General features: G+C 39.2%; 12 protein-coding genes, 6 long non-coding RNA genes and 1 other non-coding gene across 23 annotated transcripts in view; 9 read left to right on the top strand and 10 right to left on the bottom strand.

The window, feature by feature from the left end:
• Positions 1 to 6,581: 6,581 nt before the first annotated feature.
• Positions 6,582 to 14,716, bottom strand: LOC137092452 (uncharacterized). The gene is made up of 3 exons (XR_010908291.1): positions 14,438 to 14,716; positions 14,081 to 14,122; positions 6,582 to 6,630 (listed from the first exon to the last, which is right to left on the bottom strand). It is a non-coding gene; the product is annotated as an uncharacterized lncRNA (long non-coding RNA).
• Positions 14,717 to 89,832: 75,116 nt separating this feature from the next.
• On the bottom strand, positions 89,833 to 128,635 carry slc34a1a (solute carrier family 34 member 1a). The gene is made up of 12 exons (XM_067458084.1): positions 128,584 to 128,635; positions 121,670 to 121,732; positions 120,076 to 120,219; positions 119,189 to 119,332; positions 115,342 to 115,453; positions 112,671 to 112,866; positions 111,143 to 111,238; positions 107,109 to 107,229; positions 104,026 to 104,193; positions 100,819 to 100,935; positions 96,470 to 96,594; positions 89,833 to 94,231 (listed from the first exon to the last, which is right to left on the bottom strand). The coding sequence occupies exons 2-12, from the start codon at positions 121,722 to 121,724 to the stop codon at positions 93,653 to 93,655; spliced, it is 1,857 nt and encodes a 618-aa protein (XP_067314185.1). The 5' UTR covers positions 121,725 to 121,732; positions 128,584 to 128,635; the 3' UTR covers positions 89,833 to 93,652.
• A 5,693-nt stretch (positions 128,636 to 134,328) lies between these two features.
• On the bottom strand, positions 134,329 to 152,395 carry LOC137092451 (uncharacterized). Of its 2 annotated transcripts, none has more exons than XR_010908289.1 (5): positions 152,263 to 152,395; positions 137,370 to 137,446; positions 137,183 to 137,254; positions 135,009 to 135,065; positions 134,329 to 134,571 (listed from the first exon to the last, which is right to left on the bottom strand). It is a non-coding gene; the product is annotated as an uncharacterized lncRNA (long non-coding RNA). The 2 variants fall into 2 exon arrangements; XR_010908290.1 differs by having other exon boundaries at positions 137,370 to 137,443.
• A 5,001-nt stretch (positions 152,396 to 157,396) lies between these two features.
• rgs14a (regulator of G protein signaling 14a) lies at positions 157,397 to 198,600 on the bottom strand. Of its 2 annotated transcripts, none has more exons than XM_067456696.1 (14): positions 198,416 to 198,600; positions 190,256 to 190,277; positions 189,400 to 189,566; positions 180,794 to 180,886; positions 174,821 to 174,964; positions 174,296 to 174,463; positions 171,831 to 171,909; positions 171,534 to 171,637; positions 170,183 to 170,398; positions 164,944 to 165,017; positions 164,272 to 164,398; positions 164,103 to 164,184; positions 162,972 to 163,046; positions 157,397 to 157,622 (listed from the first exon to the last, which is right to left on the bottom strand). In XM_067456696.1, exons 1-14 carry the CDS (start codon positions 198,527 to 198,529, stop codon positions 157,459 to 157,461), a joined length of 1,629 nt encoding a protein of 542 aa, XP_067312797.1. In that variant the 5' UTR covers positions 198,530 to 198,600; the 3' UTR covers positions 157,397 to 157,458. The 2 variants fall into 2 exon arrangements, with proteins under 2 accessions (XP_067312797.1, XP_067312798.1); XM_067456697.1 differs by lacking the exon at positions 198,416 to 198,600 and adding an exon at positions 193,689 to 193,837.
• Positions 198,601 to 200,677: 2,077 nt separating this feature from the next.
• On the top strand, positions 200,678 to 203,212 carry LOC137092449 (uncharacterized). The gene is made up of 4 exons (XR_010908288.1): positions 200,678 to 200,734; positions 202,692 to 202,754; positions 202,919 to 202,999; positions 203,177 to 203,212. It is a non-coding gene; the product is annotated as an uncharacterized lncRNA (long non-coding RNA).
• A 125-nt stretch (positions 203,213 to 203,337) lies between these two features.
• Positions 203,338 to 209,366, top strand: LOC137092448 (uncharacterized). Its single transcript, XR_010908287.1, has 3 exons — positions 203,338 to 203,545; positions 208,310 to 208,411; positions 208,720 to 209,366. It is a non-coding gene; the product is annotated as an uncharacterized lncRNA (long non-coding RNA).
• An 848-nt stretch (positions 209,367 to 210,214) lies between these two features.
• Positions 210,215 to 223,123, top strand: arl3l2 (ADP ribosylation factor like GTPase 3, like 2). The gene is made up of 6 exons (XM_067456695.1): positions 210,215 to 210,354; positions 216,072 to 216,215; positions 218,964 to 219,080; positions 219,197 to 219,247; positions 222,599 to 222,784; positions 222,936 to 223,123. The coding sequence occupies exons 1-6, from the start codon at positions 210,337 to 210,339 to the stop codon at positions 222,978 to 222,980; spliced, it is 561 nt and encodes a 186-aa protein (XP_067312796.1). The 5' UTR covers positions 210,215 to 210,336; the 3' UTR covers positions 222,981 to 223,123.
• Positions 223,124 to 233,233: 10,110 nt separating this feature from the next.
• On the bottom strand, positions 233,234 to 264,629 carry LOC137092445 (soluble guanylate cyclase 88E-like). The gene is made up of 14 exons (XM_067456694.1): positions 264,535 to 264,629; positions 264,275 to 264,448; positions 261,456 to 261,596; positions 261,123 to 261,262; positions 260,714 to 260,848; positions 259,190 to 259,313; positions 258,983 to 259,102; positions 257,958 to 258,042; positions 246,730 to 246,816; positions 238,758 to 238,875; positions 238,290 to 238,419; positions 238,054 to 238,200; positions 234,009 to 234,146; positions 233,234 to 233,938 (listed from the first exon to the last, which is right to left on the bottom strand). The coding sequence occupies exons 2-14, from the start codon at positions 264,392 to 264,394 to the stop codon at positions 233,780 to 233,782; spliced, it is 1,644 nt and encodes a 547-aa protein (XP_067312795.1). The 5' UTR covers positions 264,395 to 264,448; positions 264,535 to 264,629; the 3' UTR covers positions 233,234 to 233,779.
• A 3,487-nt stretch (positions 264,630 to 268,116) lies between these two features.
• myoz3a (myozenin 3a) lies at positions 268,117 to 289,557 on the top strand. Its single transcript, XM_067458083.1, has 6 exons — positions 268,117 to 268,254; positions 269,633 to 269,714; positions 272,103 to 272,260; positions 275,982 to 276,144; positions 279,514 to 279,697; positions 288,855 to 289,557. The coding sequence occupies exons 2-6, from the start codon at positions 269,639 to 269,641 to the stop codon at positions 289,036 to 289,038; spliced, it is 765 nt and encodes a 254-aa protein (XP_067314184.1). The 5' UTR covers positions 268,117 to 268,254; positions 269,633 to 269,638; the 3' UTR covers positions 289,039 to 289,557.
• Positions 289,558 to 289,691: 134 nt separating this feature from the next.
• Positions 289,692 to 310,752, bottom strand: LOC137093269 (pre-mRNA-splicing factor RBM22-like). Its single transcript, XM_067458082.1, has 10 exons — positions 310,686 to 310,752; positions 305,734 to 305,787; positions 305,567 to 305,596; positions 305,364 to 305,496; positions 300,622 to 300,722; positions 300,368 to 300,540; positions 296,608 to 296,808; positions 293,401 to 293,651; positions 292,443 to 292,574; positions 289,692 to 290,722 (listed from the first exon to the last, which is right to left on the bottom strand). Exons 1-10 carry the CDS (start codon positions 310,737 to 310,739, stop codon positions 290,583 to 290,585), a joined length of 1,269 nt encoding a protein of 422 aa, XP_067314183.1. The 5' UTR covers positions 310,740 to 310,752; the 3' UTR covers positions 289,692 to 290,582.
• Positions 310,753 to 314,495: 3,743 nt separating this feature from the next.
• On the bottom strand, positions 314,496 to 352,625 carry acsl1b (acyl-CoA synthetase long chain family member 1b). Of its 2 annotated transcripts, none has more exons than XM_067458080.1 (21): positions 352,536 to 352,625; positions 336,662 to 336,874; positions 334,188 to 334,302; positions 332,296 to 332,360; positions 329,804 to 329,905; positions 327,226 to 327,325; positions 326,870 to 327,045; positions 325,285 to 325,317; positions 325,124 to 325,175; positions 324,885 to 324,958; positions 323,907 to 323,984; positions 323,686 to 323,820; positions 321,862 to 321,996; positions 321,658 to 321,753; positions 321,509 to 321,581; positions 320,940 to 321,028; positions 320,182 to 320,298; positions 319,907 to 320,050; positions 319,725 to 319,826; positions 319,499 to 319,570; positions 314,496 to 316,262 (listed from the first exon to the last, which is right to left on the bottom strand). In XM_067458080.1, the coding sequence occupies exons 2-21, from the start codon at positions 336,854 to 336,856 to the stop codon at positions 316,122 to 316,124; spliced, it is 2,094 nt and encodes a 697-aa protein (XP_067314181.1). In that variant the 5' UTR covers positions 336,857 to 336,874; positions 352,536 to 352,625; the 3' UTR covers positions 314,496 to 316,121. The 2 variants fall into 2 exon arrangements, with proteins under 2 accessions (XP_067314181.1, XP_067314182.1); XM_067458081.1 differs by lacking the exon at positions 352,536 to 352,625 and adding an exon at positions 344,654 to 344,854.
• Positions 352,626 to 354,498: 1,873 nt separating this feature from the next.
• Positions 354,499 to 363,602, bottom strand: arsia (arylsulfatase family, member Ia). Its single transcript, XM_067456693.1, has 2 exons — positions 363,175 to 363,602; positions 354,499 to 357,714 (listed from the first exon to the last, which is right to left on the bottom strand). Exons 1-2 carry the CDS (start codon positions 363,456 to 363,458, stop codon positions 356,322 to 356,324), a joined length of 1,677 nt encoding a protein of 558 aa, XP_067312794.1. The 5' UTR covers positions 363,459 to 363,602; the 3' UTR covers positions 354,499 to 356,321.
• Positions 363,603 to 376,968: 13,366 nt separating this feature from the next.
• tcof1 (treacle ribosome biogenesis factor 1) lies at positions 376,969 to 390,549 on the top strand. 2 transcript variants are annotated; one of them, XM_067456692.1, is made up of 9 exons: positions 376,969 to 377,191; positions 377,668 to 377,723; positions 377,824 to 377,858; positions 379,787 to 379,861; positions 380,021 to 380,082; positions 380,181 to 380,352; positions 384,070 to 385,593; positions 386,960 to 387,060; positions 390,006 to 390,549. In XM_067456692.1, the coding sequence occupies exons 1-9, from the start codon at positions 377,075 to 377,077 to the stop codon at positions 390,069 to 390,071; spliced, it is 2,208 nt and encodes a 735-aa protein (XP_067312793.1). In that variant the 5' UTR covers positions 376,969 to 377,074; the 3' UTR covers positions 390,072 to 390,549. The 2 variants fall into 2 exon arrangements, with proteins under 2 accessions (XP_067312793.1, XP_067312792.1); XM_067456691.1 differs by having other exon boundaries at positions 380,021 to 380,098; positions 380,182 to 380,352.
• A 1,454-nt stretch (positions 390,550 to 392,003) lies between these two features.
• On the top strand, positions 392,004 to 394,272 carry LOC137092442 (uncharacterized). Its single transcript, XR_010908286.1, has 3 exons — positions 392,004 to 392,392; positions 393,308 to 393,415; positions 393,618 to 394,272. It is a non-coding gene; the product is annotated as an uncharacterized lncRNA (long non-coding RNA).
• Positions 394,273 to 398,271: 3,999 nt separating this feature from the next.
• On the bottom strand, positions 398,272 to 398,353 carry trnas-gcu (transfer RNA serine (anticodon GCU)). Its single transcript has one exon. It is a non-coding gene; the product is annotated as a tRNA-Ser (tRNA).
• A 2,160-nt stretch (positions 398,354 to 400,513) lies between these two features.
• On the top strand, positions 400,514 to 435,208 carry f8 (coagulation factor VIII, procoagulant component). Its single transcript, XM_067458079.1, has 25 exons — positions 400,514 to 400,928; positions 405,157 to 405,254; positions 405,349 to 405,471; positions 408,424 to 408,636; positions 409,256 to 409,429; positions 410,221 to 410,445; positions 411,237 to 411,492; positions 411,565 to 411,745; positions 414,160 to 414,247; positions 414,572 to 414,789; positions 415,086 to 415,236; positions 415,357 to 415,566; positions 418,131 to 419,232; positions 419,474 to 419,639; positions 420,569 to 420,811; positions 422,161 to 422,389; positions 423,042 to 423,224; positions 424,605 to 424,721; positions 424,800 to 424,871; positions 425,127 to 425,212; positions 425,699 to 425,854; positions 427,111 to 427,255; positions 429,092 to 429,240; positions 431,021 to 431,203; positions 434,312 to 435,208. Exons 1-25 carry the CDS (start codon positions 400,780 to 400,782, stop codon positions 434,465 to 434,467), a joined length of 5,073 nt encoding a protein of 1,690 aa, XP_067314180.1. The 5' UTR covers positions 400,514 to 400,779; the 3' UTR covers positions 434,468 to 435,208.
• A 26,859-nt stretch (positions 435,209 to 462,067) lies between these two features.
• Positions 462,068 to 514,833, bottom strand: slc16a2 (solute carrier family 16 member 2). The gene is made up of 7 exons (XM_067458078.1): positions 513,153 to 514,833; positions 487,131 to 487,275; positions 480,406 to 480,886; positions 471,468 to 471,611; positions 470,495 to 470,723; positions 465,738 to 465,977; positions 462,068 to 463,338 (listed from the first exon to the last, which is right to left on the bottom strand). Exons 1-6 carry the CDS (start codon positions 513,562 to 513,564, stop codon positions 465,757 to 465,759), a joined length of 1,632 nt encoding a protein of 543 aa, XP_067314179.1. The 5' UTR covers positions 513,565 to 514,833; the 3' UTR covers positions 462,068 to 463,338; positions 465,738 to 465,756.
• LOC137093266 (uncharacterized) lies at positions 503,308 to 508,846 on the top strand. Its single transcript, XR_010908417.1, has 3 exons — positions 503,308 to 503,350; positions 503,459 to 503,529; positions 508,557 to 508,846. It is a non-coding gene; the product is annotated as an uncharacterized lncRNA (long non-coding RNA).
• Positions 514,834 to 521,568: 6,735 nt separating the features above from the next.
• Positions 521,569 to 522,500, top strand: part of LOC137092441 (LRRN4 C-terminal-like protein) — a 2,093-nt gene continuing 1,161 nt past the window's right edge. The window contains exon 1 of the mRNA XM_067456689.1: positions 521,569 to 521,714. The gene's annotated coding sequence lies outside the window, so the exon portion shown is untranslated. The remainder of the gene's footprint in view (positions 521,715 to 522,500) is intronic.

The following is a 522,500-nucleotide window of genomic DNA, read 5'->3' as shown; positions in this document are numbered from 1 at the left end:
TTTAAATCTGATAAACAGATCAACTCCGAACATAAAACAAGCTACAAAAACATCAGAACAAAAGAGTAAAAGTAAAAGCAAATACTAAGAATCAAAGAAAATGTGTCACAATTCAGATGTATAATTTATTCATGCTGCAATGCATGCTGAAATTTTGATTGGTTGTACCCAGCATGGTGTACTGAACTGCTGGTGTACCCAGTTTGGTGAACTTAACAATTTGAGTACAGTGAACGTGAGCACCAAGTTAAGTGAACTTAAATATAAAAGTTTTGGGAGACTCCATTACTCAATTGAATTGAGTGAACGAGTTTACTCAAATCAATTGAGTTCAATCAACTTATTAGGGTTTTCAGTGTATACAATAGATTGTTAGACTTTAACTGCAGTTAGATAATGTGAGCGGCACTGCAATAGCTAATACATCCAGATGCTATCTTTCATATTTCAACAACTTTTAGTCTCTCTGAAATTTTTCCATTTAAGGAAAAACGATTTTCCATCGTAATGTACATAATTAAGGAACGTATAGCACCTGGATATAAAGAGTTGAATTAAATTGTTTGCCCTGTTTTTTTTTTTTTAAACACTATTTAAATCATGCACTCACATGATCCAAATAAAATAACCAGATCACGCAAGAAAAACATTAACATTGTCTTCTTTTTCTCTCCCCAGAATAAAATGCTACTGTAAACTAGTCAAATGCACTAGTCAATGCACATATTGTGTTAATATTTGCCAGAAATTGCTGCAAATATATTGAAACTGCCTACTACAAAATTTTGTGGCTACAGTAAAAGAAGACTTGTTGAATTCAAGCCTGCAGTCTCCCTCTCATTTACTGAAGCTTTCGCGCCTCGATCGCCCCCCGGTGACCGGTCCCAGTATAGCCGCCCCTCTGTGTTTTCTAATGGACGCGAGGCAAACTAAACAATAAAATTACACTTCAAAAATTTCCCCCCAAAGTTAGTTTATGTCACTGAAGGCAGTTATCATCACGATGATTTCATTTCAGGTGTTCGTTTTAAAAATAAGTTTAGTTTTAGTTAGTTATTTGATGCTATAAAAACGGGGGGTGTGACGTCATGATTGACAGCTGAGACTGACGGCTTCTCTGAGTGAAGTTGTCACTGAGGCACTAACGGACTTTTTTCGAAATTTTTGGGAGCAGATTAGAGCTTTAGCTTTAATTTCTACATTTCCATAACTGTTTATTTCACACCAACATAATTAATTGTTCTGCATCTGCGAGAGTGTGGGCGGGCTTTTGATATCGCGACTGTACTTCCTGCTCTACTTCCTGCGCTCTACTGCGCAACTCCGGTCCCGAAATCGCTACTGCGCAGACTCGGTCCCAAGATGTCCGCGCCGTGCAAGGCCGCCTGAAAGCTTCAAATCTGCCATGCGGAAACGGATGATGTCGAGTCGTCCATATTTTTTTACGGTCTATGGTTGAATTGTGTTAATTGGGTTTCCTGCTTTAGTAATGGAATTCATTCTTGCTTCATGAGCGATATCTGCCCTGTTATATTGCGTTTCTGTATACCGTAATATCCATGATTTTATTAAGAGGTGGATCATTTCAGGTAGGATACCACTGAAGGCCGGCCCGTCACCTCTTACACAAAAGCATCAGTTCCCTCCAGAAGGCATTTATTAACCTCCGGGAGCTGTGTGAAGCACGGTATTTGAAGGACAGATGCACTTTTATGGACTTCAAAAAAAGAACAACAATCCCTGTCATTATAAAGCTCGGAAGAGCCAGGACTTTCTTAATATAACTCTGATTTGACTCCGATAAATCCAAAGTCATGACTTCAGGGTGAGTAAATCATGGGCTAATTTTCATTTTTGGATGAACTATCCCTTTAATCCCTTACGAAATGAAAATATATTTACCAATATATTACTTGAAATATATTTTAATATATTTTAAATATATGGAATAATATATTGATGGTTTTATAAAATATATTATATATTCATGTAATATATTGCAAAATATACAAACACTGTAAAAAAAAATCTCGTAAAAAAATGGTAAATGACTGGCAGCTACGGCTGCCAAACAAAAACCGTAAAATTAAAGTAAAATATCTTAATTCAAATAAAATGCAAAAACAATAATTTTACAGAAATTTTCATTAAAAGATTTATTGAAAAACAATGTTATTTTACAGATTTTTTCCTTGTTTAAATTAAGGTGTTTTACCTTTTTTTTACGGTTTTTGTTTGGCAGCCGCTGCTGCCAGTCAATTACCATTTTTTTATGATTGTTTTTTTACAGTTTAAAACTGTTATTTCACGGGCATTTACCAGATTATTACAATCAAACTCTTTCAATAAAATGACGGCACTGATAGTTCTACAGAGAATTACTGTTATTTTACAGGCATTTACCAGATTATTACAATCAAACTCTTTCAATAAAATGACGGCACTGATAGTTCTACAGAGAATTACTGTAATTTTACAGGCATTTACCAGATTATTACAGTCAAACTCTTTCAATAAAATGACGGCACTGATAGTTCTACAGAGAATTACTGTAATTTTACAGGCATTTACCAGATTATTACAGTCAAACTCTTTCAATAAAATGACGGCACTGATAGTTCTACAGAGAATTACTGTTATTTTACAGGCATTTACCAGATTATTACAGTCAAACTCTTTCAATAAAATGACGGCACTGATAGTTCTACAGAGAATTACTGTAATTTTACAGGCATTTACCAGATTATTACAGTCAAACTCTTTCAATAAAATGACGGCGCTGATAGTTCTACAGAGAATTACTGTAATTTTACAGGCATTTACCAGATTATTACAGTCAAACTCTTTCAATAAAATGACGGCACTGATAGTTCTACAGAGAATTACTGTAATTTTACAGGCATTTACCAGATTATTACAGTCAAACTCTTTCAATAAAATGACGGCGCTGATAGTTCTACAGAGAATTACTGTTATTTTACAGGCATTTACCAGATTATTACAGTCAAACTCTTTCAATAAAATGACGGTAATGGTAGTTCTACAGAAAATTACTGTTATTTTACAAGCATTTTCCAGATTATTACAGTCAAACTCTTTCAATAAAATGCAAAGACGTGATAAAGATTTAAAATTATTTATTTTATTTTGGCAGATAAAATAAGTCTGAAAACAGTATAAAAAGAATTCAAATCAACTCAAACTCTGATTTGCAGCATTTGTTTACACAATTTAATAGTGTTTAAATTATGTAAAACAATCTAAATAAAATGGAATGATTCCATCATTAAATTATTGATATTGATATAAATAAAATACAACATTTAAACTACTTCAGTAATTAACAATAGTTTTATCAAATTCTCAAACTTTAGGATTATGGCTATACAAGACTGTGTAACACTTTACAAAATGTACAACGTTTATTAAAATTATACAGCATTTATTTATTAAATGTTAAAGGGTTAGTGAAAATAATGTAACTTATTCCTCACCCTCATGCCGTTCCACACCCATAAGACCTTCGTTCATCTTTGGAACACAAATTAAGATATTTGTGTTGAATCCGATGGCTCAGTGAGGCCTCCATAACCAGCAATGACATTTCCTCTCTCAAGATCCATTAATGTACTAAAAACATATTTAAATCGGTTCATGTGAGTACAGTGGTTCAATATAAATATTATAAAATGATGAGAATATTTTTGGTGCTCCAAAAAAAACGAAATAACGACTTATATAGTGATGCCCGATTTCAAAACAAGAAGCTTTGGAGCATTATAGATCAGTGTGTCAAATCAGCAGTTCGGAGAGCCAAAGTCACATGATCTCAGCAGTTTGGCGGTTTTACACGCGATCAGCGTGTCAAGCTTCTTAAGCTTCAGGAAGCAGTTTTGAAATCGGTCAGTTTTTTTTGGCACACAAAAAATATTCTTGTCATTTTATAATATTAATATTGAACCACTGTACACACATGAACTAATTTAAATATGTTTTTAGTACATTAATGGATCTTGAGAAACGAAATGTCATTGCTGGCTATGCAAGCATCACTGAGCCATCGGATTTCAACACAAATGAGGGGGGTACAATCCACAAACCGTCTCTAACTCGAGATATCTGATTACAAATATAACAGTCTTTTATTCAGAATTCTAACAAGCGTTTTAAGAAGTAACAAAAAAAAAAAGATCCATGATTTGTTACCAGAAGATAAAGCAGATAAAGAACAATCCTTCAAAATACCAGTAATCAGCAGGGTCCTTGGTGCATCTGGGAAGAAAAAAAGAACACTATGATTCTCTGAAAAGTCTTAAAAAAAAAAAAAAAAGATTTTAAATAAATGTTTTTTTTTTTTTTTAAATTATTTTTTACTTTAAACAAGCTCAATTTAATGTAATTAAAGTTTTCTTTTTGTCTTCTGTTTCATATGGTAGGGTCTGGTAGCTGAGGGTCTTTCCCTCAATATTTTTAAGGGAATTAAATATAGGATTAATGACGGCATATTTTTTAACTAACTAAAAAGACATGAAAATACTTGAGATGGTTTACCACCCAAAAATGGAAATTCTGTCATCGTTAACTCATCCTCATGTCGTTTCAAACCTGTATAATTATTTCTTGATATATTTTGAGGAATGTTGGCAACCAAACTGCTTTCCTTTGTATGGAGAAAAAAAAAAAAACACTGAAAACAAATTGATCAAAATAAAGAAAGTCATACATGTTTGGAACAACATGAGGGTGAGTAAGTGATTGATAGACTTTTAATTATGGTGTCAACTATCCCTTCAGTTTGTGTGTAGAATTTCCTGCAGAGTGTAGCTCTAAACATCTGCCTGGAATGTTCTGGTAGTTCTGAAAACCTTGATTAGGTGGTTCAGATGAGTTTAATTAGGCAAATTCAATTAAAAAAAGACAAGGTTTTTAAAAAATATATATGCTTTATAAGGGGACGTTTACACAACGCGTTTTGGACATTCATTTACACAACAATGGAGTTCTGGTGGCCTGAAAACACATTGTTTTTGAAAACAATACCGTTATCTCTGTGTAAACTTAATGGTGATGGACACACATGCGCATTACATGTTTAGTTTATAGGTATGCGTGTTTGAATGCATATGTGCGCAGACAAGGTAGGTCTGCGCACATATGCATTCTTTACCAATGGAATTGCCAAATCACTTGTCTAGAATGTATTAATACAGAGTTATTTAGTTGTTTTCGTAGAATTGTGCAAACAGGGATTTTTCAATAAATTATTGTCATTTGTATAACATTTTTTTAACAAACACGTCAGTATACACATCATGACAATAATCCAAGAGAATTGTGAAGCTCACATGATAAGATAACTTATTATTATTATGTAGTTTCTGAAGCATGCTTTAGTATAATGCAAGTTTATATTCAGATTTATTTTTCTAAGCACATTTTACCAATTCAAATCCAAAATTATAAGTGATATATTTTTTTTAAGAAAGGCTCGGAGTGAAAAATGTCTTGTATTCAGGTGTGCATCATTATTACACAGGTTTTCATTTATAGATAAACTGGGCAAAAAAAAAGGATTTAACTTAGACTGGAACGTCCTTTTTTTAAATACCCATGAGAAAGATGCAATACTAGAAATTGCACAATTAAGGCATGCCCATTGGACAGCAAAACATCGATTCAGCAAAAAAAACAGGTGAAGAAATAAATTAACTTCTAAAACAAATATGAATTAAGGTGAATTAGTTGTGAACCATCAGGAACCCTTTAGTCTCCAGAACCACAGGACCAGACACCACCAGAACTGCAACCTACATAGTCTCCAGAAGTGCAAGGTGTCAGGATATCAGACTTTTAAGAACCCTGAAATATGACCCCCACTTAATAAGAATCACAAGAGTCACTCTCAATCTGTCTATTATGTATGTCTTCATGTTTGATTCTTATTAAATGGTGTTTTTTAGGATTCTTTACCTAACTGAAGTGTCTGAGATGTCAGGACACCTTGCACTTCAGGAGACTCCAGGTAGGTTGCAGTTCTGGAAAATCTGCCTGTTTTTGTATGACCCTGCTGAATCAATAAGCATTTTGCTGTCCAATGGTCACACCTTAATTTTGATTATTGCATTAGTATTGCATCATTCCATTTTAATAATTTTTGACTCTTCAATCTGAGTTAAATCTCTTTTTTAGCCCATTTTACCTTTTTCACTTTCAGCCTTCTTTAATTATACATCCCTTATAAATGATTTAATAAATTAATAGTAGTTATCAAGATTAATATGGTGTGGAATCATAGAATGTAAAAAAGATGGACAACAAGTCAGTTTTTAGGACTTGTGTGGCACACTTGTGTGAAATGGGTAAAATGTGCTTGGAAAAAAATAAGATCAGAATATCACCTTGTGTAATTATGCACACACTGTAGGCCTATATGGACTCACAAAGATGAATCACTTTTCCAACAATCTGTGGAAAGCTGGGATGGCATGATGAAGGGAAAATAGAGCATTTTGGAGTGCATTATACCTTTATGGTCTATGGTTTTATATACTGCATTGATACTTACTAGTGATGTACTTGTTTCTCTGTTGATACCTGTTCTGCCCTGTAAACATTGTTCCGATGCTTGATCTAAAGAAAAGGAAAATAAAATAAAAAAAGTTAAAATGAGCTTTATCTACTTTTAAAGTTTTATCATTAGCAGTTATCACAGTTGGAAAAGGAAATGTCAAAAATACTTGGAAAGAAACAGGCAGTCAAACATAATTTTAATCTCTCAAAGACAAGCACAAGCTTCATCATATTTTTATGTTGCTAAAAAAAAAAAAAAAAAAAATATACATACATACATACATACATATATATATATATATAAGAAAGCCGTACACACTGTGGATACTATATATATATATATATATATATATATATATATATATATATATATATATATATAGTGAAAATTGAAGTGAGCAGCAAGTAACCATTTTGTCCTCAAAGTTGATGTGTTAGAAGCCGGAAAAATGGGCAAGCGTAAGGATTTGAGTGAGTTTGACAAGGGCCAAATTGTGATGGCTAGACGACTGGGTCAGAGCATCTCCAAAACTGCAGCTCTTGTGGGCTGTTCCCGGTCTGCAGTGGTCAGGATCTATCAAAAGTGCTCCAAGGAAGGAACAGAGGAGAACCGGCCACAGGCTCATGGCACAGGCTCATTGATGCACGTGGGGAGCGAAGGCTGGCCCGTGTGGTCCGATCAAACAGACGAGCTACTGGAGCTCAAACTGCTCCAGAAGTTAATGCTGGTTCTGATAGAAAGGTGTCAGAATACACAGAGCATCGCAGTTTGTTGCGTATGGGCGGCATAGCCGCTGACCAGTCAGGGTGCCCATGCTGACCCCTGACCCCGCCGAAAGCACCAACAGTGGCACGCGAGCATCAGAACTGGACCACGGAGCAATGGAAGAAGGTGGCCTGGTCTGAGGAATCACGTGTTCTTTTACATCACGTGGATGGCCAGGTGTGTCGCTTACCTGGGAAACACATGGCACCAGAAGAAGGCGAGCCGGCGGAGGCAGTGTGATGCTTTGGGCAATGTTCTACTGGGAAACCTTGGGGCCTGCCATCCATGTGGATGTTACTTTAACACGTCCCACCTACCTAAGCATTGTTGCAGACTATTTTACACCCTTTCATGGAAACCCTTTCCTTGGTGGCTGTGGTCTCTTTCAGCAGGATAATGTGCCCTGCCACAAAGCGAAGTGGTTCAGGAATGGTTTGAGGAGCACAGCAACGGGTTTGAGGTGTTGACTTGGCCTCCAAACTCCCCAAATCTCAATGGCAAATCAGCATATTTTAATTATGTGACACTGAAGACTGGAGTAATGATGCCATGCAATGTGCTTATTTCGAAGTTCAACAAAATTCAAAGTTAATGATTTTAACCAGAATTCATAATAATACTAAATAACTGAACAACATCCTTGAATATTTTGTGGGAGTGACACCCCTAGTGTAACAAATCTTAGCGGCCAGCATGATGTAATAGTCATAGAGAATAGGGATTCATATTCAGGTTGTGCCAGAGGCACTATGTGCATTTTTATATTTGAATGGAGGGGTTTAAAGGGATAGTTCACCCAGAAATGAAAATTAGCCCATAATTTACTCACCCTCAAATCATCCTAGGAAGTATATGATTCTTCTTCCAGACGAATACAATTATATTACAAAAGAAAAAGAATGTCATATACACCTAGGATGATTTGAGGGTTAGTAAATGATGGGCTAATTTTCATTTTTGGGTGAACTATCCCTTTAAACTTATAATTTGGCAACTCTGGGTTCATTGGGGGTCATTCCTATGTTCCCCACGTTTATATGGCACATAAGGGAAACATGACTATGATCTCCAAAAGATATAAAGTATGCTCTAATGACTCCAAGATTGGAAACAAGACCCTAAAAACATAGCTCACCCAAAAATGAGAATTCTCTTATCATTTACTCACACATATGTTGTCTAAACCTGAATTAACGTTACAAGTGAAACGTTACTTCTGTTCCCTTTCGGGGAACTCGAGCTGCGTCGAAACGCTGTGAGAACGCCTCTGCGTTAATGCGTCGTGAAGCGCCTGTAGAACCATTCCATCGGAAAAAAGATCGATCGTCGGCGTGATGACGTCATCGACCGGAAGCTATAAAACGTCCGTGAAAACAAACAGGAACTAGCTTCTGTGCCTTCAGTAAGCGATCTGTGTGAACCTGTCTGTCTATTTGGTGTTTTTGTCTGTCTATTGAAAGAGTTTTTCCACCCTTTGTTAAATATTCCATATATTTTACAAAAAAGAGAAAATAAAATAGATAGAGAAATGGCGAGCGAAAGCAGTAACTTTAAGAGGTGTGTTCATCCCTGCCCACGCTACATCACGAGTGGGGATACACACTCTCTTTGTGTTGCCTGCTTGGGAGCGCAGCATGCCCAGGCAGCCCTCGAGGGGGCTGCTTGCGAGCACTGTGAGCGTATGCCACTGAGAACGCTGCGCTCCCGCCGGGCACTCTTCGAGGAGGGTGCCTCGGCTCGTGTTCCCCGCGGCTCTGGTCCCGCTGCTGCCGAGGCAGAGCGGAGGCTGCAGTCGTGGGGTTCACAATTGGATGTTGCGGAGGGGTTTGAGACGGGCGCTGCCTTATCTCTGCCCTCACCCGCTCCATCCAGCGGTTCTTCTCGGGGCTTGGAAGCACGCATTGCGGTTTCTTCCCCCCCGAGAGAGCCGCCGGTGCTCCAACTATCCAGCTCCGAGGAGGTGGACGTTGAGAGCATCGCGACTGAAGATTCGCCACTTCAGTCTCCTGCGAGTGATGAGCTCGTTGAGGTTCTAACGCGAGCCGTGGCCAGATTAAACATTGACTGGCCCGTAGAAAGATCTGAGGCAGGAAAGAGACGTTCTAGTAAATTAGACGAAAGATTCCTGCCCGCTCGCGCTTCAGAACCTCAGCGGCGGGGCCTGCCATTCTTCCATGATTTGCACACCGAGGTGGCAACATCATGGAGGAGACCGGCATCATACCGTGTGTTCAGCCCTCAGACTACGGTCTATAGTAACATCATGGGGCTGAAGCACTACGGCTATGGGGCGATGCCAAAGGTAGAAGAGACGCTTGCGAGCCATCTCTCGCCTTCCTAGGCATCGTCCCTAAAGGCCCCGACTTTGCCCACCAGACCATTGAAAACAACGTCGGCACTGGTGGGCAAAGCGTACTCGGCGGCAGGTCAGGCTGCTGCATGCCTTCACACCATGGCAATTATGCAGGCTTATCAGGCTGACCTGCTCAGGGATCTAGATGGACGCGATGAAGTGGGGGGTGACGTCATAAATGAGCTTAGAACAGCAGCTGATATAACTCTCCGGGCCACCAAAGAGACGGCCAGATGTGTTGGCCGCTCGATGGCAGCATTGGTGGCTACGGAGAGACATTTATGGCTCAACCCCACCGAAATCAAAGAGAGGGAGAAGAGCTTTCTGCTCGACGCGCCGCTGTCTCCTGGTGGCCTCTTCGGTGACGCAGTACACACTGTCACCGAGAGGTTCCAGGAGTCAAAGAAACAAGCTGCGGCGCTGAAGCAGTTTCTCCCTCTCCGAGTCCAGGTCCCTGGGGCTGCCGCTGACATCAGGCAGCCCAAGCCGAGTACGAGCTCAGCTCACAGGGCACAACAAAAGCAGAGCGTCGCCGCTCGGGCTCCCCCTCAGCGCGGGGACCAGGGGCGGCGCTCTCAGACGAAGCCTTCGAGGGGCAGGGCTGATCTGCGGACAGTCCTGATCGCCAAGAAGGCTTCGTCGAAGCGTTCCTGACGCCAGAAGCGTCAGGACGCTGAGGGTGGTTCCCCCCGTAGGGAAACGGTGCTTACCCCTGCCTACGGTACCCGTTTCCCTACGGCACCCTCGGGGGGCCGCGCTGCCAACCCTGCCGCAATGCCGGGGCGCAGTCGGTCTCCGCGGGCCACCCGAGGGTGGTCCGCACCCCCTTCGGGGGGTCCCCGAGCAGTCAAGTCAGTTGTTCCCTGCCGGTCCGCCGCTTCAGGGCACTGTGCTTGTTGCTCAAAATACACCAGAGGCCAGCCTCGAGAGGCTGGTTCCCTTAGTAGATTTTCTAGACGAATGGAAACGTCTATCAAATATATCTCAGTGGGTCCTGCAGATAGTAGAAAAGGGGTATGCCATTCAATTCAGAAGTCGGCCACCTCCTTTCTGCGGTGTCCTACCTACAGTGGTGGGCCCGGAGCAGGCTCTGGTAATGGCACAGGAAGTAGAGACACTCCTGCAAAAAGGGGCTATAGAGAGGGTTTCCCCTCCCAGCAGGGAGTCTGGCTTTTACAGCCGTTACTTCATCGTGCCGAAGAAGGATGGGGGCTTACGCCCGATATTAGATCTGCGGCTATTGAATCGCTCGGTGGCCAAGCTCAAATTCAAGATGCTTACACTCAGACAGATTGTAGCGCAGGTCAGATCGGAGGATTGGTTTGTCACCATAGACCTCAAAGATGCGTATTTTCATGTCTCCATCCGTCCACATCACAGGAAGTTCCTGAGGTTTGCCTTCGGGGGAGAGGCATACCAATATCGTGTACTTCCCTTCGGTCTAGCACTGTCACCCCGCACGTTCACCAAGTGTGTGGATGCAGCTCTGGCGCCGCTGCGTCTTCAGGGCATCCGCATACTGAACTACATCGACGACTGGCTGATTCTAGCGAATACAGAGCAGATGGCGGTTCAGCATCGAGATGCTGTTCTCGCCCATATGTCGAAGCTGGGGTTGAGGCTGAACGCCAAGAAGAGTGTGCTTTCTCCGGCTCAGAGAACCACTTTTCTAGGTGTGAACTGGGACTCGATAATTATGCGGGCGCAATTATCGCCAACACGCATAGCGTCGATCCTGGCAGCCGCCAAAGAACAGAAGCTAGGCCGAGCCGTCACTGTGAAACAGTTCCAGAAACTGTTAGGTCTCATGGCAGCAGCGTCCAACGTGATACCTCTTGGCCTACTGTACATGAGGCCACTGCAGTGGTGGCTCAAAACACAAGGGTTCTCCCCGAGGGGAAATCCGCTCCGCACGATCAAAGTCACGCGGCGATGCCTACGTGCTCTGGTCATGTGGAAAAACCCGGGGTTTTTATCTCAGGGTCCCGTGTTGGGGGCTCATGTTCGTCGCGTAACGCTAACGACAGACGCCTCCCTCACGGGCTGGGGGGCGACCATGAGTGGTCGCTCATCCCAGGGTCTATGGCAGGAACATCAGCGGCACTGGCACATAAATCGGCTGGAGATGCTCGCAGTGTTTCTTGCATTGAAACAGTTCCTGCCCGACCTCAGGGGCCACCACGTACTAGTCAGAACAGACAACACGTCCGTGGTGGCCTATATAAATCACCAGGGGGGTCTGAGGTCTCGTCCGTTGGACAAATTGGCACATCGGATCCTCCTGTGGGCCCAAGGGAAATTGCTGTCAATCAAGGCAGTATATATCCCGGGGGCCCTAAACCAGGAAGCAGACAACCTGTCGAGACAGGGGCCGAGGCCCGGGGAATGGAGACTCCACCCAGAGGTGGTGGAGCTCCTATGGAAGGTTTATGGGAAAGCAGAGATAGACCTGTTCGCTTCGGCAGAGAACTCTCACTGCCCGCGGTGGTTTTCTCTGACCCATCCGGCTCCGCTGGGGCTGGATGCCATGGTACAGGAGTGGCCGAGGCTGCCTCTGTACGCCTTCCCCCCGATTGTTCTGCTTCCAGGAGTTCTGGAGAGGGTACGCCGGGACGGGGCCCAGGTACTCCTAGTGGCCCCGAACTGGCCGACCCGAGTATGGTTTTCGGACCTGATATCTCTCCTGGAAGGCTCTCCGATGGAGATTCCGACCAGGAGGGATCTACTCTCTCAGGCGGGCGGGAGATTCCTGCACCCACGCCCGGAGATGTGGAAACTGTGGGCCTGGCCTCTGAGGGGGCTAGGCTCATAGAGGAGGGTCTCTCGGCCGAGGTCGTAGAGACCATCCTACACTCCAGAGCTCCGTCCACGAGGAAGCTGTACGCTTTGAAATGGAGACTTTTCTCAGCTTGGTGCAGAGAACGCCAGTGGGATCCAGTTAACTGCCCGGTTGGTACAGTGCTGGAGTTCCTGCAGGAAAGGTTCTCTGCAGGGTTGACCCCCTCCACACTTAAGGTGTACGTGGCGGCCTTGGGCGCTGTCCACGTCCCTTGCAGTGGAGTGTCTTTGGGAAGACACCCTCTAATTACACGCTTCCTTCGTGGCACATTAAGGTTGAGGCCAGTTATGCACTCGAGGGTCCCGGCATGGGACTTGGCCATTGTTTTGAGGGGCTTGTCCGGACCTCCGTTCGAACCTTTGGAGGAGGTTTCGGATAAGTTCCTCACCCTGAAAACTATCTTCCTTTTGGCCATTTCATCTCTTAAAAGGATAGGAGATATTCAGTCCCTGTCAGTAGGGCCCTCATGTCTAGAGTTCGCGCCTGGGATGGTGAAAGCATTTCTGCATCCCAGGCCGGGTTATGTCCCCAAGGTTCCTACGAGCCCACGGGGCCCCATCACTCTACAAGCCTTCTGTCCTCCTCCATTCTTGACGTCAGACCAGGAAAGATTAAATCTGCTGTGTCCGGTGAGGGCACTGGATACTTATGTCCACAGAGCTGCCCTGTGGAGAAAAACTGAACAATTGTTTGTTTGCTTCGGACCCCCTAAGAAGGGGGCTCCTGTATCCAAGCAGAGGATGAGCAAGTGGGTGGCCGAGGCCATTTCACTTGCTTATGAAGCTGCCGGGCAGCCATCTCCTTTGGCTGTCCGGGCACATTCTACCAGGGGTATGGCTGCTTCTAAAGCACTTTTGTCGGGGGCTTCCCTCCATGATATATGTAACGCGGCCGGATGGTCGTCTCCTTCTACCTTCGTCAGGTTCTACGAGCTAGACCTGGCATCTACAGTAGGGGCACAGGTTCTCTCGTAACCGTGTGCGCTTCGGTTTCACACATACGAGACACTTGGTCCTATGGCGATGTGGGTATAAGCGTTCTCACAGCGTTTCGACGCAGCTCGAGTTCCCCGAAAGGGAACGTCTCAGGTTACGTATGTAACCCTAGTTCCCTGAGGGAACGAGACGCTGCGTCGCTCTGCCATACTCCCGGCGTGTCCGTGATCACTTACTTCAGGCTTTATCAGAAGTTAGTTCCTGTTTGTTTTCACGGACGTTTTATAGCTTCCGGTCGATGACGTCATCACGCCGACGATCGATCTTTTTTCCGATGGAATGGTTCTACAGGCGCTTCACGACGCATTAACGCAGAGGCGTTCTCACAGCGTTTCGACGCAGCGTCTCGTTCCCTCAGGGAACTAGGGTTACATACGTAACCTGAGACGTTTTCATGTGTTGTCTCCCACACGAATGACCTTCATATCTTCAACAAATTAAATTAAATATTAACATAACGACAAACTTCCAATAAAATGACTAACGTTACTACTGTGCATATCAGTAACGTTAACGTTATCAATTCACTGTCTTCGTGTTAGTATTACAATACTTACCACCCCTGAAGATCGTGAGGCTGGATTTTCTTCCCAAAATTTCTGGTTCATGAGGGAAACAAACACACAACAATATTAGCTATTTAACTTACTTACTAACAGAGGTATTTTCAAAAGTCAGTTCACTCAATCCAAAGCTTCTATATTGATTTTTTTTTATCTCAAACCTAGCTTATAATATTAACACATGCAAACAACGACAATAACGATAGCTGGTAGTTAATGATTACAGTATGCAACTTACTAACTAATGTCGTTATTGGGGTAATCGCGATTTGATTATCACTTAAACATTTATATCTTGATGTAACAGAAGATTTTAAAAAATAAAAATAAAACTAACGTTAGTTAACTTACCTTCTGCAGTTCCAATATGTCCGTTACGTTGGTAAAAGTTGCCCATATGAATTTTTTTCTTTTTTCTTTCTTCTTTTGTCCTCCATTAACATCCCGCAACTTAAATTCGCCCAAAATATAAAACATTTTTTAAAAAAATAACCAAGTAGAAATCCATGTAAAACCGAACAGAACCGAAGTTAGCTACTGCATTACAGATGCCCGAGCAGTAACGTTAACGTTAGCAGCGCACACACTCACTCTACAACAAACGTATAATTCAAATTTGACCTGTAAAAGGCGCGCGCATTTGTCATTGGCCAGTATAACGGATGACAGTCAGAATAACCAATCATGCTCAAAGCAATACAGAGAGACAATGAATTAATGAATTGTTTAAATTGTGTGTGTGTATATATATATATATCTATATATATATATATATATATATATATATATATATATATATATATATATATATATATATATATATATATATATATATATATATATATATATAAATATACATACATACATATATATATATATATATATATATATATATATATATATATATATATATATATATATATATATATATATATATATATATATATATATATATATATATATATATATATATATATATATATATATATATATACCAACCCCTACTCTGCTAAACACATACAGCGTAAACACTGCATATGTATTAATTTCAATTTCTGCATCTTGGTGGCATTACAGTTACATTCATGTGACCTATAATGACCCTTTTACATTTGTACAAATTACTGACCTTTCCTTTAGAAATAATCTTGCCTATTGTCAACTTTCATTTTCCCTTTTACTGTGTGGCACTATAACATAACTTGTTGATTTAGGGTGGATGCTCTGTCCAAAGCAACACTTGTTTGCTAATATTGCCATAATTCCATACAAGTTACACCATACACAGATGAGGCTTTATGACCACCTTCCTAATATTGTGTTGGTCCCCCTTTTGCTGCTAAAACAGCCCTGACCCCTAAGATGTTAGCAGCAGATCCTTTAAGTCCTGTAAGTTGCGAGGCAGGGCCACCATGGATCAGACTTGTTTGTTCAGCACATCCCACAGATGCTCGATTGGATTGAGATCTGGGGAATTTTGAGGCCAAGACAACACCTCTGCTTTGTGTCAGGAGCATTATCTGCTGGAAGAGCCACAGCCACAGCCACCAGGAAATACCGTTTTCCATCAAAGGGTGTACACGGTCTACAACAATGCTTAGGTAGGGACGTGTTAAAGGAACATCCAAATGGATGGCAGGACCCAAGGTTCCCCAGCAGAACATTGCCCAAAGCATCACACTGCCTCCGCCGGCTCGCCTTCTTCCCATAGTGCATCCTGGGGCCATGTGTTCCTCAGGTAAGCCACGCACACGCACCCGGCCATCCACGTGATGTAAAAGCACACATGATTCATCAGGATTCGTGCTTTGTGGTCCAATTCTGATGCTCATGTGCAAATCATGGCGAAAAAAGGCCATCATTTACCTACCAAACCTGTACAAGTTTCTTTTTCTGTTTGTTATAACTTATGAAGAATGTTGGTAACCAGACAGCTGACTGTCATCGACTACTGTTATGGAGGTCAGTTTGAAGTCAGTTAGCTGTCTGGTTACCAACATTCTTCATAACAGCTTCTGTGTTCAAACAGAAAAAGAAACTTGTACAGGTTTGATGGGTAAATAATGACAATTATTATTATTTTTTTTTGGTGAACCATCCCTTTTAACTCCCGAATTTAATAGAAGAATGCTTTATTTTCAAATGTGTTTTTTTCCAAGGTTTTGACAAAAATAAACGTGTTTAACTATCATTTGTTTTTTCCTGATACTTATTTTACTTTTGTCAGAATTCTTGGCTTTCTTCATCTAGGCCAGAGTTGAATTTGTATATAATTTAAGAAAACAGAAAAAATACCATAATATAGTGATTTTCTCATAAATATTTGATTTACTGTTATTTGTCATTAATGATTTAATACTAAAACTTGCAGTCAAAATATTAATTTACAGATATTGTTTGTAATTTTACATTAATGTTTATCAAATTTATGAAAACAGAGATCTACTCTTTAAATAATAGTCATTTTCCTGTATAAAAAATAAGAATTAATGTTATTTGTCATTAATGATATAGTCCTTAAAATAATAGTCAAGTTGTTAATTTACAGATATTGTTTGTAACTTTACATGAATTTTATGTAATTTATGAAAATAGAAAAAATTACTGTATAAATAATAAGGTAATTTCCTGTATTAAAAACTGAGAATTACTGTAATTTGTCATGAAGGATATGATCCTTAAAATAATGGTTGAGTTGTTAATTTACAGATATTAATTGTAATTTTACATGCATTTGTATGTAATTTATGAAAACAGAAAAATACTATATAAAAAATACAGTATTTTTTCTGTATAGAAAAATAAGAATTACTGTAATTTGACATTAATGATATAGTCCTTAAAATAATAGTCAAGTTGTTAATTTACAGATATTGTTTGTAATTTTGCATGAATTTTTATGTAATTTATGAAAATAGAAACAAATACTGTAAAAATAAGGTAATTTCCTGTATAAAAAAACTGAGAATTACTGTAATTTGTCATGAATGATATATTCATTAAAATAATGTTCAAGTTGTTAATTTACAAATATTATTTATAATTTTACATGCATTTGTACGTAATTTATGAAAACAGAAAAATATTATTTAAAAAATACAGTAATTTTCTTGTATAAAAAATAAGAATTACTGTAATTTGTCATTAATGATATAATCCTTAAAATAATGGTCAAGTTGTTAATTTACAGATATTGTTTGTAATTTTACATAGTTTTAAACATAATTAAAAATTACAAAAAAATACTGTAAAAAATTTAGAGTTATTTTCTGTAATTTTAGGATTTTTTTTTACAGTGAATGATTGCCGCTTTCAATATATTGCAATATATTGAAAAATATAAATATTAATTCCCATATATGTGAATATATTGCCTGATGTATTGCATGAAATTTTCAAATATACTGCAATATATTTTTGTTTCGTAAGGGATATGAAAGCCATGATAGTGCAATACATTCACCGCAAAAACAAATACACACTTCAGACTTGCTCTGCGTGTTTTAGATCACACATCTGTGCAGGAACAAGCATGTTGTCATTCCAGCTCGGGCTTACATTAATGTAGAGAACGGACTGATGTGTTTTTCAGTCAGACTCGAGGGAGCAGTACTTTGTCATGGTTTATTGCTGTTAGACAGCACTATACAGCTGTTAAGGGACAAGAGCTCAAGTTAAGAGCTAATATTGCTATTTCACAAAATAAAATACAGTTACTCACTGGGGGCTAGCTTGAATATCATCCTGCTGCATCATATCAATTTGGTTTCAAATTCACTAATTAGTGCTTACTTACTTATTACCGCAAACACGGCACTCCCTACTGAGAATCAACAGAAGTTGTACAAATAATTGTCTAGCGTGAGACGCAGACACTTATGCGGCATGTTTGGTTTGTTTGGAGTTTTGCCTAAACCAGCACACCTGCAGAGCATCATCTGTAGCTTTTTAAAAGCATGCCTGTGCCACCTCTATTTGAGCACTCATATTTCTGAGCAGCTGTTTTTTGCACCCTGCTTTTGACTTTAAGGGCCATATTATGCACAGTCTTGATGTTGTTTTTGGGCTCTACTTGAATAGTGTTTTCTGTTTGTATGTTGATTATTTCCTCATATTCTCCATTGTTGCAGCTTGTCTCTTCCCAGTCTGTCAGTAATGCTCTGTTTGATGACTAACAGACAGCAGACAAATTCAAAGTGGCCACGCCCTTAAGTTGGGGCTCAATGAGATTCTGATCCCTGCCATTCGAGGAATTGCAGTTTAATTCACTACCGTATTGGCTTCAACAGAAACTGGGAGAGGTTGCCACTTGGTTGTGATTGATCAAGCGCTTCCAGCGTGTTTGGGAAATGTCCCGCCTCTTACTATAACCGCCAATTTCAACACACTACTAGCTTATTCAACAGGCCGTGCCCCTTTATTCTGCCTATGAATTATTAAAAGAGGAATATTGTGACGTGTTGGTTCCCGAAAGAAAACTCAAGACTACAATGGAGGTGTTTCAGGAGTTCAGAAACACTGACACTGATATAGAGAAGAACTCCATATTAATTTCAATTTTTACAGTGTAGCTATTAATCTTTGTGAGGAAGTTTGTGGTTTAAATAAATATAACCTGACTGATACTTCCAAATTAAAGCTCAGTGTAGCAGGAGGCAACATGTGCAGTAAGACAGGATGAACTCTGTGACCAATTACTGGAGGTCTGAGTGTTTGACTCAGCGGAAGTGCAGGCTTATGCAAACGGGATTTATTCAAACCTTCAGAGGGATTCAGTCTGGATCAGGGAATTGTGAAGACATACTCAAACTGAACTACTCTTCTATTGGAGAAAGCCCTATCTGAGAACAGAAAGGTCACACATGCTCTTTGATCTCATGGGTCTCGGTTTAAAAAGCCACATTCTGGAATTTATTTTTAGACTCATAATATTAGTAAAGTCTTCTTACACCATGAATAAATGACAAATTAGGCAGAATAATAATTCACAAAACACATGCAAATACTCAAAATGGATATTTGTTAGCCAAATTAAATATAAAGGTAACCCATTTCAAAACATAGCATTAGTTTGTATTATAGTATTTTTCCCTAGTTCACAAGTTTGTGTGCCCATATAATCTTAGTGAAAGTGGTAAACAGATTTGGCTTGCTGTCTGCTATAGAGGGGCTCGGAGAGGATATTCTACCCGATCTCCGATTGCCCCTCTATAACAGGCTAAATTAAATGAATAAAAGAATGAATGAATGAGTCATTTATATACCCAAAGCACTTTACACTCGTGTCAGGGATCTCTCCTCAACCACCACCAGTGTGGTGTACAAAATTGTACAAAAGGAGGAGCAGGGAAGGAGGAGGGATGCTGCAGGAACTAAAAAGCGGAAGAGGTAAGCTGCTGGTTTTATACCTTGGTATTAATTGAAAGATTAGATGGGCGTGCTCCTCCCGAAATTACGTTAATAACTTCACTTCACGAGTTTGTGTGCCCATATAATCTTAGTGAAAGTGGTAAACAGATTTGGCTTGCTGTCTGCTATAGAGGGGCTCGGAGAGGATATTCTATTATTCGGATATTCGGAGAGGATTGCCCCCCAAAAACATAATGCAGAAATAGACAGTAAGCAATAGATATGGGAATTTGAACAGCTCATGTTTACTTGAGGAGGCTGCATAATTATTTCAGAAGACCCCCCAAAATTATAAAATTGAATGGAAGATGGCACTGCAGCAGCATTGAGGTAGGTAACTGCTGTGGCAGTTTATGAAACAGGTGAGGTGTTGCAGCAGCAGTCTGGCATCAAGCGGGGCACTGCAGAAGCATCGAGCAAAGCACTGCGGGTTGAATTGGCGGGGCACTGCAGCAGCAGTCTCAAAATGGCGGAGCACTGCAGCAGCATTCTCGAATTGGCGGGGCACTGCAGCAGCAGTCTCAAAATGGCGGAGCACTGCAGCAGCATCAAGGAAACACTGCAACAGCAGTCTCAAATTGGCGGGGCACTGTAGCGGCAGTCTCAAATTGGCGGGGCAAAGCAGCAGCATTGAGCAAAACACTGCAGCGGCAGGCTCAAATTGGCGGGGCACTGCAGCGGCAGTCTCAAGATGGCGGGGAACTGCAACAGCAGTCTCTTGATGGTGGGGCACTGCAGCGGCAGTCTTAACATAGCAGTGCACTATAGCTGCAGTCTCAAATTGGCAGGGCACTGCAGCGGCAGTATCAAGCAAAGCATGGCAGCGGCAGTCACAAAATAGCTAAGCACTTCAGTGGCAGCATCAAATAGGAGAAGCATTGCAGCATCAAATTGGCGGAGCACTGCAGCAGCAGCATCAAAATGGAGGAGCACTGCAGCGGCAGCATCAAATTGTAAAGCACTGCAGTGGCAGCATCAAATTGTGGAGCACTGCAGTGGCAGCATCAAATTGTGGAGCACTGGAGGGGCAGCATCAAATTGGAGGAGCACTGCAGCAGCAGCATCGAAATAGGAGAAGCAACTATTGCGAGCAGCCGTGGAAATAAGCGGCGGAAGTGAAAGCGTCGGCAGCTGCGGCTGCCGGCTGAAACTGAAACAGACTGTATAGATCGTGTAGTTGTTTGTGTTGATTTGTTGACAGACCATTTCTCAGCAGGAGGTACGAGGCTTAACGTTACTGCTGAAGAGGATGATGTTGATGATGATGAAGGCCTCGATGCATCACGGCGAGGATCGACCGAGCCCCGTGATGATTCTAGATGGAGGAAGAGAGAGGTCTTCTTGAGCGCGGTGTTTGTGCGGGCTGTGGGGGAGCGGAGAGACCGGCGATCTGGCGATCAACAGGTGAAATGTGCAGCAAAGTCAGTCAAGCAGATTTGGGCAGGCCAAATGCTGCAGGAACTAAAAAGGGGAAGAGGTAAGCTGCTGGTTTTATACCTTGGTATTAATTGAAAGATAAGATGGGTGTACTCCTCCCAAAATTACGTTTAATAACTTTGCCCCACCATGACTTACGAAGAAAGTGTAACACAGTTAAACACTAACGCTATGTCCACAACGTCATACAGTTGCACTTCATTCGTCAGTTGTATGGGATATGGAAGGAGGTCTGGAGGAAGCTCAATATTTCACTTTCACAATGTGTTAAATATGTATATTCTTACAAAATGTATTTTTCTTTCAAAAATACATTGCGTTGCTTTGCTTCCTTTATTAACCCCCAGAGCCGTGTGTATGTCTATTATACAGCTTGGAAGAGCCAGGATATTTATTAAATAATTCTGATTGTGTTCATCAGAAAGAAGAAAGTCATATATACATAGGATGACTTGAGGCTGAGTAAATCATGGGGTAATTTTCATTTTAAAGTGAACTAATCCTTTAATCACAGACCATTTGAAATGTTGTTTAAATCTGCAAGTGAGCTAGTATCTAAGTAAAGGGGCTCTAGGATGATTTGAACAATATATTAAATTGTTCTCGAATATCTACATAGAGGGTATGTTGCTTATTTAAGGGCAAAAAATTGTCCAGATATGGTTTTATAGATCAATTTACAACCCTAGAAATTGTCCCTAGATTTAAATAGTCTGTTTTGCCTTTTTTTGGAAGGGTCATGTATAATAAAGTTGAGCTCTGCTCTGATTGGCTCATTTCAGTAGCTCACACAAGTGCAGTTATTCAGCTAACACAATCGCAAATCGTGACAGAACACAGACCGACAGAATGACACTTTAAGCAGAAAATCCTAAATGGAGATGCTGAAAAGCAGCTTACTTGTTTATTGGCATTTTCAGATCTTCTGCACACGCGAGAGAGTTGGCAGATTGCATATTTGAAGTAAAACACTGGCTAGAATATGTTTTCTTTAACAGAAAAGCTCTAACTGGGGGATTTAAAGGACTGAACTCTGGCAACACCAAAATGACTGCTCGAACGCTCCTATTTTACCCCCAGCCATTTCCAGGTACAAAACTCTTATTATTTAACTATGCCAAATACAGTTTTGCATTTTAGGGTACTTTTATAATACAGAAGCCTGGGCATTGAATTAAAGCAAGTTCAAAATTCTTATTTCGTTTTAAATAAGAGTTACCGTTTTTGCAGTTTTCTTTTGGAAAGAAATGGTATCTGTGAGGATTTCCAGTCAGGATTTAGACCGTATCATAGTACTGAGACTGCTCTCATTAGAGTTATAAATGATTTACTCTTATCATCTGATCGTGGTTGTATCTCTCTGTTAGTGTTACTCGATCTTAGCGCTGCATTCGATACTATCGGTCACAATATTCTTTTGAATAGTTAAAAAAAAAAATGTTGGCGTTAGTGAAACTGCTTTGGCATGGTTTAAGTCATACTTATCTGACCGTTATCAGTTTGTAGCAGTAAATGAAGAGATGTCACACCGATCACAAGTTCAGTATGGAGTACCGCAAGGCTCAGTGTTAGGACCGCTGTTCTTCACCCTGTATATGCTCCCACTGGGAGATATCATTAGGAAGCATGGCATTAGTTTTCATTGTTATGTTGACGATAATCAGCTCTATATTTCTTCACACCCTGACCAAATTCACTAATTCACAAGATTAAAGGAATGCATAGCTGATATAAAGATTAGAGAAAACAAAACAGAATTTTAAGTAGTAACCTAGAAAACTGTCTAACACTTGACGACTGCTCCAGGGGCGGAGCCAGACGATGTAAACATTCGGGGCTTAGCCCAAACCTATGGGGGTCCGGGGGCATACTCCCCCGGGGAGATTTTTTTCCCATTTACATCAGCTAAATGCACTATTTTCCAGGCTGTTTGAGATAATAGAATGCCAAAAATCTATATAATATCTGGGAAAATTATAAGTTACTTTTAAAAAATTCAGCCAGTAGAGCCTACAACCTGTTTGGTATTTAACTGTTCTCCAGCTGTAGTGAATCCAAAACACCAAACATGTTTAGGATGACTCATTTTAACCCCTGGCAAATAAAAAAGGCAACCATTATCTGACTATGTTTAAGTTAGCCTGCATAGGTGAAATTAGGATTTGGTGTAAACATCATTATTAATCTTTAGAGTTCAGTTTGGTTTACTTTGTGCTTAGCTGACAAATTTGCTACATCAGAATCCATGACCAATCAGATGTTGTTTTCGGCTGCAAATTTTCGCGGTTGGTTAGTTCTTCAAAAAAATGCCCATATTTGGATTAGACAGCGCTGTGTGTGAGACTGAGAGCTTTATAATGATATCAGGCATGACATGTTTCTGTGACTGGAGACAGCACGGGAGCTCGCGTTAGAATAACTTTGGATGATTTCAGGTAGAAATCTAAAGGCGCACGGTGACAAAATATAATGAAATAACCACCTTAAATGTATAATGTTGCCTTTTTTTTATTTTGACATGACAGCTTACATGTTAAGGGAGTAAACTGGCCCAAAATCTCAAAATTGACTATGTTTTTACCTGTCGTGTCTCGCCTTAATAAGTAAAACCTAACGTTAACTCTAGCTAGCCAGCAATACAGTCATGTAACTCAAGTGTTACAACAGCGGATTCACAAACCTGCAACACTTTCGTCTGACGCAGAATCTCTCTCTGGCCGGTGAGGTTTAGTGTTCCTTTTTAAAAAAATGTGTAGTGTCCATGTTAACTATAGTTAACTACGACGCCGGTGAAATACAAAAGCCCGCGCCAATACCTGATGAGAACGACGAAGAAGAAGATGTATATTCTTCTTCGTTAGTTTTTATTGGCTGTTGGCATTGGCAAACAAGATGAGTGATGTGCGACGCATTGCCGACTGCCACACACACGGTAAAGGAGCTTTTGTTTCATTTTTTGCCGCTCCAGTCTGACTGAGAGGAAATGAAGAGGAAGACTGAGAGGAAATGAAAACAAAATTAAAAAAAAAAAAAAAAAAAAAATTCCTAAAAGATTCGGGGCTTTTGACAAAACATTCGGGGCTTAAGCCCAATTAGCCGCTCACCACACCCCCCCCCCCCCGCTCCGCCCCTGGACTGCTCTGTCAAGCCCTTATCGTCAGTGAGGAACCTGGGTGTGCTCTTGAATACCAATCTTTCATTTGAAAGCCACATCTCTAGCATCTGAAACACTGCATTCTTCCATCTTAAAAATATATCTAATTTACAGTACATGATCTACGCTAATGTTAGTCTCTCTGTTTATCCCGAGGTTTACTGCAGTCGGCCGGATCTGGGCCGTATCCAGGCCAGATGGTGGACCTGTGCCTGGACATGACCAACTCATCCCTGAAATGTCCGAAGAGTGTAAATTAAACTCCCCCCTGTAAATACTGCATCAACCCTCATTAAACCCGTCTCCGCCATGACGACTCCGATCTTTCTAATAATCTTATGAATATCTAATATGACGTCTGACATGTAATGTTGCCAGAATCATAAATTATTTGTTCGTCGGCCAGAGGCAAACTGTCACCCTGACTGAGCCTGGTTTCTCCAAAGGTTTTTTTTTTCTTCATTCTGGTCATGAAGCAGTTTTGGTTCCTTGCCACTGTCACCTTTGGCTTGCTCAGTTGGGGACACTAAATTTCAACTATGTCACTGATCTGCCCTCATTGACACTATATGATAACTGATATGAGCTGATGACATCACTGTTTTCTCCAGAGCAGCTGTACAGCCGAATCAAATTATGTTGAGTTATTTTCCTGTTAACACTGTGAAGCTGCTTTGAAACAATTGGAAACCACAGAGAAAAGAAAACAATGGTTTTGCATGCAGTGTCTTGCCTTTAAACAAAAGACAAATTTGCGAATAAATTTCCTTTGCCTAGACCATTTTCACAAGGAACAAACATAAAAAAAAAATTATGCATGCAATTATGACAATTAAAGCAACACATACCCGCATGCTCAGCAGAACACCAGCTTATTAAGTCTGAAGAGGAATAAATCTTACCCACGCTGCTCTTGACAGAAAATCTCTCACATCCAGCCACTCTCTCGATCTTGCTTTCTCCGTCTTTATTAACATCTTCTCCGTGCCGACCCCATCACTTAAACCCGCCAGTATGTTTGCTTTGCACCCAGGCCTGATTGATCACATTGGTATTTTAGACTCAATTCACCTCCTTTGCATCTAGATGGGAAGTCTGGCCGTAACCTGGGAGAGAATTAATCACCTCGGAGGCCAAATAAAGGATTACAATCTCAGTGGGAAAATTCATCACACACACAAACAACACACAGAATGTTACAGAAAGGTAGGTATTTTATGGTTAAAGTTGGCCTTCCAGTTAGGCACTATTATTTCAGCATTACATATGGAAGACTTTAATCATGCTAAATGAAACCCAGATTTCGTTGTCTTTTCTATTTAAACACACACACACACACACACACACACACACACACACACACACACACAATTCGCACGGGATAAGACATGTCAGTAAAACTAGCAGAAGTGGGAGAAGTAACTCGCTTTACGCACCTCCTTGACGTCATGTGCGTATAATGTTACCGTTATCACGTAAGCAAACACACAACCTGAGCGCCAGTCTGAACTCCGTCTCCAATATGTGTGTTTTAATTAACAGTTAGGTCCAGTCTAACGATTCTGATTGGATTATGTTGGTAATAGACACTTTCCTAGAGCTAAAATGTGTTGTGCTTCTAATAAGTGCTTTTGATCTTCTTTTTGCTTTAAATGATATGCAGAAAATACTGGACGTTTGCCACAGATTTGTCCCACCACCTACAACGCAACCGAATGCTTCAAGCGCCTCCAAGTTCGCAAAAATCACAGAGAACCTCTGGTAATAATTACTTTACCCCCACGTCCCCATGTTAAACTAATCCAGTCCGAATAGGGCTGAAGAGTGTAAGTGGGCGTCATGTAGTTCTTGTTTTGTGACATATTGATTACTTTAAATGAAAGCTACAAAGGTCACTGCAGTTACTTATAGTAATTTATAATTTATAACAACATTAGAAAGAAAGGTTTAATGGGTTTATATTGCATACTTTCATGTTTAACCTTTTTTTTCTAGTGCTAAAGCATGCCTTAATCCATTAAATTAAAGTTAAAATTGAAATTAAACAAAACTATTGAACTAAAATAAATGACTTGAAATAAAAAACTGAAAGATTTTATAAATGAAGGATCAATTTATAATTTGTTAATGATAACTTTGGGAGAGATGCTATTACTTTTTGTAGATGTAACAGGTTCAGGAAGTTTCCTGTTAATTGCTTATTGTTTATTAGAATTCACCCAAAATTGTTCATAGACATTCCTGATATATAACTGCCTAATTGAAATGTGTGTGCTTTCCCCTTTAATTGTGATGACATCACAAGTTGTCACTTCCTGTTCTGGCCCCTCCTCTTCCTCTTTGCATTGGTGATGCACTGGAGAGGTGAGGTTATTTTGGGCTCTTGTTAATCTTTTTAATCCTTATTTTAATTGTTGCTTTTATGTCTATATTTTCAATCCAATTTATGCATATATTATTATTTTACTCATAAGTGTTGTTATTTTTGGCATATTATTTTTTTTAGTTAAATTTGTCTTATATGTGAAAGTGAAGCACATGGTGATGGGATTATATTCATTTGTAGGGAACGAAGGTGCTCCAGTTGCATTAAGAGGCTGTTTTTATATTTGTTCATCAGTCTTGTTTTCTGAATGGGGGTTGGTATCAGGTATGGGGGGTTAAACACTGTTATTTTTGTAACTTATTTTGATGTGATAAATCATGTAAAAACACGACACAAATATTATTCAAATAGTCTTATTACAGTTGACTGTATAACAGTACTTATACTTAACAGGGTGTAAAATGTTGCATTATTTTCCTGTTAGCCCTGTTAGATTGCTTTAAAACTATAATAAGTAAACCACAATTCCCTGTGTCCTTGACTGGTCTCTTCGGCGACACGGTTGAGAGTGGGGTTGGGTATCGTTTGGGTTTTTACGATACCGGTGCAAAGCCGGTACTTTTAAAACGGTACTGGTGCCTGAACTGATACTTTAAAAAAAGAGCCGCAAAACGACGTTGGATGACATTAAAAAATGGCTTTTTAATGATAAAAAAATATTTACATTGAACAATTTATTTAAAGTTTTAAATATACTTAAATATATAAATATAAATAGATACAAAACACAATTTACTTAATAAATTCACAGTAAAACCTAAGTCACCCAACCTATCTACAATAGGCCTATTTTAACACTAATTAACAGTTACAGCACTAATAACAGCAAAGTAGTCTTTATTCTTGGTATCCTACAAACCAGCTTCAGTTCAGTTTTATTCGGCAGAAATATGACCATAATCTCTGGCTAAATATTTTAGAAGGCATCATTTCCATGGCGATGTGTCATGCTTCTCACGTGACACACAGCAGCCACATAGCCCTGCATGACAGCTTTTATCCATTTTTTTTCTTTTTTATTCAAAATATACACAAACTTGTTACCTACGTCATTAACTATCTGATATTATGATTTTCAAATATGTGTAAGTGAATGTGTTTTGTCATAATGATCATGTCAGTTGATCTATAATGCTCGATATGCGCCACCATGTTAGTTTGCACCTCAGATAATCGGATCTGTTGGATTTACATCACGTAAATTCATCCTCGTCTCACGAAATACATGAAAGTAAGAGACCTGTGAATTCGGAGAAGAATAGAGTAAACTATACAGAAACTTATATATGTTATGGTGTGTATATATATATATATATATATATATATATATATATATATATATATATATATATATATATATATATATATATATATATATATATATATTGCCAAGCTCAAAACATAAGTCAATATAATTAGTAAACACGGTCAAGTGAGTTCACATTTCCCTAGAGGAAAATGAAGCGCTCAATCTTCAGCGAGAGTCACCCACTGTACAGTGATGGATGTTTCTCAGGAGACCGAGAACCTATATATGTAACGCAGAAGGATTTCACACTGCGGAGGCACAAGAAGAGAAAGAAAGCCTGGCTTCAGGCTTCTGACAGCACTGTATCAGGTTACATCATGGCTCTTGCATTTCGCTGTGAGCGATGAAGGATAAATTCGATGTTGGCTTTCACTCTTTGACTATATAATATTGTGTCTGAGGGTGAAATATGACTAGAGGGCTGAGAATTCAAAAGTCTGAAACTGCACTAAAATATGAGAATTTCCTTCCTTGCAGACCTGGAAATAAACAGAAAGATTTGGAAATTTTGAAACAAAACTTGTCACCAGATTTTTCTCAGCTTCAGGACGGCTGTCAGTACAGCAAAACCCAGATTCAGTTTCATTAGTTTTCGCTCAGATTGATTTGCTGATCATATAAATCAGTATTGCAATTAGTAGCTACAAGTACGCCATTTTAAACTGACATAAAGCTGAAAAACTTAAACTTAGATAAAATGAAGAAAAGGGAAAAAAATGGAAATGTTGCATTGGTGACTAAACAGGATTAATACAGGTAAATAAATCTGAACAATGTAAAATTACTGAAGTGACTACTAACTGAAATTACAAAAACAAACTCAATTTATTTCAGTTTATTGCCAATGTAAAAAAGTTTAAACTTAATGTACTAAAACAAAGAAATCTGAATTTATATATATATATATTAGGGGTGTAACGGTTCACAAAATTCACGGTTCGGTTCGATACCATACACTGGTGTCACGGTTCGGTTCGGTACGGTTCGGTAAGTTTTAGATACAGCAAAAAGAAAAAATTGGCAGAAATTACCTTTTTTATTATTATTTTATTAAAACTAACAAAGTATGATTTTTTTGTTGTTGTATGATTTTACCCATCTTCTATGTAGTTACAGGAATAAGACATTAGCTCTTTACATTAGCGTGTGCGGTGCGTGTTGCGTTGCGTGTGCGTTGCAGGAGCCCCACACCCTGTAGTGCTTTACATATGCTGCGTTTGCAGTCCAACTGATCCGCTGTTGCATATCACAAACACAGCATTTATTCATTATTTAAAATCCAAAAGTTTTTACTGAACATGCCTCGTCAGAATTCCAATTTTCTTTGTTTACTCTTTAATAGAAGTCAGGTAGCCTACTACATTTAAACAACATTTTATTAAATTCATTTATTCATATTTATATACTTTAGATTTAGCTCACACAAGTGGCAAAACATTTAAACATAGTTTATAGCCTTAAATCACAAACATTTTAAATTAGAAACTTACAGCTATTCAAAAACAGCCGACTCTCGTCTTTACTTTCGTTTTTACAAGCTTTTAAAAGAAATCCTGCAGGTCAAAAAGAACTTTGCTTTTCACCTCCAAGAAAGTACGAGTGCTCTCCATTATGGCACTTTTTTTTTTTAACCTAAATGCCAGGTAAGGTGTCGTTTTGTTGCTTTACTTGAGAAAAAAAAAAGCCATGTGTTGACTTTGAAACAAGAGTATATTTTAAATGAGATGCATCTGTGGTGAAATTACTAGATTTTCGCGTCAGTACATGTTTACTTTAATGCGAACAGTGTTCTACCACTTTAATGCAGCAACGCAGCGCAGCAAAAAATAGACTCGGTACGAAAACGATCCGTGCACTGCTGCAGACGCACCGCTCCTGGAACGGACTGACGGACAGCACCCGCGTGCAGTTTGAAAGCTGTCATCCGTTAACATGGGTACGGAAAAAATACGCACCGCACACGCACTGCAGACGGAGTATGTGTGAAACGGGCGTTAGGTCTCATATCCGCGGCTATAAATGGACCACTCGCCGCGAAGATGTCTTTTGCCATTTGAATAAGTTGGAAATGTCTGTCTAAATGCTGCGGGGATAGTTTGTGGGATAGTTTGTGGCTGTGTCCTTTTTATCGTCTTGTTGTCGGCTTTGATTGACATTCATGAATTATTCCCGCTGCTGTACCATCAGCAAATGCGACATACCGTTGTTTTTTAATCCATCAATCTTGCCAACACCATCATAGCTTACCAAGAATCCAAAGTTCACCCAAACACCAGACCTGTTGGTTATTGGAGGATCTTCTATTTCTGGTTTGTTAAACGCAATAGCCATTTTGCCACGAGCATTCAGCGCGTAGCCTACTGAGTAAGCGAGCACCTGACTGAGCAGCCTAAAACATATTTGGTGTTTTTTCTTCTTTCACTTCGGCGGTGTCAGGGGCATTGCCTGTTATGTCGTTTTGGTTATTGGGCTACCTTGTTGAACGCATATTATTATATTTGACACACTTTTTTATTTTCCAAATCTAATTAATTAGTCCAAGAACCGTTCGGTACATAATGCGTACCGCGTACCGAACCGAAAGCCTCGTACCGAACGGTTCAATACGAATACGCGTATCGTTACACCCCTAATATATATATATATATATATATATATATATATATATATATAATATCATAAAAATGGCACAAGCGCAACATAATTGTCCCTATTTTAACAACCTGATTCGCAGGTGTACGAATCCACTTTTGCTAGTTTAATGACAGGAAAGATAGTTGGCACAGGGCACATGGTCTAAAAGTGTTGTAGTCTCTAATTGAGTCATAGATGTGTTTTGGGCTTAATGTGCAATAAACCTGTTACGCCCCGTGGCTCAAAGGGACACAACAAAGATTGGGGCACACAAGAAAGCTGAAATAAATTACAACAATGTATTAACAAAATAGAACTATACAGAAAAAAACTCTATCAAGTCTAACAGTCAGGAATCAGTGTGTTAAGTGTAATGAAATAATGGAAGGGTAATGTGCTGTAGTAGTGTTGGATGTACCAAAGGAGCAAGTAAAAGCAAACGCAAACAACAATCAAGTCCAGCCTGCCACTCTTTGGGCCTTTTCCTCAGACTCCTTTTAACAAGGCCCAACAGGAAGTCAGCAACGTGTACTAAATCAAACTATCTGAGAACAGCCAGTTAAGGTCAGAGCCAGCCAGCCATCCTCCTCAGCCTGGGGAAACCCCACTTAACACAGGAGTCATCACAAAACCAATCAGAGTCTCATCTCCCATTCCCTTTAAAACCCAGTTGTGCTCGCACCATGGCGGATTCCAGTAGCCTGGATGCCAGCCGAACTTAGCCGCACCCACTAAATTTTTAGGTCGGGCAGTTCGGTCTGGCCTCGCTCCATAGAGGAGTAATTTTCCCCGAACAGAAACTGTTCGGACCAATGAGATCATCAGGGCGGGCTTTAGACGATGACGGACAGATGATCAACAGTAACGTAATCATCGCGTCATCAAAGGGATTATATTTGTTCGGATCCTAAACGGAGAGCTTGTTTGTATCTGCATTCACCTTCTCTATTTCTCTCAGAAACGATGATCATGTTGGCTAGGTGCTCTGTGTATCATTCAATTCTTTTATTTTTTTTACAAAACCGGCTAAGATCGTGTATTCCAGCCGGATTCCAGCGCGCATGCAGACTGGGTTGCAAAGTTTTTACAACAAAACCCGCCAACTACTAGCCCTAAACAATAGCTTCTCGGGGGGTTCTCCGGGGAAAAAATGGCGTTTGGGGGGTAAAATGTGTGTTATTTTGGCAAGGTTGCTGCTAAAATTCGCACTCATGGGTCTCACACAGGTCTCACATAATAGTCGCTTCAACCCGCAGACATAGAAAACAACCCACAGAGAAAACGCGGACTTGGCAACACAGTGAAGTTGACTCTGTTGACATTTGACAATGCGTCGCTCTGATTGGTTGTAGGTCTGTCCAATTAAAGTCTTTCCTGGTTGGGTTGAAACACGCCCCATAATCACAGCCCAATGGAGCAGCAGACTCGTATTCTGACTAGAATTGAGTATGACCACGTCAGGCTAGGATTCCAGTGGTGTAAAGTAACGAATTACAAATACTCTCGTTACTGTAATAGAGTAGTTTTTCTCAGGAATTGTACTTTTTTTAAGTAGTTTAAAAACAGTGTACTTTTACTTTTACTTGAGTACATTTTAAGTGATGTATCGGTACTTTTACTGTGCTATTTTCCCTAAACCTGCCGTCGCTACATTATGATTATTTATTCTTTCTGTCAACGTGATTGGCTAAGATGAATAATCAGTCTTGTGTCGCGCGTGTGACTCTCGTCAAATCAACCACAGCGACCAGCATAGAGTGAGAGGCACGCGCGCGCTTTTTGAGAGGGGGTAAGTGCTGGCTACTGTATGATGACTGAAATCGGCAAATCGCCTTAAACAAGTACATTAAGACATTACTTCTACTTGAGTATGCTTTTTCAGTACTCTTTCCACCACTGGCAGGTTCACTATTTACCTGTGAGCAGAAAGACTGAACGTTTCTTCAGAGAGGAATCTTTTTATTTTCAATATTTAAATGTTTTTGCTGCTGGGCATTCCTGTGTGTGTAACAAGCAGAGTGTATGCATGTTGTGCTCCACCTATAGGCTCATATTACTAACACGCCTTTAAATAACACAAAAAATACTGAGCTGTCAACTTTAGACCAGGTTTTTGTTAGTCAATGGCGCAGTCATTTTCAGTTCCTCAAAAGAGCCACACGCTGCAATGCTCCTGAACACACCTGGTTTTGTGTTCAGACGCCCATGGGTGTAAATATGTCCCAGTGCATTTGACACAAAATAACAAGCAAAAGTTTACACTTGTGAAATTTTTCTTTAACAAATGTAAGCTGGGTTATATTGTTTTGTTAAAAGGATGTTCTTGAACATTTGCATTTTAAATTGTGTTTGCCGATATCTTTTACCACACACCACACATAAGCAGGACCTGAATTATCAGTCTAATTAAACAGAAACTCCTTCCCTGGCAGATGATTTGTCATAAAACAGGAGATAATACACAGAATGTGTGAAATAGAGTCCTAAAGTAAAAGTGTCCCCACCAAAGTCAATATTAGAAGAGTTTAATGAGTTTGCCGCTCTTAATGTAAAGCTGATGTTACAGATATGAAAGAGCTTCATCAACAGCTCATGCATACCTGCTGAACACGACAACAGTGTTCAGTTCATCCAGAATGTGTTCACAGCGCTTTCCACATTTTCTGCACAATGCTTTCCTACATCACTTATACTGTACTTTCCTGATTCCAAAAGGGATTCAATTCATTATTTTCCTTAAAATTTTACAAACAACTCCCCATATTGACAATGTGAAATAAGTTTGTTTGAAATTTTTGCAAATGTCTAAAAAAAGAAAAAAAGAAAAAAATCACATGTACATTAGTATTCACAGCCTTTGCTCAATACATTGTTGAAGTACTATTGGCACCGATTACAGCCTCAAGTCTTTTAAGTGTGATGCCACACACTTGGCACACCTATTTTTGGGCAGTTTCTCCCACTCTTCTTTGCAGGACCTCTCAAGCTCCATCAGGTTGGATGGGAAGCGTCGGTGCACAGTCATTTTCAGATCTCTCCAGAGATGTTCAATCAGGTTTAAGCCTGGGCTCTGGCTGGGCAACACAAGGACATTCACAGATTTGTCCCGTAGCCACTCCTTTGTTATCTTGGGTGTGTGCTTAGGGTCGTAGTCCTGGTGGAAGATGAACCTTCACTTAGTCTGAGGTCCAGAGCAGGTTTTCATCAAGGATATCTCCGTTCATTGCTGTATTCATCTTTCCCTCGATCTTGACTAGTCTCCCAGTTCCTGCTGCTGAAAAACATCCCCACAGCATGATGCTGCCACCACCATGCTTCACTGTAGGGATGGTGAGGGTTATGAGGGATGCCTGGTTTCCTTCAGACATGATGCTTGCCATTCAGGCCAAAGAGTTCAATCTTTGTTTCATCAGATCAGAGAATTTTGTTTCACATGGTTTGAGAGTCCTTCAGGTGCCTTTCGGCAAACTCCGGGCAGCCTTTCACTGAGGAGTGGCTTCTGTCTGGCCACTCTACCATACAGGTCTGATTGGTGGAGAGCTGCAGAGATGATTGTTCTTCTGGAAGGTTCTCCTCTCTCCACAGAGAAAAGCGTGCCTGGCGACTGTGTCCCGTCCCGTCATAATAAAAGTCCCGGTGTTCGCGAGCCGTGTGTTTGTGTAACAATCGCTCCAGCGGCCGTGCTCAGCTCCACAACACTCGGTCCTGCTCTGCTTCACACTACAGTAACGTTAATAACCGCATCCATCAACATGATTTCTGCCCGTGACCTATTTTCCACCGGCTGTGAGGTGAAGACCACATGTCCCAAGATACTGCGCTCAAACTTGGCGTCATCAAACTACACCTTTGTTTAGAATAGGCGCCAAAAGTTGCATAGTGCACCTTTAAGTCATTTTTAAAAGACCTGTATTAGTTTAAAAACAAAACAAAACAAAAAAACCTTCCCAGACCTTCTTTGTAAAATATTTTTCTATTCATAAACAATTTCATTAGCCTCTACTTGAGCAATAAGCCTCTGCCTTTCATGATGATATTTCTGAAAATGAATCATTACATGCTCTACAGCAGGGCTATTCAATTACAAAATCAGCTGGGCCAGATTTTCAAACTAAGAAAGTTAGCTGGGCCAGTTATTTCAGCGGCGAAGCAACTCGTAAAGACACATTTTAAAACCAGCACAAACAAATGTATTGAATACATGTAATGTTTATTCATTGTTTCTCTTTTAACTTTGGTTAGTTTGCACATCAAAAGGTGCATCAAAATACTATAAAAGAGCTTACTGAACAGAATCTGAGGTAGCCCCTAATTTTTCAAAAAAACTGATCTAGGCACCTCTTGTCTTTGCCTATCTAGGCAACATATCTCACTTATCTGATCACAAAGTGCATAAAACAAAATAGTGCACAGTAGTAGATAAGCAATAACATTAAGTTTCCTTTTGAAACAAAATAAACATTTTGCTCACATTTTACCCAGGAACATCTCAAAGTGCATAAAAAAGTGCACAGTATTCACAACTAACACATGAATACAAGGTGGACTACTGCACATATTGCACATACTGAGGGAACATATTTTAAATCACCACATTTGTGATTAGGCATGCCTTTATACACATCCAACATTATACTGATGTAGGCTACAGTTATTCAGCTAATTTAGTGGGAGAAGTGACATTTTTTATTTTGAACGAGAGCAGTGACTTCTCATACGTTGTCAATGCAATCCGAAGGCATTGGTGGAGAGTAGGCTCAGTGGCGCCTCCAGAAATTTTTCATAGGGGTGGCCAGATGGGGCCACTTAAAATCTTGGGGTGGCACACCAAAACTAGAAACCATAATTTTAGAATTGTATTCTACTGGTGTAGTAAACCGGCCTGTAGCACGTCACGACACATAATTCCCCGTCGTCTTTTACTAAAAAATATTTTTTTACTTATTTACTTAGTCTTCCGTTAACTTCTTTTGAAATTGTTGACTGACGGGCATGAGCTGACCTGTTGCTGTCTGAGCACGCAAAGTTTATTAATAAGTCTATTAATTTATGAGGCTCTTCAGTTCAAATTATCCAGTACCAAAATAATAATACTCTTTATTTTCCAAGTTCATAAATGATTTTCTAAATGGATTTGAAAAAAAAGCATACACACAAAATGACTTTATTTTAAATATAAAATACATATATAAAAGTCTTGGGCATGTCAAAGATTAGTAACAACTTTAGCTTTGATGCATTGTTAGTTTTTGTGCAGCATCAGATTTTTTTTCTCCCTCATTTACTGTTCATGGCTGTATATGTGGTCCATGACACCATATAATCATGTATTCTTAATTGTTGGTGGTTTTCCCTGTTGGGAAGAGGTAAAATGTGTAATTTTTACAGTTGATAACCAGGTGGCACCATTAACCCTTTAGATAGGCCTGTGCTGAAGAAAAAAAGAAGATGCTTAGTTTCTGGCATTTGTGTAGAGTATAATAACTGCATATAAATGAGGGATTAAAAAAATGTAAATCTGATGCTGCACACAAACTAACAATGCATCAGAGCCAGTGCTGGTACTAATCTTTGACATGCCCAAGACTGTGATAAAAGGTCAAAAAATATCCAGTCCACAATCACTTTTTATATTGAAAATAAGTTATTTTGTGTGTATGTTTTTTTCCAAATCAGTTTTGAATCCGTTTTTGAAAATAATTTATGAACTTAGTTAAAGAGTTAAAGAGTGATAAGAGTGACAATGAAACAATGACAGCAGCTCAACAATAAACATGGAATCAAGTATGTAAACTTGCAACAGAACACATTTTAAAGTATTTTACTTTTGATTATTTTATTTCTTTCTAAATATCTCTTTAGTAGCCTGTATTGGAAAGGGATAGTTCACCCAAAAATGAAATTTCTGTCATCATTTACTCTCCCTCATGATGTTCCAAACCTGTATGAGTTTCTTCGTTCTGTTGAACATAAAATAATATATTTTGAAGAACGTTTGTAACCAAATGTTTGCTTTGGGGGCAACATTGACTTCCATGGTAGGAATGTGTCTTCATATGTATTCTACATAAAGAAATGCATACAGGTTTGGAACAACTTGAGGGTGAGGAAATTATGACAGATTTTTCATTTTTGGGTGCACTGTCTCTTTAAGCAGTCATTCTGAACCAATAACCACTTTACTGACAATTCTGAAATTCAAAAATGTTTAATCCTCTTTATTAATTTACTATTATGACTATATTATTATGTAATTATTTGTCCCATTTTAATCTAAATATTTTTTAAATATCAAACTGCTAAATATTTATCATATGATAAATTGATAACATTAATATGCTATAATCTATTATCTAATATCTAGAAAAATAAGTCTGCCAAGCTCTGATAATGTATGAAATATTATATTATCCATTAAAAAAACAATAGGCCTACCTTTAGTTCACGGATGTGTCTGTCATCGCATGCTTTCAGTCAGACAGTCTGAGACACTGAAATGCTTCTCTGCAAAGGGTGCCGTTGTCTTAGGTTCATCTTAAGTTACTGGACAGACCCACTCATGATACCTTTTTTTTCTATTCAGCCCTATATCTGGAAACCCTCTTGCGTTCAAACTGTGGACGCGAGCTCGACATGTTTTTAAAAAAACGCGCAAGTTTCCAGCGCATGTTCTCGAGACTCCGTCACTATGGCAGCAAAGCGCCGCTAAAACGCAATCTTGTGCATCGCGTCCGTATTGGTTTGATACGGGACGCGTCATTTTGCTTATTCTAAATATTGATTGGGACTAGTACCTAGCGTCCCCCCCAAACCTACGCCATGGCCAGCGGGGTGGCCAGTGGGGTGGCCAGTGGGGTGGCCAGGGGTTCGCCAGGGGTGGCCGTGGCCACCCCTGGCCACCCCCTGGTGGCGCCACTGCGTAGGCTACGGTCTGTCAGGGAGCAACGAGAGTTGCTTTTTATGGAGTTCATGTGTGAAAAGCTTGACTCACATGTGTAAGTTGAACCAAACATACTGAGCATGACGATCGCTACTTTCTTAATGTTAGGGAACTGATGTACGTTGACATCAGTCCAAAACATTGTAGGCCCGTTAGTGCGAAGCTCCTGTGCCATGGTTACAGATGACCGCATGTCAACAAGTTCGAGTGTGAATTTCCCCTCGTCAATGGAAGGAACCACTTGCTTTGCTCTGGCGGATAAGTCCCCTTCTATTGCAACAGTGAACGGGTCTCTGACAAAAACGGCCACCTCTGTGGGCAGAACAAGTCCATCCAATCGGCCAGCAAAGTTAATTTTCAACCTCGCAATAAAATCTGTCATCACATCCGTGATTTGTGCGGGGGATGAGATGCATTTGCGGAGTGTCGGAAAATGCAGCATTCGGCCTGTGCTCAAATCAGTTGCGAAAAGGTCCAGTTTAACTGGGAATGCACGCATATGTTCCACAAGGTCGATGACAGTTTTGTCTCTGCCTTGTAGTGCCAAATTGAGATCATTCAGGTGTTTGAATATGTCACACAGAAAGCAGGCATCAGCCATGAAGTTGTCGTCCAGTATGCGACTCAAGTGCGTTTCTGCCTTTTTTTGCTTGCTGCTGCGGAGGAAAGTTATGATCTCCTCTCTGAGACCACAGAACCGCTCCAGTGCTTTGCCTTTGGACAGCCACCTCACGTCATTATGCAAAAGCAGGTCGTGGTGCTCAGCAGACAGTTCTGACAGCAGCATGCGGAACAAGCGGTGTTGGAGGCTTGATGTGGAGCGAATAAAGTTAATTGTAGCCATCACGTTGTCCATGGTCGTTTTGAGCGCCCCACTTAGTTTCGCGCACAACACCGCCTGATGCACAATGCAGTGTAAGGAGATCAACTGGTGCAACAGCGGACCAACGTGCTGCCAAACCATTCACTTTACCTGTCATGGATGGAGCCCCATCTGTCACAAGCATGCACACACGCGTCATATACAGACCATTGTCTTTAAAAAAAGCGGAAATTTTCCCAAAGACTATATCGCCCGTTGTGTGTCCTTCTAACGGCAGTAGGCAGAGAAGCTCCTCTCTGAAGCATTTGCTGTCAAAAAAACGGACATATATGCACAACTGAGCAGTATCAGTTTTGTCTGTGGACTTTACTGCTATAGACATAGTATCAGCTTTCATCAGGTCTCCTAACAGTGTTTCATACACATCTGCAGCAAGAATTTCAACCCTACGAATGTTGGAAGTATCTGACAGGGGTACGTTTTTTATAGCAGAAGCCACGCTTGTTTTAATTTTATCGTCATTTATCACCTCATCCACGACTGCCAGCATACCTTCACGGTTTCAGAGTCTGTGAATGGCCTTTTCTTTTTTGCCAGTATCCAGGAAACACGAAGGGATGCTGCGGTTGCTCTCTCTTGGGCTGTGAATGACCGCACCATGGTAGTACTGCTCCGTTTGTAAGATGCAATCAAACTCTGCACTTTTGCTACCCTCTCTTGAGATCCCTCTGGAAAATTGGTGCGGAAAGTCTGGTGTTTCTCGCTGTGGTGCCTCCGCACATTGTATTCTTTAAATACGGCAACGCACTCATTACAAATTAAACACATCGGTTTGGCGTTTGGATGTGGCGGTAAAATAAACAAATATTTGTCAGTCCAGGCAGGGTTAAACTGACGGTTTTCATTGGCAATTTTGCGTTTTAGTGTTGAGAAAGACATATTGATTGTAATCTAGGCTACAACCGGCTCGCTCTGCATTGTTTGCGTTGTTGCTAGGCTACGTGGTCTGTACTACTGTATGAATTTACGTAGGGATGTGCATTTTTGGCGGGACCACGGGCTGGGCCATTTGGAGGTTGCTTTCGGGCCGCATGTGGCCCGCGGGCCGCCAATTGAATAGCCCTGCTCTACAGTGTTCTGGGCTATGCACAGTTCCCATCTACATGCTCATTCATTAGAAATAAAGTACTATTAAGTTTAGTGTCCAATCCTCATCTTGGACAATACCACTTCCTCATGTCTGGTTCTCTGACATGCACTGTTAACTGTTGGACCTTATATAAACAGGTGTGTGCCTTTCCAAAAAAAATGTCCAATCAACTGAATTTACCACAGGTGGACTCCAGTCAAGTTGTAAAAACATCTCAAGGATGATCAGTGGAAACAGGAGCACCTGAGCTCAGTTTTCATTGGCAAAGGCTGTGAGTAGTTATATACATATTTTTATTTATATATTATTTTATTTTGAGGAAAACAAAGAATGTTTTGGAATAACACTAACAACAAAATGTGGACATAGTGAAGTGCTGTGAATACTTTCCAGATGCATATTAATATACAGTTATAGTTTTCTTTAAAGTTTAAAATTAGCTTCTATTTGTGTTTAATTTTGTAATCGTGTTCCGTTTTAGTTTTTATTTTCAGTTAATTTCACTTTTTCAACTTATTTCAGTTCTCACATTTGTGCTTAGTTTAAGTTTTTCATCATCTAAACATTTATATTAACATCAAAAATGAGAGATGGCATGACCTGTACCGTCCTAAAAAATTCAACTTGCTATGCTGAAATCATATTTAATCATATGCACATCAGTGGCTGCATATTACAAACGTGGGAGGATTTTGGTTGCAGTTTATTTTGCGATTTCACTGGAACAGAGTGGGCCACAGATACAGAAAGACATCTGAGGGAGAGGATCGTTCCGGCCCAATATAACCCCTGATCTCACACACACACACACACACACACACACACACACACAGAGGCGTAAGGGTTTTTATACTTTACAAACCGTATTTTCTATCCCCCTACACTGCCCCAGCCCCTAAACCCACCCATCACAGGACACATTTTGCATTTTTACTTTCTCAACAAACAAAAAAATGCTTCTGTATGATTTATAAGATGTTTTCCTCATGGGGAACAAAAATTTTCCCACAAGGACAAGGATTTTGTATATTGCCATCTTTCTGAGGACATTATGTCCCCACAACAAAAGGATACCAGCACACACACACACAGAGAGAGAGAGAGAGAGAGAGAGAGAGAGAGAGAGAGAGAGAGAGAGAGAGAGAGAGAGAGAGAGAGAGAGAGAGAGCGTGAGCGTGAGCGAGCATGTGCATACACACACACAAACACTGCTTTTGTATATTACAGAACAAATGCAAAAACATCCTTTAGTGAAGGTGATGTTATTAGCTTAAAATTCTAATGTACACAAAAGTTTGAGGTCAATACGATTATAAAGATTAAAGACTTTAAGAAATGAACACTGGGGGCTTAAGTGTGCAGAGATGTAAATATAACTAACCAAAGTTAAAGTGTGTACTAGAATCTACAACAGAATACAATGGGAATTCCCCAAGAGAAGCATCAGGTTACAGGGGGAAACCGATGTGTTTTTAAACAGCAAATAAATAAGTAAATCACATGAATAATTAATATGACACTCATTGAGAATGACAAGTTATAATGTCTAATGCATATGGAGAATTTTCCAAGGAAGTCACAAACAACCGCAGTGACTTTCAAAGAAGCGACATCATTCCACTTCAGCACATTCATCTTATCATGACGCCATTTCCTCCAGAGTGCCAGACAGATGCTGTAAAATCAACTCTCGGGCTTTAAAGAAGTGATGCTTAAAGGCAGAATTCATTAAGACGCCCGGCCCAGCGGACATGAATTATGCAACATTTAAACAGCAATCTTTGTATGTGATAATTTGGCACAACGCTGTCAGAACGTTTCACCCCAATGTCACAATGCCCCGCTTCGGCTGTACAGAAGATTCCGTGCGGTCAGATTCAGAATACATTAAACCCATAAGCCTGGCAGAAATATGAATTATATATCACTGTGGTACCGGTAGTGGCTGGCAGCGACAGTTCAAAAGACATACAACTGGAATTTACCTTCACTTTCTTCACTGCAGCCGTCTGCTGTTTTTTAGGAGAATGCAGTGAATATAAATTTGCAAACACAGGCTTCTTTTTTTCTGAGAAAGAGAAAAATAAAATAAAAATCTATGTGAATATACACCGATAAGGCAAAACATTATGACCTAATATTGTGTAGGTCCCTGTTTGGTATTTAAATAGGGATAGTACTGACGAACATGTATGGTAAGAGCCCAGATGAAATCACTGCCGTGTGTGGAAGAGGCAGGCTCTTTTTGTTTTGTACAATGATTTAATTATATTTTGGGACTAACATCACCACCAGGCTTTTAAAAAAAACTGTATCCATGCTTGGGCTGGACCGAATACGAGACATCTCCACTGGTTGGTTAACTACAACCATAAACCCCTATACAGCTGTAAATGTTAAATATACTTAATTCTTATACCAGAGGTACTGTGTATCAACAGTCCCCCTTTTGCTGCCAAAACAGCCCTGACCTGTTGAGACATGGGAGACCCCTGAAGGTGTGCTGTGGGATTTGGCACCACGATGTTAGCAGCAGATCCTTTAAGTCCTGTAAGTTGCGTGGTGAGGCCTCCATGGATCGTACTTGTTTGTTCAGCTCATCCCACAGATGCTCGATTGGATTGAGATCTGGGGAATTTGGAGGCCAAGTCAACGCCTCAAACTCGTTGTTGTGCTCCTCAAACCATTCCTGAAACATTTGTGCTTTGTGTCAGGAGCATTATCCTGCTGGAAGAGCCACAGCCACCAGAATACCGTTTCCATGAAAGGCTGAACATGGTCTGCAACAATGCTTAGGTAGGTGGAGCGTGTCAAAGTAACATCCACATGGATGGAGGACCCAAGGTTTCCCAGCAGAACATTGCCTTGTTCTCATAGTGCATCCTGGTGCCATGTGTTCCCCAGGTTAGCAATGCACACAGATCCGGCCATCCACGGGATTTAAAACAAAACGTGATTCCTCAGACCCGGCCACCTTCTTCCATTGCTCCGTGGTCCAGTTCTGATGCTCATGTGCCACTGTTGGTGCTTTCGGCGGGGTCAGGGGTCAGCATGGGCACCCTGACTGGTCAGTGGCTATGCAGCCCCATACGCAACAAACTGTGATGAACTGTGTATTCTGACACCTTTCTATCAGAACCAGCATTAACTTCTGGAGCAGTTTGAGCTCCAGTAGCTCGTCTGTTTGATCAGACCACACGGGCCAGCCTTCGCTCCCCACGTGCATCAATGAGCCTTGGCCGCCCATGACCCTGTGGCCGGTTCTCCACTGTTCCTTCCTTGGAGCACTTTTGATAGATACTGACCACTGCAGACCGGGAGCAGCCCACAAGAGCTGCAGTTCTGGAGATGCTCTGACCCAGTCGTCTAGCCATTACAAGTTGGCCCTTGTCAGACTCGCTCAAATCCTCACGATTGCCCATTTCTCCTGCTTCTAACACATCAACTTTGAGGAAAAAATATTCACTTGCTGCCTAATATATCCCACCCACTAACAGGAGCCGTGATGAAGAGATAATCAATGTTATTTACTTCATCTGTCACAATGTTATGCCTGATCAGTAGTAAAGTGGTATTTATTCCTACAGAAGACTTAGAGCTATCCGGACACATCTGGACACAATTAACCTTTCTGATCTTCCTGACTAATAAGCATAGATCAATAATTATAGAAACATGGCAAAAACGATTTCAAAATAACCTGAGGAGGAACGACAGACAATATGTGAAGAATCTTGAGGCTTCAACAATTTCATTATCCTTTTTTGTATTTTTTTGCATGAATGAAAACAAACCGGAAAGATCAAAACAGATGTACTGGTGTTCTCTGAGCTGTCTTCAGTCTGATAAACAACAAGCTTTTGTGAACTCTTTGAAAGAACCAAATAAACTCCAGATGTTGAAATGGATCAAACTCTAAATATGGCCACCATTAGGGTCGCTTTCCAAACCATTTGAGACAGAACTTCCTTATTCCCCCTGTCCTGGGACAGAGCGACATTTCTTGTTGAGTGACATGTCACTGGAAGAGCTTCGGATTCTCATGATTATTCAGATTTTCTGGCCTTTCCAGCAAGTGTGATCTATCTAGACATCATGGAAAACACATTGTTGGTGCTGCATCATATCAGCATGCTCTGCAGTTTTCAAAAAAACTGATTAAAGACCGCATTTTTGGCTCACATTGTCAACTACACTTGGGGTTATATGATAGACAATTTTCAGATCCTCCCTGAGCTCTTTTAAAAAAGGTACACGCTGTGTTCTGTGACCGTACATAGTGCTCATATGGCAAAAGATAAGAACGTTTACTGCCTTGCAGGGCAAAAGAAAGCATAATTAGCATTACAAATGTTCATACTTGGGGTTTTCAGCAAACCCCTAAAGATAAGTAACAAACTGCGGCAGAAACAGACTTACTGTATATTAGAGTTTGTAATACGGGAGTGAGGAAAGCTGTCAGCATCTCTATAATCTATTACATTTTGTGCTAAAAACGTTGCATCCATATACAGTAAAAACTAGAACGCTTGTGTCCTTGGAAACTTGGAGTCAGGGCCAAATTTTTTGGAAGAATCAAAAGTGCTGGCAAAGAGAATTACAAAAATGGTCAAGGATTTTACTCAAAGAAATGCGTTAAGTTACTGCAGCAGGGACCAGCAATGCAACATTTCATTTCCCAGCAGCCCTGATGGTAAGAGTGGGGAATAATAATGACTTTTTTATCCAGTCTGATACAGGATCTATGAATAAAATAAAATAATAACTTATTTTTTTTCCCTTTTACGTTTTATTTTTCTATAAGGAAGTAAATTATACATAGTTCCCAGTCAGTCAGTCACATCCCAACGTTGGACTGACCAACAAATAAGAATCTCGCTAGAGAGACCAATCTACTTCAAATGAAATGATCCAATGCCCATTTTCCTCTACAGTGGTGTTAGTTCCTAAACGGATGTCTATTTCTGTTGTGTCTGCCAGGTGTAGCCTCCTCCCTAACTGGGCTGGCACAACCCCAGGGACAGTCCATAAGTCCTGCTGGGTTAGTCCATATATGAAAAATTCCCCACAGTAAAGGCAGGACGTTGCTTCTACAGAGTTCCTTTTCCAGCGGAAAGGGCACACTTTCCTTAACCCATAGTCACATTAAGTGGGTCCTGTGAAACAGCAGTGATTGACCTTATCTGCATAAGCCCTGTCCCATCTTCTGTCCAATAAGCGTGGAGGGATCAGGAGGCTTGCACGGGGCGCTGGAAAGGGGAAGCACCTGTGCCGTTTTGGTATGGATTCCTATCTGCCGGTCAGTCCGACATGACATTGAACGTGACTGACTGAAAGGGAACATCTTGATTACGTATGTAACCCTCATTTCCAGAAGGAGGGAATGGAGACACCCCGTAAAAAACTAACATTAATTTCATATTTTTTCCTTTTGTATTTTGTTCCTATAAGTCAGGGTGCTTTCACACTAGCACTTTTGGTGCACACCTGTGTTCGATTAACATCAGAGTTCAGTTTGTTTGAATGATGTGAACGCTGTCTTCCAAACTCAGGTGCGCACCCGCGAACCATACCAGAGTCCGCTTAAAAAGGAGGTCTAGGGTTCGGTTCATGTGAGCTCCAGTACGGTTCGCTGCTGATGTGAATGCAATCGTACTAAATCCTGGAAGTGAACCACTATTAATGACATATGATTTTTAAAGAATTTGTGTTTTTCATTAATTATTCTGATGAGCATGACTGACATACTGCAAGCAGAGAGCTGTAAATCTAATTTATGCTCATCTTTAGCATTCTTTAGAGCATTTCCAGTACATTTGTGGCTCATAGGCGCAAGTGCCAATACTCACTGAAGTTTTGGAAAAAATAAACAATGGTTCAAAAAGAAAAATATAAAAGTGAGTATAATTATACTTCTCGCTGGCCGTCGTTACCCAGCAACGGGTAAACAGCTGCTGCTTTGATGATGCAAATGAACCCCGGTTCAGACCCAAAGAATATAAAATGAACACAGTCCAGCGGAGGAGAAATCAAACTCAGGTTCGGTCCAGGCAGTTGAACCAAGTGTGAAAGCACTCTTAGGGTGTACTTACACTAGCAAGTTTGAACCGTGACCAAGTGCGTTTGACCACCAAAACGCGGTTCGTTTGACTAGTGTGAGTGCTCCGAACCGTGCCCGGGCGCGGCTCGATTAGCCAGCCCTGGCCCGCTTGGAAGAGGTGGGCCAGAGCACGGTTCAGTTGGATTCGGACGCGGTTCGCATGCAGTGTGAGCGCTAACCGTGCTGGAGTCTGCAATCAAAGCTTCAAAGTCCTTGCTGCACTTCAGCTGGTACCTTGCAAACCTCATAATACGAGCAGCACGATTACGTGAACATTTTCGCACTACTAAGGCGACACATCTGTTTAACAACAGGCTGTGAGAGGGCTGTGGGCCAAACGACACAAAATTATCGACAAAGAAAGCAGAGCGAAACCGCTGCACCATAATGACGTAAGCGTGATCCGGCACGAATACTGAAACCCGAAACCGTCGCACCATAATGACGTAAGCGTGCTCCGGCACGAATACTGATACCCGAAACCGTCGCACCATAATGACGTAAGCGTGCTCCGGCACGAATGCTGAAACCCGAAACCGTCACACCATAATGACGTAAGCGTGCTCCGGCACGAATGCTGAAACCCGAAACCGTCGCACCATAATGACGTTAGCGTGCTCCGGCACGAATGCTGAAACCCGAAACCGTTGCACCATAATGACGTAAGTGTGCTCCGGCACGAATACTGATACCCGAAACCGTCGCACGATCATGACGTAAGTGTGCTCCGGCACGAATACTGATACCCGAAACCGTCGCACCATAATGACGTAAGCGTGCTATGGCACGAATACTGATACCCGAAACCGTCGCACGATCATGACGTAAGTGTGCTCCGGCACGAATACTGATACCCGAAACCGTCGCACGATCATGACGTAAGTGTGCTCCGGCACGAATACTGATACCCGAAACCGTCGCACGATCATGACGTAAGTGTGCTCCGGCACGAATACTGATACCCGAAACCGTCGCACGATCATGACGTAAGTGTGCTCCGGCACGAATACTGATACCCGAAACCGTCGCACGATCATGACGTAAGTGTGCTCCGGCACGAATACTGATACCCGAAACCGTCGCACCATAATGACGTAAGCGTGCTATGGCACGAATACTGATACCCGAAACCGTCGCACGATCATGACGTAAGTGTGCTCCGGCACGAATACTGATACCCGAAACCGTCGCACGATCATGACGTAAGCGTGCTCCGGCACGAATACTGATACCCGAAACCGTCGCACGATCATGACGTAAGTGTGCTCCGGCACGAATACTGATACCCGAAACCGTCGCACCATAATGACGTAAGCGTGCTCCGGCACGAATACTGATACCCGAAACCGTCGCACGATCATGACGTAAGTGTGCTCCGGCACGAATACTGATACCCGAAACCGTCGCACCATAATGACGTAAGCGTGCTCCGGCACGAACGCTGAAACCCGAAACCGCTGCACCATAATGACGTAAGCGTGCTCCGGCACGAACGCTGAAACCCGAAACCGCCGCACCATAATGACGTAAGCGTGCTTCGGCACGAACGCTGAAACCCGAAACCGCTGCACCATAATGACGTAAGCGTGCTCCGGCACGAACGCTGAAACCCGAAACCGCCGCACCATAATGACGTAAGCGTGCTCCGGCACGAATACTGATACCCGAAACCGTCGCACGATCATGACGTAAGTGTGCTCCGGCACGAATACTGATACCCGAAACCGTCGCACCATAATGACGTAAGCGTGCTCCGGCACGAACGCTGAAACCCGAAACCGCCGCACCATAATGACGTAAGCGTGCTCCGGCACGAATGCTGAAACCCGAAACCGTCGCACCATAATGACGTAAGCGTGCTCCGGCACGAATGCTGAAACCCGAAACCGTCGCACCATAATGACGTAAGCGTGCTCCGGCACGAACGCTGAAACCCGTAACACTTGTTGAAGTGAATAACACTGATTATCACTAGTCAGGGTGCCCATGTTGACCCCTGACCCCTGCCAAAAGCACCAACAGTGGCACGTGAGTATCAGATCTGGACCACAGAGCAATGGAAGCAAGCAAGCCTTACCTCAGTGTAATGAGTAACTTTAAGCAGGCATGTCTTTGAGCAAACATGTCACTTTTAGACGTTCTTGTATTTCTCTAATGGCTTCAGTCTCTTGGAAAGGCGTGTTTATGTGATGGTTTTTCATTAGGGATCACTGTGAGAGATGGTTCTATATTTAAGTGCTCTGGAGACAGGAGCACAGAATAGTTTATCCCACACGATGTGTGTGTAGAATGCAAACCTTGGATTGCAAGAGCAACTGCCAAAATGAATCTGTCATTTTTGCCTAAACGATCCGTTTTTCACCTGCTCGTCATTTCGAGCCAAAACAGTGGCACCTTTTCCCATTATTCCTAATCGTGTTTTAATTGACAGGACGTGCATGGGCATACCTGATCCAGGCCGAGCGAATGAGAGGCTAAGTCTGACGCACAACAGACGGAGGAGTGAAGCGGGATCTGGTCAGGTGACATGCTCTGTGCCCGCTAATGCTGCTGTCTGTCATCAGTATTAGAGTCTCCGCTCTCGCATCTGGGGCTGTGCTGCGAGCAGAGCGATGCACTACTACATTACATTAACCACAGTACTGGAGGAAAGAAAAAAGATGGTTTTGTTTTATATATCAGTAATTTGTTCTCCTATACAGGCCCTTTAATAAATAAATTAAAAGTAAATAAACACAAATACTTAAATACTGAACATGAAAAGAAAATACACAAACAACAAATACATAAATATATTACACTGTTAATTTGCTTTAAGAACTATTATGTGGGAAATAAAAATGGTGTATTATGTCAACTGTTTTGCAGAGACAGGCCCTTAAATACGTAAATAAATGAATAATAAATGGAAAGACAAATAAAATTAAAAAAAAATAATACATAGAAAAATTACAAACATTGCACATTTGAATAAGCAAATACGTGCATTCAAATAAATGCAAAACCATAAATAAACAATAACTACATTAATAGAAAATTACATACACTGAAAATGTGAATGAATAAATAAAACTTGAACACAAATAAAACTGACTACATAAATAGGAAATTATGCACTGAAAAGTAAATAAATTAATACATAATAAAAATTAATTTAAAAAACACAACAAAAAATACATAAATTGACAATTACAGAATGAATGAATGAATGAATGAATGAATGAATGAATGAATGAATGAACGAACGAATGAACGAACTACTGTTTTGCTTTAACCATGTCGCAAGAACAAAGATGTCAACTGTTTCACCTAGACATAAAAAAAAAATATTATTATTTTAAATTAATAAATAATACATACAAATTGAATAGAAAATAAATAAATAAACTAACAAAATGCACTACAAATTTGCAATAAGCACAATTCTGTAGGAAAGAAAAACGAATCTATCATGTCAGGTGTTTCTCCAGACAGCAATGAGATTAAATGGAAAGCAAATGAGAGACTTCAACATCTCATCAACATCATGGTCAGAAGTGATCTGGATAAGATCTGTGTTCAGATCAATAAAATCAATGTGCACAGCAGATCAGATGATTAAGATGATTGGTCACAAGTTCTAGAGAAGACTAAGAATGAGTGTCCCATTAAAGGCTTCAGAAATAAGCAGGAGAGCACGACGACGTCGAGATTATGGGTTCGATCCCCAGTGAATGCATGAACAGATCAAATGTAATACTTGATTGCAAAAATAAGTCACTTTGGATAAAGTGTTTACCAAATGCATAAAAGTAAATATGCACCTTTTTTTTTATCAGCTTCACATTTACCATAGAGGAAATCAATGAAATATGTCCTTAAATTCATGAGTGATTTATGTCCAAAACATTTCACTCAGTATAAAGGTTCCCTTTCGAGGGGAACTTTTTCTGACTGTTTCTGACGACACTTTGGGACGGTCCCCAAGTGGAGCGTGTCTGAAGAATGAATGAAATCTCACTCCAATCCTAATATGTGACGGCACACAGGGCATGCTTCTCAGTATCCCTCCTCGTTTCCTCGCTCCTCCATCCTCCATCCTATGACCCGGAAACTGATGGAGCTCAGCCATCTTGTAGGAGATCTTAATTCTCGAATGCACCGCGAGGAGGAGAGGATGGAGGAGTGAGGAGCTTCCTGAGGAGTCGTGAGCGAGGATACACTGGAGTATCCTTTGAGGAAGTGTTTTATCGACTAAACGTGATGCATGCATTAATTCTCCTCCCCCTTCACATCATGCCACAGTTTATTAATCATTATTAATATGTTTACATGTACAAGACACACATTTTTGTCAAATAACAACACCTGACAGTTGCAGAATTATTTCAAAGCACAAGAAAATGAAAGAAACAAATAGAAACTAATCCTATACAATGAATAAAAAGCAGTGAATAACTGGAATTCATTGTTAATAATAACTGGTAATATTGATTAAAATATGGACAAATGTGGTATTTTGTGGAGGTTGAAACTTACAATATAGATACTTATCTCTAATGTCCAAGTATCCCGACTAAATCCAGAGTCATCCTTATTCGACGGTGCTTTGAAGTGACGTTAAAGGGAGCGAGGATATATCATTTCACTTGATTCAATTCCTCTGTCCTCGCGTCATTCTCTCGCATCCTAAAGGGGTGGAGCTAAGGAGCGAGGAAAGAAAGCTAGGAAAGGAAACGAGGATGCACAAATACTCAACTCTCAACTCAACTTTATTTCTAAAGCACTTTCAAAACCATTAGAATGGACCAAAGTGCTGTCCATGAGTATAAAACAACATCAGAAGATACAACAATATACAATAACACACACACACAAAAAAATACAAAGCCAAGGTATCACACATGACACCAAAAATCAAACACATAATCATAATCACATAATCACTCACAATTTCCAACCGAATCAGACGCCAAAAGCCTGATGAAATAAATAAGTCTTCAAGTCCTTTTTAAAATGGTCCAAACTTTGCAAGGATTTCAGAGATAGCGGCAACTCATTCCAAAGTGCCGGGGCCGCGACCGAGAAGGCGCGATCTCCACTACGCCTCAGACGAGATCGAGGGACGGTTAACAGCATGTTCTGGGAAGAACGTAACGGACGTTGAGGCTGGTATGGGATTAACATGTCCTTTATATACGCTGGGGCTCTATCATGTAGAAATAAGCACTGGGAAGCACCCAGAGAAGCTACAAAGGGACACGGGCACAATATGATATTACACACAGCTTTTTGCTCTTCAGCAAAGCACTCTGTGTATTGTGAGTCTTATTTGGTGTTATTTGTCTAACTAGTCTAGCATTATGGCGAGTGAGCAGTACAGGAAATGTGTACATCCGTGCCCGCGTTTCATTACAGGCTCGGACACACATCAACTGTGTGTGCAGTGTGTGAGCATGCAGCACGCTCGGCCAGCTCGCCGCTGGTGCTGTCTGTAATTTAGCTCAGTCCTCGTCTGACAGTTCAGATGTTCTCCCTCCCCAAGGTGGAGAACCCGATGCTCGAGCTGTCTGATTCTTGAGGTTTTGACCTGCGCTGTGGCCAAGCTCAATATTAATTAGCCACAGGAAAGGCAGGAAGTCCAGCTGAAAAGCAAGCTGGATAAGTGCGATGAAAGGGGCGGACTCAACCTCCACGCCGGGCTACCATTCTTTCTATTGTGCAAGTCATGGAATAAACTGTACTCACGTATCTAACCCCCCATTGTTAGATTACGGTAACATTAACGCGTGAGTATGGTTATGGAGCGATGCTGCATCACCCCTTAAAGCCAGGGCTGGTACTCGTCTGCACACAATGCCAATCTTGCAGGCTTACCAGGCCGACCTCCTCAAAGAGCTAGATCACGCAGCTGAGCAAAAAGCCACTGACTTGTCTCTCCGTATTAGTAAGGAGACAACTCATGCTATTATTGTGGAAAATTCTTAATGTTCCTTCAGGTCAGCATTCAAAGAAAAATCTCTCGGAGTCAAAGTTGTAAATCTCAGATGTTAACTTTATTGAATGAACAACAAAGTGAGATTAGCCTGACAAGCCAGACGCACATCAAGATGTTTGATCTAGAAACTAACCATTGACCGCTCAATCAGAGGGGCGGATAAACGGTTGTCTTTCAAACTCCCTCTGCACGCGTTAGGATAGCGCTACAACCAACCAACCGGCATGGGATTTCTTTTCACTGCTATGCTGATGACACTCAACTTTACTTTAGGACAAGTTCATCTCCCTCTGCTGACCTCACACCATCCACTTTGATCACTTGCCTGGATGAGATAAAGGCGTGGATGAAGCAAAACTTTCTGCAGCTAAACAGCTCCAAAACTGAAGCTATCCTAGTCGGCACTCCACTTCAGGTCCAGAAGTCCGTTATCACCAGCATTGCTTTCTCTGATCAGGTCATTCCTCTTTCCACTTCAGTCACGAATCTGGGGGTCAGAATGGAATCACAGCTTACTTTTGAAGCGCACATCAAACACCTGTGTAAGACCTCCTTCTTCCACCTCAGAAACATTGCCAAACTTCGTCCCATTCTATCACTGGCTGATGCGGAGAAGCTTGTCCATGCCTTTATCTCCTCCAGGCTGGACTACTGCAATGCGCTCCTTATTGGCATCCCTAGCAAAAATCTCCAGAGGCTGCAGTGAATTCAGAACAGCGCTGCTAGGATCCTCATGAGGGTGCGCAAATACGACCATATCACCCCCATTCTAAAATCACTCCACTGGCTTCTTGTGTCGTTCAGGATCGAGTACAAGATCTCTCTCCTTACCCACCAGTGCATCCATGGTGATGCTCCCTCCTATCTTAAGGAACTCCTCACCACACAAACAGCCACTCGTAACCTCCGCTCTGTTTCGCTGTATCGCCTCAAAACTCCCACAGCCAATCTCCGTACTATGGGGGATCGGGCCTTCTGCTCTTCAGCCCCCAGTCTGTGGAATGCTCTCCCTGACCACCTGCGGACTCCACAGACTGTAGATGCTTTTAAGCGTGGTCTTTTAATTGACTTGCTACTTCTTTATTTTATTTTATTTTTCAGTTTTATTTATTTATTGTTCTTTGTTCTTTTCTCAGAGAAAAGCTTAACTCCAAGTCTTCCAGAGTCGCGGTCAAAGCTGATTCGAAAGACCGCCGTTCGCCAGTTTCTGTGTTTACTAGAAGCACGCAAACGCAACTCGGCCGTCATTATGTTAAGCCCCGCCCACCGCCTCTATACACATGTGATTGGCCCGACCAGAGTTAGGTGAATACAGCTCAGAAGGGTATTGAGAGTTGCTAGACGACACTCAAGGGGCAGATTAAATTTGCTGCCGCTAGGGTGCGTCTAGATTTCTAGGCTAAAGTGAGATTACAGCTGAACTGAATTTTCCATAGTAAAACTCCATTTATCCTGTTTTCTTGTCTCCCCTCATCCAATGGGCACCTTTTCAACCACACTTTATCCTCTAGCTCCACCTTATGATTTCACAAAACACTTACATGCAAACCTCTGCATGTGGAAAATCCCCAGACTTTCTCTTTTTTTTTCTCAACAATACATCTCATGTACCATTCTCTTAACGCTCCACTGGTCACCTAGGCCTCGCGTCCGTGATTGTAAACCAGGCGATGTAATCTTCCAGTTTTCCATGTTCTTTCAGGACCCTCTCCTTACAGAAGGCCCAGTCATAATTTTATTGATATATAATCTAGTTCCATTTCATTTGATCAAAGTAATTCTTCAACACGATCGGCAGCTCCATGGCAGCTTTTGGTCACTGTGGAGAGACAACTTGAAGAAGAAGAAGAAATGGCCAACCCTGAACAGCTTCATGAGATTTTATAGTCAGCAGCTCCCTGCGATGCCTGGTGCTATAGGGTGCTCGAGTCTTAAATGTGCCTAGTCTCGAGTTTCACACTAGGGCAGTTAAAACAGAGGATACACATCGAGTCAGCTGGAATAACAGAGCGTGCTCCTCTAAACAGGGTCTAATGCTTCTGCTCCCTCTTTTCATTAGCATTCATCTCCAGAATGAGATCTGCTGGGAAGGCTAGATTCATTTGTACGAGGGGACCGCAACAAGATTTAAAAGCTGTATTGAGAAAAGACGACATTTGATCGGCCTCTGACTCTCTCTGAGGGCCTGAGCTTTAATTAAAAAGAGTAAATTGTGCTCTGAATGGGGTTTAGAGCAGCGCTGTATTACAGCGGCAGGAAGCCTTCGACTCTCGCCCTCAAATCAAACAAATGATTCGCACTTAGAAAGAAGAGAATCAGTCTAAAATAGCCTCGCTAACTTTCCATTTAAGGCTTACTGTGCTGAATATACACACGTCTATGAATTTTCATTATAATTTTAATTTTAAACATTTGTTAAGATTTACATTCATCAATAATAATGTACAGTCTTTGTTGGTGATCAAGACCTAACGTGACGGATGTTTAAGACCAGCTGACTTTACATTACACAGCTTATTAAACATTATACACCTACTTATATAAATAAATACATACATTTATATATAAATAAACAAACATAAATAAATTAAATTGTATATATACATTGACATGTAAATAATTAAATAAATACAAGCTAAATATTTTTCAATAAACATAAAAAATATTAAATACATGAAATAAACTAATGTAAAATAATTGAATGCAAATTTAATTTATTTATTTACATGCAATATTTTTATTTATGAAATTAGTGAATTGTATTTATATATTTATATGTAAATACATTAATACAAATAAATAACATTGTTTTATATATTTACATGTATATTATTAACTAAATATAAGTAAATAAATATAAAAAACAAACAATTTAATGAAATAATTACAACTAAAAATATGAAATAAATAAATAAAACGAATGTAATTACATTTATTTTCCATTTATATATATATATATATATAAAAAAATGGAAAATAATTGTAATTACATTCGTTTTTATATATAATTTTATATATATATATATATATATATATATATATATATATATATATATATATATATATATATATATAATTATATCCGGAAATGGATTTCTCAATGTTAAGTGGTCTATTAATTTTTTACAGAGCTATATGTGTATATATAATATGCTAGTTTGTGATTGGTTCATGCAAAAGTGTGACAGAAGCAGGAGAAATTAATGTACAGGTTTCCAGACTGAGTTGCCGGGCGAAATCAAATCACCAGCAGATCGGGCTGGGTTTACCCGGTCTACTTAATTCAAGCAGCGTGTTATGAATCTGTTAGATTAATGAATCTGTCACAGTGTGAGGCAGCTTTGCAAAAGAGGCTGGTACTACAGAATGGAGAGGATCAAATCTGTTCTGGACCAGACAGCAAACCCTAAAGCTGTGAACATTATAATTCATGTTATATGAAAAGAGGTTAGCCAGTCATAACGGATGTCGTTTACATATAGAAGTCTAAAAAAATGTGGGAAAGTAGTCCGCTCTGTGTGTCAGAGAGGGGCTGGACTAAGGTCATGATGTGAAAGTACATTTTGTTATTGGTGCAAGAAATCCTGACTAACACAATAAGTGGCTTATGCAATACATAAACTACAAAGTGTAGGATATGACCCTGAAATGTAAATACACCACATGCTGGGCCGTTCATTGCACTCCCCTTTTTAAAATAAACATACACATTCCAGTAGTGACCCCATCAGATGAGATACATGTGTGACGGATGTAACCCGGAGTGTGTTGATCCCACACATGTCAGTGTGCCGACTTCAGATTAAATGTGCTTGCTCTTTACCAGTTCCTTCACAATTTAAACCCATTATGCTATTTTAAAGGTTCCTAATGTTGTGTCAGTTTTCTACAACTGGTTTACATGCTTAAAAGGTCAAAAACATTTACATTTTCTCATAATATCCACTGCAGCATCAGCTCTTCTCTCAGGATTCAGTCTCTCTAAACCCCGCCTCTCTGAGAGCTACTCTGCTCTGATTGGTCAGATGGCTCAGTCTATTGTGATTGGTCAGAAAACAAGCGCTCATTATCATATCTGAATCTCAGCTCTTGACACACAGTGATACGAACAGTAACGATGGCGTGGGTTTAACGTCTCAATCTCATCAAAGTGGATTTGCTTTGGCAGCAGAAAACAGCGTCTTCTCCACATGAACAACACCAACCAAACTCTTCCATCTCAGACACACTACAGTGACTGAGGGCGGAGCAAAGCAGACAATGCTCAGCCAATGAAGATCACAGGCTGGCTTTATGAAAATTAGTTACAAACCTTCATAGGTTCAGAAGGAAGTGAGACTGGAATCACTGACGACTCACTTCATGCTGTTCAGATAAATTTTTCTTTTGGGACACAATAACTCCATTTATTTAAGCTTTAATTTAAGAAATTTGGCAGACCTTTTACATCCTCTTCCTATTCAAAAGATATTGTGTTGGCTCAACAAACAAACAAAAATATTGGGTGGTTTGAGGTATCACATCTTTGAATGAAATTGTTTAACCAACAAGCTACACTGAGTGAGAACCTAATAATTGATGTCATAAACACACATTTTTAAGTTGATTACTCAAAATTAAGTCGATCCAACAACTTGAAATGTACTCCCACAATTAACTCTTTCCCCGCCAAACACAGAAATTTCCGTTATTTGTGAGAAAACGCTTCCAGGCCAATAACGGAATTTTCCGGGTTTCCGTGTTTTCACTGTCGAGCGCTAGGGGGCGCTATTGCGCATCTTCTGGATAAGTACTGAATCTCCTGATCAAAACACACGTGAGGAAGACGCAGTGAAACGAGCGATCGCATGTAATCATATGCATATTAAACATAACGTGATCATCCTCATTAAACAGCATATGAATCAAAACTGCCTAATGTTACTGAATGAAATGTGGACCCAGGATGAGCTACAGGACTGTGTAAGCATTAGGGGTGTTGATGGACTCGATCTCCTCCATCTGTGTTTGATCATCGCTCTGAATCTGATCTGGAAACAGTCTTTCACAAAAATTTGATTCTCTCAGCTTTTTGTTCAAAATGTTGCTTTTTTTATAAAACCTACCCATATTCAAGTGTTGATAAAAAAGGAATGTATGAAGCTAGAATAAAACGATTGTTTTTTTTTGTTTAAAAGAAGAGGGTCAGCTCTTTATTTTGATATATTGCATGCTCAGATATTCATTTAACAAAATATTCTATGGGCTATTACATTTTGGTGAAAATTGTCAAAAACCCTGGCGGTGGCTGGCAACTTTTTTTTTTAAACGCTGGCGGGGAAAGAGTTAATAGTTCCACAATTAGTCTTTTCTATTTCAGTTCAAATGTGCAGCTATCATGGCACATGCTAAATGCAGGGTTGGGAAAGCGACTTTTAAAATGTATTTCACTACAGATTACAAAATGCAATCTTTAAAAAGTAGTTTCTTTAGATTACTTTAGTACCTTAATCCAAATACTAAAACAGTATGTAACTGTCATAAATTGTGTGTGTGTGGAGTTGTTTGTCATTTCCTGTCTTGTGCCATGTGTTGTAGTCCTTTGTAGTTTTTCATGTTGATTAGTTCCCCCAGGTGTTTCTCATTTGGCCTTTCCCTCTTGATATCTTGTTTATCTTGTTTCTCTGGCTGCGTCAGAAAACCTAGGCAGCTGACTCGTTGCCTCGCTGCCTCATCAGACAATGACTCTACAGGCAGCGTTTGTGCACGAAGGCGCCTCACAAACTAATTTCGGACAGACTTCTAAGGCAGTGTAACAGTTTAATGATCTGCAGCTAAATATAGAGAGAGCTTTTACAGTAGTGATTTCTCGCTAGAAATGATATCAGAAATGTAATATTTTGGTAAATAACGTACATTTACACACAAACTGACCAGCAAACGCAACTTCTGGACGCCATCTTTTTCCCCAGCTCAACTGTCACTGAATGGAAAGCACAGGATTGTGGGATATCAAAGGCAGTGAAGGATACATGAATGATGCCTTCAAAAATCGATCAGATGAAGGTCTCTCAGGAGACCGGAAGTGAAGCAAACATTAGATTCGGACGTGGCTCGATGCCTTCCTTCCTTGAAATGTGTCCTTCGAGGCAGCATTTTGCAGGTTTCGGACGCAGTCCCTGTGTGTATATACCCCAGTGCTTGAGTTGTTTGTCGGTTGTGCTCGTCATTGTGCTCTTGCCTGTTTTGGATACCCTGGTTCTTGGACTTTCTGTGTGTTATTTGTTATTGAATCATTCATGCTGCACTTGGATTCTTACTCAGCACAGTTAATGCATCTCCATCAAGGAGATAGATCCATTGAGGACTTTGAGGAATTTATTGGACTGGCACATTTAATATCTTTTGACGAGGTAGGCTATGTCTAATGATGTTTTTTTCTCCAGGAAGACTTGCCGAGCCACTTCATGTATGCCACTGCACAATCCCAACGGGGCACTACAATATTAAATAGACAATGATGTGCAACTGATTGGCTCTGCTTTTAGTGTTGGTGTCGTTAAAGATGAATGCAACATTCATGCAGTACCTGCCAGTCCAGAGTCCAGCATCCAGATATGGCTCAAACAAGCTCCCCATAAAACACAACATGTTTTGAGCAGGCCGTGAACACTGTTGAACAAGATGATGCATCATTTTTTATTATTTTGTTTAAAGATGGGGTTTTTTTTTCTTTCTTTTTTTCATTTAGTTCTGCCCTTCAGAAGCTAATAAGACAAATTTACCATGTTCATCCAGTTTACACCCCAGATCTTAATGCATTGTGTTGCCTTCTTGAGCATCAGTATTTTTTTTTTTTTATATAAGATTGTCTGCAATTTTTGCTTCAGGAAAACCAAGTCATATATTTGGTCCCTTTGTGTTACTGTAACGTAAGGGCAGGGATGAAGCCGAGTGAGAATCCAGACGCAGCATGAATTTAATAACAAAGAACACAGTGTAGTAGATGGCTGTACTTGTATAGTTTTGTATATATAATATATATATATATATATATATATATATATATATATATTTAATCCCCCTAATATTATCAATCTTGCATGTAAAGAAGGTCTTAAAGTCATTACTGCTGCTCAAACGTCAGAAGTTGAAGCTTTTTCTTGTTAATTTAGCCACTGTATCAAATAAATACCTAGGGTTGAGTTTGTTTTCTTCTAATAGAGTCAGAAAACAAGCAGAAATATAGCTGCAAGCAGCGATTGCGGGGCCAAGCCTAAGATGCGGCAGTAGCGCAATGCAGAGCCAGAAGGAAAAAAAATGGCAGAAATAGAATGTACTTGAGTAATAGATAGGTTCAGAAGTATAGTTAGGATGAACTAAAAATTAACAGAAGTTCAGATGAACAAAATTAACAAAAACGCACTTATTTCTAATCCAAGAGGAAGAAAGATAAGTACAACACTTACTCTGATAATAAAGGAATCGAAATAACACATTGCACAACATTTTATAAAATTTCCCACCACGGGATTCAAACCCTATATCTCTGGGTCCGGAGTCTGTCGCTTATCCTGTTGCGCCACTGGGGAGGCACTCTTTTACAAACCTGCAGAGGTCTGCTAACCAATTAGCATGCTAAGCTAACTAGCATAAAGACAAAAACACAGGTAAGGTCAACTTCAGAGACTGATTTCTCAGAAACGGTAGCGAATATCAAAAATCCGTTCAGTCATTTCTGTGCGGCTCGGTCTGAAGATCATCTGAGCCAATTTTGGACAGAATTGGACAGATTTTGAAGGAGGAGTAGTGAAAAAACTGTTTTTCATTAGTTTCAATATGGTGGACAGTCACATGTTTGGAAAATGACAAATGAGACATTGGCGGAATCTGCATAAACCAGGGAACAAAATGACATAAATTACATCAAATTTGGACAAAGGTTTCAAAAGTTATAAATGTTTTAGCAAAAAATCTTATATCTCTGGAACACTAGGTGGCGCTATTCTGAAACTTGTCAGGTACGTTTGGGACATGCTATCGGTCAAGCATACGAGATTTTGTGCAGATATGTCCAATATTTCAAAAGATATAGCAGTTTATGACAAAATTCAAAATGGCGGTCACGTGGTTCATCCAATCCTGACATATCCGGTATCGCCAGATTCGGCATGACACGGGGAATCCAAAGACACCAGGATTATGATTTTCTGACAATGCGTTCAGAAGTTATGGGCAAAAATAGCCTTTTTTCATATCTCATGACCCCTAGGTGGCGCTGTTCCCAACTTTGGCATGGACCCTCAGATCATGGGTCTGATGAAGCATACTAATTTTCATTTCGATTGATCAAAGTTTGGCCGAGATACAGCCTCAGAACCAAATTTGGGTCGACGTTGTTAAGTTCATAACATCATAACTTTTGAATAAAGATGAATAAAAAAAATCTGTTTTGTCATTTATATTTGGCTCAGTCCAAAGATCATTTCATTCAAATTTGAACAAAATTGGACAAACTTTGAAGGAGGAGTAGAGGAAAAACTAAATACTGTACTTTTCAAAATGGCCGTTACTGTAATGGGCGGAGCCTTAATGTAAGACATAGACTGAGAGCAACATAATAAGAGGAATCTATTGTACTAAGTTTCATTTTCCTACTACAAAGGGTTCAAAAGTTATTACAGTTTCAATGTTGTATTTTTGAACTGGTGGTGGCGCTATGGAGTTGGTTGTAGAGACTCCAAATTTGGTCCAATTATTTTTAATGAGCATCTTTACAAGTGTGCTAATTTTCATCATTTTCCTACTTATGGTTCATAGGGCTGCCATAGGAACCCAGTGGGGAGGAAGAATAATAATAATAACAAGAACTGCAAGCAGTTGTACGGGGCCAAGCCCCAGAAGGGGCTTTCGCCGAACGCAGAGCGACCTTTAAAAGACCGCCCCCCACGGGACTCGAACCCATAACCTCCGGGCGCTGGGTCCATCGCTCATCTCGTTGCGCCACCGGCCAGGCTTGTGTTCAAACACCTGCTGAAGTTCCATAGTTCTAATGACAGTCGACTCAAAATAAAGATTTTTTTCAAATAAATGCACAGCATTTAATATTTAAAAAGTTCTGTTTAGATCAATCTCAGAATGACTCAACGTCTGGAACAGAAGCACATTTTGCAAATAACCAATTGGCATGCTAAGCTAACTAGCATAAAAACACAAACACAGGAAGGGTCAACTTCAGTGACAAATATCTCAGGAACGGTAGCGAATATCAAAAATCCGTTCAGTCATTTCTGTGCGGCTCAGTCCGAAGATCATCTGAGACAAATTTGGACAAAATTGGACAAAATTTGTAGGAGGAGTAGCAAAAAAACTGTTTTTCACTTGTTTCAATATGGCGGACCGTAACATGTTTGGAATATGACAAATTATATATCGTCGGAATCTGCATAAGCCAGGGAACAAAATGAAATAAATTATATCAAATTTAGACAAAGCGTTCAAAAGTTATAAATGTTTTAGCAAAAATTCCTATATCTCGGGAACACTAGGTGGCGCTATTCTGAAACTTCTCAGGTACGTTCGGGACATGCTGACGGTCACGCATACCAAATTTTGTGCAGATATATCAAATATTTCAAAAGATATAGCAATTTATGACAAAACTCAAAATGGCTGTCACGTGGCTCATTCGATCCTAACATATCCGGTATCCACAAATTCGGCATGACGCGGGGAATCCATAGACACCAAAATTATGATTTTCTGACAAAGCGTTCAGAAGTTATGAGCAAAAATAGCCTTTTTTCATATCTTATGACCCCTAGGTGGCGCTGTTCCCAACTTTGGCATGTACCCTCAGGTCATGGGTGTGATGAAGTGTACCAATTTTCGTTTTGATTGATCAAAGTTTGGCCGAGATACAGCCTCAGAACCAAATTTGGGGCAACCTCATTGAGTTCATGACATCATAACTTTTGAACAAAGAAGAATAAAAAAAATCTGTTAAGTCATGTCTGTGCAGCTTAGTCCAAAGATTATTTTTCTCAAATTTGAACAAAATCGAACAAACTTTGAAGAAGGAGTAGCAAAAAAACTGAATACTGTACTTTTCAAAATGGCCGTTACTGTAATGGGAGGAGCCTTAATGTAAGATAATGAATGTGATCAACATGAGGAGAGAAATCAGGTGTACTAAGTTTCATTTCTCTGTATCAAAGGGTTCAAAAGTTATAACAGTTTAAATGTTGAATATTTGGACTGGTGGTGGCGCTATAGAGTTGGTTGTAGAGGCTCCAAATTTGGAGCAATTACTTTTCATAAGCATCACTACAAGTGTGCCAAATTTCATCATTTTCCTACTTACGGTTCATAGGGCTGCCATAGGAACCCAGTGGGAAGAAAAAGAATAATAATAATAATAATAATAATAATAATAATAAAGTATACTAACAATTCCAATAGGGGCTACAGCCCCTTCGGGGGCTTGGCCCCTAATAATAATAATAATAAGAAAACAAACAATTACAATAGGGGCTACAGCCCTTCGGGGCTTGGCCCCTAATTAGCAGTTTTGACTGCCTTTCTGTATGCAAGTATGCTCTCTTTTCACACAATGCGATATAAAATATTAGTTGAAAAACTGAAAAACTCTCAGGCCGAAAAGGAAAGTAAAAATGGCTAAGTTTGCAATGCAGATGACATGATAATACAAGCGTTTGCTTTCCATTATGTCTAGAAAGCAAAAAAAACGTACTGACCCCAAACTGTTTAACGGAAGTGTGTCCATGATCATAACTGTACATATCCTTTTTCTGTGTGTCTCAAACAAACAGTAATGGTGATACTAAAGTTTTCAATTTACTAATCAACAAACAGCAAAATGTGCAGTGTGTGAGTCAGACTCAGTCTCAGGTCCTGGTCTCCAGGGATCTCTATGTAAAATATACATACGTAATTTAAGAGTGTCCATTTACATCTCTGGCAAAATGCAAATCTCCGCTCATTTTCCCTTTATAAAACATTTCAATCAAGTGTGGCAGTTACAACTGAATGCACCAAATGTTCCAAGGCCGCTAATGGCTTTTAAAACACTCGTGTTGCAGCTTGATCTAGACATGCACCTGTTGAGAGTAATGAATTATGCTGGCACTTGTTCAATAAATTACTGTCTTATTCAAATGAGTTATACTCAGAGTACCTCCATGATGCTAGAGTGCTGTGGGTGGTTGCCAGGGTGTTGCTATGCCGTTGCAACAGAAAATCTCTAAAAATAAATAAATATGTGTTGGATTTATTTACTTTTGATTTTGATTTTATGAATTTTTTACTAAAATTGTTAGTACATTTCACAAACAGTTACGAAGAAATCACAGGTAACACTGACCAGGGTTATTATTGTTAACAAAAACTATTTATATGAATAAAATAAGTATATAAAAACTTAAACATGAAATTTAGAAACTTTTTTTATTAAAGAGAGTTCTCCAAAAATGAAAATTACCCCATGATTTATGGACCATCAAGTCATCCTAAGTATATATGACATTCTTTTTTCAGATGAATAAAATCAGAGTTATATTAAAAAAAAGTATTGACCAGTCCAAGCATTATAATGGCAGTGATCAGAGGTGTGGACTCGAGTCATGTGACTTGGACTCGAGTCAGACTCGAGTCATGAATTTGATGACTTTGGACTCGACTCGACAAAATGTACAAAGACTTGCAACTCGACTTGGACTTTAACATCAATGACTCGTGACTTCACTTGGACTTGAGCCTTATGACTCGAGAAGACTTGCTACTTTTTGGCCATTTTTCTTTCACACAGCCGCGCTGCTCTCAGAGAAAAAAAACTGCACCTGTATGCATGCAGAGAGCACGCGCTGCCAGCACGAGTCACGACATCCAATCACCGTAGTCCCAAGTTGGTTTGATTCGACAGTATCCATAGCTACCAAGTCCGCGTATAACACGTGACTTTGGGCTTCTCTTTTTGGCAAGTCGCGGTAAAAAATCTCGAATTGTGGGTTGCGGTTTTTTGGGCTTATTTGAAAAAATGTGTTTGCTTGTTAGGAAAATATGACAAGCAACTTCGTTTCTTTACATTTATGGTCGCTGTTTTGTCCAAATACATTGCCTGACACTGTCTTCTCACAGCTAATAGCCATAGTGCAACGATACAAGTGCTGTAGTCATTCGTCCTCATACATCTCGCCTCCTTCCCTTCATTGAAGAAAAATCGCGTTCAACGTGCAGGCATGTGATGTGATGTTATAAATGTAATGATAGTTCGTAGATGTAAATAGACGAATACATTTTTTTTTTTATTTTTTTTTTTACAAACAATGCAACCAGCAGAGATGTACAGAGATGGAGAGGAAACGGGGAGGTGAGCCACCTAATTTAATCTTAAAAATATTTTTTATAATGTAGGCTATTTATTATGACTATTATTATTTGGCTATTATAAAAATAAAAATAAATAATAATAAAAAAAGTATAGGCTACTAATAATAACAGTAGATATGGTTCGAATGTATATTATTATAAACATGTCTCTATATTGCAGCACTCTCAGTGTTTTCCTGGGCACCAACTCCCAATCATAGACTGTAAAAAAAGTGCATAATAATCCTAAATAGTAGCTATGTGACATTAGTAATTTTCAATACTATTTAGAGCAGATTGCACATTGAGATGCAGGGCTTATCCTTTTTATGGTCTATGAGTGCATGTTCACCACTGCTCCTTATATGTGTGCAATAACTCCGACTGGAGTTACCATAATCCCTCACGTCCCTTTTTCTCTTTTTCAATCTCCAAACCTCTTCTGTTTACAGCCTTTATTGCAACTTGAAGAATTTTGTAAAATCCCATCTCTATTTGCTTTTTAAACTCCACGAGATTTCAGTTTAATATGTTGCAGGCTCATTTATTGATAAATTATTGATCATAAATTATACTGATGATAATAAATAATATAATAATATTGGGCTTGTTTTGGGGCCCCCACCCCTCTAGGTATTCTTCATACCTGAGAAGAAAATGAAACAGATGTCAGAAAATCCCTTATAGCCTCTTTGAAACTACTCTTTACTCATATCAGTGTTGTTGTGTTAATATTCATTGTCTATTATACACTACGGTATACGATAATATTTCAGTTTCAGTGTATGCAATATTAAGAATATTTTCACTGCTTCAAAAGTCATAAGAAAGCCCTTTCCCTCCAGAAACTGAAGTCATATGCTTTATAGCAGTGGTTTTCAAAATGGTGGACAGGGACCCCTGGGTGCCACGAGGGGACGCTAGGGGGGCCATGGCAAGCTGGCATAAAAAGTATAGCAAAACAAAATAATTGAATAAATTAAATTATTAAAGTAAACCAAATAAAACCAAAAATAAGCTAAACAATATTCCCATAATGGCTCTAAGTTTAGGCTAAAAGGACCCATATCTATTTGAAAGTTGAACTGTTTTGCAATATGAGGTCAACACAATACAGGGCCGAAGCTGCTGTGCATTGTTCAAGTGCAATATGCTGTTGAAATACAAGCATTTTCTGTGAAAATTTACATTTTCTGTTTTTTTACTGTATTTGCTTAATATCATTGTATAAAAAGAGGTTTAAATAAATACAAATCTTACAGACATACATGATTTGTATAATTTTTATTTCTGTGGTAAGATGACTTGAAGTGACTCGAAACTAAAATGGTAGGACTTGGACTCGACTTGAGACTTGTTGGCTTTGACTTCTGACTCGACTCGAGACTTGCCTCATCTTTGACTCGACTTGACTCGGGACTCGAGGGCAAAGACTTGAGACTTACTTGTGACTTGCATAACAATGACTTTGTCCCACCTCTGGCAGTGATTGTTGTTCTGTTTTTGAAGTCCAAATGCCTCTGTCCATCATACAACTTGCTCCACACGTCTCTGGGGTTACTATGTAATATTTGTTTTGTAAAATGTCCAAATACCACTAAGCCAGAGTTATACATTATGCTCAATTGAGTACTAACAATAGACCAAATGTTTCCAACTATTTGTAAATCAGGAGAAAGTTTCCATTTTAACCAAGGAACTGGGATGTCTGAGGGCGTTGCCTGTCAATTTTATCATATCTGCGTTACCCTCAGTTATCAGTTTTATTCTGCAAAAACGATTTACTCTTAGCAGTGTGATGTGTCACAGCAGCCGCAAAGCGAACACACAGATTAACGTCATAAGATCATTTTCAACACACTCAGATGTGTCTAATATGATAAACAGAGCTACGTTCCCTCACACTCGTGACTGAAAAAGCGTGCGTTCAGCTCCTCAACACTCACTCCTGCTCTGCTTCACGCTACAGTAACGTTAATAATCTTATCTATAGACATGATTTCTGCCCGAGTCCTATCCCGATTCTGCACTCAAACTTGGTGTCATCAAACTACGCTCTTGTTTTGAATAGGCGACCTCTAGTGGATGGAAAAGTTACATAGTGCACCTTCAATAAACACCTTCTGAAGCGAAGCGATGGGTTTGTGTAAGAAAATAAATTCATATTTAAAACTTTATAACGTATAGTTCTGGCCGATCGCCTTCCATATAGGCGGATATTTTGTGACATCATTTTTTATGTTTGTCGCGTTGCATCATGGGAGTCGTGTGTGGCAAGTAACACCGTTACACTGTAAAAAATTATTTAGAAAAAAAGTTACCTGGTTGCCTTAATTTTGAGTTCATTGAAATTAAACTTGAGTTAATACAATGAATTTTTTTTTTTTTAATTCGACTACCTTTATTAAAATATTATTAAAAGATTTTGTATGCATATTGGGTAATTGTGTTTTATTTCTGATGATGCAGTGAAACAAATAGTGCTATTTTCATGATTTATCAAATTTTTTATGTGGTTCAGATACAATAATATTCTGAGTTTCTATTTATTAAACAAATTTCCTTCATTGTATCAGCTCAAATTTTTAATTTCAATAAACTCACAATTTTAAGGCAACCAGGTTACTGTAAGTTAAACCAACAAAAACCAACCCATTTTTTTTTACAGTGTAGATACCTGTAATTTGATTGTTTTGCGCGTTTGGAGGAGGATTTAGAGAAGAGGATGTTTCACTCTTCCTGTGTGGTCGATTGTACGATTGTCGATTGTACGGCTTGTTGGGGGCCTGATAAAAAGTTTTTGAATTCCCTCCGAAAAGGATAGCAAAAAATGAAAGAAATGGTTGCGTGCAATTAGGCGACTGAACCTGGAGGCTCCGAAGAAAGCCTGGATTCCTGCAGCTTCTGATCGAGTTTGTGAGGCACTTTTTGTTCATGGTAAGTCTTAGTGACTATGTATTTATAGAAGATTGAATAAAAAAATAAAACTGAGTCAAATCAACCGAATATGTTTTTCGCGTTCTGATTCAGGTGTCCCAAACCCAGACTATGTTCCTCACATCAAAATGGGCTATCGCAAAACTTAAAAGCAAAAGAAAAGGCTATTCAGCGATATGAACGGATGATCAATAGTACTAATTAGTACAGACGCCACTGAAAGTCTCACACTGAACACAATTGAATTGGTACAACAGTCACTACATTTTCAATAAATAAGTAAATAAAGAACACTGATCAATGAAGACTTACCCGGCTTTGCAGTCGCAGTGAGCAGTGATTATTTCGCCGATCTCTTTGGCGATCACCCACGGGAGATGAAAATCATGCTGTGACTCTGATTGGCCAGGTCTAACGTTAACCTCTGCTTTTAGCACGATCACTGCTTTCTGTTTGGCAGAAAAGATCGGCCCAACTTTGCGAGAAACAAAATAATCATAGGCCTCCAGAGTTTTGAAAACCTTTAATCTTTCATGAGTGAGGGGTCCAGGGGTTTCTATTAAATAAGAATAAATGTCTCCCCAGCAGATTGGTGGCCAAGACACGGGCGAGTCGGACCAACGTTTTTTGTCATCACAGATCTCATATGGGCTTTGAATAACTTCAATTTTGTAAATGCTTCTCTCCAAATACACCAATACAAATTGAGCTTCTCTCCAAACCTCCTCCGGTCTTCAGATGTTAAAGTGCTTATATATTGTGGATTTCGCCCGCTAACTCTCTTGAAAGTGCTCGTCGTGTCTTCACAGCCCGCCATACTGTTTGCTTTGTTACCACACAACCACTCGCACATGTGTACAAAGATGTCAACAAAGATCCTTCTATTTAAGGAGTGAAAAAAGTGCTGAAAGTGCCTCTCGCAATTCAAAATGCTTGCGCTACATCTGATGAGTGTAAGTGATAGCATAGGCCTTTTGAACTGCAGAGGCACTTTCAACACTTTTTCCATTAATAGTGCACACATTCATTGCATACTATATACAGTGCATCCGGGAAGTATTAACAGCACTTCACTTTTTCCACATTTTTGTTACAGCGCTACTCCAATTCTACAAACAATACCCCAAAATGACAATGAAAGTTGGTTTGAAATCTTTGCACATTTATAAAAAAAAAAAAAAAAATCACATGCATGTACAATCACAAGCACAAACCAAGCCATGAAGTCTAAGGAATTGTCTGTAGACCTCCGAGACATGGATTGCATCAAGGCACAGATCTGGGGAGATGAGCACAGTGGCCTCCATCATCTATAAATGGAAGAAGGCCTTAGTCAGGGAGGTGGCCAAGAACCTGATGGTCACTCTGACAAAGCTTCAGCTTTTCTCTGTGAAGAAAGGAGAATCTTCCAGAAGAACAACCATCTCTGCAGCTCTCCACCAATCAGACCTGTATGGTAGAGTGGCCAGACGGAAGCCAGTCTTCAGTGAAAGGACACCTGGAGTTTGCCGAAAGGTACCTGAAGGACTATCAGACCACAAGGAACTAAATTCTCTGATCTGATGAAACAAAGATTGAGATTGAACTCTTTGGCCTGAATGGCAAGCATCATGTCTGGAGGAAACCAGGCACTGCTCATCTTTTGGCCAATACCATCTCTACAGTGAAGTGAGGTGGTGGCAGCATCATGCTGTGGGGATGTTTTTCAGCAGCAGGAACTGGGAGACTAGTCAGGATCGAGAGAAAGATGAATGCAGCAATGTCCAGAGATATCCTTGCTGAAAACCTACTCCAGAGCGCTCTGGACCTCAGACTAAGTGAAGGTTCATCTTCCACCAAGACTACGACCCTAAGCACACAGCCAAGATAACAAAGGAGTGGTTACGGGACAACTCTGTGAATGTCCTTGAGTGGCCCAGCCAGAGCCCAGAATTAAACCTGATTGAACATCTCTGGAGAGATCTGAAAATGACTGTGCACCGACGCTTCCCATCCAACCTGATGGAGCTTGAGAGGTCCTGCAAAGAAGAATTGGAGAAACTGCCAAAAAATAGACATGCATGGCTTGTAGCATCACACTTAAAAAGACTTGAAGCTGTAATTGGTGCCAAATGTGCTTCAACAAAGTGTTGAGCAAAGGCTGTGAATCCTAATGTATATGTCATTTTTATTTATTTTATTGTTTTTATAAATTTGCAAAGATTTCAGACAAGCTTCTTTCACGTTGTCAATATGGGGTATTGTTTGTAGAATTGAGGAAAAAACTATTACACACACACACACACACACACACACACACACACACACACACACACATTTTGAGTCATCTGTTTTGCTGAAATCATTTTGCTTGTGTTAAATACTGTGTGTTCTGGTCTGCAACTCAACATTAGAACTGGAAAGAAGTTAAATGAACCGAATTGCACAGAACATGTATTTTTAGAAAACAAAAGCCTGGTTGGAAAGGCCTGAAGCTGTATTAAACGTCAGATCAGCATCAGTCGCACTCTTAAAGTTCAGCTCATTTCATGCACATTGGCCCTGATCGATTTTCTGAAATAAATGTGGGAGAGGTTTTAGACCATAAAGTAACTCATCTGTATTCAAACACATTTTAAAAATCTGCAATGTCCAACGAGTTTCCAACCAAAAGAGTCGCTTCAGTAATTCAGTACGCCAGCCCTTATTAAAATGTTTGCAAAGGCAAGCATCATTTTAACTTGAGAGTGAACTGTCATTTGATAGTACATATTGCACTTCAGCGCTGCAGCAAATTTCAATAATTATGACGTATGCAAATTTGGACCCAAATGTGAGTCGCAGAGCTGAAGCGGCTAAAATAAGTGTACTGTATGCATGCAGATAAAGGTGGATGCACTTTAGCCTGCAGGACTGTAAGATGGTCAGTTTTTCACAAGGCAAAATCTAATTAACACAATGCTGTTGCATTTCCTGCAATAGAATTCAATTTAAATAAGCTTTATTGTCTTTCAGCATAGCTGCTGGCGAGGTGAGAAACACACACTCAGATGTATTCCACATGTAAACACAGCAAGTATAAATTATGCATATCTTTAAAGGTCTTGCTTCTGACACTCTCTCCACAGATTTCATCAGCACGCTGCTGTACTGCATGGATACCGCGGGACGGGAGACTGCGGCTGTCCACCGGGGACGTGCATCATTCATACGGTTTGAATAGCACTAACCAGCAAGGATCCAGGTTCAGAGAACTGCCGTATGCGTAAAGAAGGGCAGTCGTGTCCTGGAAACGGGGTGTTTAGAGACAGACACACCTCCATCATTTCAATATCTCAGTCTCAGAAACGGCCCCGGGGAAATCAAAGCACGGAGATGTATTTTATATAAGAATCTTTCATACATCACAGCCTCTGGAAGTCACAGTGTGTCCTGCCCTACTGGAACACCAACAGCTTCTGAATATTCTATCTATCCATCCATCGGTCTGTCTATCCAAGCATTTGTCCATCCATCCATCCATCCATCCATTCATCCAGCCATCCATTCATCCATCCATCCATCAAGTATCTGATACATGCTAGCAATTTTATAATATGTATAGCAACATAGCAACACTCTAGAAATTATTCAGCATAACCTAGCAACCATCCAGTACACTCCAGCAAGGTCAAAACCTCATAAACACATCATGAAACTCCCATTTGACTATATATCCACTATATCATATGATGGATTTCTGTAAAGAACAGAATGAAATGTAAATATTACCCTCCACTGAAAAGCGCAAAACTTGCTTGCATTCCGATCTAATGTTACTGATGGCAAACACTTTGGATTCTGATGCATTGTAACAAAATAAGGCACGCAAATTTGAATATGTACAAGCAAGTGTTGAAGTATGTATTTCAAATCTTGATTTGAGTTGAAAAAGTTCCATTTCCTTAGTAATATTACCATGCACAAAAAGATTCTGAGTTTGGATGTTTTTGTAATACAGGTCCCATCGGAGATAATAGGGAACTGATATTTGGAAATTAATTCCATATAATATTGTTGGTGTGTTTTCTAGACTAAATAACAGCATATGGGTTGGACCATCAAAAGGGAGAGTGGACTAATAGCCCACCTTTAAATATCAGTGTCTGTGCTCTCGCTGTCTTTAAAATATTCAGAAAATACAGAAAGTTCAAGTAAGATTTTAAACTTGTCACACACACATTCACTGACATTTGTGTCTCACCAAGGTTCTCCCTCGTGGAATTTACATGTTGAAGGAAATCCAGCGTGAGATCTCTGTTCATCCCATCTGCCCTCCTGGAACACTGCACACATCCACACGAGCGTTCACATTAAAACTGTCACAGCCGTGTTTTTAGCAAATGCACTTAGGAATTTTAAGCATGTTTATTCAGTAATTCATTGTTTTTTATGACTCTGAGGGAAACTAGATGAGTTTCACCTGTAGGTTTGGGAAATAGCATTACATAATGAGAAGCAGCTGGTATAAAACTAATAAGCTGCATTGTGTTCATTTAACATTTCATTTATATGTTTTGCTAGATGAGGATTGCTAAAGGGATCACATTAAGTCATGCCTTTCAAAATAATGTAAAACGAATACAAGAAATATGCATTTAACATACTTGACTCGAAAAAAAATTGGTGACTGATTTACTTTGAAACAATTTTAACTTAGAAACTGCTAATTCATTTCACAAATAATTACAAAGAAATTGCAAGTATGCAATGAATTAAACAAAAATTTGAAGTGAAAGCATATCTCCATAATCTCATATTTACAACTTCAAAAGTATTTTTATTTTATATTAGCACTATGAAATCAATTAATCGCTTCAAACATGATTTTCTTTATTATATAGTACTGTATGTGTGTGTGCGTGTATATATGTATGTATGTATGTATATATAAATGGAACAGAGGCCAGCTATAGTAGTTGCTGTGCGAGTAAACCTCACTCCTCTGATCTCAAGAGACACTCTAGCGACTGACACATGGGGGTTACAGCCTTTAGCCTCCTTGTTAGAGCGTCCAACTCTCATGCCATCGGACACGGGTTAAGTGGTCTCTTAATTATTTCCAGAGCTGTATATATACAGTGGGTACGGAAAGTATCCAGACCCCCTTAAATTGTTCACTCTTTGTTATATTGCAGCTATTTCCTAAAAAAAAACAAAAAAACAAATCTCAATAATTTACACTCAGCACCACATACTGACAGAAAAACACAATATTTTTGACATTTTCGCAGATTTATTAAAAAGAAAAACTGAAATATCACATGGTCCTAAGTATTCAGACCCTTTGCTCAGTATTTAGTTAAAGCAACCTTTTGATTTAATACAGTAATGAGTATTTTTGGGAAAGATGCAACAAGGTCACATGTATTCACTCTGTCAAATCACTCTGTCTCCTCTCCACCAATCAGCTGGTGTGTGTGATGAGCGTTCTGGCGCAATATGGCTGCCGTCGCATCATTAGGTGGTGCTGAACATTGGTGGTGGTTGAGGAGATTCTCCCTTCTATGTAAAGCGCTTTGAGTGCCTAGAAAAGCGCTATATAAATGTAACAAATTATAATTATTATTGGGCATGTGATATTTTCACACACACACACACACACACACACACACACACACACACACACACACACACACACACGCACACACACACACTCTCTCTTTTGTTAGATGTGATTCATCGATTTGACAGCACTATTTTATACAAAAAAAATTACAAACTACACGAAAAAGAAATTGTTGTAGGATTTAGTTAGAAATATTTTAATTCCGAAATTGTTAGTAAATGTGATTTTTTTAAATAGAACTGACATTAAGTATAACTACATGTTCCTACAAAGCTTCGACAAAGCTACACTCAATGCTGCGCTGCTTGGTGCTATGGGAAATCTTTTTTTTTTTTTAGTGACCAGCTGGGAATATAGTGTTTAAACAGATCATTGGAATTGACCTAAAGCGTTTATGGCCTCTGTTAGTGACAGCATCAGAATGTGCCAGCATCAGTGCCTATAAATAGATGAGCCCACAGCTGCATTGTCAGGTCTTTTGTCTTCAGAGGCCATTCTTGTCAGACACAGATAAGAATGGGCAAGGTAAGTCAATGTAAATAGTTTATTATCGAGAAAACTGGGGCTAGAGTGGAGAGCAGACAGGTGAGAGGATGTGAATGTGAAAGTTGGTTGTAGATATGATTGCAGGCTTATCTGAGTTTAACCCTGAATGCAGGATCAGCTGTAGGATAGATGGCTGGAGCTGAAGGACAAAGACACAAGGAACAGGATGAACACAGATGGCTGGCAGATGAAGGAAGACTGAAGTCAGATCAGGAATGCTGGTAGGTTGCTCAGGTGAGTAGAAGCAGGAGACTGTGGTGTCCACAGACAAGACCAGACAATGTGACTGTGTGCTTTTATAGCAGGTTGGTGAACGTGCAGATGAAGTGCAGGTGTGTGTATGTGATTGTGAATTGCATGTAGATGAGGGCCAGGGAGGATGATGATGGGATAGTAGTGATGAGATGCTGACTATGACTTAACAAGGGTAACCATGGGAACTAAGCAGTAAAATTAAGGAAAATGAACACAGGAATGAAATCAAAACACAAACTAAAGGTCTAAAGCACAAACAGAACCGTGTCAATTCTTTGTTGGAGTGCGTCAAAAAAAAAAATGGCATTAAATGTTAACGTCCATCTGTAACCGTCACTGGTAAGAGAAATGAATAAAGACCATAAATAAAATAGATTAGCAAACATCTGACAGTGCCCTGCGGCAGATCCTGCTATTAGCTCTTATCCTGGACCCTCGCCATGGCCTCAATCCAAGCTTCATTTGTTACAGTCACCCAATGAACGATTAAGTGCCTGGCGCATTCGTCTGAGTGCAGAAGCGTGTGCTATTGGCTCATTGGGAATAAATGCATAACACACACATCTACGCTTGAGCCAAAGCATTGATTAAAACTAATTGTTCATATGTAACAGACGGCAAAACTGACACTGCTAAAACATTATGCTCTTCCCCAGTATTTTTACAAATATCTAAAGATTTTTAAGTCAAGATGCATTTACTTGCAAGATGACTGATTGAAATGGCTTGAGATTAAATGACTTTATGCTTAACAAAGGAACCAATTACCAATCTTGATTCAAGAATGTTTTTGATATTTGTTCTGTAAAACAAGACAGAAATACTGAGAATGGCATTGTGCATGAATATGGTAATTATATTTTGTAATCTAATGCTATTTTTGTGCAATATGACATTTCCATTGAGAAGTAATTTTTCTCACACTAAACGTGTCACAATCACAGCCAATTATCAAAACACATCAGATATTTAGATGAAGTGGGATTATGGACCAATGATGCATGTCTGCGCAAGATATTTAAAATCAACCGAATATTAAAGGGGTGGTATGCTTTTCTCCATCTTCATCTCTTGAGTGTGTAATGTTTGTGTGTGATCATGAAAGCGTCCCTCCAGTGGGAGTTCTTCTCTAAATCAGTGTCAGTGTTTCTGAACTCCTGAAACGCCTCCATTGTAGTTTTGAGCAGGGACGTGAAGAGAGCTTTTCAGGGCCAGGGGTTCAAATGTAAAAAAGACATCTATCACTACAGAGTAGGGCTGTCACAATATCAGATCATGATCGTGGCCAAAAGAATTCACTGTAACAATATATTGTGATATCTATAGAATCCTTGGGGGGAAACAATATTATCAGTCAAATTCATCTTTACTTTGTTTATTTTGGGTTTTGCTTTTTTAGCCAATGAATCATACCATCACAAACAGCTATTGAGATGAAGGCTTTCTCTGGCTTCTTTGACTGTCTAAGAAATAACCAGGAGAGAGAAAATACTGTCAAGTTCAACATCATAATAAACTTTAACAACACAACTTGTCCCTATTTGGAACCCACATCCAAGAAAATAAATTACCCCAATTAAAATACAAATAAAATTCATATCCCAGAATGAGGCAGATTATATTATATTTTATAGTATTCTATTTAGTGATGAAGGCTATATTGATTAGAATTGCATTATAAAATGCATTATCCTTACGAAAATAACCAAGATGGCTTAAATAAGACATAAAACAAAATAACAAATAAACCATATACTGTCACAATGGAGCGTTAATTATCTTCTTGTTTAAAGGTGCACTATGTAACTTTCCGTTCACTGGAGGGTGCCTATTCAAAACAAAGGCGTAGTTTGATGACGCCAAGTGTGAGCGCAGTATCTTGGGAAATGTGGTTTTCACCTCACAGCCGGTGGAAAATAGGACTCGGGCAGAAATCATGTTCATGGATGCGGTTATTAACGTTACTGTAGTGTAAAGCAGAGCAGGACCGAGTGTTGTGGATCTGAACACGGCCGCTGGAGCGATTGTTATACAAACACGCGCCTCACGAGCACCGGGACTTTTATTATGACGGGACGGGACACAGTATAAGGTAAAGCAGCTCTGTTTATCATATTAGATACATTTAAGTGTGTTAAAAAGGATGTTATGACGTTACTCTGTGCGTTCACTCGCCGCTGCTGTGACATGTTCACACTGCTAAGAGTAAAGCGCTTCTGCCCAATAAAACTGAGGGTAACGCAGATATGATGCGATTAACAGGTGACTCCCTCAAACGTCCCGGTCCTTGGTTAAAATAGCAATTTTCTCACAATTTACAAATAGTTGGAAACATCTGGGATATTACTCAACTGAACAAAATATATAACACCAGCCTAGTGGTTTTTGGATATTTTACTGCAAAAATACTACATAGTGCACCTTTAATCAGTCAGAATGTGTCTATCTGCATTATAGGATTTCGAATGCTGTGTTTGAAATCGCCCCCTATACCCTCATTCACTATTCCCTACATTACACAACTAATACTGTTCACTTGATAGAGTGAAGGAAATTCAGACACTGAGTGCCAGAAGGGGTGCCGCTTTTGTATAGTTTCTGCTCTTTAATAATCATTTGATACTACAGAGCAGCAAATAATATTAGCCTTTATAGTGTGCACGGATCCACACTACGAAAATAGTAGACCATCCAAGCATGCTTTTTTTTAACACACTATGGATTGAACTAGAACGCAGGGACAGTGTTGCTGACAGACTGGGAAGAGAACAGAGCTGAACAATGTCAAATATGGGAAAAATAAAAACATTCAAGCATAAAAACCAGTTCTAGTAGAGCCCAAAAACTATTTCAAGACTGTGTAAAAGGGCATAATAGGTCCCATTTAAACTTTGATAAAAACTCTCCATCGAACAGCCCTAAAGCGAACAAGAACAAAACCTTTTTATTCACAGTATATACAGGATCCCTCGTGTGCCAGATACGGTTAAAAGAGACACTTAATGTTAACACTCACAAATTAAAGAAATACTTCTCGGTATTATTCCCCCTTGCTGCGCTGGCAGCCGTCCAACACAAACCAGGGCAGAGGATATGGAGACGTGGGATACTTAAATTTCTGTTTGTTCTCGCAGACGAAGGATCTCCAGCTCCGCTGTGCTTCTGCACTCGGTTGAACTCACAGCAGTGGAGGATAAAGTGTAAATAAGAAGCACTGCGGCTCAGAAACAATCCCACAGATCAACACAATGTTCCAGCCCTATATGGCATCAGGACCCCCGCGACCCAAAACAAGAGCCAAAGATGAGATGAGTAGTGTCGAAGAAAATAAAGCAAGGACACAGAAAGAGAAAGAAACGGGCGCAAAATTAAATAAAACATACCATTCTGCTCGTATGTTTACACACACCCTGCTAATTAAGCAAATTTTTAACAAAATAAGTATTATTAAGAACACAGTATTGTGTTCTTTTAGTATCATTGAGATACTTTTTTTTTCAACTACCATACAATTTTTGTTAAAGTTTTCAGTTTTGGGTAACAATAGGGGTGTAACAGAACACAAGTCATCAATGCTAGGTTTCATTTCATTTATCTTTTCATTGCACACATTTCAATTTAACATTTTTTTATTTTTTCAAGAAATCACAGAAGGATGATCCAATATATATTGAATATATAGGTCTTATATCCTACTTTATCTGCATACATTCAGTATACCGTCGCAGTATATCAAATCTCAACTCGCCCAGCTCTTCAAATAAAGCTGGACACTATCAAAAGTTTAAGAATGGTGAGATTTAAAAAATATATATATAATTGTTTTTAAAGAAGTCTCTGCTCACCAGGGCTGCATTTGTCAATTTATTCCTGTGATCAAAGCTGAATTTATCATCATTACTCCAGTCTTCAGTGTCACATTATCCTTCAGAAATCATTCTCATATGATGGGTTGATGCTCAATAAACATTTATGATTATGATCAGTGTGGAAAGCAATTGTGTAAAAATATGTGTTAGGATTCTTTGATGAATAGAAAGTTCAAAAGAACAGCATTTATCTGAAATAGAAAGCTTTTGTAACATTTTACTATCATTCAAAAGTTTTGCGTTGTGGTAAGAATTCTTTTTTTTGGGGGGGGGGGGGGGGGGGGTAACTTAAAGAAATGAATACATTTATTTAACAAGGATACATTAAATGGATCAAGTGGACAGTATCAAAAAAGCTTTATATTTCAGATAAATGCTGTTCTTTTGTTCTTTTGAACTTTCTATTAAATAATCCTGAGGAAAAGAAATTACACAAGTGTTTTCAACACTGATAATAATCATAAATGTTTCTTGAGCATCAAATCCTTATATTAAAATGAGTTGTGAAGGGTCATGTGAATCTAAAGACTGGGGCAATGATGCATACATATTTTTCATTTGATCTACTGTGATTTTCATGTTGAAATATTTGGGGGGTTAGCGCTCATCCCCCCCATAAACGCCGCCCCTGCTCACAGCGTCTCAAAACCTAAATCAAACAAACACAATGATTTGTCTCTCGTCCATCCGCGATTGATTTTTTTTATTTATTACTTGGCCCGCTCGATCTGTGGATATAAGCACGAACCGCACACACACACTCTTTAATAACAACGGAGATCAAGAAATGAATGTTTTGTCACCGGCCTGCCGACAGGTTTACGTTTTGGTAGCCCATCTGGAAGACATACAGCCCCGGGACATTGGGCTTAATTGTGAGCCCTAGATCCTGAACCCGAATCGCAATGAAACAGACAGCGTGCTTAGGTATGTTCTGTTAGACACATACACATAATCAATACGATCTGTAACAATACAATACTATCTCACATTTAAAAACCATATTTACTCACATAAGTGAGCTGCACCTTCTTATATCGGATCCAATATAGAAGGCACAGCATTGTGTTTTAATCTTACTATGTCTGCAAATCCAGTGTCGACCTGCGTCTTGTTTACCAACGATTATCTTGCTATCTTCGGTGTGTTTATTGCTCGTTTAGCTCCATGAGTGGGTGGGCGGGGCTACAGAAGCATGTGGGTGGGGCTACATAAGCACGTGGGCGGGGCTACAGAAGCAGGCGAACACATTTATTTGTAGAGGCGGCATTTAGCCCTTCTAATACGTCATTGATTTGAGAGCCTCGGTTTCTGGGCCTGGTGTCTTTAGCTTTTCTTTTACTAAAGAGGAAGAATTCAGCTCTGATACATATAGGATATTCTTATATTACCATGACCGTTTATATATCAAAAGCTCAAGGGAAAGTTGATTTCTCAATTCATCACACCTTTAAGAGTTTAATCATTCTAAAAATTAAAAAAAGAAAGAAAAAAAAAGTTGCAAAACCCCAAATCTTTTCTCTGTCTTTAGAGAAACAAGATCTAAATTGACAGTGACCGATAAAGGAAAAAGTCTCTATTTTTGGGTTCGGGGAGAAAAACACGGGTCAGTCTCCTGCAGAGCTGTTTCCACTGCCTGGGCCATTTACAGTGGACAAATAAAAACAGTGCTGTGTGTTTAATGACAGTGCAAATGAGGCTGAAATGACAGAGACACACACTCAGCCGTGACCTGCTGTCACGACATCTACAGAGCCAGATGCACATAACAGGGCTTCACACGCAGCAGCTACATTAACACACTGAGTTTAATGTGCTTATGGGTGGAAGAACAGTTCAGCGACTGAGAGAGAGAGAGAGCGTATATGGCACCAACAGATAGAAACTTGTTTTTGTGAGATTCAAAACAACACAAAAACATTCTGAATGACTTATAATGAAATGTAGGCTTTAGGGGCCATACACACATAACGTACACAGTGTTTTTCCATTCCAATGCGCTACCATTTCATTGTTTTTCAGTGTAAACATGCTAAAATGTGTTTGAGCACTGCGCTCATGTTTCGCATCTTTTGCAGCATCTCGAACACAACACAGTGTTCTAAAAACAGCACTCAAGATTGAAGAAGTTCAACTTTTCTCTCTCTCTCTCACACACACACACACACACACACACACACACGCACACACACACACACGCACACACACACAGACAGAGTGCAGTAATGGCAGGTTAGTATGCACGTATGCATTGAGTCGTGTTCATTAGAATGAGTGATGGAGCCTGAGAAACAGAGAATGCTGCAAAATTTAAAGGGCTACATGCAACTTTCCCTCCGTTATATAACTTAGAGTTACTGTAGGCTCTGTACCAAAAGCCAGTGAGCTGTCATGCTGTCTACTGTCTACATGCTGCTGTCTTCTAAAGGTTACATTTACCGTAGCCCAGTGAAATTTTGTGAGTGAATCCAGTCAGTACAATAGAGAATGTGAAGCTACGTCATGCTGTGTTGCATGCTGGGGCATTTTAAGGGAATACCAATACCCGCACCTTTTGTTTTATTTTTGCCTTTTTATTTATTATTCACACTTTCCATTGCATGGTTTGCAGGGAAGATAATTGCGTTTATTGCACCTCATTGATTGCTGTAGTTTTGCAGAATTCTATCCACAATATGTTAGGCATGAAAGCTGCTGCTTCACATGATGGCAACGTTCAAATATCAAAAACAAATAAGTTGTTCCATTTCTTTGTTGGAAACATTTAAATGTAACTTAAGTTGTATTGTTGTCACTGTAAATATTCACTTTTCCTTGACCACATATTGTGGGAAAGATTCAGTTTTATATTTCAACATACGAAAAGCAAAATCAAATCCCTAGAAGCTTTTGAACAAGCTGAGTTTTGTAGAAGCTGAGTGCAAGTTCTGATAATTTAGCTACACCAAACTATTGTAAGAAATGCTTTTTGGTACTAAATATATATATATATATATATATATATATATATATATATATATATATATATATATATATATATATATATATATATATATATATAAACTGATCAGGCATAACATTATGACCATCTTCCTAATATAGTGTTGGTCCCCCCTTTGCTGCCATAACAGCCCAGACCTGATAAGGTATGGAAAGTTGTCGCTTTCGGTGGTGGACAGGGGTCAGCATTAGCATCCTGACTGGTCTATGCAGCCCCATACGCAACAAACTGAGATGCTCTGTGTATTCTGACAGCTTTCTATCAGAACCAGCATTAACTTCTGGAGCAGTTTGAGCTCCAGTAGCTCGTCTGTTTGATCGGACCACACGGGCCAGCCTTCGCTCCCCACGGTCATCAATGAGCCTTGGCCGCCCATGACCCTGTGGCCGGTTCTCCACTGTTCCTTCCTTGGAGCACTTTTGACAGATACTGACCACTGCAGACCGGGAACAGCCCACAAGAGCTGCAGTTTTGGAGATCCTCTGACCCAGTCGTCTAGCCATTTTTGGCCCTTGTCGAACTGGCTCAAATCCTGATGCTTGTCCATTTTTCCTGCTTCTAACACATCAACTCTGAGGACAAGATGTTCACTTGCTGTCTAATATATCTCACCCACCAACAGGAGCCGTGATGAAGAGATCATCAGTGTTATTCACTTCACCTGTAAGTTGTCATAATGTTATGCTTTATTAGTGTATACATTTTCGGAAAATGTTTTGCATTGCCTATGAATGGATATATGTGATGCTGGTTTAAAAGGAATTAAGCCAAAAGTAAGTAAGACTTTTTGGGATGGTCTTCATTGGAGCATTTCTATGAATGAAGCATTGAAATCGGTCAAAAAGTGCATTTTTCCTTTTGAAACAGGAAGTTTAGGAAGGGCGCATCAAAAGACTCATTGGTATTTTCATTAAATATCCATTTATCTTTAATTATGTCATGGCCACGAAACATGATTTGCTACTTGCAGGTGCAGGTGATATGTGTCTCCCACACTCACATTTTAGAGCGCATCTGATTGGACAAACATCTATGAGGATGAGGCATCAAATGTGTAAATCTGCTAAAAGCTTGTCAACATTTCGCAGTGCACTAGCATAAAGATGACCTCAGTGCTAACACAAATGGACTAAGAGCCAAAAACATGAGAGGGGTACTGCAGCAATATGTGTGTAGATAGACAGCACCTGTGCTCTCTTTTCAACACAACACCGATTACATAACCCTCTTAACATTTATGAGGAAAAGTAGCACTCATTAGCAATGATATGAAAGTGTATTTTATGGCGTTCTTGTTAAAAATGCTGCATAAAACATCACTAACCTTTAAATAAAGCATTTGTCCACTGCCATCCATTATAGGTAAATTGAAGGTAAAAAGCATGGCACTAGCAACAAGGTCACATACTGATAAAATAATTCAGTTTGAATGCACTTTGAATAGCTTTGGATCAAAGCATCTGCCAAACTTTATTTCTATTTTCTTCATTTACTCACTGCAGAACTGTGTCACTGCCACTGCCAGAACCGTTCTGGAGGAACATGTGCACCTAATGGTTCAAACCAAGCGTGCCACACGAGTCCTGAAAAGTGAAGCCAAAATGTCTCGATCGCCCCCAGGTGGCTGGATGCAGTATATATCATAAACCCTGCCCTCTTCAAGTAATGCAATGGGACATAGACAAACTAAAGAATCGAATTACACTTCAAATACATTTTTCCAAAGTCAGTTTCTGTAATGTTAGTCAGTTTTTAAAATATTGATGTTAGTTTAATTGTTTTTTCTAAAAAATGTGATGTATTTGACTGTATTAAAGCGTACAAATACCATAATATGTTTGCAGATATTTAGGAAACATGCCAAATCCACATACTTGTTTCTCTGAAAAACAATGCTACATTCTTTGAAATGTATTGACGGAAAACACAGTGTCCTCAAACTGGCAGCCCCTTGTTGAATCTGAGGAGGAGGAATATTTTGAATTTGGACCGTAGTACACATTTCAACCACTAGCTGTCATTCTTACATACAGAACCTTTAATAATTGTGGTTTTAGTTAGTTATATGATGCTAAAAAAAACGGGGGTGTGACGTCATGATTGACAGCGGAGATTAACAGCTTCTCTGAGCGAAGTCACTGAGGCATGAAAAGACATCTTTGAGAGCTTCGGGAAAAGATTGGAGTTTTAACTTTAATTTCTTTATTTTACAAAAAGGTCAGGACTGTGTGATTGATTAGGCGGGATTATGGGCGTAACCTTGATATTGTGGCTTGAAATGGACTCAAGATCTAAGATGTCAGCGCCATATTTAAACACTGGTGGCTTTACTTACTTCAATGGAAGAGAGGGAAGTGCATTGTACATATTTTTTTTTTTACAGTCTATGGTTCAAACATTGTACCCTAAACCGGGTTCTGCGTCAGCATGATAATTCACCAATACACACAGCAAGACTGGTGACAGATTGATTTAATGGACATGAAAGTGAAGTTGAACATGTCCTCCAAATAGTTTTTCTCCACCAGCAACACATAGTGACCTGGACACTGTTCAAATCCCTCTGGCCACTGAGAAGGACTTGTATCTGTGATTTCCAAGATGAACTAATGCTGTATTGGCCACAAAAGGAGGCCCTACACCATCAGAACCAGCATTAACTTCTTAAATCACTCGTCTGTTTGATCGGACCACACGGGCCAGCCTTCGCTCCCCACGAGCATCAATGAGCCTTGGCCGCCCATAACCCTGTGGCCGGTTCTCCACTGTTACTTCCTTGGAGCACTTTTGATAGATATTGACCACTGCAGACCAGGAACAGCCCACAAGAGCTGCAGTTTTGGAGATGCTCTGAAGCAGTCCTCATTCAAATCCTTACGCTTTTTTTCCTGCTTCTAACACATCAACTTTGAGGACAAAATGTTCACTTAAAGCCAAATACTGTATATCCCACCCACTAACAGGAGCCGTGATGAAGAGATCATCAGTGTTATTTACTTCACCTGTCAGTATATAAATTAATGGAAAATAAATAAAATAAAATTAGTTTATATAGTCCAAAGTGGTAGTTATAGTCTAATGTGAGCTCTACAAACACATTCTTATCATGAACAATGTGTTCAGTATGTGAAATATTAGTATTCAAAACAACCTTCAGTCTGTTCAGTTTTTCTGCCCATTTATACGTTCAGGTAATCTTAAGATAACGTCTGTGTTTTTCTTCAGAGACGTTTCTAGGGGATTCAGCAGAAACTTGTTTTTTATGGCATCAGAGCTTTTATCATCAGAGCTGAGCAGAAACGCTCTCAGGACTTTATCTTCAATCTTTCTATAAAAAGACCGCAAATCTCAAATTCAGACACAGGAACAATAATAACCTATAATGGACAAAGTTACTGTAGGTTAGTTGTATTTCCTGATAAGCGTCTAGCCTAAATGTATCTTCTATGGTTTTCCTCACCTTGATTACTTCCACTGCATTTGTCAATCCTTCTACAGCTCACAAACCCAGAAGAAACTCACATTATAAGAGCTAAAGCAAGCAGACTGTTAATTAAAACGCCATACATGCGTCCTTCACATATACTACTTAATCTTCCATTCACATGAATGAACATGTGACATATCAGCTTTCTATGTGTTGTTCCCAAGAAAAAATCTCTAACATTTGGTTTAAATAATCTCCTTGACTCCCTGACCTAAAACATAAAAGACCTCATAAAAAAGATTTCAGATCATAGATGAATGTAGAATCAACTATAATTTTTTATTAAAAAAATATGTTTGAGTTAGATATGCATCATAAGAATACAGATTTGTGTAGGCCCAACCCTCAAAATGAAAGTGTAAAAAAGTTATAGGAAATGTACTTTACTAAATATACATTTTACAAACTCTAAAAATGATTTAAAATCAAAGCCATTTGTCTTATACCAAGTTATCATTTTTTTATTATTTTAATAGTTTTTCCCGTCACTGATTAATAGCCTACATATCTGTCACATCACAAAAGAGTCAGCAAATATGAAAACCTGAGTCTCAGACGTTTCCAACGATATGCATTTTGTTAAGATTATAAAAAAGCTTTGATTACAAAATAGTGCAGTAAGTTGTGTAATACGAAACATGACACCGCCAACAAGAGGGAGAAGCCTGCTAAAAAGATTTAAAGTAGCACTTGTCCAATTTCAATTTTCACAGAATTAATTTTAAGCTTTCAAATGATATAAAGTTTGTCAGGATTACTTTAGGTTTAGTATAGGATTTATCTTCGACACGTAATGGCAAAAGGCAAATGCAAAATGTGGACCAGCAACACTTCACAGGTTAAATAATCATGCATGCTTTAGAATTGTTCCGTTGTCAATTCATATTAACTAAGCTTCCATCTGTTAACCTTATTTTAAATTGTTATGAAGGGGAAATGGTGATAATGGCCATCAAGCACCAGAAATGTAGTTCATATCACAACAAGTAAATCCCTGGTGTCCACAGAATGTGTCTGTGAAGTTTCCGCAGAAAAAAAAAAAACCCACAGATCATTTATTATACCATGTTGTAAATACCCTTTTTTGAGTAGAATGGAAAACATGCTGTTTGTGTAAATGAGCTGCTGCTCCACCCCATCCAGAGGAGGACAGAGACTTTACAACTCCTGACTCAGATACTCTGCCAAAAACTAAAACATCTGATTGGTTTTGATGATCATCTCTATCGTGGTAACATGACTGCATCATACTCAAGAAAGTTTATTGTCTGCATGCGTTTTAAAGCTATGTCAGACTAAACTTCTGATGTATGGTTTTCTGAGAGCACACCCGAATCACGCACACAGAAAGCTGATGTCAGGCGCGTCACATGAGTATTAAACCAAGTTCTCTTTCACGTCTTATGGTGCTTAGCCTGTCAAATACACACAAGGTTATGTCAAAACCACACAGTTCACAGATAAACAGTCTGTGAACATAAACAGCAGAAAAAGAAATGCCATGTGTATATTAAATCTGTGTATTAAAGTGACAGCAGTGTAATATACAGTACCTATTGCTATCTGCTGTTAATATGAATCGAACAACAAAAGAAAAACTGCTCTTGACTGAATAAATTTAGTAGCTTTAACAAAAATGCATTTCTAACTTGAATGCTAGATAAACATGGTGGACTGTATACAGCTCACTGTGGGCGGGGCCTATGATAATAGGGCGGAGTCAGTCAGCAGTCATGGGCTGGACCTAAGTGTGTGACATCACACTGCATAGAAACTGCAAACGGCTTATTCTGAGACACTGCTTATGATTTATGGGGATTCAAAAAGGAGTGGATGGATTTTTACTATTATAGGGTGGTTTCACGTTCAAACACCATGTAAAAGGGAATTTTGCTTAATAGGTCCACTTTAAATTATTTACAGCCCTTAAATGTCCTTCATGTTCCTGCACATTCCACACCTTTTGCACGGACTGGCACTGCTGTGCAACACATTTTTTACCCACTCAACTATTCCTGCAGTATCAGCCAAGCATGACACCCAGAGAGTGAATTTCCCATTCATCTCAATGGCAGTCAGTGTGTGTTTGTGCTGCTTTCTTTGAGTCAATGCAGCTATAAAAACATCTGAAATGTCATCTCCACAGTCTCCAGATAATTAGCGTTCAGTCTGCCACACGACCCTAGTATGAGGCGCTACTGTGAACTTGCCTCACTATCTGCTGTTCAGAATGGAAGGCCTACTGCTCACTTAAAACTGCACCATGTATTCTGCATACAACCTGTGAAAAATAGCATGTGACAGAAATACCTAATTGTCCCCCCACCAATGTTTTGTATTCTTGATGCTGCACTGATGCACTCCATTACGCACTGCTCTTTTTGTTTTTAGGCTGGTCTGCTTCAGCGGTCTCACAGTGCTCATCACTGTCAAAATGATTGAGATGGCCAATCAAATCATAGGAGTCGTGGCGGCGAATTCCAATGCATTGCTTTGGTTGTAACGGTGAGTAAGCAGCTAATCATTTAATAGTTGACCTCTGTCTTACAATAGAAACAACCGCCAGTAAAATCCAGTGTTGCAAACTACTTAACTTTACCAAATTTCAGCATTTTGAATACAAAATATGCAATTATTACACAATTAAAATATTCAACATACGAATAAGCGTGAATTAGAGCTGCACAATTCTGGTTAAATTGATTTTTTTAGATGTTAAAACTTAGATGTTATTTGCTAGAGGTTCTGACAAAGTGTTATTTGCTGCAGTCTAAAATGGCTAAAATGTATGAATGATTCTATGGGCCCTATCATACACCTGGTGCAATGCAATACCAGGCACGACACAAGTGTGTTTTGCTTGTTTCAGCCCAAGGCAGTTGGATAACAGTGAGGGCTTCCCTGACGGGTCAACCCCCTCGGGCCCTCCATCTGCATCGGTGCAGTTTCCAAGAGAGCATACTGGTCCTTCCCATGGTGGGCCAACCGTTACTTTCAGAGCTCCGGCTGAGGATATGTTGTCGATTGCTGCATCGGGATACAAGCTAATGTCCTCTGAGATGAAGATTCGGCTGCTTTACCTCCTTCAGGTGTGGTAGCGTTGCCCGAGTCTGATCCAGAGATCATGGCTGTGCTTTATCGGGCTGCCACAAGTGGCGGGCTTGAGTGGAACCCTCCACCGTGTACCAAACCTTCCGAACCGCCCCGGTGCTTTTCTTTCCAGAATTTTATCAGGAGATTACAAAGACAGTGCCTAGCAACACTCAAAACCGATCAACTGACTCCTCCAGCAGTTGCCCACATTCTCAATAAAAGAGCAGTTTCATACCTCTCTGGGCTTTAAGTGGGCGAGGTTGGCAGTATGCGAAGCTCCAGAGCCTTGCCACTCCCTTCCTCCTCTTCCTACCCTACGGGCAGCAGTGTGCGACCCGAGGACACCAATAGGCCTTCTCACCCACTTTTTTTTTTGCCCGACCTTGGTGATGGACCCAATCGATCCTTTTTCTTCAGCCAATATGAGGTCGGGGTTCTACAGCCCCTACTTCGCTGTACCTAAGAAAGTCATGGGTTACGGGCAATCTTGGACCTGCATGTCTTAAATCAGGCCCTGCACAAACTCCTGTTTAAGATGTTAATGCAGAAACGCATTTTCGAATGCATCCGTCCCTGAGATTGGTTTGCAGCGATCGACCTGAAGGATGCGTACATTCATGTCTAAATTCTCCCTCGACACAGACCATTCTTATGCTTTGTTTGAATGGAGGGCATATCAGCAGAAAGTCCTCCCCTTCGGCTGTCCCTGTCGCCTCTCATCTTCATGAAACTCACAGAGGCAGCTATTGTTCTGCTCAGAGAATGCGGCGTTCACATCCTCAACTATCTTGACGACTGGCTCATACTGGTTCAGTCTTGGGATCAGTTGTGCGAACACAGGGACATGGTGCGTCATCACCTAAGCCTGTTGGGACTTCGGGTCAACCAAGAGAAGAGTAAACTCTGTCCCATGCAGAGGGTCTCTTATCTTGGTATGAAGCTGGATTCGGTCAATCAGACTGCGCGCCTCACAGAGCAGCAAGTCCAGTCAGTGTTGAACTGCTTGAATATGATTACTTCATATGAGACTGCTTCAGCAATGGTTTCATGGCTGAGTCCCGAGATGGGCGTAGCAGAGTGTCAATTACTGGGTCCCAGTTACCCCGTGCTGTCGCCAAACTTTCAGCCCATGTTCGGACCCTTAATTTCTACGGGTAGGAGTGCCCTTGGAACAGGTGTCCAGGCATGCTGTGGTCTTCACGGATGCCTCATCCACCGGCTGGGGGGCCATGTACAATGGGCATACAGTTTTGGGTCTGTGGACGGGGCCCCAACTGCATTGGCATATTAGTTGCCTCGAGTAGCAGTTTGTCTTGCACTGGGCCACCTAAAAAATCCTTGCACTAATGGCCACTGGGGGCGATTATAAGTGAAGATACGGGCTCTAAACATAGACTATTGAAACTAGCGAACGTGTTAGGTGTCGCCCAGCCCGCAGCTCTACAGATATCACTTACACCCATATGCACGTGTGTGTAGGCTCGGTATCCGTATGTAGCGCTCCCTACAGCGACTCCATATGTGTATTCATCCACGGTACGAGCTATCCTACTCAGCTAGCCCCATGTCTTTCCTTCAACAAAAAAAGACATGTCGTCTATGACTGTGTTCTTTCCCCCCAAGGACTAGGTTGGAACCACCTCAGAGACTACCATATGTTGCACTACCCTGCTAAGTTAGTCCTTATGTGTAAACTGCCACCTCTCCTTCCATCGAAGGATGTGTGCTAGCAGCCTCTAGCATAAGTAGGCTATTCAGCTATCCAATGAATGGGCTACCAAACTGCTCCATATAAAAAAGCAATTGTAAATCATCAAAAATAAATGCCATGGTCACTATATTTTATGCAGGTGTTACTATAAAGATTTTGTAAATGGCGATCAGCGACCAAATACTGATCATGTTGCTGTAATTTGCCTTGGTGTGGCTTCTCACTTTTTGCAGACAATACAAAGGCAGACTACAGAAACTTTAAAGGTCAAAAGTCAAGTTTGAGGTCAATATGTTCTTATGTAGATTTTCATTACCAAAACATCTACTTGACAAATTTCTAGTGTCCTACCTATAATTAATTTGTCTGGACAACAAAAAATCTTTAAAGTCATTTTTCTCAGTTCCACACTCTATAGCGAGTTGTGGTCTTTTGCCTTTGTAGGGCAGCCTGTATGCGTCAGAAAACTTGCAATTGATCCGACTAGTATTTTTATTTTTTTTATTTATTGGTTTAGTGAAACAGTGTGAAAGCTTATTTATTTTCCCAAGAGTTATGTGGGCTTGTTGATATTTTTTTTTTTTTTACTTTTCAAAAAAAGTGATTGAGATTGAGTATTCTCTCTCCTGTTCAATTTATTTCGGCCTCCGAATCTGATTCTGGATCATATCTGTATTAGCTGAATCTGATCAATAGCCACGCTTGAGGACGTCACCGCTTTGCGCTTGTCATTATTTAGCTCCGCCCACACGATACGCCTCCAGGCGCTCGATTTTTTCCGGAAAGACTCGGTAAAGCCTATATTTCTTTTATCAATATAATAAAACTAAAGACTTTTCAGAGATATGAAGGATGCAATACTACTATAGGTACTCAAGATTGACATGAGATTGACTGAAACTGAGTGTTTCACCCCCCCCCCCCCCCCCCTTTAATAATCAAAGTGAATAACGGTGATTACGAGGAGATACACAACTGGACATCCAGGTAGTGCCCTGAATCGCAGAGGGGTTCAGGGTTCCTCTAGCAATGAGGGATTGGTGAAGAGGCATGGATGCACCATCCGTGACAAACTGTGTTTAGTGTTTCCCAGCACAGGAGGACACAGCGCTAAAGTACGTTTGAAGTTTGTTTGGCTCTTCAGAGTGAAGCAGCAAATTATCCTTTTATTTTTGTGGCCACAACGCACGAAAGCAACGGTACAGGCCTGCAACAGAGGATGGGCATGATTGTGTGTGATATGTTAATGTGTTTATCTTTCACTTTATTACTGCTATAATATTTTTGTACTAAAAGGTCAGAGGACTGTGATTTTTCCTGAAAAGAGCATAAACATTTAAATTGATTTCATTGGGTGTTTAAAACAGTGCTGAGACCCTATTTAAGGATATTTGATCTATACATGTCTGAAAAAAGGGACACTCGAGTGCTGTGTTTATATTCATCTGTGGGTTATCAAACCATTTGTCAAGTGAATTAACCTCAGTGTGTGAGTGTGAATCACTAAAATATCTTAACTGACCTTCTGTGATCTCAATTTAAAGTTGACACAGTTGATTGTCTTTTATTGTTTATTTATCATTTTTCCAGGCTAGGCAAGGCAAGGCAAGTTTATTTATATAGCACATTTCATACATAATGGTAATTCAAAGTGCGTTACATATAAGGTATTAAAATAGTGATTGAATAATCACAACACATGCATAAGAAATAAAAATGCCATGTATGAGGAATAAAAACAACAATCATATTTAACGAAAGACTAAAATACTCTTCCTGACTGAATTCAGGGCTGCCCTGTCTGAACAGAACAGTCAGAGATTTCCGGTTCGTGAGACACACTAGTAGCAACTTGGCTTCCTAGTGACCTAGTGACCCCAGTGGCCATTTTGTTTTTTTCTCACCTAACTTCAAATTTGCTTTAATAAATACAGTAATTGTTTATTTAAAGTGATTGTCAGTTCTTATTATTTTTACTGAAGTTTTACTTTTTAAAAAGTTGTTTTACTAAGTAAAAAGTTGGTAAAAATGTAAACTGAATATTGCTATAGGGCCAATGCTCATCAAAAGCACAGTTATAGAAAAAGAGGAAATCGGGTATTGGGTGTTAAGAGGGTTCCCTCATAATTAGTTAAGAGACTGTAAAATTCGAAAATGAGTACCCACTTTAAGAGCTCTAGTATGTCACTTCTACCATGAGCTTCAGGCCATGTGCTCAGATCGTTAAAATATGGCCCCAATGACTAATAAAGACTTCCCTCATTTCATTACGGGATGAATTGATAAAATTAGTATTTGAAGCGTAAACACAGAAGAATTAGTCATTTAGGAATGAGATTGCGTGGGTGTTTAAATCGAGATCTTGTAACGATTAATCGCGCAGCTCTGGAGTGAATGTGTGCATATTATTTGAAAACAGTTCAAATTGATAACTTCACGACTGCAATTAGACATAATACTTCTTTTACCATTTTTGTTTAATTTTCTTTATTCCCTTCTAAGAATGCATTATACAACAGCAAGTATTTTAAACTGCTGAAACCAACTTCTCTAACAAGTCTAAACTGGTTTGCAGGTTTTAGCTGGTCTCTTGGATGGTTTTAGATGGGTTTTTTTAGTCAGACTGAGACCATTAAATCAGTTTTAAGTAGGGTTTTTTATGCTGCTATGTTGTCAATTGACCATACTGTATCTGTTTAATTCAATGCAGATGCACAGAATATAAAACATACATATAACATGCATGCTTATTTCTTTCAATTACAGTCACTAAAAGTGACTACATTTACCTAAAAGTGTGTATAATAAAAGTGTTTATTATTAAACATGCCTTCTAAATCTAAGCTTTTCAAATTGTGGAATTAGAACAAATATTCAGCTTTTAATGGTCTTTAATGCTAAACACTGGAGAATGTTTAATACTTAAACAAACCATTTGCCAATAACACTCCATGTGGTCCACTCTCCCATTAGCATTATTATGCAAGTTAAATAAAAAGAAAGCTACTTGGTTTTTAATATCTGTATATTTAATAACACAAGGCACGCTGGGATGGCCCTGAGTTATGTTTGTGCCACAGAGACCCGTCTGTTGATGCAGACTTTCAAAGCGCGTATTCGGCGAGATTTACATATCTCTGCAGATAATAAACATTCATGCATGACTGAAGGACAAAACAACAAAATGCTATCCTCAGAGACACAATGGCCTGGAGTAAAGCTTCATATAATTCTCAAACTTATTGTGAAAATATTATGGTTAGTAAAATTTGATTGATTTGCCCAAAAAATGCATTTCAAATTTGAATAAGCACCGTATGGAAAACTAAGGCTCTGTTCCATAAGCTAGTGAACTGCCTCGCTGTCGACGTTTCACAATATTACTGTTTTTACTGTATTTTTGATCAGATAAATGAAGCTTTGTTAAGCACAAGACTAACTTCAGCTTAAGACAGTGTCCTAACTAAGTGACTGATTTGAAATACTCATAAATAGTGACTACATAGTGCTCAAAGTGACATGAAAGGTTGGGTAAGTGTTATTTCAAAACCGATTTAGAAAAAGGACTCGAGCAGAGTCCAATAACAAATTTGTAGCCAATCAGCAGTTAAGGGGCGTGTCTACGATGGTGAAAAGAGAGGCTCACTGCACGTCATCATTCAAAACACACGAGTCACACATGACGGACATTAGCCGAGAACTAATAACGTTATATGCTGGCTTTTGCTTGAATAAACTCGTGTGTCATGTCCGCTTGTTTGTCCATTTGCGATCGTATTGTGGCTCACTTCAGCGATGATAAAGACCCGCTCATTTCCACACCGTATGGAGCATCTAAATCTCCTCACTATTTCAAGCGTCAGCTCACAAAATGTGTCCGACAAGTAAGATATATACTCCTAATATATGTTTGTTTCCTCTTTTCATGAAATAACCCTTACCCATAATTGTAATATGTAATTAGTTGGACTGTCAGCTCGTGTACTATCGAGTTGATCATGAGAACGGTTTGTGTTTTGTGATCACTATAACTCTAATCTGGTCATAATTGTAATATGTCGTCAGCTGGACTGTCGGCTCGTGTACTATCGAGTTGTTCATGAGAACGGTTTTTGTTTTTGTGTTGGAAGGGGTGACTTTTATCATTGAATATTCGATCTGTAACACACAGATTCTGCCAAAGTTGATGCCTGGGTTACATATGTGTGGGGTGGAGCTATCTAAATAGGGCCGAGACTTTTTGGGGGTAGAGGCGTGTTTGTTTTGGTGATTTGAAATATCAACAATGGTTACCATAAAGCACTTACCCCACCTTTAATAGAACATTCGTTCAAAGTTAATAATGTCTTTAATAATGTTCTCAAAACGTTGTTTGTTAGATGTTCGTCTAACAATTTTTAAATGCTACTATTTTTTTCAGAATATACAGAGAACATTTAAAAGTAGCATTCGCACAATGAAAAAAAAAACTTGGCTTTTTGAATGTTCAGTGAAAATTACGGAATAACCTTTTCGGAACTTAATTGGAATGTTAGCACAATGTTCTTAAAACATGTTTTTTTTAACTGGATCATTTTGGATGTGTCAGTCTGAGTGTAAGTGTAACTCATAAGTGTCTTATTTCATATTAAGCTACAACAGGTAAACATCTCGGAGCTGGGTTGACACTATCGATATCTTCATTTCACGAGTTTGTGTGCCCATCTAATCTTAGTGAAAGTGGTAAACAGATTTGGCTTGCTGTCTGCTATAGAGGGGCTCGGAGAGGATATTCTACCCGAGCTCCGATTGCCCCCCTATAACAGGCAAATTGAATGAATAAAAGAATGAATGAATGAGTCAGTTTTAAAGCGCTTTCATATGTACTACTGTACACCCAAAGCGCTTTACACTCGTGTCAGGGATCTCTCCTCAACCACCACCAGTGTGATGTACAAAATTGTACAAAAGGAGGAGCAGGGGAAGAGGAGGAGAAGGGATGCTGCAGGAACTAAAAAGGGGAAGAGGTAAGATGCTGGTTTTATACCTTGATATTAACTGAAAGAGTAGATGGGCGTACTCCTCCCGAAATGACGTTTATTAACTTTACTTAGATGAACGAGATCTTTTAGCCTTTGCTGATTTTATCACTACTTTTTGTAATGAAATACATTTCTAATCAGCATTTCTTTCACTTTGTCTCTTACTGAGTTCTCACTCTGCGTTATGATATTGGCTCCATTAAAGACACATGGCATGCGGTATAAGATTCAGGCCAAAATATGATATCTTAAAAGGCAGCATGATAATGCAAATGATGCCTTAAAATTTTCACTAGGTTTTGGAACAGAGACTAGCCATTGAAAGACTTTAGTAAGGCACCAGGAAGGTTCATCTTACAAAGAATACGGAGCTTCTATAGTGGCGTGCTGTTGCATCTTTCTAGTCCTCGAAGTCTAAACACTCTGGGCTCTGAGGAAATCTCCTCGGGTAGGGACAGGGCAGGGTTTTCATACCACAGTTTGGCTTCTTTCTTTGATTCTGGCTTGATGTGTATTGTGTCTGGACTTACTACGACCACATCTGGGTCATTTAGTCGAGCCGGGCTACAGCACAACGCCGTTGTTCTGGTAATGAGTTTGTCGAGCGGTTTGAGAGAGTGCATCCACTGCGGGAGGAAGTCCCAGCTGCGCAGCGTCCTGGGCAGGTGTGTGGGACTGCGGGACTGCATCAGGTTGACCAGGAGGACGAAGACTGTGAGCGCGGTGAACGGCGCACCCACACCGACCATGGCCTGCCATCCAGCCAGAGAGATGCCGAACACGAGGCAAGGCAGCAGCAGGAAACACACCAGCAGGTACAGCACAGCAAACCAGCGGTACTTGGCTGTGCGTTCACCCAGCGCAGATGCCATTCGGATGGGCAGACGAGTGAACGGGACTGGATACCACAGCAAAATGCCAAAAATATTGAAGTAAAAATGGCACAAGGCAATCTGGAGAAGAAGAAAAAAACTGTATAAAGCAGATTTTGACACTTGCGATTTTTCTTATGATTCTACATTTACATGCACACAACTCAATCGGCCTGAAAAGGCTTCATGTACTGATAAAAATATCGTTTTTCAGTACAAAATCCAAACACTCCTAAATCAAGATACATTTGCTTAACAAGCAGAATTAAAACAGAAGAAATAAAGTGTTGTTTTCTAAATTGAGTTTATGCTTTAAACAAGAACAAATATCTGTCATCAAAGGGGCAAGAAAAATTAAATCTTTAAATTAAGTTGATTTTTCAGGCCGCATTTACGGATATTTGTTTCTTGTTTTAAGTAAATTCCCTTACTTTTGATTATTATTTCTATAAAACAAGACTTTATACTATCATAGGTCATTTTCCTTCTCCAGTAAATGTATATTGCCGTTTTATGTCTTCCCAACATGTGTAACACTGATATATAACGTTTAATCAAAGTTACCTGTTTTTTAATAATATTCTTAAAATGTTTGCACAGAAATCCAGCGTTTAGCGGTAGTTCTGGCAGGTCACATTAGTCAAGCTCACATCAGCTGACTTTCAGCTGATCACTATAGGAATACGATGCCTATCACAGCATGCTTATATAAGCTCCTTCAGTTTTATCAGCAGCAATCGCATTTCTTCGAAGCTCATTTACCCTTCTCCATCCTCAGCTCCTCCTCTCACCAGTCAAAAACCACTAAATATTTGAATTAGGTTGTACATTTTAATATTGACATTAATGCTATCTGCAATACATCGTTGCTTCTGTTCTGTTTACCCTAAGGTGGGTTTATCACTGCTATCTTTGCTCTTATCCATGCTAAGCTGTATGGATGCGCAGGGAGTTCTTTCCCAGAACAGAACCATACCGCCAATCAAAACTAGATGCTAATTGTCAATCACTATGATGATAATGATCCTGACAGAAATGTCACTTATACATCATCATTCATGGAAGGTTTGGAGACATTGTGCTTGCTCATTTGTCTAATGTTTTTTAAATGTTACTACTGTTGAACTGTTGTTTTTTAAATGCTAAAAACAAGATTTAAATGTTTATATTTCAATGTTTTCAGTGGTGTAGTAAGAAAAGCAAAAGGCTTAAAGATCTTGGTTTTGACGCAATCGACACGGGTTCGAATCCACCTTTTGGAGAGCTTGCTCTTTCCTCTTTTCCCATCACATATCACATCGGAAAGGCATCTACTTTCAATAAAAATTAAGAAATATTTTGAAAAATGGAAATAAAGTGCCTGACGAAATGTTTAATAATAATAAAAGCATAATGGGTCGGTGTAGGGAGGGCTTGTATTGTCCCATTAAGGAGGCCTTAATTTAATAATTGAAATTAATATAATCATTTACACTGTATGTTATTATTGCATCCTGTTTATGTATAACAATACTGAGATGCAAATCTGTCAAAATAAAGTATAACTAGCATCTATTTACTATTTACACACATTGCAAATAAATTCTACTTTTACATTACAATATATTACTATTTTCACTTAGTAAATAGCACCTACTTGCACATATTTATGATATATTTTTTCATATCATTATCATATTTTGCTAAGAAAATGTTATTTTCATAGAATCTAGTAACTATTTACATAGTGTAAATAGCATATTGTGCTATTTGCACTTACTTGATAACATGTTAAATATGGATATAGTTCTTACAAAAACCTATCGGGTCTCTTCAAAAGGCCTTTATTATCCCCCCTGAGCCGTGTGGAGTGTGTTTATGATGGATGGATGCACTTATCTGAGCTTCAAATTGGACTCCCATTTACTGGCACTATAAAGCTTGGAAGAGCTAGGACACGTGTTTATATAACTCATATAAGAATGTCATATACATCGAGGATGGCTTGAGGGTGAGTAAATCATGGGCTAATTTTCATTCTTAATGGGAAAGTTAGCAAAACCTCTCTACAACATGCTTCACAAGTTGAAGCAAAATGTGTTAAGCTCTGAAAAGGTTATGGTTTGGGGTTTGTTCAAGTCTCTAAACATAATTATGCCTAAGCACCATCATTTAAATGCATGAATAAATGCATTAGTGCTATACATCCAGGAGATGCATTTGATTAATCATCCATTTGGAAAAGCAAGCAGACTTTTCCCTGAATTTTTGATAAGGTGCAATGACTTTAGGAATGGAGAGCTCTGTAATGGCTGTGATTGGTATCTCTCATTCCCATACCTGGCACGCTGCCGGAAGTTTCTCTTTGGGGCTGGCGAGAGCGGCGAGGAGGGCCGTGGTGGTTGTGCCAATGTTGGAGCCTAAGGTCAAAGGGTACGCCCTATTGAGACTGATCACGCCAATGCCTGCAAGAGTCAGAGGTGGACAGACAATCAATCACTGTTATGAAGCTTTTATGGAATCATCTTTTATTCAAAATGTCATAATTACTAAAATAGAGCCGCTGTGACAACTAGCCCCAGCCAAGTATTTGTAACACTGTACAATATGGTTTAATTTATTAACATGATTTAAAATTAAATAACAATGAACACTACATCAACAGCATTTATTAATATTAGACAATGTTAGTTTCAACATTTAATGTTAAAAATCAAATGTATTTATTTAACAACATTAGTTTAGATGAACTAACAATGCATGAACAATACATCTAATGGACTGTTCTCTGTGTGAATATACAGTAAAGTGTAATTTATTCCTGTGATCAAAGCTGAATTTATCATCATTACTCCAGTCTTCAGTGTCACATGATCCTTCACTAATCATTCTCATATGAGGATCTGATGATCAACAAACATGTATGATTATTATCATAAAATATATGGAAACTGTGATACATTTTAATTTTAGGATCAACACAATATATTTTAAATCTGTTGTACAGCAACATTATAAATATATTAACTGTCACTTTTGATTAATGCATCACTACTGAAGTTTAATAAGAAAAAAATCTTACTCACCCCAAACTTTTAAAAGGTAGTTTACATCATATACTGTTCTAAGCAAATGCTACTGACCTATATAGCCAAGCATTCACATCTCATAACCATAACGCTATATCAGATCAAATGTGCATGACTATCTATTGCTTTAAATGTTGTGAACAGCAGCTACACTAATTATTTTCCATTAGTGTTTCTGTTTCTACCTCAGGATGCTCATCGGATGCCAGGTCTGCCAAAATAAAATAAATAAATACAAAATAAATAAATAAATAAATAAATAAATAAATAAATAAATAAATAAATAAATACTAAATAAATAAATAAATAAATACATACATACATACATACATACATACATACATACATACATACATACATACATACATACATACATACATACAGGATTATTAGGAACACCATCTAATACTGTGTTTGACCCCCTTTCGCCTTCAGAACTGCCTTAATTCTACGTGGCATTGATTCAACAAGGTGCTGAAAGCATTCTTTAGAAATGTTGGCCCATATTGATAGGAGAGCATCTTGCAGTTGATGGAGATTTGTGGGATGCACATCCAGGGCACGAAGCTCCCGTTCCACCACATCCCAAAGATGCTCTATTGGGTTGAGATCTGGTGACTGTGGCGGCCATTTTAGTACAGTGAACTCATTGTCATGTTCAAGCAACCAATTTGAAATTATTTGAGCTTTGTGACATGGTGCATTATCCTGCTGGAAGCAGCCATCAGAGGATGGGTACATGGTGGTCATAAAGGGATGGACATGGTCAGAAACAATGCTCAGGTAGGCCATGGCATTTAAACGATGCCCAATTGGCTCTAAGGGGCCTGAAGTGTGCCAATTAAACATCCCCCACACCATTACACCACCACCAGCAGTCTGCACAGTGGTAACAAGGCATGATGGATCCTTGTTCTCATTCTGTTTACGCCAAATTCTGACTCTACCATCTGAATGTGTCAACAGAAATCGAGACTCATCAGACCAGGCCACATTTTTCCAGTCTTCAACTGTCCAATTTTGGTGAGCTTGTGCAAATTGTAGCCTCTTTTTCCTATTTGTAGTGGAGATGAGTGGTACCCGGTGGGGTCTTCTGCTGTTGTAGCCCATCCGCCTCAAGGTTGTGTGTGTTGTGGCTTCACAAATGCTTTGCTGCATACCTCGGTTGTAACGAGTGGTTATTTCAGTTAAAGTTGCTCTTCTATCAGCTTGAATCAGTCGGCCCATTCTCCTCTGACCTCGAGCATCAACAAGGCATTTTCGCCCACAGGACTGCTGCATACTGGATATTTTTCCCTTCTCACACCATTCTTTGTAAACCCTAGAAATGGTTGTGTGTGAAAATCCCAGTAACTGAGCAGATTGTGAAATATTCAGACCGGCCCGTCTGGCACCAACAACCATGCCTCGCTCAAAATTACTTAAATCACCTTTCTTTCCCATTCTGACATTCAGTTTGGAGTTCAGGAGATTGTCTTGACCAGGACCACATCCCTAAATGCACTGAAGCAACTGCCATGTGATTGGTTGATTAGATAATTGCATTAATGAGAAATTGAACAGGTGTTCCTAATAATCCTTTAGGTGAGTGTATATATTTTAGGGATGCCACAATACTTCATATAATATTGAACTGTTTGGTACGGCATTCACAGTTCAATACGCGCTGGTGAATTGCGTTTTTTTTCTTTTTCAGTTTTCCATATAATTAATTATTTCCATTTCTCTCCGTTTGAAATATTTCTCTCAGTTTATTTCGGCTCTTTTTGAGTGTGCCTGTGAGTCTACGTGCTGATATGAGCAAATATCCAATCATATGCACTAAAGTTAGGGGGAGTTTAGCTGCGTTTTAAAGCCTTGCTGGTTAAAAATTACATTCGCTACATTTTACATGCACTGAGCACGCACACTAAACGTCTGTCAAACACACGTGATTAATGAACAGTCTTACTGCGCTAATACTGTCAAACACACACAAGGTTAACATATAAACTGTGGCTAAAGTGAAAGTAAAATCACGTGTCTGTAATGAGATGTGACCAGGTCTTCAATTGACAGCAGCGCAGCCTATAGTGGACGCTTGTCCTTAAAGGGACAGTTCACCTCTAAAATGATGTTAATAAAAAAAACAAAAAGATCTTTAATACAGTAGCTTTTAATCAATGTTGTATATTACTTCAATGTATATTGAAGACTATGTAGGTTTAATTTTTACCATACATTTATTCATTCAATTTCATACTTAAATGCTACTGTACATCTCTTGAGCTGCCACTGTGTGTGTGTGTGTGTGATATATATATATATATATATATATATATATATATATATATATATATATATATATATATATATATATATATATATATATATATATATATATATATAAACAAAATACTAAATTGTTATTTATACTTTTATTTCCTTATATAGGTATAATTGTATCTTTTTCCACATGCATTTATTATTTTTTATACATTTATTTTTTATTCAGGCAGACTGAACACCAACACACACAAAAATGTTCTATATATTGTAATTATTACAATCACAACTTATAAAAATGCTTTAATGAGCTCATTGTTTCTGCCTATATGAAAACATGATGTTAGCTAACTGCATGATCTGTATAATCTAATTCTGGACATGACTTTGACACAGTCTCCTCTGATATTAGATTAACTGTAATGTAGACCCATGCATTTTCTGTAAAGCCGCTTTGAAACGATATGCATGTGAAAAACGCTATACAAATACATGTGAAAAGAACAGAAAGAAAACGTGAATATTTAATTCTGAATGGCAGTAACAATTTTGTTTTAAATTTCTCTAAACTCAAAATGAAGCAGGAAATATGTCAGAAAACAGACAGGGACATGTAAATGCTCTCCTCATCATGCATTAAGCGAACTCTGAGGTCACGGGTTTCATGTCGCTTTGCCAGCGCTGGTGACCTTATAACCTTCTTTACTATTAATAATACGTCCAGTGACACTTCAACTCTTCAGCGGCTTTAATAAATGATGAACTCCATGGTAACCGCAATCTCAAAGAGACAAAGGCATCCCCATTGGCTGAAGAGTTAATAATTACCATAATCATGCAGCAGGCAAAGAAGAATCATTGTTGACTAATGGGTGTAAATTAATGATGAAATAATTGAAAGGAAAGCAGCGAGATTTAGCCTGACCTGTGTCGGTTAATATGTATTAGAGCCGTATATTTACCCTTTGCTCTATATTTGAAGATGTTTGAAGAAAACAAAAATAAACTAAAGTTTAATCAGAAGAGCTGATTCATCACACATTTCAGAGGTACCATCTAAAAAATAATAATAATCTTTGAGCGGCACGTAAAGATCCTTCTGTTTTAATCCCCAGATTTTTACAGCCGCCTGAAACTTTATTTCAGTGGTGTGTGTCTAAAGTTCACCTTAAAAACACAATAACATCTACTGTTTTTCTGCTTGCATGCTCTTACATTTCTGGCCTATGAACATAAAAAAGTCTGTTTGTACGGATGCATTATTAATGTGTTTTTGAGCAATCTTGTGCTGCTGCCTGCTGGTCGTCTCACTCCTGTTGAAGATGACAGACTCACCTATGAGTGGCGTCATCGCGGACGTGAAGACCGAGCTGCTCTGGATGATGAAGGTCATTCCTGCTCCCATCAGCATGGCCAGATATCCTGACAGCCAGCCCAGAGGGTACGGGAAATCTGATGAGGACGACGGAAAATCATATCAAATAATGACGCATGTCAAATGTAGACACAAAAGAGAAACTGTAAAGATGTGTGCACATACATTACAAATCCAATCTCTTTACTGTCCTGGTGATTTTTGCAACATCGACACATTTATTGAACTGAATCGTTTCATAACTAATATTTTAGTTTTATTGTTTTATTAATATTTGGAATTAACTTTTATTTTTATATTTTTAGTTGTCATGTTAGTTGTGTTATGAGCTTTTGTAAAATATTTTCTTGGTTTGTTTTAGATATTGCTATACATGTTTACAAGTTTTATTTCAGTTTCAGTTTTTATTTGTATTAATATTTTAAATCAGCTTTATTTTCTATATTTTTAGTTTTTCATATCATTTTTGCTAAAAAAAAGTATAATTTCATGATGTGCTTTTGTAATTGCATTAGTTCATAACTAGTGTGTGTGTGTGTGTGTGTGTGTGTGTGTGCGTGCGTGCGTGCGTGCGTGCGTGTGCGCGTGTTTTTAGTTAGTTTTAGTTGTGTTAATATTTTAAATGTGCTTTATTTTATATATTATATATGTTGTTACATTTATAATAATTATGCTATGTGCTTTTGTCATTTTATTCAGGGATTTTTTTTATTCATTTTTTTTATATATACTATGTAGGTTTAATTTATTTTTATTTCAGTTTTAGTTTGTAGTTAATTTTCCAGTTAATAATTTTCGTGCTTCACCTTATTTCAGTTTATTGCCAAGGAAACATTTCAAATTTTTGTTTAGTTTAGGTTCTTCAACTATATTTATATTTTATTTATATTAGCAAAAATGCATTTAATAGTTTTAGTTACAATAATAACCCTGTTTCATAATTAACGGACATTTGTCTTTCTAGAGCAGTTTTACAGTAGAACTTCCTCTCATTCTCTGTCTTTATCCCCTTCGAACAGACACACAGTACATCCACTAAGAAGTCCCCGGCAAACAGAAAGTGTGCCCGAACGACTTATTTCATTGGAGGCAACAAGATTTGCAAGAATACTTTTCTGTTTCTTATGGGGTGTGTTTCCATAAACACCAAAGTTTGTTGTTTTGTGTTCATTCTAAGAACACACACACGTTATCTCATGTTTAGACCTTCCTATACCTACTAGTGTTGTCACGATACCAAAATTATGACTTCGATACGATACCAGACTAAAATATCGATATATCGATACTAAATCGATACCACAGTAAAAAAAAAAAGATAAGATAAGATAAGATACGATGCTTAATATGACAACAGAACTTATTATTATTCATGTTATTTTTTACTAAAAATGAATGTGGCCAGCATGTTCCTTTGGGTTGGGCATCATTTTGATTTGAACAATTATTGATCAATTGATCAATTACTATTAAAATTCTCTCACAAATTTTTGCTATCTCAATTTATTTTTTACAATGGGGTAACATAATTGTGTTGCAATAGCTTACACACAGCACAAGAAAGCTTGATTTCGAATGGTAAATTGAATTTAAAAAGACGACTAAACAGTAATAAAATAAGAACAAATAAACAGATTACAAACAATAGCACAAATAAATGCAATAGAATAGAAGATACAAATTAAACAGACTGCTTTATTTTTTCAGGTAAGTCTAACATTCAGATAAGAAACTGAATAAAAAAATGCATAGTAATTACATTTAAAACAACATTGGATAATGTTCTTTGTAAAAAAATTCAATAGCGTACAGATGAAACTATTAAAGTTACTCAAGTTGATCAGTCAAGAGCAGTTGATCGTTTGTCTTTTTGTAGTTTGAATAACAAATGACTGCGGTCCCTTTAAGACTAACGGACGCATGGATCCTAAACACTGTTCCTGTTACTCATTCTTCCTGAACTGTTTGCGACTGTGTTTACGTTAATACTCTTCCATTTGTGCACTGATATTTCTTTGAGTGTATTTGACCAATAATAAGGTGGAAAAATAAGCAAATGTTTGCACTTGTATCATGTCAGAGGCGGCTTTATTACGTGTATTATCACGGCTTTATTACGTGCCATGTGTGTGTGCTCTAGATGTGAGCATGAAATCTGCGGGGATTAGTAGAATTAATTTATGTGCAATCCCGCGCAAAATTCAGACCGATCACACACTAACACTAACACACTGTCATGAGGAAAAAGTCCAGCAGAACGCGCGTTCGCCGTGCTCAGAGGTTAACCGGGCTGAGTGAGAATATGCCGGTGTGTGTCAACTCGCTTTCAGTCGGAGAGGAGAGCGCAGCTGGTATCGATACTGTAAAAACTGAGAATCGTATAGTTTCAGATATTCCAGTATCGATATATATCGAAATATCGATATTTTTGACAACACTAATAACTACCTATGGTTATTAACTGTTGTTTAATTGTTGTTTTAATCGTTAGCATCGTATCACTTGCCAAAAAAATAATGGGCTTTTAGATGGTAATGTTAGCATTTGCTATCCTTTATTATTAATAGCATGTGGTCCGATTTTTCCCGTAGCGTCTGTCGTTACTAGCAACCATGCAGCTTTACAGGGGGTGTGGCTTATCTAAATGAGATGTAAATGAGCCCAATTTTCACTCCCAGCAGGTGAGAACAGGTGAGAACTGCAAAACTTCAGAGTCTGTTTTCTCTCGTTTACACTTTTCTAAAGGCCTACATTCAGATGGACAACTTCTCCAAATATTATGTGAATCTGTGAATAACTCAAAATGCCCCAGAACCGACTTGTGTCCCTACTTTCCGTGACTGGTCATATATTTGATGAGTCCACTGATCATGATCAGTAATGATGTGTATTGATTGTTTAGAAGTGTGTATTTTCACTGTATTAAGTGGATTTGACAGGACGAGGCCGAGGGACTGTGAGAACCGGCCTCCTGCCACACGGAGAGGCTTGGGCGTATTAAAGGAGCTTTAATAAAGGAGCTTTAATAAATATTTAACTCCTTTATTAAAGGAGTATTAAAGACATGTTGTATCGAACTTCAAACAGCTCTGTGTTGCGTTGGGGTGTGTAACAGTAAATACTACAGTAACACTGTGATTCCTGCGGCCCTCCCTCCCTCCACTCACCCGTGTTGATGACCCCTTCGATGACCTTTGCCACTTGACCTTTGAGGGTGGAGTTGAGCACTTTGACAAGCAGCAGCAGGCAGGAGCACAGCACCATCAGAGAGCCGGCTAACAGAATGAGCCCCACGGCCAGATCTGACAGACCCGAGTCCACAAACAGATGCTGGCCTGCACAAACCAGACGGAAGAATTAAGACAAACGATAGGCCTTAAAGGGTTAGTTCACTCCAAAATGAAATTGATGTCATTAACTCCTCTCCCTAATGTCGTTCCACACCCATAAGACCTCCATTCATCTTCAGAACACAGTTTAAGATATTTAGTCCGAGAGCGTATGCAAGTGTATGCACACTATACTGTCTCAAGTCTGTCTTAAGATTCAAACGGTTATGAATCAGTGAATCAATTAATGATTCGGACCGCGTGTCAAACTGCTGAAATCACATGACATTGGCGATCCGAATCATTGATCGATTCACTGATTCATGGCCGTTTGAATCTTTATTTGAGGTTTGAAAACAATCAAGGAAGAGAAGCCAATGCTGAATAAAGTCGTAGTTTTTGTTATTTTATTTGATCCCAATGTATTTCTGATGCTTCAAGAGACTCTAATTAACCCACTGATGTCTCATATGGACTACTGTGATGATGTTTTTATTCCCACATGGACAGTATAGTGTGCATACACTTGCATACGCTCTCAGACTAAATATAAAATATCTTAAACTGTGTGTGAAGATGAACGGAGGTCTTACGGGTGTGGAATGACATTAGGGGGAGGAGTTAATGACATCAATTTCATTTTGGGGTGAACTAACCCTTTAATTAACACAGATGCACTGAAATTATGGACAACATTAGTCATGGGGCCTGTACCATGAAGCCGGTTTAGCTGGCTAGCCAGATATGTTGAAGCTTAGTTTGTGCCAATCCTGGGTTTTAGGTACCATTAAAGTGGTTTGGCTTTTAGCTGTGTTCATCGCCATAGTAACTTGCGCTCCACAGCTAAGGGCAGGTTATGTTCTGGATATGAGATCTCAAACTGAAATTGGACCAGCTGTGAGTAAAGTTGTAAAGTTACACACTTCTGATGCAGTAAAGCCACTCCCCCTGTTTCTGCTCCAAATTAAATGTCACTACATAGCAAATAGTTTTTAAAGACTAAAACATCTGGCTTTTAACAATGCTTATTTATAATAATATTAATGTTGAATGATTTAGATATAATTTATGTAATTATTATACCCTTAATCAATTACACATTTATAATTTTAGTAAATTTATAATTAATAGGCACTTTGTTAAAATTAATATTAATAGCCTATGTAGTCATACAAATAAGCAAAGCTATTAAAAAATCTATTTAAAAGCTGACTGAGCTAAATGTTCAATTCTCTCTCTATATCAACTAAACTATCTTCATAACTTTTACTTGCATTGACGTATAATATTTTTTCTTTTAGTTGTCCTCTTTCATAAATAGCTATTTTCTTCTTGATGTGTAAGTTTGTTTAAATTCTTAATATATTTCAATAATGTAATATTCTGCAGAAAAGCGGAATTAATCTTGTTGCTTCTCTGGTGAGAAGTGAATCTCGGTGATCCCCAGCGTATGATTGGCTGTTCACTGCTGATGTCACCTTAACTCAGGATTAAAGCCTGAATTGACACAGAAAGCTGAAGATCATCATCATGGTACCAACAAAGCCTGAAAAGATTGGTTTGGTTTTGTCAACTCAAAACTAATCCTGTAACCCTGAGTTTGTTAATCTACCATCATGGTACAGGCCCATGATCACTAGGGTGCAGTATTATTTTAGTAACACTGAGATAAAAATCATTGGCAAGAAAAGTCTCTCATGGTCAGTCTCTCACATTTGGCAAAAGATGGTCTATAGACTCACAAGAGTCGCGTACTTCTATTAAAACTACACGTGTTTGTTATACAATTATATTAATTATATTTGTTATAATAATATTATTAGTATTAGTATTATTATTATTATTATTATTATTATTATTATTATTATTATTATTATTATTATTATTATTATTATTATTATTATTATTATTTATTGTTTGGGTTTTAGATAACTATAACCCTGTTGAACATGCAAAAGAAATGTTACTGGCTAAATGATTAAGAGGAAGTGTGTATTTTTGTTTTGTTACATAAACTAATTGAAAGTAAATAAATAAACCATATTAATATATATATATATATATGTATATAAAGTAACCGACTAGAGAGTAAATAAATACAAATATAAACAAATAAACAAAAATGTAACATAATAAAATATGAATTAATTAAAAAATAAAAATTATTACAAATAAATAAATTAATTAAAGTAAATAATACATGTAATAATATAAGTAAATAAATAAAATCAAATGTATGAATAAAAAATTAACTAGTAAATAAAATAAACAGTAAAAATATAAATAAATAAATAAATAAATAAATAAATAAATAAATAAATAAATAAATAAATAAATAAATAAATAAATAAATAAATAAATAAATAAATAAATAAATAAATAAATAAATAAATAAAAAGTATTAATGAATTAATAAAGTAAATGACCAGAAAATAAATAAATAAAATTATATAAATAAAAACCTAAAAACTATCAATAAATAAAGTAAATGACCAGTAAGTACATTTATTTTTTAAAAATATAAATATATTTTTTAACTTTTAATAAATGAATAAAGTAAATTACCAGAGAGTAAGTAAATAAGTAAATAAATAAATAAATAAATAAATAAATAAATAAATAAATAAATGGCAAGGATGTATATGAATAAAAATATATAAATATTATATATTATAAACTAAACAATTAATAATTAATCAGAAAGCAAAAAAATAAAAACAAAATAAAGTAAAGTAAATGAATGAAAACTAAATAAAAATGTGAATAAAAGTAGACAAATGATGAAAAAGAAATACATAAAGGTAAAGTTAAATAGAAAGTAAATAAATAAAAATACAAACAAACACACACATTAATCCTGGATAGGAGAAATAAGACAAACTACAAATTCCACTTTTAAATGACTGCAAGATTACACTCACATTTCTCTGTGTTGATCTGCGAAGTGATATTATGTGTGATCCAGGTGAGATCTTTGTCCTTCCCACAATGCATTTCAGAAGAGCAGTTGTGGGCGGCAGCTGCCGTCACGTTCACTGAAGACTAAAGAGAGGGAGAAACAGCAGTACTTCTCTAAAAACTACTGCGCCACAGAAGAAGAGCAATATTTGTTTGATTTATTTTATTTATTTTTTAAATTGTGGCACATTTAATCATCATAGTATTTGTACTTCATGTTGATTTATTAAATACAAAACAACAAATGCTCTATTCCAATAATGAGAATATAAAATAAAAAATAAAAATCCCACACAACACAAGCAAATATAAATGCATTTTATTAATATTCTCTCTCTCTCTCTCTCTCTCTCTCTCTCTCTCTCTCTCTCTCTCTCTCTCTCTCTCTCTCTCTCTCTCTCTCTCTCTCTCTCTCTCTCTCTCTCTCTCTCTCTCTCTCATACACACACACACACACACGCACACACACACACACACATGGTACGAAGCCTGGTGGTGGGGACTTGAAGAAGCAGGCGGCCTGATGATCTGAGGGTGCAGGTGGAGGATTTCAGAGTGATGGGTTCCTGTAGATATGGTGGTGCATGTCTGGTGATGCATTTATGTGTGAGCAGAAGGATTTTTGTAGTCGATTCAGGATGAAACTGGGAGCCAGTGCAGTGAGTGTAGGATGGGAGTTATGTGATCATATTTACGGACTCTCATGAGGACTTTGGCAGCGCTGTTCTGGATGTATTGAAGCATCTGGATATTTCTGCCAGAAATATCACAGAAGAGTCCATTGCAGTAGTCCAGCCTGGTGGACACAAAGGCATGGACAAGTTTCTCTGCATCTGGAAGGGTTAGAAGGGGACAATGAAAAGATAGTCCATGTCTGCTGATGACAGGACCGAGGGGAAGCATGTAGAGGATGAATAAGATTGGGCAGAGGACCGACCCCTGTGGAACACCACATGTAACCAGTAGCAGCCTGGACTCACATTCTCCCAATGTAGCACACTCAGTCCTGCCAGAAAGGTAGGACTGAAACCACTGCAGTGCTGCTCCAGATAGTCCAACTATATCGTGGAGGTGGTCCAGGAGGATGGTATGGTCCATGGTGTCGAATGCTGCTGTTAGGTCGAGGAGATTGAGCAGTGATGGTGATCCTGAATCAGCTGTCATAAGAAGGTTATTTGTCACTCTGAGCAGAGCTGATTGTAAAATCTCAAATATGTCAGTGTATTTTAGATGGTTGTGGAGCTGAGAGGAGGCTTCCTTCTCTAGATATTTGACATGAAGGTGAGGTTGGAGATTGGCCTGTAATTTGCGAGGACCTCTGGGTCTAGAGTTTGTTTCTTGAGTATTGGACAGATGACAGCAGCTTTAAGGATAAGAGAGACAAAACCAGTTTTGAGAGAGAGATTAACAAACTGGGTGATGATTGGCTTACAATGGGAACGAATGACTTGAGCAGAACAGTCGGGATGGGATCCAAGGTGCAAGTGGACAGCTTAATTTTTTTAAATTGGTTTCTACAACGTAGCTCTGCTGAACCTCAGGGAAGTGTGAAAGGAATGGCAATCTCCCAGGTGGGGGGTTAGATGATAAGAGAGACAGGAAGGAAGAGCCAGATATTGAAGAGCGATGCTATTGACTTTAGATCTAAAAAAGTCAATGAAGCTGTTGCATCGCTTCACTGTGGTTTCAGAGGATGAAGATGACTTTGGCTTCAAGAGATTGTTTACTGTAGAAAAAAAGCTGCGTAGAATTTCCAGTACTGTTATTGATGAGGTTGGAATAAAATGTAAAGCGTGCACCCTTCAAGGACTTAAGATAAGCCTTTTGATGCTCGCGGAAGGCAAGCTTGTGAACAGTTGACTGTTTCCAGACTGTTTACAGCAGCGTTCCAGGATATGGCCCTAGTTTTAATTTTAGCGCTCAAAGTTAACATCCCGTGTCCTGGTAGGGGCATGGAGGTCAAAAACACTGCTCAGAGATGTATTATAGTGATCCACCAGTCCGTCCACTGATGCAGAGACTGGGCAGTTGATATTGTGTTGAAGGTCTACAGTGATGGAGGTTGGGTCAAGTTGTTTCCAGTTCCGAAAAGATATTTGACACTTGGGTCTGGTGATAGGCAACGCAAATGTAAAGGCCATAGAGACCAACTTGTGGTCCGACACACCCAGATCGTTTACCTCCAGGCTGTTTATGGGGGCCGTGTCAGTGATGACCAGATCTAGGATGTGGCCCTTGGTGTGCGTGGGAGCCTTCACATGTTGCTGGAGACCAAGACAATCAATCAAACTCAGGAACTATGTTGCAAGATGACAGGAGAGTTTGTCAATATGGATATTAAAATCACAAAGAATAACAATTCTGGTTGACATGGAACAGAGTGAAGTGAGAACATGTATTTCAGGGAGAAATGAGGACTGTGGATTAGGGGGACGGTATATGAGACACACTGTCATGGAGTATGGGGGTTTACATTTGAAGGCTAAACATTCCATCGAGGTAAGATCAGGCAGTGGTATGGGAGAAAGTTTCAGTTCATCCCGATGAATGACGGTCAAACCACCGGACCATGTCCGGAGCTGGCTTCAATGAGCACCGAGTGATCTTCTGTTTTGTAAATGGCAAATGGACTACATTTATCTGCTTTTAACAGACCCTATGGTCATCCAAAGCGCTTTACATTTTTGCCTCACATTCACCCATTCATACACCGACGGCGATGTCAGCCATGTAAGGCGCCATCCAGCTCGTCGGAAGCAGCTGGGGTTGGGTGTCTTGCTCATGGACACCTCGACACTTGGTCAGGGGGAACCGGGGATTGAACCACCAACCTTTCGGTTTGTAGACAATCTGCATGAACCACTGAGCCACTGCCGCCCCTTGTGCCAAGTTTCCACTAGGCACATGAAGACCAGCCCTTTATCCAAAATATGATCGTGGATGACCATGGATTTATTGGTGAGGGATTGGTGTTGAATAAATCCATAGTGGCAGGAGACAGAGCTGATGGTGGAAGTCTCTGCAAGCTCCGCAGTACACTGTGGTCCACTCCATATTTTATATTTCCCCCAGCGCTAGACGCTCTCGGAGGGAGGAGCTGGCGCCCGCCAGCTTCCCGATGAAGTCGCTGAGGCAGCTAAAGACCAGATGATGGGGATCGTCGCTGTACATTGCAGGAGGTAAACAACATTTTTCTGGGCACTTCTGTGACAATACCAGGGATGGCGCAGAAGTCCAAGTTGTCTTATGGCTGTAATGCAAGGTGGAGCAGTGATGAAGCTGAGACTCAGCAGTTGAGAAGTGCAAGGGACAAACAAACTTTCGCCGAGCACTTCTGTGGTTGTAACGAGGCTGTCGTAGGAGTTCAAGTTCTTGGATTCCTGACAAACATGATGGAGCATTGTAGTTGTTATATTCCATCAGTTGAGCGGCCGAGTAGTTCATTTTACCAGCCACACGGACTCCACATATTTTGTTTACCGCTAGCCACAGAGGCAATATGCAGAGTAAGAGATGAACTCAGCATCAGACAATCCTCCGTGACATGACTAGGGAGATCGAGACGGAGAGGTGGATCATGGTAAACACCAGAAGGAGCTATGAGCGCTGATGTAGACCCCTAGAAAAGCCATTGGCTGGTTAAATACACAGCTACTTGCTAGTACCAGCTGTTAACAGCCGAGTAGAGTCATCTGAGACGGTAAGATCTGTCCAACAGTCCCAATAATACTCTGACTGATTCACTGGTTACGGGCATTCAAAAAAATATAATTAAAAATAAAAACATGACAATTACAACTTAAATCAGGTGGGAAAGCGGCGAACAAACAACGCCAGCATCCTATATGCATAAAAAATAAAAAAAACAATGCATAGAATTAATCTTAAGCTAAATTTCATCATTTGTTTTTACAGAGAAGAAAAAAAAACTTGAGTTTTGTTCTTTTATATGTGCCGACTAGGAGCATGAACAATGTTTGTGTCAGGAGAAAGTTACCAGGAAGACGCTGGACTTGCACCAGACTTTCACGAGGCTGTGATTCCTCATGGACTCGTCGCCCAGGGCGATGCCTGTTATTACTGATTTATCCAGCTATGGGGGCGAGAATACAGTTAGCATGAGATGCTTTGTGTTACTGCAGGTGATTACTGAGAAAATACTGCCTGACACAGAATATTCTGCACATCTCAGCACTCAAGGAAACATAGAGTCCAAGCACACACACGAGTCTATGCAAGAGAGAGGATTTTATTGAGAGGAAATATCTGGTAAAACAACCAGATTTTATATAGTATATTTTAACTATATGCAAATACAATTTTTATTTTATAATAAGCACATATTCTCTTTTAAATCATATACAGAAAACAGCTCAGTTAATGTTCCTTTTCTTGTCAAATTACATGAAACACATAATGGATACATTTAAAATTCAAAATGGCACAATTTGCCAAAAAAAAAGTCACCGGATTACTGTTTGGAAGTTTATTTTTTTAATCTATAAAAAGGGTTGTCAGATTTAAAATGTTTAGATACTGTATATGTCTTCACCATTAAAACTAAGGCATCGCGCTGGAACTCAGGTTCGGGGATCTGTGAACAGCAGGGTTGCCAAGTCTGTAGTTTTCCTGCTGAATTGGGCTACTTCTGAACAGTTGATTTCCACCATGGGTTTAATGTCGATTAAAACCTGATTCCTAATGCCAAGATGTGCATAAATTCTAAAAACGCACATAAAAATCATGCACTTAATTGATAAATGTTAAATGTTTTATCCAATAAGAAAACATGCATTCCCAAACAGCAGCATCTACATCCAGAGCGACCCATTCTTTCACTAATGTGTGTAGAAGCGTCTGCAGGCCTAGAGCTTGATTTATACACCTGTGGCCATGAAGAGATTGAACACCTGAACTCAGTGATTTGGAGGAGTGTCCCAATACTTTTGCCAATAAAGTGTATAATCGTAACTTTGGATGGAAACATAGCTAGTGACTTAAAAATTTGTATTTTAGGTATAGGAATAGCATTTTGTGAGGAATACAATTTTGTAGGCATATTGTTTTGATATTTGGGATATGGGCTTTTGATTGGCCATAGGGATAGTTTTGTTATAGAGACCAGACCTGGCAACCCTGAGTAAAACCTGCCTTCTAGAATCTGGAAACCATTGGAAAAAAATAACATACTGGTTAAGAAATAAAAGTAAAGTATTTTAAAAATGTGGCAACACTTTTCAATTATATGAAAGACAGAGCAAATGGATTCTCTTTTTGAGTAAGATCTCACACTCCTAACCTGTATCATTTCATCCTATTATTTTTTTTTTTATTATTTCTCCCTCTTTGTCTTGTCTTGTGTGACAAGTTTTAACTTATGTTATGTGTTTTCCCTCCATTACAAAAAAAATTCTGTATATATATTTCTATAATATTTTTTCCCACAAAGTGTCCTGGTGGGTCCTTATGCCTGGCACACATTGCATGCACACAATCACAGCACACACACACACACACACACACACCTGTATGATGAGTTTGGTGAAGGGCTCGGTGAGCGTCTTGAGAAGTTCCGGCGCTTCGTCTCCGCTGTGCGACTGAAAGCTGCTGACAGTGACTCTGGCCAGAAAACTCATCAGACCTGACGCCACCTCCAGCGGCAGCAGCACCAGCACGGACAGCCAGTTAAAACAGTCGTGGATCGTCGCCCCGGCAAACGCCCTTGAGAATAAGAGAACGTTGCTGCAATTAGTTAGAACAACTTAACATTTTCATTTTCCTTAAAAAAAAAATGTATCTTTGCAGTGTCCGATTAACTGAGACTTCTTACAGCACTTGCAGGTTGTTGCTCTTGTTTGTTTCGTTGCTTCTATTGCTCTCCTCTTTTGTAAGTCGCTTTGGATAAAAGCGTCTGCTAAATTATTAAATGTAAATGTAAATATAACGTAAACTTACAAATGTAATGTAAACTTACTAATTTAGGTCAAGAACAAATACTTACTATTTTAAATTGAAACAACTCATTTTAACTTATTCTAATGTTGAATTTCAGGTTCAACACAGTGTTATTTGAGGTTTCATTTTAGCTTTACTATAAATATATTTTTAGTTTTCGTATTGTCATTTTGTTCGTGCTTTTGCTATTTTATTATTTTTTCTTTTAAATATTACTTTTTTTTTTTAGTTACTTTATAGTTGTTATTCATTTCCAATTAATAATGCTGTATTTTAGTTTATTGGCAAAGCAACATTTCTAATTTTCATTTAATTTCTCAACTAATATTTGTATTTTATTTAATCTTTATTTAATTTTTAACAGAAATAGTTCACTATATAGTAATCACTGCTGCGTCAAATAGCTACACTTCATCACAGATGTGTTTTTAATGTGTTTTTCATGGGTAAAATCAGAAGAGAAAAGAAATGTGTTTTGTTTAATGTAGTAAAAGTCAACCTGAAATGACATTCGCAGCACATTCAGTCTGTAATGCGATGGAAATGATCAATTATTCATGGGGAATTGGATGGTTTCATAGCAGAATGGAGTGAGAGCTGAATCTGAGGCTTTCTAACCAGGACATGATGAATTCTGAAGGTCATCATCATTATTTGCAGCAGGAATTGTGTATTTTTGTAAGATAAAACCCCAGAAAAGAGTTGCATTTAGCACTTCTTAGTGAATCGTCCTGAAGTCAATGTGTTTTTGGTTAAGTGGATGAAATAAGGTCTGTGGTGAATGCAAACTCAAGATATTTTCTCGTTTTATTCAATGACATAAAATATATTAAAACTTTTAATTGTCTTGAAAAAGGTGGGTGCTACACTGTAAAATCTAATTAGTAAGACTTTCTTAAAAAAGCCATGAAAACTGATTGCCTTGAAAAAAAATGTGTAAAATAGGAAGAGTATGTTGTGCTAACAAATGCTTAGTTAGTATAGTTCACTTACACAAGAGATTTAGTAAATAAAAAAGAACTGTAGAGAGTACTTGAGCTTGTACTTTAGATTTACTCTTGACTTAGTCTAGCTACCATATGTTATAATTGTTGCTGAATGTTGAAGTCTGTGTGATATTGATGCAAATATAGAGGGATTATATCAAGCCAATTAAAAGTTTCACAGGTGTTTATGATATAAGTGTTAACAATACAACTGTAAAAGATCATTATATGACATGAAGGGACATATTACATATAATAAATATTAATGACTATAGTTCATTAATCAGCCTGAAGCTAGGCAACCTTTAAAAGCAACCTGTTTATTACTTCTCTCCCTTTTTTGTTTCTTGCGTCTAAATGAGACTCCAGATGCTGTCAGACATTAAACATCATTTAAACTCATCTACTCACTACTTTCACAGCCACATTGTGTTTATAATCAAAGTATTCCAACTTTCAGGGAAAATGTTATTAAATAAAGACTGAAAGAGTCGTTGAAGATTAGGGATGGTGACGTTGAAGTCATGTGACCGTGGTGTATATTTTGTTTAAAGCCTAAGTTTAGCTTTTATATTCTGGCAATTGAATTTAGGCTTCAAAATCCAGAACCAAATATGTAGTAATCATTTCTGTTGGTCACAGAGCTTATTTCCTGCATGTTATAATCCAAAGACCGATGGAGAAATCCCAGGGGGCTGTGGTTGAGGGAACCAGGGTGATTATTATTATTATTTGCTATTATTGCCATAATTAAATTAGTACACTGCAAAACGTTATTTAAATTATTGCAAATGTCAATGGTCAGAAAAATACACTTGATTTCCTTTTAATTGTTTTTTCCCCTCTCTATTAGCAGATTTTTTTTTTTTCTTGTTATAAGCATATTCAGATAAGTGTATTGCAAAACACAAAAAAAAAACGAAGGAAGAAAATCCCTTTTTGCAGTATATACTGAAGCATAAAATGAAAATAATTTCAGAGGCAGAAACAAATATTGCACTCTGTTGAAAGCTTAGAAAGAATATTAGTTTTCTTTGGAATAACTTGCACTGATAAATTATTCACAATAAGTCCTAGAACATGTATTGATAATGTAAATGGGGAACATTTTGATTTCATGTTGACTAAAAGAAATCAATTTTGCAAAACTGAGAAGCATTTTGCAAATGAACTTATAAATACTTGAAACGAACAGAATGGTTGCATGTCAGTTTGATTGAATCCTGATGATAATGATGGTGAAGATCGTTCGTACCGTTTAAATTCGTTCCTCTCTCCTGCTTGCATCAGAGCGACGATAGTGTTGGTGACAGACGTGCCGATGTTGGAGCCCATAATGATGGGAACGGCAGACTTCACTTCAAGCACTACACACACACATACACGCACACAGACACAAACACACGTTTACACAAGAATAATCCATTTTGATGCAAAAATACAGTAAAAATTGAAATAGTATTATAAATGCCTGTTTTCTATGTGAATATAGTAAAGTGTGCTTTATTCCTGTGATCAAAGCTGAATTTATCATCATTACTCCAGTCTTCAGTGTCACATGATCCTTCACTAATCATTCTCAGATGAGGATCTGATGATCAACAAACATTTATGATTATTATCAACAGTTGAGCTACTTCATATTGTTTAGGCAGGATTGTTTGATGAATAGAAAGTTCATAAGAACAGCATTTATTTGAAATACTTGTTGAAATATTGTTTAACATTATAATGACTTTACTGACAACTATTTAATGCATATTTTGTTAATCTTACCCAAACTTAAATAATAGTCCATCACAACGGTTTACTTTATTTTTCATCAAATGAATGCAGACTTTTTGTGAGACTTTATAATAGTTTTATAAAGTCTTCTTTGGAGTCTTCTTTATAAAGTTTATAAAGTCCTCTTTTAATAGTTTTATAGGTTTGAATATGTTTTATATTTTACTGTTTGCATGTGCAAACATCATGCTGCATCTCTCCTGTTCTATGGTTTATGATGCTGGATATGACAACACTTCATTTCCAATAGTTCTTCATTTCCAAATAATGGAAATAACTCCTAGCCCTTGTGTGACCTTATGGACATTTGTGTCTTTTTCAGTTTAGTTTTTCGGATCATTTTGCCTGTGTTAATGCCAAAAGCGTGCATTTTGGCACAGGTGTCTATTTTTATTGGAACTTTACTATTTCATCCCCATTTCCCTTTAAACAAATCTGTCTTGCACTATAAGTACACAAAAAACTTCCACTCATGACCTTTTGGACAAACAATGTCCCAAGCATTAAAACTGCCATGTTTAATCCCAGGGCCATTTAACTATAAAATGATGCAATCTTTGTAAATAGGCTTTCATTCTGTTGGCAAGGCTTAAAAATGTACATTTTACCATTATTTTCACCAGATTGTGCCATTTTCACAGGTTTGGCCTGTTAAGCAAACATTCACTTTAGATGTTATACTTGATCTAATGTAGCCAATTAGATCAATTATGCAGCTGTAACTGTGTATGGGTGTGTTACTATGGATGTCAGGGTGTGGTATGTGTAATACAAAATGGTGTGTGTGCGTGTGTCTGTGCGTGATATTTAAGAGAGAAAAACTCAAATCCAACCGCTGTGTGACCAGAGGAGCTTTGTTTCCCCTTTGTTAGGGAAAATTTGGCACTATGCCCCAGACAAAATCGTACTGAAAGCTCATTTTTTGAGATATCAACAATATTCATAAATAATTTTCATAAACTTAAACTTCCATAACTTTTTTTTTCACTTTTTAAACATTACTTCAACAATAGTCTGCCAAGGGTCTTCTTTAAAATGAGACCAAATTTAAGTATGTGCTCCCAAGATTGCTCTCATTTTTTCATAACAGTTTTTTATTTTAACGTGGACATTTTTGTCCTCTGTTGAACTATGTGTCCGTTTTTTTATAGACGCACAAGGGTTAAATCAGGCTAGCATTAGTCAAGTCACATTTCCATTCAGAGACTATCAATGGGTAGTTTTCGCTGAAGGCCCAAAGAGCTTAGTGTGAATGAACACACTCGCACTCCTGACATCCATTAGCTTCAGTTCACTTACTCAGAGAAAAGCCAAGCTTTCCTCAAGGTTGTTCTCTCCAATCCATTTCAAAAGATCAGATTTCTTTCAAAAGACTGGATTGTTGTGGGCTCAACTGCCCAAACAAACACAACTTCACACACTCTATTTACTCTACACACATGGGGTTCAAAAGTCAAGCTCACGAGTAAAAGCTTGTATTTTGCTTCTTCTTTTTTTAATGAATGAACATTACATGCAACAAACCCTAAACCGAACCCTAATCCTAACTTAACCTTATAGTAAGTACATGTTGTTAACCCTTTATTTTGAGGTGTCATTGTTACAATGTAATTATATATTTAAGTACTGAGTAATATTGATTAACTATATGTACTTAGTATAGGGTTAGGGTAGGATGTAGGATGTTTGCTGCATGTAATTATGCATACTGTTATTACTATGGTAAATATATGTATCATATGTAACAATGACACTTGCGTTGAAAATTCAGATGGTGAATGTCAAATTGTTTGAAATATCATTTTACAATAAAATGTATTTTTTAATATTTTCTCAATCCCATATTTTGCATGTGATCCCAGACTTTTGGAGCCCACTGTTGCCACTATATAATAAAACTCTTTATTGTGTTAAACATAAGCTCATTAACCCAAACAAAAGTTCCTAATTAAAGCTCTGCATCTGCTGTGATTCCATCGGAACGCGGATGTTTCTTTGGAATGAGCTCTGATAGTCACACTTCACAAGCTCCTCAGACTTTGAGGCCACCGCGGCGGCATATGCACCGGCTAATGAGCTCATCCGTGAGAGATGCCACTTCATTAAAGCAGGAACAACATCTAGAGATAAGGCTTTTCGGAAATAACATGGAATAAAAAAAGAGCACGGGCCAAGTTTCACAAAAGCAAAATATACACAATAGCTTTACAGATGATCGCTGGGAAAAATCACTAATTTGTTAATCATCTGGTATTGTTCACTTTAAGGGATAGTTAACCTAAAAATAAGAATGTAATATTTATCTGCTTACCACCAAGACATCCATGTTGGTGTGTTTGTTTCTTCAGGAGAACACAAATTAAGATTTTTAACTCCAACCGCTGCTGTATTATATGCAGTCGTATAATACATGTCAATGGGGTGTAATTCTATGAGAGTAAAAAACACATAGCCAATGGACGGAATTTGATCAGGACACCGGGGTTACACCGGGGTACAATACATGTTGTATTTTCCAACATGACAATGCCAGACCACATACTGCATCAATTACAACATCATGTCTGTGTAGAAGAAGGATCCGGCACTGAAATGGCCAGCCTGCAGTCCAGATCTTTGACCCATAGAAAACATTTGGCACATCATAAAGAGGAAGATGCGACAAAGAAGACCTAAGACAGTTGAGCAACTAGAAGCCTGTATTAGACAAGAATGGACAACATTCCTATTCCTAAACTTGAGCAACTCGTCTCCTCAGTCCCCAGACGTTTGCAGACTGTTATAAAAAGAAGAGGGGATGCCACACAGGGGTAAACATGGTCGTGTCCCAACTTTTTTGAGATGTGTTGATGCCATGAAATGTAAAACCAACGTATTATTCCCTTAAAATGATACATTTTCTCAGTTTAAACATTTGACATGTCATCTATGTTGTATTCCGAATAAAATATTGGCCTTTTTAATTTCCACATCACTGCAATCTGCTTTAATGCACAATTTGTGTCCAAACTTTTTAGAAATAGGGTTTGTATTTTAATTAATCGCCATGTCATCTACATTATTTACTTTATGATTTTTTCATGTTTTTAAACAAAGTGCCTTCTGCTCAGCAATGTTTTTGATTAAAAATACAGTAATAAATTGTGAAATATTATTATGATTTTAAATGCCTGTTTTCAAATATACTGACCCTAAAATCCTGAATGGTAGTTGTACGTTCTTCATTATATTAGAATCATTTGACAACCCTAATGAGAGGATATAAACCTGAGGTTAAGAGTTTAGTCTGTGCTATATAAATGAGATGTGTGTCTTACATCCAGACGAGACCAGGCTGACCACAATAGATGTGGAAGTACTAGAGCTCTGGACCAGAACCGTGACCAGTATCCCCACCATCAGTCCGGCTACGGGGTTGGACAGGATGGCATTATCCTTGAAAATGTCTCCAGCCACTTTGCCTGACAAAAGAGTGAAACATTTGATTAATTTTAGTGAACTAGTTTTGATGTGATAATCTTAAACAAGCATTCGTCATCATTTACTCAGCCTTATGTCATTGCAAACCAGAATGACTTTCTTCTTTTGGAACACACAACTTTTACATACAATGAAACTGTTTAGGGACAGATATTGATTAGTTTGATTTGATTTGTTCCCATCTGTCCATATTCACTTTCATTTCTTAGGAAAGACAAACATGAATGTTCTTCAGCACATCTTTTGTGATAAAAAAAATATATATACAAGCTTAAAAATGACATGAGAACAAGCAAATGATGACAATTTGTATTTTTTTGAGAACTAACCCTTTAACAGCGCATGGCTTGTTTTTGTACAGATGACATGCACCACAGCGCTGACTGCTCAAGTTAATCATGCAAAGCCATTTCTTCGTTGTCATTAATATATGTTTAGAATTGATTAACTAATTCTTAATGTCTAACCAATGATCCAACCTTGAGAAAGCCACATTTCACACATACACAGCAGAGAAGCTTACATTATTATGAGGAATTTCATGAAAACAAATGATATTTGACCCCAAAATTAGGAAAAACCACATGGAAAGTTGTCTAGGAAATGTGCTTAACTGTCATAACAATAAAAATAGAATACAAAAAAAGGCCTGACTGGTAAAAGCAATTAAAAGAAGAGATGTGGTCAACAGATGCAAAAAGGGTGGATGAGGATGAATAATTACCTCCAGCAAGCTGAAAAGCAGAGCTTAGGATGTCCAGAGAACAAACAAACCCATAGAGCAGGAGCAAGAGCAGAGGAACCCTCAGTAAACTAATGAACAGTGAAGACCTTTCTCCACGTCTGTCCTCGCTGATGTTTACGGGCACTGAGGAGAGAAAACGAGGTGCAAAAATACATGATCAGATGTGCATGTGAGCACGTTTATTAACATTGTTACTTTGTAGAGTTAAAAATAAGCATGAGCCCAGAAGCCTGAATGTTTGACTTAGGGTGCTTTCACACTTGGTTCGATTGCCTGGTCCGAACCCGAGTTCGATTGCTCCCCCTGCTGGATTGCGTTCACCTTATATTATTTTTGCATCACTGAAGCATCAGCTGTTTATACCCATGATGATGATCACACAGGAGAAGGCAGCAAAAGGCACTTTTATGTTTTGTTTTTTGAACCTTTGATTTGTTTCCAAAGTGTCAGATCATAACGGCACTTGCTTTAATCCGTCTCAAATGATCAAGAGAATGTAGTCGTTTGTGCTCAAGGCGAAATTATATATACATTCATTCTTTCTGTCAGTCACACTTGTCAGAAAAGTGGGGGAGAACTAGGGCTGCAAGATATTGAAAAAAAATCACATAGCAAATTTAGTTTTTCTGCAATACATATTGCAATATGAAAAGAATTTCACCAGATGACTTGAATAGCTCCTTGCATTTGGAAAGAATGAATCATTCCAGAATTATTGAGGGGATTTTATAGTGGAGTGAATTTGCATAGAACATAAAAAATTACAATCATAATGTGGCAAGCAGCGGGGCGAGGGACCGTGAGAGCGGGCCGGTGACGAGTGCTAATGAGTGCCAGCTGTGCGACACACCGGTCTCGTCTCACGGCCGAGTGATGGGAGCATAAAAGGAGGAGCGAAGGCAGCAGAAGACGAGAGAAGACCAGGCCTGGATTTTATGTTATGTTTTGTTTACGTTTTGGGGTGTGTGAGGGCAGTCGTCCTTGAGGGGCTGCCCACGGTTTATTATGTGTGTGAGGGCAGTCGTCCATGAGGGGCTGCCCGCGGTATACTTTCGTTTTGTTTATTTCTTTTGAAATTAAAGTTTGTTGAATGTTCGCCGGTTCCCGCCTCCTTCCTTCCCATCTAAGAACTGCGTTACACATAAGTAAATGCAACAGAACAAATATATTAATGAAATAAACAGTGTTTTATGTTTTTCCAGGCAAACAGTGTTCAGATACAGAAATTCAATAATTGAAGGTAAAATAACACTGCATAGTCTTCACTTTAAAAATCTAATTTAATTCATCTTTATCAAAGCTACAAGTGAAATTAAGATTAACGAGACAGTGAATGCACGGATCCAATATAATAATACGCGTCACGTTCTTTCTCAATGGTTTACATTCACGCAAGCCATATGCGGCTGTGTTTACGAGGATGCTCAGACAGATTTCACATACATGTGTCAGTTCAAGCACAAATAGATGCACGGATCTGGTGATCAAGGTCTAAAATGAGTTGTGTGTGTGTTTGTGTGTGTGTGTGTGTGTGTGTGTGTGTGTGTGTGTGTGTGTGTGTGTGTCATCTTACCGTTGAAGCTGACAGTTTGCTCTGTTGTGGTGATTCTGATTGGCCGTGATGACATGGTGCCGTCTGTGTAGATATCAAAAGAGATTTCATGACCATTGTGCCTTGAGAAGGAATTCAGGTTTGTTTGCTTTTAAGGAACAGTTACTGGAAATAGGATTTACATATTTCAATGTTTATGCAAATAAAACTCTTTTTCAGCAGGTTTTTCTGCCATGAAAATATTTTTGCCAACCACCAAAAATAATCTCTGTACCGCCAAAGCTTAATTTGATCATTTGCTGTGACGATACTTGCACTGCACTATACCCGCTGATAGTCGGATACATTAAAACTCTCTGTGAGTGGCATCAAATATTCCTCTTTACAATGGAATTTGCAGTGCTGAGCTTTGTAGTCAATCACAGAAATATATGTTGTGTGCGTGATCTTCTATGGCCACAGGTGTATAAATCAAGCTCTAGGCCTGCAGACGCTTCTCCACACATTAGTGAAAGAATGGGTCGCTCTCAGGAGCTCAATGAACTCAAGCGTGGGGCCGTGATAGGCTGACACCTGTGCAATAAGGCCATTCCTGAAATTTCCTCATTACTAAATATTCTTCGCTCAACTGTTAGTGGTGTTATAACAAAGTGGAAACAATTGGAACAACAGCAACTCGGCAACGAAGTGGTAGGCCACGTAAAATCACAGAGCAGGGTCAGCGCATGCTGAGGGTCACAGTGCACAGAAGTCGCCAACTTTCTGCAGAGTCAATCGCTACAGACCTTCAAACTTCTGTGTCCTTCAGATGAGCTCAAGAACAGTGTGTAGAGAGCTTCATGAATGGGTTTCAATGGCTGAGCAGCTCATCCAAGCCTTACATCACCAAGAGCAATGCAATGCGTGGGATGCAGTGGAGTAAAGCAGCCGCCACTGGACTCTAGAGCTCTAAAGCTTGTTCTCCGTCTGCCAATCCCATGGACAAGTCTGGGTTTGCCAGTTGCCAGGAGAATTGTACTTGCCTGATTGCATTGTGTCAAGTATAAAGTTTGGTGGAGGGGGGATTATTGTATTGAGTTATTTTTTAGGGGTTGGGTTTGGCCACTTAGTTCTAGTGAAAGTAACTTTTAATGCTTCAGCATACCAAGACATTTTAGACAATTTCATGCTCCCAACTTTGTGGAAACAGTTTGGGAATGGCCCCTTCCTGTTCCAGCATGAGTGCACACCAGTGCACAAAGCACTGCAAAGCAAATGAGCGAGTTTGGTGTGGAAGAACTTGACTGGCCTGCACAGAGTCTTTACCTCAACCCGATAGAACACCTTTGGGATGAATTAGCTGACCTCACATTTTTGCTTCTAGAAAACGGTCAAATATTCTCATAGACACACTCTTAAACCTTGTGGAAAGCCTTCTCAGAAGAGTTGAAGCTGATAGAGCTGCAAAGAGTGGGCCAACTCCATATTAAACCCTACGATTCAATATTTTTATTACGGTTATTACAAATGGGATTTCATTAAAGTTCATGTGCATGTAAAGGCAGGCATCCCAAAACTGTTGCCAATATAGTGTATATTTTTTATGCTGCTAACAACACATTGCAATGTTTATGGACGGATCAACCGTATTTAAATGAAAATTATTAGTATTTAAATTTATAAAATTATAAATTAAAAAATTACCAGATCATCTTCAGACCTTGTGGACAAAAAACTAAAACAAACAAACAAACAAACAAACAAACATGTTTGTTTAAGTAAATTCATCAAATTGTTCTTGTTTAATGCAAGAACAAATACTACAAAATGGACGTGAGCCTCTGCAACACTTTAGCCTATTCTAACCAAACGTGGTGTGTGTTGTGACAACTATGACTTAAGGGTACATGTAAAGTTTTAACACAATGCCATCTAGTGTTCAAGAAAACAGTTTGAACAAAATCACACACTAATAATCTACAATTTGTATTGGTCAGTAAGCAATTATGTCACATTACAAATGATTTTATTTACAGGCTTTCAACCATTTTGCTTAAAACCGTCTCCATATGTCTCTTTGCAGTTGGCCTGATACTCAGTCTTTTTAATTTTTAGCTACTGATTCTACCTGTGTGTTTCTTGGCCCCTTAATTATTGCTTACAGCTATGTTTTTGAATTTAGGTTAGGGTCAGGGTCAGTGCGGGGTTCATGTGGGGAGAGTACTTTGTACCGTGTGAATGTGGATGACGGTGTTCATCTGCCACCACCAAAGACCCTTTCTGACCCAGGAAAAACATACAGGTTTCACCCACAATGAACAATTTTATGACGTATTTGTTCAAACAACATCAAAACGAATGACCTGCTGTCAAGTATTTTCTATTTAATTTATTTCTTTTCCCTGAAAATTTTTCAAAGAAGTGAAAGCTTGTCAGAACTGTAAAGATGACAACACATTTATGGTCCCTCACGGCCCCTGATGGTTTGTTCCACAGGTGTTTTAATAACAGGTAAATGGGCTTTTTCTGTCAAGGTTACTGTCGAACACACAGTCTGTCTGCAAAGAGCTCTCATAGGACAACATACTAATGCATTTCTGAAAGCAGAAGCTCTTGAATGTCAGAGCAATTAAAGTGAATGACGGATTGTGTTCTTGTTCACCGACTGCTGTAGGGGACGCGATACTGTCACAGGTGCCACTTTCTCTGTCCGTGGCTCTCTGAAGAAAAAACACACATATAATCTGGCTGTATTTTCAAAATTTGGGGTCTGTAAGACTTGAAAGAAGTCACTAATGTTCACTTAGCTCAAGAGTCAGTGAATTAAATTACATGATCCGAAAGAGGTAAAATACTAATATGTGCACTTTAGGTACTAATATCTCTAAGATACTTACAGTTGTGGTCAGAATTATTGGCACCCCTGGTAAATATGATCAAATCATGGTTGTAAAAAAACATCTGCATTGTTCATCCTTGTGACCTTTCATTCAAATATCTCATTAGGAACTAAATGCTTTTCTCCAAAACGTTGGCCACAATTATTGACTCCCTTAGAATTTTTAAATATATAAATATTAAATAAGTAAAATATATCTTAAGTATATTCCAATTATTTTGTACATTTTATAGCACACCAGGGTGACTAGGAACATGAACTTGTCTAGCTATGACTTCTTGTTTCATATAAATTGTATAAATATAATATAAATATGAGGAAACGCAAAGGCCCAATTCCCTTAATCATTTATCACAATGAGTAAAACAGGGCAATAATTAAGAAGTTCCAATCAACTAAAGATATTACAAATCATCCTGGAAGAGGACGTGTGTCTATATCGTCCTGATGCACGGCGTGGAGGAACGTTTGAGTGCACAAAGACTGTCCAAGATCACAGATGGAGAATCGCAGAGATCAGTTGAGTCTTGAGCTCAGAAAGCCTATAAAAAAATCTAACAATCCCTCCTACATCACCACATGTTGTTTGAGGGTTTCAAGGAAAATCCTTCTTGCTCATCCAGAAACACACTGCAGCATATCAGTCAGACACGACTGGAAACTCAAAAGGGACCTGGGTCTGTGGTCAAATGATGACACAAAGAGCTTTTTGACAGAAAACCCACCAGCTTTGGTGCAAACAGACATAAAAAGTACCACAGTTAAATACACCACTCGATCTTTAATGTTGTGGGCCTTTTTTCTTTTTATGGAGATCTTGTTAAAATACATGGTATCATATCAAATACCAACAGATATAAAAAATATATTTCTTCTGCTAGAAATCTTATAATGGGCCGTGGTTGGATCTTCCATCAGGATGATGATCTAAAACAAACATCAACATCAGCACACAAATGTTAGCCTGACGTGGTCATACTCAATTCTAGTCAGAATATGAGTCTGAAACTGCTCCATTGGGCTGTGATTATGGGGCGTTTCAACCGAACCAGGAAAGACCTCAATTGGATAGACCAACAACCAATCAGAGCAACGAAGCGAAGCATTGTCAAATGTCAGCAGAGCTCAACTGCACTGTGTTGCCAAGTCCGCGTTTTTTCCGCGGTTGTTTTCTATGTCCGCGGGTTGAAGCGACTATTATGTGATATATAGACCCATGAGTGTGAATTTTAGCAGGCAATCTTGTCAAAATAACACACATTTTACCCCCCAAACACCATTTTTTCCCCGGAGAACCCCCCGAGAAGCTATTGTTTAGGGCTAGTAGTTGGTGGATTTTGTTGTAAAAACTTGGCAACCCTGTCTGCACGCGCGCTGGAATAAACGATCTTTGCCGGTGTTGTAAAAAAATAAAACAATTTATTGATACACAGAGCACTTACCCAACATGATCATCATTTCTGAGAGAAATTGTGAAGGTGAATGCAGATACAAACAAGCTCTCCGTTTAGAATTCAAACAAATATAATCCAAGCCCCTTTGATGACGTGATGATTACGTTACTGTTGATCATCTGTCCGTCATCGTCTAAAGCCCACCCTGATGATTTCATTGGTCCGAACAGTTTCTGTTCGGAGATAATTACTCCTCTATGGAGCGATGCCAGACCAAACTGCCCGACCTAAAAATGTAGTGGGCGGGGCTAAGTTCGGCTGGCATCCAGGCTACACAAATGTGTCACTGAACACAAAATAAAGCATTAATGAGAATTATTGATGACCTGAAGAGAAGAAACACTGACATAGATCTGGGAATCAGAAGGATCTGGAGAGATTCAGTATGAAGGAATGGTCTCTGATCTCCAAACTCATCAGGCATCATAGGAGAAGACTCAGAGCTGTGATCTTGGGAAAAGGAGGTTGCAAAAAGTATTTAATAATAGGCAGCCAATAATTGTGGCCAATGGATTTTATAGAAAAAAAATGTATTTCATAGTATGAATTTAAAGTACTCCCAATCCCATTAAGCACTGCTAATTACATGATCTACTCTAAACGCTCTCAAAAAAACTTGTTATACACACTCATCTAAAGGATTATTAGGAACACCTGTTCAATTTCTCATTAATGCAATTATCTAATCAACCAATCACATGGCAGTTGCTTCAATGCATTTAGGGATGTGGTCCTGGTCAAGACAATCTCCTAAACTCCAGACTGAATGTCAGAATGGGAAAGAAAGGTGATTTAAGCTATTTTGAGTGTGGCATGGTTGTTGGTGCCAGATGGGCCGGTCTGAGTATTTCACAATCTGCTCAGTTACTGGGATTTTCACACACAACCATTTCTAGGGTTTACAAAGAATGGTGTGAGAAGGGAAAAATATCCAGTATGCAGCAGTCCTGTGGGCGAAAATGCCTTGTTGATGCTTGAGGTCAGAGGAGAATGGGCCGACTGATTCAAGCTGATAGAAGAGCAACTTTAACTGAAATAACCACTCGTTACAACCGAGGTATGCAGCAAAGCATCTGTGAAGCCACAACACACACAACCTTGAGGCGGATGGGCTACAACAGCAGAAGACCCCACCGGGTACCACTCATCTCCACTACAAATAGGAAAAAGAGGCTACAATTTGCTCAAGCTCACCAAAATTGGACAGTTGAAGACTGGAAAAATGTTGCCTGATCTGATGAGTCTCGATTTCTGTTGAGACATTCAGATGGTAGAGTCAGACTTTGGCGTAAACAGAATGAGAACATGGATCCATCATGCCTTGTTGCCACTGTGCAGACTGGTGGTGGTGGTGTAATGGTGTGGGGGATGTTTTCTTGGCACATGTTTTCTTTAGGCCCCTTAGTGCCAATTGGGCATCATTTAAATGCCACGGCCTACCTGAGCATTGTTTCTGACCATGTCCATCCCTTTATGACCACCATGTACTCATCATCTGAAGGCTACTTCCAGCAGGATAATGCACCATGTCACAAAGCTCGAACCATTTCAAATTGGTTTCTTGAACATGACAATGAATTCACTGTACTAAAATGAACAAACTAAAGTTTGTAATGTTGGGATTCTCCTCGTAGCTGGTTGGTTTGGTTCATGCCTTTTAAGCTCTCAAAGTTTGTTGTTATGTTCTCAAAATGTTTGCACAGAAACATTATTTATAAATCATTCATATAACTTTTTTTTTCTGAAACATTTTAGTTTAGTAGTAACATGTTTTTTAAATGTTGTTTCAGAATGTCCAGAAATCGTTCAAAATTAACATTCCTATAATATCTGAATTATGATTATATTTACAAATGTTAAGGGAATGTTCTAAGCCATTTAAAAAACTGGACATTCCAAACAGAACTTTCAGAAAAAATGTTTCATAACCAAACGGGAACTTTAGCAAAGTGTTCTATAGGAACACATTTTTGGTTAGCTCTTAGCTGGGATACGCTTTGAGATAAATCAAGGCCTAAATGTTCCAGATATAAGGTAACGCAAAGAACGAGTTCTGCATTAAGAGCCTGTACACTCACTCACACTGACCTGCTTCTGTATAAATGGAGCTGCACATGGCATTAAAATCTCACCCTTATCAGCACAAGAGCACAGCAAGTGACAAAATGTCAAGACGGCTTGTGCAATGGTGTTTTGAGCACTGGACCGGGTGCTCCATTGTGTCCCTGAGAGCCAAATATGGTTTTATTGAATGCAGGGCTGCCAAAACACTGCACGAAGTCAATCAGAAATACGTGCACAGAACAACAAGTGTCCTGAAAGTACAACGGCTACGAAATAAATCTAAACACTGAAACTGATGTGTGGGTTTTCTTTCAAATAAATGTCACTTGATTGCTATCTAATGCAATGACATATTGAAGTAGAAATAATGAAATTTTCTTGTAAAACATACTCCAATGATGTTTTGCAAAAATGAGTTTTTACAGTATACAGTGAAGCTTCAATACGATTGACTGAGCAAATACTAATATAGACAAATTCAGAAAGTCATTCTTCACTTATAGACAGATTGACCTGATGGTTAAATGAAATCGTTATACCTGTAGGGGTCCGGGTTTGATTCCACAGAGGGTGATGAGGCTCTTGGACTGACAGTCCACATTGTAAAGGAGGTTTATATGGGAAAGCCTGTCATGAGGCGTCAGTAATGATCTTCTCTGACTAATTAACTCGTGGGCTATCAGTGTTCAGTCAGATCATTTACAGTCAAACGAACGAAGGCCCAAATGCAGGATCAGTCATGCATAAGCCGGCTTGTGATGCAACCACTTAAACATTCATATCAAAGTCGAAGATCTACAGATTCTATTAGAAAATAATAATTATTATTATCATTAATTTTTAAAATGCATATTTGCACACAGAAAGGTGTCTCTTTGGTGGAAAATCCTGACATCTTGTGGTGAGACCATACATTGTCCATTGTGTTGTTTGTTTGTTTGTTTGTTTGTTTTAATGAAGTGTCTTTGCTCAGGCCCAAATGTCATTAATTTCAAAATGTCATATTTTAATGTGTGAGAAATGTGACCATCTCTGTATATCTCCGTAGTGTTTTCAGGGAATATGTGGACACTCCAGTGTTGTTTTAGTATAATTCAGTGTTAAGTATTCAAGTATACTTTACCAGTCAAAAGTTTGAGAAGATTTTTGTCATGTTTTTAAAGAAGTTTTTTCTGCTCACCAGAGCTGCATTTATGTTATATATATATATATATATATAATGCTGTGCGTTTCAAGGCACTTCAGTGTGCATTTAATGTCCTGGTTTGATCAAGATATGTGTCTGAAATGAACACCATGTCCAGAAAGTAAATTACAGAGCCTCTAAACAGACAAAATATATTTCAATTATTTTGCAATGGGGTTATTATTATATTGTATATAATATGCATGCATCAGAGAGCTGCTATCAATACGTGGGGCTATTGAAATCGCTTTTAAATGAGCTCTCACTTTTCACTTTTGATTTCCAATTCACGTTCACCACACATTATACAAGATATCGTTAGGATCTATTGCGCACCAAATCCGCCAACATCGTCCTGTCAGTCATCGCTCTTTCCCCGTAAGAAGTGAAATCTGATGTATAATACTGTAATGTAATGGACTACTACAGCAAGTAGAGCGCATTATCTTTTGGCCCTTTCCTATTTTGAAACTTTGGCTTCCTAGTAATAGTGATTCTGAACTCCATTTACTTTAGATAAAAAGTATTGGTTTAAAAGTGACCAATACAAGTTATTTTAACATTCATGAAGCTGTGGTAAGAGCAGGTCTTGTCAGTCATGTGTGGTTTTCTTCAGATTAATTATTGTCGAGGCCTGCAGTGTCAGCAGTCAAACAGCACAATGAACCCGTTCACCTCTGAGAAACTGATTCTGAGCACAACCATTTAATAAAGTCTAAAAAGGAGTTGCAATATTACTGTAAAAGTGAACAGTATTAAATTAGTTAATTTCACTCAAATATTAGTGAAAGTTCTTGGAAAGCAAACATTGTGTTACATTTTTCCCAGCATGCTTTGCTTCAGACTGAATGTAAGGAAAAGGCCTAATTGTTGAAGGGGTGTTGGATTATTAGGAAATAATGCACACCCGAGTTGGTAATGTTACACCTCAGGTGTGCATTATTTTCTAATAATTTAACAGACCGGAGTCAAATCATTTCCTTTATACTATGGTTACCACAGATCAAGACATTCAGATGTTGTTTTTCCAAGACATTTGTCAGGTTTTTGTTCTTAAAACACTTGTGTGTATTTCTTACAAATTTCTTACGCCAAGCATCTCATCTCATCCCAAGCATCCGTTGCTAATTTCAAAATATAATTTTTGAGAGAGAGAGAGAGAGAGAGAGTGAGAGAGAGAGAGAAGTGTGTGCGAATGACCTGAGTCTGCTGTGTGCCTCAGTGTTCATCACCAGCGTCTCTACTAATAGTGAAATTGTACGTTTATCTGCTTCAAGAACCGCGATGTTATTACCTTGCTATATGAGAGATGTCATGTAGCTTTTATGTTGTTAAACTGTTTTACTGATAAAATCAGCAGAGCAGCACTGACAACACGTTTATGCAAGCGTGTGTCCGTACTGTATGTGTGTGTGTGAGAGAGAGAGAGTGTGAAGAGTATGTGCTTTCTATACATACAACATAATATTGTGCCCAAAAACACAATAGGCACACGAATGGGACGAATTTGACATTTTTGTTATCCTATTGTTTACTCAATTTGTTTGCTCGGTCAGTGTGTGTTTTAGTTCTTTTGCTGATGTTGCTGTAAGACCTTTGAAATGACTGAATTTATTTGGCGGAGTGATATGGAACTGTCAAGATTTTACTGGAACTACTTTATCTGTGCATTTAACGCTTTAGAACGTTCGTCAACCAATCAGAATCAAGCATTCAACAACCCTGTAGAATAAAAGGAGAATAAATGTTGAAATTACAAGCTATTTTCTGTGTTTTTGTACAATATTATTATAGGGAGAGATGTGTTAGCGTTTAATTAGGTCGAGGATGGGCTGCAAAAATTAAGATTAATTTAGGACTAGGAATGGGAGATGAGACTCGGATTGGTTTATTGCACGTTACGCCCAAAACACACCTATAACTAAATAAGAGAAGAGATACAACCCTTTTGCACCATGCGCACGGCACGCCGACCGTTTTCCCATCTGTAAACTAGCAAAAGTGGATTCAGATACGGCCTAAGTGACCCGGCACCATCTTCAGATCATGAGCTCAGATCATTAAAATGGGGCCTAAAGAAAAGAAACACGTTTTTGTATGGAGTCAAAATGAAAAGTCTGTTAACTGATTACCGCAAATTATTTTTTAGTTAAGTCAACTGATTAGGGGTTTACAATTTATGACAATAATTTTTTGCATTGTTTAGGCCATATTCATTACAGAGTTTGATTATTACAGACGTGTATCGTATTCAAGAACTGAATTCACTCCTGAAAACTGCAGGTCATGGGAAATTCATTTATTAAACTGAACAACTATTAATGCAGGGATGACAGGGATAATATCTCATCTAAATTGTGTTGATGGTAGTTAAATATTACTGTGGTCAAAAATCGTTTACACTTAATGGGCTAAACAGTTTTCATGTTTCTGGTTTATGGCTCGGCTGAGAGATGAAAAACTCTTGACAACTTTGACCCCTGTGGTCCAGAATTCACTCGCTGAACTTTAGCATGATGAGCAGTTTAAACTTTATTAGTAATTAGCACAAACATTTGAACCTGGGTACTGTAAGCACTTACACAACATCTTCAGCTGAGTCATACAGTATGTCAGCTCTGTCATCTCAGCTGATGCCAATAAATAAGTCAACGAATGAGCGCTTCACACCATTTGACTTTGAGGCCCAAATACATGAGAGAGCTGGAGTGGCATCAAAAATACATGACAAACAAGCCCAAACAAGAAGAAAACATACGGGAAACAATTTACAATAAGGTTTCATTTGTTAACATTAGTTAAAGTTAACATGAATTAAACATTTTGTCTGTTAACATTAGTTAAAGCACTGTGAACTAACATCAACATTTTATTAACTAACATTAACGAAGATTAATAAATGCTGTCAAAATGTATTACTCATTGTTAATACATTAACTTATGTTAACAAGTGAGGCTTTACTGTTCTGTGTTTCCAACCTGATGCAATGCTTCACAACGTGATGTTGTCTAAATGATATGATGTTTTTTGGTACCATGGTAAAATCTCACAGCTCCAAACTCGGAGATCCATCTCAGTACTTAAAGGGATAGTTCACCCAAAAATGTAAAGGTGCACTATGTAGTATTTTTGCAGTAAAATATCCAAAAACCACTAGGCCAGTGTTATATATTTTGTTCAGTTGAGTACTTACAATATCCCAAATGTTTTCAACTATTTGTAAATTGTGAGAAAATTGCTATTTTAACCAAGGACCGAAGACGTTTGAGGGAGTCGCCTGTCAATCGCGTCATATCTGCGCTACCCTCGGTTTTATTCTGCAGAAGCGCTTTACTCTTAGCAGTGTGAACATGTCACAGCAGCGCCGAGCGAACGCACAGAGTAGCGTCATAACATCATTTTAAACACACTTAAATGTATCTAATATGATAAACAGAGCTGCTTTACCTAATAATCATGACCGGAAAAAGCGGAAGTGCGGACGCCCGGCGACTGTGTCCCGTCCCATCATAATAAAAGTCCCGGTGTTCGTGAGCCGTGTGTTTGTTTAACAATCACTCCAGCAGCTGTGCTCAGCTCCACAACACTCGGTCCTGCTCTGCTTTACACTACAGTAACGTTAATAACCGCATCCATGAACATGATTTCTGCTCGAGTCCTATTTTCCACCGGCTGTGAGGTGAAGACCACATGTCCCAAGATACTGTGCTCACACTTTGCGTCATCAAACTACACCTTTATTTAGAATAGGCGCCCTCCAGTGAACGGAAAGTTGCATAGTGCACCTTTAAAGGGTTAGTTGTTCTCCCAAAAATGTAATTGATGTCATTAATGACTCCCCCTAATGTCGTTCCACACCCGTAAGACCTTCAGAAGTTCCGATGATGAACGGTCGAAGGTCTTACGGTTTTTAGTTCCAGAGCATACGCAGTCTATGCACACTTTACTGTCCATGTCCAGAAAGCTAATAAAAACATCATCAAAGTAGTCCATATGTGACATCAGTTGGGTGATTAGAATCTCTTGAAGCATCAAAAATACATTTTGGTCCAAAAATATCAAAAACTACGACTTTATTCAGATTGATATCTCCAAAAAGATTCAAACGGTTCATGAATCAGTGAATCAATCAATGATTCGGATTGCAAATGTCACGTGATTTCAGCAGTTCGGATCGCGTCAAACTGCCAAACTGCTGAAATCACGTGACATTGGCGACCCGAATCATTGATTGATTCACTGATTCATGAACCGTTTGAATCTTTTTGGAGGAACACGGAAGAGAAGACAATGCTGAATAAAGTCGTAGTTTTTGATATTTTTGGACCAAAATGTTTTTTCGATGCTTCAAGAGACTCTAATTAACCCACTGATGTCACATATGGACTACTTTGATGATGTTTTTATTCCCTTTCTGGACATGGACAGTAAATTGGGCATAGACTGCATGATGAACGGAGGTCTTACAGGTAAGGAACGACATTAGGGTGAGTCATTAATTATATAAATTTCATTTTTGGGTGAACTAACCCTTTAAATGTGACGTTTATCTGCTGACCCCCAGGGCATCCAAGATGTCGGTGTGTTTGTTTCTTCAGTAGAAATGTGTCAATGTGTGGTCATGAGCCGCAGGGTTTAATTTGAAGTTGTTTGTGTATGTTTTTTTTTTACATCTTTACATCAAGACACTTACATCTTCGATGCTATGGGGGTAAGCAGATAACCATCCAATTTTCATTTTGTGGGGGAACTATTTTGTTTTAAGCCTAATTTTAAGTGAATTTTTACCACTAACTTAACTCAGCTTGAGCTTCTTTATAAAACACACGTTCATGTTCATCGGTGAAATCACAGTTTCTATAAACAGCATGTCAGAGGACAGAGATGCAGTGCAGATGGACGGACGGACTGATCCAACAGAAGGAAGAGCTACACTGCTAAAAATAGCTTTAGATACCCATCCAAATATCTAAAAATTCTTAAATCAAGATGCATTTACTGGATAAGTAAAATGACATAAGATATTTTTTTCTTGTTTTCTGGGGGAAAATATCTAAATGAAGTGAGTTTTTGCTTAAAACAAGCAAAAAATTTTGTCAACGGGTTGAGAAAAATAATCTTATTTCTGTTACAAGACACAAGATTATTTTGCTCACCCCATGAGAATTTCTTAAGAAATTGTAGATATTTAGACTAGAAACAAAACAAAAATACTAAGTAAGACGAGCATTTTTGCGAGTGTGTGTGTGTGTGTGTGTGTGTGTGTGTGTCAGATTAATGACAGCATCATTTCAGCTCTTCTGTGGATGATGCTGGAGTCACATTTTCTTCTGGTCCCTCCTGAAACACAGAACCAAGAGATATTCTATATCGTTTTTCTATATCAAGGTGTTTATATTATGCTAATTACATTCATTATAGTGCTAGTTTAACAAAAAAAAATTTTTTGACTATGTAAATATAGTATATACTAAAGTATGTAAGTATAAATTATATGTATAAATAAAGGACAACAACATATATTTAACAAAAAATATTTTGATATGAAAATGCCACATGGATACTTTCAGGAACATTTTAGAGTGATGACAAACCAACCACTGATATAGAGATTTGCCAAAATGAGCTGAACTTACCAACTCAAACCATTTTTTAGACACTTTAATAAGCTATGTTTATTCACGGTTTCAGGTTGTTGGTTTTTTATTTTTTATTTATTTAAAAAATAAATAATAATGTTAAGGGCATTTGGTCATGATCTACACACACACACTCACCTTCACCTTCTCCAGTTCTGATCCTCCAGGTAGTGATTTCTGGGAGATGTGGAAGGCCTGACAAATCAGAAGACAAATATTCACTCAAACAATCAAAACTGAGCTGGCATTCTCTACACAAACAATGCAAACATGTATGCTTGGTCAATGCATTGTGCTCCTATACATTAAAGTGCTCTTAATGTATGCTTTTTGGCATATTTATTGGCATCCTTTCATGCAGTGTGTAATAGAGCTGTTTGTGGATGTAAAAGGTCTGCAAAGTTTCCAAGATCAATGAACAGATAAATGGAGTTATTGTGTCCTAAAAGAAAGAAGTGATTCTAAACTAAAGTGAGTCGTCAGTGATTCCTCTCACACGTCCTGCTGAACTTGTGAAGGTTTGTAACTAATTTGCATAAAGTCAGCCTGTGATCTTCATTGGCTGAGCATTGTCTGCTGATCACTGTAGCGTGTCTGAGATGGAAGAGTTTGGTTGGGTGTTGTTCATGTGGAGAAGACGCTGTTTTCTGCTGCCGAAGCAAATCCACTTTGATGAGATTGAGACGTTAAACCCACGCCGTAGTTACTGTTCGTATCACTGTGTGTCAAGAGCTGAGATTCAATTCAGAGTCCTGCACGTGTCCGATTTTGTAAATCTGTTAAACCGCATCCGACATGGAGCACTAATTAAAATTCGCACCCGACCTGACCCGCTTAAAATAGAACCGACACCCGACCCGCACCCAAAATAAAATCAGTTTAGCATATAACATTATATAGGCCTACACATTTATTGCCAGGTCATACAAAAGTAATTAGAGGAACCGTGCCACGTCTTTAAAATTCAAACACATTGTTTTCAATGAGTGTACGCACACCGCCGGTGGCATTCGGTGCCTGTCCGCGGTTACTCAGGAAGTTGTTCAAAATCCTGCCGTGCCACAGAGCGCCAATGTACTGATTTCACCCTGTGCTACAAGATGCACACATCGTGCAGCTCTTCTGTCAGAAGTGGATTCAAAACTGCGCGTATATAATGTGCGCGTCCGGTGCCGAGCTTCGCGTCTGTTGTGCGACCCCCCTTGAAGCCTTGTGTGATTTTTTTGAAAGTGAAAGAATCCTGGGAGGGCACGCAGCGGCGCGAGCACAACCTGATATTGTTTGAAATTATTTAATTAACCTGAAATAAAGGCAAGACATTGCTATTTTTGTAGATGTGTTCCTAAAAATATGCACGTTGACTGTATTAAACCTGTGTTAGACCTGTGTTTCCCCTTGTCCGACCCGACCTGCATCCGTATCTGACACAGCTGGATGTTTTTCACCCGTTTCAGTAAAATTTGCGGGTCGACCCGTCGGGTACCCGAACCCGTGCAGGACTCTGATTCAGATATGATAATTAGAGTTTGGTTTCTGACCAATCACAACAGACTAAGCCATCTGACCAATCAGGGCAGAGTAGTTCTCAGAGAGGCGGGGTTTAGAGAGACTGAATCCTTGATCGAAACGTTTCAGACACAGAGAAAGAACTGATGCTGCAATGAATAATCTTTTTTATGGAATGGGAAACCTTTTATGCATGCAAACCTTTTGTAGGAGACTATGACACAACATTAGAAGCCTTTAAAGTCTGTGAAATCAAAATTGACCATATTTACTTTGTTAGGACATATTAAAGGTGAACAATTAATCGTTGCAAGTTAATACACAGAAAAAATATTTTGTTGTGATAATCTTTCATCAAACGTTACTCCCGGTCTGGAAATGGCGTTTCTTCTCAGATGATGTCAGTTTGACGGCCTAGGTTTGAAAATGCCTAACCACTCCCCTCCGACTGTTAGTCTGCTATGAGCGTGAGATGGAGGGGAGGAGCGCTGAGGTAAACCCTGCCCTCTATTCTATATTCCGTTTCACTTGGAAATACGTCACAGCACTGAAGAAAACTCACTTGCTTCTTTAGGTTCACTGGGACTTTAAAATAACATAATAGGGCAGTTTAACAAGCATTCTTGGACCACTGTGGTGTTAACAGTTGACAGTGTCCTTTATCTGGTTTGATGGTTCAGACATTTGATGTGATGGTGTAATTAAGGTATGTTCTATACACATGTCAACAGTTAATGTGCATTTATATTAATAATGTAAGTATCAATTATTCATCAATTTGTTGAAGTAGAGCGGTGGTCTTCAACCTTTTTAGCTTGCTGGACTTCCTCTGTAGACTTTGACCTGCTTTTCACTGCGTGTCTCTGGGGTGAAGTGGACTGCAATGACACACACACACACACGCACACGCACACACAGAGAGAGAAATTCAGCAAAGTAAAATGACCACATCAGCAAAGGTCACTTTTTGCCAGCTCAGCAGGCCATACTCACCTTCTGATCCATGATTTAACTGTGTAGACGCAAGCAGATGCTCTCCTCAAACCCAATCTGATCTACCTGAGCAGCTGCTGTCAGAGAGAGAAGAGAATAAAGCCGTCATTACAGACAGTGAATGGAGCTCTAGTGCTACTAACACTAGAGGTCACTGTAGCGGCACAGTAAAAACATTCAAAACTGCTAAGGGGCTGAGTGCAGAAAAAACTTGGTTGTGTTTCTCGGTTAATGAATGCAAGCTCGGTTCCCTGAGAGAAGCAGAGTATTGCATAAGTTATCTTATGTTGTGGGAAAAAACTCCTTTTCTCAAGAATATTTAGGCCAGATGTATATACAATTGTAATTGTATATATGTATAATTGTAATTGTATATATGTATGTATTGTAAAACACAGTGCAGCTGCACAGACCCCAGCAGGGCATACAAGCGTGCTGATTGGCTGTGTTGCGGAAACTGCACAAACCTATGGCGATGCGGCTGAGATGCACAAACTAATCAGGTCGATTCATGCCCTAGCACATCAGTGTCCACCAAAATGAGTATGGCCTATGGATATAAAAGCCATAGGATACACATCAAATCGACTGAAGACATCCCCGATCTAAGCACAATAGCATGACGGGTAACGCAATACTCATTCCCTTCTCTCAGGAAACCATGGTTTAAGTTTAGTAACCGAGACGTTCCCTTTCGAGAGTACTATTTTATTGTGTAAGTTAGCTTATGTTATGGGAACCCAATTTAAAATGCCATGTGCCCTTCTAAATTTTGCCCCATACTTTAGAAGAGTAAAAGTTATGAGTCTCAAAATGAGGCCTACAAATGATGAGCCCTGATATAAGGGTATATTGCAGAAAAATAAATATTCATGTGTCGTGTAATTTAGATAAAACTAGACAGAGTAGATTTGCGTCTCTTCTGCCTTAGACAAGGGAAAGCTAATAGCGAAATTACCTTTTCTCAGAACAGAGTGGAGAGCACTTCGGGTTACATACACGTCTTGGTTTGAGGACAACTTTGGAGTCGTTAGGCCCAAACTCAAGGCAAGAAGTGCTCACCAAGAGCACATGCAAATCACTAACTCGCTTGACTGAAGATAGTGCAAGCAAAAGAGCAGTTCTGAGCTAAAGGTGCTTCAGGCTCACAGGTACACCAGCTTGAGAACACTGACCATTTTAGATCACTCTCACTTCAGAAACAGTATTCAGCACCCCTTTTGGGAGGTTCCCAGGTATCCGTTGATGGGTCACACAGGTCTTGCTCTCCCTGTGCATCCATGCTCTTGGAGAAAAAAGTTAGGCAATGAGCATTGTATTGTGAGGCAAAGAGATCAACCTCTACCTTGCCAAAGATGCTCCAAATTAACCGAATCAATTGTGGGCGAAGAGACCAGTCTCTGGAATGGGGGTTTGTCTCTGGATAGCATATCTGGGCCCTGGTTCCGAATGCCTAGCACATGCGCTGCCCTTGGCAAGTGTAGGTAGTGCTGAGCCTATAAAAGGAGACGTTTGGCCATGGTGTGCAGGCCTGAGTCCATCTGGGGATTTATATAGGCTACCACTGACGTGTTTTCCGTTTGGAGCAGGACGTGGTAACCCTTTATGAATAAGGGGAAAGCTTTTAACGACAGATCACTGCTCTCATCTCTAGACAGTTTATGAGCAGATGCCTCTCCGAGCTTGACCAAAGGCCGGAGATGGGCCTACCTTCGTGCAGAGCACCCCAACCTTGGTTGGATGCATCTCTTAAGATCATTTTCCATTTTGAGACTGTGTCCATACTCACGCCAGACTGGTACCAGTCGGCTGCTTTCCAAGAAGGCGACGCATATACAGTAAGCCCAGTTTGAGTACTGCTGATGCTGAGTCCATGAGGCCTAACATCCTCTGAAAATGTTGATGCTGGGACGTGCTGGGACGAAAGCCACACTCTCACCTGCATCGAGTCCATGACTGTCCCCAAAAAATAAATATTCTGGCTGGGAGACAGCGCGCTCTTGGCACTAAGACCCAGACATTCTAGATGGCTGAGGAGCCAGGACCTGTGATTTATTAACTGTGCCTGAGATTGGACTATAACCAGCCAATCTGTAGTCGCAGGGAGGTGAGGGCCGCATCCATGCACTTAGTAAATGTACGGGCTGCACGGGATAGACAGAATGGTCGTACTTTGTATTGATATGCCTGCCCCTGCTATCTAAATGTGAAAGTAAGCATATTTCCGATCCACTGAGAAAAGCCAATCCTCTGGGGAAATTTGTGCAAGGATTTGTTTTGTTGTCAGCGTTCTGAACGAGCGTGTCATAAGAGTTTTGTTCAGATGTCTGAGAGCTAGGATGGGACTGAGACCGGCATCCTTCTTTGGAACAAGGAAGTAGCGCTGTAAAAGCCTGACTTGGTTATTGCTAAGGGGACAGTTTCTACAGCCCCTTTTACTAAGTTTCAACACTTTGGTACGAAGCTCGTGACTCATGTCGCTCTTCACCGATGTCTCGACCACGGCACAAAAGCACGGCTGTCTGCAAACAAACTGTAGCGAGTAACCTCATTTTATTATGTTCAACACCCACTCTGATATACCGGTGATGGCCTCCAAGGCCTCGCCCTGCATATAAGGGGGTTGAATTAATTCTGGGGACAGGCCATTTTGTAATAGGGAGCCGGTCACCCAGCTGTTTTGGGCTTGTGACACTGAAGGGACAGCGCTTATGTGTAGTGGCACGCACTGTGCACTACATTTAGATCACGTCTGGAACGAGCCGGTGAGAGGGCCAACAGGGGATAATCTGTGTGATTTTGTGGCGCTTTGTGAACAGTGCTTAGTGCTTATGTGCAGGGGAGCATACTGTATAGTGGGGACTGGGAGAAGTATAAAGAAAGTCTGTGATGTTAATCTGGCCATGGTGGGACAACTACTGTCTCTCTCTTTCTGTGGTCAGGAAGCTTTGGAGGCTCTGAGTTCTACACAATTTTGGGTCAAGGTCCCCTTTGCTCTGGCGATCCATAGCAGCTCGCAGAACGTGAACGGTGGTGAGTCTTTGTCACTGATTGAGGCTGGAAGGCCAGCGGCACTGTCTTTGAAGGCGGAGGGGGCTGGTGCAGAGCTGGAACACTTTGGGAGGAAATGGCGCATTGCTTGTGCTTCGGTGAAGCGCTCAGCAAACCCGTTTACACTGGGCAAAACAGGCCAGTGGTTGAGATGGGGAATCCAGGTGGGAGGCTTTAATCTGTCCTCTTCATGTCCGTTAGAGTCAGACAGAGATGGCACTCTAGCACTGTCAGGTTCGCCATGCTGTGATTTTCGTTGATGCAGGGCTAAGTCAGTGATGCTGCGCAGGTCTTTGAATGCCTCAGTATCAGGGCCAGACGCATCCAGAGAAACGAGAAGTTTGGCCTGAAACACTTGAAGGACAGCCATTGTGTGAAGAGCCAAAGCAGCCTGGCTGCCAGAGGTGTATGCTTGACCAGCGATAGCGGGTGTAGTGCGGCAGGGCTTGGATGGGTGCGTTGCTTTTGACTGCCATTCCCAAAGCGGAGGGCGGCAAAGATGTGCCACGACCGCTTCGTCAAGAAAGGGAAGACTCTCATAATATTTATCCTTCGCACTGTTGAGTGTCGAGAGCTCTGAAGAAGCAGAGTATTTGAGACGAGCTGAAAATCGTGCCTTCCACGATTTCGTCAGCTCGTCTTGAACTTAAGCGAAGAAGGAGGCATGCCTCTGCAGAAGCCACTCGTCCAGCATGCTTTGCGTGGGTTCCTCGGGATGAGACCAATCAAGCCAGAGGTCTCCGACCGCCCTGGTCAGCAGGAAATAGGACTCGCTGCTAACTGAGTGGGGTGTTGGTCATCCTGGGTGAACAAGACCCTAAAGGAGATTCTGAGAGCAAAACACGCGGGGAGATTCAGCGTGGGCTCACTTGTCTACTCGGGCATTCTCGGTCCTGTCCACGGCGCTTCTTTTTTGCGGCCCAAGCCAGAAAAGAGGGAGAGCAGAGGGAACAGAGTCCTCATTGAAGCTGACAAGTAAAGCACACAAGGTCGACAGCGCCGTTTTGTCGCACTTCGGGCAGCCTCTTAGAGAGTGCAGCTTCAGCGTGGTCACGGCCTAAGCACATGGTGCAAAAGATGTGACAATACACAAGGCACAGGATACACGAGACATTTCTCTGCAAAAAATGCTCTTCTTACGTAGTATTTTTGTCTTGTTTCTAATCTAAATTATTTTACTAGATATGCAAGATATTTTCTTGTTTTCTTGAAAATAAAATCAAAATGAAGTGAGTTTTTGCTTAAACCAAGCAAAATGATCTGCCAATGGAAAATAATCTCGTTTTGGATTAAAATCGTTTCTTGGTTCTGTCCCAAACAGAAATATGATTATTTTTCTTACCCAGTTGGCAGATAATTTTGCTTGTTTTAAGCAAAAACTCGCTTCATTTAGATTTCCCCCCCAGAGTAGTCTTCTAGTAAATGCATCTTTATTCTTGATACTTGAACTGGAAACAAACAAACAAAACAAAAATACTCAAAAAGAAGAGCATTTTTTTGCACTGTTGAAACAATGCCTTGCTCTTTTTGCAGCAGCAAACACACACACAGCTTATAAAGGAAATAGCACGCCGGACAGCAGACTGAAGGCAGTGTCCAGTGCAGACAGGAACCGGTGTCCTCAGATCTGCAAAGCAGGTTACTCGTTTCACTGAAGGCCTTTTCAATGGCAGTGACTTCTCAATCCGGAGGTCAGTGAAGGGAAGCTGAAGGAGAAATCTGAATCTTATGGCGTAAGGGAGGCATTTAGCATTTAGGGTGTCACACATGCTAGGGCGCGAAGCAACCTGATTGGTACGCATATCTCAGTCGCCTCGCCATAGGTTAGTGCAGCTGATGCTGATATATACGCTGCACTGCGTTTATATACAATTATAAGGATCCTTTTGGCTTCAATATTCAAGAGAAAATTTGTTTTTCCCATACCATAAGACCAACTTATGCATTACAAAAGTGTGTTTTGCTGTTGGCGCTTTTTATTTAAAGGAAGTGTATGTAAGATTGTGGCCAAAACTGGTACTGCAATCAATCATTTTCAAATGACTGTACAGCGGTGTCTCCCCCTGACCCTCTTTAACTCGAGGTTGCCAGATTGGCTGCAGGATCAGCAGGAATGTTTGTAGATCTGCAGCTGTGGTAACTAGAGCAGATCTGGCAACCCGGATGCCCAAACACTACTGACTTTTGATTGGTCGATAGATGGAGGGCGGAGCTTCAGGCCAAAACACAACATGTCAACATCAACATCAGTTGAGGGCTGCAACAACAACTTTAAAATGACAATATCCTGGCCGGACTACTGTTGTCAGAGATAGAAGTATCTGAAATTAACATTAAAATTAACATGATTTCTTAATGTCTAGTGACATATCAGGACCATTTTATGATTCATTGAAATACATTTCTTACCTACAGTTCCTTTAACCTAAGACCATCTATATATAATAATATTATGTGTGAGTCACGTGGGGGAGAGGACGCTGGCGTCGTCTGTTCGCCGCTTCTCCACCCACAACAAATCATGTTAATGTACTATTAGATTTACATTTTATTTTATTTCCTTATGTTTGTGACTAGTCTAACAGTCAGAGCTACAATTGGGACTGTTGCTGATTGCTGGCAGCCACTGAGAAGTCGTTGTTCGTCGTTTCGCCGTTTTCAACCGCTTCTCTAATGTTTACGTTTGAATTGCTGCGGTTGGTTTCTGGTTTGGAGGACATTTTATGTTTCTCGCCGCGGGTGCTCACTGGTGGTCTCCCTTGGGCTTAAGCTGCATGGTGGCTGAAGTTTGCACCGGGCTAGCGTCATCCGGGCTCTCGTCGTCGGCGTCCGGCATGATGTTGGGATGTTCTGCTTCTCGGCTGCGCCGCTGTTCCGTCCTGCATTGCGACCGTGGAGCGACATCTGCGCCGGCCCCGGTGTGTCCACAGAAGTGCCCGGAGGAATGTTCTGCCTCCTGCATGGTGCTGCAGCGATCCCCATCGTTTGAATCATCATGAAGAAGACCCATCATCTGGTCTTCAGCTGTCGTGCCTCGGCGATGTCATCGGGACACTGCCGCTGGGAGAAATCTGAAACATGGAGTGGACCACAGTGTGCTGCGGAGCTAACAGAGACTTCCACCATCAGCTGTTTTCTGTTCACCATCAGCTCTGTTTCTGTTCACCATCAGCTCTGTTTCTGTTCACCATCAGCTGTTTTCTGTTCACCATCAGCTCTGTTTCTGTTCACCATCAGCTCTGTTTCTGTTCACCATCAGCTCTGTTTCTGTTCTGTTTTCTGTGTTGGTTGATTGTTTGTAGTATTCTATATTTTTACTTGTTATTCATTTTTTTGTTGTTATTCCCCCCCCCCCCCCGTTGCACTTTGAGATTCTTCGGAATGAAAAGTGCATTATAAATAAAATCTATTATTATTTATTATTATTATTATAAAAATATTGTATGTGTTGCATTTGTTTCATATTTGATACATCAGGATTTTATGGATCATATAGTATGATATAGGGGAAAAAACAGCTACATTTTATTCAGATCAACAAAAGAGCAAAAATATCAAATTTGGTGATCACTTGTAATGTAAATCAATGAGAACTATCAAAGCTCTAGTTGTAAAACATATAATGCAATGCAACACAATGATGATTGAAACCAGATGATCAATATTTGAGACTCACTTTTGAACCTGATTCTAACCTAGGCTGCTTCAGTCCAGTAAGTGTTCATCTGGGTTCATACAGGTGGAAAATAGCTTGCTAAAACCCAGTGCAATGCATCTCTCCTTTTTGTATACAGGGTTAATGTTTCATTGTGCACTGTCCCTGTTCAAATAAAGAAATAATAATAATCTTAAAATATTACTAACATAATATTATGCTACATACATATACTACATAATATACACTATCAAAGATATTATTACATTTAAGAAAAAATCAGTGCGGGTTTGACAGCATAAAAGACAGTGTAAAGCACGAGCTGAAGGAGGATGTTTGTAAAATTATACTAAAAGACGTTTATTTGCTAACAGAAGGCATGTGGTAGATTGTGTGCAACAGGTTTTTCAGCAGATGCTTATCACATATGTATCAAATATGATACAGTAGTGTTACAATCAGTAGTGTTACACTTCGGACAACATTTGTGGCATAATTCCAGGTCACACACGTAATCATTTTTTTAAAAAGTTGCTTTAAAAAAGCACAACGCAGTAAAGTACTTAGAATGGAAAGAATTAACTTTAAAAGCCAGAAAATTGAGATACCAAATCAGATAATTGCTTGAACTTCGCATTATTTCTCCGCTCTGACATTTATGTAGCCGGAACGTCTTGAGTGTGAATTAACACTGACAAAATTTTAATTTTCAAGACAACCTTTCATTAATCTGCCATCTATTGAGCAGAGATGAACACGCATCCAAAGTGTGTGTGTGAGAAGTTAAAGCGAAAGCAATGAGGCGGAGTGTGAGAGGTCAAGTTCTCGATGTTCTGCTGTGACTGTAAAGAGCTCTGTGGCTCGAGAAGAAGAAAACACACTTCCTATCGATTCATCCACACCAGTGACTCAACAGCACTAAAGGTGACGTTTCTAAAGCAGAGCAGCGTTTCTCTACCCACTGACACACACACACACACACACACACATCATTCTAACATTGTTCTCTGAGCTTTGTGAGATGGCTTTTTAAGAGGACACTGTGGGTTCTGAGTGGTTGTCACAAGTTGCATTCTTTTTAAATGATATATTATACATACATAAATATATATAACACACAACATTGCCCAAAGAATCATACTGCCATACAAACATAAAATAAAATAATACTCTAAAAATGTATTATAATAAAAATAAAAAATAAATAAAAGGAAACTAAAAATCAATGACATCAATTATATAATAAAATTGCAAAATATATTAATATAGCAATAATCGAAAAGTAAATCAAAAGTGTTGCTTATAATATTACTACATCAGTTACATAATAAAATATATTTATAATAAAATAGAACTAAATTACAATATGATTTATCCTCTAAAATGCCACAGAACACAAAAGCAAATTTCAAATGTATTGCTAATGTAATATTACATACATTTTAAAATATATTACATAAATTATTATAATTATAAAATAAAAATAATGAAAATTATTTTATATAAATAAGAACAATTAAAATGTATCTTAAATAACATTAAAAATAATACATTTTCAAAATTTTAATTTCTTTTCCCACCCTCATTAATCTTTTTTAATTAAAGCTGTTCCTGAAACTAATAAAAATACTATTTAATAATAATAATAATAATAATAATAATAATAATAAAATATTACGAATTTAAACAAATTTACACAGGAAGAAGAAAAGAGCTGTCTATGAAAGAGGACAACTTTGAGGAAGATTTGTATAGCTTTATTTAATGATTTTAAAGCTTATTTGTATGACATTATGTATACATTGTCACAAATTTCACAATTTGATTTGATATTGATTAACTTCGGGCCAATCAGGAAGAGGTCATCGCAAATTGTATGTACTGTACAATGTGTCTGTGTGTGTGTGTGGGGGGGGGGGGGTACATGTGGTGGATCTTTTGGTGGTATACATATATTGATTCTGTGGTAATATTCTCATCAGTGTTCTATCAGCTTTTACATAGGTTAAATCTGCATATTTGTCATATTTACCCTAGAGTGATATTTAATTTAATAAAGGCCTTGTTTTATCTTATTAAATGTATGCATCATCTTTCATGTTAAATTCTTACATTTGATTAATAAATTCAGTTATAATAGTAAAGACACTATAGGCTGTTACCAATCAAATTAAATAATTTAATCTGCAAAAAAATACAGCTGCAATAAATAATGTTATAAAATTGATGTTCTAAATAAAAACATGCAATCCTACTTTTAAACATAACCGCCAATAGGGGGCAGCAAGTGACCGTCTTAATGAGCGAGTCATTGAGTCGTTCATTCAAATGATTCATTCAAAACGCTGAATCACTTAGTAACAAAACACCGCGCTGAGTGTTGCTTTCCTTTGGAACTATTTTCGTGGATCATGGGTGAAATAGAACAAAAAAACTTGTTTGGGTCAAAAAATTTAAGTAACCTAATATTAATTAGGCTACTTGTTTACTACACCATTCATGCTACACAATTCACGATTGCAAAGTCGACTTGTGTTATTAACAATATCATAAATCATAAATATCAAAAAACTACAAAAAAACTCAGTTTTACCCCACTATGTTTCTTCTGTGAGTTTATATTGCTGCTCACCTGTTTTGATTTCTACACGAATGTCTCTTACAAAGAGACAGGCAGCACGAGCCTCAACGCGACTTTGTTACCAGAGGCAGAGATACTTCCCATTATTAATCGTTGTTTACAATGAATAAAATAATAATAACAAAAATATCTGAATCACTCGCGTTTCTGGTTATTTTAATATTTTATTTGTCCCAGAAAAAGAAAGTCAAGCCCTTGGCTTAGGCTACAGACAGCACTGTATTCTCCCGTGACCAATGGTTTGTCTGTATGTGTATTCAGAGGCAGTGAGCAATGGGCTTTCAATATAATAATAAATAAATACGTTAATGCACGATAAAATAATTGCCGGCATTAATTAATTAATGCGTTAATGCGATAATGCATTAAATTGCCCAGCCCTAGTATTTATACATTATATATTTATAATTATAATCATTTTAAATGTTGTCTGGGGCTATATGCCCCTGCTAGGGTCTCCCAAGGTAAACAGGTCCTTAGTGACGGGTCAGACTAGGAGCAGTTCACAAACCCAGTATGATTAAAATAAAAACGAGGACCGATACGTTGCCCAGGAGGCCACCACGAACCCCAACCCCCGGCCTGGCTCCAGGGTGGAGCCCCAGCTGTGCCATGAAGGGGGTTGGGGTTCGTGGTGGCCAGGCCTCCACCATGGGGCCCGGCCAGGCTCAGCCCGAATGAGCGACGAGGGGCTGCACTCCTGTGGGCCCACCACTAGCAAAAGGGATCGTAAGGGGTCGGTACATAGTAGATCGGGCAACAGTCAAGGGTGAGGACTCCCGACAACCCGATTTCTGGACACGGAAATTGGCTTTAGGGATGTGGAATGTCACTTCGCTGGCGGGGAAGGAGCCTGAGCTGGTGCGGGAGGTCGAAAGGTACCGGCTAGAGATAGTCGGGCTTATCTCCATGCACAGCTTGGGCTCTGGAACCACACTTCTTGAGAGAGGCTGGACTTTCTACCACTCTGGAGTTGCCCATGGAGAGAGGTGACGGGCTGGTGTGGCTTTGCTTATATGCCCCCCAGCTCAGCTGCCATGTGCTGAAGTTCACCCCAGTAAACAAGACGGTCGCTTCCCTGCGCCTTTGGGTAGGGGATAGGTCTCTCACTGTTGAGTACCTGGCCCTCTTGGGGTTTCTGGGAGGGGTGCTGGAAAGTTCTCCCATTGGAGACTCCATCATTCTACTGGGGGACATTAATGCCCACGTAATTAGTGACAGTAACACCTGGAGGGGCGTGATTGGGAGGAGCGGCCCCCCTGATCTGAACCCGAGTGGTGTTCTGTTAATGGATTTCTGTGCTAGTCACGAATTGTCCATAACGAACACCATGTTCAAGCAAAAGGGTGTCCATAAGTGCACATGGCACCAGGACACCCTAGACTGGAGGTGGATGATCGACTTTGTGGTCGTCTCATCTGACCTATGTCTTGGACACTTGGGTGAAGAGAGGGGCAAAGCTGTCAACTGATCACCACCTGGTGGTCAGTTGGATCCAATGGTGGGGGAGGAAGCTAGACAGACTAGGGAGACCTAAGAGACCTAAACATTCTGTGAGAGTCTGTTGGGAACGTTTGGCCCGAGACCCCTGTCAGAGAGATCTTCACCGCACATCCTCCGGTGAAGCTTTAACTGGATCCCGAGGGAGTCCGTGGGGACCATGTTCACCACCTCCATCGTTGACGCGGGGTAAGGTCACCTGTGCCTGCCGAGGCAGAAATCCCGGTGGTGGACACCAGAAGTAAGGGATGCCATCAAGCTGAAAAAGGAGTCCTATCAAGCCTGGCTGGCTCGTGGGACTCCTGAGGCAGTTGACAGGTACAGGCAGGCCAAGCGGACAGCAGCTCGGGTAGTTGTGGAGGCAACAAATCAGGCCTGTGAGGCGTTCGGTGAGGCCATGGAGAAAGACTATCGTTTGACCTTGAAGAGATTCTGGCAAACTGTTAAATGCCTCAGGAGGGGGAATCAGATTTGTTCATGGTGCATGTTGGACTCTGGCAAGGTTGCCCTTTGTCACGGGTTCTGTTCATAATTTTTAGAGACAGAATTTCTAGACGCAGCCAAGGGCCGGAGAGTGTCCGGTGTGGGGACCACACAATTTCATCACTGTTTTTTGCAGATCATTTTGCCATCCTCAGGCCAGGACCTTCAGCATGCACTGGGATGGTTTGCAGCCGAGTGTGAAGTGGCTGGGATGAGAATAAGAACCTCCAAATCTGAGGCCAGGGTATTCAGTCAAAAAAGGGTGGTTTGCCCACTTCAGGTTGGTGGAGAGTTTCTGCTTCAGATGGAGGAGTTCAGGTATTTTTGGGTCTTGTTCATAAGTAAGTGAAGGATAGAATGGGAGATCGACAAACGGATCGGTGCAGCTTCTGCAGTAATGTGGTCGATGTACCGGTTTGTCGTGGTAAACGAGCTGAGCTGTAAGGCGAAGCTCTCTATTTATTGGTCAATCTACTTTCCTACTTTCACCTATGGTCATGAGCTGTAGGTCCTGGATACAGGCGGCCGAAATGTGCTTTCTCTGCAGGGTGGCTGGGCACTCCCTTAGAAATGGGGTGAGAAGCTTGGTCACTCGGCAGGAGCTTAAGGGGGTCGCACACCGGACGCGGAGCTCGGCGGCGCGCCACGTCTTTAAAATTCTAACACATTGTTTTCAATGAGTGTACGCACACCGGTGGCGGCATTCGGCGCCTGTCCGCGGCGACTCAGGAAGTTGTTCTAAATCCTGCCGCGCCACAGAGCGCCATTTCAAGGCTTTATATTAAAAGTATATTATTGTTAAGATATACTGATTTCAACCTTTGCTACAAGACAAATTTGTTTTACATTCTGAGTTCAACAGCTTGAATAAAGTCTAAACATATTTTGGGGAAATTAATAATAAACGTAGCCTTTTAAAATGTGCGCTTCTGGTGTGTGATACATGAGACGCTGCGCGGCGCGCCGCCGAGCTCCGCGTCCGGTGTGCGACCCCCTTTAGAGTAGAGCCGTTGCTCCTCCACATCGAGAGAAACCAGCTGAGGTGGCTCGGGCATCTATTTCGGATGCCTCCTGGACGCCTTCCTGAGGACGCACATCCCAGCAGGAGGCCCGGGGAAGACCTAGGACATGCTGGAGGAATTATGTCTCCCAGCTGGCCTGGGAACGCCTCAGGGTTCCACCGGAAGAGCTGGAGGAAGTAGCTAGGGAGAGGGAAGTCTGGGCATCTCTTCTTAGACTCTTACCCCCGCGACCAGGCCTCAGATAATATGAAGAGGATGGATGTATGGATGGATGGATGGAAGGAATTTAAAATGATTATTATTATAAATAAGCATTGTTAAAAGCCAGACGCTTTAGTCTTTAAAAACCATGTGCTATGTAGGGACCTTTCATTTGGAGTAAAAAAAGGGGGAGTGACTTTATTGCATCAGAGGTGTGTCACTTTGCTCAAAACTGTTTGGTCCAATTTCAGTTTGAGATCTCTTCTCCAGGACATAGCCTGCCCTGGAGCAGGTTAGCTGTAATGCGTAAGTTACTATAGAGATGAACACTGCTAAAAGCCAAACTACTTTAATGGTACCTAAAACCCAGGATTGGCACAAACTAAGCTTCAACATATCTGGATAGCCAGCTTAACCGTCTTCATTGTATAGGCCCCTGAAGTATGAGCAATAAAAACAGTGATGCTTGATTTGTGCAGAACAAGAGAGAGACATATGGAGGCAGAAAAAGTGTCTTAAAAACAAGGAAGTAATGACCTTTTGTACTCGTGGTCACACCAGCGCTGCATCAGAGGCTTCCGCCTCCAAATATCAAGGGCAGTCTCATTCAGTTCCCTAGCTTGAATCAGTATGTCTTGTTCATGAAATAGGGCACTGGTAAGGACAGTAAAGGGCGCTGCCTCACAACTCATTGGGACACTAATAAAGTTTTTTTCCGGCGATGTGAGAGCTCTCTCATTGTACAAGTATTTATTAACAACAGCAGAGCTGATATCTTTCTGACATTACTTGTAATTAATTTTTTTTATAAATTCTTGCTTGTTACATATAGGTTTGCAACACATTGTAAAGTTTGTATTTTTTTTTTAAAACATCCATCACGTGTCATTATGTAATGAGATGGCTCACATAATTGAAGTTTCGCGCTTCAGAACTTCCGTTAAGGGAACATAGTGAGCATTGATTCACCCTGGTTTTCAATGTGCATTGTAGGAATTTTTAGGGAATGAACATTTCAGTGCCCTAGAAGGATTCTGCGATTGAGACATCCCTCAAAATGGCCGACCCCCTGATCAGTACCCTGACTACAGAAAATATTGACTACAGATTGACACACCCAATTTCATTGTTGTGTTTAGACCATGCGGCAACCTCCTGCGATCTCTCTTCATGCCAATACGTAAGTAATGTAAACTGCAATTCCTCAACTGGCCACTAGAGCCAGGCTCCATAAGGGAGCAGAATCTCATTGAGCCTCATGTTAAAATGCCCAACTTTAGGGCAGAAAAAAACATGTTTACAGTCTGGTACAAATTGTGGTTTTTGCCTATACTGCTAATTTTGACCTTCATGACAACTGTGAGAGGGGTGAATTTTTTTTATAACTCATTCGTTTCCATTATATAAAGCCTTAAAGTTCTGCATAATTAAGGGCGTGGTTACAGGTGGATAGCCATTCATCTGCAGTCTATAGTCATTGCGTCACCTCAGCTCCGCGCACATCCCGCCTTTTTGCCCATTTTTTGTTATCCGGGAGTGACATGCGATGACTCGCTCGCAAGATTGCGATGGCCAGCTCGCCCCTACTTTAAGCTTCAGAACGGCTTATCGGAATCCTATGGGTGACGTCACGGACACTACGTCCAAATTTTTTTACAGTCTATGGTTTAGACTCATGCTTCAGACGCCAGTCATGCAGGAGGCATTCCCCATGGTGACCCCTAGGGGACGCAGCGAGAATTTCCTTTCGAAAAGAACTTAACACTTACATTTGCTTTTGGATGCTACTATACCATGGTATTAAAGTACCCTGGAATACAAATATCAATCAGTTAATACCACTACAATACTTAATATAGAAATAAAAATCTCCAGCTGTTGATGACAATCATATTCTCACTCTGTAATGATATTTCTTCTTCAACCAGTGAGTCAGACCTGCAGTATTTAACAGCACACCAACACCTTCATTTGTGGCTCATAATAAATGATTAAAAACAAAACATTCGGTGGGGAGAGCACACATTATCATCTTCCATTTAGACACTGTTGGTGGTAAGAGCATATATTTGCTGTCTGACATCATAACAGCAGAACCAGGGCTCTGCCTCTCTGGAACCAAAACACAATTCTTCCCATATAGTTCAGTTACTGAGTCAATTTGCCTTTCAGTGATTCTGGAACAACAGACGCATACAAATACAGGCATATACCGATGCTCTCTAGACAGCTTAGGAGCTCATTATACAATACCTTCCCAACAAATACAGTAAAAACCCAGTAAATAACATCATTGTAATGCAGAGATTATAAAACGTGAGCTAGAATAAGGACACTTACCCTCCTCCTGTCTGTCAGTGAAGGTGTGCAGCAGTAAATGAATCCTTCTCGTTTCACGATGCAGTCAGTCGCTCCATCCATCCCTCCCTTTCACTCACACACACACAGCTCATTCATAATTTCACAGACACACACCCACCAGGCCAGTCACGAACAGAAGAGTGTAATGAGGAGGGCGAGAGAGATGAAGGGTTGCAGTTAACCATGAAGAAAGCATTCATGCACAATGGGTTTTCACAATCTTGGCAATATTAAGACTAAAATTAACCAAATAGTCTGATTTATTATGGTTTTATTAATACTTGTAATAATTATTTTATTTTTAGTTACAGTATGTTACTTTTAGTCATTTTTTTGTCATTTAGTTATGTGCTTGTGTCATTTTATTAGGGTATTTATATATATTTTAGGTTTGAATTCCTTTCGTAACACTTGACAATAATCAGTAGCGCAACAGAAGGACCTTTGCTTGCATTCGAAAAATAGAATTATGAAAAGTATTCCAAAAACAAAGATATGGTGAAAAAACTTTTTTTATACATACAGTATTGTTCAAAATAATAGCAGTACAATGTGACTAACCAGAATAATCAAGGTTTTTAGTATATTTTTTATTGCTACGTGGCAAACAAGTTACCAGTAGGTTCAGTAGATTCTCAGAAAACAAACAAGACCCAGCATTCATGATATGCACGCTCTTAAGGCTGTGCAATTGGGCAATTAGTTGAATTAGTTGAAAGGGGTGTGTTCAAAAAAATAGCAGTGTGGCATTCAATCACTGAGGTCATCAATTTTGTGAAGAAACAGGTGTGAATCAGGTGGCCCCTATTTAAGGATGAAGCCAACACTTGTTGAACATGCATTTGAAAGCTGAGGAAAATGGGTCGTTCAAGACATTGTTCAGAAGAACAGCGTACTTTGATTAAAAAGTTGATTAGAGAGGGGAAAACCTATAAAGAGGTGCAAAAAATGATAGGCTGTTCAGCTAAAATGATCTCCAATGCCTTAAAATGGAGAGCAAAACCAGAGAGACGTGGAAGAAAACGGAAGACAACCATCAAAATGGATAGAAGAATAACCAGAATGGCAAAGGCTCAGCCAATGATCACCTCCAGGATGATCAAAGACAGTCTGGAGTTACCTGTAAGTACTGTGACAGTTAGAAGACGTCTGTGTGAAGCTAATCTATTTTCAAGAATCCCCCGCAAAGTCCCTCTGTTAAAAAAAGGCATGTGCAGAAGAGGTTACAATTTGCCAAAGAACACATCAACTGGCCTAAAGAGAAATGGAGGAACATTTTGTGGACTGATGAGAGTAAAATTGTTCTTTTTGGGTCCAAGGGCCACAGGCAGTTTGTGAGACGACCCCCAAACTCTGAATTCAAGCCACAGTACACAGTGAAGACAGTGAAGCATGGAGGTGCAAGCATCATGATATGGGCATGTTTCTCCTACTATGGTGTTGGGCCTATTTATCGCATACCAGGGATCATGGATCAGTTTGCATATGTTAAAATACTTGAAGAGGTCATGTTGCCCTATGCTGAAGAGGACATGCCCTTGAAACGGTTGTTTCAACAAGACAATGACCCAAAACACACTAGTAAACGGGCAAAGTCTTGGTTCCAAACCAACAAAATTAATGTTATGGAGTGGCCAGCCCAATCTCCAGACCTTAATCCAATTGAGAACTTGTGGGGTGATATCAAAATGCTGTTTCTGAAGCAAAACCAAGAAATGTGAATGAATTGTGGAATGTTGTTAAAGAATCATGGAGTGGAATAACAGCTGAGAGGTGCCACAAGTTGGTTGACTCCATGCCACACAGATGTCAAGCAGTTTTAAAAAACTGTGGTCATACAACTAAATATTAGTTTAGTGATTCACAGGATTGCTAAATCCCAGAAAAAAAAAATGTTTGTACAAAATAGTTTTGAGTTTGTACAGTCAAAGGTAGACACTGCTATTTTTTTGAACACACCCCTTTCAACTAATTGCCCAATTGCACAGCCTTAAGAGCGTGCATATCATGAATGCTGGGTCTCATTTGTTTTCTGACAATCTACTGAACCTACTGGTAACTTGTTTGCCACGTAGCAATAAAAAATATACTAAAAACCTTGATTATTCTGGTTAGTCACATTGTACTGCTATTATTTTGAACAAGACTGTATATAGCATAAGCAGAAGTGCTGTTTTCCAGCATATCAGCATGTTTGCAAATGTGATTTTGACTCACTTGCATACTTCCCTCCTATATACTAGGAAAAAACTGTATGTAACAAAAGAAGTATGTCCGAATTCACAGTATGAGTGGGCAAAAAGTACCCGGATGACCTGCTTTTGGTGAGTTTCTAAATATAATGGATATCATCCAATATAATGATATAATGGACTCTTTACTATCCCATGAGGCCACGGGAGAGGATTTGTGAATGGTAGTGAAGTGACGAAACTGGGATTGCATTTAAACTACACACACTCAAACTATATAAAACATACTTTTTTTAGCACTCATGAAGTAATTACTTATTCAAAATACAAAATACTTATCTTAACCCTTACATGCATGTATCGTCAAACTACATATTTGGGGTTTTTAGCAACCCGGATCGAACGCGGATGGATCTCTACCTGTCACCATAATATAAAACTGTGCTTGTTATTTTTATAACAATTTACAATAAAGGTCTTATTTATAACACTAGTTAATGAACTTACAACAGTTCACTGCATTTATTAATGTTAATCTCAGCATTTACTAATACATTAGGATCAAAAGTTAACATTAGTTAACTAAAATTAACATGATTTATAATTAACATTAATAAAGATTATAAATTCTGTTCAAATATATTGCTTATCGTTAGTTAGTGAATAGATTAACTTTAAAGGCCCACTAAAATGCCTTGAAATGCACAGCATTATTTAATGTATTGAAGTAATTTCCACTGAAAGAGAAAGGCGGGGCATATCAATCAGCTCCTCCCTCTTTTTAAAACAGCCAATAGCATTCACAGCTCAGCCAGAGCCGTTGAGGTCCGATAGAATCCCCCTTTAGATTAAATATGAAATTGTTGCTAAAGCAAAACTGTGATCATGTGTAGTTTGAGAATGTAGTCATTTATGTTGGTGCATGTGGCAGCACTGTTTTCACTTTAACTTGTCAGTGCCGTTTCTAGTGTCACAATGATTCGCGTGACAATATCATGAAGCCAGACTTCATTCGCCCCTATGAAAAGCATATTTACACTGTCAGAATAGTTTCCTATCCCCTATATAGCGCACTGTGCGCCATTCACCTTGTAGAAAAAAGTAAATGTGTAAACAAGTGACTGATTTCAGCCATAATGTAGGGGGCGGGGCTTCAGATTCTGGAGAGCATTTGATTGGACTGAAAAACTGATGAGAAGCGGAAGTGCAGCGTGAGGTCATCAAATTCATTGATCCATATTGCAGGATTGTGAGGCTAACATATTACAATAAAAGCAAGGGTTGTAATCTAGCACTCGGAAAGCGTTCCACCCATAGGGGCGGCCATTGCTAACCAAGCCATCACCTGCTGTTAGCATCCCATTGACTCCCATTTATTTTTGAGTCACTTTGACAGTGAATAACTTTACATCTGAGGCGTTTAAAGACTCCATTTTTCCATTGTTTATTTTTAAAGAAACACGACAATCGATAAAAGGCTCCATTACCTTGTATCTTACACTACCGCCCTGCAGAAGCTGTTTTTGTAAAAATAGGCTAACGATTGTGTCATAACCAACGCGACTGTCGCACAGTTGAAAAATTACCGTATAGACAGGAGGAGACGCTCAGGGGCAATCTTTACTGTCTATGAGGCAGTCGGGGGACGTGGAGACAAAGTCTGATAAACTCAAGGGGGAAGAATGAGGAGAAGCCCATAGTGAGCCAAAAGCAACGGAAGAAAACATTTAAACAAAGTGATTCAGATTTCACTTTCCACAACTACTAGAAGACCTACAGCTGTCAGACAGGAGGCTCACGTCACATCTACGTCCTCAAGCTCAGTCTGAGCCGGCGCAGTTCGCTCCGCCATCAGGAAGTGAGTGCTTCTAATTGACTTCACTTTCCGCCGTTGAAGTCTATGGGGTCGCTGTGTCCCATTTTTTTTACTGTCTATGGATAAAAGCCAAAATAACTTCCATTTTGATTTCATGAGGGCTTTAATGTTGATAAATGTTAAATAAGACCTTATTGTAAAGCATTACCATTTGTTTTTATTTTGCTTTATTATTTTTTTGTTTTAGTAAATGTTAGTACTTTATCAAATTACTTTTTTTAAGCAATAATGCTGTCAATAAGGCTTGATAAGGATAAAGACAGTACACGACTATTAATATCTCAGCACAGATGCACTTTAAGGAAATGTAATGATCATTTACTCACCCCAACGCTGATCTAAACCTGAATAACTTCTGAAGGAGGAAAGGAGACATTTTGACATTTATCTGCCCTTTTCTTACACCACGGGCACATTGATATGACACAACCCTGAATATAGTGCACATGTTGTATGGACTAACTTTATAGCTTTTTGTCCAACAAAAAGAAGAGAGCAGCACTAACCAAATAATACATTAACAGAATTTAAATACATAAACTAAAGAAAAATAGCAATAGTTTTAGAATGACATGACACGGGTTGCTAATGACAGAAAAGTCATATTTTGCATGAATATGACTTTGCATGCCACATTTCATATCAGATTGTCTCACCACACAAAGCAAAAAAAACAAAAAAAAAGCCAAACAGTGCAACTTCCCCACAGCAGCTCACACAAAACCTTTTTAATCAGACATAAACTCGCTGTGAACACAACACTCAATGTAAAGTCACACTAACGTCTTCCCATACCAAATATGTTCTAATAAATATAAGAGCACACTTGATATTGCACACAATACAATCTGATATGAAAATAAATACTTTTTTTAGTAGGCAAATGTAGTTTGTTCTTTTGTTAAATGCAACTTCCCATAGTTCTGCATTACTTGATGGGCTGTGTTTTTAAGCACTCTATACGTATCTGTAATATACAAAATATACACACAAATCATTCACTCTCAGGTTAAGAAATGTCATTTTAACACACACACACACACACACACACACAGAGTCTTTTAAGCTGCTTGAATAGTGCTGAATGTAACTGGACAGGTTCTCAGGTCAAAGGGCGCAGTCTTCTTCCTGTGTGTGTTCGCCGGACGTCTGCTCTCCGTTCCCTGCTGGCAGCTGAAGGAACTGCGGTAACTCCAGATGCTCTTTGGTGAGTAAACCTCGCTGGTCATCCACTCGACTGCACTGGGCACGGGACAGCAACTCAACGAGAACTAAGAGACAACAGATCAATGGGTGAAGAGATCAGTTCAGAACACAATACTAGCCACTAGATTGTTAAAACCTGTGAAAAAAAACCCTTGGTAACAACAGGTAGACCTGAACCAACTATATCTGACGAGATTGGCACAGAAGGCAGACAAGGTTTGCATGGATCCAACTCATCCGGTTTCAGTGGGGTTCAAGCCTCTCCCTTCTGGTCGTAGATATAGATAGCCTAAGGTTAGAACCAACTAGGGGTGTCCCCGATTAAGGATTTACACATTAGAATCAGAATTGTCGAATCTCTCTATGGTCAACCGATAGTCAAATCATCTGTGTGTGTGAATGGGTTGGGAGGGGCACGACAATAGTCAGCAGGAGGTTAACACGATTTTTTAAAAATGGTTAAATAAAAAAATAAATAAAAAGCATTTAGCTGTGGTACTGAAATTGGTACAGAATACCGTAAAAATGTTAAGGTATTGTTACCGACTACTGGAATTTTGGTACCGTTACCCTAGCTGGCAATATGTATTACCCAATTACTGAACTGTTATTTGGAGGAGTATTGTACACTTCAGGTTTGTTCATTCATAGGATCTTTTGACTTTTGGAAGACAATATAATGTTTTGTTTCATAAAGCAACTAATTTTCAATTATTCTTTTCTGGCACAGAACACTTATTTTTGTTTAAGTGAGAGAATATCCTATAGTATTGTTTACTAACTTATTTTATAATAAAAATAATTTTGCTTTGAAGAAAAAGTGGATTTTTTTTTGTATATGCTGTCAATTATAGTTCTTAGAAAGAAAATTGTAATCGGCAAAAACAGTGTTGGCCGATCTCACTAACAAAAAAATCGGAAATTGTCCAAGAAAATTGCAATCGGTGCATCTCTAGAACTGACAATGGCTTTCTTATATAGATTTAATTAAAAGGTAATGTGGTGGATAAACATTCGTAAAACGTTCTCTCATAACATTTTAAAGCCGCGATCGAAATACAGAACATCACACAAATATATAAAAGAACATTTTGATAAATATACCTAAATAAAATACCTGCCTAGAGAGGAAAAGAACACTTAGAGTGAGTGCGTTTACATGCCCGTTCTTCAGCCGGTTGTGGTAAATGGACTGCATTTATATAGCGCTTTTATCCAAAGCGCTTTACATTTTGCCTCACATTCACCCATTCATACACCGACAGTGATGTCAGCCGTGTAAGGCGCCATCCAGCTCGTCGGGAGCAGCTGGGGTTAGGTGTCTTGCTCATGGACACTTCGACACTTGGTCAGGTGGAACCGGGGATTGAACCACCAACCTTCTGGTTTGTAGACAACCTACATGAACCACGGAGGTTGTGCCTAAAGGGGGGGTCGCACACCGGACTGAAGATCAGCGCCGTCTCAGGATCTCACACCGGACACACACATTATATACACGCGAGCTCAGTTTGGAATCGACTTCTGACAGAAGAGCTGCACGATGAGTGTATCTTGAAGCACAGGGTGAAATCAGAACACTGATGATTTGAAGGAAATATAAATTTAATATAAAACCTTGAATAGGTGCTCTGAGGAGCAGCAGGATTTTAAACAATTTCCTGAGTCGCCGTGGACAGGTGCCAGTGTCGCCGCCGGTGTGTGTACACTCATTGAAAACAATGTGTTTGCATTTTAAAGACGCAGCGCTGCGCTGAACTTCGCTTAGCACCACGCCTTTAAAATATTGAGCACCCCAATATTGCCAAAATGGTATGATCCTCGTTTCATTACACCCACGAAGATTCAACTAATAGATCGGTGGTCGAATCCGGCTCCGCATTTCGATGTATCGAATCTTCGACTATTCGGGGTCACTCCTAGTAAATAATCAGCCTATAATGATTTTTCTTTTAAAAGACACCCACTTCTTTGTTTTTGTAATCCACCTACTCTAATGTAAGAGAAAGCCCCACACACGACTGCTAACTGACTCCGCCCTATTAGCTAAGCTCCACCCCTTAGTGAGCTGTACACAGTCCGCCATGTTTGTCTTCTCGCCAGAGCATTCAATAATGTGTTCTTATTAAAGCTAAGGTTATTCAGTCAAGAGCATGATTTTCTGTTTGTCTGTTGTTTGATTCCTATTAACAGCATTAATCTAACGCACACATGCGATTTCTTTAGGTTCACAAACAGAACTGTGTGTATTTGACAGTTTAAGCGTAAAAAGACATGAAAGAGTACTTAGTTTAAAATCAGTTATATTAAAAATGTCCTGGCTCTTCCAAGCTTTATATAGCAGACTTTCATTTTTGAAGTCCATAATAGTGCATCTATCCATCATATAACTGCTCCACACGGCCCCGGGGGTTAATAAATGCCTTTCTGAAGTAAAGTGGTGCGTTTGTGTAAGAAAAATATCCATATTTAAATCTTAATAGACTAAAATAACTAGTATCTGGCAGTCAGTGGTAGGCAAGTCGACCTAAGGTAAAAGAATAACCCCTGACACGATTTAAAGGAGCATCGCGAGCTAGGACACCTCTCACGGATTGGGCTGGGCAACAAACTCAAGCCCCTCCTTCTCTTATATATATATATATATATAAACACATGACCAGTGTTTTGTTTTGCTCAATCCTCTGTGCTTCTGCATTCCTAAAATCACCATAAATCGGTGATCTACGGCCATCTGCCCGAAGTATGTTATTTTAGTCTATAAAGTGTAACTATGGATATTTTTCTTATTAACCCCCGGAGCCATGTGGAGCACTTTTATGATAGATGGATGGATGCACTAGCCTAGAAATCTAGACGCACCCTAGCGGCAGCAAATTTAATCTGCCCGCGAGTGTCGTCTAGCAACTCTCAATACCCTTCTGAGCTGTATTCCCCTAACTCTTGCCGGGCCAATCACATCGTGTATAGAGTCGGTGGGCGGGGCCATAATGACGACGGCCGAGTTGCGTTTGTGTGCTTCTAGTAAACACAGAAACTGGCGAACGGCAGTCTTTCGAATCCGCTCTGACCGCGACTCTGGAAGACTTGGAGTTAAGCTTTTCTCTGAGAAAAGAACAAAGAACGGCACTGAAGTCATTCTTAAGAAGGGAAGATGTGTTCGGAGTTTAGCCGACCGGATACGGCGAATGTTTAATCTATCAACAAGTTCTGCTTCACCTTCGTTGCTCTGGTTGGTGTAGCGCTATCCTATCGCGTGCAGAGGGAGTTTGAAAGACAACCGTTTATCCGCCCCTCAGATTGAGCTGTCAATGGAGAGTTTCCAGACCAAACATCTTGATGTGGGTCTGGCTTGTCAGGCTATGGATGCACTTAAATGGACTTCAAAACAGAAACATCCATTCACTGCCATTATAAAGCTTGTAAGAGTCAGGGCATTTATTAATATTACTCAGATTGTATTCGTCTAAAGAGAGAATGTCATAAACACCTATGATGATTCCAGGGCGAGTTAATCATGGGCTAATTAAAATTTTTGGGTGAGCTATCCCTTTAAGTGCAGACACGTGGAGTGTTGCCATGTTCTATTATTAAAAGCACGGCTCAAAGCGTTCACGTTTGAGTTACTAAAATGTATGTACGTGTAATGATCTTTTGGTCATATTTTCTAAACAAAGCATTTAGCTTTGTTTCAGTTTATAACGGGCTTGCTCTTGTTTGCCGTTTTTCAAACCTCCTCCCCTGTGGTTTAGTTGCACTGCACACATAGAAACATCTCTGCTGTGCATTTAAACACATTAACTCATTTTTGTAATTGTGGTTGTCGGTATCAGCACTTTTTGGGAGTTTGGTTTTAGAATGCAGTTGTCAGGCCTGTACATAACAGAACTGTGTGTGCACACAACAGAATTAAACACTAAAATGTGTATTGACAACCACATAGCTACGTGGTTCAAAAATCTGGTAGATTTAAAAAAAAGAAAAGAGAAACAAATCTAACAGCATTTACAAAAACTATATATGCAGCGCATGCAGAATCAAAGTGAACAGCTAGTTGTGAGTGACGCATTTAAACGCACATACATCTGCATACGTCTCTCTGCATTCGTGTTGCCAGATCTTACTAGAAAAACGATGATGTCAATCATAGTTTCTGGAGTGAATCGTGTTTCATACAAAGAGAATGATCATTTATGGGATCCACTCCCATAGTAAAATACATTTGTCATAACAGTACGCGGCCACTTTGTAAACTGCCTAGTATGAAATATGCATTTGAAAGTAAAATAAAGCCCTTCAGGCTGAGGCACATCAGGGTTTATTGTGCAACAAAGACTGGCTGATTGAACATTATCCCACTTACATGGATCTTTAAATATTAGTTACAACTATGGAATTAAATATGGAGCATTACGAAAGTTTAGTATCATCGTGTGGTACAAAAATGGACAGCAGAATGCTGCAACTGACCAATCAGAATGAAGTATTTAAAAGAACATGAACGGCCATTGTCATCTGATTTGAGTACATTTAATTAATTTTAATGCAAATTTGCAGATAAACATATTAACCTTTAGCAGTCTGGAGTAATGAATCAAGACATATAAAAAATATAAATAATAATAATAATAATAATAATAATAATAATAATAATAATAATAACATTATTCATAATAAACAATAAAATAAGAAATATACATGTACAATAAATAAAAAAATGAATCTAAAAATAAAATACATCTAAAAATAAATCTAAATGAAATTTAAATATATCTTAAATCATATATCATCAATATAAATAAAGATCAATACATAGGCCTTTAAAATAAAGATAGAGCTAAAAAATCATTTCTATTAATAATAAAAATAATAAAGTACAATAAATTAAAAAGATAAATACAAATGAATAAATACAAAAATATAAAGTAATAAATATAAATATTAAATATTAAGTAATATAAAGACCTACAAATATAATAGTAGTAATAATAATAATAATAATATAAAGTATTACAAAGACCTAAATATATAGTAGTAGTAATAATAATAATAATAAATCAAGCTTGATAATGGTTCTGATGGTTAATTTCTCACAACGGACCGACAGCTTAAAAGCATTTCATTGTTGGATACAGTATTAATGCCCTGTCTACATATGACTGTAGATTTGCATATTATGCACAGTTTATGAACTGCACACTATTTTCTTTCAAGATCACAAGGCAAAATATGCACAGGAGATAACACACACACACACACACACACACACACACACACACACACACACACACACACACACACACGACAGGATTCCAAAGTTCCTGCATAATTTGCATATCCTGGCTTTGGCATTAGAGCTCAGGATGCATAACTAGCATGTTTATATACAGCATCATAGAAGACCTCTGCATTACCGTCCATCTCCTGGTGTTTTCTTTGTCTCTGATTTACTTTGGGTGCTGGTGAAGAGGCTTGAGTCTCCAAACCAACTAAAACAGACAGAAACACACCATTAAAACAGTGTGATAAGTGAGGAAATGAGATCATTGGGAAGAGAGAAGCTGGATTTCATGACAGTTAACACCTCCCCCATAATCCTATTTTTAAGGTCTAGTGTAGTGCAGTGCTCAGGGAGAAAATGAGCTTCGAAACGCTGCTTTAAAGCCTGCGATGACCCCTGAGGTGGAGCTTTCATTTGTGCTGGGCAAAAATACTGTGACAGGAAAGTACAACAAGTCTAACGCAAACTGACATGAGAGAGACAGAAGATCACGAGTGGTTTGCATAACTCAGACACAAAGATTTGACTCCTGCAGAATAATACTAGAGGTGGAGAAATAAAAGACGGTTCATCATCATGACTTAAGAGCTTTTTTTGACATTTGATGGAAGTTTATGCATGTGAGTTTATGCATTGTGTTTTTTCTCTTCTATTAGGTTAAACTAATCAATTTGTTTAGATTTGATTTAAAATAACATTTTAGTTTTGAAAAGACATTCAAAATTAGGCACAAATTATATCAGTCTACAAAATAAAATTGAGCCGTTTTTGTCTGGTAATACACACACAAATATAATAACATTGATCAAATAAATGTAATAAAACATATATTTATTGAAATAAATAGTTTTCTAAATTATATACTTATTGTTTTTATATATGTATACACACGCACACACTAAATAGATTTTTCTTGTAAAAATACAATTAATAGATTACATATTTTTATATAATTATTAAAAGCATAATATACATTTATGATTTAGATTATTTATTTAAATATTAAAATATTAATATATGTATTCATTTAAATATTATAAATAAGTATAATATATAATACAAGCATAATTATACAAATACAATTATTTAAATAGATTTATTTAATTATATTATATAATTTAAATAAATGGCTTATTTAAATAATTATAATTAATAATATATAATAATTCTATATATAATTTATTGCTTGTACTGTATGTTAGTATTTGTATTTTATTAAATAAACTGATAGTAACAAATCAGTTGACAACTGATAATAACACACCTTTAACTTTGTCCAATCGCATCGTTTTGCTGGCTAGACGAAACACATTGGTGCTCAAGTTTAGTGGTTCATCTGAGCCACTCTGGAATGAGAACACAAAGAAAGAAAAATAAAGTTATTTATATCATATTTCAGCATCTTCAACACTTTCTGTTCACCGCTTACGCACCAGAGTGACCTGCACATCCTGAGGCCGCAGCTGATGTTTCTCAAGGATGAAGGAAATGGCGTCGCCCAAAGTCTTGCTCGACTTTGCGATGATTCCAATCGTTCTTCCTGAAAACACAATCTCCAGCCTGTACACACACAAAGTGCTCAGATCTGTTTACAGAGTTATTTTAGTAAAATAAAAACCAATACTAAAATAACATCCTATAACTAGTCAAGAATGATCATATAATTATTTAAAATGTATTTATGCAATCGTTGCCTAAGACTAAACCATATGAGTGCATTTATACGTACAGATTAAGATCTACTGATCCCAGTGAAAGCGTAACACTACTCTCAATCAACCATCAGGTGTTATTTGACGAAGCTAATATTATCAAAAGAGTCAAACATCAGTCTAGACTACATATTAGTCTATCCCTAATACTGTTAAAGTTACCATGAATTCAAAATGAACAATTCTTGTTTTTTGTGGAATATTGCAAAAACATATACATTTATCCATGCATATCATTATTGTTTCTAATCCATGTTCCTGGTAATCTTGAGTCAGAATATCTTCCCCTCCCTCTTCATCTATTTGCTGATAGGTAACAGTAAATACTTTAGCATGAAACCATTGGGTTTACGAGCGCTTCTATGGTCTGTGCGTATATGTGCGTTTACTCACGCAAAAGTAACTTTGAGCTCCAAAGTGAGCTGTTGATCTCCACACACAGAGCTGTCCTGATCCAGAGAAAGAGGCTGTCGAGAAGCAAACACACAGTATTCATTAACTTCACAAATACAACGTTAAAAAGTCAAACCTAGACCAAAAGCATATTCTCAAAATGTTGGCCTAAAAAGCCCAGATGCCAAATATAGTATAATGCAACTTGTTGAATCTCCATAAACCAATAAGAGCTAAAAAGAATAACTACTGTAACACAAAGTCTTAAACAGGAAGTTTTTAGTACTGCACATTTAATTCTCAGGGTCAGAATGAGGGCAGAAAATTACCTTGCACAACTAAATTCTGACAGTTTTGCAACAAGAAACATTGAACAACTTTACAAGTGGACATTAACATAAAATAGACAAAGGTGTAGAAAATTACGGACCCCTTAAATAGACATGGTGATGGAAAAAAAGTGAAATGGGAGGGAAAGATTTGGGTTGCATTCTCTCACAAATGTTGAGAAACTTGTGTTTGCAGAGAACAAAACACAAAAGGCTCTAAATGGTCCTGTTATGCCCCTTTTTACAAGATGTAAAATAAGTCTCTGATGTCGCCAAGTGTGTATGTGAAGGTTCAGCTCAAAATGCCTCACAGATCATTAATTATAACACAAAACTATTCTCACTTTTTGAGGGTGAGCAAAAACAAACAAAAAATGTTTTGTGTCCCTTTAAATGCAAATGAGCTGCTGCTCCCGCCCCTTCCAGGAAGAAGAGCTCATGCTAGCAGCTCTCACACAGACACACACTGAAAAAATCAGAAACTGTTCGGCCTTTTAGGATCAAACCGGAGACGGAGAGTGATGGAGAGACTCAAGAAGAAATGACGACGTGTAGAATGAGACAGGACATTTCTGAATGGATAGAGGATGAGTTTATGAGTTAACGATCTTCAGTCATTGATTAGCATATTCTGTCATGATAATCTATAAACCAGGAACTGTTGTGTGATGAGCCAGAGAATATCTGCTGATGAAGAGAGAACATGGATAGTTTAGTTTAATTACATTTATGACTTGTCTAAAGAAAACTAAGTGCTAAAGAAATCAAGCGACATGAGTATAATGCAGTATATTGATGGTCGATAACATCGAAATGAAGATATTTTTAGGTGGGTCACAGAGCAAATGACTGAGGCCAGATGAAAGAGCTTGCCCAGTGACACACCTGTTCATCATGTGTATGTGAATAACGGCTGTAAAAAAAATAAACACAAATCCTAGCTAATAACCAGAATAATAAAAAATGCATTTAAACAGAAGTGAAGAGGTTTACTCATGTCATGTAAACTTCTTACTGTGTCCTTGTGTCCTTACTGTGACTTAATAATGATCACATTATTGGTACACATGTCAATAAACAGTTGTTGTTTTATTAAAATGTGCCTATTATGCTTTTTCGAATAGCACCCTTTATGCAGTGTGTAATATAGCAGTTTGTGAATGTAAAAGGCCTGGTAAGTTTTAAAGATCAAAGTGCACAACAAATAAAGTTAGTCTCCAAACAGAAAGAATCGTTTCTGAACTGCCGAAACAAGTCGTCAGTAATTCCAGTCTCACTTCCCGTTACATACCTATCTGTGTATCTCTATACCGTATCTACTTTGATGAGATTGAGATGTTAAACCCACGCCGTCTTTACTGTTCGTATCACTGTGTGTCATGAGCTGAGATTCAGATATGATAATGAGCTTTTGTTTTCTGACACTCACTGTAAGTGGTCGACCAATCACAACAGATTGGGCCATCTGACCAATCAGAGCAGAGGAGGCTCTCGGAAAAGAGGGGTTTTAGAGAGACTATCTTCAAATGAACCGTTTTCAGACTGAGGAATGAGGTGACCTGTAATTTATATTCTGAGAACATTTGTGTTTTTTGGCCTTGGACATATGTAAAGTTGCAGGAGACTCCAAAAAAGGAAAATCACATTAGGAACCTTAAAAAAGGCATAAGGTTTTTTAACTAACATTAAGATTAATAAATACTGTAACAAATCCATTGCTCATTGATAGTTAATGTTGGTTAAAGCATTAAATGTTAACTTTAACAACCAAATTGTAAAATGTTACCAAAATCTAGTAGAGTCCACTGCCCGGTTGCATAAAGCACCTTAACTGTAATTTTCCTTAAAGCAGCACTAGGTAACTTTTCAACCTTCATAATATATTTTTTAAGACTCTTGTGATGATAAATCGACTTACAATAGGTTGAATGACACGTCTGCCATAGCCTGATGGGGTCTGTATCGTTTTTAATCGTACTTTTAAACTTCGGGTTTCGGGTAGTAACCCGAGAAAAAGAAAAGAACTACAAAATTCGACTGCTTTACGGCATATACGTCACTTCCACCAACACACACACTTCCTTACATTCGGACGTGCGAGCCCAACTTTGTTCGTCGGATAATATAGTCATGTCCGAAGCAGCACAGACACATAAGAAAGAAAAGGTTTTGTTGGAGGAAAGCAATAAGAGGAAATGAAAAAATGATGGGATTAAAGGCAGGACGAGGATCAAAATGTGACCAGCGTTTGCTCGTCGGCGTGAGCTGAAGGAGGCGTGCCCGACCGATGCTGTCCTGCTTGTTACGGTGAGCTACCACTCAAACATTGAACTGAAGTATCATATAGATTCTGTAAAATGGTAACCAATAGACTACTATAATGACGCTGGCTTGTAAACGTGAGCATCGTGATTATTTGGCGTTTGAAAAAAATAAAACCCATGAAATTATATTCATATGACATGCTGAAACATATGCCACTGACTGTAACGTTACCTGGGATGAAGACATTTCACACGCGCCGCCAGAAGAACTGTTCAGGGGAACTGTTAGTGCTGCACCGACCCGCGGGACGCTTTTATGATGTTATTTGGCCCGCCCCGCACCACTGTATATATTTTTACAACACGCCGCGCACCCGCGACCATTACATAGACATACGGGGTCCGCGGGTTATGAGACGACCCACGCATCACTAGTTCAGGGCTATCAGGGTTGTCATGTCAACAAATGCATGCGCGATGGCATCCCCTGTTGTAGGATGACTGAGCTTACGACAGTAGTTGAGGACATTATTTTTTCCAAACTGTAGGGGGACCCCGAGAGCAAAAGTAGCCAAGTGGGGCTTTAAGTGTAAAAGTCGCCCTTATGTTTCCCTTAAACTTTAGGGTGTTGCAGAAAATAGCCCTTAAATCTCTTCCTACCAACGATAAGTGCTACATAAAGCACCTTAACTGTAATTTCCCAAAGTATAACATAAGGTTTGGAAACCTTAAAATAAGTGAGAGGAGAATATATATAAATTATCTTTATTTGTTTTCCAAGGATAAACAAAAGTCATATGGGTTTTGAACGACATGAGGGTGAGAAAATGGTGGCAGAATTTCTCAAAACGATCCCTTTTCTCATCTGGTATTCTTTCATATTTGGGTTTCTTTTTTTGTTTTCCTTGTCCATATTATGTTGTTTTCTGGGAAACGTACCGCTATCTGCATTAGCAAATAACGCGTCCATGGCAACAATGGAATTTTATAATGGCAAAACCTGGATTGCTGTTGTGAAACATTTGCCTAAGAGAACCGTTTTGGGATTATATGCAACACTCTTAAATTATTCCCTTAGTTCAGGGGAAATCCTCCTTTAAACCTCATATTTAAGGGAAAAACTTAATGTGCTTTATGCAACCGGGAACAGATGCTGTTCACTGGCAGAGCCGGACAGTAACAGAGTACATTTACTTGAGTACAATTTTGAGTGATCTGTACATTACTCGAGTATAATTTTTGGGGAGTACTCATGACTTTACTCAAGTACATTTGAGAGGCAAACATTGTACTCTTTACTTCACTACATTTCTATCCATAACCGTAAGTACCTGTTACTTCTTCTTAAAAAAAAAAAAAAAAAAAAAAAAGGAAAAAAGAAAAATCTCGGAAACCCTCATATAGTTCTTTCCCTCTCAAACGTGATTGGATTGTGCAGGCACCAGTGATTGGGACAGCCTATCAGCAATCAGTTTTCCACCAAAGTCAACTCCATGGTCAAATTTAGACAAGAGACAAAACCATGGGTGAAATAATGGATGAAGACGCAGCAGGTCCATCCATATCACCCTGTAGCCCAAGACTGGTTTCCCACTGAAGCTAAGCAGGGCTGAGCCTGGTCAGTACCAGGATGGGAGACCAATTGGGAATACCAGGAGCTGCTGGTAGAGGTGTTAGTGAGGCCAGCAGGGGGTGCTCACCCTGTGGTCTGTGTGGGTCCTAACACCCCAGTATAGTGATGGGGACACTATACTGATAAAGAGCACCGTCCTTCGGATGAGACGTTAAACCGAGGTCCCGACTCTCTGTGGTCATTAAAAATCCCAGGATGTCTTTCGGAAAAGTGTAGGGGTGTAACCCCGGCATCCTGGCCACATTTGCCCATTGGCCCTTGTCCATCATGGCCTCCTAATAATCCCCATATCCTGATTGGCTTCATCACTGTGTCTCCTCTCCACCAATCAGCTGGTGTGTGGTGAGCGTTCTGGCGCAAAATGGCTGCCGTCGCATCATCCAGGTGGATGCTGCACATTGGTGGTGGTTGAGGAGATTCCCCCCTACAATGTAAAGCGCTTTGAGTGCCTTGAAAACCGCTATATAAATTGAACGCATCATCATCATCATCATCCCGGGAATATGCCTAACTGTGATGTTATTGAGTATGTGTGTGTTTAACAGTCAGGTTCAAATGTGGGTGCAAAAAATCCATTAAAACTCTAGCAGAGGTTTGTCAGAGCGTTGCCATTGTGCTATTGCCTTGTGGGCAAGTGAGAAATTGATAAATAAAGCAACATGGCAAAAAAATAAAAATTACCTGATTTTACTTTCAATTCCTTTTACATTCTCCAAGGTATTAAAATTTGCATTTTTCATTACTCCATGTATGATGTTTCTGTACATAAATGTTAGCACTGTGGCAGTAGAAATGTACTTTTGTACTCTTGATACTCAAGTACGTTTAAAAAAAAGTACTTCAGTACTTTTACTTAAGTAGATATCTGACTGTAGTACTTTTACTTGTACTTGAGTAAAATTTAGCAAGGGGTGTGTGTACTTTTACTCAAGTAATGAAGCTGTGTACTCGGTTTGCTCTGGTCACTAGTTAGATAAACATATCAAGGCAGATACACAAGGTTGCGGACTGACCTTATCTTTGCCGTGTAGGTAAATGAGGACGTCTTTCAGAGGAAACCCTCTCTTCTCACACAGGCTGCTGAGCATGTCTCTGAGGGTCAGGCCCGGTCTCGCAGGGGCCAAGCTGGCGGTCCCATCCGGCAGATAGACGCAACAGTACTTATCTGCTGTAGGAGAACCAGAACTCAAAGCCTCTGGATCAGAGATGTTCACACTGCAGCGTCCATTCTGACAGAGAAAGAGACCAGGCAAAGTTGCAAATTTAACTTATGCACACAATTGGGATATCGCACAAGACATTTGTGAATTAGTGCAGGTTTTGTATGCCTTTTTGAAACCAACTGATTTCAGCCCTCATTGATCCGAGCTTATGCACAAAAAATGTGGTGCATAAGGTCAGATTAAAGGGGTCTATGATTAATCAGTTCCCATATTTCCCATAAAGATCTATGATTTGGTGATAATCAGTGTTGGGAAGGTTACTTTGGAAATGTAATGGTTACAGATTACAAGTCACCCTATTTAAAATGTAATAAGTAGTGTAACTATTTTAATTACTTTATTAATGTAACTGGTTACATTTAATTACTTTTTAATTACTTTCTGAAATTTCTAATAAATGTTTACAACTGCTAATCGTTTTCAAACATTTAACCTCTAAAAACAGTTATATTTAGGAGTTTATGCTATATTTAGTTTGGCAATCCAAACAGAAGCCCCCAAGTGTAGCTGTGATATGCATATTATTGTTTTTTGTATTCTACCCAAAATTTTGCTTAGACTCAATGACCAATCGTTGTGTAGTTAAATAACTTTATTTTCAAAGTCATTTAGAAGTCAAAATGGGACAAACTAGCAGAGACTTGTCCACAGCTGACCAATCAGAGCACACTAAGCTTTTCAGAAGGAGAGGCTTCAGAGGGAACTAAGAACGTTACTGACAGACTGGGAAGAGACGAGCTGCAACAATGGAGAATATGAGGACAATAATCAACATTTAATCAGGAAAACCTGCTCTAGTAGAGCCCAAAAACAACAAGACTCTGTAAAAGGGCATAATAGGTGATTTTTGAGCAGCAACACGAAATTAGATTTAACAGTCCTTTCAATGTTATTCAGGACTATATGTCATTGTAATACTCAAAACAGCAATACATTTACCTAAACGTTTGCCACTATAATTTTGCAAAATCTTGCAATCTCCAGGAACATTTGGTTTGTTTGGCCAAAGGAGAACTGGCCCCGACTGAGTCTGGTTTTAGTTCCTTGCCTCTTTTGCCTTTGGCTTCTGGGCTTGCTTAGTTAGGGGCATTAAATGTAAAAAGCACTATATAAAATAAAGAGGACAAGACAGGACAGATACCTCAGTTCGGCCGAATCCAGAGCCCAATTCCAAGCTGCTGTTAGACTTCACCGAGATCTGAGACTCTTTACGAGACACTGTCATATACTGGTACGACTGGTCAGCTGAGAAACAGAAATGCTGTTAGTGTAGGTATGAACATTTCAGAGAAACATGCAAACAGAAAAACTGTGGGCATCTGCAAACCATCACTGAAACATGCATCTTCTTAAGCCCAATTCTTAATAGAGACATGCACTGCAAATACGTCCGCACAGATGCCACACACAGATAGGGAACTGCTGAGTCAGATGGTACCTCCCCACGAGCCTCTCTTCTCTAACCTCTTCTTCCTGTTGGTCTTGCTGTCTGATGAGGGCACTTTCAACTCAACGCTCTGTTCAGAAACAAACATTAACCTACATGTTAGGACTTTTTTTCACTGTGGTTCTCTGTCTACTTACGCTGGCACGGCATCACATTCCCACGGTTGACTGACAAACATTATCACCCAATTAAGCCCTTTTAAACATCTGCACTGTAAGCAGAATGTATTCATTTCAGGGTTTATTTATTAACCGAATTCACATACGTGCATGTAGAGTTTCAGAATAGTGACTATTTTGAATGCAAAATAAACCAAGCATAATGAAAATGCGCTTCAGACCTTTTCATCAACATGACATTTTGCAATTTAGATATCTATGAAGCAACAGATCATTGGAGCAAAACTTCCCACTCGTTGTTTCAGAAAAAGATTCAAGTTCTGTAAGAAAAAACATTCTATTCTTTAAATGTGAACGCCCATTTTTTTGTGTTTTATAGCCAAGTTTGGGGTTCAGTCTCTGTTCCATGTAGATCGATCACGTCACTATATAGATGCAAATGTGAATAACACCTCATGTAAACTTGATTTCATCATGATCAAGTTTGTACTAGTTCTTCGTAGTGCACTCCTGAATCCAAAAGTTTAAACGTTTTTTGAAAGAAGTCTTAAGTAAAACAGTAATATTCTGAAATATTACAATAACTGTTTTCTATGTGAATATATAGTAAAGTGTAATTTAGTCCTTTGATCAAAGCTGTATTTATTATCATTACTCCAATCTTCAGTGGTCACATGATCCAGTAAAATTAACAGCATTTGTTCACAATAGAAACCTTTTCTAAGAATAAGTCTTTATCGCTTTTTTATAAATTTAACATCCATGCTGAATAAAAGTATACATTTTATAAAAGTTACAGAAAAGACTTTCATATTGTTATTGCAGCTTTTTACAACAACAAAAAAATTCTGAAAAAGCCTGAAAAAAAGTATCATTTTCAACACAGTTATTCATCATAAATGTTTGTTGATCATCAAATCCTCAGATGAGAGTGATTAGTGAAGGATCATGTGACACTGAAGACTGGAATAACGATGATAAATTACACTTTACAGGAATAAATTACACTTTTTACTATATATTCACATAGTAAACTGCTTTACATTGCACATATATTGCACAATATATTGTTATTACTGTATTTTTATCAAATAAATGCAGCCTTGGTGAGCAGAAAAAAAATGAAAGGGGTGATGAATTGAGAAATCAACTTTCCCTTGAGCTTTTAATCTATAAAGGTCATGGTAATAAGAATATCCTGTAAGTTTCAGAGCTGAAAAATGCCTTGTTAGTCAAAGAAAAGCTTTTATAGACACCAGGCCCAGCAAACGAGAACTTTCAGAATATATTGACCCTTGATGTCATCTTAAATCTTAGATAAATATGTACATCTTCTTCTGTAGCCCCACCCACCGACTCATGTAGCTAAACGGATCGCGTTACCCAGCAATGAACACGCCGTTGAGGATTACAAACAGTAAACATCGACAGTAATGCAACATGTTAGTAAGTGTGTTCAATCTAATGCCTGATCTGAAATGTAATTCGTATAGTCAGATGTTCTTTTTCTGTGTCAGTAAATCAAACCAGTGACTAAACGTCAACTTGCATTGTTTCTCTTAGGATGAAAATAAACTATTATTTAACAGTGATTAAAATCCATAAAGAAAGCGATCAAAGAAAGCTCTCTTTGCAATCGTTGGAGCAGCGCGTGCTCCAGCTGTCAATCAAACAGAGAGTTTATCAGTGACTTCCGTTTTATTCAACGAATCTCTTAACTATATCACGTCCGCACTGTTAGTGAAGATGAAAGCCTTCGTTAGTGTACAGAAACATTGCTTTCATGCGCTCAGCATGTGTGTGATCGGCTAAAATTATCATCTCTGGAACCTTTCATGCCACGATCTAAATATAATGCCATAGACCTAAATGTAATGCAACACTTCTCATAATTCGTTAACCATGAGAATGTTATAAAAATGCACTAAAAGTGAGAGTTAATACAGCTATTTCAAATGGAAAGACATTGGCCAATCACAGCAGTGGGCATTTACACTATCACAGCAGACACGCGTTTAAAACGTTCAGAGCAGAGGGCTAAAATCAGGGTAGGAAAAATGCCTTTTATTTATAAATTATGATAATTGTTGATGTAAAAACCATTCTACCATTATAAGTGCACCCCAGGAAACATCATAAAACAATAAGACAACGCAGTTCATGACCTCTTTAAATATAAGAGATATGAAAAATAAAATAAAAATTTGTAACAAACCAAAACTTTTGAATGGTAGTTTTTTTTATTTTTTTTTATGAACAAATATATAATATATCATGCATAATATAATACATAACATGTATTGTTAGTATGGAATTTGAAGGGAATTTTAATGTTACCTTTCTGTTACTAGGTGGCGTTGCACTCTTTTTGGACATTTTGCTTTTTGGCTCTGGGGTTCCGATGTTTGGAAGAGGACGACCCTCCACACAAGCCAGCATGCAGTTCTGGTACAGCGGAGAGCGAACAAACCGCGTATAGCTGTCCATTTTCATTAGTTTGAAGATCTGCGGCAGGGGAAAAGAATAAAACATTACAATAAATCATTAAAGATTTTCTTCGTTCATGTAAATCTTTCATAATATTAATTTTACTGTTTACAGTTACATCAATGGAAGCAGTTTTTGCCGGACGTATCCATTCAAATGTCAAAATTTTAAAATATTAACAAATACAAATAGCCATTCATTTTTAAAGCATTTAATTTATTGTATTCTAAAACAGGCTTTATCATATACACATCCTTTTTCATTAAATTTCCATTAAAAATAATTCTGGCATGACATACATATCTTCATACAAGTAATTTTGTATCACAGTATTGGTATGTGATTTTTGTCATACCACCCACCCACAGCATGTACCTGTGCCTGTGCTTTATCAAACATGTCGGGTGTGGGCGTCTCCAGGGCACTCTCTTCCATCTGGGCCGTATCGTCAATATTAACCGCATGCAGAGAGCTTTCAGAAAGAAAACTGTTGTAGATGGAGCGTGCCTCTTTCTTCAGCTGATAGGGGAAATATGCAAAAGTTTTATGATGATTTTCTTGTTATGTCTGAAGTCTTCTATGGAAGCTTGTTTCTGCCATAGAACACAAAAATAATTCCCAGAAAAAGACACAAATAAGAGTTATAAACTCAAAAATGCCAGAAATAGCCAGAAAAGTTAGTTTTAAACGTGCAATTGTGAGAAATAGTCAGAACCAAGCTATAAACCCCAAAGTGCCAGAAATAGTTTAAAACTTGAAATTGCAAGAAATAGTCAGACCTGTGAGTTATAAACTTAGAAATAGAAGAAATGGCCGGAACTGTGAGTGCCCTTGCATTTTCGATGCCTAACGCAGTCAACTGTCAATCAGTTTTGAGGGTGGGGATTATTAACATACAGGTGTTGGTCATATAATTAGAATATCATCAAAAAGTTGATTTCACTAATTCCATTCAAAAAGTGAAACTTGTATAGTAGATTAATTCATTACACACACACTGATATGTTTAAAATGTTTATTTCTTTTAATTTTGATGATAACTCACAACTAAGGAAAATCCCAAAATCAGTACCTCAGAAAATTTGCATATTGTGAAAAGGTTCAATATTGAAGACACTAGTGTTGTCACGATACCAAAATTATGACTTCGATATGATACCAGACTAAAATATCGATATAGCGATAATAAATCGATACCACAGTAAAAAAAATAATAAAAAAAAGATAAAATAAGATGCTTAATATGACAACAGAACTTATTATTATTCATTGTTATTTTTTACAAAAAATTCATGTGGCCAGCATGTTCCATAGGGTTGGGAACCATAGGGTTCCATAGGGAACCATAGGGTTCCAGCATGTTCCAACGACGTTCAAATCATCGTTTTGATTTGAACAATTATTGATCAATTGATCAATTACTATTAAAATTATCTCACAAATTTTTGCTATCTCAATGTATTTTTTACAATGGGGTAAATGTGTTGCAATAGCTTACACACAGCACAAGAAAGCTTGATTTTGAATGGTAAATTGAATTTAAAAAGACGACTAAACAGTAATAAAATAAGAACAAATAAACAGATTACAAACAATAGCACAAATAAATGCAATAGAATAGAAGATACAAATTAAACAGACTGCTTTATTTTTTCAGGTAAGTCTAACATTCAGATAAGTAACTGAATAAAAAAATGCATAGTAATTACATTTAAAACAACATTGGATAATGTTCTTTGTAAAAAATTCAATAGCGTACAGATGAAACTATTAAAGTTACACAAGTTGATCAGTGAAGAGCAGTTGATCGTTTGTCTTTTTGTAGTTTGAATAACAAATGACTGCGGTCCCTTTAAGACTAACGGACGCATGGCTGTGTGTGTGTGCGCTTCAGATGTGAGCACGAAATCTGCGGGGATTAGTAGAATTAATTTATGTGCAATCCCGCGCGAAATTCAGACCGATCACACACTAACACTAACACACTGTCATGAGGAAAAAGTCCAGCAGAACGCGCGTTCGCCGTGCTCAGAGGTTAACCGGGCTGAGTGAGAATATGCCGGTGTGTGTCAACTCGCTGATGGTCAGAGAGAGCGCAGCTGATATCGATACTGTAAAAACTGAGAATCGTATCGTTTCAGATATTCCAGTATCGATATATATCGAAATATCGATATTTTTGACAACACTAGAAGACACCTGGCGCCACACTCTTATCAGCTAATTAACTCAAAACACCTACAAAGGCCTTTAAATGGTCTCTCAGTCTAGTTCTGTAGGCTACACAATCAAGGAGAAGATTGCGGACTTGACAGTTGTCCAAAAGACAACCATTGATAACATTCCACAAGGAGGGCAAGGCACAAAAGGTCATTGCAAAAGAGGCTCCGTGTCCAAGCACATTAATAGAGAGGCGAAGGGAAGGGAAGGAAAAGATGTGGTAGAAAAAAAAGTCTACAAGCAATAGAGATAACTGCACCCTGAAGAGGATTGTGAAACAAAACCCATTCAAAAGATTCAAAAAGAGTGGACTGCAGCTGGAGTCAGTGCTTCAAGAACGCACAGACATATGCAAGACATGGGTTTCAGCGGTCACATTCCTTGTGTCAAGCCACTCTTGAACAACAGACAGCGTCAGAGGCGTCTTGCATGGGCTAAAGACAAAAAGGACTTTGCTGCTGCTGAGTAGTCCAAAGTTATTTTCTCTGATGAAAGTAAATGTTGCATTCCTTTTGGAAATCAGGGTCCCAGAGTATGGAGGAAGAGAGGAGAGGCACAAAATCCATGTTGCTTGAGGTCCAGTGTAAAGTTTCCACAGTCAGTGATGGTTTGGGGTGCCATGTCATCTGCTGGTGTTGGTCCTTTCTGAGGTCCAAGGTTAACGCAGCCGTATACCAGGACATTTTAGAGCACTTCATGCTTCCTGCTGCTGACCAACTTTATGAAGATGCAGATTTCATTTTCCAACAGGACTTGGCTCCTGCACACAGTGCCAAAGCAACCAGCACCTGGTTTAAGGAGCATGGCATCCCTGTTCTTAATTGACCAGCAAACTCGCCTGACCTTAACCCCATTGAAAATCTATGAGGTATTGTGAAGAGGAAGCTGCGATATGCCAGACCCAACAATGCAGAAGAGCTGAAGGCCACTATCAGAGCAACCTGGGCTCTCATAACACCTGAGCAGAGCCACAGACTGATCGACTCCATGCCACACCGCATCGCTGCAGTAATTCAGGCAAAAGGAGACCCAACTAAAGCCCTATTCGGACTGGATTAGTTTAACATGGGGGTAAAGTCATTTTACCTCAGGACGTCTGTAATATTAATGGCCAATTCGCACGGGATAAGACATCTCAGTAAAACTAGCAGAAGTGGGAGGAGTAACTCGCTTTACGCACCTCCTTGACGTCATGTGCGTATGACGTTACCGTTATAACGTGAGCAAACACAACCTGAGCGCCAGCCTGAACTCCGTCTCCAATATGTGTGTTTTAATAAACAGTTAGGTCCAGTCTAACGATTCTGATTGGATTATGTTGGTAATAGACACTTTCCTAGAGCTAAAATGTGTTGTGCCTCTAATAAGTGCTTTTGATCTTCTTTTTGCTTTAAATGATATGCGGAAAATACTGGACATTTTCCACAGATTTGTCCCACCACCTACAACGCAACCGAATGCTTCAAGCGCCTCCATGGTCGCAAAAAGTGCTCTTTTTTTAACTTTTAAACAGGAAATGACGGAATTTTACCATACATTTTTACAGCAGGTCTATTCGAACGGGATTAGTATTACCTGAGGTAATTTTTCCGGACCTTTTTACAGAAGGTAAAAGTCTCGGTAATCTTTACTGACATTGTCCGTAATGATTACCGAGATGGCACATTCGGACGGGACTAAAATCACCGAGAACCTCTGGTAATAATTACTTTACCCCTACGTCCCCATGTTAAACTAATCCAGTCCGAATAGGGCTTAAGTATTGAGTGCTGTACATGCTCATACTAATCAGTTGGCCAAGATTTCTAAAATTGTCCTAAAAAAAGTCTTAAGTAATATTCTAATTTTCAGAGATACTGAATTTGGGATTTTCCTTAGTTGTCAGTTATAATCATTAAAATGAAAAGAAATAAACATTTGAAATACACCAGTCAAACTGAAATAAAATCAACTTTTTGATGATATTCTAATTATATGACCAGCACCTGTAGTCGGAAAGTATGCCATGCCCTCAAGAGGTGGAACACAGAGAATTTGTCTATGTTTTGCATTAAAACAGGCTAATTTTCTTTTTACTTAAATTCAAACAAAGACAATTTACTTTGTTCACCTAACAACCAGAAAAAGTGCTGTGCAGTCAGCATGTATCAGATGAATATTATCATAGTTCAGCTGCCAGAGTAAATTATCTAACATAGAAACTATATTATCTAATATAGAAATTTGACATGATGTGAGTTTGTTGTCTATATCAGTGGTTCTCAAACCTCTCCTGGAGTACCACCAGCCCTGCACATTTTTTATGTCTCCCTATATCTGACACACCCATTGTAGGTCTTGCAGTCTCTACTAATGAGCTCATGAGTTGAATCAGGTGTGATAGATGAGGGAGACATACAAAATGTGCAGGGCTGGCGGTCCTCCAGGACAGGTTTGAGAACCACTGGTCTATATGATTCTGTGCCCATGATCCAAGTACGCCTAATCAGAAATGTAAAAAAGATTTCATTCACACGCATTCACATTCATTCAACTATATTTGTATGTTCATGCATACACATTCTGCTTTGTTGTTGGGTTCCACTGATGTCTCAATTTCTTTTTGACAAGTTGCTTTCATCCAGAACAGTCTTTGTTTAGTTTTTTGGGGTTGGCAGGTGATAAATACTTTCCAGATTGTTGGCTTTGTTTGAAGTGCAAAAAATTACACCGCAATTTTACGACATGTTTTTGATGCGAAAATAGACACATTTATTGGATATTTCTCCTTGAAACAATGAAAACGGGACTTTGTTTTCCACCACATGAGGGCGTGGCACAATTTCCAACTATATCAATAAACCCTGCCCTCAAGATTATGTAACGCCGGTTTCACACTGCACGCGAGCAGTGCGGTGGCAGAGCAGAAGCTGTGTGTATGGAGAGGGCTGCTTTCACTCTGACAGCTTTATTTTGATTTATGATGGGCAGCATATATCTGCTAAGAATGCGACCGTGTTCCCCTCTGTCCCAAAAACATATGCATATAACATGCTGTATAAAGATAGTTTACATGATAAAAATAACTTTGAAGTTAAGATATGCCTCTAGTTTTAATCATTTAAACGGCCCTTTGAAGTTTGGGCAAAAAAATGTTCATGCATTTTATTTTACTTCACTGCATTGTTCATGTTAATAAGCATTTTTCATGTTAATCAGGTAAATTTTGATCAAGAAAAATAACCTCTGTGCCGAAACGATCGCAGCACTGTCGCTTCTGCTCCACGCCGCGCTGACACACCTCTGCATACAGTGTGAATGCTCCAATCTGTTAACATTAGTGGCAAAAAAATGCACTGCTTGGGCTCTGCTAACGTGTGCAGTGTGAAACAGGCCTTAGGTATTGGAAATGCAAGTGCAAAGGGGTTTGTGATTCCAATTTAATTTTGTGAGGGTTGAAGCAGGACGTGCATAAAATGAAATAGCAAATGGGTGATTTTCTATTAATATTCCAAAAATGGCAGGGCCATAACTTGCAAGATATTGGAAATGCAACTGCAAAAAACGGACTTTGCGAAATTAGGTAGAAACGTTACACAGAATATCCAAAAGCAAGTGCAAATCACACATTTGTGTTTCCATTAGTGTTGTTGTAGTCAAGACCACCTAAACGAAGACCAAGACCAGACCACCACTCCTTAAATTCATTGAAAAGATCCATATCTACTGACTGAGAAATTACTCTATTTAATGAATAAATATAACTACAATAAGACACTATACCACCGTTACCAATCAAACCACTGACAATAAAATTAATGGCACGAAGTTGCTTTTGAATTGGTAAAATTACACCTTCATAAACAATGTTCAGTGTTAAACTTAAAAATTTATTTTTCTCTCACTTTGTAAAGTAGCTGTGTGGTGTTAATAAAAAAAATAATTATATATAATATAAAATTATATATATATAAAACCCAGTTAGACATTCAACACACACACACACACACACACACACACACACACACACACACACACACACATTATTTATTGATTAAAATTGTATTTTCTATGTTTAAATTAGATTTTTCCATTTTTTTTAAATTAGATTTTCAATTCCCATATTAATTTAAAAAAGTCTTTGCAAACCTCTTCTAGTCTCGTAGGCGGGATTTTCTTGAACTTTTCACAGGCTTGGTGGAACAGGATATTCTCTGCACTCACTTCTGATCTGAGAAACTCCTGTGAGAAGAAACAAAATACTTCAATGCGTCACACATGCAATCCAAAGAAGCTCTGGGTGTAAATGATGTGTTTTAATGACTGGATACTTCCATCTGACCAGTAACTACGTGAGGTAACATGATGAAAAACACATCTAGTTCTAATAACCTGAAATGCTGATCAACTGCTTGGACTTGAGTAAGAAAGTCAAACTTACAATATGCTATACAACCAGCTCTGCAGTTCAGTAGCCTACTTTAAATGGCACTTTATAAAATAGACTGCATTAAGAAAACAGCTTTACAGTATTAAATATAAAACAAACTGTCATTCAGTCATGGAATAAAGTTGGACATACTTGTATATCAATCTTGTTAAAAAAATATTGTGGTATACACTGCAGAGCATAAATGAGTACACTCCCTCTGAAACTTAAAGTCAGCGATTAGTCTTTACTTTTTTAGGGTTCTTAAGAGATATTGGGCCCTAACATACACCTTGTGCAATGCAATTCGGCCTGGCGCAGTTCTCATTTTCACGTCCAGCTCCACGTTGTTTAAATATCAAATGCACTGGCTCATCTGTCTGTGTGTGTGTGTGTGTGTGTGTGTGTGTGTGTTCCCCCATGGGCGTCTGGTCTAAACCAGGTGTGTTCAGGAGCATTGTTGGAGAGTTGCTATTGTGGGGAACTGAAAACCACTGACCATTGACCAACACACACCTGCTCTAAAGTCATTAGTGCAGTTTTGTATGCCTCATTTAAAGGGTGTGTTAGTAATATGAGCCTATAGGTGGTGCACAATGTGAGTACACTGATTATTACACACACACTGTCAGGGATCAGGAAGTGGAGGACCCAGATGCAGAGTGAACAACAATGACGATTTATTAACAAGACAGATCAACAGACACAATGGGGTAGTGGATGAGTGACAGTCCAAACACCAGGGCAGGGGAAAGACACCACGACGACAGGCAGGGGAGGATGACCACTGAGACCAGTCCAGGCAGCCAATGACCTTCACGACAGCTTGGGAGGCAACACCAGGCAGGGCGGTGTTGGACCAATCCAGGCAGGAACCTGAGGCTTGATGTTCTCACCGAAGCAGGAGTCTTGGCTGACAGGCAGTGGAGACAGCGGCCAGGGAAAAAACACTGGACAGAAAACACAGGACACACACACACGACAAGACTCTAGACAAGACAACAAGAAACAGACAAACTAAGAACTATGACTAAATTAAACAAAAACTAAAAATAAAAACTGGAGCTAGAAAACGAAGAAAAATAAAACAAAACCAATCTCTATAAAAAGACTTAACTGAGAAAATAAAAGTGGAAAACAGAAAAAATAAAAAGGTAAGCTATCAGAACCAAGAAAACTAAACAATAAGGCTAGAAGAAAAATACCAAACTAAGACCTGGAGAAAACAAGCAAAATGAAGACAGAAACTTCACTAGACTCAAAAACTCAGGAACAAAGAAAAAACTGAAAATAAATTCAAAGCTAGAAAAACAGGAGACACTAAAACTAGAAAAGGCTAGACTAGGCTAGACAAGGAGCTAGAGACATGTACGCACAAGCACGCTCACAAACATACACAACGAACCAGCAAAGACAAGAGGGAAGGTAGCACAATATAAAGGGACCAGAGCACATGAGGAACAGGTGAGCACAATTAGTGAAACAAGGACTAGACTAGACTAAACAAGGGGGCGTGGTAACGGCAAACAAGGAGGTAGGACAAGAGGAACACATGACAAACACAAAGAGAGACAGATCCATGCACTAAGACACAACACAAACATAGAAACATTAAACAAAGACAAAACAGACAGAGCTGCCAGGTTAAAACCCTGACAGTACCCTCCCCCCAATGGACGCCCCCTGGCGTCCAAACTAGGCAAGGGAAACAAAGGCGGTAACACTTGGGAGGGTGGGCGGGGAACAAAACTAGGAGTACCAGGGCAGACAGGAAACATGGGAGGCAGGACTGGGGAGGAAAATAATCTAGGGGAGTGGTTAGGGGCTGACCAAGGGGGTGCCGACCTAGGGAACCCACAAGGACCAGGAAACAGGGAGGGTGGGATGGGAGGGGTATTAGGCACCCGACCAAAGGCATGGGGCCTCTTCAATGGTGGGGACCTCTGACTGGACATGACTTCAGGGACAGATACTGGACTTGACACTGGGGCCTCCTCCTGGGCTGCACTGGCCTGCTCAGGGACTGACTCGGGAGCGCCCTCCTGGGCTTGACTGGCGTGCTCAGGGACTGACTCTGGAGCGCCCTCCTGGGCTTGACTGGCGGGCTCAGGGACTGACTCGGGAGCGCCCTCCTGGGCTTGACTGGCGGGCTCAGGGACTGACTCGGGGACACCTTCCTGGGCTTGACTGGTGGGCTCTGGACGGCCTCCTCTGAAGCGGGCTCTGGGACGGCCTCCTCTGAAGCGGGCTCTGGGACGGCCTCCTCTGAAGCGGGCTCTGGGACGGCCTCCTCTGAAGCGGGCTCTGGGACGGCCTCCTCTGAAGCGGGCTCTGGGACGGCCTCCTCTGAAGCGGGCTCTTGGGACGGCCAGCCTTGAAGTGTGCCCTGGGACAGAAGGTGAAGCCCTCACTGGGTTAGGAACAGGAGATGGAGCCACTGGACTGCGCTCTGGGGCTGGAGCCGACACGGGACTGCGCTCTGGGGCTGGAGCCGACACGGGACTGCGCTCTGGGGCTGGAGCCGACACGGGACTGCGCTCTGGGGCTGGAGCCGACACGGGACTGCGCTCTGGGGCTGGAGCCGACACGGGACTGCGCTCTGGGGCTGGAGCCGACACGGGACTGCGCTCTGGGGCTGGAGCCGACACGGGACTGCGCTCTGGGGCTGGAGCCGACACGGGACTGCGCTCTGGGGCTGGAGCCGACACGGGACTGCGCTCTGGGGCTGGAGCCGACACGGGACTGCGCTCTGGGGCTGGAGCCGACACGGGACTGCGCTCTGGGGCTGGAGCCGACACGGGACTGCGCTCTGGGGCTGGAGCCGACACGGGACTGCGCTCTGGGGCTGGAGCCGACACGGGACTGCGCTCTGGGGCTGGAGCCGACACGGGACTGCGCTCTGGGGCTGGAGCCGACACGGGACTGCGCTCTGGGGCTGGAGCCGACACGGGACTGCGCTCTGGGGCTGGAGCCGACACGGGACTGCGCTCTGGGGCTGGAGCCGACACGGGACTGCGCTCTGGGGCTGGAGCCGACACGGGACTGCGCTCTGGGGCTGGAGCCGACACGGGACTGCGCTCTGGGGCTGGAGCCGACACGGGACTGCGCTCTGGGGCTGGAGCCGACACGGGACTGCGCTCTGGGGCTGGAGCCGACACGGGACTGCGCTCTGGGGCTGGAGCCGACACGGGACTGCGCTCTGGGGCTGGAGCCGACACGGGACTGCGCTCTGGGGCTGGAGCCGACACGGGACTGCGCTCTGGGGCTGGAGCCGACACGGGACTGCGCTCTGGGGCTGGAGCCGACACGGGACTGCGCTCTGGGGCTGGAGCCGACACGGGACTGCGCTCTGGGGCTGGAGCCGACACGGGACTGCGCTCTGGGGCTGGAGCCGACACTGGACTGCGCTCTGGGGCTGGAGCCGACACTGGACTGCGCTCTGCGGCTGGAGCCGACACTGGACTGCGCTCTGCGGCTGGAGCCGACACTGGACTGCGCTCTGGGGCTGGAGCCGACACTGGACTGCGCTCTGGGGCTGGAGCCGACACTGGACTGCGCTCAGGGGCTGGAGCCGACACTGGACTGCGCTCAGGGGCTGGAGCCGACACTGGACTGCGCTCAGGGGCTGGAGCCGACACTGGACTGCGCTCAGGGGCTGGAGCCGACACTGGACTGCGCTCAGGGGCTGGAGCCGACACTGGACTGCGCTCAGGGGCTGGAGCCGACACTGGACTGCGCTCAGGGGCTGGAGCCGACACTGGACTGCGCTCAGGGGCTGGAGCCGCTTGATTCCGGCCCTCCTGGAGCAACAGATGAGGGGCATCTAGAATGGCAGCTGACTTGCAGGCATGGGCTCTCCTCTTCTTCCGCTTTCGAGGGCATGACAATTTGTGCTCGACGGTCTCTGGACTGGCCGCTGCGGGCTCGACGGTCTCTGGACTGGCCGCTGCGGGCTCGACGGTCTCTGGACTGGCCGCTGCGGGCTCGACGGTCTCTGGACTGGCCGCTGCGGGCTCGACGGTCTCTGGACTGGCCGCTGCGGGCTCGACGGTCTCTGGACTGGCCGCTGCGGGCTCGACGGTCTCTGGACTGGCCGCTGCGGGCTCGACGGTCTCTGGACTGGCCGCTGCGGGCTCGACGGTCTCTGGACTGGCCGCTGCGGGCTCGACGGTCTCTGGACTGGCCGCTGCGGGCTCTGGACTGACAGGTGCGGGCTCGACTGGCTCTGGACTGACAGGTGCGGGCTCGACTGGCTCGGGTGGTGTCAGGATCTGCCAATCCCTGCGGTGATGCAAGTAATTGGAGAAGTTCCAAAAATCCAGGATCCTAAGTTGTTCCATCTCCCACTGTGGTAGGGGGTCATCCAGACAGACGTTGAAGGCATCCTTGAGGGCTGCATCATCATACTCAAGGCCCTTAGCCATTGTCCAGAAGAACTGGGCGAAGGACCGCACTTCTCGGCCCTGTTGGCGAAGAGAGGCCACACCCTGCTGGAGTGCCAACCTCTCTTGAGCAGTCGCAGGAGGAACGATACGGAAGCTCATTCTGCTGGGTCCTGTCTTGGCTGGTTCGTTCTGTCAGGGATCAGGAAGTGGAGGACCCAGATGCAGAGTGAACAACAATGACGATTTATTAACAAGACAGATCAACAGACACAATGGGGTAGTGGATGAGTGACAGTCCAAACACCAGGGCAGGGGAAAGACACCACGACGACAGGCAGGGGAGGATGACCACTGAGACCAGTCCAGGCAGCCAATGACCTTCACGACAGCTTGGGAGGCAACACCAGGCAGGGCGGTGTTGGACCAATCCAGGCAGGAACCTGAGGCTTGATGTTCTCACCGAAGCAGGAGTCTTGGCTGACAGGCAGTGGAGACAGCGGCCAGGGAAAAAACACTGGACAGAAAACACAGGACACACACACACGACAAGACTCTAGACAAGACAACAAGAAACAGACAAACTAAGAACTATGACTAAATTAAACAAAAACTAAAAATAAAAACTGGAGCTAGAAAACGAAGAAAAATAAAACAAAACCAATCTCTATAAAAAGACTTAACTGAGAAAATAAAAGTGGAAAACAGAAAAAATAAAAAGGTAAGCTATCAGAACCAAGAAAACTAAACAATAAGGCTAGAAGAAAAATACCAAACTAAGACCTGGAGAAAACAAGCAAAATGAAGACAGAAACTTCACTAGACTCAAAAACTCAGGAACAAAGAAAAAACTGAAAATAAATTCAAAGCTAGAAAAACAGGAGACACTAAAACTAGAAAAGGCTAGACTAGGCTAGACAAGGAGCTAGAGACATGTACGCACAAGCACGCTCACAAACATACACAACGAACCAGCAAAGACAAGAGGGAAGGTAGCACAATATAAAGGGACCAGAGCACATGAGGAACAGGTGAGCACAATTAGTGAAACAAGGACTAGACTAGACTAAACAAGGGGGCGTGGTAACGGCAAACAAGGAGGTAGGACAAGAGGAACACATGACAAACACAAAGAGAGACAGATCCATGCACTAAGACACAACACAAACATAGAAACATTAAACAAAGACAAAACAGACAGAGCTGCCAGGTTAAAACCCTGACACACACACATTTTATTACAAATAAAATGATTACTCTCTGGAGAAGCGTTTCATGGTGTGAGCTCAACTGGCTTTTAAAGGGAATGGGAGATGAGACTTTATTGCACGTTATGCCCAAAACACATCTATGACTCAGTAAGAGATGAGGGACAACACTTTTTTAAATATTTTGTTTTAGTTGTTAAACTAGCAAAAGTGGACCCAGACTTACCCTAAGTGCACCTGTGCCTTGAGCTTCAGACCATGAGCTCAGATCATTAAAATAGGTCCATAATAAGTCTGCTCGATCAATTACTAATGCAGCATGTCAATATAATTATGGAAAATAAGATTCTTATCAAAGTGATCAAATGTTGAGTTGCAAAAATAAGTTCACCCTCCTTGAACGTTAACTTTATGGCAGTTTTTTTATCAACAGGTAAGTATGATGAAGTCATTTCTTGACAATTAAAAGTGCAAATAGCCCACTGAATAATTCCCAGACTTAATGCTGACAGCAATGTAAGCAAATGGGAGAGAATTGTCTTCTTAGCACAAGAGTGAACAGTGGTACAAGAGGATTACCAATTCATTCTTTTAAGTGAGAAAATATAGCAAAAGTAACACAGAAACTCCAAAAAACATGGACTTGTGACAAAGCCCCTGAAATAATCAGGCTTTCATTTTAAGCTTTCATTAAGTGATGAGATGTTTTAGAGCCAGCAAAAGCAGTGTTTATCTCAGTCTCTTTTTTTTCCAGAGTAAGGTGAAGCCAGCAGAAGTGACATGCATGCTTGCTGAACACAGTTGAACTGAAAGCGCAAAAGTCAATCAGCCTTTCGGAGGCCCATATCTACAATATATAGACTTCTGGGAATCCATACTCTGATCTGATGAGACCAAGTCCATCATTATGGATCTAACGATCCAGACTGATCTGGTGTTGCTACAGGAGGAGAACAGTAAGAAGTTCATTGGTAGTGAAGCTCTTCTATAGAGATGTGTGAGGGAGTTGTGCTTTATCAGTGCGGTCACAAATTCACCACTGTGTGATGTAAGACAAAACTCCTCTCCTCATTTCCTGTACAATGATGAATGACAATATGTATTCTCTCAAGGTGAAATCCCTTCTGTGGACAAGTATCTTAACACTCTCAAACACCTGTAGGGGATTCTGTAGAGACGAGGTGAGCGACAATTTAATCCAGGAATTAGACAGGACATCAACAATTCATCATGAACCTGTACACTTAAAGTCAAGAATATTACAATAATATCCAGTGGGGGAAAAAGTATTTAGTCAGCCACCAATTGCGCAAGTTCTCCTACTTAACAAGATGAGAGAGGCTTGCCATTTTCATCATAGGTAGAAACAGAATGAGAAATAAAATCCAGAAAATCACATTGTCTGATTTTTAAACAATGTATTTGCAAATTATGGTGGAAAATAAGAATTGGTCACCTACAAAATTTCTGGCTCTCACAGACCTGTAACTTCTTCTTTAAGAGGCTCCTCTGTCCTCCACTCATATTAATGGCACCTGTTTGAACTCATTATCAGTATAAAAGACACCTGTCCACAACCTCACCAACAGTCACAGACTCCAAACTCCACTACGGCCAAGACCAAAGAGCTGTCAAAGGACACCAGAAACAATTGTAGACTGCACAAGGCTGGGAAGACTGAATCTGCAATAGATAAGCAGCTTGGTGTGAAGAAATCAACGGTGGGAGCAATTGTTAGAAAATGGAAGACCACTGATAATCTTCCTCGACCTGGGGTTCCACGCAAGATCTCAAGATCTCAGATGGGGTCAAAATGATCACAAGAACGGTGAGCAAAAATCCCCAAAAAATCAAGGGGGGACCAAGTGAATGACCTGCAGAGAGCTGGGACCAAAGTAACAAAGGCTACCATCAGCAACACACTGACACCAGGGACTCAAATCCTTCAGTGCTTGACATATCCCCCTGTTTAAACCAGTACATGTCCGGGCCCGTCTGAAGTTTGCTAGAGAGCAAATGGATGATTCAGAAGAGGATTGGGAGAATGTCATATAGTCAGATGAAACCAAAATAGAACTTTTTGGTAAAAATTCAACTTGTCATGTTTAGAGAAGAAAGAATGCTGAGTTGCACCATACCTACTGTGAAGCATGGGGGTGGAAACATCATAGCCTCTCATCTTTTTAAGTGTGAGAACTTGCACAATTAGTGGTTGACTAAATACTTTTTTGCCCCACTGTACATTAAATATTTGGGTGTACTCATTTCTGCAATTATTCATTTAAATAAAATTTGCTAATTTTATGGATATTAATGACATATGTCTCTGGCTTTATTAAGTATGTTTAATACACTTAAATTTTGCCATCTTTCAATAAACTGTACAGTATATACACACTGTATTAATGATCATTAAGAAAATACATCTTTTGTATTTTTTCACACGGGGTGTACTCATTTATGCATCTCTAAACGCGCATGGAAAGTATATTTATATTTTTTTACAGTGATTTGACCCCATCTTATTTGCATCTTGGTTATAAAGGAAACTTCCTCAGAGTGCACGCAAATACAACAAGACACATAAAAATAAAATGAAAGAACTAATATATGTAAAAGCTAAAAGACAGCTTAGCACATTTACAATATTATAGATAAAGTGAATAAATAGGAGTGCGTGAAGATGATATTACATTCAACAGTGGAAGCATTGTGGTAAGAAGTCTAAAAACTTACAGTAAAGTATCGCACACCAACATGGTCTTCAAGCAACCGCTCGAAACACACCGCCCAGCTGACCACGCGACTGGCTGGACCATCGGCGCACTGATGACCACCTGACCTGCTCGAGCTCTCTGATAGGCTGGAGCTGCTGCCACAGCTGGATAACTTCAGGTTCAGCTCTGTATAAAATTCATGGGTGGATTAAGTGATTGACAGCATGGGATCTGACCAAAGGATTGATGTTACAGCAAGTTCTACAGCAGGTCTAATCGCCATGATTCATTAATTGTCGTGGTTATTTGATCAAAGCGCAGTTATTTGAGATAACTGTAATAATTGCAATCCAAATAAAGGACATTTAAGCATGTACAAATATGTAAATGTTCAATATTGTGTCTTTTTCCAGTGAAAGAATATAAAAAAAAATGTATGAAAGGTTTGTGGATTTAATCACAATATATAATATAATATAATATAATATAATATAATATAATATAATATAATATATAATATAAAAATTCATATAATTAATACAATACATTTAAATGAATTTAATAAAGTATAATATATAATATAATTAATATAATACAATTAATAGTCTAATATAATAATGTTTTTATGACCCTACAAGTTCAATTAAAATCTAAATATGAGGAAAATACTTTATATTCTTCAGATATTTTAAATGCAAGGGAAACACACAAAAAAACAGACTCCAAGTTTTAAAAAAAAATGTATGTATTAGGCTTACATTGTAAGTGACATGAACAAAAAATAGTTAAATAGTTAAAATCACTTATAAAGTAATTCATGGTCAACACAAAGTTCATTGTAGACTTATTCTACAATGTGCAGAAATGAAACTTACCGCCATCAGAAACCGCCTGGGTCTGCAGGAGCAAACAAACACACACCATCAGTCTAGCATTAAAACAATGGGCCTAGATGAGCAGGGTACAATATGTTTAAAAGCACAAACACAAACCATAAACACTCGGCTGAGACTCTTACAATATAATTGGACAATGAGAACCTATATAACACCTGTGAGATTAAATAAATTTAACCTAGTATTCCTAATTTATGTTAAGTGTAATAAGCTCCAAGGTAAAATTTTTCACTGTGTGTGGGAATGTGAGGAGATGCAAAAGTTCTGGAGTAAGGCAACTCCATATTTGTCTCAATTTACTACTTCTTCTGTTCCTTTAAGCCCTGTAATATGTATATTTGGATCTGGATATTATATTGCTCTTTGCCTGTCAGAGAAAGAAAACTGGTGGACTTGTGCCTTTTACAAGCAAGACGTACAATTGCCCTCTGTTGGAAAAATGCTAGCTGTCCTCCCCTTGGACTTTGGCTGAAAAACTTGATATCCAGTTTGGCCCTTGAGAAGCTTACGTATGTCATAAAGGGGAAGTCTTCTGAATTGTATGATATCTGGGAGATGTTTTTGGAATTTGGTTAACCTCTTAAGGTTAAAGGAGATAATGAAGAAGCTATAGAGGTGTAAAGGTTTTGTATACACAAAGTGCCTAATAGGAGTGTACAATATAAAACTGTCTATATGTAAGGGAGCGAATTTATAATTTATAGCGAATTTATTTCCAGCCAGGATTAGGGAGGGGGAAGGATTTAAGTAAGGTTTGTTAGTAATTAAGTGTTATGTTTTTTAGTTAAGTGTGTTATAAAATCCAATAAAAAAAAATGTTTCACAAAAAAGAAACCAAAAAAACAATGGGCCTGTAGTATCATATTTGTCATGAATTGAGTGAGTAATGCATCACAGGAAATTTGAACAGCTGCATGTCTTTTTTTTCTCAGCTCACGCAGGAAATGGGTGTGTTCAACATGAAAATCTCATTAGGAGCCATGACACGGCTCTTCAGACAGCATGTCACATGAGCAAAAAGCATACGAGGTGTTAATAATAAGGTTCACTTTCGACTGACTCTCTGGCCAAACACGTCTGTGATTAAAAATGTAATTGCCATGGAAACAATGTGGAAACCTGATTGAGAAATGCTAATTTCTCTGTGGCTCAACATGCATTCTTTTTTTCTTCTCACACACAGATTTAGCAAGCTATCGAAATAGTCATACTATAGATTGTTTTTTATTTGCACAATGCAAATAATATACAAGTTATAGGGCACCGTAAATGGTCTATGCAGCCCCATTCACAACAAACTGAGCTGCTCTGTGTATTCTGACAGCTTTCTATCAGAACCAGCATTAACTTCTTGAACAGTTTGAGCTACAACAGCGCCTGTTGATCAGATCACACGGACCAGCCTTCACACCCCACGTGCATCAATGAGCCTTGGCCGTCCATGACCCTGTGGCCGGTTCTCCACTGTTTCTTCCTTGGAGCACTTTTGATAGATACTGACCACTGCAGACCGGGAACAGCCCACAAGAGCTGCAGTTTTGGAGATGCTCTGACCCAGTCGTCTAGCCATCGCAATTTTGGCCCCTGTCAAACTCACTGAAATCCTTACACTTGCCCATTTTTTATTGCTTCGAAAACATCAACTTTGAGGACGAAATGTTCACTTGCTGCCTAATATATCCCACCCACTAACAGGAGCCGTGATGAAGAGATCAGTGTTATTCAGTTCACCTGTCAGTGGTCATAATGTTATGACTGATGATGATCTCTGTCTGTCTGTCTGTCTGTCTGCAACTCCACATTGCTTTCGATTTTATCAGTTCATGCCTTCCCCTGGAGTCGAACCCGTGACCTTAGTGTTGCTTTTATTATAAAGCCTTAAAAGGCATCCCTATACTTTCAGATTCTCCTTAACTTCTGGGCCCAGTTGTTCAAAAAAGTATTCTAAATGAATTTCAGCCGTCGGACTCGATCAAATCTTAAAAACGGTTGTTCAAAAAAAGAGTGGGAGGAATTTGAAATCAGATTAGATCACAAAAACCAATCTTGGTTTTGGTCTGGATCAGATTATCAGTGTGTGTTATTCAAAACAAAAAAACAGGATTATCCTGATCCTAGCAAAAGGGTGGATTTCAGGAACAAAAGATACATTAGTATCATATATATACACACATTTATATTATTATTTTGCACTTGATTAGTTTAACTGTTTAAAGGGTTATTTCAGCGATTAGAATATGGCTTTGTATCAGTAGAAAACATGGAGTACATTCGTATGATATATATAAACAAACATGTCAATAATAATATATTTAAGTGTTGTTTTTTTAATCCCTGTATATAAAGTACACTGGCACAATGATCAGAGATACCAGTCAAGAGAAGTTTCTAAAACTGCATCCCTTATTTAGGGTATATTAGTTTGTTTGGGTTGTGGGTGACATGAGGGCCAATGGAAACCTTGAAGGGACATGCTGACGGGAGGAAAAATAAATAATACAAATAATAAATAAATCTTTCATGTTCTCTCGCAAATGTTATGCGTTCCCACAAAGAGACTTTGCATTAACTTTAAGAACGATTACAAAGTTTATTGGGGGGGGACACAACAAATATATTAAATGTATAATTTCATATTTCTTTCTATCACCATGTCTCTTTAGTGCCTCTGTATGGGTCATATTGTTTTAAAGGGAAACTGAAAATGGAAAGGGACGTCTTTTTGTTACCGTTTTCTTTCTCTACAAATAAAAACACTTAAAGTGACTCTTCTGCCTGTTGTTCTTGACATAGTTAGCCTACATTGTGAATGTAACCACATTTGGAGTACAACTAATCTGGATTTGATCACCTGAAAATGTGTGATTCTGTGTGATTGTCCATTCATAAAAATATTTAATTTGTAGACTTTATATTCTTTCTACAAAAATTTGGAAATGAAATACATTACTACAATATTAAAAACTTAAATATAAGGTGCGATCATGATTAATTTTCAGAAAATATATTGATTCATTAGTTATTGTTTTTAATCAGTTTACAGCTCTAATACAAATATTACTCATATTTGCCTTAAAAGAAATCCATAGACTTCCTGAAAAACAATGATCACCTTCTAGGGATCTTCATCCTCACACTGACAGTTTGCAAACGCAAAGGACCAGGACTAGTTAAACAAGCCAACAACAAGAAAGCATCTGTAAATGCATCAACACATCATGCCAAAAGTTGGAATCAACCAAACACCGCTCTCTGGAGTGTAAATATCTTGTCTTTAGCATATAGTTGAAATTGTAATTTTGATGCCAGGTTAAACACATGATCACGATCCCACAATAAAGCAACTCTCACGTCACACACCCATCAGAATGAGCCAATCAGTGAAGCTGCCGCAGGCCTGAACCCCACTCACCATCTGACCCGCTGGCACTGCCAGAGTCTTCATTTTCTTGGACATATCCACATCAGGATCGGGTCGAGCGTGCCCACACCGAGGACGTCTCTCTCAAACTGTTTCTCTCTACAGTTATGCTGCCGGCCAACCCCTCTTTCTTACAGCTCTGTCACTTCCTGTTTGAAAGGGAAGTCTTACCATAGCAACACACCGCAAGAGGAACTCTGGTTCCTCTGACTAAAACCTCTTTCTTGACTGTAGCAACCCTCTGTGCGGTACGAGACCCACCTACACCTACACCTATCCATTCAAACCGACAGGGCAATGAGAGAAGTACATAAACAACAACCACAGAGGAGAGCCTCGACCTGTGAGGAGCCACAACAGCGCTTAAGACAACCGGCTTTATTACAGGCCTGAGAACGTGGATGAGGAGAGAGACTAAACAATGTGTCATACTGTGAAGTCGCACATGCAGAGAATGAGAGCATACGGATTACTGCGGAAAATAATTATTAATGCTAAATAAATTACATGTGATTACTGCTGGGTCGAGGGAAGTTGTTAAAAACTATTATACCATGGTCTGTTTAAATACTCGATTCTGATTGGCTGGAAGGTGTGCCTTAAAACCGTTTATTACACGGCTCTGTGAAATACTTGACTTGACTTGACTTTTATTGTCCCCTTAGGGAAATTTGTTTGCAATTGTTTCCACATGCGTAATCACAACACAAACAACACACATAACACACAGAAAAAAAAAGAAAAAAAAACATCACTGAGACCAGCTCAGTAGACACTGCAAAAATACTATTTTTCATTTAAAGGGGGGGTGAAATGCTGTTTCATGCATACTGAGCTTTTTACACCTTTAAAGACTTGGATTCCCATCCTAAACATAGACAAAGTTTCAAAAACTAATGTTGGACGTTTGATGGAGTATTTCTGTGTTAAAAATACTCCTTCCGGTTTCTCACAAGTTTCGGCGAGTTTTTTTCGAGTATGGGTCGGCTTGACGTTAATAGAGCGGAAGGTCCTTGTATGGGCCGTACGGGCTCTTCTCCCGGTAGGGTGCGCGCGTGACTAGAGCGAGAGAGGAAATGCACGCTGTAAACAGTCTCTCAGGTGCAGATCCAGTCGTCCGTGAACACTTATGACGCGCCGTGCTCCACTTTATTCCTATGGGTGACGTCGAGCGACTTCAACGCTTCAGCACAGCATTCCGGGAAGGCAGCGCTGCATTTGAACCGATTTGAACGCAGAAATGACGGGAAGCTTCAAGGCATCGCTTCAGTCGCGTCGCAAAGTGGATTTACACGGTCACTGCTGTCACAGGACTTCACCAAATCATACCAAAGAAGTGTGTTTTTGACGGAGCGGTCCCAGCGATAAAGTTCGGTCCTGCTTTGGAAGCAGCGGGTGAGTAAATCAACTTTAAATGTCTCTGCTATTGGCTACCGTCGCATGAGTAAACAACACGATCGCGTGCTTCATCATTCAAATGCGCTAACGGTTACTCCATTGTTGTTCTGTATAACACTAGTCTGACTCTGACTCTGACGTGCAAAACCGTTTTGCTTGCTACCTCTAAGGTCTAGTCACATACAATAGTCCATAAACCGAATCATGTCCTCATAAACTGCGCGTAAAGACACACAGAGGCCCCTAAATACAGTACATACCACACAGACGGACATCCTGATGTTGCCGTTTCTCCTTAGTTCAATTTATTTCAGCCTCAGATTTGATTGTGGATCATTATCTGTATTAGCTGAGATAGATGGGTTTCTCCACGCTTGAGGACGTCACCGCTTTGTGCACATTCGTCATTCTTTAGCTCCGCCCACACGATACGCCTCCAGGCGCTCGGTTTTTTCCGGAAAGACTCGGTACAGCCCATATTTCTTTTATAAATATGATAAAACGAAAGACTTTTCGGAGATATGAAGGATGCAATACTACTCTATAGGTACTCAAGATTGACATGAGATTGACTGAAACTGAGTGTTTCACCCCCCCTTTAAAATTTTAACTGCTTGTGGCATAAAAGATTTTTTCCCCCTATTTTTAAAAAACACTGGTATTCTAAATCTGCGCCCTGAAGGTAATCTCTCAAACTCATTAAACAGAGGATGCCTATTATCCAATATCATTTTCATTGCTTTCTTCCGACATCGTGTTTGATATATTTGTTCTAAGCCTGACAGAGGAATGCCAGTTAGCTCACTTGCAGTACTTACAATTTTCCTAAGTGAACTCTTTAGCACAACTGAGAGATTTCCATACCAGCAGGTAATACAAAAAGTCAAGACACTTTCAATAAAAGAGTAATAAAACAATCTTAATATTGGGACACGTACATTAAATGACACCATCTTCCTTAGGAAGTATACTCTTTGCTTGTCCCTTTATACACACAGCATCAGTCCATTTATCCCACTTCAACTTGTGATCCAAAACAACCCCAAGGTATTTATACTCATTAACACTCTCAATAGGCTCTCCCTTAATAGTAGTTACACTCATCAAAGACTCTTTCCTAAAATCAATACTCATCTCCTTAGTTTTTGCAATATTTAACTTAAGGTTTGAAGTGTCGCACCAAGAAATAAATTCATTTAAAACTGGTCCGTGATTTTCCTCATCCCCCTGAAGGAGACTAACTAATGCTGTATCATCAGCAAATTTAATTAGGTATCTCCCTGGATGTGTACTTGTACAGTTATTCGTATACAAAATAAACAATAAAGGTGAGAGGACACAGCCTTGTGGAGATCCAACATTAGTAATCTGTTTCTCAGACAGTGTGTCCCCCACACACACTCGCTGAACTCGATTTCTTAATAAGTCCTGCAGCCAAAGAATAAGCCCCCTGTCTACGGAGAACTCTGTGGCGAGTCTTTCAACCAAAATAGATGGTACAATATTATTAAAAGCTGAAGAAAAGTCTGCGAATAATATTGTAACATGATTTTTGGGACCTTTAAGATGTGAGTAGATAATGTGCAATAATGTTAAAATTGCATCATCCACACCCTTATTTGGCTGATATGCAAATTGAAAAGAATCCACTAAATGTTGTGTCTTTGACACTAGATACCGTTTAACAAGCCTTTCAAAGCTTTTAAACACCAAAGAGGTTAATGCAATTGGCCGATAGTCACTAAGCTCTACTGGTTTATTCTTTTTTGGAATAGGTATGATAGTTGAGGTTTTCCATATAGTTGGTATAACATGCTGATCTAAAAATGTTTGAAACAACAAACTGAAAATTTTGGCTAATTGCTCAGCGCAGTTATTTAACACTCGTCCACAGATGTTATCAGGTCCTGGGCTCTTGTATCTGTTACATCTTTGAAACAGTTCCTTGACCTCAGCCTCTTTGATGAGAAAATTACTATTAATCACTGTCGAGAAAGTCCTCTCATTATTATTATTATTACTATCCTCATCCTCACTTGTATCCTCAAAGCGTGAAAAGAACTGATTTAACCTATTTGCTAATTCAAAGTCTCCGTTTATTGCTTCTATAGTTGTCGTTTTTGTGTTATGATTTCCCTTACTTTTATGTGGTATACTAATCATCGTCCGGATGCCTTCCCATGCCTGTTTTGGGAATTTGTACAGTGAATATGGCAATTTTGAGAAATGGGCAGAAATAGACGTAGCAGAAGATGAAAAAAGAAGACTTGGAGAAAACACCAAATGACAAAAAGTGGCACATGCATTAAAATCCTTTAATACAGCCGTGGATTACTCCTTACTGATTTGATATTAGCTTTAACATTTTAGCCTGCCTTATATAGCTAGAAAACTTGCTCGAGATAGTGTGACAACATGCTCTTCAACTAAACAACTGTATTTTTTTAATAACAATAGAATTTTATCAGTCTATCAATTAATAGGAAACAAAAAGGAACATGTATTGTGAAAATGTACAGCACTTTTGATGATTGTCATTCTGAAACAGTTTTGAGGTTTGAAGTTTTTTTGTGTCTGTTTGTTAATCAGGTATTTGTGGACTCATTAACGTTTTTTAGATTTGTGGAGTAAACGTTATAGTTATTATTTTAAAGTATAAAGATAAAATTAGACCCTTTGGTGTAAAATGAGTCAGATGAGAATTGGCACAAGTGGCATGTTGTTACTAAGTTATTATTTTAAAATGTAATAATTATTGTAATCGATGGGGTAATTATTTAATAGATGCACATTTCAGACATTTTCGCTGAATGTTAGTTGAGTGAAATCATTCAATTTTGCATAGTGTTGCTATGACAGCATATCATCAACTAAATGTGTACAATCAATTAAATATGTACATATTCATACGTCACAGAGTAACGTTCAGAAACTTTACTGGGATTCAGCTTTGTCATCAGTTATTCAATTAAATTGTCAAAAATTCTAATTTAAAATATTTTACAATAATGAAACGTACATATACACACATAGCCTACACTACATTCTGAAAAAGTTTATTCGGGGTGAGGTAAGATAGCCCCTTTGAATAATTTATATTTTGTAAAACGACAAAACTTGCAATGCATCATTATCCTGCACATGCTACACTTATATATGTTACAATTTAAAAGTAAATGCACATGTTCTTAAGGGGGGCACTTTCCCCCTTCCATGGTATTCGTTTCATTTTCACAGCACATTCAATCAAAAGCGTTTGTGTTCATACAGATGTTGATGATAGCCTACTATGGAGTAAGATCATCTAAATACCCGCTCACCTGATACTCGTTGGAGCGCATCTTCAAAACGCGACTCTTGCTGAGCTTTATCTGTAAAGATGCTCCTCTGGCCAGCCGACAGAAGCGTTGGCATAGATTTCTTATCACCACCATAATAACACCTGCAGCCGACAACACGAGAGACTGTCCGTTTACCTGAGCAACGCGCCTCAACTTCAAACAGGTGAGCGGGAATCAGCTGATACGCATGCGCAGACCGCTCAAAGGACTTTTATATTGCTAATTAAATTAAATTAAATTAAATTAAATTAAATTAAATTAAATTAAATTAAATTAAATTAAATTAAATTAAAACGTTGTTAAATTAGTGTTATATGAAAGAAAGGGTCTTTACTGGTGCCTATGGATCTGCCTCCCCCTGCTGATGGAGAAATGTGATGGAGCTGCAGTCACTTGTGATGCAGATAAGATTCTTTGACCTAAACTGACCCATATCTTGGGGCATTTTATTTTTTTATTTTTATTTTCTTTATACATTTATTTATATTCAGTTCACAGTATGCCCATGACATTTCTGAAATATGAAACTGTGTTCAGCATGCAAACTTACCACTACAATGTTTCCACTTGGTAACATTTATTTCCTGTATGAGGTGACATTTTTTCCATAGCATCTAAATACAAAATATATCCATAGAGGTCAATCAGAAAAAAAGGGTTCTTTGCAGTACTGCATCACCGTTTGTAATGGCTTTTTGTGTTTTGGGCATCTATTAGCAATATCTGAATTAACTGAATAAAGTTATTTCTTAATATACAGTGTTTGATTTTGTTATTTATATATATATATATTTTTTTAAGTTAGGTGGTACATGTCAAAGTATGGAGGACCCAAGGTTTCCCAGTAGAAAATTGCCCAAAGCATCACACTGACTCCACCAGCTCGCCTTCTTCCCATAGTGCATCCTGGGGCCATGTGTTCCTCAAGCAACACACACACACCCGGCCATCCATGTAATGTAAAAAAAGACAATTCGTGAGACCCAGGCCACCTTCTTCCATTGCTCCGTGGTCCAGTTCTGATGCTCATGTGCCACTGTTGGTGCTTTCGGCGGGGTCAGGGGTCAGCATGGGCACCCTGACTGGTCAGCGGCTATGCCGCCCCATACGCAACAAACTGAGATGCTCTGTGTATTCTGACACCTTTCTATCAGAACCAGCATTAACTGAGCAAAATGAGCTCCAGTAGCTCGTCTGTTTGATCGGACCACACGGGCCAGCCTTCGCTCCCCACGTGCATCAATGAGCCTTGGCCGCCCATGACCCTGTGGCCGGTTCTCCACTGTTCCTTCCTTGGAGCACTTTTGATAGATACTGACCACTGCAAACCGGGAATAGCCAACAAGAGCTGCAGTTTTGGAGATGCTCTGACCCAGTTGTCTAGCCATCACAATTTGGCCATTGTCAAACTCGCTCAAATCCTTACGCCTGCCCATTTTTCCTGCTTCTAACACATCAACTTTGAGGACAAAATGTTTACTTGCTGCCTAATATATCCCACCCAATAAGATAATCAGTGTTATTCACTTCACCTGTCAGTGGTCATAATGTTATACCTGATCAGTGTACGCAATACAACTTATATTCCATGGACTAAATAAAGATAAATAAATAAAACTGGTACTGCAGGTGTCTCCCCCTCCCCCCGACTCGAGGTTGCCAGATTGGCTGCAGGATCAGCAGGAATGTTTGTAGATCTGCAGCTGTGGTAACTAGAGCAGATCTGGCAACCCAGATGCCCAAATACTACTGACTTCTGATTGGTCGATCGGTGGAGGGCGGAGCTTCAGGCCAAAACACAACATGTCAACATCAACATCAGTTGAGGGCTGCAACAACAACTTTAAAATGACAATATCCTGGCCGGACTACTGTTGTCGGTGATATAAGTATTTGAAATGAACATGATTTCTTAATGTCTAGTGACATATCAGGACCATTTTATGATTCATTGAAAGACATTTTTTACATACAGTTCCTTTAAATGTTATCACAAAGGATATTGGAACAAAAACTCTCAATTTACATATCAGATTAAAACAGGAAGCCGAACAGTTGCTTTCATAATGAAGCAGCTCTTTGTGTTTGCTAGAATCCTTCTATGTGCATCACATTAAGCAAAGCAGTCTGCTGTATACAGAAACATTCATGGGCCTTCAGGGTCACTAAGGTGATTTGCATTATTATCTGTATGTATATCAGTAAATATGTGTCTATGAACAGAGCTCAGCTGTCAGATAGAGACGCTCACTCCTGACTGCTTGATCACATCTGAAGCATACAGACAGAATATATCAGGTAAAGCACTTTTCAAAATATGTGTAATGTGCATTTTAGTGATTTTGTATAAAAGAGAGATTGTGTGTGTCATTTGTTTTACATTTACATTTATGCATTTAGCAGACGCTTTTATCCAAAGCGACTTACAACTGAGGAGTACAGGAAGCGATCTGTCATGAAGATGCAAATAAACGCCAAAAATGCCCTAAATACAAAGATTTGGATATTACTCAGAGTAGCAAAAACTAGAATAGGGAGGGAAAAGAGAAAAATAAAGGAGGAAGAGAATGATAAAACATTTTTAATGATAAGATTAAGGGCTCATGGAAGAAATTAGTTTTTATCTGTCTTTTGAATGAATCGAGTGATTCTTTCGTGAGGATGGAGAACGGAAGATCGTTCCACCAACCAGGAACGGTGAATGAGAAAGTTCTGGAGAGGGATTTCATGGCTCTCTGTGATGGTACCACAAGCCTCGGCTCGTTAGCTGAGCGGAGGCTTCTAGTGGGGGTGTAGACCCGGAGCGAGTCGAAGTATGTGGTGCTGAGCTTGTGGTGGATCCATATGCAAGAGTCAGAGCTTTGTTCTTGATCCGGGCAGCGAGTGGTAGCCAATGCAGAGAGATGAAGAGGGGTGTGACATTGAGATTTGTGCATGTACTGTGGGATCATCTGGTTGAAATGAGAGGTAGAGCTGTGTGTCCTCAGCATAGCAATGGTATGAGAGGCCAGGTGCCTAAATGATGGGTCCCAATGATGTAGCGTAAATGGTTCTATTTTACCGAATCTGTAGTGGTTTAGGATTCTGTTTTAAAGCAGCACTGGGTAACTTTTGTTCTCGGGGTCCCCCTATAGTTGGTAACAAATAATGTCCTCAACTACTGTCGTAAGCTCTGTCATCCTACAACAGGGGATGCCATCACGCATACATTTGTTGACATGATAACCCTGATAGCCCTGAACTAGTGATGCGCGGGTCGTCTCATAACCCGTGGACCCCGTATGTCTATTTAATGGTCGCAGGTGCGGGGCGGGTTGTAAAAATATATACAGTGGTGCGGGGCGGGCCAAATAACTTCATAAAAGCGTCCCGCGGGTTGGTGCAGCACTAACAGTTCCCCTGAACCCTGCAGGAGGAGTTCAGATAGTTCTTCTGGCGGCGCGTGTGAAATGTCTTCATCCCAGGTACAGTCAGTGGCATATGCTTCAGCATGTCATATGAATATAATTTCATGGGTTTTATTTTTTTCAAACGCCAAATAATCCCAAGCCAGCATCATTATAGTAGTCTATTGGTTAGCGTTTTACAGAATCTATGATACTTCAGTTCGATGTTTGAGTGGTCGGTAATCACCGTAACAAGCAGGACAGCATCGGTCGGGCACGCCTCCTTCAGCTCACGCCGATGAGCAAACGCTGGTCACATGTTGATCCTCGTCCTGCCTTTAATCCCATCACTTTTTCGTGTCCTCTTATTGCTTTCCTCCAACAAAACCTTTTCTTTCTTATTTGTCTGTGCTGCTTCGGACATTACTATATTATCCGACGAGCAAAGTTGGGCTCGCACGTCCGAATGTAAGGAAGTGTGTGTGTTGGTGGAAGTGACGTATATGCCGTAAAGCAGTCGAATTTTGTCGTTCTTTTTGTTCTCGGGTTACTACCCGAAACCCGAAGTTTAAAAGTACGATTAAAAACGATACAGACCCCATCAAGCTATGGCAGACGTGTCATTCAGCCTATTGTAAGTCGCTGTATCATCACAAGAGTCTTGAAAATATATTATGAAGGTTGAAAAGTTACCTAGTACCTGCTTTAAACCCATTAGTAATAAAATGGAAGTTGTGAAAGTATAAAACGATTTGCAGGCCTCCCGCAAAAATAGAAACATTTAAAAAAATCATCCAAAAAATTATTAAACAAATGTATTTTTCTTGATTTTTTCTTTTTTTGCATTAATCATATGCCTGTCATGTTAGGACGAGGGATCATGAGAGTGTTTGGTGAAATGCTGCTCATCACCGCCTGCCTTCTTTATCTCTGTAAGTATTTCTCTGCTCTGGTCAGACACTTTGTTTAATATACTTTAGACAATGGCAAAAAAAAAAAATTCCATTATGTCGGATTGAATGGACATAATGGAACATGATTTCCATCTTAAATATTGTAAGGTTAATGTTAATCATCCTCTCTCTCTTTCTCTCAGTATGTCAAGGCTTTGGACAAACATGTAAACCGGATCAATGTTTGATTTGTGCTTTCAACTCGTCACAGAACTGCACCAATAGTAAGTTACATTTCGTCTTCTTATTAAATAAAGTACACTAAATTAAAATGCGGCTGGTTGTGTATAAACAAAAGTGGACATGTTTTAAGAATAACTTTTATGTCAACTACAAATCACAAATCACAAAAAAAGTATAACATTTATAAACTGTTTATTGAAATCTGTTCTTATTCTCAGTTTCCTCAGGTATTCCACAAAATTGCACGATAAAAGGTACAATTAATGCCTGAAACTGATCAAATCAAAGTTTTTCCGTCTTTTAGATCTAATTTGTAAATGTTATAAATGGATGATTGCTCTCCTTCCCAGATTTTAATGTGACCATCAATACCACCACCTACGTCAAAGAGGGTTCAGACGTGATCGTGACCTGCAGACATGATCTTCCCAATGGCTCCATCAGCTGGCAGAAGAACAATGTGCCACAGCCAGGAGAAAATAAAGAAACATTTCAGATCGAAATTATTTTAAAGGGTGCAGTCATCGACTGTTATGTTCACAGTGTTTGTGGGGTCTTCAACTCTACTGTAACCATTACTGTAGAAGGTGATTATACTGCTCATTATTTCTATACTTTTTGAGACTGTGACACATTTAAGATCACTGATGATGATATTATAAAATACTAGTAAATAAAAAATAAGAGACCACTTAACATTGATTTTGATTTCTCTATATATAATTTAAATATTTTGGTAACTTTTTACAATAAGCTTTTTATTTGTTAACATTAGTTTATGTTTTAACGAACATTAAAAACTAGATGAGAACGTTTGTACACAAACTTTCAACTTCATCTTAAAGTTTGAAAAAACTTTGACAAGCTTAAAGTTTGAAATGAATTGTTGAAATTGAAATTTGGGACAGCAAAGGAACACGTTTGATTTAACACATTGCTAGCCTGGATTTGCATGTTTTGTTAGTTGCTGGCTTGTTTTAGTATGTTTTATTAGCATGAATTAACATGCTGCTAGCATTTTTTTACATTTTGCTAACATATTTTAACACGCTGCTAACATGCATTACTATGTTGCTTGCATGTTTAAACACATTGCTAGCATGATTTACCAGTTTGCTAGCTTTATTTAATATGTTGCCAGCATATTTTAACATGTTTTCCTAAAATATTTAGCATTTTGCTTATATCATGCTGCTTGCATGAACTTGCATGTTGTTACCATGTTTTAATGCATTGTTTGCCTTATTTACCAAGTTTGCTAGAAGTTTATATTTTAACATGCCATTAGCATTAATTGACATGTTGTTAGCACAATTTACCAGGTTGTTAGCATGAATGCTGTTAACATGGTGCTTGTAACACTAAAAGTATGAATTAACATTTTGCTAACATTTCATAACATTGTTGTTAACATGGATAGCATTAAATCAGCATGCTAACATGATTTAGCATATGTCAACATGTTGTTAGCATTATTTAACATGTTGCAAACATGGTGTTAACATGTTGTAACACATTGCTAGCATTAATTATCATTTACTAACATTTCATAACACGTTGTTAGCATTAATAGCATGTTGCTAGCATTATTTAAAGTGTTGTTAACATGTTGTTAGCATTAATTAGCATTTTGTTAGCATACATTGGCATGCTTTCACATGAATTAGCATGTTTTAGCCCACGGCAAGCATGTCTTAAGCTAGTTGCTAGACTTTGCCAGTGAAAGATATGTAATATATAAAGCTTAAATACTCTATTAGAGTTAGTGTATTCAAGTGTTGACCCCATCAATGAAAGCATATGGCATTGCTAGAATCCGGACTGGAATTGTGCTGCCTTGGGCAGTATGGGATGCTTAAATCGAAAAGTGTGAAGAACAGGGCCCACCGTACCTGTCTTTGGTTTAGTCATTTGGGAAAGCGGAGATATTCGAGATTGCAATGGTCTGTCAGAATGAGAAAAGAATGTCTTGCCCCTTTCTGCCAATGCTGCCACTCCACAAATGTTGCCTTCATTTGGCTAGTAGTTTTTTGTTGCCTACATTTTGATTTTGCTCAGTCAAAAATAGTTTACAGGAAAATTAGGCACATGGGTGGAGCTTGGGAGTTGTTCTATTGCGTTGGGAGAGAATGGCCATGATACCAGAGTTGGAAGAGTCCACTTTGACTATGAATGCACTCGAAAATGCACTAAAAAGAGTACAAAATTTTACCTTTTAAGGTACAAGTGGCCGTCACTGGAGCTATACTCTTAAGGGTACATTTTTGTACCTCTAAATCAGGGGTAGGCAAGTTCAGTCCTAGAGAGCTGATGTCCTGCAGAGTTTAGCTCCAACCCTACTAAGCCATCATAGTATAAAACTCATGGCTCCCAGCATGCATTGCAGCATTAAATATGTCCCCATATGCTGATTATTGATATCTGTGTGTCTAAAATTTTCCCCCCTTAAATATAAAATCAAAATTCAGAACATCTGATCTGTGGCAAGAAAGTATCATTGGTGTATATTATTTATTAACATTTTTAGTCAGTGATGAGTTTAGTCAAGTACAGTTATTCAAGTCAATTTTTATTTATGGCTTGTTTTGATATGAACAGATTATGTGTTTTGTTAACACTGTAACAAAAACCACAAACTCACATAAAAATCCAAGAGTCAAACTGCCCAACTAAAGGAAACACTGATCTCCATAATGGTGACCAAACATTTGTTAATACCTGTTAAAACACCTGTTAATTCTCAATAAGAAGAAAACAATGGTATAATTATACCCTAAGGACCAGTTATGTACCTTTAAAGGTGCAGTTATACATTTTGTTCCCCAAGGAAACAGCAGTGAAGTGAGATTTTGGTTCAACGAAGGACTGATGTGCTGCCAGTGACCAACAGAACTTGTTGTTCTCTCACCTTAACAAGGATGTCAATGGAGCAGATACTGTGCTGAAGTTTCTGTTAAAACTTTGGTAAAAGTTGGGGAATCCCAGGAAAGGATGTAGTTATTTTCTTGTGGTGGATTGAGGCCAGTTTAGTACTGCATGCACCTTGCCATCATCCATGGCTACTCCCTCCAAACTGATGATATAGCCCAAGAAGGATGTTGCAGTCTGGTCAAATTCACATTTCTCTGCCTTAGCATACAATTGATGAGTGATTAATAGTTGGAGGACCGCCCTGATATGAGTGACATATTCAATGTCATTCAGTCGTCAATGTAAACAATTACCTTGTTATTGATTCAGCACGCCTCTAAATACATCGTTGACGAAGGATTGGAAGACTAATGGACTGTCCGAACGACATGACCAAATATTCGTAGTGGCCACTGCTGGTGGAGAATGCTGTCATCCATTTGAAATTCTTTGCAGTTCTTAGTTGTTCTAGGGCTGCTTGTACCCAAAGGTAAGGGATATCATAACTTTACTGTGACGTCATTAAGACCCCGGTAGCCGATACAGGGTGCGAGCCCTGCATCCTTCTGGTCCACAAAGAAGAACGAAGTGGATGGTCACATAAAGTCCTTTGATAGTCCTCACTTTACTTCTTCATAGCTTCAGCTTATGTCCTTGGGATAGTGTTGTGCCCGGCATGAGTTTGGCGCAATCATATGGGCAGTGAGGAGGGAGTTGTGAGGCCTTGGTCTTACTGAAGGCTTCTACGAGGTCTGAATATTCAACAGGCAGGTTGGGGTGCTGTGGTTGATTCATCATGAATGGTGTCTCCAACAACAATTGGTGAGACTGACTGGCCCTTTTCCAAATGGCACCATAAACCCTTACAGTCTTCCTCTGAGCCAGGAAGAAGTCCTCTAGGCAACCCACCCTAGTGCGCATCAAGGGCGCATATCGACCTCAAAGGGGGCGCTCGCGAACACTCTTCTGAGACCTAAAATGACAAAATGGACACTCTGCACACTTAACGGACATGTGCATGCAGCAGCCATTGTAAGTCCACAAGACCGTAAGTGCACATGAAGTGTGCCATTTGGGACAGGGCCACTGTAGGCAGAGGAAATGACAGGTGTCGTCCCAACATGAAATTGGTTGCTCCCTCCATGTGATCTGTGGGTTGTACCCCACAGCAGACCAAGAATGGCAGGGTTGTGAGGTGATTGGATGAGGTATAAACTAGTTACTTCAGTATGCAGAGCCCCCACTTCAAGAGTGTTGTTAGTGGTGTCCAGTCCCCAGTCCCACTGCCACAGGAATGTCACAGGAGACTAGTGGTACATCATACCTTTTAGACAGTTCTTCATCAATAAAATTGCCTACTGCACCAGAATCCAGAATTGCTTTAGTATTGAAAGTATTAGCTGAGGATGTTATTGTTACAGGAACCTCATCACATGAATATGTGAGAACAGGTGTGGGTTATGGGAAATGGAGTCCAAGAAGTGTCTCGTTAAAACTCAGATGAGGGAGCCCTCTACTGGAGAGAGGGTGTCTCACCTTTTGTGACAATTATATTGATGAAAAGTGACATTAAATACATTTATATTATTACAAGAGGTTTCCAAGATGGCCGCCATGCCTGTGTCTTCAGACAAGATGGCCGTGACAAGACCGTGAGAGTTTAGGGTGCCATTTGGGACAGGGCCAGTCAGTCTCACCTGTGTCTTCAGACAAGATGGCTGCCACGCCTGGGTCTTCAGACAAGATGGCCGCCACATCTGTGTCTTCAGACAAGATGGCCGCCACGCCTGGGTCTTCATACAAGATGGCCGTGACAAGACCGTGAGAGTTTAGGGTGCCATTTGGGACAGGGCCAGTCAGTCTCACCTGTGTCTTCGGACAAGATGGCCACCACGCCTGTGTCTTCAGACAAGATGGCCGCCACGCCTGGGTCTTCAGACAAGATGGCCGCCACGCCTGTGTCTTCAGACAAGATGGCTGCCACGCCTGTGTATTCAGACAAGATGGCCTGATTCCTGTCTTGTGTTCCCCCTGTTTTGTGTGGACTTTTGTTTACTGGTTTTCTGTTTTGCACCTTGTTGTGTAGTCCTTTGTAGTTTTTCTTGGTGATTAGTTCCTGATTGTTCCAAGGTGTGTCTTGTTTGCCTATCACCGTGTATAATGTATATACCTCAGTGTTTCTCATGTTCTTTGACAGGTGTTGTACTTTGTGGATGTACTGTGTGAGCTGTTTTCAGTTCTGTTTTACCCCTCATTTGGATTTATTCTGTTTTGGATTTACTCTGGTTTTTGCCAATCTCCTGCTGTTTGGATGTTTGTTATTTTGTTAATAAACTGCTATACTGCATTTGTATCCTCCACTTCCTTGTTTCTGAAACACTCTGCATTACACATTGTAACAGGCAGTATTTCAAATGTCTCTTGTTTTTTTATGCTTTCAGCTGCTAATAATATGGCGGTTATATTGGCTTGTGTTGGTGGAGCGGCTGGTGTCCTCATGCTGTTTGCCATAGGCATGAAGATTGTGCTGAGGAGAGGACAAGGTACATCTATAAACCTCTGCCAGTTAACATCTGTATGTCATCCTACTGTATTTCATGCAGTCTCCCTCCCTCTCTCTCCCTCTCCCTCCCTCTCTCTCTCTCCCTCCCTCCCTCCCTCCCTCTCTCTCTCTCTCTCTCCCTCTCCCTCCCTCTCTCCCTCCCTCTCCCTCCCTCTCTCCCTCTCCCTCCCTCCTTCCCTCCTTCCCTCCTTCCCTCCCTCCCTCTCCCTCCCTCTCTCTCCCTCTCTCTCTCTCTCCCTCTCTCTCTCTCTCTCTCTCTCTCTCTCTCTCTCTCTCTCTCTCTCTCAGTTCGGAGTCAGATCAGGAAGAGAGAAAGACAGCAGAACTTGGAAAACACCTACAGCAACGTCGTGAGCACCATCACTAGCTACTAGAGAGTAGAGACTGAGCTTTCCTACCACTGAAGGTCCTGTTTCGGTGCCAGCGTCTAGAGCCATTTCATTTCTACACCAAAAAAACTTTTGGACTTTTCTGTTACGTCCTGAGTCCCATGCTTGTAGTTCTGTTTGCTTGTCGTTGTTTGCTGTATGTTTGTAGATGATGCACGTTTCTGTTGTGTGTATTTTCTGGTTCTCAGTGTTTCTTTGTTTATGGTTTATAATGTTTGTTTGGTTAATAGAAGCCTCTGATACATTTATATCCACTTTTCATTTGTGATCTCTTCATCTCGTGCTTCATTACACATTCAATCTCAAACATTTTGAAAACAACACCATTATCATGTGTTCAGTCTAGAGTCCTGCAATGGGTCGGGTACCCGTGGCTACCCGCGTAAAAGTGGCTAAAACGGGTGGTATTGTTTCTTTTCATATAGACTTAATTAAATTTAATCAAAACTGGGCTGGGATTTCTATTACCAAGCATGCTTTATAATGACACTCAAAAGGCACAGTAAATGGTAAATTTAAAAAATGTTTTAATAATTTTAATCGTTAGGGCCGCTATTTTACTACATTTGATATATTTTGATTAAAATAATCGAATAACCCACTATACTGAAAATTATTATCAAGTCCTTTGCATGTGCTTTAGTGTGTTAGTCAGCACATCAAAATAAGTGCACTTCTTTAAAGCATAAGAAAAAATAATAAAACAATGTTTTCAAAAATACTTTAAAGTTGAACATTTCATTTATTTAAGAAACATTTTATTTTATTATTATGCAAGTACAGTTTTTCAAAATATATATACTTTTAACATTTGAAGCGCACTACAAGCGCACATTTAATCAAATTAAACACACTTTTTCCACTTGGTCCTATTGTATGTAAACATTAAGTACACTTTTAAAATGCTTATTAGCATGCATCTTACTAGGATATTGGCTATTTATTAGTACTTATAAAGCATATATTAATGCAATCTGCATGATCATATTCTACATCCCTAATCCTACCCAATGCCAAAACTTAACAACATTACTAACTATTAATAAGCAGTCATTAGGAGTTTATTAAGACAAAAGTCAGTTAGAATTGGACCCTACTCTAAAGTTTGACCTGTCTACATAAATTATAATATTATTTTTAAAAATGAATGAAAATACTCTGGTGAAAAAGTGTTAACCCAGTAGTAGTAGAACTGGTTGGCAGGGTTAGTAAGTTAGAGATAATTCTGTAAAGTCTCAGTGGGGGTGGGAGGGGGTGGGAGGGGGAGAGAGAGAGAGAGAGAGAGAGAGAGAGAGAGAGAGAGAGAGAGAGAGAGAGAGAGAGAGAGAGAGAGAGAGAGAGAGACTAATTCTGTCTTTCCTAATCCTTCATTCTGCACGTCTGCGCTCGCTCAACACAATAACTATTACACTCACAAACCCTTAAATATGGGAGAGGGATTGTCAGAACACACACATCCTTAAACCTGCAGAGATAACGGAGGAATGTAAGACAACAGGACGGGATAGGAGTCAAGATGGGCGAAGCTCCAAAGGTACGTTCATCACTTTCTCTCTGTCAGTATAAACCACACACAACCTTTGTGACCAGAACACCTAAAGTAAACTACTGCTAGTTCAGATCATTTTCACCAGGTTACAAAAGGCCACAGTGGTTTTGGAAGTGTATCAAGTGTATCAACCCATCAAAGTGTGAATGAAAAAATAAAGATTTACTGACATCAATGGTTCAATGAAGAACCTTTACCATCCAGGGAACCACAAAAGGTTCTTCGTATTATTTTAAATTACTGAACTGTTCACTGAAAGGTTCTTTGGGGAAGCAAAAATTCTTCTTCTGCCGGGGCGGCAGTGGCTCAGTGGTTCATGTAGGTTGTCTACAAACCGAAAGGTTGGTGGTTCAATCCCCGGTTCCACCTGACCAAGTGTCGAGGTGTCCATGAGCAAGACACCTAACCCCAAACCGCTCCCGACGAGCTGGATGGCGCCTTACATGGCTGACATCGCCGTCGGTGTATGAATGGGTGAATGTGAGGCAAAAATGTAAAGCGCTTTGGATAAAAGCGCTATATAAATGCAGTCCATTCTTCTAAGCCATCATGTGAAAACCGCCTTATTTTTTTTAAACGTGCGAGTACGTTTGGATACATCATCTGCCAAATACATAAATATAAAGACAGAATATGTTGAATCATCTGGATTAATTCTGTGTGCTTTAGGTTTGAGTACAATTTAGTGTTCTGGGACGATTAGCATTGTCTTATATAACAATCAGAGATGGGTCACATGACCCAGATAAATCTCATTACTCTAAGCCTTAACCACATGAATGGGGTTTGTGTTGTACTCTCAGAGTCTGAATGTCCAATGACACTGTCTTAAATACACACTTTATGTTCTAGTGTAAATTTGTTAATTCTATTTGCTTTATCAGGTCACCTCAGAACGAGGGTTATAATCTGTGCATACTAGTTTACTTACTGCTTAAAGAAGAAGATAGTATTATTGCAAAGGCAGCTTCAATATTACAGATTAGGGATTTGATCAACCATTTTAGTAGGCTATTGATTTTCTATTACATTTTTTATTCATATTTTGAATTCGTTTTTTATATTTTTATTAAATGTTTTCATAATTTCGTTGTGTGTACTTTTTCAGTTTTAGTTATTTGGTTCCACTTTATATTATGTGGCCTTAACTACTATGTACTAACATTTTAATTACTTATTGTGTACCTATATGTTTTTACATTGTACTTACATTTTAAAAAATACCTGCATGTAATTACGTCTATAATTAATTTCTGTAGCTACATTCGTAATTACACAGTTGGCACTTCCCTTACACCTAACCTACCCTTAAACTGACCCACACCACCACACCTGACCCTAACTCTACCCTTAAACTGACCCACACCACCACACCTGTCCCTAACTCTACCCTTAATCTGACCCACACCACCACACCTGTCCCTAACTCTACCCTTAAACTGACCCACACCACCACACCTGACCCTAACTCTACCCTTAAACTGACCCACACCACCACACCTGACCCTAACTCTACCCTTAGACTGACCCACACCACCACACCTGACCCTAACTCTACCCTTAAACTGACCCACACCACCACACCTGACCCTAACTCTACCCTTAAACTGACCCACACCACCACACCTGACCCTAACTCTACCCTTAGACTGACCCACACCACCACACCTGTCCCTAACTCTACCCTTAAACTGACCCACACCACCACACCTGTCCCTAACTCTACCCTTAAACTGACCCACACCACCACACCTGTCCCTAACTCTACCCTTAAACTGACCCACACCACCACACCTGTCCCTAACTCTACCCTTAAACTGACCCACACCACCACACCTGACCCTAACTCTACCCTTAAACTGACCCACACCACCACACCTGACCCTAACTCTACCCTTAAACTGACCCACACCACCACACCTGTCCCTAACTCTACCCTTAAACTGACCCACACCACCACACCTGACCCTAACTCTACCCTTAAACTGACCCACACCACCACACCTGTCCATAACTCTACCCTTAAACTGACCCACACCACCACACCTGTCCCTAACTCTACCCTTAAACTGACCCACACCACCACACCTGTCCCTAACTCTACCCTTAAACTGACCCACACCACCACACCTGTCCCTAACTCTACCCTTAAACTGACCCACACCACCACACCTGTCTCTAACTCTACCCTTAAACTGATCCACACCACCACACCTGTCCCTAACTCTACCCTTAAACTGACCGACACCATCACACCTGACCCTAACTCTACCCTTAAACTGACCCACACCACCACACCTGTCTCTAACTCTACCCTTAAACTGACCCACACCACCACACCTGACCCTAACTCTACCCTTAAACTGACCCACACCACCACACCTGAGCCTAACTCTACCATTAAACTGACCCACACCACCACACCTGTCCCTAACTCTACCCTTAAACTGACCCACACCACCACACCTGTCCCTAACTCTACCCTTAAACTGACCCACACCACCACACCTGACCCTAACTCTACCCTTAAACTGACCCACACCACCACACCTGTCCCTAACTCTACCCTTAAACTGACCCACACCACCACACCTGTCCCTAACTCTACCCTTAAACTGACCCACACCACCACACCTGACCCTAACTCTACCCTTAAACTGACCCACACCACCACACCTGTCCCTAACTCTACCCTTAAACTGACCCACACCACCACACCTGACCCTAACTCTACCCTTAAACTGACCCACACCACCACACCTGTCCCTAACTCTACCCTTAAACTGACCCACACCACCACACCTGTCCCTAACTCTACCCTTAAACTGACCCACACCACCACACCTGTCCCTAACTCTACCCTTAAACTGACCCACACCACCACACCTGACCCTAACTCTACCCTTAAACTGACCCACACCACCACACCTGTCCCTAACTCTACCCTTAAACTGACCCACACCACCACACCTGACCCTAACTCTACCCTTAAACTGACCCACACCACCACACCTGACCCTAACTCTACCCTTAAACTGACCCACACCACCACACCTGTCTCTAACTCTACCCTTAAACTGACCCACACCACCACACCTGACCCTAACTCTACCCTTAAACTGACCCACACCACCACACCTGACCCTAACTCTACCCTTAAACTGACCCACACCACCACACCTGACCCTAACTCTACCCTTAAACTGACCCACACCACCACACCTGACCCTAACTCTACCCTTAAACTGACCCACACCACCACACCAGTCCCTAACTCTACCCTTAAACTGACCCACACCACCACACCTGACCCTAACTCTACCCTTAAACTGACCCACACCACCACACCTGACCCTAACTCTACCCTTAAACTGACCCACACCACCACACCTGTCCTTAACTCTACCCTTAAACTGACCCACACCACCACACCTGTCCCTAACTCTACCCTTAAACTGACCCACACCACCACACCTGTCCCTAACTCTACCCTTAAACTGACCCACACCACCACACCTGACCCTAACTCTACCCTTAAACTGACCCACACCACCACACCTGACCCTAACTCTACCCTTAAACTGACCCACACCACCACACCTGTCCCTAACTCTACCCTTAAACTGACCCACACCACCACACCTGTCCCTAACTCTACCCTTAAACTGACCCACACCACCACACCTGTCCCTAACTCTACCCTTAAACTGACCCACACCACCACACCTGTCCCTAACTCTACCCATAAACTGACCCACACCACCACACCTGTCCCTAACTCTACCCTTAAACTGACCCACACCACCACACCTGTCCCTAACTCTACCCTTAAACTGACCCACACCACCACACCTGTCCCTAACTCTACCCTTAAACTGACCCACACCACCACACCTGTCCCTAACTCTACCCTTAAACTGACCCACACCACCACACCTGACCCTAACTCTACCCTTAAACTGACCCACACCACCACACCTGTCCCTAACTCTACCCTTAAACTGACCCACACCACCACACCTGTCCCTAACCCTACCCTTAAACTGACCCACACCACCACACCTGTCCCTAACTCTACCCTTAAACTGACCCACACCACCACACCTGTCCCTAACTCTACCCTTAAACTGACCCACACCACCACACCTGTCCCTAACTCTACCCTTATCCCACCTCAATATCAGCAAATGTGCTTTGCAGTACAATTTGAACACAGTAAGTACATTGTACTTATTTTTTGATGTAAGTAGTACTTAAGGCCAACTAATATAAAGTGGGGACAGTTATGTTAGTAGGCAACAATCAAGTTAAACTAAATTCAAATATGAGAAATGATGCCTTATAAGATAATAATAATAATAATTTTTATTTATAACGCACTTTTCATTCCGAATAATCTAAAATAAGCTTTTCATATATATTTTATTTTACTGATAAAGTTTATTTTACTGTTTTTTTCCAGTTTTATTTTATTTTTAGCTAACAAATTTTTTTTGTAATGGTTTTATTTTTAGTTTAGTATAATAATCATGGAATAAACCTCTAAAACAAGAATTCCTCAAATACATTTTGTCTCTTTTTTGATACTTTTGGTATCAGATTTATGTTTTGCCTGGCAAATACTAAAACCAGTAAAACATCTTGCTCTGACACCGAGGGCCCTATTTTAATGATCTGAGCTCTTGGTGCTAAGTGGTCTGAATACACTTTTGCTTGTTTAACAACTCAAAAAAACTGCCGGCACACCCGGCACATGGTCTAAAATGGTTGTCCCTCGTCTCTTATTGAGTCATGTGTGTGTTTTGGACATAATGTGCAATAAACCAATCAGAGTCTCATCTCCCTTTCCCTTTAAAAGCCAGTTGAGCTCACACTATGGAGGGTTCACTATTTACATGAGGAGAGACTGAACACTTCTCCAGCAGAATCATTTATTTTAATATTTAAAATGTGTGTGTGCTTCCAGCATCCCTGTGTGTGTGATAAGCAGAGTGTATGCACCTTGTGCACCACCTATAGGCTCATATTACTAACACACCCTTTCAATAACACATTAAATACGGCACTGTTGACTTTAGAGCAGGTGTGTGTTGGTCAATGGTCAGTGGTTTTCAGTTCCTAACAATAGCAACTCTCCAACAATGCTCCTGAACACACCTGGTTTAGACCAGACGCCCATGGGGGAACACACACACACACACACACACACACACACACACACACTTACACACAGAGATGGGGGAACAGATGAGCTAGTGCATTTGATATTTAAACAACAAGGAGCTGGACGTAAACATGAGAACTGTGCCAGGGCTGAAACTAACAAAACACACTTGTGTCAAGCCTGGCGTCGCATTGCGCTGGATGTATGACAGGGCCCTTTAACCATACTAACAATTTTTGGTTAACAAGCAGTAATAACAAGCAGCATTTATGAAGCTAAAATGGTAATGCGTGGCACTAGCAATGCCAAGGTCATGGGTTTGATTCCCAGGAAATGCACGAACTGATAAATGTAAATCTTGAACGCTATGTAAGTCGTGTTAGGTAAAAGCATACATGTGAATGATCCTAGAAACATCTAGTTAGAAATATCTCCTGATCCTGTTCCCCCTCTTTTCTCTTTTCTAGAATCATACCAATAAAAAAGACCAACTTTTGACTATAATGTGGCAAATGATGTGAGTGTTTGTGCTCCTCAGGGTTTGCTGTCGGTAATGCAGAAGCTGAAGGGATCCACAGAGCTTGAGATCAGATTAGTTCTGTTGGGTCTGGACAACGCTGGTAAAACCACACTGCTCAAGTGTCTCGCCTCGGAGGACGTGAGCACCATCACACCAACACAGGTGCGTCTAAACGCATACAGATCATTCCTGCTCAAACGGCCAACATAAACCAGCATGTTTGGGCAGGTTTAGTCTCCTGGTCCAGTTTGCAGCTCACTAAGAACTGCTCAATAAGACAGGAAGAAATTCAGGACTCATTTATCAAGTGCCATTTTAGCCTTAAGTCCTGAGAATTCATTACAATCACTCCTACTTTCAAACTTAAATATAAAAGCAAGTTATCAGATTTCTTAAAGCTAAGAATCCCTCTTACTCCCTCAGTTATTTAAGACAGCTCGAGAGGTCTCTCTAGTGGTGTGGAGTTGCCAGTAGGGGCTTGTGATGGCACTGAGGAGACAGAGATGTGTGTGAATCTTTCAGAAGAGGACAAATGTTTTTGAAATGTGTGACAATGGGCAGTTAATCAAACGGTATCGTTTGGACAGAGCAGGCATCATCTTTTTCAGCACTGGTTAATGTTGGGCTTTATAAAAATTAAAATTAAAATCTGCTGTTCAACTAATTCAGCAAGCAGTAGCACTTCTTCCTCCTGCTGGGTCAGTTTTCTTTTGGAATCAATGGTGGGTGATTATATAAAAAATCTAGGCCATAGGCAGGTCAGTTAACAGCACACCAGTTTAAAGTTTCTAAGACATGGTGTAAAACATGATCATCTTTCATGTCCAATGTGTATATCATGATGTATTCTCTTGAAAATTCATTATTGTCAAATGTGTGTTGAATGTAACTCCTCATAGGAATTTCACCATTCAATGTGAATTAATCTGAGAATATTCATAAATAAGGAAATCTATTCAGTGATTGGCTCATGCCTATGACATCATCCAAGACGCTGAAAGGACGGCTATTGCTTATTGGGTTTAAACAAAATTTCTCTTAATTTTACTGGAAGAACGTTTGTTCATAACTTTGAGATAACTTTGCCAGAAGTTTCCTGTAAGCTGGTTTATTAGCATACAACATCTTCAAGACAAATGAAAGCTTTAAAAAAAATTCCCAAGATGATTTTTCCCAAGGGAAAATATCTGGAGCTTTACCTCAGACCTTATTTCAGCCATTTAAACAAAACACTTTACTTCAGGACGATTGAACCAGAAGTGCTAAAATGCAATCCGTTTCTGTTTTGGCACATAAAAACATGTCATCCCTGGAAAACTCTAATAACTTTCACTGTTAAAAATAACGCTTCCAGAAGGGGGTTTTCACAGTCATGCCATAGAAGAACCATATTTGGTTCCCCAAAGAACCTTTCAGTCAACAGTTAATAAAAGAACCATTTTCAAGACAATTTTTGAACCTTTTGTATAATAGAAAGGTTTCATGAAATGTGTAGACTGAAGTTGGCCTACTCTCATTATTTTACCTAGTATTGAATGAAAAATAGGTATATTTATAAACAGATATAAACCCTTCTCTGGCGCGATGACTCCGATCCTTCAAATATTCATATTTTTGTGTCATCGGCATGTCATCTTCAGTAAACCCGTCTCTGCCGGGATGCCTCGAACTGTCGAATATTCCGATCTAATATGATTTCTTGCCGGAATAATAATCATACACTGTGTGTTAATAGGCCGGAAGAGAGCTGGCACCCCGACTGAGTCTGGTTTCTGCCAAGGTTTATTTTCCTCCATCATGCCCTGATGGAGTTTTGGTTCCTTACCACTGTCGCCTTTGGCTTGGCTTGCTCAGTTGGCAACACTAAAATATTGATCTAAGTTTTTAACTAAATAAACAAATAAAATTAAAATAAAATAGCTTTCTCCAGAACGACTGTACAGCCGAATCAAATTCTGTTGCATTATTTTCCTGTTTAACACTGTGAAGCTGCTTTGAAACAATCGTCATTAAAAGCGCTAGCTGACTTCACTTGACTATATATTTATTACACAGCTCTGTGAAATACTTGATTCTGATTGGTCAATCGCGCATTCCAGCGGTACGTTATTTCCAGATAACACACCGCTCATACTACGAGTTATCTTGACCGGTTCTACTTCTATGCTTAACGCTGGCGCCATCTTGTGGCTTAAGCAGCCGTGGGTTACAATGGAAGACTTCAAGGCAGTTTTCCTTTATAACGTTTTAAATATGGATATTTTTCTTACACAAACGCATCGATTCGAATCAGAAGGCTCTATTAACCCATCGGAGTCATGTGTTTCAACATTTAGCAAATCTTCAGCAATAGATAAAGGCTTAAAGCAGTCTGGAACTGTTTTTCTTCGCGGAAGCTTTGCGTAAGAGCTAATAAAATATTTAAATCTCAAGACAATTTTGTGTCTAATAATTATTTATTTGAGACTAGTATTCGTTGTAATAAGCAGGATAATGTCCACCCAGCCGGTTGTTATCTCAGAATAAACCCCTTCAGAGTGATGCTCCGCTTCGCGTTGGGGTCCTGATCACTCTGGCGGGGTTTATTCTGCGGTAACAACCAGCTGGGTGGACATTATCCCTTACTTATAATCAGCATTTCTCACAGGTCTTATTTTATTTTTATTTTTTACTAAACTCATTCCACTGCATTGTGGGATTATTTTAAAGAATACATATGATGCTAGCTCAGATTTTGGACCAGCCTTCATGTCGATGCCTATAAATGCTGCCTATGAAGGCAACTCGCTAGGTTTTGGAACAGGGCCTGTTGGAACATGAAGAGCCTGTTATATCAAATTACATATTCTTTGATTTGCAAATGAAGTTATTTTTGGGTGTTGTTGTTGTTGACCAGTAAGATGTTTTCAGGGCTTTAACATCAAGAGCGTGGCATCTCATGGGATGAAACTGAACGTGTGGGACATCGGCGGACAGAGAAAGATCCGTCCTTTCTGGAAAAAATACCTAGAAAACACAGATTTATTGGTGAGAAATTATTATTTTAGAAAGACTGCACAATACTACAAAGAAATACATTAGTTATATGTGTCAAATGTTGCTACTTGCTAACTAACTAGCCTTGTTTGTTGCTTCATCTGTAGGTTTATGTCATTGACAGCGCTGACAAGAAGCGCTTTGAGGAAACAGGATTGGTAAGAAAGAAAATTAAATGCAAATACAATCCCTAGATTCTTCCAGGGACAAACCCTGTTTGTTGTTTTTTCCTTGTATGTTAGCGGTGAGCTGTGTTAAATTACACAGTAACACGTGGGAAAACACACAGTGGAGTCCACAAGTCTTTACTGAAAAGACTTTACTAAAATCTGGGATTTCTGTCATTTGACTCACATGATACTAAAATAATGCAATAAATATTAATTTCATGTGACAGAAATCTATAATGTGCATAACTGATAAGAAAAAACTAAGATGATTAGCATGAATAACATGATTGAATTTAAAAACCATTTAAAAACCATCAAATGTGAAGTGTCAGACAGGGAGTTTTGGAAGTTTTGAGTTTTGGTTTACTTCCATAAACGGTATTTCACTATAACATGACATCCATTACTGTTTTTCTCTGCATAGTAAGGGGACAACAGATAATAACATAATCACATACATAATATGTAAAATTATCTGATATGTGATAACATAAATTTCATATTACCGTATTATCAATGTCATTTTTTTGTTGTTGTTTAATATTTAGTGGAAATCCTGCTTCAGTGCCATTCAAAGGTTTGGGTGAATTAGATTAAAAAGAGAAATGCATGGATGTATTACATTTATCAAAAAATGACAGTAAAGACATTTATAATGTTACAAACTATTTTTATAGTTTGCAAGATGTTAGCAAGATGTAAGCAGCAGATCCTTTAAGCCCTGTAAGTTGTGAGGTGGGGCCTCCATGGATCAGACTTGTTTGTTCAGCTCATCCCACAGATGCTCGATTGGATTGAGATCTGGGGAATTTGGAGGCCGAGTCAACACCTCAAACTCGTTGTTGTGCTCCTCAAACCATTCCTGAAGCATTTGTGCTTTGTGTCAGGAGCATTATCCTAATGGAAGAGCCACAGCCACCAGAATACCGTTTCCATGAAAGTGTCACGTTCAACACAAAGGAAAACTGGTGTGAGGACTCAAGTGCAGTAAAGAGGATAATTTATTATGACAAAATAAAACAAACTCAAAACAAAACCCACGAGGGGAATAATAAAATACAAACTTAAACCAACAGAGATCACAGGGAACCAGGAGACGTAGACAATACAACAATCCGACAAAAACAAGTAGCTTATAAAAGGGAACAGATGAGGCAGGGAACGAGGGAACACAGGTGGGGCAAATGAAACCAATAATGAGATAACAAGGGGGGAGGGATCAAACAAAGACAGAAGCACAAAGGCCATACTAACAAAACCCACGTGCACATAAGACAGGATAGGCATGTGACAGAAAGGCGGAACATGGTCTCAGCAATGCTTAGGTAGGTGGAGCGTGTCAAAGTAACATCCACATGGATGGAGGACCCAAGGTTTCCCAGCAGAACATTGCCCAAAGCATCACACTGCCTCCGCTTTCAGTGGTGGACAGGGGTCATTATCGGCAACCTGACTGGTCCATGCAGCCCCACACACAACAAACTGAGATGCTCTGTGTATTCTGACACCTTTCTATCAGAACCAGCATTAACTTCTGGAGCAGTTTGAGCTCCAGTAGCTCGTCTGTTTGATCAGACCACACGGGCCAGCCTTCGCTCCCCACGTGCATCAATGAGCCTTGGCCGCCCATGACCCTGTGGCCGGTTCTCCACTGTTCCTCTTGGAGCACTTTTGATAGATACTGACCACTGCAGACCGGGAACAGCCCACAAGAGCTGCAGTTTTGGAGATCCTCTGACCCAGTCGTAATGAAGAGATAATCAATGTTATTTACTTCAACTGTCACTGACAGGTGTCATAATGTTATGCCTGATCGGTGTATATTCAATTTAGAAAACAGAATAGAAACATTTTACTTTTGGAGCCCACTGGATTATAGCAATCTGTATTCAATGTCTGCATGAACCAGAAGCTGCGATAGTCTTTTCTTTCCTATTGTGACTTACACTATTTTAGCAAAGTTTTAGGATGTCTTCCTTTGCATGCTCATGAACTGTAATGACATCTCATTCTTAATCTATAGGGTTCAACTCCTTTAGGTTTAGGAGTGTGTTTATGGGGATTTTTGACCATTCTTCTAGAAGCTCATTTGTGAGGTCAGGCACTGATGTTGGACGAGAAGGCCTGGCTCTCAGTCTCCGCTCTAATTCATCCCAAACTCGCTCATCCATGTCTTTATGGACTGACGCTTTGTGCACTGGTGTGCGATTATGTTAGAACAGGAAGGGGCTATCCCTAAACTGTTCCCAAAAAGTTGGGAACATGAAATTGTCCAAAATGTCTTGGTATGCATTAAGAGTTCCTTTCATTGGAACTAAGGGGCCAAGCCCAACACCTGAAAAAAACACACACACCGTAATCCCCCCTCCACCAAGCTTTAAACTTGGCACAATGCATTTAGGCAAGTACCGTTCTCCTGGCAACCGCTAAACCAAAACTCATTCATGGGATTACCAGACAGAGAAGCGTGATTGGTCGCTCAGAGAACACGTCTCACTGCTCTAGAGTCCAGTGGCGGCTGCTTTACTCCACTGGATCCCACGCTCTGCATTGCTCTTGGTGATGTAAGGCTTGGATGAGCTGCTCGGCCATGGAAACCCATTCATGAAGCTCTCCACACTGTTCTTGAGCTTATCTGAAGGACACACAAAGTTCTTGAGGTCTGGAATGATTGGCTCTGCAGAAAGTTGGTGACTTCTGCACACTGTGACATTAAAAATAAAACTGCGCATGTGCTGACCCAACTCTGTGATTTTACTTGGCCTACCGCTTCGTGGCTGAGTTGCTGTTGTTCCCAATCGCTTCCCCTTTGTTATAACACAACTAACAGTTGAGTGTGGAATATTTAGTATTGAGGAAATTTCCCGACTCGATGGAAACCTATCACGGCCCCACGCTTGAGTTCACTGAGCTCCTGAGAGCGACCCATTCTTTCACTAATGTGTGTAGAAGCGTCTGCAGGCCTAGTGCTTGATTTATACACCTGTGGCCATGAAGAGATTGAACACCTGAACTCAGTGATTTGGAGGAGTGTCCCAATACTTTTGTAAAGATAGTGTAAATCCGAGTGAAAGCGCTCAGAACAAAAACAAATGTGGGGCGGGGCTTGATTTAGTCTGTGGGAAATTGATTGGATGGCTGTGGTCTGCTATTGGTGGATCTCATGTGAGTGACAGGTTGCCCCGCCCTCGTCATCAGAGAAGCGATGAAGAGGAAGAGGAAGATATTCTGACTCAAGATTACCAGGAACATGAATTTAAAAAATAATGATGTGCACAGATAAAGCATTTATAATTCATACAATTTGACTTAAATAGCATGCTATGTGTACATGTGTAGGAACTGTCAGAGCTGATAGACGAGGAAAACCTTGCGGGCGTTCCCATCCTCATCTTTGCCAATAAACAGGATTTAAATACGGCATCTCCGGCCAGTGAGATCGCCGAGGGATTGAACCTGCACACATACAGAGACCGAGTCTGGCAGATCCAGGCCTGTTCGGCGGTCACAGGAGAGGGTGTACAGGTGAGGGACAGCAGGGGGTGCTAAAGCCTCACATATAAACTACTAGAAAATACACCTAGACTGTCCCTAATTACAGCAGTTTGAGGGGTAAGAACAGATTACCAGGAGCAGCCATCACATAAACCTTCTTCCATTTTATCTGTATTTTCAGGACGGTATGAATTGGATCTGCAACAACCTCATCAGGAAGAAATGAACTTTTCTGATCCGTACAGCATTTGCACTGCAAAAAAATCTTCTTAATCAGTTTTGTCCCATTTTCCAGAACAAATATCTAAATATTCTAAAACAGAGATATATTTACTTGAGTTACTTAATGACCGAAGGAGGATATTAGGTTTTGTTGATTTTGTGGAAAACATGATAAAAAAAATACTGAATAATTATTATTTTATTTATTTATTTATTTTTGCAGCGCAATAACCACACATGATGATTTGCATAAACTCAGTACAATAAGGACAAAGGTGTTCATATTTAACTTTAAATATAACTGTTTCTATTTTTGTAAGGAGGTAATTGATTTTATTTTAAAATGTTTGCCATTACACTGTAAAAAAAAACTATCTTGCTTGTCTTTCTGTTAAAAATATCAATCAAATGATTACACCAACATAGATTTCCTTTAGAAACAAATGACTTAAGACATTGTCTTATCTTCTGAAAGAAAGCATACAAATGGCTTGAAACAAGTTGTGAGTAGTCTCCATTTTGTATGTGATTTCACGATTTCCCCCATTACAGATTCCACATTACTGTCTGACTGTATGAATTTCAGAATTAAAGACTGATTTGTATCTTTAGAAAAGAGATTAGATGTGTCATCCATCTATAGACAGACACAAACAATAACTCCATACTACTTTATTTTGTTTCAGATATTTTGTTTTCATTTTGTTTCAAATGAATCATAACTGTATCATCACATTGCGCTGTACTTTCAAACTGGCTGTTAAATTTCAGTTACTCATCAGAGATGATTTGGTCTTGTGTCTGTTTTTTTTTTTTTTTTTTTTTTTTTTGAAGGAATAGTAAATTAATAATGTTACACAAAGTAACTTACTATTACATATTTAATAAACACATATTTAATTACTACATTAGCAATTTCTCAGCAGTTCCGGACGCATCCGTAGACTGGCTCCCTCTGTCAAAATCAAGGAAGCAAGGGTCTGTCCATATAAACTTCCCTTGTCCACTTCACAGTGTGGAACGCACTTCAAAATGGCGGCGGGGATTCCCCCGAGGGGAAGTGCTTAGAGAAGTGGAACGCAGCAATAAACCATAGAATAAACCACCACAGCAGTGTCAGCCATTTTCTGATGAAATGAAAGCTTTAGCATAAGTTCTGCTGGGAAGACTTAATTGTTACGTCACTTCAACTTCTATCTATCGAATCACATTCTAATACTTGGGTATAAAAGATCGGTACTTACTCATGTTTGAGTTCACAGATACTGACGCCCCAATTCACCGCCATCCTCCCCACCACCTCCAAGTCCAATCCTTCCCTACTCCACCCCACCACCACCAGGATGGTCCCTTCCATACCACACGAGGGGGTCGGCTGCGCCTCTGCCTTCGTCTTCAGGCAGGATATGCAGAGTCCGGACCCTCTGATTGCGAGCTACGGACGGGGCCTATGCCAAAGTACTTTATTGCTTGCTGGGTTGTTAATAAATGGATAATTGTCACAGTATTTATTCTCCCGAGTCTTTCAGAACTACGGGGAGAGGTTATCTTCACACTTCTAGAGTTCTCCAAATGGTTGGAGTGTGGTGTCAAAACAGTGATCTGGTGGGAAACATTCAGCCAAAGGGATGGCCAAAGCAAAGGGTTGAGAAACGCAAAAGACAATGGAGCAGGCAGTCTCGCCCGGAGTAGTACTTCCTCTATATACTGTCAAACTGGCTACTTCAGCAGAGAACCAGGTGAGAAGTAAAGCCTATTGTTCCTACTGTGAGAATACAGACCATTCCCTTAGTGCCTCAACTTTCAGCAGCTCATGACTTAACAAGTAAAACACTGGATTTAAACAAACAAGCGCTGTTGGAAGTGTGGGAGGACACATTTGGCTGCAGAGTGCAATCTGGAGAAACCCTGCAGCCAATGTAAAGGTAAACATTTGCTTATACTCCATGACATCAATTACAAGTCTGTCAAAGATACCGCACCAGCATAAAGTTCCACCGCTGAAACGTCATATAGTTATCCTACAACCCATCAGAAACCCTCATGTCTACAAAGCTCAACAGATTCATTCAGCATACACACACAACCACACAAGAACACACATATCAAGAAAGCTTTCCTGGCTGACCAGCTGGGATTATCTCACCAATCCAACCCCATAGAGTAGAGCTGCTCTATCTATCTATCTATCTATCTATCTATCTATCTATCTATCTATCTATCTATCTATCTATCTATCTATCTATCTATCTATCTATCTATCTATCTATCTATCTATCTATCTATCTATCTATCTATCTATCTATCTATCTATCTATCTATACCTATCTATCTATCTATCTATCTATCTATCTATCTATCTATCTATCTATCTATCTATCTATCTATCTATCTATCTATCTATCTATCTATCTATCTATCTATCTACACTGAAAAAATATATATATATCTTAAGTAAAATGTACACAGTCTATTCATGTAATAACTTAACTGAGAAAAAAGAGTAAATTTGATCATATATTTACAAATAATATTTAATGTTTTATAGTCACAGCACATTCACCTAAAATATTAAGTAAATTTTAATCTGAAAAGCAAAGTGCATTTGAAAATGCGCACAGATTTTTCGCAAAGATCCCACTTGTTCAGTGGTGGCAGAGACGGTCATTTTGGGATGTTGCTTTTATGTGGCTGATTTATTCTCAATAAGTTTTAACTTTTCACTGAACGTGAGTTTTAATCACAATAACGGTAGCCAACGCTACATAAGTTCTTATTGAGAATTAATAGAGTTTTTTTATGTCACCATTATGGCGATTAGTGTTTTCTTTAGTTGGGCAGTTTGGCGACTTTTTAATGTTAGTGTTTGTCTCACTGCTGTGACTGAGTTTGCTATGGCAAGAAAAGCAGAGAAAACACAATCAGATGCTTTTGGCCGCTTGATGATCAGAATATAATCATTGTGTAGTGGCTTAATTCACCAATCTTATACGTGAATATGAGCAATATACTATTAACCTTGTTTTATTCTAGAAAAGATCCAGCACAGTTTTAACCAGAAAAGTTGAATACGTTTTATAACAGACTGTACACTAAGCACTTTGAACACCTGCAAGCTTTTCTCACACACAGATATCAAGATTCAGCCTAAGAATCTCAACAATGGTGACATGCTTCATGCCACAATGCATTCTGGGTGCATCATGCAAAACTAAGAAATATCAGCAATATTCACTTGGGTTTGTAATTGGATGCAATGGTAATCTGAGTGAAAGTTACAATCTTTAGATGATTATTGCCAGTGCAATTTACTTGTGTATTTTACATAAAAAATAAGTGGTTCTAGTAAGTAAATATTACTTAGAATAGCCCGAGTAAAGATTACAAGCACTTTCTGTGTGGAAAAAGTTTCCTAGCTTTTTTAAAGTAAATGTCACTCCAAATTTTTTTCAGTGTATCTATCTATCTATCTATCTATCTATCTATCTATCTATCTATCTATCTATCTATCTATCTATCTATCTATCTATCTATCTATCTATCTATCTATCTATCTATCTATCTATATATATATATATATCCGTCCATCCGTCCGTCCGTCCGTCCGTCCGTCCATCTCGGGTTGGTCGGTCGGTCTGTCTGTCTGTCTGTCTGTCTGTCTGTCTGTCTGTCTATCTGTCTGTCTGTCTGTCTGTCTGTCTGTCTGTCTGTCTGTCTATCTGTCTGTCTGTCTGTCTGTCTGTCTGTCTGTCTGTCTGTCTGTCTATCTGTCTGTCTGTCTGTCTGTCTGTCTGTCTGTCTGTCTGTCTGTCTGTATAGGTTTGATTGAATATGAGAACCCATGAACACACTTATGAATCTCATCTCATAAAATGAATGGAGGGACACACACTTCATGAGATGTAATAGCAGAGAGAGACTTGTGTTTATGTAAATGTTTTAATCTATCCACTCATCTTTGTTGAGTTGGCAACACACTCTGACGTTCATCACGTTCAAGCTCTCATCCACTCAGTGAGCGTCTCTATGGCAACATCCTCCCTCCGCTCTCTCTATCCTTTCTTCATTTCTTTGTTTCTTTCGTCCTGTCACATAGAAGTGAGCAGGTTCTGTAATGCAAACACAAGTGGACCGATCTCCAGAGGAGACACATGTCTACAGATATGAACTGACAGCAGTCGCAGTGGACCGGGTGAGTCTCTTCAACTGTGTCTCACTGTGTCAACTTTTGGTTATGAGAGACCAAGTGTTGGATAGAAAACAAGATTATGCATAATATTTCTTACAAAGAAATTCTATGCATCCTCTTTTTTGACTGAGCCATCAGACTACTGGTAGGTCAAACTTAAATTGAGATTAATAATCAAAATTGACATTTTCAATCCAATTATTGTCAGCGTACATTGTAAATGTAAATGTCTGTTTTGTATAGATCTCACATGATGAATGTGTTGCTGGTCATTACAATTTGTTACAAAGGGGGGGGGGGGTGTTCACATTTACATTTTCTGTTTCTAACTGAATCTGAAAAATAGATTCAAAGTTTCCATAAAAGATATTAAATACCGCATATTAGAATGATTTCTGAAGTAATGCCTGCTGAAAAGTCATGCCATCTGCCATCATATGAATAAATGAACACATTTTAAATAATACATTTCAATAGAAAACATTTATTTTAAAATAATTTATAAATATCCAGAACACATCCAGCTCATATTTCACTGGAGGAAAAATCATATTCTATTTCACATTCTGAAAATAAATTATTCTTAGATCGTTAATATCATATAATAATTCCATGATATTAAAAAAAATTGCTCAGAAATACATCATAAATATAGTATACAGTATTTTACTTTCTTTGATATTTCAGCAAACTGTAAACTGTTGTCTTGGGATTCAGTAAGATGTTTTTAAATGAGAGCATTATATCCTGTCTTCAGCAGGTTACTGATAATAACTTACCCATAATTCCCCTGGCCGCCATGGCACACCTCAGCTACAGCGGTGGGAACGTGACGTCTGCAGCGACCCCAACGTTCAGCCCTTCTGAGGACACACACATTCACACCATCCTCATCGTCATCATCTTCTGCATCGTGTGTTTCCTGCTCCTGGTGGCGTTCGTCTACACCTTCTGCTTCCACTGCTCACTGCAGACGCCACCCAAAGATGAGCGGCAAACCTCTGGGTGCAGCCTGGACCGAGAGGACGCCACCTTCAGGCGCAGCTCCTCCAGCCCCTCCGTGGGAAACACCATCTGAGAAAGAATAATAATAATAAATAATAACACACTTTTCATTCTGAAGAATTTCAAACTGGTCCTGGTAGAGACGACGCCTGAGATCAACCACAACCTGGACTAAAAATCTTATCATGTAACCTTAGTTTTGATTGGCTGTTCAAAAGTTTGGTGTCAGAAAAATTTCAGTAATAATTCAGTAAATAAAAAAGAAAGTAATAATTTTATTCAGCAAGCACAGTTTCTGCCAGGCTCATGTCAATTTTGAGTGTCTATAGAGTAGTGTTGATCCTTCATATCTCACAAGAGTCTCTAGTTTGATCATATTTATAAAAGACACTGCTCGTGGAGGCATGTAGTGGGCGGAGCTAAAGAGTCACAAACACACACACACACACACACATCATGGCATTATCCTTGGAAAACTCTCGATTCACTATACATTGGTGTTGTTCACAATATATGCACTTACATTCCGATTGCCAACAAAACACACACATGATGCAGTTTCACTCATCGCCTGCAGTCTCATGACCGGGAACACACACACACACACACTTGCTCCGGAAATACCAACTGCATCCACTGTTTCCCGCTGGGTTATTTTGGGAAGCTGAACAATTTGATTTAGGGATCTGTCCCTCATAACCAGAAACACACTTCTTTACTGACATTTTTAATTCCGTGGTCTAAAAAAATGACAGCGCTGCTGACAGATCCTGTAACCCAAATGAAGCTCGTTGATGGACACGCTCTCGCTCTGGTTAGTGTTTGTGTGTGTGTGTGTGTTTGTGTGTTTATCCCGGAGAAGTGCCCATAAGCAGTTCCACCCTTTATGTCATCATACAGGGCCATACACCCACACACACACACACACGCAAAAAAAACTTTCCGTAACTTAGTCAAATCCTGAAGTGCAGATCCACATCAAGATGTTTGGTCTGGAAACTCACCATAGACAGCTCAATCTGAGGGGCGGATAAACGGTTGTCTTTCAAACTCCCTCTGCACGCGATAGGATAGCGCTACACCAACCAGAGCAATGAAGGTGAAGCGGAGCTAGCTGACAGATTAAACTTTCACCGTATCCGGTCGGCTCAACTCCGAACACATCTTCCCTTCTTAAGAATGACTTCAGTGCCGTTCTTTGTTCTTTTCTCAGAGAAAAGCTTAACTCCAAGTCTTCCAGAGTCGCGGTCAGAGCTGATTCGAAAGACCGCCGTTCACCAGTTTCTGTGTTTACTAGAAGCACGCAAACGCAACTCGGCCGTCGTCATTATGGCCCCGCCCACCGACTCTATACACGATGTGATTGGCCTGGCAAGAGTTTGGGGAATACAGCTCAGAAGGGTATTGAGAGTTGCTAGACGACACTTGCGGGCAGATTAGATTTGCTGCCGCTAGGGTGCGTCTAGATTTCTAGGCTAATCCTGAGGTGTATTTCACACAGAAATACTCCATCATACATCCAATATATTTTGGCCATGTTTATCATGAGAACTCTTTAACAGTTTAAATAGAAAAAATGCATGAAATAACATTAGACACCACCATGATCACAGGAATAAATTGCACTTTAATATATATTCACACAGAGAACATCTGTCTTAAATCATAACATTTTACTGTTTTTACTGTATTTTTGATCAAATAAATGCAGTCTTGTTGAGCAGAAGAGACTTCTTTAAGGAACCTTTAAAAATATATTGTAATTGTAGGCCTATTTGTATGCATGGAACACCTGAATGACATTTACTGTATATTATGTAGAGAGTGTTGTTGTAGCACACATGTGTGTCTTTTTATTTATTTATCTAGATACACTTTCCAAAACAAGTGTTTTTCTAGTGATTATTAACTAGTAACTATTTCTGGTTCCCCAAAATAGCTTTCAGTGAGCAGTTCTTAAAGGGATAGTTCACCCCAAAGTCTAGGTTCTGGTATTGATTCCTCACCCTCATGTTGTTCCCAAGCTGTAAGACTTCGTTCATCTTCAGAACTCAAATGAAGACATTTTTGATGCAATCTGAGAGCTCTCTGTCCCTCCATCCACTTTCAAGAAAGGTAGTAAAGACATCATTAAAGTAATCCCTGTGACCCTAGTGGATAACCTCAATAATATGAAGCTATGCAAGTGCTTTGAGCAACATCAACAAAATAAAAATAAATAATAATAATAATTTAATTTACACAATATGAATCTCCAACACATGCTCACGAGAGCAGCACGACGCAGTATGTCAACAAGCTTTGGAGATTATAAAATAAATGAAGTGATGGACAGCTAAATTATCCCGACAAGGATGTTGTGTGTACAGTTGTGTGTGCATTTATTGCAGTAAAGCAAAGCAGGCCGAAAGCTTGATGTATCAGCATTATATTGAATATTGTTTGGGTTTTTTCTACGCCAGCTCTATTTTTCTTGGTCTCATAACAGAAACTGGGATGATTATTTTCAGCATAAATAAGGCTAGACAACTATAAGACAGCAGAAGTGATGTGTGAAATGATTGAGCCTGATTGTAATGGACTGTGATGAACTGAAAGACAGTGATTAAACGAGTCACGCTGTCACTCGTGGTTTATTTTCACCTCACTTCGAGGAAACAGAACAGAAAAACAACACACACAAAAATACACACCATAACCTCAGACAGGCCAACTCTGAGAGAAAACCAAACGAATCTCGTGTCTCTGAACGGACGCTGAAGCGTAAGCTAGATCTCAGAAACTTTAAAGAGCTCAGTTGAGCTTTAAAAAGTGTGATCTGTGATGGTAAATGCACATTTTCAGAGATAAAGGATAATGTCACAGACGATGTTGAGAGTTGAAGTACATTTCTTCAGAGCGATTCTAAATGAATTGTGAATTCAATGACTTTATAAGGATAGTTTGCCCTAAAATAAGATTTTTAAGGTTTGGGGGAAAACCAATCGTAACTTAATGTACCATGATTATTTATCGAAATCCCCGAGCACACACTCAAGTTGTGAGAACTCGATTAAAACATATGACATGAAATACAATCCATGCCGTCTTCTATGAGGTATCTGTTGTGTTCATAACAAGAAGTTTTCGTATTCACATCTGTCAACGTCATTCTGACTGACAAGCAGATTTCCAGTCTGGAGATTTTTAAAGTCCCCATGAAATGTAAGTTGTTTGGCTTTTAGCATAAATATATACTTTTAGGGTTTTCTATAGGGTTAGGGTTGATCCATAACCATTATGGATCAATGATTTTGATGACATCACGCTGCACTTTTCACACCCTTACACTATAAACAGACGGTGAAGCTGCGGCTGAAATCGATCAGCTTTTCACACATTTGCTTCTACATGGTGAATGGCACATAGGGGATAGGGAACAATCAGACAGTGCACTATATACACTCACCTAAAGAATTATTAGGAGCACATACTAATACTGTGTTTGACCCTCTTTCACCTTCAGAACTGCCTTAATTCTACGTGGCATTGATTCAACAAGGTGTTGAAAGCATTCTTTAGAAATGTTGGCCCATATTGATAGGATAGTATCATGCAGTTGATGGAGATTTGTGGGATGCACATCCAGGACACGAAGCACCCGTTCCACCACATCCCAAAGATGCTCTATTGGGTTGAGATCTGGTGATTGTGGCGGCCATTTTAGTACAGTGAACTCATTGTCATGTTCAAGAAACCAATTTGAAATGATTCGAGCTTTGTGACATGGTGCATTATCCTGCTGGAAGTAGCCATCAGAGGATGGGTACATGGTGGTCATAAAGGGATGGACATGGTCAGAAACAATGCTCAGGTAGGCCGTGGCATTTAAATGATGCCCAATTGGCTCTAAGGGGCCTAAAGTGTGCCAAGAAAACATCCCCACACCATTACACCACCACCACCAGTCTGCACAGTGGTAACAAGGCATGATGGATCCATGTTCTCATTCTGTTTACGCCAAATTCTGGCTCTACTATCTGAATGTCTCAACAGAAATCGAGACTCATCAGACCAGGCAACATTTTTCCAGTCTTCAACTGTCCAATTTTGGTGAGCTCGTGCAAATTGTAGCCTCTTTTTCCTATTTGTAGTGGAGATGAGTGGTACCCGGTGGGGTCTTCTGCTGTTGTAGCCCATCCTCCTCAAGGTTGTGTGTGTTGTGGTTTCACAAATGCTTTGCTGCCTACCTCGGTTGTAACGAGTGGTTATTTCAGTCAAAGTTGCTCTTCTATCAGCTTGAGCAGCACAGAGCGGATCATGTGATCGCTGCAGACCAGAAAACGGATAGGATCCATTTGAATCTTCACATAATGATATTTTATGCAATATTGATAAGATTAAGTGGATAAACGGTTAGAGATTTGGAGGAAACTGCAGCTCTAAAAAGCTTAACTGCTCGATATCCCCCGCCCTGACTTCCTGTTTCAGTGGAAATTAAGTCAACTCATTAAATAATGCTTCATGTTTCAAAGCACTTCAGTGGGACTTTAACTCAGTGAAGAAAGTACATGAATAGTTTTGGTGATTTTTAGGCATTTTATTTCATGTTGCTTATTTATTAATCTCGCTTTCTCACAACTTGTGCGCTGGGCGAGACAGAGTTGATATTCACTGCCGTTATAGCCTATGGGTGAGTGCGAGGGACATTTTTTAAAAATTCTCCTTTTGTGATCCATAAAAGAAAGACGACATTAGAACAACAGAGGGGTGAGTAAATTATCCTTAATTGTCTGTCTGTCTGTCTGTCTGTCTGTCTGTCTGTCTGTCTGTCTGTCTGTCTGTCTGTCTATCTGTCTGTCTCTACCTTAAATTATAAGGTTTTAACAGCAAATGAGTCTAGCACCAGAACAAAAAAAAACGAGTTAAGAGCTCGTCTATCACTAGTTATCGTCGTGGAATGAGGCGTGAAATTCAATCTTGAATCAAGATCTGTATCAAAGTACCGGATGGATTTTAGGAAAACTGTCCAAATCATGTCCAGATCATGTTTTACCCCAATCAAAACCATTTAAAATGTCGGGTTAGTAAGATATTAATACTTTTATTCAGTCATATATTTATCAAAAGAGACAGTAAAGATATTTATATTGTTACAAAAAAAATGTAATTGTAAAGTTGACTACTTAAACGTCTTATAGTATTTGTTTCACTGACAAAAAAAAGAGGAGAATTTTGCAGGAATGTGCTTATTTGTGATGCAAATCATTTCATTATAATAAATAATAAGGGTCTTAAAATAGGTGATTTTTCTCTTTACAAAATGTTCTCTTTTTCCTTTTGATCTTGGGATGAAATATGAGGCTGACATTTCTTTGTAAGATTCAATTAATGAATAAAGCTATCTGTCATTATAAATCATAAAACCGACAAAAGGAAAGATTTATAAAGCTTTAAGCTGAATGAGACTGAGTAGAGATGCGAAGAAAACACAATAAGCACATTTCAGTTCATCTAATCTCTTTCCAAGACGATCCAGTGAATACAGAATTCTTTAGGCAACAAATTCAGACCAATAACTTTAAAACACTCTCAGAATCGAGTCCAAGGCAGTGTCATGATGACTGTGATTAACACACGGAGCACATGGTGCTTTTCTCTGAGCTGTGGGAATCACAGGAGCCATCGGGAGACTCCATTATCGAATCTCGGCCATCAAACTCAGCCGAGTCGAGTTCAGTGTGTGGATCCTGAAGACTGCCGTCCTGAAGAGGGTCCTTATAATGAGACTGAGAGAGAGTGTTTGATGTTATCTGTGTGTTATATTATTATTATATTACTCAGAGAACATGATCTCACCTTACTGACCGACGCTTCTTCCGCCCGACACTCCTCCATGGACTCCTCCAGAGAGTTTCCGGAGGTTTCCATCTTAATGCGGTGAGAGCGGATGGATTTCACATCGTCTTCATCTTCACCTGCCACTGAGGGAAACACCTGAGGAGGAAGAGCAGCCATAAAAAACAATGTGTTTTCAGCCATCCTGCAAACAGCTTTTTAAATGCATAATGATTCATCATATGTATATATTATATATATACATACACCAATTAGGCATTACATTATGACCACTGACAGGTCAAGAGAATAACACTGGTTATGAAAAAAGCGGGAATATAAAAAAATATATACACATATATTAGGGCTGTCAATTTAATGCATAGATTTAATTAATTTGTTATGGAAAAATAACAATTAAAAGGATTTAATGCAATTAACACACTACATAGTTTATCTAAAATTTTAAGTTTTGTAATGTCTATTTAATGATTTTCTCATTTAACACAATGCTGAAATTCACTCAACAACCCTAATATACTTATATTTCACATAGTAAACAGTTATTATAAATTGTAATATTATTTCACAATATTACTCGTTTTACTGCTTTTTTTATCAAATAAATGCAGCCTTGGTGAGATTAAGAGACTATTTTCCAAAAAGAAGAACTAATAAATTATTATTATTATACTAATTAACTTTCACAAAGTGACATATTTTGTAAACTACATATTCAAAAAGAAAAAAAAAATTCTGGTTAGTACTAGACTGTATTGATTGGATGGTCTGAATCATTTAAAATTGTAAGTCCGTTTAGAGGTGGATGAATTTATTGATGAAAGATTACAAAGACAAGCTTTATTTTATTTAATAACTTGCATTAATCACTCATTCAGAATAAGGCCAAAAAAAAATGCTATTTATTTAATGCTATTTAATAAAGTAAATAGCATTAAATAAATAAATAAATGTATTTATATATAATTATAATTAATTTATATATATATATATATATATATATATATATATATATATATATATATATATATATATATATATATATATATATACAGTCTTGTTCAAAATAATAGCAGTACAATGTGACTAACCAGAATAATCAATTTTTTTATTGCTACGTGGCAAACAAGTTACCAGTAGGTTCAGTAGATTCTCAGAAAACAAATGAGACCCAGCATTCATGATATGCACGCTCTTAAGGCTGTGCAATTGGGCAATCACCCGTAAAGATGCGGAGAAGGCAGTCTCCAGATGGCTCATTGGTGCTAGGGACTGGGGGGGTAATCGACAGGCACCCATCAAGGATATCAGGTATGCAGGACTGTTTTTATCATAACCTACGAAGATTCCTTTCTCACATCGTGCATCCAGTTTCTTTTTGTCTTGCTTGTATGCATAACATACGGAACCAAACACTCTCATTTTTGAAATATCGGGTTTTCTCCCTGTCAGAGCATAGTATGGGGTTTGCTGTAGTCTGCCATTGTAGCACCTGTTGCGAATTACTGCGGCAGTCATTACAGCATAAGTCCACAACATCTTAGGTAGCTTGCTCTCAAGGAGCATACATCTCGCCATCTCAAACAGGGTTCTCCAATTTCTCTCAGCAGTCCCATTTTGATGGGGTGAATATGGTGCTGAGGTCTCATGTCTAATACAGTTCTTGTTCAGTAGTGACTGAAACTCTTTTGCCGTAAATTCGGTGCCGTTATCAGATCTAATGCACTTGATAGTCCCATAAGGGGCTATATCAGTGAGAAACTTTTCTGTAGCTTTCACAGTGTCACTCTTAGCTTTTAGAAAATACACAAACACTGCTCCCGAGTAATCGTCAGTAAACGCCAAAGCATACTTGAAACCATCTTTAGCTTCTGGGTCAATAGGACCAGCTAGATCTGTGTGCACTAGCTCAAGTGCAGCCTTAGCTCGTGTATCAGCTTCCCTGTTTCTGCTCTGAACAAATTTACCCTGTGTGCAAACTTCACAGTTTAGGTTAGATTTATCAATTTTACCCTTCAGCTTCATTCCCTCAACAACATCCTGCAATTTGGAAACATCATCATAATTGCAGTGGCCTAGGATCTCGTGCCAGGTTTGAATGTCATAACATCCGTTACAACTATCATTGTTCTCGTTGACAGTGTTCAGATAATACAGTCTGTTGTATTCTTGTATGTTAAACTTGGTACCGTTCTTGTGAATGAGTTCGTCACGTCCATGTTGAAAGTTGATCGAAGCTCCATTCGTCGTTGCTGCTTTAACAGAGAAGATGTCCTGCGGGTACGATGGTATGTACAACGCGCTCTTCAGCGTCGTCTTCACCTGTTGTCCCTCGCTGTCAATCATACAAACCTCCGCATCACCTCTTTTCAGCGCCACACCGCTCGCTCTGGTCCCGTCAGCCAACTCAACGTAGTGTTTCTCCGACTGAAATTTGTCGTCAAACTTTGTAAATTTTCCAATGTCCGTAATAATGTGCGATGTCGCACCAGTGTCAACCATTAGTCCCTTTTGTTGCACTTTGTAAAAATGGCAGTCACTCGCTTTAAAGACAAATGTGTGATTGTCCTCTGAATCAATCACTTGTTTGACATTGTCTCTCTTTTTCCGCCTGCAATTTTCATCTTTGTGCGTCGAACTTTTGCAGTAACTACACCACAGCCTTTTTCGATTTTGAGTCGGGCAAGCACGGGCTCTATGTCCCTTTTGATTGCAGTTATAGCACGTAATGTCTGAGTCCGTGAGTCGTTCTCTCCCCCTCCGTTCCGAGGCTTTCATCACGTTATCATCATTCGCGCTGGTGTGAAAATTTTCCGTACTTTCAAAACTTCTTAGCTTGGTTTTGAACTCTGCAAACGTCATGTCTTCATCACTTTGTGTGATGTGGATTGCAAATGGTTTAAATGAGTCTGGCAAACCTTTCAGAATCATCGCAATTAACAGCCCATCACTGAGACTCTCTTCGGCATTTCTCAACGCTGTGATTGCGGTTTCTGCACGAATAATATAATCCGTGACGCTCTCATTCTCCATTTTCTGTAGCGACGTTAACTCTGTGTACAGGCTGATTATTCGCGGTTTTCCTTTACCAGCATAATAACCTCTTAAAATCTGCAGAGCTTTCCTACCATCGTCTGCTGCATCTCTCATTACAAGAGACAAACTTTTGTCATCCAGGTACTGAATCAATTCAGCATATGCTTCCTCATTTTTATCGGCATCTTCATCTTCTTCATCAGCACCACGTGCGGGAGGCGCTGATAAAATCGTGTCCTTTAGGCCTAGTAAACGCAGGTGGCCTAGAAATTTTGTTTCCCAAAGTTCATAGTTCTTTTCATCTCCGTCGAAATACAATCTGCTCCATCGGTTACCTGCTTCTCTCCTGGGCCCATAACCTGTTAACGCAGCCATTTACGTGGATAATAACCGGTAACTTTATTAAACTATACGGAGGAAAAAAACGCACACACATCACTCGGTATTTTCTGTTAAACCGGAACTCTCTTTATTTTGCATATATCCATTTATGGAAAACGGGTCACATTCACGTGACATGAACTGTATGAGGGCATATTTATTACAAACGTTAACACAGACCACAGCCATCCAATCAGTTCCTCACAGACTAAATCAAGCCCCGCCCTACATTTATTCTTGTTTGAGAAGCGTTTCATTCAGATTTACAACACAACTGACAAGAAAAGACTAGAGCAACTTCAGTTTCATACTGACTTTAAAAATGTTGAATCTACTAATTAATTAATGCATCAGTTTTTAGATTGAAAAATATATATATTTCTATCCAGCACGTTTTGACTGATGCATCATGGTTTCCTCAAATATGAAGCAGCATTGAAGACTGGAGTAACGATGCTGAACATTCAGCTTTATTTTTTATAATTAATCAATTGTTGCATCATTGAGTTTTGTTGCAACTTTTTGAAAATCAAAAACTACATAAATACAAAGGAATAACTGGACACCGTAAGCACAGATACATATACATATCTATGAGCGTAACACCTTGATGAAGACTCATTCTGACCTCACAGGTGTTCACAGCTGGCTCGCCCTTCCGCAGTCGCTTAGCCACAGGTTTAGGAATCATCCTGTACAGAAGATCGTCTGTCTTTTTCATCTCGTAGTCCAACATTTTCATGCTTTCCTCTAGTTTACTGGATTTCTTTTGCTCCTGTGGGACACAAAGAGAAAGATACACAGGTTGAGTGTCCTGCCCTGATCAAAAGAGGGACACTCCACGCCACGGCCTGACAGCTGTACCTGTATGAGGGCTCTCTTCAATTCTTCAGACTGTTGAGTTCCTGCCAGCACCAGATCTCTGCTCGAGTCGTGCATGCTCAGGTCATTGATGTACAGACCCGTCTTAAACATGGCACTTAAACTCTCCATGCTGCAAAGACAACACACACACACACACTTAAAGAAGAGCACCTGATTTTAATGAATTATACATGCACAAAACTGCACCAGCAAGTCTCAACGTATAAGTGTGCATGTGAGTGTGTGTGTTTGTGTGCGTGTGCGTGTCCTTATTTATATTACATTGTGGGGACCAAATGTCCCTATAAGGATAGTAAATCCTGAGATCACCAACCAGGAGTCCCCACTTTTCAAAAGGCTTAGAAATCATACAGGATGAGTTTTTTTGAGAAAGTAAAAATGCTGAATATTTTCTGTGATGGGTAGGTTTAGGGGCAGTGTGTGTGTGTGTGCGTGTGTGTGTCTTACACTGGAGTCCCCAGGAAGATGATGGACTCCCACTCCGGCATGTACCTCATCTGACCCTTCAGTTTCAGGCAGCGGCTGCCGTCACCCCAGTTCTCCATCGCATTAGCGCTGTTTCCATCTGACACCATCCAAAGAAGAACTTGATCTGACATATTGGCATTACTTTGATTGTTTTTTGCCTAACTTCAAACATACACTAGATGACTTTCACAATCAAAATCAAATACTCTTTATTAGAGTATCAAAATGGTGCCTATGCATTACACATAATAAAATAAAAAAATATGAGTTAAAGGAAGTGTATGTAAGATTGTGGCCAAAACTGGTACTGCAATCACTTTCAAATGACCACAAGGTTGCCAGATTGGCTGCAGGATCAGCAGGAATGTTTGTAGATCTGCAGCTGTGGTAACTAGAGCAGATCTGGCAACCCGGATCCCCAAACACTACTGACTTCTGATTGGTCGATAGGTGTAGGGCGGAGCTTCAGGCCAAAACACAACATGGCATCATCAACTTCAGTTGAGGGCTGCAACAACAACTTTAAAATGACAATATCCTGGCCGGACTACTGTTGTCAGAGATATAAGAATCTGAAATTAACATGATTTCTTAATGTCTAGTGACATGTCAGGGCCATTTTATGATTCACTGAAATACATTTCTTACATACAGTTCCTTTAACATACAATAAATTAATTATCAGTAAATAAACAATATAGAGAATGACAACAAAAAAAACAATAGACTGAATGACAGAATGATATAATGATATATAGAATAACAGATATTTCAATCCATCCATTCATTACATACAGTACATACATACATTCATCCATCTTACATCCATCCATCCATTACATACAGTACATACATTCATCCTACATTCATACATACATACAAACTATATACAAGCATCCATCCTACATCCATGATCCATCCATCCATTACATACAGTACATACATTCATCCTACATTCATACATACATACAAACTATATACATGCATCCATCCTACATCCATGATCCATCCATCCATTACATACAGTACATACATTCATCCTACATTCATACATACATACAAACTATATACATGCATCCATCCTACATCCATGATCCATCCATCCATTACATACAGTACATACATTCATCCTACATTCATACATACATACAAACTATATACATGCATCCATCTTACATCCATGATCCATCCATCCATTACATACAGTACATACATTCATCCTACATTCATACATACATACAAACTATATACAAGCATCCATCCTACATCCATGATCCATCCATCCATTACATACAGTACATACATTCATCCTACATTCATACATACATACAAACTATATGCATGCATCCATCCTACATCCATGATCCATCCATCCATTACATACAGTACATACATTCATCCTACATTCATACATACATACAAACTATATACAAGCATCCATCCTACATCCATTATTCATCCATCCATCCTGTTATGTCCAAGGATGTATGTTTATTTGCTATCGCAGTGTGTCATGCATTTGTGTATGTGTTTGGGTGTTTTTCTGTCTTTGTCTCTTGTTCTCACTTTCGTCATTCCGACAGGTACAATGACCAGCTGCATTCAATCTAACGGTGCTTGACGTGATTGGAGAATGAAGGGGAGGAGCTGAGATATGAGGAGAAGCGGATGGAGTGAGAGAGCAGAGAGACTGAATTCCTCCTGTCTGCCCAGACTCTGATGCTTGAGTTGTTGATTTGATTCTGATTGAGTGAGCTCAGGATCTTTTTGTGAATTCTTTAGTGGGAAGAGAATCTTGGTTCTCTCTCCAAGATTTCTTTTAATTTTTTGTTTTATATTTAACCCCTGTTACGAAAGGAAAATATATTTACCAATATATTTCTTGAAATATATTTTAATATATTGTAAATATATGGAATAATATATTGATGGTATTATAAAATATATTATATATTCATGTAATATATTGCAAAATATACAAATGATTGCCGCTTTCAATATATTGCAATACATTGAAAAATATAAATATTAATTCCCATTATTGTGAATATAGTGCCTAATGTATTGCATGAAATTTTGCAATATACTGCAATATATTTTTGTTTCGTTAGGGCCTAGACAGGTAGTTATGTAACAATTGGGGACTTGTGCATTCTTTTTGCCCATCTTGTTTGTTTTAAAGTGTGTTAATTACCTGGGAGATGTGTCTCTTGTTAGGAAATCTGGTATGAGATGTCCCGCAATTAAACTGCGCATTGTTCAAGCAGAAACAGAGAGTGCAGTTCAAATACGTCAGTTGGGTTCACAGTCAGATGAGAGAATGAGTAAACCTATTCCAGTGCCTCGTACTAAACTTCCTTCGGATGTAACGACACCAGTAAGTCATCGTTACATCTGACTTTGATGCTCTGACTGATGCAAGTAGGTATGTTAAACTTGTCCCTCCTTTTAGAGAGGCAGAAGTTGACTCTTTCTTCATCCGATTTGAATGTGTTGCAGTTAAGTTAAGATGCCCTAAAGATATGTGGGCTTTACTGTTGCAATGCAACTTCCCAGGAAAAAAATCCCAGGAAGTATGAGCTGTGTTGCCTGATCAATCGCTTGATTATGAGATCATTACAGCAGCAGTGTTACAGCTGTATACATATTAGTCCCAGAGGCCTATCGTCAAAAATTCAGGTCTCATTCAAAGTATTCCAAACAAACCTGTGTAGAATTTGCTAGAGAAAAGGAAGTACATTTTTGAAAAGTGGTGTTTAGTGAGTCGAGTTGTTAATTTTGATCAACTCCAGGAGTTATTGTTACTGGAGGAGTTCAAAAATTGTATGCCAGAGGCTGTTGTAATATATTTTAATGAACATAAAGTCAGGTCTGTTTCTTTTGTTTAGATTCTGGTCTTCTAATTGCTGATTGTAAATCCTGGAAGCAGAAAATGGCTGCTAAGACTAAAAATGTGGCTTTTGCTCAGTCTGACCCTGAATCTGATTCCACATATGGATCATTTTTCTTTGCATGGTACCGAGTCATGTGAAGTGGTTCAGAAACTAAGCCAGTTTTAATTCTGCGTGATACTAGATCTGCTCAGTCCTTTGTGTGTGAGGATGTGTTACCCTTTTCTGATCAGTCTTTTACGGGGAGAAATGCACTTGAGAGAATGTACGAGATGGGATGTGTTCATATTCCACTTCAATAGTGTTGAGATGGGGGTGCGCCCTAAGGCTGTGAATGGGGTTAGTTTAATCTTTGGGAATGACCTTGCCGGTGCTAATGTTTTCTCTTGTCCAGTGGTGGCTAACAAACCGGTTTGCAATCAGCCTGATCTGTTTCCTCATTTCTCTTCAGTATTTCCTGCTTGTGTGGTAACGAGACCGCAATCAAAGAAGTTTAGCGACGTGGTTGATATTTCTGACCCTTTTCTTGGTTCTGACCTTGAACCTAGAAAAGATAATTTAGCTGTGGAAGCGGAAATAAAATCTAGTTCAGAAGCTTCAACATCTGAAGTGACTTTACATGTGGGTCAAGGTCAGTTATCCCTAGCTCAGAAGTCTGATCCCACATTACAAAAATTGTTGTGAGATGGCTGTTAATGTTAATGATATTTCTGACCTAGATACATCTTATTATTGGGATAGTTCTCATGCATAAATGGAAACCTCCACATTCTGATGGCAGGTGAGATACCAGATTGTTTTACCAACTGGGTACAGAATGCAAGTCTTGAAATTGGCTCATGAACATCTTTCCGGGCATTTGGGAGTTACAAAAACAGCGCATTTCTAAGTACTATTTCTGGCCTGGATTAAAATCTGCCATCTCAGATTTCTGCCATTCGTATGACGTGTGTCAGCGCGTAGGGAAGCCGAATCAGAAGGTTCCTGTGGCTCCTTTCTATCCCATTCCTGTGTTATGTGAACCTTTTGAGAGATTGATTATTGACTGTGTGGGTCCACTGCCCAAATCTAAAACTGGATATCAGTATATTCTGATGGTTATGTGTTGCGCAACGCGTTATGTAGAAGCTATTCTGCTGTGCCCATTTAAAGGTCCTCTTATTGTGAAAGAGTTAGTGAATTTTTTGGTCTACTTTTGATCTGCCTTGAGTAATTCAGACTGACCACATGTCAAATTTTACTTCGACAGTATTTGCACAGACACTTGCTGAGTTAAGAGTAACACATAAAATGTGTAGTGCGCACCATCCCGAATCGCAGGGATCTCTGGAAAGGTTCCACCAGACGTTAAAGTCTATGATCCTTCTGTGTGGAGACGGGAAATGATTGGGCAGACGGGTTGCCGTTGTTAATGTTCGCCATATGTAAGTCCGTTCAGGAATCTTTGGGTTTTAGTCCCGTTGAGCTTGTGTTTTGGCACACGGTTCGCGGACCGTTAAAGCTCGTGAGTGAGCAGTTGTTAAAGAAATCTAGTACATCTGTGTCAGGTCTCGAGTAAGCTCCTTTCATGAACGCTTACATCAGGCATGCACTTTCGCTAAAGCTCATTTGACTGACGTGCAATCTAAAATGAAGAAGCGTATGATCGAAAAAGTGTGTCACGTAATTTTGAGGCTGGAGATATAGTCCTGGTTTTAGGTCCCATCCCTGAATCTGTGTTTCAGGCAAAATTCTTTGGTCTTCATGTGATAGAACAAAAGCTTAGGCACACCAGATCGAAAGCATAAGAGTCAGATTTGTCACATTAATAAATTAGCTTAAAGCATATCATGTGCGAGATGAGACACACACCCCTTCATCATCACAGCTTGCTGCTTCTTCTTTATAAATTCTGAGCAGGTCCAGGACGACAATGACAAAGTTTGTCTGAAAAACTCAGTTGTGCTGAGTCAGTCAGATTTTTATCCAATTTCCCAACATGTTAACGAGAGGATGTAGTGAGAGTGATAAGAAAATACCCTTCTCTACGGTGGCCGAGACAGCTCAACACGCAGCAAATGAAGAAAGCACCAGCAAATAAAGAAAACATCTTCATCAGTTTGACAACACGCGCACTGCAAATGTTCACAACGCATGCAAATACAAAAACGCGCTGCAAATCCTCACAACACATGCAAATTCAAAAACGCGCTGCAAAAGTTCACAACACATACACATACAAAAACGCGCTGCAAATCCTCACAACACATACACATACAAAAATGTGCTGCAAATTCTCACAACACATACACATACAAAAATGTGCTGCAAATTCTCACAACACATACACATACAAAAATGTGCTGCAAATTCTCACAACACATACACATACAAAAATGTGCTGCAAATTCTCACAACACATACACATACAAAAATGTGCTGCAAATTCTCACAACACATACACATACAAAAATGTGCTGCAAATTCTCACAACACATACACATACAAAAATGTGCTGCAAATTCTCACAACACATACACATACAAAAACGCGCTGCAAATCCTCACAACACATACACATACAAAAACGCGCTGCAAATCCTCACAACACATACACATACAAAAATGTGCTGCAAATAACATAGACCACAACGGAAATTTTTTGAGGGGACTCCTTTGAGTGACGAACCCCTACTGGGACCTGCTTATTGTTTACTCGCCTGTCACTGTTGTTGTCACTGACCAGCTGAAAGGTGAGTATTTGTTTTGTTTATTTAAACATCCTGAATGTATGATTGCATGTCTTTTTTATACAGTGTAACAATATATTTAGGCCAACAATATCCAAACGACTAAGCAATTATACCATCATGATATAAAAGTAAACAAAAAAAACCTCACCTTTCAGGTCAGTTTTTGAATTTGTATGTGTTGTAATCTTTTGCAGCACGTTTTTGTATTAGCATGTGTTGTGAGGATTTGCTGAGCGTTTTTGTATTTGCATGTGTTGTGAGGATTTGCAGCGCACGTGTTGTCAAACTGATGAAGATGTTTTCTTTATTTGCTGGTGCTTTCTTCATTTGCAGCGTGTTGAGCTGTCTCGGCCACCGTACTTCTCTCTTTTCAGATGCTCCTGGTTGAAATACTGTTTTATTGTTGCCCGTTAAACAACATTCATATCGACTAAACCCAATAAAGCAAGCAGTGATAGAAAAAGAGGTTGAATACTTGATGCAGAATAGTTTGGCTATCTTTAATCAGAGTCCATGGAGTTCTCCATGTCTTATAGTAAAAAAAATCTGACTCTTCACTCTGTTTTTGTACGGGTACCATAAAGTGAACAACAGTGTGACTAAGGCAGAGTATTAGGTAGGGAGTAAGAGAAGTATGATGTCTTTTATTTTCTATGATCTGTTTCTAGGAGATTTGTTAAGATTCTTGAGTTAGTTATTCAATGTTCTGTTTGTTATTTTGGCCTGGCCCTCCCCTGAAGTATTATCCCTGTTTTTGATTATTATTGTTATTCTTTGATTTGTATTTCTGTTACCCTTTGATGGGATTTGTAGTATTCTTTATCTTTTCAAATTAAAAGAGGTTCATTTTAATTGGTTGTGTTGATTCTGGGACAGGAGGTTGAATAATCTTTATTTCTTTCTTTCTTTATCGATATTTCGTTTTTATTATTTATTTTTTACTTTTTTCATTTTGTTTTTATTGTTATGAACTACCAACCCTAAGGTGGTTATGTAGCAACATGCTACATCTATCCATCCATGCATTCATACATACATACAAAAATACTACATAGATCCATCCATCCAAACATACATACAGTACATACAAACATACAAATTATACACATATCCATCCATGCATACATACTACATCCATCCATTATACATCCATCCATCAATCATCCATCCACACATCCATACATGCAGGTGCATCTCAATACATTAGAATGTCATAGAAAAGTTCATTTATTTCACTAAGTCAACTTAAAAGGTGAAACTAATATATTATATAGACTTTGCATGCAAAGTGAGATATTCTAAGCCTTTATTTGTTATAATTTTGATGATTATGGTATGCAAAAGGACATGCATAATTATACTTTTCAGAGGGCCGACATATTTGATTTAAAATCTTTTTTTCTTTTTTTATTGATGCATGTAATATTCACATTTTCTGAATTTGGGGTTTTCATAAGCTGTAAGCCATAAGCATCAAAATTATAACCAATAAAGCCTTAAAATATCTCCCTTTGCATGCAATGAATCTATAATATATTAGTTTTACCTTGAATTACTGAAATAAATTAACTTTTGCACAACATTCTAATTTATTAAGATGCACCTGTACATACACACATGCACACATCCAAAATGGACCAGAATTCAAAATTGCAATGTTCAAACCCACATAATGCTCTTAAAAAACACATTTATTCGCCCTCATGTTGTTTACAAGCCATATGACATTCAAATTCAAAAGTAAATAAGTTGTATCTGTATTATTGTTTAGTAGAGTATCAAAATGTTGTGTTTCTCACACACACATATCTTTGTTTCACTATCTTTGTGGGGACTCTCCATAGACGGAAAGGTTTTTATACTGTACAAACTGAATATTCTCTCCCGTTACACTAACCCTACCCATCACACAACATTTTCAGCATTTTTACATTTTCAAATAAACTCATTCTGTATCTGTATTCTCATTTATAAGCTTGTTTCCTGTTATTATGCCCCATGGGGATAGAAAAACATGAACACACACACAAACACACACACAATTAAATTTAAAAAAAAAAAATTAAATAATAAAGGCCATATAGACTACTGTTGGTACTTTTTGTCATTATTATGTCTGATAGCATCTCTCTATTTTTGTATTTAATGGTATCAAGGAAGTCATGCCGGTTTTTAAATAACATGAGTGTGAGCAAGTGCAAATGTACAAAAGATATATATATATATATATATATATATATATATATATATATATATATATATATATATATATATATATATATATATATATTTTATAAATCATCTTAGTAAGGTCAGAGATGTGACTGACCTTTATAATCGTCCCCGATGATTGACTGAAAGGCCATCAGTTCCACATCCACGTCAGCCGTGCGGTTGGCATTCTCATAATCTGAGTCTATGAGACAGAGTCTATGAGACAGAGACTATGAGGCAGAGTCTATGAGACAGAGTCTATGAGACAGAGTCTATGAGACAGAGACTATGAGACAGAGTCTATGAGACAGAGACTGAGACAGAGACTATGAGACAGAGACTATGAGACAGAGACAGAGTCTATGAGACAGAGACTATGAGACAGAGACTATGAGACAGAGACTATGAGACAGAGTCTATGAGACGGAGACAGAGTCTATGAGACAGAGAAAGAGTCTATGAGACAGAGACTATGAGACAGAGTCTATGAGACAGAGTCTATGAGACAGAGATTATGAGACAGAGACTATGAGACAGAGAAAGAGTCTATGAGACAGAGTCTATGAGACAGAGACTATGAGACAGAGTCTATGAGACAGAGACAGAGTCTATGAGACAGAGTCTATGAGACAGAGTCAATGAGACAGAGACTATGAGACAGAGACTATGAGACAGAGTCTATGAGACAGAGTCTATGAGACAGGGTCTATGAGACAGGGTCTATGAGACAGAGACTATGAGACAGAGACTATGAGACAGAGTCTATGAGACAGAGACAGAGTCTATGAGACAGAGACTATGAGACAGAGACTATGAGACAGAGACTATGAGACAGAGTCTATGAGATAGAGTCTATGAGATAGAGTCTATGAGACAGAGAAAGTCTATGAGACAGAGACTATGAGACAGAGACTATGAGACAGAGACAATGAGACAGAAACTATGAGACAGAGACTATGAGACAGAGTCTATGAGACAGAGACAGAGACTATGAGACAGAGTCTATGAGACAGAGATTATGAGACAGAGACTATGAGACAGAGTCTATGAGACAGAGACTATGAGACAGAGACTATGAGACAGAGTCTATGAGACAGAGTCTATGAGACAGAGATTATGAGACAGAGACTATGAGACAGAGACTCTGAGACAGAGACTCTGAGACAGAGACTCTGAGACAGGGTCTATGAGACAGATACTATGAGACAGAGACTATGAGACAGAGACTATGAGACAGAGACAGAGTCTATGAGACAGAGTCTATGAGACAGAGTCTATGAGACAGAGACTATGAGACAGAGTCTATGAGACAGAGTCTATGAGACAGAGACTCTGAGACAGAGACTATGAGACAGAGACTCTGAGACAGAGACTATGAAACAGAGACTATGAGACAGAGACAGAGTCTATGAGACAGAGGCTATGAGACAGAGACAGAGACTCTGAGACAGAGACTATGAGACAGAGACTATGAGACAGAGACTCTGAGACAGAGACTATGAGACAGAGACTCTGAGACAGAGACTATGAAACAGAGACTATGAGACAGAGACTATGAGACAGAGACAGAGTCTATGAGACAGAGTCTATGAGACAGAGACTATGAGACAGAGTCTATGAGACAGAGTCTATGAGACAGAGACTATGAGACAGAGACTATGAAACAGAGACTATGAGACAGAGACAGAGTCTATGAGACAGAGACAGAGACTATGAGACAGAGACTATGAGACAGAGACTATGAGACAGAGACTCTGAGACAGAGACTATGAGACAGAGACAGAGTCTATGAGACAGAGACTATGAGACAGAGACTCTGAGACAGAGACTATGAGACAGAGACTCTGAGACAGAGACTCTGAGACAGAGACTATGAGACAGAGACTATGAAACAGAGACTATGAGACAGAGACAGAGTCTATGAGACAGAGACTATGAGACAGAGACTCTGAGACAGAGACTATGAGACAGAGACTCTGAGACAGAGACTATGAGACAGAGACTATGAGACAGAGACTATGAGACAGAGACAGAGTCTATGAGACAGAGAAAGAGTCTATGAGACAGAGTCTATGAGACAGAGATTATGAGACAGAGACTATGAGACAGAGTCTATGAGACAGAGAAAGAGTCTATGAGACAGAGACTATGAGACAGAGTCTATGAGACAGAGTCTATGAGACAGAGATTATGAGACAGAGACTATGAGACAGAGACTATGAGACAGAGAAAGAGTCTATGAGACAGAGACTATGAGACAGAGACTATGAGACAGAGTCTATGAGAGAGAGAAAGAGTCTATGAGACAGAGACTATGAGACAGAGTCTATGAGACAGAGTCTATGAGACAGAGTCAATGAGACAGAGACTATGAGACAGAGTCTATGAGACAGAGTCTATGAGACAGAGACTATGAGACAGAGACAGAGTCTATGAGACAGAGAAAGAGTCTATGAGACTATGAGACAGAGACAGAGTCTATGAGACAGAGACTATGAGACAGAGACAGAGACTCTGAGACAGAGACTCTGAGACAGAGACTATGAGACAGAGACTCTGAGACAGAGACTATAAGACAGAGACTCTGAGACAGAGACTATGAAACAGAGACTATGAGACAGAGTCTATGAGACAGAGTCTATGAGACAGAGACTATGAGACAGAGTCTATGAGACAGGGTCTATGAGACAGAGACTATGAGACAGTGACTATGAGACAGAGACTCTGAGACAGAGACTATGAGACAGAGACAGAGTCTATGAGACAGAGACTATGAGACAGAGACAGAGACTCTGAGACAGAGACTATGAGACAGAGATTATGAGACAGAGACTATGAGACAGAGACTCTGAGACAGAGACTCTGAGACAGAGACTATGAGACAGAGACTCTGAGACAGAGACTATGAAACAGAGACTATGAGACAGAGACAGAGTCTATGAGACAGAGACTATGAGACAGAGACTATGAAACAGAGACTATGAGACAGACACTATGAGACAGAGTCTATGAGACAGAGTCTATGAGACAGAGAAAGAGTCTATGAGACAGAGACTATGAGACAGAGTCTATGAGACAGAGTCTATGAGACAGAGAAAGAGTCTATGAGACAGAGACTATGAGACAGAGTCTATGAGACAGAGACTATGAGACAGAGACTATGAGACAGAGAAAGAGTCTATGAGACAGAGACTATGAGACAGAGACTATGAGACAGAGTCTATGAGAGAGAGAGAGTCTATGAGACAGAGACTATGAGACAGAGTCTATGAGACAGAGTCTATGAGACAGAGTCAATGAGACAGAGACTATGAGACAGAGACTATGAGACAGAGAAAGAGTCTATGAGACAGAGACTATGAGACAGAGACTATGAGACAGAGTCTATGAGAGAGAGAAAGAGTCTATGAGACAGAGACTATGAGACAGAGTCTATGAGACAGAGTCTATGAGACAGAGTCAATGAGACAGAGACTATGAGACAGAGTCTATGAGACAGAGACTATGAGACAGAGTCTATGAGACAGAGATTATGAGACAGAGACTATGAGACAGAGACTATGAGACAGAGTCTATGAGACAGAGACTATGAGACAGAGACAATGAGACAGAGTCTATGAGACAGAGATTATGAGACAGAGACTATGAGACAGAGACTCTGAGACAGAGACTCTGAGACAGAGACTCTGAGACAGGGTCTATGAGACAGAGACTATGAGACAGAGACTATGAGACAGAGACTATGAGACAGAGACAGAGTCTATGAGACAGAGTCTATGAGACAGAGTCTATGAGACAGAGACTATGAGACAGAGTCTATGAGACAGAGTCTATGAGACAGAGACTATGAGACAGAGACTCTGAGACAGAGACTATGAGACAGAGACTCTGAGACAGAGACTATGAAACAGAGACTATGAGACAGAGACAGAGTCTATGAGACAGAGACTATGAGACAGAGACAGAGACTCTGAGACAGAGACTATGCGACAGAGACTATGAGACAGAGACTCTGAGACAGAGACTATGAGACAGAGACAGAGACTATGAAACAGAGACTATGAGACAGAGACTATGAGACAGAGTATATGAGACAGAGTCTATGAGACAGAGACTATGAGACAGAGTATATGAGACAGAGTCTATGAGACAGAGACTATGAGACAGAGACTATGAGACAGAGACTCTGAGACAGAGACTATGAAACAGAGACTATGAGACAGAGACAGAGTCTATGAGACAGAGACAGAGACTCTGAGACAGAGACTATGAGACAGAGACTATGAGACAGAGACTCTGAGACAGAGACTCTGAGACAGAGACAGAGTCTATGAGACAGAGACTATGAGACAGAGACTCTGAGACAGAGACTATGAGACAGAGACTCTGAGACAGAGACTATGAGACAGAGACTCTGAGACAGAGACAGAGTCTATGAGACAGAGACTATGAGACAGAGACTCTGAGACAGAGACTATGAGACAGAGACTCTGAGACAGAGACTATGAGACAGAGACTATGAGACAGAGACTATGAGAAAGAGACAGAGTCTATGAGACAGAGAAAGAGTTTATGAGACAGAGTCTATGAGACAGAGATTATGAGACAGAGACTATGAGACAGAGTCTATGAGACAGAGTCAATGAGACAGAGACTATGAGACAGAGACTATGAGACAGAGAAAGAGTCTATGAGACAGAGACTATGAGACAGAGACTATGAGACAGAGAAAGAGTCTATGAGACAGAGACTATGAGACAGAGACTATGAGACAGAGTCTATGAGAGAGAGAAAGAGTCTATGAGACAGAGACTATGAGACAGAGTCTATGAGACAGAGTCTATGAGACAGAGTCTATGAGACAGAGACTATGAGACAGAGAAAGAGTCTATGAGACAGAGACTATGAGACAGAGACTATGAGACAGAGTCTATGAGAGAGAGAAAGAGTCTATGAGACAGAGACTATGAGACAGAGTCTATGAGACAGAGTCTATGAGACAGAGTCAATGAGACAGAGACTATGAGACAGAGACTATGAGACAGAGAAAGAGTCTATGAGACAGAGACTATGAGACAGAGACTATGAGACAGAGTCTATGAGAGAGAGAAAGAGTCTATGAGACAGAGACTATGAGACAGAGTCTATGAGACAGAGTCTATGAGACAGAGTCAATGAGACAGAGACTATGAGACAGAGTCTATGAGACAGAGTCTATGAGACAGAGTCTATGAGACAGAGACAGAGTCTATGAGACAGAGAAAGAGTCTATGAGACAGAGTCTATGAGACAGAGTCTATGAGACAGAGTCTATGAGACAGAGACTATGAGACAGAGACAATGAGACAGAAACTATGAGACAGAGACTATGAGACAGAGTCTATGAGACAGAGACAGAGACTATGAGACAGAGTCTATGAGACAGAGATTATGAGACAGAGACTATGAGACAGAGACTATGAGACAGAGTCTATGAGACAGAGTCTATGAGACAGAGACTATGAGACAGAGACAATGAGACAGAGTCTATGAGACAGAGATTATGAGACAGAGACTATGAGACAGAGACTCTGAGACAGAGACTCTGAGACAGAGACTCTGAGACAGGGTCTATGAGACAGAGACTATGAGACAGAGACTATGAGACAGAGACTATGAGACAGAGACAGAGTCTATGAGACAGAGTCTATGAGACAGAGACTATGAGACAGAGACTATGAGACAGAGTCTATGAGACAGAGACTATGAGACAGAGACTCTGAGACAGAGTCTATGAGACAGAGACAGAGTCTATGAGACAGAGAAAGAGTCTATGAGACAGAGACTATGAGACAGAGTCTATGAGACAGAGTCTATGAGACAGAGATTATGAGACAGAGACTATGAGACAGAGAAAGAGTCTATGAGACAGAGAAAGAGTCTATGAGACAGAGACTATGAGACAGAGTCTATGAGACAGAGACTATGAAACAGAGACTATGAGACAGAGACAGAGTCTATGAGACAGAGACTATGAGACAGAGACAGAGACTCTGAGACAGAGACTATGAGACAGAGACTATGAGACAGAGACTCTGAGACAGAGACTATGAGACAGAGACAGAGACTATGAAACAGAGACTATGAGACAGAGACTATGAGACAGAGTATATGAGACAGAGTCTATGAGACAGAGACTATGAGACAGAGTATATGAGACAGAGTCTATGAGACAGAGACTATGAGACAGAGACTATGAGACAGAGACTCTGAGACAGAGACTATGAAACAGAGACTATGAGACAGAGACAGAGTCTATGAGACAGAGACAGAGACTCTGAGACAGAGACTATGAGACAGAGACTATGAGACAGAGACTCTGAGACAGAGACTCTGAGACAGAGACAGAGTCTATGAGACAGAGACTATGAGACAGAGACTCTGAGACAGAGACTATGAGACAGAGACTATGAGACAGAGACTATGAGACAGAGACTATGAGAAAGAGACAGAGTCTATGAGACAGAGAAAGAGTCTATGAGACAGAGACTATGAGACAGAGTCTATGAGACAGAGTCTATGAGACAGAGATTATGAGACAGAGACTATGAGACAGAGACTATGAGACAGAGAAAGAGTCTATGAGACAGAGACTATGAGACAGAGACTATGAGACAGAGTCTATGAGAGAGAGAAAGAGTCTATGAGACAGAGACTATGAGACAGAGTCTATGAGACAGAGTCTATGAGACAAAGTCAATGAGACAGAGTCAATGAGACAGAGACTATGAGACAGAGTCTATGAGACAGAGTCTATGAGACAGAGACTATGAGACAGAGACAGAGTCTATGAGACAGAGAAAGAGTCTATGAGACAGAGACTATGAGACAGAGACAGAGACTCTGAGACAGAGACTATGAGACAGAGACTCTGAGACAGAGACTATGAGACAGAGACTCTGAGACAGAGACTATGAGACAGAGACTATGAGACAGAGTCTATGAGACAGAGTCTATGAGACAGAGACTATGAGACAGAGACTATGAGACAGAGACTCTGAGACAGAGACAGAGTCTATGAGACAGAGTCTATGAGACACAGACTATGAGACAGAGACTATGAGACAGAGACTATGAGACAGAGACAGAGTCTATGAGACAGAGACTATGAGACAGAGACTATGAGACAGAGACTATGAGACAGAGACTATGAAACAGAGACTATGAGACAGACACTATGAGACAGAGTCTATGAGACAGAGTCTATGAGACAGAGAAAGAGTCTATGAGACAGAGACTATGAGACAGAGTCTATGAGACAGAGTCTATGAGACAGAGATTATGAGACAGAGACTATGAGACAGAGACTATGAGACAGAGAAAGAGTCTATGAGACAGAGACTATGAGACAGAGACTATGAGACAGAGTCTATGAGAGAGAGAAAGAGTCTATGAGACAGAGACTATGAGACAGAGTCTATGAGACAGAGTCTATGAGACAGAGTCAATGAGACAGAGTCAATGAGACAGAGACTATGAGACAGAGTCTATGAGACAGAGTCTATGAGACAGAGACAGAGTCTATGAGACAGAGAAAGAGTCTATGAGACAGAGTCTATGAGACAGAGTCTATGATACAGAGACAGAGACTATGAGACAGAGACTATGAGACAGAGACTCTGAGACAGAGACTATGAGACAGAGACTCTGAGACAGAGACTATGAAACAGAGACTATGAGACAGAGACAGAGTCTATGAGACAGAGACTATGAGACAGAGACTATGAGACAGAGACTATGAAACAGAGACTATGAGACAGACACTATGAGACAGAGTCTATGAGACAGAGTCTATGAGACAGAGAAAGAGTCTATGAGACAGAGACTATGAGACAGAGTCTATGAGACAGAGATTATGAGACAGAGACTATGAGACAGAGACTATGAGACAGAGAAAGAGTCTATGAGACAGAGACTATGAGACAGAGACTATGAGACAGAGTCTATGAGAGAGAGAAAGAGTCTATGAGACAGAGACTATGAGACAGAGTCTATGAGACAGAGTCTATGAGACAGAGTCAATGAGACAGAGACTATGAGACAGAGTCTATGAGACAGAGTCTATGAGACAGAGTCTATGAGACAGAGACAGAGTCTATGAGACAGAGAAAGAGTCTATGAGACAGAGTCTATGAGACAGAGTCTATGAGACAGAGTCTATGAGACAGAGTCTATGAGACAGAGACTATGAGACAGAGACTAAGAGACAGAGAAAGAGTCTATGAGACAGAGTCTATGAGACAGAGTCTATGAGACAGAGACTATGAGACAGAGACTATGAGACAGAGTCTATGAGACAGAGACAGAGTCTATGAGACAGAGACTATGAGACAGAGACTATGAGACAGAGATTATGAGACAGAGACTATGAGACAGAGTCTATGAGACAGAGTCTATGAGACAGAGAAAGTCTATGAGACAGAGACTATGAGACAGAGACTCTGAGACAGAGACAGAGACTATGAGACAGAGACAATGAGACAGAAACTATGAGACAGAGACTATGAGACAGAGTCTATGAGACAGAGACAGAGACTATGAGACAGAGACAGAGACTATGAGACAGTGTCTATGAGACAGAGATTATGAGACAGAGACTATGAGACAGAGACTATGAGACAGAGTCTATGAGACAGAGACTATGAGACAGAGACTATGAGACAGAGTCTATGAGACAGAGATTATGAGACAGAGACTATGAGACAGAGAAATAGTCTATGAGACAGAGTCTATGAGACAAAGACTATGAGACAGAGACTATGAGACAGAGTCTATGAGACAGAGAAAGAGTCTATGAGACAGAGTCTATGAGACAGAGACTATGAGACAGAGACTATGAGACAGAGAAAGAGTCTATGAGACAGAGTCTATGAGACAGAGACTATGAGACAGAGACTATGAGACAGAGACTATGAGACAGAGAAAGAGTCTATGAGACAGAGATTATGAGACAGAGACTATGAGACAGAGTCTATGAGACAGAGACTATGAGACAGAGACTATGAGACAGAGACAGAGACTATGAGACAGAGACTATGAGACAGAGACTATGAGACAGAGACTATGAGACAGAGACTATGAGACAGAGACAGAGACTATGAGACAGAGACTATGAGACAGACTATGAGACAGACTATGAGACAGAGTCTATGAGACAGAGACTATGAGACAGAGTCTATGAGACAGAGACAGAGACTATGAGACGAGACTATGAGACAGAGACTATGAGACAGAGACTCTGAGACAGAGTCTATGAGACAGAGTCTATGAGACAGAGACTATGAGACAGAGACAGAGACTATGAGACAGAGACTATGAGACAGAGACTATGAGACAGAGACTATGAGACAGAGAAAGAGTCTATGAGACAGAGTCTATGAGACAGAGATTATGAGACAGAGACTATGAGACAGAGTCTATGAGACAGAGTCTATGAGACAGAGAAAGAGTCTATGAGACAGAGAAAGAGTCTATGAGACAGAGACTATGAGACAGAGACTCTGAGACAGAGACAGAGACTCTGAGACAGAGACTATGAGACAGAGTCTATGAGACAGAGACAGAGACTATGAGACAGAGACAGAGCCTATGAGACAGAGTCTATGATACAGAGACAGAGACTATGAGACAGAGACAGAGACTATGAGACAGAGTCTATGAGACAGAGACAGAGACTATGAGACAGAGACAGAGACTATGAGACAGAGTCTATGAGACAGAGACTATGAGACAGAGACTATGAGACAGAGACAGAGACTATGAGACAGAGACTATGAGACAGAGACTGAGACAGAGACTATGAGACAGAGACTATGAGACAGAGACTATGAGACAGAGACTATGAGACAGAGACCATGAGACAGAGACTATGAGACAGAGACTATGAGACAGAGACAGAGACTATGAGACAGAGACTATGAGACAGAGACAGAGACTATGAGACAGAGACTATGAGACAGAGTCTATGAGAGAGAGACTATGAGACAGAGTCTATGAGACAGAGACTATGAGACAGAGACAGAGACAATGAGACAGAGTCTATGAGACAGAGACAGAGACTATGAGACAGAGACTATGAGACAGAGTCTATGAGACAGAGACAGAGTCTATGAGACAGAGTCTATGAGACAGAGTCTATGAGACAAAGACAGAGACTATGAGACAGAGTCTATGAGACAGAGACAGAGACTATGAGACAGAGACTATGAGACAGAGACAGAGACTATGAGACAGAGTCTATGAGACAGAGACTGAGACAGAGACAGAGACTATGAGACAGAGACAGAGACTATGAGACAGAGACAGGGACTATGAGACAGAGATTATGAGACAGAGACAGAGACTATGAGACAGAGACAGAGACTCTGAGACAGAGACTATGAGACAGAGTCTATGAGACAGAGACAGAGACTATGAGACAGAGACAGAGACTATGAGACAGATACAGAGACTATGAGACAGAGACTATGAGACAGAGACTATGAGACAGAGACTATGAGACAGACACTATGAGACAGAGACAGAGACTATGAGACAGAGTCTATGAGACAGAGACAGAGACTATGAGACAGAGACTATGAGACAGAGTCTATGAGACAGAGTCTATGAGACAAAGACAGAGACCATGAGACAGAGTCTATGAGACAGAAACAGAGTCTATGAGACAGAGACTATGAGACAGAGACAGAGACTTTAAGACAGAGACAGGGACTATGAGACAGAGACTATGAGACAGAGACTATGAGACAGAGACAGAGACTTTAAGACAGAGACAGGGACTATGAGACAGAGACAGAGACTATGAGACAGAGACAGAGACTATGAGACAGAGACTATGAGACAGAGACAGAGACTTTAAGACAGAGACAGGGACTATGAGACAGAGACTATGAGACAGAGACTATGAGACAGAGACAGAGACTTTAAGACAGAGACAGGGACTATGAGACAGAGACAGAGACTATGAGACAGAGACAGAGACTATGAGACAGAGACTATGAGACAGAGTCTATGAGACAGAGTCTATGAGACAGAGACAGAGTCTATGAGACAGAGACTATGAGACAGAGTCTATGAGACAGAGACAGAGTCTATGAGACAGAGACTATGAGACAGAGTCTATGAGACAGAGTCTATGAGACAGAGACAGAGTCTATGAGACAGAGACTATGAGACAGAGTCTATGAGACAGAGACAGAGTCTATGAGACAGAGACTATGAGACAGAGACAGAGTCAGGACAGGAGGATCATTAGCCGCAGCCGTAGGCCTGAGCTCTTCAGAGAATGATGAACACATTCCTTACTCTGCACTCTGTTATGAAGGTTCCTCTCGCGCTTCACCGGCTCCTTCGACATGATCTCAAACAGGTTGTTGGGGTGGGAGATGATCTGTCACAGAGACCATGGATTGAGTTATTAACTGATCTTCTTCAATATAAAGTTGTAAGTATGATGCAACACTCTTTTATTAATGACTTAGGTTTGGTATCGCTACTGATTTATTTATGAATGATTGAATTCACTAAATAACTGTGGATAAGTACAAATTAGTAAACCCTCAGGTAGATCATCTGCTCATGCATCATGTTTCATTTTCACAGGAATAAAATACAAATAGAATATATATATAAACAGAAAACAAATATTTTTAAATTGTAATTTAAAACTAAATATTTAATGAATACAAACACAGTACATAACATTTAAGAATAATACAAGTACATACACATAATACAATATTTTTATATATTTACAATATTTACAATATTATAATATTAATGAATACATATTTTATGTTTCATTTTATGTAATAATTTATGTTAGAACAATTAACATGTTAATATATTGATACAATTAATTCAAATAAATATTAATTTAAAACAAATAATCATACATATTTATTTTTGTTAATATTTTTAAATTTTATGTTATTTTATATTATTATAATTAATAGCATATTTTATTATATTCATATTTTAAAATAATATTAATAAATAAGACATATTTTAGTTCATTCATTTGCCATTGTAAATAATTTAATGATATTGTACACATATATATTAGTATATAACAAGAGATCTACTCTAGGAGATTAATAAATATCCTATATATATATATTAAATTAATATCCTATATATATATTATTGATATTATAGTTTGTTCATTTATAATCACTTATATTATAATAATAACATATAACATAATTAATGTTCACAAATTACAGTTTAAAAATAAAAAAACAAACTTAAAATGAATGAATATATAAATTAATATTTATATAAATATATAAATATAATATTAAAATATGTTACTAATAAAAATTACATACCATGTTCCACGTGAACTCCACAAGAGGACGAGCAAGTAGAAAAGCATCATTGATCTTCTTCCCGTCCAGATCAGGAAAGACAGTGGCCAATCCGGAGCCTACGTTATGCACAACCATATCCTATTGGATCAGAAAACACACGTTATCCTGTATAACACTTTATCAGAGAAGACAGGATGAGATGAGACGCGAGGGGAAGACAGTCACCTGTCTGAACACGATGTTGAAGGGAAAAACTTCAAAGAAAAAGTCACTGGTGATGGGAAGGATCTCTTGTTCCTCTTCATCCTCTTTCTGGATATATCGATATGCAGAGTTGTCAAAGTTTAATCTGAAATAAAAAATATAATTGTTTCATTACATCTGCCATATGTCATGTGGGGGGGGGGGGGGCAATACTACTCTCCAATGCAATACTACTCTATTGCCTATAGAGTAGTATTGCATCCTTCATATCTCTGAAAAGTCTTTAGTTTTATTATATTTCTAAAAGAAATTCGTCTTTCCGGAAAAAAACGAGCGCCTGTAGGCGTATCGTATGGGCGGAGCTAAAGAATGACGAGCGCGCACAAAGTGGTGACGTCCTCAAGCGTGGAGAAACCCGTGGCTATCAATCAGATTCCGCTAATACAGATATGATCCGGAATCATTCGGAGGCTGAAATAAATTGAACAGGAGAAACAGCAACAGCAGGACGTCCGTCTCTGTGGTATGGACTGTATTTAGTGGCCTGCCAACATTTGTGTGTGTTTACTCGCAGTTTATGAGGACATGATTCGGTTTATGGACTATTGTATGCGACTAAACCTTAGCAGTAGCAAGCAAAACGGTTTTGCACGTCAGACTAGTGTAACGTTATACAGAACAACAATGGAGTCCGTTAGTGCATTTGAATGACGAAGCACGCTTTGTGAGAACGCTAGGTTTATGTTTGGGTGGTTTTACAATAAACAAACTGACGCCTATATTGGTCAGCTAAACAAATGTATTTAAACACACACCATAGATCGCATGCTCCATTGATGAATTAACTAACGTTATACACGATCGTGTCGTTTACTGATGTTTACTCACGCGACGATAGCCAACAACAGACATTTGAAGCAGTTTTACTCACCGCGCACAACCGTGAACCTTTATCGCTGGGACCGCTCCGTCAAAAACACACTTCTTTGGTAACTGTTGATTTGGTGAAGTCCTCTGACAGCAGCGACCTCGGAGATCCACTTTTGCGACGCGACTGAAGCGATGAAGTGTGAAGCTTCCCGTCATTTCTGCATTCTAATCGGTTCAAATGCAGCGCTGCCTTCCCAGAATGCTATGCGGCCGCGTTAAAGTCGTTTGATGTCACCCATAGGAAAAAAGTGGAGCACGGTGCATCAGTGTTCACGGATGAGTGGATCTGCAGCTGAGAGTGTTTACGGGTGCCGTGCATTTCCTCTCTCGCTCTAGTCACGCAAGCGCGCACCCTTCGGGGAGAAGAGTCCGTACGGCCCATACAAGGACCTTCCGCTCTGTCGACGTCAAGCCGACCCATACTCGAAAAGAGTATTTTTGACACAGAAATACTCCATCAAACGTCCAACATTAGTTTTTGAAACTTTGTCTATGTTTAGGATGGGAATCCAAGTCTTTAACAGTGTAAAAAGCTCAGTATGCATGAAACAGACGGTACAACAGATGGTACCGGCTAGTCAGGTATTGATCTGTTTCATTAGCATGTTGTCTCACCTCATGGTGACGTCTGAATAATCTCCCACCAGCTGCTCGGACAAAACCTCAACATGAATGTCAGTGTCATAGAACTGCTTTCCCATCTGTCTCAGCTGACCCATAGCATAGTGCAGGTAACCTTTACGCTTGCTCCTGAACACACACACAGCAACAGAGCCGAGAATGTTGAGTTTTCATGTTTTACGGGGACTTTCAATTGACAATGATTCTTATACTGTGCGAAATGTATATTTTGTTTATTCACACACATGCACACGCGTTCGCGCTCGCTCTCGCTCTCACTCTCGCGTTCACTCACGTGCTCACTCACACGCTCACTCACAGTCACTCACACACACTCACGCACACTCACACAGGCACACTCACGCACACTCACGAACACACACAAACACACACACACACACACCTGTAATAAAGTGTGACTCCTGTAGCTGATTCCTCCTGGCAGAAGAAGGTTGGCGGCTGGACTTTTGGGTAACTGAAGCGCAGGTACTCATGCAGGTTATCCAGACCATTTACAAAGTCCCGCACATGGCGGCCCAACACCTCACACACAGTAAAAAACACAAAAATACATAAAAATACTCAGTGGCAATGTGTGCATATCACACATTGCGGATACAAGAGAATTGGACTGCCTATAATTGTTCAATAGAAACTTTGTTCTGGATAACAGCAGCAGGTACTTAGGTAAATCACATCATGCAAATTGCTACAGACCAAGTAGGTCAGAAGGTACCTTAAGAATTCTGTCATATCCATATTTCCCCACAAATCCGAGGAAATAAACCCCCCATGAGTTCATGAGCTCATTATATGGGGTTCCTGTGACGCCACTCGCTGCTTTAGCAATACGTGGAATCACACTCTCACTGTAGACCTACACAAACACACATTAACACAGACATGTACTTATGCATGGGTATAACCACACACATACACCGATCAGGCATAACATTATAACCACTGAATAACACTGATGATCTCTTCATCACGACACCTGTTAGTGGGTGGGATATATTAGGCAGCAAGTGAACATTTTGTCCTCAGATTTGATGTGTTAGAAGCAGGAGCAGGGCAAGCGTAAGGATTTGAGTGAGTTTGCCTGCAGCTCTTGTGGGGTCTTCCCGGTATGCAGTGGTCAGTATCCATTAAAAGTGGTCTTGTTGTTTTTGCTGCTGCTGCTATTGCTGTTGCTGCTGCTTCTGCTGTTATTCGCTGCCGCTATTATTGCTGCTTCTGTTATTGCTGCTGCTGCTGTTATTGCTGCCGCTATTATTGCTCCTGTTATTGCTGCTGCTGCTGTTATTGCTGCCGCTATTATTGCTCCTGTTATTGCTGATGCTGCTGTTATTGCTGCTGCGGCTGTTATTGCTGCTGTTATTGCTGCCGCTGCTGCTGTTATTGATGCCGCTGCTGCTGTTATTGATGCAGTTATTGATGCCGCTGCTGTTATTGCTGCTGTTATTGATGCCGCTGCTGTTATTGCTGCTGTTATTGCTGCCGCTGCTGCTGTTATTGCTGCCGCTGCTGCCGTTATTGTTGCTGCTGTTATTGATGCTGCTGTTATTGATGCTGCTGTTATTGCTGCTGCTGTTATTGCTGCCGCTGCTGCTGTTATTGCTGCCGCTGCTGCCGTTATTGTTGCTGCTGTTATTGATGCTGGTGTTATTGATGCTGCTGTTATTGATGCTGCTGTTATTGCTGCTGCTGTTATTGCTGCCGCGGCTGTTATTGCTGCCGCTGCTGCCGTTATTGTTGCTGCTGTTATTGATGCTGCTGTTATTGCTGCCGCTGCTGTTATTGCTGCCGCTGCTGTTATTGCTGCCGCTGCTGCTGTTATTGCTGCCGCTGCTGCCGTTATTGTTGCTGCTGTTATTGATGCTGCTGTTATTGATGCTGCTGTTATTGCTGCCGCTGCTGTTATTGCTGCCGCTGCTGTTATTGCTGCTGCTGTTATTGCTGCCGCTGCTGCTGTTATTGCTGCCGCTGCTGCCGTTATTGTTGCTGCTGTTATTGATGCTGCTGTTATTGATGCTGCTGTTATTGCTGCCGCTGCTGTTATTGCTGCCACGGCTGTTATTGCTGCTGCTGTTATTGCTGCCGCTGCTGCTGTTATTGCTGCCGCTGCTGCCGTTATTGTTGCTGCCATTTTTGTTGCTGCTGTTATTGTTGCTGCTGTTATTGCTGCCGCTATTATTGCTCCTGTCATTGCTGCTGCGCCTGTTATTGCTGTGGCTGTTATTGCTGCTGCTGTTATTGCTGCTGCTATTGCTGCTGCTGTTATTGCTGCTGCTGTTATTGCTGCCGCTGTTATTGCTGCCGCTGTTATTGCTGCTGCTGTTATTGCTGCTGCTGGTATTGCTGCTGCTGTAATTGCTGCCGCTGTTATTGCTGCCGCTGTTATTGCTGCCGCTGCTGCCGTTATTGTTGCTGCTGTTATTGATGCTGCTGTTATTGATGCTGCTGTTATTGCTGCCGCTGCTGTTATTGCTGCCGCTGCTGTTATTGCTGCTGCTGTTATTGCTGCCGCTGCTGCTGTTATTGCTGCCGCTGCTGCCGTTATTGTTGCTGCTGTTATTGATGCTGCTGTTATTGATGCTGCTGTTATTGCTGCCGCTGCTGTTATTGCTGCCACGGCTGTTATTGCTGCTGCTGTTATTGCTGCCGCTGCTGCTGTTATTGCTGCCGCTGCTGCCGTTATTGTTGCTGCCATTTTTGTTGCTGCTGTTATTGTTGCTGCTGTTATTGCTGCCGCTATTATTGCTCCTGTCATTGCTGCTGCGCCTGTTATTGCTGTGGCTGTTATTGCTGCTGCTGTTATTGCTGCTGCTATTGCTGCTGCTGTTATTGCTGCTGCTGTTATTGCTGCCGCTGTTATTGCTGCCGCTGTTATTGCTGCTGCTGTTATTGCTGCTGCTGGTATTGCTGCTGCTGTAATTGCTGCCGCTGTTATTGCTGCCGCGGTTATTGCTGCCGCTGTTATTGATGCTGCTGTTATTGCTGCCGTTGTTATTGCTGCTGGTGGTTATTGCTGCTACTGTTATTGCTGCTGCTGCTGCTGCTGTTATTGCTGCCGCTGTTATTGCTGCCGCTGTTATTGCTGCTGCTGTTATTGCTGCTGTTATTGATGCTGCTGTTATTGATGCTGCTGTTATTGCTGCCGCTGCTGTTATTGTTGCTGCTGCTGCTGTTAATATCAAAAAGTGTTCTGCAACTGCTACAGAAAAATCTGACCAGTGTTTGAAGGTTGAGCATTAAGCCAACTGGCTACAAATACATCAGAAACCAATTAGTTGTGCCCAATAGTGAACGTGATTGCAAGCAGATTGATGGACCCATCAGCTTGCGCCATCTACAGTTTCATGACAGAATTTTGTATTTTTGCTACATTGATCCAATCCAGCTTGCCATTTTCTTAGAAATTAGTACTTTTTTTATAAACGTAACGACTTATTTTTCTGATACAAATGGATGGTCTCTAAAATGGATCAAAAAATATTTGATTAGAGCTCTGTTTTTCTTTTCTTTTTTCTCACATTAATAGGAGATTCTAACCTGATGAGTCACGAAGGAGTGCAGTCTGACATCGGCTCTCTCTCTGACCAGTTTCCACACATCGTCACCATACGACTCCTTAATGAAGTCATGGAGACTTTCACACAGCAGCCCGTACATCCCGACAGCAAACTGAATATTTGGAATCTCAGAGGAGTCTCAGGTCATATGCAACTGTGAAACATTGAAGAACAGGAGGAAATAAACAGAAACATCAATATCCTTCTAAATACACAAGCATGTTGACTAAGAAACCTGACCTGTCACAATCGCACATTAAAAACTCAATGTATAGTGTGAGAAATGGAACTGTTCGCCTGACTATCCGTCTCAGAGATTTGCAGCTCCTCCAAACACAGTTCCAGTCTTAAGAATCATGCTGGAGGAGCAGGAATCATTTTAAACAGAGCCGCACTTACTCAAGCTCTTCAGCTCTATTGTTGTGATGTCAGCGGCTGGTGACTTTAAGTAGTGACAGACAAGTACCTCTCACAGACACATGCTGCTCTTTTCTTGGACTTGTTTTTTTTATAAATAAAAAAAAAAAAAAAATAATAATATATATTATTATTATATATATATATATATATATATATATATATATATATATATATATATATATATATATATATATATATATATATATATATATATATATATATATATATATATATATATATATATATATATATGTAATGTCTGACATAGTTTGACAAGTCTGACAAGTTTGTTATGAGATATTCAGATTTACAAAAAAACGTCTTGGTATATCATACAGTGATTTTATGTTATTTTATATAGAGGGTAATAATACACTGTAAAAAAAAAAAAATAATGTTCTACTTGAAAATGTTCTAGTGACTGATCAGTTGGCCAAATTAATATTCTGTGAATTGATGCAATTTAATTCACAGAAATGTAATCCAAACTACCAGCAACAGTGTGTAAAAACCTTGTGTAGACTTACAGAAAAGGTTTGACCTCCGTCATTGACAACAAAGGATATATTCTTTAAAAATCAGACAATGTGATTTTCTGGATTTTTTTCTCATTCAGTCTCTCATAGTTGAAGTGTACCTATGATAAAAATTACAGGCCACTTTCATCTTTTTAAGTGGGAGAACTTGCACAATTGGTGACTGACAAAATACTTTTTTGCCTCATTGTATTTTAAACAGTAATAATATTTCACAATATTACTGCTTTTTTATTTTTTTTATTAACGGTACTTTGACCAAATAAATGCAGCCTTGCTGATCAAAAGAGACTTTAAAACTCTTACTGAGCCCAAACTTTTGATATCTCTTGAGTATCTCAGTATCCAGATAGCAACATGCAGAGCAGATGGGAAAAGAGCTTGAGCTCTCAAAATAAATATTTGCCAAAATAGCATACAATCAAGTGATACATATCAGGCTCAGAGAAACATCATTTGATTCACTTTCTGACCGATTTTGTTTCAGCTGAACCATACCTACTCAAATAAACGTGTAAACGAATTTTACGAAGAGCATGCCTTAATGGACATTAGGCTATATGATCTCTGCAATGCTTTATCATATTCGGACTAAACTTGGTGTGTGTTAGGACCATAGATATCCATAATAAAGGCTAGATGTCTCGTGCTCGCTGTTGGCCAATGGAGGTTGCCGTTCGCAACTTGCGGCCATCTTGTCACAGGCAGCTCCTCACTCGTAACAGTGTGTTTTAATGGTGCATGTACTTTTAAATAGCAATAACTTGCTCAATTTCAACCGATTTTCAAACTGTTTCGTTTGTTATAAATGTCAGAGATGTAGTTATGACTCTACATACTTATGAATAATTATAACCATGGACTTCAATATGAAAGTAACATTGAACAGAACAGATAGGTGCAATAAAAAAAGGTATTTATGTTAAATCAATATATAGGCTACTAAAACTGTGTACCGAAAGGCAACATGAGAAATGTATTAATTTTATCACACACACACACACACACACACACACACACATATATAGCTCTGAATTTTTTTTCAGAGCTAGCTCTAGCTAATATATATATATATATATATATATATATATATATATATATATATATATATATATATATATATATATATATATATATATATATATATATATATGCTTCTATAATAAGAATATCACAGTTATAATAAAATTATTATTATATATATATTTTTTAAATTAAAACAAAAAAAACATGCAAACTAAGTTTATTTTAACTAGACAAAAGATTGGTTGTCATAAAATCGTTATTGGTGTCGATAAAAACTATATAATTGAACAGCTCGATTGTGGTCTCAGCCTTGATAAAGTGCACGTAAGTTAGCCGTGATACACAAGCTGCACGATTAAGTCGTTTACCGAAACGAAAAGCTGCAATTTCAATGTGTTAAAGCATCCAGATTTGTAACCATGTTAATAACGTTTGTAAGAAACCAAACCATTTGAAAATCCGTCAAGATTTCAGAGAGATAAGAGTATTTATGTTCGCACAGATCACTCATCTTACATCAGGTTCCACAGAGCCCGACCGAAAGCTTGCCTGTGACAAGATGGCCGCCGGTGATGAAGATGGTGACTCCGCCGTAAGACATCTAGTCTTTATTATGGATATCTACGGTTATGACAACCATGACCTGAGGCTACCTGAACTGTTTCGACACAGTGCCCCCTAGTGGTCAGGAGATCTGAAAAATGGTTATTTTTGCTTATAACTTCTGAACGGTTTGGCCAAAAAGTCGGTGCAGCATTCCAGGTTGAATGATACCTAATTTTCCATATTGGCCATTCTGAATTTTGTCGTAAAATGCCATATTTTTCAAACGCATTGGCATGTCTTTATGATTACAAAACACCATGCCCTGGTGGCACTCAGTTTTTTAGGGCACCACCAATTTGGGGCAGCACCAATAAAAAAAATAAAAACTAACTTTTGACTAAATTAGGGTTATTATAATGAAACTGGGTCATGCTGAGAACATGAATACCAATTCTGCCGTAGTCTGTCGAACTACCTGTCTGCCTTTTTTTTGTGTGGAAAAACCTACTTTTTCCTACAAGCTTCTCCAAGACCACTTGTCCAATTTATATAAATTTGTTTCAACTTCAGACTATTCTGGCAAAAAAAAGTTTGGATTTCGTTTCAACAGACGAAACCATTTTCATATTCCGCATCAACAAATTTGATAGCATGATGAAAAAACTATACTGTAGGCTGTAACTCTGCAATGATTTGGCATATTGACACCAAACAAATTGTTTATGTCATTTAGTCAATTAGGACATTTAAGCTTTTATAAATGTGCCTTGGACAAAAACATTACTGGTGTGCATCTTGAGACAAAAACAATTGCACTTACATGTTTAAAGACATGCCAATGCAAGTTGCGTTCAGCTAAAACATCTCAAACATGTATTTGAGTCTAGGACTAGGCTTAAGCCTTGTCTGTGAAGCTGGGGGAAATTACATTATTAGTGATTATATCTGGTTTTTCACCCATTTTGCCTTAAATCATCTTAATATATATTTAGCTGCTCGTTGTTGCAGTTGGTCTGACACTCCTAGCCATGTTGGCATGACTTATTGTGCCTTTTTTGTGCTTGGCCTCTTAATTGCTGTTTGCAGCTATATTTTTTTATAGTTATCCTTCTTGTGAATGGACATTTTGGACTGAGTGACCATCTCCTATGACAACGAACACAAATACACAGTCACACAACATTCAGGCAGCCTTTGACTGCTCCACACGCAAAAGCGGCATCAGGTTTTTATTATGAGGGGTTGGCAGGTGTGCGTCAGGGACTAAATGCTTTGCCCCTTTTAGCTCTTGTCGTTTGGCTAAATTTGCGGCGATGATGTCATCGGCAGCACAGGCGGCGAGTCTATAGAAAGCAGCTTCACCCTTCTGCGCTCTCACACTCACAGAGATCAGCCAAGACACACAACAGCCTCATCTCCAGCACACACTCAGGTAAGCCTGAGGACAAGGGAAAGATCTGTGCATGTGTGTGTGTGTGTGTGTTGTCTGGTCATCTAATCCTCACGCCAGCTGTGTAAACAAAATCAAATCTGTAAAATCTGAAGTTTTAGGATGACAAAATGCCTCCTGTAGCTTCTATGGGAACAGATAAACTAAACTAAGCTGATAGCATTTAGTAGACCAGGAAACAATATAAATACACTTTTTTTCATAAAAATGTCTCCAATGGGAGAAAAAGCATACAGCATCTCCAGTCAAAAGATTTGGTCAAAAGGCATTCATTATTTTTTAGTCTCAAACATCTCAAATAACTTTCATTAGAGGACTATATTTACCACCTAGAGTTGATTTTGAGGGTCATTATTTTACTTTACATAAAAACACACTTTCCACCGGTTTCAAAGGCGAGGCTTAAGCTAGTCCCAGAATAACATGCATGTTTGAGCTATTTAACTGAAAGCCACTTGCACTGACATATTGTTTTGTCTCAAGATGCAACCAGTAATGTTTTTTTTCTTCTCTAAGGCACGTTTATTAAAGTTACTTACATGTCCTAATCAAACTAAGGCTTAATTCTGGCTTAATCTAAACTCTGACTGTGAAACCAGGCCAGTATGTCATGCTCTGTCATGTCAAATACCAATTCAGTATCAATTATTAAATAGGCTGTTAGCTATAAAATTAAATCAACATGCAAATCATATTTTGATGCAATACTATAATTTTATTCTTTTCAATAATTATTTTATTATTATACTAATATTTTTTTAAATATTAAAATAAAAATATGTCAAATAAAATATAACAGAGGTAACTAATACATTTATTTTTCAGTAATAAGACAATTATTTTATTATAAATAATTGTTTTTAATTTTTAATTATTTATAGAGACCATCTGTTTTTAAATATTTTATTAGTCAAATATAAAGCAATACATGTAATAAAATATACAAAAATATAAATAAATAAATAAATATCTATTACAATTTTACACAGTACTATGATTTTATAATTTTTATAATAATAAATTATTTTATTGTAAGAATGTATTTTTTAAATATTATTAAAATTAAATATTAAAATAAATACATTTAAATATACAGAATGTTACAGTTACAAAGCATTACTAGTACACAACTAGAGTAGAACTTAACACTGTATCAATTAAACACTTATTAGTAGTAATAGTATTAGCATTAATAGTAATAATAATAATACAATTAATATTATTGCATTTAATATTTATGTAATATATAATAGTCATGATAATGTTGTTATATTGTTGTTGTTGTTATTATTAACAAAATAATTTATGACACATATTTTTACTATGTAAATAATTCGCTGTGATGTTGATGTGTGTGCAGGTCGAGATGCAGAACGCACATCATAATCTCACCAAACAGAGACAGCAGCAGGCCATGATCCTGAGCAGAGAGGCAAAGGGAGGTAAGACACACACATGCACGCTCTCTCTCTCTCTCTCTCTCTCTCTTACACACACACACACACACACACACACACACACACACACACACCAGCCACCATGTCTGATCTGGCATCATGACAACTCCAGCTCAGCTGAATCCAACTCTGGAGAGGGAATTTTATAAGAATATGCCAGCATGAGTCCTGGCCGGGGGACATGAATGCCCTTATTGAAAATGCCACTTTAGGGCGAGTCCAAAGCTTTCACATCCAGACAGTCTAATAATAATCATCAGTTACAAACCGGATTCCAAAAAAGTTGGGACATTGTACAAATTGTGAATAAAAAAAGGAATCCAATAATTTACAAATTTCATAAACTTATATTTTTTTCACAACAGAATATAGATAACATATCAAATGTTGAACGTGAGACATTTTGAAATGTCATGCCAAATATTGGCTCATTTTGGATTTCATGAGAGCTACACATCCCAAAAAAGTTAGGACAGGTAGCAGTAAGAGGTCGGAAAAGTTAAATGTACATATTAGGAACAGCTGGAGGACCAAATTTGCGACTTATTAGGTCAACTGGCAACATGATTGGGTATAAAAAGAGCCTCTCAGAGTGGCAGTGTCTCTCAGAAGTCAAGATGGGCAGAGGATCACCAATTCCCCCAATGCTGTGGCGAAAAATAGGGGACCAATATCAGAAAGAGTTTCTCAGAGACAAATGGCAGAGTTTGACGTTATCATCATCTGCAGTGCAGAATATCATCCAAATATTCAGAGAATCTGAAACAATCCCTGTGTGTAAGGGTCATGGCTGGAAAACCATACTGGATGCCCATGATCTTCAGCCCTTAGACGGCACTGCATCACATACAGGAATGATACTATAATGGACATCACAACACGGGCTCAGGAATACTTCCAGAATACATTGGAACACAATCCACCGTACCATTCGCCGTCGCCGGCTAAAACTCTACAGGTCAAAAAAGAAGCCATATCTAAACATGATCCAGAAGCGCAGGCGTTTTCTCTGGGCCAAGGCTTATTTAAAATGGACTGTGGCGAAGTGGAAAACTGTTCTGTGGTCAGGCGAATCAAAAAATATATATATTTTTGGAAAACTGGGACGCCATGTCATCCGGACAAGGACAACCCAAGTTGTTATCAGCGCTCAGTTCAGAAGCTGCATCTCTGATGGTATGGGGTCGCATGAGTGTGTGTGGCATGAGCAGCTTACACATCTGGAAAGGCTCCATCAATGCTGAAAGGTATATCCCAGTTCAAGAACAACATATGCTCCCATCCAGATGCCGTCTCTTTCAGGGAAGACCTTGCATTTTCCAACATGACAATGCCAGACCACATACTGCATCAATTACAAACTCATGGCTGCGTAGAAGAAGGATCCGGATACTGAAATGGCCAGCCTGCAGTCCAGATCTTTCACCAATAGAAAACATTTGGCACATCATAAAGAGGAAGATGCGACAAAGAAGACCTAAGAAAGTTGAGCAGCTAGAAGTCTGTATTAGTCAAGAACGGGACAACATTCCTATTCCTAAACTTGAGCAGCTTGTCTCCTCAGTCCCCAGACTGTTATAAAAAGAAGAGGGGATGACACACAGGGGTAAACATGGCCTTATCCCAACTTTTTTGAGATATGATGATGCCATGGAATTTAAAATCAACTTATTTTTCCCTTAAAATTATACATTTTCTCAGTTTAAACATTTGATATGTCATCTATGTTGTATTCCGAATAAAATATTGAAATTTGAAACTTCCACATCATTGCATTCTTTATTCACAATTTGTTCAGTGTCCCAACTTTTTGGCAATCAGGTGTGTAGCTAAATAACACAACAAACGTGACATAAGAACCCAGAGACAACTAAAATGCAAGATATCAGACTGCCATCAGTCACAAAACAATGTTCTTCACCCTCTCAGGGAAAAGAAAATATACAAAGAGTATACATAGTATTTGGAATGCAAAGTCCCTCTTAATGTCACTGTCTTATTAGAACATAAAATATCACTCCAGATCTTGACCACAAGGACACCAAATTACATCATTTTGGGTCAGTGAGATTGTTTTGAAAGAAGTCTCTTCTGCTCAGAGCATTATTTCATAAAATATACTGTAAAATTGTAAACTATTGTTGCGATTTAAAACAACTGTTTTCTATGTGATTATATGGTAAAGTGTTATTTATTCCTGTGATCAAAAAATGTTTTACAGTCCCAAAACATTTTATCGGTACTAGTGTGTAGTATAAAACAATAGAAGAAAATGAAGTAATGGCACTACTCTCCATGATCGTGCGTGTGTGTGTGTGTGTGTGTGTGTGTGTGTGTGTGTGTGTGTGTGTGTGTGTGTGTGTGTGTGTGTAGGTCTGAACCTTGGGAAGAAGATCAGCGTTCCTAAGGATGTGATGATGGAGGAGCTGAACCTGAACACCAACAGAGGATCCATAATGTTCCAGGAGCGTCAGAAGAGAGTGGAGAGATACACGCTGGAGAACTCTGGAGACGGTCACACCTTCATATATGTAAGAGACATTCACGCAATTTATCAGAAAAAACACTACAGAAGAGGCATAAGTCTGATGAGTGAAGGAACAGCACACCTGCTCAACAACTCACATGATCTGAGGATGATTCATGCCTTAAGCATAAAGATATGAGTTATGCACTACAGTTTATTGCCAGACTGATTATCGCTAACAGACTAAAAGCTAAACCATAAAAAATGCATTAATTAAATAAGATATATACAGTATATATAATAGGCATAACATTATGTTCTAATATTGAGTTAGTCCCCCTTTTGCTGCTAAAACATCCCTGACCCATCAAGGCATGGACTCCACTAGACCCCTGAAGGTGTGCTGTGGTATCTGGCACCAAGATGTTAGCAGCAGATCTTTTAAATCCTGTAAGTTGTGAGGTGGGACCTCCATGGATCAGACTTGTTTGTTCAGCACATCCCACAGATGCTCGATTGGATTTAGATCTGGGGAATTTGGAGGCAGAGTCAACGCCTCAAACTCGTTGTTGTGCTCCTCAAACCATTCCTGAAGCATTTGGGGTTTGTGTCAGGAGCATTATCCTGCTGGAAGAGCCACAGTCACCAGAATACCGGTCTGCAATAATGCTTAGGTAGGTGGAGCGTGTCAAAGTAACATCCACATGGATGGAGGACCCAAGGTTTCCCAGCAGAACATTGCCCAAAGCATCACACTGCCTCTGCCGGCTCGCCTTCTTCCCATAGTGCATCCTGGGGCCATGTGTTCCCCAGGTAAGTGACACACACACACCCGGCCATCCACCTGATGTCAAGAAAACGTGATTCCTCAGACCAGGCCACCTTCTTCCATTGCTCCATGGTCCAGTTCTGATGCTCACGTGCCACTGTTGGTGCTTTCGGCGGGGTCAGGGGTCAACATGGGCACCCTGACTGATCTTAAAGATACTGACCACTGCAGACCGGGAACAGCCCACAAGAGCTGCAGTTTTGGAGATGCTCTGACCCAGTCGTCTAGCCATCACAATTTGTCTTTTGTCAAACTTGCTTAAATCATTATGCTTGCCCATTTTTCTAGCTTCTAACACATCAACTTTGAGGACACACATAAGCATATTTCATTTCAGCTATTTGCAAAGGCAACATTTAATTATTGCTTGTTATTGTTACCTATATATACACACACACACACACACACACACACACACACACACACACACACACACACATTTATATATTTATATATAACTTTTAATAAACATAACTTTTAATATATATATATATATAAAATAAAAAGTAAAATATACCAAATATTGGATACAAAATATTAAAATATTATACTATACAATAACTTAAACTTAGTAAAAAATTAAAGTAAATAAGTAAATTTAAAGTTGAAGTACTAAAATAACTAAAACTAAAAACTATAGTCATATAAAAAAATGTAATAACTAAAAATTAGTAATAATATAAAATAATCAGCTTTTTCATTAATAATTGTCTCAATGTATTATTCACAGAAATACCTGAGTGGTAGTAAGTAGAATGTGGTCCACTGAGCTATAAATACCTGAGTTATAAATACACTGAGCTATAAATACCTGAGTGGTAGTAAGTAGAAGTAGTCCACTGAGCTATTTTAAAAGTATCTAAAATTGATTAGACGAAGCCGGTGAGCTCCATAAAGCCACAGTTTCCTCTTTAATCTTATCCATCTCTTTAAAATATAATTTTGTGTCCGACTCGATCACATGATCCGCTCTGTGCTGTCGTGACTCTGGACCGACTCGATCACATGATCCGCTCTGTGCTGTCGTGTCTCTGGACGACTCGATCACATGATCCGCTCTGTGCTGTCGTGTCTCTGGACCGACTCGATCACATGATCCGCTCTGTGCTGTCGTGTCTCTGGACCGACTCGATCACATGATCCGCTCTGTGCTGTCGTGTCTCTGGACCGACTCGCTCTGTGCTGTCGTGTCTCTGGACCGACTCGATCACATGATCCGCTCTGTGCTGTCTTGACTCTGGACCGACTCGATCACATGATCCACTGTGTGCTGTCGTGTCTCTGGACCGACTCGATCACATGATCCGCTCTGTGCTGTCGTGACTCTGGGCCGACTCAATCACATGATCCACTGTGTGCTGTCGTGACTCTGGACCGACTCGATCACATGATCCACTCTGTGCTGTCGTGACTCTGGACCGACTCTATCACATGATCCGCTCTGTGCTGTCGTGACTCTGGACCGACTCGATCACATGATCCGCTCTGTGCTGTCGTGACTCTGGACCGACTCGATCACATGATCCGCTCTGTGCTGTCGTGACTCTGGACCGACTCGATCACATGATCCGCTCTGTGCTGTCGTGACTCTGGACCGACTCGATCACATGATCCGCTCTGTGCTGTCGTGTCTCTGGACGACTCGATCACATGATCCGCTCTGTGCTGTCGTGTCTCTGGACCGACTCGATCACATGATCCGCTCTGTGCTGTCGTGTCTCTGGACCGACTCGATCACATGATCCGCTCTGTGCTGTCGTGTCTCTGGACCGACTCTATCACATGATCCGCTCTGTGCTGTCGTGTCTCTGGACCGACTCGATCACATGATCCGCTCTGTGCTGTCTTGACTCTGGACCGACTCGATCACATGATCCACTGTGTGCTGTCGTGTCTCTGGACCGACTCGATCACATGATCCGCTCTGTGCTGTCGTGACTCTGGGCCGACTCAATCACATGATCCACTGTGTGCTGTCGTGACTCTGGACCGACTCGATCACATGATCCACTCTGTGCTGTCGTGACTCTGGACCGACTCTATCACATGATCCGCTCTGCGCTGTCATGACTCTGGGCCGACTCGATCACATGATCCGCTCTGTGCTGTCGTGACTCTGGACCGACTCGATCACATGATCCGCTCTGTGCTGTCGTGTCTCTGGACCGACTCCACCACATGATCCGCTCTGTCCTGTCGTGACTCTGGACCGTCTTGTTCACATGATCCGCTCTGAGCTGTCGTGACTCTGGACCGACTCGATCACAAGATCCGCTCTGTGCTGTCGTGTCTCTGGACCGACTCGATCACATGATCCGCTCTGTGCTGTCGTGTCTCTGGACCGACTCGATCACATGATCCGCTCTGTGCTGTCGTGACTCTGGACCGACTCGATCACATGATCCGCTCTGTGCTGTCGTGACTCTGGACCGACTCGTTCACATGATCCGCTCTGTGCTGTCGTGACTCTGGACCGACTCGTTCACATGATCCGCTCTGTGCTGTCGTGACTCTGGACCGACTCGATCACATGATCCGCTCTGTGCTGTCGTGACTCTGGACCGACTCGTTCACATGATCTGCTCTGTGCTGTCGTGACTCTGGACCGACTCGATCACATGATCTGCTCTGTGCTGTCATGACTCTGGACCGACTCGATCACATGAACTTTGCCAATGTTTAAGAGCACACTAGCTTAGGCAACAGAAAGGCTCATAATAAAAGCCAATAAAACTTATATTTTGATTTCATGGGAACTTTAAATCCCCAGAATGTCACCTGGAATTGCTTTAATGAGGTAATAAAACTGCATATACCAGTCTCACATTCTTTTGCTCCAAACTGCAATGTCTGATTACATAAAACATGTTTGTCCATTACAAAAAGTTTGAAGGTCTTGCAATTATGCTTTACAAGACATTGAACAAACTTTTCCATCCTGAAACTCTTCCATCAGAACGACATGGATCAGAATCAAATCCAGAACCAGAACCACATGATGACAGACATGCAGGGAGGGAAAGAAAACCTGCTGTATCCAGTGGCCGGCAAACACAGTCTCGTCACCAGCCTGAAGAACACAGTGGCCAAGAAAGGAACCCCAAACGTCCTCGCACCAGGTACACAAACTCCTATCGCTTCTAGCAGTTCAGTCTTTGCTCATGATGTTTTGTTTTTAATACCACAGCTCTTTTGACCAACATTACTAATATCCAAGAGATTTGATGTAACTTCTCACACATGGGTTTGGATAATTACATTATATCTAGTGCTGCAACGACGCGTCGACGTCATCGATGACGTCGACTACGGAAATACGTCGACGTTCGTGAAATGCGTCGACGCGTCGTGTCAGACGTTCATCTCGCGTAATGTTGGCTTCTGCTCCTGGTTCTATCACAAAAACCTAGACAGCGAATATCAAAAGTATGGGAATACTTTAAACAGAGGCCAAACAGTGTTTCCCACACATAGACTAATTTGTGGCGGACTGCCACATAATCAATAACGGCCGCCACATTCGTCATTCATTCATTTTTACGCTATTTAAAAGACGCACGCATATTCGTTTAGCTGCATTTCCTTAAATTCTCTCTCCGCCCTTTTGCGCGTCTCTTACTCACTCACTCACTCTCTCTCTCACACACACACACACACACACACACACACACGCGCGTGGGTTGCATCGACCGTAAAACAAGTTTTATTGCATTTTGGCGCATTTAGTGTCACACAGCTTTTAAAACCAGAGCAGTTGAATAACAAAGTTGCGACACGCCTTCATCACGAGGTTACGGCGCTCATTATAATTCTAAACAAACCAGCGCGGTGTCAATCAATACAGACCAGTGTTTCCCAACCGGGATCCCGAGCAAAAGATGCCGGGACGCACTTACGCCGCGGTTCATCTCACATCTGATGACGCATCTTTAAATATGGGTTGTAACTTGAAAATAATGCTGTATGTTTCTGTCGATGGATACGTGCTGACTCCTCAGGTATACACTACAACAACAGCGATAATAAAAGAAAAACGTGGGCAAAACGGTCTCTCTTTGTAAACTTTATAAAACGCATGCGAGTGCTGCTGTAGCCTACGTCCGAATATGAGCAGTCATTTTCACAGTCATCACCCCCGTGTAGCCAGGAGACGCGAATGAGAAGATCTGTCTCTGTGCACTCATCCCAAAGCGCGCAAATATTGAGTTATCTTTCAAATCCTGTGCTTAAACGGACAAACTCACAAAAAGTATGTCAAAATGTCATAGCCTACTCGCCTTAAGTGAACTTTATACAGAAAATACGACGACTATCCGTGGGTCTTAAAGGGGCAGTAGCCTTCACTGCTGTCTGTTTAATGTCAAACAAAAGATAAAGACATCACTCACTGCTCCTGACTGAATAGCTTTTGTAAGTTTAATAACGATTTTTTTTTTTAATTTTAAACAGTTAAATGTGTTGTTATTTTACTTTTGATTACTTCATTCCATTTCTCTAAAAACTAATGTTAGACCTACCTGAAAATCCTGAAAAGCATTGTTTATTTTATTCTCATCTTTGCTCAATAGTATTTATTTGTGCTGCTGCTTCTATTTAAGTTATCTGTTCTTTTTTCTTTATTTTCATTTGACAGTAGTCCTTTTTCCCCTGAACATAGCAAATACAGAACTGTACTGAAACGTGAACCTAAAACCGTGATACAAAGCGAACTGTGAGCAGTCTGTACTGTTACACCTCTAGCGTAACTTATGTAAGGGGGTGCCACAGAATTTTGAAAAATGTCAAACGGTAAAAAAATTAATCGTTAGATTAGTCGACTAATCGAAAAAATAATCGTTAGATTAGTCGACAGAAAAAATAATCGTTAGTTGCAGCTCTAATTATATCACATAACACATAGTAAATATGTACCTGTTGTTCAAGCTCAGGGTCAGTGACTTGAGTAGCCTAGAAATCTAGACGCACCCTAGCGGCAGCAAATTTAATTTGCCCGCAAGTGTCGTCTAGGAACTCTTAATACCTCTGAGCTGTGTTCCTCAAAATCTGGACGGCCCAATCACATCATGTATAGAGTCGGCAGGCGGGGCCATAATGACGACGGCCGAGTTGCGTTTGCGTGCTTCTAGTAAACACAAAAACTGGCGAACGGCGGCGGTCTTTCGAATCAGCTCTGACCGCGACTCTGGAAGACTTGGAGTTAAGCTTTTCTCTGAGAAAAGAACAAAGAACGGCACTGAAGTCATTCTTAAAAAGGGAAGATGTGTTCAGAGTTTAGCCGACCGGATATGGCGAATGTTTAATCAGTCAACGAGCTCTGCTTCACCTTCGTTGCTCTGGTTGGTGTAGCGCTATCCTATCGCGTGCAGAGGGAGTTTGACAGACAGCCGTTTATCCACCCCTCGGATTGAGCTGTCAATGGTGAGTTTCCAGACCAAACATCTTGATGTGGGTCTGGCTTGTCAGGCTATGACTTGAGCAAACCTAAATCCCAAAGTATCCTCTGATACCTCATTTAAATATTAATTCACAACATCGCAGAAATCACACAGCAGTGAACCAAAAACCACAGCGAGCTAATGTGAATCATACATTCATATAAATGTTAAATGGTCTTAGTAAGATTAATACATTGTTAATAATGTTAATAAACCTGATTCAAAGTCAGTACACATAAAAACTTAGACTGCAAAAATTACTCTCTTTTGTTCTACAGTAAAATATCTAAAAATCCCTAAAACAAGATAAATGTACTTGAGAATTTTTTTTTTTATATATATATATAATTTTCAGTAATTTTAAATAAAGGTTAAGTAAAATAAAATATAGATATTAAAAGAAAAACTTAAACTTAAAAAAACAACAATGAAAAAAACTGAAATAAGATTGAAGTTCTCTTTAAAATTATTAAAACTGTATATTATTAATAATGTAAAATTATAAAAAATATTTAAGTAATAAAAAAAATATAACATTACAAAATTACTAAAACTTAAAGTCTTAAATACTATAACTATAAGACATAGATATATAATAAAAACAAATGAATATATTATGTAGTACATTTATCTTGCTTCTGTGTCTGTTAACTGGAAAAAAACAGAACTAGTTGTTAAGAAAATTATTTTTGCAGTGTGTAAGAGGAATATTGTACACATTTCTGATGTCTTTGACAGCAGCTTCAGACTTCATGTATGTAATGAGCTATTATCATTAGCTTTCCTCTGCTGCTCATAATTAACTCTGTCTAATGTTCTTCTCCGTCTGTGGATCCCTTAATAAACATCCATCTCCTGTTTCCGTCTCCTTATCTGCCTGTTGCCCCTGAAGGGACAGACAGGTCCGAATAATTTCCGCTAATGCGTTTGCGTGCTAGTCCTGTGCGAACCCTATGAGCTAAACACTGTAGCATGCTAGAATGTGCTTTGGGACAGCAAAGCTCCCTCTATAATTGGCCCTATGAATCACGAAGCACCATCCTGTCCTTTTAGGCTACTCCGGACCGCTAAGGGAGATCCCTCGAGAGAAATTCAACGCCACAGTGATCCCGAAGTCTTATTGTTCCCCGTGGCAGGAAGCCCTGGGAGAAAGTGAAGAGCTTCTCTCCTCACTCAACACTCAGATACCGCAACCGCCACAGAAACTCCCACCAGCGAACTACAGGTGCTTTAACAGGTAAGACGACAATACAAAAACAAACCATAGGCTGTGTCCAAAATCACATAATCAGGTACTTATTTTGAACAATTACTTTGCAGACGCCAAAAAAAAAAGTTCTATATATACCGATCATGCATAACATTTTGACCGGGTGAAGTGAACAACACTGATTATAACTAATAACAGGCAGCAAGTGAACATTTTGTCCTCAGACTTGATGTGTTAGAAGCAGGAAAAATGTGCAAGTGTAAGGATTTGAGCGAGTTTGACAAGGGCCAAATTGGGACGGCTAGACGACTGGGTCAGAGCATCTCCAAAACTGCAGCTCTTGTGGGCTGTTCCCGGTCTGCAGTGGTCAGTATCTATCAAAAGTGCTCCAAGGAAGGAACAGTGGAGAACCGGACACAGGGTCATGGGCGGCCAAGGCTCATTGATGCACGTGGGGAGCGAAGGCTGGCCCGTATGGTCCGATCAAAAAGACAAGCTAATGTAGCTTATATTGCTCAAGAAGTTAATGCTGGTTCTGATAGAAAGGTGTCAGAATACACAGTTCATCACAGATTGTTGCGTATGGGGCTGCATAGCCGCTGACCAGTCAGGGTGCCCATGTTGACCCCTGACCCCGCCGAAAGCACCAACAGTGGCACGTGAGCATCAGAACTGGACCACGGAGCAATGGAAGAAGGTGGCCTGGTCTGAGGAATCACGTTTTCTTTTACATCACGTGGATGGCAGGATGCATGTGCGTCAATTACCTGGGGAACACATGGCACCAGGATGCACTATGGGAAGAAGGTAAGCTGGCGGAGGCAGTAGGATGCTTTGGGCAATGTTCTGCTGGGAAATCTTGGGTGTTCCCTGGTGGCTGTGGCTCTTCCAGCAGGATAATGCTCCTTCCACAAAGCAGAAATAATTCAGGAATGGTTTGAGGAGCACAACAACGAGTTTGAGGTGTTGAGGCCTCCATATTCTCCAGATCTCAATCCAATCGAGCATCTGTGGGACGTGCAAAACAAACAAGTTCAATCCATGGAGGCCCCACCTCACACCTTACAGGACTTAAATGATCTGCTACTAACATCTTGGTGCCAGATACCACAACACCTTCAGGGGTCTAGTGGAGTCCATGCCTCGATGGGTCAGGACTGTTTTGGCAGCAAAAGGCAGACCAACACAATATTAGGAAGGAGGTCATAATCTTATGCCTGATCGGTGTAGTATGAATGAAATCTGGATGTAGTACATTCATTATGTTGTCATTATCATGTGAACTACCAGTGTCAGTTGCCTCGCTTCACTGCTATGCATAAATGCTCTCCTGATTTTCCACACAAAAATATTTTCTTCGCCAAAAAAAATCTTCAGTTCGCTCGCAAAGAACTCAAAAGTTTTGCCATCAATGCAAAGTTGTTTTGTCCATCCCCATGGCTCTTTAGGAGCTCTGTATCATTATGACATACTAAGGGTGCGTTTCAATCAGCCCCCTAGTTCAGTTCAGCACAGGTCAGAGAGTCATTTCAGTCGCAGAAACCTTCCAGGGATACGTACGCTTTTTTAAAAAGTCCCACAATTCCCTGTGAAAACCAATAGCATCGATGCTCACTATGTTCCTTTAATTGCGTTGAAACACAATAGACAATAACATTAACATACATCACTACACAGGTAATGAACTAGCTGACATTTATAATTTATTTACAGTTGAAATATTGTATGTAAACATAAGCCAAGTGTTTATCATGATGTACTTTAAATGACATTACCAAATAATATAATAAAGATATCAGTTCTGCAGTTGTTCATAAATACCAGTAGTGATGCTGTACAAAGAGGATGTTGTCATATCTCCAGAAATCATCAGTGTCCCAAAGTGAGTCCTTCCTTAAAAGTGCTTGTCCCTGTTAAACTTGACTTGGTTTTTAGGTGGACTGGTGCAACTGACGCTTGAAAGCTGCGTAGCTCCAGCTAAACATCTCCTAAAGGAATAAACGTGCATTTAAACACATTTGCAATTGGTGATTTCAGTCAGTTCCTACTATTTTTTGTGCATTAAAACCTTAAAAAAAATAATCAGATGATATGAATGTTGTCATTGTCCAACAGCAATGTTCCAGGGACTTTTTTTGCTTGAAACAATTTTTACTGACAACTGTTGCATATTTATTATTATTTTTGGCCTTTTTTAAATGACTGATAGAGTACACATTTCAGATAATCAGAATCAGAATCAGAATCAGAAAGAGCTTTATTGCCAAGTGTGCTTTCACACACAAGGAATTTTTTTTGGTGCTGAAGCTTCCAGTGCACATAAACAATACAATACAACACGGTAATAAAAAATTCTAAGAAGAAAAATATGAAGAAAAATATGAACAGTATAAGGTCACGGTTACGTTTAGTCAGAAGACATAGATTATGAGCATTTACAGTATTTGGGTGGAGAGAATAAATATAAATAATAAATAATATAAGTAATATAAGTAATCACCTGAGTTTAGGAGATATTGCACTAAAAAGTGGGAATAATTGCACTTACAGGCATTTGCCTTGGGGGGGGGGGGGGGGGGGGGGTTAACTGTTCAAGAGGGAAATGGCCTGTGGGAAGAAACTGTTCCTATGCCTAGATGTTCTAGTGGCCAGTGATCGGAGTCGCCGTCCTGACGGTAACAGTTCAAACAAGAGGTGTCCGGGGTGAGTGGAGTCTGTGATGATTTTACCCGCTCTCTTCCTCACTCTGGAAGAGTACAGGGCGGTTGGCAGTTTGGCACCAATAATCCTCTCTGCAGTCCGGATGGTACGTTGCAGTCTCCTGATGTCTGATTTGGTAGGTGAACCAAACCAGACAGTGATGGAGGTGCATATAACAGACTCAATGACAGCTGAGTAGAACTGAATCAGCAGGTCCTGTGGCAGGTTGAACTTCCTCAGCTGACGAAGGAAGTACAGTCTCTGCTGAGCCTTTTTCACATTGGAGTCAATGTGATTGTATATTGACAATAATGACAGGGAAGTGGAAGTAAAAAGATAAAGCAAGTCATTAGTAAGTCACCTTGGATAAAAGTGTCTGCTAAATAAGGACCCACTTTATATTAGGTGGCCTTAACTACTATGTACTAACATTTTAATTAATCATTTGATACAATGCACTTATTGTGTACATACATGTTTTTACATTGTACTTACATTTTGAAAATACTAGCATGTAATTACGTCTGTAATTTCTGTAGTTACATTCGTAATAATAGAGTTGGTACTTCCCTTACACCTAACCTACCCTTAAACTGACCCACACCACCACACCTGACCCTAACTCTACCCTTAAACTGACCCACACCACCACACCTGTCCCTAACTCTACCCTTAAACTGACCCACACCACCACACCTGACCCTAACTCTACCCTTAAACTGACCCACACCACCACACCTGACCCTAACTCTACCCTTAAACAGACCCACACCACCACACCTGTCCCTAACTCTACCCTTAATCTGACCCACACCACCACACCTGTCCCTAACTCTACCCTTAAACTGACCCACACCACCACACCTGTCCCTAACTCTACCCTTAAACTGACCCACACCACCACACCTGTCCCTAACTCTACCCTTAAACTGACCCACACCACCACACCTGACCCTAACTCTACCCTTAAACTGACCCACTCCACCACACCTGTCCCTAACTCTACCCTTAAACTGACCCACACCACCACACCTGACCCTAACTCTACCCTTAAACTGACCCACACCACCACACCTGTCCCTAACTCTACCCTTAAACTGACCCACTCCACCACACCTGTCCCTAACTCTACCCTTAATCTGACCCACACCACCACACCTGTCCCTAACTCTACCCTTAAACTGACCCACACCACCACACCTGACCCTAACTCTACCCTTAAACTGACCCACACCACCACACCTGTCCCTAACTCTACCCTTAAACTGACCCACACCACCACACCTGACCCTAACTCTACCCTTAATCTGACCCACCCTTAAACTGACCCACACCACCACACCTGACCCTAACTCTACCCTTAAACTGATCCACACCACCACACCTGACCCTAACTCTACCCTTAAACTGACCCACACCACCACACCTGACCCTAACTCTACCCTTAAACTGACCCACACCACCACACCTGACCCTAACTCTACCCTTAAACTAATCCACACCACCACACCTGACCCTAACTCTACCCTTAAACTGACCCACACCACCACACCTGACCCTAACTCTACCCTTAATCTGACCCACACCACCACACCTTACCCTAACTCTACCCTTAATCTGACCCACACCACCACACCTGACCCTAACTCTACCCTTAAACTGACCCACACCACCACACCTGTCCCTAACTCTACCCTTAAACTGACCCACACCACCACACCTGACCCTAACTCTACCCTTAATCTGACCCACACCACCACACCTGACCCTAACTCTACCCTTAAACTGACCCACACCACCACACCTGTCCCTAACTCTACCCTTAAACTGACCCACACCACCACACCTGACCCTAACTCTACCCTTAAACTAATCCACACCACACCTGACCCTAACTCTATCCTTAAACTGACCCACACCACCACACCTGTCCCTAACTCTACCCTTAATCTGACCCACACCACCACACCTGACCCTAACTCTACCCTTAAACTAATCCACACCACACCTGACCCTAACTCTATCCTTAAACTGACCCACACCACCACACCTGACCCTAACTCTACCCTTAATCTGACCCACACCACCACACCTGACCCTAACTCTACCCTTAAACTGACCCACACCACCACACCTGTCCCTAACTCTACCCTTAAACTGACCCACACCACCACACCTGACCCTAACTCTACCCTTAAACTAATCCACACCACACCTGACCCTAACTCTATCCTTAAACTGACCCACACCACCACACCTGTCCCTAACTCTACCCTTAAACTGACCCACACCACACCTGACCCTAACTCTACCCTTAAACTGACCCACACCACCACACCTGTCCCTAACTCTACCCTTAAACTGACCCACACCACACCTGACCCTAACTCTATCCTTAAACTGACCCACACCACCACACCTGTCCCTAACTCTACCCTTAATCTGACCCACACCACCACACCTGACCCTAACTCTACCCTTAAACTAATCCACACCACACCTGACCCTAACTCTATCCTTAAACTGACCCACACCACCACACCTGACCCTAACTCTACCCTTAATCTGACCCACACCACCACACCTGACCCTAACTCTACCCTTAAACTGACCCACACCACCACACCTGTCCCTAACTCTACCCTTAAACTGACCCACACCACCACACCTGACCCTAACTCTACCCTTAAACTAATCCACACCACACCTGACCCTAACTCTATCCTTAAACTGACCCACACCACCACACCTGTCCCTAACTCTACCCTTAAACTGACCCACACCACACCTGACCCTAACTCTACCCTTAAACTGACCCACACCACCACACCTGTCCCTAACTCTACCCTTAAACTGACCCACACCACCACACCTGTCCCTAACTCTATACTCGTATCCCACCTCAATATCAGCAAAAGTGTTTTACAGTACAATTTGAACACAGTAAGTAAAGTACATTGTACTTATTTTCTTAAGTACAGAGTACTTTAGGCCACCTAATGTAAAATGGGGCCCTAAACAAATGCATGTAAAAAATAATGCAAAAATAATAATAATAATAATAATGCAAGGTACATTCAAACTTACATAATCCAACCTGCCAAACGACTAACCAAAGGAATTGAGAGTTTTGAAAGTGCAAATCTGATTGAAAACCTAGAGCTGGACGGCTGAAACAAAAAAGAAAGAGTTACATCAGTCATAATAACGTGACACATAATACTGCGGCCCATGTAAGGGTTGGGACATCCGAGCACGATTGGGATTTCCCTATTACGATTTCTTTATTTGGGAGGGATTAAAGTCTATTCTCCGCAGTACCAGAAAACGGAGGCAAAACATGATACGAGAAGTGGCCTTGAGGGTCGCGGAGAGGTTTCGGCACATTAGCTTCTTGCGTGATTGATTACGTGCCTAAAATAGACCCAACAAGACTAATCCACACTATCAAATGATGAAGTGCTCTTAAGAGAGCCGCAATGTTTCCACTGCGTCTTCCCATTTGAAACGAGAGCCGCAAAGGAGCGGATGACTGAGGAACTATTTAAGGAACTGCCGGCACACAAGATACAATCGAGAATTGCGTCATCATGTCAAGTCAAATCCAGAGGCAAGAATATCTTGAGTTGGCAGGTCTGGCTCCATTAAGTGACATATAGCTCTGAAACTGGACAAGATTGCATGCAGTTTCTCTGAAGCATTCCAGATAAGCTCTTGTATTGAATGCCCACTTTACACCATCGAGACAAGAAGAATAAACCATTTAATCTCACTGAATACTTATAAAATATTCACATTATGGATGTCTACTGGATACACTTTTCACTACTCTAAAAAATGTTGGGTTGTTTTAACCCAGTGATTGGGTTGGTTTAATCCTGCGGTTCGGTTAAATATTAGCTTAAGACAACCCAATCGCTGGGTTAAAACAACCAAACTGCTGGGTTAGTCCATATTTGACCCAACATTGGGTTGTTTTTTACCCAGAATTTTTTTGAGTGTAGGTTTCAGCCTTCCTTCCACACAGACACAGAGAGCAGATCAATTATTGTATGTTTTCAATTTATTGTAGTGTGGATTGTGAAAACAGAGGTATTTTAAAACAATGACGTTTAGTCATGTGACATATTGTAGTGATCGATATGTTTACACCTATGTGAGTTTAGAAGAAAAGGTTCCTTGTAGAATCATTAAGGATTCTGTCAGGCACATCATATATAGAACATTTTAATTAATTAATTAATTAATATTTACCTTTAATTATGTTCTATGAATAAAAAGCTTGTAAATAGCTAGACTAAAATAAACGCAATCAAGACATCTCTCCTTATTCAGAACCAGGGACTAAAACTTTTTGCCAGACCTGCCCGTGGCTGGTGACTTAAATTTTACCGGTCATTAAACTATTTTTGCAAAAACAGCCAGATATGACACCAAATTTTAGAAACTGGCAGTGAAAATTCCTAATTCTCAATACCATAGCTAAAACTATTAGCCTAACTAATATACATTTAAAGCATTATTAAAGACAAGTAAAGAGTAGTTTCCAGGTGGCCTGTTTGTCCAGTCGAACTTAGCCCCGCCCACAACATTTGAGGTCAGAAAGTTCTGTCTGGACTTGATTCATTGTGGGGCAACTATGCTCGAACCAGAGCTGCTTGGACCAATCAAATATTCAGGGCGGGCTTTATTCGATTATGGACAGATGATCAACAGTAATGTAATCATCCTCGTCACCAAAGAGCGCTTGGGGTGAATTCGTTCTAATCCTAATCGGAGTACTTGTTCATGTATGCATTCACCTTTACTATTTCTCTAAAAAATTATGATCGTGTTGGTAACTACTCCATGTATCCTTAAATTCTTTTCACAATACCGGCAAATAACATTTACATGCTTCTCCTTCTACTTCTACTTCTACATCTTCCACTGCTTGCAGTTCAGTTCTGTTGACAACGTTGTGTCGCTCGTCACTTACTCCGTTGCTCTGATTGGTTGTATGTCTATCCAATTGAGTGCAGAGGCGTTTTCTTTCCTGGTTTGGTTGAAACACGTCCCATAATCGCAGCCCAATGGAGCAGAATCAGACTCATATTCTGACTACAATGCAAGTATGACGATGTCAGGCTAGTTTCCAAGTAGAGACATTAAAGGAAGTGATTTTGGCCAAAACTGGTACTGAAATCACTTTCAAATGACTGTACAGCTGTGTCTCCCCCTCCCCCTGACTCGAGGTTGCCAGATTGGCTGCAGGATCAGCAGGAACGTTTGTAGCTGCAGCTGTGGTAACTAGAGCAGATCTGGCAACCAGGATGGCCAAACACTACTGACTTCTGATTGGTCGATAGCTGGAGGGCGGAGCTTCAGGCCAAAACACAACATGTCAACATCAACATCAGTTGAGGGCTGCAACAACAACTTTTAAATGACAATATCCTGGTCGGACTTGATTTGTATTTGAAATTAACATGAATTCTTAATGTCTAGTGACATATCAGGGCCATTTATGATTAATTGAAATTAATTTCTTAGATACAGCTCCTTTCAATAAAGTAATCAAATGTAAAATAACACTGGATAGTCTTCATCAGAAATATAAGGCTGCCGTCACTAAGACCTAATGCACAGATCCAATATATTGATACTGTACACATGCGCTGTCTTTCTCGACTGTTTACGTTCACTGGAAGCCATAACTGACAGAGTTTCCTAAGAAACTTGCAAAGACAAAAACTTTTCCCCATAATTTTGTTCGAATGTCTTTGCAAGCACAAGACGACATGAAACATAACTAATTTCTGTATTTGCGACACAATCTGAGATGCGGCTTTGGATGTGTGCGCACACTAAACTTCTCACACAGTGTATGAGTAACAAATTTAGTTCTCTTTTGCATCTTCAAGTGCTTAAATATTTAAATGGTGGATTAAACTTCAAAGCATGATGATGCACCACATTTGTTAATGTTCTCATAAAAATGTCACCGGTCAACTGGCGACTGTTTCATATTCTCGCTGATTTTTACTCTCATTTGGCTCTTGGTGAGCCCTGTATAGAACCTTTTCGGCATAAAGGGTTCATTCCCAATGAATTGTATGTGCTTTCACTTCAGTGTTGCTAAAGATTCATATTACATTCCAGCAAAAATGTACTCGCAATTGTTGTCCTGCAACTAAACATGAGGGCGATTGTGTTTTAGACGATTGATTGCAATGTAGCGGGATATTTTGCTAATGAAATGAATGTGCCAGACGAATAGTGTGCCTTCTTTAATCTCTAAAAATGTTTAATTCTATAACTTTATTACGCCTGGTTTCTCGGTATCACCTCAGTGAACTTTCATTGTTTTATGCATGTGCAGTAAGATGATTTAAGCATGTTTAAGTATGGAGGAAACGGAAACACTGTTTTCAAACGTATCCAGATTAATACAGGTGTAGCCTTTTAGATTCTGCTCATCTCCATCGTTTGGTTTTTATTTTAGAGCCGCGGTGCCATTTGGAGGTCCTGTGAGCAGTCAGAGGGTGATTCCTGTGATTGGGTTTGAAGCTCTGGAGACTCAAAATCTTCCTGACATGACCTTGGCCACCATGTCCAAACGACGCAACTTCAACAGAGCCCCGCGGGGATGGGGCATCGGATACTCGCCCGAGTCAAATGACCTGTGAGCTCCAACGCTGATCCACAGCTGTAACATTAGAGGAAAAGACTGTCGCACCGTAAAGACCTGCGCTTTGCACTTTCGGACTGTCCCATTAAGTTCCCTGCAGGTGAAAAGCCAGAGAGCAGCTGGGAGAGCAAAAACTAAATTTAAACAACATAAAAATGATCAGGATGAGGAGGAGGCTTTATCTCAGTGCTGGATGAAGGAAGTCTTGCTTGCTCTCCTAAAACAAGACAAATCTGTTAACACTGTTATCTATACAATAAGAAATTAATCTATGATTCAGAATTTCAAAATACTGGCATTTCATGCAAATACTTGTTGTTCATGGTAGTGTTTCAAGATTGCAGCATTCAGTGACCCCTAAAATGTGTTTGGTCACTTTAGGCACATGGAAAATGTGCATGTGACATTGCATTAGAGGACTAAATATCAAATACCAAAATATTTTTGTCAAATGTTTTGCTTGTAAAATATGTTTTTGCAGCTTTCTTATAAGAAATGACATGCGTTGACATTTTTTATCTAATGCAACAGTGTACGAATACTTTTTGGGCCACTGTGTTCCTTAAAAACAGAGCAGACGGTACATTTAATGACAGCTAGTTTAATGTTCACAAAAGAAAAAGGTAACCGGAGGGTCTTTCAATAAAGTCCTTGTTTTTGAATTCATTTTTTAATGTTACAACAAACGAAAAGCACTGAACTCACAGTTCATTAAAAAAAAGAATAAAGAAAGAAATCAGAGCAAAATAAGAAACTTTTCCTGATTAATATCAGAAAAACAAACAAAACGCAACAAGACGCAAGACAGTGAATACACAAACATGTTAAAAAACATTTTGAATATAATTGCATCCTAGCACATTTTTTTATATGTGTTAAATCTCTAGACGCAAGAGTGTGTGTATCTCACAATCACCCTCAAATCAAAAAGAAATAAGCAATTATATTTCGCAAAAAGAAACTGAAGCCTACTTTATGACCATAAAGATGCATGGGAAGCACTAATTAATAGCATTACTTATCCACCCAATATCTCAGTTACCTACTGTAATGCGAGAACTGATTACAGTGATGTGGGAAAAAAAAAATTTGTACAACACTTTGGAGGGAAATGGGTTACATTTTCATGAAAATGACTAAATGTAAGCAACTCGCATTAATCGTAAATGCTGCGTGGTTTTCAGTGTAAACTCAAGTCAGTGTGAGCCGTAACTTCTAAACAAAAGCCCAGAGATTCTGCACAATGATGTCTCATGAACACGGCAGCTTATGGCAACAAGAGTGCAGGTTTTGTGTCTGGGTAAACTTAAATAACACAGGCCTGTTTAGTAGGTAAGCTTGGTTTGTAAATACCATGTGACTGAGGCATAATTGTGGCATACAACTGCCACTGCATTTACAACAACAGCACCCAATCACACTACCATACCATTACTGGCACTTCTCTGTCTGATGACAGATCAGACTCCACCCTCTGATGGCATCACCTTCACAGTTCAATAGCCCGCAGCAGGAGAATCTTTACTACATGTGAGGAGTCGATTAGTCACGGTGGCGAACAGAAGCATGCGCACCCATGCGCTGAGGATCCTGGGAAGGGTAATGGATGTGTCCTGGAGGTCTCAAACCCATCGGAGGAGGTGGAGGAGGACCCATGGGTTGGAAAATGGGAGGCCCAAAACCTGAAACCATAACCAGACTTAAAGGGGTGGTTGCATGCGATTTGACTTTGTTAACTTTAGTTAGTGTGTAATGTCGCTGCTTGAGCATAAACAGTATCTGCAAAGTTACAGCGCTGAAAGTTCAATGCAAACGGAGATATTGTCTTTTAAAGTTACGGCAGTTTATTGCCTACAAAAGCGGCCGGTTTGGACTACAACGAGCTTCTTCCTGTGTTGGTGACATCATAAACCCTCGCTAGTCTCCGCAGATGTGACTTCTGCCCGTAATGGGAAGGGGCGTTGCCTTAACCTGTGCTTGGCACTTCAGCCAATAAAAATACAGGAAACTACATTTGGCCATCTAACCAATCGAAGACCATTGCGTTTTTCGGGGAGATGGGCTTCATAGAAGCAGGAAGCAGACGAGCCGTTCAAAGGACAGTGGAGACAGCGGTGTAGATTAAAGGGGGAATAGAAGAAAAATACGGCGTTAAAGAAAAGAAGCATTAAGACAAGTTATACAGCGACCCATAAACACAACCAAGCCTAGAAACAAAACCCAGAACCACACCTTTAAAACCACTGCAGAGCAAATTTGGGCAGATCCAATCACTGGTTAGCCTGGTCTTACCAGACTCTCGTACATTTGATTTGTGCATAGAGTCTGGCCACTCTCCGTTGACGAGGGTTTAATTCCGCGACTGCGGGAACTCTGTTGAAGCTTAAAACTATTGGATCTGCCCTGAGCCACTCTGGATCTACCATAACCAATCCCTAACGTTTGGTCGTGACGTATGTCATGCGCCCTTCGCCTGTTTCACACAAATCCGACAACATAAACGTGCACATGTGCAGCCGCCTCAGTGATAAAACCATAGGATAAAACCTAAAACTGGTGCATTGGGACTGTGATTTATTCACGCCACGGTGGAGGAGAGAGTTTTGTGATCGGGAACGCGGCGCTCACGTGGTCCGTAACATGATTTAATGCTATAAATAAAATGTCATATGCTTGGTATTATAATAAATGCTGCTATAAATAACGGACCAATTCAAATGTTTAAGTGCTTTTAGTTTAATTAGTTTGAGCGGTGATGAAATATATTGCTCTTATAAATACTTGCCGGCATTTTAAAGAAATTGAAGTCTAGAAATGCATCCAAATAACAGCAAAGCACAACCGTACGGTGCTCTGCAGGGGTCAAAAATTATTCTTAACAGTGAATTTTGAAGTGATATATTCTTAAAAACTCAGAGATGTGGATTCGGACAGCTATTACATCACCACACCTTGCGTTTGTCAAAAGCAGTCGGTAACTCGGCCGAGGATTTTTACATGGGTGGTGAGAGACGGACGGCAATAAAATAACTGACCAGTCCCTGTAACTTAAATGATGGCAATAACTTCAGACCCCACGTGAAACAGTTACCATCTGAATACAGCAACTCCTTCATCACTAACCGAGCGAGCTGGAAAATCACATTTTTCCCGAATTCACCCTTTTGGGGAAACCCCAGCAAAGATTGTTATTGCTCCGGCTTTAACTTCTGGATCGGCAGCGGTGCCACAACGGAATTAATTGTTTCTTTCGCATCTTTCTCCGCTGCCATTACTGAACTACAAATCAAACTATGAAAATGGAGCGGAACGTAGAAGGGCAGAGCCAGGCTTATCACTGGTTGTATTATATGAAAACCTGCAGCTAAAATATGCAGGGGTGAGTGGAGATGAAGTGTGTACCCGGCGGTGGTGGGTTTGGGAGTCCGGGTGGAGGTGGCAGACTGATGTGCATGAGTGCAGAAGAGCTGCTTGGATCCAGGTTAAAATAGTTGGCAGGCGCTTCCTCCTCCAGAGCAGGCGGTAGAGGTAGAGCTGCGATAAACACATCATAAAATCACACACAGATCAATCTAATAGCGCAGTAAGCTGTGTGCATTAGAGTCATTTACCATGGCTGAGGGGTGGTGTTAGTCACGATGCAAAGTAAGAGCAATATGACAAAAGACATCAATGTTTAAAAAATGTAATCATAATAGTCACAATAAATTATTTTTTCAAGGGAAATATTGTTTATCCTCATAAGTGGGTGACTCATGTGAAAAGAGTTTGGGTTATACTACATCCTCAAAAATAAAATAAAATGTATTTTAATTTTATTTACATGTATTTTTGGGGTGCAATATGACCCAGACCTTTTTTTTTTCATTAAAATAAATAAAATATACAAAGGCACAATAATGTCTGGGTCATATTGCATTAATAAAATAAAATATTTCATACATTTTTTGGGGGTGCAATATGACCCAGATATCATTTAAATAAATACAAAATGTAATATGCATATGCACAAGAAGCTAGAATTATATCTATAATTATATATAAATGTGTGATTCATATTTCATATAAAATGAAATTATCACATTGCTTGTTTATTTATTTCTATATGTTTTTGGGGTGCAATATGACCCAGACATCATTAAAATAAAAAATATACAATACGCATATACACAAGAAGCTATAATTATATATAAATGTATGATTCACATGAGAAAATGTGAAAAACAAAATGTATTGCAATTTATGATTAAGACATTTCATTTTTTCATGTTTTAAGCCCTTTGGATCATTAACATTAACAACCAATGTGCCAGTAAAACACACACACACACACACACACACACACACACACACTACATACTTGCGGGCAGACCGGGTACTGGTTCTAGTCTGGTGCCCATCTCACTGAACCCGTCCTTGACATCTTGCCCTTTAGCAGCTTGAGAGCGGCCCCACTTCACCGCCAGCCTGCGGCCGTTAACGATAAGCTTATTGAAGGTTTTCTCCGCAGCGAGCTCCGCCCCCTGCCGCGTGGCAAACTGAATAAATGCGCACTGCTGCTTCTCAACCAATGTGATCGTACGGATCTCACCAAACTGGTAGAAATTATTCCTGTGAGAGAAGATGAAATAAAAAGTGAAAATTTAAAGTGAAATACAAATCTTAAACAGAAAAAATAAGCTTGGAAAGGAATACAAGTGCACTGGATATTGCATTCTGCCAACTATTTTTTTAAACAATAGTACGTGAAATAGTACGCAGGTATTCAAAAATAATCATTCCATTGACCACGTTCACATGCACCCTCATTATGAGATTATATAAGGAAATATTACGATCAAACACGTAATAAAACAAGCATGAAAACTCTTTAATCTCATCTATTCCACGCTGACCAAGGTGTGCGTTTGCTTGGGATGCTCATGGACGTCGATGCAGTAAAGAAGGTTTTACTTTTGTGGGGTGCGAGTTCATGTTGACAATGTTGCAGTAAATTGGTCAAAAACATCACAATGAAGACATCACTGGGGAAAAAAATGGGTACGTGAACAATAACCACAATAATAAAAATAGCTAAACCCTGGCTAAAATACGGAAATCCTGTCGTGGCAAAATCTAAGTGCCGATTGTCTTCAGTATGTCAAAGAAAAGTCAAAGTTACAGGGGTCTCATTTATAAAACTTTGCGTGGATTTCATCCTAAAAGTGTACGTACGTACGTACAAAAGCTAGATTTTGCCTACACACAAAAAAATTCTGATTTATAAAACCATGCATATGCCAAAAGCTGCGCAAAAACCCCTTTATAAATCACAGCCAGCAGCAGGTTGTGCGCATGTGCTTCTCCACCCTGTCTCCTCCCCGAAATCACCATATGTGGAGCTGACAACACCTAGTTTTACTATGCATGACCTCATCTGCATATCATTTGCATGCATATTCCCATCCACGTGACACCATGTTTAACACTGTCAACGGTAAAAGACATTGAAAAATATTAGATACGGACTATAAATGCCATTTGTGCCTTACACATTACATTGCTGAATATCATTCAATATCCTTTTTATGTTTTAGAATAAATCGATCAAAATATCCATAAAAACATAAATAAATAGTGTTATTTTAGGCTAAATAAAAACATTTAGTTAATTCCGTTCATTTTAAACACTTCAAATCAAATAAAATTCATGCAGTTTTGCTGATAATGTCCCTGAATGAAAACTCCTTCTCTCCTTATTCTGCCATTGGTGTAATCCTCCAGCAGTGCCAGCAGTGCCATCATGAAGCATTACACACCCGGGTCACCGGGGGATTTATACGTTTCTAACAAATAGACTAATCATTAACACCTTGACAAAAATCACAAAATTAATTTGTGGGGGAAAATTGAAGACGAAAATGTTATAGTGAACACATGCTTCTTTATGACGGTTTGTAATGAACGGCGTAATAGTTAATAGCTAGGACTGATGATGAGTAGCGATTGTACTTCGACTATATTTGCAAACTTTGACATTTTATGATCTATGTAGGCAGCCTACATTAAGGACAATATTTCGTTTTTACACTGTGTTGTGCAGTTCTCTAATGAAAGCATATTTCATGCTATTCTGTATCACATGTAGTCGCACCATCTCCTCCTGCGCTCCCGTTGTGGACGATGTGACTGTAAGGCAGCGATACATTATATTAATACATTTTGAATTACGTTTGGATTTTACTAGATGCATATAGCCTAAAACAATCAGCACAAATAACACTGTTGGATTTAATCTTCATGACAATGTGGATATAACGTATGAAATGGAGTGAAAATTAAATGTAATTAATTTATTCTTATAATCGTTCTTCTCACATTTATTTTCTACAATCTACCTTCAGTTCACGAATTCACCATCTGTGTCGCCAATTCCCTTTGTCTCCAGAATTTGCGTACGCACAGCTCAAAGTTTGCTTAAAGGTGCGCACATTCTCCCGTCAGGTTTGTTTTTTATAGATCATAACCTTTGCGTGAGAACTGGCGTACGTACGTTCCAGCCCTGTTTTGTGCGTACGCACGCTTTATAAATGAGACCCCAGGTCTCAGGAAGGTAAACTTTATTGCATGAACAACAAAGTGAGACCCCAGCTGAACATCTGAGCATCTCTTTCTTAGCTCACACTTTTATACAGAGCTAACTCATGATTTCATTGCAGGTGCATTACACCCCACACTCTTTGCCACAGTTGCTCTATTCATAAACTTATCTAGCCTTCTTCGTAATGGTGGCCGACTGCCACTTGTTTTTCTTTCTCATCCAATAGGCATCACTCTATTTATCTTTCTTGATAGTCACCTCATGGTTTTTCCACAGTTATATACAACCGCCATTCTTTTCCAAGGGCCTGCTGGACAAAATTACTATAGTTCATTTCCTCTACAATCCCAAATAAAAATCACATGCCTGCATCTTTTTTCTCTGCAATGTTGTTGATTTTTTTTTTGTATTTTTAATTCAATTTGTGAAGAAATGTATCTTTTTTTTATTTTCCATTAAATGAATCAAGAAGAAAATGTAATGAATTGTTAATGCATCTGTTCATCACGCAAGTCGTTACAGCTTTCCATGCAGTTTGCTCTGGTTGTTTCCCTCACATTTTGGCAAATGTTGTATGTAATTTCATGCATACAAAAAAATTACGCAGCACAGAAAACACTACAAAAGTAGCTCAAACAGGAACTAGCAATCGATTCCCAGGGAATGCATGAACTGATCTAACTTGAATGCAATAGAAGTTGCTTTTGGTTAAAGTCAACTTCCAAATGCATAACTTGTATTTTACGTATGTATTTGTGCCGTACTGCATAACTGTTTGCATGCATGGAATTACATTCAACATTTGCAAAAAATGTGCACGATACAGCCAGAGCACACTGCATGGAAAACTGTCCCACAATGCAGCGCGCACAAAAAATATGACAAAATGCCATTGCATACAATGTATACAATGTATGTAACTTCACTCCGAAATACTGAAAACACACTTTTACATGTCAATCATATTCTTACACAAGCTCCTCTCACCTGAGATCGGAGTCGGTGACGTTTTCACCCAGCCCTCCTATGTACAGCGTAGAAATGGACTTGTCCTCAGGAGGGTCCAGTCGAGGCATGGTGGACGCTCTCTTGAGGAGTTTATCTGCCACCGGGTCGTTGATGCCATAATAACGATCTTTAATGTTCTGATCGGCCAGAGGATCGTCAGGGTCTGTGGGCTTCTCATGTCTGACGAGAACAAAATTATTTTAGTAACTTAAAGAGGACCTGTCATGTTTTTCTCCATGTTCATCTCTCTTTAGTGTGTACTGTTGTGGTGTGATCATGAAAGCATCCCTCCAGCAGGAGTTCTTCTCTATATCAGTGTCAGTGTTTCTGAAGTCTTTTTCTTCCGGAAACAAAAACGTCACAATACTCCTCATTTTAATAATTAATATGCAGAATAAAGGGAAACTGCCGGTTATGTTAAGGGACGGGACATTTCCCAAACACTTGACCAATCACAACACACTGCTCCAGCCAACCAATCAGAGCAGTGTGCTTTTCAGAAGTAGGGGCTTCATAGAGACAGGAACTAAACAGAGCGTTACTGACAGATGAGCTGCAACAATGTCAAAATAATGAGATTTTTGAACATTTAAGCAAGAAAATCTGTTCTAGGAGACTTTGTAAAATGGCATATATCCTAATTTAACCTGGTCATTAAAGCAGCACTAGGTAACTTTTCAACCTTCATAATATATTTTTTAAGACTCTTGTGATGATAAATCGACTTACAATAGGTTGAATGACACGTCTGCCATAGCCTGATGGGGTCTGTATCGTTTTTAATCGTACTTTTAAACTTCGGGTTTCGGGTAGTAACCCGAGAAAAAAAAAAACTACAAAATTCGACTGCTTTACGGCATATACGTCACTTCCACCAACACACACACTTCCTTACATTCGGACGTGCGAGCCCAACTTTGCTCGTCGGATAATATAGTCATGTCCGAAGCAGCACAGACAAATAAGAAAGAAAAGGTTTTGTTAGAGGAAAGCAATAAGAGGAAATGAAAAAGTGATGTGATTAAAGGCAGGACGAGGATCAACATGTGACCAGCGTTTGCTCGTCGGCGTGAGCTGAAGGAGGCGCGCCCGACCGATGCTGTCCTGCTTGTTACGGTGAGCTACCACTCAAACATTGAACTGAAGTATCATATAGATTCTGTAAAACGCTAACCAATAGACTACTATAATGACGCTGGCTTGTAAACGTGAGCATCGTGATTATTTGGCGTTTGAAAAAAATAAAACCCATGAAATTATATTCATATGACATGCTGAAACATATGTCACTGACTGTAACGTTACCTGGGATGAAGACATTTCCCACGCGACGCCAGAAGAACTCTGAACTCCTCTTGCAGTGTTCAGGGGAACTGTTAGTGCTGCACCGAACCGCGGGACGCTTTTATGAAGTTATTTGGCCCGCACCGCACCACTGTATATATTTTTACAACCCGCCGCGCACCCGCGACCATTACATAGACATACGGGGTCCGCGGGTTATGGGACGACCCGCGCATCACTTGTTCAGGGCTATCAGGGTTGTCATGTCAACAAATGCATGCGCGATGGCATCCCCTGTTGTAGGATGACAGCTCTTACGACAGTAGTTGAGGACATTATTTTTTCCAAACTGTAGGGGGACCCCGAGAGCAAAAGTAGCCAAGTGGGGCTTTAAGGGTGTAACGATATATCGATAAATGATATATCGCAATATAAAAATATGACGATACGTATCGTTGATGGAAACAATATGATTCGCAAAATAGAGTTGTTTTATCCAAGGCTCAATTTGCTGTAGTAGGCCTATTTATAATGTATAATTCACCCAACACAAATTAACAAATGTAGGCTACCACAAATGTAAACTCTGTCATCATGTACTTACCATCATGTCGGTTTTTTTACGTCTTCCAAATACAAATGAAGATATTTTTTAGAGATTTATTAAGAGATTTATGTCCCTCCATTTTTAAAGTTCATTCCTCTCAAACTTAAAAGATGCAAAGAATGTCATAAAGGCATGTAAAAATAACTAATCGAGTGTCTAATCCAAAAATTTTAGTCTTCAAGTCTTCTGAAGAGACACAATGGCTTTATGTGATGAATATATTTAACACGACGCACATACTGTAGTAAACACGGACGTTCAAATGATTGCGTGACGCACGAAAGCAACATGAGAGGGCAGTGCCGTTTCTAGGCATAGGCTAACTAGGCGGTCGCCTAGGGCGCCAACAGCTGGGGGACGCCAGTGAGCCCCCGCCCCAACAAGATTTTTTAGTTATTTCATATATATTTTATTATTAATAATTCGTACTTTGGCTATTTCGAGGCATTATGATTAGTTGCGATTATTGGAGTGAAGTCGCCATGGTGATAGTGGCGCTGCTGTAATGAAATGAGATCATGCAGAGGGCGGTAGGGAACGTCGTCATCTGTGGTGTGCTTTAGTTTCATGAAAAGGTCAAAGCCATCAGGGGCTCAGTATCGTAAAAAGAAAAAAGAGGAAATATAAAAAAGAAAGCGAAATATACAGGTATGTTAGCCTACATATTGGTTACTTGTTCTCTACTAAGCTGGTCCCGGGGGTAGTCTTCGCACAAGCGCTTTGTAAACATGGGGGCACAACGACTAGAGTGACCTTTCCAACGTGATTACGCAATCCGTGGTGTGTCACAGAGCAGCGCAAGATGAGCAGTTTTGGTTAAAAAGTATATACATTTATTTTGTTTTGTTTTGAAAATGACACCCTAGATCATCAGGGATCGTGCAGAGCCTCTGAAGCCCTTCCTTTGAAACTGCATTGATTTGGACCTTCAACTGTTGGTTGCCATTGAAGTCCATTATGTGGAGAAAAATCCTGGAATGCTTTCCTCAAAATGTATTTCTTTTCAAATTTGTCCATTTCTAGTGAACTAATCCTTTAATTGTAAGGGTCAGAGAAAAATGGGTCATTATCATTTAGGGGTGATCCCGAATAGTCGAAGATTCAATGCATCAATATGCGGAGCCGTAGCCTGACGTGGTCATACTCAATTCTAGTCAGAATATGAGTCTGATGCTCCATTGGGCTGTGATTATGGGGCGTGTTTCAACCGAACCAGGAAAGACCTCGATTGATTAGACCAATCAGAGCAACGGAGCGACGCATTGTCAAATGTCAACAGAGCTCAACTGCACTGTGTTGCCAAGTCCGTTTTTTTTTCCTACGGGTTGTTTTCCATGTCCGCGGGTTGAAGCGACTATTATGTAATATATAGACCCATGAGTGCGAAGTTTAGCACTAACCTTGCCTAAATAACACACATTTTACCCCCCAAACAAAATGTATTTTCCGGAGACTCAGGAAGTTATATTGAATCCTGCCGCGCCACAGAGCGCTATTTCAAGGGTTTATATTAAATGTATATTTCCCTCAAATCATTATTAAAGGTATCTCGCTTTATTAAAAGTTGTTGCTGTGTTCAGTGTGTAAAGGGAAAAAAATAGTTTTACCCTCCGGCTGACTGTGTCGTGCCCCTCCCAACCCATTCTCACACACATAGATGATTCGACTATCAGTCGACTATAGAAAGATTTGACAATTCTGATTTGAATGTGTAAATCCTTAGTCGGGGACACCCCTATTGTCGTTTTTGGCACACAAAAAATGTAAAAGGTAACATTAGTAGTTGTTACCTTTTAAAGTATTTTAAACCATTAAAGTAAATGTTTTAACCCAGTTCACGAGTCTGACCTGTACGGACACTCCTCTCCTCTTTTACACTCTCCCTTCACCCAGAAGGAGCAGATATGGGGTCTGTTGCGTTTGTAATACGGCGTGGTCCGCGCCAGCTTCAGCAGCATGTCACTGGGGTTCTGTGCTTTACCAAGCATTCCCACTGGCCTGGTGCCGTCAGAGTTCTGGATCTGACACAGACAGGAAAACAAAACAATTTTACATTATTTTCCTTGCCGTTGGATGTCTTAGATATAGGTTGAAGACAGCACCTCTCTCTCTATGTTCTGAGTGTAATATTCCTTGTTCACGTCAGACCTCGGAATGTCGTCTTTAATAGACATGCTTGTGTCCCTGACCTGGATTGGAAGACCTGTAAAAACAAAACAGGAGACAAAAACATTATTTATGGTCATTATTGCCAAACTTTTGTGTCAGCTGAATCACTATTACTTGAAGTGCCACTGATATTTTAAGGTAATGTTAATATAAAATTAATATGAATAATTTAATATATTCACATGTGCAGGTAAACAAATAAACAAACAAACATAAACACACTGATCAGGCATAGCAAAATGACCACTGATAGATGAAGTAAATAACACTGATTGATTACCTCTTCTTCATGGCACCTGTCAGTAGGTGGGATTGATTAGGCAGCAAGTTAACATTTTGTCCGCAAATTGATATGTTAGAAGCAGGAGTAATGGGCAAGTGTAAGGAGTTGAGCGAGTTTGACAATGGCCAGATTGTGACGGCTAGACGACTGGGTCAGAGCATCTCCAAAACTGCAGCTCTTGTGGGCTGTTCCCGGTCTGCAGTGGTCAGTATCTGTCAAAAGTGCTCCAAGGAAGAAACAGTGGAGAACCGGCCACAGGGTCATGGGCGGCCAAGGCTCATTGATGCACGTGGGAAGCGAAAGATGGCCTGTGTGGTTCGATCAAACAGACGAGCTACTGGAGCTCATGAAGGGCCCCCCCTCTAACTTACAGGACTTAAAGGATCTGCTGCTAACATCTTGGTGCCAGATACAACAGCACACCTTCAGGGATCTAGTGGAGTCCATGCCCCAAACTGGAACCAGCACAATATCAGGAAGGTCATAATGTTATGCCTGATCAGTGTATTTATGTATATGTATATATGGTTATTCTGTAACTAAAAACTAAAATTTAAATTTAAAATTTAAAAACATTCCTGTTAAGTGAAATGAAATGAAATATAAATAGTTGAAAAGCTTAAGGAAGATGAATCTGTATTTAAACTGGGTCTTTAATGTAGTAGAAATGTGAAATTATTTTGAATTTGGTGCTTTCTTGACTGAGAAAAGACAGAAAATGTATTTTTGTCTCATGGGGATGAAAGACAACAATTCCCAGAATGCTTTGCAGCCCTACGAGGCCACTCCCAAAGCCACCACTGCTGGATCACTTTCCCACAGCGTTCATTTTCAAAAAATCATTTCAGTTACAGAACAGACATTTAAATAAAATAATGTTGTTCAATATAATGTGAGTGAGCCAAGCGAGTGTGAATGCACAAACGCAGCAGGAGTCAGATTACATTCATCACGAGAGCTGAGGTAAACGCGTCCGCGGCAGTCGTTCTCAGCACGTGTTCAGTCTGGAGCGTTTTCAGTTCATGCCTTTGGAAGCTTAACTTTCATAGGAATTAATTAGAGAAGTTGAAACACTCACTTTGCTCCGCCGGCCGCTCCTTTACATGAATGCCTGAGCCGAGCGCTGAGAGTGTGATCCCAAATTTGAAATGCCGCTTTGGCAATAAACTGAAATAAGTTTAAGCACTCAAACATTTTAACTGGAAATACATAAAAAATAACAAAACTAAACTAAAACTCAAATTAAAATAAATAAAACAAATATTTAAAAATAATAAACTAATAAAATGACAAAAGCACATATCAAAATTACATAAATTACATAGTGTCATAAAATCTAAAAATATATAAATAAAAGCTAATTCAAAATATTAATAGAATTTTAATAAAACCTAAATATATCAATAAACATTTTATTTTTATTGTTTTTATTTTAAAAGCATTTAATGTTTCTTTTTTATGATTGAATTATTATTAATTATATTGTATTTATTATTAATTATTAGCTTTTAATAAATTCATGAAACCCTTGCCGTTTCTTTCACAAACCACAGTTTGGAAAACCCTGATTTAAAACCAACTGTTACTGCACACATATTGTAATGCGTACTCTTACATAACATAATTTATAATGGTTTAACATTTGTTAATGGTGCCCTAGAATGAAAAATGTAATTAACCTTGCTATAGTGAAATAATTAGAGTTCAGTACATGGACATCACATACTGTGAGTCTCAAACACCATTGCCTCCTTCTTTTGTAAATCTTGTGAATGAAAAACACAACAGAAAAATAAGTGATTCTCAACATAACGCCACCAATGACGCAATCGTTGGGGATCATTAATATGCACATCCCCAACATTTGCATCTGTCCAAACATGTTCATTGTCAGGCGGAAGTGATGGAGCGAATCATATGGACTGCAAGTAAACAAGTGACACTCGAGAATAGCAAAAACGGCAGCTCTCATGGACACATGTCATGTTCAGGCTGTGCAGGAGACCTGAGGACTTTTCTACCTTCCCACAGATAAAAAATGTCAACAGTCATGGTTGATGTTTATAATCGGATACCGCAACAATTTACTTCAAGATCGTTCGTTTGTTCGGCCCATTTCAAGCAAGCTTCGCTCAGCGTCTTAAACTGAAGACAGGGGCGACTGTATTCCTGCAAGCAGTAAGTAGCGATTTATCCACTTATTGACTGTTTAAACAATTTCTGATTAAATTGAAAGTTTCTGAGAGAGACAGCATTGTCTAGATAACGCAAGATGCTTACAGTAACAATAGGAAACACCAAGTACCATACAAAACTAAATAGTGTGTCTAATGACAAAGGGTCATATTATTTTGTATTACTAATACAAACGTAGATACGTTGCTTACAGATCGTTCACTCGATCCTTCTAGCAAACGTCACCTTTTCCACCATATAAGTTAAAACAACAGTCATTTGACAAGGCTATTCATTTTGTAAAAGTATATATATTTATTTTTTGAGAACTGAAGTAGGCCTATGATGTTTTTGCATGCTTGTATTTCAGAGTGCATCACTCACTGCGTAACCTACATTGTGACTAACGTTATATAAACATGCAATATCGCTGACAAAAAAGACGAATCATCATTGGTTTTGTCTGAAAGAAGAGCGTTCGTGCGGTTGCCAGATTTCAGTGATTTAAATCCCCAATCAGAGCTTTTCTGTGAAAAGAACACGTTTACCAACCGATGTTTTACCTAAACATGTCCAATCTGGCAACCATATGCACGCGAGCTCTCTCTCGCGCACGGACGATCTGAAAACACCAATAAACAAGTAAGCTGTATTTCAGCAATCTCCATTTGAGATGTTCTGGTTAACTCTTTCCCTGCCAGCGTTTAAAAAAAAAAAGTTGCCAGGGTTTTTGACAATTTTCACAAAAATGTAATAGCCCATAGAATATTTTGTTTAATGAATATCTGAGCATGCAATATAACTAAATAAAGAGCTGACCCTCTTCTTTTTAACAAAAAAAATGTTTTATTCTAGCTTCATGCATTCCTTTTTTATCAAAACTTGATATGGCTAGGTTTCATAAAAAAAAGCTACATTTTGAACAAAAAGCTGAGAAAATCACGTATTTGTAAAAGACTGTTTCCAGATCAGATTCAGAGATGATCAAACACAGATGGAGGAGATCGAGTCCATCAACACCCCTAACGTTTGCACATGTAGCTCGTCCTGGGTCCACATTTCATTCAGTAACATTAGGCAGTTTTGATTCATATGCTGTTTATTGACGATGATCACGTTATTTTTCATATGCATATGATTACATGTGATTGCTCGTTTCACTGCGTCTTAAGCTGGGTGCACACTGTGCGATTTTGGCCACGATTTGGCCGTCTGAGACAAATTTAGCAAATCCTAAAAGATTCCTCAGATCCTAGGCTAAAATCTGACGTCTTTGGTTGTTAGTTTAACATGTTCACCGGCAGCCGATCAATGACTGCATCGATCAAATTTTAACTCAGACGAAATTCTGGCAGTGTCAGAAGATTTAGCACACAATCCTGCAGTGTGACTTCCACGACGACCGTCAAATATCTCGGTTTTTCAAGACAAACTATGACCAAAACGAGAGCTAGAGATTTCTTTGTAGCCAGCATTTCAGTCCCGTGTGTAATGCAGCTCACCGTCACCGAACGCGTCATTCATTGATTATATAAAACTCCGGGTGAGTTTTCTAGCGTGCGTCCATTTTTAGTGCGCCTTAACTATCGTGCAGTCTGACATTAATGCCAACTTACAGTGTGACATGGCTTACATCGGGGATCATGTTCGTACAGTCTGACAAGGGGACATTCGCAAAGGATTTTGAAAAATCGCAGTGTGCAGGACCCATTACTCGCATGTGATTTGATCAGGAGATTCAGTACTCTCATCCAGAAGATGTGCAATAGCGCCCCCTAGCGTCCGACAGTGAAAACACGGAAACATTGGAAAAATTCCGTTTATTGGCCTGGAAGCGTTGTCTCACAAATAACGGAAATTTCCGTGTTTGGCGAGGAAAGAGTTAAAGTGTCATTTAGTCGGTCTGTGTTCTGTCAGGACTCACGAGCCGCTTCGCTGAACAGCTGAACTGCTGTGAGCTGCTTAAATAAGCCAATCAGAGCAGAGCTCAACATTAATATTCATGACTCTTCCAAATAAGGCAAAAATAGAGCATTACATCCATTTCTAGGGTTGTAAATGAACCTGTAAAACTGTATCTGGACAATTTGTGCCGTAAAATAAGCCACTTACCTTTTATGTAGATATCAGAGAACAATTTAACATATTGTTTGAAATCATTCTAGGGCACCTTTAAAACGGGTCTGATGGATTCTGGTCCTAGTGTGTAACTCTTACCGTACTCCAGGTCCAGCAAACACGTCTGACAGACGTTCTTCATCTTACTGCAGGTCTGACACACCTCAGTCTTCTTAAAGCGCATCCGTACACCGGGACACCAGCGGAAGACGGTGAAGGGACGAGCACAGATCTGAAAAAAGCTACTTTAGCCGCTTGTCTTTGGTATATACCTTTAACCCAACATTATATGCTGAGCTCACCTTGCATTCTTTGCCATACTTTTCCTTAGTCTGCAAAAACAAAAACAGTATAAGTAATGGTATATTACAGAAAAAAAATTAAAGATTCAAATTCAAATAGTTACGTTTCATTTCACCCAATAATGACAAAAAATATTGCTGGTTTTCAAAAAACTGAGATCTCTTACCATGCGAATGTATGGATTTTCCCCAAGACATGTTTGACAGAGAATAGGGAAGTCCTGGAGGGAAAAAAACTGATAATCAGGACACCAAATGTACAGACCCTTGACAAATATTATATTACAATAAAATAAGACTATATTAAAAGAAACTAGAAGTCGTCAGTGCTAGTAACTGCAAGAGAGACCATCGGAAAAGGCAACCTGTAAAAAATTTAATTTTATATATTTTCAGTGTGCTCAAGAGACACTGTGGCACCACCGATGTTAGACAAAATAATAAATACAAAATAGCTAGATATAATCCAAAGGAACATTTATATTGTTGCTGCTAATGATATACAGTAGCCGTGGTCAAAAGGAAAGTCTTCAACCCAAAAAATGGTCCAAAATTTTGTAAGCATATTATTGCATAGTTGTGCTTTTGATAACGCAATGAAACATGCCAAATTGTGCGATTGTGCAAAAGGAGAACTATAATGTATGGCGGAATAGCACTTCTGAGAGTACTTCGAATCTGCGCAGTAAAAAGTCCCGGCTGAAACATCCTCCCTCACATTTTTTACATTTACATTTAATCATTTAGCAGACGCTTTTATCCAAAGCGGCTTACAAAAAAGGGGAGCGCAATAGAAGCAACGAAACAAACAAGTCCAACAACCTGTAAGAGCTGTAAGAAGTCTCAGTTAATTAGCACAGTACACAGTTTTTTTTTTTTGGACAAAAGGAATAACAGTTTAATATGAAAAAGCGGTGAAGTATCCCTTTAACATGGAGCTCAATGAGATTCTGCTCCCTTTTGGAGCCTGTCCCTAGCGGCCAGTTGAGGAATTGCAGTCTAATACACAATTAATAATAATAATAATACATTTTATTTATAATGCACTTTATATTAAACAAAATCTCAAAGTGCTACAGAATTAAAAAAACAAAACAATCAACAACAATAAATAAATAAAACTGAAAAATAAAATAAAATAAATTAAACAAGTAGCAAGTCAATTAAAAGCTCTGCTAAAAAGGTGGGTTTTAAGACCACGCTTAAAAGTATCTATAGTCTGTGGAGTCCGCAGGTGGTCAGGGAGAGCATTCCACAGACTGGGGGCTGCAGAGCAGAAGGCCCGATCCCCCAGAGTACGGAGATTGGCTGTGGGAGTTTTGAGGCGATACAGCGAAACAGAGCGGAGGTTACGAGTGGCTGTTTGTGTGGTGGGGAGTTCCTTAAGATAGGAGGGAGCACTGAAATGCACTGGTGGGTAAGGAGAGAAATCTTGTACTCGATCCTGAACGACACAGGAAGCCAGTGGAGTGATTTTAGAATGGGGGTGATATGGTCGTATTTGCGCACCCTCATGAGGATCCTAGCAGCGTTGTTCTGAATACACTGCAGCCTCAATTGGCTTCAAGAGAAACTTGGGGAGGTTGCCGTTTGGCTGTAATGGTATCTAACTACAGTAAACCAGTGAAACGGGACCCCTCTCAAATAGTGTCGCGCTGCGGTACGTTCTGAACGCTGTTTAATAGGGCCACAGGTTAAGAGGCATTGCTGTGTATTAAAAATTCAAATCATAACAAAAATAAATACCGGTATTCGGTATGAATATACCACCCAGCACTAAGCGGTAGTTTGCCTTTATTGTGCCTTTAGCGTTTTTGATATTTAAAAATGTTTTCTCATATTTTGTTTCCTCATATTTCTCATACGTGATCGCATACAAACCAATAGGGTGTCGTAATGGTAAATGTTTATGCTTCTCATCCAACCACAATCAAATTCACTCTATCCGGACAATGCGATTTACCTGGAAAGTTTTTTTTTTTTGTTTTTTTGTTTTTTAAACAAGCTAAAAATGAAATAGGAGTAACAAGGCAATTTTTTTAAATGTAAGGAGTAGAAGTTAAAAGTAAAAACTCCAGTAAAGTATAGACACTAGGCCTGCACGATTCTGGGAAAAATATGAATCATGATTTTTTATGTTTTTGTTGTTTTGTTTAGTTGTTTTTGATCTATGTAACCTTAATAAATACGGTTGACTCAAAAAAGCCTGACTTACATACATTTGTAAATATTGTTAAAGACAGCCAGTAATAAAATAAGAACGAATAATAGAATTACAAGAAACAGCACAAATAAATACAACAGAACAAACAAATGAAAAACAGTTCTTTACAGGTTATTCATGGGTCACCGTCTAAACTAGATTTAGTAATCGAATGTAAAATATCACTGCAGAGTCTTCACTCTATAAATATAGATTAACTCTTATTAAAGTTATTCAGTCGAGAGCACCGAGTGATGTTTTAATATCTTTTGTTATCATGTCTTTTATGAGAAAACCAAAGGAGAAAACACTTCCATTGATGATATTTTTCCGGTTTCTGTTATATGGAAGGGGGCGCTATTACGCATCTCCTGATCGAGTACAAAATCTCCTGATCAAGAAACAGAAACGAGCTCTCATTAGCAGATGCATTTGAAAAACAACGTGATCATCAGCAATAAACAGCATCTAAATAGAAACGGCTGTGTTTTTGAATGACATGTCGCCCCGGGACGAGCTCTCGGACTGTGAAGCTTTGGGGTGACTCGATCTAACAGTTAGGCCATCTGTGTTTTGATCATCTTCATGATTATGAATCGATATCTTTGACAAAAACACGATTTTCTCAGCTTTTTTTCATGAAACATACCCACATTCAAGTGTCGAATAAAAAAAATAAAGCATGAATATATAATTAAACAGAGGTTCTGTTCTTTCTTTATATTTTGCTTGTTCAGATATTCACACAACATATTCTGTGGGCCATTTTGAAAATGCCAAAAACGCTGGTGGTGAGTGGCATATTTCATGCTTACGTTCATTTAAAAGACATTACTGACTATGTTTACGATGATACTCGACAAGACAAGCATTTTGACATTATTTTGTATGTGAATATTATAATATAACATAATATTTGTATGAACGTTTGTAGCTGCAGCTGTGGTAACTAGAGCAGATCTGGCAACCCGGATGCGGAAACACTTCCGACTTTGTGATTGGTTGATAGGTGGAGGGCGGAGCTTCAGGCCAAAACACAACATGTCATCATCAACATCAGTTGAGGGCAGCAACACCAACTTTTAAATGACAATATCCTGGCCGGACTACAGTTGTCATTGAGATAAGTATTTGAAATTAACATGATTTCTTAATGTCTAGTGACATATCAGAGCCATTTTATGATTAATTGAAATACATTTCTTACATACAGTTCCTTTAAGTAAGTTAAAGTTGTACTTTGTTACTTGATATTTTTGGTTTCTGACCAATCACATCAGAATGAGACATCTGACCAATCAGAGCAGAAGCAGCTCTCAGAGAGAGAACGACTGAAGCATTTCAGACACTGAGAGAAAAGAGCTGATGCTGTAGTGGATATTATGCGATTCGCGATTTTTGACTTGAATGCATGAGAACCTGTTGTAGGAGACTCTGAAACAACACTAGGAGCCTTAGCATAATAGTGCAGTTTAAAAAACAAATAGGTGTGTTTGTTTTTTCAGTAGAACACAAATGAAGATTTTTAACTCGAGCCGTTGCTCGTATAATGCATGTCAATGTGGTGTATTTCTATGAGAGTAAAAAACACACAGACATACGAATCCATATGAAACCATGTGGCTTGTGGTGACACATTGATGTCTTAAGACATGAAACGTTCGGTTTCTTCGAGAAACACCTCAGATCAATCTTATATAGTATTCCCAGGGCCATTAAAGCGGCTTTGTTGTTTCCATGGTTTTTTATTAAATAAAACCACGGAAATTGAGGGTAATGCAATGTGATAGGCGAAGCACGGTCCGTGCCCCGGTTAAAAATTGCTTATTACTCTGGATTTTAACATTCTTGGAAACATTTGGGAAAATGTAAGCATACAGGTCAACAAAATATAAAACACTGTTCTAGTGGTTTTGGGATATTTTAATCCAAAAAATCTTACATATTGTGCCTTTAATTGTCACGTCAAGCTATTTCCAGCAATAAGTGCTTTGCATCTGCGATCATACCAGGGTCTATCTCTGCTGTATCTTCACAGATGCTGTATAAATTCTCTCTAAACTGCTCCCTCAACAAGTTCTAGCATGTCATTCACCTCATTAGAGGAGCTAAAGATAGTTTCAGCAATCACAGCAGCACAGATGATCCTCCATTCCTCACGATCAGACAGACAATTCAACTCATCACAGTCTGAGACAAATCACACCTCTCACTAATGTTTACAGCATTGATTCTGATGCCATAAAGAGTATTATTTGGATGGATTATTGATTATTTGATATGTGTTTTGTGAGAAAAAAAAGCTGTCATGAAGACAATTGAGCTGGATCCATGAACATCAGAGATAGATGAGAATATAAAACCTTCTTCATACATCTACGTCCTAAAGACAAAATACACCAACATATAAAATAAAAGTTATTTTTAAGTTAGTAATAATTAAATGAGCAGTTTGTTGCATCACATTGAGTGACCTCATATTTTTTATACATTTTGACAGTTAATAAGCCTTTTGTCAAAGTGTATGTTTGTTTGCTTTTGTAGTTTTTGTCATTTTTCTCTTCTAAACTGAGATATTTCGTGGCTGCACAATAAAAATAATTAAACAAACATTTTATGCTAATATATCATTACCAATATTTGACATTTATGTGAAGACATTTGTAGAACTTTTTTTGACATTTATTTCAAATGTATTTATTTATTTATTTATCTATCAATATCTAAGTAAACTTCGTTGACAATTTATTCTATAGTCTAATTTGAACACCACGCGCGAGCGTATTACTCGCGCGTATTCAATAACTGTCAGATGACAATTTTTCTTTCTTACAGTAAACGAAAAAACGGACACATTTTTGTTGTAGTCTGAGGTGTGTTACTTGATGAATATAAGTTACATTCATTAAAACATACCGAATCTTCCCAGTTCTGTCTGTTGTAGGTGTTTGAGCCCAGGGACGTCGCCATGTTCCGCGGCGCGCACGCACGACGTAGAAATGACGCAACGACGTCACCCATTCTATTTACAAAGACAGGTGCGTGTTTGAGCAATAATACAATAAAGACAATAAAGTTCAATGAGATATGAAAAACATTTAACGTAAATATAGAAACAGCAAATAAATAAATATAAACACATACAGATGTTTTATTCAGAATTGTGTACAGTGTAGGCCTGCCGGGAACCTTTTATTACAGCTGGCTATCAACTTTTACTTTAGTGCCCGGTTTCACAGACCAAAATGCATATTTGAGCTGTTTTAACTAAAAGTAACTTGCACTGACATATTTTAAGATTTGTCTCATTGTTTTGTCTAAAGATGCACACTAGTAGGCTACCTTGTTTTTTTGTTTTCTAAGACTCGTTTGTAAAAGGTACTTTTGTGAATGTCCTAATTTAGGTTTAATCCTACATCTAAGCCCTGTCTGTGAAACCAGGCCATGGACATATAATTTGTTTATTTATATATTATATACAATGTATAGGCCTACTACTATGTTAATTGAATCTAATAATAATAGGCTACTATTTGTAAACAAACAAATGAATAAATGCATTTAACCCAAGCTGCTTATGTGTCTTTACTGGCTGCTTGCATGAATAGTCCCGTGAAATAAACTGCATGCCCTTTTTTAATACATAAAAACTAGAATAATAACATTCTTGATCAACAATAATAAACTTAAACCAATAAATCAATTAACACAAGTCAGTGGTTCTCAAACCTGTCCTGGAGGACCACCAGCCCTGCACATTTTGTGTGTCTCCCTCATCTAACACACCTGATTCTATTCTTCATCTCTAGCAACCTTCAAAATCCATCTTAAAACATACCTATTCACTGAGGCCTATGGACCATAGCTGCTCTGGTTTCTCTCTCTTCCCCCTTTCCCTTCCCTTGCTGTTTGTTAAGCGTCCTTGCGTTTTGTGAAAGGCACTATATAAATTACAGTTATTATCATTATTATTACTCAATAAGCTCATTAGTAAAGACAGCAAGACCTGAAATTTATGTGATTTTTAACACATAAATTTATGAACACACATATCTGACACACATACATTTATGAAATGTATGTGTGTCAGATATAGGGAGACATACAAAATGTGCAAGGCTGGTGGTCCTCCAGGAGAGGTGCGAGAACCACTGACTGACACAAGCTAACATTTCCACATAACAGGAACATAATAAACATACATCTTATGACTTTTATTTTACACATTATCTTTAATAATATTATTATAGTATATGAATTCACAATTATTCCGTTTTGTTGCATGTGGTCATAGAATGAGTAAACATGTTGAGGGTAGCAATGATGACCGGTGGGATACAGTGGACTATCCGATTACAGTAGTTAGAGAAGGTTACACTAAAATGTCACAATGAGAAATGACAGGTAATAATGCACTAAATTAAAATTTCAAATGTTACAAAATTGATGTTTAATGTATTGAAGCTCTCCCATTCTTAATCCGTAGAGTTTAATATGGAGTCGGCCCACCCTTTGCAGCTCTAACAGCTTCAGCTCTTCTGGGAAGACTTTCCTCAAGGTTTAGGAGTGTGTTTATGGGGATTTATGACCATTCTTCTAGAAGCTCATTTGTGAGGTCAGGCACTGATGTTGGACGAGAAGGCCTGGCTCTCAGTCTCCGCTCTAATTCATCCCAAAGCTGTTCTATCAGGTTGAGCTCAGGACTCTGTGCAGGCCAGTCAAGTTCCTTCACACCAAACTCCTCATCCATGTCTTTATGGACCGACGCTTTGTAGTCAGTGGTCTTTGTTTCACTGTTGTGCAATCATGCTGGAACAGGAAGGGGCCATCCTCAAATTGTTCCCACATAGTTGGCAGCATGAAATTGTCCAAAATGCCTTGGTATGCTGAAGCATAAAGAGCCCTATCATAGAACCGGGTTTTTGCAGGTGTTGTTTGCTATAGTTTCAGCCCGACAGTTATCATTTTCACATCCTGTGCCACATTGTTTAAATAGCAAATGCACTCACAGCCATTTGCCCATAGTGTGTTTGAAGTGTGTTCAGGAGCATTGTAGGCGTGTTTCTATTTTGAGGAACTGAAAACGACTGTCATTTACCAACAAAAACCTGGTGTAAAGGCAATAGTGCAGCCTTTTTTGTTAATTATAGGGCACGTTAGTAATATGTGCCTATAGGCGGTGCATACACTCTGCTTATTACACACACTGGGATGTGCAGCAGCACACACACATCTTTAAATATTAAAAGTTAAAGGATTAAAATGTAAAAGATTATTATTGTGTACATACATGTAAACGTCATAATGGATAGTCATTGCATGTTTCAGAATTAGGCTACCTATTTGTAGTAATGGCGAGCAAACAGGTGTCATTGGAAAAGCAGATCCGTTTCCTCGCTAGCTAGAGTTGCGTTCAGTTTTTCTGCTTGCAAAATCCGCCATGGTGCGAGCACAATTGCTTTTAAAGGGAATGGGACATGAGACTCTGATTGGTTTCTTGCATGTTATGCCCAAAACACACCCATGACTCATAAGAGGCGAGACACAACCCTTTTAGAGCATGCGCCTGGTGCACAGACCATTTTTCAATCGTTAAACTAAGTGCACTTTAGACCATGCACTCAGATTTTTAAAGATCGTCCTTTTACTGGAACTAAAGGGCCAAGCCCAACCCCTGAAAAAAAAACCTCAAAAAATGTTTGCCCCAAAACATGTTTCCACCCCCATGCTTCACAGTAGGTATGGTGCAACTCAGCATTCTTTCTCCTCCAAACATGACAAGTTTAGTTTCTGCTGAAAAGTTCTATTTTGGTTTCATCTGACTATATGACATTCTCCCAATCCTCTTCTGGATCATTCAAATGCTCTCTTGCAAACTTCAGACGGGCCTGGACATGTACTGGTTTAAGCAGGGGGATATGTCAAGCACTGAAGGATTTGAGTCCCTGGTGTCAGTGTGTTACTGATGGTAGTCTCTGTTACTTTGGTCCCAGCTCTCTGCAGGTCATTTACTAGGCCCCCCCGTGTGGTTCTGGGATTTTTGCTCACCGTTCTTGTGATCAAGAATCACTATTTCTATTTTCTAATAATTGCTCCCACAGGTGATTTCTTCACACCAAGCTGCTTACTTATTGCAGATTCAGTCTTCCCAGCCTGGTGCAGTTCTACAATTTTGTTTTTGAAAGCCTTTGACAGCTCTTTGGTCTTGGCCGTAGTGGAGTTTGGAGTCTGTGACTGTTGGTGAGGTTGTGGACAGGTGTCTTTTATACTGATAACGAGTTCAAACAGGTGCCATTAATACGAGTGGAGGACAGAGGAGCCTCTTAAAGAAGTGATTTTCTGGATTTTTTCTAATTCTGTCTCTCATTGTTGAAGTGTACCTATGATGAAAATTACAGGCTTTTTAAGTGGGAGAACTTGCACAATTGGTGGCTGAGTAAATATATTTTTGCTGTGTGTGTGTGTGTGTGTGTGTGTGTGTGTGTAAATTATTTTAAGGGGTTAATAATGACACATCATTTGGATATTTTCATGTCTGGGATTTTTTGGGGATTAAATTGGTAGAAAAGAATAAATCAATAATACACTCTATGAGTTGATTCTTTCAATGCAGCTCTTACAAAAAGGACAAATTATAAATAAACAGTTTTCTCACATTACATTAAATAAAAATACTCATTTCATTTTAACAGTGTAAATAAAAAAAACTTCAGCTTCAACCAACTGTTCATTTACCATAAATCATATTTAATTTCAAACATGTACATCTCTTACATGGAAAATTTACATTAATATCACGTTAAATTGTTTGCCACACATACACACACACACACCACCACGTTATTTGGCTCATCTTCAGGTCATTAAACACAAAAGATGAAGCGTGATTAAAACAAACAATAAAAAAAACCTGTGCATAATAAACACACAATTACAATGAACATGAAGCAGCAACCGTCTATGAAATATAAGGACGCATGTGGAGAGCTCATGTATTCTGCAGCATAACAATATGATATACGTCAGTGTCACTCTTATAATATTGAAAGCACCATAATATCATCTGCCATTAAAGCTTCACATAAATAAGTACTTAGGCAACAAAACTGGAGGATGTTTGTGCTGAGAACGCAAGCGGTCTTAAATGTTAAGTCCACATATAGACAACATATGGCTTATATTTTACATTTTAATCACAGCTCATTGATACTTGGCTGTGTTTAAACTTAAGGCACATTCATGCCATGAACGATAACTTTAACTATAATAACTATTGTATATTATAAGCGCGCTTAGAGCAGGAAGGATTCTGTTTTTATTGTTTATCAGCTGGGAAAATAACACAATATTGTCTGTGCAGTTATTTACATTTTTTAAACTATATAATTATAGTTATCATTGTAGTTATTGTCCTTGGCGTTAACGGGCTTTATTCATGAAACACAAGCTTGAGTAAATCATTCATAAAAACAGATTATGAACCATTTGCACACACATTTTGTAAGGCACTATTCATTGTAAGGCTGCTTTGGAACAATATGCATCGTAAAAGTTCTGCATAAATATGATGAATTCACTGTTAAAAAAAAAAAAAAAATGTTGGTTTAACCTCAAAATTGTACGTTTTTTTTAGTTAACACATTGAAGATCAAAATATGATGTTATCTCAACCACATTAATCATCAAAGTTGATTTGAAGAAAGAAAATAATACCATGAAAATAATTTTTTGTTTATAGAAAAATTAAACTGAACAAATTCGCTTTGCTTGTGTTTCTTGAATAAATGCACGATAAATAAATAAAAGTATTCCTTTTTTTTCTTAACTTGCCTCCTACACAAAAATAAAGCTTCAGAACATTAAAATGTTGATTATTTATGAAGTACAATTTTATATTATTAGCTTTGTTTGTATGCATGCATGTGTGCGTTTTATCTCTCATTAATAACACTCAAATGCAGATGATTTCCATTAATAAGGCACTTTTTTCCCTGAGACTGTATAAAGTATTTCCCAAACAAACCCAATGTGAGACCTTTACATCATACAGTTGTTTGTTCAATCATGTTTGGCTTTTCTACACATCATATCATCAGAAGAAAATTGCACTCAAATTAAAGAGGAATATTGTTGTCTTCAACAACAGAATTAGGTGTTAGCATCGATCTAACCTCTTTCCTTTCTCTTAATAGTCAGATGGTGTGAAAAATGTTTTCCTGAGGTGTGCGGTTTAAAGCTGAAGCCTCTGAGTAACAGAAGTGATCTAGGGTTATTTACTTAAAGCTGATCTTGGACCAGCTCTATTCCAGATCAGCTCTGTGGCTCTGAAACATCTAAGGCTCGTCCTCTGGTTTACATTTTGATAGTGGAGTAAAGCTCGTCGATCTGTTTCCTGAAGTGGTTCCTGAGGTCGGCACGTTTGGCTTTAAGGGTGGGCGTCAGGAGGCCGTTTTGGATGGAGAACATCTCAGTGTGTAGAGCAATGTCCTTCACCTGAACGGGAAGATGACAGAAAACGTTCAGCATTTACTACATCATTAACTTGTACACTGCCGGTGAAGCATTTGAAATAATTACAACTTTTGTTAAAGGTGTCATCAACTGGCTTTTTAATTTTTTTATACTGTTGTCTGAGGTCAACTAATGACGTTTGTGTGTTTTTTACATTCAAAAACATCATAACTAATAAGTAATAGGCTATTTTCTGCACTGGTTTTGAGGCTCTCTCCTGAACGCTGGGTTTTGATGGGCGTGTCACTGGTGACTTAGAAGTAAACGCCCACAGCTAGGATTGGATAAGATTTGCATATTTAATGAGCTTCAGCTCCGCAGTCATATCTATGCCCCTGTCAGTTCAGTTCACATGAGGGAGGGATTGTTTTGAAAGCAACAACTGGAATGATTCTCTCACAGGGCTCTCAAAACGTCTTTATCAAACAAACACAATCATTTATCTCTCATCCACCCGCGATTGACTGGAATATTATTTCTGTATTACATGGCCCGCATGATCTGTGGATATAAGCGCGAACACACACACACACGCACGCACGCACGCACGCACACACGCACGCACAACATTGTGTCTGCAATGCAAAGTATTACTTTCAGATGCAAAAAAAAAAAGATAAACAGTCTGAATCTCCTTTTCTTGCTGCAAAGTTTTCTTTAACAGGTGACAGAGTTTCAAACCCTCTTTCCTTCTCAAATTTACACTATTTAGTCCAGAGATGCCCAAACTAGGGCCCGCGGGCCAAAGTTGGCCCGTGGTAACCTTTGATTTGGCCCACCGAGGTCCGAGAGAGAGAGCCTACATTTTGAAATGATAAACGCTCAAACATTATAATAAGCATGCATGTTTATTTTCCGTCAGTGAAACAACTCACTGCAGCCTGTAAAACAATTAACAATTATCAGTAAATAATGGTAACCCAAAGAGTATAAGAAAATTAATTATTAGTTAAAAAAAGATTTGTAGATAGATTCCTAGCCTTTTCCCCCTTAAAGATGCGTCCTATGCCGGTCTGCGCTTTGAGATGAATGTGGGACATGAGCTGGATAGACACCTTTTCTAATATCTTTGTCTTCATGATGTTGCAAAGCAACACTTGTTGTAAAAGGGCTGAAGAGTGAATTTTATCTTCCACAGGGCCAAGACATTTAGGCTATGTTTGATTATGCACCGCTAGAAAAAGCGAAAGTAAAACCGCTGGGTGCACGTGAACTGCGCTATTCAAATAAACTTGACGCGCCTCAAGTCTAATAACAAGCACAAACATAAAATTTAATAAAATAAAATTTGTCAAAAGGTATTCGTCCAACAGTCTTTACCATAGATGTGAATGGGTATAATATACTTAATTATACGCAAACGAAAGGAAGAAGCATTAATATTTTCCTGTGAAAATGAGTGCGACGCGAGTGAAGATTTGAGAAAAGAAACCAGATGTCCATCAAATCGGGTGACCAGAACGCAAAACAGAATTAAAAAGCTGGCAGATCTTAAATTGGGCTCAGCCCATCTCTCATCCAGGGCTGCAATGTTACATCTGCGAATTTATTTCCTTTTTAAACAAAGTTTTGTGCTTTTACTCCTGTGGTAATATTCACGTAAAACAGCATTCACATACCAAACACTGGGTTAATGACGAAGATAGAGCTTTAAGTAGAAAATAGTTTGAATGTAAAGAGATAAATTAAAATAAAAAGTGCACAACTCTTCTTAAGTGGAAGGAAGCTACCTTTTTTCCCCATCACGTGGAAACTTGTGTGGGTGAGTCCTTATTTGGGTTAATAAAATAATGAAATTATAGTTTTTAAGTAGAAAATAGTATTTATGTAAAGAGATATAATTTACTATACTCTGTATTTTATCTTTTTATAAAAATAAAAATAAACGACGATATCATCGTCCATTGCGATGTTTTACTGTAAACATTGTCAACTGCCAATTTAGGGGATATCGCCCAACCCTATTTGCAAACAGTCTGTTCCTTTTTTAAAAGAGTAAAATATCCGTCAACATTATGAATCTGGATCATTGTGTATTTGACATTGAACCGTATTTTACATTGAACACTTGGGGATTGTTGCCCATTTAATTGGTCATTAAAATGCAACACTTTACAAATAAAACTGCATTAGTTAATCAGATTACATTTGTTTTATATTTATTGTAAACATTATGAAATGAATAAACCCATAGCAACTTTAATGTAGGCCTAATACAGTTTGATTTATGATTTTTTTTAAAATTACTTTCGGCCCACGTCTCTCAATCAAGTTTGATTTTTGGCCCTTCATAGGAAAAAGTTTGGGCACCCCTGATTTAGTCAATTAATTTACTTATTTTATTTTTATTCCAGAATTATTGTGTGTGTGTGTGTGTGTGTGTGTGTGTGTGTGTGTGTGTGTGTGTGTGTGTGTGTGTGTGTGTGTGTGTGTGTGTGTGTGTGTGTGTGTGTGTGTGTGTGTGTGTGTGTGTGTGTGTGTGTGTGTGTGTGTGAGATGCTAAAAGAAGCTAAATGTATTTTACAAAAAGTAAACTAATAGACATTATAATTTCATATTTTTTTCAGACTTAACACATATCCAAGTTTCATTTTTGTACTAAAAACTATGGATACAAAAAAAGATGTACGTCTTCTGTGTCAAAACGGACCCAAAGGGATTAGGGTTAAAATTATTCAAGTGACAGTAAAGACGTCTGTAATGTTACAAAAGATTATATCTCAAATAAATGCTGTTCATTTCAACTTTATATTCAAAGAATCCATTCAAAAACTGCTTTAAACTCTGAGAAGAAGAAGAAGAAGAAGAAGAAGAAGAAGAAGAAGAAGAAGAAGAAGAAGAAGAAGAAGAAGAAGAAGAAGAAGAAGAAGAAGAAGAAGAAGAAGAAGAAGAAGAAAAAGAAGAAGAAGAAGAAGAAGAAGAAGAAGAAGAAGAAGGACCATTATTAATAAATGAGCAGCAATAATGATAATTGATCACTATAATGATTAGTGAAGGATCATGTGACACTGAAGACTGGAGTAATGATGATAAATTCAGCTTTGATCACAGGAATAAATCACACTTTACTATATATTCACACAGAAAACAGCTGCTTTAATACCTAATACTATTTCACATTATTCCTATTTTTAATCAAATAAATACAGATGAGTAAAAGAATCTTCTTCTCAAAAACATTATCAAACAAAATTATTCCAAACTGAGACGAAACTCACCTGTTCAAAAGACTTCAGGCCACTTTCTTTACCCAATTTGACAATGTCCTCCAGAATAGCTTTCTTTACCTCCTGAAAAAAACATAAGCACATTTATTTATTAACGGTTTATGGAGAAATTAGATCCTCTAATTTTATTCGTAACCAAATATACCAATGCATACAACTTTCTGAAAAGCAAACAAAATGCAAACGGTCACACGTGCGAGATCTGTCCGTTTACTACCTTATTTTTGCACAGTTCTTCAAATGACCCCGCTAAGCCTCTCTTCTTGGCCCAGCCGGGCAGATAGTCTGGATCAGGCACAATGATGGCGACCAGACAGGCCTGGGGAGAGAACAAGAATTAATGAACAACCATTTTCTGATTATGCCTCCACCGGAGTGTGTGTTGTCGTCTCTCCTCACCTGCAGACTGTCTCCGTGTACGAAGGCCTGAGACACAGCTTCACTCCTGATGTAAATGTTCTCGATCTTCTCTGGAGCGATGTATTCTCCCTGAGCCAGCTTGAAAATGTGCTTCTTACGGTCCACGAGCTTCAGAGTGCCATTCTGCAATTCAAATGGTTGGTTGTTTGTGTTGTTCTGTCTTCATACAATATGAACATGGCATATCCAAGTAATATTTATAAGTCTTCATTATCTAAATGAAGCGTGCTTGTTATCACAGGAGAAGGTCTTACCGGAAGCCACCTGCCGATGTCTCCTGTGTGAACCCAACCACCTTCATCAAGAGCTTCCTTTGTCTTCTCAGGGTCTTTCAAATATCCCTTAAAAACATTAGGACCCCTCACACACACCTGCCAGAAAACAACAGAAGAACCTGTCAGATGTGTAAAAGAACACACACACAAACACACCAGGGATATTATAGTTCAAACTAAAATAAACTATAACTTTATCTATCCATTTAGTTAAAATTGCCCCATTATGAATTGTTAAAGCTCCTATTGTTGTTATAAAGTCTCCAAGGGAAAAATAATATCCTCATAATATCCACTGCAGCATCAGCTCCAATGGAATGGAATACTTTTAATTGAAGTACTAAAATAACAAACAAACCAAAATATAAAAATTAAATATAGAAAAAATAATAAAAGTGACAAAAACACACAACCAAATTATTAAAACTTTAACTAAAATTAAAATGTAATGCAAAATATAAACAACACCTATAATAGTACATATACTATATATTTTAGTGCAGTCAAATCGATTAATCTTACATAACATACGTGTGTATTATATGTACTGTATTTAAATACACATAAGCATGTATATATTTAAGAAGAAAAATAATTATACACAGTAGTACACACACACATTTAAACATGTTAAACAAACTTTTATTTTGAATGTAATTGATCACGATTAATTAACTTGGCAGCACTAATATATATATATATAGTATATTTACACACACACACACACACACACACACCTCTCCTTCGCCATTAGCAGCATAATAGTTCATCTCTGCCACGTCCACGAGCTTGATGTCATTACAGGACAGAGGAGCTCCAACATGACCTGCAGCGACAGGGAGAGCATATGCATCAGTGTGTGTGTGTGTGTGTGTGTGTGTGTGTGTACAGGTGCATGAGTTTTATGAGGACACATATGTGTAAAATCACATGGGTATTACAACGTAAACATGGTTTATGAGGACACTTCTCCTGTGTCCTTGTAAACCAAATGGATGAAAAACTGTGGGGATTTTTAAATTAAAAATATGTATATGATATGTATATGATGGCTAGGTTTAGGGGTAGTGTGTGTGTGTGTGTGTGTGTGTGTGTGTGTGTGTGTGTGTGTGTGTGTGTGTGTGTGTGTGTGTGTGTGGGGTAGGTTTAGGGGTAGGGTAAGTACAAGATAGAATATACAGTTTGTACAGTATAAAAACCATTATGCCTATGGAGAGTCCCCGTAAACCACAAATTCAAGAATGTGTTAGTATGTGTGAGTTTATGTGTAAGTATGTGCGTGTGTGTGTATGTGCGTGTGCGTTACCTGCAATCCAGTCTCCTGGTAGTGTAACTGTGCTGCCGGCGGTGCATTCAGTCTGTCCATAGCCTTCATAAAACTGTGAGACAGCATTTACGTCACAACACTGTGGTAAAATGTGTGTAAATGTATGTGTTTACGAGTTAAAACTGCACCTGGCAGCCCAATGCAGCTCGCAGGAAGGTGAGAACCGGTGCTGAAATGGGTGCGGCTCCAGTCACCATCATTCGCACGTGACCGCCAACACTGGCCTACAGGGGGCAGCAGAGACCAATCAATGCACTGATCATACAAAACACTTCACAGCGTTTAGATTTGCCAGCACAAAAGATGAGGCAAGCCAGCAGGTCAATGATCACCTGGACTTTCTTAAAGATGATCTTGTCCCACACACTGTCTCTCCTCATGATGCCGCTCATCATCTCGGCCTCTTTCCTCTTGAAGGCGAACTCCAGCACGCGCCTCTTCAGGGGACTGTTGGCCTGTCCGTAGATCTGCGAGAGGGTTTCACTACATTACTACTGCACTGGACATGGGTGAGGGGGTGATGGGTCACAGATCACACAGTGAGTCGCTGGGAGTAATGCTGCTTTCACATGCTATCAGAAATTTGGTAATTCCCACTTTGGGAATAATGTTGGGCATTGAAGTGAGTGACTTCAAAGGACGTTCATGTGCATTTTTAACTAGGAAACTCGTATTTACGATAATTCCAATAGCACGTGAAGGCAGCTTAATTATGACGTTATTTTCAGGCATGCAATCCGCTGAGGACAAAAAAAATTATTTACAAGAATAGTAATCTCCAATTATCTTTTTTTTTTTTTAAATAGATGACAGGAGTGAAGACACAGAAGGTGTGTGGGGGGGGGGGATTGTGTGTGTGTGTGTGTGTGTGTGTGTGTGTGTGTGTGTGTGTGTGTGTGTGTGTGTGTGTGTGTGTGTGTGAGTGTAGGGGGTGGGGGTTTAGTTGAGTAAGGATGGTGGATCTGAGAATGTATACGGAGTATATATAATACATTTATATAAGGAGTAATGCTGGCTTATTGTTGGGCCAGGGTGATGGAAGCTGGATCACATAGGATGGTTACAAAGGGGGGGGGGGAATATATATATATATAAAAATAAAAAATAAACATAAAAAAATGAAAACAAAAAAATTAAAATAATAATAATAATAATAATAATAATAATGAATTGTATTATTTTAATTATAAAATGTAAACAAATCAATAAAGATACAGTATATTACTGTTGCAATAATACAATTGAACTGTAAAATAACAAGCATTTAATCATAATAATCTATATTTTATTATTTTAATTATAATAATAATTATAAATTATTATTCAAAATATTTTTATTTCATTTTTCTTATTATTTTAATTAAACCAATAAATAAATAAATTCCTACTTTTGTAATAATACTATTGTACTGTAAAATAAAAATAATCAATATTTTATAACAATTATATATTTTTATTTCTATTGTAATTAAAATAATAATAATTATTATTATTATTATTATTTTATTAAAATAATAAAATAAAATATTATTTTGAATAATAATAATTAATTATTATTAGTCAAAGTAATATGTTATTATTTTAATTATAAAATATAGGAGAAATGCATTACTATTGTAATAATACTATAGTACTGTAACATAAAAATAAATATTTAATCATAGTAAAAATCATATGTATAATTGTAAAAAATATTATAATATTTTATAATAGCATTTATATTTTGTATAGTTATTTTAACTGTAAAAATATTACATTACAATAAACTACTATTATGATTATTAAAATTATTTTCATTTTATATTTAATAATACAAATTTAATAAATAAAAAATATATTGTTTTTGCAAAAATACTATTGCACTGTGAAAATAAAATAAAAATGCATTTATTAATGATAACAATAAAATGAATACATTTATAAATGCTTCTCACTACAACTGTGGGAAGATGGTTACAGAGATGGAGTTTGTGGAACAGTGTTTGCTGACACACACACATTTTAAAGCTATTTGACTAAGCAGCCATTCAGGTGGGTATTTAAAAATATTTTAAAAAATTAGTAAAAATATGTGTAAAAAAAAAAAAAGACATTCCAGTTTCCTGGTGCTGGTTTAATCTAGTCTCTGATCTCTAGGGCTGCGTCTGTAAGCTCACCTTGTCAAACATGCGGTTCAGCAGACGAGGAACCACAGGGAACACGGTGGGCTTCAGGGTCATGAGGTCCTCCATCAGAAACCGGATGTCCCCCTGGAAGTATCCGATGCGTCCGCCGTGCACCACAATCACACCCTGAGGGAAAAAGCGTTGTGTCACAAGCAAAGCACGCTTTTTCACACAACTAAATAATGCATGAAAGAAAAGAGCTCTGTGAATACCTGTACGACTCTCTCGAACATGTGTGCCAGGGGCAGGTAGGAGATGTGTGTGTCCTGAGTGGTGAGGGGGCACGACGACTGCAAGACAGAGGGCAAAACTAAAGTCAAAGAACCCATCAGCTGACACGTCAGCCTAAATATTCCTGAACCGTTATCACAGCTGATTTTGTCCAAGATTAGAATTGCAATCCCCCTCTTCACATTCGACACAGTGCCATCGAGTGTTAAAACGCGAAAGGCGAAGCTTGAATTTACAGGTATGTCCCTCTTTGGCTACTGTACTTTCAAGATGGAGGGTCAACATGGCGACCGGCATTCGAACCCCTCACCCGTATGTGTTTTCAATGGCATATTATGAACTTAAGAGAATACTTTATAACTTGAAAGAAGTAAATATACATTAATGAGCACATATATTGTTGAAAGAACTAAGTGTTTTTAGCTAAGAATGAACTAAAAAAGTTACACAGTGTAGCTTTAATTATAACAGTAAAAACTCAACAAATAATATGCAATGTAAATAAAAACAATTTGCATTATTCATCCACACATCTCATAAAAATAATGCTATTTATAATTGAGATACTATTAGTTTGTAATTTATATTATATTTGTAAGTATTTATTTGAATATTTCCTGGTCTCATTTAAAGGTTTAATAATTTTGCTGTGTTTGTCACTTATAGTTTTTATTCATTTTTATTTCGGTTTTAGTTGTTTTAATGCATCATCTATAACTAAATGTTGTGGAAATATCGTTCATTCTTATTTCTTGTTAACTAATGAAACCTTACTGTAAAGTGTTACCCATTTATTTATGGGTTTAGTATTAGTTTAAGAATTTCCTGATAACTTTTTGGGTCAAAGTTTGTAGCCAAAAGGTGATAAAAAAAAAGTTTTACATTTGTGACTAGTCAGAGCACCTAATTATACACATTGGCCAGGGCTGTGGCAGTGTGTGAGGCCGTATTGACAGTACCTGTGTGACGTGGATGAAGGCAGCACAGTTAGACACAATGTTCTTGTGGGTGAGCATCGCCCCTTTGGGGTTTCCTATACGAAACAGGCAAATCACAAATTCTTTTTTCAAATGATTTTGATTATGTGTGGAAAAAAACTGTGTGGAGTCAACAATTAATTAAACAGTTTAGCCTCATTACAATTGGCCAATCAGAATCAAGTTAAAAAAAAAAAACTATGATGCAAACATCATCATACCTGTGGTTCCACTTGTAAAGCAAATAAGAGCCAGATCATCAGGCTGAGGAGGCTGCAATTACAGTATATATATATATATATTAAAGGGGATTCAATTAATATAGAGAATTATACAGAAAAAAAAGAGCAATATACACTGGCTAACTGAAAAAGAAACTTACCACAGGATGCTGTCGATGAGTCTTGCCCATATTCTGTAAGTGAAAGAGAAACGTATTTAAATGAGTGAAGGAGACAGAGGAAGTTAAACACAAGAGGAAGCGGTAGATACTGAAGAGATACAGACAGACATGAGCACAGGACAAAATTAAAACTTTAAAATAAAAAAGTAGAATAAAAAAATCAAAACTCAGAAAAAATGAACTTTTTCTTATTGACTAAAATTAACTGCAGTGGGGGTTAAGTTGAAATAAAAAGATAATAAGAATAAAAAAGTTAAATTAAAATAAATAAATGCTATTAAAAATAAAACACTTATATGCACACTTAACTGCATAGAGAATCTATGAGGTATTGTGAAGAGGAAGATGCGATATGTCAGACCCAACAATGCAGAAGAGCTGAAGGCCACTATCAGAGCAACCTGGGCTCTCATAACACCTGAGCAGAGCCACAGACTCATCGATGTCTTAAGTAATATTAAAATTTTCTGAGATACTAAATTTAGGATGATTAGGTGTGCTCTGGTATCTGGCGCTAAGATGTTAGCAGCAGATCTTTTAAATCCTGTAAGTTGTGAGGTGGGGCCTCCATGGATCAGACTTGTTTGTTCAGCTCATCCCACAGATGCTCGATTGGATTTAGATCTGGAGAATTTGGAGGCCAAGTCAACACCTCAAACTCGTTGTGCTCCTCAAACCATTCCTGAAGCATTTGTGCTTTGTGTCAGGAGCATTATCCTGCTGGAAGAGCCACAGCCACCAGAATACCGTTTCCAAAGAAAGGCAGAACATGGTCTCAGCAATGCTTAGGTAGGTGGAGCGTGTCAAAGTAGCATCCACATGGATGGAGGACCCAAGGTTTCCCAGCAGAACATTGTCCAAAGCATCACACTGCCTCCGTCGGCTCGCCTTCTTCCCATAGTGCATCCTGGGGCCATGTGTTCCCCAGGTAAGCGACACACACACACACACCCGGCCATCAACGTGATGTCAAGAAAACATGATTCCTCAGACCAGGCCACCTTCTTCCATTGCTCCGTGGTCCAGTCCTGATGCTCACGTGCCACTGTTGGTGCTTTTGGCTCAAACGTAGATGTTTATAATGACTATGAGAGATTCCCAATGAAGAAAGGACAAAAAAATCTCACTCTAAATAAAAATAAATAGCTCTGAATTAAAATGTAAAAATGGATTAAAAAAAAAAAAACTTTGTTGAAATGTTCCGATATTGCTTCATTAAAGTTCATAAGTTCATAAATGTTACTGTAGTTTAACAGCTGCATGAAATACCCGGTTTGTGATTTAAAAACAAATCGCAGCCTGGATGGAAACATAGCTGTTGCATGGTTCTCTTTGATTAAATAAGTAATATTGTTTCAAGGAATTTCTATAAATAGCAGTTTAAGTGTCACTGTGTTCTGAGGGCAAACGACCCGTAATGCAGGTCACCCAGTTACCACAGCTGATCCGTCCCGGGTCACGGCATGACAAACACCAGCAGACACAAACACACACACACACACACATCGATCTCACTCAGTGGGGTTATGCAAAGATCTGAGCACACAATCTGCGGTTTATTCACCTCTGCGTCTCTCAGACTGATGATGTCGATGCCAGACTGCTGTGCTCTGCTAACCAAATCAGCGTCGAAGGCCTCGATGAGGATCAGGGTTTTGAGCGAGTGCTGTTTGCCGGAAACACAGTCCAGCAGCAGTTTGGCCTTCTCGGGTACGTCACATATGACTGTGGAGATACAGGCTGCAAAGCACACACAGATGCATGAAGAAAAACAAATGCTCTTCTGAATAACTGATGATCCTTGACCCATCAAACACCACTTAAAAACAATATGCACAATGCACTTCTGCATGCAAACTAAATCAATGACTGATAATTAAACAAACCCCACTTCATAAACTGCGTGAGAATTTGACGTACTTTTGTCGAGGATGTAGCTTATGGCTTCTGTGCCCAGGGTGTCGTACAGAGGAACTGATATCAGGGAGTATGTGTAGCAGGCCAGCTCTGAAATCGTCCACTGGGGAAAGAGTTCTGACATTAGCCACAAAATATTCACAATCTCGACAGGCACAATCCATATGAAGAGTGTTAAAGGAAAGAAGACACAGATGTTTTCAGTGCTGGTCACAAAAGCAGAAACTCAACTAAGTCAGGAGTTTTTAATACTGGCATTTCAATTTAAACTCAAATTAAAGATGAATTCTTATCCTTTAAAGGGGAAGTGTGTATTGTTTTGCACCATTAGCGCCACCGAAAGTAATAGTTCATTGAGTATTTATATATATATATCATGGGCGTCGGAACCATTGTGTGGGTGGGACAAGACCCACCCACTTTTTAAGACCAATGATATTGGACCCACTCACTTTTATCGTCTCTAATTCAGCACATGTCTCTTTACTTTGGCTACGCCTTAACCGAGAAACTTATTAAGAAACGTATTATTAAACACATGTTAAACGCTTTATTTCTCCTTTTCAAATATTTGCTCTTTTTTATTGAAAATAAATACCTTTCCGATCTGGGGCCTGTACCATGATGGTAGTTTAACAAACTCAGGGTTACAGGATTAGTTTTGAGTTGACAAAACCAAACCAATCTATTCTGGCTTTGTTGGTCCCATGATGCTGATCATCAGCTCGCTCTGTCAACTCAGGCTTTGGTCCTGAGTTCAGGAGTTTAGCTGTGACATCAGCAGTGAACAGCCAATCACACGCTGTGGATCAGCGAAACTAAGATTAATTTCTCTCTCCTGCAGATTATTACACGATTGAAAAATATTAAGAATTAAAAAAAAAAAATTACACAGCAAGAAGAAAAGAGCTGTCTATGAAAGAGGACAACTAAAGAAACAATATTATATGTCAATGCAAGTAAAAGTTATGAAGTTAGTTTAGTTGATAATAAAGTTATGAAGTTAGTTTAGTTGATAATAAAGTTATGAAGTTAGTTTAGTTGATAATAAAGTTATGAAGTTAGTTTAGTTGATAATAAAGTTATGAAGTTAGTTTAGTTGATAATAAAGTTATGAAGTTAGTTTAGTTGATAATAAAGTTATGAAGTTAGTTTAGTTGATAAAGAAAATTGAACATTTAAGCTCAGTAAACTTCTTTTTTTAAATAGCTTTATTTATTGATTTTAGTCATATTTGTATGACTTTATGTAGGCTATTTATAATAATTTTAACAAAGTGCCTATTAATGATTGATTAACTAAAATGATAAATGTGTAATTGAGTAAGGGTATAATAATTACATAAATTATATCTAAATCATTAAAATTATTATTTTTATAAATAAGCATTGGTAAAAGCCAGACGTTAGTCTTTAAAAACATTTGCTGTAGTGACCTTTAATTTGAAGTAGAAACAGGGGGAGTGACTTTATTGCATCAGAGGTGTGTCAATTTACTCACAGCTGATTGGTCCAGTTTCAGTTTGAGATCTCTTATCCAGAACATAACCTGCCCTGGAGCAGGTCAGCCGTGGATCGTAAGTTACTATGGAGATGAACACAGCTAAAAGCCAAACCACTTTAATGGTACCTAAAACCCAGGATTAGCACAAACTAAGCTTAAACTTATCTGGCTAACCTGCTAAACTGGCTTCATGGTACAGGCCCCTGATATGTGATGCGGAAAGGGAGTAGAGCGAGTGTGGCAAAAGGCGGATTCGAACCTCTGATCGAATTGCGTCGATATTTGATGCCATGCGTCTTACCCCTACTCTATAGCCACGGTAAATAATTCAGTGATTTCTGTAATTTTGTCTGGCCCAATCAATCGTTTAGTAAATGGCACTTTTTCTGTCTGGATATGGAGCATAAAAAACATGCAACTTGTTCATTATCATTATCTGTGAAACTGTTGATTTCTATGGCAGTTAAATGAATGTAGTCTTTTTATTAGACTATTGGTATTGACTGGTTTGAGGTCTTTTTTGGTATAGGAAAGGGATATGGCCTCAAACGCACCATAATGCAGGAAATCACATCAATGAAATTTTTTTTTTTTCTGGGGGAGAACGCCCAGACCCCCCGCAAAACAATCTCCCCACCTGTCATATTTTGCCTTACTGACCCACTCACTTTTTATTTGCTTCTGACGCCCATTATATATCTAAAATTATTAGTAGTAATATAATATATTTATAATAAAACAAATTATAAATAAAAAATAATAATAAATAACGTTTTAATAATTCAATAAATAATAAACAGGTTTTTTACACTTCCATCATTTCAATTACACTTGGTTACTTTAGTTGTTTTTAAATTTAAGAAGAATTAATTGATTTAAATCTGGTCAAAATCCACTGTAAAACAATTATTCACTAATGCTAACACTATTTTGAGTTTTGGTTGATTACACTTATGTCTTTCTTTGTATTACTGTTAACTTTTTTTTGGTTCAAGCAGGCATCCAGGTTACTTGCTTTTTAAGTAAAACGAACACATTTTTTCCAGAGCGTTTGGGTAGTAAATCTCCTAGCTCTGACCTCTGGTCTGTTCTGAGAGAAGATGCCGATGTAGGGATCTCCGTGTTTTGAATGTCCTTTGTGTAGAAATGCTGATCCCAAATACTCCGCTCGCTCAATCACCTGAGGAAGAGGAAATGATAAAAGAAAACGATTAAGTTAAAAGCAGTCCAATGTACACAAGAAAGAGGAAAATAAAGTGAAGGATCAAACCGGAAATGTTTCAATTCAATTTCAATTTAAAGAACTTAATGTTGTTTTAGTTCATGATGATAACACTAGAGCATGCATGTACTTCTGCATTTATCAGCATTTATGCATGTAAACATTTAAATCAGTTTATGCATGCCATTAGGGTTCAAACTGGGTTTTGGACTCAAGTCCCAAATTGGAGGACTTGCGACTCGACTTAGACAACAATAGAGACAGGGCACATTTAGGCCACGAGTTATATGTTATATGTATAGTATATTATATTTCCTGTCACTGATTATGTTCCCCTCCAGTGGGCGTAGTTCTCAGTGTAATATAACATACTCTGTCTCAATTGCCTGTATGCACTTTTTTGTCCTCAAATGCTTGTTTTTTGGGTCAACAGCTTATAAAAACCTCTGGGTTTTTAGTTCTGTTTTTTTTTAGCTTGTTTGCTGTACACCTCAACACATATCAGCTTTTAGACATTGTTCTGTTTTTTGATATAAGTCAGAAATGACAAGGAGGCAGCCTTACGTAACACAAAGTCAATGGAGACGGTTGGTTTGCATGTTGCATGTTTCCTCTCTCAGTAACAAGTAAAGTAACAGTTATTTTTTAATGCATCTGTTTCTCACGTTTTTTCTTAATCTCTTTATTTGAGGTTCCAATAGTTAGTTACACTCACATACACACTCTCTCTGTTATGATATAGCAGTTGTTATTTCTAATCATTTTTTTTAGTCTTTGTTAGTCTCAGTTACCAATAAAATAGTTTCTCTGACTGCTTTTCTTTATTTTGCCACATGAGAGATCAATCCCTAAACTGAACTGAGATAGACGGGCGCCCTTAATGAAATTAGTAAATAGTAAACTGCTTAATCATAAATATATTTTAAAAGCCTTCTTGATATAAATTAGTATACATTTCATTTACTATAGTAATTAATACTGTGACACTAATTTGTGCAAAAATCACAAATTACTTTAAGACTTAAAGCTTAAAGTTGAGGACTTGCAACTTGACTTGGCCTTGTCTGTCTTGACTCGGGACTTGAATGTAAAGAGTCGAGACTTTCTTGTGACTTTCAACACAATAAAAAACTTTGTCCCACCTCAGGAGTCAAACCCATAACCTTGGCTTTTCTAGTGTCATGGTCTACAGGAATGCAGTATCATGTGCACAAGAAACCAATCATCAGAGAAGCCAGAAGTGCTGGACAATGCATCTGCAGTTAAACATGTTCCCACAAGCCCTTTACAGAACAGTCTGAACCCCCGCTTCAGCACAACCTTGTCAACAATCTCCAAAACCTGCATTGAGTGGTGTGAAATCCCAAACCAGGTGTGTGTGGGACGCTCTGATTACATGTGACACAGATTATCCACGCTGAAAGAACACAATGTCTCGCAGTACGAGTCCTTCAAAGCAGAGGACGAATTACTTCACGGGTTTTACAGCATGCTGGATGTCAGTCCGGTAGTGACTGGAGTTGTTATATTAAGTTATTATGAAATGACCAGGTAACTTATTAACTTGAGAGCTGAGAGAAGAGTAAACGTGAGCTATAATAAATTCCAATGCTCAACAATAGAGATGGAAGGAAGTGTGAAATACTTTTCCAGGCAGTTCTGCGTCATCACATTTTATATTGGTACTTTTATGTCACTTCAGGTGCGGTTTGGCATTTTTGACCCAAAAAAACGTTACGTTTTGTTTTGTTGGATTTCTATCTTCATTGTTGCGAAACTTGGTAACAGTTTTGGTATTTGCTGTGTGAACACAAAATAATCATGGACATAAGGGCTTGATGGTTTTTTCCCAAGGTGCACCTGTGCTCCTAAGTTGAAAATTTGGAAGTGCATATAGAAACTTGAGGAGCGCAACTAACTATTTCTGCATTAATATATATTATATATATATATATATATATATATATATATATATATATATATATATATATATATATATATATATATATATATAATCTCTTCATATATAGATATAGATAGATAGATAGATAGATAGATAGATAGATAGATAGATAGATAGATAGATAGATAGATAGATAGATAGATAGATAGATAGATAGATAGATAGATAGATAGATAGATAGATAGATAGATAGATAGATAGATAGATAGATAGATAGATAGATAGATAGATAGATAGATATGAAGAGATTTGCTAAAAAAAATGTTGTCAGTCTGAATCACTATACTAGTACTATACTAGTTAAATACATTAAAAAGTGCACACATCAATAACAGAAGCATGTATTAAAGCAGAAACAGATATGGATACATAAGTGTCGTCCTACCTCCGAGTATGAAAGCCATTCATACGGCTGCTTTGGTTTTCTGGATCCCAGGCAGGGACCGTTTTCTGAAATGGAAAAATGAATATGCTGTAATCACATATACAGCAGTTAACATAATGTAACTACTTTATCACATGTTGACAACACATTTTTATACTAATACATGTATTAACATTAATACTAATTTATTTACACTAAAATGTAACTATACTAATGGCCAGCTTTTTATATAAAGTGGGATATCCGTGATATAAACATTAATAAACAGGCCATACTATGCCCTTTTATAATTTTTTGATTGTGTTTTTGGGCTCTACTGGAGCAGGTTTTCCTGCTTGAATGTTGATTATTTCCTCATATTCTCCATTTTGCAGCTCGTCTCAGTCTGTCAGTAACGCTCTGGGGTGCATTTCCTGAAAAATCGTTAGCCAACTATGGTCGCAAGTTCTGTCGATATCAACGAGTCGGTGTTTCCCGAAACCATCGTTCCAGCAAGCATTCGCAAACAGCATCGCAGCATCTCTTGTTTGCATGGCATGAGGGCTTAATAAATCCTTATCTTGAGCAAAATAAGCAATCTGATATTCAATAAAAGGATAGTTCACCCAAAAATGTAAATTCTGTCATTAATTCCTGACCCTCATGTCGTTCCAAAGCCGTAAGACCTTTTTTTATCTTCAGAAAACAAAATTAAGATATTTTTGACGAAATCCGAGAGCTCTCTGACCCCTGCATAGAAAGCAGCGTCATTCAAATTTCAAAAATTTCATTCAAAGGCCCAGAAAGAAAGACATCATTACAATAGTCCATGTGACTCCAGTGGTTCAATCTTAATGTTATGAAGCGATGAAAATACTTTTTGTGCACAAAAACAAACAAAAATAACAACTTTATTCAACAATTTCTTCACGTCTGTGCCAGTTTACGTTGGTCAGCTCCTGCGTCACCATCACGTGCATGCGTCATGGAGCTCACGTGAACAGCATCGCCTGCCGCAGATCTCGAGAGCGCTGCATTTACAACGTGGCACAGACTAGATGAAATTGTTCAATAAAGTCGTTATTTTTGTTTGTTTTTGCGCACAAAAAGTCTTCTCATGGCTTCATAACATTAAGGTTGAACCACTGGAGCCACGTGGACTATTGTAATGATGTCTTTACTGCCTTTCTGGGCCGTCTATGGAGGGGTCAAAAAGCTTAGATTACATCAAAAAAATCTTCATTTGTGTTCTGAATATGAACGAAGGTCTAAGGGGTTTGGAACGACATGAGGGAGATAAATTAATGACAGATTTGACATTTTTGGGTAAACTAACCCTTTAACCAACGAAGTTGTGCGACATGTTTGCGACAATACGTTTAGCAAAAAAGCTGTGACTACCTAGTTGATTTCTTCAACAATGCATCATACTATAGTTAAGCAGAGTTGCGACGTTGTATGAGAAACACAGCCCTGTTTTGTTCTTGTCTCTATGAAGCCCCTACTTCTGAAAAGCACAATGTGCTCTGATTGGTCAGCTGGAGTAGTGGGCTGTGATTGGTGTTTGGGAAATGCCCCGCCTCACTCAACCAGATCTGCCCATTTATTCTGCGTATTAATTATTAAATGAGGAATATTGTGAAGTATTTGTTCCCGGAAGAAAACTCAAGACTACTATGAGTTCAGAAACACTGACACTGATATAGAGAAGAACTCCTGCTGGAGGGACGCTTTCATGATCACACACAAACATTACACACTGAAGAGATGAAGAAAAAGTAGAATAGCTCCTCTTCAACATCATGGTTTTCTTTAGAGCTGCTTTGAAACGATATGTTTTGTGGAAAGATTTGATTGGACATTCTAATAGACGTGTCAATATCAGTACTCAAAGTGAAGCTTGGTTTACATACTCGACTCCCTCAGGCCCCTGTGAAAGCAATCGTACATGGTCTTGGCGTCTTCGTAGAAATGGGTCAAGAGCGGACCTCCGTTTAAAACCGTCCCTCGACGAGCGAACTCACCTCCCTGATGGACAAAAACACATGCAACCATCAGATACATTTTATATAGTGTTGTGTGAAATTGAAGAAAAATGCGATATGCAATACCTTGCTACATAATGCGATATTCGATATGCAATACAATATTGCTTTAGTGTGTGAAATCTATTAAAATTATTAAAACAAATAGTTAAAAACTTAGAATGATACCATTTATGTGTTTCACATTGTTTCTGGGAAAAGAAAGCATCGCTTCAACTTCTGAAAGTGTTTAGTTTTAGTAAAAATTCGTCACAATTCTGGCAATATGATTTTAACATCAATGTAAAAAATGTAATGCAAATATTGAAATACCAAAAACTCTTTGCTTGAGTTGGTAATATATATTTATATTAAACTAAAACATAATATGAAGAACATCCAGGTAAACAAATACACCTGAACTAGGGGTGGACTACCTAAAAACGTACACTTTCGACAATGTTGAAGTAGCCTATTCAAATCATTCACATACTGCGTGTCGTTGCGATATGTACATTTCAGTCAGGACCACTTTGAGAATGATATTCATTGACAATCTTTGATTTGGCGAAAGGCTTAAGCTGGGCATACACTGTGCGATTTCTATGCGATTTCAGCAAGGTTATCTACTCCCACTGAACGAGCAGATCGCATGCGATGTAAAGTCAAAGCTCACGATTGATGTGCTCTCACTGTGCGGTCCGACCGTCGAGCGCGTCTTGTCTGCTCACACTGTACGGGTGAAAAATGCGCAATAAAACCCCCGTGGCGACGATAGACCATGGTGTATTATACCCCAGAGAGGTAGCCTATCAAATGCATCAGCTATTGATATCAAGAGGATTTAGAATTTATGTATACAATTATTTTATTATTAAATTGATATTACATTAATTTGCCCCCCTCCCCCCAACAATTTCATAATGCATATTTGACACACTGCATAATAAAAAATTAGATAGATTACTCCTCACTATTTTAAAACATTTAGCCCGATTAGACAAGGAATTATAGGTCTTTAATTATATGATTATAATGTCAGAACACTGCAATAATGTCCGTCTCAATGAAAAGTAAAACTTGTTTAACACAAAATGGGCCTACTTCTCTTCAATTTTTTTCTCACAATAAGGACCAAAATAGAAATATTAAGAAAATAAATTAAGGCAGTATAGGCTACGTTATCAGCATGTTGAATTACATTTATCTCTCGTTGTCTGAGAATATGCGCCGAAAGCTTGTCAGATTTGACTTTCACTTTCTGATATCCGCTGACTTGCGTTCATGAATTAAAACGGGAAAATAAAAAAAAAAGAAGAAAAAAAAGACAACATGACATTGTGTCAAGATGAAAGGTTCCCACTTTCCGTCATAATAAGATTAAGTAGGCCTAGGCTAAATATTAATTAATATTAAAAAAGGTGGAAGTAAAACAAGTAAATCAATGACCAACTAGCTAAATGAATAAGAGGCACTGGATATATACAACACAAACTACAGTTTACTTAATTTCTGCTATTTGATAGCTGCCTACATAATTAAAGATCTCCCTCTTTTCGTTTTCTTCCTTAATGCTTTTAAAAATGAAATGGTTAAACTTCTGCTTTCGCGCAGGCGCAGAGAGGGGAAATATGGCAATCAGTTCGGGGCCTTGCGATAACTTCACGAGGGGCGAGCAGAATATCTGACACGCCAGAAATTCATCCGACCATCCGATTCCCGATCGTGAGAGGTTTGTCGCCTCTCGTTTCCCCCTGTACACTGCACGAACACCTCACGACAAACGACACACAATAAACCTGAAAATCGTCCCGACCCAAAAAAGAATCGCACGAGTCAGAATTCGGCTCGAAATCGGACGAAAATCGCACAGTGTATGCCCGGCTTTAGGCTCAAAGATGCTCAAGCTGCCATACTAGACAGCTCGAGATACATCCTTGAAACATAGTCCCCCAGCCTTCAAAATAACCAAAAGTTTCTTAGCATACAGTACATTACAGAGAAATATACAATGGTTACAAGAGTTCTACACACAATTCAATACTCGATAATGAAGATACTAGGAGGTGAAGGGGTGAATGTGGGTGTAAATGTCTGTGCGTAAGACTGCGAAACATGACTTTGAATGAGCTTAAATACTATAACTGATTAGAGTAGGTGGAGTAACAAATCAGCTGAGCGTCAGCTGATATCGTTTAGCGATCAGTGGTCTGCCTGAACTACACTTGAATTCCATTCGATCACTCAAGCTCCATTTGCGATACTTTGATAGTTTCAATATATTGTGCAGCCCTAATTTTATATCTAATCTCTGATTGTAACTAAACAGGATCTGAGATCTTCTCAAAGGTGCGTTTACTTACGGGGAGCTCCACCGACTGCATGCTCAGGTCACAGGGCGGTTTGAGGGCTTTGGGTCTCGTGGCGTACCAGTAGGCCGTTACGGCGGTGAATGCGCCCATGCCGAGGAGTGTGTTGGTGGAGAGGCTGCGGAAATAATCCCTGACCTCGGACAGCTCAGGGATCCTCAGCTGCTTCAACAGCTCGTGTGCCTGCATGACTACAGCAAACTCTATCTGTGGAGGACAGCAGGTTCATATTAAAACTACTGCAGGAGCTTTAGTTTATAGTCATTGTCTGTTCTGTTTGTCACAAAGCGCAAATCTATCTTTGACGCTGGTTTCATATCCATAAATACATTATAAATACTTACACATTAACAAACAGAATTAGACTACTTGCATAATTCCCTTACATGCATTAATAAAAATAAACAAATTATTTTATAATATCCATTGCCCGTCACCTCACAGTGTCAGAAATGGTTCAGTCAAAGATTCAGGGCCTTATTTTAAGGATCTGATCACATGGTCTGAAGCGCACGGTGCAGGTGCACTTAGGGCCAGTCCGAATCCACTTTTACTAGTTTAACAACAGAAAAACCATCGGGGCGCTAGGCTTATGGTCCAAAATGGTTGTCCCTCATCTCTTAATCAGTCACGGGTGTGTTTTGGGCGTAACATGCAATAAACCAACCAGTCTCATCTCCCATTCCCTTTAAAAGCCAGTTGTACTCGCACCATGGGATTCACTATTTACATGGGACGTTTCCCCAGGGAGGAATCCTTTAATTCTTCAAATTTAAAAATGTGTGTGTGTTACGGAGCGTCCCTGTGTGTGTGTAATAATCAGAGTGTGTGCACCACCTATAGGCTCATATTACTAACACACACTTTAAATAAGACATTAAATACGGCACTGTTGACTTTAGAGCAGGTTTGTGTCTGTCAATGGTCAGCGGTTTTCAGTTCCTCACAATAGCAACACTCCAACAATGCTCCTGAACACACCTGGTTTAGACCAGATGCCCATGGGGGAACACACACACACACACTGATGGGGGAACAAATGAGCCAGTGCATTTGATATTTAAACACAGAGGAGCTGGACGTGAACATGAGAACTGCGTCAGGGCTTTGTGCTGGGTGTATGATAGGGCCCACAGTCTCTCTAAACCCCGCCTCTCTGAGAGCTGCTCTTCTGTGATTGGTCAGAAAGCAAACTATCATTACCATATCTGAATATCAGCTCTTAAAAAACAGAGATATGAACAGTAACAACGTTGGGTTTACAGTATATCAATCTCATCAAAGTAGATTTGTTTGGCAGCAGAAAACGTCTCGGTTACGTCTAACTACAGCTGACACAACTACAGTGATTGAGAGCGGGGCAAACGAGATTATGAAACCGTATTTATACATCATGCTAGTTTTTGTTGCACTGCTTTTAAACTATGTTTATGTCAATTTTAAAGCCAAAATATGCAATTCTTCGCCACTAGAGATCTCTTCATAACAAAGGCATAGCTTGATGATGGCTTGATTTCGCAGAGCTTTTATTCTGCTGCAAACGAGCGCTTCCTTCTTCCACTCAAATGCTTGTATGTTGGGGAACACAGCGCTGTTTCAGCATCTCATTACACACAGTGTGTTGAAAGTTGTGGTATAACATTACTGTGCGTTTGCAGAGGTGGAAAGTAACGAATTACATTTACTCGCGTTACTGTAATTGAGTAGTTTTTCTGTGTACTTCTACTTTTTTAAGTAGTTTTAAAAATCTGTAATTTTACTTTTACTTAAGTACATTTTGATTAAAGTATTGTACTTCGCTACATTTTAAACCACATCCGTTACTGAGTAAAAATAAATCATTAATGCAAAGAGTGGAGGGAAAAAAAACGCGATCCGGAAATGACTAACGCCCGTTTCACACATACTCCGTCTGCAGTGCGTGTGCAGTGCGTGTTGCGTTGCGTGTGCGTTGCAGGAGCCCCACACCCTGTAGTCCTTTCACATATGCTGCGTTTGCAGTCCGCAACTGATCCGCTTTTACATACCACAAACACAGCATTTATTAATGATTTTTTATTTAAAATCCAGAAGTTGTTACTGATCTTGGCTCATCAGAATTGCAATTCTCTTTGTTTAATCTTTCTGAGTAGACAGGTTAACGTTGGCTACATGCCTACATTTAAACAACATTTTTTCATGAATTAATTCATTAATTCATATTTATATATAAATATACTTTAGATTTAGCTCACACAAAAGGCAAAACATTTAAACATAGGTTATAGCCTAAAATCATAAACATTTTAAATTAGAAACTTAGAATAGTCTATTCAAAAACAGCCGACTCTCGTCTTTACTTTCGTTTTTACACCCTTTTAAAAGAAATCCTGCAGGTCAAAAAGAACTTTGCTTTTCACCTACAAGAAAGTACGAGTGCTCTCCATTATGGTACATTTTTTTTTACCTCAATGCCAGATAAGGTGTCGTTTTGTTGCTTTACTTGAGAAAAAAAGCCATGTGTTGACTTTGAAACAAGAGTATATTTTAAATGATATGCATCCGATTTGAAATTACTAGATTTTCGCGTCAGTACATGTTTATTTTAATGCGAAAAATGTTCTATCACTTTAATGCAGCAACGCAACGCAGCGCAGCGCAGCAAAAAATAGACTCGGTACGAAAACGATCCGTGCACTGCTGCAGACGCAACGCTCCTGGAACGGACTGACGGACTGCATCCGCGTGCAGTGTGAAAGATGTCATCCGTTAACATGGGTACGGAAAAAAATACGCAACGCACACGCACTGCAGACGGAGTATGTGTGAAACGGGCGTAATATTGAATAGAGGGCGCGGGGCGCGGGAGAGAACATGCGAGCAAATATCAGATGGAGACATGGAGACGAACAAGACAGACGTCAGTGACGCAGACTCAGGTGAAAGCAAAACGCAGTCGTGAACCCCTGGCTAGTGTGGAAATACTTTGGATATAGAAAAAAAATGACATGGTGTTGTCCTGGAGGATATCAAATTTGCACAAAAGGTGGATGCAAATGAAGAAACACATAGAACATGTTCGGGCACACATCCCTTTGTGCAAATAAAGGTAACGTTATGTTTATAACTTAGGCCGATTGATTTCTGTGACGCAGAGCGAATCCCGGAATCCAGTCATGAACATTAACTTTACATTATAACGTAGATTTGGTGTAATACACGCAAACTGGTGGATGAACGAAAAACTTGAATGTAGAGCTGTAGGCCTTAGAAATAAATCAAATCGCGACATGGTCTGTGAACATTAAAGCACAACATTTGTAACGCTTGTGTCCGGGTGAAAAATGCGGATAGCTCACTTAATATATCTGGAGTGGATGCAAACACGGAGGCGATTGACGTCAAACAGATCGCGCTTTATTTCCCGCTGAACTCTGATCACAAACTCCATTTCCGTCCACAGCATTACTCAATAAAACAAAATAACTGACTGTTAGCAACAGAAAAACAGAGAATAATCCCCACACATGGGAGCTCAAAACTCAGTGCGCACACACAAGATGCAGAACTCGTTTTCAGGGAGCGCGCGCAGCTCTTAAAGGGGCCACACTATATTTCTACTCGTTACACATTGAATGCTATATGAATATATGATCTGCTTGTTCTCTCTCTGTGAATGAGCTGCTCCGTCTACTACATATGGACTCTGTTATTCTTAAACATTAACGAATTAATGATAAAAAGTTGTTAATCTAATTCATAATAATTTATTGAATTTAGTTTATTAGACATGTTTTATTGAAATTTTGATAAACAAAATAAACAAATGGTTTTAAGTTTGTTATAATAAAGCATTTGTTCAACCAAATAAAAAAAGACCAATCTTCTTCATTCATTTAACATAATTTTAACTAGTTATAATTACCATCATTTAATAATAGGTACAGTAAATGTTTAATTGATGTTTTCTGAGATAGTTGTCATATCGTGAAAATCTCATTCTATCACAACCCTACAGGGGAGAGTCCCACCCCCACTGTTAAAAAAGTAACTAAGTAACTTTTACTCTGAGTACATTTTAAATGAGCTACTTTTTACTTTTACTTGAGTAAATTTTTAGACCAGTAATTTTACTTGTACTTAAGTAAAATGTCATTGAAGTAACAGTACTTTTACTTGAGTAGAATATTTTGTTACTCTTTCCACCTCTGTGCGTTTGCTCGGCGGGGACTGTGGCGGTGCATGTCCTGGTTAAAATCGCTTAGGCCTATTTCTCTGGATTTAAACATTTGGGATAATGCAAGCACACAAGTCAGCAAAATATATAACACTGTTCAGGTGGTTTTTGGATATTTCAATCCAAAAATCTTACATATTGTGCCTTTAACACATAATGAGACACTAATGCATATCATTATTGATGTTACAACAAAAAATATAAAAGATCAAGGTAAATATTACAGAGGAATTGTGTTTTTTTTGTCATGAAAATACTGTCAAAATACAACAACATAAAAACAATGTCTTTTTTGGATGAAAATCAAAGGAAATATGAGAAACATTAAAATACTTACTACCAAGACAATATAAAAATGTTTTTGTCTAGGCGTTTGCTTATTTTCCTCATTTTCCTCCAATGGTTTATAAAAATCAGTTCTGTAATAAAATTGGCACATTATTGTTTTGAATAATTGGGTCTTGTTTAAAAGCCTTTGTGTTGGTGAATAAAGTGAACTGTGCCATGATCTAAACACGCTCAGTGATGAAGGGTCAAACTCAATCAACTATCAGATGTTGTGTAAGGTAATGATGTTAATCTACTACATCTGTAATTCACACACGATGCTTTGCTTTCAAACCTTCACAGCGGTCACTCAACACTCCTCTAACATGACATTACAGCTTACCAAACCTCACAGGCTCTGGACTAAACAGCACCAAGGTGTTCTGCGTTGACATTTTCATGACAATTAACCACTTTTCCCCAAAATCTGTTTCTTACTTAAATCTGCATGTTTGCCATGATATTTTCAAATGTATTTTACAATTGAATGCCTTTTATTTTCACATTACAGTATGTCATTAAAAACTGACACAAAGTAAAAACATTTTAATGGTCCTAAAAATAGCTGTCATTTTCTTTGCGAAAATAGTAATTTCCTTTTCTTTTTATTGATTATGTGCTGAAATATGACCCAGCAGGTTCTTGTGTGATTTCTTAAAGGGGGGGTGAAACACTCAGTTTCAGTCAATCTCATGTCAATCTTGAGTACCTATAGAGTAGTATTGCATCCTTCATATCTCCGAAAAGTCTTTAGTTTTATTATATTTATAAAAGAAATATGGGCTGTACCGAGACTTTCCGGAAAAAACCGAGCGCCTGGAGGCGTATCGTGTGGGCGGAGCTAAAGAATGACGAGCACGCTAAGCGGTGACGTCCTCAAGCGTGGAGAAACCCATCGCTATCGATCTCAGCTAATAGATATGATCCACAATCAGATTCGGAGGCTGAAATAAATTGAACAGGAGAAACAGCAACAGCAGGACGTCCGTCTCTGTGGTATGGACTGTATTTAGTGGCCTGTCAACATTTGTGTGTGTTTACTCGCAGTTTATGAGGACATGATTCGGTTTATGGACTATTGTATGCGACTAAACCTTAGCAGTAGCAAGCAAAACGGTTTTGCACGTCAGACTAGTGTAACGTTATACAGAGAACAACAATGGAGTAACCGTTAGCGCATTTGAATGACGAAGCACGCGATCGTGTCGTTTACTGATGTTTACTCACGCGACAATAGCCAACAGCACAGACATTTGAAGCAGTTTTACTCACCGGCTGCTTCCAAAGCAGGACCGAACCTTTATCGCTGGGACCGCTCCGTCAAAAACACACTTCTTTGGTAACTGTTGATTTCATGAAGTCCTCTGACAGCAGTGACCGTGGAGATCCACTTTGCGACACGACTGAAGCGATGTTGTGAAGCTTCCCGTCATTTCTGCGTTCAAATCGGGTCAAATGCAGCGCTGCCTTCCCAGAATGCGGTGCTGAAGCGTTGAAGTCGCTTAATGTCAAAGTGGAGGAATGAAGTGGAGCGCGGCGCGGACTATAACTGACATAAGTGTTCACGGACGAGTGGATCTGCAGCTGAGCGAGTGTTTATGGGCGTGCATTTCCTCTCTCGCTCTAGTCACGCGCGCGCACCCTACCGGGAGAAGAGCCCGTACGGCCCATACAAGGACCTTCCGCTCTATTAACGTCAAGCCGACCCATACTCGAAAAAAACTCTCCGAAACTTGTGAGAAACCGGAAGGAGTATTTTTGACACAGAAATACTCCATCAAACGTCCAACATTAGTTTTTGAAACTTTGTCTATGTTTAGGATGGGAATCCAAGTCTTTAACAGTGTAAAAAGCTCAGTATGCATGAAACAGCATTTCACCCCCCCCTTAAGATTCACCCACACTATAAAAAAAATCAATTTTCAAAGCAGTATATAAAATAAAATAAAAATGACTGTATGTTTAACAAGAAAATATATTTCAGACTTTCTACTTTAAAATGATGTTCATGTGTTATTTGCAGTTTCTTTGTTATCATTATAATAACCCAAAACTAAAACCATTTAAAACAATGTGTTACTGCAGTAATGTGTAAAAAAAACGATAAAAGTATCTCAAAGACAATACAATAATACTGATCCGATACCAATAAATAAATAAAAAATGAAATGCATTTTGTTTAGTTGGACAACTTATCACAGAAATTGAGGATCTGAATATTATGGAAGCTTGTTTCTGCCACAAAATAAAAAAGGTAAATTGCAACTTTTTCATTTGTGCAAATTCAGACTTTATAACTTGCAATTGCGAGCTCTCTCACGATTCTGAGAAAAGATGTCAGAATTGCTAGAAATAAAAGTCAATGTCACTTTATTTATAAAGCACTATTTCAATCAACAACTGTTGACAATGTGCTGTTCACTGCAGAAACATTTAACACAATCAAACCAAACCAATAACAGACAATACACCAGATAACATGACACTGTATCACTGACTAAAAGATATTTCAAACAAATATGACTACAGTTTTTATTTTAAATGACCTACAGTTCTGGCACCAGCAGACTGCTCCACAATGTTGGCACACTTCTGAGTCTTCATTTTGTCCTTGGAAACACTAATAGTTCCTGATTTGGTGCTAAACTATTTCGAGATTTGTGAACCATTAAATTGACTTTAAAATCAATTCTATAGCGGACCAGCAACCAGTGTAATGACATTAATGGGTGTGATATGTTCATTATATTATAACACGTCACAATTGTGAGTTTATTTATCTGAATTTTTTACGTTAAATATCACAATTCAGACTTTATAACTTGCAGCTTATTTATCTTATATCATTTTAAGAGGGAAAAAAAAGTCAGAATTAAATTCTGGCAAAAACAAACTTCCTTAGAATATTGAAGCTGTCCAACTAAACATTATAGCTCATATTCAAATCAACTACATGCTAACTACAAGAAGTTTCATTTGCATCAAGCTAACTGACTTAGCATCAGCAGCGTTAGGTAAGAGAGTCACCTTAGTCAGCTATGTGATTCATGTTAAACCGTGCGAGGACGCGTTACTCCTTTAACCTCTCACCCACTTCTATTCTTACTGCCCCGGGGTAAAACGTCCTGCCTTCACTTACACACACACACACACACACACACACACACACACACACACACACACACACACACACACACACACACACACACACACACACACACACAGCATGAAACCCTAATAACCTCACGCATAACTGCATGCAAACAACACAGAGTTAAATCCTGCTAGAACACTACAAAACCATTCAAGATGCTTTCATTCAGAGTCAAACACAAAACACAAAATCAGTTTCTTCAAACCTTCAGCAACTTTCCTTCATCACAGACAGCAAAGTCAAACCATCTTAGCCAAGGACCCAACACACACACACTCACACACTTCACCTGAGACTAGGAGAATAAGGCACGTCCAGGCGTGAGTGTCTCCTCCACAATGACCAGGTGAAGGTAACAGAAGTTCAGTCTGACAGGTTGAGTTTATGTGCAACCGCCGGTCAGGCTCCTTATTGGACACGCACATTCTTAGAATCTGCTGTGTCAGCCAATCACAGAGCAGGAAGTCAAACGAGCAGCCGACCAATAGTTAAACTGATAAGATATAATTGTTATTGGGTCAATAATACTCAACAAGAAAGACATGCTGATTACATCAGGGTGACATTCCTTGATAAAAGTCCAATGATTAGGAAACAACATGGATCTTTTTTCTTTTTTTTTAAATGGCCAACCATGCAGATGCTTTAAAATACTACAGTTCACAAGTTTGGGGTCAGTAAGATTATATTTGTTTTGAAAAAAGAAGAAGTAGTTTTATTCAGCAAGGACGTGTTAAACTGATCACAAGTGACATTTATAATGTAATTGTGATTTCTATTCCAAATAAACAATGTTCCTTTGACCTTTCTATTGATCAAAGAAAGAATAGATAATAATCATAACTGTGTGTTGATCATCAGATCCTCATCTGAGAGTGATTAGTGAAGGATCATGTGACACTGAAGACTGGAGTAGTGATGATAAATTCAGCTTTGATCACAGGAATATAAAAAAAAACCTTACACACCCACAGTTTTAAACAAAGTCGCAACATTTCTAAATTTCGTCCGGTTAATCTGCCTATAGCTGATATATCAGTCAATCATCCGCTACCTATAGACCTCTGTTTGTTTATCGAGCATTTCTTGGTTATCTCACGGGTTTGGTGTCGACCCGTCAAAAGGAGCTGATAAATACAAACTCGTCGTCTCATTCCACTGCTGTACACACTTTCCAGGGCAAAGGTAAGATGAACAGGGCCACGTCCTTTAAACTGTAGCCCAATGACAGACCCGATGGGGGCAGACCAAGCCCTCCCACACCAGCGCTGCTATTTAAAAACGGTGGCACAACAAATGGAAAACAGTGGCATGAGGTTGAGTGGAACAGATCCTGATATATTTAAGGCCTGCAATTTATGACGACAGACCAGCGGACATGTGACATCCACATGAGACTCCAGAACAAATCAGCTTTCCATATTCCTCTGAATATGAAGGGTTTTCGAATCATCCCAGACTAAAAAAAAAAAAGTATTATTTTTCATAAATAAACTGCAGACTGTTTCTACGACCACTAAGGTTATTTTAGATTTCCAAAAAGATTCTTCTATCATACACTAAATGCATATGTTTTGGCTCCTATTATTTATAAACAATGATTTATTAAACATTAATTTTTACTGTATAATGGTAAAAATATATATAATAATAATACAATAAAACATTTTCAGCAAAAAGTCACTACTACAGTTAAAACACTATTAAAAATAAAGGTTCTTAAATGGTTCTTCTTTGGCAGGGTGTATGGTTCCATGAAGAACCTTTAATATCCGAAGAGCCTTCCCATTGCACAAAAGGCTCTTTAGACTATAAGATGTTTAAAATAAAATGGAACCGTTCACAAAACGGTTCTTTGGGGAACCAAAAATGGTTCTTCTATGGCAGCACTCTGAAACCCCATAATCTTTGGTTCCTCCTAGCAGCTTTATTTTTAACCACTTAAATTCCACAGACTGGAAGGACATCGTCATGTCTATACTTTCAATTTTAAATGCCTGTGGAGGAGCTCTGACGTCACCATTTGAAACTGTCTGCAGGGTCCTAGAGCTCACAGGGCCTGGATTACACACTTTCAAAAATTAATTTATAAAAATAAAAATAATTTTTTTTTGGGGGGGGGGGGGGGTATTATAGCTTAGACAACATATAGTTACATCTTTATCACTTTTAGCAGTTTGTTATGTAACTTCAAAGGGTTTCACTGAATGTGTGTATGGGAAGCTTTTCAATTTGGGTAGGCCAAATCCAGGCGGAAATCCCAAAAATGGTCCTGGTGTTTTAAGGGTGTATTGCCAAAAGTTTTGGGACATCTGCCATTGCATGCACATGAACTTTAATGCCATCCCATTCTTAATCCCGTAGGGTTTAATATGGAGTCGGCCCACCCTTTGCAGCTCTAACAGCTTCAGCTCTTCTGGGAAGGCTTTCCTCAAGGTTTAGGAGTGTGTTTATGGGGATTTATGACCATTCTTCTAGAAGCTCATTTGCAGGGCTCGCAAAATTTCAAAATCCCTGGTAGCCCTTCGGGCAGGCACTCTTGAGATTTTGGTAGCCCGAAAATAATTTAACCAGAATGAAAAACATTTTTATGTCGAAAATTGGACTGGAGTTGAAATATCAATCAAAAACACAAACAAAAACACATGCATTTGGTCCCAACTGAACTGAAATTTCTATGAATTTCTATGAATCCTGAAAATGCTAGTGTAAATCCCTGCCCCTCTTAACATTTTCACACACGCACGCACACGCACACGCACACACACCTAAATAAAGCTGACTTTATCATCATTACTCCAGTCTTCAGGATAATTTATCACATTATACGTGTCTTCACTGGCACTTTTGATCAAATTAATGCACGTTTGCTCAATAACAGTTTTGAAAAAACTTTAAAAACTAAACAATGTGTTTAATTGTCATGAAAATGGTACTAAATAAGCCAACAAAACAATATGCAAATCAGAATTTCTTCTAGACTTAGCGATGATAATATATGACCCAGACATGTTCTTCACAGCTCTATTGAGATTCACCGCTCTACTAATCTATTGTTTACATAGTTTCAAAACTCAATCAGCAGACAAGATTGCATCACAGATCACACAGTCATTTTCTCTCAAACACACACACACACACACACACACACACAATGACAAGTTCCAATGAGGATGAACGAGGCAGGAAGCGCTCGCCTCTGCAATGAGCATCAGTAAATAAATATCGATCAGTCAATCAGCAGATTTTATCGTTCTATCGGGCAGCTTAAACTACAGTAATAGGCTGCATAATCAAAACACGGGTGAGCTTGTTGCATCATGGGTCTCCAGGTCGCTTATAAAACAACTTAAAAAGCATAATAACGCACATTTGGGTTAACTCAGCCTGACCTTGTGATATCTTCATGATCTGTCACATGACTGATCAGGACAAAGGTTGAGTTTGTTGACAAAATATATCATGCCTTATAAACCTTTGACCTTCATACAAAATGCATGAATGGATACAACAATCAACAGCATTGATTATTAATAAAGATGAACAGATGTGAGCTACAGGCACATGCCTTTTGTCCTGGCGACCGTTTCCAAGAGCTGAGTTTCCACCTAACCTGTTCATTAGCAGCACAATGACCAAACTAAACAAGCTCTGCAAGAACACCAACGAATGGAAGCTCGTTTCCACCACAGAATAAAAAAAGAAAAGGGAAATTATAGCTTTTTATCTCACAATTCAGACTTTATAACTAACTCACAATTCGGAGAATGTAATTCTGAGATATAAACACACAAGTCTGACTTTTTTTCCCTTGCAGTTCCAATGTTTTTATAACATTTCCAAGTTTATTACTCGCAATTGACTTTCTCACGTTTCTAAGTTCATAACTCGTAATTCTGTCTTTTTTTTTTTGCAAGTCCAAATTTACATCTCATAATTGACTCTCACATTTCCAAGTTTATGGACCAGATTTACTAAACAGGGTAAACCAGCGTGAAAGCTCAATTCCAGAAAAGCACCGATGGGAGTGGACATTTCAGCTCGTGATCTACTGACGACTTACTGACAAGCAAATGAATGAACACAGACGCAGCCGGATCATTCCCATACTGACCAACATTATCCACCTGTTAGCGTCTGGTTTAAAGCTACACTGTGTAACTTTTTTAGTTTATTCTTAGCTAAAAACTAGGGCTATCAATTAGGGCTGCACGATTAATCGAAATCGAACCGCAATCGCGATTTGGCTTGTGTGCGATTATGAAAGCTCAAAGGCTGCGATTTAAATTAAATAAATAAATGTCCAATGTGTTAGCGAAGAGCGGCTCTGTGGTCAGGAGTAACGCTGCTCAGTCTGAAAGACTGAGAGTTTGAGTCGCTTATAACGTGCGTTTGAAAAAGCAACACGAGTCAAACATCTTCACAAACTAGTGAAGCGCTCATAAACCTGTTCAGCAAAAGACAACGTTTAATAACATGTTTACCTCACTTCATATCGTCAGTCAAGTGTGTGTGAGCTGATGTGGCTTCTCATCAGAGTGATGCAGACAATGCTTTATTTTATAGTATTCTATGTCAATCAGCACCGCATTATAATATACTTTATTAGTTATTACTATGAAAATACCTTTGACGGCTTGAAGAACTCAAATACACCACATTTTGCTGCAGTCGTGTTTATTGTCGTCATCTTTAATCAAAGCGTCTCTATCTTCTGTTTACAGAACGTCATTACTTCTCTGAGGCAAATGTGGCGTTTTCCGCTCAAGGGCGCCCTCTAGCTTTCAGTATGAATTAAAAACTTTGAATAATTTGAATTTAAATATTACAAACATAATAATAATTAGTATTAGTATTACATTGTTATATTTATTCTGACATACTCTTTATTTGTAATTATGAAAATGTTATTGTAATGGTAATACGTCTTATTTTTTAAAATATTTTAGCAGTAATAATAATCAAAATAATTATTATTAGTCACATTAATATAAAAACACAAAATGTTATATACACACACACTTTACATTTGTAAAAAAAATTATAATAACAATAATCGCATTTTAAATCGCAATCGCAATTTTATCCAGAATAATCGCAAATATATATTTTCCCCAAATCGTGCAGCCCTACTATCAATCGATTAAAATATTTAATTGTGATTAATCGCATGACTGTCATGAGTTAACTCGCAATTAATCGCAATTTAATCGCACATTTTTAGCAATTGTAAATGTATCTTAAATTAAGTTTTTAATACTCTAATCAACATGGATTTGGACAAATATGCATGCTTTATGCAAATGTACATTTATTATTAGTGAAACCATACTTAAACAATAATAATCAATACAGCATGAAGACGAGACGTATCAAAGGTCAGAGATGTTTATCAAAGAAATTGTTCATGTTTCTTAAACCTAAACTTAAAAATTAAGAATAATGTGATTTCTCTAATTTTAAGAATATAAAGGGAGTTTTTACACTGGCAGTTTAATTCAGAGCAGGGCACAGTTCGTATGAAAAATTGGTAATGTGAAAGCTGTCATGCGGACCTGGGAGCGCACAACATACCTGAGGAGGTCCATATTCCACGAGTAGGAATATAGTGCGGCCCCTTTAAGAGATCCGCGTTCCCTGTTGAACTGCCAGTATTTTGTATGTGTGCCGCGATTCACTTGGACATTGTGAAGAAGACGGACTCGGGAGCGCTCTTGTTCAGAAAACTAACCTGCGCATTCGTTTGTTGCGGACTCTAATATATTTAGTTCAATAAAACACATCTACTGTAAGTGGTGATGGTGTTAATGATTTACCTCAGATATGAGCGAGAGTGAGCTTCAGTGCATCGCGCTTGGACTGCAGAGAATGTGCTCAGTGAAAAAACACACTTTTCTTTCTTATAGACCTGGAGTCTAATAAAAATTAAACAGAAAATATGGTAGCTTGTAGGCAAAAACTGCACTTTTGGTTTAGAATAGTAATGTTAAAGTCAACCCTTTTCTTTCCCTATTAATGTTTGCTGTTGCATCATTGCGTCTATGACTGCTCTCACTTTTTCCAACTACGGGCTATGCCATGGATCAAACAGAAAATGTGTGCTGCATTAACGCGCGTTAATAAATTTAGTGCCGTTAAAATTATTTTGAGTTAACGCGTTAACTTTGACAGCCCTACTTGTTAGTTCTTTCAAAAATATATGTGCTCATTAATGTATATTTACTTCTTTCAAGTAATAAAGTATTCTCGTAAGTTTATAATATGCCATTGAAAATACATACGGGTGAGGGGTTCAAATGCCGGTCGCCATGTTGCCTCTCCATCTTGAAAGTACAGTAGCCAAAGAGGGACATACCCGTACATTCAAGCTTCGCCTTTCGCGTTTTAACACTCGATGGTACCATGTTGAATGTGAAGAGGGGGATTGCCATGCTAATCTTGGACTAAATCGGCCACCGTAGGAGTTAAAACGAAATCAGAATTGAGAGGAACAGAAACCATTACTCACTGGATGGTCATATACCTTTACACCACTAGATGGGGGAAAATATCACACTGTGGAGCTTTAAGACGTGCTTTTATTGGCTGGTAAATAATGGCACAAACACCAGTAAATTGACGAGCGCAAACCTTAGTAAATCACCTTGCATGATTCATCTAAATACTGTGAAGTGTTCATCTAAGTGTCAGGTATGATGCAAACCTTTTGTATTTTTGATTTTTAATAAAATAAACTGTCAAATCATATGAAAATATGGATAAGCATTATTTCACTAGGATACTGCTTGGACTCAGAAAATATGCTAGATTTGAATGCGTCATAGCTGATCGAACAATGGTGAGAATACAGAGATAATATTGGAGATTATATTTGCACCAAATGATTAATATTTATGCGTTATGTGTTGCTATTGACGATGGCCATTATAAGGAAGGAAATCCCACAGAGAATCTTGCTTTAAAAAGCGCATAGAGCTGCTTGATATATTTGTTGTTTGCTGGTTTTCAAATAGAAAACTGGTCGAACTCTTTTCAGTGCGTGCATCTGTTCTTTTTGAATACTTTCATCTCATTTGAACAAAACCGTGAGGGGTTTTGAAAACCCCTGACTTAGTGTGTGCATCTCTCTCTGTCTGTCTGTGTGTGCATCTCTCTCTGTCTGTCTGTGTGTCTGTCTGTGTGTGTGTGTGTGTGTGTGTGTGTGTGTGTGTGTGTGTGTGTGTGTGTGTGTGTGTGTGTGTGTGTGTGTGTGTGTTATACTTGAAAAGGTCAGATCGTTAAAACAACAATACAATATATATCTCTTTTCTCAATATATATCTTTTTTTTCTCTCTCAAAATTGCCTTTTTTAATTCCCTCATTTATTTTTAATTCCATGGTAGAAGCTTTCATATACCAAAGCACCCATGAATGATATTATCTAAAAAAGAAAAACAAAAATGCTGCATAAACATGATGAAACCACAATGAGGGTAAAAGACAATCTATAATTATAGTGTACGGCTTCACAATGGCGGCAGATCTTAAAAAATGAAAGAGAGATTCTCCTAAAGGTAAAACAGTGAAAAGCTGGTTTAATACTAAACCTTCATTTACACGCACAGGTGATTTCTGCAGGTAGGAGGGATGCTGGGAATGAAGACAATAAACAGAAACATCATGGCTGTTGCCCCAGAACAAGGTCAAAGGGGACACGATAGATCTTATGCAAGACGACCTTCAATAAAAACAGATTAATGATCACACATTTCTATGAGAACATGTATCATCTCTAATTCCAGCTTTGAGGAACGCATTTAGAGGTTCAACGGAGAACTTGAGTCATAGTTTACAGTCTCACTCACACACACATATGACAGATGACGTGTCTCTACTTCACACACCAAGATCTTTCACTATTCAACACATATATGCCGCATGCAAAGAGTGCACTACACGACATTCGTCAACTTATTAAATGACCTTTCCTAACAGCAACAATTAAACACTAAACAAATCATTGAGTTCATAAGTGTCATATTTCAGTTTCACACACATGTTCTGTTGTCCATATGCATCACGGATATGTTCGCAAAGCTTGCAAAGTTGCTATTATGGGATGCGTGTAATTATCAACTATTAATAAAACACTACAAGAAGCACACATGACCTTTAGACCGGCTCTACTGACCTGTACGGACCGAGCTCTCCCGTTAATCGCACGTGTTTGTCTGACGGCGAGCGTTTACTACTTTTTCCGTTTTGTTTGGGCTCAGTTCTCTCGGCCAATCAGAAGCGCCGTACGAATAGAATGACTGTTAGGAGGCCTCTGATTGGTCGCGTGTTTGACTCGCAGTGACCCGAGTTGTTCACCTTTGTACAGACTTTCACCAGCGGGAGCGCGCGCGGGTGTGACAGACCAATATTACAAATCAAGCTACAAAAGATATGAATTATACACAGAAGATATAGATCATTGAGTTGTTTTGATGAGTTGTATTGATAAGTTAAATATTTAATATTTACGATAAAGACATGCAGTTAAAGGGACAGATATCAAACAGATATCATCAGTTCTGTTTTAATATCATATATGTATTCACTGAGGATTATGCTGTGGATGAAATGGATTTATTAATTTTTTTGAATGACTTGTGGATGCGCCTGATCAAAACGACAGAACAGCGACAACCAGTGTTCAGATGTGGCACGACAGGATGCAGTGATGAGAGTTTATGAACAGCAGCCTTTATAAATGACACTTTTCTTGCCAACCCGCTTTTATAAATAACAACAAACGATAGTACACTATTATGCCAAACGAGCCTTTACTTCTTTTTTCTTTTACACCCTTTTCCATGTTCTGAATTAACTTCATAACTGTATTTATTGACATTTGTTTAGTGATGCCTTTCAAAAGTGATATGAGGTATATATATACATTATTATATTTATATATTTAGTAAATAAACAAAAAACAATTCTTAGAATACTTCAAATATTTAATGATTTAATTAAATAACCCCATTTCTAGAATTCTTAAGACTATTAATTTATAAAAATCTAAATCTATTTTTAAAAATACTTAAAACATTTAAATAAATAAATAAAACTAGCCTAATTCTTAGAATACTTTAAACATTTTAAGAAAATAAATAAACAATAAAACATTTAGTTAATTAATTATATAAATAAACACAATTTGTATCATTCTTAAAACATTTGATTTATTAAATAAATAAACACATCTAATTTTAGAATACTTTACACATTAAACAAATAAATATATTCTTAGACTATTTAAACAAAAAAAAAAATAAATAAATAAAATAGCCTAATTTTTAGAATACTTAAATACATGACTTGACAATAAATAAAACTAATTCTTATAATACCTAAAAAATTAACCCAATTCATAGAATTCTTAAAACATTTAAATAACAATATTTAATAACTAAATCTAAATACTAGAATACTTACAACGTTTAATTAAAAAAACGAATTATTAGAATAATTAAAACATTGAATTAATCCATTCATTAAACATATTCCTAAATTATATATAATTAGGTTTATTTATATAAATTATGTATCGATATGTGTATAAATAAACCTAATACTTAGAATTCTTTTAATTTAATTTTTAGAATACTTAAAAAATGTAATAAATAAAATGGATTATTAGAATTCTTAAAACAGTTAATGAATTAATTAATTAATACATCTAATTCTTAGAATAATTAACATTTTTAAATAAATAAAACTAATTCTTAGAATACTTTACATTTAAATGCATAAGTGAAGCGGTGAAGAGTCAGAAGTTTCTTAGAGTCTGGCGCCCACACCTGAGAGGCCCGTTTCTCTGACACACACACACACACACACACACACACACACACACACACACACACACACACACACACACACACACACACACACACACACACACACACACACACACACGTAACAAGCAGACCTTTATTCTGTATAGCACAGTCCCAGAAGGCCTAGCCAGTGTTCCTGTAGCTAAACAGGCAAAATCAAGAAACCAGTTATAGTGAGGCCAACAAATGTACACACTTTTATTTGTCCTCTGGTCTCAATGAAGAAATCTCAGGTGTCCACCGAAGGGCTAGAAACTGCATTAGCCTTAGTACAAGAGAATATGAGTTTATTTTAAAGGAACTGTTATCATATATAATAAAAACTCGAAAACTAGATTCAAGCAGCAAAACAGACAAAGTTAATCACATACAGGACAAGCTCAAAACAACTGAACAGATTCCCTTACTCGGTCTAGCAGTTAACACTTAACAAATATGAGATCTGGGAGGATACGAAACACACTTCACACTCATTGCACAGGGATTCGAGGTCACATTATCAGAAAGCGCAGGGGTCAAAGAAATTATGTCGATGGTTAAAGAGTTACTTCAGTGATTTAGCATTAGGCTTTGTGTTTAAAATGGGTCATTAATGTAGTAGAGATGTGAAATTATTTTTGAATTTGTTTCCTTTTAGACTGAGAAAAGACAGAAAATGTATTTTCGTCTCATGGGGATGAAAGACAACAATTCCCAGAATGCTTCGCTGCCCTACGAGGCCACTCCCAAAGCCACCGCTACTAGATTACAGGATCACTTTCCCACGTGTTCATTTTCATAAAATCATTTATTTCAGTTAAATTTATGTGTGTTCAATATAATGTGAGTGAGCTGAGCAAGAGTCACAGCACAAACGCAGCAGGAGTCAGATTACGTACATTCATCACGAGAGCTGAGGTAAACGCGTCCGTGCCAAGCCTGGAGTCTCCCTCTCATTTACTGAAGCTTTCGCGCCTCGTTCGCCCCCCGGTGACCGGTCCCAGTATAGCCGCCCCTCTGTGTTTTCTAATGGACGGGAGGCAAACTAAACAATAAAATTACACTTCAAATATTTTTTCCCCAAAGTTAGTTTATGTCACTGAAGGCAGTTATCATCACGATGATTTCATTTCAAATGTTCGTTTTTATAATAAGTTTAGTTTTAGTTAGTTATTTGATGCTATAAAAACGGGGTGTGTGACGTCATGATTGACAGCTGAGACTGACGGCTTCTCTGAGTGAAGTTGTCACTGAGGCACTAACGGACTTTTTTCGAAATTTTTGGGAGCAGATTGGAGCTTTAGCTTTAATTTCTACATTTCCATAACTGTTTATTTCACACCAACATGATTAATTGTTCTGCATCTGCGAGAGTGTGGGCGGGCTTTTGATATCGCGACTGTACTTCCTGCTCTACTTCCTGCGCTCTACTGCGCAACTCCGGTCCCGAAATCGCTACTGCGCAGACTCGGTCCCAAGATGTCCGCGCCGTGCAGGCCGCCTGAAAGCTTCAAATCTGCCAAGCGGAAACGGATGATGTCGAGTCTTCCATATTTTTTTACGGTCTATGGTCCGTGCTCACGGCAGTCGTTCTCAGCGCGTGTTCAGTCTGGAGCGTTTTCACTTCATGCCTTTTGGAAGCTTAACTTTCATAGGAATTAATCTGAGAAGTTAAAACACTCACTTTGCTCCGCCGGCCGCTCCGTTTACATGAATGCCTGAGCCGAGTGCTGGGAGTGTGATCCCACCCCCCATTGACCGGTTGAAAACATGCGGAAATAGCTCCTCTATTGGCTGTAGTCTTTAGTGTTTGGCCAAGAAATCCTCCGATGACACAAATTGACGATATTTGCGTCATCTGAGGATTTTTTTCCATAAATAAAATACATAAATCTCTCGTCTCAGGGGGATATCGGGGAGAGCACGATCATTTGAATATACTCTAGGGTTTCTACTGATACAAAGCCATATGCTGATCGCTGAAGTAACCCTTTAAAAATCAAGTAAGCACATGGTTCAAGTGAATGTGACCACGGTAACTTCTTCACACCGGGCAGATCCTAAAGTACCAGCACGTCGCTGTCAGCAGCATCTGTGATAGTTCACGTGTTCATTCAGATCCTGTTCGACATCATTCGAATATTAAGTCTCCGAAAAAATGACTTCATTTTGCAGAACTTCCGCTTCTGCTTCTTGACTTTCCTCTTTCTGAGATTAAACGCCTCCCAGTTCTCTCCGTCTCCTTCCCAGGGACCCCAGGCTCCTCCGTTTCGGCTGGGATTGGCTCTGGGGTCTTCCGAAGGGTAGCGGACCGGAACGGCGGTCCGGTTGTGGAACGCAAGCCGAGCCAAAAGTTGCTTGACCACGTCTGGCCGTCCCTCTGCGAGATCGTAGCGCTCGTACGGATCGTCCGCCACATTGAACAGCCACAGGGATTTCTTCGGCTCCACGTGCCGTTCCAAATTCCACCAAGATTCGGGAAAGTTTCCGAGCATCTGAGGAGGAATCCAGTCTCCGTATCCGGGATTTCCCGTCAAGAGTTTCCAGTCTCCGACTCGAACCGCCGCCTGTACGGCTGTGTTCCAGATCCCGTAACCGTTTTTTAAAGATCCGTGCCGGGCGGCGTTGTAAAGCGGATCAATATTATGAAGGATCTCCAACCGTGGAGACTCTTTCCCATTGCTAATGGTTTCCCACATGTCATATCCGTCGAGCCCTTCCATCTGGGAAACGTTCCCTCCTGCAAGGCCCATGATCGTCGGATACCAATCGGTGATGTGAACCAGAGCTCTGCTAACTCTTCTTCTGCGTTTTAGCAGCGGACTGTGCACGAATCCGATCCCACGGACGCCTCCTTCCCAGTACGTTCCCTTTCTTCCCCGTAGAGGCCAATTGCTGCCTCCAAACAGAGGCTGTCCGCCGTTATCAGTTGAAAAAATGATGACGCTGTTCTTATAGTATCCGTACTTTCGGAGCGCATACGTAACGTTTCGCACGGCCTCGTCGACAGAAGAAACCATCCCGGCGTATTTCCGGCGAAACACATTTCCCATTCGCCGATACGGGTAGACGTATTCCCTCGGGGACTGCAGCGGAGTGTGTACGGCTTGGAAGGAGAGGAAAACAAAGAGAGGTTGGGATGAAGGATCATGCGCGGCGAGGATCTTCCGGACTCTTTGCGTGTATAAGTGCGTGGAATAACGTCCTCCCTGACCCCACGCCACTCTTTCGCCCTCGTGAAGGTCGAATCCGCAAACTCTCGGCCCGTCGCACGACCTGTAGCTGTAATAATCCACGCTGCCCGTCAGAGAGCCGAAATACGTGTGGAATCCGCGGCGGGTCGGTAGACAGTCGCGCTTGTAGAAGCCCAGGTGCCATTTGCCAACCATGTGTGTGGAGTATCCCGCATCCTGCAGCCGCTGCGGCAAAGTCCGGAGGTCAAAGGGCAAACAGCTGGGCTGCCGGGAGCGGATGATGGAGTGCTGGAGACCCGTATGGATCTGATATCTAGAGCGGAGGAGGAAGGGAAAATTAATGGACCAGAACTCATATACAGATGTATTCATTGCATGCGTGCTCCGATATATAGCTGCTATATAACTGCTTTTATCATCGCAATATGTAACTATAATATCGCCCAGCTCTCATCAGTACTGTAAGGCCGCCCAAACCGCCCCAATGGAGGCTAACGATGGCGGGTGAAGGTCGCTGTGCATTCTGTCATCAGTTGGGCATAAAGGATTTAATTCCAATTCTTCTTAATCTGACTCCATCTAATCATAATGTAGAATTTAGGTTAGAATGCCAATTGGTTATTTGGTCAATTATATTTAATAGTTTACGTACATATTTAATTATTCCGTTTATTAAAGGGATAGTTCACTAAAGATGTAGGAGTATTTGTTTTCCCAGTAGTTTCAATTTTGAGTTCTTGTCTGTGCCTCATATAATGCAGGTTTATGGTCACCACCTCAAAGAGCACACACAGAGAAGTCCAAATTAAACAATCCCCCATCGTAAGTACACACTGATGGCCTAAGACACGAAACCAGCGGTTTGTGTGAGAAAACAAACAGTATTTACATCGTTTTTACCTCTTGTACATCACCAAGTCCGACTGATCCGAGGGTGAGCGTGCGTGGATCTCTCGCGCGTGTACGTCTCTCATTGTTTACACAGAAATTTGGGAAGTGTTCCCTTTACTGTGAAGATCTAAACATATTTAGACGTACAGGACATCGCAATGGAAGAAGATTTCGATATATTAACAGACAACCAGGGATGGAAATTAGCACCCGCCACCAGCCAAATGCGGGTGATTTTGAGTTGTGGCGGGTAAACTCGCTTCACCTACCGGCCACCGTGGCGGGTAAATAAAAATAGCATACTGTTTCCCCTCTTTATAAACTGTGTTCAGTGCATGCGAGTGCGGCTGTATATCCGAATATGACCAGTCGTTTTTGCCGTCATTACCCAGATGGTGCCAGAAGACGCGAATAAGAACTCGTGCTCGCGCTGAGAGAAGATCCGTCACTGTCATCCGGAAGCCCGCACCCGTCTCACAGCGCGCAAATATTGAGTTCTCTTTCAAGTCTTATGCTTAAACAAACAAACTCGCACAAAAAGTATGCCAACATGTTCATCTTGATGAGTATTCTAGCAGACATAGTCTGAATATGCCTTAAGTGAACTTTATACAGTCGTGAAAGAAGAGCATATCCTTCTATTAGGTCTTAAAGGGGAAGTAGCCTTTACTGCTATGTTTAATGTCAAACAAAAGGACATCACTCACTGCTCTTGATTGAATAGCTTTTGTAAGTTTAGTAAGGATTAATCTTTCATGTAAACAGTTAAATATGCAGTTATTTTACATTTGATTACTTTATTCAATTTCTGTACCTTTCTGCAGGCCAGTAGACCTGTACATTATTATTTAATGTAGGCTACACATGAGTGAGGTCGAGCTAAACAATTTAGTTTGAATTTTATTTTATAATTTATACTGTGGGTTGTTGAAATGTGCTAAATAAATATTTGCATAATTTGTAATTGATTTATTATTTGAAACTTTAATATTAATTAATGCAATTGCAATGCCTTGATTTTTAGTAAAGTTACTCAGTCATAGCATTAGTCATAAATGCAACGGATAATTGGCATAATTTCTTTTAGTGCTTCGGTTTCAGCCAATAATTTTTATTTTGGTGCATCCCTGACAATGTTCTGCTCGGTATGTCGTCAACACGCTTCAGATGTCGTCAAAACTAGTAGTTTCATTGTTGGTACTAAAAACCTAAAACTGGAAGCCATAAAAGACCACAAATCATCCAAATGCCACATCCAGGTAAAAAAAAAAAAAAAAAAAAAGAGCACACAGAGCCCTACTCATTTAATGAAATGTATATCAGTTCATGGTTTGTGTGTGTATAAGAGTGAAAGAAAAAATGTCAATATTTCTTTGAGATTTGAGATTAAATAAACAGCTTAAGTATTGTAGAGCTTGTAGTATTAATTTTCACGTGCAGTTACACATTGTGGGTTATAAACAAGAAAGTGGCTGGTTAAAACATTGAGTGGCTGGTAGATTTTGAAATCCACCAGCCACAGTGGCCGGTGGACAAAAAAGTTAATTTCCATCCCTGCAGACAACGTTACATTTTTTTCACAACCATATTTATTTGAAATAGAATACACTGATCAAGAATGTGAGACCACTTCCGGCGCTTTCCGCGCTTGCGCAGACTAAAGCCAGAACGCGCGAATGTCACAACAGGAAACACGCACACGCGCATACAAGAGGTAAAAACGATGTAAATACTGTTCGTTTTCTCACACAAACCGGTGGTTTCGTGTCTTAGGCCATCAGTGTGTACTTACGATGGGGGATTGTTTAATTTGGACTTCTCTGTGTGTGCTCTTTGAGGTGGTGACCATAGACCTGCATTATGTGAGGCACAGACAAGAACGGTTTGATCTAAAATGATCAAAATTGAAACTACTGGGGAAACAAATACTCCTACATCTCGGATGCCCATGAGGTAAGCTAAAACATATCAAAATTTTATTTCAAATTGAACTATCCCTTTAACTACAATATCGCCCAGCTCTAATCTGCTAAATGTACTCATAAACATATTAAGATATTATAAATATTAGCATCGTGATTATCTGTAACACTGCTTTAAAATAATGTGTAAAAGTGCTATGCAAATAAATTTGACTATATATATATGGGTGCACTTTAGATTAAGGCCCAATTCCCACTGACTTTTGCCTCAATAAACTCTTAATCACTGATTACGAGTTTAACATTAAGCTTTATATTTAAACAGGATCGTTAATATTGTAGAAACTGCTTTTATCATCACAAAATGTAACTATAATATCGCCCAGCTCTAATCAGTACTCATTAACATATTAAGATATTATAAATATTAGCATCGTGATTATCTGTTACACTGCTTTAAAATAATGTGTAATGTAAAAAGTGCTATGCAAATACATTTGACTATATATCTATAAATATGGTCGCTCTTTAGATTAGGGTCCAGTTCTCACTATTAACAATGAGTTTTGCCTCAGTAAACTCCTAATTACAGCTTATTGACAATTAAAGTTAGTTCAGTACTCAATTCAAGCGTGTAAAAATTAAAGCGCACATATCAACGTTCTAAAATTAAGTCAAACCTACTCAACTTTTCTGGTGTTCCCATCATGCACTGAGGCATGAATAATTCACCCTTTGCCATGAATTTGATTGACAGACAATCTGACCAAGATTAGATAAGTAGATTAATGTCATTGTTGAAACAACATTCCTTTTATTCTTCATTCGTGCTTATTTGATACTATAAATGAAAGAAGGAAGAGATGATCGGTTCACGGGCAGCCTGAGGCGCTACAGTGATCACAACACATTAAAGACTTTTACATTTTAAAGTTGAGACTTTGTTTCATATTGAAAGTAATCTGCTCGGTGTCCTCTTTGCTCCGTGATGTATTTTCTCTACGGGAGAACGTGTGTGGTGAGAACGCCATGGCTGCAGTAACTAAAGGGGGCTCTGATATTTTATTTTTGAACTCAAAATGACATTAATATATAAAAAACCCATCCATCAAATGTTACCGTCACTTGTGCACCAGGTATTGAGGTCTCAGTGTAAAGAAGCCGATTTACTTTTATCATGTAGATATGGAGTCTACACAATATCCATTGTGTTATTTACTCAGATGTTTCTAAGTAAAGCATATGCTTTGTGGTTTAATTCAGAGTTATGTTGATTTAGTAAAAAGTATTACTCAACCTTTTACTGACCAAGTTAAAATATATTCTCTTATATTCTTTTGTGTTTAACTTAGTTAATTCCATATGTGAAATTTACTTTAAAGAGCTGTGTGCAAAAACATGCAGAATAAGGCATTAAAAGATCAGTTCACTTCAAAATGAACATTTCCTGATCATTTTCTCACCCCCATCTCATCCAAGATGTTCCTGTCTTTCTTCAGTGGAAAAGAAATTAAGTTTTTTAAGGAAAACATTCCAGGATTTTTCTCCACATAATGGACTTCAATGGCAACGGTTGAAGGTCCAAATCAATGCAGTTTCAAAGGAAGGGCTTCAGAGGCTCTGTACAATCCCTGATGATCTAGGGTCTTATCTAGCCAAACCATCGGTCGTTTTATAAAAAAACAAAAGCGTATTATTAAATAGATGATTAACCTAAACTTAAATCTTCCGCTGCTCTGTGACATGCCAGTGATTGCGCAATCGCGTCGGAAACGTCACACTAGCCGTAGGTAGAAGTATCACCTCAAGCGAACGTGTGATGAGGAATACAAACGGCCTTTACCAAAAAACACTCCATCTTCAACTTCAAATTCGTCCGATACCGTTGTTGTACCTTTTCTTTTGCTAAAGGATGTTTGTATTAGTCTTTGCACAAGCGTCTTTTAAACACGAGGGTGGAACTTTTGCCATATACCTCTAGCGTGACATTTCAGACGTGATCGCAATCCTTTGTACGTTGCAGAGCAGCGCATTATGAGCAATTCAGGTTAAAAAGTATGTAAATGTTTATTTTTTAGAAAATAACAGATGGTTTGGCAAGATAAGACCCTATTCCTCGTCTGGGGTTGTGCAGAGCCTCTGAAGCCCTTTCTTTGAAACTGCATTGATTTGGACCTTCAACCGTTGTTTGCCATTAAAGTCCATTATGAGGAGAAAAATCCTGGAACGTTTTCCCTCAAAAAAAATTATAATAATTTGAGTGAAGAAAGAAAGACAGGGACAGGATGAGATGGGGGTGAGCAAAATATCAGTAGTAATATGCATGCTAATAAGCAACTAGTTAATAGTGAGAATTGACACGTACACACGCATATATTAGTGCTGTCAAATCAATTAATCGTGATTAACTGCATCTAAGACTGTAGGCATACACTGTAAATTAACACATTTTATTTGTTTACAAACTTTTATTTTAGATGCGGTTCATCGAGATATATATTCTAATAATTTTTTACCGCAAAATATTTTTGACTGAGTATTGCTGATCTCAGATTTAATGAATGAAGGATTTTTTTGAATCAGTTGTGCTGAAGAATCAAATTGATAATTGGTCTGAATGAGTCAGTTGTGGATCAGTCTGGATATGAATGAAGTAAAATCGTGAATGAATGCCTGTTTTTGTCTTATTTTAAATCATTTAAGTTATCTTGAGGCCCCATAAGATATTTGCTGAGGCCCCTGTCTGAGAACTGCTGACTTGAATGATCCTGACATAGTAAATTAGCCTACTTTAATAAAATTACTTTAATATAACAATATGACCCTTACATAATATTACTGTGCTGGTACCATGGTACAGTGATGTTAATACCATGGTGTTTTGATATTACTGAATGATTGCCAGTAGCCTACAGTAAACATCTACAAACATGATGCAAACAGCTGATGGAGTGAATTACCTGCCAGTGATGAACTGACTGCGTGATGGTGTGCAGATGGGCTGGATGTAGTAGTTCTCCAGCTTTACTCCTTCCGCTGCCAGTTTGTCCAGTGTCGGTGTGTGGATGTCTCTGTTGTGGTAGCCGATGTCGTTGAAGCCCTGGTCGTCCGTCATGATGAAGATGATGTGCGGGCGCGGGTGGCTCGGCTGCTCCACCTGGTTCGGACTCGTCCAGTCCTGGGAGAGATGACCCAGACTGAGCAAACTCATCACGGAGAGCACTGATAGAGCCGACGCTGTCATGATGCCAGCGCGTTCAAACGCGAGGAGAAAATCATGAAGTTTGTGTGAGGAGGCAGCGCGATATGCGCGCGGTGAGGGGTCTGGATGTGTCTCAAAAACTAGTAAGCTGACTGCCTCACATTTCCCCCTCTGCACTGTGTGCCCACAAATGCTCCACGCACCAACACCGCGATGATTTTTCGAAGTCGTAGCCTATAAGCAGACCCAGTGAGCTGCTAATACAGTATTTTTTACTGTGCAAATGTTACACACACTATTGCTGCTTTCACGTGCTATCGAAAATTTCGTAATTCCCACTTCCAAAGTCGTAATTACGAGCTCATTGCATTGAAGTAAGTGACTTCAAAGGTCGTTCATGTGCAATTTTTAACTAACTTGTGTTTACGATCATCCCGATAGCACGTGAAGGCAGCAAGCAACAATATGCACGTCTGATGCTGCTGTAGGCTATATGATTGCCTTTAAAATACTGTATTATGCATTAACAATTATGCACACAAAAATGTTGCTCGTGACATATTCGGGAGAGATCTCTCTCCATGTGTTTGATGTCTCGTCATTGTTTCAACAAATAGCTAATAAAATAAATGCATTACCTAAATGCCTTTCATTTGGAGCCATTTGTTCATAACTCTTCTGATTTGTATTATCTTTTATCATCATGGACATATTATGTCCTAGCTTGGCATTCTTCTTTTCAACAAACGTAGGAAGTACTGTCATTTTTACAACCTGTTTATAGCTCAATAAATGGAAGACAGACTTTAGATTTGAACATGCTGTTATTTGAGCATTTGATCAATGTTTTTTTCATTAATCTCCAAACACAAGCTGAGGCCCCCAAGGATTCCTGCTATTAAAACATGCCGTAGAAGTATTTAGGGGGACCCGGGGTACAAACCGTGCTTGAACAGAGACAGTGTTTGTGCGCACAAGAGCTCTTTTATTGGGATTTTGAGCGTTGTTATTATATATGAGCTGGAGCTCACTGGATTCACTGTGTGGATCACCTGAAGCCACACACACTCAGCAGATAAGATCTTAAAGAGAAACACAAGTTTACTTAGAAAACGACCTGCTGACATCTGTGTCCTTTTGGCTCTTTCAACACATTGTGCAATAAAGTCATCTCATCTCAAAAGATGTTCATGACAACTCAGAGTATTTGTCATGGTAATAGATGTCTGTTGTTGGAATAGATCTGGGCTGGGGTGTGGACTCACTGGTGTCACGGTTCGGTTCGATTACGATTACCATGTCATCGATTCGGTTCAATTCGATATCACGATGCATTGCCGATTCACTGCATCCTCATGTATACAATTTTGTCAGTCATGAACTGAACCTTTAATTTTACCTGCTCAAAGAAAACACGCTCAAGTCAAAGAAACCAAACTCAAGTCTGGGCACAGAAGACAATTAACAGGAGCATTTAGAACAAATACACAACATACTAAAAGCCACTTCAGGAGGAGGTCTGGGCCACATTACAGTCAAAAATAAAGTCTAAATACATCTGGTTGTTCAAACCACACATACATTTTACTCATCCCAACAATGCTAAAGAAAAAAAAAAAACTTTAGTGAGAGCGTGTAATGGGCTATGTGTCATGTCATAGCCTGATATGACTGCTGCGTATCTCTTCATCAACCCAACGCACAAACCCGCAAATTAAACCGAAAGTAAAGTCATAGGTGCTCAAAATACAATCATCTTCATTAAAGCTCCACTGTGTGATATTTTCCCTCATCTAGCGGTGTAAAGGTATATGACCATCCAGCGAATAATAGTTTCTGTTCCTCTCAATTCTGATTTCGTTTTAACTCCTACGGTGGCCGATTTAGTCCAAGATTAACATTGCAATCCCCCTCTTCACATTCGACACAGTGCCATCGAGTGTTAAAACATGAAAGGCAAAGCTTGAATTTACGGGCATGTCCCTCTTTGGCTACTGTACTTTCAAGATGGAGGGCCAACATGGCGACCGGCATTCAAACCCCTCACCCGTATGTATTTCAATGGCATATTATAAACTTACGAGAATACTTTATTACTTGAAAGAAGTAAATATACATTAATGAGCACATATATTTTTGAAAGAACTAAGTGTTTTTAGCTAAGAATAAACTAAAAAAGTTACACAGTGTAGCTTTAAAAAGTAAAGAAACTGAATGATCTCACCAGTGCTGATGATCAATAAAATGCAGCTCACCTGTTGTTTTGACGTGCTGTGATATCTGAAATCTGATATGTGAAATCTGCATATAGTGTGGGAACTGAAGATCGGATTTATATCCGTTTTGCGGAGACACATTTATGTGCCCAAGTGTAAATAAAATTATTTTGATAAATCAGCTTTGATTTACACAGTGTGTGTCTTCTCGAGGTTGTGCTTACCGGGTTGTTCATAAAAGCTGAAATGTGCCTAGATGTCGACTTTTAAAGTGGAGCATTTTGAATTACTCGCACTCGCTACTGCGACATACGTGACAAATGGGCGGCAGTGGCTCAGTGGTTCATGTAGGTTGTCTACAAACCAGAAGGTTGGTGGTTCAATCCCCGGTTCCACTTGACCTAGTGTCGAAGTGTCCATGAGCTGGATGGCGCCTTACATGGCTGACATCGCCGTCGGTGTATGAATGGGTGAATGTGAGGCAAAAATGTAAAGCGCTTTGGATAAAAACGCTATATAAATGCAGTCCATTTACCAAATAACATTATCAAGAGGTCAGTAACATTATAATCGGTTATGGTCTATTACTGAACCAGAGATGAAGCCGAAGAATCCTCTGGCGCAGACAGAGAGCCGATGGAGCTGAGTGACATCGCTGGCACTGGAGACCCAGGCGATGCCACAGTGACAAGTATTTGAGGCGGCGCCGGTGTGATGGAGGACCGAGGCGTAGCCGAAGGGAAGAAGAAGCCCACTGCAGCCGTAGGTGGGGTAGAGGAATGGAGTGCAGCGGATGGCCCGCAAGTCTGTTGCGGAAGTGGAGGGATGACTGACTAAGGGGGAGCCGGTTGGATGAGAAAACCTAGGGTGTCTGGTGGAGCCAAAGGTGGGTGGAGTCAAGGCAGAGCCGACAGGTCGACGGGCTGAGATGGAGTGAAGTTATCAGAGGCTGGAAGAGCAACTGCAGGATACTCTTTTTAGGCACCACTAGTGGTTGCTCAACGTCACAGCAGGACTTTCCTAGAGATGGCGAAGGGCTGCAAACCTCCAGCAGAGGCAAAGCAGGAAGACTCTGCAGTGATGGTGGCAGATTTAGACTTGACGAGATCAGTGACGGTAATTACAAAACCCAACAGTTCAATGAAACAGTCGCAGTGCTGTATAGAAACAGAGATGATGATTACGAGCAAACTGACAAATTATAATTCAAACAGTTCATAGTGCTATCTAGCCTAGAAATCTAGACGCACACTAGAGGCAGCAAATCTAATCTGCCCTGAGTGTCGTCTAGCAACTCTCAATACACGTCAAGCTGTAAACGCCAAACTCTGGTCAGGCCAATCAGATCGTGTATAGAGTCATGGGCGGGGCTTAACATAATGGCGGCCAAGTTGCGCTTGCGTGCTTCTAGTAAACACAGAAACTGGTGAACGGCGGTCTTTCGATTCGGCTTTGATCGCAACGCTGGAAGAGTGCTATCTAGAAACAGCGATTAAGAACATGAAATGGGTGGGAGTCAATACCTTCACACTGAAGTCCATCGGTCAGTCCTCAGTCTCTATTTCCTCCAGTAGCCTCTGGTGTCGTGGGCTCACACCCCTGGTAACACTCGCTGTGGGGCTCCTCTTCTGGGGCGAGGGTCAGTGCTGTCCTCCTCTTGTCATCTGGCTCTGGCTGACACGTCGGATGGTAGCTCTCCGTCTGCAGGGGTCTCACATGATTTCCCTGTGCTTAAAGGTGGTGACACGGGCTCTGGGTGTGTTCTAGACCGGGGGTAGATGCTCTCCAGAGCTCTACAGGGTGGTGATAATTAGCCCCGATCCAGAACAATGACTTCAGGGTCTCCTTGTCGAAGGGGCAGGTGATGGCAAGACTGGCAGAATTTCTCAATGAAATCCTGTAAATTGTGGCTCATCTGAGCTTTTTTGTATATTCCATACTAAGGTCGGTCGTTCTGTATAAAATTTAATTGAAAAGTCTTTAATACTAAAAAATTAAAGTAAACTTGTAAATACAGCAGGTGTAACAGTAAGTGCAACAACAAACAATCATAGAGTGAAGGTGAGGAACTTAAATACACATGGTGATGAATCTAAGGAAAAACACATCTGTACAAATTGTGCTGCAGATGAAGTACAGGAGTTTCATGACAGAACGTTGTATTTGTATGAATGCCAGCACACTCAAGTATCAAGTCAAATTATTATTATTAAAAAAAAATATTATTATTTTTTTAGAGAGAATTACGATTAAACTACAAAATTGTAACAATGAAACACAAGTCGCACTAGTCTTTTCTTCCTTATTGTGCCGTATACTCGAGTGAAACGCTTCTCGAACAAGAACGAATGTAGGGCGGGGCTTGATTTTGTCCGTGGGGAGTTGATTGGATGGCTGTGGTCTGCTATTGGTGGATCTCATGTGAGTGACAGGTTGCCCCGCCCTCGTCATCAGAGAAGAGATGAAGAAGGAAGGGAAGATATTCTGATTCAGGAACACAAATAAAAAAAAGTATGATGTGCACAGATAAATAATTTCTAATAAATACTGCAATATAAAAAACAAAATGTGTCCTTTTTTATTTATGGCGACTTTAATAAGAACCTGCACTTGTGTCATAATTAAGTGGAATAAAGATAAGAATAAAAGATACACTTTAAAATAAGAGTCTTTAGAAACAATGCATGAAACAAGCATTAAATATTTCATCTAAAGCCATTTTGTTGGTGTAACACATTACAAAAAGGGTGTCAATGCTCAGGTTTTTGCCTTTAAAAAACAATTTGTTAAACAAAAACACAAATCTGTATTGGGAAGTGAGTACCCATGTGCAAAAAAAAAGATTATAAAAATAAAATGTAATTGAACTGAACTGATTAAAAAAACAAAAATCCAATGCAGTGCCAAATGGGACAGAAAATGCATCCAAGTTTTCTCCCTTGCACCTGAAATATTTGGCCATGAAATGACTGAGTACACATTACTTTCAGCAAACAACAACAGCAAATCCTAAAATCTCTCTGAAGTCAGTTTTAGCTCAAACCTCGACACTCCTGCTGCCAAGCAGTTACTATCTTCAATGTTGACTTTACAGAATATTTGTACACAAGCACATCTATTAAAAGAACAACTGCTCATAAATCTAAATATGATGTGGGATATTGTGAAAAAAAGAGAGATTATAAATAAATACCACCTCTTCCAAATTCCTTTGGTCACAGTCACCCGGTCACATTGGCTCAGTGATTGTTCTGGGATGAATATAGACACATAACAGAACAAACAATTGAAAGTTCAAATGTTATGCTATTTCAATACATAACTTTAACTTTGAGGGTTAGTTGCATGTAATTATGCGTAATTTTTTAGGACACCCCTCCAAATCATTGAATTCAGGTGTTCAATCTCTTCTATGGCAACAGGTGTATAAATCAAGCACTAGGCCTGCAGACGCTTCTACACACATTAGTGAAAGAATGGGTCGCTCTCAGGAGCTCAGTGAACTCAAGCGTGGGGCCGTGATAGGCTGACACCTGTGCAATAAGGCCAGTCGGGAAATTTCCTCACTACTAAATATTCCACACTCAGCTGTTAGTGGTGTTATAACAAAGGGGAAGCGATTGGGAACAACAGCAACTCAGCCATGAAGTGGTAGGCCGTGTAAAATCACAGAGCGGGGTCAGCGCATGCTGAGGGTAACAGTGCGCAGAAGTTGCCAACTTTCTGCGGAGTCAATAGCTACAGACCTCCAAACTTCTGTGTCCTTCAGATGAGCTCAAGAACAGTGTGTAGAGAGCTTCATGAATGGGTTTCCATGGCCGAGCAGCTCATCCAAGCCTTACATCACCAAGAGCAATGCAGAGCATGAGTAAAGCAGCAGCCACTGACTCTAGAGCAATGAGACGTGTTCTACGTGAGACTGCATTGTGTCAAGTGTAAAGTTTGGTGGAGGGGGGGTTACAGACATCCCAAGTCTCCTGGAAGTTCCGGGAGTCTCCCACATATTGATAGCGGCTCCCTGATGCCCGCAAATTTGTTAAAATCTCTATTTTGATTAGTCAACCAATCAATTGTAAGTTTGGGTGGGGTTTTATCTCTTCTCCCAAACCGAATAAATCAGTTAAGTGTAATGTGTCTAGTAAAAGTAGCGCCATGGCAGAGGGAGAGTGCCCCAAAAAATTAAAAATGTGGGTTCGGGTTCGGGATGCCTCCCTGAAATGACTTTTTGCGGGTTCGGATGTCTGGGATTATGGTGTGGGGTTGTTTTTCAGCATACCATGAGATTTTGGACAATTTCATGCTGCCAACTTTGTGGGATAAGTTTGGGGATGGCCACTTCCTGTTTCAACATGACTGCGCTCCAGTGCACAAAGCGTCGGTCCATAAAGACATGGATGAGTGAGTTTGGTGTGGAGGAACTTGACTGGCCTGCACAGAGTCCTGAGCTCAACCCGATAGAACAGCTTTGGGATGAATTAGAGCGGAGACTGAGAGCCAGGCCTTCTCATCCAACATCAGTGCCTGACCTCACAAATGAGCTTCTAGAAGAATGGTCAAAAATCCCCATAAACACACTCCTAAACCTTGAGGAAAGCCTTCCCAGAAGAGTTAAAGCTGTTAGAGCTGCAAAGGGTGGGCCGACTCCATATTAAACCCTACGGATTAGGAATGGGATGGCATTAAAGTTCATGTGCAGGTAGAGACAAACGTCTTGAAACATTTGGCAATATAGTGTATGTAACAAGGACACTATAAAATAACTGTTTATAATATGTGACTATTACTGGCTTCACAGATCCTTGGGGTTTAGCGTATTTAGGTTTTTATTGTTTTTCTAAGGATTTTTTTTAGCAACTTTCAGCCACTTTTGGGGGCCTTGTCATGCTTAAAAAATCTTGAGCACGCGTCAGAATAGTTGGCTATATCATCACAATAATTATAAATGATTATGAAATAATTCTGGTCACCATTAAAAAAAATACACAATACGTGTTCAATCTGTAAATCACTTCACATCACTCACTGAGGCCAACTTTTAACCTTAGATGTTTATAATTTAGCATAACCTCAAGCTCTGTTGTTGTGAAACATAATGGCTTTGTGCATGAATTATGTAATAGTTATTCTTATTAAATGTTCTTCAGCGGCCTTTATTATCGCCTCTGAACATGTTCACTAAACACATACATTTTTGTAGCCCAAATCTGATGTGGATTATTTCTTTAATGGTCTGAAAGAGAGATGAAAGGAAATAATTAGAAGAGAAGGCAACCGAGTCTGAGGAGATGTTGAATTTGGCGTTGTGGGAGAGAGTTATTAAAAACCCTTCCCCTCATGCTAACACTAACTCTATTTAATCAGCTCTACCACTTCCAGTAAAACGGCACACTTTCAAAGGATCTCGCGTTCTCATGTTTACACTCAGTCTGTTCACTTTTTAATACTACAATTTGGAAATGATTTTTATTTCCTGCTATGACAGTTTCTGAATTTTTTGGTGATCCATATTCTTGTCTGGGGTATTAGAGCATTATAGAGACCATGAGAGCGTGTGTGGATCTAATGCCATCCAGTCCTGAAAGTGTTTTTTGTGCAAAAGTGGCCGATATATGTTTTCATATAGAAGGTAAACAGTCTGAGGAAGCTGTTATAGATCGAGCGGGCCAGGTCACGAAAAGTGGGGCGGCTGTTTTCAGCAGAGGCTAGTTGTCAAAGGTGGTCAGACCGCTGTGTGTTCGTTTTATATCCCGGGGAAACTGAATCTTGTTTTTGGATGTAACCTGAGTAAACGGCTACACTCACACAAGAAGAATTTTACTCTTACAGACAGTGAACATTATTGCAGTAATGTAGGAGAGGCTATTAATATGCATAACACATGGAGGTCTAACATTCACATTCCTGTCAATATTATAGACTATAGTGTGCAATATTATATTTCTTGAACCAATCACCTGAGCCACAAATGCCATGGAAGAACTCTGTGCAAAATAATTGGTGAAACACACACACACACACACACACACACACACACACACACACACACACACACACACAGTTTTACAAGATGATTTCAATGTAGAAAACTGTGTTTAGAGTTTTGCAAAAAAGTCTAAAGCTTGATAATGTGCTTGTAGATATGAGGAGTTGGTCAGAAGAATAGGCACATCATGAGTGAATGGTTTCACTGAGTTGTTTTAAGTTCATGTTCCTCCAATCTTGAGTCAGAAAATCTTCCCCTCCTTCTTCATCTCTTCTCTGATGACGAGGGCGGGGCAACCTGTCACTCACATGAGATCAACCAATAGCAGACCACAGCCATCCAATCAACTCCCCACGGACAAAATCAAGCCCCGCCCTACATTCGTTCTTGTTTGAGAAGCGTTTCACTCGGGTATACGGCACAATAGGGAAGAAAAGACTAGAGCGACTTGTGTTTCATGCCGACTCTATGGGTGCGTCTCAATCATCTCCGTAGTTCAGTAGTCAGAGCACAGATCAGGGAACCAGTCAATGGGCTGACCAGTGCCCTGACTACTGAACTAGGGAGCTGATTGAGACGCACCCTATGACATTTGTCACATGACCGTCACGGCTCAGGTGATTGGCTTATACGTGAGCTATACCATGAGCTGCTGCTATATTGAGGTGAATGAGAATCGATTGCTGCGACTGCTAACCTCTGAACTGACCGATGTATTGCCGTCAATAGAGAAACACCTTTTTTTGCCCACATAATTGTATAGTTACAGAATGTAAGATAAGGGCTAACCAGCCAAACCCTGAACCCCTGGCACACAAACTCTTCTTTTTCCTCAGATCCTCATGAATGGAGCTCTGTGAGCGCTAGTTACCCGACTCCCCTCGTCAGCTGACCTGCTTACCATCACCCCAAAGAGCTAATGAAAACTTTCTCTTTCATTAATCATGCAAACGGAGCCAAATGTTATAGGTAATTGTCAGTTTCATCACACACAGTCATGAAACTTTGAAACCGCTGCTGTGTTTTGGGTTTATCTCAGGTTGTTCTTACCACCCTGAAACCATTTTAGAGAAACACATAAACACGAGTGGACTGCATCGCCCTAAAATAAACATATTGACACATACACACCCTTCACACTGCATACACACTCCAGAGCTCAAACCCTAATCCAAACACACCTGCTCACATTCACTTCACCACACTGGCGGGTCTGGGTGTCTGGATCTGATTGGTCTGGATTGGTCGGAGCCGGTGTTTGTGGTTTTACACACACACAGAGATGTTTTTTCATGCCGACTCTGCTGTTTTCGAAATCAGACAAGGAGCACGACCCCGGTGAACCGCTCAGGTAACATGTTCAAACCAGACCACACCAAACCAGTCTAAATCATGAGATAAGGGACAACCATGTTTTAGATGTTAAAAAAATAAAAAACCAACACTGTATTATTACAAATTGGTATTTTTGTAGACAAATATCTCAGATAATGAACCATGTGAGGGAACAGGCTTTTTTCTAAAAAAAAATTCTGTATTTATTAACTTCAAAACTTAAAAGTGCAGTGTGTAATATTTAGAGGATCTATTGACAGAAATCCAATATAATATGCCAACACGATCTCATGGTCATGCATATAAATAGTACGAGTGTGAAATCGCGTGGAATGGATACGCCAAAATGAGTTTTGGCATGCAAATGCTACGCAGTTTTTTGCGTGCATATGATACGCACTTTATGGCGTGCATATGACACGCTCTTGGGTAGGTTTAGGTTGGTGGGTTGGGGGGTTTGTATGTATAATACGCCATAAAGTGTGTATATTAATACTGTAATTATAGTTTTATAGTTTTATAAAGTGTGTATAAAACTATAATACTGATCTGCCAACATTGTCGCTATATGATAAATTAAAATAAGCTGATAACATCACTGTTTTCTCCAGTACGACTGTACAGCCAAATCTAATTTTGTCGCAATATTATCCTGTTTGACACTGTGAAGCTGCTTTGACACAATCGTGATTGTAAAAGCGCTATATAAATAAAGTTGATTGATTGATTGATATCATATGCACGCAGACAACCGTGTACCATACGCACGCCAAAACTCATTTTGGCGTATACATTCCACGCGATTGCAAACTCGTACTATTTATATGCATTTTCGTGAGATTGGGCTCAATATGCATAACTATGTTTTCATTGGGGTTTAAAGACCTTACAAATTGAGCCGTTATGTTTTTATTACCTTAGAATGAGCCATTCCTATCTACACACACCAGTCCCCTTACAGTGAAGCCGCCATTTTGCGCCACCATGTTTCTACTTTAGCCCTAAACGAACAAACTTCTCTACATAGCGCTAGTCACGCTCTGCTGTCTCCTACGACATCTTTGTCCTGTGTCCGCCACCGTAGGTTCTCTATGTGCTCCGAATGGGAGGGGTGGACAGTTGCAATTTACAACCTCACCACTAGATGCCGCTAAACATTACACACTGCACCTTTAATTTGTGTCAACTCCACCAGACACACTAAAAAGCATTATAATTTATATCTGAGTGATATTATCATTTATTTATATATTTCAATCTATCTATATCCCAACTGTACAATTCAGTTATGTAATACTGGCTCGGTAAAGCAGCTGTCATAAAATTATGCTTGTTTTTTCACTCTATTATGAATAAAATTCCATAAAATTATACCCTTCTTTTAATATTAAACATATACCACCAATATTTCCTAGGTAATTAAGACATATTATCATGTAGTTCCATTGATGTTTTACTTTTTTTTTTACACAATAAGAGATAAAAGACCTTGAAACAAAGAGAACAATGAACAAAATGAACAAAGACCTTCACGGTGTTAAATACTGACGGTGTTGACAAAGGTTCAGCATGGGCCAAATATACAGTATATGTAAATGAATCATGAAACAGAATTAGAAGAATTTCCCATATGCAAAAAAAAAAACAAAAAAACATTCAATTACATTTTTTAAATAAATCACTTTTTGAGAGTACTTGTCAACCATCAGACATACAACCTGACGGAGTTGACATCTGACGTAAGAGTAAAACACACGCAGACATACAAATCCATATTAAACCCTGTGGCTCGTGGGGACACATTGATGTCTTAAGACACAAAACGATCGGTTTCTGCGAGAAACAGTATTTAGATTTTAAAAAAAGTTTTACCTCATATCAGACAAATCTCATCTATTCCCCAGCGCCATTACTTCCATCGAAGAAGGTCAAAAACAGTGCGATCATATATATATATATATATATATATATATATATATATATATATATATATATATATATAGAGAGAGAGAGAGATTCCTCATTAGTGCCTGCGTGGATCGGTCGAAAGAGGCATCTACGTAAACCTATTGCGCGGATATTTTGAGCTCCTTCTGCAGAAGTAATAGTGCTGGGAATACTAGAGGAGATTCGTCTGATATGAGGTAAAAAGTATAAAATAACATAAATACAGTTCGGTTTCTCGCAGAAAGCGATCGTTTCGTGTCTTAAAGGGTTAGTTCACCCAAAAATGAAATTGATGTCATTAATGACTCACCCTAATGTCGTGTCAAACTGCTCAAATCACGATCCGAATCATTGATCGATTCACTGATTCACAACCGTTTGAATCTTTATTTGAGGTTTGAAAACAAACATGGAAGAGAAGACAATGCTGAATAAAATCGTAGTTTTTGTTATTTTTGGACCAAAATGTATTTCCGCGACTTCAAGAGATTCTAATTAACCCACTGATGTCTCATATGGACTACTGTGATGATGTTTATATTAGCTTTCTAGACATGGACAGTATAGTGTGCATAGACTGCGTATGCTCTGAGACTAAAATATAAAATATCCTAAACGGTGTTCTGAAGATGAACGGAGGTCTTACGGGTGTGGAACGACATTAGGGTGAGTCATTAATGACATCAATGTGTCACCACGAGCTGCAGGGTTTAATATGGATTCGTATGTCTGTGTGTTTTTTACTCTCGTAGAAGCATTGACATGCATTATGCGAGCAACGGCTGGAGTTAAAAATCTTAATTTGTACTGAAGAAACAAACACACCTACATCTCGGAAGCCCTGGGGGTGAGAAAATAAACATTTTCATTTTTGGTGAACTATCCCTTTAATAAATGTCTTGCCTCTTCCAAGCTTTATAATGGCAGTGAATGGCTGCTTCTTTTTTGAAGTCCATAAAAGTAAATCAATCCATCATAAAACTGCTCCACACGGCTACAACGACGAAAGAAAGCTTGCGATACTCATCCTCTGTCATATATCGCGTCAGAGGTTACTCTTTTGCCGTAAGTCGACTTGCATAGGCCGTCTGCCGGAAGCTACTTATTTGAGTTTTTAAAGTGTTAAATATGGAAACTCTGATTGTATTCACCTGAGAGAAGAGTGTCATTATACACCGAGGGTGAGTAAATCATGGGCTCATTTTCATTTTTGGGTGAACTATCACTTTAACCATGTGTTGTAGTGGCGCAATTTAGAACATGTCCAAAACATATGTCCAAATTTATCCCATAACTATTTACAGAAGCTAATACACGGTGATGATGGAGTTGACATGTTAAAGATGTGACAGAGACTTCAATATTGTTTGTTTAATTTACAAAATATATAACTTTCAGGAGTTAATTGTGTCCGACTGTGAGATCCACAATGAGCAGGAAACGGGAAAGTGCTCCTCTGAGTTAAAGCTGCCCATGACACTGACTGATTTATTTCAGAATTATTAAAAATCCTGAGGGAGTTGACGCAAAGTGAGGACACAACTTTGATAGCCATTTTTAATGTAAAATATCATTCAAGATTTACATTTTGTATGGTTTGATATCTTACAGATCTCCACCTTTTAGTGTAGCTGTGTATTTATTAATTTGCTGCATATAGTCTTACATTGTGACCCGAGTATGCTTTTAAAATAATATAGGCTAAAGAAAATATTTAAAAGTAGACTATAAACAATGAATGTCCTGAATAGCTACACAAATTTCCTTTAGATATTACTTAAAATAAGTATTTTTATTTTGTTGATATTCTTACTTTTTAACATAAATTTGTGTTTAGGAGATGTTTTGTCCCTTATCTCAAGAATAATGTTTTGATGACAAAACATGAGCTAAGACGCCTACCTCTTCATCACTTAATAGATTACATAACATAAAGTGACATAACATCATTTTCTTAAACATTGTTCAACTAGTAAATGCCATATTTCCGCGCCGACGGATCACACTTTTCAGAACTACATTTCCCACGATGCAGTGCGCGCAGTGTAGAGTTCAGGGGTCAGAGTGAAGGAATGCGCGTGTTGCTATTGCGCTAGCGCAGCGGAAATAGAAACATGCTGCAAAGTTTGCCCTAAGTTTCACGCGCACCCTTTTTTTAATTTACCACCATCACAAACATGACCTCAAATATTAAAGACGCATCGCATGACGAGCTGATCAATTTAATATATCACCATTTAAAGGACAACGGCTACCGGAAAGCAGCACACGTGTTGAGAAAGCACGCGCCCCAGGTGCAGAAATGTTTATGCTTGTATGTGTGTGTATGTGTGTATGAGAGTGCGAGTGCATGTTCAAGTTCAAGAGAATGGATTTTTGTGCATGCATTTTTGAACCACGGCATCAGAGGACAAATAAAGCATTTTGAACTGTTGCAAATCCGATGCATTCACCATGACACCAACTTATTTACTGTTTACCAGATCAGAGAAATCAGTGCAATAGTTAAACCGTTATTTCTACAGCAACATAGTTGTAGCTTCATGCATGTGTGCATTAACGTTACATATGACCTGAGCGCTAGAAAAGAAGCATTTTAATCTTGTGCATGCAGTGCAAATGAACTTACTCAATGCTATTAAAGCACAGATAAAAGCACTATAAGATGCAACAGTTCACAATGAGTCAAGAGGTCCTATGGAGCTCAGAACTGTGATATGCACATATGAATGGTCTGAATGCATGTTTTAAAAGTGGCTGTCAATTGCAGGTTGAAACTGAAGAAGTGAAAGTGTCCTTGAGTGAGATCTTTCAGAAGTGGGCGAGGTACAACAGTGCATGTGTGTCGAATTGTTTGTGGGCTCTATTGAAAAGCTTTCAAATTAATTTATCTTTCCCCCTCTCTTTCCCATCCTGATGTGTTCAGCTCAGATGATGGAGATATTCCTCCGGTGCCTTCTGGTATGTACATCAGCTGAAGCTTCACTATTTAATATTAATCAGAAGGTTCACAGGGAAACAATGTTTTATCCTACATTAGGGATTTTCAACAAGAGAGGGCTGGTGGTCTGTGGAAAAGTTTATAGAAAAGCAGTTTAAAAATGTTTTAATATTTTGAAATATTACAAGAAACGATAAAGTACAGTTTTTTTTTTTCTGAATTGCTAAAACACTTTTCTTAAAACCATCACTCATTTTCTGAAAGCCTTAAAAACAAATCCAAGTCATCAAACTGCATCCACAAAACCCTTTCTGGAATCAAAACCTTCTCATCTCATTCTTAAACTCAAACTACGATTTCAGATCATACAATTATATAAGCACTGCGATACAGATCATTCGTTAGACACTACTTCAGCAAAAACAAGTATATTGCATGCAGTATTTTTATTTTTTTTGCAATAATGTAAACTTTAGTATAGTATTCAGAAGCCAAGTATGGTAAATATATATACTGTGAACTGAAAGTACAGTATTGTAATGAATATTGTTTGAATATGCAGCCTCTTGTGTTTAGTGTTTTTACCATAGACTGTAAAAAAATGGGGTTTTGACACACAAATGTATGTTTTTACTGGTGTGAGGATGTTTAGAGCTTTGCAAAAAGAGTGCAGGTGTCCATTAAAGGTGCACTATGTAGTATTTTTGCAGTAAAATATCCAAAAACCACTAGGCCAGTGTTACATATTTTGTTCAGTTGAGTAATATCCCAGATGTTTCCAACTATTTGTAAATTGTGAGAAAATTGCTATTTTAACCAAGGACCGGGACGTGTCAGCATAGCGTTTGAGGAAGTCGCCTGTCAGTCGCGTCATATCTGCGCTACCATCGGGTTTTATTCTGCAGAAGCGCTTTACTCTTAGCAGTGTGAACATGTCACAGCAGCGGCGAGCGAACGCACAGAGTAACGTCATAACATCATTTTAAACACACTTAAATGTATCTAATTTGATAAACAGAGCTGCTTTACCTTATAATCATGACCGGAAAAAACGGAAGTGTGTGCGCCCGGCAACTGTGTCCCGTCCCGTCATAATAAAAGTCCCGGTGTTCGCGAGCCGTGTGTTTGTGTAACAATCGCTCCAGCGGTCGTGCTCAGCTCCACAACACTCGGTCCTGCTCTGCTTTACACTACAGTAACGTTAATAACCGCATCCATGAACATGATTTCAGCCCGAGTCCTATTTTCCACCGGCTGTGAGGTGAAGACCACATGTCCCAAGATACTGCGCTCACACTTGGCGTCATCAAACTACACCTTTGTTTAGAATAGGTGCCCTCCAGTGGACGGAAAGTTGCATAGTGCACCTTTAACTGAGCTTTTAAAAATAAATAAAAAAATGAATAAACTGATTAAAATGTTTTTTTATTTAAATAAATAATAAATGAATACATTTGAGATGTGTATAGGCATATATACATATTATTTTCATATATAAAGACTTCAATAGTACTGTGAAAATGTAGTATCATGTAAAATCTCTATTACCTCACCTCACTGTTTATTTTTCTTATACTTTCTGTAGGCGTGTGTGTGTGTGTGTGTGTGTGTGTGTGTGTGTGTGTGTGTGTGTGTGTGTGTGTGTGTGTGTGTGTGTGTGTTTGTGATAAATAAAATGCATCCTACTACAGAAAGTATAAAAAAACCAGTACATGTGTAGCTGCCTTTTAAAATTTAGGATGAGGATCCCGAGTATGAACATATTTGGTGGTCCATGGTAAAAATGGTTGTACATGAATGTTTGACAGATATAACTCAAACATGTTTGCCATCATTTACTGACTTCTTCTGACTATCCTGATCTCTAGATATCAGCACTGACAATTCAAAACCCCTATCAAGGGCTCACTAATGTTACGTAACCTTCAGAAACTCTTTGTGTCTGCAGGTGTCGAGACTCCTGAGCTCAAGGGTCCTGCTAAGAGAAAGGGGAACAAATCTAAGATCACAGCTCCCTCTGCTGGTAAACCAGTAGTCACTTTTAATAAATATTTTGTGCAATGTGTATTTGAGCAGAAGTTTCCATTTTTGACTGACAGCTGTGCACATGCTAATTGTTAAGCCATAAATCTTACACCATCCCCCAGAATGCACTGACTTTAGTTTGTTTCTGTGTGGACAGCACTTAATCCAAAAGAACCTGCCGGCGTCATTGAAACTCCAGGATCAGCGAGCAAATCACCGGTATTTGATTTAAAGATGAATTAAGTATTTTGTCCATGCTTAACTGAGCCACCAAACAAACGTCACTTGACATGTGCATCATTGATTCCACTGCACAGAAACAGAAGAAAAACGAAACTGGGAGTAAACCGAGGAAAAGGAAAAAGTCCAGCTCTGAAGATGTTTTGGTGCCTCCACCGGCCGACGCTGCTCCGCCAAACATAAATGATTCTGACTCTGACTCCAGTTTAGATGTGGATAAGTGGAGGAAACTGCTTTCTCAATTTTCAGGTGAGGAAAAAAAGGCTTTAGTTTATAACACATTGCCCTGCAAATCTCACAAAACCCCAAAATATAGAGAAAGGTAAGAGTTTTTTTTTTTTTTTTTGCTTAAATATTCATTGCATAAAGAAAATTGGGAACTTTTCATGAAAAGGAAAGATTTTCTTAATGTCTTCTACTCACCAGGAGTGCATATATATAATCAAAAATACAGTAAAACATTTACTATATTAGTAAATGATTATATATATATATATCGCAAGCAAGAGTCTTAAATACCACGCAGAATAGACGCGCTACATGTTAATAATACTCTTTGTTGTATAATAATACTCTTTCCTGTCAAAATGCCAGAGTTCATTAAGAATTATTCAGCTTTTAAGAGCAAGCAGAATATAAGCCGTTTTTGTTCGGGTAGGGGACGGAGCTAATGCGCAAACGGCAATCTCATTGAATCAACTCAGCTCAATGGATGCGCAGCACACCTGTAGTGTTTCTCCGGTAGTGTCTCTACAACACGAGTAAATCACTCACACCCATGGGCGTAGATTACGCGGGGGACATGTCCCCCTCACTTCTGAAAAGATGGCTACGCCCCTGCTCACACATGCGACTAAATCTTCACTCTGGGCAACTACATAATATCCAGCATTAGCCATTGGCTAATAAATTCTTAGATTTTACTCACCAGTGTGTTTTAGATGCTAGGTTTATGTTTAGCATAGATATATTTTTACTCGCTGAACACTGCTCATGAGTTTCGCTCTCGTCAAGCGATCTGTACGATTTCAACTCAGCTCAACGGATGCCCGGCAAGCGGCGGCAGACCTGTAGTGGTTCTCCATTAGTGGGCAGGACTAATGCGCAAACATCTTTGGCCTGCACTCATCTTTTACTGTCCCTGTTTTGATTTCATTGAAGGTGCCATGTGTAAAAATTGAGGTAAAAATATCCAAAAAAATGACCTAAACGCATCAAAAGAATGAGAAGAAATAAGGGCGATGATGTCATAAAAAAAATGTCAAGTTGTAATGTTGCAGAGATATCAACCTTAATTAGCAGTAGCATTACTAGCCCCGGCCCGACAGGTGTCGTAATACCAGTCTCGGCCATGGGAGGCGATATGCGGGCAACATAACCACTATCCAACCTGCAATACACTAATAACTCGCACGGCTTGTGGGCGTACCTGAACCTGATGTCAATCGTGTGGAAAGTACAGCCCACTACTTCATTTCAGTTCAGGGAAGAGAGCGGACGGATGGCCGAAGCCCTTGGCCCCTTAAATATATCTGATATGATAAAAATAGCTGTTTTTACCTGACCGGAAAAAGCGGAAGTGCGGGCGCCCGGCGACTGTGTCCCGTCCCGTCATAATAAAAGTCCCGGTACTCGCGAGCCGTTTAGAATAGGCGCCCTCCGGTGGATGAAAAGTTGCATAGTGCACCTTTAAAGGACAACTCCGGTGAGAAATGACCCTAGGGGTAATTAACAGATGGTTACCGAGTAGATCGTTCTCTGGGATGCGTTTTCTTGAAAATCGAATGTAAAGAGTTTTATCTCTAAAAACAGATTAGCTTATAATGCTTGTCTATGGGGCACAGGGTAGACACAGGGTGGTAAAATTAAATCGCTAGTTAATACCACTAACAAGGCTCAGAATAGCCTCACACTAACACGGCCGCATAATGAGGGTCCCTACATGCAAACCGAAGCATTGAGAACTTTGTAAGAGTACAAACAGTTTAATAAGAAGATACGTTGTAAACATAGTGCATTACGCGTTCACGGACAGGCACCATCTTGGAAAACAGTCTCGACGAATCGATCTACGAGCGCTGTTCTAAGTGAGCTGGTCGATAGGAATTACATTTGTGAAATGTAATAACATGGACATTTTTTTATTTATTTATTTATTTTCTCTGTCGCGTTCAGTGTTTTCTTCCGGAAACAACGGACCATATGAGATTCCAAGTCACAGTTCATCACTTAGCACAGCGCTCGTGACTCGATGAGTCGAGACTGTTTTCCAAGATGGTGCCTGTCCGTGAACGCGTAATGCACTATGTCTATAAAGTGTCTTCTTATTAAACTGTTTGTACTCTTACAAAGTTCTCAATGCTTTGGTTTGCATGTAGGGACCCTCATTATGCTACTGTGTTAGTGTGAGGCTATTTTTAGCCTTGTTAGTGATATTAACTAGCGATTTAATTTCACTACTCTGTGCCCCATAGACTAGTGTTATAAGCTAATCTGTTTTTAAAGATAAAACTCTTTACATTCGGTTTCCATGAAAACGCATCCCAGAGAACGATCTACTCGCTAACCATCTGTTAATTACCCCTAGGTTCATTTCTCACCGGAGTTGTCCTTTAAATTAGTTTGAGCAAATGCTGACAAGGTGATTAATATTCATAAACCTAGCAGCTCATCAATCCTTAGTGTGTTGTATATTGTTATTAGTAGTAGAATTATCATCATCTTATTACTATAATACTATTATCAATTTCTTTTACAGAAATACTGTAAAACAGGGATACTCCACCGCTTTTTCATATTAAACTGTTATTCCCTTAACTAAGACGAGTTGATACACACCTCTCTCGTCTCAGTGCGTGCTCTTAATCTCTCTGACGCGCGGTGACGATCTGATAGGTCACTATTTATCTTAGCCCACTAAGCCCAGTTCATTCACTATGGTACCAAACAGAGATCACGTTAGAATAAAAATCCTCCCTGGAGATGTGAGGTAGGATTTTTCCGGCGTGACTTTTTACAGCGCCGAGTCGAAGTACTCTCAAAAGTGCTATTCCGCCATACATTATAGTTCTCCTTTTTAATCCGCTAAGAAAAGCGCCACGTTTTATTTTGTTTCACCATACTAGGTTGTTCAACTATTGGTGTAACTGTATTTAAATAGGGAAAACGTGGAGGTGTTTGGTCGCTTCTAACTTGATCTCTGTTTGGTACCATGGTCAATGAACTTGAACTTTCGTAAAGTAGCAGCAGACCGCCGGCATGTTCAATGTTCATCCGGAATGATGTTCCTTAAATTATTTTCCATGTTAATAACTGAGGTCCTAATTTAAAGCAATAATTTCCGATCTTAACCGTAGGTTGTTGGCCATGTCTTGATCACAGAAAACCAAAGCAAAGACCATAATATAAAGAGCGACAATTGAAGACTTCAATGTATTAGTATAAAAGTGTAAAATAATAAAGTATAGCACTCTGGCAACTAAACAAACAAATGTACCAGCCAAATTGTGATGACTAGACGACGGGTCAGAGCAAAAAAAATATATATATATTAACGAGAGTCATGCTTGTAATCTTAATCTGTCAAGTAGCCAGATCATGCACATTGAAATTGTGATTTTTTTTTTATGGCATTCATTTTATATATTCAGATACAAAAGTAACATGTTGTGTATTTACATACCTTTATTTTTGTCAGTAATAGAAACTCCATTTGCCTTCCTTTGTTTGACAGATGCCCAATTTTTATTTTTAACGAATTGCTGAGATTTTTACTATATTTTCAAAATCAATTTTGAAACGAAACTTTGATATGTTATTAAATTGTAAGCTCTATAGATAAAATTCTTTTTACTAACATGTTTTTTTTTACTTCTTTATAAAGACTATTGATGACGGGTGCAATGTGACATGTTTTCCTAAGATTCAAGCAGAAATATGCCCATTGAAAGTGTCTCTTGTTACCAGATGTCGAGAGAGAGAAAATGGACGTGCTTTCCATTTTGGACGAATCTTCTGGGATCACGGCAAATCGGACGAGGAAGCCGAGAAAGCCGAGACCATCAAAAAAAGCGGAAAACCAAGCCAAGAAGGGAAAGTCCGATACAGAAGCAGAGATGGCAACGGCCGAATCCGATGACATTTCTGTAACAACCAATGCATCTAAGACTAGTTCAAAAAAGCAGAAAAACAAAGATGCTGAAGTTTCTAAAGTCAAGATAACATCCAAAAAGACCCCAAAAAGAACTAAAGCTAAAAAAAACAACTCATTTGATCCGGATGTGACAGATAATGCGGAAGAGCATCATGAAACGAACAGACTGTTGGAAAAGACTGAGGTTGGTGTATCAGATTCAGAAGCCATCGGCACTCCAAAAAGAGTTCATTTTAAACCGAATAATAGTTTTGCACATCAGGTCGAGACTCCTGAAATAGCCAATGCTAGGAAAGGTAATGGCACCTCAGAAACCAGCAGCACTGATACCCCATCTAAAAAGGTTAAAAAAAAGAAAGGCCAATCTGGACCAAGTGATGTTGAAACTGTCAGTAGTCTCTCAAATATTCAAGAAGTTGTTAAAGAGGTTAAGAAAGCTGCTGTGGCAACTGACTGTGTAGAAACCAATCTTACGACAGACCGATCAGAGGCGCCTTCAAAGAAAGTTAAAAACAAGAAGTCTAAAAGTGTTGTGGAGCCTGTTCCTAATGAGGCGCCTAAGAAGGTTAAAGCCAAGAAAACTGAAGGTCCTTCTGAGATTGACCAAGAAACAACATCTGAATCCGTCAAGCCAGACTCTTCATCTAAAAAAGCCAAACGTAAGGCCAATGAAAGGCTTTCAGAAACACTGGAGTCTGAAACGCCATCTAAAAAGTCTAAAGCCGTGAAAGAAGCTGGAGGGGTAGAAACACCCAGTAAGAAGCTCAAAGCGGTCCTGTCGGATCCTGATCTCCTGCAGTCCGACTCCACAAATGGCTCTGTGAAGAAAAAAAAAAGTGGGAAGGTGGCTGATTATGGCGTTGGGATCCAGCATGACGTTCCTTCAGAAACTCCTGTGAAAAGTAGATCTCAAGCACAATCTCAAGATGATGTTGCCAATGGTTTGAGAAATGAGGAAACCTCCAGTCAAGACCTAAAACCTCCTCCTAAAAAAAAAAAAAGGAAGCTGGCTGCTTATGCCGTTGGGATCCAGCATGACGTTCCTTCAGAAACACCTGAGAAAAGTAGACCTCAAGCACAGTCTCGAGACGATGTTGCCAATAGTTTGGGAAATGAGGAAACCTCTAGTCAAGAGCCAAAAACTCCTTCTAAAAAAACTAAAAAAAACAAAAGCGATGAAGCTTGTGGCGTCCCTGCCACACCAGAGGCCAAGAAAGGCAAAGTGAAGAATAAAAACAAGGAGGCTGGAAATGCAGAAGATGCTCCTCAACCTCCACAACCACCAGAAGAAGTAGAAGAAGCATCTGTTCCTGTTGCAATGAGCCTGAAGAAAAAAAGTGAGTGATTTAAAGGTGTCATGAACTGGTGTCATTTATACTGTTGTCTGAGGTCAACTAATGACGTTTGTGTGGTTTTTACATTCAAAAACATCATAACTGGTTTTGAGGCTCTCTCCTGAACGCTGGGTTTTGATGGGCGTGTCACTGGAGACTTGGAAGTAAACGCCCACGGCTAGGATTGGATAAGATTTGCATATTTAATGAGCTTCATCTCCCCTGTCAGTTAACATGAGAGGGATTGATTTGAAAGCGGCAACCGGAATGATTCTCTCACAGGGCTCTCAAAACGTCTTTATCAAACAAACACAATCATTTATCTCTCATCCACCCGCGATTTATTTATTTATTTTCATTACTTGGCCCTCACGGTCGTTGGCTAAAAACATCAAGTCAAGAGAGTGAACAACAGATCAAGAAATTAATATTATTTCACTATTAAAAATTCACCGGCCTGCCGACAGGCTTTCGTTTTGGTAGCCCGTCTGGAAAACACTTACATGGGCTTTGCGAGCCCTGGCCCATAACATCACATGTCCGATCTGATCTTTTCTGATCCCGAATCGCAATGAACCAACAAATAAAGGATTCTCCAGCTTGTGGCAGCGTGCTACGGTATGTTCTTTTAGACACGTACACATAGTCAATACGATCTGTAAAAATGCAATACTATCACATATAAAAAACATTTTTACTCACATAAGTGAGCTGCACCATTCCTGTCAGATCCAATATAGAAGGCACAGCATTGTGTTTTAATCTCAATGTCTGCAAATCCAGTGTCGACCTGTGTCTTGTTTACCAACGATTATCTTGCTATTTTCGGCGTGTTTATTGCTCGTTTAGCTCCATGAGTGGGTGGGTGGGGTTACCGAAGCATGTGGGCGGGGCTACAGAAGCAGGTGGGCGGGACTACAAAAGCAGGTGGGTGGGGCTACAGAAGCAACACATTTATCAGCACTTTGGTCAACAGTGCTGTTTTTAAGGTGCTTTATAAATAAAGGTGGATCGGATTATCTGTAGAGGCGGCGTTTCACCCTTCTAATACGTCATGGATTTGAGAGCCTCGTTTTCTGGGCCTGGTGTCTTTAAAAGCTTTTCCTTGACTTACAAGAATAATAATAATGATGTGTTCGATTTATATAGCGCTTTTCAAGGCACTCAAAGCGCTTGAAAGTTTTCAGCTCTGAACTTACAGGATAATCTTATATTACCATGATCTTTATGTATCAAAGGCTCAAAGGAAAGCTGATTTCTCAATTCATCACCCCTTTAAAAATATGCATTTGTTGACTTGTTTGACTTTTTATGGTGTCCTTCAGTTTTTGTGTTTGCTTGTTCCCTCTCACGCTGAAATGGTGTACAGAGAAGAAGAAAGAGAATGAGAGAGAAGAAGAAATAAAAGAAACCGTCTCTGATGATCCTCCTGTATCTGCTCCAGTGGAGGAGGTGGCCGTGCACAAAAAGGTAAAATAGATGGATTGATTATAGTGGTGGAGGGGGATCAGTCTGCATATGAATCGCGATGCTATCTTACGCTGAGTCGTGCCGATTCACAAATTTCTGTTACATTTCTTAAACTTCGCTTTACTAAGTACAGTTATTGAGACGTGTTATTACAGGGTGTCTACAGATATAAACAAGTTAAATTTAAGACCTTTTTAATACCACCTTGGATGAAATTTAAGACCAAACCTGTGATGGAAATAACAATATTTGACACATGCATGTGTAATATTTAATGTGTTAAATGTAAAAAGAAAACGAAATATCGCTGTCATAAATGCTATTTATTATTATGTATACAGTGAACTTTTCATATCAGCAGACTATCTCATATAACAAATACCCTCAAAAGCACATCATCACCAATCACCAAGATGTGTAATTTAGGGCTGAACGATTTTGGAAAATCACATTTTTTAAACAAATTATTTATTTATTTTTTTTTTTACAAATTTTACAATTGCAATTTAATATGCGGTAATTATTTTAAGCTCTTTATCTTCTGTATTATTCAACAAAGACAAGGGACCCACTTTATATTAGGTGGCCTTAACTACTATGTACTAACATTGTAATTGATAATTTGATACAATGCACTTATTGTGTAAATACATGTTTATACATTTTGCTTACATTTTAAAAAATACCTGCATGTAATTACTTCTGTAATTAATTTCTGTAGTTACATTTGTAATTACACAGTTGGCACTTCCCTTCCACCTAACCCTACCTTAAACTGACCAACACCACCACACCTGTCCCTAACTCTACCCTTAAACTGACCCACACCACCACACCTGACCCTAACTCTACCCTTAAACTGACCCACACCACCACACCTGTCCCTAACTCTACCCTTAAACTGACCCACACCACCACACCTGACCCTAACTCTACCCTTAAACTGACCCACACCACCACACCTGACCCTAACTCTACCCTTAAACTGACCCACACCACCACACCTGTCCCTAACTCTACCCTTAAACTGACCCACACCACCACACCTGTCCCTAACTCTACCCTTAAACTGACCCACACCACCACACCTGACCCTAACTCTACCCTTAAACTGACCCACACCATCACACCTGTCCCTAACTCTACCCTTAAACTGACCCACACCACCACACCTGACCCTAACTCTACCCTTAAACTGACCCACACCACCACACCTGACCCTAACTCTACCCTTAAACTGACCCACACCACCACACCTGTCCCTAACTCTACCCTTAAACTGACCCACACCACCACACCTGTCCCTAACTCTACCCTTAAACTGACCGACACCACCACACCTGTCCCTAACTCTACCCTTAAACTGACCCACACCACCACACCTGACCCTAACTCTACCCTTAAACTGACCAACACCACCACACCTGTCCCTAACTCTACCCTTAAACTGACCCACACCACCACACCTGACCCTAACTCTACCCTTAAACTGACCCACACCACCACACCTGTCCCTAACTCTACCCTTAAACTGACCCACACCACCACACCTGACCCTAACTCTACCCTTAAACTGACCCACACCACCACACCTGTCCCTAACTCTACCCTTAAACTGACCCACACCACCACACCTGACCCTAACTCTACCCTTAAACTGACCCACACCACCACACCAGTCCCTAACTCTACCCTTAAACTGACCCACACCACCACACCTGACCCTAACTCTACCCTTAAACTGACCCACACCACCACACCTGTCCCTAACTCTACCCTTAAACTGACCCACACCACCACACCTGACCCTAACTCTACCCTTAAACTGACCCACACCACCACACCAGTCCCTAACTCTACCCTTAAACTGACCCACACCACCACACCTGACCCTAACTCTACCCTTAAACTGACCCACACCACCACACCTGATCCTAACTCTACCCTTAAACTGACCCACACCACCACACCTGTCCCTAACTCTACCCTTAAACTGACCCACACCACCACACCTGTCCCTAACTCTACCCTTAAACTGACCCACACCACCACACCTGTCCCTAACTCTACCCTTAAACTGACCCACACCACCACACCTGTCCCTAACTCTACCCTTAAACTGACCCACACCACCACACCTGTCCCTAACTCTACCCTTAAACTGACCCACACCACCACACCTGTCCCTAACTCTACCCTTAAACTGACCCACACCACCACACCTGATCCTAACTCTACCCTTAAACTGACCCACACCACCACACCTGTCCCTAACTCTACCCTTAAACTGACCCACACCACCACACCTGACCCTAACTCTACCCTTAAACTGACCCACACCACCACACCTGTCCCTAACCCTACCCGTATCCACCTCAATATCATAAAAGGTGTTTTGCAATACAATTTGAACACAGTAAGTACATTGTACTTATGTTTTGGTGTAAGTACATAGTACTTAAGGCCACCTAATATAAAGTGGGGCCAAGACAAGCAATAAATCATTGTATAGTAATGGTAGGAGTCTTTAGGCACCTCGCGATCCAATTCCAAAACAATTCTTGATCTGCTGTTTTCTTATTAAAGCCGTAACTTTTTGCGCTCTAGCGGTTAATAAACAGAACTGCATGCGTCTTGTGGAAGAACATTGACATTTTCTATGGCGAGTCACGCAGGGACTGTGCTCCTCCACTGCGGCTCTTACCAGACCGTTCTGACATAGTAACAATTTAAACACTTATTATAAGTGCACCATAAAAACACGCTTTGGAAAATGGATTCATGTTGTACAGTCTCAATATATCATTTTTGTAAATCTTGAACACAAAAAGTTACGGACAGCAGCTTTAGTTGGCACGCCTAAATCATTTACTTCTCTGTAATAAAAGTGTCTAAGATGGATTGTTCTGTGAGGAAATGACTTTTACCGCTCTGTTATTGTCCAGAAAAAGAAGGCGTCCAAAGAGAAGCGGCTCAGCGGCGACGAGGCTCATGGACTCAACAGCACATAATGCTCATCAGCTCTCACGTTATCTCGACGCATGCTCCGTCCCTGCTCTGAGGATCGTGTGTGTTCATATGTATGTATGGAAGTCAGTGTTTGTACGTTTGATATTTTTATGGAGAGGTGGATTTTGAGAAATATCCACTATTATTTGTTGTTTTGTTCTATTTTTGATAAGTGGACAATGTGATGATGAATCATTTTATGCATTTTGTATTCTTTTAAACTCTTTTTTTTTTTTTTAATAACAATGAAAGCATGAAAAGCCTTTCATGAAAGCCAAGAAAAAAACGAATCATGCCATTTTATTTTCATTCTGCTCATAGGTTTTCATCCTTTTTTTAAGGTATATTTAAAAAGTAATAAGTACAACTGTTTAATATCAACCTCTAAATTATGTCATTTTGTGACGTCTAAGTTTGTGACGATTAAGAAAAAAAATGATTTGCATTTTGTGATTTCAAATACACAGATGGTTTTATTAATGTTTGTCTCACCTCATTCTTCACACAGAAATGAACTGCAGATGATGTGCATATGTAGGCATATTTTCTTTTATAAAACAAGAAGTTTAGTTTGGTCATATTAAAGGGTTTTTTTGTTTTTTTAATGGACACGAGACATAAATCTGAGTATCAACACATTTTCTCCTTTTACCCAGAATATAAAGTCATTTTAAAAGGTTAATTACATAACTATGATCAATTCAATAGAATATGAATGACCTCAACCTTAGTAGACATGGACTCAAATCCACAACCCCGGTCTTAAGACCATTTTTTGACGGTCTTGTCTTGGTCTCAGACTTCGTGGACTCGGGATATTGTTTCAAAACCACAAATGCCAGGATATATCACTAAATTGATGGTGAATTGTCTGATATCTTTTTTAATAATAATATGTTATTGTATGTAAAACTCAATGCTTCAGATGCAACTTATTTTTAATTTGATTTATTTATTGTGCTGGTGGGTGATGGACTGTCAAAATGTCACCAAAGTTAATACAAATGCTCACAAAATTCAAGATATTTTTGCAAAATACTTTTTGAGATTGTTTTATTGTTTTATTAGGATCCCCATTAGCGGCCCATTTAATGGCAGCTAATCTTCCTGGGGTCCTCTTTTAAAATTATTCACAACATAAAATCACACAAAACAACAATCAACACAAATTACAATAAAAATAATTCAAACATTGCGCTTACATTCAGAGAGAGAGAGAGAGAGAGAGAGAGAGAGAGAGAGAGAGAGAGAGAGAGAGAGAGAGAGAGAGAGAGAGAGAGAAAAGACAATTTATAGCTGGCACTATATTATTTGCAGCAGTTCCTTGGTTACTGTCCTCTTAAATTTGTATTTGTTCTGAATTCTGCGTGATGAGATAGAAAGTCTATTCCAAATAGATATTGCTCTGTAAAGTGATGTGCGTTTCAAAAAATTTGGGCCCATATTCATGAAAAAACTTAATGCAAAGATAGCAAGCACAATTGGGCCGATTCCGTCTGAAATGCGCCACTGTTGGCTCACTGTCGGCATCGGTGAAATGATAATGGGCCAGACCTGTGCCGACTGTTTTTTACACATCTGCCTGACTGACGGCTTTTTCTTTATGGGCCACCATCGGCTGAACGCAGTTGTACCCGCGTTGGCTGACCGACGGCTTTTTCTTTATGGGCCAGTGTCGGCTGAACGCAGTTGTACCCGCGTTGGCTGACCGACGGCTTTTTCTTTATGAGCCAGCGTCGGCTGAACGCAGTTGTACCCGCGTTGGCTGACCGACGGCTTTTTCTTTATGGGCCAGCGTCGGCTGAACGCAGTTGTACCCGCGTTGGCTGACCGACGGCTTTTTCTTTATGGGCCAGCGTCGGCTGAACGCAGTTGTACACGCGTTGGCTGACCGACGGCTTTTTCTTTATGGGCCAGCGTCGGCTGAACGCAGTTGTACCCGCGTTGGCTGACCGACGGCTTTTTCTTTATGGGCCAGTGTCGGCTGAACGCAGTTGTACACGCGTTGGCTGACCGACGGCTTTTTCTTTATGGGCCAGCGTCGGCTGAACGCAGTTGTACCTGCGTTGGCTGACCGACGGCTTTTTCTTTATGGGCCAGCGTCGGCTGAACGCAGTTGTACTGGTGTCAGGTTCAACCGGTTCATACTCACTGTAGCGACGTGTATTTACCTTCGGCCCGAGTTAGTTTTGTCACAGGCGGGCCACTACAGGAATTAAGAAACTTAGTCGTGTGTGAAAAAGTTTGGGCGGTTAAATCCTGAGGAGGATCCTGCAACGCTGACCATTTCGTTTTTGACAGGATCATTTCAGCTGAAAAACAAGTAAGTAATTTAATTCATTTATTGTTTCAGTGTTGTTTGATGTTTTAATTACAAGATCAAATATAGTTTGTTCAATATCTAATGTTTTGCGATGATAATGGCGTAATGTGAGAAACCCATTCGGTCCCGGAGATACGGAGTGTTGATGAAGGCCTACTCGTTAACGTTAACCTTTAAGGTTAACGTTAACATATAAGTTAGCTTATGTACTATTTATTTATTATTATTATTAGAAAAACTGCTGAGCTCTATCGAGTACATTGGCTAATTAAATTATATATTCCATTTTGTTTTTCAACGAGTGAATTTAGCTTTAGACCACTAATCTCTTCAGGCGGCTCTGTGTGATTTCACTAAACTTTCAAAAGAGTCATTTGTTTGTGAATCTAACTAAAATCATTACTATTACTAAAATCATGAGCGAACAAACTGAAGTTTCATATAACGTTCAGAATTCGACACCAACACTTTACAGATATTTTGGTAACAATACAATATGGTTTGATTTGTTGACTACATTATTAGTTAACATAGACTAGAAAGCACATGCAGCATTTATTAATCTTAGGTAATATCAACATGTAGCCTACTAATTATTTAAATTGTATTTTAATTGAAAATTTGAAAATTGAAAATTAAAAAGTTGTATTTATTAAAATTAGTGCTCTGTGAACTAACAAGAACAAACATTTAAATAGTTGTATTTTTATTGATTAATGCTAACAAAGATTATTAAATACTGTAACAAATATTTTGCTAATTTTTAGTTAGTTAACACATGTTAACTTATTGTAAAGTGTAAATGATGTAAACTGCTGCATTAACTCTAGCAACAACATTTATCTTACCTATGCACTTAAAAAAACTGGTATGCTTAAGATTTAATAATGACATATGTATTCCTTTATTCAAAAGATGCAGTTCAGAGAAACCGTCATGGCTAATCCCGCTGAAATGGAGATCGAGGGCTTCGTAAACTGGTGGCTTCAGCCTCCAACTGGCAGCTGATTGAGAAAACGCAAGGTAAGTCTTCCTATACACACTCAGTTTAAATCCATATTAAAGAGGAATCTCTTTAACCTAGCATAAACATAACACACTATCACATTGCTCCATAAATTAGGTCAACAAGAACCAGAAACACTTCCTATCAACAAAAAATGTACTCGTTACATCGTAAGAGTAATGGCATCTACACTAATATTAATCTGTCTCTTATCACAAGGTTACTGTAGTCAGCCGGATCTAGTCCATATCCAGATCAGATGGTGGACTTGCACCCTAAGATGATCACAGTGTAGCCCTGAATGTCAGACCAGACCTAGAAACAAACCGCCAGTGGAGACCTCGTTGACACAACAGTCCACAACAGATCCTCCTCAGCAAAGACCTTTTACAGGCCCAAATGGCCATCTTCAACTGCCTGGAATCATAACCACACCATGTTCGTTTGTTTGGCCAGTGGCCAACTGGCACCCCAACTGAGCCTGTTTTGTTTTTCTCCATTCTGTCACCTGATGGAATTCCTTGCCACTGTCGCCTCTTTGCTTGGTTAGGACACTTAATCTTCAACAATATTATTGTGACTGCACTGACACTATTGGATGTAAAGCTGGCCTGGCCTGACATCACTGCTTTCTCCAGAGCTACTTTATAGTTGAAATTAACTTTTTATAATTGATGAACTTTACAGTTATTGTCATTGAACTGAACTGACTTCAGCTGTCTTCAAACTATTACTGCTTTACAGCCAAATTGAACTCTGTTTGCATAATTTTCCTTTTTCTCCCTGTAAAGTTGCTTTGAAACAGTTTCTTTACAGTATAAAGCGTTATATATTTAAATGTGACTTAACTTGTGCAAAAGGAAATTATTTAGTGTTAAAGAGAGTGACAGAGTTTGTGTGTAAAAGAGAATGATGTTTTTCTTTTAATATATATTAAATTGTTTTGTTATTTTGCGATTTAAAAAAATGTTGTTAATAAATGTTAATAGTATAGTGATTTGTTCATTGTTAATGTGTTTACATTATTAAAGTGTATTTGTTCATTTATAATAAAAATCCTTAATCTTTTTAAATGGTTGAATTTGTGTTTCAATTGCCAGTTTCTGGGCCACATCTGGCCCGGGGACCCAGCCGACTCTCAGCCAGATCTGTCTTACAGTGGCTGGGCCAGACCTGGGCCACATAAAACAATACAAGTCGTTTTACATGGTGTGGGCCAGATCTGGGCCAACACAATAAATAGGCGTCATTTTATAGGGTGTGGGCCACCTCTGGGCCAAAGGAAATTGTTTGTGTCTGTTTTCAGTGTGAGGGCCAGTTTTGGGCCGGGGACCCAGCCAGAACTGGGCCAGAACTGAAGCATGGGTGAGGCCCAGAGGTGGGCCAGACAAATTTTGCTATGTGGGGTAGCTCCTAGTGATTAAAATCTACGACTATTCTTAGAAAGGTTTCCTCTTGAAATAAAATAATCCTAGTAAAGAATAAAAGTAATTCAGAAAGCATCTTAACCCTTAAAACAGGTCTTAAAGTCCAAAAATAGGCTTAAGAGTTAGCAGCGGAGAAAATGGACAAAATGTGAAGATGGAGAAGAAATGTACACGATGAGTGAGTGATTTAATCAGACACTACACATTAGATCGTGCTGGGATCATGTTTGTGACCGATCTCATTAGCGACACGTTAACATCTCAGCATGGGCGTAGATGACGCGGGGGACGTGTCCCCCTCACTTTTAATAAAATGTATTTTCGTCCCCCGCACTTTTACTGGGACTCACCGATCCTAGTCGACCCGCTCCGAGCGGGATTCGAACCGGCGTTACCTGAGCGGGGGCGGGCAAGGTAACAGGGACGCTAAAACAGCTTTCTTTAATCTGGGTTGATAGCGCGCTTATTGAGGTCACGGGCAAGTGTATTTACATAGAAACCAATGTGAATAGCCTACATCAAGATTTAAATACAGAGACAAAAAATTATCTATGCATGACATGTAATTTTATTCGAATCTAAATATGAGAAGGGCGCTCTCTCACAGAAAGTCCAAAAGTGTATTCGTAGAGGTATCCAGTCACGCTGGAGCTGCAGCTAAAGGAAAACAATCGTTATGATGATGAAACGTGACGACGACAATCAGACGATTGCGAAAATATATGCTTTATGTGTGTTTTTCAAGTCATCTCAATGTAGGCTATTTATTGAAAATAAAGTAGCCTGAATAATGCAGCTTTTAATGTTTAGTATCTTCTGCTCACCAAGGCTGAATTTATGTAATCAAAAATAGTTAAACAGTAATATTTTGAAATATTATTACAAATGAAAACAGCTTTTTTCCTATGTGAATATATAGTAATTTATTCCTGTGATCAAAGCTGAATTTATCATTACTCCAGTCTTCAGTGTCACATGATCCTTCACTAATCACTCTCATATGATGATTTTATAATCACGAAACATTTATGATTATTATCTGTGTTGAAAACAGTTGTGAAGCTTAAAAATGTTGTGGAAACCATGATAGCCTACATGTTATTTTTCAGGATTCTTTAATGAATAGAAAGTTCAATGGACAGCATTTATTTAATAAATTATTAACTTATGTAATATTAAAAATATCCCTTGTGATCAATTTAATGCATGTCTGATCAACAAAAGTATTAATTTCTCTCTTTTTTAATTTTACCACAAATGTTTAGATGGTTTCCACAAAAAATTAAGCAGCACTATGAGCAGCACAACTGATAATAATCCTAAATGTGTGTTGATCATCAGATCCTCATCTGAGAGTGATTAGTGAAGGATCATGTGACACTGAAGACTGGAGTAATGATGATAAATTCAGCTTTGATCACAGGAATAAATTACACTTTACTATATCTTCACATAGAGAACAGCATGGTTTACATCAGAATATATATATTTTTTTACATTGCATAAAATCTATGGAGTCTTAATGCACAAGTGTTTGTAGTATATAACCCAATCATAAAATTGGCACAAAAAATAGGAGAATAATGTTATATATAGATATTAATTAGTGGTTATTGTTCAGCAGTGTATTTGATATCTTGCCCAATTAAAAGCAAGAGATGCGATAAATTATATTGGTCCAAAACTAAATAAATGGCATTACGACATTTCTGTCCCCCTCACTTCTGAAAAGATGGCTACGCCCCTGCATCTCAGACAGCGCAGAAACTGAAGTAATCACTACATTAGCATGTTTGGCAACTGGAAAAATGCAACCGTGATGACAACATTAACAGCATGGAAAATAAACGAATGTGTGTGTGTGTGTGAGAGAGAGAATGGAAATTACATCTGTAATTTCAAAATGATGGTTTATAAAAGCGCTCTTTTTTTTTGGACAACCAACCAATCACAGTCTTCAAATGACTATTTTATGTAGCAACAGGGTTTCTGTATTTTTCTCAGAGTTGCTCTCAGCCCTGAATCTCTCATGTAGAAGTTTTTAAGGTAAATTGGGAGCTTTCTGAGAGGATTCTTAGAAGCTTTAAGAATATGGGCTCTGGAATTTTATATTTTAACATGACTGCACATGATATTGCTTTTATTCAATAAAAAATGTAGGCCTACACATTATTCTCAACATTGTTTTAATTTACCAATTCATATGCATCTTCTGCAAAGTTGAATTGTGTTAATTATTTAATTTGATTGGTAACAGCTCTATAGTGTCTTATTCTAATCACATGTATTGATTAAAAATAAGTCATTTCACAGACGGTAATGTGACTTTCTTAACTTAAGGAGGTCTGGTCTTGGTCTCTGATTAGGTGATCTTGACTACAAACCCTATCTACATTATGAAGGGTTTTTTTACTGTAGGGTTTGTTAATTTATAAATCACGTAATATACACCGGGCAGGCATAACATTATGTTCTAATATTGTGTTGGTCCACCTTTTGCTGCTAAAACAGCCCTGACCCGTCGAGGCATGGACTCCACTAGACCCCTAAAGGTGTGCTGTGGCATCTGGCACCAAAATCTTAGCAGCAGATCCTTTAAGCCCTGTAAGTTGTGAGGTGGGGCCTCCATGGATCAGACTTGTTTGTTCAGCACGTCCCACAGATGCTCGATTGGATTGAGATCTGGGGAATTTGGAGGCCAAGCCAACACCTCAAACTCGTTGTTGTGCTCCTCACACCATTCCTGAAGCATTTTTGCTTTGAGGCAGGAACAACTCAGTGGTCCAGTTCAGATGCTCACGTGCCACTGTTGGTGCTTTCGGTGGTGGACGGGTCATTATCGGCACCCTGACTGGTCTATGCAGCCCCATACGCAACAAACTGAGATGAACTGTGTTTTCTGACACCTTTCTATCAGAACCAGCTTTAACATCTTGAGCAATTTGAGCTCCAGTAGCTCGTCTGTTTGATCGGACCACACAAACCCTATTGACTATACGGTATTGACGGCAAAATAGGCTACAGAATATTTCGTTCTTTATTGACAGGTGATATATTTTAGAATCAATAATAATGTTGTTGTTGTTTTTTATTACAACTATGCCTATATCTGCATTTATGTTAACCTTGAGACTTTCAAACATGAAAATGTCATTTATTAATATAAGTACTCGTGTCAAAATGACATATAAACATTTTTTCCTATACTATTTTGCCTGGAAAACGCTTCCAATATGCTTGTGAGTCGCGTGAAAAATAAACCTGTTCTCTGTTTCGTGCATGGACGTCGCCTTTTCAGGCGGCGTGGAGCCAGACCACGCAGGAAGTAACCTAACATGGGAGCAGAAATAAAAACAGACACGCCACGCATGCAGTAGATTTATCCAACTTGAATTTTTAAATGTCCAAATGTTTTTCAAGATTAAAATAAGATTAAAATCAAAAGCCGACGAGGATGGGATTCGAACCCACGCGTGCAGAGCACAATGGATTAGCAGTCCATCGCCTTAACCACTCGGCCACCTCGTCACAACGCCATGCGATCCTCCTGAACAGGTGGGGATTGTAGGCTTGGAGCAAATGATGGCGATTTAAATAGTAACCTAAACTAAGTTTAATGTTACAAAATCTGTTCTACTTAACGTTACGGATTTATCAGGTGAGGACCTCAAATCACGTTCACGTTTCTGTGTATGTGCGCGCGCGCTCGCTGCTGTAATGTCCACCAGGGGGCGCCGTTACATCTCAATTAAGTTAGTTGATTCCTTGCCGAAGATTTCTGTTGTATTACTGTCCAGTCTTCCTTTTTGCCTGATCTAGGCAAGTACTGCTCGCTGCAGTGAAGAGCATAATGACCTCCAGCTCCACCACCTCTCGGGAACCCATTAGGCCCAACACAGTAGGTCAAGAAATGGTAAAAGCCGATGTTTCCTCGTTCTGTTTTCTTCTAAAGATAATTTCACTCCGCACTATCGTTTGTGTGACGCGGTCCGCATTTAAGAAATAATATCTCTCCGCGCTGTCAGCTCCTGAGGTGATGCGTGCAAAGATTTAATGGACCAATTAGCAAAGGAACCAAAGGTGACAAAATCCCAGAATGTTTTGTATAGACATGTGAAAAGTAACGAGAAATTATTTAACAATTAACTAATAATATTAATAATAAAAAAATTAATAAAAAAAACAAAACAAAAAAAAGCACCAGGGTTGTTTCAGGACTGGACGAAAAGTAGTTCTTAACATTAAGTTAGAAAGAGAATTGCTTGCAATTATTCACAACATATAACCTATTAGTACTGTTTATTCAGATTTATCTCTTTCAACAAAGCTCAACTTGGAAATTTACTAGTCTAGTTTACACCAAATACACTATATTGGCAAAAGTTTTGGGACGCCTGCCTTTACATGCACATGAACTTGAATGACATCCCATTCATCTTAATCCGTAGGGTTTTGAAGTATGTTTATGGAATTTTTTTACCTTTTTTTCTGGAAGCTCATTTGTGAGGTCAGGCACTGATGTTGGATGAGAAGGCCTGGCTCTCAGTCTCGGCTCTAATTTATCCCAAACGTGTTCTATCGGGTTGAGGTCAGGACTCTGTTCAGGCCAGTCAAGTTCCTCCACACCAAACTCACTCATCCATGTCTTTATGGACCGACACTTTGTGCACTGGTGCGTGGTCATGTTAGAACCAGAAGGGGCCATCCCCAAATGGTTCCCACAAAGTTGGGAGCATGAAATTGCCCAAAATGTCTGGGTATGCTGAAGCATTAAGAGTTCCTTTCACTGGAACTAAGGGATCAAGCCCAACTCCTGAAAAAAACAACACACACACCATAATCACCCCTCCACCAAACTTTACACTTGGCACAATACAGTCAGGCACGTACCACTCTCATGCCAGCCACCAAACTCAGTCCATGGGATTGGCAGACAGAAGCGTGATTGGTCACTCCAGAGAACACGTCTCACTGCTCTAGAGTCCAGTGGCGGCTGCTTTACACCACTGGATCCCACGCTTTGCATTGCTCTTGGTGATGTAAGGCTTGGATGAGCTGCTCGGTCATGGAAACCCATTTAATGAAGCTCTCTACACACTGTTCTTCAGCTTATCTGAAGGACGCAGAAGTTTGGAGGTATGACCTATGATGTTGTTCCCAATTGCTTCCCCTTTGTTATAACACCACTAACAGTTGAGCGTGTAATATTTAGTAGTGAGGAAATTTCCCGACTGGACTTATTGCACAGGTGGAAACCTATCACGGCCCCACGCTTGAGTTCACTGAGCTCCTGAGAGCGACCCATTCTTTCACTAATGTGTGTAGAAGCGTCTGCAGGCCTAGTGCTTGATTTATACACCTGTGGCCATGAAGAGATTGAACACCTGAATTCAACCATTTGGAGGAGTAAAAGAAAACACGGCGTTAATACAATAAACCCATAACATTTATGTGACTATACCTTAAAAAAATGCTTTCAGAATCTTTCCTTTGAATTAAGACTTTCATCTTTGAGAGTTTAATTGTTTCTGTGAATGTTTACATGTTTAATTTGATTTTAAATTCAATTTCACTGATAATAGGTTTTGTGCGTGTGGGTTTCAGGTAAACAGAATAATTTTGGCCCTGGGCTGAGAAAATTAAATTGTTCATTGTTTTTTAGTGATAATGTAACTTTTTGTAGTGCTATTGCTGCTTTTCAAGGGAAAATTGAGATGAAAATACTGAATTTACAAAACTGTCTCCAGCAAAGGGTAAAAATGTCTTTCTTTACTTCATTATTTCTCTGACTCAAACCCTCATTATTATTACTCATCATTATCATGATAGTTTACTCAGTCTCGCTCTCTCTCTCTCTCTTTCTGGCTCCTCCCTAAACACTCTTCTCAGTTAAATGTGTCCTGACAGCATCTCTGCATCACATTGTCAGCGTGCGTCTAACGTGAGCTCCAGTCATGAAGGTTGTGGCGTTCCTTCTCTCGCTCGCGGTGTGTCTGGAGTCTTCCCGTGTCCTGGCCAAGACGCTGGAGTTCTTCATCGCAGCAGTGGAAACTAAGTGGGAATATGTGTTTACGGACACAGCAGATCCTACAGCAAACCAGAGGTGGGCACGTTTACCATTATGAACATATAATAATTACATGTTGTTTTATTATTCACCTTTTCTTACACTGTAAAAAAATCAGGTTTCCAATTGAAAATGTTCCAGTGACAGATCACATATATATTTTTCAGTTGGCCAAAATTAATTTCTGTAAATTAAATTGCATCAGTTCACAGATATTAAATTTGGCCAACTAAAGAATTTAGATGTGACCAGTCACAATACATTTTTCAATTGGAGACCGGATTTTATTTTTTTATTTTTACAGTGTATGCATCTTTTATAATTTTGACGGTGTTCTCAAAAAACAGCACAGTGGTATTTTATCAGAGGAAGCTGGAATTTGACCATGATGCATAATGTCATCAGTTAGTAATATTATTAGGAAACAGCTTTGAGAACGTGTTTGATCTTTTCATTAGTTGACATGGACTCAGTCCAGCAGCATTCAAAGGCAAAACTTTGAGGACTGTCCAAAATTCAGTTACGCTCCCACAGTTGTAGAGTTAAACAGAGCATGACCAAAGTGAACAAAGTTTGCAATTATAAGTTCAGTGTCGTTTGAAGCCTAATTTGGTTACTTTTTGCTAAAAAACAAACAAAGCAGAAGCCTGTTGTTTATGTTTGATATATTCCCGTTGTGAACAGTGCATGCGGTCAGAACAAACATCTTAGATTTGGTGTTTTTAGAACAGAGTGTGATAACAGTTCATTAGTGTAAAACCACCGCAGATTATTCACTGATTATGAATATTTCTTGCAAGATAATCCTTTCTAAGACGTATATTATTCTGTTACCAATACTGTAATATTAAAAGACCTTCTCTGTACAACTGGCTAACGCGTACGTCATCCCCGAAAAGTTAAATAGGTTTAACCTGAACATCCCAGATATCTGTTTTAAATGCCCAAACATAAGGGGAACATTCTTCCATTGTGGAGTGATCAAAACATTCTGGTAAAAAGTGACAGCACTAATTTCTTCAATTATTTTAAAATCAATTCCAGTGACTCCTGAAATATGTGCTTTGGGTTTAATTCCTGCAAGTTTATCATTATCAGGTTATCACACTAAAATGATTGACATTTGCAAGTCCTTGCAAGACTGGAAGATCACAGAAGGTCCATCCATTGATCATTATGGTTAAAGATCTGTTTTCTACTGATATTTTATAGATCTGTCACATTGTATTGCGTTGGAAATAATAACCTACTGTATAAAGATCAAACTAAACGACTACTATAAAATGTCGGATCTTTTTATACATTTTATACAACAAGGCAGTATTAGACATCTCTCACACCACTGATGGATATGTATATATATATGATGCGCTTATGTTTTTGTATATATGTGGACCTGTCTGTCTTAGCCTTTATATAATAACAATTTTTTTACTTAAATGTTTTCATTTCATGTATTTTGTACCGGATTTAGCCAACGGCTATTTTTCATCCGCACTGGGGTTAATCTGGGAGTTAATAAACGCCTTCTGAATAATAAAATATCCTTTATAAAGTCAAATATATCTAGCTTCCGGTGTTACAAACTGGGTCATAGTGTGCGGGAAACAGGAGGCAGACTTCAAATAATAGATGGGTTTACTTCAAATAATAATCAAAAACAGGAATAGGAGAATATCAAACAACCAGGTAACACAAACATAAGAACGGACAGGGAGTGCAGGGAAGTGAGTCAATATAAAGGGAGCGCTGACGATGAAGATACAGGATTTTCTCGTCTCGACTTTTGTAATGTATTGTACACTTGTTTAAACAAATCCTCCATGGACAAATTGCAAGTGGTACAGAATGCAGCTGCAAGACTTTTGAATAAGACTAACAGGCGAACACATATTACACCTTTACTTATGGCTCTACATTGGCTTCCACTTCCAGTTTAAAATTTTAACCATTACTTACAGAGCCTTGCATGATCAAGCTCCCTCTTATATCCAGGATATACTGCATGAATACAATTCTGGTCGCTCTTTGAGATCTTCAGGCCAAGACCTTTTAACTGTTCCTTCTGTGTAGTGGCTCCAAGGCTCTGGACATCTTTTTAGACAAGCATTTAACTAGCAATTATGTTTTTGTGTGTATATGTATTTTTGTATATCTGTATGTGTATATTTTAATTTTGTGAAGCACTTTGTGACATTTTGTCTGTAAAAAGTGCTATAGAAATAAAGCTTACTTACTGAAGACCAGGTGCAGGGAATCCAGGGAGGGCGGGAAAGCTGACTAGGGAGTGCTAACAGCTGTGAGGCAGGGAGGATTCTGGGAAATGGAGTCCGGGACAGGCGTGACATGTAACATCCGGAGACCGCCTTTGTATTCAACTAACGAAAAAAAGTGTAACGTCTCTCACAGTTCAAAATGCTTACGCTATTCCCGACGTTGCGGCAGTTACAATTTTATTTTTTGTAAGTTGAATACAGAAGGCGGTCCGCCAGAAGCAAGATATTTTACTTTATAATGTGTTAAATCACAGAGTACAGAAGAAGCCATACCATTAAAAAAGTTATAGACCATACACAAACTTGAAAAAGTCTAAAATTGTTATGTTTCTAAAAACAAAATAGAGTCCTGCAATGATGATAATGGTTGTACAGTCTAAATGATAAGGGACCTAACACTGAACATTGGGGCACCCATTGGATAATGTAAGCTGCAGGACTGAACCCCTTTCATTTTTATGGCCCTTTTTCATTTTTCCCCTTTTACAATGTTCTCTATTTGATCACACTAAAGCTCCAGATGAAAACTGAAACTTAGAAAGTAAAAAAAAAAAAACTTTGATTAACTGTATAAAAGCAGGGTGTCCGCAGGGTATTAAAAAGTGATAAATCAAAATTGTCAAATTAAAGGCCATTAAAAGTGTTAAATGTGGTCTCAGAGGTATTATTTTTTCCAAACTAGGTATTATTTTTTCAGACTATCAGGTGTCCTATTCTAATTGAAATTCTATTTGCGTTCGCGTTAGTTCGTTTAAATATGGGCTTTAGCATATATATATATATATATATATATATATATATATATATATATATATATATATTTTTTTTTTTTATTAAGAGAACATATGAATTACAACATTGAATCCAACATACTGGGCTTTAGCATAACTGGGCACATAATCAAGGATCTTTCGTCTCCGTCTCGGCGTATGTTTGATGCTGACGTCATATTCAGCGGTCGTTCGGCATCATCTCAGAACACTGCACGCTCAACAGAAGGGGCTGGCTTACGTTTTATTTTAGACTTGCTTCAAGGCATATCTTCGACGACTATCTTCATAAGAGCAATCTTAAATGATTTATATAAAGTCTAAAATGAACAAAAAGAGTTGTGAGAGAATGAGGCGCGATCCATAGACAGTATATAAAAAGTGAGATCCGCGTGTCTTTCTGCTCTTAAAGGGACATCAGCCAAAAAAGCTTCCTGTCAGTAAAGTTAAAGAACAAAGGGAACAGAGAAAATGACTCGCTGCTCTTGACTAAATAACTTTTGTAGCTTTAATAAGGATTAACTATTTAATTTATAGTTTATGCACTGCATAAAACTTTGATAGCTTTATTACATTTCTGTATATTTCCTAACTGTTAAGACGGGAAGGGCAGGAGTAAACATGACATTTATTATGGGTTTATGTTAGCCTTGTTTTAAGTTTACTTAAATTAAAAACTTATATTTTTCAGTAGCTGTATTAGCCTAATATCAGTAATACTGGCCTTCATTCATAAAAAGATGCCATTTAAATGTGTATGCAGTAATACTTCTCCTTAATCAACCTTTGTGAATGTTGAGATGTGTTTTACTGTGTCTGAACGATTACTTATAACAGATTTCCTCCTGGTGTCGATTCTAAATCTATTCTTTTTTTGTATGTTATATGTGTCAAAATCTGTGTAAATAATAGAAAGGTCGCTGATTAACACTTGCAATTCAGTGTCGTGATGGTTTTAAAAAATATTCTGAATGTAGTAAAAAAGGTATTAAAAAGTAGTAAATTTAACTTAAGAATTGCTGTATATACCCTGAAAAGGCTTTAGGCAAATTTAAAAATATAGCACCATCTAATCCTCCTCAGTCAATAGATTCGATTTGCTCAAGTAGATGTAAAGTAGCTGTTTCAGTGGAATAAATTACCAAACACATTTAGCATTACATTACGAAATTGCGGAATTGTATAGATGACTAGTAACAGATTATTCATTCTTCACAGGAAATTTGCCTCTGGTGTCCAGAAATATATTAAGGCTGTATATACGGAATACACTGATTCCACTTTTACAACACCAAAGGCGAAACCCCCATGGGCTGGTCAGTATAAACCCTGCTTCTTATGAAAAACATTAAGATGTTCTGAATTACACAAACAGAATGTTAAGTCATTTCTGTTTTCCATCTGTTTTAGGTATTCAGGGCCCGACCATCAGAACAGTGGTGAACGACAGGGTTGTGGTGCACTTCAAAAACTTCGCCTCACAATCTTTCAGTATTTCTCCCATCGGCGTTCCGTACTGGAAACAATCGGAAGGTGAACGGAATGTGCTGCGGATTTGCATTCTTTTCACGGAACTCTATAGACGTTTACAGTTATTCTATTTTATCCAAATGAGTTACATACAATTGAGGAACACAACCACACTGTAATTTTTTTAGGTTTTTTTTGTTAGTTTAACTTAAAAAAGTAAGTAACCTGGTTGCCTTAAAATTTTGAGTTTATTGAAATGAAAAATTTGAGTTGATACAATGAAGGAAATTTGTTTAACAAATAGAAACTCAAAATATTATTGTATCTGAACCACATTAAAACATTTGATAAATCATTTGGTATTTGGCATGCTTCATTGCATCATCAGAAATAAAACACACACAATTACTCTTACAAAACAATATGCTTACAAAATCTTTTAATAATATTTTAATAAAGGTTGTCGAATCTCAAAAAATGTTCATTGTATTACCTCAAAATTTTTATTTCAATGAACTCAAAATTTAAGGCAACCAGGTTACTTACTTTTTTAAGTTAAACCAACAAAAAACAACTTTTTTTTTTTTACAGTGTGGTTGTGTTGCTCGATTGTATGTCAATCGTTTGGATAAAATAGAATAACTGTACACATTTTTTCTAAATATTTTTTTACAGTGCAGAGATTCATCTTAAAGAGGCAATAAACATGAAAAAGTAGTAATACAAAGCTTCAGCCATTATTCGGAATAGTACAAGCTAGAATAGGGAAGGATTATGCCTGGTTCAGACTACACGATATTAGCCCGAATTTGGCATGATCTGTTTGACGTAAGGTGTCGTAGGGATTCGTAAACGATAATGGATGTCGGGACGCAAGAATCGATCGTTTCATCTCGTATAGTGTGTCATAGTATACGACAACCGAATCCGCGTCTGCGATAGTTCACGACGTCACGACAGAAAGACTAGCAGGTTTTTTTTCGGTCCTTCACGACGGGTTCTGTCACGTGTGACGCTGACCAACCGGAGCACAGACAGTTTATCGTACACAGCTTTCAAACACAGCGAAACGCATGAGAGATGATGGTGTGGCTAACTTTAGGTGGAATTATAAAATGGAGGAAAGATTCGTGGAGCTGTGGCAACAGTAGGCCTACTCCTGCCTGTACGATGTTTCATCGAGGGACTACCACGATCAAATAATAAAGAAAAATGCTGTCGAACGATAGTGGAAGCCCTTCAGCAACCCAGTGAGTAACGTTACTGGAATGTAAGCTTAATAGATGTTTTAGAAATACGTTGTGGTGGCAAGCTTTAACTACTGACTAATAACTAAATATTTAATATAAAAAGAACAATATTTTACCTCAAGTTCTCTTTGGAGGATTGACAGAATATACTGTCCTCTTCCAGCAAGCCAGGAACATGTCCTTTGTCGGGTTTTCTTTTTATTTTTGCGCTTTTCTAAACATAAAACCGCCAAAACACGCTGCTTCAGATATTGTTTGTTTACGCTCTTGTTTTCTTAAAGGGGGGGTGAAACACTCAGTTTCAGTCAATCTCATGTCAATCTTGAGTACCTATAGAGTAGTATTGCATCCTTCATATCTCCGAAAAGTCTTTAGTTTTATTATATTTATAAAAGAAATATGGGCTGTACCGAGTCTTTCCGGAAAAAACCGAGCGCCTGGAGGCGTATCGTGTGGGCGGAGCTAAAGAATGACAAGCGCGCAAAGCGGTGACGTCCTCAAGCGTGGAGAAACCCATGGCTATCGATCTCAGCTAATAGATATATGATCCAGGCTGAAATAAATTGAACAGGAGAAACAGCAACAGCAGGACGTCCATCTCTGTGGTATGGACTGTATTTAGTGGCCTGTCAACATTTGTGTGTCTTTACTCGCAGTTTATGAGGACATGATTCGGTTTATGGACTATTGTATGCGACTAAACCTTAGCAGTAGCAAGCAAAACGGTTTTGCACGTCAGACTAGTGTAACGTTATACAGAGAACAACAATGGAGTAACAGTTAGCGCATTTGAATGACGAAGCACGTGATCGTGTCGTTTACTGATGTTTACTCACGTGACGATAGCCGACAGCACAGACATTTGAAGCAGTTTTACTCACCGGCTGCTTCCAAAGCAGGACCGAACCTTTATCGCTGGGACCGCTCCGTCAAAAACACACTTCTTTGGTATGATTTGGTGAAGTCCTGACAGCAGTGACTTGCTGTGCTGAAGCGTTGAAGTCGCTTGATGTCACAGATGGGAATAAAGTGGAGCGCGGCGGGAGTGTATGGGCGTGCATTTCCTCTCTCGCTCTAGTCACGCGCACGCGCACCCTACCGGGAGAAGAGCCCGTACGGCCCAAACAAGGACCTTCCGCTCTGTTCACGTCAAGCCGACCCATACTCGAAAAAACTCTCCAAAACTTGTGAGAAACCGGAAGGAGTATTTTTGACACAGAAATACTCCATCAAACGTCCAACATTAGTTATTGAAACTTTGTCTATGTTAAGGATGGGGATCCAAGTCTTTAACAGTGTAAAAAGCTCAGTATGCATGAAACAACATTTCACCCCCCATTTAAAGTCAATGACATCATGTGCGTCGTGACAACAAGCGATGATTGGTCGAGTAGCAACGTGTAGTCTGACATGTTTCTAGTCTAGGACACGACAAGATTTTAGGAGTGAAAACAGTGACTATCGTAACAGAAAAAATATCTTGTAGTCTTAACCTAGCATAAGGAAATATTTAATTCCAGACTGCACCATTATAAACTAAATAAAACATTTTGTTTTGTAACCCTGGAGATATTAATACATTCCAGAGTGCTTAAAGTGCATGTGATTTTCTGTTGACAGTTGTATAAACCAACATATAGTAAGTCTGGGCTTACCCGCAGGAAAATGAAAGCAATATCCTGAGATAGCAGCAATATCCTGACAGGTTTAACAACCCATAGCGTGTAAAGATAAACCTCAACATCCTTCTGCTTTTCGACGGCAGGCGCGGGGTACGAGGACTCCAGTTCTCTTCAGGAGAGAGTGGATGATTCAGTGCCTCCTGGTGGTTACTACAAGTACGTGTGGGACATATCCCCAAACTCCGGACCAACCATATCAGACCCGGACTGTCTCACCTACATTTACTCATCACAGGTCGACATAGTCCGAGACTTCAACAGCGGACTCATCGGGACTCTGCTGATCTGTAAACCAGGTGCGATTCTGATCCTTCTCTGTTGGGATGGGTCAAACATATCAATTTCATCTGCTTTGTCGCCATGATCATCTCTCTAGTGTGTAATATTTCTGTGTGATCATGAAAGCGTCCCTACAGCGGAGGAGGGTCAGTGTTTCTGAACTCCTGAAACGCCTCCATTGTCGTCTTGAGTTTTCTTCTGGGAACAAACACGTCACAATATTCCTCATTTAATAATTAATATGCAGAATAAAGGGGCGGGCCTGTTGAGTTAGTTAGTAGTGGTGGTTATGGTAAGGGGTGGGGCATTTCCCAAACACTTGACCGATCACAACACACTGCTCCAGCCGACCAATCAGAGCACAGTGTGCTTTTCAGAAGGCAGGGCTTCATAGAGACAGGAACTAAACAGAGCGTTACTGACAGACTGGGAAGAGACGAGCTGCAACAATGGAGAATATGAGGAAATAATCAACATTCAAGCAGGAAAACCTGCTCTAGTAGAGCCCAAAAACATCATCAAGACTCTGTAAATGCCCAAGGGCATAATAGGTTCTCTTTAACCACTGATGATGATGTACTGAATGAGACCGCTAATAATTATGTGCCATTTCCTTTAACATTTGACCTCTCTCAGAGGCTCTGACGGAGGACAGACAGCAGAAGGCCAAAGAGTTTGTTTTGCTTCTTGCGGTCTTCGATGAGAGTAAGAGCTGGTACCAGGAAGTGGGCAGAGCAGACAAACTGAAGAAAACATCCAGCCCAACGCAGTACCACACCATCAATGGGTACATCAACTCTACTTTACCAGGTGCAAAACTACTTCTCACGCTACTGCTCAAAAGTTATCAAGGAATGATTACTGTATTAATTTGAATAAAAAAAAGTCTTTTTGTGAAATATTGTTACAATTTAAAATATATGTTTTCTATGTGAATATATAGTAAAGTGTAATTTATTCCTGTGATCAAAGCTGAATTTATCATCATTACTCCAGTCTTCAGTGTCACATGATCCTTCACTAATCATTATCATGAGGATTTGATGCTCAACAAACATTTATGATTATTATCAGTGTTGAAAACAGTTGTGATGCTTTCATATTTCTGTGGACACTCAAACAGTTTAAAAAAAAAGAAAAGAAATTAATTCTTATAATCAGCATCTTCAAATCTTATATAATGTTACAAAATATGTATTTTGTACTTTCTTTTAAATCAAAGAATGCAGACAAATTACAGCTTCTGCAAAAAAAAAAAATTAAGCAGCAGAAACTGTTTTCAATATTGGAACAAATAAGAACCATTATTAATAATTGAGCATCAATATACGTTAACTGAGAATCAAATGATTTCTGAAGGATCATTTGACACTGAAGACTGGAGTAATGATGATAAATTCAGCTTTGATCAAAGGAATTAATTACACTTTACTATATATTCACACACACATATATATATTAGTTTTTTTCCTTTTCATGCATTCTTATTTCTTATTTTTGTTACTGGGTTGAACCTATTCTTTACAGGTTTAATAATATTTAGCGCTCTTCTGTTTTGGTTTGACACATGTTGTAATTGTCATGTATTCTTGTTTCCTCAGGTCTAACCGTGTGCCAGAAGAGCCCAGTGGTGTCCTGGCATCTTATTGGCCTTGGCTCCACCCCAGAGATCCACAGCATCCAGTTTGAAGGACACACACTAAAGGTGTTCAACCATAAGCGGGTAACCGTTGAGATGACCCCCATGACCTTCACTACGGCCCTGATGAAGCCGTCCACTGCCGGAAAGTTCCTGATCTCTTGCAAGATCCACTCTCATCAGACAGGTCAGACTCTTTCAATAACATGTACAAGGTTTCCAATTAATACTGTAATAATTCTCATCTGAATATCATCAGCATTATTTTGGAAGATAAAACAAAGGCAATGGCACTAAGGTGAAGTGAGTGATGTACAAGGATACATTACGTTTTCCACAGAAATATGAAGCAGTAAAAAATGTTAACATTGATAATAATCATAAAAGTTTCTTATCAGAATGATTTCTGGAGGATCATGTGACACTGAAGTTGGAGTAGTCATGCTGAAAATGCAGCTTTGATCACAGGAATAATTTACACTTTACTATATATTAAAATGGATATAGCGGACATTTCTGAACTCCTGAAACGCCTCCATTGTAGTCTTGAGTTTTCTTCCAGGAACCAACATGTCACAATATTCCTCATTTAAATAATTCATACGCAGAATAAAGAGGCGGGGCCTGTTGAGTTAGTTAGTAGTGTGTTGAAACTGGCAGTTATGGTAAGGGGCGGGCCATTTCCAAAACACTTGACCAATCACAATACACTGCTCTAGCCGACCAATCAGAGCACAGTGTGCTTTTCAGAAGGCGGGGCTTCATAAAGACAGAAACTAAACAGAGCATTACTGACAGACTGGGAAGAGACGAGCTGCAACAATGGAGAATATGAGGAAAATTGTGTGAAAATTTTACTTTCAAGCATTAAATGGTATTTTAAATTGTAAAATTTTACATTAAATGGTAGAGCCCAAAAACAAAATCAAGACTTTGTTTTAATGTTTCTCTAACGTTCAATTGAATCCTCCTCTCCAGCTGGTATGAATGCATTCTTCACTGTTGACAACTGCCTCGAACCTGTGCCGGTCCCAATCCCAGAAAAACGGACAGTCAAGCATGATGATGATGTTGACGAGGAGGACGATGAAAACAACATGTTCTCCATAGTGTACAAGCAAGGAGGCCCTGTATCCATACTTCGGTCGAGCGCCAAGGGACGACCTAAAGTGTGGGTCCATTACATCGCAGCAGAGGAGATGGACTGGGACTATTCGTCTCAAAGCGGCGACCGGTACGGCTGAGCGTGTCCAGAGATTAACGAATGTGAAACGGACTGAAACTAATGTTGATTTTCATGTTTCAGGTCTTTAAAATCTTCAGCAGCAGCATCGGAGTGGTTCAGGAAAGGTCCTCAGCGCTTGGGTGGGGTCTATAAGAAGGTGGCTTTCATAGAGTACACAGACAAAACCTTCACCGAGAAGAAAACCACTGGCAAAATGCTGATGGGTCCAGAGCTCAGAGGGGAAGTGGGTGATAAGTTTCAGGTACGAAATGTAGATTTAAAGAGATACAGCCATGTGATCAGCTAAAGGCAAAAAAGAGGGAAGACCTCAAGTGATTTAATGATCGTCAAAAGTCAAAACTTATTTAAAACAGTTCATGGGCAGCTGGGAGCAACAGTTTCCACAGCGATTTTTACTCGTATTTGGGCCTTTGAACTAGGGATGCTCTGATCGATTGGCCGTAGATCTGTATTGGCTGATAATCACATTCTTTGACTCGATCAGTAGTCACTAAATTACTCTCACAAACCAATCCCAATTTGATGAGAGAAAATAGGTGATGACGTCAAACTTTAGCGCCGTAGTCCTCTGTCATGTTTTAAAAAACATCACATATTTGTATTAGTTAAATGAATGATAACAATGTACCTGAACTGACTGACAGCCTGCAATCATGGCCTGTTTCACCTGGAATTAAGATGAATTGGTCGATTAGTCGATCAGATCACAAGTGGACGACGCTAAATACAGGTGTAAACGGGGTCTATAATGTTTTGAGCTTGTCCACTTTCGACTACTTTCAGAGGTTTTAACACATTCAACCGGATTGCTTTCATATGCCTGTTTCCACCGAAATTGCCCGAAACAATTTGTACCAGGAACTTTTTTTTACGGGAACTTAAAAAAAAAGTTTTTACAGGAACTTAGAAAAAGTACTACCTCATGAGCAAGGGCCATTTTGAGGGGGAAATATTTACCCGGGATGCACGCTAGTCAGATGCGATTTAAACTTTGTGAGCTGGATTTCCAAGTTTGGTTTTGAAGAGGAAAAGCGTACCAAGCACAATATCCTCTCACCATTTCTGATTTCTGACACACACTCGAAGTGTTCGGCTGGTCTTGCAGCTGTCAGAGAAGGCTGATGTTCTCTGTGTTTTTTCGTCGTCTTCTTTTGCTTTCATTTGTAAATGGACTGCATTTATATAGCGCTTTTAACAGACCCTATGGCCATCCAAAGCACTTTACATTTTGCCTCTCATTTACCCATTCATACACCGACGGCGATGTCAGCCATGTAAGGCGCCATCCAGCTCGTCAGGAGCAGCTGGGGTTAGGTGTCTTGCTCATGGACACTTCGACACTTGGTCAGGTGGAACCGGGGATTGAACCACCAACCTTCTGGTTTGTAGACAACCTACATGAACCACTGAGCCACTGCAATTTGTAAATTGTGTGTGAGCTTATATTGTCCATTAGATCTAAAGATCTGAAAAAGCCCATACATTTACCCACCCATAGCCCTCTTCTTGAAGAAATCGAGACAGAAGTGGCTGAAAGTGGACAAAACTTTTTATTACTAACACTCCAGCGCAAACACCCTTTTGGCATTAAAAAACTGTTGTCAGGATTTACCAAAGACAAGGTGATAAATTAGCGCTGTAAAGGCGTGGATAGGGTTACTTTTGCGGCGGACCGTATTGCATATTAATTTATAGGCATTTCCCTTTCAGGCACAACATTTATGGGAGGAGATTATTTAAATAAATCATTTAAGATGATTTACTAAGGTTTGCGCTCGTCAATTTACTGGTGTTTGTGCCATTATTTACCGCCCAATAAAAGCATGTCTTATGCTAACAGGTAGATTGCAGTGGTCATTATGCAAATGACGCGGCTGCGTCTGTGTTCATTGATTTGTGCATATTCAGTAGATCAATAAATACTGAATGATCGGGATCAGCCAATCAAGATGACAAGAAATCGGTAGATGCTATTGGCTACCTCGAACTCTGACTAACTGTCCCGCAGATGGAGCCGCAAGCTTGAGGAGCGCTGCAAGAAGCAATCCGTGCATAAAATACATAGAAATTTTTAACGTAAACATTTTCAGTTTATTTGGTAATTGTTTAAGGCTATTTCATGATTTCAATCATTGTAAAATAACCAGCAAGGGCCATACTTTTCAGGTCAGAAAATATGGAAATCCATAATGTATATATATATATATATGGGAAAATCATATCCTTGGAGATCGTTTCCCTAAAGTGTTGTCATAATGGTAGAGGTCATGGGTTCGATTCCAAAGGAAAGCAAGAACAACTGATACATTTAATGCAATGTATAAGGTTCTGCCAAATGCTTAAATATAAACCTCTTCACTTTTATGTTGTTCCAAACCTTTATTTCTTAAATTGAACACAAAAGAGAAAGAGTATGCGGGTTTCTCTTTTGCATTTCAATAAAGAGAATGTGAAATTAATATTCGGTGAGAGATCATTGACAGGTCATCATGATTTAATGGAAGTAGTAACCAGATCTTTTCTTCTATACTATTACAGATGCTTCAAGGTTCAAATTGACTGCTGACTTTACAGTGTTAAACTGAGACAATTACATTTGATGTGATGAATTTTTCAAAGCTTTCTCAAATTCACTCTTTTGTATATCTCTATTAGATTGTTTTTCAAAATAAAGCCAGTCGACCATTCAACCTGAATCCAAATGGGCTAACCAGCGTTCAGCCTTTGAGGACCACAAATAAAGGTTTGACCAAAGATTGCTTGATTTTTCATTTGTATATTGTTTAATTTAAAAAAAAATATATATATCTATAGTTGACTAATTTAATTCCAGTTTTAGTTATTTTATTACTTCAAGTTAAACAGCACATTTGAAATGAAAATGAGATTTGTTGCCTCAGCAATTAGCCTAAACAAAAGACATTTTATTTTATTTCAACAAACAAATAAAAAAAATTGGTTTTGGTATGGTCTTATTTTTTGTTAAAGATAATTGTTGTCAAATAGAGTTATTCTAGTCAAATGAATTTCAATGGAATTAATGTATTTTTTCCTCTGTTTGTTGAAGACAAACAGCTGGATCTCCGTTCTTTGGCCGTTCCACCAGGTGAGATAATGGCGTACCTCTGGAAGGTGACAGCAGATGATGGACCCACAGATGCCGACCCACGATGCCTCACCCGCTTATACCAGAGTACGGTGGATCCCGTTCGGGACGTGGCGTCTGGGCTGGTGGGACCCCTTATCATCTGCAAACACCAATCTCTGGACAAAAGAGGCAAAGTGGTGAGAAGAGACCCTGATGTAGCTCTGATTATCTCAACCAGACTCATTGGAAAAACGTGCCTGCATGTGGCGGCATTTCTGTCACACGTTTTCACCTTTAAAGTAAAATGCTGTGATTGAGTGGCGCAAAAAGAGCATTCTGTTTTATCCAAGCCAGATGACCGTAAATGTGCCAAAATTGACCCAAAAATGAAAATTCAGAGAGCTCTCTGACCCGTCCATTGACTGAAGCACTATCAACAGATTGTTACAAATATGGATGACAGATGATAGTAATGCTCCTAATGTTTTCACAGCTAACTTCAGATAAAGAGAAGAAGCTCCTGTTTACAGTGTTTGATGAAAACAGAAGCTGGTACATTGAGGAGAACATTAAGAGGAATAGTGAAGATCCAACTAGGATTAACCGCAATGATCCAGATTTCTACAATTCAAACGTCATGCACAGTGGGTGTTGTTTTTTTTTCGTCTCTGGATGTTCAACTTGGCATAATCTGTGGAAGCTTTGGGTAGTTTGCATTATTAAATCAAACTGGATTAACCTCCGTTTTTAATCGTCTGTTTCAGCTGTTAACGGTTTCATGTTCAATCACCTACAATTCAACATGTGTGTTGGCGATGTCATACTCTGGCATGTGGCGAGCGTTGGTATGCAAAGCAACTTCCTGTCAGTCTACTTCACAGGAAACACGTTTGTGAGGGACAAAAGATACGGCACTGTCCTCACACTCTTCCCAATGACTGGAGACACGGTGACCACTGAAGTGGAGATGCTAGGTAAGGGTCAGAGGTCAAGACATTGCCTGGAGTGAATGATTTCATGCAATTGTTAAATTAAAAATTATAAATAATGTGTTACCTGAAATAAAATAAACCTTATTTAAATTATTGTAAACTTATTTGATTTTAGTTAGTTGCTACATTTCTAATTTCATTTGAGTTTAAGTCCTAAAATAACTCAAATTAAAAGCCGAAAAACTTTACATTGCTGGATCAAAATTTGTAATAATTTATATCACAAATTTAAGAAAAAATATAATAAAAAAGTAATATTGTGAAATATTATTACACTTTAAATAACTTTCTATTTTAATATATTTTAAATTATGACTTAAAATATGTTTATTTTAAAATAAAGTTTATTTTAATTGGAATAATTAGGGGTGCACCGGTTTGTGAAAATGTTGGACGATGCCATAACCTATAATTCTTTTTTTTATTTTTATTTAAAAGGCAATATATTGGCCAATAAATCTACATCCATTTTTATATAATTTTTAAGAGCCTGATGACAAAAACAAAAGTCTCACAATTAAAAGCCATGTTCTAAGCACATAATTATTATGATGTGCTCATATTTCAAGCAATTCAAAACCAACATGTTGAACAATGCGCATCTGAAGGAAATATTTCACTATTTATTGACTAAAGCCTAGTTCACACTGCCCGATTTTTGCCCCGATTTTAAGTCGCCGACAGGTTTTGTGAAATCGCCGACAAATGCCCGAGATCACAGGCAAATCGGTGCTCGTGCACGCGAGTGACAATCACGCAGTATGAATGATCAAAGACGCGATCAGAGAGAATCGCCGACGAGTCGCCAACGCCGGTGAGATATTTGGCATGCTAAATATCTGGACCTGTCGGCGATTCAAACTCCTGCTGTGTGAACTGCGTTCTGACTGAAAATTACACTGACAGCCAATGAGAGAGTGAGATACAGGGCAGCAGGAGGTTCAGGGAGGAGTTATAAAGCAGAATTTCAGTATTTTAATAGATATATTTACAATTCTATCAAACAGAAACAAAGGCCAAACATTTGCACATCCAGCCACAGCAGCAGCACATTAAATAATTATTTATTTACCTCAAACTGTCTTTGCAGAACAAAATCCTGGCTCTCCAACAATTTCTTCCGCCATAATCTTTTTTCTTTTTCTCCACAAATCAGCGCACATACAATTTGAAGCAAACTTTGTGCAGTTTATCATTTTTAATAACAATTCCAAGTCTCGCGCGAGAACTCCGGTCTGACCGGTCTGTTTTTACGGTCTATGGGTCTGACGCACGATCTCGCGTTGTTTACTCGGCACATCGCACGTGTGTTTGGGAAACGTAGTTTGCACACCGGAGAGCGAGAGAGTTGTCGGCGATTCTTCCTCTTGTTCAGTCATGCAGTGTGAACTCCTCTGTCGTCAAACCATCGTGCAGTGTGAACACAGCAGTGACTGAATGATACCCCAGATAGTCATGCAGTGTGAAAATCGTGCAGTCTGAACTAGGCTTAAGGGATATAAATAACCAGAGTAAAGCAAGAGCTAAACAAGGAGCAGGTAGCGCAAATCAATTAAACAATGAGTTGCCATGACAACAAATAAGATCACACTAGAAACCATGGAAACAAAAAGGAAACAAACAAAACTAACATGTTACAAATACAGTTTTAACTGTATGATTAAATTAAATTTTGCTTTTTTTATTTTATATACGTGTTGTCCATTGAGCGCATTATTTTATTTATTTATAAGGCAAAAATATATATTTTTTTTTTGTTAAAGAAATTTGACCATTGGCGTGTAAAATTTATTTGAACAGTTAAGGAATCTGGTTTACTATAGGCTACAGTACTGTACTGTAATATGCTTGGCTTTTAGACATTTGCTTTTGTAAAAAGGCTCTCAAAAAATAATATAATTATATAAAAAGTTGGATTTAGATTTATTGGTCAATAGATCGTTTATCGGCTTTCAAATATAAAGAATTATTGCAAATATGCAAATTATGGGCAAAATCCCTAAACTGAATGTTACAAATACAGTTTTTATAGTATTTTTGATTAAATTATTCCATACTTTTGACCAGTATTAAAATAATAATAATAATAACAATGTCAAAAACACTAAAACTTTAACTAAAATTTAAATGAAAACAGAAAATATAAATGTATAACATAATGAAAAATTAATTTGAACCGAGCTTAATACCAACACTATTGTCTTCTCTATAGAAGCTGCTTATAGTTAAATTTAACTAATTTCATAAATGATGAACTTCACAGTTATTGACCTGAACTGAATCAACACTGAACAGATTGAGCTTGTCACTGAATTAATTGGAAATAGTATAAAAAATATATATATAACATAACATAACATAACATAACATAACATAACATAACATAACATAACATAACATAACATAACATAACATAACATAACATAACATAACATAACATAACACATAACATAATGCTGTTCAGGGGTGGGAGCAAGTTATCCATTCATTCATGATTAGAACCGTTTTGATGTCATGTTCATAACGCTGATGTCTGATCTTTGCAGGTGAATGGGAGGTCAGCGCGTTTGACCCCTCTCTGAAAAAGCGAGGCATGAGCATTCGCTACACAGTTGGTACTTGTGAGAGAGTGCTTCCCATAGTGGACAATGAAGACTACAGCGACGACTACGATAACTTCCTGATTCCACGGGGCACAATGATAAATAACCACACTATCGCCATTCGTGTGTGCCGAAACAGAACTGTTACGGACTCTGCGATCGGACGAGTAAACATGAGCCGTGCTTCAGACAATGAGAGACAAAACAGAACCCGTGTATGTGAGATAAGATATGTTCCTCTAAAGCGGGAAAAAGATCTGGATGCGTTATCGGAGGGTGGAATTCCACAGGAAATTTTGGATCAACTGGATGAGGAGATGGGAAATTCTTTGGTACGTCAGAAAAGATCCCACCACAAATCAGAGTCTAACAGAAGTAGACCAGATTTGCCAAACGAGATTGATCCCACAGTCCCGAGTGCCACAGAAAACAGGGAATTAACAGAGGAACGTCGACATTTTAACGTTGCAAACGTTCAGCCGGATGCAGATAAACTCACACATCCAAGTGGTAAAACAACAAATGACCTGTTAAGAAAATTCCTCCTTAAAGAAACAAACTTGTCAACTAACCTCAGTCAACTTCCAAATGGCTCTCTGGAGGTCGTGTCAGAGAAGCCGAGGAATCAGCGGGAGCTGTGGAGCGCTGGCAAAGACAAAATCAACAAAGTGGATGTGAAAGTTCTGGGCATTAACGAAGTTCTGGAAGACTCTGGAAGTTCTGGTCTAAAGCAGGACAAGATTGAGGAAAGTTTGAATCCACTTAACTATAATTACAAAGATTCAAAGAATTTCCAACCAGATCTGGAACCGGTTTGGGAACCCATGTCAAACTCATCAGATAACCAGACATATGGCAGGAAATCATTGGCAAGTGACTATGATGATTATAGCGATGAGGGAAGCGTTCTTGATTCGGACCATCAGGCTGAAAATAATGTGGGCGTTAGGTCGACAGAGTCGAAGTTTCGTAGTTACTACATTGCGGCAGAGGAAATCTTGTGGGATTATGGGATTAATAAACCAGCTCAGCTCATCAAACCAAGGTAAAATATACATGTAAATATAGTGATGTGCCACAACCACATTTTTGATCATTTGAGAGGACAAATATTTATGTTTGGAAATACACACGCAAACACATTTAGCATATTAAACTTTGGTCAGCATAAGAGCAATGCACTTTTACACTGTGATATTAATGTTATTGCTTTTCACATCAACTCTATTAACATCCATAAGGGCCTGCTCAATTGTGCTTGCACTAAATGTTTGATGTGTCCACAGGGAGATGAGAAGGGGAATGAGAAAATATTTCCCAGCCTATAAAAAGGTGGTTTTCAGAGCCTATCAGGACAGCGATTTCAAGAATCTAATCAAACGAGGAGAACTGGACGAGCACCTGGGCATTATGGGTCCTGTGTTGAAGGCAGAAATCAATGATGTTCTTACTGTAAGTTTCTTCATTAAAAGGAGGTACTAGAAGCCTCTTGGTTTAACAAAACATTGCATTCTTAAGGTCTAGTCCTGCCTTTGTTCGAGCAAATATTCACAGGCAAAATCTAGTCTTTTCATTAGAAATACACGCAAGCGGGAATTTCTCGTAAAGGTGAAGGATTTCCAACGGGTTGGTCATTTAAATTCTCTGCGCTGACCAAAAGAAAGCTGCTTGGTTTGAATATGATATCTGTGTGCCCCTAAGATTTCACCAAATTTTCACTGATGTGAGCGCACCATTATCATTGCACACATTTATTTCTCAATGAAAATAGTGTCTCTCAATCAATTACGTTCTTCCTATCAGCTTCTTCATTAAAATGTGCAATTAAAAGCCTCTTTATTAAATTGAATACACTGCAAAAAAATGCTTTTCTTACTTAGTATTTTTTTCTTGTTTCCAGTTCAAACATCTAAAAATTAAACAAAGTATTTACTAGACAAGCAAAAGTAATTGTCTTGTTTTGGGAAAAAATAACTAGAAATTAAGAGAGTTAAAATAAGCAAAATAATCTGCCAATGGGGTGAGAAAAATAATCTTACTTCAAACAGAAAACAAGATTAATTTGCTTACCCCATTGGCAGTTTATTTATCTTATTTTAAGTAAAAAGTCTCTTAATTTTGAGTTATTTTTTTCCCAAGACAAGACAATAGTTTTTACTTGTCTAGTAAATGTTTCTTAAGGTAAGAATTTTTAGATATTTTGACTAGAAACAAGACAAAAATACTAAGTAAGAAAAGCATTTTTTGCAGTGTATCACTGGTGAAATCCTGTCATTTCAGTAGAAATCCACACGATCAGGAACTTCACAAGAAGCACTTATTAATCAGCACAGTTTTGGTTAATCGCCCACGCTAATTTCTTGCATTTTTCTTCCCATAAGGTGGTTTTCAAGAACCTGGCGTCCAGACCGTACTCCTTCCACTTGCATGGGGTGTACGATAAGATGCAGGGGAGTTTCGGCCCTGGAGCGGGCCCAGAGGGATCCAAGGCGGGGGAAGTACCAGGTGATCCAGTTCCTCCGGGTGAGGAGAGGGTGTACAACTGGAGGATCTCCAAACGACAAGGTCCCTCAGCGTCAGAGTTTGACTGCAAAGCTGGGGCCTACTACTCCAACCTCAACATGGTAATTCAACGGCCAAAACAGGGATCGACATTAGGTCGGTTTTGTGGAATTTGAGGAATCATTCGTCAGAAGCAAAACAGTTGTACATATTTATGTAGTCTATACCCCCTCCTGTTGTGTTGGGTCAGTTTGACCCACATTCTCAATCTGATTGAAACTATGAAATTGAAACACTTTGAATATTTCCCATTTAGACATGCAAATTTAAATAAAGGGCATGCAAAGCTTTTAAAATGTGCCTACACTGCAAAAAAAATGCTTTTCTTACTTAGTATTTTTGTCTTGTTTCTAGCTCAAACATCAAAAAATTCTTACATTACGAAACATTTATTAGACAAGTATCTAGTACTAGTTTGCTTTGGGGGAAAAATACATAAAATTAAGAGAGTTTTTGCTTAAAATAAACAAAATAATCTGCCAATGGGGCAAGTAAAATAATCTTGTTATCTGGTTGAATTAAGATTATTTTTCTTACCCCACTGGCAGATTATTTGACTTATTTTAAGCAAAAACTCTCTTAATTTTGAGTATTTTTTTCCCAAAGCAAAACAATTACTTTTGCTTGTCCAATAAATACTTCTTGTTAAGAATTTTTAGATGTTTGGACTAGAAATAAGACAAAAATACTAAGTAAGAAAAGCATTTTTTGCTGTGTTATAATTCTGCACACCTGAATATGGGTGTTTATAAGTTTTTTTTTATTTCCAGCCTTCATTTACAATTATATATCACTTAAAAAATATATTTAATACAAAATGAATAGTAGTTATTAATATTAATGTGGTTTTCAATTGGTAAAACATGCCTGGAAGATAATATGATCAGAAAATCAATGAGCCTAATAATTCACACGGTGTAGTAGCTTGTCAAACACTAAAATATGAAATTCATGAGAAGTTATGAAAGACTTGAAGTTTCCTCAAAATTAAAGACTCATCTTCTGAATCATCCATGGGAAATTCATTGTTTCGTTATCGAGTTTCACAGTCCACAAAGGTTTTTGGTTATTTTATTTTTGGATCTCAATTACTAGACTGTTGCAGCACTGAAAAGAAGTGTGAGAAACACACATTTGACATGAATCTTTTGATGTTGATTTGTGTGAAATTACACTGAACCCAATTTGACCTGCAACAATTGAATATAATAGAAAAACTGTTCAAAAATCTGATGACTATTCCTCAAACAGAAGAGCGTAACACTTGCACCCCCGAGGTCATTGGTTTGACAGCAGGGAATGGATGAAATGATCAAATATATTGCTTGAATGCAATGCGAGTCATTTTGGATAAAGGCGTCTGCCAAATGCAGACATGAAATAACTTGTGTATTCGTCCTGCGTCCACCAGGAGAAGGACATAAACTCTGGTCTAATCGGTCCGATGCTGATCTGTCGTCCTGGCACCCTCCAGTCCCGTATCATGCTTCAGCCTGACGTGACAGATTTCTTCCTTCTCTTCACCACCTTCGATGAAAGAAAGAGCTGGTACCTCGACGACAACATCAGGAAGTTTTGCACCCCGCCATGCCTGGCCAAAGTAGACGATCCATGGTTTGAGATGAGCAACAAGTTCGCAGGTACAAAGTGCCATAATTTGTGATTAACAATGGGAATTTCTGTAATTACCAGATGAGCAGTCTGATCTGTTCACGTCCTCTGTCTCAAAAATAATTTGCATCTATGGAGTACCCAAATGCAATGATTGACACATGCACATTAAAGGGATAGTTCACTTTAAAATGAAAATTCTGTCATCCTTTACTCACCCTCAGGTTGTTTCAAACCTGTATGAATTTCTTTCTTCAACTGAACACAAGGGAAGATATTTTGAAGAATGTCAGTATCCAAACAGTTAACTGGAGCCATTGACTTACATAGTTTTTTTTTTTTCCTACTATGTAAGTCAATGGCTCCAGTTAACTGTTTGGTTACTGACATTCTTTAAAATATCTTCCCTTGTGTTCAGCTGAAGAAAGAAATTCATACAGGTTTGAAAAACCTTAGGGTGAGTAAAGGATGACAGAATTTTCATTTTAAAGTGAACTATCCCTTTAACATTTATGCATTTTAGCCGATTTTATCCTTACATTTCTTTAAAGATGTGTTATTAGTTCATGCCTTCCTTAGAATTGTTAGTGCCATGAATTATGGTTTGAGCTGAAGAAATGTATTAAGAGAGATATTTTGGAACTGTTATAATAGCCACAATGTAATATTGTGTACTTGTAGCTATTAACGGCTACGTGTCAGAAACGCTTCCTGGCCTGATAGTTGAACAGTACCAGGCGACTCGCTGGCATCTTCTCAACGTTGGGAGTCAAGGCGAGTTTCACGCTGTACACTTCCACGGACTGCCGTTCGGAGTCGGAAAAGATCAGGATCACCGCATGGGCATTTTCAATCTCTATCCCGGTAAGCCATACTATGTTCATCTTTCCAAGCAAAATTTGCACTGCAAAAAGCATCAATGATATTTAACTTTTAATGCTCATAAAGTCTATAAGTTTGGCATATAGTGGGGAAAAATGCTCACTAATGTTCCAATAAACCACGTTGAAACTAGGCTATGTCTTATTGTTTATTTTTAATTATTTTGATCCATCTGTATCAAATTAGTTAGATGTGTTTACCGTGTGAGTTCTGAACACTGTACTTTGCTTATTTAAATCTTTTCGTTTCGAATGGTTTCTACACATACCCTATTAGCTCACACATATTTCTCATGTCTGTGTGGCAAGTAGCCTATCTTGCTGAGTTTTAGTTTATTCAGTTTATTTATGAGACGCACTCCAGTTCACTTCTGCGGATTATTGAGCTGAGTCACACCGGCTTCTCCGCTCTTTAGTCATTACAGGCTCGTTCTCGCCAGAACGGCCACGTATTAAACAATGGTCAGGTTTAAATCGGGCTCGGGCTCATAATTAGAGTTAATGTGTCGGGCAGGGCCGGTCTCTCGGGTGCATGGGCTCGGGTAGGGTCGATTTTTTTTTTTTTTTATAGCCGATCTAAGCTCTAGTTCTGGCTTAAAATGTAGTTATTATGTGCCGGCCCGTTGGCATGGATTGTACTCGTGATGGAGCGATGGATCACGACCAATGGCATAGGCAGAATTTTATTTTTGGTCCACATACAAAACATGAGCAGCGGTTACAACAAACGTTAGACACTTTATTTCCACTTTTCAAATGCGTTCTTTATTTTTATTGAAAATAAACACCATTCCGATCTGATATATGATGAGAAAAGGAAGTATATCGACTTCGGCAAAAGACAGATTCGAACCGCAGCTCCAATGGTGTCAAAACTTAGTGCCGCGCACCTTACCCCTACACTATCATGACTGATGCATAAAACAGATGGCAAAGTCTTATGGTTACTTGCGGCCTGAAGGATGGGTTCTCTTCCGTTAATGCGATTGTTTTTAACTCTTGATTATCTGTGCATTAATTAAGCATGAATTAATGCATATTAGTGCATGTACACCTGTATTTATTTGTTTAAAATACAGTAAAATCAGTAATATTGTGAAATATTATTACAATTTGAAATAAATGTGTTCTATGTGAATATATATAGTAAAGTGTAATTTATTCCTGTGATCAAAGCTGAATTTATCATCATTACTTCAGTCTTCAGTGTCACATGATCCTTCAGAAATCATTCTCATATGATGATATGATGCTCAAGAAACATTTTTGATTATGATCAATGTTGAAAACAGCTTCATATGTTTGTGGAAGCTGTGATGCACCTTTTTTCTCTTTCGATGTCAATAATTCTGTCATTTGGCAGGTGTTTTTGGGACGGTGGAGATGAGGCCAGCCATCGTAGGCACCTGGTTAATAGAGTGCACTATAGGAGAGCATCAGCTGGCCGGCATGAGAGCCAAGATGCTGGTCTACAACCCACGTAAGAGCTTTTCTCCATCTTTCTTGGCATCCTGTTTAATAGTTAAACAGCTAGAAGCTGATTGGTTTTGTTCAACAGGATGCATTCAGCCATTAGGAATGCAGTCAGGGTGGATTAACAGCAACCAAATAACAGCCTCTGATCAATACGGTAAGAGCAACAAAATGCAACATAAAAACCACAAAATAATAGTACGACAAAGGTATTCAAATGCCTTATGTTTGCAATGGATTTGGTCAAACTCCTACATAATTTGTCCAGCAACATTTGTGCTCCATATGTGAATGATTAATCAAATCATGTGTTTTATTGAGAGGTTATAAAACTGGAGCAAATCCCAAAGAAATTTTGGAATAGGCTCTTTTGACTTGCTAATTATTTATCGAAATGCCATTTCTCCTGAAGGTAATTGGAAGCCTGATTTAGCCAGACTCGAGTTATCTGGATCTATTAATGCCTGGATGGGCAGAGGCACAGATTCCTGGCTCCAGGTAAAATAAACCTCATGTTTTCAGAGATAACAAGCTGTGCTTTGGCTCGTTTTTAAGGAAAACAAGTTATGATTTATTTGTGACTCATATCTCACAAACACACCACAGACAATAGTGACTCTTTGCACCTCAGTCAGACTTGACACTTTCTTGTTTCATTCTTAGAAAGACAAAGTGGGAGATATGTTTGGGATACTATAAATAGGTTTGCACAGTAGATTGTATTTAACCTTTGCTTCAATAGTGTGTGGAAGAGCAAGAAAAAGAGAGTAAGCTTGAAGGATACACAACAATTGACTATTTTTAGTGGGATTCCTATATGATCATGAAAAACTTGGAAATATGTCCTGGAAATTAAATAAATCTTAATCTTGGCATTGGAAATAGCTGACAGTTCTGTAGTGAAATATTCAATTGCTAGACCTTGTTCTAGAAATCAAACACAAACAGGATTCATATCTAACCCTCCATATCTGTCTGTTTTAGGTGGATTTGTTAAAGCCCATGCTCCTCCATGGCATTCAGACTCAGGGTGCAAAGATCGGTTTTAGCGAGTATTTCTCCATTTTATACAGCATCAGTTACAGCACTGACCAGAACAACTGGACCACGTACAAAGGAAACAGCAGCAAGTCATCTTACGTCAGTACCAACATCTGAATTTACACAAAAAAGACTGATTTAAAGGGGCCTTATTGCACACTTTGTTTTGAATGAATGAATGAGGCATTTATATAGCACTTTTATATGTACTACTGTACACCCAAAGCACTTTACACTCATGAAAGGGGTCTCTCCTCAACCACCACCAGTTTTGTAGCATTTTATTTTCCCCCTGCACTCCTCTTATGTTAGTCAATATTTCTGTCACCAAAAACTGAATGTATCTTTAGGGTGAATCTCAATGGAGCCCCTTAAGGGGATGATACATGGGGCAACTTTTTGAGCAAAGTTGATGAGCAATGTTGCCCTCAACGGGCAGCCAGATGAGACACGGGACCCATGACTGATCTAACACATCCAGGTAGAAATGTGTTAGAAAAGTGCCCAAGCAACATTGCCTGGAGACACTGCTCAAAAAGTTGACTTCTACCTTGCAGTCAAAGTGGCATTATATTTTAGCACTATTAAGATCTCAAAAATAAAATGTCTGGGCCCATTATGAAGAGCAAAAAAATGTTGGGATGGAAATGAATAATAAAACTGACAAATTTAATTCACATATTGATATAGTATATCAGACTCTTATTGCATGCTAAACAATGAGCTAAAAACACTCGCCGTTCACACGGATCAATGAAAACATCTAATAACCCTTAATAACGCTGTATTATGCTTGGCAGTCGGACACTAAACTCTAGGCTAAACACATGTGCATTGACGTCAGTTTTCACAGATTCGTGTTTTCGTAGTTTACACACATGATAAGAGGGCATTTTTTCAAAAACTTGTGCTTTACAAGGCATTTTCAAGCAACCAGATGCCATTGTCGTTTAAATTAACAGCAAAAAAGGTATTTAAATAAAGCAATGAAAAGTCTTCTGTTTTTAGTTGAAAATAGTGTTGTGCAAACGGACCCTTATTTGATTCTCTAGAAAGTTCCTAGTTTCTTTCTACCCCCTTTTTGGTGATAATCATTATAGTTTCAAGAGATATTTTTAGAAAATAATTTTTGCTGGCCACTGAAAACACAAAACCTCCCTAAATCTCCCACCCCTTAAACATCACAATCTTTAAAAAAGTGCATGATAAAACTCACCTATCATTTTTTCCAGTGAAACTGCTTTGCTTTGATTTCAAAGAAGCGGCGCCCTGATTATAAATTTAACTATTTTTACTGTATATCTGTCATACTTCCAGTATTATTCACATCTGTTTTCTTGCTTATTTGATATCAGCCTTTCAATGGAAACATGGACGGCTCCAGAATAAAAGAGAACTTATTTTCTCCACCCATCGTGGGTCGCTACATCCGGATTCACCCACTGACCTTCCAGAAGCAGCCCACCTTGAGGATAGAACTGCTGGGATGTGACCTCAATAGTGAGTGAACACACACACACACACACACACACACACACACACACACACACACACACACACACACACGCGTTGGTCTATGTGGTTTACAGGGACTCTCCATAGGCGTAATGGTTTTTATACTGTACAAACCGTATTTTCTATCCCCTTACACTGCCCCTGCCCCTAAACCTACCCATCACAGGAAACATTTTGCATTTTTAATTTCTCAAAAAAAACATCATTTAGTATGTTTTTAAGGCAATTTGAATTAGGAGGACATTTGATATGTCCTCATAAACCACATTTATAGTGTAATACCAGTGTAATACCCATGTAGTTATACAAATTTGTGTGCTCATAAACCACATAAACAGGCTCACACACACACACACACAGAGAATGATGAGATCACAGCATTGTCTAATGATGAAGAAATGGAGGAAAAGATGAAGTGGATATAAAAGCAATGTATTATCTAGAACAGAAGTGAATTGTGAGATGGTCATTACTCAACGACTTTGCAAAGCACATTTCTCTGTATGTCCTTTTCATCCAAATGTAGCGATTTAAAAGCTCTTGATTTTTTTGTTAGTTCATGAGTGTCTGTCATCAGAAAGATTTTCTGCCTACTTTCATTCAAGCTTCAAGGCTTTCTAACTACAGCTGTTTTTTTGTTTTTTTGTGCTTTGAAACAATTTTTCTCCCTTCAAGCATCAAAGCTTTATTATAAGAAAAATATTGAGTAAATACAGTTTCTCTAACTCGAGAGAGCTGAATAATAGTTGTGTTCTGCACATACTGTTCAATGGGGTTTAAGGAGAAATGTCTTAAATGATTGCATAAGTGGCTGTTCACAAAAACGACAAAAACTGAAAAACTCCGGCTGCTCCACTTTCTCCTCTTTTCAAAAGCACGTCTGCCGTTGCTAAGCAATCATGAAGAAGAAGTTTCAGAAAAGGATAAATGGATTTTCAGCCCTTAAAGGGGGGGTTACATGTGATTTGACTTTGTTAACTTTAGTTAGTGTGTAATGTTGCTGCTTTATGATACATAAACAGTATCTACAAAGTTACAGCGCTGAAAGTTCAATGCAAACGGAGATATTGTCTTTTAAAGTTACAGCAGTTTATTGCCTACAAAAGCGGCCGGTTTGGACTACAACGAGCTTCTTCCTGGGTTGGTGACATCATAAACCCTCGCTAGTCTCCGCAGATGTGACTTCTGCCCGTAACGGGAAGGGGCGTGGCATTTCCGGCAACCTGTGCTTGGCACTTCAGCCAATAAAAATACAGGAAACTACATTTGGCCATCTAACCAATCTAAGACCATTGCGTTTTTCGGAGAGATGGGCTTCATAGAAGCAGGAAGCAAACAAGCCGTTCAAAGGACAGTGGAGACAGGGGTGTGGAATAAAGGGAGAATAGAAGAAAAATACGGCATTTAAAAAAAAAGTATTAAGACAAGTTATACTGCGACCTATAAACACAACCAAGCCTAGAAACAAAACCCAGAACCACACCTTTAATTGCATTAGCTAAATATATTTATGGAGATGAGCATAAAAAACCCGCCCTGTTGTCCGTCCATCTTGGCTGAGTTTTCAGTGTTGTTAAGCCGATAAAGTATGTTTATGTAATTCATAAAATGTATTCAAAATAAAAAATTACTTAAGACCAAATCCATAAAATTATCCCTTGATGGAACTCCAGAAAGTTCTACGAAGTGCCTGAGAGAATCCTTCAAGGTTCTAAAGGAACCCTCTAAGAGCATAATATGAGCAAATCATTAAAGCATCTCAATGATACTAAAATAACGCTGCTTCAAACCAATAAGAGTCTGTCTGTGTGTGTTCCTCAGGCTGTTCTATGCCGTTGGGAATGGAGCGCGGGATTATTCCCAGCAGTAGCATCAGCGCCTCCTCCTTCTTAAAAACGTGGTTACTGTCCTGGAGTCCCGACCTCGCTCGACTACACCTGGAGGGACGAGCAAATGCTTGGAGACCCAAGGTATCTATCCATTCATCCATCCATCCATCCATGCAATCATCCATCTAATCAAATCAATCATCTAATCATCCATCCATCCATCCATCCATCCAATCAATCATCCAATCATCCATCCATCCATCCATCCATCCATCCATCTAATCAATCATCTAATCATCCATCCATCCAATCATCCATCCATCCATCCATCTAATCAATCATCTAATCATCCATCCATCCAATCATCCATCCATCCATCCATCCATCCATCCAATCATCCATCCATCTAATCAATCATCTAATCATCCATCCATCCAATCATCCATCCATCCATCCATCCATCCAATCATCCATCCAATCATCCATCCATCCAATCATCCATCCATCCATCCATCCCCTGTACAGCATTATAACTGCTTAATTATAGTACGATGCATCGTTGAAGAAATCAACCAGCGAGACACAACTGTTTATCTAAACTAATTCTCAGTTATTTTGCTTTATTTCCGGATTCAGTCATAGGCTCGTTCCTGCGTTCTAGAGCCCATGCTCTCCAAAAACACCTCTTTAAATCTCTTGACAAACTTTAAAGACGTAAATGACATTTGTATGTATTCTAAATAAAAGATATAGATCGTATTGAATGAGCCCATGGAGGAGTGCAGTGGGCGGAGCTAAACACACACACACACACACACACACACACACACACACACACACACAAACACGCACACACACACACACACACACACACACACACACACACACACACACACACACACACACACACACACACACACACACACACACACACACACACACACACACACACACACACATCATGGCATTATCCCTGGATAACTTTTGATTCTCCATACGTTTGTGTTTGTTGACGTTATATGCACTTACGTGACGATTGGCAGCAAAACACACACACATGATATAATAATAATAAAAATAACTTTAATTTATATAGCGCCTTTCACAAAACCCAATGATGCAGTTTCACTCACCGCCTGCGGTTCCCACTCATGACCAGGAACACACACACACACTTGCTCCGGAAAAACAAACTGAGTCCACCGTTCCCTTAACGCTGGGTTATTTGGGAAGCCGAACAAGGTGATCTTTCCCTCATATCCAGAAACACACTTCTTTACTGACATTATTATTTTCGTGGTCTAAAATCAAAATGACAGCACTGCCGATGGCTCCAGTAACCTAAACGAAACTCGTTGATGGACATGCTCTGGTTGGTGTGTGTGTGTGTGTGTGTTTATTCTCGCTCTTTCGGGAGAAGTTCCCATACAAGCAGTTCCAACCTTTATGACATTATAAAGAGCCATACAAAAAAAAAATGTTTCGAAACTTGTTTGAATCCTAAAGGAGTGTATTTGGCACAGAAATACTCTGTCATAAGTCCTACAGTTTTTTTTTTTTTTTTTTTTATTTGGCCATGTTTAGCACAAGTATCAACTCTTTAACAGTGTCAAAAAAGTCTTTAAAATAAGTCAGAATGCATGAAATAGCATTAGATCCCCCCTTGAACCCTAAAACCACAACACAATAAAATACCTAAATCAAAATACAGGTAAAACACCTGTGAAAAATCAATATGGAAATATCCTTCATATTAACACAGTACATTTGGCCTTATCTTTACAGTCTTTTCATATAGTGCAAGCCATTTGTATGTACATTTATGCACAATAATCACTTAATAGACAATAAATAAACAGTTAAACAGATCATCTTATATTTTGTCTCTTCCCGTGTTCCCTCTCTTCTTCTCTTTCTACAGACGAATAACCCTCATGAGTGGTTACAGGTGGACTTTCTGTCTGTGAAGAGAGTGACGGGGTTGATCACACAGGGGGCTCGATCGGGTCTGAAACAGATGAGGGTCACTGAATTTACCATCTCCATTAGCAACGACGGCCGCAGCTGGACCAGTGTGAAGGAGCAGGGCACAGACCGTGAAAAGGTATGTCTATATATATGTGTGTATTAGCTCAGTTTTATATGCATTATTATAAGAATGTGTTCCTTAAATTAAGAATTAATTCCCTCATTTTAGTTAATCATGGCCACACTGTGCTAATTTGTTCCATAATTTTGATTTAACTAAAACAAAGTAACAAAGTGTTGAGGAAACTTGTGTTACTCCCTAAAAAGTAACCAATAACGTTACTAAGGTTGCAAATCAGGCTCAAAATTGGGGTTAACATCTTAAAGTGTGTGGCCACCCTGGGCTGGGCTTGCTTGTTGGCTTTTTTAATAACAGAAACGTAATGTTTCACACCATGGGCCCTATCACACACCCGGTGCAATGTGACACCAAGGTGATGCAAGTGTGTTTTGTTAGTTTCAGCCCTGACGCAGTTTTCATGTTCACGTCCAGAGCCATGTTGTTTAAATATCAAATGTACCGGCTCATCTGTTCCTCCCCATCAGTGTGTGTGTGTGTGTGTGTGTGTGTGTGTGTGTGTGTGTGTGTGTGTGTGTGTGTGTGTGTGTGTGTGTGTGTGTGTTCCCCCATGGGCGTCTGGTCTAAACCAGGTGTGTTCAGGAGCATTGTTGGAGAGTTGCTATTGTGAGGAGCAGAAAACCACTGACCATTGACCAACACACACCTGCTCTAAAGTCAATAGTGCCGTATTGTATGTCTTATTTAAAGGGTGTGTTAGTAATATGAGCCTATAGGTGGTGCACAATGTGAGTACACTGATTATTACACACACAGGGATGCACAGCAGCACACACACACACATTTTATTACAAATAAATGATTCCTCTCTGGAGAAGCGTTCAGTCTCTCCTCATGTAAATAGTGAGTCCTCCATGGTGCGAGCCCAACTGGCTTTTACAGGGAATGGGAGATGAGACTCTGATTGGTTTATTGCACGTTATGTCCAAAACACACCCATGACTCATTAAGAGACGAGGGACAACCCTTTTTTTGACCATACACCGGGTGGCCATTATTTCAGTTGGTAAACTAGCAAAAGTGGATTCAGACACACCCTAAGTGCACCTGCGCTGTGCTGCTTCTGCTACTGATTGCTTTTAGAGGGAAAAGATATCCATAATGGCTGGTCTAGGATCTGTTTTCTTCGTAATAATAGCATTTTATTAGTAAAAAAAAGTTGCCAAAAGATCCAGCGCGTATCTTTATTTGCACTCGTCAAATTTCAATTTATTTTTGCTTCAGTGATTAATGTAGCCAATCACAGTTTGTTGAGCTCTTGAACGCAATGGCCAATCACAGGTGTTTAAGTGAGCATCCACTTACACTGGAGTTTTTTGCACATGCGCTAATCCAATTAATATCCTGATAATATTATTAGACAATAGGCCCATAATATATTCAGAATTTGAATAAAACTTAATGATAAATATTTATGTATCAAAATATTTTGATATGATTTGGTACGATTTCTGGCAGCATGTTAATATTTAGCATGTTAATGATTTCCTGTAGCTCAACCAGTAGAGCATGGTGCTCGCAACGCCAAGGTCGTGGGTTCGATTCCCAGGGAAAGCAAGAATTGACAATAATGTAAAATGTGTACCTTGAATGCAATGTAAGTCGCTTTGGATAAAAGCGTCTGCCAAAATGCATAAATGTAAATGTAAATGTAATATCCATGTTGTAAGGAACACAATATTGAGTCAAACCTTTTGTTTAAACTGATAACCGTTTGTTTTACTCACGTTTTCCCCTATTACTTGCCCATTGCTTGAACACTACAGACCCATGCTTAGACTAAAGTAACACAATTTGAAGCTTTTGTTACCATACCTCAAATACTTCTACCCATACCTTAAACAAAAGCGCTGCTTAGGACTCTAGTTGCAATTCTGCAACACACTTACGCCTTTATGCAGCACACTTGGTCATACTACACTCTATTTCATACATAAGACACTTCGTTCAAAAATGAAATCTCAGGGTGCCATTTGGAAAACACATGTATCCAAAATACAATACACATCGTGCAATTGCAAGCAACCACTCAAATACAAACCTGAAGGAACTTACTTGCAAAACTGAACACCAATCAGCCAACCACAAATAGGCCTCAGTTAAGACATTTTGAGAACTTTGCAAGCATAGAGAGCGAGAGCGAGAGAGAGAGAGAGAGAGAGAGAGAGAGAGATATGGTCGGTCTATACTCAGAACAATATTTCAGATGATATTAGAGCATTGGTGGTTCCTGTGGTAACTCATGGCCTGACAGTGAGTGAAGCTGGGTAGAGAGTCCTCCACATCTAAGCCGGTTCACAGTTCATCCATTATAAGGACATTCAGACTGGAAAACAGCAACTCTCCATTCCAGACTGTATCTATCTGCATACTGTACTGTATCACATTACTGTATTGCAAGTTGGCTAGTGCTTCTTTAGTAACAAAAAATGGTAGTTTTGTGTAACATACAGTACAGTACATAGCACTGTACCATTGAGATTGTACTGTAGTGTGAAGTATAGTACTGTGATGTACAGTACTCTGTCATTTGTAACATTTCAGTACTTTCATTTTTGGTTGTTGTGAAAACCTTTGTTGGGGAAAAAAAGTGTTGCATTGCTTCACAGAATGCTAACCGATGAACTGAATAAAATAAAACTACAGTGTTTTATATAAAGTAGACTATGTGTTCTCCCTGAACTAAAAGTGTGTTCATATGATGCCATTTTGTCATCAGAGTTACATTTTGACAAAGGAATGTTAGGTTTTGATAGTAGAGATTCAGTTTGACACAGATGTGAACGGTATATTTCCCAGTGTTGTGTCATATTTACTTGTGTGTAGAGTTTTGGCACAATGAGAGAAGTTTTGCAAAATGTGTTCAAGCAACGGGTAAAAACTGTAACTCCAGTCACGCAGCAGCTCTCAGTGCATATCCTCTATAAAGCCCAGTGTTGCTGAACAGTGTGAGAGAATTAGCTTAATAACTGGGATGGTTGTCAGGTTTAGTTTTGTATTAAGGATTATAGTAATGTTTTATATTCTCTTAAGAATAATATAATATATTCCTTCAGTATGGTTCCTCATGTTGATGGTGTTTTGTTTCTTTTCGCCCTGATGTAGGTCTTTGAGAGGAAGCGTGAGTCTGATGAAGAGACACTGTACATGCTTGATCCCCCTGAGTTCACACGCTTCATTCGGATTTACCCAACGGGCTGGCTCAATGATATCGCCTTGCGGGTCGAGTTCTTGGGCTGTGATACTCAACAAACACTTTGAGAAAAAGTCTGATTAATACAGTGTGGTTGAACATGACACGTTTTTTTTTTTTTTTTGACTAAACTGTATAACGTCTAAAACACACAGCTCTGTTCCAAACCCTAGGAAGCTGTCTTATTCCTGCATAAGTTTGCATCGTAACTGAAGCATTTTATTTTTCATGGGTGGGAACTACATGTGCCACACCATAGACTCCTCTAAAGCTCAAGTTTCGATTCTTATCAGTTTTCAGTAACAAATAAAATATCAACATTGCCCTTGACACCACCACCCATACCGCCGGTTTGCTTTAGTTAGAATGATCTAGTGGTTTTAAAGTGGTGTCAGCTGCCTATGACACCTACAAAGGCTTTCTAGTTAGGCAGCTCACATAAACACTACAGAAGTTGATCTCTAGAACAGGTTTTTCTTCATGTGATATGATCATTTTAAACCTGTTGTAAGTTATAAGTGTTGTTCTGATCATTACGCTGCTCGTTTTACGGTCTGCTTTCGAGGCATTATTCTGCTAAAGAAATAAACTATATCTATTTTTGTAGTAAGTATACCCATGCATATCAAAAGCTCATGAAAGAGATTATTTTTATGGTTATTAGATGTTTGTATATTCTGGTCTGGAATAACTACTGAATCTGCCATATGCTGTACTTTTTGTATTTTGCACTGTAAAACAGGAGTTGAGATTGTAATTTTATTAAAAAATTGAATTATGGAAATAAAAAGACTATGAAAACTTTACAATTCCCCCAGCATGCATTGTGTTTCTTAGACAAATGTTATTCTTTCTCAGTCTGTTTGCCTCCCTTGTGGTGTTTGGCCAGTAAAACTCATAAATCGGTTTTCAACAGCTGGCATAATGCATTCTTATTATTATTACTACTGACTATAATATCTGCTTCCTCAAACACACACACACACACTCACGCAGTCTCTATAAAATGTGTGAAATGAATGGCAATGAAACCCAGTCAGTGAGCGTTTACTGCTCGATTCTGCATTCATGAGATGGACAGACTTGCAGGCGAAGGGTGGGATGAAGAGGCCCACAGGAATACGATAACATTTCCATGTTCTGGCCCAGATAAAAATGGAGCGTACTATCAGTTCCTGTTTGACAGGAAGTGCTCTGGGGATGTGTTTAGCTTGGAGGGAAAATGAAGGCCTGACTCTGAAAGAAGTTGGTGACCTATTGTGTCACCTGTTATCTCATCAAAGACAAACACTTCTGCTGAGGAACTAACACACGATCGCAAGCAACACGGCCGACTTTCATTACAAAACATCCCTGCATTATCATATAATCATTAATCATGTGCATGCAAACGTGTGATGCAACATCAATTGAACTGTTCATATACAAAATAGGAATGTTTTATTGTTTATATATTATTTTTAAGCACAAGATGTCTTTTGTTTTGTTATTGCATGGTGTTTTATTCACTGTAATAACTAAAGAAGAAGAACTTCAAACAGTTGTAGAATTATTCTAGATAATTTGGGTTTATCTCTTTTATAATAATATACAAAATAAGAATGTATTATTATTATTATCCTATATTGAACAGAGCACAATGTCTTGTTTTGTTATTGCATGGTAATTTATCCACTATAATAACTTATTCTAAATAAATCTAGAGTTATTATACATAAATGGGCACGTTTCTCTTTTACAATAATACTAATTTATTACTATTATATGAATTATAAATAATAATTGTGAATCTTAATAAAAGTTATGCTTATGTGTTTAAATTGTATCCTCCAACTTTTACATGTTTTTGACAAATTAATAAAGAAAAGCAATTCAAACTATCAGGTACATTGTAAAGCGATACGTTTATCTATATTTTGAGACTTTTAAAGCGGCAGACTTCAGTCTGTCTACATCAACAGATTGTAAGTTCTGCCTCTTTGTCGCCATCTCTGTTTGAAGCCTGCAATTGCACTTATTTGCCGAATCATCATCTTTACGTGGGTTGTGCATCAGTGGCTGCTCAGTGCGGATTAATCTAATGTTTTGAGGAGTGTGTGTGTGTATTCATTCACTGCACCGGTGTGGATACTGTACTTCAGAATCACAGATTCTACATTTTGGAGTGTGGTAAAAAAAAAAAAAAGTTTCACTGAATAATGTCATCTGAACAAGTGAGTCATGTCACTTTTGTTCAGACCAACTGAGAAAAAAGAATGAATAAATCTTGCTTCCAACGGTGATTAAATCTAACAATTGCTCACCAAAAAATGCACATTATTATTGTTATACTTTTTTCTCAAATTGTTGATGTAAACAGCATCAGCACTTCGTGACTACATGTATTTAGTGTGTATTAGCGTTACCTGCAGATTTCCGTTGCTGTACAAGTCTGATCTTGTGCTTTTGACTACAGGTGAATCTCCAGTTGTCACTGATGATTGTCATTTGGTCCTTTCCGGATTACAATCCGCCATCAAAATGATGAGTGTAATTATTCCAGCTGCTGTGAGAAAAGGCTATAAATGATCCACCACCTGCAGCATCCTCACATGCGATACTACTACAGAAAACTGTTAGGAGGCAACAGTTTAAGACTCAAGACCAGTAGTGAAGAACGAGGACCAAGAGTCAGGAGTACAATTAATTAAAGAAACATTTACTGAAGAATAGTTGGCATATTTATCTGCAGAAGCCAGTTTCAAGTCTCAGAAGGAGTTTGCAGGCCGTGCTCCTTCTCTCACTGATTTGTACATACAGGTTCTCAACATTTATACTGTATTCTGTCACATCTTCAGGGTGTGACATTGGCGCTTCCTGTTGTCAGGTAAATGGACTGCATTTATATAGCACTTTCAACACCCTATGGCCATCCAAAAGGCTTTATATTTTTGCCTCACATTCACCCATTCATACACCGACAGCAATGTCAGCCATGTTAAGGCACCATCCAGCTCGTCAGGAGCAGCTGGAGTTAGGTGTCTCAGTGACACCTTGACTCGAGGGACCAGGGATTTAACCACCAACCTTCCGGTTTGTAGACAACCTACATAAACCACTGAGCCACTGCCGCCCCAAGAAGTCCACCGTTTGTCCTGTCCTGTCATTTTTCTGCAGCTCGTGATTGCTGTAATTAGCCTGATCACAAGCTGATTTCCTGCACCTGTCACTTGTTCCGTCTACCCTTTATATACCCAGCTGTGTCTATCTCGTTGTCAGTGGAACACTTCTTGTCACGTTGATGGTTGATGTTTGCACTACATTCTGTGTTGTGTCTTACCTGTTTTTGACTCTGTATTCAGGACCCTTAGACGAGGAGTTGCAGCAAGTGTTGATTTCCTTGCTGGCTTGGTCTCTTCTACTGCTGGGTCATCCTGCCTCCTGTGTTTTCGGTGGCCTTTCCAGCCAGTGTGTCGGCTGTTGTGTGCATAGACACAGCGGGAGCCACCATACAGTTTCCCCAAACGGTTTCCAGTCTTTTTTGGTTTTTTTTGTTTATTTGTTGGTGTCTCAGGTTGGCCTGAATAAACTTGTTTTCTTTCCACTACAACTTAAGTCCTCCTTTAATCAGCATCATAACAGAATCCACTGACCAAAGATGGACTCAGTGGAGAAACTAGGGTTAAGACAAGCTATTACTCAACAGGGCATTTTGTTTGGACGGCAGCAAGAGATGATGTCAGCTTCTCATCATAGCATTATGGAAATGTCATGCCAGCTAGCAGAGATTACCCAGTGGCTTGAACAGCTACAGCCACACCCTGCTGTGGTTCCCACACCAAGTCAACCTGACACTGAGAGAGCGAACGCCCGCACGTCTGAGCCTCACTTGAACCCACCAGCTCCATATTTCGGTGAGCCCAACTCATGTCATTCATTCCTATCACAGTGCTCATTAACTTTTTCACTACAGCCCTCCTGCTTTGCGACAAAGAAGCCAAGGGTAGCCTTCGTCATCATGCACCTGACTAGGCTTGCGAGAGAATGGGGAACAGCTATGTGGGACAATGAGCATTATTGCTGCAGTACATATGAGAACTTCTCAGCGGAGCTGTGCAAGGAACCTATCAAAATACTCTACCCAGTGCCGTACACCCCGGGCATCCTGTGGGTGGAATACTAAGGCTCAGTGAAACCATTTTCTTCGTGGCTTAGCTGAGCACATTAAAGAAGAGATTTACTCACTGGAGTTACCCCCTTCCCTTGACAGTCTTGTGGCCCTCGCTATTCAGGTGGACAACCGAATTTCCATTCGTTGCCAGCATCAAGGAGCGGGGCTCCCTCACAGATCTGTCAGCAATGCACAGAGCACGGGAATAGCTACATCACAGAAGTTCGGTCTATCTGAGGACGAACCCATGCAGATTGGGAGAACTCATCTGACTGTCGCGGAGCGGCATCATTGCCTCAACAACAACTGCGGAGAGGCAGGGCACATGGTGGCGATTTGTCCCTGAAAAGGGCGAGGATGCGCCTGGCGATTTGTCCCTGAAAAGGGCGAGGCGCATCCTTTGGAGGATGACACATGGTGAGCATTACTAACACCCTACAGGTGGTCGGTCCACACTCCCGGCTTTACTGTAGTTTGGTGGGGCGGCTCATCGAGTTTCAGCTTAAATTGATTCTGGGGCAGAGGGGGATTTTATGAATAGTGGACTGGCTGTGCACTTGGGCATTTCTTGCTCTCTTTTGGCTGAGCCGATTTCAGCCAGAACACTTTGCGGCACACCCATCACAAGAATCACTCACTCTACAAGACTGGTTAGACACACCATCTATGGGAATCATTCTGAGGAGATTAGTTTCCTATTGATTCATTCTCCTTCTGCTCCAGTGGTATTGGGACACACTTGGTTAATTTAGGATTACCCTCACATTGACTGGGCTCAAAGTTCCATATTGGCGTGGACCCCATTCTGTTCGTCTCAGTGTTTAGTGTCTGCTTCTTCCCCATTAACGTCTGTTTCTGTGTCACAGGAGGAACCGGTGAGCCTGGCGGATGTGCCAGAGGCTTACCATGATTTGAGAGCAGTGTTTAGTAAGTCCCAAGATTTATATTTTCTCTGCACCGTCCGAACGACTGTCCAATTGAATTATTACCTGGCTCTTCTCCACCCAAGGGGCGCCTTTATTCGCTCTCCGGTCATGAGAGGGAGGCCATGGAGAAATACATCAGCGATTCTCTATTAGCCGCTATGATATTTCCTTCTTCCTCTCAGGCCGGGGCAGGGTTCTTCTTCGTGGGAAGGAAGGTTGGTTCTTGGCGTCCCTGCATAGATTATCGAGGGCTGAATGACATCACAGTAAAGAATAGCCACCCTTTGCCCTTGATGTCCTCAGCGTTTTGAACTCTTGCAGGAAGCAACCATCTTTACGAAGTTGGACCTGTGCAATGCTTACCACCTGGTTTGGATTAGACAGGGGGATGAGTGGAAGACTGCTTTTAATACCCCGACAGGTCACTTTGAATATTTGGTCATGCCTTTTGGACTCTAAAACTCCCCAGAGGTTTTCCAGGCACTTGTCAACAATGTGCTTAGAGACATGGTCGACCAGTTTGTATTTGTTTATCTCAACGACATCCTGATCTCCTCCCAGAACGAGCGCGACCATGTCCAGCACATCAGGCGAGTGTTACAGTGGCTACTTGAGAATCGCTTATTTGCTAAGGTGGAGAAGTGCGAGTTTCATGCACGGTCGGTTCCGTTCCAGGGTTTTGTTCTGTTGAATTCTTTTGACAGCTGGGGGAGACTGCGAGCCTATCCTCTGGTTATCACCCACAGACGAAAGGTCAGGCTGAGCGAGCCAACCAAGACTTGGACTCCTGCGTTGTGTGACATTGGCAGAACTGTCGACTTGGAGTTCCAGGTTAACCATGGCCGAGTATGCACATAACTCACTTCCGGTCTCGTCTATGTATGGGGTTATCACCCTTCCAGTGCTTTTTAGGCTACCAGCATTTTTCATTTTTCTGCAGCTCGTGATTGGAGTAATTAGCCTGATCATGAGCTGATCTCCCGCACCACCTGTCACTTGTTCCCTCTACCCTTTATATACCCAGCTCTGTCTCTTGTTGTCAGTGAATCACTTCTTGTCACGTTGATGTTTGATGTCTGCACTAAGTTCTGTCTTGTGTCTTACCTGTTTTTGACTCTGTATTCAGGACCCTTAGACGAGGAGATGCAGCAAGTGTTGATTCTTTCCACTGCAACTTAAGTCCTCCTTTCATCAGCATCACAACAGTTTTCAAGGTCTAGATACATCATTAATGAATGTTGAATGATTCTGATTGGCTAAAATAGATAGTAAATAGTTAAAATAGAAAATAGATAGTTAAAAGGGGGGTGAAACACTCAGTTTCAGTCAGTGTCATGTCAATCTTGAGTACCTATAGAGTAGCATTGCATCCTGCATATCTCCGAAAAGTCTTTATTTTTTTTATAATTATATAAGAAAGATGCGCTGTTCCGAGTCTTTCCGAAAAAAGCCGAGCGGGTGGGGGCGTGTCGTGTGAGCGGAGCTAAATAATGACGTGTGCAGCAGCGCGCTGCTATTGTGTTGAGTCGAGTGCGTCATCCCTAACAGCGGGAAAAAAACTTTATTCAAAATAAAAATATGGCTTTTAATCAGATACAGCCATACATCTATGATCCGGAATCAGACCCAGAGGCTGCAGTTGAACAGGAGCAGCAGCAAAAACGACTAGAGCAGGACGTCTCTATGTGGTAGGTTATACACTAACTATATAATATGCTTAGCGGCTTGTGTTATTTACATATTTATACTTGAATTATATCGTCGTATTTTTGTCTTTGAAGGTGTACATGTGGGAAGTGCAGTTGTGCACGTGTGTTTGTGTGTTTACGCGTGGTTTGTGTAGACAGTAAGCGGACCGGTTTTGCACAGCAGGATTAGTAAGTGTTTACATAGAAAGACACGGAATAGTAGCACATTTGAATGAAGAAGCGTGCTTATTTAGTTCAACATATTTCCCCCCTCTTTGTGTATTGTTGTTTGGAGTGCTTTTACAATACACAAACATAAAGTTACACATATAGTGGCCAGCTAAACAAATGTACACGCACTACACATCGCATGCTCCATTGATCAATTAGCTATACGTGATCATGTTTGGGCTACTTGATGAGCATTGGCAAAGACACAGACATTTGAAGCAGTCTCACTCACCGCCTGCGGTACTAACGTTGGGACTGCTCCATCCTTCAGCATTAGGCGATCGGGAAAATCCTGTGTCGAGCTGGGCCTTGTTTATGAAACAGTCGGCACCGAAATGCAGCGAACAGATATAAACATTCGCGCAACTCAGTTGCTGATCCGGAAAAGCAAATTACATCCACTGTTGCCTTAACAACAAGGTTTTGGGGAATCTGTGCAGGACTGTCTTGGTCTGGCAACCAAAAACGCACTTTTTGATGTCATTGTTAATTGTGCACATTACCTGTGCAGCAGCCTACGAGCCAGCGCTTTGATGGGCATAGCCTGTTGCTTTCGCTCTCTCCCTCGCTCTCTCTCACGCGCTTCCGGTAGAATTGTCCGTAAGGCCCATACAAGGAAATTCCGCCCCCGTTAACGTCAAAGGGGACGCATGATCTCAAAAAACTTGCCGAAACTTATGACTAACCGGAAGTAGTATTTTTGACAAAGAAATACTCCCATCAAACGTCCACCTTAACTTTTGAAACTTTGTCTATGTTTAGTATGGGATTCCAAGTCTTTAACAGTGTAAAAAGATCAGTATGCATGAAACAGCATTTCACCCCCCCTTTAATGTAAATGTCCACACAATCAGTCAATCTGATGTCCATAGATTGCTCTTTCACCCTGGAATTAGGCATGTAGTGACCTTCCAGATCTGGAGGATCTCCAAGGATGGCCGTAATCCACCTCCAATACTGTTCTGTACTACAGAACATTTGTAATGACGCAAAGACGAATGGAGCCAAGCTTGAATTTCCTGACGACATCCACAGTTTTAAACACTGGCTGGTTATGTACTCGTTCAAATTTATTTTCAACCAAACAAAGTTACCGACTGCAACTTTAAGCAGGTCTTATTGTTTAAAAAATGTTCCCCAAAGTTCACTAAAATCTATGAGGGCCTACCTTAGACCATTTCTATGGAGATCTGAGCATGTCTGTTTTGCTCCTCAGCACAGAAGCAAAACCACATGAGTTCATCACAGTGTGACTCAGCATGTCATTCTTCATGTCTCACCATGACTCAACTATTTGACTCTGAGCAAAACTGCCCTCAGAAATGGATTAAATAATGCCATTACTACTTTCCCCCCGACCCACTCAAACATAAGGAACACAAAAGTGATGTTTTCTTTTATTTTTGATGCTGTTTTAGTGGTCAACAGTGACTAAGTCACTCTGAGTAACACACTTGAAAAGGCAGACGGTGATTTGATGTCTTACACACATCTCTTCACATATTTCCATCTCGTTCTCTTTCCAGCTCTGTTACCTGTTTTACAAGTATTAAGTTGAAGGTGATGATTGTTTCCTTCCAGTCTGGAGTACATAGAGTCCTCTGTATAAAGGACACATACAATAGACATCATCTTCATGACCATATATGTCCACATTATCAGGTTGAAATTGCTTATTATTATTTACGAGAAATTCTTCAGCCTCGAAAAGCATCTGGAAATAATATCCTGAACTTTCCTGTGAATAAACTTGTGTGTATAAACAACTCCCAGAGAAGTGTGCATTTAGACTTGTGTTTCATTGAAATTACTTAGAAGAAATGCAGAAGAAGATCATTTCACAATTCCTGATAATCAGAGGATCTAGAACTTTTCTATTTGCATTGAGTTCAAAAAAAGGTTTTATTTTTATTTCAGATTAGCGATAAACAAGTCAGTAAGTCTGTAAGTAAGTCATGTAAGACAGAAATGGACATTTACTCGGAAACTTGAAAAACCTTTCAAGAGAAGAAATTGCAGAATTTTGTGTGGCAAGAGGTCACAATCACCTTTTTTTGTGATGGAAACAAGTTTTCATAAAAGTGAGAATGACACAGAGGGACTGAATATCATTCTGAGCCAAATGTCTCCATTATGCAGTTTAAACTTCACATGGAAATCCACTCAGTGGCATAAATACATCATAATACTGACTCCCTGTGCTAGGAATGACTTCATTACGTCATTTCATTCAGTCAGCACAACACTCATAAACTCTGAATGTGGGACCAGACTCTACTGCATGTTGAGTCATTCTGGTAAATATGGATAGTTTTTATTTGTGTAAAAACCCCATGATTTACTCCCCCTCAAGTCACCCTAGGTGTTTACGACATTATCAGAGTTATATTATAATAAATATCCAGACGCGTCCCAGCTTTATAAGGGAACGGGGGCCATGAGTTCGAAGCACAAAAAAGTGCATCCATCCATCGTAAACGTACCCCACACGTCTCCGAGGGGTTAACAAAGGCCTTTTGAAGCAAAGCCAAGTGTTTGTGTGAGAAAAATATCCATCTTAAAAACTTTATATCCATATTTAAAACTTTATAAAGTAAAATATAAAGCTTCCAGGCTTACAAAAAGAGATCACTTACAAAAAAGGCACATTACTAGGATGTAGCATAAGTGGCTTGAACTGCGAGAGCGGTCTGGCGGAAGCTGGATAAAGTTCTAAATATGGATATAAAGTTTTAAATTTGTATATTTTTCTCACACAGACACATGGCTTTGCTTAAGGCCTTTATTAAAGGTGCACTATGCAACTTTCCGTCCACTGGAGGTCGCCTATTCTAAACAAAGATGTAGTTTGATGACGCCAAGTGTGAGCGCAGTATCTTGGGACATGTGGTCTTCACCTCACAGCCGGTGGGAAATAGGACTCGGGCTGAAATCATGTTCATGAATGCGGTTATTAACGTTACTGTAGTGAAGCAGAGCAGGAGCGAGTGTTGTGGAGCTGAGCACGGCCGCTGGAGCGATTGTTAAACAAACACACGGCTCACGAGCACCGGGACTTTTATTATGACGGGACGGGACACAGTCGCTGGGCGCCTGCACTTTCGCTTTTTCCGGTCATGATTATAAGGTAAAGCAGCAAAATTTAAGTGTTTTTAAAATGATGTTATGGTGTTACTCTGTGCGTTTGCTTGCCGCTGACAGGCCTTCCTCAAACGCTATGCTGACACGTCCCGGCTCATTGGTTAAAATAGCAATTTTCTCACAATTTACAAATAGTTGGAAACACTTGGGATATTCTAAGTACTCAACTGAACAAAATATATAACACTGGCCTAGTGGTTTTTGGATATTTTACTTCAAAAATACTACATAGTGCACCTTTAACCCCTGGAGCCGTAGAGTACGTTTACGATGGATAGATGCAGCTTCAAATTCAATGGACCTGTCACTGCCATTATAAAGCTTAGATTAGTCAGGATATTTATTAACAAAACTCTGATTGTGTTCATCAGAAAGAAGAAAGTCATAGGATGGCAGTTTATTGAATAATGCTTTAGACACACCACAGGACAAATTTGAGATTTTGATAAAAATGTAAAAAATCTAATAACAAAGCTGTTTTTACGACAACAGGTCCATGTAAGACAAAGAAATGATTAACCATTGACTGCATTTTAACCTCCTATATACCACAGTAAAAAAGTAAAAAAAAATTAAAGTTAGTGTTTTTCATTGTTTGATAGCCTGGTCTTACCAGACTCTCGTACATTTCATTTGTGCATAGAGTCTGGCCACTCTCCATTGACGAGGGTTTATTTCCGCGACGGCGGGAACTCTGTTGAAGCTTAAAACTATTGGATCTGCCCTGAGCCACTCTGGATCTGCCATAACCAATCGCTAACGTTTGGTCGTGACGTATGTCATGCGCCCTTTGCCTGTTTCACACAAATCCGACAACATAAATGTGCACTTGTGCAGCCGCCTCAGTGATAAAACCATAGGATAAAACCTAAAACTGGTGCATTCGGACTGTGATTTATTTGTTAAATCACAGTCGGAATGCTGTGATTTAACAAATAAACTCTCCTCCACCGAACAAAAAGTTGTTCGGTGGAGGAGAGAGTTTTGTGATCGGGAACGCGGCGCTCACGTGGTCCGTAACATGATTTAATGCTATAAATAAAATGTCATATGCTTGGTATTATAATAAATGCTGCTATAAATAACGGACCAATTCAAATGTTTAAGTGCTTTTAGTTTAATTAGTTTGAGCGGTGATGAAATATATTGCTCTTATAAATACTTGCCTGCATTTTAAAGAAATTAAAGTCTAGAAATGCATCCAAATAACAGCAAAGCGCAACCGTACGGTGCTCTGCAGGGGTCAAAAATGATTCTAAACAGTGAATTTTGAAGTGATATATTCTTGAAAACTCAGAGATGTGGATTCAGACAGCTATTACATCACCACACCTTGCGTTTGTCAAAAGCAGTCGGTAACTCGGCCGAGGATTTTTACATGGGTGGTGAGAGACGGACGGCAATAAAATAACTGACCAGTCCCTGTAACTTAAATGATGGCAATAACTTCAGACCCCACGAGAAACAGTTACCGTCTGAATACAGCAACTCCTTCATCACTAACGGAAATCAAACTTTTCCCAAATTCCCCCTGTTGGAGAAGGAGGGCCACAACATCATGGCCACCAACAAACCCCAGCAAAGATTGTTATTGCTTTAACTTCTGGATATTCTGGATAACGGACTGAATAGTTTCGTTCGCATCTTTCTCCGCCGCCATTACTGAACTACAACTCAAACTAGTGCACGACATCAACGTCATCGTTCTCAGCCACTCCCTCTGTTCGCTGATTGGACCGGTAAAAATTTGTTCGGAGAAAACCTAACAAAACACAGCAGTCCCAGACGTGGTACTGAAGGAAAATAAATTGAGCGTCAGTATGTCGGAGGGCAGAGCCAGGCTAATTGTTTGGAGCATAATAAAACAAATTTGAAAAACTGACATTTTATCCATGTTATGATGTATGTGGACAATAAAAAAATGAAATTACATGAATGCACTGTAAAAAAAAAAAATTTTTTTTTTTTTTCAGCATTACTGACAGATGAAGAGGAGATGAAGAAGAACATTACAATCCAACAGGAAAAAGAATATAGTATTTGTAGGGGAAAAGACAACCATAAAAATTGTGCATAATGTATATAACAGCTGTGGTGGTGGTTATATATATCTCAGACTACTCTTCCATTCCATACAGTAATCTGTTTTCGGAAAGTGTGATGATGGGAAAGTTTGTGTCATTAGTGCATCCAACCACTGGAAATCCTATAGGACATTGGAAGGAAATAATTAAACACCACTGACTCATTAAAAGGGTCAGGAGACCGAAAGACACTCTGGGTTTACCAAAGAAAACCAGGAGGTATTCCAGAAAACAGGTCGAGTGACATACCCAGGTGTGTTTGAGAGTAAGTTAGCAGATAATCTCAATTTTCGGTTCTGAAAACGGAGGTAACTTTCAGGGTTTTGGAGCAGATTATGTTCCAGGGTTAGTTTGCTTAATAAGTAATTTATTTGCTTATTAATATAGGCTAATTAAATGTGTTTCAGTTATGTAATATACAATATTATATATTAATTCTAAAGAATAGAACATTTAAAAATGTAAAAAAAAAAGTTTAAATGTTAATGCAATTAAAATATATGTATTATTTATTTATTTTATTGTCATCTCACAATTAGCATCAAGCAAACGATATCCTTGTTAAACGTATTAAAGGAAACATGGGGGGGGGGGGGCGATTGCACAACCACCCAATATGTGGCGATGTGTATTAATATGTTATGTAAATCGCCATTAAACAAAAGAATGGCGAATGGTGAATCATCGGTTTGTCGCTCTGTTGAGAATGTCTTGTAATTTAACCAGTAACATACTCTGAGATGTCTGAACGTGATCCCGGACGCGTTTTTGGAATATACCTCGAGTAAGCAAGGTTTGGGTTAATCAACCGAGCCCCAATGCAAACCGAAGCATTGAGAACTTTGTAAGAATACAAACAGTTTAATAAGAAGATACTTTATAAAGACAGTACATTACGCGTTTACGGACAGGTGCCATCTTGGAAAACAGTCTCAACGAGTCGAGCCACGAACGCAGTGCGTGGAGCACAGTGAATGGAGGTCTTACTCGTCACCTGTCAGACCTCCATTCATCTTCACACACAGATGAAGATATTAGTGTTGAAATCCGATGGCTCAGAAAGGCCTTCATTGACACCAATGTCATTTCCTCTCTCAAGACCCATAAAGGCACTAAAGACGTCGTTACAAAGCCCATCTCACTACAGCGGCTCTACAATCATTTATGAAGAGACGAGAATAGTTTTTGTGACAACTAAAAAACAACTAAATAATGACTTATATAGTGATGGGCTGATTTCAAAACAAAGTTTCAAACCGTTATAAATCTGTGTATCGATTCATGATTCATGGCCACCTATTTGGTAGTTGTGCAATCATTTTTTCAACCTTTTCGTTTAATAATCTTTATTCACTGATAATGAGAATTATATTGTTTGTTTGATGCTAATTAATTGAATACAGATAAATGTGAGCGATGACAATAAAATAAATATATTTTAATTAAATTAATATTCAAACAGTACCTTGTTACAATAGTGCTTTATAATTAATATATAATACTGTAGGCTATTTTATTGTAACTATATAACAAATGCATATAATGTAATGTCCTTGTACAAGGAGTGGCACTCAGGAGATTATATATATATATATATATATAGTGTGACAGTGAAAATGCCATGTTACGTCAACAATAATTACAATTAAATTAAAGTAAGAAGAATTTGAACCAAATTAAACGGTTTTGAATCTCACCATCACCAAAACCGTGTCAGATTGCCTACGGCTTCCTTATGGTTGATGCGGTGGTTGTAAGCGTGTTTCTGTGAGGTTCTGGTTGCTTACCGGTCCAAGACTAAACTTATATTTTAAAAACAGTCCGCGACGATACCGTGTAAGATCCATCGACAGTAAAAGAAAGATCCTGGGGGAACGGAGCCCATTGAGCCTGAGCCTCTGGTAAATGATTACAGACCGTGAGCTCCACCTGTTGGTTCAGTGGTGTCATTACACTTCCCTACACTTCCATGGAAACGTTTTACATAATTGAAACAATAGAACTCATCAAGATTCATTTTAAGCTAATTGTATGTTTAATATTTTAGATCATGCATGTCAGTTATGCCCGTAGAGAGCACTTCTGTTTCTAGGTCGTAATGTTCATCTTCTGCAAAAATAGGTCAGATGGGAGCTAGGCGTCAGTCTGACCAGTCACAATGCCCCTCCGTCCCTGAGATCAAAATTGATTTCCAATCAATAACATAGCAATACTATTCAAAGTAATAGCATATGCAGCAAAAAAATAAAAAATGAAAATCTCTATGATATGCATTATGCTCTTATATGTTTTCCATATACGTTTTTATTACATTAAATAGCTTACACACCAGAAAATGGCAAATGGTCAAAAAAGGATTTTCTTTTCTATTTAAATGCACATTTATTTAAGAAATAGATAGATTTATATAGCCTACTTGGGACTCATGGAAACCAAAAATAAGTAGATATTAACACCTTATTGTTCCCTATAATTTGGCTAACTCGTCCACGGAAACTAGAGAACGGTCATTAGCATCATAAATCCTGCAGTTGTTTTGTTTTTTTATTTCATTTTTTTTTTTTTTTTTTTTTATGTATGTACATTTATAACATTTAGGTAGGAACTTTCTTCTGAAACAACACCAGGTAAAATGGTGGTTGAGCACCTTCCTAATTTTGTGTTGATCCCACTTTTGCTGCCTAAACAGCTCTGACCCGTCGAGGCATGGACTCCACTAGACCCCTGAAGATGTGCTGCTGTGGGATCAAGATGTTAGCGGTGAAGGGGTCATTATCGGCACCCTGACTGGTCCATGCAGTCCCATACACAAGTAACTGAGATGCTCTGTGTATTCTGAAACCTTTCTATCAGAACCAGCATTAACTTCTTGAGCAGTTTGAGCTCCAGTAGCTCGTCTGTTTGATCGGACCACGCAGGCCAGCCTTTGCTCCCCACGTGCATCAATGAGTCTTGGCCGCCCATGACCCTGTGGCCGGTTCTCCACTGTTCCTTCCTTGGAGCACTTTTGATAGATACTGACCACTGCAGACCGGGAACAGCCCACAAGAGCTGCAGTTTTGGAGATGCTCTGACCCAGTCTAGACGATTTTGTCACAATTGGGCCCTTGACAAACTCGCTCAAATCCTTACGCTTGCCCATTACTCCTGCTTCTAACACATCAACTCTGAGGACAAAATGTTCACTTGCTGCCTAATATATCCCACCCACTAACAGGAGCCGAGATGAAGAGATCATCAGTGTTATTCACTTCACCTGTCCGTGGTCATAATGTTATGTCTGATGATCGGTGTATTACCTTTGCTGTGAAAGTGTGGGAATAATGGACAAATTGACATAGTTCTCTCCTCTGACTGCTGGTATAGATCTCTCCATCCTTTTTTGTTTTGTTTTTTACTCATTTTAAAAGATGAGAAACACTATTGTGAAGTTTCTCTTCTGCCTTGTGAGCAAATAAGGGACACACAAATACATATTTTCTCTCATTCACCGCAATAGATGTTTACCCAACTATGACATCTGTTTCTAAGAAACCCGGGAATGTGAAAAGGGCCAATCAAACATAAACCTGTGACCTTATTAAAATAAATATTTTTATGGACTAAACGTTTTATACAAGCAATAATCTCCGTGAAGCCGTGGTTTACAGTGAATTTAGAACAGATAAGGGAGCGTCGTCAAAACTTGTAGGCCTATTATTTTATTATGTACTGTGGATTATTCAATTTACTATAATTTATTATTAAATGTATTAATGTAATACATACTTTATGTATTATTTAAAATGTAAAGTTGATGAAATGGCAGTTTTTACCATCATTTTATCTAGTGTAGTTTTAAAAGAAAGTTGCTGCCTAATCAACATCAGAATATTCCAAAAAGATTTCAATTGCTGATTCCAATACATTTTTATATAATTTATATTTAATAATACATTGTAAGTAGAACATTTGCATTATTATCCAGTTGATTAATATGAACTAGGATAAAACTAGGAGTAGGGTAGAATATTACAATAAGAATAATGGTGCATTGTTTGTGATCAAGTCTTGCTCAATAGGTTTAACCCACAGATTACATATTTCCCCATAAATTCATGGAAGTTGTATTTATTTATTCGTATTTTTCGCTTAGCACACACACACACACACACACACACACACACACACACACACACACACACACACACACACACACACACACACACACACACACAGACACACACACACACACACACACAGACACACACCGCTCTCAGAGCAGAAAGGACTGGACAGAATAAACAGACGTCTAATGGAAAGTCATCGTTTCTCTTGATTCAGGACATAAACAGAGGCTTTTTTTCATCCAGTTTGTTTGCAGTGAGGGGCCTGGTTTCAGGGAAAATGCAGTTTAAAATATTAAATGGATAGTTCACCCAAAAAATGAGACAGTGATGTTTATCTGCTTACCCCCACACTCTAAAAAATAATTCAGTGGCTTAGTAAATATCACAGTAATAATTAACTTTATTAACTTAATAAAATCTCTCAATATCATTTACTTGATGGTTTTAGTTAAACATACCAAAATAATTGACTAAAAATCCAACAGTTAATTTTGTCTAAAATTTATAGTTATATTTAAGTTTTTTTCACTAAAATAATTTAGTATTCAAATAACCAATTATTTAATTTAAATATACTTAATAAATTTGTGAAATTTATTTCAAAATATTTGAGAATGGAGAATTAAACCGATATGTTTTAAGAACCACAAATATTACTTAATTAAAATCAAGATTATTAATATTTAACACACACTGAAAAAAATTGACTAAGTTTACTCGATTAAAACAAGCACCCCTCCCCCACCCTCTGACGGGACAGCTCGACGGTTGAGTGAGGGCGGATATTTGAATTCTCCTCAGTCACCAGAGCAGTTTCTTCTTCTCAGCGTCGCAGAATTGGGGCATTTCCTCTGTGAAATTCAGGTTTGTATGTTTTGTTTTATCTATATAATCATTACTGTGCTAAAAGGCATTTTGTTTAATTCAAAACAACATCTAGGGACGCAGTGTGAGTCACCTTAAGTTAACGTGTGGCGTTGGTCCTTGAAATGCCTGCTGTGTTGCTCAAAACACACAACTTTATTCGTAAAGATAATGAATATAATGAATTTGGATGATAAAATCTTATTTAAACTGGGCAATGTTTGTTTATTGTCAGGTTATGGAGTCTGGCGCCTCGCAGCATCTTTCAGCTACGATGAAATCGGTCTCAATACAAGTTCAAAGTCCACCCGCAGACCGCTAACCTTAAAGGGGGGGTGAAATGCTGTTTCATGCATACTGATCTTTTTACACTGTTAAAGACTTGGAATCCCATACTAAACATAGACAAAGTTTCAAAAGTTAAGGTGGACGTTTGATGGGAGTATTTCTTTGTCAAAAATACTACTTCCGGTTAGTCATAAGTTTCGGCAAGTTTTTTGAGATCATGCGTCCCCTTTGACGTTAACGGGGGCGGAATTTCCTTGTATGGTTCTTATGGACAATTATACCAGAAGCGCGTGAGAGAGAGCGAGGGAGAGAGCGAAAGCAACAGGCTACGCCCATCAAAGCGCTGGCTTGTAGGATGCTAAACAGGTGATGTGCACATAACAATGCAGGGTTGCCAACTCTCACGCATCTGGCGATACTCACGCTTTCAGGCTCTGTGTCACGCTCTCACTCCGCCCAACTCAATCTCACGCCAAATTGCCAAACCTGCTTTTGATATTAAACAAAGCTAAGCTTTAACATTTTTTTAATGTGTTTTAATGAAATTCAAACAATAAATAGCGTTTTGGCGCTAATGTGGCATAATGTTAAAGCCAGAGTCGTTGAAAAGCGGAGTTGCTCATGCTCGTCTCCCTGCGGTGCGCGCTGGTCTCGTGGCTCATGAGCGCTCAATACTTCTAGCGCTGTGCCAATGCATTTAAATTGCTTAAGCGGATACACAACAGTTTCACTATATAGATGTTTGCTGCAAGTTTTGGTAAACAGTACAGCACAGTCTTTAGTGTGTATTGATTATTAAGTCAGCCATATTTACAGGATCGTTTTATTATGGAAAGTGATAGAGATGCAACATTGTTAACATTAATGTTATTCTTGTATTTAGCCCTCAGGTATTCCTTACTAATTGGTCACACTCATACTCATTAAATTATATTTATTTAATATTTTGAGGAGATCTTTTGGTACTAAATACTATTTGTGCAATAATTATTGTCAATAAATAACCACTTAAAATATTTTTCTTCTAATATTTGTATATATTTCTTCTAATATTTATATTACAATTAGTGTAGTAATTAAGGTTAAAATAGAGAATTCCAATTCAAAGAGGCAAATTAGAGTCATTTTGTGGCTAAACAATATTAATGTTTATTTTTAATGCCATTAGGTGCCTTATGGCTCTTTAATAAATATACATGTATCTAATCGGCCCCAAAAAAATCTCACTCCAACCTCAACTTAAAAGTTGGCAACTCTGACAATGTCACCAAAAAAGTGTGTTTTTGGTTGCCAGACCAAGACAGTCCTGCACAGATTCCCCAAAACCCCGCGTTAAGGCAACAGTGGATGTAATTTGCTTTTCCGGATCAGCAACTGAGTTGCGCGAATGTTTATATCTGTTAGCTGCATTTCGGTGCCGACTGTTTCATAAACAAGGCCCAGCTCGACGCCGGATTTTCCCAATCGCCTAATGCTGAAGGATGGAGCAGTCCCAACGATAAAGGTCCCAACGTTAGAACCGCAGGCTGTGAGTAAGAGTGCTTCAAATGTCTGTGTTTTTGCCTATGCTCATCAAGTAGCCCAAACATGATCACGTATAGTTAATTGATCAATGGAGCATGCGATGTGTAGTGCGTGTACATTTGTTTAGCTGGCCACTATATGTGTAACTTTATGTTTGTGTATTGTAAAAGCACTCCAAACAACAATACACAAAGAGGGGGGAAATATGTTGAACTAAATAAGCGCGCTTCTTCATTCAAATGCGCTACTATTCCGTGTCTTTCTATGTAAACACTAACTTAACCTGCCGTGCAAAACCAGTCCGCTTACTGTCTACACAAACCACGCGTAAACACACACACACACGTGCACAACTGCACTTCCCACATGTACACCTTCAAAGACAAAAATACGACGATATAATTCAAGTATAAATATGTAAATAACACAAGCCGCTAAGCATATTATATAGTTAGTGTATAACTTGTACCACATAGAGACGTCCTGCTCTAGTCGTTTTTGCTGCTGCTCCTGTTCAACTGCAGCCTCTGGGTCTGATTCCGGATCATAGATGTATGGCTGTATCTGATTAAAAGCCATATTTTTATTTTGAATAAAGTTTTTTTCCCGCTGTTAGGGATGACGCACTCGACTCAACACAATAGCAGCAGCGCGCACACGTCATTATTTAGCTCCGCTCACACGATACGCCCCCACCCGCTCGGCTTTTTTCGGAAAGACTCGGAACAGCGCATCTTTCTTATATAATTATAAAAAAAATAAAGACTTTTCGGAGATATGCAGGATGCAATGCTACTCTATAGGTACTCAAGATTGACATGACACTGACTGAAACTGAGTGTTTCACCCCCCCTTTAACGTTAGTCCATCTCAGGCTCGAGAAACAGCGCTGATACGGTGGAAATGGGATAACAGACCGGTTGATTACACTTGAATTACTTTTAAATGTTTCATTTTTACTTCTAAAATGCCTGTTACATGAGTTTAAATGTTGTAAAATAACTGTTATTCTTTACATGTCATAACAGTAATATAAGCTGTAACGTTTTTGCTGTACTCCACAATAAAGGCCATGTCATGTATCAGTGTGTTTGTGTGGACTGTGGAGTATTTTACAAAGGTTTAGAGGAAATTAAAGTTATACTATACAAGTTAGTAATACTCATAAGTAAAAACAGTTCATATTAGTCATAAATATTGGTTTTTAAATGCTTTTTACCCAATTTTTTCTACTCAATTGAATTTGTTAATGTAACAAATGCAGTTACTCAGATCTACTTAATTTTTTTACTTACATTTACTCAGTTCATATGGTGTCTATAATTGATTTCACTGCTTTAAAATTTACTAAATTTTTTTAGTGTAAAAATGTTTCACCAAAAAAATTGAGTAAATCATAGTATTAGTTTTTAGAGTGCAGGGCATCCAAGATGTAGGTGTGTTTGATTCTTCAGTAGAAAAATCCTGCGGCTCGTGGCGACACATTGAAGTCAAGACACAAAACGATCGCTTTCTGCGAGAAACACAACAGTATTTATGATATTTTTTTCCTCATATCAAACAAATCTTATCTAGCGTTCCCAGTGCTGTTACTTCCATCAAGTAAGGTCAAAACCCGGCGCAATCATATATATATATATATATATATATATATATATATATATATATATATATATATATATATAAATATATATATATATATATATATATATATATATATATATATATATATATACAGTCTTGTTCAAATAGCAGTACAATGTGACTAACCAGAATAATCAAGGTTGTTAGTATATTTTTTTATTGCTACGTGGCAAACAAGTTACCAGTAGGTTCAGTAGATTGTCAGAAAACAAACAAGACCCAGCATTCATGATATGCACGCTCTTAAGGCTGTGCAATTGGGCAATTAGTTGAAAGGGGTGTGTTCAAAAAAATAGCAGTGTCTACCTTTGACTGTACAAACTCAAAACTATTTTGTACAAACATTTTTTTTTCTGGGATTTAGCAATCCTGTGAATCACTAAACTAATATTTAGTTGTATGACCACAGTTTTTTAAAACTGCTTGACATCTGTGTGGCATGGAGTCAACCAACTTGTGGCACCTCTCAGCTGTTATTCCACTCCATGATTCTTTAACAACATTCCACAATTCATTCACATTTCTTGGTTTTGCTTCAGAAACAGCATTTTTGATATCACCCCACAAGTTCTCAATTGGATTAAGGTCTGGAGATTGGGCTGGCCACTCCATAACATTAATTTTGTTGGTTTGGAACCAAGACTTTGCCCGTTTACTAGTGTGTTTTGGGTCATTGTCTTGTTGAAACAACCATTTCAAGGGCATGTCCTCTTCAGCATAGGGCAACATGACCTCTTCAAGTATTTTAACATATGCAAACTGATCCATGATCCCTGGTATGCGATAAATAGGCCCAACACCATAGTAGGAGAAACATGCCCATATCATGATGCTTGCACCTCCATGCTTCACTGTCTTCACTGTGTACTGTGGCTTGAATTCAGAGTTTGGGGGTCGTCTCACAAACTGCCTGTGGCCCTTGGACCCAAAAAGAACAATTTTACTCTCATCAGTCCACAAAATGTTCCTCCATTTCTCTTTAGGCCAGTTGATGTGTTCTTTGGCAAATTGTAACCTCTTCTGCACATGCCTTTTTTTTAACAGAGGGACTTTGCGGGGGATTCTTGAAAATAGATTAGCTTCACACAGACGTCTTCTAACTGTCACAGTACTTACAGGTAACTCCAGACTGTCTTTGATCATCCTGGAGGTGATCATTGGCTGAGCCTTTGCCATTCTGGTTATTCTTCTATCCATTTTGATGGTTGTCTTCCGTTTTCTTCCACGTCTCTCTGGTTTTGCTCTCCATTTTAAGGCATTGGAGATCATTTTAGCTGAACAGCCTATCATTTTTTGCACCTCTTTATAGGTTTTCCCTTCTCGAATCAACTTTTTAATCAAAGTACGCTGTTCTTCTGAACAATGTCTTGAACGACCCATTTTCCTCAGCTTTCAAATGCATGTTCAACAAGTGTTGGCTTCATCCTTAAATAGGGGCCACCTGATTCACACCTGTTTCTTCACAAAATTGATGACCTCAGTGATTGAATGCCACACTGCTATTTTTTTGAACACACCCCTTTCAACTAATTCAACTAATTGCCCAATTGCACAGCCTTAAGAGCGTGCATATCATGAATGCTGGGTCTCATTTGTTTTCTGACAATCTACTGAACCTACTGGTAACTTGTTTGCCACGTAGCAATAAAAAATATACTAAAAACCTTGATTATTCTGGTTAGTCACATTGTACTGCTATTATTTTGAACAAGACTGTATATATATTCCTCATATAGACCGTGTGGATTGGTCAAATGAAGCTCTACATAAATATATCTATGATTGCACAGGTATTTTGACCTTCTTCGACAGAATTAATGACGCTGGGAATACTAGATGAGATTCGTCTGATATGAGGTAAAAAATACTATTGGGTTTCTCACACAAACCGATCATTTTGTATATCAATGTGTCGCCACGAAACACACGGTTTCATATGGATTCGTATGTCTGTGTGTTTTTTTACTCTCATAGAAATACACCCCATCGACATGCACTATATGAGCAACGGCTGGAAATCTTCATCAACACCTACATCTCGGATGCCCTGGGGGTCAGCAGATAAACATCACAGTCTCATTTGTGGGTTATCTATCCCTTTAAAAATCATGTTGTCAATGAATTGAGAGTTGAAACACAAACGACTGGTGTGTAATATGTTTATTGTTGGTTGAATAGAAGGAAAAAAAAAACATTACAGGAGCAAAAAAACATTTTTTTTCACAGAAACACAATTATATTTCTAGCAGCTCAGCTTCAATAATCCTTTAAAATCCCTAATTTGTCATGATGAGGATGATGATGAAGATGGAGGTTCAGAAAACAAGTGTGCACAGTGAGAACAGTTGAGTAAGACAGAGAAACGCTGCGAGAGGCTTTCATTGAGCTGGCGTTCTGCTCTTTACTGGCCTGTCATGGTAGTTTAGAATGAGAAATGGATTGAAGCCCTGTCGCCTGTTTCAGGCTTTATAACATGTGTCGCTATAGTACAGGTAAGCACCGGGCGGGACAGACACAATATATACAAGAGGTCACAGTGTTTGACCCCCCACCCGACCCCTAGAGGTCAACTCCGGTTTATCTGTGTGTATGCATATATGAGAAAGGTACTTAAACGCAAGTACAGTTCGTGTTGTGTTGACAACTGTAAACGATATGATTGAGAAGCCTGGTGGAAATGCAGTTTAGAGTATTTTGTGTGCAGGCACATCAGAAAGCAGTCTTGATCCCAAAGTATTGATCCCAAAGCTAAACAGACCTTTAAACTATGTTTGTGCATCAGTTCAACATTTACAGAAAAATCAAGTTTATTGCGTCCCCTAGATTAGATTTGTTTTGCAACGTGCAGAAAAACAAACATAATATAACGTGGCCTCAGAATAAAACAGCATATACTGAAATGCACCAAGTGGACGGGACAAAAAGGCAGTATCGTGAGGTAAGAAAAAGGTGAAATCATTGTTTTTAATGGTCAGACTCATACACAAAGGTCATCATGACGGCACACACACCCTATTTTACTCAAGTGAGACAGTGACTGAAACAAGATAAACGAACGTTTTTTTACTGGATCATAGAAAGAGAAAATTACATACTTAGAAAGAAGTTGGGTGGTTGGAGACGTAAAAAATAAGTTCTCACAAACGCCTTACATTTTAAATGTATAGAAGTTTAAAATAAACTAAAGTAAATCCAGAATAAAAAACAAGAGAGAGACAGACAAATAAACCACATTCCCTACATACACGCTCGGCTGAAACCAGACGAAAGCATTAATGGAAGACATAAGCGGATGAGCATCTGAAATTAATGCGAGCGTGAATGTGAATGTCACTCAATTATAATTTGTTTAAAGGATGCTTAGGACCATAAATATTTTTGCATTGACATTATTTAAATTTTCATAAATGAAGCATTTTCCTGCGCTATTATTATTAATAGTGTAATGCAAAAAACATCTTGTTAATGTAATATGAAAAACATGATTGTCAGATTAGTTGTACTGCCAATTTTAAATATATATACACAACCGAATTACGGAAATGTTGGGACGTTTTTTGTAAATGTGAATAAAATAAAAACTAACATTTTCAAATCACATGACCCAATATTTGATTCACAATAGAGCATAGATAACATAAAACATGAGAGAACTTTGATCTTTTAAATTATATTTGATCTTTTTATCTTTTATTTTATGAACTTTTCTCCACTAAATGAGCTCATTTTAAACTTGATGCCTGCTACGGGTCTCATTAAAGTTGGGACTGAGGCGAGTGTGCCATCTCCTCTTCTTTTCAGAACAGTTTGCAGACGTCTGGGAGTTTCTGGAGTGCTGGTGTTGGAATTTGGTCCCGTTTTTGCCCGTTCCAGCCACTGAAGAGTTTGTGGTCGTCTTTGACATATTTTTGGTTTAATGATGCACCAAATGTTCTCTATAGGTGAAAGATCAGGCCAGTTCTATGCTGAAGTCCTGCTGTTGTAATAGCTGCAGTGTGTGGCTTTGCATTGTCCTGCTGAAATACACAAGGCCTTCCCTGAAATAGACATCATCTGGAGGGGAGCATATGCTGCTCTAGAACCTTTCTTTTCCCTACAAGAATGTCAAATTTGGACTCAAAGGTCCACTTTCCCACTTTAAATGAGCCTTGACCCACAGGACACGACGGCGCTTCGGGACCATGCTCATATGGCTTCCTCTTTATGTTATAGAGCTTTAGTTGGCATCTGCAGATGTTACGGTGGACTGTGTTTACAGTGGTTTCTGGAAGTACTCCTGGACTTGTTTAGTAATGTCACTGACACAATCAGGGCGATGACTGATGCAGTGTCCTCTGAGGACTTGAAGACCACGGGCATCAGTCTTCGGCTTGTCCCTTACACACACACACACACACACAGATTTCTCTGACTCGTTTGATGATGTTATGCTCTGTAGATGATGAGATTTGCAAAGCCTTTGCAATTTAATTTAACTTTGAGGAATATTGTTTTTAAAGAATTCCACAATCTTTTTACGCACTCTTTCAGATTTCACAGCCTCTGTCCATCTTTATTTCTGAGAGACTCTGCCTCTCTTCAATAGGTAATCGTGTTACAGACCTGAAATCGATGAACTAGCTGCTAGATGTCCTCGCAGCTGAAGCTGATGTGTTGCCTCTGTGCCAACTTGAGAATAATTTGAAATGAGCTCAATTAGTGGATAAAAGTGAAAAAATGTCTCTGTTTAAACATTTGTTATGTTATCTATGTTCTATTTTGAATCAAATGTTGGCTTGTGATCTAAAAATCTTTTAGTTTTCATTTTATTCAAATGTAAAAACACACACAATCATATATATACATATATATACACAGTAGTGTGTGCAGGACACTATCGGTTATTTCTGTAAGTGAGGAGAGCAAAATAAAGTAAACTGGGAATAATTTTACCCAGAAATTCTTCATACAGTGACTTCCAGTAAAACTGGAAAAAATTTGGGAGTAAAATGATTCAGACACTTTGACCTGAGCATGTTTCGCTTCAGTGTTTTCTCTTTAATTGCTAATGTGACCTTTGACAGACTGGACTAAATGAAGCATTGCTTGCTCATTGGTTGAGCTAAATTGGTATTATCTAATAGTGTAGTTAAATCTAACAGCTGATTGGTTGATTGTAATCCATTACATCCCTTTCTATCAGTCATCTGACATTATGAAGATGAATTTGTTCTGACAGTTTAACTCTAAGTTCTTCTCATATTTTATTACAGTTTTCTAAACTATAGTGAATAAACTGTGATAAGGTGAGAAAATGTTGAAGATGTCTGAATACACTTTGGTTTGACTGCATGTGTGTGTGTGTGTGTGTGTGTGTGTGTGTGTGTGTGTGTGTGTGTGTGTGTGTGTGTGTGTGTGTGTGTGTGTGTGTGTGTGTGTGTATACACATAGTATATAAATTATTACAAAAACAAAAAAACTATCTGATGTATCATTTGTTGGATTTTAAGTATGATCTAGATGTGTTTTTTCTTGAGATTCACCCAAATATTCAGGCTCTAACTTCCATTATTAATAGCATACTGTATGCCAGGGCTATTCAAATCTTACCCTGGAGGGCCAATGCGTTGCAGAGTTTAGCTCCAACCCTGATCAAACACACCAACCTGTGATTTTCTAATGAGGACATTGATTAGCATGTTCAGGTGTGTTTGATCAGGGTTGGAGCTAAACTCTGCAACGCATTGGCCCTCCAGGGTAAAATTTTAATAGCCCTGCTGTATGCATTACATAACAGAGATTTATGAATCCAGCATGCAATAATATGCAGGTGTGATGAAAAATGAAAAACTTCTGCACTCCCTGAGTTTCTGAACGCGTCTGTCTGTCTGTCTCTCTCGTTCTCGGTCTCGGTCTCTCACTCATATAAAAACACACCCATCAGTAAAAAAAATGGCACGGCCAAAACTCTAATGAAGGATTGCCGTTTCGGATGAGGATTTGTTTCCAGGGCCTGCTATCATGAGCACCGATAAGCACACACTGATCAGGAAGAGACACACACACCACACACATCCATGAATCTGCACAGGAGGCAAACCAACACAAACTCAACATGTCCGACATGTGTCAGTATGAAACCATAAAACAGACTTCTGAGGTATGCACGAGTTCAATAAAGACGTCATCTAAACAAGCATCTTTAGTCCCCACAAAACATGATCACACAGTACTAAAATCTGAAGAGGTGTCTTGTGGTCTGGTTAAACCTGCAGGATTGAGGCAGTTTGGTTAAGATCGTGACCATATCGTCCGCTTTTTAAACAGGGCATCTAATGAGTTCGGAGGAAAATGTACCCAAAACGAGGTTAATTAGCTCATACGGACAGATCTCCAAGACAACGCGGACAGAAAGAAGCTGGTGGTTAAAGGGCTTCTGGGAAACAGGTGGATGAAAGTACAGCATACGAGCAAAAGAGAGAAACTGCATCTCTGTTCCAGATACCAGTGAGCTGCCATTATTCAACACAAACGACTGATGGCTATAAATAGGCGAATGCCACTCAATTCACAATTGATTTTTTTAGCTTGATGTCAGCATGATGCTAATGCCCCGTGTTCTTCAGCACAATCTCTGTGTGCACACGGTGAATGTCGAGACAGAACAGTCCACAAGATGATGTAAATCAATCCATTTCTCTTGGATGAATCGTTTCATCTCACTGGTTTTTGGAACAGAGATTGAGGAAAAGCGAATGACTGCTCTCACCAAACACGTCAGACATGTTAATGTTATCAACCAAAAGACAAAAAACACATGATAATTCACTAATACTATAAACATGGCCCACTTTGTATAATACTATATTGTTTTGCTTAGAGCAATCTGTTCTTTCCATTCATAAACAGAATCACAGATGTGACATTTTTTATAGTGCCGTCATTCAGATCACAATTTGATTGTCTTCATAAGAATCACAAAGTCCGTTCAACTCAAATGCCAGATTTTTTTTCCAATAAAACAAACGAGACACAATACATATAACCAAAATATATATTCTTAAAAAAAATACAATAAATGGGAGTCAAATGTGGAAAAAAAGACATACTTAGATTTTAAAAACGTATTTCTAACAAATGTCCTTGAGTGGATCTCACAAAAAAAAAAAAAAAAGTCTCAATATGTCTGGGTCATATTTTAATATGAAAATGTAAAATTATATTTTGCATAAGCGGTGCACTGTAAAAGGAAATTAGCGTAGGATTTACTACGAAACTTTTATGTCACTAAAATGATTTTTTTTCACAATGTTTCATTTTAAAAAGTAACACTGAATTAAACATGACATTTTTAAGTAAAAATAATTTAAAATAAAAAGAAGACGAACGCACTCCAATAATCTTAGTTTCATTTACCAATCTTTTTTTTATAGTTTGGTATTTGTTGTACTGATTTATGCATCCGGATTCAATGACTTGACTGTATTGTGATGATGAAAATATGATTGTTTTCGCATTACATGAATTTGGTGTCACAAAGCAAAAAAATTAAATATAAATTATGCAAAATATAATTTTGAATTATTTTCTAAATCGATTCCTAGCTAACTACGGATCCTTTAGTTTCCATCATGGCACAGTTTGTGAACTCCTAAGTGCATAGCTGATCGCTGATCTAAATTGAACAGATATTATTAAGGACAGAGGATTAGTAAAAAAAATAAAATTAAAATAAAAACATCATAAAAAATGATTCCTCGTTTAATGTGCATTTCTACATAATTCATAAGCGATACACTAACAGCTGCGGTACGTTATGCTAAAAAAGTCACGGCTGAGGTTATCAATGTCGAAAGAAGAAAGTGCACGAAGAAAGACGGATTTTTCTCATAAAAGTCTTACGCTATGGAGGATTTTTTAAAAATCGTATTATGAAAACATCTAAAGCATACAAATCTGATTTGCATAATCTAGAAAATAAATGGAAATCAAGATCTAGAGCTCTTTTTCTCTGTCAAAGACGTCAAACTAAAGCAGGTTTTGTTTCCTTTTTAAAGGTCCTAATTTACTGACGGCTCCCGGGCTACCTGAGCTCTCCGTGCAGTTTCGGCACAAATCCGCACGCGCGGGAGCAGGAGGAGAAATTGGGCTCCAGGTGGACGATCGCGTCTCCTCTCCAGCACAGAAGAAGAGCGAGGGGAAAAGCCTTGAGACCTCGAGTTTGATTAGAGCCAAGCGAAGAGGAAATACACCATCTCTGACACACACTCACGTACACACACGCCACAAGCAGCGCTGGTGAGATGAATCCCTGCAGAGAGAGAGAGAGAGAGAGAGAGAGAGAGAGAGAGAGAGAGAGAGAGAGAGAGAGAGAGAGAGAGAGAGAGAGAGAGAGAGAGAGAGAGAGAGAGAGAGAGAGAGGAACAATTAACTGGCGTCACACACAAACACACACAGTTGGGCTGCCAGTTTTTCATGTCACACATCAAATATTAAGCTCGAGCGAGCCTTCATCTACATCAGCTGACAGAAATGTCCGCAGTCAGGGACCAAAATTAACTTTTTGGCGAGAGAAAAGAGAAAATCCCAAGCCGTAATGATTTCTAAGCATGCATGAAAAGTGTATTTTGCAGCAAAAAAAAAAAAGTTTAAAGAGGCAGTAATGATAATCAGCTTTCCAAAAAAAAAAAAAAAAACCCAACAATAATGAATAAGCTTTTGAATTTGTGAACAGTTTAAAACGAAGGATGTTATGATGCAAAGTTTGTTGTTTTTATACTGTAAAAAAAATCTTAAAACTATGATAAAAAAACAACAGCAACATTTTAAGTTTTACAGATTTAACTTAAATTAACAGTTTAACGCATAAATGCATAAATTAAGTTAAAATAGCAACATGCTGAAATACTAAAAAAATTGTTCACCTTTATAATACACTGACAACCACCATAAACACACGATGATGAATCGAAGGCCATACACACTGCAGTAAAATCTATCTGTCAGTTCAGCTTTTAGTGTTTTAGTGTTTAATTCTGTTCTATACACACATAGCAATATATAAATAAATTACTATTTATAACAATATATATAATAAAATGCTTAATATTTGTTACATTTATATAGCGCTTTACTTGGTGTATATAGTCTTTGTGCTTATATAGTGCTTTTCACATATTCGGGGAATCTCCTCAACCATCATGCCCTATTGTGATATGGCTGCTGGTTAAAATGTTTAAATGCCCAAACTTACAGCAGAAAAAAACATGTTTACAGCCTGAAACAAAATGTGGTTTTTGTCTATACGGCTAATTTTGCCCTTCATGACGACTGTGAGGGGGGTGAAGTTTTTATAATTCATTTGTTTACTTTATATAAAGCCTTAAAGTTCCGCATAATTAAGGGCGTGGCCACTTTGAGTGACAGGTGGATAGCCATTTGTTTGCTGTCTGTTAGTCATCGCATCACCTCGGCTCCGCCCACTTCCCGCTTCTTTGCCCATTTTCTCTTATCCGGGCGTGAGGCGCTGCCAAGATGGCGCTTCAAAACTGTTCTTCAGAATCCAATAGGTGACGTCACGGACACTACGTCCATTTTTTTTTCTATATGGTTAGGACCCACACTGACCACAGGGTGAGCACCCCCTGCTGGCCTCACTAACACCTCTACCAGCAGCAGCCTAGTTTTCCCAGTTGGTCTCAAGTCCAGGTACTGACCGGGATCAGCCCTGCTTAGCTTCAGTGGGAAACCAGTCTTGGGCTACAGGGTGATATTAGCCTGGATGCCAGCCGAACTCAGCCCCACCCATAACATTTGAGCTCGGGCAGTTCGGTCTGGACTCGATCCATAGAAGAGTAATTATCCCCGAACAGAAACTGTTCAGACCAATGAGATCATCAGGGCGGGCTTTAGACGATGATGGACAGATGATCAACAGTAACGTAATCATCACGTCATCAAAGGGGCTTGGATTATATTTGTTTGAATCCTAAACGGAGAGCTTGTTTGTATCTGCATCACCTTCACAATTTCTCTCAGAAATGATGATCATGTTGGGTAAGTACTCGGTGTATCATTAAATTATTTTATTTTTTTACAACACTGGCAAAGATCGTTTATTCCAGCGCGCGTGCAGACAGGGTTGCCAAGTTTTAACAACTAAACCCGCCGACTACTAGCCCTAAACAATAGCTTCTTGGGGGGTTCTCTGGGGGCTAAATGGCGTTTGGGGGGTAAAATGTGTGTTATTTTGGCAAGATTGCTGCTAAAATTCGTATTGGGTCTGTGTACCACATAATTGAGGTCCCTTTAACCCAGGGACATGGAAAAACGGCGGACTTGGCAACACAGTGCAGTTGAGCTCTGTTGACATTTGACAACTAACGTTATGCGTCGCTTCGTTGTTCTGATTGGTAGTCGGTCTGTCCAATTGATGTCTTTCCTGGTTCGGTTGAAACACGCCCCATAATCACAGCCCAATGGAGCAGTTTCAGGCTCATATTCTGACTAGAATTGAGTATGACCACGTCAGGCTAGGGTAATATGGCTGCTGGTGTGACAAAATATGACAAAAGCATTTACATTTAAAAAAAAAAAAAAAAAAAAAAAACCTGATTAAAAAAACTATAATAAAATTAAAACAACTTCTGGCAGGTTTTTTACATCTTTTACTGATAAAGTTTCGATGATTTTGTCTAGTGTAGCTCCTACCTTTGTGTGTCCGTGGGCTTCATATGTGCGTCTCCATGTCGGTGTATCCTGGCAGCATGTCTCCGTTAGAGCAGTTCTTCAACATCTTGTCCATGCTGGGGTCGTTGGCCTCTTTCCGTCGTCTCTGCATGCGCTGGTGCACCAGAGGCACAAAAAACATCACAATACCCCCCACTATTGGAGGAATACCAGCCAGATAAAACGCCACGTGGTAGTTTCCGAAATAGTCGCGAAGAAAGCCTGAGAAAGAAGATGAGATGTAAAAAAAGACAAATGAGAGATGAAAAGGCATTGACTACGCATTTTAATTCTGTAATTTGATATATTTCCAGGTAAAACAGAATGTTCAATGAGGAAAAACGCAGATGTTTAGTCTATGTGAAGGTCTAGTTCAGGCTGAAGAGCTTCTGATATGACCCAATGATAATAGATTTGAAAAGGAAAAGTTTTTACTTCCTATTATTGTTGCAAGTTTTAAATACTTATGTATATTAAGGCATTCCAGAGGTTAAGTAAACTTTTTTTTTTGCTCCACCTCTGTATGTGTGTCTGTGTGTGTAAACAAGTATATATATTATAAAAAAAAAAAAAAAAAAAAAAATAAAAATAAAAATATATATATATATATATATATATATATATATATATATATATATATATATATATATATATATATATATATACATACCATTTATTTTTACAATATAAATATATATTTACACATATTTTATTACTTATGTTATCCAGAGGTGGATAACATATTTATATTTTTGTAAATATTTTTATCTTATTTTTGTTAATATTTTTCAACATATTAAATGTAATTTATAAAATATTAAATAAATATGTTAATAAAAAAAGAATATGAAGTGTTTTTGTGAAATGTGTGAGCTGTTTAAAGCTTTCTTTTGTACATTACATGATTTTAATGCATATATATTTTGTGCAATCCCACATACTAGTCAATTATTTGTTTTTTGTGTAAGATATGTATTACAAAAATAAATAATAAAAATTGCAATAAAACACGGATTAAAAGTAAATGGGGTCAATTTTTATTTCATGTTGACTTTAAATAAAAAGACTTTGCTTTGAATGGAACTAATCCGATAAAATTCAATTGAGACTCCCCGCTATGACCGCCACGACTGCTCTCTCCTCCAGGAATTTCAATGAGGCTTGCAGTCTGGAACCAATCTCAAGCAAAACAACTACACAAGCGGTTTAGACTTTGGCAAAGATGCTTCACAAAAGATGCTTATACAAAAGATATAAGATCACTTGAAACTTAAATAAACATTTCTAATTCAGATCCCGGTTCCAAGAATGTGAAATAACAGCATGTGACAGCCAATCCAAACCTAGCTGTAATCCGCCTGCTGTGAAGGCAACGCTTTGAACAGAGATCCTATAAATGATGCTTTAAGTTCTCAGCGTTCCTGAAACCAACCCGGAGTTCTCTCAGAGCACCTCAGTATTTTACAAATGAACCTTGAGACCCACAAATATAAGGTCCATATATTGGAGTACGAGTAGATGTTCTGGTGGGTCTAATTCTTCAAAATGAAAGCTTGGATTCGGTGATTGAGGCTGCAGAACTAGAAACATATGGAGACCGCCGCTGAACAAGAGCATTTATGTCAACAGTCCAAACTAAATGTGCTCACACAGGGAGACCTTGGAATTTACTCTCCAAAATAAATCTAATTCCTGGCCACCGGACCCATGAACTGGAAAAACACTTAGTCGGTTGTATGTGTGCGAGTCTTATCTGGGAAACGCAGCCAAGATCAACATGCTGGCTGATTAAATCACATTTTCAACATTTATATACAACTTTTATGTGAAGACTTTATTGTGTCTATAGATGGAAATTATCCTCCGTGGAAGAGATTAATTCACTAGCAGTACAAACACATCAGACCATTGAGCAAAAAAAAAAAAAAAAATACCATTCAAAAGTTTGGAGTCAGTAATTTTTTTAAAGGGGTGGTTGATTGCCCCGTTTAAGAAGATGTAACATAAGTCTCTGATGTCTCCAGAGTGTGTGTGTGAAGTTTAAGCTCAAAAAACCCAACAGATAATTTTTATAGCATATTGAAATGGTCACGTTTTGAGGGTGAGTAAAAACGGGACGTTTTTGTGTCCCTTTAAATGCAAATGAGCTGCAGCTCATGAGGCGGAGCTTCAGTTAGCAGCTCTGATGACCTCATGCAGATAGGCAATGAAACTATTCATGATCAAAACAGAGTCGGACAATGATGGAGAGACTCCAGAAGAAGAGACAACATGTAGAATGAGACAGGGTGTTTCTGAATGGATAGAGGATGATTTTATCAGTAAACGATCTTCAAGTCATTAATTAGCATATTCTGTCATGATAATCTCACCCCCTTAGATGTGTGTTCCCGGAGGCGGGGTTTATGTAAATTTCAGGGTTGTCAATAACCCGAGAGGAAGCTTGTGTTGTCCATTCCAGCCATTTGTTGTAGTCCTAAAAAATCTTTTTTTTTAAAAGAAAATATCTTTCTTTTCTTTGACCCTGGAGCGTCGTACCTTTGCAGATGTTGTTTATGCTCAAACAGCAACACTACACACTTAAGTTTAAAGGAACACTCCACCGTAACAGGTTCAACCCGACGCTCTGGTGGAGTTAAATAGTCTGTAATAGGTGCTCTTGGGAAAGGGAAAAGTCCAATGACAAAAAAAGGCATGTCCAAGGCACTCAGTTAGGTGAAAACGAAGGATAAGGAAATAATTAAAAAGCCTTTATTAGGTATGACTTAAGCCATACCTAATAAATGCTTTTTAATTATTTCCTTATCCTTCGTTTCACCTAACTGAGTGCCTTGGACCTGCCTTTTTTGTCATTGAACACTGCACCGTTTTTAGAAATAGGGCTTATTCAACTTCTTTCCTACATTTAGATATGTGGGCAAATGCATTTTTGTCTCAGTGCATGCATTGTTTAGTTTGGCAGGGTCGCCCCTAGCTTAGCTTAGCATAATGAATGGAATCCTATGTTGCCAGCTAGCAGGTCCAGAGTAAAAGTGATCCCCAAAAAAACCCCACCTAATTACTTCTTGTGGCCTGCATATTCACAACGAGTACAAATAGCGATGCAGATTAAGACTAGGCGATTATCAGATACTGACTTGGGACTATATTAGGGGGAAGCAAAGGCGAAGCACTGCTACTTGGGCGCAGAGATATCGCAGCTCTCATCCTTACGTCCTCCGTCTGTTGAGCGATCACTATGTGTGATAACAGTAGCACAAGGAGCAGTGCTTCGAAGGAAAAAAGTTGAATAAGCAATATTTCTAAAAACTGTGGAGCGTTCCTTTCAACTAAAGTGTAAAAAGAGAAATCATAAACAACCACTCCTTTAATGTTTCTTATAAAAGTCACAAGGTTGCAAGTTTGAACTTGTTTAATGCCAAATGTTCATTATTTAAAGGTGCACTATGCAACTTTCCGTCCACTGGAGGGCGCCTATTCAAAACAAAGGCAAGTTTGAGGACGTGTGAGCGCAGTATCTTGGGACATGTGGTCTTCACCTCACAGCCGGTGGGAAATAGGACTCGGGCAGAAATCATGTTCATAAATGTGGTTATTAACGTTACTGTAGTGAAGCAGAGCAGGAGCGAGTGTTGTGGAGCTGAGCACGGCCGCTGGAGCGATTGTTAAACAAACACACGGCTCGCGAACACCGGGACTTTTATTATGACGGGACGGGACACAGTCGCTGGGCGCCCGCACTTTTTCCGGTCATTAGTATAAGGTAAAGCAGCTCTGTTTATCATATTAGATACATTTAAGTGTGTTTAAAATGATGTTATGACGTTACTCTGTGTGTTCGCTCAGCGCTGCTGTGACATGTTCACACTGCTAAGAGTAAAGTACTTCTGCAGAATAAAACCGATGGTAACGCAGATATGACGCGATTGACAGGCGATCCGCTCAAACGCTCTGCTGACACGTCCTGGTCCTTGGTTAAAATAGCAGTTTTCTCACAATTTACAAATAGTTGGAAACATTTGGGATATTGTAAGTACTCTACTGAACAAAATATATAACACTGGCCTAGTGGTTTTTGGATATTTTACTGCAAAAATACTACATAGTGCTAGCCTGACAAGCCAGACCCACATCAAGATGTTTGGTCTGGAAACTCTCCATTGACAGCTCAATCTGAGGGGCGGATAAACGGTTGTCTTTCAAACTCCCTCTGCACGCGATAGGATAGCGCAACACCAACCAGAGCAACGAAGGTGAAGCAGAGCTTGTTGATAGATTAAACATTCACCGTATCCGGTCGGCTAAACTCCGAACACATCTTCCCTTCTTAAGAATGACTTCAGTGCAGTTCTTTGTTCTTAGCTCAGAGAAAAGATTAACTCCAAATCTACCAGAGTCGCGATCAAAGCTGATTCGAAAGACCAACGTTCGCCAGTTTCTGTGTTTACTAGAAGCACGCAAACGAAGCTCAGCCGTCATTATGTTAAGCCCCGCCCACCGACTCTGTACACGATGTGATTGGCCCGACCAGAGTTTGGCTTTTACAGCTCAGACGTGTATTGAGAGTTGCTAGACGACACTCGTGGCAGATTTATTTAGATTTGCTGCCGCTAGGGTGCGTCTAGATTTCTAGGCTAACATAGTGCACCTCTAACATTATTATTTGCCCTCATATCACATGTTTCACTGCAAAGCATCTTAGTGATCAAGTCATTTGGTTATCAAACATGGATTCTCACCTGCGATTGGCGGTCCCGCTGTCATTGGTATGGCCATGAGGCCGAGGAGGTAGCCGATGGCTTGAGATGCCTGCATTGGCCCGACCAACTCAAAGGCAATCGGGGCCATGATAGTGATGAAACAGCCGTCACAGAAACCCATCAATGAGAAAACCACCACCAGAGCTTCGAACCTGGTGCACTGAGGTATCATCATGGACATCAGACCCAGTAATATGAATGAAGCCACCTACACACACATGTAAGGATAATCAATCAATCAATCAATCAATCATGTAAGGACGTTGGACTAATGCTGTACTCCATCCAAAGTTTGATATCTCAGACTTACGACAATGAAGGCATTCCAGTGGCTGATGCCAACTAAATTACTAACAAAAGAAAGTGCTGGTACCAGAGTCTGAATTAAAGTGGGAAAATACCATGGAAAAGGGCTAATATACACCGATCAGGCATAACATTATGACCTTTTGTGTTTGTCCCGTTTTTGCCGCTAAAACAGCCCTGACCTGTCAAGGCATGGACTCCTGAAGGTGTGCTGTGGTATCTGACACCAATATGTTAGCAGCAGATCCTTTAAGTCCTGTAAGTTGGAGCTGGGGCCTCCATGGATCGGACTTGTTTGTTCAGCACATCCCACAGATGCTCGATTGGATTGAGATCTGGGGAATTTGGAGGCCAAGTCAACGCCTCGCTGTTGTGCTCCTCAAACCATTCCTGAACCATTTGTGCTTTGTGGCAGGAGCATTATCCTGCTGGAAGAGCAAACGCCACCAGGGAATACCGTTTCCATGAAAGGCTGAACAAAGTGAACATGGTCTCAGCAATGCTTAGGTAGGTGGAGCGTGTCAAAGTAACATCCACATGGATGGAGGACCCAAGGTTTCCCAGCAGAACATTGCCCAAAGCATCACACAATCATGGAATTAATTAATAATCACAAACATAAACAGATCCTGCTAGGCTTCCGTACCTGCATGTAAATTTTCTTTACTCCAGGTATGAGGTCTCCAATCTTTCCAAACAGCAGTCGGCCGACCCCAGACGACGCTCCAATACACACCAGCAGCACCCATTCCCTCTGAGTATCTCCAAACTGCTCCTTCACAAAGTTCATCTGTCACGAAACAAGGGAAAAATCTGATGATTAACATTGCACATACAAAAATATCTGTCTATCTGTCTGTCTGTCTAACTATATGTCTATCTGTTTGTCTGTCTGTCTGTCTGTCTGTCTAACTATCTGTCTATCTGTTTGCCTGTCTATCTGTCTGTCTAACTATCTGTCTGTCTATCTAATTGTCTGTCTGTCTGTCTAACTATCTGTCTGTCTGTCTGTCTAACTATCTGTCTATCTGTTTGTCTGTCTGTCTGTCTAACTATCTGTCTGCCTGTCTGTCTAACTATCTGTCTATCTGTTTGTCTGTCTGTCTGTCTAACTATCTGTCTATCTGTCTGTCTGTCTGTCTAACTATCTGTCTATCTGTTTGTCTGTCTGTCTATCTAATTGTCTGTCTGTCTGTCTGTCTGTCTATCTGTCTGTCTGTCTGTCTGTCTGTCTTTCTAATTGTCTGTCTGTCTGTCTGTCTAACTATCTATCTGTCTGTCTGTCTGTCTGTCTGTCTGTCTGTCTGTCTGTCTGTCTATCTATCTATCTGTGTCTGCCTGTCTAATATGAAAAATAAAAATATGAAGCAGTGCAACTGTTCTCAACAAAGATGATAATCAGAAATGTTTACTGAGCTGAAAATCAGCATATCAGAATGATTTCTGAAGAAACCAAATTGTACTGAAATATATACGGAATTTGTGTTCTGTTGTGAAAACTGTTGTGTTCCCACAGACAACATGGAAAAAATGGAAGAAAAAAACAACAACTATAAAACTCAATATTGTGACCAATGACTGGGGTAATGATACTGATGTTTAAGCTTTCATCACAGGAATAAATTACATTTTGAAACATGTTAAAATAGAAAACAGCCCTTTTTCTTCAGCCTCATCAATTAATGGCATATTAATGCCGCTCTGTGGTGGGAACACAGGAAAGCCAGCTATAAGTTGAATATTTACGCTCATAGACGCCCTTGTTTCTACAAAGGGAAGGGGGAGGTCATGGGGTTAAAAATAAAAAATCCTTTAGAAGAATTTCCTGACCCTAGAGATCACAGGCCTGAGGATTGGACGTCTATTGAAAACGGCTTGAATGAGAAAACCTTAGGGGCACATCAAAAGCCATGAGATTTCACATTTAGGTTTAATGTGAAGGAAGGGCTTTCCTATTTCACCACTGAGCAGCCAGAGTCAAACGCGTACACACACACACTCTCGTACAACAAAAGCCGGGACAAAGTGTTTACTTCTGGTCCGAAGCCTGAAAAAACACAAATGTAGGTGGAAGAGTGAGACTGAGGCGAGGGGGAAAGGTCTCTCTCATTAACTTTATACACACACAAGAGCTCTGAAAAACACACATGTTGGCTAACTCACAACTAACCAAATAAACACTTGCTTCAAACACATACCGACGTTTTGACATATATAAACACAACACAATTGCAACAAATGGCCACATAAACACACACACACACACACACACACACACACACACACACACACACACACACACACACACACACACACACACACACACACACACACACTTCCAGTTTCCTTACATCTATCTAAGGCCTGCATTATATATCACTACTGTTCAAAAGCTTTTTACTGTATGTCTTTTAAGTCTCGTTTGCTCACCAATGCTCCATTTAATTGATCCACAAAATGCAGTAAAAACATCAAAACTGAATATTATTACCATTTGAAATTCTGTTTTCTATGTGACTATATGGTAAAGTGTAATGTATTCCTGTGCTCAAAGCTGAATTCATCATCATTAATCAAGTCTTCAGGGTCACATGATCCTTCTGATTTGTGACCCTGTCACGGGTATATTTGTGACAATAGACAACAATACATTGTATGGGTCAAAATTATCCTTTTATTAAAATAAAGATCTTGTTCCATAAAGATATTTTGTAAATTTCCTACCGTAAATATATTAAAAATTTATTAGTAGTAGTAATATGCATGGCTAAGGACTTCATTTGGACAACTTTAAAGGTAATTTTCTCAATGTGTAGATTGTTTTGAACCCTCAGATTTCAGATTTTTAAATAGTCGTACAAACCCAATTCCAAAAAATTTGGGACACTGTACAAATTGTGAATAAAGAAAGGAATGCAATAATTTACAAATCTCATAAACTTATATTTTATTTAACATAGAATATAGATAACATGTCAAATGTTAAAAGTGAGACATTTTGAAATGTCATGCCAAATATTGGCTCATTCTGGATTTCATGAGAGCTACACATTCCAAAAAAGTTAGGACAGATAGCAATAAGAGGCCGGAAAAATTAAGAACGAAAGAAAACATTGTTGGTGAACACAATCCACGGTGCCATTTGCAAAAAAGAAGCCATATCTAAACATGATCCAGAAGCACAGGCGTTTTCTCTGGGCCAAGGCTAATTTAAAATGGACTGTGGCAAAGTGGAAAACTGTTCTGTGGTCAGACAAATCAAAATTTTAATTAAAGAGGACAAGGACAACCCAAGTTGTTATCAGCGCTCAGTTCAGAAGCTGCATCTCTGATGGTGTGGGGTTGCATGAGTGTGTGTGGCATGAGCAGCTTACACATCTGGAAAGGCTCCATCAATGCTGAAAGGTATATCCCAGTTCAAGAACAACATATGCTCCCCTCCAGACGCCGTCTCTTTCAGGGAAGACCTTGCATTTTCCAACATGACAATGCCAGACCACATACTGCATCAATTACATCATCATGGCTGCGTAAAAGAAGGATCCGGATACTGAAATGGCCAGCCTGCAGTCCAGATCTTTCACCAATAGAAAACATTTGGTGCATCATAAAGAGGAAGATGCGACAAAGAAGACCTAAGAAAGTTGAGCAGCTAGAAGCCTGTATTAGACAAGAATGGGACAACATTCCTATTCCTAAACCTGAGCCTCTTGTCTCCTCAGTCCCCAGACATTTGCAGACTGTTATAAAAAGAAGAGAGGATGCCACACAGGGGTAAACATGGGCTTGTCCCAACTTTTTTGAGATGTGTTGATGCCATGACATTTAAAATCAACTTATTTTCCCTTAAAAAGATACATTTTCTTAGTTTAAACATTTGATATGTCATCTATGTTGTATTCTGAATCAAATATTGAAATATGAAACTTCCACATCATTGCATTCTGTTTTTATTCAATTTGTGCACATTTGTGTGTCCGAACTTTTTTGAATCGGGTTTGTATCTCATCTATCCTAACAAACCATCAATGGAAAGCTTATTCATCCCGATTTCAGACGGTGCATAAATCAGCTGCCTCAATCTCAGTGACTGGCTTTCCAGGGTCACATATGATGATTTGATGCTCAAGAAAAATGTCTCAGTTACATAATTTTTTCTGAATTCTTTGATGAATAAAAAGTTAAAACGAACAGCATTTATTTTGAAATAAGAATATTTTAAATTATTAATATCTACTGACTGTAAGTTTGCTACTGCCCCTTAATTTAAGCAAACTAACTACAGTCTGAACAATTAAAGGTCTTGAATTATTGTGTTTTACAGCAAAAGAGAAGCATGCGTGATGGATCCATCTGCGTCCCGCTTTCCTTTCAGCAAACAGCAAGACGTCCTCATATCATCACATTTTATGGCCTGTTTACTCTTAAACCCTAACCCTATGTTTGCACTCAGTCCAGCAGCTGGAAACCAACTCTTAATTCTGCTTTTAAAAACAAGAGGGAGCGAGCTGCATTATGGCCATGTATGTTGGCTATCCAAGTAAAAGTTTGTCTATCACTATGACAACAGAGAATGAGTGAGAAGGAAAGGTGAAACAAGGACAGAAATCCCCAGAGTCTGACCTGAGATGACACACGGCGAGTTAATAATTCATCATCAACATGTGTGGACTCATCACATAGGCTTTCTGTCATGCAGAGTGCAGTAAATATTTCAGCTCGCAGAACCCTAAAACATTATTTATGCATGGGCCGAGCGCGTCGCTCCTATAGCCTCCTCTTTTCAGAGCGGCTCGACTGGCTGTACATCGGAGGCGTTTTGTTTGGTCTTGTCTTTATAAAATGGTCGTCAACGTGTAAACAACAGCCTCTGCAAAATAGCCCTTTTCATATTACCTAAGCTGCATTAGCATGCCAACAAACAACTGCCTATTTATTTTATTTTTTTAAAGAGCTACAACTGAGAAGATAGTCCAGAAAAATGTCAATGTCATCCTCGAGTCATTTAAATGTGGCAACTAAAGTGAGGCGGGATTTCACACTTTTTTCAACAGTATTATTTTATAATTATTTATAGTATTTTTATAGTATAGTATTTTTTTAGATTTCTATTATTCCTTTCCATTCCAGTTTTTCCATTTTAGTCTTTTTAACATTTCAAATGAGTTATTTTATTTTATTTAATTGTCAAAGTTTAAGTTTTTATCTAATATTAGTATTTAATTTTGTTATTGCTAAGTTTCAATTGATTTTATTGCACAGAAACTGTGCTCTTTAAAACTACAAATGACTTCTCTCCCCTTTCTTTCTCAAAAAATAAATTTAAAAAAATTACCTTTTACGGTACAAGTGGCCGTAACTGGGGTGGTATACCACTAAGGTAGAGAGCTGATGTCCTGCAGAGTTTAGCTCCAACCCTAATAAGCCACCATAGTATAAAACTCATGGCTCCCAGCATGCATTGCAGCATTAAATATGCCACCATTGCTGAGATTCATATGCTGATTCTTGATATCTGTGTGTGTGTCTAAACTTGTCCAAACTCAAAATTCAGAGCATCTGATCTGTGGCAAGAAAGTATTGTCGGTGAAAATGATTTATTAACATTTTCAGTGATCAGTGATAGGTTTAGTTACACATTTTTGTTTTATGGTTTATTTTGATATGAACAGATTATGTGTTTTGTTAACACTGTAAAAAGCCAAGAGTCAAACTGCCCAACTAAAGAAAACACTGATCTCTATAATGGTGACCAAACATTTTCTATAAAACATCGACATCTAAACCTGTTAATTCTCAATAAGAGCTTACATATATTATATATATTATTATACTTATATTATTTCTATAGACGTCTTTCCGGGTTGGAGCCAAGCTCTGCAGGACAGGGGACCGGTCCCTGCTCTAAGTAGAAGAAAACAATGGTATAATTGTACCCTGAGGACCAATTGTGTACTTTTAAAGGCACAGGTATATGTTTTGCTCCCCGAGGAACAAAACTGTACCTCCACTGTACCTTTTTTTTTTTTTTTTTTTTTTTTGACAGTGTAGCTTCCTAGCCTGGCTCTGCCCTCCTACGTACTTCCGCTCAATATTCATTTTCCTTCAGTACTACAATGAAATGTACGAGAGTCTGGTAACACCAGGCTAGTAGCTTCCTACCAAGGCTGTATCTTAATATTAGTCTTACTTAATCTTAGGTGATGATTTTGAAACTAAGATCATAAAATAATCTTAGATCAATTCCAAAATTACACTGGTATTCAGGGACGGGCATTAATGTGGTTTAGATCATATCTATCAGACCATTTTAGGCCCACTGCTGTTTTCAATATACTTGCTGCCTCATGGTAATATTATAAGAAAACACTGTTATGCCCATGATGCTCAGTTATATATTTGATCACATCCAGATGAAATCTCTAAATTATCCAAGTTGACAGAGTGTGTTAAAGAGATAAAATATTGGAAGACTGGTCATTTTAAAAGACTCAGGTATTACTTATTGGGCCAAAACCCTGTACACAGTATCTAAAAGGATGTATACTGTTGCTTCATACTTTACAGTTAAAGATGTGTGTGTTATATTAGACAGCAACTTGTCTAACGAAAATCCTATTTCATACACTGATCAAGCATAACATTATGACCCCCTAATTTTCCATTTTCAACCCAACTTTGGGTTGTTTTGAACTCAGAATTGTGAGAAATCTGACCCAGTCGTCTAGCCATCACAATTTGCCCTTGTCAAAATCGCTCAAATCCTTACACTTGCCCATTTTTCCTGCTTCTAACACATTAACTTTAAGGACAAGGTGTCGTGAGAGATAATCAGTGTTATCCACTTCACCTGTCATAATGTTATGCCTGATCGGTGTATGTTACAAACACAGCCTTCTTCCACCTCACTAAGATGCAGAACATGTTATCTGTTTCTGATGCAGAAAAGCTAGTTCATGCATTCATGATCTCTAGACTGGATTACTGTAATGCATTACTAGCTGGTTGTCCTACATCCTGAATAAAAAGCTACAGTTAGTCCAAAATGCAGCTGCTAGAGTTCATACTAGGCAAGAAAATATGATCATAGGGTGAAAAAAAGTGCAGGAATGCCAAGAGAAATACATTAAGACATAATGAGCATGAGTATCCTGAGGTCAGAATGATTTCAAATCATGACCTCAAATCTAATTAAATGCCATGAAGAGGAATTCGGGTCAGTGTTGGAGTGTTTGCGAAATGACAGGCTACATTTAATAGATAAAGAAAACGTTATATTATCAGCTTTCTGAATCGAGAAGATCTTCTTTATTTAATAAGCATGACATCATCCATCGCTTCAGCCAACTGCACTGAAAGTTTAATCATTTCAATCTGTGGACTATATCGGCCTAGATTCGTCATTATGGTGATTTACTGCTGGAACTCAGCTCAGATCACACCAATGCTTCATGCCAGATGTGCAGAGAGTGAGATATTAATTATGCTCCAATTCTGGCACAAAAGATAAACCCCCTGGTGAGAGCGAGAACTGCTTTTCCACCTGCCGGGCCACATTTCTGAGACTCAATATAATTTTTTTGTTTCTGAATCATTTGTTTTAAATTCCCTACACAGTGAATGTTGGATTTCTGAGGGTCATTTATAATTAAATATAACTTGAGTAACATGCAGCCCATTTAAAGTAGCATTCTGAAATACTTCAATATCAGTAAAAAAATATCTAAACATTCTTAAATCAAGAGACATTTACTTGGGAAGCAAGATTATAGACTTGTTTGATGAAAAATGTATCAAAATTAAGCGACTTTATGCTTAAAACAAGATAAGCTATCTGCCAATGGGGTCAAAATAATACTTGTTTTCCCTTTAAATAACGTTTATTTTTCTGACCCAATGAACTGTCTGAAACCAGTCGTCAGTGACTCCAGTCTCACTTCCTGTTACAAATTTGCACGTAAATCTATAATCTTCATTGGCTGAACATCGTCTCCTTTGCTCCGCCCTCAATCACTGTAGTGTGTCTGAGATGGAGGAGTTTGGTTGGTGTTGTTCACGTGGAGAAGACGCTGTTTTCTGCTGCCGAAGCAAATTCATTTTGATGAGATTGAGACGTTAAACCCACGCCGTCGTTACTGTTCGTAATACTGTGTGTCGAGAGCTAAGATTCAGATATGATAATGAGCTGTTTCATGATGAATTGAGAAATCAGCTTTCCTTTGAGCTTTTGATATATAAAAGGTCATGGTAATATAAGAATATCCTCTAAGTTTCAGAGCTGAAAACTTCCTTGTTAGTCAAAGAAAAGCTTTTATAGACACCAGGTTCAGCAATAAACATGTGGAAGAAGATAGCAAGCAAGATAGCGTGGAAGAACACAGTCGATGCACAAGCTTCCTTCAGATCATAATATTAGGAATGTGTGATACTTCATTTATTTTTAATGAAGCTACGTGGGGAAGAACGTTTGTGTGTTCACTTCAGTTCACTGCGGGATCGTTTGTAAATCTCCGGTCGATGCTGGATTTGGATCCGACAGGAATGGTGCAGCACACATGTGAGTAAAACGTGTTTTGATATGTAATAATAATAATACGTTACATTTATAAAGCACTTTTCAAGGCACTCAATGCGCTTTACATTGAAGCGGGGAATCTCCTCAACCACCACCAGTGTTCAGCACCACCTGGATGATGCGACGGCAGCCATATTGCGCCAGAACACTCACCACACACACCAGCTGATTGGTGGAGAGGAGACAGAGCGATTAAGCCAATCAGGAGAGGGGGATGATAAAGAGGCCATGATGAACAGGGGCCAATGGGAAAATTTGGTCAGGATGCCGGGATTACACCCCTACTCTTTATCAAAGGACATCCTGGGATTTTTAACGACCACAGAGAGTCAGGACCTCGGTTTAACGTCTCATCTGAAGGACGTAATAGTATTGCATTGTTATAGATCGTTCTTGTTCTGCTATTCTCCCTCTCTCTCTCGTTGACATCTAAAGGGCGGTGCGAGGCAGAACGTGTGTGTGTGTGCGCGCGTGGTTCACACTTATATCGTCCGATCTTGCGGGCTATGTGTAATATAAAAATAATAGTCCAATCAGTCACGGGTCGATGAGAAATACAACATTGTGTTTGTTTGATAAAGACGTTTACGAGCCCTGAGAACGAGAGAATCATTCTGGTTGCTTCTCCCTCGTTCTCTCCTCTCCATGTGAACTGAAAGGGGAGATGAAGCTCATTAAATATGCAAATCTTATCCAATCGTAGCTGTGGGCGTTTACTTCCAAGTCTTCAGTGCGTCACGCTTATCAAAACCCAGCGTTCAGGAGAGAGCCTCAAAATCAGTGTAGAAAATAGCCTATTACTTATTAGTTATGATGTTTTTGAATATAAAAACCACACGGACGTCATTAGTTGACCTCAGGAAAAAGTATACATTTTTTTTAAAAAGCCAGTTCATGACACCTTTAAAATAGCATTACAGGTGCACTTTAACCAAAACTAAAATGAAAATGGAAAAAAAAACATTTAACATATCTCAATGCTAATGAAATAGCACAGCACACAACTCACCAGATGCACATATGGAACGAAGTATCCCAGCACAGCCGTGGCGACGCCGAACGCCCACAGCCGATAGGTCAGCACGCCGAACACTCGTACGTTAAAGTACTTCCTAATTTTGGCCAGGCCCTTCTGCCACCTGCTCGCCGACTCCAGGCCGGATGGGGGACCTCCGTCCATTCCCATGCCCGGCATCGGACACATCCCGCTGGGCATGAGCGGTTTAAAGGTGAGGGCCAGCAGCGACTGGACCAGCATGAAGATGCTGAGGATCTGGAAGGTTCTGGGAAGACCCAGCGGTCCCACGACTTTCTTCAGCAGCACTGGGAGTCCCATAGAAAAGAGGCTGCTGCCCGCGGTCACCACGCCATTGGCCAAGCCCAGTCTCTGTCGAAAATAATGCCCCAGGATCACCAGAGACGGCTGAAACGCAAACGAGGATCCACAGCCGAACAGTATCCCGTATGTGAAGTAGCGAAGACCCAGCGAGCTGGAGAGAGAAGAGGACAGGACATGAATGTGAGAAACAGAGGAACAATGCAGATGAAAGGTTGTAGGTTCAAACTATCACCCTTTGACTTTTTTGAATGTAAAGCTATTTCTTCTATCCCAGTTTAATGTGAAGAGGCTACAGGTGTGCTTACATACCCTTCTGAAAGAGAAGTGCATACCTGACATATTATTATATGTATTATACTAGTATTATTTACTATAATATAATATAACAACATATTATAATACTAGCGTATTATTATATTAATATTATATTTTTGTTAAACTGTAAGACATTATACATTAACATGTTTTTACATTGTATAACTTAACTTGTTTTAAGTTATACACGATTCCACTAGTCAGTTTAATGTAAGTTGAAACGACTTAAAAAGAAAGAGAAAACAAGTAAAAACTAGCTTCATGTGTTGTTTTTTTAATCAACACTTGAATGTGGGTAAATTTCTTTCTTTTTTTGTTGAAAATTGTGTATTTGATCACAAGTAAATCGCGCTAATCAACATTTCATTCTGTAACCTTTTACGAGTTCACAATTACAAATAATCCGATAGTAAATAGTATGTGTATTTGGTGTGCCGTCTGAGGAAAGGGCTCCAAACTCGGTTTTTGGCCCGAACCCAGAGTAGCTACTCCCGCCGTATCTCTGGTTAGGAAAGTAACCATGCGAGTGTGAGGAAGATGGTTCGGTGGAGGGATGCTGCAACAGGAACACTGGTTAGATGACTTGGTATTTAAATGAGCCTCCACTGATTGGGTAGATATGTTAATCACTGATTGCTGAAAGCTGGATGGAATGACATGATGATTGGATAGATTATTCGAGCGTGCTCCTCCCGAATTTTGTCAAAGGTCCTGTTTTTCGTGTGTTTTCGAAGCTTTGATTATGTTTACAGTGTGCAATATAACATGAGTTCATGTTTCGCGTGTAAAAAAACACAGTATTTTTCACACAATTTACTTATCTGTACGGCTCTGTTTCCTCTGTCCTAAAAACGGCCTGATGATTTCCTTGTTCTATGAAGTCCCTCCTTCAGAAATACGTAGCGAGTTCTGATTGGGCCAGCGCTTCCCATGTTGTGATTGGACAGCAGCTTAGCGCACTTTGCCCGGAAAGGTCCCGCCTCTTACCATAACGGGGAGATGCAAGCGCCGAATGAGTGCTCTTCTGCACGTGGGAGAGCAACTTCTTCACCTGTGTTTAGATCCAGAGGTTCTGCACAGCTACCCTGTGCATAACCTCTGGATCTAAACACAGGTGAAGAAGCAGCAGAAACAAGCGATAGAAGCTCTGCTGACACATAAAATAATGCAAACATCAAACACTAAACAACATATATATATATATATATATATATATATATATATATATATATATATATATATAGAGATGTTTTATTAATGTCTTATCCATGTCTCTGCATCAAAATGAGCCCGAAAATATCCTGGAGGCTAAAGTGCACTTCTGTTTCACAAGAGGTCATATGCAACTTCTGCAAGATGGTACCACTGAAGCACAGTTTTTTTAAATAGAACTCGTGATTTTTCCAGTTGTTGTTGTTTTTTAAACTCCAACATTTCACACCCATATGCCCTTTGACACTTGAAGCCAGAGAACGTGCAACACTCGCCACCTGGAGACATTATTTGGTTAATGACCAAACAGACGTTTGCGTAAACGATGATTACGGGCCTTAAGAGACGGAATAGAGATCTCTACCCTGCTGGAGACACTTGTGTCAAAAGCCTGAGGAAGAGAGTGTGTGTGAGTGTGTGTGTGTATGTGTGGGCTTGTTTTTGTGACATATGAGGACACAAATGTGTATAATGACATAGGTATGACACAGGTATTACAAGGAGAGGGTTACTTATGAGGACATTGGCCATGTCCTCACTTTTCAAAAGGCTTATTAATCATACAGGATGAGTTTTTTTGAGAAAGTAAAAATGCAGAATGTTTCCTGTGATGGGTAGGTTTAGGGACAGGGGCAGTGTAGGGGGACAGAATATACGGTTTATACAGTATAAAAACCATTACGCCTATGGTGAGTCCCCAGAAAGATAGCGCACCAGACATGCGTGTGTGTGTGTGTGTGTGTGCGCATGCCCTTGTTAGTTAGCATTTGTGTTTGTTGAGTGTTTCAGTCTCTGAAAGCAGCAGGACCGGGGTTTTTTTTTCTCCTAACAACAGCAAGAGCTTTTTCAGTTAGGAATAAAACCAGCTCTCTGTCCGACTGCACACGGATCTCAGAAAGAGAGCACTGTGAGAAAACAATGAGAAGGAAAAGAAGGAAGGGGAGAGAAAGAAAGCAGCGATTACATAAACGTTCTTCCGTACATGTCCTGCTGTTGAACATGTGTATGCATTCTTCTCGTTGTTTTTTATATCTTTATATAAGCACATGCGGAGGCTGTAAGTGATTTGACTCCCGATAGACCGCCAGAGTCAAGAGCGGCCCACATCTCACAAAGTGGATCATCGGACCATCACATATTTATTATTATAAGACTTTGTTTATAGAAAAATGTTGTTTTTGGATGAATGCACAATAAAAAAATATATATAATAAATATTTAACTGAATAATATTGTAACAAATAAACAGACAAGAAAAAATCCTATAATAAATATTTTACAGAAAATTTGTTTTTTTGGTTAAATAAACAAGAAAAATATATAATAATATATATTTCACAGAAAAATATTTTTTAAAGAAAAAAATTATATAATAAATACTTTACAGAAAGAAAGAAAAGGTTTGGGGGGAAAATAGACCAAATATATATTATAATAAATATTTTTAGAAAAATATAGTTTTTTTATTATTTAACGGAAAATATTGTTCTCTTTTAATAAATACACAAGACTTTTTTTTTTTTTTGAATAATACACGTATTCGGAAAAAGATTGTTTTTGGAAAAATGTCATGTAATATTAAATATGTTAGGGAAAAATTATTGATTTAATTTTATGGCATGTTTGTCAGTTTGTCAGTCAACATTTATGAAATTTAAAAAATGCATAATAAACAACTTGAAAAAAAAGTTCCTTCTTTTTTGAGCATTAGCAAATGTGAGTGCATTATAAGATTTGGTTTTTGAACGAATGCTCAGGAATATTTGAATCAATATTGTTTTTTTCAATACATACACAAAGAAAAATGATACTAAAAACATTACAGAAAAATATAAAGGATCGTTTTCATTTTGTGATGGCATGTTTGTCAGTTTAGTTCAAATTATGAAAATTAATAAATAAAAAATGCATAATGACCATTTGACAAAAAAAGGTGTGGTCGCATTGTGACCTGAGCCCATACTGCAGACCAGTGCGGAGCGGATGATCACACTCAAATATCTGGACCACACAAGACGGCATTGAGTGTGATGAAGCTGTGTACGTCATCTACAACTTAAATTAAGTTTAGATACATCTGCATTATGGAAAAATTCAAGGACAGATGCTGTGAAGAACACGTGAATGATCACTGACTTCTTTGTCTAGCCACACAGCGGCAGCTGAGCATTCTGGGTAAAGCACGAGCTGTGGGGAGGCGGAAAAACTCAAGTAAACCTCAGATGTAGGGGTCACTCTCTGGGAACTTGTGTCACATTATTTAATTGATTTCATTTAGTTCTGTGTGTATTTTTATGGTATGTGTGTCAGTTCAGTTCAACAGTTAATGAGGGGGGAAATCATGAGTGTTTTTGGGGAAATGCGCAAGGAAAAAAAATATTTAATGATAGATGTTTTATAGAAAAATTATTATTTTTGTTATGTATATAGTTATGCTTTTTACATCAGTTACAACAGTTATAAATAAAAAAATCTAATATAAATATAAATATTTTACTGCAAAAAAACTATTTCTGGAAAAATGTACAAGAAAAAAAAATATTTTACTGAAAATATTGTTTTTTGTAAAAAAAAAAAATGTTTATTATTTCATAGAAAAATTTTTTTATTGAATTTTGTTCTGTGTATATAGTTATATATTCATCAGTTCAGTACAACAGTTGTATAAATATAAAGAAAACACATTTCTTCTGAAAAATGCACAAGAAAAATAATGCAACAATTATTATTTTACATAAAAATTGTGTTTTTGGAAAACTATACAAGAAAATAATAATTTAATGATAGATTTTATAGATATTATAGAAATGTGTTCTGTGTGTATACAGTTATGGTATATTTATCAGTTCAGTTCAAGTAACCTTTATTTATATAGCACCTATCACAGATGCAATCACAAGGTGCTTTACAAAGTACATACAATTAAATTAACACTTTAAAACCACAAAAAAAAATCATTAAGACCAAAATGACATAAAAGCTTGTCTAAATAAAAGTGTCTTTTATTGCTATTCTTCATCTTCAGCTGCTTTTTAAAATAATCAACACGAAACGCGGGGGGGAGAGCGCTCCATAATTTAGGGGCAATTGCCTGAAACGACCGATCTCCCCAAGTTTTGAGACAAGTTTTGGGGACACTTTTGGCCTGAAGAACGAAGAGTGCGAGTGGAAGAGGACGGTGACAGCAGGTCTGAGATATATTGGGCGATCTGACCATGTAGTGCTCTGAAAGTTAGAACTAACATTTTATAATCAATTCTGTATTTAACTGGAAGCCAATGTAATGTAAATCAAATCGGAGTGATGTGTGCCCTTCTGTTGGTTCCTGTTGAAAGCCTGGCTGCAGCATTTGGAGACGACTAAGGGAGGATTTGTTAAAGCAAGTAAACAGAGAATTACAATAATCTAAACGTGAAGAGATGAAAGCATGAATAAGCAACAGTTATAGTAAAAAAATAAATTCTTCTGAAAAAATCTGCAAGAAAAAAATAATTTAACAATACATATTTAACAGAAAAAATTGTTTTAGGAAAAATGCACACTAATATTGCCTAAAAAAATAGTGTGGTGTGATGCAACGATATCTATATTATTAGCCATGTGTGTATTCAGTCCCAGATCTCTGTGAATCTAACAGTGTATGGCGCTTTAAAGGGCTCATTTAGGTTAATATGATTCTTTAGTGTCTAAATGAAAACGTTGTAATATACTTAAAGTGCTTTCTGGTAACCATCCACATTATGGGATGGATGGATGAACACACATTTCAATACAATCAGCTTGTAAACGTGCATGTGCCATTATATGACCCCTTTAATTATTTCTTATTATTATTACTTTTAATTTAAGACAGGGACAGTGCAAAATAATAACATTAGCCCTGTTTATATCAGGAAGAGATGCATTGCACCGGGTTTTAGCAAACTGCTATTTTCTGGACAGGTAGAAATAGAAACATACAATAAATGAACAGTTACTAAAATCTTAGCGGTGCAAATGATCAATTACAGAGTTTTAAATACACACATATCAACATCATTAAAACAATGTACCCCCTCCCACCACCTTTTATAAATAAATATGCCCCCCACCCCACCCCCATCACACACACACACACAAACACACACACACACACACACACACACACACACACACACACTCACAAATGTCTACAAATTTGCTGTGACAACATCCAATTTTTTGTGAGACATGAAAATGTTTTAAAATCCATAAAAGTAGTCAGCTCTGTTGGAAGCGGATTCATTGCTTTATGGCAACAAAAGAAAAAGAGGATTTGGCAAATGAAGTGCGTTTAGGAATACTGCATTCTCCTCTGGTAACTGATCGGGTAGCTCTTTTTTTTCTGAGTTTAGTGTAATATATTTTTTCAAAGTAGGAGCAATTGCATTATAAATGATTTTAAACAATAAACATACACTGTAAAAAATTATTTAGAAAAAAAGTTACCTGGTTGCCTTAAAATTTTGAGTTAATACAATGAACATTTTTTTTGAGATTCGACAACCTTTATTCAAATATTATTAAAAGATTGTGTAAGCATATTGGGTAATTGTGTGTTTTATTTGTGATGATACAGTGAAACATGCCAAATAGTGCTATTTTCATGATTTATCTAATGTTTTATGTGGTTCAGATACAATAATATTTTGAGTTTGTATTTATTAAACACATTTCCTTCATTGTATCAACTCAAATTTTTAATTTAAATAAACTCAAAAAATGAAGGCAACCAGGTTACTTACTTTTTTAAATTAAACCAACACAATTTTTTTACAGTGTACATTTGTGTGCATTATTAAATTTTAAAGGCTTCAAAAGGAAGACTAAGAAAGGAAGAAAGTATTTACGTTGCGAAGGAGCTGGTGAGAAGCCCGAGGAAGGCCACAAACGCGCCGCAGACGGCCGTCTTCCGGCAGCCGAAGTGATCGGTGAACATGCTGACCACCGGAGAGCAGAAGAAGATCATCCCCATGGCCAGAGCTCCAACCCATGCTGAGGAAGAAGAGAAAGACATCGATCAGGACCAGGGCCGTGCACAGACATTTTGAGGGGCAGTGGCCCAAACCAAAAAAGGGGACCTGCGTGGTAAAAAGGGGCACTATAAGGGGGTTGAGTATCCTCTTAATATAGAGAATGAATACAATTGTTAGGCTTTAGTACTAATTACATTTATGTTTTTCTAATTATTCTTCCAAAAAGTTGATTCTGGGCTAATTTGATCTCTTGTCTATTTTTATTTTTTATTGGAGATTTAAGTAGCAAATAATACTAATTTATTGAATATATTTTGAGACAAAGGTCTTGTTTATGATTTATGTAAATCATACGCAACAGTTTTTTAATAACAGAATGTTATTTTATTCATCAAAATAAACAGAAAATAATGCAAACGTTGCTAGATATTTTTTGCACAAGTATGAACTTTTTTGAAAAATGACCACATTTTTCTTAGGGTGTGCTTTAGCCCCATTGTAGGCTACCCTGATACAACTCATATCTCCTTTATTACCTTTTTTTTTTAAAATTGTGTATACAATTAATATGGTCTAAATAAAATATCATAAATATGACATATGTTATAGATACAAGTGTTAACTCATAAAAATGTATTATAATCGGAAATCTATTTTACAGGAGTTAAATAGCCTAGTGACAAACTGTCAGCTATTCAGTATACAGGAGGCTATATGACGATTTACCCGCTGGCATGCTGGAGCTTTTAATCTATGTTTGAACTGTTGAAAGAAACAAACGTATAATTCCGCGGATCAACCACTGTCTGTAATGTAGACTGTAGTTTGTGATTTACCCGTTAATGGGACGACATTCTGGAACTGTCGTCTCCACAGAGAGCGGACCCCGCTGCAGACTGTGTGCGATGCGGAGGGAGCGGGGAAACACGGAACGGATTAGCGGAATTAGTGGATTTTTAGCGGAACAGAGCACTTTTATTACGCTTTTATGGGAATCCTCTGTGCGTGAGGGAGGGAAGGGGGCAAGAGGGGCACCTTAGCCGATCGGGGCAAAGGGGCAGTGGCTCTAGCCACCGGGCCACCCCCCTGTGCACGGCCCTGATCAGGACATACAGCACCACAAGCTAAAGTGACCTCCTTAAGCCTTCATTGACACCAATGTCATTTCCTCTCTCAAGACCCATAAAGGCACTAAAGACGTCGTTACAAAGCCCATCTCACTACAGCGGCTCTACAATCATTTCATGAAGAGACGAGAATAATTTTTAGGTGGGAAAAAAGCAGCTAAATAATGTATTGATTCATGATTCAGATCGCCAATGTCACGTGATTTCAGCAGTTCGACACGCGATCCAAATCATGAATCGATTCACTGATTCATAACCGTTCGAATCTGTTTTGAATTCGGCCCATCACTATATAAGTCGTTATTTAATTATTATTTTGCACACAAAAACTATTCTCATCTCTTCATAAATGATTGTAGAGCCGCTGTAGTGAGATGGGCTTTGTAACGACGTCTTTAGTGCCTTTATGGGTCTTGAGAGAGGAAATGACATTGGTGTCAATGAAGACCTTTCTGAGCCATCGGATTTCAACACTAATATCTCAATTCAAGGTCTTACGGGGGTCGAACGACATGAGGGAAAGAAATTTATGAGAGAATTTTCTTTTTTGGGTGAACTAACCCTTTAATTGTTTTCTGTTGCTAGGTCATTTCTTATAGCCTACTGTCCTCAAGTCTTTATGGCTCAATGCAAATCTGTGTGTAGTTTCATTTTTTAGAAATGCAACAACGCGCCTCTTTTCAACAAGTCACACACACTATGCAAATCCCAGTCCCCAATGGAGACCTTTGACCATGAATCAGCTTTGAGAATCATTTTTGTGGGCATGAACTTTAGTCAAGTGATGAACATTGGCAGGGTTGTTTTTGCACACAGATGATTCTGCAAAGAGACACACAGGTGAAAGTCAATCATCTCTGTATTTAGAGCACAGGCCGCTCTCAATCGATGTCAAACCCAGACAAACACACACACACACTGCATGTTTTCATGGTTCAAAGGTAGTTTAATGTCTGCACAGTGTGTCTGAGTCTAAAGACACTGGTTCAATATTTGATACTGATCTCTGTCTCTGTCTCTCTCTCTCTCTCTCTCTCTCTCTCTCTCTCTCTCTCTCTCTCTCTCTCTCTCTCTCTCTCTGTGTGTGTGTGTGTGTGTGTGTGTGTGTGTGTGTGTGTGTGTGTGTGTGTGTGTGTGTGTGTGTGTGTGTGTGAGAGAGACCTGGTAATCCCTACGTTATGGGGACAAAATGTCCCCACAAAGATGGCAATATCCGAAAATCTTGTGGGGACATTTTTAGGTCCCCATGAGGAAAACATCTTATAAATTTTACAGAAGGAGTTTTTTTGAGAAAGTAAAAATGCAGAATGTTTCCTGTGATGGGTAGGTTTAGGGGCAGGGGCAGTGTAGGGGGATAGGATGTACAGTTTGTACAGTATGAAATCCATTACGCCTATGGAAAGTCCCCATTAAACATGAAAACACGACATGTGTGTGTGTGTGTGTGTCTGCGTGTGTGTGAGTGTGAGTGTGTCTGCGTGTGAGTGTGTCTGCGTGTGAGTGTGTCTGCCTGAGTGTATCTGTGTGTATGTTTGTTTGTGAGTGTATGTGTGCTTATGCATGTGAGTGCATGTAAGCATAATTGAGTCTGCGTAATTGTGAGTGTGTGCATGAGTGTGTGTATGTGAGTGTGTCTGTGTGTGTGTCTGAGTGTGTCTGTGTGTGTGTGCGCGCGCATGTGTGTGTGTCCTCCTCGGCGAGTCATTCTTGGCTGAGGTTCAGTGGAAATGTGGCCCCATGATTCCAGAGAGGAAGCGGTACGTTAACAAACCAAGCAAATGAGTGTTTACCCGTATTTGGTGGAAGAACACCGGGTCAGGGTTCACATAAAGCCCCTGCAGCTCCCGCTGGCTTATGGAGTCGTACGAGACGTATGTTTTCCACAGGTTTCACAGTCGAGGCTTTTGTTTGTTGTTTTGTTAGCTCTGCAAATGAGCGATCTTTCTGTGATGTTCCGTTGGAAGTATGAGTTCGGAACTTTAGAACAATGCAAAGAGTCTCTGTTTAGGAACAGAATGTTCTAGAAGCGGCAGATTCTAAAGGCCTGGATAAAAGATCATGCAGAAAACATGAGGTGGATAAGTCCATGTGTGTGGGAGTCTGAGGATTAAACATTCCAGTGACTATTAGGAATGGATTACTTCTCCAAGAAAACACACACACACACAGAGAGAGAGAGAGAGAGAGAGAGAGAGAGAGAGAGAGAGAGAGAGAGAGAGAGAGAGAGAGAGAGAGAGAGAGAGAGAGAGAGAGAGAGAGAGAGAGAGAGAGAGAGAGAGAGAGAGCAGAAAATATCTGATTGAATTGAACCCATCATAAATAATGCACAGCCAACAACAAATCCAGCCAGAAAAGCAGTCAGGACAAATTATGAACATTGATGATGTAAATGTCTGTACAAAGTCCAAATCTATTGTGATCTATAATCTTTCTGAAATCAATCCCAGTGGATTCTCTCCCGTCATAAGAAAATCAGAATAAAAAAGACACTTCCCTCATGAAAACAAAGTGCACTTGCGTACATTTAAAAACAGCACTTGTTACAGAAATAATATGCTGTATTAGTCGTCATGTTTTCAGATACCTAATCACATGTTAAGTGCTATTAGATGAAAACGTTTAAGATTAAATCAAGTTTAATAGTGTTTTTGGCCCACTTAAGTACAGGATTTTTTTCATCTTCATACACAATTTCATAATTACTTCTGTTGATTGTGGTGTATTTAGTTATGCTATATTCGTCAGTTCACAGTTCAACAGTCATAGCAACAAAAAACAAAACAAAATCTTTCTGGAAAATGCACAAGAAAGAAATCATAAAAATATTTTGCTATATTTTACTGAAATTGTTGTTGTTGTTGTTGTTGTTGTTGTTGTTGTTGTTGTTGTTTTAAATGCACAAGGCAAGAATCTTGTAATTACACATTTTCTTAGCTATAGATGATATTTACACTAAGCACGCTGTAGATGCTATTGACTAAGTAAAAATAGTGAAATATATTCTTTGCAATATGTGTAAATAGTACAAAATAATACAAACCCGATTCCAAAAAAGTTGGGATACTGTGTGATGTGGAAGTTTCAAATTTCTATTTTTTATTCAGAAAACAACATAGATGGCATATCAAATGTTTAAACTGAGAAAATGTATATTTTTAAGGGAAAATAAGTTGACTTTAAATCAACACATCTCAAAAAAGTTGGGACAAGGCCATGTTTACCCCTGTGTGGCATCCCCTCTTCTTTTTATAACAGTCTGCAAACGTCTGGGGACTGAGGAGACAAGAGGCTCAGGTTTAGGAATAGGAATGTTGTCCCATTCTTGTCTAATACAGGCTTCAAGTTGCTCAACTGTCTTAGGTCTTCTTTGTCGCATCTTCCTCTTTATGATGTGCCAAATGTTTTCTATTGGTGAAAGATCTGGACTGCAGGCCGGCCATTTCAGTGCCCGGTCCTTCTTCTATGCATAGAAGGTTTGTAAATTATTGTGTCCCAACTTTTTTGGAATCGGGTTTATACTTTATTTTGACAGATTTGCACCTCAGTATTGTTGTACATTAACAGGATGCAATAATAACATACAGTGTAAATGATTATATTTCTTATTAATGGGACAATAAAACCCTCCCTACACCAACCCCTAATGCTTTTATTATTAATAAACATTTCATTAGGCACTTTATTTCCATTTTTAGAACACTTTCTTAAATTTTTATTGAAAGTAAATGGCTTTCCAATGTGATATGTGATGGGAAAAGAGAGAAGAGCAAACTTTGCAAAAGGCGGATTCGAACCTGTGGCGATCGCGTCAAAACCAAGATCTTTAAGCCTTTTGCCTTTAAGCCCTGTGGCTTTACTGACTACACCACTGAAAACATTGAAATAGCACAACAAGGCACGCTATTTGCACTTGGTGTAAATAGGCACTCCGTAAAGTAAAAGTACTTTTCATTTTACATTATTACAGAGGGTACTTTTATGTAAGTGCACTCTCTTTAAGTGGCCTTTTATTGCATTAATATTATCTGTAAGTACAGTAGATGATTTGAAGTACACTACAACTGCACATTCAATACAATTAAGTGCACTTTAAGTTGCTTCTTCGTGCAAAACTCAACATCATGATACTACAGGGTGCTGAGTGCTGTTGTGCGGTGGTTTAGCGTGTCGTAATGTTCTGGTTGGTTGTGTCAAAAGAGTCCACCAATCAGAGATAGCGATGTCACACCATGTGACCCTCACTGCGGCCCACATGCGTCTGACAGCTGAAACACATGGTACTCTCCTGTCACCCTCTGACTGCTTTTGTGAGCAAAGGACTCGATTTGTTTACTTATCTTTTTTCAGTTTTTCATCCTTTCTTTCTGCTTCTAAAATCCTCTCAGCTCTCCTCTCATTTGTTCCATTATGAAGTTCAAATGAAGCTGAAATCACATGACCTCTCTTCTTCAAAGCATACATCAGAACTTAACATTTGATTTTGCATACTGACAAAACATGCATCACACAATTAGTCACAAATTTCTCAAAATCTCTCAAATCATCATTCATTTTGTGGTGGAAATGAGAATTTAAACGGTCTGTAAATAAAGATTTTCGTATTTCGTTTTTTTGTCTTGCTAGCATTTTACACACAATTACATAATACTTTTTGTAATTACATATAATTTATAAAATATGCTGCTCGGATTATATTCATCTTTACAGCCAACATTTCCGTAAAATGTATGTAAATTAAATACTATATTATACTATATTGCCAGACATATTGGGACACTCCTCCAAATCACTGAGTTCAGGTGTCCAATCTCTTCATGGCCACAGGTGTATAAATCAAGCACTAGGCCTGCAGACGCTTCTACACACATTAGTGAAAGAATGGGTCGCTCTCAGGAGCTCAGTGAACTCAAGCGTGGGGCCGTGATAGGTTGACACCTGTGCAATAAGTCCAGTCGGGAAATTTCCTCACTACATAATTTTCCACGCTCAACTGTTAGTGGTGTTATAACAAAGGGGAAGCGATTGGGAACAACAGCAACTCAGTCATGAAGTGGTAGGCCACGTAAAATCACAGAGCGGGGTCAGCGCATGCTGAGGGTCACAGTGTGCAGAAGTCACCAACTTTCTGCAGAGTCAATCGCTACAGACCTCCAAACTTCATGTGTCCTTCAGATGAGCTCAAGAACAGTGTGTAGAGAGCTTCATGAATGGGTTTCAATGGCCGAGCAGTTATGGGTTGTTTTTCAGGGCTTGGGCTCTTAGTTACAGCGAAAAGGAACTCTAAATGCTTCAGCATGCCAGGATATTTTGGACAATTTCATGCTCCCAACTTTGTGGGAACCGTTTGGGGATGGCCCCTTCCTGTTCCAACATGAAGGCGCTTTATTGCACAAAGCGTCGGCCCATAAAGACATGGATGAGGAGTTTGGTGTGGAGGAACTTGACTGGCCTGCACAGAGTCCTGAGCTCAACCCGATAGAACAGCTTTGGGATGAATTAGAGCGGAGACTGAGAGCCAGGCCTTCTCGTCCAACATCAGTGCCTGACCTCACAAATGAGCTTCTAGAAGAATGGTCATAAATCCCCATAAACACACTCCTAAACCCTACAGATTAAGAATGGGATGTTATTTAATTTTTCATGTGCATGTAAAGGCAGGCGTCCAGAAACTTTTGGCAATATACAGTTTATATTTCAGAACGTATTTCAATTAATACGTTTAATGGAGTTTCATATATTTTAGGACTGAAAGTACTTCTGTACACAAATCACAGGAAAAGAGTAAATCAAAGTAAATGATGAAGGCATGGTAAAAAGTATATTTTGGGGGGCCTCCATGTAAATTAGGAAACAGTTTAATATGTTATCCCCCCCCCCCCCCCCCCATAAGGCCATAACCATGCCTGAAGTTTAGGAGACAACCTTTTATGCCTCCCCTCTCTGCTCTCTTTTGTTCCAAATCACCCGCTCCTAATTCTCACTAATGAGTCTGCTACACATGTTTGTTATCGGATCATTTGTTAAATGAGGTAGAGAAAGACAGAAAGAACAGACCTGAATGTGAATGCAGCTAGAACAGAAAGAAGAGGAAAGAGAAGAGAGGAATGAAAGACACGAGTGACCCACTAACACTGACAGATGCTCTCTGACAGATTGTGGATAAAGACACTGAGCCGCAGGGAAGCACGAATCACTCTCTCCGAACACCCATTTCTTCCGACATGCGTTATTCCCTCTGTTCTCTCTCTCGTTCAGTTCATGCCCTCCTGTCCCTAACAAGTCCCTTGCTATTGGTGGATCTCATGTGAGTGACAGGTTGCCCCGCCCTCATCATCAGAGAAGAGATGAAGAGGGAGAGGAAGATATTCTGACTCAAGATTACCAGGAACATGGATTTAATACAGTAATGATGTGCACGGATAAATCACTTATAATTAATACTCCAATATTGTGGAAAAATAAATAAATATGAATTTTCCATTTCGAGTTCATGGTGATTTTAAAATAGCTGAATTTTCTTTATGCAAAATAATCATAATTTAAAGCTGCAGTCCATAACTTTTGCCTCTTTGTCGCCATCTCTGTTTGAAGCCTACAAATACAGTTGCAGAATTATCATCTTTTCATGGGTTGAGCATCAATGGTTCTGAGGAGTGTGTGTGTGTGTGTGTGTGTGTGTGTGTGTGTGTGTGTGTGTGTGTGTGTGTGTGTGTGTGTGTGTGTGTGTGTGTGTGTGTGTGTGTGTGTGTATTCACCGCACCGGTGTGAGACTGAGAGATACTGAGAGATTTTGCACTTTAAAAAAACTTTTTTCAAAAAGAAAATTACAATAATCCTCAACATTACTCCCCAAAGATACATCACATTATTTAAGGTTATAGGTATAACATTTCCTTTTATCATTTCCTTGGTTGGATTGTTTGTTATGGTTGGAAAGGCCAGGCGTGTAGCGAGAGCCAGCTTTCTGTTAACTTTATTTGTGCTGGTCTACTAATGTTTTATGTGCTTAAAAAAAAAAGCCAAGTTAAATCGTCTTCCTTTGATGTCAAGATGACCGAGTGCGAACGAGTCTCTATGTGGCTATTGGATGCCACTAATAATAAGCATTTCCCAAAGTTAACCTTTTTCTTTTCTTTTTCAGTAGATAAAATATAATAAGGGTTTTTTAAAGATCCACATGAGGATTCTTCCACTCTCTAGAAAGAGTAAAGGTCTGCCATATTTCCAAAATACTAGTAGAGAATGGTATACGCTTATCATCTTACAGACTCATGTAAGGACACAAGCTGCATCCATCCATCCAGACATGATGAACTGTCAGTAAACGAATCTGACCTTTATGTCAAAGAGTCTCTGTCCACATTCATGCGCTGGCCAATAGAGGACAGCTGACCTTCACCGGGGTTGTCCTGACCAAAGAAAAGTTCACTAGTATCTTTTGTATTTCTCCGAATTGGTGGACAAGATTTTCATCTAGACAACTTATCACAGGTCTTTCCAATAACCCCTCCCAGTTTTCCCCTCACCCTATTTTATTCAAGTGAACACTTTTTGGGAGCTTAGGAGAATAATTAACACTATTATTAGATCCAAATCATAAAGCTTCAGAAGAAATCTTTCCATACATTTCTAAACTTAGTATGATAGGCCTTTCTTAAACTTCCAGCTATGACTACCCATAGTGAAAAATAAATATACCAAAAAATTTAAGATAAGTATACTACAAATACAAATAGTGCACATAACGTCACGGTTTCCACAAATTGGTGTTTTTGTAGTTTACACAGTGACGATAACAGTATCATTTTCAAAAACCTGCACTTTGAAATGTTCAAATGTTTGTGTTTTCAGGCCCCCAAAACTGTGTCATTTTGTAAATGAATGAAACACATAAAAATAAAAATACACTGACCAACACACACCTGCTCTAAAGTCAATAGGGCAGTATTTTGTGTTATTTAAAGGGTGTGTTAGTAATATGAGCCGGGTTCACACATATTCTTTGCTTATAGCAGCAACACAATATTTGCACTGGAAAAAAATGCTTATTTAGTATTTATTATATTTAGTAAAAACAATCTTATTTTGTCTGTTTGAAATCTTGGTTCCGACCCAAACAGAAATAAGATTATTTTTCTCACCCTAAGTGCATCAGGAGCTTCAGACCGTGAGCTCAGAGCTATAAAATAGGGCCCGATATTTTAAAACCCAAAAGGAAAAGTACAAAAAACTAATACAATTTAAATAAACCAATTAACATGTTCACAGTATCTAACCTGATTTTTTTTTCTACCCCAGATCATATGTATTCACGATTCAATCCCTCTTGGGTCATTGACATGCACTGTTCAGATCCGAACTGGAATATTTCACTGCGGGGACCAAGGCTTTAAAAGCATCTGAGAGACGTGACTGTGATCCATCCCTTCGATCCTGTGCAGTGAGTGAGCAACGCTCTTAAACATCTATGAGCAAATATATGTGAACACTGAACAGTCAACATTGATGTCAATGTTACATGTGTAGAAGCATTTCCCCTCTTTTACTTTCAGGTATTAAACTGAGACGTCCCTCAAAAACAGCCAATGATGGTGTGCCCTCAGCTCATTCAGCTCACACACACACATACTGGGGGTAAAAATACTTTAATCATCAACTGAGGGATTCAGAAATCTGTAATGCTGACACTCTTCATGCACACCTTCGCACTCCAATATTGTGTAAAAGTTCACTGTAATCATTATTAAGAAGTGAAATCTAGTTACTGCACTAAGATTTGTATGAATAAATGAAAGAAGTTCTTGCAGGGCAATATTTAAACGCATTTCTGATGATTCCATAAAGAACCTTAAGCATCCATGGAACCTTTCCATTCCACAAAATAATCTTTATAAAAGGAAAAAAGGTTCTATTTAGGAAAAAAAAAATCTTTCAATGTGGCTTCCTTTATTTTTAAGGTGTAGTCTACAGTATATGGCTTTTCTTGCAAAAAGACACCAGAGCAAAGACACTTTTGCAATGTTACTTACATAACATTGTTACTTACATAACTTACACACACATCACATTTCTTCAGACATATTTCCATGTAAACCATTTGCCTGTTGTGATTTGCATATCACCCATTGCACAAAACTAATTAAATATGTAGTCGTAAGTAGCGATGACAAGGTCGAACAAACCTGTGGTGTGCAAAGAAAGGTAATTGCCTATAGAATATCTTATAAATGGTTTGGCGTTTCAAAAATATCTGAATTATTATTGTTGAAAACCATAAAAGAGAGGAAAAAAATTATTTGATTTGATTTAAAAGTTGGAAGCAAAGATGTCTAGGAGCTTACGAATAAACAAATGAAGAAACACAATAGGTGGATATGCAGAACTGTAGTTGAAGGAGTCAGTCAAACATATTCAGACTTGCTGTCTCTATTTGTGTCTTGGATACACAAGTGTTAACCAGCACTCAGAAACTATCAGTTACATGCCAGACAGCCAACGGACGCTTTCACCTTTCACCAACACTTGTCTACTGTTCTCAGTCCTTCAACTCAGTTCACCTGTGCAGCAAGGAAAGGGTTGTGTATGCAGACTTTTAGTTACAAGTTATTATAAAACATATAATGCTCTGCATTGCTCTTGGTGATGTAAGGCTTGGATGAGCTGCTCGGCCATTGAAACCCATTCATGAAGCTCTCTACACACTGTTCTTCAGCTCATCTGAAGGACACATGAAGTTTGGAGGTCTGTAGCGATTGACTCTGCAGAAAGTTGGCGACTTCTGCGCACTGTGACCCTCAGCATGCGCTGACCCCGCTCTGTGATTTTACGTGGCCTAACACTTTGTGGCTGAGTTGCTGTTGTTCCCAATCGCTTCCCCTTTGTTCTAACACCACTAACAGTTAAGCGTGGAATATTTAGTGGTGAGGAAATTTCCCGACTGGACTTATTGCACAGGTGGCAACCTATCACGGCCCCACGCTTGAGTTCACTGAGCTCCTGAGAGCGACCCATTCTTTCACTAATGTGTGTAGAAGCGTCTGCAGGCCTAGTGCTTGATTTATACACCTGTGGCCATGAAGGGATTGGACACCTGAACTCAGTGATTTGGAGGAGTGTCCCAGTACTTTTGGCATATATAGGCCATGTCCACACTAATACGTTTTCATTTGAAAACGCATTTTTTTCTCACCGTTTTGGCCAAAAAATGAACACGTAGCTTTTTGAAAATGCTCTCCAAAGCGGATAACTTTGAAAACGCCTTCTTCGCGCCATAGTGTGGACTGTGAAGACGGATTTGAAATCAATGTTGCATGTTTAGTCATGTGACGCATATTGTACCAATAGATATGTCTCTTTATACCGCTGCTGTGCCAGTTATGTGTTATTCACTTTCACACAGTTACTAAAATATGTTACTTCATATCACAGTCCTGCAAGGATGACAGAAAATGGACTTGCATTTGCTGTCCTGTGGCAAAACACAAGTGGAGTTGCGTTTTAGAACAAACATAATAATGGTGATCGAGTGTGACCTGACGCATCAGTGAATACTTTGCTAAATAAAATAATCCTGTCAGAAGAATTGTGTGATAACCAAGACGTCAGGATCATCTCAGTGAGCTTCTATGAAGTTTATGAGAAACTTTTTGGAAAATGTTAGTGTGGACAGAGAGCTCAAAAACTCTCCGGATTAATGTAGACGTACCATAGGCTACATGTAGTAAAAATCTTCATTTCAGTGTTTTAAAATCAAAATGAAAAGCTGAAGGACGTTTTCTCCATGACAAGAGTCACCAAACAGAACTACAAAAACTAATAATCATTTTCAAACAGCCTTCCTGAACACTTCAAATGTCTGCCATATTTGGCATACTCTCTAACAGAGGTAGGTGAAGTTCTTGTCTCTGCAATATAAGCTGGGATAAGAGAAACACATACACTTCACTTTTAAACCATGCTTTTGAGCCTCGGATTGTCTTCAAGGAGATCTGAGCTGTGGTTAAAAGTCAGTGTGATGTTTAGAAAAGTCTAAACAGGGAAACTCTCTCAGACAAATATGAGATGCAGGGAGAGCGAGAGCAGGGAGCAACCAAGTTCATTCGGTCCAGATATACATAGAGGTAACATGACCGAGGTCTATGCATTACCAACAGTGCTTCTGTACAGGCACAGACAGCACACACAGCGAGAGATAGCGAGGGAAAATCAAAAGAAAGAGATTGAAAATCAAAACATGTGACGTGAAACTGCGGGTCAATAATAGATTCTAAAAAATGCTGGGTTAAAAACAACCTAAGTTGGGTTGGAAATGGACAAACCCAGAAATTGGGTTGTTAGAACCCAGTAAATGGAACCATTCAAACAACCCAATATCTGGGTTTGTCCATTTCCAACCCAACTTGGGTTGTTTTTAACCCAGATTTTTAGAGTGTACGCATTTTTTTCCTTCCCATCTGCATGGTGTTGTTTTTTGTTTTTGTTTTATTAAAGGGGACATGACATGAGAACTCATTTGTCTTGATGTTTTTAAAGGCACAGAGTGTAAGTTTCACCGCTAGAGGTCGTTTATTGAAAACAAAGGTGATGATGATGATGATGTGTTAGATTTATATAGCGCTTTTCAAGGCACTCAAAGTGCTTTACATTGAAGCTGGGAATCTCCTCAACCACCACCAGTGTTCAGCACCACCTGGATGATGCGACGGCAGCCATATTGCGCCAGAACACACACCACACACCAGCTGATTGGTGGAGAGGAGACAGAGTTATGAAGCCAATCAGGATATGGGGATGATTAGGAGGCCATGATGGACAGAAGCCAATGGGCAAATTTGGCCAGGATGCCGGGGTTACACCCCTACTCTTTTTCCGAAGGACATCCTGGGATTTTTAACGACCACAGAGAGTCAGGACCTCGGTTTAACATCTCATCCGAAAGACGGTGCTCTTTGACACTAGTGTCCCCATCACTACACTGGGGCGTTAGGACCCACACAGACCACAGGGTGAGCGCCCCCTGCTGGCCTCACTAACACCTCTACCAGCAGCTACCTGGTTTTCCCAGTTGGTCTCCCATCCAGGTACTGACCAGGCTCAGCCCTGCTTAGTTTCAGTGGGAAACCAGTCTTGGGGTACAGGGGGATATGGCTGCTGGCCAGAGAAGGTGTAGCTTTGATGACGCCGTGAATCATGGGAGTTATTGTCTTCACCTCCACCACAGCCGATGGAAAGGAATCCATGGATGGACTCTGGCAGAAATCATGTTCATGAATGAGCAAAAGTTTTATTAACATTTCGGTTAAGAGCCCTTGGGAGCGAACGCTAATGAGAGAAATCCGTGCCAAACCCAGTCTCTGAGCTTTTATTACGCTCACGGTGAAGTGCGCACTGGATAATTTTGAGCTGCATGCAAAACAAAGTGAAAAATTACGATTTTGTTTGATTTTGAGGTTTCACACAAAAATGTGTTCAATAAAACCTCGTCTAGCGATTACTCAAAATAGCAAGTACACATTTAAAAAGTAGCATGGCCTGTTTTCAAGTCCTGTCCTGGCCCTAATATAACTAATCTCTACCATACAGAGGGGGCACGCTTTAAATGTATTGAAATGAATAAGGCATCTTTGAGTATCTCATTGTCGGGCAGAGTGTCCTGGTATCAAAATATGGTCCCTCTATCTAATGTATCTTTATCTGTGTGTTTTCTGAGAGGAGTACCTTTCCTCTGTCCGTGAAATATGCCATTTTCCCAGATGGCTTCAGGATGCCACATGAATATTCATAGTGAATTCTCGATGGTGCGAGTCTGACCCATTGAAATATATTTTCAAACTCATGCAGATGTAAAGAAAACAATCTGACAGATCAGACAGACACAAAGTGCACACACACAGATGCCTCACAGCACGTGTTCGAGATATGCACATACACACAGAATTACAATAATCTGTTTTGGCAAGTACTCACACAAACATGCTCTGTTATGTCTTAAATTAACAGTTAACTGTTGGGGGAAAACATCTGGGGGCGTTACAGAAACATTTTAACTTTAAAATCCTGTCTTAACTGTTTGGTAACCATGGCAATTTCAATAAGGACAAACACTGTTACATAATCTTACCTTAACTATGCATAGGAAACACCGGGTACTACAGAAGCATCCTAACTCGACAAAAAATCCTAAAACTAACAGTAAAAATCACAGTACAAAAGCAATTCTCGCAATAGCGTTAGATTTATTGATTATGTTAGAGCACTGACGTTTGATGGTGGAGACTTTGGAGGACCCAGAGGATGTGCTGCGCTTTGATGATAAATACTCTCAGTAAATACTCAATTACAGACACCCACGACACCTGATTTTGCAGTTAGTTGAGGAATTGCGACCAACATTACAGATGCCAACGAGCCGTCACGTAGCATTACCGCTCATTCTTCAAGTGACCTTTTTTTGTTTGGAAAAGGCGATTTGTAAAGCAGGCTTTAACTTTTCAACAGAGCTCATCAAAATTTCAATCTCTGCCACACGGAAATTAAAAGCACGCCGTTATTTCTCCATTTTGATTTTAAGGTTTATTTCAGAAGCAGTTTGTGCATTGCTGTTTGCTTGAACTCGATGGAGCAGTTTAAGATTTGCTAACTACAGATAAGATGAGATTTTGTAAGATCCTACACTGTAAAAAATTATATGTTCAGTAAGTTATGACAACATGTTTTTACATTGTTTTAACTCATCAAAATAAGTTAAGAAACGTTAAACTTGCTTTTTTTTAGTTATACAAGAAGTAACTCATTTTTTAAAGTCAGTTTAACATAATTTAAGTTGAAATAACTTAAACATCAAGTCGATTGTACTGCAAAAGTTCAAAATTTGCCTTTTTTTTTTACAGTGTAGTTAAGATTTGCTACCGTACCGTTATACAAAATTGTGAAAAATCCTAAATTAACTTATCATGTCTTAAGACCTACGTTTCTGTAGTATGCCTCCTGATGTGTAACATTATCTGTGCGGTACAGTAGATCTTAATATATAGGCTGTCTGTTAAATAAAATATAAATAAATGTTAATCAAACAATTATGGTATAATGGGAAAAAAAGTGTTTTCCTGTAGATATTTGGTTTTGACCTGGTGTATGCCTAATTTGGTGTTATTACCAGATTTTAAGGTATGGTTGCAGGTGATTTTGTTTTGGTAAGTGTTATTTAAAAAATGCTTTAGAAAAGAGTCTTGGGCCGAGTACCAAAACAAAGAGTAAGGGGCGTGCCTACTAATGACAAGGAGAAGAGAGTACTCAGTGCACGTCATTATTCAAAACACACGACGGGCATTAGCCGAGAGACGACAGAAAGAGAGAGATGACAGATAAAAAAACTAATGTGGAAGATGTGTGTGGGACAAAAGAAGGCTTATGATCAAGAAGGCAAGAAGTATCACTTTCCAGTGCTGCGCTAAGGCCGAGGTTGTGTTATTTTTTCTCGATAGGCGAGAAGCAATGTTTTATTTTCGTTTCACAGAACTAATAAATGCTGGTTTTGCTTGGATATGCTCGTGTGTCATATTCGCTTAAGCCGGGTGCACAGTGTGGTTTTGGCTGTGGTTTGGCCACAGAGACAAAATTCGCAAAATCCTGCAGTGTGACTTCTCTGAAATCAAGCAGTCCTTCTCTAAATGATCTGACCTGTATTTTTCTCCCAGCTGAGACAGAGCTCTTTTTGTGTTAACCTACATGTAAAGTTGGGTGAGAGAGTCTGTTGTAATCCCCTGTTGAGATTAAACATTACTGTTTGTGCGTGTTGGGACAGGCCGACCCATTGTGAGCAAAGCGGAGGGGGAAGCTGGCCACGCCCCTTTAAGCCCTGCATGTTCCCAAGCTACCCATGAACCCCTCACGGACGATCAAATCCCCATTACACAGCCGGAGATTAAAGCGCTGTCACGCAGAGAGACGGAATGAGGAAAAAACAGAGTGTGAGTATTTTATAATAAATCCTCAGTGAAACAAGAGCAAAACCTGCCAGTCTTGTTATCGTTGAAGAAAACACTTTTGCATTGACATTTGCTCTGATTTCTGTAGGGAAAAAGGAAGCTAGCGATTATTAAGAGATGGCTCATTGAGAAAATCCCTTTTATCCATAAAATGCACGTGTAAGTAAATCCTACACCCATTTTTATCAGTGCGCTTTAATGATGCAAATTATTCCTAATCATACAAAAAGTTATACTCATGCGCAAACACACACACTCACTCACTCACACACTCACAGACTCACTCACTCACTCACTCACACACTCACTCACTCACTCACTCACACACTCACTCACACAATCACTCACTCACACACTCACTCACTCACTCACTCACTCACTCACTCACTCACTCACACACTCACTCACTCACACACTCACTCACACACTCACTCACACACTCACTCACTCACTCACTCACACACTCACTCACACACTCACTCACACACTCACTCACTCACACACTCACTCACTCATTGACTCACTCACTCACTCACTCACACACTCACTCACTCACACACTCACTCACACACTCACTCACTCACACACTCACTCACTCATTGACTCACTCACTCACTCACTCACTCACTCACACACTCACTCACTCACACACTCACTCACACACTCACTCACTCACTCACTCACTCACTCACACACTGGCATGCACAAACTTACACATTTACTCCCCACACTCACTCTCACATACGCTCACATGCTCACTCACAGGCTCTCTTATACACACAAACACACACACACACACACTCCCTCTCACACACACACCCATATACTCACTCGCACACTTTCATTCTTCAGCATTTTGAAGTTGGGACAAATATTTTCAAATTTGGGAAAGAGTTTTTGAAATGTCATTATAATTAGGGCAGGTTGTTATGAAGTGCAGCTCGGTTTCTATTTTCCTTGGCTACAGTACAGGCATAACCTCTCTCTCTCTGTCTCTGTCACACACACACTCATGCACACACACACACACACACACACAAAGGCAACACTACCACAAATAATTAATGTACATACTTTCATTCTTCACAGTCTCACTTCATAAGGCACAAGAGAGAAAACAACACTCATTAGTTCTCTGCTCAAACCGCTCGTTTGTCTTCCTCCTGCGGCTCTGGTTCTGTTCATATTCAGAGGTACACTTTAAACAGGGATGGTGTACAGTGGAGGAAGAGTGTGAACATTAAAACCAACTGTGTATTGGTCATAAAAGACTCAGCGTGGAAGACAGATGGTGATTTTCTGAAAAACAACCAGAGGCCTGCGAGACATTTACGAGGTTCTTAGCATGTGGACTCGCTCTTGTTCTCTCTGGCGGTGATTCGGGCAGCGGATCAGAAGTGAGTCAGGGGTTGTCGGGTTCAGGAGAGTTCGTGACCGATACTGCTTTCAACGGGAATTGATCTCTTGGTCTGGTTTACAGTACGAGAGCGCTGCTAACTGCTGCTTTATCATGTACTGGTGCACAACATACAGAGCATGTTTTTCTCAACTGCTGACACACAATTCATGAAACCATTTCCTCACAACTATAAACACAATCTCGTAACTACACACAACCTTGTAAAAACCTCAAACTTCCACGTCAAAATCAAATATTTCAGTAAAAAATGTTTTCACTTCTGTCAAAATCAAACTTTGGCCTCAGATGACAGTGGCACACACACCATGCAAACACACAGACTACTGCACTGTCCAGTGAAGATCAAGTCATAACACTGTAACAAAAATACCTCTTATTGGGATTCAATAATGTGACAGCTTAGTGTCTATTACAGTACACAGCATAAATAAACGAGTGCTTTCATTTCACTGCGATCTTACAGATGAAATAGATGATCTTACAAAAGAAGCAAACCACTCTCTAAAAAATACCAAAGAACTACATGTGAGCTGTGTATGCAACACAGTACAGTATACTGTCAATTACAGTAACACACAAAGAAATAAAGAAATGTGCCATCCTTTGGCCAAAATGTAATACAGTACTATAGGAGAGTCTTGGTCCTCTGCCGAATTATAGGGTGTACATGTGCTACAGTTTCTGGAAGAGTGACATTTCTCTGATATAAAGTCCTGTAACTGTATATGTAAGTATAAAACCCTGTCGATGATTTTAGGATGCGATTTCTAAAGCACTGTCAGTTGTGCTCCTGTTTATATGATCCCCAGATTCTGATTGGCTGAAAATGTTTACTGATGGATAAATGTGTGCTGTTCACAGAGAATCTTCAGTTAATGAAACTTCATGTTTGTGTTTTTTGAACGAGCACATGGTTAAACCACTGTAAAATAAGGCCATTTTTGAACTGAATAAGTGGTTTGGGAAATTGTGCCAAATAATTCAGTTAGTGTGTTAGCAACTGAGAAAAATCTTCTGCTCTACAGTTGGCATCACTCCACGGGCTGTGTTTATGTGAATTGTGTGGATCCACAGCGTGGAGCGAGAGGTGTGTGAGAAACAGAAAGCCGGAGGGGAGTGAATATAAAAGCCTTCGAGCAGGGAAACAATGCAGAGCAGAATTAAACTCAACCACGTTTAAACAATCAATCAATCAATAAATCAAAATTTATTTATAGAGCACTTTTTTAAAAACAACTAGTGCTTATCAAAGTGCTATACACACATAAAGACTAAAATACAAAGAAAACAAAATCAATAATAGGGGAAAAATGCCAAAACAGAGCAAAACACAAGTAAAAAATAAGAAAACAGGACTCAAATAATGTCAAAAGCCAAACCATAAAAATAAGTTTTTAAACTAGATTAAAAAATGGCAAGTGTTTGAGCCTGCAAACTATTCCAGAGCTTCGGGGCCGCCACGGCAAAGGCTCGGTCAATAACCAGATAACCAGAAAATCAATAACCAGAAAATCAGTTGCAGATCAGTTTATGGGAGTTGACCACGTCTATGAAACGCAAAGCTAATCCCGAGTTGATTCTCATGCTAACATGGCCAAAATGTCTAGTTGAATATATTTGAGTATTTCGGAGTCAAACACATTCCTTCAGGATTCAAATATGTTTCGGGAAGGGTTTTGTTTTTTTTTGTTTTTTGAGAAAGACTCTCTATAGCCCCGTTTCCACCGCAGGAACTTTACCCAGGAACCAGGAACTTTGGGTGGTACTCGGTGTGTTTAGACCGCAGGAACCAGGGTCTAAATGAAGTTCAGAGTAAATATTTCCCCCTCCAAACGGCCCCGCTCGCGAGGTAGTACTTTTTCAAAGTTCAGGAACTTTCGAGGGCGGGACTTGGGCGCTGAACATGCTGATTGGTTGAGCTCACGCAGCATTTTATTTCAACTGGCATTTTTAAAAGTCTTAAAAGTCTTGTTCAGTAAATATCAGTCTTGCTCTCTGTCTGATGGCGCGCGCCACGTTCGTCTCAGCCATCTCACGTGCAATGTCCGTAATAGCTGATAATAATATACATTGTCATTTTAAATCTAGCTTTACAAGCTTTCTGAATATGCTAGTGCTCTTTTCTGTCGTTGTTAATTACCTCTTTAGTAAACCTATACATAACCAGCAAAAGCAGCACAGCTTGACTCTCTTCCATACTCGTTATTCATTTTTACAGTCTATTTTTCACCATGTAAACGACCTGACCGATTACTATAAGTGTGCGTCCTTACATGACGTGACAGCGCGCGCCGCGCTCATGTTGACAAGAGAGGAAAGCTCATTTTTCTGAGGGGTAAACATTTCATTTCTTAAGTTATGAAGATAATGTTGGAGTAATGACACAGCGTATATTGCCCCAGGCAGTTTTTACTTTAACTGCGCCTGACAGAAGACATTTTTTTTCTGAGATGATTATTACACTTTACAACAAATAAATAGCTATAAATAATACTGTATTAGTCCTGGTGGCCGTTAAGAGTTGCTATGGCTACAGTTAACACATTCAGCTGCTGGAGAAAACAGCGCTGACATTTTAATGCGGCAGACAAACTGCATGTGACAAAATGATTGCGATTGAAAGTCATCACATGTAAACGCCAGATCGGTTTAGATAACGTCTCATGTAAATAGTCCATCTTTCAATCGGTACACACAAAAATGATTACTGCAGTAAGACATGTCCTTCACTGACTTGGAGGAACAGTCGCGCGCAGTCCTATCACCGGACTAATTTGCCTAATCTTCTCGGAACTTTAGATCGCGTTCCTTGTATGGGGACTTCTTCCAGGAGGAGCGCACGTGCCAACACACACACACACACACACACACACACACACACACACACAGACACCCCATCAACGAGTTTCGTTCGGGTCACTGGAGCCGTCGGAAACGCTGTCATTTTGTTTTTAGCCCACGAAATCAACAACGTCTTTAAAGAAGTGTGTTTCTGATGTGAAGGAAAGATCACCTTGTTCAGCTTCACAAATAAACCAGCGTTAAGAGAAGAGTGGATGCAGTTTGTTTTTCCTGAAACAAGTGTGTGTGTGTGTGTGTGTGTGTGTGTGTGTGTGTGTGTGTGTGTGTGTGTGTGTGTGTGTGTGTGTGTGTGTGTGTGTGTGTGTGTGTGTGTGTGTGTGTGTGTGTGTGTGTTTGTTTGTTTGTTCCCGGTCATGAGTGGAAACCGCAGGCAGTGAGTGAAACTGTGTGTTTTGTTGGCAATCGACAAATATAAGTGCATATAATGTGGACAACAACAACGTATAGACAATCAAAAGTTATCCAGAGATAATGCAATGTTGTGTGCGTGTGGTGAGCAAATTAACATAAACATTGGCATTCTGTAGAAGTATTAAAATCACAAAAATATTCTTAAGCCGATGGTACACAGGGCAACTTTTTGAGCAATGTTGCCAGGCTTTTTTTTTTTTTTTGCTGAAAGATGTAGCTTGGGCACTTTCCCAACTGAGAATGAGAAACACATTTTTTATCTGGATATCTAAAGAGAAATTTGTTGGCCATTCCCAATGGGAAAAATCCCACAGCAACATCTTTCAGCAACATTGCTCAAAAAGTTGCCCTGTATATCATCAGCTTTAGTTGTAAGTGGATGGTTGTTTCAAAACACATTACAACCTACCCCGCCACTCCATTCTTTACTAAGAAAATACAGTTTGACCTGATATAACTTATCTTGTTTTTTTTTTATTTCTGCTCTTACCAGAATTAATTTCCTGCTGTAGCTTCAGAAGAGATTGCAACACAGACCGGAAAACTTCCATGTGGGATCATAAAGGAAGCCAAATGAAACTGAAACAGCTTTTAACAGGTAACATGTAACCTAAGGTAGTGTTACAGCTCTCCCCGTGTTACAACTATACCCAGTCTCCCATACTACTCCAAAGGTACGCAAGATTAACACGATATTGGCAGAAGTTTAAGTGAACAACAGCGGTTCTTTCAAGGGGAATCAAAGATAATCAGCTCAACTCTTTCAAGAAATGGCTATGACTAGCCTGACGTGGTCATACTCAATTCTAGTCAGAATATGAGCCTGAAACTGCTCCATTGGGCTGTGATTATGGGGTGTTTCAACCCAACCAGGAAAGACCTCAATTGGACAGCCAATCAGAGCAACGAAGCGACGCATTGTCAAATGTCAACAGAGCTCAACTGCACTGTGTTGCCATGTCCATGTTTTTCTTCCACGGTTGTTTTATTATGTCCGCAGGTTGAAGCAACTATTATGTGATATATAGACCCATGAGTGCGAATTTTAGCAGGCAACCTTGCCAAAATAACACACATTTTACCCCCCAAACACCATTTACCCCCCAGAGAACCCCCCGAGAAGCTATTGTTTAGGGCTAGTAGTTGGCGGGTTTTGTTGTAAAAACTTGGCAACCCTGTCTGCACGCGCGCTGGAATAAACAATTTTTGCCGGTGTTGTAAATAAATAAAAGAATTTAATGATACACAGAGCACTTACCCGACATGATCATCATTTCTGAGAGAAATTGTGAAGGTGAATGCACAAGCTCTCCGTTTAGGATTGAGCAAATATAATCCAAGCCCCTTTGATGACGTGATGATTACGTTACTGTTGATCATCTGTCCGTCATCGTCTAAAGCCCGCCCTGATGATCTCATTGGTCCGAACAGTTTCTGTTCGGGGATAATTACTCTTCTATGGAGCGATGCCAGACCGAACCGCCCGATCTAAAAATATTGTGGGCGGGGCTAAATTCGGCTGGGATCCAGGCTAGGCTATGACCCTTGTTTATAGTATTTTGTACGTAACATGGTAAAATCATGGAACCATTGTTGGATATATGTATATATATATCAATAATACATGTGAAATTGTTAGGACACGGCCTATTGAATTTCATGGTTTTCTGTATCAAGACATGATAAACAAAATCATCTAGTGCTTGGCAGGTCTTAAAATTATGCGGGGGGGGGGGGGGGTCATAACATATTACACTCGTTATTTAGCAAAAAGTAAAGTCAAGATGGAAAAACCATAGGTGACAAAGTTAAGACCCTCTATCATTCAGTTGCCTGTAGATCCACTTTTGGCAGCAATGACGTGAAGGAACCATTTTCTGCATGATTTATCAGTCTCTCACATTGTTCTGGAGGATTTTTGGTTCACTCTTTACAACATTGCTTCAGTTTGTTGAGGTTTGTAGGGATTTGTTCGTGCACAGCTCTTGCCACAGCATTTCATTCAGGAGGAGATCTGGACTTCAACTGGGCCATTGCAACACCTTCATTCTTTTCTTTTTCTGCCATTTTGTTGTAGATTTGCCGGTGATCTTCTGATCATTGTCTGGTTGCATGACCCAATTTAGCCAAGCTTTAGCTGTCGGACAGATGGCCTCACATTTGGTTAAAATACTTTAGGAGTTCATGGTCGACTCAATGACTGAGGTGTCCAGGTCCTGTGGCTACAAAACAAGCCCAAAATCATCACCTCTCCTCCAGCAAGCTTGCAGGTGTTTGTGCTGATCTGCTCTTTTGGTTTTCACCAAACTCGCCACTGTGCATGATGGCCAAACATCTCCACATTGGTCTCATCTGTCCAAAGGACATTGTTGTAGAAGACCTATGGTTTGTTCAGATGCACCTTTGCAAACTCAAGCCGTGCTGCCATGTTTTTTTTTTTAGAGAAAAGAGACTCTCCTTGGCAACCCTTCCAAACATGCCATATTTGAACCATCTTTTTCTAATTGTACTGTCATGAACTTTAAAATTGAACATGTTAACTGAGCCCTTTAGAGTCAGTTCTTGGGTTGTCTTTTTTCTGAGCATTACACAGTCTGATCTTGGGGTGAATTTGCTGGGATGTCCACTCATGGGAAGATTGGTGTCGGTTGTGAATGTCCACTTGTGAATAATCTTCCTCACTGTAGAATGATGGACTTCAAAAGGTTTGGAAATAGCCTTGTAACCTTTTCTAGATTGATGGGCAGCAACAACTGCTTCTCTAAGATCATTGCTGACGTCTTTCCTCTTTGGCATTGTGTTTTAAGTAACACACACCTGAATGCTCCAGACCAGCAAGCTACCAAAACTTCAGCTTTTATAGAATTGGTCACACTTGATGATCAGTTAGTCAAAGACATTTAATTAGCAGTGCCTGTCCGTTACTTACTCTCTATGATAACAGTAAGGGTGTCCTAACTTTGTCTCCCATAGCTTGTCATGTGTTTTTGTTCATCTGAGGTTTTATTTTCCAAATTAAGACCTGCCAAGGACCAGATGATTTTGTATAATTTTTATTATGATGATAAAGAAAACCATGGAGTCCTAACTTTTTCCCATGACTGTATGAATGTTCAGCATCATTACTCCAGTGTTCAGTGTCACATGATCCTTTAGAAATCATTCTAATATGATCGTTTTATGCTCAAGAAAGATGTATGATTAGTTTTTTGTAATTATTCACTGGTATTATTTCCAAAAGTAAGGTGTACATTTTCAAAACTCTTTCTTTCGAACATATTTTCAATTGTGTTAGTACAATACACAACACCAGAAAGTCAAATTTTTTCAACACAAAATGACTTCTTCATATTTATAAATGTTTTAATCACAGACACCACCTTTCATAAAGCACTTACTATCAAACTTTTGATTTGAATCTCTTCTTGTTCAGTACATTTGTCTATTATTAAATACAGGTGAACTTAATGATTAATCAATTAACCATTTGGTACACCTATAGATTTCTATAGATATTGATTCTATAGACGGTTTCTATAAACTTGTCTGCAATTTTATGGATTAAGGATTACCAATAATGAATTATTTTATGTGATTGAAGTGATTTACAGTATGTCTTAGGAAAAATGTGTGTCATCGAACATCCTCATACTTCACCACACACCTTTTTGATGATAACACACTTGTAATAACAAACATTATGGATTCAGTTTCATAATTTGGGTAATATAATGTATTTTCTAATGTGGCATCTGTAGCCTGTGAAGAAAAGGGTGATGAAAAGTGTCTTGCATTTTTTGCTATTAAATGAACTGATTGTTAAAAGTACTAAACTGAAAGATCACACTGTTGTGTTTCAGGGATTAAACCAAATGTTCTCATTACATATTACAATAATCTTGTGTTTGAAACAATGATTATCTGGACTGAAATAATGTGCAGCTGAATGAAAGCATTAGATCGGGTTATGAAGGAAAGACTAGCTGTGTTATAAGTGTGATCAGTTTGGGGTACTAAGAGTTTTGAAAATGTACACACAAAAAAAAAAAACTACTATAAATGTTGAAAACAGTAATGCTGCTTCACATTTTTGGAATTTCAAAAGTTTGGTTTAAGGATAATCTCCAAGAGAACAAGCATGCATTACATTAATTTAAAAAAATGGCAGTATAGACTGCAGTTAATGTTACAAAAGATTTTGATCTGAAATAAGTGCTCAAAATGTGCACCGACCTTTTGTTCGCCAAATAATCCTGGTTTTAAATATATCACAGTTTAAAGAAAATATTTTTAAAAAAGCAAAAATTAAAAAATGTAAATGTATAACATAGTTAATAAGAACTGTTATTAATATTTGAGCACCAATAATAACTGAGCATCACCTCCTCTGAGAGTGATTAGTGAAGGATCATGTGACACTGAAGACTGGGGTAATGATGCTGAACATTCAGCTTTGATCACAGGAATAAATTACAGTTTATAATATATTCACACAGAAAACAGCTGCTTTACATTCACAGTGTTGTTTTTACTGTATGTTGATCAAACAAATGCAGCCTTAGTTTAGAGACTTCTTTGAAAAAAATATAAAAAATGTCAATTGATATACTTAAAAAGGGTTTATTAATAAGTGTATGCTATTTTAGCCTGTATATAGGGAAAATTACTCCTCAATACTCCACATTTTGATGAAGAACATTCCCTTCAGAAGACTTTGTGTAAAGCACACACAAGTAATATGGATTATTTTGAACCTGTGGTCACTACTGTCACTTGAAAACTTTTCAAAAATAAGAACACGCGTGTTTGTGATGATGAAGCGCAGAATAATGGAAGCAGGTGTCTGTGTGTGTGTGTCTGTGTGTGTGTGTGTGTGTGTGTGTGTGTGTGTGTGTGTGTGTGTGTGTGTGTGTGTGTGTGTGTGTGTGTGTGTGTGTGTGTGTGTGTGTGTGAGTGAGTGGGCGTCTCCCGCCACCGGGCTCTAAACACCGGGTTTGATCCCTTAAGCCGCTCAGGATCAAGTGTGGCTGGATCTCCTTTGACCTCACACTTACAACACTTACTGAAACAAACAGAGGACTCAACTCACCCACTTTAAACTGAGACGCCTGGTCCGTGAGTTCCTGGTGGTCTTTCACCAGCATCATGTACAGAATACCGAATGAGTTCTGTATGCCGAAAATCGAGCCGTTGCACCATGTAGCAGCAAACACCACGACCCAGCCGAACCCTCCCTCCGGGGGAACGAACCCCGGTCCCTGCTGCGCGCCGGGCGGCGTCTCGGGACGCTTGTCGGTGCAGCCGGTCTGTATCAGCTGCACCGTGCTGTCCTCCGGGGCGAGTTTACGCGTCGGCTCCTCGTCCTCCTGCGGGTCTGTGTGCTCCATCGCAGGGGGAGAGGGTTGTTCAGCGTGACCAGCCTGCGGTTTAACGGTCGATTCCTCCGAACCGGGTGTCCCACTGGCTGCTCCCGCAGAGTTTGCATTGCTTTCTGGGTGCATCCTATACAGAACGGATGCAAATATGTTTCCTCAATAACGCTTTTATCATAAGCTTCAGAACGGTTGAATAAAATAAAAACTACAAAAACTAATAATAAATCCACTCAAGAGTTTTTTCAGGGGTCTGAAACAAAGCGGAGCCCAGTCAATCTCGTGTGAGTTTGCATGGATGATCACTCCTAATCCGATCGATAATGCCCAAATCCTGTGATGAGGGATCGCCACCAAACGTCCTCTGAAGAGCAAACAGAGAGCGCGCGCTTTACACCGAGTCCGAAGCTCTCTGCTCTCGGTTCACATCCCTTTTATCGTGCACCGACTCCTCCTCTATCATTTGTTGAATATTTACACCGGATCCCGGCGGGCTGTTCGGCTCACTTTTGCAGTTGCACTTGTCACAGTGTAGCAATCAAACGTTCTAAAGGGAACGACGCCCGTTCTGCGAGGGCCATACTGTATCTAGTCTATTAATTCAGCATTCTAAACATACAATGCAGCAGTTAAACGTTCTAAACAACGTTTCGAGGGTGACAATATATCACTGAAACGTTCTAAAAACGACAACGCGCGTTCTGCTGATGTTATAATGAAACAATTACGCGTTCCAAAGAACAATGCGCGTTACAGGGTAGCAGTTCCAGAAAACAATCTCCATTGAGCAGATCCCGCTGGAGGAACGGATTTAAAATTCCACCGGCGCAGGATTACGGAAAGAACCGGATACCGGAGACCACCCCTCCTCTGTGGCTTCAGCCCGTCCCGCAATTGGCCTGAAACAAGGAAGCGCGCGGGGACCGTATAGATGACGCGCGGGCAACAGATGGACAGTTTTATAGGTGCCTCCTGACACATTTACAGCCGAGTCGTCCACTATAACAAATGAAACCGAATGCATCCGGTGAGCGTTGCTTTTGATTTCACGGCGGGTGCAGTGGCACAATCCATCAATGCTAGTCATAAATCACACCGTTCTAGGTTATAAATAGGTCAAGGGCATCGTTTTGAACGCTCTCCAGGACCGCGGATGAGAGTTTTGTCGGTGTATACGGCAGCGGGCGTGGAATCGGTGCATATAGAGGAGTGTTTGGGAAGCCATGGCGGGTTATTATGGTATGGAGGGGGAGGATCCGTGACGCGCTTCCCTGTACAGTAATGGTTCTAATGTGACCAGAGGGAAACACATCCGATCCACACACACACACAACCGTCCATACATGTGTGCGCTTCCCACATGCAAAATGTATACCGCTTCACGGCACATTGTTTACATTAGGCAGATCATCTTATTCAACTGTTTTTGAACTATACGTTTAATCTGTGCTTTTGCAGAAATCAGTTTTGCATTAAACTAGCGGTGAATTCAGGGCGATTTGGACACTTTTTGCCATTGATATGAGTTGGGGAAAGTGTCCCAGTCACCCTAAATGAATGTGGCATATAGGCCTAGATTACTTTTGGAAATAAAACACAAACAATGTCGAGCTGCACTTACTGAGCCTTTATTGTGTCTCAATCATACGTGGGTGATTTTGTTAAATCACAGATATGTGTGTGTGTGTGTGTGTGTGTGTGTGTGTGTGTGTGTGTGTGTGTGTGTGTGTGTGTGTGTGTGTGTGTGTGTGTGTGTGTGTGTGCGCGCGCGCGCGCGCTATCAGCCCTGACCACTAGAGTGCAGCACAGGTCAACCCCGATGAATAATGGAAGAGGAAGAGATTATTTGATCGCTCTTTTCCTGACTGGAAAGATTACTAAATACAGTTGCTGTACTTACATTGTTTTTCCAGTAGGGGGTGTGGTCCACCAATAAGCCAACATACTCTTTATCAGGGTTTATAGTATTATGGTGTTATAAAAATCCCCAAATCAAGATTGGAGCTTTAAATTATTCCAGCAGGCAAATGATGTAGATGTTGATGTAATGAATAATGTTTTTTTTTTAAATATGGGGTGACCATATTTTGATACCAGGACACTGGGACCAGCAATGAGATACTCAAATGATACTCGAACTTTACACAAATATTCTGTATGAGCCATATTCAGTTTGTATTATATGTAATTCTGTCATATGCCACGAGGGGGCACTAGGTATGTGCTTTGTGGCTCAGCTGATCTCAGGTCAGCCCGGGTATGTCATTTAACTTGGAGGAAATTCAGAAACAGGTGTTGCTGATTGGGAAGCAAACAGTTTTCGACTGTGTTATGTTGTGTCTTACCTTTGTGAACAATAGGGTTTGTTGTTTTGGTTATGGATTATGAGTTAAGATATTGCCTCTAAAATATGTATTGGAGTAGAATAAACTTGCTAGATAATAGTAAAAAGACTGAACTCTTGATTTGTATGAGACCACATTGGCACACGTCTGAACTTAATCCTTTATATTAGCAACCAGTATTAGACTTACAGTCCCTGACAAAAGTCTTGTCGCTTGTGCACAAATTGACCTAAAGTGCAGCTGAAATATATTTCTAATCAAGATTTTTTTACAAGAAATGGCTCATTTTAATCCCACCAGCTTTTGTGATAATGTTAAAGTGAAAAACTAAACTTTCAAAAAGTATTCTAATATTCACAGCTTGGTAAAGCCCATTGAGTCAATTTTTGCAAAGACATAAGTGTTGTCACCTTGTCATATGAGCTTCACCTGTGACTAATAATGGATCAATTAGGTCTCAAGTGTGTATAAAAAGAACCCCAGTACGCTAGACCTTCACATCAACTGCAACTAGACCTCTGCAAACATGCCTAAGATTCACCCAGAGACTAAAGTTTTGATTATCAAGAGGCTGAAGACCAGATCCACATCCACAATACCAAGAAATCTTAGCTACCTCTTATTCCCAACCATAAAAGAGGCCAAATTCTGCAGCAGGACGGTGCTCCATCGCATACTTCCATCTCCACATCAAAGTTCCTCAAGGCGAAGAAGATCAAGATGCTCCAGGATTGGCCAGCCCAGTCACCAGACATGAACATCATTGAGCATATGTGGGGTAGGATGAAAGAGGACGCCTGGAAGACGAAACCAAAGAATATTGATGAACTCTGGGAGGCATGCAAGACTGCTTTCTTAGCTATTCCTGATGACTTCATCAATAAATTGTATGAATCCTTGCCAAACCGCATGGATGCAGTCCTTCAAGCTCATGGAAGTCATACAAGATATTAAATTTGGATCTCACAGCACCACAACTTAATTTGCTGACATACTTTTGTATTTGCAGTAAATTTGTTCGATTTCTGTATAGGCGACAAAACTTTTGTCTTGCCAAAATTTGACCTTTCTGTCTTGATTAAATGATAAATATTTTTTCTGTGAAAATTATTTATTTCAGTGCATTAAACATCATTTGGGAGGGTTTTAGCTTTTCATATGAGCTATCTCTAACACCAATGAACTAATTAAAGGTCAGGTTAATATCAGGTATTTCTAGAAAATATATAAGCGACAAGACTTTTGTCAGGGACTGTAGTTTAGGACTTAGTCAATACAGATTCATTATTCATTTCAATACATTTAAAGCGTGCCCCCTCTGTATTTATAGAAATGTGTTCTATTAGTGCCAGGACAGGACTAGAAAACAGGACATTTGGTCACCCTATTTAATAAAAAGAAAAACAAAAAAAGTACAAAAATGGGAAATGCATGGCAATAAAGTCGTCACCTTTATTTATATAGCGCTTTTTACAATGCAGATTGTTTCGAAGCAGCTTCACAGTGTTAACAGGAAAATAATGCAACAGAATTTGAGCCAGCCGCCCTGGAGAAAACAGTGATGTTATGCAATTATCATATAGTGTCAATGTAGGCAGATCAGTAATATAGTTGATAATTTAGTGCAGTGTCCCCAACTGAGCAAGCCAAAGGCGACTGAGGCGATGGTGGCAATGAACCAAAACTTCTGCAACAAACACAGAGAGTGTCTCAGTTTATCCAGTTAACAGTAGCAGGCCATTATTTTTGTGTTGTAACAAGCAGTGTTGGAGCTAATGCATACGCAAGTTGTTATGTAATCAGATTACTTTTTCAAGTAACTAGTAAAGTAACACTGTTACAAAAAAGTAACGCAGCCAAAAAAGTAAGTGCAGAGGTTGTGTGTAGACGTGATGATTATTGTAGTTTTAGACTAAATGTGAGCATTTATTTATGTCAGTTGTACAACTAAAGATTCAGTATTCCTCAAAATGAATACAATTAGTCAAATGCAAAATCAGAATACTTAGCAACCCTCAAATAATTAAATATTAAATAAAAACTCATTCTAATTAGTCTAACTAATTTTCATCTACATTTATTGACCAATGTCTTGCTGCTAACTTCCGATGATTCAGTTAAACCATGGGAAAAAATACTATCCAGTCATTATGGTTAGAATGACTTATCCAGTCTAAAGAACGCCATTTCCATATGTTTCACAAAAACACTGAGCATAAATACTTCAAAAAACTGTTATTTCATTCATTCATTCATTCATTCATTCATTCATTCATTCATTCATTCATTCATTCATGTGGACGTGTGTGTATATGTTAAACATGGATGATATGTTGCAATGTAACATATGTTTTTGCACTGTCACATTAACACTTTTTCCCTGCACTATTTCCATTGACTAGCAGTCTTTAGCGTGCATTCGAAGCCCAAGAAATGAACCACTTTTGAACACATCTGTCTATAAAGCTTCATGGAGCTTCATCTCAATACCATTTACCAAAACACATCATTTGTTGCAAAGGAAGCCAAAAAACAAAAATTATCAGGTGATGTAATTTTCACTAATCTTGTCCCTGACCAAAAGTGTTTTTTTATTAGATGATATTCGCCAACAATACTTTCTTGACACAGATCAGACATTCTTTTCTTTTCTTTTTTGTGGTCAGCTTTTTATTGTTTAGATAACAAAACAGTGAATCTGAAAGAAAATCTGAAGAAAAAAAAATGTTGTCATTCCCTTATATAATCCACTATGTTGGAATAAAAACATTGTAATGCATCAGTAGGTTTAGCCTTATTAACCCGTGCTGTTGTACATTCACAAGTCACTATTTTAAGGAAACTATGAATCCGAAATGTTTTTACACACGTGCGGCGTAAACCAGTTCTGTATTATTGTATTGAACAGCATTCAGCATCAGAATCATCATTGAGAAGACATAACCCTGGTGTTACGAACCCTAGGCATGTTTGTAGGAAGGAAGACAAAACAGAGTTAACATGAGACCAACAAATGAACACTCCCAAAAGGTGAAGAAAAGTACCTGATGACACAGGGTTACAGATAAGGCTTTGATCGCAGTATCATTTTGAGCTTCTTGTATTGTGTTACGTATGCTATATGGATGACTTTGAAATGAATAAGACGATGAGCCAAGTTTTTAGAGGTTAATATGAGATTAGATCACACCCTCTCCCAGTCACAGATAAGTTAAAATCAGATAATTCACGAGTCCAGATAGATTTAATCGAGAGCGACTTTGCAATGTGATCATTAAGTTTACTACACTGAACATTTTCAAGTGACTGATCACTCTACATTTTTCAGTCGGCCGAATTGAACTTAATTCAGAAATTAAATTCGGCCAACTGAAAAATGTAGAGGTGATCAGTCACTAGAATATTTTTAATTGAAGACCTGAATTTTTTTTACAGTATATATATTAAAGAAACAGATGACCGACCACACTGTAAAAAATTATTTAGAAAATACGTTACCTGGTTGCCTTAAAATTTTTAGTTCATTGAAATTAAAATTTTAAGTTAATACAATAAACATTTTTTGAGATTCGACAACCTTTATTAAAATATTATTAAAAGATTGTGTAAGCATATTGGGTAATTGTGTGTGTTTTATTTGTGATGACACAGTGAAACATGCCAAATAGTGCTATTTTCATGATTTATCTAATTTTTTATGTGGTTCAGATACAATAATATTTTGAGTTTATATTTATTAAACAAATTTCCTTCATTGTGTCAACTCAATGTGTCAATTTTCAATTTCAATAAACTCAATATTTTAAGGCAACCAGGTTACTTACTTTTTTAAGTTAAACCAACAAAAACCAACAACATTTTTAACAGTGCAGAAGATGATGCGATCCAATCCCATGGCAGGAAATGGGGAATGCCAGGGAACACCATGAAAAAAGACAAAATTTGAGGATGCTGGTAAACAAAACTTAGATTCTTAGCTCTTGAAGCGCGCAGAACACATCACTGCATGTGTTTATGCCCAATGAAGACCAAGAGGGTTGGACAAACGGCGGATTTCCACATACAAAATTAAGTTAGTGCCATAAGTACGTGTTGTTACAGAATTAGAAGCTCCTCCCATCAGATGTTCTTTAAAATTTAGGATCAAACCTTATGAATTATGAAGAGCCTTGAGTTGCAATGACCAAAAATATAGTTCAAAATTAAAACTTAAAAGTATAGGATGCTGTAATGTGGTAAGTTGTGAAGATTCTGCCTTGAAGAGAGACTTTAAGATTGTGTATCACATCTTGACTAAAATGTTAAAAAAATTATCTTTGGCAATCTTATGGATATTTTTATATGTCACGCAAATAAACTAAATAATCTATTATTGAGGGAATAGCAAAGTTACGAATATACAAAGTTTACATTGTTAATTGGCATTAATGTAGATTTGGTCCAATTTATCTTGTACCCCGATAAACTACAATTATCACATTCCTTAATTATACCGGTTACAGACATAATAGCACGGTCTACATGTAAAATAATGTCATCGGCATACAACAAAATAATGTGATTATGGTTGTGAATCTTAATCGAAGCTACTTCAGATTTCCTGTTAGCTTGTGCTCGTGGTTCAAGGGATAGACAAAACAAAGGGCAAAGTGGACATCCCTGCCTCATTCCTCACTGCAGAGGGAACAGAGGGGACATTATATTACCAGTTAAAGGGTTAGTTCACCCAATAATGAAAATTCTCTCATTAATTACTTACCCTAATGTCGTTGGACACCTGTCAGACCTCCGTTCATCTTCACACACAGATGAAGATATTAGTGTTGAAATCCGATGGCTCAGAAAGGCCTTCATTGACACCAATGTCATTTCCTCTCTCAAGACCCATAAAGGCACTAAAGACGTCGATACAAAGCCCATCTCACTACAGCGGCTCTACAATTATTTCATGAAGCCACGAGAATAGTTTTTGTGCACAAAAAAGCGAAATAACGACTTATATAGTGATGGGCTAATTTCAGTTTCTCTTCACCTCTTCACGGAGGTCTCGGTTCACTTGTTTGGTCCGCTTTTGGTGCGCATCCGAGTGGGATTGCTGCTTTCAGACCTGACCAAACGAACCGCACCAAAGAGGGAAACGAACTCTAGTACGATTCAACCGAACTAAATGAGGCAGGTGTGAAAGCACCCTGAAACTGTCATTTGGACCTTGAACCATTTGGGGCCCATTGAAATCCATTATATGGAGAAAAATGCTGGAATGTTTTCATTAAAAACCTTGCTTTCTTTTCAACTGAAGAAAGAAAGACATGGACATCTTGGATGACATGGGGTTGAGTTCATTATCAGCAAAAGTGAACTAATCCTTTAAGGCACTGTCCCGGTGACAAGCATACCCATAAAGGTACATTTTTTCTTTGTGTGTATTTGTCATTTTCAGAGATAGTCACAGTCACTGTTGTTGTGTATATGAAACCCGGATGAGCTATTCCTTTAAAAGCAAAATATGCACACACCTGCACATACACACACAGGACGGGGCCACCAGATGAGTTCCAGCATGTCTCCTGTTGCTTCTGCTGGAGAAATTAACATGCAGAACTTCACAAAACTCAGCGGGACTCGCAAACAAACTTACAAGGAACAGAGAGAGAGATGTGGGGAGGGGGAGGATAGTATTGAGGGGTGACAAAAGTCCTGGAGAGAAAATGAATGCAGCAAGATGGAAAGTTGCCAGAAGAAAGAAGGAGACAGGATGGTGGAGAGCAGCAGCCGAATGAGGGGGTGTTGAGAGGGAGGGACTTCAGGAGAAAGAAAAAAGGGAAGGTGAGGGAGAAGAATGTATTAGACGGAGAGAAAATAGACCAGAAGGCTGCTAGAGAGAAGATTTCATGCAAGACGTGAGCAGAAGCCATCCAGACTGCCGTCAAACAGGTACGCCAGTGGTTTTTACTGACGCTGAGCCCACAGGTGGCCATGATGATCGCTGAGGAACTTGGACTAATGTGTTTTTTTACCATGGGAACCAGTTTCCACCCAAACAGGGACTTCTGTAAATGTTGAAATAAATAGCATAATTCTAAGTAAATATACAAATTAATGTGTAGAATATTTATTTTATTTTGTTTTAACAATGGTGTTTTAGTATCATCGAGATACTATCGAGGAAATAGACTGAGGTTTTTTATATAGCCTATAGATATTTTACATTTTTAGTAGTTTTGTAATTTTTTGTTGTTGTTTTATATGACTACATCGTTTTTAATTATTTTATTTCAGTACATAAAATTCAACTAACTTTTAATGAGAAATGGATGAGAAAAATATCACTTTTATTTCAGTTTACATTAATGTTCAGTTAATCATGATTAATCGCATCTATCATATAATAGGCCTGTGTGTGTCTGTATAGACACTTCCCCCGACTCCTCATCCCAATCGTCTGACACACGCACGCACGCACAAACACACACACACACACACACACAAACACACACACGCACACACAACTTTTGTTAGATACAATTAATCATGATTAATCACTTGGAGAGAACTATTCATTTTATTACAAGTAACACAAATGTGTTTTTTATAGTTTTACTTTCAGTTAACTATAATGCATATGTAATAACTGTAATCATATCTAGATATTTATGCATAACAGGGTGATTGTCAGGGTGATGATAAGATGAAATCATGTTTTTAAAGTCGTTCATAATA

Source organism: Pseudorasbora parva, chromosome 11, assembly GCF_024679245.1.
Source record: "Pseudorasbora parva isolate DD20220531a chromosome 11, ASM2467924v1, whole genome shotgun sequence".
Classification (NCBI taxonomy): domain Eukaryota; kingdom Metazoa; phylum Chordata; class Actinopteri; order Cypriniformes; family Gobionidae; genus Pseudorasbora; species Pseudorasbora parva.
Note: the sequence above shows the minus strand (reverse complement) of the source record. Positions and strands in the feature narration are given on the sequence as shown.

Coding starts and splice junctions, on each gene's coding strand:
- slc34a1a (XM_067458084.1), bottom strand. CDS start 121,724: ATGTCATCACGGCCAATCAGAATCACCACAACAGAGCAAACTGTCAGC. Junction 120,220..121,669: donor GCAAACTGTCAGCTTCAACG/GTAAGATGACAC, acceptor TTCTCTCCTCAG/TGCCCGTAAACATCAGCGAG. Junction 104,194..107,108: donor GCAGATCAACACAGAGAAAT/GTGAGTGTAATC, acceptor TGGTTTGTGCAG/GCCAGCATCTGTTTGTGGAC.
- rgs14a (XM_067456696.1), bottom strand. CDS start 198,529: ATGGTGGTGATAAGAAATCTATGCCAACGCTTCTGTCGGCTGGCCAGA. Junction 174,965..180,793: donor CGCCTACGAGACTAGAAGAG/GTTTGCAAAGAC, acceptor TTCCCCTATCAG/CTGAAGAAAGAGGCACGCTC. Junction 171,910..174,295: donor CGCCACCTAGTAACAGAAAG/GTAACATTAAAA, acceptor GTTTCTGAACAG/AGCGTTGAGTTGAAAGTGCC.
- arl3l2 (XM_067456695.1), top strand. Junction 216,216..218,963: donor GCACCATCACACCAACACAG/GTGCGTCTAAAC, acceptor AGATGTTTTCAG/GGCTTTAACATCAAGAGCGT. Junction 219,081..219,196: donor TAGAAAACACAGATTTATTG/GTGAGAAATTAT, acceptor CTTCATCTGTAG/GTTTATGTCATTGACAGCGC.
- LOC137092445 (XM_067456694.1), bottom strand. CDS start 264,394: ATGTACGGGCTGCTGTGTGAAAGTCTCCATGACTTCATTAAGGAGTCG. Junction 258,043..258,982: donor TGGAGTTCACGTGGAACATG/GTATGTAATTTT, acceptor TCTCTGTGACAG/ATCATCTCCCACCCCAACAA. Junction 246,817..257,957: donor CCTTCATAACAGAGTGCAGA/GTAAGGAATGTG, acceptor TCTGTCTCATAG/ACTCAGATTATGAGAATGCC.
- myoz3a (XM_067458083.1), top strand. CDS start 269,639: ATGCAGAACGCACATCATAATCTCACCAAACAGAGACAGCAGCAGGCC. Junction 276,145..279,513: donor CCCAAACGTCCTCGCACCAG/GTACACAAACTC, acceptor CTGTCCTTTTAG/GCTACTCCGGACCGCTAAGG. Junction 279,698..288,854: donor AACTACAGGTGCTTTAACAG/GTAAGACGACAA, acceptor TTTTTATTTTAG/AGCCGCGGTGCCATTTGGAG.
- LOC137093269 (XM_067458082.1), bottom strand. CDS start 310,739: ATGGCGACGTCCCTGGGCTCAAACACCTACAACAGACAGAACTGGGAA. Junction 300,723..305,363: donor TTTGCTGGACCTGGAGTACG/GTAAGAGTTACA, acceptor TTGTTTTTACAG/GTCTTCCAATCCAGGTCAGG. Junction 300,541..300,621: donor CTCAGAACATAGAGAGAGAG/GTGCTGTCTTCA, acceptor TGTCTGTGTCAG/ATCCAGAACTCTGACGGCAC.
- acsl1b (XM_067458080.1), bottom strand. CDS start 336,856: ATGCAGGCACACGAGCTGTTGAAGCAGCTGAGGATCCCTGAGCTGTCC. Junction 325,176..325,284: donor CTCATCGACAGCATCCTGTG/GTAAGTTTCTTT, acceptor CTGTAATTGCAG/CCTCCTCAGCCTGATGATCT. Junction 321,582..321,657: donor GAGCTGCATTGGGCTGCCAG/GTGCAGTTTTAA, acceptor GCTGTCTCACAG/TTTTATGAAGGCTATGGACA.
- arsia (XM_067456693.1), bottom strand. CDS start 363,458: ATGACAGCGTCGGCTCTATCAGTGCTCTCCGTGATGAGTTTGCTCAGT. Junction 357,715..363,174: donor AGTCAGTTCATCACTGGCAG/GTAATTCACTCC, acceptor CCTCCGCTCTAG/ATATCAGATCCATACGGGTC.
- tcof1 (XM_067456691.1), top strand. CDS start 377,075: ATGACCTCAAATATTAAAGACGCATCGCATGACGAGCTGATCAATTTA. Junction 377,192..377,667: donor TGAGAAAGCACGCGCCCCAG/GTGCAGAAATGT, acceptor TGTCAATTGCAG/GTTGAAACTGAAGAAGTGAA. Junction 387,061..390,005: donor AGGTGGCCGTGCACAAAAAG/GTAAAATAGATG, acceptor GTTATTGTCCAG/AAAAAGAAGGCGTCCAAAGA.
- f8 (XM_067458079.1), top strand. CDS start 400,780: ATGAAGGTTGTGGCGTTCCTTCTCTCGCTCGCGGTGTGTCTGGAGTCT. Junction 424,872..425,126: donor AACAGCCTCTGATCAATACG/GTAAGAGCAACA, acceptor TTTCTCCTGAAG/GTAATTGGAAGCCTGATTTA. Junction 425,855..427,110: donor ACAGCAGCAAGTCATCTTAC/GTCAGTACCAAC, acceptor ATTTGATATCAG/CCTTTCAATGGAAACATGGA.
- slc16a2 (XM_067458078.1), bottom strand. CDS start 513,564: ATGCACCCAGAAAGCAATGCAAACTCTGCGGGAGCAGCCAGTGGGACA. Junction 471,612..480,405: donor TCGTTCCATATGTGCATCTG/GTGAGTTGTGTG, acceptor GTTTCGTGACAG/ATGAACTTTGTGAAGGAGCA. Junction 470,724..471,467: donor TAAAGAAAATTTACATGCAG/GTACGGAAGCCT, acceptor ATGTGTGTGTAG/GTGGCTTCATTCATATTACT.